Source organism: Pleuronectes platessa, chromosome 14 (assembly GCF_947347685.1).
Source record: "Pleuronectes platessa chromosome 14, fPlePla1.1, whole genome shotgun sequence".
Classification (NCBI taxonomy): Eukaryota; Metazoa; Chordata; class Actinopteri; order Pleuronectiformes; family Pleuronectidae; genus Pleuronectes; species Pleuronectes platessa.
This window is the reverse complement of record NC_070639.1, coordinates 15,830,173-16,345,061: the sequence shown is the minus strand read 5'-3', so window position 1 is coordinate 16,345,061 and position 514,889 is coordinate 15,830,173. Positions and strand designations below refer to the sequence as shown.

At 42.3% G+C, this 514,889-nt stretch overlaps 24 protein-coding genes and 3 long non-coding RNA genes across 53 annotated transcripts; 12 read left to right on the top strand and 15 right to left on the bottom strand.

Moving 5' to 3' along the window:
• The first annotated feature begins 21,613 nt into the window (after positions 1–21,613).
• nme9 (NME/NM23 family member 9) lies at positions 21,614–28,251 on the top strand. The gene is made up of 17 exons (XM_053439150.1): positions 21,614–21,646; positions 21,739–21,796; positions 22,099–22,202; positions 22,320–22,391; positions 23,006–23,122; positions 23,255–23,339; positions 23,502–23,584; positions 23,691–23,783; positions 24,551–24,705; positions 25,019–25,218; positions 25,359–25,503; positions 25,771–25,878; positions 26,299–26,450; positions 26,562–26,706; positions 27,504–27,769; positions 27,968–28,060; positions 28,241–28,251. The coding sequence occupies exons 1-17, from the start codon at positions 21,614–21,616 to the stop codon at positions 28,249–28,251; spliced, it is 1,920 nt and encodes a 639-aa protein (XP_053295125.1).
• A 707-nt stretch (positions 28,252–28,958) lies between these two features.
• smarcal1 (SWI/SNF related, matrix associated, actin dependent regulator of chromatin, subfamily a-like 1) lies at positions 28,959–39,491 on the bottom strand. The gene is made up of 17 exons (XM_053439823.1): positions 38,623–39,491; positions 38,175–38,541; positions 37,903–37,953; positions 37,513–37,767; positions 37,356–37,406; positions 37,074–37,257; positions 36,681–36,831; positions 34,607–34,768; positions 34,410–34,475; positions 33,301–33,441; positions 32,667–32,885; positions 31,619–31,689; positions 31,303–31,405; positions 30,963–31,145; positions 29,849–29,949; positions 29,547–29,643; positions 28,959–29,400 (listed from the first exon to the last, which is right to left on the bottom strand). The coding sequence occupies exons 1-17, from the start codon at positions 38,971–38,973 to the stop codon at positions 29,272–29,274; spliced, it is 2,682 nt and encodes an 893-aa protein (XP_053295798.1). The 5' UTR covers positions 38,974–39,491; the 3' UTR covers positions 28,959–29,271.
• A 3,619-nt stretch (positions 39,492–43,110) lies between these two features.
• Positions 43,111–52,891, top strand: marchf4b (membrane associated ring-CH-type finger 4b). Its single transcript, XM_053440388.1, has 4 exons — positions 43,111–43,542; positions 49,759–49,914; positions 50,575–50,767; positions 52,470–52,891. Exons 1-4 carry the CDS (start codon positions 43,111–43,113, stop codon positions 52,889–52,891), a joined length of 1,203 nt encoding a protein of 400 aa, XP_053296363.1.
• A 6,773-nt stretch (positions 52,892–59,664) lies between these two features.
• On the top strand, positions 59,665–71,476 carry LOC128455669 (collagen alpha-2(VI) chain). 5 transcript variants are annotated; one of them, XM_053439414.1, is made up of 29 exons: positions 59,665–59,953; positions 61,563–61,624; positions 61,841–61,993; positions 63,301–63,908; positions 64,016–64,036; positions 64,131–64,196; positions 64,293–64,346; positions 64,455–64,499; positions 64,599–64,625; positions 64,720–64,746; positions 64,859–64,903; positions 64,993–65,046; positions 65,345–65,407; positions 66,409–66,471; positions 66,571–66,624; positions 66,717–66,752; positions 66,848–66,910; positions 67,361–67,423; positions 67,726–67,788; positions 67,898–67,960; positions 68,051–68,101; positions 68,179–68,277; positions 68,633–68,695; positions 68,814–68,849; positions 68,936–68,981; positions 69,105–69,257; positions 69,906–70,361; positions 70,452–70,490; positions 70,569–71,476. In XM_053439414.1, exons 3-29 carry the CDS (start codon positions 61,855–61,857, stop codon positions 71,168–71,170), a joined length of 3,099 nt encoding a protein of 1,032 aa, XP_053295389.1. In that variant the 5' UTR covers positions 59,665–59,953; positions 61,563–61,624; positions 61,841–61,854; the 3' UTR covers positions 71,171–71,476. The 5 variants fall into 5 exon arrangements, with proteins under 5 accessions (XP_053295389.1, XP_053295388.1, XP_053295387.1 ...); XM_053439413.1 differs by having other exon boundaries at positions 63,298–63,908; XM_053439412.1 differs by having other exon boundaries at positions 61,841–62,002.
• On the bottom strand, positions 71,345–80,914 carry xrcc5 (X-ray repair complementing defective repair in Chinese hamster cells 5). The gene is made up of 21 exons (XM_053439415.1): positions 80,682–80,914; positions 79,648–79,761; positions 79,374–79,557; positions 78,949–78,997; positions 78,743–78,865; positions 78,156–78,341; positions 77,916–78,030; positions 75,796–75,934; positions 75,450–75,562; positions 75,253–75,315; positions 75,029–75,166; positions 74,851–74,941; positions 73,879–74,009; positions 73,520–73,716; positions 73,297–73,390; positions 73,090–73,159; positions 72,831–72,940; positions 72,503–72,599; positions 72,219–72,286; positions 72,010–72,087; positions 71,345–71,801 (listed from the first exon to the last, which is right to left on the bottom strand). The coding sequence occupies exons 1-21, from the start codon at positions 80,694–80,696 to the stop codon at positions 71,787–71,789; spliced, it is 2,190 nt and encodes a 729-aa protein (XP_053295390.1). The 5' UTR covers positions 80,697–80,914; the 3' UTR covers positions 71,345–71,786.
• A 550-nt stretch (positions 80,915–81,464) lies between these two features.
• On the top strand, positions 81,465–86,168 carry LOC128456292 (F-box/WD repeat-containing protein 9). 4 transcript variants are annotated; one of them, XM_053440384.1, is made up of 8 exons: positions 81,465–81,585; positions 81,905–82,018; positions 82,102–82,249; positions 82,898–83,915; positions 84,061–84,209; positions 84,297–84,506; positions 84,589–84,654; positions 84,771–86,168. In XM_053440384.1, the coding sequence occupies exons 2-8, from the start codon at positions 81,927–81,929 to the stop codon at positions 84,843–84,845; spliced, it is 1,758 nt and encodes a 585-aa protein (XP_053296359.1). In that variant the 5' UTR covers positions 81,465–81,585; positions 81,905–81,926; the 3' UTR covers positions 84,846–86,168. The 4 variants fall into 4 exon arrangements, with proteins under 4 accessions (XP_053296359.1, XP_053296361.1, XP_053296362.1 ...); XM_053440387.1 differs by having other exon boundaries at positions 81,471–81,585; positions 81,941–82,018; XM_053440385.1 differs by having other exon boundaries at positions 81,493–81,585; positions 81,884–82,018.
• A 956-nt stretch (positions 86,169–87,124) lies between these two features.
• Positions 87,125–90,916, bottom strand: tmem169b (transmembrane protein 169b). Its single transcript, XM_053440013.1, has 3 exons — positions 90,790–90,916; positions 89,810–90,202; positions 87,125–89,498 (listed from the first exon to the last, which is right to left on the bottom strand). The coding sequence occupies exons 2-3, from the start codon at positions 90,081–90,083 to the stop codon at positions 88,864–88,866; spliced, it is 909 nt and encodes a 302-aa protein (XP_053295988.1). The 5' UTR covers positions 90,084–90,202; positions 90,790–90,916; the 3' UTR covers positions 87,125–88,863.
• Positions 90,917–91,625: 709 nt separating this feature from the next.
• LOC128455434 (uncharacterized) lies at positions 91,626–92,218 on the top strand. The gene is made up of 3 exons (XR_008341732.1): positions 91,626–91,698; positions 91,905–91,961; positions 92,128–92,218. It is a non-coding gene; the product is annotated as an uncharacterized LOC128455434 (long non-coding RNA).
• Positions 92,219–94,946: 2,728 nt separating this feature from the next.
• pfkla (phosphofructokinase, liver a) lies at positions 94,947–104,834 on the bottom strand. The gene is made up of 22 exons (XM_053439467.1): positions 104,524–104,834; positions 103,468–103,541; positions 103,286–103,363; positions 102,344–102,533; positions 102,086–102,251; positions 100,994–101,038; positions 100,802–100,910; positions 100,589–100,684; positions 100,382–100,474; positions 99,367–99,492; positions 99,202–99,266; positions 99,006–99,069; positions 98,746–98,892; positions 98,582–98,652; positions 98,107–98,194; positions 97,867–98,019; positions 96,794–96,958; positions 96,650–96,711; positions 96,344–96,455; positions 95,961–96,060; positions 95,756–95,861; positions 94,947–95,674 (listed from the first exon to the last, which is right to left on the bottom strand). The coding sequence occupies exons 1-22, from the start codon at positions 104,606–104,608 to the stop codon at positions 95,527–95,529; spliced, it is 2,343 nt and encodes a 780-aa protein (XP_053295442.1). The 5' UTR covers positions 104,609–104,834; the 3' UTR covers positions 94,947–95,526.
• Positions 104,835–105,793: 959 nt separating this feature from the next.
• Positions 105,794–135,628, bottom strand: si:ch211-45c16.2 (mitogen-activated protein kinase kinase kinase 13). 4 transcript variants are annotated; one of them, XM_053439462.1, is made up of 16 exons: positions 135,535–135,602; positions 117,834–117,901; positions 117,246–117,455; positions 115,392–116,098; positions 114,342–114,525; positions 114,040–114,231; positions 113,225–113,383; positions 112,817–112,975; positions 112,596–112,704; positions 112,288–112,397; positions 111,705–111,821; positions 111,253–111,396; positions 110,362–111,118; positions 110,209–110,276; positions 109,447–109,738; positions 105,794–109,166 (listed from the first exon to the last, which is right to left on the bottom strand). In XM_053439462.1, the coding sequence occupies exons 4-16, from the start codon at positions 116,029–116,031 to the stop codon at positions 109,065–109,067; spliced, it is 3,033 nt and encodes a 1,010-aa protein (XP_053295437.1). In that variant the 5' UTR covers positions 116,032–116,098; positions 117,246–117,455; positions 117,834–117,901; positions 135,535–135,602; the 3' UTR covers positions 105,794–109,064. The 4 variants fall into 4 exon arrangements, with proteins under 4 accessions (XP_053295437.1, XP_053295440.1, XP_053295439.1 ...); XM_053439465.1 differs by having other exon boundaries at positions 117,267–117,455; XM_053439464.1 differs by lacking the exon at positions 117,834–117,901 and having other exon boundaries at positions 135,535–135,625.
• A 1,280-nt stretch (positions 135,629–136,908) lies between these two features.
• Positions 136,909–153,984, bottom strand: trpm2 (transient receptor potential cation channel, subfamily M, member 2). The gene is made up of 34 exons (XM_053440410.1): positions 153,928–153,984; positions 152,761–152,864; positions 151,227–151,300; positions 150,829–151,000; positions 150,552–150,732; positions 149,405–149,571; positions 149,102–149,282; positions 148,920–148,981; positions 148,665–148,853; positions 148,106–148,208; positions 146,706–146,818; positions 145,572–145,949; positions 145,246–145,383; positions 145,020–145,149; positions 144,775–144,920; positions 144,534–144,646; positions 144,112–144,210; positions 143,769–143,991; positions 143,429–143,547; positions 143,217–143,349; positions 142,566–142,737; positions 141,932–142,112; positions 141,632–141,813; positions 141,402–141,534; positions 140,872–140,959; positions 140,631–140,715; positions 140,369–140,514; positions 140,197–140,261; positions 139,879–139,908; positions 139,697–139,783; positions 139,527–139,605; positions 139,338–139,439; positions 138,520–138,618; positions 136,909–138,277 (listed from the first exon to the last, which is right to left on the bottom strand). The coding sequence occupies exons 1-34, from the start codon at positions 153,980–153,982 to the stop codon at positions 138,161–138,163; spliced, it is 4,446 nt and encodes a 1,481-aa protein (XP_053296385.1). The 5' UTR covers positions 153,983–153,984; the 3' UTR covers positions 136,909–138,160.
• Positions 153,985–155,425: 1,441 nt separating this feature from the next.
• LOC128456311 (hyccin 2) lies at positions 155,426–196,295 on the bottom strand. 2 transcript variants are annotated; one of them, XM_053440411.1, is made up of 13 exons: positions 196,103–196,295; positions 182,657–182,741; positions 176,335–176,411; positions 174,278–174,379; positions 172,648–172,827; positions 170,031–170,111; positions 167,748–167,863; positions 165,900–165,995; positions 165,135–165,251; positions 163,850–163,937; positions 163,493–163,649; positions 162,669–162,839; positions 155,426–159,991 (listed from the first exon to the last, which is right to left on the bottom strand). In XM_053440411.1, the coding sequence occupies exons 3-13, from the start codon at positions 176,383–176,385 to the stop codon at positions 159,342–159,344; spliced, it is 1,809 nt and encodes a 602-aa protein (XP_053296386.1). In that variant the 5' UTR covers positions 176,386–176,411; positions 182,657–182,741; positions 196,103–196,295; the 3' UTR covers positions 155,426–159,341. The 2 variants fall into 2 exon arrangements, with proteins under 2 accessions (XP_053296386.1, XP_053296387.1); XM_053440412.1 differs by lacking the exon at positions 162,669–162,839 and having other exon boundaries at positions 196,103–196,290.
• On the top strand, positions 174,258–176,969 carry LOC128456312 (uncharacterized). Its single transcript, XR_008341822.1, has 3 exons — positions 174,258–174,372; positions 176,283–176,501; positions 176,590–176,969. It is a non-coding gene; the product is annotated as an uncharacterized LOC128456312 (long non-coding RNA).
• A 1,173-nt stretch (positions 196,296–197,468) lies between the features above and the next one.
• On the top strand, positions 197,469–208,365 carry LOC128456309 (CASP8 and FADD-like apoptosis regulator). Of its 4 annotated transcripts, none has more exons than XM_053440407.1 (10): positions 197,469–197,776; positions 197,911–198,235; positions 198,628–198,733; positions 199,000–199,135; positions 205,460–205,512; positions 205,610–205,679; positions 205,851–205,891; positions 205,985–206,063; positions 206,801–207,305; positions 207,403–208,365. In XM_053440407.1, exons 2-10 carry the CDS (start codon positions 197,940–197,942, stop codon positions 207,524–207,526), a joined length of 1,410 nt encoding a protein of 469 aa, XP_053296382.1. In that variant the 5' UTR covers positions 197,469–197,776; positions 197,911–197,939; the 3' UTR covers positions 207,527–208,365. The 4 variants fall into 4 exon arrangements, with proteins under 4 accessions (XP_053296382.1, XP_053296381.1, XP_053296383.1 ...); XM_053440406.1 differs by having other exon boundaries at positions 197,906–198,235; XM_053440408.1 differs by having other exon boundaries at positions 197,884–198,235; positions 205,463–205,512.
• A 2,880-nt stretch (positions 208,366–211,245) lies between these two features.
• dip2a (disco-interacting protein 2 homolog A) lies at positions 211,246–288,462 on the top strand. 5 transcript variants are annotated; one of them, XM_053439671.1, is made up of 39 exons: positions 211,246–211,694; positions 253,791–253,862; positions 258,038–258,157; positions 258,243–258,362; positions 262,195–262,464; positions 264,309–264,446; positions 265,800–265,841; positions 268,690–268,809; positions 270,480–270,677; positions 270,809–270,900; positions 271,198–271,308; positions 272,344–272,467; positions 272,561–272,670; positions 272,806–272,908; positions 273,379–273,443; positions 273,742–273,835; positions 274,631–274,750; positions 274,870–274,984; positions 275,587–275,726; positions 276,519–276,655; positions 277,178–277,258; positions 277,705–277,832; positions 277,994–278,108; positions 278,768–278,969; positions 279,126–279,232; positions 279,555–279,635; positions 280,311–280,428; positions 280,641–280,762; positions 280,861–280,972; positions 281,507–281,616; positions 281,898–282,028; positions 282,149–282,317; positions 282,483–282,653; positions 284,026–284,087; positions 284,374–284,431; positions 284,944–285,018; positions 285,802–285,976; positions 286,132–286,255; positions 286,389–288,462. In XM_053439671.1, the coding sequence occupies exons 1-39, from the start codon at positions 211,571–211,573 to the stop codon at positions 286,639–286,641; spliced, it is 4,809 nt and encodes a 1,602-aa protein (XP_053295646.1). In that variant the 5' UTR covers positions 211,246–211,570; the 3' UTR covers positions 286,642–288,462. The 5 variants fall into 5 exon arrangements, with proteins under 5 accessions (XP_053295646.1, XP_053295647.1, XP_053295645.1 ...); XM_053439672.1 differs by having other exon boundaries at positions 279,123–279,223; XM_053439670.1 differs by having other exon boundaries at positions 279,123–279,232.
• On the bottom strand, positions 227,353–229,735 carry LOC128455801 (E3 SUMO-protein ligase ZBED1). The gene is made up of 2 exons (XM_053439675.1): positions 228,138–229,735; positions 227,353–227,974 (listed from the first exon to the last, which is right to left on the bottom strand). The coding sequence occupies exons 1-2, from the start codon at positions 229,608–229,610 to the stop codon at positions 227,585–227,587; spliced, it is 1,863 nt and encodes a 620-aa protein (XP_053295650.1). The 5' UTR covers positions 229,611–229,735; the 3' UTR covers positions 227,353–227,584.
• LOC128455802 (uncharacterized) lies at positions 279,804–287,642 on the bottom strand. The gene is made up of 4 exons (XR_008341764.1): positions 287,575–287,642; positions 281,792–281,820; positions 281,572–281,676; positions 279,804–281,072 (listed from the first exon to the last, which is right to left on the bottom strand). It is a non-coding gene; the product is annotated as an uncharacterized LOC128455802 (long non-coding RNA).
• A 1,599-nt stretch (positions 288,463–290,061) lies between the features above and the next one.
• si:dkeyp-118h9.7 (sacsin) lies at positions 290,062–311,146 on the bottom strand. Its single transcript, XM_053439069.1, has 8 exons — positions 310,830–311,146; positions 306,961–307,006; positions 305,357–305,444; positions 304,610–304,721; positions 304,077–304,223; positions 302,541–303,969; positions 301,757–301,845; positions 290,062–301,635 (listed from the first exon to the last, which is right to left on the bottom strand). Exons 2-8 carry the CDS (start codon positions 306,987–306,989, stop codon positions 290,747–290,749), a joined length of 12,783 nt encoding a protein of 4,260 aa, XP_053295044.1. The 5' UTR covers positions 306,990–307,006; positions 310,830–311,146; the 3' UTR covers positions 290,062–290,746.
• Positions 311,147–311,793: 647 nt separating this feature from the next.
• Positions 311,794–313,972, top strand: LOC128455886 (zinc finger protein 436). 2 transcript variants are annotated; one of them, XM_053439839.1, is made up of 3 exons: positions 311,800–311,935; positions 312,252–312,341; positions 312,422–313,972. In XM_053439839.1, exon 3 carries the CDS (start codon positions 312,470–312,472, stop codon positions 313,496–313,498), a length of 1,029 nt encoding a protein of 342 aa, XP_053295814.1. In that variant the 5' UTR covers positions 311,800–311,935; positions 312,252–312,341; positions 312,422–312,469; the 3' UTR covers positions 313,499–313,972. The 2 variants fall into 2 exon arrangements, with proteins under 2 accessions (XP_053295813.1, XP_053295814.1); XM_053439838.1 differs by lacking the exon at positions 312,252–312,341 and having other exon boundaries at positions 311,794–311,935.
• Positions 313,973–317,091: 3,119 nt separating this feature from the next.
• ercc1 (excision repair cross-complementation group 1) lies at positions 317,092–320,577 on the bottom strand. Its single transcript, XM_053439482.1, has 9 exons — positions 320,433–320,577; positions 319,796–320,212; positions 319,159–319,262; positions 318,903–319,002; positions 318,437–318,513; positions 318,001–318,100; positions 317,718–317,789; positions 317,463–317,531; positions 317,092–317,382 (listed from the first exon to the last, which is right to left on the bottom strand). Exons 1-9 carry the CDS (start codon positions 320,490–320,492, stop codon positions 317,320–317,322), a joined length of 1,062 nt encoding a protein of 353 aa, XP_053295457.1. The 5' UTR covers positions 320,493–320,577; the 3' UTR covers positions 317,092–317,319.
• Positions 320,578–321,517: 940 nt separating this feature from the next.
• On the top strand, positions 321,518–331,938 carry sona (SON DNA and RNA binding protein a). The gene is made up of 10 exons (XM_053439481.1): positions 321,518–321,667; positions 323,740–323,829; positions 324,068–324,275; positions 324,623–324,699; positions 324,849–326,621; positions 326,949–327,345; positions 327,564–328,081; positions 328,310–328,797; positions 328,942–329,034; positions 329,808–331,938. The coding sequence occupies exons 2-9, from the start codon at positions 323,802–323,804 to the stop codon at positions 329,014–329,016; spliced, it is 3,564 nt and encodes a 1,187-aa protein (XP_053295456.1). The 5' UTR covers positions 321,518–321,667; positions 323,740–323,801; the 3' UTR covers positions 329,017–329,034; positions 329,808–331,938.
• A 23,751-nt stretch (positions 331,939–355,689) lies between these two features.
• nlgn4xb (neuroligin 4 X-linked b) lies at positions 355,690–372,317 on the top strand. Its single transcript, XM_053439894.1, has 8 exons — positions 355,690–356,167; positions 357,601–357,753; positions 361,279–361,464; positions 361,988–362,438; positions 363,457–363,670; positions 364,683–364,807; positions 369,794–370,403; positions 371,789–372,317. Exons 1-8 carry the CDS (start codon positions 355,690–355,692, stop codon positions 372,194–372,196), a joined length of 2,625 nt encoding a protein of 874 aa, XP_053295869.1. The 3' UTR covers positions 372,197–372,317.
• Positions 372,318–409,665: 37,348 nt separating this feature from the next.
• On the top strand, positions 409,666–426,621 carry LOC128456444 (matrix-remodeling-associated protein 5). The gene is made up of 12 exons (XM_053440628.1): positions 409,666–410,091; positions 410,751–410,977; positions 411,199–411,328; positions 413,090–413,331; positions 414,299–414,450; positions 415,211–418,680; positions 419,711–419,852; positions 420,510–420,645; positions 421,042–422,241; positions 422,366–422,573; positions 422,671–422,892; positions 423,089–426,621. Exons 2-12 carry the CDS (start codon positions 410,790–410,792, stop codon positions 425,249–425,251), a joined length of 8,253 nt encoding a protein of 2,750 aa, XP_053296603.1. The 5' UTR covers positions 409,666–410,091; positions 410,751–410,789; the 3' UTR covers positions 425,252–426,621.
• Positions 426,622–450,942: 24,321 nt separating this feature from the next.
• Positions 450,943–462,685, bottom strand: arsh (arylsulfatase H). 3 transcript variants are annotated; one of them, XM_053439360.1, is made up of 12 exons: positions 462,600–462,616; positions 462,075–462,141; positions 460,349–460,504; positions 460,040–460,161; positions 459,084–459,206; positions 456,324–456,526; positions 455,016–455,236; positions 454,655–454,791; positions 453,874–454,011; positions 453,615–453,774; positions 452,460–452,581; positions 450,943–451,895 (listed from the first exon to the last, which is right to left on the bottom strand). In XM_053439360.1, coding segments are annotated over exons 2-12 (1,773 nt in total). In that variant the 5' UTR covers positions 462,077–462,141; positions 462,600–462,616; the 3' UTR covers positions 450,943–451,506. The 3 variants fall into 3 exon arrangements, with proteins under 3 accessions (XP_053295335.1, XP_053295334.1, XP_053295336.1); XM_053439359.1 differs by lacking the exon at positions 462,075–462,141 and having other exon boundaries at positions 462,600–462,685; XM_053439361.1 differs by lacking the exon at positions 462,600–462,616 and having other exon boundaries at positions 462,031–462,106.
• Positions 462,686–464,723: 2,038 nt separating this feature from the next.
• On the bottom strand, positions 464,724–484,369 carry si:ch211-39i22.1 (brain acid soluble protein 1). 4 transcript variants are annotated; one of them, XM_053439364.1, is made up of 11 exons: positions 484,084–484,369; positions 478,165–478,250; positions 477,254–477,569; positions 476,804–476,925; positions 475,999–476,161; positions 474,895–474,924; positions 471,386–471,409; positions 470,925–470,942; positions 468,909–469,025; positions 467,739–467,798; positions 464,724–467,638 (listed from the first exon to the last, which is right to left on the bottom strand). In XM_053439364.1, exons 1-11 carry the CDS (start codon positions 484,145–484,147, stop codon positions 467,610–467,612), a joined length of 1,029 nt encoding a protein of 342 aa, XP_053295339.1. In that variant the 5' UTR covers positions 484,148–484,369; the 3' UTR covers positions 464,724–467,609. The 4 variants fall into 4 exon arrangements, with proteins under 4 accessions (XP_053295339.1, XP_053295340.1, XP_053295337.1 ...); XM_053439365.1 differs by having other exon boundaries at positions 474,895–474,921; XM_053439362.1 differs by having other exon boundaries at positions 470,925–470,945; positions 484,084–484,367.
• A 2,341-nt stretch (positions 484,370–486,710) lies between these two features.
• LOC128455784 (sorting nexin-4) lies at positions 486,711–499,310 on the bottom strand. 3 transcript variants are annotated; one of them, XM_053439644.1, is made up of 15 exons: positions 499,150–499,310; positions 497,925–498,049; positions 497,560–497,701; positions 497,231–497,380; positions 494,952–494,999; positions 494,671–494,726; positions 494,513–494,585; positions 494,155–494,216; positions 493,783–493,848; positions 493,544–493,633; positions 493,055–493,154; positions 492,704–492,849; positions 492,363–492,477; positions 488,382–488,425; positions 486,711–488,197 (listed from the first exon to the last, which is right to left on the bottom strand). In XM_053439644.1, exons 1-15 carry the CDS (start codon positions 499,264–499,266, stop codon positions 488,170–488,172), a joined length of 1,362 nt encoding a protein of 453 aa, XP_053295619.1. In that variant the 5' UTR covers positions 499,267–499,310; the 3' UTR covers positions 486,711–488,169. The 3 variants fall into 3 exon arrangements, with proteins under 3 accessions (XP_053295619.1, XP_053295622.1, XP_053295621.1); XM_053439647.1 differs by having other exon boundaries at positions 499,082–499,223; XM_053439646.1 differs by having other exon boundaries at positions 486,711–488,425.
• Positions 488,433–492,330, bottom strand: LOC128455785 (golgin subfamily A member 6-like protein 24). The gene is made up of 2 exons (XM_053439648.1): positions 489,787–492,330; positions 488,433–489,670 (listed from the first exon to the last, which is right to left on the bottom strand). The coding sequence occupies exons 1-2, from the start codon at positions 490,606–490,608 to the stop codon at positions 489,470–489,472; spliced, it is 1,023 nt and encodes a 340-aa protein (XP_053295623.1). The 5' UTR covers positions 490,609–492,330; the 3' UTR covers positions 488,433–489,469.
• Positions 499,311–514,889: the final 15,579 nt, after the last annotated feature.

Below are 514,889 nucleotides of genomic sequence, written 5' to 3'. Positions count from 1 at the left end.
GACCGCGATTCCGCTGATTGCCACCGTGCAGACTCTGGCTCCAAATGCACAATCCATGATATTTTTCTTCATTCGAGTGGGAGGAAGTGGAGTCACGTCATTCATCTGTATATACAGTCTATGGGATAAATGCATTTAGGCTTAAGAGCATCATCATGAGGTGAAACAGGTTGTCAGCTCTGTTTTCTTTATTGGCTGGTTATATCTTTGCCAAAGTAAATCAACCCACTGCGACATCACTGCATTCTTTTTTTCATATCAAAGTCGCTTTTCCATTAGCTGCTCTTCACCTGAAATAACTGGATTCAAAATTATTTAAAAAAAGAACAAATGACTGGTGCTGACAGCTCCAGGGACGCGGTGTAAAATCACATGACGTGTGCCAGCAGAAGCTTGGGCAACAACACATCATCAGGGTAACACGCCTGACTTCCTGAAAGACAGTCGGCAACAACCTAAGTGCCAGGACCAAAATAGCAGGATGTGTGAATTAGCAACACCTTTCCCTGCTGCTGGCCTTAAAACAAAAGCAGAGAAGAAGGGAAATAAAGTATAAATAAAACATCTTTAGATGTCATGGAAACACCTGCCTACCAATTCAGCTGGCTGGCCGGATCCCTCGTGGAGCTTTATCACCTCTTCACTACATGGTTCTCCTCTCACCACAAAGGCTGTTTGGCCTCTCCCATTGTCTGCCTGGAAACATTATGTCAGCATCACTGTAACTCATGTGTTATAGCCCCTAGAGCCGCTGTGAGCCCAGGGTATTTGGTGCTGATGCAGGCCGGCGATGACAGATGGCCGTTCAGGAGCCGGCTATCTATCCTCTCACATGGCTTCAGTGTACGAGGGGGCAGAGAATTGAAAGATGATCAGGGTTGTTGATCAGCAGATGTTCCAGGTCCACTGTTGCTAATCCTAGCTGCTACAAATCTACCAGAGGGATGACGTTGGCATGACAGCGAGTGATAGACTGCGTCAGTCGAGGGTGACGAGGGAGTGACCTCATCCGCAGCAGCGAGAGGGGGCGTGTCCAGTGAGGAGCCGAGCATTCTGACGACTCTAATTCATTTGATTAACCTCTTTTTCACTGTCTGTTTGGAAGAGGACTGTCAGTCTGTCATTCTTCAACAGTGTTATCCTGCAAATTGATTTTAATCCGTGCAACATCTGCTCAACTGGATATATCCTCTGTTCACAGTTGACATATTATCATCTGTTTATTATAGTTTCTTATGTTTATATGTTGTATTTTTTTAGTTATTCATTACTTTGACTGTGTGCGTACTTTCAATACTTTCACTCAGCGGAAAAATAATTGTCTTCAACAATCGATGTTCTAGAAAACCGCACTTTTTGGTTTTCTTATATCATGTCCTAAGTAGCTATCTAGTCAACGTTAAATTGTGCCTGACACCAATGGTTTGGAACATGCATGACAACTGGGCAAACATAATTTGCAGGTGAACATCATGAAGCAATAAATCCTCCACTCAATGGAGCTCTCATGGGGACATTGCTTTTGAGCGTCGGTTCCCAAGGCGAGGAATGACCTTAGAGTCGTTAATGGACCATAAATCCTCAAAATGCTCAGGTGGAAACTTTAAGATGTGCATTTCCATGAGATCCAGGAAAACTCCCATCTGCTGATGTGATGTGATCGATAGCTCCAGAAGAGCTAATCAATTTACCCGAGGCCGTTTTTCTCTTACTTAGAAGTAGCACATGATAAATATTCAGATTAGAAGCACAATTCCAATACCAATTATATTATGTTATATAATTATATATAATTTAACGTAAGTTTAATTTGTGATGATCTCACATGATGGAGACAAATACTTTTTTTTTCCACATTTCACCCGGGAAAAATGTATTCACTCATCTTTTATATGTATTTGATTTTTTCTCCCCCATTTGAAAAAAAAATCCTGATGAAACCAATCAAGCAGAATTAGAGAGTACTGATTTCTGAGTAGACTGCACACAATTATAAGACATTGATTAATCATTTGGTTTGTGAAATTTCAATCTCTCTTTTCTTCTGCTAAGCTGAAGAGCAGCAGCGGCATCCCTCGTGGGAGCATCTCCTCATGCTGACTTTGCTGGAAGCAGAAATGAATTCGGAGACCCACCAGTCAGAGAGGTAGTTGTGATCTCTCTTCCTCCACAGTTTCACACTGAGACTATAAACTGATCTCTGCCACCGGAGGTACAAAGCCGGTTTACCAGATGCACATGCAGCTGCACACACAGGAGCAGAAATCACTGCCACGGCGGAGCTTAGGTTATTATACTGCCTGCACATGAGGATGAAACACCAGATGTGATGGTATGATTTCCCGTTGGGTGTCCGATTCATACGATGCTCCATGGGGGTGAGCAAGAGCCGAAATGGGTTTGGCCATATTCATGTAATAGGAGCTAGGATTTCAAAAATGTGAGAGGAAGATCAGCATTAGCACAAGGGGGTAGATACTGTATCTCTTGCCTGGAAAACACATTGAGGGCTGTATTTTTCTGTCACAATCTCAGATCGACATGGCACATTGATTCGAAGAAAAAAAATCAAAGTCACCCTCAAACAGCAGCAGCTCTTCCTCTTTTCTTGCAGATACGTTGTGACGGACGGAGCCCAGAGGTGTGTGAGCTGCCATCCGGGGCTCATCTGGCCCGGGAAGGCCCCGAGGCGGTGGCTGTCACCAGCAGAGCGCACTTCCTGCTCTCGGCTGTGGATTTTTCCATTGGGCCGGGGCCAGCTAATGAGGATGTTATCAGATCAGCGTCTTCAGCCTGACACCGGCCCATCGCCGCCAGCGCATCGGATCCGACCCTATTTTCTTCTTCACCTGCTGTCAAGATTAACGACCCCGGAGCTTCACACAATATACAGTCACGGAGGAGGTCGAGGATATTGTATATTATTTTCTAGGCAAAGGTGAATGAGGGGAGGGAATGTGATTTATGTGACACAATTCAATTTTAAAAGTATGTGGGAGGGTTTTGTTGACTTATTGACCTTATGTGGTTGACATACGACTGACCATTTAAAAGCTGCTTTGGTTATTACATCATTATTTAACCTGATAATGGCGGTATAGAGGAAAGGATCAGAAGGTCATCCTGAGGAGAACATGAATGTGTTTACCAGTTTCCTTCCGATAGATATAGAGAAGAAAACAGTAGATGTTACATCAGCTGAGAACTGAGGAACAGCAAAAAAACTGTTTTTCCTTTGGTCCTGAGACGACAGCAAACATCTCAGTGCCACTCACAGTAAATCCCATTAAGAGCAACGTCATGTATAATAGCAGCTTTTCTCCAGCTATCTCAGATCAAACCTCTTTGCGGTAAAAAATACAAACATCCTCCGCCATCTCCCCGGCGACAAACACATTACTTCCTCACAGCAGAGAGACCCGAGTGCTTTGTTTACAGTTTTGCGCTGATACATAAACGTAATTATCACCACCGGAGGAGATGTGTCCAGAGGCCGAAACCAATTTGATCACTCAATCGTCGTCTCCGAAACGGAGCAATTCTATCATTTCGAAAGCCTTATTTGGTCCATTAGTATTCACAAAGAGGTGCACTTCATCTCAAGCACCGCCATTGTAGTGGCTGTTGTGCAATGGTGGACTCGGGGGGGGGGGGGATGTTTTTTTTCTGCAGTTGGTTGCACACTCAGCTAGAGACAGTAGGGCTGCAAAAATCACATGAAGGGTTATTTATATATTTACCCCTCCATGCTCTCCCTTTATACAGACAGTTCTAAAAACATGCCACCCTCTTTCTAGGCATCCACTGTACGTGCTATGTTGGAGGGGGACCCTCAGAAGATGACAGCTTAATGTCCTCGGTGACAGCTAATTTGGCTGCGTGGGAGTGAGATAGAGCTGCCAGGGAGTTTATCCCCCCTCCTCCCCCCCGTCCCACAATCAAATCTACATATCTGATCTTGGGTGGCGGGGGGGGGGAGTCGTTTTCTGGAGTGAATTTTCTTCCTCACAGAGAGTAACAGCTGTTGGAGGCTCGCCTGCCTTCTTTTTTCGGAGGGCTGCACTGTATTTCCAAATTGAGATTAGTCACGGGGGGGGTTCCCGTTGCCTGATGCTCGCATCCAACAGCTTTTTACAGAAACCTTAATGAACCTTGCAGATTTGGATGAATATGTATGCCAGAAACAAGTACTGTTACCAAGTACAATTACCAGACTGTGGTTGTACGTCTCCGCCAGTGCAGTTTCATTCACCATACATTTTCTCATATGAGGTCAGCGTGACCTTTGACCTTTGACCACTGAAATCTAATCAGCTCATCTTTATGTCCAAATAAAAGCTGGGCAAAATATGAAGAAATTCCCCAAAGTCAGACTTGAGATATCATGTTCAAGGGGCCGAAACATTTATACTTAAAACCATGTGTTCATTAAGAAAGAGGTTTTGGTCTTACCTTGACCTTTGACCACCAAGTCTTAATCATTTCCTCTGGGTGTTCCTGATATATCAAAAGAACCTGAGATCGCTGTGACCTTGACCTTTATTCTTTGAGCACAGTCAGTTGAAGAAATTCCCTCAAGACGTTGAGGAGATTTCCAGTTCACAACAACGAGACAGATCCGATCATTGGCTGTTGCTGCTGCTGAGGAGTAAAAACACAGAAATCTTCATGAACATTAAGAGCAGGTCCATCAACATTAAAGCTGGTAGCCCTGACAATGTTGTCTATCAATATGTATCAGATCTACTTCTCTTAGATGCAGCGTACCCCAGTTTTTCTTAATATCTAGTATTTAAACCAGACTACAGTTTAAAAGGGCTCAATTATTGTTACATTTCTTAAATTAGCCTCAATAGCTTTAGTTGACAGCATCAACATCAAATAACAAAACATATCATCACATTTATTTCTTATAATTACCAAGCTTTTGTAAAAGACTGATCTATTATTTAGTTACTCTGAATAAACTGTGTTAAGATTGATGTCCTTGTTTTAAATCAAATGAGAAACTTTGTTTCATCAGTACAACATCCATTAGTTCATCTTTTTTCTGTTGGCTAATGTTGTTGATATTTAATGGCACTTCCTTAGAGTCTGTGATAGATTTTGAAATTACTTAACTAATTAAAGCCTTGTGATGTGGTTTTGAATAAGTGACGCTACTCTCATTGTGCTCCATTGTTAAGTGCAGGTTTGCTAGAGAGTGGAATAGAAAACCTGCTGTGAGTGTCGTCAAAACATAGAGTACAATACCTTCTGAGCCTGATTCAAACAAATTAAGACACAGCGTCACATCAGGTTACCACTAATATTTCTATATGTGATGAAAATCTCTTCTGTCTGCGTCGAGCTGAGGTTTTGAATCAATTATAATCCAATATCATCAATGTAATATTATCGCAGCAGCCTTCAACTTGAGCCCCTGCGCCCAGAGGTAATAAAGAGGTGAGGTGCAACGTTATCGTACTTGTTTGAATCTCTCTAGGTGCCCTCTGACAGTCTGAGTGGCCGTCACACATTTATCAACACCTCACACAAAGCCCGGTGTCGCTGCTGCCTCGGGTGGGAGAAACCGGCAATATGAAAAACAGTGAAATCCCTGGAGACACTCCGAACGAGGGAACAACCTTGAGGTGGCGAGCAGAGCCGAGTAAATCTATGACCATGGAAACAGGTTTGATGACCCAGTGTTGTTTACGTAAAGAGTGTTCTTCGAAATATGTGTTGCATCAGAAAAGGGACACAACCAAGAAGATGATTAAACAATTGTTGTGTATGTGTAAATAGGCATGCAGTTGGTATAGAGTCAATTTAAATATTCAATACGTAACTTTGCCTGCTAGGGTTTCTCAGGCTGTGGTCGGAAAGTCAGAGAAGAAATCAGGAGCAGAGACGACCATGTAAGGATCACAATCAGTTCTGGATTGTGTCAAAAGAATGGAACAGCTGTTGTTAAATGTACGTGCGTCTGGCAAGGCTATGATGATTGTTGCTGCAATGAATTGTGGGGCGGTACCTTTTCCTATACATTTCCTTTCATAGAGGATAGTCCTGTGTTTCCAATGCTACAGAAGATAAGATTGAAGCTCTTCTCCCTATTATTTAGAGAGTTCAAACAGCTCGGCTGCTGAAATACTTCCAGATCATTTCCCCTCTGTTAGGAACAATGGACTAGTCCTAGTTTGATGACGTTGTGAAGCAGAGTAGGATCATGGCAGATGTTCTTCTTGGGTTGCTTGGTTCCCCGGTGCATCCGCATATCACTGGGAGAACTTTGGCAACAGGAGGCGCAGCAAGCGGTAATGAAAGAATCATCAATTGACCAAAACAAACAGCTGAGTGGCTAAAAGGCTAGCAGTATGCTTTACCTTTGTCATACATCGTTTCCCCAAGAAGTTATTGAGACGATCAAAGCCACGGGTAGAAAGGATATGATGAAACTAAAAGGTGACCAGCAGGGGCGTTTCTAGGATTGAAAGAAAGGGGGGGCTTAGCCCCTAAGGCTGTTGAATGTTTGGCAATTTTTTGGGGACTCATTTGGGGCTGCGGATATCCATGTTTCATACAGTTCATAGCTTAAGCCCCCCTAAAACAGGCCTAACGACGCCCCTGGTGACCAGTAGGAAATGTCCTGTTACCTTGAATGAAATTGTGGATTTAACATTGTTTAAAAGATTTTGGATAATAATAACATTCACAAGTCAACAAAGCATCAAACATAGGTTTTCCTCATTTTAATGATGAATTATTAGATATTAAGGCTGCGCTAATCAAAAAGTGTGGTCATTCGTTGTGATTGACAGTTCTCCTTAGTTGTACTTTGGAGTCTTTCAGCTCCTTGTTTGGGTTTTTCAACCACAGCTTAGTAATTAGCTGCTGAACATATTGACGCATTTACCTGTGAAAGAGATTTCCTCAAGGAATCGATATGGGCCTCTAAATAAAAGCTATTGCAGCAGTGTTGCGTTTGCATCTTGTTGCGTCATTCGGAGGAAGCTAAAAATCTATTAAAATAGGTTCAAAGAAATAGTAATAGGTTCAGAGGGTGTTTTCCAGCCGTGAAAAGCAACTGCTCAGCTCGACCTGCATCTCATAGGACCTTCAGATTAACAATCATTGACCAAAACTGATGAAAGCCCAAGGTAATCACCTCCACAGCAGCTCTGGCTGTCACAGTTGTCACGCCACTGATTTCAAACGTCTTCCCCTCCACTCCGGAGCAGCCTGAGGTCTGTGCGAAGGTGATGAGAGGAGAGCGTCTGCGGTAATTCACCGTGCAGCCTTTCCCTCCGTCTCCGGGAGCAGGTGAGAGGTAGATCAGGGGCTTTAGATTGGCTGTTATCTCCTCATCTGTGGCCTGTCTCTGCCAATCAACGGCTGCCTCTCACACGGTAACCGTATTGATCACGGATGTCGCTGGGCGCTAAACGGGTGAGCGCGAGGTAAAGTGTTCCCGAAGCAGAATAGGACGCGTAATGTCCAAACTGATCACACATGTGAAGTGATTATTTAACAGCGAGTGAGGAGGTTAATGTCAGTGCAACCTTCCATTTCTACGTTTTTTCCTTTAGTGGTAGTGAAGGTGTGAAGATGATGTCGGTGCAGCAAGGCCCCCTAAACACAGAGTACTAATTGGCCTCGAAACATGGTAACAGGTTTAATTAATGTCAGCTAGCATCACAGTCACACACACACACACACACACACACACACACACAAACGCACAATTCTTACCAGCGTACTTCCTGATAGATAATTATAGTCGGGAGCCCCCTCAATTGGAGTGATTGAATCCACAGGTGTTCGGTTTCCGGTTGTCCTGTGCCGTGCAGGAGACGTTTTGCCTGAACCCTCATTAAAACCTCGGGGGGCCTCATTAGTTCACCTCTCCAAGTACCTGCCAGCGTTACATTATCTTTCATATTCTGATGAATAATTAACAGTCTCGCGGCTCACAGGGCCACTTGGATGTAGAAAGTGCATGAGGCTGTCAAAATGATATATAAAATATACATTCATCATTTGCGCGACATATACTGCATCAAAGATAGAAATTAGTGCACTGTTAATGTCTCGGATGCTTGTGTTATTTATTTCTCAATTCATATAAAGGCGATGGGGAACAACGAGGGAGGCCGTGCTCTGACTTTCACAACTGATTCCTGAACTCGGGATACTGGATTATAATGTTGTGCCACCAAGCATTTAGTCTTTGAGCTCGGTGAGTGAGTGAATGTGACTTTTAGCAGTAATAGTGGATTCCAAATTATGTAGCTCTCCAAAAAAAATTACAAACAATTATTAGATAAGAGACTAAGACGTTCTTCAACATTACAGGACTGGCCTGTTTAACCCCAGAATCCAGTTAGCTTATATTAGCATAAAGGCTAGAAATTGCAACGAACTCTTGCTACCAGCACATCAAGTTGTGATTTAAAGTAAAGTTGTCTTTTTAATCAAGAAGATGTTAATATACATTTCAGAACTATTTAAAAGTTTCTTTATAAAAGTGAAATTTTTTTAAATAAGTTGCTAACTTAGGAAAGTTTCTGACACTAAAATAAAAGACTAACTAAAAGAAAGAAAGAAAGAAGATTAAATTAATTAAATTAAAGAAATCTAAATTATCAAGGTGATATACATTCAAATTGAAGAAGTCCAATTGAAATGTTTAAAAAACTAAGGATGAATTCTTCATTCTCCGTGGTTTAAATACAGAAAGATGGAAGAGGTTGAATGGTGTTCATGACCAAAAAGAGTCAATCAGCAAGCGGTTGTGTGTGTGTACATCCTGTTTCCAAACATCTCAGTTTCTGCCGGTCTAGACTAAACAGAGCTTTCAAAGTAAACAGGCCCAGCAGCAGCGTTTCGAAACTTCTCCATTTTAGTGATTTTAAAACTCTGGACTGGTGTGAAAGCCAAACGTATACGTAGCAGAGTTGTCGCACCAACGTAGCATGGTAGGATCTGTATTCGGATCATTCTCCGGAACAACTCCTACACTGCATGTTGAGAAATGTGGTCTCGGAGTGTTTTCATATTCTGCTGCTGTATTATGATGATAAGATGTAAGCCAGGATCAGAGTCCATAGTGCAGCCTGGTCCCTGGACAGCATCAGCAGCATGTTTTGTTTAGATATATTATGTCACTTTCCTGAGAGGCTCACTGAGTGCAAGTCGGCATGATAAACATGCTGCACCCTGGAGCTAAAGAGAAGAAAGTCTCTGTAGAAAAGCCAGAAAATGAGGCTACTCCTCTAATAAGAATAACTTTTAGCTTTCCATAGCGTGTCAAGTGGCGGAAAGTTACCCAGATCTCTCCCTCTAAAACAGGCTCTCTCGCCCATGGCCCGTGGAGGAGAGCTTAGGAACATCTGAAGGTATTTATCCAAGGCTGCAATTATAAGGTTCGGGCCTGGAGGAGCACTTTTTAATTACTCAGACATGGCCGGAGTCCTGCGAGAAGCGATTTACCTTGCTCTTAAAACTTCCCAGCAGAGGCAGCAAGGTCAAACACTTACAGAACTTAACAGAATTAAAAACACAAATTTCAAAGGGCTCCCCACAGGTACGTCCCTTCATTAGCAAACTCCCACCTAACCAGCTCCAGCCGTCAGGGAGGATGCAGAGCGAGCGTTTAAGCATCTAAATAAGAATGGCACTGTGACATCATCCACGGCACCTAAAACTCCTCCAAAGGGCACGATGGAGCATCCTCATGAGCCTATTGTGGCTAAATGTCATGGAAACAACCTTGCCGAGCAGAGTGCAGTGTCCCCGTGACACAGCCTCCTTCCTGACTTTCATCATTAAACTGCACTACCGGGCACAAGCCTTTGAAAAGCAGTCCATTATTGAGCGCTCTTGAAAGGAAGGCTCTTTTCATTTAGCCATCCACTGAAGATGATTAGCATTGGGGGGGATTTTTAGCTCGATGCTGTGTGATGTTCAACAGGCTGAGCTGCTCCAGGGAACCGTGCTCCTCTCATCTGCATCAGTGATTGATGGCGGCTGATTGTCCCTTGAACTTCCAGGGCTGCAGAGTTCAGAGCGATGTGATGTTAAGTGTGTGTGGGGGGGCGCAGGAGAGGAGGGAGCGCAGGAGGACAAGCACTTTAGCGGATAATCAGACAATCAGGCAGGGCTGCCCTCTGCAAAGGCGTGATTGTTGCTCTCTGTGATACAGCAGTCTTTCCAAATAGGACTTCTTGCTGTCGCTGCACAAATACAAAGACCAAAAACGACAGCTGAATCACAGTGAAACAGGAGTTTGAGAGGATCCTGTATAATTTGACACAGTTGAAGCAAAAGGTGGCAGTAACAGTCAGGGAGAGATTGCTGTTACATGTGGGGAACTTGTTCAGGAGAGAATGGGAAGCAACCCCCTGAAAATGATCAAATATACATTCTAAGTATAAGTATGTCACCTGGATTAACTTTACAACAAAATTACATCAACCATGTGATGCTTTGACCACTAGTAGTGCTATGGAGCCATATTTTTGCGTGCATAGGCACATAAGGACAAAGCAGCCAATGTTTTCATGTGTACAGTTGACTGACACTTGATTGTATACTAATAATGCTATTATTTTCCTTTTAATAGATGATATTTTATTTCAATACATCTATTCTCTCTTTGGATTTTATTATTTTATCATATTTTTACTGTATATATCTTTTTATGTAAACTCTGTTCACTGTTATTTTAATATTGCTATTTTGTTCTTTTATTTTTTTTATTCTGCCTCCAGTGTTTCCTAATTGTGAGTTGGGGGATAGTATGTCCTCAGTTGATTGATACTGTTATGCATAAAGAAAAATACTAATGTCCTGGAAATTGCAAGAAAGAAGAGTTCTTGAAATTAAAAATGAATGCAGGAGTTTTAATATTTAAAATAAACAGTTTTGCAAATAATTAAAATACAACTGTACACTGCTTTGCAAATATTTAACCATGTAGAAAGTGCATTCACCATATCAAGAAGCTCTCCAGGATACGTGGAATGAAAATATATGCTTGTGATCACAAGCTGTAGACAGACGGGTGACATATGTAGGGTTTGGAATTGTACTGCTTTTCTTAAACTTATTTAAAACTTGAATTTACTATTTTCACGAAAACTACAACAGATTATGGTTAGTTGTTAATTCACGGTTGTTTACAGGCATGAAATGGAATCTAGTAAAATGGGAACAGGGTCCACAGAGGATGAATACTCGTGGAGCTGAGCCTGATAATAAGAGCAAACATACTGCAAGTGGCCTCTTTAATGCATTCAGACATATTTGATCCTCTAAGCCAGTTTCTCCACTTTAACATGTCACCATTTAAACGCTCAGGCATTTTGAATGCAGCCCCACGGAGCGGAGTATATACCTTTCAGGGCTGAAGTATAAAAAGATGAGCTCAGCCTAAAGGCTCGGTGTGCTCCTCACTCCATTTGATGACGAATGCACACCCGGCAGAATTTTACTGATTCACTTTACAGATATAGTTAATTCAATTAAACTTCATTTTTAATGCATGCACTTTAAATGGTAGCTGACATATTGCTGAGAAAGTGAATAAATGCTCCTGGTGCTAGAGCTACATTGTGATTCCAGAACCTATAGCATTGCTGGGGGTCAGGTCCCTCCGGGAGGGGGGAGATTCGTTAGATAGAGTCACTGAAGGAGAGTTTAACTGAATTGACTGAATATGATTTAATTGGTTTAGGGAAATTTCATTTCATTGCTGATGCCATTATGTTGACCTTAATTTCAATAAAACTCAACTTATATTCTTTGTTAGTAGCAGCTTCTTCTATCATTATTAAATCGTGGTGTGTGAAGTTGTTTCGCCTTCTGTAGAGGTGACGGAACAGTTTGGAGAACCATAGACCATATTCACGCGTCAGCCATTTTTCTCTGACGTCTGAAGCTCCGTGTAGGAAGCTCAAATGCTTCTCTGAATATAATATATTTATATTGTTTCTGCCTAAGTGTTTGCTATTTTGCTGCATGCAAGTTTGTTTTAAAATATATCTTTTCAGTAAATTTGTTGGGATTTAGTTGGACCATTATCACTTCAATGAAAGCTTCCTTTTGCTGATCAGGGAGGAAACATCTGACTACAGGAGCTTGTAGTGGAAGTCCATCCTCCAGTGTGAGTCAGGCCCCTCATATTTACTGCATTCAGTCTTTGAATTATGCATGCCAGCTATCCACATGCATCAGCAGCGGATGCAAAAGCCTCCATGGCATTTCTTCGCCTCACAGCCAGACTGCGAGGCACCCCATCTGCACCCGTCGACTCAAAATAAAAAAACTCAAGCCACGGGAAGCAGTGTTGCTACAGCATCATACCCCCAAAATAAATTGGAGAAAGTGAACACTGCCTTCTGAACGTTTCTGTTTTTTTTAGAGGAGTTGGTCAGCCGTGGTTTTCATGATAGAGAAGCCACAGTACACTATACTTCCTCTCTGCTACGGCACGAGCAGCCCACAGAGATGAAGCATAGAGCTGGTCGCCGAGCACTTCAGCTCCTTCTGCATTTGGATGTCAAAGATCACAGCTCCGTGCCCCATTTTCACAGCTCATTCTGTGAAATCTGCAGCACTCAGGCTCATGTGAAACACGTCACCAGGAGGTTACACAACCTCAGAGAAATCCCAGCGCGCTTCTACAAACTGCAGGCCGTCATTATCAAGAGGATCAGGGATCTGCAAAGCAAGACGGAGGACACATGTTCTGTTTGGTTCACAACTTACAGTTGTTGGAGCTTTTGTCTGAGATGTGGGGATTATGAGCTTTTGGTTTTAGACAGGAGCATTTTTCATCTTTCATTCTTTTGCACAGGGCTCGGCCAAAGAAGTCTGGCGGGTTTGTAAATCCACTGCTGCCCTGCACACATCACCTGTGAGCCAGAGCATGTAGGGAGAACCTGGCAGCCACATGAGAGTCGGCAGTCTGTGTGAGAGTGTTTCACAGGACGTTATCACAGCTGCTTCAAGACACATTTCCAACTGAAAGACATAAAAGTTACATTTCTGTGACAGGCCCTTATCATCAACCTCACACAGCGTTTGCATGTTTTGCTTCATGACTCACAGTGGCTTCCGACAGACTGCTTCTGTCAAGTACATCGGAGCTGTGAAGCCTGCAGAGCTAAAGAAATGCTGAAGTGTGCGAAACTACAAATAAAATCATAACATCAGAAACATAATATTACCGCCACATTGAGTTCTATTCTCGCAAGACCTGCAGGCACAGTCAAATGAAAGCAGCACAAGGCTGTTGGGGGAATTATATCTGGGGGAAGAGAAAGCTTCAGTCGGAGCAGTCTATTATCTGTTATCATTTGGGAGGCTATCCGAAACAAGACCTTTAAACCACAGCCCAACCCTCTGAAGACCGTCTACCCACTAATAAACTGGCTTTTCAATTAGCACCTATCTGACATCACAACGATAACACAAAACCAATTACACGCTGCGTTGCCGATAACTCGTAATCCACTTAATAGGTCTGATTTGACTTCTTCTTTTTTTCTGCTCGCCTTCCACCGTTGCTGCCCTGGGGCTTTTTTTGTTCTCCAGCCAGAACAAGGTATCACTTTGAATTATCAGTGTTGAAGGCACATCTGTGATAGTGGGCCAGCCAATCACCTGGAGGTCCTGATAGTGTGCTTCAGTGTCGGTGTACGGGGAGTGCTGATGACACATGGACTCACAGAGGACATCACTTCGCTCTTTGTATGTTCTTCAGATAACTGTAACCTTAACCTTAACCATAACTTAACCTTAACCATTTATTTTGTCTGTATATTTTTTTACATTAAGACTGACACTTACAGTTGTTTTCATTATTGATTAGTTATTTTGTCTAGAATACAGAGACACAGGCCAATCGCCATTTTTTTCTCTAGCAATGTTAAAGAAAGTGACAAATTATATAATTTCCTGATCTTGTCAAATGCCGATGAAAACACAACATCCATTGCTGAATTAATAGTGTTGGGTATATGGACAGAATAAAACAACCCATTTCTAGATAGAAGTGCAGGAAGTGAGTCCAGTCCAACCGAACCCAGTTTGCTGTATGAGAGCTGCAGATCTGCTAAATGGGGCTTCGTGGGAGCAGCAGATCTGAATTAGTCGACTAAATGACAGCAGCTATTCATCTGGAGTTGTTTCAGCTTTGGCAGATAACCTTCCTCTAATGATGTCACAGCGAAAAATGTGCTGCCTGCCTTGTTTAAACAAGACCGATGTTCAAGCTCCAACCTGGAATCCATGCAAAATAAATCACAGATTTCGAAATTCTCAATTAATACAGTTCTATATTGCTCGGAGGGATTTTCTTTCATCGACACCTGATCAATCATCGTATGATGCGTCTCATGCGTCATACGATGCACAAATCAATCACCATTTGCATCTAAATGATATTTCACTTGAATCTTTTCTCATGGCCCACTGCTTGTTCTCCCTGTTTAGGAAAAGCAAACAAAAGCCAAGCCATTTTTTTGCTTCGGGGTGATTTGTACGAATGGGTGGAAAAAAGGAGAGAGAGAGAGAGACAGAGAGAGACGGGAGATGCATTTATCAAATATGGCAATTTGCTTAATGGACTCTGACAAAGCCATTGGCGGTCTTTATTTAGATGCAGATGACTTCCTCCGTACTGGCTTCCTCTGTCACTCTCACAGCCGCCTGTCAGGGAAAAAGAGACGAGAGCTCCCTCCTCTTTCTAAAGGCTGACAATCACTACTGCTGTCTGCCTGAATATGAGACTGACTGACTGACGGCCGGTATAAATTCTCCATTAATTCAGCAAAGAGGAGAACGGACCCGTCTCTCAGCTGAACTGCTCCATGTGTGTGAAGGCACAGGGTCACAGTTATCATGAGGTCTAAGGCAAATGGAGAAATATTGTAATGTCTCCGGTCTGGCACCACATCAGACTAAAAGCACAGCTGCCAATCCTAAACGTAGCCTGGTGAAATGGTCCCGATGAAAATAGTGTCTGTACTTATGACATTATATATACACCATGACGTTTAACAAATACACCAGCAAAAATAAAGCTATTCTGCAGTCAATTGCTGTATTGCTTACAAGTTTTAGGCCTGGAGGAGCTGATAAGCATGCAGCTAGCATACTGAGAGCACAGGGCTTTCCTGCACGAAAAAAACTCACAGAGCGGTGTGTGTGTGTGTGTGCGTGTGTGTGTGTGTGTGTGTGTGTGTGTGTGTCCTGGAAACAGAGAGGTGGGGAGGAGGGGGGTGGTTTAATGTTGAGGCAACAGTGCCCTCTTGTTAAAAAGAAAAAAACTCTCTGCTGCTGGATGTTATCTGTCTACTTCAAACATTTTTTTGTTTGATATCTTATAGAGAATTTTTTAATAGAAAATAATGTTTTTTCAATAAAACGTTCTATTTTCACTGTAGTGTCATAGGTGAAATTGAAGATATGTTTTTTTACAATTCATCAACATATACTATATCAAGCCCATCCACAGCAGACTGGCTGAAAAAGTCCACCACCCACAACATCTGTCTGTCTGTCTGTCTGTCTGTCTGTCTGTCTGTCTGTCTGTCTGTCTGTCTGTCTATCTATCTATGTATCTATCTTTCTATCTATCTATCTATCTATCTATCTATCTATCTATCTGTGTATCTATCTATTTATCTTTCTATCTCTTTATCTATCTATCTAACTATCTATCTATCTATCAATCTATCTATCTATTTATCTATCTATCTATCTATCTGTGTATCTATCTATCTATCCTTCTATATATCTATCTATCTATCCATCTATCTATCTATCTATCTATCTATCTATCTATCTATCTATCTGAAAAAAATGTAATTAGCATGGGACAGATGTGTATTTATGCTCGTTCAATGAACTGAGAGTCTAATCGGGTGGATTTGTGCACTTGTGAGCTTCATTGATCACTTCCTTAAGATCTCACACATTTACACATCTGCATTTTGGATTAGGTCATTTTGTCCCTTTAGATTAACAGAAAGCAATCTGCTGATATTTTGAAGCTTCTTTGGCTTTTAGTGGAATATAATAAAACATATTTTATTGGCTAAATAATTGATCTAATGAGAGTTTGGGAAAATAATGAATCTATAATGAGAGTCATCATTAGCTGCAGCTCTTAATTTAGTTGATTGAAACAAAAGGAAATAATTCAAAGAAAACAAACTGAGATATTTTCTCGTTGTTTTGAAGAATTCCTCAAAGAAACAAAACCACAGACCAACTGGGATTTTTTTCCACCATTTGCTTCTCAATAATTAGAGTGAAATCCTTCGGGTCTTCGCTTTGAGCATCGCAGGATAAAACCTTCTTGAAAAAATGAACACAACAAATGGAGTTCTTCTTCAATGAGGGGTTTAAATATGACTTTTGTGCTTAAGATGCATTAATGAAGATTAATCCTGAGCACTGTCACAGCATCAAATCCTCTGTGTCTCTTGCTGAAGAGGAGAGATTAGCAGAAATCCACCAGGGGAGATGATAAGTGGTTCTTCAAGTTGACATGGGAACTGAAGGCCTGCAGGGAGTCTGAGGAATTACCACTGTACCAAGGAGACCTGAACCAATGCTGAGCCGGAACGTTGAAACTCTGTCAAACAAATGAGCCGAGAGTTTTTAACATCCTGGGTTTCTCTGAATTCAGTCCAGGGTCAGTGGTTTTTACTTTGAGTGCAGAGTGTTAAAGAAGTCTTGACTTTGAGACGTCATTATAAGCAAACATATACACAGAGGTTTGTCAGTTTTTTCATGAGGAACGTTAATAGGTCAAACATTATTTTAAAAGATGTTTAGCTGCTCTTTGCTCAATGAATTATTAAAAAACGCTCTATCTCCTACAAACATTATGCAAAAATAAAATCTTGATCCGCCCCCTGATCCACATCTGCTCCAAAATGTAATGGGTTATTCCTTGTGTCATGCACCAACCCTCCAAATAATATCATGGAAATTGGTTAGGTAGTTTTTGTGTCATCCTGCTAACAAACAAACAAACACAGGCAACAATTTAATCCTCCTTGGCTAAGGAAACAAGCTCTGAGGATATGATATCTCAACCTTTCTCAATATGAAATGAACATGTTAATAATAATATCTAATAATATTCATTCCTCATATGAACAGAGGGACCTAATGACCCAATGTGTCTTCACAGGTTTGAATGAGAAGGTACGACCTTGTGTAGAGACACCCACCCACCCCCAACCGTCTTCTGTCGGTGCGTGCCCCTGGGACAGAACCGTCAGATTCCAGTTTGCGGGAGTGGGCCTGCATATCTGTTCAGCATGCATGAGTCAGCTACAGGCAGCCGCAGAAGTCATTACTGATGACATGACGATTTCAAGGCCTAATATTTGAATCAGGCACATGGGACGAAAGCATCGAATCAATGTTTGTCATTGACTTGATAGAAAAAAAAGCAATTACTTCCATGTGTCACGGTGATGAGAGGCAGCACAGAATCACAGGGCGACACATTACACACTGTTTCTGCTGGAGAAGGGTCGTGTTGGGTCCTCGTCACCGCAGCCGCGACAGAGTGGCGGTGATTGTGGTTCCCATCTGGACGCAGAATGGGTTTGGAGTGAGACACGGGGGTTGCTAATGGAGAAACATCATATGATACATGCTGTACGGTGAGAGCAAAACAAGCTGTGCAGTTGTAGTCGACAGAAATAAAGGACTCGGCTCATTTTGAGGGTTTCAGTTTATAATTCCCTCTTTCACTCGCTGTCACAGTTCTCTGTGATTTGTCTCTCTCGAAAATTGCTCTAATTGCGCGACTTGCCTTACTGGGCGCACTTGAGCGAGCGACGGGGGCTGCGGAGCCGAACCACTCAAGTTCATTGATATTCCAGAACCTGCAAAAGTGGTCTGATCTCCTCTGAGGGCCAATTTGAACTATCAAATGAAATGTTAGAGAAGGAGGAGGCCACAACCTACGGTGAACAACTGATTCTATTAAAGATGCATATATTAACCACACAGCATGCTTTCATTAGTAGATAAATAAGTGCAACATTATGATGGTAATGTTTTTTAGTATGCACCAACTCATTAAAACAAGCATTTAAGAGATGGGGGCGGAGAGCAAACTGTAAAAAGATAGCGACTGCTTTGTACGAGCTCCTCACAGGGAGGTTGTGTCGCATATTAGGAGTAAGAATAAAAAAATGTTTAAAGCTAATTTGTCAATTGTATTACAACAGTATAAGATGCAACCTCTTAAAGTGTTAGGTGTTTATTAGAGAGTCAATAAGAAAGAAATGTCCAAATCTATACAGGATGAGATATCAAATCTTTTGGCCCTGAGGTTCTCCAGAATACTGGTCACCACACTTCCCATAATGCCACTTTCCAGCATCTTTTGTCTGCACCCTCCATCCTTGTGTGTGCAAAAACCATTACAGTTTCCCAGCCAGTGTTGCAACTAATCATTATTTTAATTGTTAATTAATATATCTCGGTTAATCGGTGGATAATTTGATCAGCCAAACAGCCCAGGATTAGTTTGGTCTGATAAATACTTCAAACCTAAAGACGTTTAGTTTTTTATAAGAAAAGACAAAGAAAAGCAGAAAATCCTCATGATGAAGAACCTGAAACCATCAAATTATTCCATTCATTGTGTTGCTGCAGCTGAAATCCTCTCTTTAATGTTTGGATTGCCCATCAAATTAAATCACCAGTCAATCCTTGCTGCACATTCTGCATCTTAGCATAGCAGTGGGTTGGTTTCTAGGTACAGTTTGATGCCCTTGATGGTTACTTCGAGGTGACAAGCTCAAAACACCTCGCACAGAGGGGGATGAAGGGTGGGGGGGTCACATATCGCTCTGGGGCATAGACCATCTCTACATCACAGGAGGAGCTTCCGGATACGATTTCCTCTATAAGCTGCATTTGAAGAGTCAAGGTCATCTTAACACACCACACACAATAATTCAACCCCTTGGATTTGATAAATGGTCAAAAGTCATTTGGCAGCAACAAGCTCACACAGACAAGAGACCTGGTTGTGAAGTAGCTGCTTGAATGTGATTGTGATCGGCTGAGTGCTAAAAGTTCAGAGGAAGTTCTGCAAAGGTAAAGATAAGTTATGATTGAATATTGACTTTGTCAAGAGGAGGTTTGTGTCGGATTACAAACCGTAGTGTACGCAGTAATAAATCAGATAATTATTTGGTAATATTATCAGAATGGCCTGTTTATCTGGCTATAACAATATATTCTGTTGTATAAACTGAATACATTTTTTTATGTGAAAAGTCAGCAGTGTTGTGCAAGTTCACACCTCTCATGAACTAGTTCAAAGTTCAGTTCATACAAGTAACCATGAATAGTTCACGTTCATAGTTCACCATTTAAATTCTGAACTAGTTCATAGTTCAGTTCATTTCATAGTTTTAAGGTGGAAAGTGAGAATGAAAGACTTAACTTGTTAAAGAAAACCTTATCCATCACTACCCCTTGCCTTTACTGTCGGAATCTTTATCAGACAGTGTGTAAAAATCCCTCTCTGCTTTCTCTTGCCATCTGTATATGAGACCCAGAGCTGTTGTGTTGCAGGTATGGCCTGCCCCTTTAAGGAAAGTTTGTAGTGTGTGACGTAGTGCACCTGGGCATTGTGGGAAAATACGCTAAAAGTGTGTTTATAACGAGAAGTGACGGACCACCTAGAGGTGATGGGAGTGTTGCTCCTGCTGTATATCCGAGAAATAAAGTGGCTGCATTCCAAGTAAAGAAACATCTCCTCCTCCTTCTTCACGGAGCGGTCCGGACGGCTGGTTACCGGCCAGACAGCGAGCCAAGATAACCAGTGACAGGAGCGGCTCCAGGCGACATAGGAGACTGATTCATCATGACGTGACACATGCAATGTAAAACAATACATTAAGTCACACCATCATCCTCTAACCCCGGGGACGCACCGGAGGTAGAAGCTCTGTGAAAAGCGCTCCGCCTCCTTTCCTCGCCCATGTTAAATGCTTTAAATAGTCTGCTGTGATGTCCTGAGGCTGCCCCCTGTTGGCTGCTGGGTTCCTCTGCTTCTCTAGCTTGGTTTGTGCAGCTTGTGATTAACTAAAGCTGTCCATAAAAGAAAATCTTAAATATCCTTCAAGGGCAATTGGATATACAACCAGCATCAGTGCTAAAATAAACCAATATGTAAATAAAACACAAGATAAAAACCCTATACACTAAGTAGCAGGGGAAAATTTGCTTTTAATAAATTAATTGATAAGTCGACCAACAGAAAATTACTCGTCAACTATTTAGATATTCTGAAACATTTCATTCTACTTTTAATTTCCGGTTGTGTTTCTAATAATTATTAATGTTGGTGACATTTCCTTGATAAATGGGTGGAGGTTTTATTACCTCTGCTAAGGAGGTTATGTTTTCATCTCTGATTTGTCAGTCAACAGGTTCATGTAATAAACTACTGGAGCAATAACCACACAACTTGGTAGAAGGAAGCTGCATGAATCAGAGATGAACCTATACGGCTCTGTTGAGCTCTACTGAGTGCCAGTCTAGTGAATGATTCTGGAATCTTCGCTCAAAACATCCCCCCCGACATGACATGATATGCTATCAGTACAGGACTCTTTTGGTATTTTTTATTGTATATTTGTATTGTTTTTTATAGCTTACAAATTTGTCTGCCTGTGTGTGCATCTGTTTACAGTCCAAAAGTTATTGGGTGAGTTTCGGAGTTACGAACAAGAAGTGTGTCGTGTTCGCTGGACTTTAATAAAGTTACACATAAAGAGAGAAGTTTCCTGTCGTCTATACGCGAGGACGCTACAATACGAACGTGTTCACCGTTCAAATTCATTATTTGTCATTGAGTTGCGTTCAGTTCATCGTTCTCATAAAAGTAAACGTGTTCAATGAACGCGTTCTTTTGCGTTCGTTCATGCACAACACTGAAAGTCAGTAGGAAATATTACTTTTGATTACCTTGAGTTTTGAGAGAGGTCTTTGTGTTTCGTGTATAAGACATAATTCGATTGTGCAAATAAATAATCAATAAATCAAAATAACAGTGCACCTCTTTTGATCTATACCAGAATAGCTCATGTTGGTAAAATGGATAGATAGATAGATAGATAGATAGATAGATAGATAGATAGATAGATAGATAGATAGATAGAAAGATAGATGTAAATCAAGTTGTAGTTCCTGTGAAGAAGTTGCAGTACCGATAGTGACCCATGGGAGGCGGCTGTGGGGGAGAGAGTACCAGTCATTGGTAGAAAACGAGTCTTGTTCCCTCTTTGCTCATAGTGATCAGTGATAATAATTAATAATTTATAATAGTAGTGTAGAAAACAGAAAACAACGCAACTTCATTTTCAGCTTCGTGATTGAAGGTCACGTGGCTCATCAAGGCGTGAGGCGCCGTCGCTTAGCAACCCACGGGGTCCAAACAAGCGCGAGCAGCGGCCCCAGAGGAGACGTGACACATTCGCACATGTGTTTATTAGCTCATTATTGTTGTTTACACTACAACGCACAACTCGAACAGTCTGTGTCGATACATCTGTCGAATTGACGAGTCAACCAAATGGCAGCCAAGAAGAAAGAAGCGAGTCTGCAGGTTAAACAGCCCACGACGATGAGCACAGTTTCCTTCTTCCTGTGAAGCTTTAAGATGCTTTCAGTAACTTTTATTTGTGTTATCTTGTCCAGGCGTGTGTCACAACCCAGGAGCAGTGGGAGGAGATGCTCGCCACCAAAGGTTTAACAGGTAGGATCCTCAGAAGTAATGAAGAGATGTTCTTATGTCCTATTTGACCTGAACGCATCCCTGCAAACAGCTGTTAATAAACTGTGTGTAATTTACTGTGTGCTGCTGCCACCCTGTGTTCACTGAGATAACTGCAGACTGAATTCAGTGAATTGCAGTCACTTTGATATGCTGTAAAGACTGTTTGGACTTGTTGTGCAACATGTGATGATGACTGGATAGAAAAATCAACCAATCAATCAATTAACCAATCAATCGATCAATCAATGATTATTCTCTCATCTCTTCTGTTCTTCTATTAGTTGTGGATGTGAACCAGCAGTGGTGTGGTCCCTGTCGAGCTGTGGTCAGTCTGCTGCGAAAGATAAAGAACGAACTGGCTGATGATCTACTGCATTTTGCCACAGTAAGAAGAAATACGTGTTCTTTTTTAAATTTAAGAATTAAAAAAATTATTTTGTGAGGAAGAATCCCTAAACTTGAGTGTGTGTTCGTGTGTGTGTGTGTGTGTTGTGTGGTACAGGCCGAGGCAGACAGCATCGATGCTTTGGAGAGGTATCGGGGGAAATGTGAGCCCACCTTCCTCTTCTATGGGGTGAGTGTGTGTTTGTGTGTGTGTGCACATGCTGTATATAGATGTTTTTACACTAAATGTGTCTTTAGGTTGAGCCATCAGGTGTGTGTGTTTTACATTTTCGTCCTTTACATACATATTCTTCCATAAAATGTGCTTCTCTAGTTATTTAACTAAGATGTTGCATTACAGCTCATGATGAACATTGTATTTTGTTTTCTGAATCAGGCACCAATACAAAACTTAGTTGCGCCCTCTTGTGGGCACTGACAAGGAAAATGAGACCCCGAGGAACAAGGGAGTTGTGAGGAAATTAGATTGTGTAGTAAGAGTATGTTACTGGTATCTGATTTATACAGAAAAATTACACCGGAAACTGTGATGCTGCGTTATGAATAGATATCCAGATCTCTGTCTATACGTATGTGGTTATTTTATTTATTTTATTCTGACTCTCCAATACTCAGGCTCTGACGATGTAGAGCAGGAAACAGAGCCACCTAGAGTTGTAACCTCTCTGGTGGGGATGCAATATTCTGGACACTATTTCCTGTTTATTGATAAATCTCTGTTATCAGTGTTATCCTCATTCCTGACTCATCGTTTTTTGGATCCTTCCTCTGTCTAATGCAAAGGGAGGGGAGCTGGTGGCTGTGCTGCGAGGAGCCAACGCTCCTCTGCTCCAGAAGATGATTGTAGAGGAACTGGCCAAGGAGAAGTTGGTCCTGGAGCAAGGTGGTGAACGCAAAGTGGTGAGCACACACACACACACACACACACAAACACACACACACACACACACACACACACATGTTACCCACTCACACATATGTGTTTATAGACAGTCATGTCCAGCGAGGGTTTTTATGTGATGTGTCTCTCAGGTTAAGGACGACGGTCTTTTGTCTTATGAGAATCCAGAAGAGGAGGAGGCGCCTCAGCAGTCAGAAAATGAAGAAAGCATAACTGGTATTGTGGAAACAGTATAATCATGTTGTTGGTCATTTTGTAAATTGTCATTAGTGTTGTTATTGTTGGTTATGTTATGACTCTCATTTACTGGCATCCCTGTGAACTATTTTCAATTATATCTGCCTGGCTGACCATCTTTCAAACTGCCCTCTCAAACAGTTCCTGCCAGTAAATCCTACACAGTCGCCATCATCAAACCAGATGCTGTGGCTCACGGCAAGGCAAACGAGATCATTATGAAGGTACACAGAGACCAACACTGCTCACATTCTGGGAAGACAAGCTTGTTGTCTCCAGCCGTCCTGCTGATATGATTTCATCAGGCTCTGACGTGATTCCCCTGGTTAGATTCAAGACGCTGGGTTTGAGATCCTGGCCCACGAGGAGCGCACGCTGACTGAGGAGGAGGCTCGAGACTTCTACCAACACAAAGCAGCAGAGGTAATCAAACAGGGAACTTAAAGAAACGGAGAATATTATGCAATAATTGCAAAAGGGTACATATTATATTCATATAGAGGAGGTGAGACATCTAATAGTAATAATAATAAATTTGATTTCATGACACCTTTCTAGACACCCATAAATAAGCACATAAATAATTAAAGTAAAACCAAGTGTTAAAATTGCATCAGGAGACACAAACACCTTAAAGTTCATCACAGGTGAGTAAAAGTAACACGTAAAAACTAAATTAAATATAAAATGTACAATTTATTGCAGAGACTGATGACCTGGTCGGACCAATGAATTCATTGTGTGTGTGTGAAGTTCATCTGGGTCAATATCCCAATGGGAGAGTTACGCACAACGGAAAAACCATTTCAATTAGTTTGCAATACGTCACACTTCTATGGTTATTATCTCTGCACAGCACAACTGCTGATTAGGCGGGGGTTTTTTTTGTGCTTATCACACTGTTTGTGGTGGAGCAACATGATCCACAAAAATGTCATGTTCAGGAAATGATAGAATGTGTATGTGGCTTGTACTGTCCAATATTTGTTGTGTCTTTTACAAAATCCTTTCTACTCTATTTTCTCTCTTCATAAAAAAAAAACGCCTCAAAGAATGTTGACTGAGTCACCTGCATCTCTTCACTCTGAAACATGGATGACTGGAGTTGTGTTCGTGACATTAACGTGTTGTTTCCGTTTGTCCTCGTCTCTGCGTCTGCCTGTGTGTGTGTTTCTGATGCTGGCTCTCAGGATTGCTTTCAGGACTTGGTGCAGTTTATGTCCAGCGGTCCCTCCCACGTTCTGGTGCTGTCTCAGGTCGAGGGCTCTGCCGGTGTTGTGCCGGCGTGGCGTGAGTTCATCGGCCCAGCAGACATCGAGGAAGCCAGGAGGGAAAAGCCAGAAAGGTTAGTTGCCGGAAATTACACATACGTTCCTTTTAGAAGAAAAGTTGAACATCAACATCATTACACCGTGTAATGCAGCGTGAAGAAAATTGTCATTGCTACAACAAATATTTGTTTGTAAAGACACTTATTCATGCACCATTGACTGCAGCAGTGTGAAACAATCTCCATCTAAAGTGTGGGAAAGAGAATGAGCAGCACATTCTCTCAGCCGCTCCGTCAGACACACCCACACAGAATGCTTCTCTCTGGTCGAGCACCAGCAGAGCAACCATCTGCTCTGCTCTCCTCTCTCCCCCCTGGCGTCCTGCAGCTTGCGGGCACAATACTGCACACAGCCACCGTTCAATGCAGTGCACGGCAGCGAGGACAGCGACCAGGCCAGCAGGGAGCTCGCCTTCTTCTTCCCCAACTTCAGGACGGCCTCGGTAGCGGAGCAGCAGGATGGGGAGGAAGAGCGTGTGGAGAGGACGCTGGCCCTTATCCGGCCTGACGCTGCCAGGGAGAACAGAGGTGGGGCCCGAGCCAAACGCATAAGCACAAAAACACACCCTGCAGATACACACAAAAGGTGGATCATGTCAGCGTAGTGGGGCCGCACCCTGATTCGTTCATTACTGTAAATGACATGGTTGGTATGTGTGGTTCTGCAGGAGACGTCCTGGCCCAAATCCACAAGTCAGGTTTCTCTGTGGCCCTTCAGAGAGAGGTGATGTTGACAGAGGAGCAGGTCAGACAGTTTTACCTCCAACATGTCGAGGAGGACTACTTTCCGGCCCTGCTGAGAAGCATGACCAGGTACTTAACACATCCATCCTTCCATTGAGGGTTGTGGGAAGAGCTGGAGCCAATCCAAGTTGGCGAGAGGCCATCACATATAGAGACCAACAACCATTCATGCTCAAATTCACACCTACAGTCAATTTAGTGTCTCCAACTTATCCAACCCCAATCTACGTGTTTTTGGACTGTGGAAGGAAGACCCACATAAAGCTCCACACAGAAAGATGAATTCGCAGTTTGCTTCTGCAAAGGTTTATTTAACATGTGTGGTTGTATTTGCAGTGGGCCGGTGCTAGCTCTGGCTCTAGCCAGAACAGGGGCTGTCAAACACTGGAGGAGCATCCTTGGTCCGGCTGACGTTAATAAAGCCAAAGAGGAGAGTCCTGACTGGTGAGTGGTGGAACCCTGTCAGATTAGTTTACACAGATTCGTGTTTAAAGAGTAACTAAACCCTTAATCATCCCCTTTCAGTCGAAAACCAATGGATACAGGTATTTTTACACTGTTGCTGATTGATTCAGGTCCAAATCGTGACATTCAAGTGCATCTATCCATCATAATGACTGCCCTCTAGTGTTTAAAAAGAGAAAAGGCGGCACCCCATTTGCACATTCCACAATCACACAGTAGGAAACCATCTAGACAGCACTGTATTTTCCAAACAGTAGTTCAGGCCCCCATGCTGGTTTTATTTTTTCTCGCTCGCCCTCCGAAGCCCCAAGTTCCCTCTAGTCTCCTGGAGTTTAACTTGAAAATATTAAAAGCTCAATAATACCTGTAATTCTGGCTTCGGTGTCTCTCATCACTAAGTCTAAGAGCCCAGTTCGCTGTGGAGAATGAAACCATCAACCAGCTGCATGGCAGTAGAAGCCAAGAAGAGGCAGAGCGGGAGATCGACTTCTTCTTCCCCAAGCAGAGGACGCTGGCAGTTATCAAACCGGACGCCATGGAGGAGCACAAAGGTTCTGTCCAGTCATTTTTAACTATACAGAAATGTTCAAATATACTTTGGTTTTCACAGATGCACCGATGATGATATCATTCAGTAACATTTCTTCTGTTCCCTCTACCAGAGAAGATCCTGGAGGAGATCCATGCCAGTGGCTTCCATGTGACGCAGCTGAAGGAGACGGTGCTGTCCAGGGAAGTGGCCGAGGAGTTTTACAAAGAGCACAGGGAGAAGCCGTTCTTCGGCCAGCTGGTGGAGTTCATGTGTCGGTCAGTTTCACCTGTCGTTTTGTTTGACCCCTAATCTCAGGAGCAGGCCGAAGGGACCGAAGGAGGCCGAGCCTCATCGTTTGGTCGGCTGCAAGTTTTCCACTATTTTCTAGCAGTCATCCTAGCAGCTCCGAATCAAGGCGGCCTCGGGCAACTGGCATGAGAGTCCATCTCAATTTCATTCTTAGTTCTACAGCACATCTAGATTTTAGAGTTATCTTCTGCTCCGGTGGCCCCTTTACTTGGTGGTTACACAACTGCTCGGACACGATGGGCAGAGAGAAGGACACAGCTGGGTACTTCAGCTTGGAAAACTACCTTTACCATTACCATTTATCATTCTAAGCTCAGGTTTAGCCTTAATGGATGGAGAATGACAAGCAACAAATGTCTCCAGACAGACGCGCACCAGGGACACTCCAGGCTGCAGTTAGTGGTTATACATTGAGCTCTGTGGCCTTGACCACTTGTGGTAACACTTACAATGCAGTTGAAGCATCTCCCAGAAAGCACTGATGTCTTCATCATGGATCAGTTCTCATCTACAGGTTTAGAGGTTGAAACTCTGGAAGGTTCAAATAAAAAAGGCAGTTTAGGGTATCATCTGGTGTAGTGTGGATCAGATAAGCTATGATATTGTTTCAACAGCATTTAAACTAATACATTTAGTATGAAGCAGACCATTGAAGTTGAGCTAGAATGGCCTCCACCAAGGACCAAAAGAAACCTCTTGAAATTAGATTTAAGCATTCTGTCTATTCCGGGTATCTGAGCATTGCTGTCCTTGTTTGTTTCAGGGGGCCCTGCATGATGCTTCTCCTGACTAAGGAAAATGCAGTTGAGGAGTGGAGGGCCATGATGGGCCCCACAGACCCTGACCAGGCTAAGGAGACTTCCCCGAATTCTCTGAGGGCCCGCTTCGCCTGTGACATCCTCCACAACTCAGTCCACGGCGCCTCGAACGAGCAGCACGCAGCGGAGAAGATCCGTTTCATCTTCGGTGAAATCTGCACAGAGGCAGAGGCCAACAGTGGTGATGGACAGAGTGATGCGATAATTTCAGGTAATGATCTGATGCATGAGACACGAGTCATTTCCATCAGATTTCAGATAAAAAAACTATTTTGTTCAGATATTATTTACATCTTGGTTGTTGCTTCTGCTAGAAATAACAGCCAAATGTAGCCATATTGTTTCTGGTTGAAATGACTAAATCCATTTTTCAAAGATTCTGCTTGAAATAACGAGTTGTTTCTTTTAGCCGAACAGGAAGACGGTTCTGCAGATGAAAACACAGGAAAGTTACAATCTCAGAGTGAAGAAACGTCTGATAACCAAACACAAGAAGAAGAAGGTATGAGATGGGTTTCACTGACACATTAGCTGCACGATGGAGAATATCACCAGTAGGGTGGTCTTCAGTTTTCAGGTGGTGTTTCATAAAGTAATATTCACAAAGCTCCCTTTAACAAGAAGGGGTGTTTTCTCCTGACTGAGAGAAAAACACCACTTATCCTCATAATGTCCCAAACAGCTGAGATGTAACCTGCTTTTAAAATGTCTTATTGGTCTATGGTGCAGTAAATCTGGACGTGTTGCACTTAACACATCAGTACAATTCCTTTCTGTGATCGCAGTATAAATGGTTCAGGAGATAAAATGCTGCACCTGAGCAAAGTCTTTAGCCGATCAGCCATTCAATGTAACAAATGTTTTTAGTTGCAGGATCGACAGAATCTCTCATTTGAGCTCATCATCCTCTTTTATTTTTTACAGCCGACACACAAAATTCAAATCCTTGCAGTCCACAGACGGGAGAGAATGCCGATGCAGAGCTCCCAGCTTGAACTTAATGTTTTCCTTCTTACTGTTGGCCGCTTCCGCAACATTACGATTACACCACAGTATGTTTTCTATGAATCATGAAAAAATAAATAGATCTATCTTGCATTTCCATCTTTTATTTGTCGCATTACGGGGCTGTATAATCCTCAGGCAATCATAAGCATCACCTGACAGAGGCTTAACTTCCCAGAATGCTGCTGGAGCTTTTTATTTAGAACGGATACGGGTCTTGGCTCAGCACAAAATCTGTAACCAGAGATCAACACATCACTGTGTTCAGTCCATCTTGAATTAACTAAAAATATATAGTTTTAACTATTGTGGAAATGAGTAAGATTGATCAGGCTCTTCTATATTGTTTTAGTATGGAGAACCACAAGTGTCACAATATTAATAAGGCACGACAATAAAATAGGCACAGATTTATTATTAATTAATGTATTGATCTATAAACAAATAGACTGAATTACAAAGTAAATTATTTGACATTTTAATTGGTAAAATAAAAATAGTTCAAATGAAAAATAGGATCACAAAAACAACATAAAACAGCCAATAAGTAAAAACATTTGAGGCCTGTTTGCAGAAGTACATAAGTTCAGTCATGATCAACAGAAAAAGACACAAATAAACAAAATAAATTGTCAGTAAAAGTCATCCGCTGAAATATTCCTTAATGCCTCCTTTGCTGGGGCTTTGTCTGATCGGGCTGTGATGTTGTCAAGAGGTGTCCTCGGGGGGGGCGTTGTCCCAGTCGTCTGCGGCCTCCAGTAACATGGCCTCGTCCATGTCGTCCTCGGCTGTGAACGATCTCTGGAACATCTCCATGATGCTCCTCTGTTTCGGGTCCTGGACAAATCAAAACAATCATGTTCAAGATACTACAGACATTTAGCTATGTGAGTTCTGTTGTCCTGGGTGGTCTCATGTAAAAGTATTTGATGCATAAACATGTGTGAACATCTCATTTATTTATATACATATGCAGGATTTACCTTAGAGTGGAAGCTGGCACTCACTGCGTTGTCTGAGAAGTTAGACTCAGAAAGACCCACTTGTTGTAAGACATTCATTTTCCCCTGGATCATTGGCCTGAATCAAAACATAAATAAATGATTATAATAGAGCAGACACCATTTAATTCACTGTTTCTCCCAGTGCGCATATAAAGCTGGCCCCCTGCTGGTTCAGTTTTGGCTCAGTGTCTTGCAGCAGTGGACGACTGGTGAATATGAGAGAAAACAGTCTGAACACAGGATCATCCTCAGAGATGGAACACGTCAGAACAGACACATACCACAGGTGATCATCAGCAGTTCCCTTGGCAACCAGGTAGTGAATGTTCACACTCTTGGTTTGGCCAATGCGGTGCACCCGATCCTCTGCCTGGATGAGAACCTGCAGAGAAGAGGCAAAACTAAAAACTAGCAACTGAAGTTTTACATTACTGAATCTTTACTGGCCTCATCGAGGTCCAAGAACTGCGATGAACATGGTAAACAAAATTCAGGTGAAAGTAAAACACAAAAGATTTGTCCCCTTTCAAACACTTATTTTAGAATTGGAGGTTTGCTTCCATGTCACATCTTCACATCACTTCCCACTCCACTGTTAGCCTGGAGAGTGCGGGGGTGTGAACAAGCTCCTCTGAGTGACAGAGCTGGAATGATTTTCCAATGTGAAATTGTTATTTCTAGGAGATGTCAACCCTTAAATTGAAAAAAGAAAATTGGCTGCCAAAAAGAGAGAAGTTCTGCTGCATTTTACGTACTGAGTGTCTCATCCTTTGTTTCTCTATACTCTATTCATTCTGTTCTGATGTTCTAGCGATTAAACAGTTTTTATGGAGAGAAGAATCTCTTGACTGCGTAGTCCCACTCACTGAACTGAAACACAACCCAAGTGTTACCCATGATTCTCTGCTTCCTGAACCAGAGGATGACTGCTGTAACAAATACTCTAAACTGTGTAGAATACTTCATGTTTTAAAGAGTTTCCTCACTGAATATCAGAGACGAATGCTGCTTCTTAATGACTTTGGTCTTTTTAACAGATCTACAGTTCAGTATTACCCTTGAACTTGCTCTCTGTCGGTTCCACACTTCTCAATATTGTCAAGTCTGTGTCATCAAACTTACTTTGAAGGGATTATCTTAAAAAAATTAAAAAATAAATTGCATAGCGTTGCTTTAATTTCACTGTAGTTTCAAATAAGTTGAGTTTTACATTTCCTTCGACTCCAGAAAGAAATATGTTTTCAGCTGCTTAAAGTCTTTCTTGCCGCTCCATATCCACTCTGTAATATTGTCTGCAATTTGATGTAGGCGTCATTCTCAACCTAAATTGTATTCCCAATAAAATAGATTCAAAGAATGTGCAGTATTTTTCTGTAACATCATGAAGTGGCTCACTCCGGGGTTCCAGAACAGCTCCGCAAAGATCACCAGGTCCGCGGAGTGCAGGGTGATTCCCATGTTCGCTGCAGTGATGGACAGCACAGCTACACACGTCTTGGCCGAGTTCTGAAACTTGTCGCACAGCTGCTGTCGCTCAAGTGAAGGCGTGGCCCCGTCAATACGAATGAAAGGGACATTCTGCATTGGGAGGTGAAAGACAATTATAGTTTCTTCGAATATTCTCAGTACAATTACACAACAATTATACTCCTAAAACATACATAGATTTAAATGGTTTAAAGCCAGAAAATCTATTTAGCATATGTAGCCTTTTTGAGACTAATATCTTACTCACCTTTTTCCCCAGTTCACAGGAGATATGATCCAGAACTAACTTATGATGGGCGAAAACTAGAAACTTCTCCCTCCCACACTCCAGCATGTCCGTGATGTACTCCCTGCCAGTGACAGACACAAACACAGCTCTCCACTATTTTTAAAGAGGCACATTGGAATATTCTGTCTTCCTCTCTTCACATCGTCTCAAATCCAGAGCTATCGCAATGATCCGACAAAAGATTCTGATCAGATTCACATTATCCTCTCGTTGCTCACCGAATCTAAGATGATTCAGCTGAACTGATCCCCATCATGAAGGGGTCTGCACTTACATAATCGCTTGTAGCTTGGCTTCAGAGGTGCGGTTATAAAAGATGAGGAGGGCTTCCTTCTCTTCCGTTTTCTGAAACAGATAAGAAACGGCACAAGATAAGAACTGACAGGATTGGGTTTGATGATTTGATAGGAGTCCTATTACTCCGAGGAGCGGTGGGATTATGCACAATCAAGCTCAGCAACTCGTTCCCGTCTGAGTGTACGAACACTTAAAACACGGCTCTCTGGCGGATTCTGGGTCAGTTTAAAAGCACTTGTACGTGTCTGAGGCCTGGAAGGACTGATTCGGCTCAACAAGGGTCTTTAAGCCTTTTCTTGACTCTGATGACATTTTAATCACAAAGAGTAAAAGTAGAAATTTCCTTAGAAACAGAAAAGAACTTGTGTTCTGTTGAGGGAAGTATAACATGATATACCTACAACCCCATTTATTATATTTAAAAGTATCTCTGTATCATGGTAGTTATTTAGAGAGATATGAAATGTCAAGCAACGTCAGTCTTCGAAATCGTACATGTCCTGACATGGCCATCCACCTGGTTGACAGCTGATATTTTAGAAACATTTTATCCTGAGGTTTGGGTAGAGAGGGTTTATAAAGGAACTGTTATGACATCTCTCAGAGCAAAAAACTGATGCAAGCTTTTTTTTTTAGGTATTTTTCTTTTTCTTCTTTCTCCATTATGTTATTTATTCGAACTTTCTACCAAGTAAAGTTACGACTGATTTGTTTGACATCAATTCCTGCCTGCCAAAAATACCTGCACTCTATTTAGGTTTGGAAATATTAGGAAGTTAGTTTCACACCCACATTCACACTCTCAAACCATGTCCTATGAAACAAACAACAGAGCAACATCTAGCAAACAGTACACATCATTAAACAATGAAAACAGCGACAAAAACAAACAAGGACATATCATTAATATGAAATCTTGGGTTATGCGAGTAAGTTTTGTGGGGCTTGTCACAGAGAGCCTTTTAAAGAAATGAGTTGAGAAATAAATAAAAAGGGCTGGATAATACTTCATATTTGTGACCTACGTTGCGATGTTCCTTGGACAACTCCTTGGCAGCAGCCGACAGCGCCGCTTTCATGCGGGCGCAGATCCCATCTATGGTCACCGTGACGACCTTGCGCTGTTTAGCAGGAAGCTGGGACAGGACTTCGGATTTGAGACGGCGCAACATCAGAGACTCCTCCAACAGCAGCTTCAGCTCCCCAAGATTAGAAGAGCCGGAGTAGTCCCAGCCCCAATTCGTCTGGAGGCGATTGGAAGGAGGAAGATGAAGAAGAGACGAAATGAATGAAGAAAATAACGGACAGTGGACAAGGGGACATGTGGCAGTTGGCCAGTGGACTTAAATGGTAGAGTGGGGAAAGAGCTATAAATACATTCAGCTTCTTATCATTATAGGCCTTGCCTTCACCACTGCATATATTTTTTTAAAGGATATTTGCCAGTTTTGAAGAAAAAAAATCACTGGTCTGAAGACCTTCGATTTACAACTAACGCTAAAACAATGCCAGGTCAGTAGCTGGCGATAAAGTCTACTTCAACAATCTTATAACTCCCTCTGAGCTTATTGAGTGAGCTTGTCTCGTTCATTAAACGTATATTCGAGGCCTGCCCTACATCGCAATGGAACAAATAAGGACCCGTCAGGATTAAACTACCTGCTTGGCGTCGCAGTAGCGCATCCCGAAATCATGGTAGCGAGGGAAGAGATTAGGTCTGACGGCCAGAATCTGGGTGTAGAGCTCACAGGGTCGGGACATGGCCGGGGTCCCAGACAGAAGAATCACTCTCTTTGCAGCCTGAGGATGAAAAGAACAACTCGTCACATCACTGCTGACAGTTTCAGAGTCAGAGCAAGAAAATAAACTCAATCAAGATAATGATGTAGGTATTTTAGAATATATTTTAATATTTTTAATACATTCTTAATTTAATATATATTTTACTTATTTTTATAAATATAATATATCCAAATCTATGGGGGAACCTCTGAATACAGTGACAGCCATAAATTTGCATTTGTATATTGCTAGATATAAAACGGTATTTAGACTTTTTTGGAAACTGTCCTAAAGGATATGAATGTTTGGATTCAAATCTGAAACTCTTCACAGAGTGCATCCCTCTGTCAACATCCATCCATCCATTATCTATACCACTTATCCTTTCAGGGTCGGTGGGGGAGCTGGAGCCAATCCCAGCTGGCACTGGTCGAGGGACAGCATACACCCTGAACAATTTAGAGTCTCCACTTATCCTAACCCCAATCTGCTCGTCTTTTGACTGAGGGAGGAAACCAGAGTACCTGGAGAAAACTGATGCAGACACAGAGAGAATATGCAAACTCCACTGCCAAACCTGGACTGGAACCAGCAACCTTCCTGCTGTCAGGCGACTGTGCTAACCTTGCAGTTCTACCACACTGGTAAGGTGCAAAAAATATTTAAATCAAAAGGTAATTGTCTGATGGCAGAAATCCCAGATCTGGTTAGAAGTGGAAATCTAATCAGCTGATCCCTTGACAACATAGCCAACGGACGCCGAGATTTTTTGTGAACAAACATTAAGGAAACTTTTATCCTGCAAATTTATACCCCAATATCCAAGTTAATCTGTTTCTGTGAACAGAGTCACTCACGTATTCTGTGATCTACTTCTTTGGATATTTCTCAGATATGCTGCAGAGTCAGGTAAACAAGTACAAATATTACTTCTTTGATTTAGATCGTAAAACACAATTTAGATAAGAGAAGAGAAAGTAAATAACCTTCAGTAGAGGCAAAGCAGCTTTACACCGAGCCGTCTTGATGTTCTTCAGGAAATGGGACTCATCCTGCACAGAATGACAAACGTTTTCACAACATTATCGTTATAAAAGAGGAAATTTGTTTCTAAAATCAATAAGTCAAACTGACAGAGGTGGAAAAAGGATTCAGAGCTATGTCCAAATAATATACAGCTGACCATGATAAGAACATTGAAGGGGTCTCCAGGCTGCTGCTTGTCCATCCTGCTCAGCAGGTCGTAGCTGACGATGTTGACCAAACCGGAGCGCAGGTTGTCTTTGGCCTTCACCACTACATTGATGCAGTCAGGACTGAGGGAGGGGAGCCAGCGCCTGAAGGCCTACACACACAGAGAGGCAAGATTCATGTCAGAGACGCAGAGTGAACCAGAACTCACCAGACTAACACTATTGATTTTCACGCAGTGCAAATGTCAATCTGTGCAATTTGTAATAAACATCATGGAGAATGATCTTATGGCTGACAGCTGGTTTGAAGTGCATAGTTCATCCTAGCTACTATCACAGGGTCTGCATTAATAAACAATCAATCGTGTAGTTTGGAAAAGAATAAAAAAGTTTCTGACAACTCATTCGCCTTGTCAATCTGGTTTAAGTCATAGCTCCCATTCTGTGCAGTAGATTTGGCCAAATGCTTAAGACTAACAGTGCAGATAAGAGACGAGCCAGACAGAGTAAGTGTGTTTTAATGGGTCTACATCCAGTGACTCAACTGCTCTGTGATTCCAGCTCCTGATTGGGGGGACTGTATTTGATCCAAGATATCTATTTGGAGAACAGACTGTCTCGTCTTGTCAAGAGACAGAAGGCCAAGTAGAGCGCTTCTGAAAATGTTCTGTTACCGCAGCCTGTTATTGCTGCTGCAGAAAATAGATGCCGCAGCACATGGGACGTGTTCAGGACAACGACACTTAGTGACACAGACACTAAGACCTCAAACAACCAAAGTGTGGAGGTGCCACAGTGTTTTTTTTGGTAAAAGATGTGAAGTAGATTGGTTATTTTATGCAAAAAAAAGGTTCACACATCATGATTGACAGCTGAGACTGACAATTGCGATTGGTTGAGTTTGTGTATCAGAGGGCGCTTGATCCCGTTGCCACATTCCTCACACTACTTAGCAGACTCTCCAAATGACATCAACAGCACAAGATGGCAGCGTTTGTAGTAAAGATATTTTAGCTACATTTTTGTACAACAGAAGGAAGGGGAGACATGTTTATCTTTATATACAGTCTCTGGTTTCAAGTACACATGTCAAACATTAGCCGATATCCCTTTTTCAAATGTTAGGAATTTCCCGCTTTTACTCATACATGAGTTAATGAACATCCTGCTCTTAAAATGCCAATTTGTTTGTGTTGTGACATTTAACAGACAATTAATATATTAGCTAAACACTAACAACAACAGTAAACGAGAATGGCCTGGAGTGGAGCCCATACCTCCACCAAAGCCCAATAGTATCCTTAAATTCAATCAAGCTGAACCAAATTAAACACACTTATTCATGTTAGTGCCCTGGTTTTTTTCATCTAGAACCATGAATGATTCCCTGGGAAAACTTTGACAACATTGAAAGATGCCCTCTCTTCAGGATCCGCCCCCTGATCTGGATTCACACAAATTCTAATTGGCACTTTGCTGACCAATACCACAGCCTTTCACCAATTTCACAAAAATCTGTGAAGCAGTTTTTGTGTCATGTTACTTATAAAGAAACACACAAACCAACAAACAAACAGGGTTGAAAACATCCCTGACAATATAACACAAGCTTTGATATCAGGAAAAGCAGATGATCAGTGAGGGAGAATAAAAAAAAAAAGTAGCTTAATAAATCAGCTGTGTTGGCATCTCCATCAAAAAGCAATGCTTCACACTTCTGGCAACACACCTGGCCCCATGAGAAAGACAAATTGAATTTTGAAAATCAATACTAAAATCTTTCCTACTGAGGATGAAGCACCTAACAGAGTGCAAGCAGTCCTCGGGGACCAGTATTAACATTCCTCAAATGCAGTGAGCTTTAAGCAGAAAGCCACATTATAATGTGGTGAAGCATAGCTTTGGTGTGAGGAGATTAGAAGGATATCCTTAAGACGGTGCCTGCTGACTTAATGACACCATGAAATGGAAACAAAGTGATTAACTGTTAAAACCCAGTAGGTAATGAGCTACTTTTCATTCGAGGCACAACTTAGGAGTAACAGAAGCAGCGGATGTTCTTACCTCAGCCCAGGTGAATCGTACGGAGGAGGGAGCCACCACCAGTAAGGGCCACTCATTCCTGTAATAGGCTGCTATGCAAATGGCCTGCACGGTCTTTCCCAGACCCATGTCGTCAGCCAGGAGGAGGCGGCCTTGTTTAAACACTGCAAAACTACAGGGACATGAGCAAATAACAAGATTAAAAGCTACAGCAGGAACTCACAAAGATCAAACCATTATAACCGACTCATTTGATATCACAAAGGAATGGCACAAAAATATTGACCCATTATGATAAGCATCTCTTGATTTACACAAGACCAAGCAAATTATAGATAAGACGCCGTCTCCTGGTATTGAGTTATTGGCTACAGCGTGCAGATCAAGCATTAATGGTGTTTCAGAGACACCTACTTGACCCCCTCCCTCTGGAAGGGCATAAGGCTGTTGGTGAGCGAGGGTTCGATGGCGGACAGGTCTGCCTTTGGGACGTCCAAAGACCTGGCTTCAGTCCCATCAAAACTGGCAGAGAAAGCCTGGATTACTGCCCTGGGCAGAGGCTCCACCTCCACTGCTGCTATCCCACCAAGGAGATCCACTGGGTATGGAAAATAGCTCGGTCAGACAAGATGGCAAAGGCAACAGAGACAAAACACAGAGATACACCTGCTTTATAAAGCAGATGTTGTTACTCACTGAGCTTCTTAAAATCCTCAAGCGAGAAGCTCCACTTTCTTGTTTTCATGTCTGACACACACAAACAAACAAATCAACAAAGAACAGTCAGCATCAAAGACCATAAAGTGTCAATACAACAGAAAAATCCTATTTGATCACATGAAGTCACTGTTACCATAGCTGCTTGTTGGCATTTGCTTGAATGCTGCAATGACATCAACATTGTAGCCGACGTCAACCTCAAACTTGTTGGGAGACACCAAGATGCACTGGCCCTGAAGAGTGGCTCCAGGTTTCTGCCAGCCGCTACACAGCTTCAGCAGCGCCCCCAGCACTGCACTGTTACTGGGTCGACAGGAAGCGACATCCACCACTTCCATTCCCTCCAGTGGCCTCAGAGACACAGAGGCAATAGAGGCTGCCTCCTCCACTGCAACAGAGTCAAGATAGGGGAGATGCGGCAGCAAGTCAGACTAGATAAATACTCTGTAATGCCTTAATAGTTACTACACATCTGAGAAAATCAGTGAATGTCTCTCCATGAATATTTTCCTAGTGTACACACTTAGCTGCTGATAGTCCTCCAGGCTGAAGTTCCACATCTTTGTAGCAGGGTCTGAAATAGAGAAGAATACTTTAACATTCCAGAAGGAATCTGGAATCTGCTTTTCTGTGATACTGCTAAGGGATGAAACAATTTTAAACTGGACGTGTTTAACAAAGGAAATTACTGAAGTACATAATAGTTTATATTGCCTTTTAGTTTATGTTGCTTTAAAAGAAAATGTGGCTTTTTTTAAATGCATCTATACATACAAATGAGGGGCAGATACAAACCATAGTTCTTGGAGGCAATGGATTTGAAAACAGCAATGAGCTCTGCGTGGTAGCCCACTTCTACTCTGAAGCGACTGTCCTCTGTGTGGGGGACACATCTTCCCCTCACCGAGATGGAAGGCTTTTTAGCAGCTACAGCATTGGAGGTGGAGGTGGAGGCGCGTGAGGGAAGCTGTGCCATAGAACTCTGGGCAGGTTTAGTTGCCGATTGCTTGTAGAAAGAACTGGCTGCACCGCCACCACCAGGGCTGCCGGAGGAGAGGTTAGATTTGGATTGAGCTGGTCTGCCAACGCCTCCTCCATTTAACAAGACAGGGCTGCTCACATGTGGACGTTTTGACTGAGGAAGTGGGTCGATAACTTGGATCTGTGGGGAAAGACGGCAAAAAGCTGTGAATGATAAGTTGTGTTTCATCAAAATAATAACTGACTCAACATTACATCTCACCTGTCTCAAAGGAGAAGAGGTACTGGGCCTACTCTGGTTGATCTGGTTGCCATTAGCAGACGACTGGTTATGCGTCGGCCAAGCTTGCTTTTGGTTGTTGAAGCCCAGTGCAGGCTGAGGTTTGGAGAGTGGAACATACAGTTTTGGTGCAGAGACGGCGCTGCTGGATGAGTCTCTGTGATTGTCAGGAGCTGCAGGAGCCCGTCTCTGTACTGAAGCACGGCTGGGCCCCGCCGAGGGCTGGTTGTTGATGCTGGGAGCCTGACCCATCCTCTCGGCTCGCCTCTCTAACGCCCTCAGCCTGTTCTCCTCGATCTTACGCTGCTGCTCTGCAGTCAGCTGATGAGACATGTTGAGCTAAACGCTAACTAGCATAAACAAATGCACCAAGTTACCTGCTAGCAAGTGATCCGTGGAAACCCATGTGTGCCTTTATAGGTAAGACGTTAGAACTGACTGCCTCTACTGCTGGTGCTAACGCTAGCTGCTAAGGAGGCTAGCCTAGACGTCAACAGTTATAAAACAGTTAAATACCCTAAATGTACCGGCAGCGTCACATCGGTGGTGGGTCAACATGAGCAGCCAATCATCAAAGAGCAGACAGTGATCAATGTGGTTTACAGACGACAAAGAAAGGTCGTAAAGCTGATCGGGGAAGTTAGCATCCAGCTAGCCGGTTGACAACCTGCTGGAATATTCCTAATCTACCGCGCAGGAAGTGACGTAGGAAAACAAGCAAGCACGTGGAGATGGCGGTTGCTGGGTGACGTGAGATGAGGCCGCCATTAGCCTGATTTAACTTATTTTCAAAACTTTCTAATGAGAAAAGTTAAGCTGAGCCTAGCCTATCCTAACTAGCTAAGAGAAAACCAAATGCTCTTGTGTTTTAAGATCCACAAGATGCTGCTGTTACCAGATGTGTTAAATATGAGCCCAGCCCTCCTCAGGCTGGTCATTTGCTAAATTGAAATTGTAGGAAACTAAGTTGCACTTTCCATCATGTGTAACTGGCTCACATCTCTACAAACCACATTCCATCGTCAATATTGTATTTTTATTTACTCCACTACATTGAACCCGACAGTCACACAGTTGAATCCAAACGTGTAGGCCCACATTTTGTTGACATGTGATGTGACAAGTAGTTAATTCATCTCCTGACAGCTGCAACACAAAGATCAAAAAAATTTTTTACCTGTCACCAAATGTTAATACAATGTGACTTTTTATTTCATGAAATTAAAAAAAGGACAAAAACAGTTATTACTGCCGGGGCAGTGTTTTCTCTCTTTTTAGTTAATAAAATAAAAAAACATGTCGTTTTTGCACATCTTTACATACAAAAACCAGTTAACAGTTACCTTGCAAATTACGTACTAATTTAACATTTTGATCATTAAGTAGAATATGGTGTATGGTTACTTCTTTAAATAATAAATTAGCTCTATTTCAGCCAATAAATTGCGGCGATAGAGCATCAGTATTATCGGACAAGCATTAAGATATATACGCATAATGTTAATGCAAAGAAAGAAAGTACTTCATACTGTGAGTACATTTAGGTTTTAGATTCAAGGACTTTTACTTGCAATGGCGTATTGTTACCTTATGGTATTGATATTTAACTTAGGTAATGGTTATGAATACTTTTTCAACTCTTAAGTGTTCTAGTTCGTATTTGATGTGTTTATGTAGCCAAAAATCAGGAGCTTTCTTGCTTTGATTATTAGGCTTCAAACCCTGAAAGGATACACTCTATTTAGTCTGTGCCAGGCTTATTATAATTTGTCTCCTTCTCTGATATTCGGTGCTGCCTGTTTAGAATGTGCCTGCCTGTAGGGGCTGATTACTTGGCCTGTGTTAATCCAGCTTTCTCGAGAGCCTCATCCAACAGCGTCACACTCAGCATTGTATCATTTTTTACTGACGTAGTTCTATGTGTGTATGTGCCTGGTCTCACTACTTCTTTAAAATGAGTTTGCTAAAAATGACTGTACTCATTTGCTGCTCGTGGCCACAATAGCAGGCACCTATAGCTGCTTCTCTCCTGTTAAACAAACATGTTTCACCCTGCACATTGCAGCTATATTTTTTTTTCAATAGCTATTTAATCAGGCACTACTTTACAACTGGGACCGTGTAGGCAATCACTTGCAATTATCTGGCAGAATAGAAAACCAGCAGGAGTGAGAGCTACAAGTTTAATCTGTCAGTTCGCTGCTAGCAATCCATTAAATGCACAGCCCATATGGGCACTGTAGCCTGACCACCGTCTTATATACAATCTGACCAAAAAAAGAACATGTTTCTGCTCAGTGATACAGTCCAGCCACTAGTGCGTTCATTGCAATATTTTCCATAGAGCTGCTCAAAGTGGCCTGAACTAACCAGTAAACTGTTTTTGAAAAGTTTGTTCTTTTCTGTCCAGCTTTAACAAATTGTTCATATTTTCACCCTTTTCTATCTATGAAGTGTCCCCACAACCTGTAAATTTCGTCACTGGTGAAAAACCAAGCACATTTATTCAATTACTTCATATTCTGAACTACCTGCACTTGATTTCATGTGCTACTTACTACTTCACTGCACGTCAGAGGAAAATATGATGTTACTTTGATGCATTTATCTGACAGCTACGTTTACTATTCTTCCACATTTCAAACAAACATATGCTTTCCTGTTAATGCATTAGCACTTGGAAATGGTTCATATTGCATTATAAGTAAATTGTCAATTTTGTCATTGTATCATTGTAGTGATGCTCATTATTTGGCTAAAATGGGACGAAAAACAGAGAACCATTTAATCCTTAGTTGTGTTTTATAAAAAACTACAAGAAACTCTCTGCATCTCAAGTGAGACTATTTGCTGGCTTTCATGGTCTTTCCTTTTGGTGAACTGAGCTTCAAAACAAACAATTTGAATAAGCCTACCTGGGTTTTGGGAAGTTGTAAAAGCCAGGCTCTGGAATTTATAGACAAAATCCATCACACTGGAAACTGATAACAGATTAATCAAAAGTGGAAGTAAAACTGTTTCTAGAAGCCCTGCTATACGTTTGCTGCAGACAAAGAGGCCTGTACTTATTCCATCACTGGGTTTGAACACTGTTTATATTTCCTTTTTACACTGACAAAGATGTGGTGCTTTTAGCGAGTGTGTGGAATTTTTTAGGTTTCAGCCACTTTCAAGCTGTAAGTGATGTTTGGCCAATTAATGGCACAATTTGACTGAGCTGTTATGAATAATTTATGTTATCTTGAGTTCCCTGATAATTTAATTGTTTAAGTATTAATAATTGATGGCAACTGCTTAGTTAATCTGCAGCCTGCATGATGGAAAATAGCAAACATCTCCTTTGGATTAAAAAAAAAAACATGAATTCTTTAACACAACTATAATCAACTTACAACAAGTAATTAAACCCCGTGCGCGTGTGTTTGTGTCAGTGCACAGTTTTAGTAATGAGCTGGCTGCTTGCATCACCGTGCGCTGGTGACGTATGGCGTCTGGGAGCTGTCCCAGGAATCATGGTGCTGAAGATGCAGCAGCGAGCCAGCAGCCAATGATCGCAGGAGGATGCGGGGCTACGGAGGCTTTCACCCGGAGCAGGACAGTCCGACAATCGCGTTGGGGGATTTTAACCGAGAGATATAAAAAAAAACATCGGCTTGTCCCTGGCACATGGGCGATTCCACAATTGAGGGGATGTAAGCTTCACACAGACTTGCCAGCGACCTGCAGTCTGGCTGGATACCCGTGAATAGAAAAGGAGGGGGAGAAAACAGTGAGTCGTGTAGAAAACGGTGGAGCTCGCCAGGTAAGACAGATCTCGCCTCCTAACATGGCCATTGATTGATTTGATTTACTGTAAAATCCTCACAAGACGCCGAATGTAATCGGAGCTCTGTTGATTTTTGAAAATGCGCTGTTGTTGGATTTGAATTTTAGGAGCGGTTCGCTGACATTTTGTTTTGTATTCTATTTGAAATCGACTGTACCGCTCTCGGCAAATGTGATTCTTGGTTGTCTGAGTGAATGTGGAGGGAGCAGCTTGTCTGGATAGTTTATGTTGCACAGAGCAGCCTCCCCATCAAGGCCATGACATGTCAGTGGACACTGAGTGGACGGGCCGTAGCCTTATTACTTGAATGCATATTCCTATCAATCTAACATTTCCACTTTCCTTTTGTAGCGTCTATTCAACTTAATGGCTTCAGACACTTGTTTGCATCCATGGGATTTATTTGCCCTTTGGATTTGCATCCTCGTGGGAAGACAATAAAAGTCAGAAGATAAGAAAACTTACAAGGGTGATTATTTAAAACCCCAACTGACGCTGGAAAAGACTTCCCCTCCTGCCCCCACCATCCCATCTCACAACATATGAAGAAGTGTTTGCTCATGACGGGGACACATACGGTGCTCGGTGTTGTCTTCCAGCACCTTTGCACGGTGCCGTGAGATTGTTTCCAGGGAGCCAGCCTGATGCTGCGCAGCCAGGGCATGCTGAAGAGCCGCTGCTGCGTCCTGCTCGGGGACCTGAGGGTGCTCCTGCTCGGGCCACCGGCGCCGCCGACACCGCTCCCTCCCCTGACCCCGATGAGCGGCCAAACCGCGGAAAGCCACGAGACAGGCGTCGCCGTCCCCGACAACAACAACACGCTTACAGGGAGCCACCAGCAAGCAGGGGACCGGACTGATTTGCCAAGTGCTGAGCCGGGGGCCGCGGGGCCACCGGGCGGGGATCGAGCTGGCTGGGTGGATGCCGCGGAGCTGTCGGCGGCTCTGCGCGGCTGCAGCAGCTCTTCCGACGACTGCTCGAAAGGCAAGCTGGAGGAGAGGTTCTCCCTCACCAGCTACACGGAGAGTGGCTTCAGGACGCCTTTGTGCAGGATCTGCTTCCAGGGACCAGAGCAAGTAAGTCAAAGAAAAATGTTCCTTCTATCAAAAAAAACCTGTTTTCATGTTTTTATCGATCGTCCTCCTATGGAGTTCCTCTTAAAGTAAACAAATATTGATATAGCCTTATCTAAATATACTAATACAACTATTTGCAACGACAAACTCATAGGTTATAAGACCCAGGTGAAGGAAATGTTGCGCATTGAGATCAAGAATCATCCTTCCTGTGAGGATTCTTAGTTAAATTGGTCATGAGTTGCACAAGGCTCAGCAGGCAACTGGACTTTCCAGTATTCCAGAACAGAAGAAGCCGTTTGGATGAGAGGTGAAACGGGTTCCAGAAACACAAGTCTACTGAAGATCCTTCCTGGTTTAGCATCTGTTCTTTGCAGACTTCCTGTTATGAGGATTTACCTCGTTTCCGGTGAGAGCATCCACTCCCTGTGTCTTGTTAATGCAGCCACACAGCTGGAGAACCCTCCTAGCAGGGATCCCTCTGCATCCTGCTCTCCTCCCCCTTCATGCCATGAACAGACAGCCATAGCTATAGTGGTAGGAGGATCATGGATTACCTCGTCTCCATGTGACAAGTGGATACACAGCGAAGAAGTAACAACTCATTATAGCCAAACACTGGGAATCCTTATGAATCATTGCAAGCAAAAAAAAACAATGTTTCACGTTGCCGCTCACATTCACCACCTGGAAACAGCTAAAAAGAAATGATGTGCACGGAACAGAAGGGAAGAGCCATGTAGTTAATCTCCCTGTGTACCTTCACCCTTTGGGCCGTATTGATGATAATGTCACACTGCATCAATCAGCCGAGGGAAACTGTGAGAGAAGATGACACAATAAGTAATATTAAATTATAACAGAGAAGCAGGCGCTTAACAATTTGCTGACATTAGTTCCACTGCTTGACAGAGCCTTTGAGACCACATTGACAAATATGTCACACCTCACCAAATGTAATGGAGGACGGGAGGTTATTAAAGAATGTGAAGCAAGTTAACTGAGGTGTAGAACAGGACTTTGTATCCAGCAGTCTGTTCTCACTCTGGACTTTCTTTTACCTGAGCAGCAGGTTTAGTGTATGATTTCATGGTCATTGCATTAATCTCCCTGTGTTTCATCAACTAATTACTCCAACAGTGATTCTGTGCATCATCCACCTCTGAGCTCTGTCTTTGTAATTATTTCTGACATGGGTCTACCCATGAGATTAGAAGACAAGGCCTCATCCTTGCTTTTCTTTTCTTTTATTGAAAAACTCAACAGATAGTCAGCACATTCAGCAGTGCATACAAAACTACTGATTTTAGATTTGTTACGTATTTCCCATGGTCTCCTCCAGCTCATGTTGTCAATGCTTGCTCAAGACACTGCAGCCGGTCAATAACCTTTTTATTTTATGCCATCCTATCATTATGCGACTTCTTATCTATCACCGGGCCTTCCTTTTTCCCAGTCGCCTCTTCTGTTGGTTTGGGCGAAGTCCAAATATGGATCTGCATTTGAAAAGAGGAATGAGTGGACTGTCGGTGTGTCACAGTGTGATACAGGCAGTGGGTGACATTAGCTGTCCTCTATTCCCCTGTAGCCGTTAGGATGTCACATGGACTAAGGTAGCCAATATCTGATCTGACAATCCACCTTCAAAACACTTCCAGCCTCAAGGCTCAGATACTCGAGTCGAGAGACAGCTTTTCTTTAAGTATGTCACAAAAAAAACGGGCCTGACAGAGTCAACAATTGGAAAAATGGATTTTACTGTGATTTAGTATGACATGGTTCTTTTTCAAGTTCTCATTTTTATCTATCCTCGATAAGATATTTTTTATCTTTAAATGTATATCTAATGACTTATTGGTCTCTATATCTCTTTCTATTCCATTCCTCTTCTCATTATTTGACATGAAGTCATCCCCTTCATCCACCTGTAAATCAAATCAACTGGATACCTTCTAAAGTAACAGTCTTTTTGAGGGAACATTTTATTATCCTTTCTTCGCAATTCCATAATTAGATGGTAATTTTGAATAAAACTTTTGATTGCACAAATCAAGAGCTGATTCTTCTCTCAATCTCTTACAGTAGAATCACGAATGGAAAGAATAAGAATTAAGTAAGTCTCTCAATATACAGTATGAAAATGTTCTATTCTATTCTATTCAATTGAAATAGATGGATAGAGAAATTGCCTTTACCAACCCTTACATCCAGACCACTTCCCCAGACATATATACATAAGGTGAAGTAAAAAGAAAAAAATGAGCTGCTGAGCCAATATCAGACAAAAGATCATAAATGTATGTCTGTAACATAAATACCGTTTTTATTTTCTGAATTTACAGCTATATTGAAACATGTTTCGATTGAATTCTCAGTTCAGTTTAGCTAAAGGTCAGCGACAGGCTTTGCAGAGGACTGTGGCTCGCTCGCTGGGACCATTGGCTTTATTTGAGCCTGTGCTTTCAGACCAATCTCGACCTTGGTACCTGATGAATAAGCATCTTCTCTGCATTGTTGTATTTACATATTATAGAAATTTTTCAAAAAATAGTCACGTTGTGCACAGACGTATAAAAGAGACATTTAAAAAGAATTATATGAAGAAAAATGTTTGAATAGGTCTGCGTGTGAGGGATCTCTCTCTGAAGTGTCATGCGCTATTACATTGAAGTGGCCTTTGGGGCTAATGCTGCAACTGCACTGTCTTCACTTCAGCTGCATGACGAGAATATGGGAGTCCCTGCTACTGTGAAAATAAAGTCAGCTTCCCATTCTACATCATAACACGTATAATGCACTGGCACAGCTTGTTTGTCTGCAGCACAATGAGAAGCCTCCAGGGGTCAAGCTAGCATGTTTTTTTTTTCTATATGTCCCCACTGTGGCGAGGCACTATGCATCATATGTAGGATGGCTCCTCTGCCATTTGTTAGGAATGAGATATAAACAGACAAAATTGTTTTGGTTATGCTGAAGTCTATAGACAGGAGCTTCGGGTTCCCTGAATTCAAATTAGAAGACCTGGTTTATTCAGTTTCTTTATAAGGTCCATTAACTGTCGCTGTTTCCCTAATGGCTCCCGTAAAATAAGCAATAAGGAAGGTGCCCCAGCATATGTTTTATGTGCAGTCATTATAGGTAAACACATTTGAAATTATATGACCCTCAGTTTCATTTCCCAGTGATGAGACTTCTTTCCCTCTAACTTGTTGAATATAGTTAAAATGCACACGTGAAGCTGTTTCTCAGATGGCTGCAGTGTTGCAGCGTCTTATTAAAGAAACGCTCGTGGCCTGAATGTCATTGGCTGTCATTAAAATCGCTTTCATTCAGTTTCTGTGGGAGCGAGATTATTATAACACGATTTCCCTTCGCCTGGAGTTAATGGAGTTCACTTGCATCGATTCCAGACCCGTAAGAATTGTGAATGTCCATTTCTAATTTAGCCTCGTGTCATTATATGCATTGAAAGTGGATCCGATTTTACACGGAGAAAATTGGGTGCACTGGGGTGTTTTTAGGATAATTGCACAACCAAAGCGATCAGATTTGTCTTCTTTTCAATACATGTGTTTTTGTTTTCCAATAATCATAACTGATGGATCAACAAAAAGGACATTTGTTTGCCACTTGCTGCAATGCCACGTTTGTAATCGGCTTTTCTTGCTCCCTCTCCAGTCTCAGTTGTACTGGAGTGATCTGGGTGTCAGCTCTTGGCTGTGAACGGGCCGGTCACAGTGAGCAGTCTGAGTCCCACTGGACACGGCAGAAGTGTTCTGGTGCTCCTGCCAATACACTCCCACCCCGGCCATCTGTAGAGGGGCCTTTTCTCCTCCCTCTATCTCCCCTCGTTTCCCTCCCTTCTCCTCGGCCCGGGTACTGCTCCGTCTGTCGGCACAATGATGCCACGTAAAAAAATAATTTGGAATCTCACGGAATGTTTTTCCCACAATCTCTGTGCCATGTTCTTGGTATCGAGCAATAGCGAATGCTGAATACTAAATTAACAATACTCTGGGTTGAACGCCACAGCTTGAGGCGGCGGGATTTCTTGCAGCAGATGGCTAATTTATTTTTCCATTCACAACATGTTTTTTGTTCAGGCCCATTAAGATTAAACCATCTGAACAAGTTTTGTCCTGTTTTGAATTTGATATTTTATTGATCCAAGGTTCTTAAACTGAAGGTCAGGACCTAAATATGGTGGCAACTAAGCCTGTATATTATGAGCCATTTTTTATATTCATTATGACAAAACCACTGATGTATTTTAATAAGCTTGGAGTCCATGGTGAGAGATTATAGTCCCCCCATGGGCTCCTCAGACTAAATGCAGCTTGACAATAATGATGGGTAAAGAATATGCCTGAATACAAATTGATCTTATGATGAGTCATTTTCTGAATTTCAGGTTGTCTCTGTAGCTGATGTGTTTTTTCTTTGGACCTCTGTTAGTTTCAGATCAACACAGTTGTCATCTTCTGGTCCAGCGCCCATGTCGTGTAAACTGGTGTCCATTTTAGCGGTTTTGCTTAAAATGCAGTGTGATCAGGCATAGTTCTATCTCAAGGGAAAGTGATATTTCTTTTGACCAATAAGTACCTGGTCTGAAGTCAGTGCTGCAGAATTCCACTGTTATTTTTAAGGCAGCATTATGGGCAGGTGCCGACAGCTGCTGGTTACACACACAGATGGTTTGGTTGTGGGTGAAGTGAAAGCGCTCCCTCTGCAGAGAAGCGTTCTCTCACTACCTGGCACATCGGCCCTTCTAACAGCAATCTGCCCAAGGCAAGTGCACGGGACTTTTAAAGGGAATGGGAGATTGGCAGTGTTGTGCAAGTTCACACCTCTCATGAACTAGTTCAAAGTTCAGTTCATACAAGTAAACATGAATAGTTCACGTTCATAGTTCACCATTTAAATTCTGAACTAGTTCATAGTTCAGTTCATTTTATAGTTTTAAGGTCGAAAGTGAGAATGAAAGACTTAACTTGTTAAAGAAAACCTTATCCATCACTACCCCTTGCCTTTACTGTCGGAATCTTTATCAGACAGTGTGTAAAAATCCCTCTCTGCTTTCTCTTGCCATCTGTATATGAGACCTCATTGAGTTGCGTTCAGTTCATCGTTCTCATAAAAGTAAACGTGTTCAATGAGCGCGTTAATTTGCGTTCGTTCATGCACAACACTGGAGATTGGTTTATTGCATGTTACACCCAGTACACAACCATGCTTATAAAGGAACTGTAAGTACAATCCTTTTAAATAATTTAACTGTAGCAAACTTTTTTTCTGCAGTTAAACTGACAAAGGTGGATTTGGCCCCTAAATGCACTTTACACCATGCACTTAGATCCTTAAAATGGAGGCCCAGAATCCTTTAGGCTGTAAGTATAAGTATACGGCCGCTACACCTCAGCACTGTTACCTGACAGCATTGCTAAATATAAAAATGATAAATATTCACATGAGTTCACAAGTCTAACACTGTTGCTGACCTATCAGAATCCATTCAACAGCAAGTTGATGATATTGCTTTGCTCAAATTCTTTTCAAAAACCGACCTTTACTCTAACAGCTTTGAGGTGTGGAGGTGAAGGTTTTGTTTTTCTGTGAAATCAAGCATTCCCAGCTTTTCAGCAGTGAGGACAGAGGGCACTTGAAATGCTCTCAGTCATCCTAACACCACGACTCACTGACAGTTAGCAGCATTATAAAATAAACAGACGAGAAATATAGGACATCTAGGCAGAGGCAGAGTTTTATATTTTCTCTTTAGAGCAGGGGGAGACGGAGAGGAAAGGAAAGACAGGGAGAAAAGCTTAATCCAGCACAAACAACTGCAAGAACTGCAATGTGTATAGAGTAACCTGCAGTATTGCACATATTTTTGTGGGTTAATGAAATCAGAAAACTAATGATTATCAGTCTGAGATATTTCTTCCTGCTCTTATAGGCTCCAGGGTTATGACGTTGATCGATACAGCATTTTCTCTCTGTCTCTTTCATTTAAATATCTGTACTGCTGCTTAAAATGTAACCCAGGCTGAATTTTTCTTTACATCACAGCTCAGCTTGTTAGGTACATTCCTGATTCACCACCGGCAGCACAGATTGTTGTTCAAGATATGTCCTGACAGTGAAAAAAAATTAAATGGTTTTATAACGCTTCTCTAGGACTCACTAGGACTCACTGGCTCTTGGTCTCTCCTGCAGGGGGAGCTCCTGAGCCCATGTCGGTGCTGTGGGTCAGTACGCTGCACCCACCAGCCCTGCCTCATCAAGTGGATCAGTGAGAGAGGGTCCTGGGCCTGTGAGCTCTGCTACTACAAATATCAGGTCATCGCCATCAGCACCAAGAATCCACTGCAGGTGAGACAATGGAAAAGAGTGAAATTAAAAACGTTCAAGGTTGCATCACAGTGTGTGAAAATATTTACAAGTTGAATTATAACTGAAATCATAGACTGTAAATAATGATGGGTTACAGGTCAGCTCCCAAAAAAGGAGCCAAAGCCTCTTGAACGCCACCTGCTGGCAGACTGCAGTATAGATTAAAAAAGACCTCCTCCATGTAAGTTGATGGAACATGGACCAAACAAGTCAAGTCAAATTTTCTTATGTAGTTCTTATCACACTGATGTGTGTTAAAATGCTCATGAAACGTCATGATTGACAGTTGAGACTAACTTTGGATTGGACAATTGAAACTTGCTACTGCTGCACCATCACCCAAACTCTGGCTCCACAAGATGGTTGCGTTCGTATTCAAGATATGTTGGCTTCATTTCTGCATAGTGGGAGGAAGTGGAGACACATCATCCATGTTTACAGTCTGTGCTTGAAACCAGAAGACTGAGGCCTGAGGAATTCAAATATTGTTTTTACCTCCGATCTCTAATACAGAATTATAATTTCTTAATTGTTTTGGCACGCATCTCTATCTTCATGCATCTTTCCAACAATGATTTCCCAAGTTAAAAGTGATATAAGAGTCAGCTAAGCATCACTGTGGTCTTTGTCTTGTTGCAGTGGCAGGCCATCTCCCTGACGGTGATTGAGAAAGTGCAGATAGCAGCAGCCATCTTGGGCTCCCTGTTCCTGATGGCCAGTATCTCCTGGCTGGTGTGGTCGTCTTTCAGCCCGTCCGCCCGCTGGCAGCGACAGGACCTGCTCTTTCAGATCTGCTACGGCATGTACGGCTTCATGGATGTCGTGTGCATCGGTGAGGTGCTGCATTCAACACTGGTTTACTACAGGAATGTTAAGTGTGTCCAGTTCGCTCACATTATTCAAGCGATTTCAAAAAGCAAACCTAAGTAGAGTCAATAATTCAACCCGCCGGCTGTGCACAAATTACTGAGGACGCCATGAACCGTTTTCGCTCTATTGGCATTTAATAATTCATCTATAACACATAGCCAACAACCTAAAATCAATATTGAGCGTTTTCGTTTATTATTAATATTGCCTGGATGATTGTTTGATTAGTCTTAATATTATTACAAAACAGTTACTATATTCAAGTTAATGAAGAAAGTTTCTTGTATAATTAAACTAATTAAAAAGTGTTTGTTACTGTCCGCGTTAAAATACATTTCACTTTATAATAAAAGTTATTTGTGTCAAACTCTGATGCAAACACTGACGACCAACGTGTCCAAAAATAATAAAAGATGCATTTAAACATTTTCAATTATCCTCTGAATTTGCTTGTGTATCCAAATTGAAACTTGTAGAATCCACTCATCGTCCTCTGGAGCCCGAGGGCCTCCTCGTGATTTGGACGACTGTGTGTGATGCATGTCGCATCAAAACGTTTAACTGCCTCTGCAGCAGAGAGCGGGATGAGAGGAAGAGGAGATTGATCCTCTCCGGTTTGATGACGAAGGGTTGACTGTGGAGACATTGACTCTGCACTGTACAGAGATTAACTTGTCACCGGGCAGATTTTAAGCCCTGACGTTCACTTATCCACAAAGTTGAGAGTGGAAGAAAAACGGAGGAGAAGAAGTGGGATTTTATCAATAAACTCTGCAGGATATGATGTAATCCATGTCCATATGTGGCAGACTGATGTCACTGTAGTTGTTGCAATATGTAAACTCTTATGTCAGGGGAGAAATTAAGCTATAACTCAAATTAAGTACATTATTATTTATCATTTGTTGGCTGTAAAATGAATACTACCTCTTTACACAGTGGGACAAATATATTGAAACCACTCCTAGTTTTTGGAATTTTACATTATATTTATTTATGTAAACATATAATAAATTAATTATAAAGTAGATGTAAGCAGATAAAATAAACATTTGTCCATGTACAGTGATTTTAAAAAGCATAACTTCTCTTATGCAGATATTATTTATATAATTTTAACTATATTATTAAGAATTTGACAGATACATTGTTAAATGTTTATATGCTTAAGAATGTGAAATAACTGAATATATATTAAAAAATACAAACTCTAAATTCTGTATTTCCCTCTACATAACTGTAACATGAAAAAAAGCAGTGACATCGCCGGTTCCAAGCATTTACTGTTACAGATTGATTTCAATTTTCCATATGCTCAGTTCAATGAACAAATCAATAAGCAATTTTGAACCGTGATAAGATGTTATCGAACAGCCCCCAGAGAACAGATGCATCACTCTTGCTAACCTAAATCCAGAAGTGGAGAGTATCAGTGTCATAATTTGTGCCGTGTCTACAGGTTTTGTAAGAAGTGAAGATCTTATCTCGGGGTTATCGTGCAACCCTTTCAAAGCTGAGTTGTTTTGTTCTGCCTCTACCTCGGCTAATACTTTCTGCAGGCTTTAGTGCAGTGAATCTTCCAGGCGCAGGTATAGTTTGCTTTGTGGTGTCATTAAGACGGCTGCCAGACAGTGACATTGTCCATTTGATGCTCTGCTCCACAGCACTAATAGTCCACGAGGGACCCTCTGTGTTTCGTATCTTCCACCGCTGGCAGGCTGTGAACCAGCAGTGGAAAGTCCTGAACTACGATAAGTCTATGGACTGCGGTGACCTGAAGGACACGACCCTAAACAGGACTGTGTCCCAGCCCAGTCAGGGCTTTCAGACTGGGCTCGGGGCGTCCACCTCCAACTCCTCGCTCATGGTGGTCGCCTCCACGGCCGCCGGGTCCACCTCTTCAACCGTGGTGACGGCGGCGGGAGGATTGGGAGCACACATGGACCCCACCAGTGGCAGCACTGTGCCAGACCAACACTGTCCCTACAACATCCTCCACCTCCTCAGCCACCTGAGGCAGCCGGAGGCCCGCGGCGAACCCATCAATAGCACACGAGAGCTGGTCATGCGAGTCACCACTGTCTGAGGAGTAAGTTCAGGCCTTATCTCACGTGGAGGAGAAAGATTTATGAACCAGCTGACAGTTGAAAGAACACAAACATCTAATCTTAACTGCACTGGAATAATACCATGTTCTTGTTTGTTTCCAAATGCATCTCTGATGTCCGTACGTGGATTGAATAAAAGTCAAAGTTGTTTGATTTTCAGGATTGGTTGGAAAATGGTTATTTTAAGTCCAATTTCTATGACATGTGTATGAATATGATACCAATAGACTGATCTTGATCTTTCTAAACGACCTGGTGAACAGATTATACATTGAAAGGCCTATTTTCTGATGATCAAAACCTTCTAATTGCATCATTACCTCTGCCAAAAGAACTTATGTTTTCACCCCAATCCATTTTTGGGATTGGTTTGGACTTTACCAAAAACGTTGGTTGAAGGATTCTCTTTATTCTTCTTCATAAAAAAAGTTTTTAAAGTTTTACATGGACATCCTTCTGTCAAGAAAAAAAACGAAACATACCGAACTGACACAATCCTCCAACTTTTATTTCACAAGATACATTTTTTCAAGAGTTTTAAAACAGCAAATACAGCGATGAAGGGATCAACACCTAAAATCCATTCACCTTGATGTATATTTTAACGACTTTCTGGGTCCTTGAACTGCTCGTTCTCCAATTCTCCAAGAATTCACTGTTAACTAATCAAGAGAAAAACGTTTCTGTGTGAAAATGTAGAAATGCGCAAAGCTTTTAACCATATCATCGGCTTAATGTTGCATGTAAAGGGACACACCAGGGATAGTGGTGGTCTGAGGTTCCACTCGCCGATCAGCTGTTTAGTTGAAGCTCTAATCCCAGGCAAGAAATACGATTTTAACGGGATTAGTGCGAGTTTGTTTTTCTGTGTCTTTAATGAGCAGCTTTTCCGAAGCCGTTATATGATTATGTTGCTTCTATTTGGAGTTTTGACCAATTAATTGAGCACATTTGGTCTTTTCCGAACAACTCGTCTCCACATGACGCCTCCGCCAGTATTTCTGCATCTGAACAACGGAGAAATGATAACAAGGGAACTAATCAGCCACTTTGCTTTAATTGCTTCTGCCCCTGTCACTCGCGGGTCCATTATGTTCATATTCATGTTCACTTTTTGGCTCACACAAAGCCGGCGGTTTTTCACATCTCCATGGCTTTCACATTCAGATATGCTCTTTGATATTTTCTCTCCCATGTCCATGAAAGATCAGTTCTTCATCCCAGGGGGAACCAGATCTCCAAAGCATGTTGTGGGAGGGAAGAAAGTCTGGTTAAAACCATGCTCATAGCTCGGTGGAGACGGGGAGGAGGGGTGATGGTGGTTTTGATGTTAAGGGAACGTGTTACAGTTTCTCATCTGGATGCGGTCTGCTAAAGAACAGCGTTTGATGCTCAACGTTATCTTACGATCATCTGACTGAGAACGAGCCAAAGCTGATAATGGAGGGAAACACATTTCAGACGCTCTGCCTCCTCTGAGCCTTTTCTAATATGCAACACATTAAAACCCGACATTATCATAAATATACACTAGATAGGAATCATATGTATCGATACAAGTGATGCTGCTGGGTAATTTGCTTTTAGATTTACAGCTTCTCTTTTCAATACAGCCCCGACAAAGTGCTTCAATGAAGTAATAAATAAAGGCAATAAAGGTTTACACAAGTAGCAGTTCAGCTGCCAAAAAGCATCACGAGAGTTTGTTTATCCTTTATTATTAATCACCGCAGTAAATGTTGGATGTGCTGCTTTGCAACCCCCGCTGGTCCTCATCATTATCATCAAATGCCAGTGTACAGTAGGGTATCCTCAGAGATACAGGTAGCAGCGTGAGTTTTTACTGATGAATTATTTAAAGAAAGAAGTGCTGATATCAATGGGTGGGAGCTGCCGTACAGAAGCGGCTTGCAAAGAGCTGGGAGGTTGCAGAGAGTTCACCGTGAATCTGCCTGCCTCAGTTCTCTTCACACATTCGTCTCTTTGAGTGTGAAAGCACGTACACGTATCTCTGATCCAACTTAACTGTAAACGAAAAAAACAAGCAAACAGGAGTTTATCGCCTATTTTAGGATTTGTATGGGTCACGTGTCTGCAGCAGTTTAAATATTGAGCCGTTTCAAGCTACAGAAACTGTATGCCTGTTGTTAACAATCCAAAGCAGCAACCGATCTGTCAGATTTCGGCTTGAGGGAATCATGTCACAACTAAACCTTTAATTCAGCAATTTGTTGTCTGGTTTCAAACCTTTTGATTATGCAAATTGTTAAGCCAAAGCTAATAATTATGGCTCTTTGCAAAGCATGAATGAGTGAAATTCATACCAACCGTTGATTTCAGAGGAGTTGTCTTTTGTCCTCGGTGGTGCTCACTGTCATAAAAACCATTGTGCACGTTGCTTTCATCTGCAGAAAACTGACCCATAAAAGCATTTTGTGCAGACAGCAGAGAATGCTGAACCTCTGAAACCGAGTGACTAGCGCACAGTTTAATATGCTTTTCAAGCAGGGTCATGTGACGTCGTAGAACACGAAGCATTCACTCCCTGCAACCTCTGCTAAACCCCTGAAAATGAAAAGGAGTTTTTTTTCAAAGGAATTATTTTGTGCTGAGGGAAGATGAAATTAAATGACAGGTAGGATAAAACGGGGCTAGACGCATTGATAGTGGATGACAATGGTTGGAGGAGCGGAAGGAGATGGCAGCCTTAATGCTCACTATCAGATTCTGCTTCTTGGAGAATGAAGAGACATTCATCCATCAGGGTCAGAGGCGGCTGCTGCAGCCCGATGCTGCAATCATCGGGCAAATCAACACAGAGAGACAGACGTATACAGAATGAGCAATTTCGAGGTTCCAGCAACAGGACATCTAGAAATGAGGTCTGTGCTGTGAGATGACAGGGCAAAAACACCGAGCTGCCATCATGCATGTATTTCAGCTTAGAAAATCAAAGAACGTCTCATCAGGACCAGAGAACAGATATTAAACAGTTTGATTTCTTTTCCAGTAATCTTTCCAAAGGTTTCCTACACAAGTGGTTAATTGTTCTAAATGATTTAAATGGCTTAAAGACAAGTGAAAGCAAGAATAAAAAAAGAATAGATAAAGAAATAAAAAACATCAACAACTTAACAAATATCAGTAATTTACTCAAGTAATACATCTGATGCACAGTCAACATTAACGTTCACATGCTGCAGCAAACATAGGAAGAGGCTGAGTGCAGGCCCCGGATCCAGGCTTCTAATTGGTTGAGAAGCCAGGTCCCGCCTCCCTGGTACTGCAGGGCAGGAAGTGAAGTTTTCAACACTCTGCTCAGATCATTTATTTATCTGGGATCTTTTATTACGCTTTAATAGACTTTAGCATGAGTGGAACCAATTGAAAAGCTGAAAGGCATTATGAATCTCACTGGAATGTTTTTGCAGCTTGTGCTCTCCCCCTGGTGGCTGACTCGCGCACTGCTCTTGAAGACAGTGGCAAATCTAGTTTGAAAGTGTGAAACCAGGCGACTCTGCACGTCCAACAGTTACTTTAATGAAGTTACAGCTACAAGCAGCTGTTTTCATTTCTTCCTTTAGATTATTCCCACGTGTCGTGCTGTATGACAGCTGCAAGGATGAAGTCTTTCACCGGCAGGCAGCACCATGATTGAGTCTCCGTCCAGTTAAGATGACGGCCAGCTGTAATAGCTATTTCCTGTCTGTGTGAAACCATCTAACACAATTTGTTGTTCCACTTCCACCAGCGATATAATATTATATAACACAGCATTATGGCTCTGCGTATTATCTGGAAACTTCTGTCCATCTTGTGCTAATATGTTTTTCTACTTGGAGCCACTATTCTCTATGAATATCAAATTATCAACTGAGACTAATTCAATCTGAATCAATTGAAAAAGAAAACTATACACTATAAATGCAGTATTGCGGTATGTTTACATTTATTGACATTAGTAATTTATTATATAAATAATGAGGACCGGGCAATAAACATATAGCAGAAATGTTTACAATATAATTTTCATGAATATCAATGTGACAAAAGTGCATTAAACTGTATATAAATATAGTGAGGAAATATGACACATTGTTGACCTACATCAGAATTGTGAAACATTTTTTGGTTGTTCATTCTCTGCTGAGGAGCAAAGATCAGTCTTTTAACTTAAAATAATTAATAATGTACATATACACCGGGGTGAGTATTGATATAGACTGATATGATTCTTCTTGAAGTTATTTTTGGCCATGTTTCCCAGCCCTTTAAAAACAAATGCAGAGGCCTTTTCAAGCGGGAACAATTAAATCCTGGGTCTATTTATATTGTTGTCTGTTGCTGGTTTTCATTGGACTTTTACCCAATTAAAAAATTTGTCAAATACTTTCATCCGCATACTCAAACAAGTTTGAGAGCATATTGGTGATAATATCTGTTATCAGCATGAATCTCACAACACTTCAGTTTCTTAGAAGTATTCATCTTCATTGTAACCCTGTGAGTTTGTTCCCCACCAGCATGATGCAGCTTCTCCACCTGTGAATGTTTATCTGGATGGAGCAAACATAAAAAAAAGAAAAAGAGTGTTGCTCAGGAAAAACACTCCCAGATTGCCTGCTTCGCTCTTAATCGCCCACTTGCCCACTCAGCATCTCTTCAGGAATGCACCCCCACCCCTCACACACGCAGACACACACACACACTGTGTGTTCTATAAATAGCAGTGCCCTTTGAGGAAGTCAATACATGTAAGGCTGCATTTCTTTAATTGAGCCCCTATTGAGCAGCTTGCACTAATGCATTACTGCTGATAGTTACACAGTGTCATGCAACTCTGTGTGTGTGGGTGTGTTTGTGCATGTGGCCTGATTTAAACATACCTGTAAAGATCCAGTCCCTAAAGACTCCCACACTTACCCCCTGCTGAACTTGTTTTGTTCGCAGAGTTAAAGCCTGGGACCATGTCCAAAACAACAGCTTTATTGGCCTTTTTAATTGGCTCGGTGTAAACCATTATATCATATCCAGATTGAAGGCTTATAGGCAGTAATCCTGTCTCTTTTCCCAGCCTTTAATGCACTTGAGGACGGAAGGATTAGATTTTTGTGGAGTTCAGGTATTTTGAAGTGTGAACAGCTGCAGCGCCAAATGAATTTGCAGGATAGAAGAACTAGATAAAGAACAAATGGTTTATGTGAGGTCAGGTCTCCTCATATCCTCTAACATCCTTGTATTGAAGATTGCAGCTTCCTCTCTCCTGGTCTCCACTGAACACATCTCCAGTTTTAGCCTTAATGCTGCAAATTGATGAGCATAAATATGTATTTTTCCTTACCAGCATTGACAACATGAACATACACCAGTAGGTGCTGGTTACACAAAAAGGAATGGATAATTGCGGTTTAAAAAAGCTGCACTAGAGCACTAATTGCATCCCAGTGTGAAACATTACAGATTTATTGTAATGGAGGGAGTCCTTGAAGGAAAGATTACATTACAGTGCAGTTACACACTTCAGAGTTTGTAAGTGCCTCTCACCATGTTTTCATCAAATCATGTTTGTATATACATGCTTTATAAATGCTAAAGTGAAATGAAGCATAGAGTTGTAGTCAGAATGACGACCTCGCCGCAGCCTCTGCAGAGAGGTGTCTCTGCCCTTGACTCATTAAAAAATGAATAAAATCACAGAGGCATGAAAAGACAGACAGGTCATCTGTAATAATCTACAGTGTCTGAAAGGACAAACGTCCTTCATTGGACAATGAAAAAGTGATTGGCTGCGGGAACTAAGCTTGTGCTGCAGCATCAATATTACGCCTTCAAAAGCAGTGGGCCTATATAAATACATACACTATCAAATCTTTGTAATATTCAGTTATTGAAAAAGAACAAAAATTTATAAATTGAATCTGGGTTATGAACTCATTGATATAAATCAGGTATTGAGTGATTCCTTCTCTTACCTAGCCTACCTTAATCCTTAACTTAATCCTTACCTTAACCTTAACCTAATCTTAAAGGTTCAGTGCGTAGAATTTGGTGACATCTAGTGGTGAAGTGTCATGTTGCAGCTCAGTACCCCTCTGTGTGTTAGCCTTCAGTTGGCATAAAATCTCAACGTTTGGACGACTGTAAAAAACATGGCAGCCTCCGTACAGAGGAGCCGCTCCTGATGTAAATAAAGTATTTCAATATAAAGAGCCCATTCTCTGGTAAAGAAAACAAAATTTTTGCAATTTAGATGATTAAACACTAGTGAGAGCATCACTACGATTATTTTATATTCACTTTCTGCCAATAGATTCCTTTCATCCCTAAATCTTACAGACTGGATCTTATCAAGTAAACAGATCATAATGCAGGTAAATGGCCCCATGTGTGTTTCATCATCTTAATTTTATAATGCAAAAAATCATTTGATCTTGGATTCAAGGTCAAGTCTTTTGGTTCATACAAATTAATAAAATTATAACAATTAAAACAGATAAATAATATTTTCCTGCACAGATTATTGAATAAATCTCCTCCTAGTAAAGTTCTGGCTTGTGTCAGCTGTGGAATTCCACCCGGACATCTCTGATGCTGTACGGTGAGCAGACATAAACACTGAGCGGGGGTGTGCAGCTCTCTCCATGTAAGGATGCGGAGCTGCACACTGATTCAGTGTGACACTCACAGTTCTTCTGTCAAATCAGACAGATGAATAGACTGCTGTATTTACACAAGCTCCACCTCGTCTTCCACATAGTCTTTCTAGCTTTCTGGAGACGGAGCTGTCTTCCCTCAGTCCAGCAGACCATCATCCAATCCTCAGCTGTCTCTCTGCAGAGCACAGACCTACGGGCGCGCTGTGCGTCATTTGGGAATAAAACAGACGGCCCCCTCGACCCGGAGCTGACCCTCACTCCCAGAGCTCTGATACTTTGAGAATGAGATGATTATCTGGACTTTACATTCTCTGGAAATTGCCTGAATTTCCTGTGAGTCTGCAGTCTCAGCTTGGATTTTACTTTCTATCGGTGTTACCAGGGGTAAGTACACTTTATTCTGACTGTTACACGGCTTTAGTGCAGAGGATAATGTGTGTGACAAAAGAGAGCATTTGCTGCCACATTTTGCATGTTCCACAATGATCCATGTACAGTTTTAATATTGCACCACACTTGTTTCTGTGTTGTTAATGACTAAAACTATTTTAAAGTTATGGCTGGTCAGTTTTTGAATATTCTAATATATTCTGTACATTTGCGTCATATTTGAAAGCTCATATTGAGGCACAACCACTCGAACACAACTACTGTCATGTATGTGAACTGGTTCAGTGGACATCAAACAATGTTTTCCTTTTTGTTACATATTTTTATAACTTATAATTTATTATAAATTCATTATTTACTTCGCAACTTACCAAAGACCTCTTAAGGTCCCAACAAACCAAAAAGAGCTGTTTAATCTGTCTTTTGCTTTCATGCACTAAAAGACGCATCTAAACTTGGAATCTTTACTTCCTCTTGGCACGTTTAAAATTTGTTTCAAATGTGTTTTCCCCCCAAAAAAATTGCCATTGATTCCTAGGTCTATTCTGAGCTTTAGTCCGATCGCTGTGTTTTAGTATCGTCTTTTTGTGTGGGTATGTGTGTGCTATCTGTCCAAGGACTGCCTGACTGATGAGATATTGTATCTCAATTGGAATTTCCTGGTTAGGTAAGGGATACATGATCTTGTGGATGTAAACTGAAAAGAAACTAGTAACTTTCTGAATAAATAAATGCAGTGGAGTAAAAAATACATAACTTCACTCTGGGATACAGGAGAGGAAAGTAAAAAGTGACACGTGAAATAGAAGACAAGGATATTTTAAATGTTTTACTTTTTGTTGTGTCTATATTGTACGGTGTACTTATTTATTACTATAACTTTTTATTTGAACTATCCCCTGTGCTGCTGTAACATGGCAAATTTCCTATTGTGGGACTTAACGGATCTTAAAGTACCATATATTCTTGTATCGTTTCCGAACGTATCTTAACCTAAAGTATTGTATCTAAATGTATCATATTGTATCTTATCATATTTTAAGGTATTGTATTGTATCTTGAATTATTGAATTACAGATATATAAATGTATCATATATTAGCGAATCCTTACATATCATATCTTGAACATATCGTACTTTAACATAGCGTGTCTATCTTCACATTACATAACTTAACTTAATGTATTGTAACATAACTAATCTTATCTTATCCTAACTTATTATTCTTCATACTGAATTGAACCGAACTTGACTTGACTTGACTTATCTTATTTAAAAAAACTGAACTTCAGTAAATGTCTTTTCATTGTCCACCAGCTAGGCTCTTCTTGGATTTACGTTCCCGACCTATCCCTTGTCTTCTTTATGTTCCGATGTTCTTGACAGGAGATCATATGGGAACCCTCTGCTGTGGACGGAGTTTTTCACTAACTTGTCAATTTAAGATGATTTTAATTAGTTTTCTTTGTTAGTTTCGGGTTACGGGAATGTTTAGCATTTCTGGTACTCCTCAACTGACTCTCATCAGTTCACACCAAACAGCTCAACTCATTTAATCCCAACCATTTCACTGAGGTCGTCTGTTGTCCCCTTTGTGCTACAGGGCTCTTGACATAAAATAGCTTGGGGAACCCCCCGCCCTCGATTTTCAGCTTCACTTAACAGGTGGGATGCAACATTTTTAATATCGTGCTCTTTTTCCACAGTGTGGTTGCTCACTGACATTGTTTAAAACAGCGATAAACATTCCTCAGCTCTGTGGAGACGCCTTCTGTGAGGACTCACTTGTTTGACAGCTTTTTCCTGCATTCAAAGTGAGCTCAAGAGATAAATGTGAAGCCTACAACAACTGTCCACTCCTCTCTGCCTTGTGTTTTCTAGGGGTTGCTGCAAAAATGGGGATGATTTCAGGGTTGGTTTTTCTGTGCATGCTCCAAGCTGCGGTCCCTCAAGGTCTGACCCCTCGTGGGCCCAGGCCGTTCCCTGGGATAGGGGACGAACCGAATCCGACTCTACCTCCACCAAGACCTAAAGGTTGTGAGAGTGAGTTCCCTCAACTCTTTTCCAACTCGGATCAAGTGTGGTGATGGTGTGACTTTTCAGATTCAGACAACTTTGTTAATGTTATAGGAGGACAATCTGTTTCCACAGCCTGGCCAATTCACTAGCCGCAGCATTCAGACATCAACATAAGCATGCGTGACAAGTGCAACAGATCAGCAGGTTACAGGAACAGAGGGGGTATAGAGTCGTGCTCTCTCAGGAGCCAGGTGATAACAAAGATGATTACAGAGGATTACCCTTCAAAGTACATGGTCAGATTGACTAATGATTACTTTTGGTCTCTGGACCACTCGCTTCTTCCAGAGAGAGCACAAGTGTACATGCCAGACTCTGATCATCTTGAGGCAGCACTCAATGGTGGTAGAAGTATTCAGATCACTTACTAAAGTAAAAGTAAAATCAACACACTGTAAAAAATACACCATTGCAAGTAAAAGTCCAGTATTTAAAACTCTAAGTACAAAGTGAAAGCGACAGTGAAAAGTAGTAATTATGCAGAATGGTCCCGGTAAGAGCTACATTGTCGTATTATTGAGTTATTATCATCATTAATATATTAACATGAGCAGTATTTCAAAAGTTGGTCGAGGTTAAGTTTTATATGTTTAATCTATATCATCATAATGTTTAAACAGATCATATGTTTTTATATGAAGAATATTAATCTGAAAAGTAAAGAGTAAAACATCTCCTTATGTGACTTTGTGGAGTTTAAATAAACCGACTCATTTAAAGTAAAAGTACCTCAGAGTCACATTCGAATCAGTGGTGGAAGAAGTATCTAAATCAAACATATATATTACAGGTAAGTCGTGGAATGAAATGTAAAAGTATACGAGTATAATCAGGGAACTAAATGAACTTGCGGTGGACTGTCCTCTGTAAATGTTACAATATCAGAAATAATAAACAGTTCATTTTACTGTTGCAATGGATAAACATTTTTCACAGTTTGTGTCCAATTGATAGTCCAAACCTCAAATGCATCAAAAGTAAATTACAAATTATAATGTTTACTAGAAATATTGACAAAATTCCCTTGTTGAGCAGTGATTCTTCATGTAAAAATGAAAAGTTCCAATGAAACGTTAGAACTTTGAAATAGCATTTGTGCCTACAAATGACAAATATTAGAATAGTGGCTAATTGATAGATTCTACCTTATTTGTCTAATATATAGGACAGTTTCATTATATAAAGTTCTTCATATGTTTCGTCTGAGTAAACTTACAGTTTGTGTCAAAGGCATCAGAACGAGCTCTTCTCTCCTGCAGCAGGAATAATCGACTGTCCCATCAAGCTGTTCTTCACCATCGACACCTCGGAAACCATCGCCCTGCAGGAGTCGCCGCCTGGTATCCTGGTGGAGAACATTAAAGAGTTCACCAAGATCTTTGCCCAGAGGCTCCACGACGAGGAGTACAAGGGCCAGATCCAGATCAGCTGGTCCATCGGAGGCCTGCATTTCTCCCAGACGCAGGACGTCTTCAGCCAGTTCACCACCAGGGAGAACTTCATCAGGAGCCTAGGCGGGATCAGATACCTGGGAAAGGGCACCTACACCGACTGCGCCCTGAAAAACATGACCCACGAGTTGACGCAGCACTACTCGGGGTCGAATGCCGTGCTCTTCTCCGTGGTCATCACCGATGGCCACGTGACAGGCAGTCCATGCGGGGGCATCAAGGAGATGGCCGAGAGGGCCCGAGAGAAGAAGATCCAGATTTTCTCGGTGGCAGCATCCAGGAACATTGATGAAGTGGGGATGAGCGAGATCTCCAGCTCTCCCCATGAACTTTACCGTGATGACTACATCGCTGTGGACATTGTCGACGGGCGACCGAAGATAAAGACTGAATCCATCGATCGTATCATACAAGTCATGGTGATGTTTTTCTTTTTTCTTGTCCTGAATGCTTTTATTTCCGATTCTGATTCCATGACAGTAGCACTTTCAGGTACTTTTCACTTACTGCTCTCTTTTCTTTGTAGAAATATCAAGCGTATTTACAGGTAAGAAAGAAAATCATTTAAAAATCGTTCACATCTCCCTCGTTTTCATGCATTACCACATTTGATAATTATATTTTCCTCATTGATCTTGTAGTGTTATGAACCTCAATGCATGGAGACTCCTGGGATCACTGGACCAAACGGGCTTCCAGGTCCAAAAGTGAGTATTGAAAAATAGAACAATAAATAAATAAAACAAATAAAATGTTATATGAATTTATAATAAATATAATAAATATTGCTTTCTTATTTATAGGGTATAAAAGGAGACAGAGGTTACGGTGGGCCAAAAGGGGAAAAAGGTCGACAGGTAAGTCAAAGTTTGTTCAACTTCATAAACAAAGAATCTTTATACAGTGAATGTTTTATTTTACAGTGTTGGGATTTTAATGCTGAATATACGTTTTCCATATTTCAGGGTGATGCTGGCATCGAGGGTCCAATCGGACGACCTGGTCCAAAGGTTTTCTCAGGCTGATGTTTTTTTTCAGCACTACATCGGTTTCTAAGATGTTGATTATGTATTTGTAACAGTAACACTTGTGTCTGTGCTTCTGTTCAGGGGGAGATTGGGTCGAAAGGTGATAAGGTGAGAGTTAAATATTTATATTCATGTTGTTCGGCTCATCTTTCAAACTGAAAGACGTTTCATTTTGATTAATTGGTCTGTTTTGCCTCGTCAGGGAGAAATCGGAGCAAGTGGAGCAAAGGTAAATGATGATTTTTATGACCTTATGCTTCTATATTTTCTGTGTTATCTACTACATTGATTACTGGGAAGTGAAGGTAATTTTGTGTCATCGCTGATGTCCCAACACTCAGGGCGTGGCAGGACTAGGGGGCAGGAATGGAACCGACGGCCAAAAGGTGAGTTTTCAAACGACAATGTGAGATGTGCAGAGCATCCATGACGCAGTTTGCTGATACTGATGTGATCGTCTCTGGGAAATCTTCAGGGTAAGATCGGCCGAATTGGAGCTCCCGGCTGCAAAGGAGATTCAGGCGAAAAAGTGAGTCACCATCTTTTACAAAACAATTTGTCACTAGTTACTCTCAGAGTGCAAATATTCACAGCCATGCAGAACAGCTGCTACACAGAGTAAATGAGACGAGGATGTTTTTTTTTATTTTTGCATTTCAAGAGTAGAGTAGAAATATCATATAACTAAAACAGAGGGAAATATTTTTGGGGGAGGGGCGGAATTTGAGTTTAAAGTTGAAATATGAGCAACCGCCACAGAGCTGGGAAGATTGTTTCACTGGTTTACTGTTGATATGATATGATAAGTGTTTTCTTGTCTCTTCCAGGGACCAGATGGCTACGCTGGAGAAGTTGGTGACGCGGGGCCTCCTGGTAACAAGGGAGAAAAGGTCTGTGTTAATTAAAGATAGAATCTTTTCTCTCCCTGAAGCAATCAAAATAAAACATTCAGCAAAGCTTCGAATGGGCCATGTTAGGGCTCTGGAGGTGGCCACTGGCAGATGGTGTTTTGGTGGGTTTGTCAGTCCGACACTTTGGTCCAGAGTAAAAAAAAAAAACAGTAATATAATGTAATACATATAAAAAAAACAGGGTGTTAAAGTCTTTATTGTTACTGTGTATTGTTTATTGTATCTCTCTTTAGTTTTTTTTTTATATTTCACACTGTTTTCTAGTTTAAGCTTTTACCATTAGTTCCATACATCTCCTTGTAATTTAAATTTTTGTCTGTTGTTTATGAGGCGTTTATAGACTTCATACACATCCAATTTATTTTTATTTTTACAATGACAGAAAAAAATTATAATAACACTAACCAACAGGTAAAATGTAATACAACTTAAATGGATTAATTTCTGTTTTAATGGTTGGAAAAGAAACTACCACTCAGACATTTTAAGCAAAATCACCTATAGCCAGAGAAATGACAGTAACGAAAGTCGACAATGATATTCAAAATAATATTATAAATTACCTTTTGGTTCTTTACAACAGGTTGGAGATATCAGCTGTCGGACATTCACATATCTCTGACTTCATATTAAAAACAGGAGGCCACATGAAGGATGTGACATGAATGTGGCCGAAGCAGCGGAGGCTCACAACAAAGCATTTATATACGTTGAGTCAAGTCAGACAAGCTGAGGCTGATATATTGGAAATGGCCTCTGCACAGGGATGAACTCATCTCGGATTTTTCAGGCTTTCAACAAATTCTTGACCGACAACCACATGTGCAGTGATGCGTGTCTGACTGCCCACACAGAACAACAGCTGTTTTTGTTATGACCCTTAACTTGTTGGCTTTTTAAGTTCAGTTTATAAAGAGATTCTTTTGAGTCTTCACATTCAATAGGTCTTAAGTTATGTTTTTTGCATTTGATGTCCACAGGGAGACCTGGGCCGTTTTGGGAAGTCAGGCCCCCTTGGTCCTGATGGTGATTCAGGACCAAAGGTAACTTTAAAATGAAAACCTGAAAGAAAGCATCATTGAAAAATGAAGGTTGTCTTCACTTTAAAAACAGAATCACTGGTCTGAGTCTTTGCTCTGCAGGGTGAAAGAGGGAATCCTGGACATCCAGGGCCACCAGGAGCAAATGGAACTCCGGTACCAAATACTTTTCTTATTCTTCGTTTCAAATACTGTTGCTGCTATAAGGTATTTCAACAAAGCTCTGAAATAAAATGTATCTCCCACAGGGGCTTGAAGGCTTACCCGGACCTAAAGGCGAGGAGGTATCTGAAACACTTTTTATTTTATGGAGAGCAAATACATATATAAATATATTTGTCATAGTTATTTCAATTATTTAAAAAATAAATGTTAACAGGGAAGAAGAGGAAACCCTGGAGCAAAGGGATTATTAGGAACTGATGGTCTTAATGGAGAGAAGGTAAGTTCAGTGCTCTTGTATGTGTATTTTGCTAAATGTCATGTGTAATTGTTACATTTTGGATTGTCAGGAGTTTTAAAACCCACAGGGGAATTAGCAGGAAACTGTACAGAATTTCCTCTCAACTATGACTCCACTCACTCTTGTGAAAGTGACGTAAACTCAGATAAATCACGATGGATTTTGACTTAACCAGAGATTTCAACCGCACAAGACAAATCCCACAAGTTTCAAATATCCCGACAGACTGCAGATCTTCCAGAGAAAGATCAGTAACACAATCGCAAGCCCAGAATTATTTTGCTTCTGTCCTGATGTAGGAATTTTACTAACCAGATTGTGAGGAGTGTCCTGAAATGCCTCCCAGTTCCTGTTTGTGTTTTGTATACATTGGCTGATGTATAATAAGTGTTGTGGTGCAAATCCTGACACGTTCATTTATTTTTTGAGGGAGAACGAGGTCCGCAGGGAGGCAGAGGTCGGTCGGGGGAAGACGGACTGAAGGGCACAAAGGTGAGGGGATCGAGCCGTGGGTGGATTTTGCTGGAAGCATGACTCAGCAGCGTCCTAAGAAATCTGCAAAGACATTTCACGCCTCCAGTACTGAAGTTATGTGTTGTTGTACTGGGTATCCAGCCATTATATTCTGTTATCAATAAAACACATGTTCCAGGGAAATTGTTCTTGTAATAAAAATGTGTCCAGCACTGTGAATAGACCAAATCACATCAGCATTCAATTAGTCTGTTGGGCTGGAGAGACGGTGATGCCCCCGTAGTGACGTTTTTTTTTCTGTTTCTCTCTCTCTCTTCAAGGGAGACCAAGGACTACCAGGGCCGAGAGGTCATTCGGGAGAACCAGGGACCCCCGGAGCAAATGTGTGTGGTTAATCATCTACTTATAATTGTTGCTCTTGTTCTGATTGTATTATTAACTAAATCTGCGTAAGAAACATCCTGTAGACAAAACATCTGATCATCTGTGCAGGGCACAAGGGGACATCCAGGAGACCCTGGACCAAGGGGGGACTCAGGATCCTCTGGACCAAAGGTGGGAAAAGAGTTCAACATTTGTCATCATCAAATTCTCCCAAAGAAATTGCAATGTGGTCAATAAATACTTTTTTCTTTCTCTACGAAGGGAGACATGGGAAGACAAGGATTCAGCTATCCTGGAGCTCGAGGACCCACTGTATGGTTTTCTGTTTACTTCTTGACATTCCTTCATGTGGCTTTCAAGTCTTTATTTGAGTCTAAACTCTTCTCCAGGGAGACAGAGGGGATCCAGGGAACAAAGGACCCAGGGGAGGAAGAGGAGATTGTGGTGCCAAAGGACATCCTGGGACCAAAGGAGTACACGGAGAGGGTGTAAGTCTGAAAAATCTCATTTATGTACAAGTAAATCAACAAACTTATGCAGTGAGAAAACAAAGACTTGTTTGAATTTACATTAAGAATAAATTGTTATGTTACTGGATGTTACCAGCTGCGGTTTCTGATTTGAACACAAACAAAAGTCCCAAGAGAAGAGATCATGTGACACCAGCAGTTCTGATGGAGTGCGATGTATCTTGATGTCTTTGTGTAACACATAAGCAACATTAATATAGTATTGAGTTCAACAACAGGCCGAAGTCCATTTAAAAACATAACTTCCATAGAAAATGTAGTTTCATGAAGAATAATAGTCGGTTAGTTTCAGTGAAAACTGTTTCTTGTCCAGGGGGAATCGGGTCAGACTGGTGAGCTAGGAGAGCGAGGACCCAGAGGAGAGCCAGGAACTGATGTAAGCAACCGCATATTCCCTCAACTAATTACTTGACCATCAATGCACATTTTGAGATTCAATTGCATTCGTCTCTTTGTGTGTGTGTGTGTGTGCGTGTGTGTGCATGTGTGTGTAGGGGAACCCAGGACCAATGGGTGACCCTGGACTTACTGTGAGTAAACATTATCGCTTGTTAATACTACATTATCTAAACTTTCCTGGTTGTATGGCGCCTAACTTGCATACCTGTCACTGCAGGACTGTGACGTCATGACTTACATCAGGGAGACGTGCGGTTGTTGTGGTAAGCAAATACCATCACCACTGTGCACACATGCAGTGGGAGTGCGAAGTCAATGAATCAACCACAGCTATGTTGTCAGTATCTTTCAATGTTGTAAATCCTGTTTGTTGGGTTTTGTCTCAGACTGTGAGAAGCACTGCGGAGCTCTGGACATTGTGTTTGTAATCGATAGCTCCGAGAGTGTTGGGATGACAAACTTCACCATGGAAAAGAACTTTGTTATCAACACCATCAACAGACTGGGCTCCATGGCCAACGACCCTGCGTCACCGACCGGTAGGGCTGAGCTAAGACGTCCCCTGCAAATCTGCAGACAGAGTTTCAAATGATACAAAGTAGAGTTTGCCATAAAAGATGAACAATTTCCAAAGATTGAATCACTTAATCCATCAGTGAAATTACAGTTGAAGCCAACAATATTAGGAAAGCCACCTGCGTTGTCCCAGTACTCTTCATTAACACTAACTGTAGAGCAACGACAAAGTACAGATTGTCACAGACTTATTATCAGCCATCGTGTTTAAACAAGCTTTGTGGAAATAGGTTCAGATGTTTTTGCATAATCCTGCTGATAAGACAAAAAAAACAATAACCACAGATAGATGCAAACAGATGATCTCCTTGTTGGAGGTAATAACAGTACACTATAAACTCAGACTGACTGGAGCACAAAGCCAGTACTTCTGGAAATGTTCTCTGTAAAAACCTCTCATCCAAAACCCGCATGTTAAACATAACGACTCGCAACATAGCTGAAAACCCACAGAGATGAAATACCTGAACCGTCCCAGTAGTCAGTTAGAACTGATTGTACAACTCCTGAAGTTTTTCATGGAATTAGTTACGCATTGTTAAAATTTAAGAGTAGCCAGCCCTTTTCTTTTAACTCTGAAATAATTGACTTGACATGTCGGCCTCCTCTAGGTACAAGAGTGGGAGTTGTGCAGTTCAGTCACAACGGGACCTTTGAGGCCATTCGTCTCGATGACCCAAACATAAACTCCATGTCTGCCTTCAAAACTGCGGTGAAGAAACTAGAGTGGATTGCTGGGGGAACCTTCACACCCTCCGCTCTCAAGTTTGCTTATGACACCCTCATCAAGGACAGCAAGAGAGCCAGAGCCAGAGTATCCGTGGTGGTGATCACAGATGGCCGCTTTGACCCGCGTGACGATGAGGATCTGCTGAAGAGCCTTTGTGATGACGTAAACGTGGTGGTGAATGCCATTGGAGTTGGTGACATGTTTAGAAAAGGGCAGGATGATGAGATCCTGGGGTCGATAGCATGCGGAAAGAAGGAACGGGTAACTGAGATGAGTAATTATGTCGACCTGGTGGCTGACTCCTTCATCCAAACAATGGAAACTGTGCTCTGTCCAGGTAAGCCTGTTCCACTACCCTCAGCAGGATGATGAAACTGGTCCCTCTCATTCATTTGGCTAACTCATGTCCATGTGATTTCCGTTCCAGAGCCAGTCATCGTGTGCCCTGATCTCCCCTGCAAAAGTAGTAAGTGTTGTTCATGGTTTAAGTCTATGTTCAGTGTCTTCATGGAACGTACCTTTTTTCTTCTTATTTTCTTCATAGAACCTGAAGTAGCCCAGTGTGTCGGACGGCCAGTGGATTTGGTGTTTCTACTCGATGGCTCAGAGCGCCTTGGGATGGAGAACTTCCGGCAAGTTCGTGAATTTGTGCAGAAAGTGTCAGAAAGAGTAGGACTCGCCGGGGGCAAGAATGATCGTATGCGAGCACGCTTGGCACTAATGGAGTTCGGCAGGGAGAATGAGAACCACATGGCCTTCCCTCTCACGCACGACCCTGCCGTCATCGCAGACGGCATCGCACGCTTGCCTTATCTGGATTCTTCCTCAACCGTGGGGCCGGCCATCCTCCACGCCATCGACAACGTCTTGGGTAAAGGAAATGCTCGCAAGACACGGCGAAATGCAGAGGTCTCATTTGTTTTCATCACGGACGGCGTCACTGAAACCAGCAACCTGGAGGAGGCGGTTAGTGCGATGCGTGGGGCACAGGTCGTCTCCACAGTGATAGCTACTGGAAGTGACGTCGACCAAAAAGTCCTAATGAAGCTGGCTATGGGTGACCAGGACGCCATCTTTAAAGGAAAGGACTTGTCTGAAGTGTCCAAATCTGGGTTATTTGACCGTTTCATGCAGTGGGTATGTTAAAGAAAGACCATACTCATGAGGACATGAATATCATGCCGGTGCTACTGCTGATAATCTGGCATCTTAAAGATGAGATACGTTAGCTAGGATTCTACTATGCACTGTACAATTTACAAATGATTCAACTGTATTTATCCCCAGTATATTGTTATACAAATACACAGTACCAGTTGAGAATTTTTCAAAGGTTAAACTTTACTGATCAAAGAAATACTAAATAATAAAAAAAAAGTTTGTTGGATGCTGTAAGGAGTTCTGTAATCTCATCAAGTTTCCTTATGCACATAAATCTTGACATTTAAAGTACTCTCTGTATCCAATATTATTGCGTATTGCAAAGGAATTACAAGACATTCATTAACTTGACAGACTTGACAGCTTTGTAAATTGTAAAGACAAGAGTAGCCTTTTATTATAGTGCTAGAGTAAACTTTAGTTTTGTCAAATCCTGGTCTTTGCAGCATCGCATGCAGATACTCAAAATCACCAGTTGCAAAGTATCACCAAGTAGGAGACAGAACGATGGACGGCTAAACTGGTTTGGTCTGGTCGGGATCAAAGATCGCATTCTTCTCATTTCTTCCTGCATGTCCGCTGCTGTCGCTCCCATTGCGTCTTACATCATGTCCAGCTGCACAGGAAGAGGGGAGAAACCAGAGAGTTTATATCAGAGGTCTCAATAGGATAAGAAAACTGTATCTGCCTCAACGTGCAGATACACGCTGAGGCATAGTCTGCACATATACAGGAAATAGCCTTAACATAAATTTGGGGTCCATAAGTTGAATATTTACAACCTGAAAAGGGTTGTCACAGAGAATAGCCCCACTGATACTCACCAAGTCATCGACATCTCCTGGGTCTTCAGCTGCTGGCGGTGCAGCCGTCTCCTCTTTCTTTTCCTCTGCAACCAGAAACTTAGAACAAAGCACGAATCAGTCAGAAAGAATCATGTCTCAGCATCATCTATCTTGAAAATGGTTCAATCGCTTGCTCCTGAACAGCTCACAGAGGTTAAAAGTTTTTTTTTTTTTTTTTTTCAAGTCACCTGATTCGCCTCGCTTTTGGACACAGTGCTTCCCTCAACCTCGTCCTTGCTGATCAGAGTTAAGGCATCTGTCAAACAGGAATAATCAATTCCTGTAAACTGCTTCGGGACACTTGTGTTTCAGGGCATTTTTAAGCATCAGTCAGCATCCGTTTTCGCTTTATTCACTTATTTTGCAAGGAACTCAAGAAACTTTGCAAAACAATCCATCGCACCTCAAGGGAGAATGATTTGTGAGAGAATGAGAGGATTCCTGCAGCCGCGTGTAAAGAGGCTTATCATACCTTGAACAAGCAGGTCCCAGAAGACCTGGAGCCCTCTGTTTGGGATGCTCCTCTTCAAGGATTGGAGGTAGCTATTGTACAGATCAGCTTTACCAAGCTGAATTATGAAAGAGACAAAACATTTATAAGTCTCCTTAAAGCCTCACGTCTATGCAGGCAGATAAGCACACTCGTATAAGAATTGGCTTCAGTTCAAATCGTGAGAAATAACTCAGACATGTCGTCATCTCCTCTTTGCAAGTTTAATCTAAAGGTTATTTCAAAACACAGAGTAACTCCCACATCCCGATGAATTTCCCAAATGGAAGATAGTGAAATGTTTATTTACCTTAACAGACTGCTCTCTAAAAGCCTGGATACAGGTGATGCTTTTCATGTAGTATTGTGTGTTCTTGTTGCCAAGGAACTGCTCTATCCTGTGAGTCAGTTGTTGACAGACTGGGAAGGACACGGGGGTCAGCACAACCAAACAGAGAGAAACACAAAAACAGGGGATTAACGTGAGTCATGATGGTTTATAACAGAAGTAGGGGGAAAAACCCTGTATCAGCCCAGTTCATGAGAAAACAAGAGTGACTGGAGCTCACCCTCTCCGAATGGAAGACTCTTCTTCTTGATCAGAGTGCAGAAGTCTCGGGCTGGATCAACACTTCCCACCTGGTGAAATGATTCATGTAATTCAAGGCCGAGGGGAAATTGAACATTTAAAGTGGGCCTGTTTAAACAAGTTGTGAAACACTTCATTTTCGAAAAGCGTTTTTTATAGGAAGCGTTCATCTCTCCCCGAAACTTACAGAAGTAACAGAGCCTTCAGCGATGTCCGCCAGATTATACTCCTCCTCCTCTTCTTCGTCTCCTTTCACCTTCTTGGCATCAGGCTCGTCTGCACTATAAATCACAGGGAGGTCAGTTAGATAACAGGACACATTTTCAGAATCTAGTAATAATCAGTGTTATGATCAAAGTGACAAACAGCCTTGTCCGTGACATTTAGAGACCACACTGATTCAAACTTACTCTTTGCCAAAAATCTGAGCACTCGTCTTCAGCTTCTTTTTCTTCTCCACTTCTGTGAGAGGAAAGTTCTTCTTCATCTCCTCCAGTGGAACTTGGCAGCGTTCTCTGATGACCTCAGGGAGCTCGAGAGCCGCCTTCAACCACGGCTCTATTGGAGGAAGAGGCGTACCGGGGTTTACTCCTCGGTGATGCAGACACTGAAAGAAGGTTTGGTCAAGGAAGTGAGAAAGGAGATAACAGCTGCTAGATCGTGAATTTCTAGTCAGGCTGTTGAAGGCCATTTTTTCTACCCCCTGACTTTCAACAGATTTAACAGACAACAGTGTGGGCTGTATGAATAACAAACTGTGATGCTGTACCTGAAAGTGCCTCTGGAACGCAGGGTTGGGAATGTGGTGGGGCTTGAACAGGTCCCTTTTCTCTCCATTCTCGTCCTCCTCAGCCAACATCATGGAGTCAATGAGAGAGTCCACAGCCGACAGCTGAGTGTCTGTAGAAATCACAAGTCAGACAACAGTCCAGTCTATTAACACATCTCTCACTGCAGTCTTCAGATGTATGTACCTTTTAACACAGATAGACAGTGATGCATACCACCGAAAGACCCAGCAAATATCACAGTCAGCAGGAGAGATGCAGTACATGACAACATTCTGATCACATTTACTTAATATCTGAATGTAATATTCAGTTATAGTAATACAACATATCTAAGGGAAATGTAGTTTTCACTCCACAACGTTTATATGAAAGCTGACTCCAAGTTACTTTTCAGTTCCTGATTTTATTTAAACAACATGTATATCATCAGTTGATAAAATGTTATTATAAATATAATTATGCATTAAAGTGAATGGGAAAGTGTCCTCAGACCTTTTAACAAATGTATTGACATATCTAGTTATTTTACTTCTAATACTTAAAAGTTAAAGTTTTCCTGCCAAGACTTGTGTACTTTTAAATAAGTCCAACTTTGAATACTGGAGATCTCCTTACAATGGTGTTTTATTCTTTTTACTGTTTTGCTGTACTGGTGCTGGTTTTGCAGCCGAGCAAAGTAACAGCAGTTGCGTGTCAACATGCTGTTGTGTGCCATCTGCAGGCAACAAAAGTAGTGTGATTATACTAGAGCAGCCACTTCCTATGCCTGTCGGGGGGAACATAAATGTGCTTACACAAGCAGGTCTGAACAGCTGTTGTGGAGGACTAGTATGAAAAATGATCTACATCGGCTGTGAGGATGAACCATTAATAACCATGAAGTCCCCCATGATGTGTTACACTGACGGTCAATTGGAAGCAACAGGTACAACGACGTGAGGAAACGTTACCTGACGGTGTGAACTTCTTGTTGTTTTCAAGAGAAGGGAATGTGAACTGTCTGAGGTCTTCTGTGAAGGGCATCTGGAAGTACATCAGACACTATGGAGGGTGGGAGATGGAACGTTATTTAACACAGACTCAGTGAATTAACTTGAAGGCAGCATGTGTAGGAGTCTGCCATCTCACCTGATAGTCCTCCTTAATACAAGGGAACGCTGCCCCTATTTGAGGGTTGCAGCGACGGTCATAGGCATAACGCACGATGGCCACCATGTTGAGTTCATCCAGTGCCCGGATAAGGGCCGACAGCGCCACTCCTGCATGCTGTAAAAGAAAGCGTACAAATGGACACAATCACGACATCAACATTGTGAGTCACAAGCAGCACATCCAGTTGTCTGTGTTCTCACCTCATCATCCCTGCCAGCAAAGATCTTGAGGACCTGGTTTCCCATGAACTGATGATGACGTACCTGCGGCATGCAGACAGGAAAAAAGAAACCAAATGTAAGGACAAATAACCAGCTCAAGTTTAGACCACATTTGTTTTACTTGACTACTTTTTAAGATGTCATGTTCAATCACACGGATGAAAACAAGAAAATACCGTGCTCTGCTTGGCGAAGCCTAGAACAGCAAAGCATTTCCCATCATGCTTGTACTTCATCTGCTCTTGATCCACTTTGGAGAAGGGAACAATGTCACTTCCATAACGAAAACCTAAGAACAGAAAAGAAGTGAATTCCAATAATGAATTCAGTGTGTGATGTCACTGTGGTGAGGCAACTACACGGTCGTGTGGCAAAGTCATCCACCATAAATTCCATAAATCAAAACCAAATCCGCCCTGCTTCTCTCATGCACATTGACGATTGCCGGTGGCAGCTCTCTGTCTGTCTCTCTGTGGCAGAGGTGGTCGGCTGAGCGACTCGGATGTCAAACAACTTCCTCACCTTGAATGATGTCATCCTTTTGCACCTCAGTCTCGTTGTCATCATCCAGACAGTAGACAGTCTCCCGCTTCACGTCATCTTTCTGGTTGGTTTGAGCATCAACTGTAAACCATATCTTCTTCAGCTTCTCTTCTGTCACCTGATGTGCATGATAGGCAGTATTTGAAGTTGAAGAAAAAACCTTGGCTTCACTGGCAAGGCTGTGTGACTCATATTCATGAGCTATCATCTGTTTTTATAATGAACCATATGGTGAATTTGTCCAGCACTGTTTTTTGCTGTGAAGGTTTCTCAAACTGTTTTGTTTTTAAAACAAAACAACTAGAATTGCACCCAGAAGAGCACACACCTCTGCCAAAGCCAACAGTCCCCTTAAAAATCCAATAAGCCTTATACCTAAGGCCACATTACGTTTCTCAGAGGCAGAAAAAAGCCTTCACCCTTTATGAAACCACATTTCAATCCCCAGTTGTGCCAGACTTTTTTCCCATCAAGATCCATGAATTATTCTCTGCGAAAAAGAATAAAGATTTCCTGGATCCGCCTTTTTCTATGAATAATTGATCCAGTTCTCAGGTTCTTTCTTGGCCCATGTCTCATCCTGCCACCAAGTTTCATGGAAATACGTTCAGAAGGGTTTAATCCTGCTGACATACAAATGGAGAGGGGAGAAAAACATAACCTCCTTGGAAGAGGTAACTAACCAGAACCAGAACTCCAGTTTCCTTTCAGTGTTAATTTCGTTGACGAAAACTATGACGAAAAATATTCGTTAACGATCTTTTCTCCATGGCGAAGACGAGACGAAGACGTAACGAAAACGGATCTTTGAAAATAAAAACTATGACTAAATCTATTTTAACTTTCGTTGAAGAGACGAGACGAGATGAAAATGTTGGTGGTTGACTAAGTCACAAAAAACATCATCGTATCAGGCCGTCATGAAGTATCAGGAGCGGGCGAGTGAGTGTGTGTGTCTGTGTGTGTGTCTGTGTGTGTGCCCCATATAGCGCACCGATCCCGAGGCTCCGCCCCCTGCCCCGCTCTCTCGCTCACAGACACAGTAGGATCAGAGCTTGTTCACTTGAAGAAGCCGCTCACTGACTCACCGGCTGCTTCTTAACTATGGAAACAGTGAAAACACAGAGTTTCTCTGGTCTCAGCTGATCAGAGATCAGCGCAGCAGCTTCTTGATCAGAGCAGAAGCTGCAGTTGTTTTGTACCGAGCTTCAGTATCTGTGTCCGCCTCCAGCCTGACCTGCTCTCACTTTTTGTTTTCACATTTAAAACTAAATATACATTTTAAGCTATTAAGCTGAAGCTATATGTTTTTATTGATTTCAAAATAGGGTTCTTCTTATTTCATACATTTCCCACAAATATTGGGAGGACTCAAATAAGTCTGTGTTTAATTTATTTCAAAGTAGGCCTACACTTGCCTGTGTATTTTCTTCTCTTCATAAGTGTTCGGTGTTTTCCTTTGTTGTAACAGGTACAAATAGAAATAAAATGTCAAGAGGTTTTTATTGTCGTTCTATAATTTCGTAAATGCAACAAACTATAGTTTAGTATAGTATTACTTTATATTAAACTTTATTCGCTTTGTTATCAAACATGTTTTGCGGCTCCAGACAAATTTTATTTGGGGAAAGAGGGGGCAAAAGTACTCTTTTGAAAGTAAAGGTTGCCGACCCCTATAGACTTATGCTGGTAGGGATATCTAATGGACAACTTAAGTACTGCAAGCTACACTATTATGCAGTTTTAGACACAACACAGGGTCCCTTGGCCTGAGATTGGAAGAAAAGGAGTTTAATGTGGCTATTAAATGTGACTTAAACTAGACTAAAATATAATTTGTTTTCGACGACTAAAACTAGACTAAAACTAAGAAGGATAAAAATGACTGAATGGGACTAAAACTAATATGCATTTTCGTCAAAAGACTAAGACTAAGACTAAATCAAAAATAGCTGCCAAAATTAACACTGTTTCCTTTGTATATGAAGCATATTATTCAGGACTTGCTCAGAAGCCAATGAAAACTGATCTTTTAGTCCAGCAATAAAGTTATATTAAGAAAGCTGTGGTATATATTAATCCTGTACACTTAAACTTACTGCTTTGTATCCAACAATACGGATCGACAGGGAGCTGCCGATTGTCAGCTGACAGGGCCAGGCCATCGGTCTCCTCTCGATGCGCTTGAACATAGACAGCTGCTCGATTGCATTCCTACAAGAGAAAGACCCCAATGAAACCAAACTCACAAGACTTACAACAATACTTCATATATATGTGTCTATAGTAGCCATGTGATTCAGAAGTTATAATGCAGTGTTGAATTAAAGTTTTCTCACCTGAATGTATAAATTTCCTCCAGGCCCTCATCTTCATCCAGATTCAACATGATGTGTTTCATTATGTCACGGCTATTCTTCTGTTCCTTGGAAAGACCTTTGCCAGTACCCGGGTGACCAGGATACTGCTGCTCCCCCCTTCCTCCGCCTCCCTCATTGTCATGGTCTTCCACAGGGAAAGGCAGACTGGCAAAGCAAATGATCACAATCAAAGCCGGATTAAAGAACATAAATGGCATACGGTTTCATAAGAGTGGCCAAATGACAGGAAGTCAGCCTGAATGAACTTCCCAAGATATTCATTTAACGTCGAAAGCTTTGATAAGAAAACACATTTTATCCAGAGTGACTTCTGATAGGTGTACATGAAGTGTTAGGCCAATCAAGACAAAGATGTCAATGTTTGAAGATATAAAATAAACTAAAATATCAAACGAAATACAATTTGTGCCGTGTGCCATTTTAAAACAGAGCAAATATATCAGCAGGATGGACTATTTGCCTCAAATAGCCTGATTGTATCACACACAGTAATTCAGATTAATTTGGGAATTACACGTTGTTAATACAGTAAGTTTGAACCTTACAAGAACTGTAAAGTGATGCCATCTTTTTTCAGATTTTCTATCATTGCATCCAGGTTGTCTGCACTGGCTGGGGAGTTGAGGTCAGTCAGGAAAACGATGTTGAGACGATCAAACTTCTTCCCACTGCAAAAAAACAAAAAAAACACGACCTCAGTCACACTGATGAACAACCAGAAGTGAGTTATGTGAGACAGGCGGCTTCTTACTCAGTTTCTGTCTTAAGGAGATCCATGCAGACAACAAGAGCATCAAGCCCTGGTGAACAGTAGTTAAGGATTCATTTTACTGTAGCAACTCTGAAATTGTAAACCTTTTTAGGGTTTATCTGCAAAAACACAGGAATTAGATCAATGTGTTTAGGCTAAAACAGGCTCGCAAATGTACTCTCAACTATATTGACTAGTCAAATGTTTATATATTTTTGTTGTGGTATATATTATCAATAGAAAGTCCTCTCCTTTAAGCCTTCAACTTACATGACTGAAGTCCTTCACTAAGGTCACATATATAGCATTGACTTACAAATCTTCATTGTTGAGTATGGTTAGTGCACCTTGAAGTGACTGCTATAAAAGTAATCTCAAAGTCCCTTCCAAAATTGTCATTTGTTTTCTTATCTTGAAAAGGATACAATCCGCTTGCTGACTCTCTGGACGGAGCTGAGTCTCAATTTCCTCCAGTAGTTCAAAACCGGCTACCATGAGGTGGCGGTAGATGGTGATGTGCTGGTACTGGTCGTCCTGGTGCAGAGGGTTTTGGGTGGAATCTGTGCCGAACAGGACTAAAGCCACTTCATCCTTAGTCTCAGCAAAAACCTGTCAGAAGAATAAAGTTGTATTGTATTGTATAAAAAATGATGGGGTACTTTTGGTTTAATAAGTGTTTCCTTAGAGGTGTAGATGTACCTGACGCTGGACAAACTTCTGGACAATTTTTTTGGCCAGTTCAAAGGGAGGCTCTTCACCCGGGGCAGAGTTGGACATGGAGAAGCCCACGTCCATGCACAGCACCAGCGCCGACTGCAAATCAACACTTTGTTAATACAGAGCAGGTTTTAACTCAAGGCGACTTTGCCTCAGCACCTTAGAGGTGACACAAACATGTGAATGTTTATGTTAACGGTCATTTATTCTAGAACAGACTGAGAGCAGGTTTGTCCAAAAATGCAATGGAAGATAAAAAAAACTTTAACATATCTTTTAAGTGTAAACATGCTCCTGAGTGAAGGTTGTGGTTTAGAACTCATCTTTATGTACAAAAAATAAACCAACACTTGAAGAACATACAAATATTTTGCAAATCTGAGGCAGATCAACAAAGTGTTGTACCTCCTCACTGTGCCTGAGTTGAGATGAGATAAACTTTATTGATCCCACAATAAAGTGGTATATTCAGGTAAAGCACAGAGAGTTAGAATGAGGTAGAGTGGAGAACACATGAAAGTATAAAACTGAATATATTAGGCAGTAGAATAGTAACATAACAAATAAATTCAATAAAAACAGACTTTCACTGCGAACGTAAAAATTAATTGTAGAAAATGTACTGTAGTAAAAAAAAACTGTAGTGAAGTGCAGTGGCACGAGGATTGTAAGAGTTTGTATCGTTATAACTGAACAAAATGTATGAAATATTGAAATAGACTTATACACATATAAACTGTTATACGTATATAGGCAGGTATGGTATCAAATATAAAAATACCTGCCTTTACACATATAACACAATGTATTTGATATATGCCCGACATGCAGTTCATAATGATAGAGCTTCAATCTCAACATGTCTCAACATGTCGCTCACTCCTTCAATGGAACTACAAACCTCGTATTTAACACATTACCCTCCCCTCGCTGTGTTTTTGAAGGGGCGTAAACATATTGAGGGAATAGACTAAATGGTTCATGAATTGAAGAAACCTCAGAAAACAGTAACTTACTTTCGATCCTGCCATTTCTTCCCTCCTCTGAGTGTGGTGTGTCACCGTGTTATGGCTCCGGAGGGAAACTGTGCGCGGCCCAAACGAGGTTCTTGGTTTGCGGTGAGAATCGTTCCGTAGTATTCTGAAGCCGTCGATACGGTCGATTCCTCAACGTAAACCGGCAAATACCTGTTCGTACAACATGTGGATGTTTCTGTGGACATGTGGTGCTTCGAGCTGCACAAATACCGGATTGAGAAGATGTACACACAGTCTGTGGATGTGGGTCAAACGCCCTCCAGCGTTTCACATGGCACTTTGCACAGACACATCGACTGACTGACTGTGGCCACACATAGTGAGGTCAAACTACAGTACTGATACACACATAAATACACGAAAAGGCACATTTTAATAATAAGTTTAAACAAAATTATAATCATAGTAAAGAATAATTGTCAATGTGGATCATGATAAGTAATGAAACAAAATTGAATTATATAATAATGATTCAAGGTTCAAGATTCAAGATTTTTATTATCAAATGCACAACAATAACATTAAGCAGTCGCTGGCAGTGAAATGCTTGAGTCACAGGCTCTCTTCTAGCAATGCTCAAGTAATTACAACCTAAAAAATAAAATAGAAATAGTATAAAGATAAAAAAGATAAGAAATATCTAATTAACTATTTTGAAGGTACAAACACGTGACATCCGCAACATAAACGTTTTCAATTGTCTGAAAACAAACTTGAAAAAAGCCAGTTGTCATGGTTACGAATGTTCTCGCGCAGCTCGATGACGTCGTCTACCTAAGCCGGAAAGGAACTTTTTTAAATGTTATTGTATTTCGCAGGGACAACAAATAGCAGGCAAAGGCCGATGCTTCCGTCTTATATGACGTCCCCGTCTTGATAAACAGTGAGTGTGCTCTGCGTTTGTTTCCCCCCTGACCCGGGTGACGTGTTTTAACCAGCGGCTAGCTCAGTCATAGCCCTGATGTGACAGCAGGCTAATGTTCTGTGTAGCTGAAGCTGAAGTTAGCATTTAAGGTTGCTGTCTTTCGTCTGGATTTTTTTTAAATATACATATTTATCAAATGGGTGACTTCTTAGAGAAAACGATTTCATCTTGTTCTCGCGAATATCTACGCTAACAACGGGTCAAGCCTTTCATGGTGATTTAAGATTAGGTTTTTATTTACCAACAGCATTAGTAGAATTTGTTGCAGGAGTTACAGCTCTTGTGTTTGGGGAACGGGGATGTCTGACGTCAGGGGGAACCTGTGTGAACCGTGTCCTCCTGACCCTGTGGGACCCCCGAGTGATGAGGCCCCCGGGCCTGACCTCCAGAGGTGAGACTCTCATTCACCCCCAGTTACCTGACAGGTCCTGACACTGGTAACCGAGTCATGTTGGTCCCTCTCATCCCTTCCAGTCCTCAGCCTGCCGGTCAGCCATCCTCAGCAGATGCCAGCCCCTCACCCTGCGCTGAGAAAAATGGCTTGTTGTCTTTACCGTGGGAGATGGTCACCCACATCGCCTCGTACCTTCCTGCGCAGTGTGTCACCACTGTGCTGCCAAAGGTACGTTTTCAAGATCTATTGGCCCGATGCTCTGAAGCTATCCTGTCGTCTTATGTGCTTGCTTACTTGTGTTAAGATTTTATAATTTGATGTATTTCCCTCTTTCACTGTATGTTCCTAACACTGTTATCGATCCTCAATCAAGTTTCTTGTCTGTGTTCCTGACTTGTTGTATTTCTCCTGACAATTAAAAAAGCAAGTATATAGTTTCAGAATTCTGCAGGTACTCCGATGACTTATTCTTGTGTTTTATTGGGTGAGAAGAAATAGGTTTCCATATGTTTTCTTTCTCAAAACATTTACAATAATTATTTCACATTCATTATTTACATTCATGTTTACCTGCAAGCAGTCTTCTTCCCTCCCCATTGATGGCTAAAGCTGTATTTCTTTGATCGTTGAAATTGTTAAAACTCCATTGAAAGAATTGCTTGTCATCCAAGCCTCTGTCACATGCACGTGAAAGTGTGTTCTGAAGTTGATTATGTCACAATTCTGAGCGTGCATTGGATAAAAGAATATGTGGACCCATTCATACAAAACGGCTCCACGGCGATACTAGAGGTCAGACAGTGGATAGGGAGTATTTAAGACTTTCTAGTTCTGAAATCCTTGTTATTCTTGATACTCTGTTTCTCCTCTTTTCAGGTCTGCCAGACATTGGGTAATTTGGAAAAGGACAGCAGCGCATGGCAACTCCGAGCACGTAGATTAATAGGATCCCAAGCTGGCTTTCCAGTGGGGCCAAGGGAGGACTTTGACTGGCCTACTGCTTGCCTGGAGATGGAGCAGCTGATAATCTGCTGGAAAGGCAGAGCGCAGCTTTTGCCCGGACAGGCCCAACCAGAGGAGGAGGAAAGTAATGAAGTGAGGCAGCAGCAGCAGGCGGGGCAGGACAGGCAACCAGGCGAAGAGGGACAGGATGGTGGCAGAGAGGCTGAGGTAGAAGGGGCAGGGGGGGCTCTGCAGGAGGCTGCATATGGTGCTGGTGAAGAAATGGAGGTGGTAATAAAAGATGGTGATGGTGAAATGCAGCCCATTGAAGGTGCGGACCAACTAGCAAGATTAAGAGAAGATTTAAATGAGAGGGTGGAGAATATAGTAGCACTGAACGAAGAAGAAATGGACCCCAGGATGATGTTCGATGCTAATGGGGAAGATGGTGCTCTTAATCACCAAGAGAACTTGGCTGACCCTGGGAATCTGGGAGGTGGAAGACAGGGAGAGATGGAACAAAGTCAACCCTGCAGAAGTCCTAGCCCACCCCCAGCACTGGAACGCATCACCATCCCTACAAACCACATTGCCTCAGTCAACTCTGTTCTCCTTGTCGGGGGAGAGGGGAAAGTTTGCGCCACAGCTTCCAGAGACTGGAATGTTAAACTGTGGGATCTACAAGCAGGCTCTACTGGGACACTGCTGCACACATTGGGAGGACAGGATGCGTTACACACCCATCGGGGCTGGGTCTGGTGCCTGGCATCTCAAGGGTCTCTGCTGGCTTCAGGGTGCTTTGACAGCTCAGTGAGGCTGTGGGACCTGCAGGCAGGTGGTGCAGTTCGAGGCCTAATCAGAACTGATTCTGCTGTCCTCTGCCTGTCCTATCAGACAGATGTGTTGCTGGCTGGTACAATGAACAAGACGATCATCATGTGGGACACCAGAGGTGAGGGGGTTTAACATTTAACAAGCTTGAGAGTATATTGGCTGAGTGTGCCTCAAGTGCAAATAACCATAACTAGTATCATTGATAAGATGATAAACAAAACACTTGAAGCGACCAGAAGTTGACAGAACAATTTGATCCGCAGCTGCCAGCCCCGTGGTGAAAAGCCTCTGTCTCCACGGTAATGGTGTGATGTGCCTGGCTGCAGATGACCAGTACATCATCTCTGGGGGTAAAGACCACAATGTATACGTCTATGATCGCAGGGCAGGCAAAGTCTTGAAGAAACTTCGGGTAGCTACAAACACACGGACACACTTGTAATTTACTGTTGCTTTAGTGCTTCTCCTCAGTGTAACGACCCAACCTGTTCTTTTCTAGCTGACCTCTTACCTGCGGTCCTTGAGCTACAGTGGCAGTGAGGTATGGGCAGGAGACAGCAAGGGCATGCTCCGCTCCTTTTCCACACAAGCAGGGACTTTCCAAGACAAGGATTTGTTCAAGTTTGATGTGGGACACACTGCTATGATCACTGGTGTCCACAGATCTCATGGGAGCCTCTACACTTGTTCATCTGATCGTACTGTCAAGGTAGGAACAGGCAAATTCAGTGTTATGTCTCCTATTTAGCTAACTGCCACAGAATTAATGCTATTGTAATTATGGATTGCAGGTACACATCCCTTGTGCGCCTCCGAGGACATTATGCACACTGCATCATCAAGTTGGAGTCAGTGGGGTAAGAGCTTTGTTCCACATCTTTTAGATTATTATCCTTTTTTTTATTATGTTTTTTTCTCCCTGTGCCTTCACCCTCTCACCCATACCTCTCTTGTCTCTGTCTCCAACCACCAGCTGAGTGTGGACGCTGGAGTCTTCGCTGTAGCCACAGGAGATGTGTGTGTAGATGTCTGGAGGCCCAGAAAATGAAAGAGCAGCGCCTGCAAACTATAGTATGTGACAAGAATGGAAAACAGAAGACAAAACACTACCTGCACCCAATCAACACCATACCTGTCTTTCAGCATTTTGAAATTTGGAATACTTGAACAAGTGCTTTATATAAATCAAACTGCTATGAATCTCTTATCAATCAAGATGTTGGTAGTAATTTAAAGGAGACATAAGCTGTTTTCATTTCCCCCCCCCTTTTTTTTTAAACGATTAGTTTATTGAGTTTTCATTTTTATAAAAACCATACAACAAAACAAAAGATCAATAACAAAAAATAAACAATAGGTAAGTATGTTTGTATATTTACAAATTCCGATCTTTTGCCACCTATAAATACATACCCAGCATCATTCAGCACACCACACCGAAGAACAAATACACAATATTTATATACACATACGGTTATATAGATATAAAGGGTGGGTACATTAGAAGAAGATCATTATCTGTTCCTCATCCGATGGGAGCAGGTGTATTACATGACCTTACATACAGAGGTTCATGCTATGCTTTAAAAAATTTAATTTAAAATGTGTTTTTGAATGTTGGAGCATTCATGCCTTATAAAGTGATAACCCATATTAAAATGAAAACCTGAATATGATTATAATATGTCTCGTTTCACAAATCAATGTTCAAAGGTAAGGGTGTGAATGAAGATAGTTGTGGGACATGTGGCCAAATACCACTTTTAATTTGTTGCACTTCCGAACAAAGATCTTTTAAAAAAGTGTAAAACTAATGTTTTGGGAAAAAGTGCTTCCTGTTGTTTAGGTTAGCTGCACTGCTAAACTTTATGCTGATTTTGATATATGGCAGAGGTATGTTTGGAAAACTTCAAGTCTCTTCACCTTCATTTCTTCCTTGTTGGACTCAAAACACACATACAGGAATCATATCTGCTACTAATGTCTGTCGCTGGCATTCAGCGCTTTCAAAGATGTTGGTTCCTTGTTCCATTGTTCATCTTCTTTAAATTATTTGTTTGTTTAACTAGCCTGGAAAATTTAACATTTATAATATTCACATGTTCACAAACATTCCAGGAACTGACATTGCATTAGTTGGAAAACACAATTAGAATTAATGATCCTTCATGTGCATTGGAATATTTGTAATCCTGATACACTGATTGTTATTGTTTTTGAGGATATGTCTACAAATGCTGCGTGTGTGTGTGTGTCTGCTTAATTGTTTGGATAAATGTAACTATGCATAATTTGCACTATACTTGTCGGATGCAATGTTTAACCACTGAAAGACGGTTAACTCTGTCATTAAAATCTAGTGTCTGACTCATTGGTTGTATTTCTTTGGATTTTATTTATTTGACTTGATCTGAGCCAGTTACTGAGGTAATCCCCAACAGTTATACATTCACACCGAAGCTGTTCATATGACAGATTATTTAATTATGCTGTTATAAAGAGCAGTAAAATTACTTAAAGTTGTTAAGTGAAAAAAATGAACTACTTACCAACTTTTAGTCATGATCTGTACGTGTTTTATATCCAGTGATGTCTTTGTATTAGACAGTGTCGCATGTTTTCTGCTCCCTCATTAGTGGCAGGGAGACGAATCCAGTGTGAATTGCCTTTGTGAGTTAATACATTTGACAGTAGGAAATCAGGAGGATGCGCAGTCCACTTCTGCGAAGGAAATACATAAAAACATTAAAGCCCTCAATAAAGCCAATTAATTTGCCTGAATTTTTTTTATTTATAATAACCCTTACAATTTCAATAGGGCCTCCCACTGTCTCTAACTGTTCGGTGCTCGGGCCCTTAAAGGAAAGACTTGACACATATCAGTGACCTACTCAAATAATACATAATCATCAAAAGAGGTTTCCCTCACTGCAGCAATGAAAGAGGAGGTTGAGTAAAGGCTCCAATCCAGCCTGCTAACAGGCTGAGAAATGGAGTCCTACTTTCCCGGGACTGAACAGGAAGTAAGGCTCTCAGCATTATTAGTGGTGCTTCTCTCTAACTGACTGTATTTTGTACACTGCTGACCTTGCTTTAGAGCATATGGATTTGTTTTCCCAGGATGCTAATAATCAGATCTCAAAGTGCACATAACTAAGCCTCTGTGTGCATCATGCAGGCCCATTTGCTGACTTGTCTCTGTAAGAGTGAATCTATGGAACGGAGGGAAATAATGAGCTGCTGTGTGTGTTGCTCTGCAAAATAAATGAAGAAATGAGCACACAGCTGCCATGTAAATAGACACAACACTTTATTTCATTTGCGTGATTTTTTTTTTATTTAGCATCATGAGAACTCACAACATGTAACGTGAAATACAGATTTAATCAACAACCACTGACTCGTGTTTTTTAACCTGTAAGAAAGTAAAATGAAACAATACCAGATGTAATTATAAGCATTTGATTATTTAAACCACCTCATCCATTTAATTGGCTTGTATCTCATCGAGTCAGTAGTAGCTGTTGGCAATTCATGTACTGTCCTTCAAAGTGCGTAAGAGAAAAATATAAAAGGAGCTTGCTACGAGAATTCCACAGATGTATAGACTTAAATATCTCAAATAAATTAAAGCAACATTTAAAATGTTTCTGAATTGAAATGGAACAGGAAGGTAGAAAATTACAGAAAACGTCATTTTACTTGTGTGTGTGTGTGTGGACCACAGTTGTGAAGACAACACGAGTAGTATCGGCCCAAATCCAGGCCGATTACAAACATCTTTTTTTGAAAGTGGCTTAAACACATGAAAACATAACATTGGAAAAAACTAAATTACACCAAAGAAATGCTTTGTCAGCTTGTTCTGACTATGGCTTCCTCCATTTATCCCAATCTCTGATTTTTTGTTTGTGTGCCACAAGTAGCCATCAAGCACAGAGCACACAGCACGATGCACATCGCAGCTTCATTACCCTATAACCAGAGAAACCAACCAGTTCTCACATGTTAGAAGACCAAGTTTGATGTGTTTCAGTTTGTTAGGTGACATCAATTAAGCATAATATCATAAGGAATAACATAAAGTTTTACATCTTCAGTCTTTTGTTGACAACAAGAAAAGTAGAAGAAATCCAGCGTTGCCCTTTAAAAACAAGATTGTGAGAGAATCCCTTAAAAAACCCTGCCTTTCTTCAGTCATTTACTGTTTTAGTCTAGTAATCCTAGTAATTTACAGTGTTGACTATAACTCGGTTATATGCATATTTCCAATCAAAATAGCAATTAAAAAAATTTCAGTAGTAACTGACACACATTCAACTTGGATCTGTGACCCTGAGGTGGTTGCCCAATTATCCCAGTTGGTGTTCCAGCCTTTTCCAACTATCACTTCATGGATTAAACTGAGCATATAAAATGTGGCCTTTAAAGTCGCTGCACAGCACAGCACAGTGATCACATGCATATAATTACACATATTCACATATGAAGTGAAATTATCTAACTTCCAAGTTTGCAGCAACTCCTGTATCAGTCCCAACTTCTTTTGAGGTGCATTGCTGCTCTGTGATGATTCGAGGTTTCTTAGTGATCTGAGGGAGCTGTGACCATTACATGTACGTAAAACCCCCCAATGATAACCACTCCCACTCTCAGAGCTTAATGATTTAACAATAGTTTTGTAACAATAATTCGGCCCCTTAGGACAGTTCAGGCAGTGTTCAATAAATAATAATTTCCACTTTGAAGCACAATGGAGTCGCTAAAAATACTTTCCTGTTCTTTTGACATGAAGTTCAATGGAATTTGTTTCTTCAGGAGCTTCCAGCAAAATCTCAATAAGTCAAGAAGGTTGACCTTGAGAGGATGCTTTCATCAAACTGCTTCAAATTATCAGAAATGAGCCTTTAAGCTCTTATTTCTTTGATTAACTTGAAATTTCGGGCACTTGTTTGTCCTTCGTTACTGAACCAAACTCACATGTTGAATTTCAGTCAATTAGTTAGAGCACCCGCAACTTTGACGCCGTCCTCCCTGTGAGCCCTGGCCCTCGGCGTCGCCCTGTTTCACACCGATGATGTCTGAGCGCGTTCACTGGGGGCCTTGCTCTGCAGGGTGCCAGAAACGGTGTCGGAGTCGAGCAGCTCCACTATGCTGTAAGGGGAACAGTCCTCCAGTCCCAGCTTCCCACAGGCCCAGCCGCAGAAGCCCTTCTCAAAGTCTCGCACCACCTGCCACCATTCACCGAAGGCCCAGGACACCTGTACCACGGCGGAGTAGAGAGCCAGAGACAACGCCACAGGCATGATGAGCATGGGGTAGAAGATGATGAGGAAGGGGCATATCGTAATCTTGTGCCAGAATGTCCGCTCTTCGTTGTACACCAGGAAGACGTTGTACCAGGTGAGCGTGCCGTAGTAGAAGGAGGTGATGAAGGAGAGGAGGAAGACCACAGGGGCGCAGGAGAGGCTCCACAGCACCACGTGGGGTCCCTGACACACACTTATGCCGCAGTTGCATTTGGAGCCTTCCCCGGCCTCACACTCTGCATCGAGGCGTTCCTTCGACTTGTTCAGATCCCTGAGTTCCTTCTCTGTCAAAGTGACATGTATGTCCACCACCTGACCCTTCTTCTTGCCCCGGGTGATGGTGCCGGTCAGGGTCACGTAACGGCTGTCTGGAGGAAGGCTCCAGCCTCCACCTGTTTAGATATAATTCACATTAGGACCATGGACACTTTGACTGCAGCACTCAAAAAGGCTTATGGAGTTTAGATACATGGTTAACAGAGATTATTCATAATTTCCTTTGAGGTAATATAATCGATAGTATTGATAGTATGGTCACACTTTAAGTGCATCATTTTAGGATTATCCCTCCTTTCTCTTGTTCAGATGCTTGGTATATATCGAGTACATGACCAAAAATGTACAATGAAATGTCTTTTTACTCCAGTGATAGAACATATACATTTAGCTTCATGATACTAACACAATAAAGCACCTGTCTCACCATCGCTCGTGGGCGTGCAGAGGAATTTAGCTCCCTCCTCTGCGCTCCTCTCTGCTCCCTCCTCGCTGCCTGGGTCCTCTCCCGGCACCGTCTCCATGTCAGAGCGGTACACAATGATGGAGTCTGGACGCATGTCTCTCTTCTTCCTCCTCTTCCTCCTGATAGGGGGTCCCACTTCTCCATCGTCCACATGGTTCCCCGATGCGTCTGACCTCAAGGAGATCAACTGGGGGCTGCCCTCTCCTTCGGTCTGACACTCCTCTACCTGTGCCATCCCCTCGCCTGACCCAGTAAACACTCGAAAGATATACCTTCTGCTGGGTTGGATGTGGAGACTAGTGAAGTCTGGAGCAGCACAAACGACATCCACCCATTTTGTCAAAAGTTTTTAATCTGAGAAAATAGAGGGAGGGAGAGAGGATGTCATTAAAAGCTGGTGACAGTCAGAATAATCCTGCATGTACATTGAGTTTGCATGGCCTAGATCCTGGTCAGTCGCTGCTGATGACTAATACCCACCAACAGGACACATCATTATTGTTAGTTTATCATTATTGTTATTATGGATCGCATGGCTTTGAAACACGTGAACACAGAGATCAAAAAGCACCAGATGGACGACAAACAAAGCGTGATGGGTTTCCCTTGAACTGGGGGGGTTGCCTCTCTTCTGCATGACAGCGCACTGATACTCTGGTGGAAATGCACCGACTCCTCCCGTCCTCCTCTTTGCAGACATCATGACATGAGAGCTGCACACTCCGCACACGGATCGAGCCCTTTTTTTTCTATATTTCTTAAATCAATGCTTTATATAATAAGATACGCGAGGGACAGAGCCCCTGACAATGCAACCCATTCTCCCCACAGCTGATCCCCTCCCATTTAAATCCCACCCATGTCCGCTCTTTGTCTGCAGACGGGCAGCCGGTGGAACAACTCGCACAGGAACCAGAGCTGCGGCTAAAATGTGATCTCACCTGAAGCAGAGAGGACGAGCGGCGGGGAGATGGAGCGAGAGCAGCGAGGATAAATCACCGAGTTCCCGTGACACATCGCAGGAGCAGATGCAGCGCAGCGCCGAGGTCTCGCCGATACAGATGCGCTACGCAAAATGATTTGAAGAATCGCACTAAGCCCGCCCCTCTCACCGCTGTCGAGCCAATCCTGCCTGAGCCATCCCACCGTCATGTGAACGGGAACCCGCCATGTCTGCTCCGCATGATGATTCAAGCAGCCCCCTTTCTAATAGAACATATTTTTAAATAAAACAATAACTCCTTTTAAAAATAGAACCATACACAAATTGCATATGGAATCATTTGATCAAAGATTTCTTTACTTTATCATCATATATGGCCAAATTCAGAATCAGAATAGGGCTTTATTGCCACGCAGGTCTACACATACATGTTTGCGCAATTATAAATAAAGAAAATTTTAAAATTTTAAAATAAGAATCATGTGGAATCAAACAATCATAGCAAGTTTGTTAATTTTTACGACAGTATTAGAATAAAAAAAGAGGGTACAAATCTGAATGTGACAATAACATTTTAATATCAAAAGACAAAAAGTCATAATTTACTAAACAAATATGTGCAAATTTTACAAAATTAAAATGTTAATTTTTCATGAATTAAGTCATAAAAAACGATGAGAAAACATTATTATCTTATGGCCGGGATTAATACTTTTTCCCCCAAACGTCCCCAGGGGGGGTTCTGTACCTTCATGCCCCTCGATACTTCTAAAGTTATAACCTTGAAGAACCATTTTCTTTTGACAGTGTCAGTTGAGACCAGAAGCAACTAATGTTGCTAAAGTTGCTGTGAAGATGAGCGGCCAACATTCACTCGACAGCCTCGACAGCCTCCTCTGTCAATCTGGTGAGTTGGCTTGTTGAGTTTTTTTGAGTTTAACAGTTTTACCTTTGTTGTAATTGTACGTGTGTAAAGGTTTAATGTTCGGTAAAGTGGTTGAGATGTCGGTAGCAAGCTAGCTTGTTAGCTAATTGAAGTGAGCAGCTTCACAAGATGGTAGCACCTCTTCAGTCATAAGCCAATCGTTTTATTTTATTTTTCTTATTTCATAGCTCTTCAGGCTCGGGAGCTTTCCCAAAAGAAGAATGAATTCATACAACGAATTAAAGGTAAGCCAGTAAAATAAACCACAGACAAACAGTGAAATATAGAACTAGCTTAAATTAGCTCCCATGTAAGTTAGCAACAAGATGGAGACCTCACTGTTTTTAATGTAAAATCATTTTGGTGTTGTGTTGCACGGTGTCACTCTTGTGTTTCTGTGCGTGTGCACAGTTTGCAGGGCTGACATTGCTGAGAGGAGGTCTTACATCGACACACTTCACAGAAACATCCAGAAACTGGAGGAGGAAACCCGGGGGAAGCAGAGCTCTGCCATGCTTAATAAAGCTAATGCAAGAAGGTAAAGGATGACAGAGCCAAGCCATGGTGGACGAATGAAGATGACACATAATCAAAATTGTGCATGTTAATAACGGTGTCATGTGATAGAGATATACATGTATTTCACTGCTTGTCGTCCATGTAACTGCAGCATGAAGGCGACCAACATCCTGCTCCTCCAGTACGAGCAGACGCTCAAAGATGAAATTGAGAGCAGAAAAGAGAGCTTCAACCACGACACGTGGGTTCAACTGGCTGCTGGGTCCATTCATCTTTTAACACATCCTTCTTGTGCTCTGATAACAAAACTGAATTGTTCTGTATTTGTTACATAACCAGGGAAGTCTATGAAGAGAGGATTGCAAGCTACAGAAAGAAATTTCAGTCCCATCAGGAATATTATTTGAAAAATCCTACGGCTCAAAAGCTCCTCAGGCAGCAGGCCGAAAAAGAGGAGATTGAGTGTAGGATCAAGGCCTGCGATGATCAAATTACAATGAAGCAGGCAGAGCTAGACCATCTCACAGGTAATACACTTTATATCCCATGGCAACTTGCTCTGCTTGAGAATATTGCAGTTGATTTCTCTGGTTTTGTCTGACCAGGTCCAGTGGTCACTGTCTCCTCCACTGAGAAGCTACCGGACAGGTGTCTCTCTCTGAATCTTATAAATAACAAATAATTATAACACATGTGTATTTTATTGTATTATTCTCCAATCGAATCTGTTTTTCTTTCTAGTGCTACCGGGCAACAGCCTGAAGAAGAAGCAGAGAAACAATTAGATCCTCAGACCGAGGACTGTGATTCTGCCATCGACAGCTTCTGTCTGCATCTCAACCAGTCAAAGGTACTCAGAAGCCATAAGTCAAAACTAATAGCACATCATAGTTGTCTAAGTATGTAAGTAGCATCATATAAGTAACCAAACGGTTTAACATGAACAGATGTTGCAGAATGGAGATAAAGTATCTGTAGAGGCCGGTGCTGCAGATATTCCTAAGGAACACAAGGTCAAGGATACGACCGACTGCAGCACTTACCCAGAGGAAGCAGGCAGAGAGCTGTGGTCTCACCAACAGCTGGATGGTAAGTAGAGAAACTCTTTAACTTCAGTGAATGTCTGCCTCTTTACACACAGTGTTCTTCATGTTTCGGTGTTGATGTTGCGTAAAAGCTCATCAGCTAAATATTTGTATCTGTTTAGAACAAAGCTGGACAGAGGAGATGCAGACTAATGTGCAGGAAAAGGAAACTGAACTACAGGAACAGGTCATGGTAATGTTCCTGCCATGAGGTGTACAAGACCCATACTGAGCTGTCTCCACAAGTGTCCTAACATGATGGCATTGAAATAGTCAAACTCACAACACTGATGTGCTTCATCTGGAAAAGACGGAGATACCTTTCAGACCAATCTCAAGGAATTTACCACAAGGGTCGATGTTGACAGTTTTGAGACCTTTATTGTCCGACAATGAAAACAGCAAACATTGTTTACTTAAATGTTTTATCATTTAGTATCAAATCTCAAAAGTGATATTATTGTCTATGTTGCAGATGCTGTTTTTAAAGGTTCCACTCCTGTTGGAAGAGCTTTAACACTCAATGTGTTTTGTGTGTAGGAACAGCAATCTAATGTGTCAGAGGAAGAGGAGGCAGCGGAGGAAGGAGTGGGAACAGATGAAGAGCAGACATCAAGTGAAAAGGACAATGAGGAACTTGTTGCTTTCCCTCGGGCTTCATGCGAAGAGACTAATTCTCAGGCCTCTCTGGCAAAGACGACAGCTGCACCTTCGACCACAGCATTTCCATTTAAGTAAGGTTTTTGTATCCAAGTTGTCCTACTCATATATCACTGTCAAGATAACCACTGAGAACAATCTTTCATGTGCTCACTTCAGCTTCAGCCTGGCCAGCGGTACCTCCGATACCAAATCTCCAGCTTTCCTGTTCTCTCTGAACTCTGATCCGAGCACCCCCGGCTTCTCTGGATTTGGATTTGACTCATCGCAGGCTGAGGTGAGGAACGAGCAGAAGGAACAAACAATCTTAAAGAAATCCGTGTTTTGGAATGCCTTTTGAATGTTTGTTTTTACAGGACACAAATTTTGCTTTCCCTGGCTCTTTTTTCAATGAGAAGGTAGTCGATTTATTGAAACACTTATTTTTCTCATGTTGTACTCTTTAAAAAAAATAACACAAAAATCTGTTCATACTTTTTCAGAAAACCACAGACACCAAGTCTTCAAGTGGTAAACACCTAATCAAATCTCTAAATTTGTGTGATGCGTGTTACCTCCCTTAGACTAAAGGTGTGTAAATGATTTCGTTTTTCAGGCGGTGAGTTCTTGTTTGACCAATCAGAGCAAGGTGAGGACTTTCAGTTTGCCTTCAACTTCAAGAGCCCTCAAGCAACTACCAAAGAGAAGAGCAGGGAGGACTTTCCATTTCCATTCAACTTTTGAGAGTTGTAACAAAAAAGTGGTATATTTGGTTGAAAGAGCCGTTGCTGGTTTAACTTCAGTTATTGTCTGATATAGTGGGCAATGGATTTAATGTTTTTTTTTTTTTTTAGATTTGCCAGCTTTGGCTTTTCTCACAGCATCTTTCATCTTTTACTCTGTTAAATGGTTTCTATGCATTTGTCTGTATTATTTAATTATTTATTTATTTCTACTGACATTTCAGTGAACATGTTTCTAATAGCATTACAGTTGAATAACATTTTATTGAAGATACAGTTATAGTATTAGTAACACCATAACACTTTACAGAGTTCCATGTAGTAAGTGCAGTAGTTGTTATTCTCTATTACATAGTGTAATAAACTGCCTGTTGGTAATTTGTGGTTGGCTGTTCAGTTTACTTAGACAGAAGCAGTGTTTCAGTCAGATACAATGCAAAAATAAAATCAACATCTCACAGGTCCCACGAGTCACAGTCATATTTTAACGGATCAGTATCTGTGAAGTTGGAATTTCTCAAAATGTGATTTCAAAGCAAACAACACACAATGTGCTCTATATTATATTGCGCAGTACATTTTAACTTAATGACAGACTTGTCTCATCTATTTTTGGCAGTGGTTTCCAATTTTGCAATTGCTTTGTTTGGAATTGCGAGAAAGCCTCATTCATCAAATGAGTATTTGAAGAACACTTATACTATTTACAGTTCAGTAGTTACAGTATCTGCTGCCTTGTGTTCAGTCAAGTTAACGTGCACAGCAGCAATTTAAATCTGTGTGGGAACAAAAGAGGGACAGAATACACTGCGGTCTCAGAGAGCTTAGAACCCAGAATCGATGCTGAGGGAGCGTCGGGTCACATGTTCGATCTCTCCTGGGACATATTCACAGAAGCTGGTCTGATACTTGGCCAACATTTTTAGCATTGGCCGAAGGTTGTACCACCACTGGACCGTGGGCATCCGGTGCCTGAAAACCAGTGACATACAGTCAAATATTAAGACTGATCAAAAACATATATCACCTGATAAGCACCATGAATTTACTTACTCAAAATCAGTCACAGCCTTCAGCTCAGCGACAGGGGTGAACTTGATGACCTTCCTGTGTAGGCCGAGCACACACGCTGTATCTGGCGAGTTGGTGAACACGCGGCCTGGTGGGGAAAATGGCATTATCGTGACACCACTGTTGTTTGACGTAGGTTTCTGAGCAATTTATTCATATAAAATATGACTCCATGCAGAAAGTCTACCTTGTCGAAAGTTTTCCGTCAATCTCTCTGAAATCCACTGGATCACCCTCACACCCAACTTGGTGCCAAAATTTCTGTCAAATGGAGAAGGTGCACCACCCTAGAGCACAAATGCACAAACTGAGTGTAAATATGTTTCCTTGAGGTCAGTTTACAGCAACACCAGAAAAATTGCGAGATGTGCACAAAGTTATTTTTTCCCCAATCAATAATGGGATAATGGGGGTCCCAGATCTCTGACGCTTTGGGAGCCAGGGCCTGGAAACTGGGACCTCTGCTTTACAGTATATGAGTGTCAATTATATACTATCATATCATATATCCTTTATAATTTGTTAAGCTGTGCTTTTCCAGAGTGGATCGATCACACGGTGGCTCCTCACCTGCTGAAGGTGTCCCAACACATTGACTCTGCAGTCAAAGATGCCCTTCCCCTCTGAGGAATACAGCTTATGGATGAAATCTGTCGTGTAGTTTTCATGGCATTTCTCATTCCTGTTGCAACAGAGGAAAAGATCAACATGGGAAAAACTGTCAATCAGATATACACAATAATCAGTGTGAAGTCTTTTATTTTTAAGGATGACATTGTCCCTCGGTCATTCTGCAACTTTGGTCCGGGGTTAAATTGATCAACATTTTGATATATATATATATTTATTGGATCAGCATGAAAATCTGTTACATACCTCAGTACCAGACCCCGCTGGACGTCCTTCTTCATTTTTTCAGCTAAATGCTCCACGTTGGTCTGTCAAAGGCCAGATAAATAAATAAGCTGAAATCTTGTAACAATACCAATAAAGAATAGACACAGCACAGTCCGGTCTTACCTTCAGGTCATTGATGTTGATGGGGTCCTCAAAGATGTAGGCTGCGTCAGCACCCACAGCTATTCCAGTGGACGTGGCCAGATAGCCACAGAATCCACCCATAGTCTCCACCACGAACACTCTTCTCTTGGTCCCACTGGCAGACTGCTTTATCTTGTCACAGCCCTGATGAGGAAATTAAAATGAGTATTGAAAGTCGGGTCAAAGTGTGGTTTTTAAGTCAAGGAGGGACTTAGCTTCCAAGCAACAGAAAAAAATAAATCCTTCAAATTGCTGCGTTACAATTAATTTGATGGTTTGCTAATTTTGAAAAGTGAGAATGGTTCAACTCTCATTTCCACTTCTCACCCTGAACGTCTGCTCTTGCACTTTGTTACTCTGGTGAGTGTCCACAATCTCCTGTGAGAAGTGTGTAACTGACTGAGACCCACAATCATGCTCAGCAAGTTTAACAGTAATGCTGAACTGTAAATCAATTAAAAACTCTGGTTTATCTACAATATTCAGCAGGTAAACATAAGAAATATTAACAATTCTGAACAAGAGTTCGTTGTATTTGCTACAGCAGCAGCTCCCCTGGTTCAAAAAGCCGGGGATCATGGGTAACAGCCACAGCTCAGTTGTGTTACAGTTCAGTGAGTGGGACTATACAGCCAGAGCTCTGGTCAACAGATTGATGTCCCATAGTTACATAGCGTTGCTTTAATCTACTTCTAATTAACCATCACCTATATTTATTGTGATTATGCAGCCACTAGAACGTGTAATAAAGATATACACAGGAAAGGTTTTGGAGAAAGCTGCTGTTGTCTTATTTATGTTCTTTTACCAGTTTACCGGTACAGTATTTAAAGTCACAGAGAATAACCAGAGGGCCGTCTGCCTCCATCTCCACCCTCTCAAAACTAAATCTCTATCCTCTGCTTTAAATAGGTAAGAGGAGTTCAAAGTCTGGCTCTGTAGCACAGCTCATATCTGATGTGATGCTTTCTGATGTGACGGTTCAGTCCCCATCCATCTTAATCCTGACACATCAAAGTCCACGAGTTAATGTGCCATCTGCTCGGTGTTACCTCCATGGCAGCGTTGACGGCAGTGTCTGCTCCCAGGCTGAAGTCAGTTCCAGGCACGTTGTTGCTGATGGTGGCCGGGATCACACACATGGGTATACAGAGCTCGTTGTAGCGACTCCGGGCTTCAAACAGCTGCAGCACTCCTTCGTACGCCTTTGAACATCAAGTGGTAAAGTGAAAACCACTCTGATGCAACGCTGATTTTACAGATGATTACCTATAACCAATCAATACTCTTACCTCGAACCCTCCAATGACGAGAAGAGCTGAAATATTGAACTTGGCAATGGTTTCCACAATCTTCTCCATGTGTTTTTTTGGAAGCGTCCTGAGGGAGGACATGAAACAGACATTCAAAATCACTTAAAGGGAAACTAATTTACATTAGCTAGACATCCACCGTGCAATTTGGGGTGAGCAGCAACTAGATGCTGCTGGAGGGTCAGATACATTTCAGACATTTATGAAAACCCAGAATTATATGGACAAAAAATGGCCAGGCTGTAACGCAGAGGTGCTAAATGATGTGCCACATTGCCCACACTAACCAATTCACCAAGAGATATGACAAGCAGAAAACATTAAAAAAAACATAAACTCCATAATGTATAAGCTATTAACATTCATGAAAGTGGAGTACTAGAAATGTGAGTACAGTTTGAGAACTCTTACAAATATATAAATCCATCCATTTAAAAAAACGCTTGTAGCCCACCGTTTTGTTCCCAGCAGCGAGCCCCCTTGTCCCGTCCATCCGGCCACACTGTGCCATTCCATTTCAGAAACCTGCCAACAGTACAGAGCAGGCTCCTCTCAGTCTCATGCATTACTAAAAAACATACTGCAGCGTTGTACAGATGCAGAGATAGTTGGACTAACCGCTCCATTGGCAAGTCCTTGATATCCATCGTTCACCGCAAAGACCTTGTGTCCGTGAGCAAGTGCTAATCTCACCGCCGACCTCGCGGCTGCATTCATCCCTGCAGCCGGAGCTCCAACGTTCAGAATAGCCACGGAGAAGTTGCTCTGTGGGAACATGAGTCTCACATTATAACTTATGTGATTTTGACATGTGTGAAATCTAATACCACACAGTATGTGTGTGTGTGTGCGTGTGTTCATGTTGATGAGAGACTTACCTGAACCTGGGCCGGTTTCTGGAAGGCGAGAAGCTTGTAGATGTTCAAGTTGTTCTCAAAACTCCTACAAGAACATCATCTTGGTTTTTATTGACAAAGCAACAACAACAAAATGAAATGGTCTCGTGATAAAATGAGATTAAAGGAGATGAATGATAGAATTATTCAATATACATGAAGAAATCTCCTCTCTCACCCTCCTCGCAGTTTGACCGCCTCATCAAACTTCTTCTCGTTCATGGCATTCTGAACCAACTTAGTCTGCAAACAATGTGAAAAAAAGTTGAAATACAGCCATTTACCATTGTTTGCATTCATGTCCTTAAAAAAACTAAATATAGAAGCGAGGAAAGAGACTCACCATCTCCACACACTCCATTAGAGGAAGACGAACAGCCTGGTTACCTGACAGGCCGATGACACAGGCTGGAGTGTCAGGAGAGCCCTCCATCAGAGCCACTACAGCCTCCACACCCAGCTTACTGCTCTGCAGAAAAAAGAGCACACATGCGTACGTGACCATTTAAATATACAAGTATATATAATGTGTCCAAATGAGGGCTGGTAAACAACCAGAATAAATGATATAAACAGTAGACTAGCATGTCCTTCTGGCTGTATCTTCAGGGGTTGTGCCTGACATAGTCCAAGACCCCACAGTGAGGTTACACTGAAGGAGAGACATCCTGTGGGTGCTGAAACATTACTTCTGCATAAATGAGATCTGTGGAGAGCCTATGTCTGTTGGGAAAGGAGATTCTGTTGGGCTTGAGGCAATGGAGACCTGGGCGCTATATACTTTAAAAAAAAGCTGATAAAGGAGTGATAAATAATTGCCACCACCAAGGGCAAAAAATTTACTAAACCAAATAAATAGTCCTAAACCGTTAACATTTCAATAACTGCCTGGTCACAGTTTAACATGGTGCATGTGTGAATGCAAATGTCCGAGTCAGAGGCTTTGCAGTTTCCACTTTCCACAGAGTTTCTGCAGAAAACCTCCAGCTGTGTTGTGCATGTGTAAAAGGCAAACTGTTGTAAACTCTGTAGCCGATTCTCAGGATTCTACCTGCAGGTCATGTCTGAAACAGCTTTAGTCAGACCAAAGAGGAATCAGACCAAAGAGGTTCAGATCAAACTGAACCATGGTACTCGGACCATTTGCAGTAAAATAACAACATGTACAAAAACTGTGAATTCTTTGTAATAAAGCATTACGTCCAATTCAGTATTGTTGCAATGATTTCCAGCAGTTAACTTCGCACACCACTTTGGTGTTAAACCTATTGCTGAAATAAAACATTTACTATCACCTCACAACAATGTGTTCAGGTTTTATACATAACAAACAATAAAAAATATGTTGATCAACTCACCAGAATTCTGTCGAAGGCCGAGGGAGTTCCTCCTCGCTGAACGTGGCCGAGTACTGTCACTCTGGTGTCATAACCCAGCCGATCCACCACCAGCTTCAAACACACATGGAAGCATTTCAGTGTACTATGTCTTTCACCAAACACAACAGACAGGCTGTCGAAAAAAATCTTTCTTGGGCAATAAAGTCCTTAAACCATTGTACTTACATCTTTTACATAAGTTGAGGAGATGGATTTGCCATTAATGTCAATGGCTCCTTCTGCGATGATTATAATGTTCAGTCTTGATCCCTTTATACGGCTCTGGAGGTAAACAGAAACACATGCAATAACCAGTAAGTCAAGAACATAATTCTGTTTCCAAGAACCCTAAGAACTTGTAGACCTAACTTTCATTGTAGTTTATTTTTTGTGTCTTACCGATTCTAGACGAGAACACATACGGTCCTCCCAGCCCTCCTTAGGGGGAGACTCTGGAATAAAGAGCCAGTCGGCCCCAGACGCCAGCGCTGACACCAAGGCCAGATACCTGGAGTAACAGCACAAGCACTTGTGTTTTATTTAGTGGCTTCTTATTTATTACATCAAAGTGCATCTAAGTGTGTTACTCACCCACAGTGTCGACCCATTACTTCCAGAACAAAAGTGCGCTGGTGGCTGGGGGAAGTAAACAACAACTACGGTCAGACCAACTAACACACTTTTGTAGCAACTGTGTGAACATAGCACAAGAGAGTTTACAAACTGCAGAAGCTCAGCAGCTGAGATGCAAAAGTACAAGTCTGAACAAGCTCATAGGATTCATGCCAAACAGGCTTGAATGGAGGGACTCTGTTAAAACGACACTTGGCTTCGATCATAGCATTCCAACGCATAAACTTCATATTGCAGGTTTTGTGCAAACCACAGACTGGTTATATAGATAGAAGCTGTTACTGCTCCAATAGAGAAGCCAAAGCTTATTGATCAACACCTGGTGGCTGGCTGCAGTATATATTTTAAATCCTGTCTTCTCCATGTTAGTGGATGGGACATGGAACTAACTAAAAATATCTATCTCTCTCATTTTAGGTACTTATTATCAAATATATCAAAGTGTGCATTCATTTTTACATAAAACAGAGTGTAAAGTCATGATTGACAGCTGACACTGACTCCTGATTGGTTGAGCGTATAGATCCACAGGATATTACTACTGCAGCTCCATCCCCTGATCTATACTGCGCACACTTTGGCTCCAAAAGCACAATAAGGCAGCGTTTGTATTTGGGTGATTTTGGTTTCATTTCTAGATGGGCGGAAGAACTAGAGATGCGTTATTCATCTTTATAAACAGTCTAAGGTTCACACCGAAGTCCCAAACACTAAGATACAACTTACTGTATATGTGTGTAACCTGTATGAATCATATACAACAAAATAAATCAGCAATTAGTCACATTTCAGAATTGTTTCGTATTCTAGAGTTAATTTCTTGCTAATTGATTTCTCAAATTAATTGTTTCGTTTTTTTTAGGTCTGATAGCAATATATCTTTTACTGCTATACATGAATCTATTTACAGTTTCTCAATTAAAGTATCATTGTGTACTTGTTATATCTTCATATTCTGAACAAATTAATAATACTTTCATCAGTGAACAAAGGATTAATCACTTTGAGGAAACAGCAGCCGTCACTGTTCCACATCACACAGCGTCTAACCTCTGGGCCGTGGTCATGATGGCGTCAATGATCTCCATGATGCGGTGCAGCGCCGAGTCGGCTCCGATGGTCATGTCAGTGCCACAGAAGTCGTTATCGATGGAGCCAACGAGCCCCACGATGTTCAGGTGATCGTGCTGCTGGGCCAGAGTGTCTGTGATCCGTCCTAAAGTCACACACACACATGGAAATGATATAATATTGGTTTACTGTTATATGTAGAGAGCTAGTGATGACATGAATGATTCCACACTTTACCTTTCTGTACGAGCTCCTCCAGCAAACTGCTCCACTCACTGCGGAAGATGTTGGCCCCGGTGAGGCTGCCGTCTCCACCACACACACACAGGTTGGTGATGCCTTTCTTCACGAGGTTGTAGGCGGCGGCGACTCTGCCCTCCCGCGTTGTGAAGACCTTGCATCTGGCACTACCAATCACAGTCCCACCCTGCAGCAGAGACCTCATTTACTAACAAGTCCAAGACCAGTTCAGCTAAGACAGAAAGGACTTTGTCATCGGTCAATAACAAATGTCCTGATAAATGACATACAACTTTCTTTTCACTACAGGATTTTTAGTGACCTATAGAGAAACGTTTGTGATACAAAGCAAAGTCAGCTAGATACAGGGTACTAGGTATGAACACGGCCTTAGTGGCAGTAAGAGGATGTAAGTTAAACACAATGCAAACATAACCGTTCGAGCAATTTTAGAGAGGGTAGAACATCAAGACATTAGCTAAACAAGTCCAAGAAAACTCACAAAATTGGTCAGTGCAGTGTGAGACTGTTTATAACTGTCTCATGAGTAGAAAGCAGCTTGCACATGCAGCAAGACTCCTTACCAGGCTTTTACCAGTACAAGACAGGCAGAGGGAAAACAGATCAGAGGAGATGGATGAGATAATAAAATTCCTTTGAAAACCATAAAAAGAGAAATAAAGAAATAAATTTAAGACAGAAGAGACACACAAATTCTATGTCACTATTTTTTTATAGAAGAGATCTGACATGGGACAGTAGGAAAAGACAGAATACACATTCAGTATGGCCCTGCTGATGTGCTAATAGCATAACATAGCTTATTACCTCATAACATAATGTTATTAACACTTTTAATGTTTTCTTCCTACTCTGGTAAGTCAAAACTATGAAAAAAGGCAGACTACTGCAGTGACTGAAGCTAATGTTTCAACCCACCTGTTGGATGATGTTGGTCACACTGTGCCAGTGAGCCAGTTTGATGTTGTCTCCTCCATCCACCAGGCCCTGGTATCCCTGAAAAGTACAGATATGTAAAGTCAAGTAAGAAAACAGGACTTATTCAATGTGTATATTTAATATGGTCATGAACATGATTTAATGAAAAGCTTCTTTATCACCTCATGAATAAGATAGACCTTGGCCCCCACATAAATGCCCATCCGGGTCACAGCTCGGAGAGCGGCGTTCATCCCTGGGTCGACGACAATTGCATAAAAACATCAAGATTCAATCTGACTTTGAAGTGATTACACACATGTGGTTACACCATATAGTCCTGAATGAGGAAATCAGATACTGCGGAGGACATGACTCCGTTTCACAAGAGTGGTGAAAGAAGAACTGTAATCTTAAACTACGAAAGTAGCAATTACTAATCCAAAAAATAAAATCACACATTAAAAACATTACATCAAGTTATATTTGAAGTTACAAAAGTATTGATGATATATCGTATTATATCACTGGATTATAATTACTGGTGCGATAACAAGCACATAAAAACAGTGTGGGTAATATAAATTTACGTAATACATGGCGGGGTAGTGGATCCAGAGAGTGTTAGAGACCTCAGGGTGTATTTGTTCTTTTTATATCAGATTATTTACCTGAATATTGTAGTATAAGTATATAAGCATAAGTATATTACCTAAATGTTATATTATTTTACTTGTTGTCTTGAATGTATTCTTTTCTGGTTTTTATTTAGTCATCTTTTTAAAGCACTTTGTGTTTGTTGCTGAGTTATTAGTATTATTATGTTTATTAATCTAAACATTCAATAGAATTAGTGCAGTAAAAAGTGCAGTTATCGCCTTCAATTGATAAGTAGAAAGTAGCCAAAATGTGATATACTCTCAAAAGTACAAGCAATACCTCATACAGCCCTCAAATACGTTACTCGTGTACTCAGTTACTTGCTCCATTGCGAGTTACCTGCTGTACAGCAGAGGTCACTTGTGTTGCTGCACATACATGACCTTTGACCCCTGATCCCAGATCTGAAGGTTAAAACCAGGAAACACTGGGATCATATGTTCAGTTCTTGTTCCTGTCAGTGTCCCCTCGGTCCGGTTGTCTCCTTCCTGCCTCAGCACTGACCTCCCGCCCTACACATGTACCTGAAGGCAACACGCTGCGTTTGTATGTCAGTTTATCTGACTTATTTACGTCACCTTGCGCATCTCCGCCGCTGGTAAGCACAGCCATGGCCCGGCCGGCCCCCGTCATCTTCAGCCGCTCCAGGTCCATGGAGGACATGTTTAAACAACAAGTACGAGTCGGTGCAGGGTCTTTGTGAAGTGCTGTCGCTCGGTTTGTTAGTTAGTCCAGATGTTTACTCCTCGATGGCGGAAGGTTATTCCACCCCCTCGGCGAACAGACTCACTTCACCCTCTGTGACACTTCTCCGGTGTCTGACTCCGCCCAGTCCAGAGGAGTGCGCCGTGCGTTTCTTTTATAACCCCGCTCTGTCCGGTGACAAGCTCCCCTCCTCGAGAAGCTATAAGCCCCGCCCACTCAGTTCACGCTGAGGAGGAAACGTCCGCAGCACGTTCCGCACGAACTCCAGGGAACAGGTAGGATTAAACCCCGCCCACTGATTTTAAATGTTTATTAAAATGGATCTAATGTATGTAAAACATAACTCTTTTTTTTCTTTAAAATGTTCTAATTCCAAAATTGAATAACTCTTGTATTTTAAATACTCAAATTAACCTTGTGTTTAACATATAATTTATCGCTATAATACCTAAGTACACAAGTATGAATGCATGATGTTAAAGTGTAATACTTAATTTCTACATTTTGGTATTGCCAATTTTTTTAGTAGCTCTATTTGTATGTGTGTACCTATTTTATCCATAGTTTTACCACTGTAAACAAAATGCATTTATTAGTTCTATGTTTAATATTTCTATTTAAATACTCACATGGTATTTCCTGAACTTGCATGAGAGCTGGTAATTAGCTGAATATGTGGGTGTGATGAATATTACTGTACCAAAGATGCTCAGTATACACAACAGTAAAATAAAAATACAAAAACTAGTAATATTGGTGAGGAAAATGTTTTAATCTATTTCATATCAGGGCTATAGCGACCTGTAATATCTGTATCTATTCTTGGAATTTACTATCCTATTCTAATATTTACTATCCTATCCTAATATTAGTAATATTTAATTACAATGATATACAGTATTATATAGGATACATTATATGATATTCTATCATATGATAGCAACTAGTAATTAGTAGTCTGATATTGTTTGGGGAGAATATCTCCAAATGTGACTGTAGCTGAAATAAAAATCTAATTTATTGAAAATGTAACTGGACACAAAAATAATTACCTGATTACTATATCAATGAAAAAATAAATTTTCAATGTTGATAAAAACCAACAATAATGTTGCAGTTGACAGAAGAGAGGGACCACAGTGATTTGGGTACAGTACATCAGCATTTATTCCATGCAGTTGTTTGCTCTGATTTTATTCTCCCAGATACCCGTTGCACTGTACACTGGATAATACAGGAAACGGACAGGATTGGTTGATCGTAATGCCATTCAACAAGATGAGGGAGTCGGAAATGATAACCACAAAGAAACAGATGCTTGGTGCATGGGATGAGGCGACATGATGTCCACAGTTGGAGACAGATGCACTGATATTCAGATGTAAGTAACGGGTACTTTTGACTATAAATGAGAGGAAGGGAATCACTGCAGAAGTTCGGGAATCGGCAGAACTTAAGTCTTCAGGTTTGAAGTCTCACTTCTGCTGCTGTGACAGTCACTTGACCTTTGGTTTGAAACAGAGGTGATTTCATAGAAGCTATATCGATATATTAAAAAAAGATTTAGGAACACTTGGTGTTACTAATTACTGATGTAAAGTCTGTATAATCAATACTTTGTCCGCAGCGATGATGCAAATGATGAATGGTCCCCTGCAGAGTCAATGATATGACAATGCTTTTGTTCTCGCATACAAATACTGTCCTCTTCCCACACCAATTCATTGTGCTTCCTTTAAATAATACTTTTCAGGAGAAATCATAGGTCACAACATTTCTAAAGCTGCCTGAAAATAAAAAGAACAATGCGCCTCACCAGTCATTCTTAATAAATTAATTCAATAATCACGTAGGCCAGCTACAAAAAAAAAAGAATCAAAATTAAATTATCTTTACAACAATCATACTTCACAGGATATATGCCAGAAAGACAACGTTAATAACAGCTTGATCAGATTTACCCAGTCATTACTTCACACTAGGTTATTTCACACAAACGTAAACAGGATGAAGAAGGTTAAAGGAGGCTTGAGGAACGGCAGCAGCTGTTCTCCGCACCAGGGCTGAGCCTTTACAAAGCTCCCACTCACAAAAAACTAATTTATCCATCTGTACAGGTTTAGATTCACCTTGTGCTACTCGGTTTGTAACCCACCCCCCCACCCCCCCCCCTCGAAATGCTCAATACTGATGTGATACAGATTAAAGAACTTCCTGCTCATATTCAACCAGTCTGCTGGTCGTCGGCGACAGGCTCGGTCCGAGCTGTGCGATACATACGTTGAAGAGAGAGAGAGGACAGAAAACAGGTCACATAACATTTACATATAGGTGTTTATATACAATAATACTGAGATGAGGTCGTTGAAAACCAAGAGCTTTCATTGCTCTCTGGCCTTGTCTCTGGCTTGTATTCCTTATGTAGAATCTCAGCTGTCTGCATACACTTGAGCATTCTTGACATCGTTTTCGTTAAAATTCAACCCTGGCTGGCTATTTTTCTACGAGCAAAATCATTAGGGTGAATGAAAAACTCTCAGACGGGGCTAAAAAATAAAGCTCTCACAGATGCAGTATCCCCTTTCAATAGCAACCGCACGAAAAACCTAATATTAATGGGATTTAGATGGGGAAATTACCTTGGGTAGGAAAAAGGAACGAAAAGCCATAACACAAGGCAAACTAGGTCATTGCAGATGTCGCCATCTAGTGGCTGCTGATGGAATCGCTCCTGCTCTCTACTACCAACATTGAACCCTGAGCATTGAGCGCTGGAGAGGTGAGTTCACAAAAAAATGGGTCAATCTAAAAATATACCATCTATAATAAACAGTTTGACACACGCTGCTCTCCTCTAGCCAACAGCCACTGTGTTGTGTCTAGCCAGCTAGACGACCCAAAGTCCTGAGTGAGCACAACTTTTTCTCACACCTGAGCACCAACTCGTGTTATTGCTGTTTTAGTCAACACAGCACATCATAGTTTTTTTGCCTCTTTCAGACACTACGCATACGATGCTGTGAACAATCCTGCTGGGAAATGGTACATGGGAGACGCTACACCGCTTGATTTTCAAGAAATGGGGATACCGCATCTGGATTGCGACTAAAACACTACATTTCTATTATATCATTAATGTCCAGCAATATAGAGTTGAACATCGAGGCTATCTGTAAGACCGTTATTTTGAATATTCCTGCATGGTCCATTATACGAGCCGCTCGGAGAACATTCCTACGTACAATAATTGGTCCAGTCTGGTTTCTCAAATCCTCCAACGATCCTGAGATGAGACTTGAAACTGTGATGAGTAATGGCAAGGGGAGGGCTGCGTGAACCCAATCACACACGCACGCTGATAACGCCCTCGATATCTCCGGTCATGACATCTGATTGATGATGATGACGATGGCGTGTCTTGGAGAGAGGGATGAGCAAGGGCAGAGAGGGAGAGTCTCTTCTTTTATTTTTTTGATCTGCTGTCATGCGAGTCTTCATCCCCCCCCGTTGGTCTGCTAGCTCGTCCACGTCATGCAGTCTTCTGGCAGCGTTTTGCGTATAGCGAGCTGCATGGACATGCTTGGACTGTTCAGCGGGTGGTGGGGTCTGCACAAATGTTGGTTTTAGGGAGGAGGAGGAGGAGGAGGAGGAGGAGGAGGAGGAGGAGGAGGAGGAGGAGGAGGAGAAGTCCTGTTTGCGAGGCAGGTTGTTTCATGCTGGTGTTCAAGCTTTTTATCATGAGCCCCCTGTGCCCTGGTTGGGTACAGGATGGAAGTGGGAATGAGGCAGGGCACTGGGCCTCTGTACTGTAAAGTCACGATGAAGCAGGTAAGTTGGACAGTCGTATGAGAGAGGGCCTGGTTGTTTGGGGTCTAAAGCAGTAAGATGCTGACTGCGGCCACATCAGAGGACGTGTAAAGACGTGCAGAGACTGACTATCGCGATGATGTAACGTCCCACAGCTGTCAGCCTCGGATAGATCAGAACATAATCCTTCTCATCATCCTCACCTGCATCTTCATCCAGTCTCTCCCTCACACACACTCAAAATGTCAGTTTTATTTCTCTGTTGGGATCAGAGAACGTACCGAGATCCTGAATTTTCCTTCAAAACTAAGACAAAAATAAATTATGAATGTTACACTATCTACTGTACAGTATCATTCAAAAGGGAATCCCTGCCATGGGTTTGCCTGGATGCTGTGCTAGAGATGAGGAGGGGGAGTGGGGCTCATGAAGGGAAGGGCTTGGGGGAGCCTCTGGGAGAGGTTGCATGGGGCTTTGCTATAGGGAGCTATGTTTACAAGGTCGTCCTTTTATTGCTATTTTCTTCGGTGCAGAGTGGGACGCTGCGGCCTCCAGGCAAAAAACAGAACGGAGCCCCCGGGGGGAGGGGGGGGGGGGGGGCGTGTGTTCACCACGAGGAAGGAGCCCCGGCTTTGTTGTTCCTGATGGTGGCGTCGGAGCACTCTGCTTCTGACGTATCGCAGTCTGAGTCTCCAAACTGCAGGGGATTCTGAGACAGGAAACACAGAGAAACATCATCACACTTTGCTCATATTCACCCCTAAGACTTAGCTGAAGAGGCCCCCCCTCCCGAAATTCAAAAAATGCCTTGAGGATGCAGTGCACTAGGTGGTATTATGAGTCATGCACAACCCATAGATGTAGATTTTATAACCATCATTAATGTAAGAACAGTCATGACATTTAGTTTACAAGGTAAAAAAACAAAACTCTTTAATCATAGATGTTTGGGATGTAAAAAGAATCCCCCTCACATCCCCAGCACTGACCTCGTAGCTGTGTTCATCTGAGCACAGTTTTCCCAAGCTGATCTGTGTCTTGACCCTGCGGACAGCGCACTCCTTGTCAGAGAGGCCGTCCGACTGGGTGGAGATGTCGATGGGGATGTCCGGTGTGTGGGACAGCAGCTCGTCCAGGTGCTCCTCCTGACTGGCGCTCATCCTCTCCAGGGGCCCGCTGTGGGAGCGGTCGCTGGTGTTTCCCTCGTCTCCGTCGGACACCGACAGGTTCTCTGAGCTGAAGGTGGAGTAGGACTGGAAGCTGCTCATACAGCGATGAGGCCTGTGAGGGAGCAGGGGAGGAGATTAGCTCCACTTAGCTGGGTGCAGGGGCAGATCTTTTTTTAACGTGCATGTGCTTCAATGAAACAAGCTCCAGGTGAAGCTCCCATTTATTACAAACTTCCTAACAAAGCTACTTTACATGGCAGACAGAGCATGTGGCTATATGATAGCTGGTCTGGATGTTTTGAGTGAGAATACAAAGCGGGGTGCAAGCAATAAGAATTGTGACATCTCCCTGATATCCACACCTGATCAACTGGTCTGTTAAACATTTGGCGATATAGATTCACCTCATGTAGCAGTGGACCCTAAGTCCAACCCGCATCAACCCCCAGTGACAAACCTATTGTAGGCTACTAATATTTGTATTGATAATAATAATGGTTCTTTTATTGTTCCACATGATGTAACAGTGTTACAGTATAATGAAGGTTAAGTATGCACACTAAAGAAACAACTGTACTTTACCTTGGTCTCCTTGGAAACTCCACTTCACTATCCACCTCTCCCTCCTCCTCTTCAGATGACTCATCACCCTGTCAGAGAAACAATCATCTTTCAGTTTCCTCACACAATCACATTACCCAGATTCCCTGATGTTAGGCTTCGAGCTGTGCTTACCTTCCTGAGCGGTCTGAGGTTGTGTGGCAGGGCACTGGGCAGAGTGTGTGTGTGTTGGGACGCCTCCTGTTCCTGTAGCTCGGTCTTCTTTGAGGCCCCCCCGTCCGAGGCTGGATCCTTGCTGGGAGCCCCTAAAGAAGACTGGGTCCTTTCTTGGGTGCCGAGCAGCGAGTAGTTAGGTAGCTCTGGGTTGCTGGAGGCAGGCGGGGTCTCCTGACAGTGCAGGCAGCCAGGGAAGGGGTGTGCCTGGCAGCAGGGGCACAAGGAACTGGCGGCAGCACCCGAGACAGGATCGGAGCCAGTGGATGAAGTCCGTTGTCGCGTGTCTGCATCCACAGCAGTGGAAATGAGGTCGGGGCCGGATCCAGACACAAGACGCTGCAGGTGGTCCGTCTGAGGGCTGCGCAGGGGAGCGGCGGGGCCAAAGTAGCGCAGGTTGTTGGCACAGTTGACAACAGCCTGCTCGCGGCCCTTCAAGGGAAGTAAGGGCCCCTTATTTGGTAGGAGGTGGTGGTGGTGGAGATGGTGGAACGGCTGCGCCTGGAGAGACCGGGTGTCTTCCAGGGCCCCGGCCACAGGCCTCAGCACGCCGGGGAACTCGCTGTGGCTTCCTTTGCTGTTGGCGCGGCGGTGACGAGGCTTGCTCCGGTAACGGGCTTTACCGGGGGGTGTGGAGACCTTTGGGCTGGCAGACAGCGGCGAGGGGGAGGGGAGAGGGTCAACACTGGGGATGCCATCAGAACGAAGCAAGTCTGGCCTGTAAACGAGTATCCAGCAACGTATTGTATTAAAGTTACTTTGATTCTCATAGGTACTTCATTTACCAAGAAATAAAACCAGTCATGGTACTTATTTAGCGCATAAATATTTCAAACTGCAAATGTGTCAGACCTTTTGGTGGGGGGAGCCCCGGGTTTGTGGGAAATGCTTCCTTTCTTCTTGATGAGCTTCTCCACAGCGTTGGACCTGACGATGGGTCGGACCAGATGCCTCTTGTAGGTCCCGGGATATTTCTTCTCCACTGCCTGCTCTCTCCTGCAGGGGCAGCAGAACTGATTTAGAGATGTGTGACTGGGAGCATCATTAACGTTCTCTTCTACACAGAGATGTACTTTCATTGGTCTAAACTGTCTAAAAAAAACATAATCTTAATACAATGATCACACTTATATATATTGGGAAACAGGAGGATATAAAAGATTGTGATGTGACTCAAAGATTGCCATTAACTTTTAGTTAATTTTGCCTGGACACATTTCAAATCGTGTTATCTTTGAGTGGAAGGGAATAGGATACTGACAGTTCTGATAATGAAGCAAGGAGCTAACAGTCTCTTTACATACTTCATTAGTTCCTTCTCCCGGACCTCCAGCTGCAGCATGATGGCACTGAGCTCCATGTACAGGTTGTTGGCTCTCTCCAGTTTCCTCTCATAATGCTCCCGGATGTCCAGTGCGTGTCTGAGGGTCGACAGGATACACAGCAAAATATGTATTTCCATGGACTTTAATTTCAAGTAATAAATCATTGAAAAAGCACTTAAATTTCCATTAAAATAGAGGATTGTCTGTGGACGATCTATGATGCCATGTAATTCACGTTTGTAAGGGAATGATACTTCCGTACGGTTTAACCAAGTAAGGGTAAAACACTTTTTGTTTGCTTAATACAATAAAAGAAAAAATATTTTTTTTTTACTGTTAGTTTACTGTCTACTTTGTTATGTATTTTTATGTCACATTCACATTCTGACTGACGGAATAGGCCATGGACGGACAGACACTTTGGTATGTGGACTGGAGAAACTGTGGATCGAACCACCGACACACAAGTGACAAGCAAGTTAGTTACGACTCGGTCGACCTCCTGAACCACAGCCGCCCTGAACGTTTACATCCCTCCCACGACCTCTGACCTCATGCTCACCTGAGTTCCTCTCTGCGGCGCCGGATCAGCTCCTCGTCCAGCCTGTGGATGCAGGTTCCTTCACTTTTGATCTTCTCAAAATGTTTCTTCACCTCCTCCCTCCATTCAGACTGTAACGGGAATGGATACAATGGAAATGCGGTCAACACACACACACTGCTATCAATGCTGCGGCAGAGAAAATATTGCCGTCTGGAGTGCGGTGCTCCTCTTTTGAGTGCAAACCAAATGTATGATAGGAAATAAGTGTAGAAAAACCCTATGAGGTAATACAGAATGAAGGTAATTTGTGATTTTCAGCTGCAGACCTGAGACTTGAAGTAGGTCTCCTGAGGAGTTCCGAGGATGTCAGCGGAGGCGATGTCGAGGTGCAGGAGAATCTGACGGAACGAAGGCCGATTCCTGGGCTTACCTTGCCTGGAATAATCCCCAACAAAGAAGAAAAAAAAGGGATGTGATCAACTATTCTTAAAATTTGAGAGGGGATCAGAAGTTGTGAAAAAAAAAACATGTTACTGTCCGAACTCACCATGTTTGTTTCATGAGGATTTTGAAGCCATCGGGGCAGGTGGAGGGGACAGGAAGGTGAAGACTGTTGCTGCCAACTCCCCAAATGATGGCAGAGGAGTCGACATCTTTGTAGGGAACCTCACCAGTCAGCAGCTCCCACAATACAACTCCAAATGACCTGCAACACACAAGTAAAGATGAAAAGATCTCACTACAGAAACAGATTACTCTTTAAAATATAAGAAAATAACGATGACAAATATCAATAGAATGATGACTTCATTTTCTAAAAATGTAATGAAGCATACAGATAATATGACTCAAAATCTAAACTATAACAAGCTTCAGCTACATATCTTGAATATATAATTTACTATATCTCTTAAAATAATTTATTATATTAAACTTGTGGCATTTCAGTACTCACCAAATGTCGACCTTCTCAGACACAGGCTCATTTCTGATCACCTCTGGGGCCATCCAGGCCACCGTACCCGCAAATGACATCTTGGTACTTTTGTCACTGAGCTCTTTGGACGTTCCGAAGTCAGATATTTTCACAGTGTCGTCGCTGGTGACCAAAACACTGACAGAGAGAGAGAGAGAGAAAGCACAGCGGTTTAGATAAAAATTACAAAAAAGACCACTTTATAACAACTAAATAATAATGGGTCAACAATATGGTAATTGTAAAGCTATTTTATAAAAACATGTTCACCATTTCAGGCAGTTTCAGACCACCACCTTCTCCTGTGACAATCCACTGTTTGTGTTAAAGAAGAACTAGTTTCTCTTCATGGCATTTAAAAATCAATCTTCGATTCTCAAAGACCTCACACTCACAGGAGCACATTTCTGACTTTGGATCACCTTATTTAATCAAATGAGAATGACCTTTTCTGGCAGATTCATCTGCTGACTCACACAGTGTTTGTTGCTGCTGCAGCGTGATGATATTGATTAGAGTAACAAGGCTACAGTGTGCAGAGGATGAGGCAGGAGGAGCAGGACGGGACACTGTCTTACTCTTATATTAAAGCTTTATTAATTCATGGGAAATGTCAGAATAAAAGCTGATGTCAGAACATTCAGAGCGGAAAGGTTGAGTTTCTGTTGCTTTTTGCTGCTTTGGGACAGTCTTTGCACTCCTCAGACTACAGGGCTGTAGTCTGAGGAATGAGAATTAAAAACAAAGTCTATTATTTTCTGGTCTTATAATAAAAAGCAAACCAAGAAGCTCACTTGGGAGACTTGAGATCTCTGTGGATGATCTTGTGCAGGTGTAGGTAGTTCATGCCACTGGCGATGCCTGAGGCCCAGTCCACCAGCATCCTGGGGGTCACCTTCCTTCCCGCCCTCAGCACCTCGTACAGCTGGCCCTGGGCGCAGTACTCCATGATGATGCAGTAGCACGGTGCCTGAGTGCAGACGCCCCTGGGTCGGGTAAAACACAGAAACACATTTACCCACCACAGAGCAAACCAGCTCTGAAAACAACAGGACGGCATCAGGTGACTAACAAGTTCAAGTTTTCATAGACTCACTTAAAGCTGATGATGTTGGGATGCTTGAGCTTCCGCAGGTGTTTAATGTCGGTCTCCTTCTGCTCGCGCACCTTCTTGATGGCCACCTCCTCGGAGCGTAATTTGCCCAGGAAGACCGCTCCCTGTGCGCCGCTGCCGAGCCACTGCAGCTCCGAAATCTCCTCGAACGGAACCTCCCACATTTCTGGATCACATGTAATCAGAATGAAAGCAAGATAATGATTATTTCTGAAGTGCATATGATTGTCTAATTTTAAGACTCAGCATTGTTTCTGTCTGTCTTTACTCTATGTTCTGTCACATTTGTACTTTAAAGCAGAGGTTGTCATTAGAGTCTCAGTCATTGACGTCCAACAGGATAGAACAGGTTCTGGGCAGCCCATCGTATTTGCGCCTTGGTATGTTTTTGACCCTATTTTTATATGTTCTCTATAAATATAATAACTACATCAAAGAACAACATGAAAAAATGTCTGAGAAAGATATACATGTGCTAAAGCTTAGCTTAGCACAAAGAGTGGTAAATAAAGAGCAACTGCCAGGTTAACTGGTTAAAATAAACAGCATATTGTTGTTTACTTAATCCAAAAATTGAAGCATTAAACCACAAGTTCTGTTTCTCCCTGAGCCTCATGAGTCATACTGAGCAAAAATAAACCTAAAGCCCTGAAGGCGAAATGTTCCAAACATCTGAGATCTTCAGGAGGTGGGTCACGTTCTGTTCCGTCCTTATGTGAAGGTGGAAACAGTGTAGATGATAAAATCTTTAGGCCTGTTCTGTCTGAACTCTAATCGTACTCTGTGGCCCGTGTGTCCAACCTGATCAGGCAGGCCTGCAGCAAGGTGACACCACCTTTACCGTGACCTCAGTTGAAGCTGACAGCTGTGCAGACTCACCACCTCAGCAGCACAGTGCAGCTAGGGCTGGCTATTGAGTTAAGGTTTCAGGCTACATTAGGAGAAACAGGAATCTAAAGGTTGTCCCTCAAAGGTCTAAAAGATACAGGGACATTTGGAATAGACACAGAAAGACTAAATCCATGAACCAACCTTGCTGTTGTAGCTTGTATTCTGTTGAGTACGTCTTCCCTATAATGTTCCAGACCGGCCGCAGACAGCCAAACAGCCCTTCTAAGAAGCCCCCTGACCCAGGCCCTGCTCTCTGGAAATGCAGCTTGATGTCATCCGGGTGATGTTGGTGGCTCTGTCTCCCCTCTCCACTCTGGTGCATGGGACATTCCCCTTCTACCATCTGTTCCTCCATCCCACTGCCACACCCATGCTCACAGGATGCCGGTGACCCAGCTTCTTCCTGTTCCTGCTCCTGTATCTGCAGCACGCTGTTGTCGAAGTGCCCGCCGTCGCTCCGCATGGAGTCCACACTGAGCGCCGTGTTTGGGGGGCTTGCCCCCCCCAGCATAGAGTCCTCGTCCTGGCCGGGCGTCTGCAGTGTCTGCACGGGGACGGGCAGGTGTGTTGGCGGCGCCAGGTCCGTGATGATCTGAGGAGGTAGGTTAGAGGGAGGGGCCTGAGGAGGCTGGGGTTGGGAGTTGGGCGGGTTGGATTTCTTCATGGCGTCCCCGACCACAGTGAGCTTGAGCTCCTCCTTCAGCTTGCCCACCAACAAACTGGGGCAGGAAGTCCAGGACAGCACCTCTGGGGAGCTACCCATGGTGTCGTGCGTGTGCATGGGCTGCCCAATGATGATGAGAGGGGCGCGTCCTAACACACTGGTTTGTCTGGATGCTGAAAATCACCTGCGAGAGAAAAAGAAAGACAGGTTAACTAAATTATAGAGACATAGAAAATGGAATTAATATAAAAAAGCTACGTTGATTCAATCTGGGTGATCGTAGACATCTCTGAGACAACACAAACACAATTATTTCTAATGCCATAGTGGGACCCTATTACTTCCACAAATAGAAATGCAATCCTCTCACTTCCTCTCATTGATCCAGGGCTGAGAGAGGACTCACGTTAATTATTATTACTGCAAACAACGCAGAGTGGGAAAGGTCAGACGTTTCAGACGAGCTTTAAATCCATGCACAAGAGACGAAGAGTTTCTACATGAAACATGTTGCGGTATAGTTCAAATGCATCTCTGGTAAACATCTGGGAAACACTTGGACTCAACACACAAACACAACTGCTGCTCTACCATGATCTCTATGGAGCAGTAACATATAGCAGTGGGATTAAAGGTCTTGTGTGTATTAGGACGACTGAGAGCAAAACATCTGGCACACACAGCCCATCCTCCCTGCTTAACCAGCAGAGCCGGACATAGCTGCCACATACAGTATAACTGCCCATAAGAGCCACAGATTCTTCAGCCACCAGGAGAGAATCTATACAGTCTGAAGCTGTTACACAAGACAATGATTCACGCTGGAGGTCACGTAGAACCGCCTTGTCAGGTGATATGAGTCAAAGTAACACTATGGTATCTATATTGTGATTGTAATATAGTGTTACAGAACATTTTCTGGAAGATTGACAGAGAAAGAGTTTATGGATTAAATAACTAGACACACGTGTCTGTGTTTAGACCTGAAAACCTGATAATAAAAAGAACACTAATAGATATATTTCAGAAAACAATCATCTGAAACTATTATCATAGAAGTAACCATTATGTCTATTAAAGAATTCTGCCACAAGATGGAGGATTTGTCATAGATGATGTACTTCAGTGGTACAATTATCAGATAACTTTATAATTAATCACATTAGCTAGACCCAATTAATATGGAGTCTATCTGTCTGAGCAGTCCTGGGTGATCTTGCCTGTGTTACTGATTACCGGTGTGTGTGTGTGTGTGTGTGTGTGTGTGTGTGTGTGTGTGTGTCTGTGTGTCTGTGTGTCTGTGTGTGCGTGTGTGTGCGCAGGGGACCTACCACAGAGGCAGTTTTACGTACTTCAGCAGGTGATTACATGTCTGTGTGAGCGAGTAGCTCTCCTGAAACTGTACAGGTGTGCAGCTGAGAACAAACTAAAGGTCGAGTTCAAAGAAGGGTGTGTTCCAACTCGTGACTTCCAACTCTGTCATCCCTCTCGTAAATTGTCTTCTTTTTGTTTGCCTTTGAATTTCTCCACAGCTGCTGTTCCTGACATGAGAGGAAACATCAGGCGTCATTGAGAGTGATGCTGAAAACAGTGTGTGTTGAAAAGATGACGCTGCACGGTTAAAGCACAGATTCTCCACATCAGAGGGAGCTGCTGCTACAAGACCCACAAATGATCACCAGAACTGGTTTGCACGGGCATCCCATTTAAAATACAGCGACAGCAAGACTATATCGTTCTGCTAAATTTGTATCCACACCCAAGTATGATATGTCAGGATTATTAACAGGAATAGGTAATCTATGGACTGCTACTTTCATGGCAATGCTTCTGGTAAAAACACAGTCATGGAGGGAATCGTCCTGGATTTGATTTGCGTTTACAGTAGCCAATAGCGCTGAAGGTGCATCTTGCCTTACCGCAATGCTGACAGTAACGATAGCAGCTCAACATGGAGAGTCATGACGACAGCAGGATATGGATTTAACTGTAAAAAAGACTATAATTTAGTTTTTTGACATATATTTAGCAATTAACAAGAGAGAGATGAGCAATTATCACAGTGATACATAAATCTAACTGGGTTCTTCATTTAACAGGGCCTTTAACAGCCATGTGTGACACAGACAATGTCCTTAACATACAGACTGGTGTTGCAGTATTTAAAAACGTTGAATATTTTATTTATTGCACTTGTACAGTCATAATAAAGGTTTCTTGAATCTCGGAGTAATGACGCAATCGCAGTGTATATGACACTAGATCTATTTTCCCCGTTCATCCCATGTGGGCGCAGCCTCAGAAACCCCATCAAGTTTGAAGGGGCGGTGGAAACTACAGAGTGCAGGACACAGTGAGCAGGAGATACAGAGAGAGGTTGTACAGTGTGTACAGTGGAGAACAGGAGAACAAAGTCCAGGAGGGAGGAGACACAGAGGCAGAGCAGTGAGCTGGCACTGTGTTACGTGGAAGTCTCCTGACAGGCAGGGGATGGTCATGAAGACCAATGAAACACACAGTGCTTATGTTGCCCTCTGCGGGCAGCGCCGACATAAAAGCGCAGCTCTTCCACTTGGCCCAGGTCAAAGTACAATCAAGCCCTGATCCCTCTGATCCAACTCTGCTGCTGAAATTCTGTGGCCTGGATTTCATATCACAACATGATATTTCTAAATCATGAATTTGTATTCGCCATTTTGCCTTTTGGGAACAGTGACGATAGAGTGAAGGTCAGAAAAATGTCAGGAAAAAAGAGAAAGGAGGATGGTTGTGCATTAAAGGTTTTCAAACTGGAGAAGGTCACAACTATGTGTGCTCTGGTCTGCTGGCCTGCACGAATGCTGCCTCCGTGTTGGTATGAATACAGTTACAGTATTTGTGTATATCTACTGGTGGGAAACCTGAGCGCTGTGGGAGTGTGGTGGCTGCCAGGGCCTCATCTATAATGCAGGTCTGTCTCTAAGCAGGTTGCTGAGAGTGCAGGGGAAGGAGAGAATGCTCTCTCAGGTATCCAATAAATCCGTCCATTCCACAGCAGAGACAATTGAGCCGTGCGAGTAGAGACCCGCGCTGTAATTCCACCCCACGGATGACTCTCAGAGCTGGGGCGCCTGACGTGGGCCGCAGTGGGTGGATGTGGTCGGCTGGACAGAAACACACATGTGAGGACCCAACCCTGCACGCACAATAACTTCTATAAACCAAACAAAACAACCTTAGATTGTTTACTGAATAGTGATCACAGGGCCTGCCAGAAAATCTGATGCTTTTCAACCTCTTATGATTTTCACATATTTGTTCTGTTCCTCTGTCCTTCCATGCGGAATCAGGACTGAGTCTCTGCATCTACATGTGACACCGAGAACAGGAAACAAACCTCTCGCTCTCTCACCCATTAATCTCTAATGTACGATCTCTAGGAGCATAGAGTCCCATGAATAATGTCCGTGCCTGATCGAGACGGGAGCGAGGTTTCGTTTACATTTATTTATTTACTGGACTTTCCGAAAGTCGGCGTGACAGTGCAAACGCACACCGTCCATCTGATGCTCAGAACGACTGTGTTACATGTTTGTATAAAGAAGATATCTCTGCCGAACGAGACACAATACAGATATTTAGCAGAATGGATTAAATGAAGAAGGAGGGTTATAGAGAGAGAGAGAGAAAGAGAGAGAGAGAGAGATGGATGGATGGATGGAGAGAGAGAGAGAGAGAAATGATCAGGGGCTGATCCTTTAATCCCTCTACAGGGCTCTAGAGACAAGCTCGACAAACACAGACCCTATTCAGCCCTCCCCCTCTATCCTCTACACACTTCCTCTCATTTCTTGCCTCCTCTTAAGGCGATCAATAGCACAATGCATTATGGTAGTTTCTTAGTATGTGAACACACATTTATGATATTGTAAATGTGTGTGTGAGTGTACATGGCAGCTGGTGCTGCAGGGGGATCAGGTTGAGAGAACACCCCCCCTCCACACACACACACAGGCCTTGTCTGGCAGGATCCAATAATCCCACTACTCCCAACAATCCACTGGGGATTGGTACTCAGCAGACATTAATGTGGTTGTTTAGATTGCGTTTCAATATCTTGTTCCTTCCACAACATTCTGTAGCAAAAGGCCTTTAACATAAACAGACACACACTGAATTAATGCTCAGGACCACAAGCACCGCACCACGAGCAGCATCCGTGTCTCCATCACTCTGCTCCTCATTAGGGGAAGCCCTGCTGTGCCCCACAGGGGGAACCTCCCTTCGGGTGGCAGCTGCGTCACCAACAATGAACCAATTTAGACCCTGTCCCACCTCATCATTCACACGTTACCATGTCAACACAGCATCCATCCTGACCTTCTGCTCCCAGTCCCACTCGCTCTCATCCAGCTCTCAGGTCTGGAAGGGACAAAAGCCTGAGAAGTCCGTGGTGTATCCACCAAGCGTCTCACACACACCACAGATATGGAGACCGAGACGTCTCACACAAGCACATTAAAGGAAAACGCACTTGCAATAGCCACAACACAATGGATGTCACTTGCTTAAGTTGTGGTTGTGTTTCTGTTGTGGGGATTTCGTGGTTGTGTTGTCACTTTTGCAGTTATGTGTTTTTTCAGCTGTGTTGGGGCTTTTGTAGTTGTGTTGGGGCTTTTGCAGTTGTGTTAAGGCTGTTGTAGTTGTGTTGTCTCTTTTGAAGTTGCGTTGTGGCGTCCGCAGTTGCGGTGTGGGTTTGTAGTTGTGTTGTGACATTTACAGTTATCTTATCGACACCTGTCCTGTACTTGAAAATAAAAATGCTGACATTCATATCCTCAGAGAACTCAAGCAAGCAGAGACACATGACTGAAGTATTATCGAGGAACAAGCTCTTTATTCTCCTCCATTGCTTCACCCTGCAGAGCTTGTTGCCGGGTGGGAAGATAAAAGCCTTTTCCAGAGCTTTTAATTCGCTCTTCACCTCCTTTACTTCAACAAAAAAGAGAACAACTGAGCAACTCAAGGAAGCAATAGAAGTTTACAGTGTCAGATCCAAAAAGCTTGGACGAACACAGGAGTCTCTCTTCACGAGGGGTTCCTATGTTTCGAAACTACACTCGTGACTTTCTGTTATTATATGAGCTGAACAGTTGGACCCTGGTTGTTTCTGGAATCAGTGCAGACTATGGACCTATGGACTTTCCCTCTGTGTGAGTAAACACTGTTATGAAACAGAAATGTGGAAACATGAATTTCTTTCTTGAAGCGGACACCCTTGTGACATATTTTGCAACATCACAGTGCAGAGACCTCGGGGGGGGGGTATGACCCTCTGCCCCATCCTGATTTGTTATCGGGATGCGGGTCGATGCCTACTTCAGCTTTTTCCTCGCTAGGGGGATTGGACGTCCTGCTGTAGGTGGGTGAAAGTATTAATCTGCTGGTGCGGGCTCAGCGGTGGAAGGGAAAGATAAACTAATTCTGGCTCAAGCATTCGGACATCTGCCATCACGCGGCTGCCATTTTGTTACAATCTCCTCTTTTCTTCACATTCTGACTCCCTCCGGTGACTCGCCTGGGCTGATTTTTTAACAACTAGTGGTGGCCGGAGGGGTGAGCAGGTCACATGCACCTGCCTGCCCAGAGTTTGACTGGTGTTGTTGGGCTAATGGCTACAAGGTCAGGGCTACATGCTGAAGCCACAGGGAAAGTGCCAGCTGGGATCATGTGGAATATGAAGAGTTTGTTGTGAAGGCTGAGTTTCACAGGAGGAGGAGGATGAGGAGGAGGAGGAGGAGGAGGAGGAGGGCGGTCAGGTGGATGACTGAAACTCCCAGAGAGAGAGAGAGAGAGAGAGATGACTGACAGGAGGCCGAAAGAGAGCGTACAAACAAGCCAAGCTCTAGTTTCCTCTTTTTCTAAAGTCAGTGTCTGTCTGTATGGTTTCAGGGTCTGTCAGTGAGCTCTTCAAATCAAATTCAATTAAGGACTGACGCATTCAAATTCAAACACGTGGGGGAAACTCGGCTAACAATCATTAGCACTCCAACCACACACACACACACACACACACAAACACAAGTTGTTCCTCAAATAGCCTCAGCCGGTACCAGCCAGAACTGCAGAAAATAAATAACTGAAGAAAAGAGTGTGCGCCATCGAACACGTCACACACTCTCTCCTCCAGCTTCAGTCTCCCAGCCTCTCAGTGGGGCTGCAGCCCCGCACTGCAACCAGGACACGCAGCCTCCTAAAGAAAATCTGCAAATATCACAAAAGGTTTCCACAGAAAAGCTCAAACAGTCTGAACGTTGGCCTTTGCAGTTAGAGCTGACTTTTTGTTCCCAGTGATGCTTTAATGTAGACGCTTAACAGAGCTCCGTTTATGAGCCAGATCCATCCAGTTATGATGAATGCACACAGACAGAGAGGGACGGTGAGGAGAGCTCAGAGAAAAGTAGAGGAAATAAAGCAGATTAGGGAGGAGAGAAAGGAGGCATGGAGGGATGTGAATAGGGACGATGTGAAGGAAAGGGAAAGCTGCGGTTGTGGCTGCTTGCGGCGTGATACTGTACCACGACCACGCTCCGAAGGGAAAGACTCCCGGAGCGACAACAAAGGACACAAGAGGAGCCGGCTCCGTGTGAACTGGGCCCGTCTGCCCCGCACAACCAGGAGACAGCAGCACAAACACACTCACATATACACACATGGACAAACACGCACGCTCCAACACTGCACACCAGAAGCAGCTGCTGCCACAACAATCCCCCTTGTGCTCTTTTAACAGGGGACGGCCTGGGCCTGCTCGGTCCGCCAACAACAAGGGGCCGAGGACTACAGACCCACACACGAGGACAGCACGACAGACAAACACATATTGCAGGAGGCTGGCTGCGACTGACACTGCTTTAATGGCTGCCTTATGAAAGTGTACAAATCTACAGAGCAAAATAAAAAGAATAAGCACAAGCATGTGGGAGGAAGTGGGTGTTGTACGACATGTTATTTTCTTCTGCCTGAAGACAGATGGGATGCTGGGAAATCAATACGCATTAGTTCTTCTATTAGCTCCCGGGTTCATACTATCCCTGCCTGCTCTTAAAATAACCGCAACATGTGCATTTAAATAGGAAATGATGTTCTCTGCAAGCTGCTGGAGTCAGATGCTTGAGAGGAAACCCGAACGGCAAACTCTTCTTGGATCTGCAGCCGGTACTTCAAACACTGGGTGGAAAGAGGATGGAGGGATGGATGGAGCTCTCCCCTCCTCCCCCCTCCGCTCCTCTAAAGTCCCGGCTGCCGGCTACTCATCCTGTGCCGTTATATAAACACGCTTAGTAGCAGAGGACAGAGGTGGGCACACACGGAGCGCTCCTGCTGCCAAGCCGAGTAAAAAAAAAGAGATGAGGATGCAGAGAAAAGTCGAAGATGACGAGGCAGGCAGGGAGAGAGAATAAGCAGAACGAGTGAAGGAAGAGACTATGAGAGACAGTGAAGGGAAAGTGAGTGCGATTTGTGTGCGTGCAGAAGTGCCCGTGGCTGTGCACAATAAACACGTGCGCCCCCAGAAAGTCCGTCATCTCTGGCCATCGGGGCGTTGTGAAGCCTCAGAGGTCACGCTGGTTTGATTCTGTTTGCTAAATGTAAACGTGGAGGAGGGTGACGTCCGCTCTTACACCTCTTCCTACATCTCAACCTGTCCTTCAGAGGGCACAGAGAGGCACTGCATCAAAAAGCAGCAGCAGCAGCAGCAGCATCATCACAGCGGAGCCTAAAATAGCTCCTGCACGCACCGACGCACGAACGCTCGACACACTCCTGCAGCATCGCTCCTGAACAAGCACTGACAGCTGATCCACATGCAAATAGCACACAAACAGACAGACGTGGGGATGTCTCGCTGCAGACGCATACACGTGTATGATAAAATAGGAAAGAGAGCACTCGTACACACAAGACAGCAGCATCTGCAGATTACTCACAGCGTACAGAGCCCAGATTCATGGTCCTCTCTCGGCTCCGAGCTCTGAGGCAGGGATGATGAAAAGGACAAAGGCGAGGAAGAAAGAGCGAAGAGGTGGTCAGGATCCAAAAAAGAAGAAACAGCAAGAAACCCGGGATAGAGGGAGACAAGAGGCCCCGGAGACGCACAGACACTCAACTCCTGCAGCACCTGTAATGTGAGTGGGTGGGCGGCAGCGTCACCGGCTCTCGCTAAAAGACCTGCTCACGTCACACTTTTCATGAATGGAGCCGTCTGACGCAGAGAGGACACGGCTCAAAGAGCAGGGGAGGGAGGGGGGGGAGGTGGAGCTTTCTGCACAGACCCTGAGAGGAGGAGGAGGAGGAGGAGGAGGAGGAGGATAGTGCAGCGAGAGATGAAGAGGAGAGAGGAGAATAAAGAGGGTGGGTGGGTTGGGGGGGCGTATATTTCAAAGCAAAAGCAGCTGGGAGCAGCAGGTTACAGGCTGCGGTGGCGTCTCTGTAAGTAGGACACGAGTAGGACTCTTTCTGCACCTTGTTCCCGATCAGTCATCAGTTCTCAACACGCCGAGCGTAGATCAGCATCCCCACGTACGACTGCCGCTTCGTCCTGTATCCTTCACCTGACGAATTCAACTTCAAACATACACTCTGACTTTAACACCCAGCCTCTGCTTTCTTTTAAACGTTTCATCAAGCATTCATTTATCATCGTGTGTTGATGGATCCTTTGACAAACACATGATGCTGAAGCAGTCCGTGTGGCGGCCCCTGTCCTCGTAGGTCTCTGGCTTATCTTTTGACTGCTCAATCAATTTCCCAGTATCACCCGGGAAATGTCAGCAGATTTAATAACAACACTGTCATCTTTATTTATCTCAATCTGTAGAATGTTTAACATGTCACTCATACGAACTCCCCCCCCCCCCCTGTTTTCTCCCTGTGTGTGTGTCTGTGCAGGTGAGAAGCAAACCTCGCACTCACACACAGATCAGACCTACTCTGATTAAATAGTTAAATACACAAAGGACACATGAGTGTAATTATACAAAATAACACATTTTCTTCTGCAGACTGACAGACTTCAAACTCCTGTGTTTCTACAAAGCATAAAAACAAATATGACCTTACGTGTTCTCCCTGTTTACATGGGACTTATGGTGTCGACCAGTACCGGCTGAATTTGGCCAGTTTGGCCATTATCTCATTGTGCTGAATTCACATAAGAAAGTTTGAGCTTCAGGCCTGGAGAACTCTGACAGTGAAAAATCAAAAGGGTCAGAGCCAGAATGTGAGAAGAACCGTTCCTTTCTCTCCCCAAAACGTAATTAAACGTCTCTCACAACATCTCACACTTGTGCTTTGTATTAAAAGAATCCCCTCTTTACCCCTCAGCACGAGTGTGTGTTTGTTTGTGTTTGTGTGTGTGTGTGTGTGTGTGTGTGTGTGTGTGTGTGTGTGTGTGTGTGTGTGTGTGTGTGTGTGTGCATGTGTGGTCAGGTGGTTTGTGAGCATCTCAAGGGCCTGCAGAGTGAGAGGTGTGCTCAGGTTCAGCTTCGTTTTGCTTTTAACCTGCACGCACACACAACCACACAGACACACAGACACACAGACACACAGACACACAGACACACACACACACAGACACAGACACACAGACACACACACCCGCACAGACACACACACACACAGAGAGTTCATATGAGTGACATGTTGAATGTTATACAGATTTAGATGAATAAAGATGACATTGCTGATATTAAATCTTTCGACATTTCAGGGGTGATATTGAGAAATTGATTGAGTGGTCAAAAGACAATCTAGAGACATATGAGGACAGGAGGCGCTACACAGAATGAGGGAGGTGGTGGTGTGTGTGTGTGTGTGTGTGTGTGTGTGTGTGTGTGTGTTTTAATGGCAGATATATGGAAACTGACTGTGACCAGAGGGGATATCAAAAGAGGCTGAGGAGGGCCTGTGGGTGAGAGGAAAGCCACGGGGAACAGATGCTCAACCCCCTCTTCTCGTTTCAGGCCCAAACCTCTGGGGAAGGTGATGGGTTGGGGGGGTGGGTGCAGTAAGAATATAACGATGCTTGGAAAGACGGGGGTGGGTGGGTATTGGGAGTCCAATTTCCCCCCCCAGGCTGCACACATGCGAGGGGACATTGGCAGAGAAGGAGGTTTGGTATCTTGGGGCGCGGCGGCGGAGGTGTCCAAACACTGCCTATAAATGGCGTGAAATGACAGTCAAATGAGTCACGGCGCAGATGGCCGTGATGCTGGCTCTAATGGGACTGACAGGAGGGAATGGTGAGTGTGCTGGCTGATTGTTGGATCTGTGAAAACTACACCTTTGTCATGCAAAGTCCCCGATTAACACGGTGTCAAGGATTCCTGTAGCCCCGGAGAGCAGAGGAGTGGGCGTAAGGCAAAGTCCTTTTCTGAAGACACATTCCCGTAAATAAGTTCACTGTGTACAGAACATAAAAAAAAAACACACAGCAAGGGGATTCCCAAAAATAGAGCTCTGGTTAAATATTGACAAAGGGAGAGAGAGAGAGAGAGAGAGAGAGAGAGAGAGAGAGAGAGAGAGAGAGAGAGAGAGAGAGAGAGAGAGAGAGACACTTCAGATATCCAGAGGAGCAGGGGAATTCAAATTCCTGACCTGTTTGCCTAGTGGGAACACAGAGCTCTGCTCTATGGCCCAAATTTCAAAATTTCAAAGGTCAGCGAATCATAAGCCTGTGTGCACATGTGAAAACAAGTAAAGCCAAACTGTATCAAGAAAACAAACCCCTCCAGCCAAGAACTCCTCAATGGAAAAGAAAACCATGTATAGCCACTACAGCAAACTGGGATGTCAGTTTTAATAAGAAATGGATGTAGAACCACTTTCAAGAAAAACATCACACAGGTTTTTTTGGGGGAAAGCACAAGTCACATCCCCGTTTCTTTTTTTAACCCTTTCGAAAGTTATTGTAACTTATAAATTGTAACAAACCTTGTCTTTAAAGGCGGTATATAAATTAAGGTATTATTTTTATTATTGTATTAACATGTTCAGTCTTCACCTTAAAAAGTAACAGGAACGAGAGAAAAGCCTTGTGAGCCTGATGAAACCCACCCGTTTTTATAAGTTGTGTGTTTTTCTCATTGTATTTCCTCCGTCCTGCAATTTTGATGAGGATGATTTATTTCATTTAACTTTAATTAAAAGTATCGGGTGACAAGCAGAGCAGCTGAAATCTGAGCTTGTGTGTTTCTGATCACAGCCTCATCAGGTAGAAACTGTCTTACGGTACAAAACTTTCCTTCTTCGTTTGAGACTGACAAAGGGGAACAAATGACCATTTTCTTCAGGCAACAGCATTAAAGACAAATCCAAAACAAAAGCTCATGATGGCAAAGAGTTATCTTTTCACTCAGAGCTGCTCATGCCCCCCCAACACACGTCTGCTGAACCAAACATCTTCTTGATGGACAAGAAAGACTTCTGCTCTGTATCTCAGGTTCCTTCAAAGTGTGTCAAGATGTTGAAAGTCAATCACCACTCGTAATTTGATTAAGCATCATAAAATAAATGGTATCACAACTCTGTATCTATCATAAAATAAGGTGTCATCATTCTATTGAGAATGAAATGATCATTAAGCCACACTGTCTTTAAGATCAGAGTCAAGTCCACGATCACCCTTATGATATGTCCAGTTTGTCCACATGAGTTCTAAGATGATCTTGAAAAATCTACAACTTCTCCGTGAAAGAGAGCTTAAAAGTGTTTTATCTCATAAAATTACTATCAAAGCCCCTCAACAGATACAAAGGAAATGATAAATTCCTTCACTTTGTGTCTTTGCAGAGATAAATACCTTTAAATATCTCCAGACCAGTACCTCAGCTGGTTCTATTCCAGCTGTGACCAAAGCCTCTAGCTCCGTCTCCATCACATGGACCAGATGCACGGACAGCTAGTGCTCCTTGTGGCCCGGCCTCACCTCCCAGTGCAGCCGAGCCGTAAACCACACTGGTTCAGCTCTGTTATACAAACTCATTACTATTTCACCAGAAGCGGAACAGCAGTGCTGACAGCTCCTGTGTCCGCTGCATTAATAAGACAAAAGCACCATCGCACACATAAGCTGACAGTGGTTTACCTTTCCAATCTGCCATCACATGCAGCAGCCGTGCACAGACAGCCGGCCAACAGGCTCAGCTACTGACTGACTAATACATACCACCACATAATGGAGAAGGACTGCTCCGTCCTCCAGTGTGTTGACATGTTTAGTTGTGTGGTGGTTATACAACATCATACAACGTCATACAACATCAGACAACATATTTCTGTACTTCTTTCCTGATTTGGTGGCAGATCTTATCCAGGTTATAGTGATTTAATCTGTCACATAGATAAATTATTCCCATAGAATCAGTATCAAAGCTGAAAAATATATTTGCCGTTAATGAAATTATAGTTCACATTCACTGTCAGATTAAAATTATGAGCGTCTAATTTGGGTATTTTCATGTCATTATATTCTCTTCACTTACATACTATCCTTTCTATAACTCCAATTTCAGTAGTTTTATGATTCAACTTGAAATTAAGGTGCCGGCAAACTCTACAACAATCAATGAGATAAACTTGGAAATCATACGCAACACAATCAGTCAATAAAAGTCTTTCTCAGCTACTGTGTTTTAAGGTCATCTGAAGGAAAATGCTTCAAGAGCAGAGTTTGTTAACTTTCATGTAGTCGATTGTGTATCTTCTTCAGAGTAAGTTCCTGTACTTGCAAAACTTGAAATTGCTTCGAATTTTATAACGTGACACTGTCCCAACACTTCTTTTTTTTATCCTAAAAACACACAGTGCCCAGCATCAGCCGGCCAGCACTGAGACAAACTGCAGTAATTGGAGTGAAAGAGGCAGAAGAGTCGAGGAAACACCTGAACTCCTGAGAAAAGACTGATGCTGATGAGATGTGTGTGTCGACTTCATGCACAGGGACAAACCTGTTTGGCTCAGAAAGACGACAGATAGAGGCTGGCCCGGCCGATTGGTTGGTTTTACAAAAATCAGGCACAGATGAGTGAGTCGCGCACACACAACCATCGCTGATTCCGAGAGGCAGATAATGCTTGTGAGATTAATATGCTGAGCCCACCAACAACCCACAGCCAGACCAATCCGGACAGAGAGGAAATTACATAACGATGACTGCTGAGCGCTCCTGGAGGACTCTGCCCCGCACCACCACAACAATACATCCATCCTCATTCCCTCCTCATCATCAGTGCAGAGTCCACCGCAGGAGCACGGAGATGATGAGCAGCCGACAGAGCGCCGAGGTCTCCGCCGTCCTCCCTCCTCACTGAATGCACCTGGTAATCCAGAGCGGGATTTATGGGATTGTGTGCAGAGCTATAATGCCGAACACAGTATCCACTCTTAGATAACACAAAATGTTATGAGGGCTCTCCGGCTCCCTTGCTGCTAATTATTTTAATAAAGAGATTTACAAACGCGGGGGGAATTGAGCACATACTGGGATGTCATGTTCAGAGAGACTTCCCCTCCTCCGTCTACATCCCCGGGAGAGGGATATGAGGAAGTGCTGCAGTGGGTGGCAGGCAGTGGTGGTCGCCCTGAGATTACAGGGGTGCACGCTGCTGCCTGCACTTGTTAGGGTGAGAGGTTAAACCAGTTTGTGAGGTCAGAGCTCCGCAAAGTTAATGGGAGACCGTAGAGCTAACACTGCACATGTGCACTGTGCATACAGCTCAGATAAATCATATCTGAATCTATTTCTCAGAAAACAGCAAGATAATCCTTATTTATCTCATACTTATTTATTTAATTTATACTTACAGTTGATTCTCACTCTGTTTGGAAAACTGAAATCCATAATTTAGTTATTATGCTGGTTGCTTATTCTATTAGTAAATAACCACCGTAAACTAAAAATGTATGTTTTTGTGACCTCATAATAAGGGGAGTGGGTCCTCATCCATGATGCACCGCATTGTTTCTACAGTAGCCCACAATGGACATACCGAAAAGAGAGAGGACATTTTGTGTTTCTATATGTTACCTCAAGGCCACCGTAGTTTCCCCTATACATACTTGTCAAGGGAGGTGGGAGGGGAGGGGTACTCGACTGGTTTCCATTCACATCCTCAACACTAAATGCAGCTCAATCTTCCAGACTGGTCCTTTACCAAAAATGTGCTGTTTAATTATTTAGTTTGTCGGAAAGTACATGAAGAAAAATCCACCTCCAGTTCTTACAGCCATCATGAAATATTCAAATGTCTTGTTATATTCGACCACTTGAATTAGAAACAATCTGTATCAGTCGAGCTACAGTGTATTTATGTTCTTTGTCTCTGCTCCAGTTTAACATTTGCTTTGATCACGTGCGGTGAACAGTGCACACTCATTCCTTGTGATCGATTTAGAGAAATCATCCCTATTGCATTGGACAAGCATTACTCATGGCTACAAACCCATTATACCATGACCTATGATTAACTGTGCATCACTGTTATTCACGTAATATCACAGATGCACTGATCAGAGGTTGGAGATAACACACTCACACACAAACACACACAGACACACAAACAGTCAGTATATGAGTTGGGCATGTGCTCTGGCTCTTGCTCCTCCACTCGTGTGTGTTAATATGCTCCCCATGAGGCGCTGCAGGCTGTGGTAATTATAGAAACTCGGCTATAGCAGAAACATCACACGAGAGAAGTACATAAAAAGACATGTGCAACTGTGTAAATACACTACGTGTGTACATGCTCTAACCAAACAACACTCAGCACCAAAACATTGAAGCTACTTCATTTGAAAATAAAACTGCATTGTGATCTGTAAATGAGTCTCCAAAAAATTGTTTTTCATGAAGTGTGGCTGCATTTAAAACTAAAATAGTGCAGATAAATTTGTCATTTTACCAAATATGACTGTGGACTTGAAATAACCAGCAAGGACAGACTTCTCCGCCCGTTTACCTCGCAAGCAAGTCCTGCATAACACCGGAGGCAGAGTCCAGCCGGCGCACTTAGGGTTCAACAACGCCGGCTTAATCTAACCCCCACACAGTCAAAACTGTAATACCCCTTCCCAAATATAAAGAGATGAGGAGCTTAACCCACTTCTCAACAGAATCCCAGTCCCCAAACGGGCGGCTGACCATCAGAGCATCTGTCAAATAAAACCACACGACAACTCTAACTCCAGGCGTTGCCAAAAGAACGTGAGGGAGACGCTTACTCTCCTAATGGAGCTGCTGAGTGGTGATCATTGGCCTTCAGTGGTGTGATACAGATGTGAGGCTCTACTGTTGGATACAGTAAGACGAGCATGAGATGGAGGCAGGCGCTTGTGGAGCGCAGACAGTGCAGTCAGAAGAAGGGAGAGGAGGAGAGAGCATCAAGGAGGAGAGGACTAGGAGGAGGAAGCAGGGAGGGCGAGCGAGAAAGAGGATGGAGACAAAGAGGGAGAGAGAGGAAAGGGGACAACACTTTCATGTTCACATTCTTTCTTTAGCCCAACGTTTATTGTTTGGCTTTTTCCACTCAACTGACCTTCAATGGCTGCTGCCTACGCAACATGAACACTCAGCAGTGTGTGTAAACCTTCTGTGTCACGTCGATTTCCAGATGCTCACTATTAGGAATTCATTTATGTCAACTATAAGCAACTACAAACCAAAATCTGTTTCCATTTATATATACAATATAATATTGAATAAATTTATTTCTTCACACTTTTCAGATTCAGTTCTTTTTTCGAAATGATCTTTGTGTGTTTGTTATGCCTTTGTTAAATAGTGCCAGTGGCAAGGTGACAGGATATAAAGTGGGACACTGTGGTGCACGGTCAGTGATTTAACCCAAAGACGACCAAAGCAACACAAGAGATGATTTTGTTCTATACCAGGCACTTAAATAATAAGCTTTCAGAAAAGCAAAAATAGATTTGAGTTATCGTCCGTGAAAAATCTGAATATCTAAAAAACTATAGTGATGTAAAAATACAGTTTTTGTCCCGTCTAAACATCAAAGTGTTCAATATCCTCACATTAAAGAATAAATATTTTCCATTCTGCTTAATAACTAACTTCAACAATCACTGATTATCAAAATAGCTAAAGTCTTCTGTATAAAGAATTTGATTGGGGCAAAACTCAAAATTATTTAACTTTTAATTATCATCAATTAATCCCCTGATTATTTTCTCAGTTTGATCAATTTTCGGAATTGTTCTTAACTTTCTTTCCATTGACAGTTCTGTGTCTCATCCATTACCCTGGGCCTCATTGTTCATGGAGAAGTTAGTATAGTTTTAGTTAATCAATAGCTAATCAATTAATTGACCAACTAACGTACACAATATAAACTACTCACTTAAACATGGAACTTTCAAAATCAGATACAAGTGTTTTATACTACAGCTGACAGATTTAATGGGTCTTCATCAGTAAACCAATTCAATATTACACACTACATCTTATGAAACCTGACGACAACCGTCTTCATTGAGGACTCGACTCGGACCGAAGCCCAATGTGAATGTGACACTAAACATGGGAGCGTCCGAATCTGCAGGGCTGAGATTAGAGAGATCAGAACAGCTGCAAGGCTCCACTGCTGCTGCTGCTGCTGCTGCTGCTGCTGCCTCACATGTCAATTACATAAAACCTGCTTCCTGTCGCTGTACGGCAGCATCAGGACGATTCCGCCTCCACTGACGCTCTGCTCCACTGACGCTCTGCTCCACTGACGCTCTGCTCCACTGACGCTCTACTCCACTGACGCTCCACTCACAGCTCTACGACTCGGAGTCCTGACACCTGGATAAACACCGTGTTGCTATGCAACAGCATCGCTGCACTGACCCACTTTTTCAAGATGAAATTTGGGAGTTTATCCACTTAGTAGATGAATCAGTTTTTCTATAGATGCTTCTTATGGTCGACAATTTCCAAAGGCCATGAAGGATAAAATCAACAGTTTGTGAGTCCGCTTTGTTGTTGCGTACTATTTTCAACTGTGGAAGGATACACATTTGGTGCTTGAGCGTTAACTGCAGTAGGATTATGTGTGTGGGACTGAGCCAATATAAGCATTGGCCATGTTTGTGATAATGAAGGGAAATATCAGCAGTGAAACAGTGTAGCTCTCTGTTGTGGATTTAATCATTTCTGGACAACAATAAAGCTCAATGGCACAGAGTGATGTGTTATATTATACACTGTTGGGTAAAAGTGGGATTATGTGTTTTCATGGGATTTGTTGACAATAAGAAAAATATTAAATGAATGCTGCAACTAAACAAAAAATAGTTTTAGTAACAAATAACAAATCATTTATGTTTTCAGATAACATCTTAATTGTTTAATAAAAAAAAATCGTGGAAGAATTCCATTGTGATGTATTCAGACGACATGTTTATTTATCAGCTAACAGCCAATAACTCATAGATAATGTAAAAGCGATGGAGGCAGCTTCTAACGGATGTTGTTGTTTCTGGATCAAGGAAGAGTTGTGTCTTCGCTAAAATATGTTTAATACTTTGTTAGTGGCAGAGTTTGGATTCAACGCTCACCTTGGCACACATGTGTAGTTGCTCACACTTTGCTGTAGCCCTGGTGTTAGGTATCTTTGTGCCATAGTAAAAAACACAAAGACAACCTGAGAGGTGTAGCCTTCAACAGAGTTAGTGGGGGGGGGGGGGGGGGGGGGGGGGGCGACTACATTTGGCTGATTGGAGGTGCAGTGTGACCTGTAGCTGCACCACAGTGTCAGGCAGCAGATACAAGAGAGGCGAATGTGTGACACACGTGGACACCTAGCATTCAGCCCAGTGAGGGCGGAACACAGGGCTGCAGCCGTGACAGCGCACAGCCTCAGCCAATCACACATAACGCTCTCCACTGCCGGCGCACTGTCAAAAGTGTGCAGAGCAGGGATGGAAAGCGGCCCGGCCATAAAGCTGTTGTGACACTGAGTCCTCACAAAAGACGGATGAATGATTGCCTGTGATTGGTGTCAGATGGACCCTGCTGCACAGCCATCACGCAGGCTCAAGTGTTTCCAGCGCCACATCTGACAGAGAGAACCTGTGGTGGCTTTCAGTTGTCATAATAACTCAAAGTGTGTTTAGTTTGTCCAGTTTGGACGACTGTAACAACATAAAGTATTTAAATATAAAGGGCCAATTTAAAGAAAACAGCAATTCGATGAAACACACTAGTGAAAACAGCACTAGGGTTATTTTGTATTCAATTTCGGCCGATAGATACGTTTCCTTTGATTCACCTACAGATTATTTCCACCATATTGATCTAAGATTTCTTTAGTCAATACATTGTGAGATAACAGTGAAAAAAGGGAAGAATCCCCACAGTCCAAGGTAACGTCTCAACGGACATTTTACTACCATGCAGAAGTAAGTAAAGCATCACATGTCTCAGCTTTAATGTCGAACTGTTTCTTAACTATTACTTATACTGTTTTTCTTCAGCTCAGGTCACATATCCCTTTGACTCACCCACTTCTATACTAATGCTATTATCAGATATACATAAGATGAATCAATACCATGCACGTTACTTGTATATATACATATATATTATAATGTACATGTACACTATAACTACTTATATTAGTATATATATATATACAGTATATATCTGTTAAATCTGTGCAATAACTTGGAATCATTCTTTGCCATTGCCCTTTGTTCTATTACTTTCTCTACTCATAATGTTCTCTTGGTAGTGAAAATGTTACATTATTTACATATATTTTTTTGTACATATTTTATTTTAAATTTATTGTATTGTCTGTTTTTATTCTATTTAGCAGTCTCAATTTCCCTTTTGTCTACCTCTCTACTGGAGAATTCCCCTGGTGTGGGATCAATAAAGTTTATCTTATCTTATCCATACAAATTAAGTTATAACTGATATTATCTTATACTATTTATTGTGCCCTTACTGAGATAAATGGGGTGAAGATAACTCTAAACCGTAATGACCATAATGTGAAGCAACACTCATCCAACTGAACATTATAACCCTCGTGTACTTCTTCCAGGACTGTTTCCCAGCCAAGATCTGCTTGAGCTTCTTTGTGAAGCCACGTAGTCGAGAGTCACAGAGTGCATCGTGAGCGTCTATTTGCAAAAGCAAACAATTCTCCAGCACTCTGTGTAATTTCGCCTCCCTCGCTGCAGCAGCCTGTAATTTACTCCTCCTGCTTTGAAAACAGACCAGGAATGAGTCTGTTTCTCTGGAGCCTCTCTTCAACACCACTGTCCTCAGTTACATGATGATAGTAACAATAACACACAACCTGATCATAATAACAATAATGATAATGATAATAATAAGAAGAAGAACAGGTCCACTTTAAGTCAAACTAGTGTTGCAGGCTGGTTGTGTTGTGTTGTGTTGCAGAGTATTCATTCATAACCGGACCCTGACAGCTGCAGCACGTTCCGCTTCATCCCGGGGAAACAAACCGAGCCGAGCCGAGCCGAACCGAGCCGCAGAGACTCCGGTCACGTACTGTCGCTCAATGGGAGCGTTTGAATGTCACACCACACGAGAAATAAAGCTGTCCTTACCGGCTGGAGCCTCTCGGACGTCCGGACGCTGTCCCCTCCCTCTGTTTACTGTCCACCACAGTGGTTCAGTCCGCTATGGTTCAGTCCTGTGAGCGTCACACGTCACTTCCGGACACTCTGGCCCGACCACCTGTGAACGCCGAGCGTCCTCAAAGATCGTCTGAGGGAGAGATGACTCACGCTGATGCTGCAAGAGCAGTAAAGGTGAAAGTACATAAACTACTTGGTAAGTAAAATGCTCTAGGTAATTGGGGCTAAATTTAACAGCTCAACTTTAACTTTATTACAAACATTATAATGTTTTCAATAGAGTTAAAAACATTGTAATGATAATATAATCTCATTTAATTATATTAAAGGATATATTTTTATTATACATAAAGAAGTACATATACAACCAATTATATAGAACTTAAGTTTAAGAAAATAAGCATATTTTTTCAGTAAAATATTAACATAACTGTGAACATTTTCTCATTTGTTTATTCTGTAAATATACAAGTTTTCATATAAGCCAACCAATAATAATTTAACATATTTATGGTCTTTTACGTGGTTGCAGTTTGTGACACAGGTCTGAATTTACATTATGACCTGAGTGATGATCCCTGTGATTTTTGACACAACCTAAGGAAACAGACTGTGAAAGGCTCGCAGAGGTTAAAAATTGACCTCATAAGAAATGACTAACTTAAAACATTAATCAATGTGGAAATCCATTAATAATCAATTTCATCTCCAAACTGTATGTACCGTCCAAAGTGTTAGGGTTCTTGGAGGATCTTTTGCTTTAGTGGCGCTAATAAAGAGAAGAGTGGGTGCTCTTCTATTTTCTACACTCTGACGTTTCAGCTAAAAATAGCCTCGGTATATTTTCGATGGAGTGGCGCCACCGGGGGTTCACGGGGATAATAACCATAATAATAACAATCATAATCATAATCATAATCATAATGAAGATGGTTTACTGTTGAGATGGTTGTATACAAAGATTCATCTAAAAACATTGGAATTCATGAATTTGTTCAAGTAACCATTGAATACTCCTGAGCGGTTTTGACGGACTGTGCAGACGATCTTTGAATTTTCTGGCGCAGGAATAATCGGAACGAGGAGCAAACAGGGGAATGTGGAGGGCGTGGAACCGATACTGCGCCATGTGGCCACCTCCGCCTGAGCCAATCAGAGGTGGCAGAGGCTGCTCCGAAACCACGTCAGGGCTGCGTGTGTGTCAGGTGCTACACAGTCTATGGTCAGGTGCAGAAAACCCCTGCTGGGGAAAAAAATCCCATAAGTGTAACATGTGTGATGAATGAGTTCAAAACAATGAGGTGTCCCCAACAAGCAGAGAGAAGGGGCAGTGGAGACCGATGATAAAGTTGTAGGTTGGTTTTTATTCATCACAGAGGTCAACAGTGGTTGATTAGATAAAGGTCACATGTGACATAAAGTGCAACATATACCAGCGCCTGACACAAGAGGAATATTGGGAGCAGTTTGTCAGAAGTGGAGAATAAAGTCCTCAGAGGAACTTGTACTTGAATACACGTGAAAGCCCTGCATTCAAAGTGGAGAAGTAGCAGCTAAATATCTCAAAAATCAAATAACTTCTTCTCAGATGTATATATGTATAGGTCATATTATTGTAGTATTGTAACAGAATTGTTTTGTATTTTATTTAAAATACATTATGATCTGCATTTCTGTAACTCACCATCCTGTCAGATAAACACAGTAAAGTAATAAATCAAATATTCCCTCTGGAAGTGAGATGTAAAAGTATGAAGCACTGTAGTACAATTTATAATAGGACGAATTTACATTCTTTTCCCCTTTATTTTTTCACCCTGCACTCTTCCCTGCTTTTTGGATCATCTCTGCCCTAGAGAGCTAACTGATAACGTGTTAGCTGACTGAAGATCAGTTTAAACAGACAGGGACAGACTGTATCTACCATTAACTCCTGTTTGACAACTGAAGTTCATCTGCTACTTCTCTTTAGTTGATCTTTTTTTACTTCAGTCTTTGAGTGCATATTTCCTCCATTTAGAGAACCTCAATGACCGTCCCAGATTTTTGGGGAAAAAAATAAAACCAGAGTCAAAGCATATTTTGTTGCTTGAATACATCTCAAACATGATCTCATAACAATCAGGAACATTGTCTAATTCATGACGGATTTATATCCTTAACTTTTAATCTCCCGATTGACACTTAACAAGCAACTTTACCCCACCATCATGAAGTCATGTGATTTCAGTAATATGATATCCATGCTAACCTACAGTAAAAGTATTTTTGACTAGATTTTGTTGGAAGAGGAAATAAACAGACTAAAGCTTAGGTGTCCCTCAATGTCCCAGTTTACCTGAATTCACCCTATACATTCTCATATGTCAACTCATCGCACTGCATTAAGTGAACAACACAGTGTGCAAACTAAACATTCAGTCTAATGTCATATGACATCTGTAAAAAATCATCCACGGCAGCATACATTCATACATTATGGCTTAACAGCATCTTAGCCTCTGTCCTTTCTTTCCTCGGCTGCTCTCCCTGCAGCAGAGTGAACCTGTAAACCTGTGGATGAGGAGGCACATTGACAGATACAGCCGAGTGGAAATCAGAACTTGATCTTGTGCAGCCCGGCGACCTGCCGCAGAGAGTCTCTTTGGTGTGAGCCCAGTCTGGTTTTGCTGCTCACCTCCTGCCACTGAGGAAAGCCGTGGCCGCTCACCAACTACGAGGAAGAAGATGATCAAACATAGTAGTAATTGATTATGTATCATTATAGTTCATAGTTATCCCCTAAAGGCAGAGAAACCAAATACTGCAAGTGTATGTTTGCAGTACATTAAATCTGAGATATTGTGTTCACAACATATTGCAGGCAGCGGTTGTTGCCAGTGCAGAGGCATGATAATAGCTGCTCTACCTATTGTACTGTAGCAATGTTCTGTAAACCGTGTTATTGATATTTACCATCACATGGCTGTTTCTGTCCAGGTGAATGTTTAGGACGGTGGTTTCCACCCAGGCGTCATCTGTGTTCCTGCAGTCATCTACATAACCCTCAGACACCTGGAACACAGTAACACAACAGCCGCCACAGGTTCATCGCTGTCAGTGTCAAGATGTGTGAGGCAGGAGTTGCTCGGTCACATCCCTACTAGGCTTTAGAAAAACAGAGTAAAGCATAATGCACCTGCCACTGAGGGCTCTTTGGAGGTGGAGGTCTTTACCCCTTCAGTAAACCCCTGAGGCTGACACTAGTGTGAGGGAGGACAATGATGGTCTCGAACCTGTGATGCCTGAAGCCAAAGCTCTCAGAGCCGAGGGTTCGAAAGTGCAAGACAGAATGGGGCAATCACTGATAATATAATGTTAGTTAGAAGCATAATGTTAGCAATGTTCATTTTAGCTGTGAAGCTAGTAACCTATATATGAACTGAGGAGGCAGGGTTTATGACCTAAACTTCAGCCAGCCACCAGGGGGCATCAGGAGGAGTTGGTTTCCCTATTGGGGAGCCGTCATATCATAAATCTTTATATACTTTTATTTAATCCACAACTGTCTTTTTTTTTTCATGAAAATGTAACTTTTCCTGTCACCAGCTGCAAATCACACAAGCCTGCCCCCTGGTGTCTGGTTTGGTCTTGCTGCTTTGTGTACCCCTCCACCTCTTCGAACTTTTATTTATTCACTGCTCCACTTGTTTTTTTCATACGCTTTACTGCTGACTGTGAACTTGTCTATCTGGTGTTAAATTATCAGAAGACAATGTGTTGAAAAGACCCACCTTTGTTCCCTCTGACACTTTTGCATTTAGTTTCTCAAACAGTGTCTTTCCCATGGTTTTCTTGAGCGTCACAGGCAGCAGACCATCAGGTTGGACGGGTCCCTGAGGGTTTAAATGTCTTTAGATTTATTTGAACATCTACAAAAGTAAAGATAAAAAACCCTGAAGTTAACAAACAGTCGGACTCACCCCAGGAAAAGCCAAGTTTCTTTGGCTCTCGTCCCAGACTGCCAGATACTCCAAAGCAGATCTCTCACTGTCTCGCCAGCTGGAAAAAAAAAACTTTAAGAACCATAGATCGTGCCATACAATGCAGTGGCAGGTAAACAGACATTGCAGGAGCACACAAATCGTTATACCGTGTGACAATAAGGTCTAGGTTCAGATTTGGACCCAGTTGGCTGAGTGCACCTCGTCCCCTGAGGCCAGTCCTCCCTCCTGGGTTTCTGATGACAGAGGACATACATTTTTCAGACATCGAGACATGTATGATTGCTATAAGTGTCATTTGATGCTTTATGTCTCTTATGTTATATCATACCTGTAATTATCTTTTGCCTCGGATTTCAATCTGTGTTGAGAAGGAAGAGATTAAATATAAGGGATGAGAAGAGAGGAGATATTAATTAGAAAGTGGAGTTAAGGTCAGAAAGTCAAACTTCAATCTGAAGCAGACGTTCATTCATTAAATGCCAGACTAGCAGAATAAAAAATAAAAAAAACTATATAACACAGTAGAGAAAGCATAGGTCTCCTTCAATAGGAAAATATTTGGTTATTTTGATAAGACACTAATTGAAAAGGTATCTTCACAACGAGTCATAAAGGGACATAACATCATGAATGAAATAAATCCTACCCATCCACATGGTCCCCACTGTCTTCGGAGGCATAATGAGTTGGGTTGTAGGAGCTGAAACTGACCTTAAAAGAGGAGGACACAAAATCAAACCAGATTCAACAAACCCAGACCATCTTTTCGTGCAGAGCTCTGATGAATCTGTGGTAGAGATGCGCTGTGTGAGAATTACCTCCCAGGGCACTTTCTCCTCCGGCACAGGGAAGCGCCGGATCTTGCTGTTTGGATAGTGAAACCGACGGGCGTTCACGTGGAACCCGTCCTCTTTCTCGGACACATTTATCAAAGTGTCAGGGGTTTCATCTGTTGTAGGTGATGCTGCAGGGCAGAATCCAATAAGAGTGCAAACAAAAGGAGATTTAACACAAAATAAAACTGCAAAATAACAATAGTTAAATCAACAACGATGGTGAATGAGGAATTTGGCTCCTGACTCAGTGATTGTGCTTCTTTTGTGGCAGGATTCAGAGATTTCAGATTGTCCATAATCCACTGCAGGGCTCGGGTTGACAGGGCAACCTGATGAGACATAACAGAAGTGGGTCAAATACTGAGTGATGGCTGCTTATATAAAGCTAAAGACGACCGATTTTGCCCTCGCTCGCTCCCACAGAATATGTGAAATCTCACAGACACAGGTGCAACAGTAGTGATAAGAAAAATCCAGGTCACAACCTGCTCCTCTAATCGGGCCAGTCTCTTCACCATGGCAGCAGAGCTCGGCTCCTCTTCCCTCTCCAACCGATCTGCTATTGTCGTAACCCTCAGGAAACAAACAGGAACGGTAAGTCATTTGTTTGAATATCATTCCTGGTCTATTAGGATGGACAAACGTGAAAGTGACGTTTATGTTCTCACCCAAATCGACAAACTATGCCTTTAGAACTGTTTTAACGGATTTTGTGACCATTAGAGGGCAGTGTAACAAACTGTAAACAGGATATTGACATTTTTGTATCTTTAAGTGGATGTGGCAAATTCTTTACATAATCATTGGATATTTGCATATCCAACTGTTACAGAGCAACGTCATGTTTTCTTTTAGCTCTGTTTTGGTCTCTACCCACAATTTGGGGAGGTAACCTTTAGGTTTACAAACCTTGTTTGATCTGCTCACAACATGTATTAAAGGAGTGATGAGAGTCTCACGAAGACAACAGTATCCTAGAGGATTATTTTGCAGCTACATTCCTGTGGGACTTTACTTTTGGGCTGTGTCCAGGATGCGTCGCTCCATGCTCTGACTCTGCTCCTGCTTTGTGGATATCAGGTATCTGTCTTTCATCAGCGCCTCCCAGGACAACAGGTCCTCGTCCTCTATCTCAGAAAGCTTATTATCTGAAACACGGTGTCACATGCTCAGCGTCACTACCTTAGAAGTCTGCAGCATAGCATCATAGAGTCAATAGCCTGAAGTTATTAACTCAATACTCACTGAACTCCTTGGACCTGACGGGCGGCTTGCACAGCACAACATGTCTGATGAAGAGGTAGAGGTGGCCGAGGATGATGAAGGGAGGCGGGGCGGCTGGGCGGCTGTGGTACTCCTTAATGAGCTCATATCTTTGAAACTTCCATATTCGGTCGGTGTTGTCCTGCACTTGCTGGAACGTGAAACTGCGGGAGAATGCATCGGGACCCGACACGCAGGAATGTAACAAGACACAAACGCACAAGAGACGAGGGAAAATGTCTCACTCATTAAATGATGATAGCCGTGTTGAGGGGAACTCACTTGAAGATGGCTATGAGCAGGTTGAGCAGCAGTATGTTGGCAAAGAGCAAGTAAATACAAAGCATGATGATGGTGAGCCACTCAGGGAAGGCTGGCGTTTGGTTTTCATTCAGCACTGGACACTTGGGCTTCAGGGGATCGGTGCCGTTCATGGTGCAGGAGTCGATGTCAAACGCAGTATCTGCAGAGGGCAAAGAGATTGTTTTCTTTGTGGTAAATTCTTAAAAAAAAAAAAAACTTCAATGTCAAAAGGCGGAAAGAGTGTTTTCCTTGGTGTATCGAATCTACATTTAATCTGTAAAACTGACATTTCTGCCCTGTGGTTGTATTCCTATGCCAACCAGTTCAGTTTCAGTCTTTACATTTTTTCCCCCCAGAATCATATGAAGACAATGTGACCTTTGACCTTCAACCATCAAATTCTAATCAGGTCATCCGTGAGTCCAAGTGAACGTTCACTCGAGTTGTCATGTGTTCAAAAGAATGAGGCAGAAGAAACACCCAAAAAACATAATGACTCCGAACATTGGCTGTCTCTGTCATGGAGGCATAACTGTATTTACATACAAAGAATAATTAAAACTACAAAATGTTTCAACTACTAAAAAAAACACTGTTCTCCATCTTTACTCACTATCAATATTGGAGGGGAAATCTCCAAATATGATGAGGTATGGCTCGTACACTGCCCCACGGACAATCCAGTCCAGCCGATTGTCGTTGTGGATGAGTATGCCTTGTTTGGCCACGCCGTACGCCACCACCCAGATACTCAGCAGGAACATGAAGAAGAACAAGTCCGTCATCTGGAGGACAAACGGACACAACAGTCACAAGACAGAAGAAGAAATGGACACATCTGGATACTTTGACGAGCAACATGTGAAGTATGCACAGCGGTGACTTTCATCTGGTGGCCGACTTTTACTGAGGTGCGGTACTTTAGAAAACTATGTGTTTGCTGCTAAAAGTTCCAATAGGCTGCACTGCAGCTCAAATATTGTCATGTAAATCATGAAAGGAATAACTGAAACAAGCTGAATGAATATTCCATCTTTGAGGATGGTCAGACTGAAAACCGCAACACAGAAACACCTTATATTCAACCCAAACACCTTATATTCAACTCAGAAACACCTTATATTCAACACAAACACATTATATTCAACACAAACAGCACAACTCATCTGCAGACACCAGACAGAGGCCCAGTGGAGACTCTTTTTGTGTCGGATAAAGTTTTTTTTGCAGCATATTCCCTCAGGTCAGCATGTAACCCCCTCACCATCCTCCTGACTATGATGATTTTGGGTCCCAGAGTTCGGCTGATAGTGAAGATGGCCATGAGGCGGAGGCAGAAGACCACAAAGTCGATGCAGAGGAGGATTTTACCCGCGTAGAACAGCTCGGACGTCAGCCTGAAATAGAAAATACACAGATGACCCATGCAGCGCAGCGGGAGCACTCAAGTGTTTGTCTGACAGGAAGGAAACTAACCTAAAAGCGAGGCCAATAATAAACAGGAGGGCGGAGAGGACGTCTAAAATATTCCACAGGTCGTGGATGTACATCTTGGCTTTCTTACGAAACCCAAAACCATCAGGATCATGAAAGAGCTGAGATGAGAGAGGGGACAATTTATTTTGTAGAAGATGTAGTGATCAATAAATCATATATTTTTTCAAATAAGAAAAACTCTGTTGACACAGTAATTAGTTCCAATAAAAAGGGTCAACTCCTATGTGTGTGTGTGTGTGTGTGTGTGTGTGTGTGTGTGTGTGTGTGTGTGTGTGTGTGTGTGTGTGTGTGTGTGTGTTTGCTAACTGCAGCCTCTCACCTGTCTGATCTCCTCAAACACTAGAGACATCAGCCAGATGTAGAGCAGCAGCTCCCCTACAGAGGGCGTAGCCTGGAAGTCGATCATGAGCACCACAGCAAACAGGAAGAGGAAGGCGAAGTAAGACACGATATTCCAGTAGAACTTGACCTGTGGGGAGCTGAAGAGACAAACCAGTCTGGACCAGCTGCTCAGAGGCTTCAGGTGCTGCTGGCTGGGGTCACTGTGGACAGAATGGTATTATACAGATTATATTTCATGTTATATATTTTGTTATCATACCCAAGTGGCATTTTTATCTTTAATCATTGTATTGATAAATTGTCAACAAATAAGTACTTACAAGGCACGAGAGTTAGTTCTTATTGTACTTCCTGTCACAGTCTCGATTGTCTTGATCTCCTCTTTCTTCTCGTTTTCTCTGTGGATGACTTCATCTGGTCTAGAGTGAAAATCATAACATCAATAATAACCGTCACAGATGTGTTCATAAAATCACATATTAATGACATGGCTGTAAACTGAGATAACATTCACATCGAAGCATGTTCATCTTTGATAAATGTGTTATAAATTAAAATAACGAACCATGTTTGGTTGGACAAAAAGAACAGCAAGATTAAATATATATAAATGGATCTTCTCTAATGAATTCTAATGTCCTATTAGTAGGGTGCTGGCAAGAAAAGTTCCGGAAAACGTCCAAAGTTCTGTTCATGTCTGACACCAACCATAGAGTCATCTTGTCTAAACTTTTACACTGACCTGAAAACCAGAAAGCCAGTGTAGATCAGGGGGAAGAAGACCATGCAGACCATCACCCTCCACACAGGGTTGTCCACTGAAAGCTCACCACACCAGATCTGAGTGAGAAGAGCCTGAAGGAGGACAGACAGGAAGGTGAGCAGATGGCATCATGCATAAGGTCCCATTCATCGAGATATGAATTCACAAATCAAAGGCAAAAATTATCAGATTCGAACAAATCTAAAGAAGTTTACTGTACCTGGACTCCTGATTGAGCTACAAAGCTTTTATCATTAGCCTCCAGTGCCAGCCTCAGACACGTCGTCTTTCCCCAAAACGGTGATGAACGGACCAACAGCTTCTGAGCCCGCTCCTCATCGCTGTTGTGGCAAATGCTAAACACACCTGAGACACACACCCATACACACAATGAAGATAAATGCTAACCTGGTAAAATAACTGTCCGTACAGTAAAGCCACTCATTATGTGTGGGGTATTATTACCGATGGCGTGTTTCTCATAGTGATCGGCGAGCTCTTCCATGGCCTCTGCCTCGTCCGCATCACAAATTTCCTCGGCCATGCTCTTCAGGATCTTGCTGGCGGCCAGAGCAGCACAAATGCCGTCTCTGCACTATACAAACAAACACAACCACGGATACAGATACAGACACAGAGAAAAAAACATGACAACTTTAAACCTTTGTCCACACAAATTTGTTTTCATCACCTGCTCCCAGGAAATTTCCGCCAGCTCCTTATTGCTCTGGACGACAGCCCAGAGGAAAAGGTGTGTGCCTGGGTCCCTCTGTGCTTCCACCTTGTCCTCGCTGAGTGGACCTCCGGAATCCCACTGATGTTTAGACAGCTCGAGGGAACGTTAGGAAAAGTATTGCATTAATTGATGAACGGTTCTAGAAATGATTTCAGAACTATTCTGGTATAATTGTCATAAATGTCTAACCTTGAGTGGTTTATTCAATTTATTCAATCGCAGTTTTTTTTCTTCTCGCTCATTTTGAGAAGAGACTATGTACGATGGATAAACCTACTCACAGATGTGGACGTTTCCTCAATAGCCATGTTGAAGTGGTATGCCCTGTTGGTGGGAGGAGGGTAGAGGGGCTTGGTGAAACTGCCCAGCAGGCGACGCACCTCACTGCACACGTGAGTCATGGAGATGGTTTCAGGTTGCCTGCGGCGAGTTCGACGCCTGATGTTGAACTTTTGTCCCCTGGTCCTGCTCGAGCTTTGAACTCGCTTGGCCAGCCGGCGGAGAAAGAAGCAGCCGGGAAGCTGCTTGTAGAGCTCGCACAGCGTCTCCTCGTCCTGCAGGAAGTCCCTCAGACTCACGCCGTTCTCCAGCAGCAGACTCACAAACTCAGGCTTGTTGCCAATGAGGGCGGAGAGCATGGCCCAGTGGAGGTCACTGGACTAAAGTGAGATCACAAGGCACAATCAGCATCCCAGTGCTCTGTGTGATACACTATTTTTGAGATATTTGATTGCTTGTGTTTCATTGAAGGGACTGGTAACTCTTTAATGTCAGGTTCATGTGTGAAGGGAGAAAGAATCATACCTTTTATGATATCGTTCATACTAATTTATGATATTTTCTGCCCCTTGTATTCTAAAATCTTTAGAATATGAGGCTATCAACCTTATATTTGGATGAAGCTTGACATTTGTTTTTTACAAATAAAACATTCAATTTTTTTCGAGTATTACAGAGAACAAAATTTAGATTTAAAAATTGATAAATACAAAATCGATTTATTGTTTTTACTTGTATTCTTAAATCTCCATTTGATATTATGATATGTTCTCCTTTCAACTTAGTCCTCTCTGTTTTACAGCCACAAGTTGAAATCATAGACTTTAAGAAAAATTTGCACTTGAATAAACATCGACGTGATAAAAACGTCCTAAATATAAAACATCTACGAGAAAATGTGTATTTTGACCTTTTCATATTTGGTCTATACAATCTGCTAACATGGAGGAGGCCGTAATTATGACCTATGCTGCAGCCAGCCACCAGGTGGTGATTGAGACACTTTGGCTTCACTTTTCGGGAGCTGTCATGTCGTCCATCTTTATATATAGTTAGTTTGTGATGGGATGAGAAGGCTGTTTGTGGGCCAGATCAAAGATGGTGTCGTTGTTATGTTGTGTAATGGACAGACCCACCTTCCACTGGCTCTCTTCAGTGAAAATCTCAGTCTCAGCTATGTCCACTCGGTTCCAGGCAATAGCCAGCTCCAGCTGCCTCCTCCAGCAGTGTGACTCACTGGTCCTTGAAGCTGAGCAGAGAATTAGATTGACACCATTTAAGAGGGAGAGTGATAAATCATATTAAGATGTAGAGAACTTGGATTAAGTTGGATTGACTGATGCAGAGCTCAGTTTTTCATTATATGACGATTAAACCAGCAGCTAGTTCCACTGTTCATGATGATCATTATCCTTTTTTATTATTTGATTTATTGTAAACTCATAACCTCTCAGAATATTGTGAGCAGCTTGGTGGTGCAGAGCTTAGCGCTGTCGTCTCACAGTTCTTGGTTCAGACAGGATCTTTTTGTGACTCTCTCACCCATTGGACAAACCCAATGACCGTCAAAGGATAAGTGGCATAGACAATGTAGAGGTCGTTCTCAATTCAAGGTGATGTCTTCAAATCGCTTTGTCCAACATGTGAGGATTGTGTTTTGGTGTTGTGTTGTTTGTTGTGTCTGTTTGTTCGTGCCTGCTTTGGGGTCCAAACCTTAACTAAAACCTTAACACAACCAACAGTTCAATTAAATGCAACGTAAAGTAGAGAAAAGCATCAAACCCTCACATCTGAGAAGCTGGAACCAGTAAATGTTGCACTTTTTGTTTGATTAGTGACAAAAATATTTATTAAAAATAGAAATTTGATGATCAATTTTCACTCAGTTGACAAATCGATTATTTTGCTATCTACACAGTTAAGTGTTACGTGTGCAGCTATATTGTCCGGGTTGCAAATTGTGTTTACACTACAACAAAGATACCCTGAGAATTTTGAGACTACAAAACTATGGATCTACAGCAGCTGAGTGAGCAGGACCACTGCCTGGAAATGCATTATAATTACTGCAGTGGAGCTCGCTCATGGAAACAATGTGCACCAGAGTTCAGCTAGAGTGGTGATTCATCATGGTCAGAGCATTAAGTGAGAGTCCCGGGTGGAGGGCTCACTTCCTTTTAGTGCATTTTGGCTCAGTTTTCCTTAATGCATTCAGCTTGTTCTACAGGGGTTGAATAAATAAAAAAATCAAGACACTCACAAAGCAGAATGTGTTTTACACATACTCATTTCTATAATTGATCATTTGTAGCAACTGCAACTAAAATAAATTATCAAGTAAAAAATATCAGAACAAATATCTCTGCTGGTTTTCAAACTTGCAGCATTTGATACCTCAGTCCATTAATCTACTTCTCAGAGAAGCAACATAATTGTTACGTTACATTATTGTTATATTGATGCTCTTAATACTGTGTTGTGCAACTTCAGTTTGTCCAGCCAGCTACTAAATATTTTGTTGAAACCCTACTCCTACCTTTGAGTAGTGCTTGAAGAATAGCAACATCCATATCTCCGTGGCTGTCCTCGCTTACTCTGAACACGGTCAGCAGGTGAGGCAACCGGATGATGTCCTGAATCTGCAACAGACAACGAACCGGGTGGGGACAGCCAGGCAATCAAACGTTCTGAAAGGTAGTCATTATGTTTGCATGGCTCTTTTCAATGTCGCTAATTTAGTTAATGGGAGTGACAAGATGGCTTTTATCCTCATGTGTTGTAGGTAACGTAAAGCAGAATGTCGTCAGCCTAAAAATGAAGATTATTATATTTTCCCGATGATGAGTCCAAGAGGAAGAGGTGAAACAGACTTCAGGTGCACCACAAGTTAGATGAACAGTAGAGGATGAAGGGATCCACCATCCTCCACACTATGATCCACTGCATCAAATCAAGTACAGCACTGAGGTCCAGTAAAACCCTCTGGAGCATAGTTTCTGGGCTATGATGAGATCTAATCCAGTTTTAAATAAAACTACAGAAATAAACCGCAGTAATTCATCTGTAATTGTTGAGGTGTTGATCGGATCACGTACCATTTTGGTCCATGTTATGACCAGTGTTTCATCCTCTTGGCCAAAGAACTTCTTCATCAACTGGCAGACAAGGGCAATAGTAACCCGCTTCATCGGCAGTCCTGCGACTTGGGCGATCAAATCTGCTATTCTCCCCGAGCCCTCCAGGACCACACAAGGTGTTCCATTTATCATGGCATTATAGATGGTCTGAAAGGAGACGCAAATTCAGACATAGACAGACAACAACAAGGAGGCTGGGAACTGATGACTCACATTCAGAGTGCCTGGTCCTCCATCCAAAACCAGACACACCACAGGGATGGTCACACCGCTCACTGTGGTTTGGACAATACAAAAATCTATATTAAAAGCCGGGTAGATGAAACAGAACAGATTTGAGATGCTATCTGTATTGGCTTTCTGCATTTGTAGACAATGCATCAGTTGCTTTTAACCTTTATTTCCGAGATGCTTCCCGGAGATGCACCTCTCCAGACGACTGCGCAGCTCGATCTCCACACCGTAGCGTCCGTTGGTCCCGTCATCCACCAGCAGGAAGTGGGTGTGGTTGTTATCGAGGCAGGACAGCCGGCCCTGGCCATTGATGTCCATCAAATAATGGGCTGGGTAACAACCCTGCAGCGAAGTTGGTGGCATAAGAGGATTGAAATGATATCGAAAGATGAATCTATTCTATAAAGACGACTTAACAACGCATCACGAGAAAGAGAAGCCGTGTGTAAGTGTGTTTTTCAAACCTCTGAATTCACCAAGGCGTCTCTGTTGTGAATCACTCCCCAGGTCGCGACTCCGATAGCCACGATCTGACCGTGTGTGGAGGAGCTGCTCAGGGCGTGGTCCCTCACAGCCTGCCCCACGTGCTTCATCACACCTGCATGGGTGCCACCGGTGATGATCCAGGCACCTGTGAGCAACACAACATCTTCAAATTCAATCTCAGAGAAACATCATGATGAAGAGTAGGTTCATGTTCACACACGGGACAGTGGAGTGGGGCTGCGGGGACTTCCTGAGTTTCCAGTCTTTGTGCTATTCAACATTCAAGAGATCAAAGATAAACTCAACTGTCCCGGGAAGGGGGGAAGTGTGTATTGGGCTCTTCACTGGTTCATGGTTCTTCCATATCAAACTGGTAAAGCTATAACTTCAGGTACAACTTGTATGCATTAGGGTACTGTCATGTTGAAACCAAACTGGAAGCTCACTGTCTCCCTCTATTGTCTGAAATATCATTCAACCCTGCAGCTTTAAAATTTAATTTAATTGGAGGGGACGTTGCTCAAACCAGATAAAACAACATAAAACTTCACCAACAATAATCACACCAGGTTCTGTTCGACTCGACGAAATAAATGAATAAAAGAAATGAAAATAAATCCCTCAAGACGTTCCTGAGATATCATGCTTGCAATAATGGGAAGGAAAGACAAACAACTCGAACTGCGTATGTTTTTTTTTCTCAGACAAACAACAGACAAACAACTGAAAACAAAGTTCCTCCGGCCACATAGATTTAAAAACCTCAAACCTCAAATGTGTGGTCTATATACTTTATAATGTTTTCTGCACAGCTGATCTTCACACTGTTTTCACATCTAGTATAAAAATACGTTACTTTACTACAGGGTGGTTCGAGGATTTTTCTAAATCAGGGGACAATCAAATGTTTTGCCTGGGCCCCCCCGGCCCTGCCCCAGATCCGCCCCTGCTTTCCTGCACAATAAACCAACAGGAAATGACCCGATTTACAAATGTCAATCAAACAGTGACTTATTAAAAGTGCTGGATATTTCCCCAATGATTTGATACTTAATATGTTTCTGCATAACATCATTATGACACTTGGACAGCTCCCTCACACGTCTCTCTCTCCGGCTGACTGACCTGTCGTCTGGGCCACTTTGATCAGACCTCGGTGGAACATGTTCTTGAGACGAGCCTTCAGGTAGAAGTTCTTGGCTCCTCCGGTCACTGAGATCAGCAGGTTGGGAGGAGAAAGCTTCCACTGCTCTGTCAGTAAGTGGTACAGGTCTTCAGGGCTGGTGTCTGCGGACACTCGCACATACTGTGATGGACACAGGTGGAAAGGAAGGGAGGGATGAAGACACATTTGCTTTCACTTCACTCATGTTGACATACTGGAGAGAAAGGATCGGGTCACCTTTCCTGTCTTTCGGCCCGAACCACCGAAGCTGATGTCTCCGTAGGCATCGGTGGGGACTTCATGAACGTGTCTGTGTTTGTCCCACGACTCCCCAGTGAAGTCCTCCGGCTTGATGGCTTCTTCCACATGATCGTTTTTTGAGTAACCACACTTACATACGTCCTCTCTGCTGGGTCACAGAGGACAAAGGGGCATAACATGAGCACATACCTGGCAGTGTTGATATTTAGTCCCTCAGCAGACAGTGTGATGAGAGTAGCAGCTGCTGGGGAGAACTAATACATTCATTCATGTAGCTTTTCTTTAGTATCTCCGTGTCATTGTGCACTGGCAACATCAACAAGGTCACTTCCACCTTTCAGCAAACCGACACAGCACAAAGCAGCTCGGCCTACCTGACACCTTTTTCAAAGAGGCGACATTCCGTCTTGCAGATGTTCTCCCTGATCCAGGAGCCGAACGCACAGCGCTGGAAGGAAGGGGAGAGAGAGAGATGCTTAGAGGGTCTGGCTACGCTGACAGCCAGAGCGTGAACCAGCTCCGATTCCACCTCAGCCTCTCCCATCACAACATGGGAGGGCCACACTGCTCAGATCTGCCCCACCAGACAGCCGACAGCCCGGCAGCATGAGAGGAGAGAGGAGCCTCTGCAGCCGGGGCTGTGGGTGCTGGCTCAGCACACTGCATCAGTGATGTCAGTGATGTCAGTGCTGAGACACAGCAGAGGAAAATCTGAGCGAGCCTCCTCCTCATCGGACAGAACGTTGCCCGACACCGGTTCTGGATCAATAAAATACTGCATTACTGAGAGTGGATTAATATCATGACACAGCAAAAATAATGCAGTTTATTTTTGTTACAAGAGGATACATTTTGCAGTTTTTGATATTGATCAGAGTTATTTGTCGTACTTAAGGGATATAATTCATGTTTTTCACAAAAATACAGTACACTCACTCAAGTACTGTATCTAAGCCCAGTTTTGGGGTGCTCTTGATTTTATGATTTATACCGATAGTGTTTCCCCATCTTTTTTAACATCTTATATATTAATATTATCCACACAAAACATACTGGACAAAAAATGTTGTCCCGAGCTGCACTTCAGCCTGAATGTTATTAACTGGAATTCAATTATTATTTTAATGGCTCAACTTTCTCTCACATTATTAGTCTTGTTTTTTCTGTTTTTATATTCACAGACATCTATGTTGTTGCTACATCCATCTTTTAAGTGTCATTCTGCTTTTGACAAGAAACCTTTCTCGAATCGTAGGCAGACAGCATTGAGTCTATCACTGTATGTATCTTCTGATATCAATAAAGTTCATGTCTTTCCTTGACCTAATGAAAGTTTCATGAGAAAAATAAATATTGTTTTAACTTTTGACCTCTGCCACCTGATTAGCTTCCTGTCCCTGCCTTCCCCACCTGGTAAACCCCTTTATACAGCCCCCCCCCTCTCTACAGTTTAGTGCCAGATTGTCTTGTTACCCTCATGTCCATCCATTCAAGTGTTTCTCCCAGCAATGCTAACCCATTTACAACATGTATTTATGTTTTTGGACTGTGGATTTTCGTCTGTTTCTTGTTGCCTCATCTGAACTGAACCTTTTGTCTGGTCGTCTGATTCTTCTCTGCGTTTTGATTACACTGGTTTCAATACGAGTAAACGTATCAGACTCCTCTGCTGCTTTCTTAATGGAAAATTACATACGGATCATTTATTTCCCACAAAATGCTTTTATTTTACTCCCTTACAGGCACTTAGAATGAAAACCTTACCCTTTGAACTGGATTTATTTAATCTTTGGTTCATCCATTGCCGTACAGTCACTTTTACTAGTGAGTAAACGTCCCTTCTCACCATGGTAATTGTTGAGTAATGATCCCTGATCATGAGGAGAAATACAACAGGCGCACACTCACCCTTTTAAATCCAGAAACCTCCTGATTTACTCCATGTTTGCTCTGCTGCAGCTGCTTGATCAATCCCTCTGGTTGGACCTTGTTCTCAGATTTCTGCAGCATTGCTGAGGAAGTCACAAACAAAAGGTCTAAGGTTTGACTATAAGAAGATAAGTTGCAAGCTTCTGCTCTGAACGCACACTGGAGGTGGAGGCAGACAGTCAATCCTCATCTATAAAACCTTTAGAGTGATGGTGCTTCAGTATTCTGACGAGGGCTTTTATCTCCCCGACATGTGATCTGTTGTTCATTATCGCTTCTTCCTGCACCGAGGCCCCTTGAGCAGCGAGCAAGGAGCTCTCATCTCCAGCACATGGATTTGAAAGTCTACATTGATCCACTTATTCATCCATCATGTTCTACAGTGGCAATAAATGCTTCGGATGACCCAGCTGGACAGTACGATGAAGACATTAACAAAAAAAGATTTTGAGAATTTAGTCGTAATTGAGATTACAATAGTGTTAGGGCCACATTTGGTGAAATTCGAAAATAATGTTGTAATATTCTCAGACCAATGTGATTAAACGGAAACAAGGCCAAATAGACAGTTTCTTGCACAATCTTTTCAAAGTCCTGATACTTCTGAAAATATGGTGCTGATATGCCAAATGATTAAGTATTTTTTATTATTTGTGATACCTAAACTAAAGCATAACTAAAGAAGTAAACCACATTCCTCAATCAAACGCAGGCGATAGAATGATCAGATTTTCCTCCTCTAATATGACACGGCGTAAACTTGACTTTTCTTGTAAAACTACAACCTCTCTATCGTAATTATAACGCCTTTATTATTTTTGGTGTAATTACTTGTTTTGTACTTAAAGTTAATTATAATAACATATCAACCTTATAATTGCAATAATGACTTTATACTCATAATAAAATGAAAATCTCATCAAATTACCCCCCCTTCTCTTTAAGTGTCTCTAATATGCTCAGAGAGAAGAGAAGCTATCATCCAGTCAGTTTCACCTGACCACCCAAAAAATGTAATATGTATATATATATAAATATAAATATTTGAGCTCAACACACCCAAGAAGGTGAGTCAGCAAAACACACTTTATATAATTTCTGAAGACAAAGAAGTGACAAGTTATGGTGAGTTTTAGATAACTTTACCCTTCGTACTGTCTTCAGACGCTCCTCTCACGCGGACGAACGACAGCAGGAGCATGAAGGGGTTTCCGGCGTCTGCCTGGAGCAACACACACTTTCAGTCGTGTGGTTTGTGTTTCATGTCATTTTCCAGGCGTTACAACAGTTTGTCAAACAACACATGTTGCCAGGTGACACCTTCAGAGTATTGTCCCAAGGGGATCTGGTTACTGAATGGAGCGCTGGTTGGTTTTCAGGTGTTAAAACAGTGTCTGTGCTGAAAACTCATTAAGAAAGAATGACCAGTAGATCCTGAATAAAGTTAGGGCAATTACAGCTTATTTATTTGTTATTATTCACCACTAGTGGCAGCAGAGGGCGCTGTTTCTCAGTACAAGTTACATAGTGTTGCTTTGACCTGTTGATAGAGTCTATCGGATCCTTCAGTTTGTGAGCAGGCTACTAGAACTCTTCCCTCTCATGTGGTATCAACCACCACAGTTGCCAATGAAGACATTGAATGACACATCAGACCTTCATGAATTGTTCTTGTGTAATCTGATTTCCCGGTTGTTCTGAAATTCCACCACCAGATGTCAGCACCTCACCAATAATCACAGCTGGTCACGTGCTTGAACTCAGCCGTCAGTTTTTCTGCAGGAGAGATGTGAGACCTTTTTGTAATGAAACGTGATTCAGAGGATTTTCATTGTGACAGAAAGAGCTTATCAAACAAACTTGCATATAACTGATCAAAGCTTTATCAAACACAAAGGTGACACCTGTTAATCACCAGCTGGAGTCCAAATCCCCAACATTGTTTTTTTTTGTACTAAACAATAGAAACAAATCAATAATTGAGAAATGTGTCAATCAAATGCAAACTCTTTATTTCTATTTATTAAATCTAATAGCTTTATTTCTTACTGTCTAATTATAACCTAAATATCATATATTACCATATTATTAGCAACTATGATCTTTTTAAGACTAAACTAAGATTAAATCCAGAACTTCCTGTGTGGTTGTGTTGTGCCACTGACCACTGCAGTTTCAGTTTATATCAGTTAATTTCCAGACTCCTATGAAGTCTCTGTGACCCTTCATCACCCGAATCTTATCAGTTCATTTCTGAGTCTAAGTGAACATTTGTGCCAAAATTTAAAAGCTTTTCTCGAGGCATTCTTAAAATAAAGCGCTCACAATGCAAAAGTTTTTTTTGTGAAGTGAGTGACTTAAACTTTAACGTCAGAGTTCTTCATCTTTGATTCCAAGTGAGCATTTGTACAAAATGTGTTCACAAGAATAAAAGTGACAGACGTACCAACATATGAACATATGGACGGACCACCTGAAAACATGGCTCCGGCCACTGGTTGTCACTGGTGCAGAAGGATAAGAATGGAAAGCTTGTACTGTGGATATTGGTTTAAATGATAGAAATAGACTGAGAGCTTCATCATGGTGATGAGTGAGAATGAGCAGCATCGTATTGAATCACACACAAAGCAGAGACACTTGGATCCCTTACGGCACAATATTTATTCAACAATATACAGATTAATTTCTCCCTACATATCAGACTGATCCTCGGTTGTTTTTTTAAATTTACCTTGCTCTCACCTTTGTACATTCGATATTTACAAGATTTAAAATAAGTCTTTCTCTCCATTTATACAACAGCAGTGGTACAGTGTTATCACATCTTACAGCAGCTTCCCTCGAAGCATCAATATTCGATTCATCACTGATCGTCTGTTTACATTTCATACACTGGCCGACGTCTTTGAGCCACAGAGGAGCAAACGGACATGAGGGCTCAACATGCATCAGAAGTCCACACGTGGCTTTCTCTCGTATTTGACCCACATGAGAGGTGCTTGCTCTGTGGCACCACAGCAGGGTGTACAAACGGATCTGTTGAATGAGGATGCTGTTGAGGACTCGCACCTTAAATATCAGCTTAAACGCATCAGCCCCATCCCACCCGACAAGGATTAATGAGAGCCCATATACCAAAACCGAAAACAAAAACAAAAGGGGTAAAAAGGGGAAAACATGTTGCATAGAATCAATTCTGACTTCAAGAACAGAAATTTTGGTGCTGCCGTTTTGAAATGTGGCATTTTGATAATCTCCTGAGACCTTCTAGACCACGGAACATTTTTTTTTGGTTTTGAAATGAAAAAATAAAAATAGATAGCTGTACCCTTAGACTAACAAAAATAGCATTGTGTTGGATGTGACATCACATAATAGTACTACTTTAAAGAGAATTAAACCCTGCATTTAGTGTATACACATTTGCACATCTATATATATATATATCATTTATAACTATCTTGAGGAGAGAGGTGGATGGAATAAAGTGCATTATACTGTATGAAAACAAAGCCCACGGTTATCACATGCAGGACAGGAAATGAACGTTGTCCACCAGCAGCAACAGCTGACCTGGTACGAGGTTTACGGAGTATTTCCACAACCATGAAGAGGTTTTTTGAAATGTCAGTGGACCATGTGAGGATTTCTGAGCTGATAAAACTTTATGGAAAATAAAATATTCAGCCACAGCCAATCAGACGTGTGCTAGCCGGCGTTCATTTCCCACCCTGATCACATGCAAATAACACCAGACACTGAGGGATTACTCCAAGTCAACATACAGTACCAACATGGCTGCTGGTAAATCTCGGTCAGGGGCACTCGTATATTAATGACATGAACACTTCACCAGTTTTAAAAACAGCAAAAAGGTGCCACTCAACTCACAGCAAAATACAGCAAATGGTAACACGGCCCGCTGGGAGCCACACAGCACAGAGGATGATGGCAGACAGACCAGGTGAGAGCGCGAACTGCACTCTTCTTCTTCTTCCGCAGTCCAGTCCAGCAGGAGGAGGAAGAGGAGGAGGAGGAGCGTCGTGAGGCCCAAGAGCCAGCAATCATACACTGATTGGACTGAAACGTTTGAGGTGGAAGAGCACAAAGGAGCAGTGGCCGTGTGACGGCTTTTCAGCACAGCAGGGGTGCGAGTGTGTGACATTTTCACTGCAGACTGAACTGACTTTTATATACACATTAATCATTCACCCTCGTTTTCAACGAGCACGTAAGCAAGACTCGGGGAAATGCAATACAACAGCTGACGGCTACAGTACACAGACGCTTACTATACTGCTTTTTAACGTGAACAGCAAAGCTTAGTAATGATTGTGAAAGTACAGTGTGTCGCACACACACAAGTGACGAGTGAAGAGATGGTTCATGGCAAAAAAGGTGAAGCCGCATCTAAGGGCACGTTGAGCCACACGTCCAAACATCCCTTTTTTTGTGCCTTAAATTTAAAATAAGACAAGTAAACAGAAAAAAGGCATTTTTAACTTAAGACACCCAAGCGAAAAAAGATTAAGAGGATGTGTGTTGGCACATCTGGCAGAAGACGAGACTTGGGTTTGACTTGTTGGCCGTAAATCACGCATCTAAAAAAAACAGCAGTGCTTTGCAGGGAACGCAACATGCAGACAAGCAGACAAGTTTTAAACCACTCAGTCTGGGCAGGGAGCACTACAGAAGGCTAGCTAGTGCTTTGCGCAGATGCAGGCATTTATCAGCAGAGAAGATCCAACTCCATGCACGTGAGGAGAACAAAATTGCACTTTGAAAATCATTACATAAATAAAAAGATAAGCAGGACATTTCTCTTGGTAAATTATCAGGTTAAGCCCCCGTGTGGTTGTTTGATATATGACAAGAGAAAATGAAAACCTGAAGACAGAGGTTGTGTTCTCGTTTTGCAGCGCGAGCTTGTGCACAATGTGATTGAACTGAAATGCGTGGACCAGAAATTCAGTCAGAACCGATTCTTCAGTGTCGTTACAGCTGCAGTGTGAAACCACACTGGTCCCTCGCTATACTGGTCGAGTGCTCCGGTTTCAAACCTAATGGGGTCTTTAATCCTGCATCTGATTGGGAGACAGGTGTCTGAGTGGCAGGTGAACACACAATGAGGTAGAACAAAATGTTTCATGAGCATCCAATCAGAGCACAAGACCACCGTCATGGTTACTGCTGATGCACCGTGACTAGTACGAGCCTCCAGCGGCAAATTCAACGGATCAGAGACAACGCCACTCACAAGCCTCAACAAGTGCTTTCAGACTGCAACGGTTTAAACCAGACAAAACAATCCCAATATAAAATACAGTCATTGCCTTTAGCTTCAGACACAAACCTGCACCTTCTCAATGGTTTTATCCAGTTCCTACTCAAGTTTCGGGTTTTATATCAAATCACAAGAGGAATTCTTTCCTCCTGTAGCTGCACAGTCATGATTTGCCTGGTTGAAAGTCTGCGGCAAGACAAACCCTCATCACATTCCAGTTTGGTTGAACAACAATCTTAAAAGTGTTATGGATCAAATCCGATCATAATTATTATAATTTTCACAATAAAATTTAAGTCATGGGCTGAGAATCATTTGGATCCGACAAAATCTGACATCAGCAAAGTGAACGAAAACAAAAACAAAATCTATCTTCTTTGGATTGTTATTTTCTAAAGATTTAAAGATTTATTTCACCCCGTAAAACCATTTTCATCAAACAGCAATTAAGAAGGAAGATAATCAGCAAGAACGATTGCACGTGAGCCCGGGAATGACAGGGAAGGAATGAAGAGAACTCTTCTCCACATGAGCGACGATAAGTGTTATTGCTGATTCATGAACTGAAGAAAATTCTGAAAGGTCATACTTCCCCTTCAGCTAGCGTGGCTTCCTTATGACTTTCTCTCCACAAAGAGAGCAGTGACTCTTTTAAACGCTCCACTGTGGTTACAGAAGTGGGCTGTTATGATTTTACTACTTTACTTGTTGCGTTCTCAGTAACTGCAGGACAATTTTTATTTAATGGATGATGAAAGAGTTTGTTCCCAAACACACACACACACACGTTAATGCACAGGTAGTCAGGAGTTGTAGTAGTCAGGCTGTAATGGTGTGTTCACACCGAATGCGGTTCATTTGTGTTTATTCGGGTTAATCGCGTGCACACTTTGGAAACACCGGGGCAGCCAGCGCTGTTGTGTGTGGGTCCACAAGCCCACCCAGAACAGCACACAGCTCGGGGACTGTCACCGGCTCCTACAGGAGCTTGGTCTGGATGACTGTGGTTTCAAAAGCCACCTGAGGCTGAGTAATGAACGGTCTGATCACTCTCTAGTTCGGGTCGGTCCCAGGGCCACGGCGGAGTGTCATTCTCAGCGCTGATTGGATGAGGAAACATCGCATTACGCTAATTTGACGCCCGAGGTTCAAATATCTCAACTCGATTCACTTTGTATGAAATCACACCATGTTCGGTGGGAACTCGCCTTTATGGTTAGGTTTTGTCTGTGTGTGTGTGTGTGTGTGTGTGTATTATGCCCTGCACTGCATGTTAGACCTGTGATATGATCTGCATGTTGAAGCTGGGGGACCGGGACTGCTTGGTGAGGGGAGCTCCAGGAGACAGGAGGTCCTGTGCATCCTCTGGCCTGACCAGGTGCTCCTCCTGCAGGCTAATGGTGGAGTGGCGGTGGGAGCCGCCTGCCGGACGCTCCCCTTCCTTGTCTGAGCCTCCCAGTGCCTCCTCTGGCTCGTCCTTGCCTCCGTTCATGTTGAAATTCATGCAGTCAAAAGACTTACTGGAGGAGGTGCTTCCAGTCCGCACCAGTGTGGGCCCGACAGGGAAGCTCAGGTTCTTCTTTATGGGGCTCAGCTGAATGGAATCCAAGGTGATGCTGGCTGGAGGCGACTGCTGCCTCTGGTGATGCCTCCTCACAGCTGCCTGGTGGTCAGTAGACGATTCAGCCTGTTTTTCCGCTGCTCTCTCTCGATCCCTCTCCCTCTCCTTGTCCCGTGACAGCCGGGCTGTGATGGCTTTCTTGATGCTGCTGCTGCTGCTGTTCAGGCTGCCGCCCCGCGGCCCCACACTGCCGCTTGCCTTGATGCCGCTGGGCTGGCTGCTGTTGGAAGCCCCGGAGGAGAAACCCTCGTCTGGGTCGTTGACGTTGAAGGAATCCTCCCCACCGCTCATGCCATCAGCATCTGAACAAGAACATACAGAGGAAGAAAGGATGATAGATCAACGGAGAAGTGGGTGAAGAAGACAACACCTGACATGACAAATCTGACTAATATCTGACTGTGATGCAAACGTAAACCTTTTGCTTTCAGTCCTGTAGAACAAAGTTAAATTTTACTTTTAGAAATTAACTTCTAAAATATTTAAATAGCTACTTATAATAAAGTACACCAAATTTCACAGTAATCTCGTGAAAGGACGAAAATGTTGTAGCTGATTCTCATTAATTGTGATGTCAACTGGCCAAATATAAACTAATGAACTACTACTGTGCAGTGACAGTAACATTCAGTGTTTAAAACAATGCAGAGGAGTCTAATTTATCAGCCTTCATGCAGGCCAGCAGTAACACTGCCTCTTGTCAGAGCGTACTGGTTCATTAGCTCACTCTTGTACCAGACTGAAGAACAATTCAATACAGTGCACAATGACCTTGAGCTCTGATGATATGACGTAATCCAGATTGACTAAAAGAATGACTGGCTGTAGGTTTAGGAAAAGTGTGAGTTCAATAACCAGTTTGATCAGTGAGGAGAGCCTCATTTAAAATATTAAGCATTAACATTTCCTATCTGGTGATAATTTCATTGAATTCATAAAGGCACAGGACAGAGCTCAAGAAATCTAAACATAAAACAGTCTTAGTCCATTTAAGACCTCATTGTTTGAACGCTGGAAGAGAAAAAGATGATAAACTATGTTAGGTAAAAAAAAAAAAAATCAAGGTTATTGACATACAATATGGAGGAAAACGTCTGTTAAAAGAAGAGGCACAGAATCAGCCGTCTGTCTCCGTCATGCATTGTTGGGACAAGCAGAAATTGGATCACAGGGAACCGCAGGCAGCACCAGGACTGACATGCACATAACATGGAGAGAAGACACATGCTCTCCCCTCCAGCCCCATCCCTCCTTTCTCCCACAACGCTGGCCTGGTGGTCACATGGTTTGGCCGGCTGAGACGAGCCTGTGGAGCCCGCTGAGGCGAAGCCGTACACTGCATCAGATCAATAGCACACCAGTTAGGGCTGACAGGCCACAAGGCTGAAAAGCGGGCCTGTCTGCAAGCCATCACAAGCCAACCCAATCCCAGACGTCACACACACAAGGGCACAATGCAAAAGGACTGAACCAGCGTTTTTGAATGAATTAACCTTGACTCCAGTTTGGTTACATAACGCTTGCTACTGGTGTCTAGTCATTTCCTTGTGCTGCAATTTTTTATAATATAAAGTCTAGATACTTAACACAATAAAGTGGCTGATTTAATTTCATGAGGATTTCTTTACGGTTACATTTAACTGCAGAGTGAAATTTGATTAGGTTTCCCCTCACGCCATTATTTTTTTTGACCTACAATAGCACTTATGTTGTAGACATCATGGGGGAAATCTATCAAAAACATTATGATATCCCTTTGCAAATGGTTATTACGCAAAGAAAATACAATCTTAGTTAACAGGATTAAACCTGCAATACCAGCCCCAAAAATGGTGTGCTATTATAAATTTCTTTCTGTAAAAGAATTTCCAGTTAGTGCACAGATGCTGGGTGATAAATCTGTAAGATAATCACTTTTTTGCTGACTGGTGAATCAATAAAACACGTGAGGATTCTTTGAAAGATCATGGGAAGAAGACGGGATGGTGCTGCAGACAAACACTGACCATAAAGTTTGGGAATGGGACTCGACTTACGACATTCCACACATGGAAACGGACAAACCCATTCAACAAGACAAAACGGGCCATTTGAGAGGTCCTGGCAGGTAGTCAAGTCAATAGCTTTAGTTGTACCAAGAATTTTGTTTGTTTGTCCGGTCCTGTCATTTCAAGTTTTAGTGTTCCAGGGTTTTATGTTCCAGTGGAAAAGATTGAAGCTTGCTGTGGCATGTGCATGCATGATGAAGGGCTCGATCCCATTCACTGAGCGGAGGAAAAACACAAAATGAGCAAACAATAAAGCTGTTGGACAGAAAAAAACAAAGGAAGGCCTCATTCTGCAGGATGGTGGCAGCAGATGGACGCCGTTGGCCTGAGTGACCCAAAACATATGGCGCTCAAACATCATGAGGGACAGTGCGTGAAAAAGGTTTTGGGTACTTTGTGCCGGGTTTGTAAAACGAACATATTTTTAGGGTAACACTATGGAAAAAATCGAATCCATAAAGCCAATTATTAGACATGGAGGGTTGAGAAAACCCAAGAGTAAAAGGTTATGCTGCAGGTTGGGCACTGGACATGCTCAGTGAGTGACAAGGGTAGCAGTCTAGCAGTCAGACGCTGGAGGATGCATGATGAGGATAGAGGCAGGATATGACATGATTACAGGCCCATGCAAAATGGCCACTAGCAACACTTCCTTCAAACCCAGAATAGGCAACTCTTCCACTCTTCTGTGAGATGACAAACAGTAGCTGTCTGGTAGTAGAGGGGTTGTTGGCTGAGGGTCTTATAAACTGGATGAGTTAGTATACTCTGGGGGAAGTGAAGAAAAAGCCAAAATGGGAAGAGCAGAGTTAAGCCCCTCGACTTGGAGAGGGGGTAAGAGGAGGAAGAGGAGGCTGGGGAGGATACAGATGGAAGCGGGCGCCTCCTCCTGAGACCCTCTCCTCTCTGAGCGTCCGCCCCTGTCCCCTACCCTCAAGTGTGATCGGGGGAATGATGCTGCTGCCGCTGCGGTGGCTGTGAGCTCGCCCTCGTCTTTCTTCTTTGGCTGCTGCGACCCAGGGAGTGTGGCGGTGGTGGTGGACTGGGCTAGGAGGATTGACGATGAAGCTCAACTCTGCATCGGCTGAGTAGTCAAAACAATCTGGGAGTCAACAACACAGACGGGGAAACGCGTTTCTTTAGTGGCAGCAAGCGTCAAACGAGTCGGGTCTCATCATTGGCACAGCAGGTGTGTAAATTACAAAATATGGAACTCATATCTTAAAAATGAACTGCTCCATTAATTGCCCATCTACTGGGTAAAATGGAGTCAGAAGACTCTACAGGCACCATTTTGTTTTGAAGTTTCTCCTAAACCACAAACATTCATTGTAAAATTGAAATACGAAGCACAGAGAACACTTAAGACAAAATGGGCGGCACAGGCACTGCAACACAGAGACTACATGACCACAGCTACATAATATAAATGACACAAAACACCATTTGGACGATGTTCATGGTGTGACTGGGTTACAAGAGAAGGTTGTCTTCTCACTGCTGAGGACAAACACCAGAAAAATCATTTTCTCACCAAATAGATCCGTCTTGTGGCCTTTTACTAATAAAAAAAAAACAGGAACAGCTCGTGAGGTTAACGGATCACCGGTCCTTCTGCTTGATTCCCTTCCAAACTACTAATGAAATACTGTGCTGCCTCTTCTGCTGCGATGTCTCTTGCATTGAGGCCTGGTTCACTTCGCTGCATGTGTGTGTCCAGGATTTCCCCGCGTCTCCCGGTGCTTTTCGTCTTACCCTCTCTTTTCCAGCGGTGACGCCGTATGGAGGCAGTTGTGATGGCTGAGATGGAGATGCGGCTAACGGTGGGCGTCACCTCCACTTGGAGCACTTTGCGCCCCTGTGACTCGTTGGGAGCACATTCTGGCAGCGAGTTCTTCATGGCGTTCCCCAGCTGGAGGCAACACAAACACAGATGCAGATCAAAGATAATATCACAATATCTAAAGGCTGATGAATGTTTTTATGGACATTCTGTGCTGATTTGAGAAAAAACATGGACTTCTTCTTTAGTGTTTTTAATTTTGGACTCAGGCTCCACACATACTGTGCTGTGTGTAATTGACTCCATGCAAACAATCGTATTGGTCTTACCAGGAGAGGTTGGGAGTAAAGCTCCAGCTGAGCTCTGTACAGAATGTCCTCCAGAGCTTCCCGCCCCATCTCCCATTCTCCATTGTATCTGGAAATCACAACACAGAACAGGACACAATTACACACACATTGGTATTCAAAGACGTCATGTTGTAATTATTTTTGGGGAGAAAACAGGAGTGTCTGGCAACATGCCTTGATGTCTGAGTCACATCCCCCTGAACTATTATAAGTTACCTAATAATGTCTCCAGCTACAGTGAGGGAGGGAAAGAGGTTGGACACGTATCCATTATACTCCACTAATTTGTATTAAGCCGGTTCAAGAAATATGCAAAAGCGCATGGTATGTTTATCACTCATCTCTTTGCTGGATAGACAGTATTTGTTTGGATAAATCCTGTACTTCACCCTCTCTCTCTTCATGTGGCATTAGCAAAACATATTAACCTAAATCTCAGAGAATCCTCCAAGCTGCCAAGGTCCCTGAGCATGTGTGAAGCCGGGGATTCATGTTTGTCTGCCCTTCACGTGCACCTGCACAGGCCAAGGGTGAATATGAGAGCTTCAGCTGGCAATGAGGTGACCTATGGTAAGGATTACTAAAAAGTATAATATTCTGTGTCACACACTGAGGGGGGGGCACCCTCATTCTCTCCCACTATCCTTGCTACACAATCCTTAACAGCAGTGATTCCAGTCACTATGGTATCAGGGGATCCATCACTGAGGATGAGCTGTCATCGAGGAGCCGTAATCAGCTTTGCAACGACTGTCCCCATCGCAGGATGAAATCACCTGCTCCCACAATGCACTGCTGATGAAATCAGTCATTACAGTGGGGAGCTGCTGGTAGAGTGCTAGCATATGCTGTTAGGAGGTTTTCTGCAGTAGACCACAGCAAACTACAATGGAGACTTCACCCATTAGAAATGTTCAACAAAGGCAAAAAGTGAAAAAAAATTGTGATATCGAGCAATGACAGTTGAAAGACATTTGAAAATGTGTCTACACCTTGATTGGTCTACCTAAAATAAATTCACTTGAATGGAAATGATCTTAAAAAGCAAATACTTGTCTATAGAAAGTCTCACTGTTGACAATTCCCTGTAAATACCAATCCACGAGGTCATATGAAGTGGCTGCAGAGACAGGACTTTGTGACACACTTCTAGGGAAGTTTCCCTAATCTTTAAAAAAAAGTTTTTGCCTGTGTAGTGTATTTTTTAATGGACTGTATATCAGTGTTGTGTTGACAATTATTATTATTTACAAAAGATACATACATGGCATGATACACGGCAGTCAGCATCTGCACCATGAACTCCGGGTCCAGCAGCACTCGGTTGCATGGTTCCCGCCAAAGCTTCTGTTGCTGCCGAGGGAAGCCACATACACACAACCTGAGGAGGGAATACACACATACACACACACACAATGAGAAAGGTGAGTAAAGTCAAACAAAGGCAGTTGAGACAAAAGTTCAGAGATCCTCTGAACGCTGCAGGAAGTCACAGAGCCTGGATGAGAAGAAGAACAGCTAACGATGAAACACATCAAACAGCAAGCTAGGGGAGCCATTTTTTAGGTCGGGTGAGATTAGATTGCGGGGTGTTCTGCATCGGAAACTGAAAGAGGGAGTGTTGTTCTCATGCTCTGAAACCTTCACAGTTTGCAGTCTGTCTAGACAGATATCGCTTCAGGCCTTCGTCTGCTCGCGAGCAGAGGGGAAGTCTTAATATCCTGAATCGTCTTCACGCTGAAGATCCAGTACAGGGCCTCATATTGTGAATTCCATATTGATCCTTTCTTCTAACAACAGGGCATTTCACAGACAGACAGGATGCTTTCATTCTGCCAATTGCAAAACTGAGCTCTGACGAAATCGTACTTATCAAATCCAAGTCAGTGTCGAGGTTAGTGTATGGCTACAGGGTAGTAGCGGGAATTTAATTTCCGGAGAGCGAGTGATGAGGGTAGATGAGGGGAGAGGGAGGTCACTAATAACAGAAGGGATGAAAAACAACTTGTTCTACATTTGTTTATCTTACCTGGAGCTCATTCTGCAGACCGACTTATAGGAAGAGAGGGGCATGTACACCACAGCAGAGTTGTAGCAGAGCATCAGGAAACACAGCACTTCAAACCTGCAACCACAAAACATTCAGAAAAAAAGACAAATTATAAAGTGAAAGTAAAGTATATCATTTAACCTTTCATGGTATCAATATCGACTACTACATTTTTGCAGTCGTGACATCCCTAATATATATATATATATAAAATCTGTATGGTACCCTAGTGGTTTATTTTGGTAAACTCTGCAAATCTCTGAGAACTAAGATTACACAATATACAATTCTCTGCATAGGTTCGCAAAGATATTCACTTGTACATTTTGTCCAGTCCGGGGCCTCTGTTCATTAAAAAGTCTAATGTGTTTACCACATTTAATCAATGAATTGAAATGAATAGTCAAAAGATGATTTGACATATTACAACTTTGATTTTTTTTTTTTTTTTTTTTAAATCCTTTCTTGTTTAAATGTCACAACTGACTGACTTTTTATTTCCACTTGAGGCAGCAGTGCATTTCTTTTAGAGATAAGTGAAGAAAGGGTAGATTTTTTTTAATGGTCCCATTTGCAGCATTACATTAGAGTATTATAGACACCACTGATAAAAGATGAATGTGGTAATGAAATAAAATGAGCGCAAAATTAAACTACCCACTTTAATTGATTGGTTTCCAGACGTCGGACCAAATCTCAATATTGTACATCTCTTGGTGCATTTGTGCTTTCCAGTGTATGAATATGTGCATGAGCTTGTGTATACGCTGAAACATGACAACCAGGAGGGGGACCACGAGTGTAAGGGCCATAATTGACTGTGTGGAGGAGGAAAATGTCCTTAGAGTGTGAGAGCTGCCACCTCTCAGGAGATTCAGGCTTTCTTCACATAAATATCAGCAGCAACCACAAAAATAGATTTCCAGATAAACTATGAGGCCTGGCCCCGATAAAATCCATTCAATTTACTTATGGCGCTTTATGTTCATTGTATCCAGACCATGTTGCTCTGGACAACAGGATGACCTGCGTCATCTGCTCCCCCCTTACATTTTCAGCTCTGGTAGCTCAGACCGTTTCTGCATATGCATCGTTGCAAACAAACAAATGTAAAAAGAGTGAGTCTACTCCTTTTAGTGCGACAGAAAGGGATATTTTTGTCAGGACTCCAGTGTGCTTCATTGTTATGGCAAGATTATCATTCATCCACAGCAGCAGAGAAAGTGTCGGAGCCAAAAAAGCTTTCAGGCTGGCTGGGTCTGGGCGAAGGCGGCTGAGCGACAGTCGAGGGTTATGTTTTGATTATCTTAAAAGGACCTTTTTCATACTACATTGATGGATGGATGGGATGAAAGGTATAGAAAAGCGTTTTCTCATCGAATAAATGAAAACAGGAGATGAGATAAATTATGACACAGGATGGACGACGTGTCTCGACATCCTCCCACTAACCAGATATTAACCTAAAATATCCTGGATATGAATTTGTAGGCAGAGGCTGCGCAGTAGCGATTGTGCGATGGAGCTGCGGGAGCCAAGTCCCGTCGATACATTCGCTCGACCAATTACAATTCAGTCTTAGTGTGAAAAAGAAGTGACAAATATGACGGAAACAATCTTTAACAAAAACATATTTTACATGTACTCCGACTTTTTGTTTTGGTCGATATCCCATCCATGAACACGGAGGAGGCCGGATTTTATAACCAACTTGACCAGCTGGCAATTGCGACGCTTTAAGTTAGCAGTTACGTCGTCCATCTTTATACACAGTCTGGTCTCAAATCACTCACTCCCTGTTAACAGCTGGCTGAGTCGGAGCTGTACCTGTTCTGAGCCGTGAAGGTCTCTCTCTGTGGGTGGAGGCCGCTGTACACCACTCTGAGCAGGTCATGTTGACACAGAGCCCCCTCTGTCAGCGCTATGGACCCCAGACTAGAAGGCTAAACACACACAAAGAAACCACAGTTAATCAAATACTTGTTAACCATGTCGGCTTTTGCACCACGACAGTAAAATGACAGCGAGGCTGGTGCGATGATGTGCTCTTCAGATAGTTAACTGAAAAACTGGGACCTTCATTTTGCTCAGATAGGAAACTGCTATGATAAGTGTTCATGTTTTATTGCAGCTGAATTAGATCGCCACTGGACCTCTGCCAGAGTCTCACCTTTGGTCACCGTAACTGGCAGCACTTGACTTCTTTCTGTTGAGCTCAATTATCTGTTTCCAAACTCAGGAACAGACAGATTTTAGTCGATTAACTGCTGACTGTACAATTCGTCCACTGAAATCTATATGTTGCAATTTTCCTTGTAACTTCTACAAATTCCTTCATGCAACATAAAGCTTAGGGTTTTTACTCTACTACTTTTCAAATTCTTGATCCAGCTTTCTATTTCTGTCCCTCCTCTTTATTAAAAAGGCATCTGCACACCTAAAATTTGCACACCAGTTTCCTGCAGCGTTTTATAGTGGAAGTGGCCACCTTGCCTCGTAACTCAAACATTCTTTCTTCAGAAGAAAGGTCACAGTGTTTATTTGACATATCAAAATGACCTTGTTAAGGTCGTCATCTAGCACCTAAATTTACCAGAACAGGAGATGCAGAATGATTCAGAGTTTTCAGCACTCATATTTTGTTGCTTGGACAGATTTCCTGTGCTCCTGCTTTAGCTCTACCTCTCATGCTGCTTCCGTGTGAAACAGCTTGTCTCGGATTGTTTTGTGGAATTTCATTCATCAACAACACACCTAGCATTTTATTGGTTGGGGATCTTTGACAGATTTGTTACACAAAAGATCCAAGAGCAGAAGAAAGAAATCCAAGAGGGAAGGAGAAATCAGAGAGCAGACGAGCTGAAGCTGGCAAATCTAAGCACAAGCAGCATATATTTGAGTGCAAGCCCAGGGATTTAAGTGAAAGCATTGCAATTCTGAAGAAAAAAACAATAAGACCTGCTCTCAAATTAAACACACAATGAGCAAATTTTTTATTTTCCTACGTAAGATAGAGGAAGAGAAACGGGTAATGACTTAAATTAATCTAAATTTATATTCACATGAGAATGTCATTAGGCAACGTCATTCTGATGATGTGCAGAACAAAAGTTGATACTCCATTCTAAGTATCTTGAGCGACTCTGAGCAGTGGAGACGGGCAGTACGGATTAATTCAAAGAGAGACTTGAGTGTATGCTAATGCTGGAGGCTTGGGGATAAGGACATGTGATGTGCCGAGCCATAGTACAGCCTAGGAAGATTGTTGGGATTCATGCGCACAAGCTCTCACTGTCAAACTCTCTCTCTCACACACACACACACACACACACACTCTCTCACATTCTCTCTCACACATACCCCTCTCATGCCTCCATGCTTTCTGCATTCTCTCAGCATGGAGGGAAGACTCTCTCAAGCTTGTAATTACAGCGATAAATCACCCCCAGCACACGCCACACACTGTAGCCTCATCAACACACACTCATAGGGCGCCACTAAGCATTGTCAAACTGTCTAGAAATATACTGCACAGCACAGTCTTTGCTGAGCTTAGGTTGCAGGATAGAAAAGGCTTGAAAAAATGAAAATGAAAAAATACACATTGCTTCTTTGTGCCCGTGGTAAATGGTCCTAGGTCAGCATGTCCTATGAAACACCTCGCTAATGAATTCCAGCTCAACAAAATAGTCAATACTCATTTGGTCAGAAGGGAGGGTTTACCAAAAACCTGGCGTGCCTGAGAGTGAACGAAAGTTAATAAAGTGAAGTCAACTCCATTTAAAACAACAAAAGAACATTCATAGTGAAGCTTTTGCTTGTACACACACAAAAAAGTGTGAAAACCCTCTCCTGTTGCAGTGTTGGAATCACAGTGACTTCTTAACAAACATAGATGGATAAGCCCCGGAGGTGGGGTTAATGAAAATGGACATCCTGAAGCGTTAGACACTGAGGAGGTGTCAAAGTCAAAAGAGGAGAGGAAGGAGGAAGAAGGAAAGAGATGAGACAAACATAGCAATAAAAAGGGGCAGAGGAGTAACTAGTAGATTACCCTGAGGAGAGAGGCATGCTGAAAACACTGATTGATTGGACAGGCAGGCCTCCTACCTCATGATATATTGATGGTTTGGACAGAGATGGGATTGTGAAGGCCAGGAGCTTGCTGTTGCCGTCTTTGTCCACGATCTCCTGCGAAACCAGAGAGTGAGGAAGAGACAGAGAAGGTGTGTCATTCAGGGAACAGAAACCAGGCCTGGAGAGCCCCATGTTTGTTTTTATTAATCTTAAACCAGTTAAGCTCTTTCCTGTGGAGATAGGTGAAAACATTTAGCAGAATACGTTGAACAACGGCTCTACATTCCGCTCTCCTTCTCACGGCTGGTACACGTTATTGACTTTGACAGATTGAAAGTCACTGCCAGGCCAGCACACTAACCAATTTCACACTGCGATACGCAACAGAGATGAACGCATCTCTGAGAATGATGGCATTTTAATAAAATGTAATGCCTGATTATCTCCTCGCATAACAACTGCAGTTGAAATAATGGTTATAATAATAATAATCAAGTGCATTCACAGAGATATACAGCCGAGCACTTTACAATTGGAAGAAAGTACTTGTTATTCCTACTTTGCTCTGTAAACCAATTATTTGCAGCCAAGGGGGATTGGTGGGGTGTGCAAGAGTCGAACCACTTGTTTCTACTACGTGTGAGGATGGCGGACATTGCTGACTGATTCAAATACAAAGAAATAATTGTCTCTTTTCTCCTGAGTGTGTAACGTTCCTTCATTTCTAATTCTCTAATTTAAGGCAGAGTTGGAAGGTGGAGGGTTTATTACATATATCATTTACTATTAACGCTTGAGCTGCAACAGTTTTTCTTTTGTGTAAACATGAGCTGCTCCAATTGTTACGGGGGGGGGGGGGGGGGGGGGGTTCTGGGCTGTGTGTGGCTACTGCGAGTAAATGAATTAGACCAAAAAAAAAAAAATCTGTTAATCCATTCCCACGTCCACGCATCACATAATCTAGGTTTTGAAACGTGGTCCCAAAAAGGCTTTTATCTGCCATTCTCCCTCAGCATACTCCTGGTTCAGCCCTTCGGTGTATCTCTGAATATCTGACTGCTGAGAGCAAAGCTGTTTATCAGGGCCCGGTTGGCAATGACCATAGGCAAGAAAAGAGGCCTTTGAGCATGTATAGTGTGTGTGTGTGTGTGTGTGTGTGTGTGTGTGTGTGTGTGTGTGTGTGTGTGTGTGTGTGTGTGTGTGTGTGTGTGTGTGTGTGTGTGTGTGTGTGTGTGTGTGTGTGTGTGTGTGTGTGTGTGTGTGTGTGTGTGTGTGTGTGTGTGTGTGTGTGTGTGTGTGTGTGTGTGGTGGTAAATAGATATACAGGAATAAATTATGCATGGATATACCTTTAGCCGCACCAGCTGACATGGAGCTCTTTCTATTGATATCTCCAGCTCTTAGCCCATTTCCCAAAGGGTGTTTTCCCACAATACAATCTATCCCGGGTCTTTCCATTACCTGGGCTTTTTCCTGCAGATAGTGTTTCTTGTCCACAGACAAGTCACCTCACTCAAGCTCCACCTGTGTCTAAATATATAATCAACATTCTGTTTTTTCCCCACATGAAATAGTTTTAAACTCCGGGAGCCCCAGAGCCCAATTCATGTTGATATGGTTCTGAGACATGTATTCCTTCTATCTTAAAACATAATATCAACCTACTGTATATTCCTCCATACAGTAAAATACAGCTCTTTAACTATGACACCAATAAACCTAATAGGCCTTCTTTGCCAACTGACAGCAATAAAACAGCCGAACCATCCCAGAAAGCAAACAGGCATGTGTTTGAAGAGTTAACCTCAGATACAAGAACTGTGTGACCATCCCAGCTGCTCTTACATCACCATTATGATAGTACTAACAACAGCAGTGTTTCAAGCTGTAGATGTACAGGTTTCTCTGAAGGATGATGCTAATCACTGGCTGCATTTATACCTGATATCAACATGCATCTTGGTGATCTGATCACTTGTGATTGGATCGCACATCTCTCCTCTGCTAAGTGTTTACATTGTTTGCAAAGCTCAAATTTGATGTTTTCAAACGAGTGGGAGGCGGCATTGATGCCCCTCCTGTGTCTAGTCTACAAGAAATTTAAAGAAAAGCAGGAACTAATCTGAACAATTCAGACTGGGGCTATTCTTTGCATAAATCCAAGGAAACCAAATCACCCAAGATGAGTGAAACCCTAATAATACATTTCTACTGGCTTCTCAAAAAAGGACAATGCTTCTTATGTGCTTTGAAAAACACAATGAATATGTAATTCCTCTAACAACAGTGTGACCCGGGACACATTCACACTTCTAGAAGAAAGTGGCCCTATGCAGCCTACACTGTTAATGTGGTCTGAGCATTTGGATCCCAGTGTCAATTGGGTGTATTCACACCTGCATTTAGAATCTATTTGAAAAAACGTTAATACCAGTTATGAACAGGGCCTCAGTTTCCCTGGAGGACATTTGTCCATTCAAATAAGGACTATATTACCCTAATCCTTATTCTTTTCTGTTTTATTTTCTGCAACTCTGTGGCTGCTCTCCCTCCTAAAATAGATACAAACTGGCACGAAATACATGTCATAGCTACCATATTTAATAATTACAGAGCAAAACCTAAGTCTTCTAAAAGGTCATGCCCTTACCAGGTTATAGATGCCCAAGAGGAGCGCCTCAATGCAGCCATTGCTCTGACGATCCCTGCTGGCCGTGATCCGTAGATATACCCACACCAGCTCAGGCAGGAACTGCAGGGTGAAGCGTCGCAGGCCGTCTTCAGAGCTCCGGTACAGCTCAAACAGCTGGTGGCACACCGGCTCCAGCAGCTGGTTAGGAGGAGGAAACGCACAAATGCAAATTAGCACAGGACTGACACTTTACTAAAATATACACTATGGTGGGGCTGGATCCAAGGCCAGCTGACATTGGGCAAGAGACAGAGAGACAACCATTCAGGCTCACATTTACATCTACAGACAATGTAAAGTCTTTCACCAATCGAGAGGAAGTGCCTCGAGAAATTTAGAAATTAACAAGTCCCTATGATCATCAAGTCATCGTTATTTCAAATTGATCAAATTAGCATTAATATATGCCTGTGGTATTAAAAAAATATATAATACTTAGAAAATAATCTTGTTTTCACTCATATGCAAAACTTTAAGTCCCAGCGGGAACCTGTCGTAGCGACGAGCCTCAGACAGTATCTATGCTTCGCAGCTCTCCTTTGAAAGCATGAATGGATGTCATCCTGATTATAACGGGACGGGTGGACTGCAGGGAAGAAAGCTTTGCTGCTGTTCAGTAGTGGGAGGTGCGCAGGAGCAGAGGGGATAAATCACGACAATGAGAGTCTGCTCAAATGTAGTCTCAGTGGAGCCGGCTGAGCCATTGTGTTTAGACTGTCCAGGGGTCAGTGGAGTGAGTGCCCGCACAGCACTACTCTGGATTGTGTGTTGTACTGTGGCTGACCCTGAAATAAGCGGCAACTCATTTAATGAACTTGGCAAGACATTTGACCCTCCATGTGATCAGCAACACAACAGTCTAACACAGCAGTCAAATATGCTCAGCTATCCCAGCCCCCCCCCCCCTCTCGCTGACTCTCTCTCACATGCACACACACTGGATCACTTGTCCAATCATTAATGGGCTTGTGCAGCCAGATTGACACACTAATGGAATTTATATCCCCGAATGCCCGACACCCAAATTCGACCATGAGGGAGCGAGTAACATAGGGGAGAAGAGAATTGGAGGCACCGACTGTATCATTAGAGTGAAATGAATGTCCTGTCTCGTTGTGGGCCTCAAGCCTTTGCTTGAAAAGTGTGTCATTACTTCCTTTAAATAGGCGTTGTGGTGCTTGAGTGTTGCAGTATGACTTATAACCTGAGATTATACACAATATCTGTGGATGTATCTTTGAGTGTGCACGTTGCTTTACCAGTGTGGGCAGCAGATGTTCTAAGCTGTCAGTGTGCTCTGTGTGCTCTGTCAGTGTGTGTGTGTACGTGAGATTATAAGGAACACTGCGTGCCATCTCACAGGTGACGTGCTGGCGCTGTGACTGTGCCTGTCCATCAGACTCTTTCCAGAGGGTTGCAAGCTTGCATTTTTCATGTGCACGTGTACCTTGTGGACACAGCTGTGTGCCGGTTTCTTGCTCACTGCCAACTGAGGCTACGTCATGTGAGTCACGAGCAACGCATTTCCTCGAGCTAAAAACAGCCATACTTGGGAGTCTGTGTATGTCTGTGTGTGTGTGTGTGTCACCTCATTGTTGGGGTCCTGGATGACTCTGTAGAGACCTTGCACCAGGGACTTCTTCAGATGAAGGCTGCCGGCGTAGCTGGGGATCTGGGTTTCTGGTAAGGACTGGCGGAAGGAGAAAAAAAGGTTTGCTGAGCATGATGATACTGAACATAAGGGTCAATACAGAATTCCCCCTGGTTTTATACAACTGAAATGCCCACTTCCACTTCACACCCAGAGAAGTTTAAATGAAGGGGAATTTTAAACATCACCAGGTTTCACTTCAACTCTTTTTCAGGTGTGTGTAGGTTTGTACAAACTGTACTAAGATCTGCGATGATTGTTTCTGAATTTCAAACCAAACTTCACCCAACTTCCCCCTGACAACAGTGAAGAGTCAAGCTGAAAACATCTGTGACAGTGTGCAGGGCATTTAAGCTAAACATCAGTGATCAACACCATCCATTTGTCTATAGGCCACGCCACCATCTGCTTTACTTTAACTCTGTGACTACTGTTTTAAAAGGCTTCTTCAGAGTGAACGCATTCTAGGGAAGGAGGGGAAAAGTCAATAGGGTAGATTACGTGAAAGTGGATATGCTCATAAGAAAAGCATCAGAAAATAACTTTTAGTAGCCACAGAGTATCACAGGGTGTATCAAATATCCTGAATGGAAATCCTTCAAATGGCCATGGCTGGTTTGTCTGTGTTCAGACGACACAAGTCCGATACACTCGCAGCACAGCTTCAGCTTGGACATTCAGAGGACAGAACACGATGTACCATGAGTCATACCAATTTCCCTCACTATTCATAATACTCACTTCTTTCTCTCTTTCATGGTTTCATTTTTTGCCACAACGACTAACGCACTAGGCACTTCCTGCATTTCCTCTCCGTGGCTTTTCATTTGCACTCCCTTCATCTCACACAGATGATTTTTAAATACTTGATGTAGCCTGGCAATTTCAGGACGTCTCAGAGTCTTGGCTCAAGGCCGCTTTCATTAGTGTAACTGTGTTTAACTCGGATGTCCAGTGGATGAAGCCATATTGGGTTCTGGTGTCCAGTCTCCACGTTTCAGAAGAGAAGCGTCCACATGTTAAATATTCTTATGTTTAAAGTTGCATGCTGTGTACCTACATGAATTTTAATTGTAATAATAAAGTAAATGTTATGTGTCAGAGATGCAATCTAATGTCAAAAATAGACACTGTACATAAATATAATGGCGAAAAGAGCTGAATCATGCACTTTAGCCATACAGTATTTCTCTATTTAGGAAAGAGTATAATGAAGAGAACATTGTGTTTTTCGATTACACCTGCAAGTTTCCTTAAATGGAATGTTCCAGAATTCTGAGCAGACCAGCTGATGTTTTTCTACACTCCCTCAAAATGATTGTGCGTTCACATGTCTTTGTACAGAGCTCAGGTAACTCACTTATGGCTTTGAATTACTCAGATGGACTCTGTCAGTAGTATTAATATTACCAATAACAATTACCTGAGCTTGAATCAATATTTGAATTAATATATAAAAGCCTTGTGAAATCCAAACAGTTTTACTTTGCATTTAGCAAATGTAATTGAGTTAAAATAAACAGCAGGAAACCAGTTTGCCTTTCAGCATGTTTGACTTTCTGTTCTGAATAAGTGAAAATGACTCAACATTATTGCTCTCTGTCTGTTTCCTTCTCGATTAGCAGAAAGAAGATTACATTAGTACGGGTGCCTAATCATTGAGTGCAGGCAACAATAACTTTTCTTTATGCATGATAGACTATGATTCAGAAAATAAAAACAGACAGCAAAGTATATCACTTGTGAGACAACCAAAGAAAAATAAATGCTTTAACATTGACAAAGTATAAATAACTAATGAAAGCAGAGCTGACCCTGAGTCTTAACTGTCCCGAAATGGCCGCAGTCCACACTTCCATTAACAAATGTTTTAATCCTGATTTACAAATGGACTGAAATATTAAAAGTGGTTTATCTGAAATTTTTTTAAATAAAACTCCAGGCAAACAATTCAATGACATGAGGAATAACACGGAACAGAGGGGAGCCTTTACCTTGAATTCTGAGAGCCATTCTTCTACAACACCGCGCTCTGAACCCAGCATCTTCCTCAGAGACCCCCGCCGGCTGCCTGCAGCGGGAACACAGAGATGGGAGATTGAGATATAGTGGATGAAAAGGAGAGCAGGGAACATGGAAACCTTGAGCACAGCATGTACAGGTCCACTTTAAATACATTTTTGTCAAAGATGGTTTCTTTCATTTTATATTGTTCTTATAACTGATGTTTGTTCTCATTTTTCCTGTAGGTCTGGTTTTGATAAGTTATTTGATTCTATAAAAATGGGGTGAAACATCATGGTTGACAGCTGAGACTGACTCGTGACTGATCGAGTGCAAATATATCGAAAGGGCATCGCCACAGCAGCTCCATCTCAAATTAATACGATTAGAAATTATTGTATTTTTTACTTTACTATGACAGAAAGCTCAAGTATCAGAATTTTGTGTGCCAGTTTTCATATTCATAATGTATCAAAGGAGATGAGATATGAGATAAGGCAGTGTTTAGTTTCTTGAGACATATTATGATCTGGGGCTGCAGGCACACAGTCATCCTTGGCCCTGTTCTCTGTATCCAGCAGCTAAAATTATCTTCAACAAACTGCCCAAAATAACAAGTTCTCCTCATCCAATGGAAAATATACTCTCATTAATAATCCCATAGAAGATTTGCCATGAACGGAGACATGTGCCTCAGCGTGAGGTGAAGTGTGTTTGCACATTTGTGTGTGTTTGTGTTGGGGGGAGTGGGTGATTTTGTAAGACACTCAGCGAGGAAAGTTTCCAGAATGGAACAAGCAACTCTTATGTAAAGGTAGATGTACCTTAGAACTCACCACAGCAGCTCATCCTTCCTGTTTGACAATAAAATCCTTCACCAAACACTATCATGACTGAGCCTCCATTAATAACCTTTAGTAAGGATAGAAGCAGAGGATAAAAGCACCAGCCAGCTCTAAGCAGGCCACAGAGCTGGGGGAAATCGGTTCTCATCTACTCAGTGAAAAGCCTAAAAAGTCAACATGAACAAAAAATATTGAATGACAATGCAACCAACCCTGACCGAGAATTTACAACCTGTGAGCTGCTATTCAGAGCACGTACACACAGCTGGGCTATACATGGCTTCAGATTAATAGAAACCCTGACTCACACCTCAACTCACCATGGGGTGAGTCACAGTCTCAATAGAACATCTCGACAGTAAGAGCCAACAATTAACATGACATATAACCTCAACATGTTCCCTGCCTTATCTAAGGACACTGTGCCATTGTAAACAACTCTTTTAAAGTGACACGAGTTTGCTGTGCTACTTCAGTCACCTGTGTTCAAATACAACAGCACTTGGGCCTGAGGGCAAAAACTGTGTGTGTTGTTGTGGTGTTGACTTGATGAGATAATGGATTTGGACTAACTCAATATATTCAAAGTGGAATCCCACCTAACATTTCAAGCAACGGCCTCTGCAGACTTACTGTAAGGTATTCTCCTGCAGCCAGCACACAGGAAAAAAACAATTCTGTCATTTTTATAAAATCTGATGGATGTGACTGCAAAGGTTGCTCGTCACAAATGAAGGGACTATAATATATATACACACTCTACATACATTAGGATATAAAATAACACAGATTGTTCAAAATATATTTGTCAAAAGATGTGACATAAGGATATAGGGCCGGGTAATATAGAAATATTAATGATTGCAATATCATTTTCATAAATACCAATATAAGAAAAGTCCAATATATATAGATATAATAATAAATAACAATGATGCGGAAATTATCATGATTATTATTTTATATAGAATTGTTGGCTGTATTGCCCATCCCCATCAGGATAGTTGTTTTTATAGATGTTAAGTTTGTTTTTGTTTAGATGCGGCAGTAAAGACAAAGGAAATCCAGAATCCCCACTACAGTGGTTTGTGATTAGTTGTTTTATCACTGCAAGCCCTCACAATGAGGTGCAGTGATCGTGCGTTATGTCAGAATCTATGAACTGACCCTCGCTCTTAGTTGGTTTTCTCTCTTTGGCACCAGTATGTGCTCCCACGGCACGCACCATTTGACAGAAGAGTGTTGCAAATAAACTCACTGCAGCTGTATCTGGGTCAGGGTCCTTTCCTAACTTTTTGACATGTGCAAGTTTACAGAGCTGAACCCAGACCATGAAGATTATGCAGACAGCTATTTAAGGAATGAAGAAGTAAAGGCGTATTTAACTCTCAAGAGTAAAAAGCTGTCTCAAATGGGCAAAACTGGAAATATGCACACACTAGACTTAGTCAGATTAAGCAACATCTGCTTATGAAGCATTCGCACACTGTCCCATTGTGAAAGCACCAAACAATGTTTTAACTCTGTACATGGGTACAGTGCTCAAGCTCTCTCCCACAATACACCATAGTGTTGACACACCACTACTTAATCTTCCTAACACACCCAAAACATCAAGGGTGAGGAAATCAGCACAAGCACTAAGGCCTCAGAGGATCTACGTATTTTGATCAGTTGGCATAAAATGTGACACCGAAATTGTACCAGAATTACCTTTTGTGGTTTTATGTTTCAACAACTCAGTAAAGATGCAGTTTACATCGATTTCCATCCCGACTCATAATATAATACACGGCTGTCTAAATAATGATAATGAGTCTGAACATGTTTTAAAACTGATTTTGAGGAGCAAATTTTTGCTGTTGGGCATGAGGAGAGAGAGAGATCACATTCTCTGCTCCACCGAGATGAAGATTTGAACGAGTGAAATCTTTTTGTGCGAGCACACAATCTGTGTGAATTGAAAGGCTCCACTCAGTAAGCTTCTTCAGCTCTTCGCAAAAGGCTGACTCATTCTTTTCTCCTAGCTTGTCAAACTGTCAAAGACTCACCACTGGCAGGGCAGGCTTATCAGTTACCATGGGAACGGTAGTCAAGTGACTTTAAAGCAATGGCAGATATTCACCAACAAACGAACTACATTGCTTTAGGTGAGCGCTCCTTGTGGATCGTTTTGTTGCTTTTTTTGTTTAATTGCCTGAATTAAACATATAAACCTGACAAAATCAAGCAGACAGAAAAAAAAAAACTTGTGCTCCAAGACAGAAACCTGCCAAGTGCTAAACTAAACTAAAAACTGTCACTGCAACATCAACTAGAAAACAATCCATCAATCAAATCAGCAGGGGAAGGATTGTCGAAAACTGTCAAAAGCTCACATTTAGATATCATGTGCGGTTTCTGGAATCATAAGTCAGGTTGATAAATAGCACATTTCAAGAGCAACACTTTACGTAACTGGTAATGTCAGCCAATCGGATTATATAAACCAGGGTTCTTGCACCATTTTTAAAGTCAAATTAAATGCCTTTTAAGACCTTTTTAAGACTTGAATAAATGTAACTTAAGAGAAAAGAATATATTTAAACCCATTAATAAGCTTAGGAAGATACCAGAATAATAATAACATTGAGTCAGGGAAACATTTGAGCACTTCGAGATAGAGTGCTCAAAATACACTGCTCAAAACAATTAAGGGAAGACTTAAATCACCCATCAGATCTTGATGAACAAATTATTCAAGTTGAAAATCTTTACCGATGGAAATTGTATAATTTTTTTGAGAAAAGAATGACGTAATAACGGCCAATCATCAACCTATTGAGGGCTGGATTCAAAACCAAACCGAAAATCTAAGTAAAAAATGTTAATCCCTCACTCACCGCTGCATCTTATATGCTCGAGTTGAGTGGCCATCTCTGGCAGCACGCCGCCTTATACATTGGCATATTTTTATTTATAAAGCTATCTTGGGTCTGCTCCCCCACTACTTATGTAAGTACATCTTTAAATCCCAGAGCAATTACTGCTTACGTTCAAATGAGCTTTATTTATTAGTTATGCCCAAAGTAAACACTGAATTTGGTAAGCACTGTTTTAAGTTCGCTGCACCTGCTGCTTGGAATGCACTGCAAAAAACTCTTAAGTTAAAAGAGCTCATAAACCTTGAAACTTTGAAGACTCGTGTGAGAGAAATTGGAGCGGCTTCATACCGCACTTGTTCTTGTTTTGGTGGGAATCCGGAGCTTTAGTCCGGTTGCCTTATCTTAAGGGAACAGGGAACTTATCTTATTTGATCTGTGTTATGTGATTTTTGTGTGTCTTGTGACTGTTGACATTTTTTGTATGCTGCTGTCTTGGCCAGGCTTCCCTTGGAAAAGAGGTCATTGTATCTCAACGGGACCGACCTGGTTAAATAAAGGCAAATAAAATAAAATAAAATAATCATAGGCTGATCAAACTTCAAGCGGATCATCACGGCAACTCATAATGTGACTCGTGTGTATGGTCCTCCGCCTTCTTGTATGCACTCCCGACAACGGGACGTTACAGAGACGTCACGTTGTCCAGACAAAACATAAACAGGTGTATTTTTGTTTATATTACCTGGGGAACAGGGGGAAATAGAAATAAAGGCCTGTCTTTAAAATAAGACTCTCTGTCAGACTATGTGACATACAGTGCCTTGCATAAGTATTCACCCCCTTTGGACTTTTCTACATTTTGTCATGGTATAACCACAGATTAAAATTTATTTCATCGTGAGTTTATGTAATGGACCAACACAAAATAGTGCATCATTTGGAAGTGGGGGGAAATATTACATGGATTTCACAATTATTTACAAATAAAAATCTGAAAAGTGTTGAGTGCATATGTATTCACCCCCTTTACTGTGAAACCCCTAACAAAGATCTGGTGCGACCAATTGCATTCACAAGTCACATTTGCAAGTCACATAATTAGTAAATAGGGTCCACCTGTCTGCAATTTAATCTCAGTATAAATACACCTGTTCTGTGACGGACTCAGAGTTTGTTGGAGATCATTACTGAACAAACAGCATCATGAAGACCAAGGAGCTCACCAAACAGGTCAGGGATAAAGTTGTGGAGAAATATGAAGCAGGGTTAGGTTATAAAAAAATATTCAGAGCTTTGAACATCTCTCTGAGCACCATAAAATCCATCATAAGAAAATGGAAAGAATATGGCACAACCGCAAACCTACCAAGAGGAGGCCATCCACCCAAACTGAAGAGTCGGACAAGGAGAAAATTAATCAGAGAAGCAACCAGGAGGCCCATGGTTACTCTGGAGGAGTTGCAGAGATCCACAGCTGAGGTGGGAGAATCTGTCCACAGGACAACTATTAGTCGTCTACTCCACCAATCTGGCCTTTATGGAAGAGTGGCAAGAAGAAAGCCATTGTTGAAAGGGATCCATACAAAATCCCGTTTGGAGTTTGCCAGAAGCCATGTGGGAGACACAGCAAACATGTGGAAGAAGGTGCTCTGGTCAGATGAGACCAAAATTGAACTTTTTGGCCTCAATGCAAAACGCTATGTGTGGCGAAAACCCAACACTGCCCATCACCCTGAGCACACCATCCCAACAGTGAAACATGGTGGTGGTAGCATCATGCTGTGGGGATGCTTCTCTTCAGCAGGTACAGGGAAACTGGTCAGAATAGAGGGAAAGATGGATGGAGCCAAATACAGGGAAATCCTTGAAGAAAATCTGATGCAGTCTGCAAAAGACTTGAGACTGGGGCGGAGGTTCATCTTCCAGCAGGACAATGACCCTAAACATACAGCCAGAGCTACAAAGGAATGGTTTGGATTAAAGAATGTTAATGTCTTAAAATGGCCCAGTCAAAGCCCAGACCTCAATCCAATAGAGAATCTATGGCAAGACTTGAAGATTGTGGTTCACAGACGGTCTCCATCCAATCTGACTGAGCTTCATCTTTTTTGCCAAGAAGAATGGACAAACCTTTCCATCTCTAGATGTGCAAAGCTGGTAGAGACATACCCCAAAAGACTTGCAGCTGTAATTGCAGCGAAAGGGGGTTCTACCAAGTATTGACACAGGGGGGTGAATACTTATGCACCCAACAGATGTCAACTTTTTTGTTCTCATTATTGTTTGTGTCACAATAAAATTTATTTTGCACCTCCAAAGTACTATGCATGTTTTGTTGATCAAACGGGAAAAAGTTTATTTAAGTCTATTTGAATTCCAGTTAGTAACAGTACATAATGGGAAAAAGTCCAAGGGGGGTGAATACTTATGCAAGGCACTGTATGTGAGAATTTATGGTGGGAAGAACCAGGTGTTAAAAACCATGAGACACTGACAAACTAAGAAATATAAAATAGGAACTTATTTTGTTCAGCTGTAAATGGACCACTTAAATACTAAATATGATGCGGTTTGAAAGCACGTTGTTAAACCCCTGTACTTACCTCAGTGTCCCAGAACTCAGATTTCCACTGGGAGAGGAAAGGGGTTCTCTGCTTTCTCACACATTTGTCACTCACTGAGGGTCATCTGCAACAACAGGGAAACATGATCTATTAGTAAGAGGATCATTGTTACAACTGCCATAAGAAATCAAACAACAGTTACAATCATATAACATCATGTGCAGGACACGACGTTGCCAGGTTTGAGTGTAATTTCTGACCGGGTAAACGTATACGTGTCCAGTATGACAGTCAGACCCAAAAGTGTGACCACTGGAGTAAAAAATTACTAAACAATTGATTAATCGACTATTTGTTGCAGGTCTAAAGACATGTGACTTTGAGAAGGAATGACAGCATAAAAATTATGTTTTTGAATCTTATAAGGTTGAGAAGGAAAATGGCACGCAAACAACATACAGTACATGGTAAATAATCAGTCAACACGATGAACAAAGCAGCTGAAAACATTGAGACTTAAAAAAAAATAAACAGCAAGTCCCAAAGAAGCAGTTTGAACAGTAAAACGTGATGTAAAGGCTTAATAGCAATGATGTAATAACATAAACAATAACATGCAGTTTTTGTTTCACGGTGCACTTTCTTAAAAAAAAAAAATGATAGTTATTTTGAGTCATGGCAAAAGGAATATATTTTCAAGTTCCCCATTGTTGCATAGCAACAGTCAGCTGGCCAACTTGTTGTCGTCGCCTGCTAAAATGCATCCTGAGGATCCACACCCATCATATTTGCTGTATCTGGCAGAATGAATCCAGGCTTCAGTGACACACAAGAAGACGCTGTGGAGAGGTCGCTCTGCACTGCTGCATGTCCCTGAGAAGCAGACGGTGCCACATCACTGAACACGGCATTTGATGTCAAGTATTTTCATGAGGGCCTTGTGTTTATCTGAAGGACCCTCCCATTCGTGCCTTATCACAATGAGTCAAGTAAAATATATATATATTCTCCATTTAATAAAAGCTGTTTATTTTACTTTGCCTGATAAAGCCAACTCATTATGTGACTCATCAAATCCAGTAAACGTGAAATAAAAATAACTCCTGAAAGGGAAAATATTTCAAATTCTTCAGAACATGATAGGACATTGAATCTCTATTAGAGTGGATTGATCTCATGTTGGTATCAACTGCATCTCATTCAGTCTTCATGACAGATTTTTCCTTCAGTTTTACTCTAGTGGTGACATCATGATATATACAGTGAGTCAATAAAAAGGAGTTTTTATGTTGGCTCTCTGGGTATATTAGGCTGTTGTGGGCAACGTTGCAAGTCAACGAACAGAGCTGTCTATGGCAATATTGGATTTTGATATGGTTTTTGCATCAGTGTAATGAAATACAATTTTTTACCAGAAAACACTTTGCTATTTTTACATTAGTAAATCCTAAATTGTTCCTTAATTGATTTCTCAGAAAATCCAGATCTTTTGTCATAACTGTATAGACAATAATGTTAAATATGCAAAGGCATTTATTACTACTTGTTCATAACCCCCTCCCATATTTTGTCTGATAAATGTATTAGTAAATTAATAAATCAGTCAGTAAGAGGTATCTGGAGCCAGAGGCCTCTGCAGACTTTTCAGAGATTACCAGTCAAATATAATGCACCAACATTACTTGAACTGGAGTGGACTGGTCTTTTTATTGTGACAGTACATTGTTTTGCCTGAAATTATATGGTACAAGGTAAAATGATTGAACTGGAAGGGACAAAAGTGCATTTCCTTCAATTCAGCTGTTCCAGTGTCAGAGCTTTGAACGTAACACCTTATCCAAGGGGTAGAGTTTCCCCATTACACAGATCCAACCCACAAGCCACAGCATCACTATAAAACAGGAATAGAATATGAAATGAGGTGAGAATCCATCATGATAACGAAAATGCATAATTAGCTGGAGCGGTACTGCGGGACTAAAGTGTAATTCCTCAGCACTCTGCACCCATCTCCTCCCGGTGTTTGAGTGTAGTAACAACAGTGCTCTCCAGCCAGCCGCCACTGTCGGCTAAATATGTCATACACCTAATGAGACCTGGCGAATCACAGTAAGCAAACTTTCCTTCAAGAGTCGCTCTTCCTCAACGCTCATTGTCCCATGGCGGGCCTCACAAGGGCCTAGGAGAGTGCCAACCCATCCTGTTTACGGCACTTCAAACCCCAAATCACAATGTGATTGCTAGATATGTGCTAAACGGTGCACAAGATGGAAACGGAGACAACAATTGTATTTTGTATAGAGAGTTTCAAGATGTAGTCGTTAACACACAATGTGTTCCTTTGTGAATTTAAAGTCAGAGGCTTCAACACTCAACAAAAACAAACTACTTTTATGAATATTAAAAGGCAGTACTTAAAGTTTATCATCACAATTTTACCGCAGAACTACACAATGCTAAAAACACTTTCAACAAAATGTTCACACCATTATCTTTATTTACAAGGTTTACTGCAGGACTGTAGCTTTAATACGTTTCTGTATAAGAAATATTGTAGTTTTATCTTATTATTATCTAATCCAAACCATGGATTGAGCAAGGGATATTGAAACAGCCATACTAGAAGCCTATACTTTCATAAGGTATTTTTGCAAACATATTCATAATATTAATATGCGGATGTTAAGCAGATTTACTGTTTAGGTTCAGCATCCTAGTTTAGAATATTGGCATATTGACATTTGCTAATTAGCACTGGAGTTTAGGGATGACGTAACTGAGTCAGTCATTGAGTACAACCGAGTCCGGGGTAAAGTAAAGTGGCAAAAGCCATCGGGTTTCATCCTTTGGGCCCTGTGTATATCAAAATACAGGATCAATTTTTGGGGAAAACGTGACAGCCCTAGCTCTAACTGAGGGACAGTCTCAGCTGATCCTATGCTTTGCCAATAGCTGCCAGGACATACAGGGCCAACATCAGCTGCAGCACGCTAATCACCATGATGTGCAACCCCTCAGACGAACACTTCAAGCATGCAAATCCCACATTGCTGTTCGGTGTACCGTGTTTTTACCTTGCAGTCAACATATACAGTCTTGGCTGTCAATTATTTTAGGATGCAAGCCGCATTGCGACTGATTACGGCTCTAAAAGAACGTTTTTCCAACAGGTGACACATTATTAGCAACAACTGTCAACGTAAAACCAAGCAATGTACGCTAAACAATCTACCTCCTTAGTGGCTGGAGTTTTACATCTACTGGCTACTGAATGCAGGTATCCCCAAGCACCACACAATGCTCATCATTCAGTACAGACAGAGGACTCATACATCCAATCATCTGTGAATAAGTGACTCATTAAATCAGGATAGACAAGCTCAAGGTTACAGAGAACCAAGTAACCACTGCCGCACCCAGCGCAGGGAAGGGGTGATAGACCTAAATATTTTAATAGTTAATCCGTTCCTGTTAGAAACTACAGTAGAAATGAAACTATCCTGTGTTAGCCAAGATAAATTCACCACTCCAAACTGAGGTTGTATTAGCTTTTGTAGGGTGGCTCAATTTCAGATCTTTTAATGCCAGTTTTGGCCGTTTTGTTGTTTTGGCTACTGAATGAATTACTTTAGAGTTGCAGTGACTGACAACCCTAAACACTGCTGAGCATTGCTGGAGTTGCTGTGTGATCGAAAGGAAATAAACAATGAACTACAAGGGTATCTGAATCAAGAAAAATTTGAAATGTTGTAAGAAACATCTACAAGGAAAATTGTGGAAAAAAGTAGCATTATATAGAAGAGTGATGGCTGTAATACTTTTCACCATATCCTGCAAATAAATGTCCTGAATTCTCAAGTAAAAGACATTACCGAATGCTGAAGTCCTCTAAACAAGTGGTACGATCACCCAGTTTCTCATCTTCACAACCACTGGAAGGTCACTTAATCTGTATTTATTTAGTTTAAGTTCAAATGCTACTGGCAACTGTATTTGATTTGTGATCAAAACTGTTATCTAAACACAATTCTGTGTGAGTCAAATCATCAGCTTTGCAAACTCATGCCATGACAGTAGTGTGAGATTTTGGCAGTGGAGGAGTGAGAAGATTCTCACAAAGCAAGTCTGATTTCGATCCCTGCCGCTCTAGCAAAACATGGGGGCTGACTTGACTTGAAGACTACTTAGTTGTTATTTTAGGTTTGTTATCGCTTAAAATGTAATTCTGAAAACTCTATTTACAATGTAGGGCATCTAAGGATATCTAAGCTTGGCTAGTTTTAGGAAGGCCAGATTATGTGGTGTCTATGTCTCTGTCTATTATGTATGCCTCTTGCGCTGTAATTCGGTCCAGAAAACCTGGAGAGGATTTCTTCAAATGTGGCACAAACATTCACTTGGTCTTACTGATTAGAATTTGGTGGTCAAAGCTCAAGGTCAGTGTGACCTCAAATCCATTCTTCAAGGTATGAATGAAGCAGTCACATGGTATCAAGTTACTCTACATGGTTTTTCACAAAACGATTTATCTCAGCTATTAAAGCTGAAATTTGAATTGTTATTTTTTAATTTATAAATAAGACGTATGGGTTAATAGGCCTGTCAAGAGTACAGAGGAGGGGTTTTTTCTTCAGCCTGCATTCTACACCAAGCAAGACGGTCAGTGTCTGTATCAATGGGAGGCAGATGTAGATGTACATTACCTTAGCACCTTTTCATAGAGGTTTTCATTTCCTGGGGTCACTTTGTTGTGCCTGGATGAAGTAATTGGCTGTGCGAACCCAGACTTCCCTCTATCCTATAAGAGGAAGTGGTGCTGCTTCTTCCCTCTCCTATCTCATTTTCTACCCTTTCTGCTCGAGGCTGTTGTCTGCATGAATACACTGCTGTTGTTAAATCCACAGCTTCTTCCATGCTGCACGCATCAACAGCGTCTTCCCAGTTTTTACAAAGGCTTTTCATAAATCGGGCATCCAAAGCAGGAGGTGTGCGGCAACCTGCTCGGTGTATTTCACTTCTAGCAAGTCAGCACTCATGGCTTTCTTCATCTGTGTGGTGAGTTTGTTGTCTGCAGCTTGCTCAGTAAGAATTTCACTGCCTATAAACTCTACTACTATGAGCCAGGAAAGTGGGACCTGTTTTCTGAGGTGAGGGCATCAGTGAGGTCATAGTAGCTGAAGGAGCTGGTCGGCATTCAACAGAGTGGCAATGTCCCTGTCTTTTGGTCAAAGGTGCCATGAACACCTGATGCCAGCCAGTACTGCGAAGATAGTCTGTAGCTGCTGCAGAGAATCACAAAAGTTGGTCTTCGCTTGCATCATAGCTGAGGGCGTGCTCAAGAAGATCCAGGTATGCCTTTTTTTAAACCTATTCTCATCTCTCAACAATGAGAAAATAAAAGTACTTGAGTAGTTTGTGGGCTAGGTTTCGGTAGTTGCTTCACCTGTTGTTATAGATAGGTCTGTTTTAACATTTATAGATGTTTACCCACGGTAGAAGAAAATACTTCCTTCACATGTGAAGTCAAAGTAGGTAGAGCTTTTAAATATAATGGAAGTCAAAGGAAAAAAAAACTATCATGATGAAATTAGAAATGATGCTCTTTGTGATAGTGACAAATGCAAAAGTAAGGAGGAATGAAAAGAAAAACTTACCGAAAGACAGAGTTCACATGAACTGTCTGTGTATGTGTGTTTGTGTCTGTCCGTCTCATCTTCTCTCTGCCCTAAATGAGCAGTGCCTGGTTTCAATGGTCCAACACTGGAGGTTTTTTCAAGGTCAGCCTAACTTGGTTGGCCATGAATTATTGAACTTGAGCAAGGATTGTCCATGTTCTGTTTGCAGCATGACTTTTCCTTTAAGTTTGGCCCATGTGACCATGACAAGGTAAATATCCAAAGATGACATCTGGTGTTTCTTGTTTTCTTTGCTTTTGACTTTCCAAACAGAAAGTCAGAGCACCAGGTCAGAGGGATTCAATGCAAAATATTGTGTAGTTTGAATATGTTGTATGTATTGCATTGTTACAATAGATGCTGTTTATTACCAAAACTACACACAAAGAGAACCAAAACATGGTAATCAAAGTATTTAATAGATTTGCACACACACACACACACACACACACACACACACACACACACACACACACACACACACACACACACACACACACACACACACACACACACACACACACACACACACACACACACACACACACACACACACACACACACACACACACACACACACACACACACACACACACACTTTCCCTAGGCAAAGAGATTAGCTATAATACCTAACCACAGTGAACTAGACTGCTGTAATCTTCATCCCTGTGCCTCTCTGAATTGTGCCATGAACCAACCACTCAGCAGTGGAGTAGTTGACTGTCAGCACATGAATAGAATTGAGTTTATTTATAGCAGATACAACACTGGGAGTGGTTCTATTCAGAATGATATGCAGGTAAAGAGATAGAGCAGCAGACAGGCCCACGCACACCTCAGTGAGACACCAGCTGAGAAAAAGGACTTTGGTGAGTAAGGTCACAAACAGGCAGGCAGCGTTCACTGAAGTCAATGTGCTCCTGTGCAGATCAATAGTGTCCTTAGGGCACGTGGACAAAAACGCTAAAATACTCTATAGGCACACAAAGATACTACAGTTAATAGTAAGAGAGAAAGGGAAAAAGACAGAAGTATAGTTGCAGATAATGGATGAGAAAAAGACGATGAAAAATTGGCTACTCCATTTCCCTTATCCTCTCTTCATCTCCTATAGGCTAGGCTAGGGGAACTGAGGCGTGCACACATCCTGGGCTAAAATTAGCTCTGCTGCAGCTGCAGGACCTGACGTGTTGGGATGGGCACACGCTGTAACTAAGCAAGCACGCCGAACTGAGGGTTCCACCAATTAGCCCGGGTGAGTCATAATAAACAACAGCACAGGTGAATGCCAAGAGTCTCTGTGTTCCGTCCTCTCTGCTCCTCAAACTGAGGCATGCAAATGTTTTCAATGCAAATGATGTGTGTATATACAAATCTACAGACAGGACGAATACTCGCACCATGTTGAGCCCCCCCCAGCTGCCAAGTTAATAAGCATTAGCCACAGAGCCCTGGCCAGACTTTCCAACGCCAATCAATCTCTCAGTCCTGCAAGGTATTTTTAAACCAAGACACCGAAAACATTGAATTATGCAATGCAAACTGTTGCTTTGAGGCTTCTGGCCGGCTTTTAACTGTCTGTAATTGATTGTCTAAGTTGCAGACTTAAAGAGAAAAATCCTCCTTCCTCTCGTTCCCAAACCTTTAGTTAATACATTTGTTACCAGGCACATTTCTACAGTGAACTCTCACAGCTTGCTTCAGCAAAAGCCTCCACTTTCCTTCCCTGTCTTTACCACCATACCACGTAAACAAATTACTGGCAACAATTTAAAGTCTCCTTGAATCCGCCAGGCTTTGGCATCCGCTCAACTCCACACAAGTGCTGAGTCGTGACCAACAAACTGAGCAGGAGAGCTGTGAGCTGACTGGCGGTAAGGTGCAGCCCAGCAGAGAGCAGTGGCTGTGAATAGATGATGACTTTCAGTATTATCAAAGCTTACACGCGTAAACCATTCTGCCACATTAATGATGTCGAACTTGTGTTTCCCCCCCAAAGACACAGACACTCTAACACCCAGTATAACAGCGATTGAAGTTCAGGTGCATTCCAGTTTCATGCAAACTGTGTTGAGGTCAACAGCAGGATGTGGCGTTTACCTCTCAAGTACTGCAGTTGCAGGTTGTATGTCAATTGAGCCTTAGTCCTGTCTGGTTCAACTGCTTTTTTTGTAAATAACAATTTTAAATAAGAACAACACTGGTATGACACTTTAAAGGAATATTTTAGGTGGTATAAACAGAGACATGACTATTAATTCTGAGGAGAAATAAGGTCTTGAAAAAAGTTTACGCCTAAATCCATTTCTTCCACACATTCTTTTAGTTTAATCTCATTGTGCAAAACCTGTATGAAGTCTAACTACTTCAGCCATTTTGACCTCTGGGCCAACAGAGCAGTAGAGTTGGTTATTTATTAAGCAGTTAAGTGACAAACCTTGGCAGGCGCCAGCATGTCCACTAAAGATTTGCTGATTATCTTGCACTGTAAATCATTTTCATTCATATTTCTGTGCTTTGTATATTTGTTGGAAATCGGGCTGGACAATAGTGATGAATTGATTACCTGTTCAGCGTAAGAACTTAAACCAGTTTGATTTAATGCGAATCAGTAAAACCAACATTCACCAGAACGTCCCGTTTTGGCAAATTTAAAAGTACGGCAATGAATTCAACATGTATTGCATTAGTAATAATATGACAATATGATTAACAACCTGTTGTTTGTTTATAACGATTCATGCGAAGCCGGCAACATGGAGATCAAATTTAGGTAGAAAGGAGGAGGAAGATATGCATATTAATTTTTATTTTAGCAGCATGTATAAAATATCTGTATTGCTGGATTGAGTTATTTAAAGATGCTAAGATTTACTGTGACATAACGGCAATGGAACAAAAACCAGTTGGCTTTCTCATAACAAATTTAATAGTCACAGCTAGTAAAATCAACAGATGTGAGCTCTGGATTTTTGTTTGTTGACAAAGTGTTATCTGGTTTTGATAGTGGTAGCCACAGGAGTCGACTTAAAGTGTGCACGATGCATTTGGTTCAGTGTGTTCCTTCCCGATGGGCAATTAATGTTTCCTATTTTGTCTGCATAATGTCTTTTCAAGAGACCACAGATGAATTAATGGGTGATGTTTTATGTTTAGTATCTGATGACACTGATGTGGCTGTAGGAAAAAGACATAATATATCTTGAAATATGCATTATCATGAGACTGTGTATCATTGTAAATTCATTCTTGTACTTTGCCTTATAAACATCAATCTAATTAACTTCAACATTTAAAATTACAGCTTGAACTCTCTCTTCATCTATTATCATACAATGTGGATTAACGGTTAACTACTTGGTCTGCCAACACAGCATTGTTTTAATAATAGAGGGTGGAAAACCGAGCACTCTCCGAAATGAACTGAAGGAGGTGAATTCTGTGGCAAACTGAAATCAACCAGTCAGTACAGCAAAACAATGACAGACCCGGTCACCACTCCCATGGGAACAATCCATATCCCCCCAGGGGTAATACAGTTAATCTAACCTAATCAAAACATTCACACGTACAGCGACACCAACACTCGGATGACGGTCACCTGAGTTCAGCAGCAAAGGCCAAATTCTTAAATAATATTGTTTTAAACCCTTACAATGTAATCCCAAGTAATCCTCATTTAACTTGTCTGATTAAAAGTTTAACTAATGAATATGATAAATAACTGGTTAGGTAAATAACAAGATTAGTTCCTCTTTTTAGACATTGATTCACTGGCATTTCTTACCCTGTCTGTTAATGTTATTGGTTGGTCCGGTTTTCAACAGGATTACGCAAAAACTGGGATTTTGACAATTTTGTGGAAGGATGGAACATGCACCAAGAAACCCATTCCATTTTGGCACAGATCTAGACAAATATATTCAGATCTTTTTTGAACATTGCGAGATGGGGCTTCTTCTTTGACATCTATAGCGTCTTTTCAAGGGGATAAAGTATGAATCATGATGAAAAATACTCTGGAAAATGTATTTAAGCGAGTCCCGTCTCTTACTCATCTCATGAGTTTACACTCACACACAGGCCCCGCCCCCAGTCATAAACTGACGCACGGGCAGTGAGGCAGAGAGGGGAGTTGGTGAATAAGGCGGTAAACAGTGGCAACAAAAAGTGTGAATACAAGGTTTACACTATGGACTGCTGATGCAAAAACATAAGAACCGCTGATTCAGGATCAGAGCAGAATAAGTGGTTGGTTTATACCATGCCAGAGTCTCCTGTCTGGTTGTCCTCCCTCCACACTCCCCCACTGACCTGTGCTCGCTTTACACTTTAAGAATAAACAGCAACTCTCTTCAGGAGTTATTAGGACATGGAGAGTACTGAAGTTTACTTTGTTTGATCTGCTCAGGAGTTCACAAGACACTGCTCTTGCAGTGTATTAGTCTTTGAAAGGGTAAACTTGCATGATTATGCTATAATATTACCATTACACAAGTGGTTTCAAATGGTTTCAAAATGACGACTTATGATTTATCGCTATAATTTCTGGGACAAAATATTTTCCAACAAAATGTATTATTGTGACAGGCCTACCTTAATACCTTCAATAATGCACCAAATTAGAAGTTTTCTTGTATAGTTTACAGCTTTAGTTCTCTCAGAATTTCTTTCATATCCAGGCAAAATTGGTATTGTACAATTAAATATCATTAACTGAATCGAAAATAAATCTCATTGGGAATCAAGTCGAGTTCTTGTGAATCAGCATTGAATCGATTTGGGAAAACAGTAGTGATACCCAGCCCTCAAGAAATTACCAATATATATTGGAACTGTAATAAACCCTGCAATTAGTTAATCTACAAGCAGGAGAGTACTGGGTCATGCTGCTCCGCCTCCCGGAGTCCCCAGAGGAACAGTATGAACTCATGTTTGGCCAACAGAGAGACAAGGCATGTGGAGCCGAGGGGAAAGGGGGTGTGTACCGTTCATCATGGAGACATCCAACACACAGACAGACCTCATACCTGGCAGAGCAGAGAGTCAGCAGCATCACAGCCAAACCACATATCCAGCTGAATCTCAAGACTGTCCGCATGCAACACAACTAGAATGACTGCACTAGTGACTTTTGGGTACGTTAATAATTTTGGTTTGATGCTGAATGACAACAAATGAAGCAAAATGTCATAATCACTTTCAGAGATGCTGAATGTCCCAACTGTCTGGGAAGAACTATGGAGTTTCTCATTTGGCTGGCCTTAAAAGGGAAAACTAGGGGCCTTTAAATCCAATTTCTTTTCTATTGGAAGAAGAGGAAGGGCTTGCTGCTTGTGTGATCCTCTGGCTCTGTGGGAGCGAGTACAGTGGAAAATATTCCCAAGTGTTAATCCATGGCAGGCTAATTACAGCTCTGATCCCCTAGGCGTGTGCATCACCATAGGTGGGAGGGAGGCAACAAACTCTCTGGCTCAACATGGTTAGTGTTTAGATTTGTTTTGGTTGGGAGATGTCTTAATCAGCTCACAGCTTCTGCAGATGTGTGACCAACACATATCAATGTTATACACCATTAGTCAGCTCAGATACTGGCGTAAGAGTTTACAGGAGTTGAACTCTGCCTCTCATAAAACCCCTTTGAAACTTTTACGCAAGGTAACTGTATTTTAAAGCACTTATCCCGTTAACTACAGTACACTGCTCCATTCACCCACTCACAAATGATCTGATACATTTTGAACCCTCGTGTCCTCCTTCTTGATAAGCTACCATTTGTTGCACTGAGCATTAAAGGAAACTCTACTCCTTGAGAAAGAGACACAGATTAAGTGGGTAAATGGAGTTTCTGTCTAAAATAGACCACAGCTCTGATGATAGCTTAGTCCCAAAACACACAGTGGAAAAGACAGCACAGGGGAGGAAGAGACAATTGAGGAATGACGTTTGAGAATGAGCAGCAGATGGCGTGGAATTATCTGGATCTTCAGCTGTAGCCCATGATGCCATTATTTGAGTTTACCCATCATGCTCAATACTAAAATAATAATAATAATAATATACAAGATATATATATCTAAAAGGAAAACTTAGGAAAATGCCCAGACCCAATGTATGACATATTTTCTGCAGTTCATGTCGCTGTTGTAAGGACTGTGGTTTGCTGGCCACTTTAAGCAATGAATAACTGGTTTGGAGCAGATTATTAATTGATTAATCAATTGGATCGATAAATTGATAATGAAATTGCAGCTCTAGTCTAGAGGAACTCACTGATCTGTACCAGCACAGTTCATTCAAAACTGCATGGGCAAGTCATATTTACTTATTTTTTACTAAAATGAATATCCTGGATATGAACACGGCAAGCTTGTGCTGATGGCGTAATCTGGATCCAGAGTCTGCGCATTAACGATCAGGGGCTGTTATGTTGCCCATCTTCAAATCAAGTCTATGGGGCAAAGAGTGAGACTTTGTATTTAGCCAAATACTGCAGGTATAAAAGGCACCGTTCTAGGAAATAGCTCCCCGGCTGATATTTCTTGTTTGGAAAGCTAAAGAAACACCTGGCTCCGAGCTTGATGCTGCTCAACTGATGGCACGTTAATTATGCGAATTAACAGAGTACTGCACAAGTTATTGGATATGCACATATTCGCATACATAACCATACTTATCTGGTGGTTATTTTAATCACTAAGTTACAGCTGCAAACTCACAGACATGGCGGGATGATGATTACTTACTAAAATAATCACAGAAGTCAATGACCTAGGTGTCAGAAAAGCTCATTTTGTTATACAAGACTAGATGAATGATCAACTAGCCCTGAAAAAGGTCCAGTGTCTAAGATTTGGGTGAAAGGGATCTTTTGGCAAAAATGAACATAAAATAATCCTGGAGATGGTTTCACTTGGGTGTATCATCTTAAATTGTATGAATTGTTTATTTTTTTTACACTAGAATGGACCCTTTATATTTACATCTGGAGCGGGTCCTCTCTACGGAGGCTGCCATGTTTTTTTTACAGTCATCCAAACTGGACAACCTAAACACCTTTTGTGTTTTTTATGACAACTGAAGGCTTCCACAGGTTCTCTCTCGTATTTGGAGGAGGGGGTGAGGGTCAGCTGCAACTTCACCACTAAATTCTACAAACTGAACCTTTAAATCTCTACTTGCATGAGATAAACATCAGTTTTTCTTGCGGTACGAAAAAAAGTTATAAAAGAAAACCGGACTGCAAGGTACATTTCCGCCCATCGTTTTGAAAGTAACGTGTCTTTTGCTGCAGCGTTTTTTGTTGAGTTCACTCACAACGTGTCACGGTGTAAATATGGTGTGTGTTTTCAGGGTAAATTGTGCGGGGGCTGAGTCAAAGTACGGCTAACGTGTTCCCTGGACGTGTGTGCGCAGCTCCGCTAGCCGGCTGGTTAACCGCTAGCTAACGTCTGAGAGGACACTGCCACGAAGCCTCAACCTGGACGTCAACGATAGCCACCTTTAGCTCGGCTCGCATGCCGCTAGCGTGTCCGCGGCGGGCGAGCATCCCCCCGGTTTCCCACCGGTCGAGACTAGGTCGTGACTAGGCCGGGGCGACTCACCCCACCGGAGCCGAGGCTTCTGCCCTGCGGCTTCGGTGACACTTAACCGCCCGTGTGGGCGCGCTGAGAAGCCCGCTGGAGCCTCTTCGCCGCGGGGTCTACGTTCACATCCACACAAACAGTTCTGATGATGTTCCAACTCAGCAGCAGCCATCGATCCCTGCGACTACATGAGTGCGTTGGCCGGTTACGAGTAAAACACTCACCCGGACCGAGGCTGGTGATGCTGGTCTGCCGGTGAGTGTGTCGGGGAGGTAGCGAGGGTGCTGTTTGTCCAGAGCGGTCACCCAGGTCGAGTCTCTCCCCTCCAGTCGCTCCCTCTCTCTCCGCGTCTGTTCCCCCACACTGCAACGCTGCTGCTGCTGAGCCACGGAGCCACGCGATTGGTCAGACCGGGCGGAAGTGAGGACGCTGCTGTGATACGCAGGAGGCAGGGGGAGCAGCCGTGATGCGTTCACGGCTATCTGAAAAAACAGTATCTCAGTATGAGCGCACCTGTACGTTAAATAACAAACTGTTGAGACGAGAGTAGATCCGACTGTATGTCAGTATCTCTCCTGAAATAGGGTTAGGGTTTTTAATTAATACATCTTTGTTTCATTTGTCGTGCCTTGATCTGCATTTAATGCTTTTACTTATCAATGGTGATGATTATTAATTCAATAATACTTTACTTCAAGTTTTTTCCAATATTGAAAAGTGTAATTTACACTGGCAGAGTCCAAAGTGATATCTGTCATTTGTACTTTTGTCTGACCAGCAATAAAAAAAGGTATTTAAAGTACGGTCACATATGACAAAGAGGAAAAGCAAATCCTCACATGTTTTAAATGGTGAATCAATTCTTGAGATAGTTACTGATCATTGAGTTTGTCCATCGACTAATCAATTAATCAATGCATTGCTAACTGTGATGCTTAAAGGCACCCTTTACAAAGGCTGCCTGTAAATAATGGTTTAATGATTGTTTGAAACTCCTTTACCAATTGCTGCATAGATCAGCTTGAGTTTGAAAAAAAAGTTACTGGCTGTTAAAAATGTCATTGGATTGGATTTCCCCCCTTTTTTAATAATTGATAATCAATAGGCTCTAAATGTTTTGAGCCAATTGAAATCATTCTGGATATCTCTAATAAACAATACCACATCTGCAGTTTAAGTTGTCATCATGGTTTTTGGATGCAGATAATACATACAATTATAAAAAAAATTGCCTTGCCTTTAATATAAAATAATCCTGGTGAGGTTTTCACAAGTGTGTTTCATCTAAATCATACAAATGGTTGTTTTATTTACCCTAGAATGGGCTCTTTATATTGAAAGACTTGATATTTACATGAGGGGGGGTCCACTCTATGGCATGTTTCTTAGTAGTGGCCCAGACTGGACAAACTAAACACCCTTTGAGTTTTTTATGAAAACTGAAGCTTACCACAGATTCTCTGTCATGTTTGGAAGGGGATGATGAGGTGAGAGGGGGGATTCCACTGAAACGTGCAAATTCCCCACTTTATGTCACTAAATTCTACACACTGCAACTTTAAATTCATTTCAGTTCCATTGCTAACTGAGTGACGCCCGATAAGTTTCACTTTCACCTTTGCGTCGACACAGGGAGTTGTGGCGTCTGACAGAACTGGAACGAATCAAGGTTTTTACCTGATAACTTTGCGCTAACAAAGATTCGTTTACGATATATGCACGTGCATTATCTTCCGTCACTCCGTGTGACCGAGTAAAAGGGAGTTTTTTGTTTTAGTCTCCGTCGAAAGAGGTACTTCCCTAAAGGGATTTTTTTGTCGTGCGTCATCATCTTCTTTCTACTTTGTACTCTCTCGCCCTTATCGCAGCTGCGTCCTTGTCGCTTTGCCCGCTGTAAGGTAAGTTCCATTCATTCCATTACAGATACATTGTGATGTTTATTTTCTGTATAGTTTGATCGACGGTTCCCAAATAGCTAATAACACCCGTGGTTGATATTTAATAGACAGTCCTCATCGTCGTTTCAGCGCAGGACCTACTCCTTCCTCCTCCACCGAGTCCATGGCTCTCACAGACCAACGCGAGCTCCAGGCCATTAATCAGATAGCTGAGGCCCTGAACAGCAGCGAGCGCAGGAAAGTCTTCTACCTGTGTGAAAGCGAGGACACGGATTACAGCCTGGCCTGTGTGAAGGAAATGCTGAAATCCAAAGTGATGTGCCAGGAAGGAGGGCACTTTTTCCTTGCGGAGCTCTTGTCGCAGCTGAGACGCTTTGACATCCTGAGGAGGGTGTGTAGTATCAGCAAGGACGAGGTGGACCGGATTCCGCAATGTCAACAGGTTCTGTCAACATTCAGGTGAGATCTGTTTGATGATAGGCTTTCTTATGGGGCTTACCTCCATTAAAACACACACTTTACCTATAGGCCCAATATGTTCTCAGGTTAAATCTTTTAATTTAGTTATTGGGTTTATTTTTGTGATATAAAACTGATTTCATCTAGAGAAACTCACATTTACCTGGGCATAATTTGATTATGCTTTTTTTCACTTAAATTGAGTACTTTCATATATTTGTTGACCATCTCCACAGCCTTTTACTTAAACTTCACCTCCGTCATTTTGAAATGTTTTCTTGTCCTTCATGTGTGTTTGAAGCTTATGGATGCCCCCAGTCCTGCCAGGATCAACAAAGTATCTATCTGTCTATCCATTTGTCTTCATCTAATCATCGTGTCCCTCTCTGCAGAGTATTGATGGCTCATATAAGTGAGGATTTGGCCAGTGAAGATCTGAACAATGTGAAGTTCTTGATGGGCAGCACGTTGCCTCGTGAGACCATGGAAAACGCAAAGGTGAAAAAAATGAATGAGTTCTGGTTTTGTTTTCACTCATTGGATTCTTCCGTGTGTGTGTGTGGGAGCTTTGGTGTCAAGTGATGACAATGTGACACCAAAGCAGCCCCTCCCACACACACAGAGGAATCCAATGAGTGAAAACAAAACCAGAACTCATTCATTTTTTCACACCAGACTTTAGAGTCTTCACTTGACACAATTTTTTTTTTTTTCAGACTCTCTTTCTGTTTTTTTGACGTCCCCCTCTTGCTTTCCCCTGACAGAATTTCCTGGATGTGATCAGTGAACTTGAGAGGCTGGATCTAGTTTCACCTGAAAGAGTCGACATTGTGGAGCAGTGTTTGAAAAACATCGGCAGGGTTGACCTCGCCAAAAAAGTGACTAAGTACAAGATGTCAGGTGAGACCGTTTTACCGATACCTTTTAATAGTGACTCAAATGTGTACAGAGCTTATGTAAAGAACAAAGCATACTTTGACTAAATGTAAAAATGGGAAGTTTTTAAGGGGAAGTTGTTACGGGTGGTTCTTTGGTTGGACCCCAAAGCAGACACAGAGAGCAGTCTAGTGTTGAGTGAGGTTTATTTTAACACCAGAAAACAGAGCAGGCAGGCTGTGGAGGCAGGGTGCTGGCTGGCCGAATAATCCAGGGGGGAAAACGCAGGAGGGAAAGCGAAAAAACCAAGGAGCAGCAACAAGGCACACCGAGGAGTCTGTGTAACAAAAGAAAACACTAATGGTTAAATACGAAACAAAATACGAAGGGCGAGAATCAGAGGTCGTCATGGGTACGCTACCGAACAAGACGGAATTATTTGGCAGAGTAGTGGAGTCGGGACCAGGCTTTTATGGAGTGGATGATGGGTGAGTGATTGCAGGTGTGCCTTGTTTGCTGAAGTGAGGAAGCCAGCCACACCCCCTGCCACAGACACCACCTGCAGGACAGGAACAGAACAGGAGAGGGAGACAAAGACAACACAACCAACAACAGAATCACCACAGTACCCCCCCCTCAAGGGACGCCTCCTGGTGGCCTACCCGGCTTGTCCGGGAACTCAGAATAAAAATCATGGAGGAGTGTGTGGTCGAGAATGAGGGAGCGGGAAATCCACTGCCGCTCCTCCGGCCCATAACCCTCCCAATCCACCAGATACTGAAACCCCCTGCCTCGCCGACGTACGTCCAATATCTTAGTAACCGTATAGGCAGGGTGGTCATCAATGCTCCGGGTGGGTGGCGGGGGCTCGGCCGGAGGGCTTAGCGGGCTGGTAGACACTGGCTTGAGGAGAGAGACATGGAAAACTGGGTGGATATTAAGAGAGGGGGGAAGCTTAAGCTTCATCGCACAGGGGTTAATAACCCGGTCAATTTCATACGGGCCAATAAATTTGGGTGTGAGTTTCCGGGATTCTGTTTGGAGTGATAAATCCCGGGAAGATAACCATACTCTCTGACCGGGTTGGTAATCCGGGGCCGGGGTACGATGACGGTCCGCTACTCTCTGATTGCGAGCAGCGGTACGGATGAGGGCTGCCCGGGCCTCACGCCAGACTCGACGAGCACGCCGGAGATGCCCCTGCACAGAGGGTACTGCCAAGTCCGTCTCCTGAGCTGGGAAGAGTGGAGGTTGGTATCCGTTGGCAGCCATGAACGGGGACATCCTTGTGGCGGAGCAGACCAGGGAGTTGTGGGCGTATTCTACCCAGGGGAGGTGGGTGGACCAGGAAGCCGGATGGCGGGATGAGACGCAACGCAGAGCCGCCCCAAGGTCCTGATTTGCCCGTTCTGTCTGGCCGTTCGTCTGTGGGTGGTAACCAGACGACAAGCTGACCGACGCCCCCAGCGCCTGGCAAAAGGCTCTCCAAACACGGGCGGAGAACTGCGGACCCCTGTCTGATACAATGTCTACCGGGATGCCATGGAGACGGAACACATGCTGCACCAGAAGAGTGGCCGTCTCGAGGGCGGATGGCAGCTTCGGCAGGGGGATGAAGTGTACCGCCTTGGAGAAGCGGTCAACGATGGTAAGTATAACCGTGTTTCCCTCCGAAGGCGGCAGGCCCGTGATGAAGTCGACGGCGATGTGGGACCACGGCCGGTGGGGAATGGGCAGGGGACGGAGCAGGCCGGCAGGAGCCTGATGGGAAGCCTTACTCCGGGCGCAGACAGAACAGGCGGAAACGAACAGCTTAGTGTCTGCAGCCATCGAGGGCCACCAAAAACGTTGTTGTATGAGAGTCAAAGTCCGGTGGGAACCAGGGTGGCATGAAATCCTGGAGGAATGCCCCCACTGGAGAACTGCGGATCTGGCAGCTGGAGGAACAAACAGACGGTTAGGTGGACACCCATGAGGAATTGGTTGGTCCTTCTGGGCTCCCTGGACCACTCCCTCGATCTCCCACCCAGCTGCTCCAACCACACAGGAGGAAGGTAAGATGGTACTCCCCGCAGCATCCTCCACCGGAGGGGCGAACTGACGGGACAAAGCATCTGGTTTGATGTTCCTGGTACCGGGTCTGAAGGTTAGACTGAAGTTAAAGTGTCCCAGGAACAAGGCCCACCGAGCCTGGCGTGAGTTCAGCCTACGGGCAGAGCGAAGGTAGGAGAGATTTTTATGGTCAGACCAGACTATGAATGGGTGAATAGAGCCCTCAAGCCAGTGCCTCCACTCCTGGAGGGCCAGGACGACCGCTAATAACTCCCTGTTTCCTACATCGTAGTTCTTCTCCGCCGAGGAGAGCTGGCGGGAGAAGAAGGCGCAGGGGTGGAGCTTCTGGTCAGAGGCGGTTCGCTGAGAAAGAACCGCCCCCACACCGGAGTCCGAAGCATCCACCTCCACCACGAACTGAACAGCAGAGTCAGGATGGACAAGCACTGGTGCAGAGGAAAACAAAAACTTTAGTTTAGCAAACGCCGCCTCTGCTGCCGGCGACCAATCAAAGGGGATCTTAACTGAAGTTAACTTGGTCAGAGGTGTGGCAACTTTGCTATAGTCACGAATAAACCTACGGTAGAAATTGGCGAATCCTAGAAACCTCTGTAGTTGCTTCCTTGATGTAGGAGTGGGCCATTCGGCCACTGCCTGAACCTTGGCAGGGTCGGTCTTAATTTGCCCTTTCTCCACAATAAACCCCAGAAAACTTACAGACGAAACATGAAACGTACATTTCTCAGCCTTAGCATACAGTTTGTTCTCGAGAAGTCTTTTAAGCACCAGTGAAACGTGTTGAACATGTTCTTTGAAATTACGTGAAAAAATCAAAATGTCATCTAGATAAACAAAAACAAACCTATTCAACATATCCCGAAGCACATCATTAATAAGTGTTTGAAAAACAGCAGGTGCATTGGTGAGACCGAAAGGCATTACAAGATATTCAAAATGTCCCAACGGAGTGTTGAAGCCGGTTTTCCACTCGTCCCCTTCCTTGACTCTGACCAGATGATAGGCATTACGAAGATCCAATTTGGTGAAGATGGTTGCTTCGTGTAGGGGCCCAAAGGCTGAGTCAATCAGGGGAAGGGGATATTTATTCTTAATAGTGATGTCATTTAATCCTCTATAGTCGATACAGGGGCGGAGCGACTTATCCTTCTTGGCTACAAAGAAAAAGCCAGCTCCCATAGGTGAAGAGGAGGGTCGAATGAGGCCGGTTTTGAGCGAGTCTGTGATATAAGCCTCCATGGCGTCTCTCTCGGGTTTGGACAGATTGTACAATTTACTGGACGGATAGGGGGCGCCCGAAAGCAAATTGATGCAGCAATCATAGGGTCTATGAGGGGGAAGGGACAAGGCACGATCTTTGCTAAACACATCTTGGAGATGGTGATAAACAGAGGGAACAGAGGTGAGATCGACCGGTTTGGGTGGAGATGGTGTGGTGGCTGGCCTGGAGGGAATGGCAGAATGCAGACAGTGGGAGTGACAGAAAAGACTCCAATTGGTTATGGAGGAAGTGGACCAGTCTATGTGTGGGTTATGGAGCTTTAGCCAAGGGAGACCTAACACTAGCGGAGACGTGGGAGATGGGATAATGTACAGGGATATGGATTCATGATGGTTACCGGAGAGTAGTAGCGAAATGGAAACAGTGCGGTGAGTGACACGAGCCAGGAGCCTACCATCAAGGGCAAACACATCCTTGGGCTGAGGAAGAGGCTCAGAGGGAATGTGGGATTGCATAATCAAGTCAGAGTCAATAAAATTGTCATCTGCACCGGAGTCAATAAGGATGGACAGGGGTAGGGAACCCTGCGACCATGACACGGTGCCCTTAATTAGCAGGCGAGGAGAGGACAACGAAATAGATGAGTGGCTCACCAGCGCCCCTCCGGTGACTGATGAGCCCCCCCTTTTGGCAGTGCAGGGCAATGAGCCATCTGATGATCCTCCTGCCCACAGTACATGCAGAGCCTCTGGAGGCGACGACGCTGACGTTCCGTGGGAGTGAGCCTCATCCGTCCTAGTTGCATGGGCTCCTCGGGGCAGAGAGGAGAAGAGGCTGTCCGCGGAGGAGTCCCGTGGGGAGGGGATGGCGGACGAGAAGATTCCGGAGAACCCCGATGGTGAGAGCTCATTGTCTGTCTCACGGGAGGGGCGTGTCTCTCTCTCTCTGATCTCTCCCTACGTCTCTCACGGAGCCGGCTATCTAAACGAATAGCTAAAGAAATTAACTCATCCAGAGAGGTGGTCTCGTCCCGTGCCGCTAACTCGTCTCTCAACTCCTCCCGCAAACCCCGGAGGAAAACTGCCTGTAGGGCCCGCTCATCCCACCCGCTCTCGATTGCGAGAATGCGGAAATCTATGGAGTGAGTTGCAACTGAATTTTGCCCTTGGCGTAGCGAAAGGAGCCGACTGCTGGCCTCCTTGCTACGTAGGGGATGGTCGAAAACCCTGAGAAATTCGGCGGAGAATGACTGAAAGGAATCGCAGATGGGGGAGTTAGTGTGTGATATGGCAACAGACCAAGCCGCGGCGCGCTCCGACAGGAGGCTCATAACAAAGGCGGTCCGCGACTGGTCTGAGGAATACGTGAGTGGCTGCTGATCAAAAACGAGACTGCACTGGTGAAGAAATTGTCTACATGTCCCTAATTCTCCTGAATACCTGACGGGCGTGGGGATGAAGGGTTCCCGGGGTTGTGCAGAATGAGCGATGGGAAGAGCTGGTGGTACAGGAGCAGGAGCTGGAACCGGAGCTGGAAGGTGGACGGGAACCGTCGTGGTGAGGTGAGTAGACAGCTGGTCCAAGCGGTCACCGACTTGTGCCACATTAGAGGAGAGATTCTGGAGCGTCTCCATAATCTCTTGTAGAGCCGTCTCGTGCTGACCCATGCGAACTCCGTGGTTCGAAAGAGCTTGTCTAAATTTATCTGCGTCTGCGGGGTCCATTTTGGCCAGAGGTTTATTTTAACACCAGAAAACAGAGCAGGCAGGCTGTGGAGGCAGGGTGCTGGCTGGCCGAATAATCCAGGGGGGAAAACGCAGGAGGGAAAGCGAAAAAACCGAGGAGCAGCAACAAGGCACACCGAGGAGTCTGTGTAACAAAAGAAAACACTAATGGTTAAATACGAAACAAAATACGAAGGGCGAGAATCAGAGGTCGTCATGGGTACGCTACCGAACAAGACGGAATTATCTGGCAGAGTAGTGGAGTCGGGACCAGGCTTTTATGGAGTGGATGATGGGTGAGTGATTGCAGGTGTGCCTTGTTTGCTGAAGTGAGGAAGCCAGCCACACCCCCTGCCACAGACACCACCTGCAGGACAGGAACAGAACAGGAGAGGAAGACAAAGACAACACAACCAACAACAGAATCACCACAGAAGTGCTGAAAATAGGAACAAAAAATGCATCCATGACGCATGATAATACCACATCTATAGATATAGACCATAGACTGTATGTTAAGATGGATGACGCGTCTCCACTTGCTCTCCAGAAACAAAGCCAAAATATCCCGGATGCGAAGATTTGGAGCCAGAGTCCGTGCAGTTGCGATCGTGGGAATGGAGCTGACGTATCAAAGTCTCGATGATACACACGCTCGACCAATCGCGAGTCAGTCGCAGCCGTCAATCATGATGTTTCACTCCATTTTTATGGCATCAAATAACAAATTGAAACCAAACTTACCAAAAAGGTTAGTACTTGGACATACATCAGTTACAATGTCCAAGGACCACAAATCTGCGTCCCACATGAGGGATAGTACCTGTTGGTTCCACAGTCCGTTCATACAAGCAGCCAATTGTTCTCCAAAAGGTTCCCAGCAAAGCTTTTTGCTCGGAGCAAACTGGTTTTAATCCTATAAAATATGCCTGTGGTAGTTTACCATGCCACGGTGCTCTCCCCCACACAGCCAGAAACCGAACTGTTGCTTTTAAGCACACACACGTGAACAAACACAAATAAACGGACCCAAAGGGACTAGCTTTGCAGCTCAGTGTCTCTGAGTCTCCGAGTTATCTCTGAAAGTCTTGAGAGTCTCCTCTTGTGGCAGCTAACAGCTCTCATCTGCGCTGATTGATCCTCCGGTGTAGGTGAAGGTGCTCTCCCAGCTACCGCCACAACGCCACGGTGTTATTTTGAACTCCTTTTATTCATACACCCCAGCAGTACATACTGACGAAGGCTAGCCAGAAATTAGAGCAGAAGGGTAATTACAAAGTACTTTGAATTATGTTTTATTACTTATGTTAACTGAGTCTCTGTCTATGTTCAGCAGTTGGAGCACCTGAAGGGCAGTCATCTCAACAGGAATGGTGCAGAGCTCCTGTGAGTATTAGGCTGTACACAAATTAACAGTTTTTAAAATTTTACAATTTTTCCTCTCTCATAAAATCTATTCTTCTGAAAATCATCTTCTCTTTAGTGTACACCCCTCGCTCCTCGGAGTTCCCATTCTCTGCAGCAAACAATAGGAGGACAGTCCCTCAATGCTGGTAAGATTGGCTGCATATTAAAAATTTACAGCAACTTCAAAGACACAGGTATTTCCCAGAGAGGGTCAAAATACAATGTTAAACCAATAGAAGAGGAAATGGAAACTTGGAAAACTCCAGGTCACTCATTGTATTTGACTTTTAATATCATCTTTCTGTCATTTGGCACAGAAAACATTCCAGCCCCCGTACACATGGAGCGGAGCACCCAGGTAAGGATTGCTCTCATTACAGGATTTTGTATTTTTCAGTGTATTTAATTAGATAAGTGCATGAGTGAAACTTATTGCTCCTTTGCATTTCAGAGTCTACTGGATCGCTACAAATTCAACACTACTCCCAGAGGAGTCTGTGTTATCATAGACTGCGTGGGTAATGACGGAGGTGAGATTAAAAAGCAACAGTTGGTGCCCACAGGGAAGGTGGGGAAAAAGGGTTCAGATCGTTTACCTAAGTAAACTCTGTTTAAAAAAAATACAAGAGTATGATCAGCAAAATAATAGGAATTAAATGGGCCGTGACTGGCATATTTATATATGATGTCACTAGATTTGTTAATACTACTGCATCAACATGTAAGCAAAGTTGGGGTGGAAACTAGACAGCTTTAAAGATTCAGTCCCTTCCAAAGGGTAACAATTTAAACTTCAAGGCTTTAAAGATAGTTATGGGGCAGGATCATTTGAAAAATAGGGGATTCAAATAATTTTGGCCCCACATTTCTATTTCTATTAAACCATATGAGAAGTTTAGAGGGAAAAGTCCTTTTTGGTCTTGCTTGTTAACTACTTAGAGACATCTGGAACACGGCAAGAGACCCCAGGCATATCACAAGTGTTCTTATTTAAACTTAACACAGTTTCAACAGTAATAGTAAATAAGAGACATACTTTCAGATGTCACAAGTACAAAATAGCAGAAAATGGAAAGATTCAAGTATGATGCATGTCAAATTTATATCTGAAGTAAAATAGTATTAAATTAAATTACACGTACCACTAACGAATAATGTCTTAATTGAATTAGAGCTTAAATAATTAGTCAATTAATCAGTGAGTCTGTCAACATTAAATTAATCTGCTACTACTTAACTTATCTTTCATCTTTCTTGGCTCCCTCAGACATGTTGGAACAAACATTTAAGGCTCTTCACTTCAAGGTGGTGCTCCACAAGTACCTGAGTGTGGATGACACTTACTCAACCCTCAGAGACATATCCCGAGACCGAGAGAACCTCAAAGGCGATGCCTTTGTGTGTTGCATCATCAGCCGTGGTAGGGGAACTCAACTCCTGGGTGTGGACACGCACAGTAACGGCCTACAACTGAACACTGTCAGACGTCTTTTCACTGCTGATGCGTGCCCCATGATAGCGGGAAAGCCCAAACTGTTCTTCACCCAGACGTACAACGGACCCGAGTTCCAGCCCCGCGATGCGATGCACCATCAGGATGAGGATCTTGAGACAGACGGCTGTCATGGGCTGCCCAGATATGATATTATCCCCACAGATGCCGACGTGTTCTGGAGCCACTCCTGGACGGACGAACGTCAACTGGAGCAAGGACATCATCGCTCCATGTACCTGAAGGCTCTGACAGATTCCTTGCTCAAAGGCCGAAAGAGGTAGAGGCAAATTCTCATCTTTTGACTATTATCAGAAAGTTTCACTATAAGCTTTACAACCATTGTGCTAGCTGTTGTCTTGTTTATGGTCTGACAGGAAGCTTGTTGATATTCACACCGAGGTGAATGGGGCAATCTTTGATCACAACAAAAGGAATCCTGCAGCAAACTACCACATCGATCTGAAACATACTCTACGGAAAGATCTTTACTTGCAATAGAGGATGTTGTACAATCATGTTCAACTCCCCATAATAAGATGTGGATAGATGGACTTAAAGAGTTTGTTAATGTTAATATATACATATTTTGTATTATTATGTGAGACAGTAATGGACAGGGTCACAATGAAGTGCTTAACGAGACGGTGGTGCATGGTGAGGACATTTCTGCTTTTTTTTACTGTGTATACAGAGACACCTACTGGTTGTATAAATTGTTAAATATTTGAAAATTTCACCTAGTGACCTGAAAAAGCAGTGGACAAACGTACTCATAGGAATAAACAATATTGAAAGAGTAACACCACCATAGCATCTCGCCACCCTCCCCCCCACACACACACCAACACAAACATCGACAACTTAACAATAACAGCATAATCAACAAAACAATCATTTTATTGCATATTATTATTTTTGCAAACAAAAGCTGAATAAAGTACACTGTGTTATGTTTAAATCTTACTCAACAAACTGACATTTAATCACAGCATCAATCATATCTAACTTTTTTCATTTATTGTTTTTTACCTGAGTGGGATAGTGCAGCTAAAAAGTGCATGAAGAGAAACTTTCTACATTCTGTGCACTAGTATATATCTTGTGTTTCATTATTTTGATTTGAGCTCCATTTTCAAGGTTTTCTAAAGGTTTTGGCTTTTTTATAAAAGTAATATATATATATATATAGCTTTGTAAAGAAGTCAAAACCTTTATATACAATATGTCAATATACCCATTGATATTTGAAGCTTTTAATGGGTTCATGTATTACCTTCAATGTGATTTTACAATATTATATATTTCTAACTTTTGTGAATAAAAAAATGTCAAATGTGTTTGGCACATGGCTTTTTCTCTTTTACTTTTCTACAATTCCATGCTAATGTTTATGTTTGCTACATGACAGTTAAGCTTAAGTGAAATGACCTATATGTTGGTGTGGATCACATGATGTCAGTGTCATCATTGGATTCAGGAGGCAGGACTATCCTGTTAGCCCTTTGGCATGATCTTTTCCAATTTTGGCTTTCAGCTTATTCAACCTTTCTTCAGCAGATTACCACAATCACTTCTGTTTTAACGTTTGATATATTAGTTTCAGTTGGGGTATCAACCCCAGCAAAAACTACTGCTGAACTGATGGACCGTTATCTGTCCTTATCTGGCTTTGATTTTAAACAGAGTTGTGCAAGTTCACACCTCTCATGAACTAGTCCATAGTTCAGTTCATTTCATAGTTTTAAGGTGGAAAGGGAGAATGAAAGACTTAACTTGTTAAACAAAACCTTATCCATCACTACCCCTTGCCTTTACTGTCGGAATCTTTATCAGACAGTGTGTAAAAATCCCTCTCTGCTTTCTCTTGCCATCTGTATATGAGACCGAGAGCTATTGTGTTGCAGGTATGGCCTGCCCCTTTAAGGAAAGTTTGTAGTGTGTGACGTAGTGCACCTGGGCATTGTGGGAAAAGAAGCTAAAAGTGTGTTTATAAGGAGAAGTGACGGAGCAGCTAGAGGTGATGCGAGTGTTGCTCCTGCTGTATATCCGAGAAATAAAGTGGCTGCATTCCAAGTAAAGAAACATCTCCTCCTCCTTCTTCACGGAGCGATCCGGACGGCTGGTTACCGACCAGACAGCGAGCCAAGATAACCAGTGACAGGGGCAGCTCCTGGTACAGGCGACATAGGAGACTGATTTATCATGACGTGACACATCCAATGTAAAACAATACATTAACGTCACACCATCATCCTCTAACCCCGGGGACGCACCGGAGGTAGAAGCGCTGTGAAAAGCGGTCCGCCTGCTTTCCTCGCCCATGTTAAATACTTTGGCTGTTCACTGCGGTCAAGCCAGCCGACACTCGAGTCTCTGTGGTCAAATCAGCCGACACAGAAATTCTACTGCACCCATAAACTGATATTTATGGTAAACGCATCCGAACCGCCCAGAACGGGAACAGGGATATTTCAAAGTACTATAAAAACAGTTTGCTCAATAATTCCAGAGAGACACTGATATGACTGTGTTCAGGACCTCTCAGGCTACCCACACACTCAATATCAGACATTTTTACTGTATAGATTAGGAGATTTTTCAAAGTAAAGTGCAACATTTCTACTGTGTTATATATCATTTCTGGATATTTCAAAGTACTATAAAAAATACTTTGCCCAATAATTCCAGAGTGAGACTGATATGGCTGTGTTCAGGACCTCTCAGGCTACCCACACACTCAATATCAGACATTTTTACTGTATAAATTAAGAGATATTTCAAAGTAAAGTCTAACATTTCCACTGTGGAATACATCATTTCTGGATATTTCAAAGTACTATAAAAATACTTTTCCCAATAATTCCAGAGAGACACTGATATGACTGTTTTTAGGACCTCTCAGGCTACCCACACACTCAATATCAGACATTTTTACTGTATAGATTAGGAGATTTTTCAAAGTAAAGTGCAACATTTCTACTGTGTAATAGATCATTTCTGGATATTTCAAAGTACTATAAAAATACTTTGCCCAATAATTCCAGAGTGAGACTGATATGGCTGTGTTCAGGACCTCTCTGACTACCCACACACTGAATATTAGACATTTTTACTGTATAAATTAGGAGATATTTCAAAGTAAAGTCCAACATTTCCACTGTGGAATACATCATTTCTGGATATTTCAAAGTACTATAAAAATACTTTTCCCAATAATTCCAGAGAGACACTGATATGACTGGTTTCAGGACCTCTCTGACTACCCACATACTGAATATTAGACATTTTTCCTAAAGTTGTCCATAAAAGAAAATCTTTAATATCCTTAAAGGGTAATTTGATGTACAACCAGCAATCAGTGCATGACAAAAATTAACCAATATATACGATGTAAATAAAACAATATAAAAACCCTATAGACTAGTAGAAGGGGAAAATTATCTTTTAATAAATGAATTGATAAGTCGATAGTTATCATCATCTCATCAGTATGTTATCCCCATTATTCTTTGCACACCAGTATCATGACTTCCTTTGCACGTTGTTCATATAATCTTTCATTAATTCGTACCTCACCTTGTGTATTTTCTTTTTGTGTATTTTCATCATGTTTTGTCTGCTATTACATTTAATTTCTCTCCGAGGATCATTCAATAATCTATCTATCTATCTATCTATTTATCTATATATCTATAAAACTGTTGGTATACTACGATAATTGTATCATCCAACCCTAGAGACACAGTGTGTCTTGATGTGTCATATCATGGTTTCACGTTCCTTGATATCTGTCACTAATATTATAACGTAACATGTATGGAGCTGAATGTGCAGGGCTTATGTGAATATGAAAACTGTATTGTCAGCATAGTTTTACCTCCACTTAGCCTCATTACAAAAAATCCCTCACTGATTCAACCTGTATTTGTTTAACGTGTCAACTGAAACACTAGTTTTTTGGGACCATCACACAATAAACAGCGGAGTGCGTCTCCCAGCAGCAGCAGCAGCAGCTCTGAGGCTCGGACAGCAGGAGGCGGACACGCTGCACGTGGAGAGGCAGGAGGCCCACGAGCACGCGCCGGGGGGAGGCAGGAGGGGTGTGTGTGTGTCTCTCGTGACCGCGCACGGCCTGAGCTGCGGTTGCTGTGATGCAACGCCGTGGGAAGCGCGGAGCGAGGAGTTGAATGAGTTCCGTGCACAGTTGAGGAGCAGCAGCCGCCGACTGTGCCCAGGGACACGCAGCGGGACGAGGGAAGACACACACACACACACACAGAGCCGGGGCCCGGTGCTCGACATGGAAACCCGCAGCCAGGTGTGTCCGCTAGCGGCGCGGCTAACCGTGTCATGACGGCCGGAGAGATTTCTCCCACATCTGCGCGACGTTGCAGCGAGACAGGAGCCGCACCAACACCCTGCTCGCCCTCTCCAGCCGCGACTGAGTGAAGAGGAGGCTTTATTTTATAACGTCTTCCATCCCTGGTGGTGTTGTCCTCCTCTTCCTCCTCTTCCTCACCCAGCGCTCCAGACTGGACCACCATGGCAGAGAGGACCTCGACCGGGTTGCTAACGATGATGTTGGAGCCCACGCCGGCTGTCGCGATGACCCTGCCGGCGGAGGTGCGGGAGAAGCTGGCGGAGCTGGAGCTGGAGCTGTCCGAGGGTGAGTTGACAACACGAACAGCGGCGCCGCGGGGTTCCAGGGACACACGCTGTATTCCTGCTTTAAACGGTGTCGTGTGTGTGTTTGTGTGAGACAGCCGCCACGACCACCGCCCTTTATCTCGGCATGTTTGAGAACATGTCAGCATCATCACTCCAGCTGAACTTCTACTGTAGTTTTCTCCTCATCCCTCTGAGCTGCTGCCGCTCCGGGGCTTCACCCACCAGACGGACCCACACCGGTTAATATGTGCGGTTCTGTCCCTAATGGAGACAAGCTGCTCCCATTGGCCTGAAGTTTTACACAGCACACGTCCAGACTCCTGCTGATCAGATGGCTCTCTGCCCGAACGCAGACACACCCTCATGCTAGTGCTGCCTCGGTTTCCACTCAAATGTTTCTGGTCTTTTTTAAAGTTCATTATAAAACTAAACCAAAAATTATTTTTTCCACATAAACAGATTTCTATCTTTGAGACCACAGCTGCTGTCTGTATAACCTTTTCACTGCTGTAACTGGTGATCCAGATGTCACTGGTTTACAGATTACTGACCATCGAATCAAAACATCAGTAGATAAGTTGAATTGTTGTGAAAAATGGCAACGTGGTCAGTTTTGTGTAAGTTAACGGATAACATTATAGGATCAATGTATGTGCAGTTTGGCTGATATTTCTGAACTGTACACGTGTGGTTGTGTGTAGGCACATGTGTCGTGCACAAGTTGCTTGTAGCCTCTGTGTGACCTTCCACTTCCATGAGCTTTGGTATAATAAGAGCCAAGAGTGGCCTTTTGAGCGTGAATATCTGGTATGTCCAGGTTTAGTGCTGGGTAATATGACCAAAAAGATGATTGGACTGTTATATGTGGTTTTAAACTTTTCCTTGATCGCAAACACAATCCCTCATATAATAATCCATGAAAGCTTTATCCATGTGTTATATATCTGACTGTACGTCTACAACGCATATGTAATATATATATATTTATAACTTTTCTTTAATTGCGATAATTATTGTTATTGTTTTATCGCCCAGACCTAGAGAGTCTGTTCTATTTAAAATAATCAAATCCTGTATCATTCTTACCTGCTGACAGACACAACAAGACATTATATTATGAAACTGTACAAGCATTCTGCATTGATATGACTTATTATATATTTTTCCATGACATTTGTTCAGAGGGACAAATGTGATTATATTTCTCTTATATTATAGTGTAGCATTTATAGAGCTGAATGTGCAGAGCAGATATGTAAATATCAAAGACGTGTCAACATAGCTTTGCCTCCATGGAACCTCATTTAAATAACCAGTCACTGATTTGCCTGTATTTGTATTACATGTCAACTGAAACCCTCACACCTTTTTTCATATTTGGTGTCAGAGGGACTTTATCAAACACATCGTCAGACAGCTGTACACTGAGTTTATTAAACAAATATATGTAGTTTTACGCTCCTTTTGTTTAAGCCATTATCAAGTTATGACCTACATTTGGTCTGATTAGATTTGAGACATGACCCCAGGGTTTGACCCCATTTCTTGCCAACTCTGGAGAAAATGTCAACCACATAATCTAATAAGTGTCGTCTTACAACTTGAAATACAACCCTCTGTAATCCTGAATAGTTACCCCTGACAATTAGGTTCTATTTTTACATGTGTCTGTCATATATAATTATATCTTCAACTTCGCAGAAAATGATGCATAGATCTTAATCAGACAGATCAATGGGTTTGAGATTGACGATTGTGTATATTTAGGTACTACTTCTTCTTCCCGTTTATGAGAGCCAGACATATGTAGAATCGGCTTGGGTGGATTTTTGCTCTACTGACTGCCATTCAAGTTAAGTTCTGCATTGAATCTATGTTTTCTCCATGTGGCCTTTGGTCGCACCATACCTCTGTTGGGAATAGACCAAAGGTGCAGGCTTTGATAAGCACATTAACTGCCATTGAGGCCCCTGAAGGGATGGACATGTTTTCAGGAGCTGCTACCAAACCAATCTATATCGGGCCGGTTTCCTCTTCCTGCTCTCCACATGTCACATCCTGCTATGTTGGAGCTCTGATAGCTGTATCTCCCGGACTCCGTTGCCTTCTGCTTCTCTTTCTGGTTTTTCTTCCTCTGACATGCTCTGTTGTCTGTTTTCCCACTGTCTCTCTCTGTGTCTGTCTCCAGGCCTCCCCACCTCCATATTTACTCTATTTTCCGACCAAACAACATCAACATATTTTTTTCACTCTCAAATCCTATTCCTGCATCTCGTGGTGAACTCTTCACCTCACGCTGATGCCCTTTGGTTGCTTCCCCCTTTGCATCCTGTCTCGGGATAGAATAGATGACTTGTTTTATTGAAAGGAGGTGAGAGCCTGATAATCCCGGAGGTTTTTTACCCTTCTCAATGAACTCTTCTTACAGGGATTTGACGTCAGACACGTCTGTGTTTCACAGAGACACAACTTAGCTTTTCACTGAGTGAGAGTTTGCTAATAGATGTGTGTGAGTGTGCAGGAACGCTGTATTATGCATGAGGTTGAGTAGCTGTGTCATGTATGTTATATTAAGCAGTTTAGCCAAAGCAGCCATTTAATTAATATGAGTTTGAGACCGTCCACAGCTCAGCCCGATAGTGTTCCAGCATCAGAAGCTTAGGCCTGCTGATGTGTGAAATAAACAATCTGGTCTCTCTTATTGTGGTTATAATAAATAGTGTTTCCTCAAGAGATGCTTTTATTTTCAATTTCTCTGGCTGTGTACTTCACTCTCCAGTCCTCGGATACATTTTTGTGGTAATGAGAACTTGCATATCAACCAACCAGCTATTTGACCCAGTCAAGTTATTCTTTCTATGTCACTTGTATGGTGCATTTATTTCTGTAAATAACTCAACTCTTTTTAGTTGGTCTATGGCAGGGCTGGGCAATTCACCAAAAATGTATAGAAAAAGACCTTTATCCCCTCTCACCAACATAATCTTGCTCATGTCGGTTACTTCTGTTAATACTCCCCACTGAGTGCATTCACGGACTGTCGGGTTTCTGAGAACTAACCATTTACAAATTTACAAACCTTGAAAGCAAACTGATGCACTGGGAGATCAGTGACTAAATTACACTCTGAAAATGTGTTGGAGAAAGTGAAACACTGTCAAAAGAGTGCTGAAGTTAGAAATTCATTTCCTCTCTGCCTACAAAGACAATTCAAGCTTTCAAACCCAAAGTTTCAACCTTTTTTCAGTTTTGGAACTTCAGGCATTGTTTACGCTTTTATAGATATAACTTAGTTAAATTTATGCAATTCATTAACAGCAGTCTTACGATTCAACTTATCAAGCTGTTTCCCTTTTAAGGTATTTATGCTATGCTAAGCTAACCAGCTGCTAGTTCCAGCAACACCTATACCAAGCAGACATCAGAATAGTATCATTCTAAAGGGAAAACAGGCATTTACCAAAATGTTAAACTAAGAAATTGTCCAGCTGCAGGATTGTGTGGGTGCAGTGTTGTCCAGTTTGATTCACAATGACCAAACACTCGTCATCATATTCAATCACCGATGATTGGTGCTGAGGAAATTGTGTGACATCACCCTTTTTCAGCTGAGCCCCGCCCACTTCAAAACGATGAGAAGAATTAAGAGGAAGAAAAACCCACACACACAGAAGTCTATCATGTGAAGTAACCACAGCTGTTCCCTCAGGTTTTTATGGCCTTTAATAAGTGCAAATGTCCAGCTGACATGCTGATTCTGCCTCGTGAGACATGATCCCATGGCTTTTCCCCAAACTATTCTTGTCAACTGAAATTATCCTCCTACCTAATTTTACGTGTTAGAGTTATTGGAAAGGACCTGTGTTATTTCTCAGCTGACCTGGATGCAGATGAGTGGTGAAAACGATGGGGCGTAAAAGGAGGCCAAGAAGATGGATGATCCCCATTATCTCCTGCATGGAGGACAGAGGGAGAAATGGTCTGCTGAGTAATTCATAGGCGGACTCTATCATTCCCTAATTGTCTTCCCTCTTCCTCTGCTGCTCTCCAAACACTCTGATTGCTAAGTCATTTTTAGTCCGGTGCTTGTGTTTGCTGGGGAACCTGGCGAACCCCTAGTTGGTCATATGTGCTTGTTTTCTCACGTTCAGCAAACATTTACAGAGCAGCAAGGCTGGTTTTTGATTATTTAATGGCTGTCAGGCTTCTTTCTGGTTATTTGGGTTAATTGTGAAAACAATTGGAGCAGTTTTTTGGGTGTTTTAAAGAAGACCTAGCATAAAAATATGGCTACTGCATTTTTGTTAATGCATTCTGACAAAGCAGTGATAATGTCCAGTCAGTTTAATGAGACACTGTTTTCATTTGTTCTGGTTCTTATCCTAGTAACTGCTCCTGCAGCGACCCAATTTCCCCATGGAGATCATTAAAGTTTCACCTTATCTCAGTGATTAGATAAGGTGGAACCTCCCTCACAGAAGACCTGGAGGTAAAGAGGCGGTCAGGCAGTGTGCCGGCAAGTGGTAACAGCAGTAATAAGATGGTGATGAATACACTTACACAAGCCTGTCAACCTCTGGCACTGACAGAGGCTTGATGGTGTAATGATCAGTGGCGTGGATCTTATTGCTGTTAATGGTTGTAACCCAACTGTAGCACCGTATGTTCTTTTTAACCAGGACTGCAAAGTTAATAGTTGTTGCATCAAGACAGTGTGAAGTCCACACACAGCAATTTGATAGTCTTACAGTATTTATATAGCACCTTGACCTGCTTTATAATAAAAGAAAAACCCACTCTCTGATATGGGACCTTTAATCCCTTTTTTCATGACACTGACTAACTAACTTTATTTCCTCAATTATCTTGGCAAACATACCTATCATACCTGAATCATAGTGGTGGTCCTGTTTACTTGGTGGGGGTAGTGGATATATTTGGTGGCCAAAACTTTCCTTAAACTTTCTTTTGGAAAGTATGAGTGTACAGGAAAGCCTGGCCCTGGTCCTGGTTGTGGTCCTGACTCACTCCTCTATGTGGTCACTTACTCCCACCACATAAATCATGAAGAAAGAACTTCCAGTGGGTTCACCCAGTGTGAGTTCAAGCCTATTGTTAAGCAAAACCAGGCATTTGACGAATGTACCGTAGAATAACATTGCATTAAGGGCTTTGAGAACATGTAGGAGTTGGGGCGATTGCTGAAAGAACTTTGTACGTGGCTGCTGGTTAGCTATGTAATAGGATCCAACAGAGAAGAATGTTGAGCCTTGGAGGGAGCTTGCAGGTCCCTGTAGCTGCTGCAAAGTCCAGTTCAGAGATAAAGAGACAGCTCTGTTGTGCCCCTGCCGTTGTGGAGCAGAGAAGGTGGAGGGTCATAAATATTTCAAGGTTGTGCCTCAGAGCGGAGGAGAGCCTCAGATTCTTGTGCTCCTCTCTTATGCTGCTGCATGTATATGTGCACATGTAAGTGTGTGCATGAGTGGTTTTCAGTGCATTTACTTGTTTTTTTGGTTGCGCTTCTTGCTGCTTTGTTGATGTGCTCCTCCCTATTTACACCACAGAACTGTGTTTCATTTTAATAACACTAATATCCAGAGAGTGCCTGCTATTGTCGTTTCTGCCGGTTTGTTTTCTTTACAGTTCTTCAGCATCCTGTCTCTGCTTTTATTGGAGCCACTATTTAATGGATTGCAGTGCGGGAATGTAATATCTCGAAATGTATCTTCTCTTCCATGTGTTTATTTAAGTATGAATACAGAGTAGCATTTCCAACAGCATGGTATTTTTTGTGTCTTTAGTTCTGAGGTAGAATTGCTAATACACATTGTTTAATTTATGGAAAAATCTAGTGCAGTATTTAAAATGTAACGTTGCATCTCATTTAGACCCTTGACAGTTTTGTTTTCGATCCAATATCTGTTGTTTCTTTTTTTAATCTATTTTTTGCTCTCACAGCATTTATACATTGTGGGGAAAAAAAAAAAAAAATCAAATTTCCATGGCTGTGCTTTACACAGTATTGTCAGAAAGCGCACAGGAGGATTTTCAAAATTTTCTCAAACTTGAGAAATGCTGAAAAATATTTTCCCTTTTCCTGTATTAATGCCACAAATATGTAGCAAAACCACCCAAGTGACACTGTCGCACTGGGGCAGTGTTTTATCACAGCGTTGTTTATGCTGTGGTGGTGGGTATTGCTGAGGTTACAACCCATGGTAGAAATCGTTGCTCATTACGATTACACTGCCACACACCTACAATCTATAACTTGTGAAAGACATCAGTGTTCTACAATATACTGTGTAAGAAAGAAAAAGTGCCTGTAAATAAATATATTTTTCCTTGGAACGATGTAGTCTGATTGACACCTATTGAGTTTTATTACTGGTGTCAGATGTTGACATGCTAGCTATAAATTAAATTTATCGTGAAGAAAAAAAACATTCCGTGAATCAATTTCACATGTATTGATCCATGTTTTTGCAATGCCAAACAGTTTCAAGGCCATCAACCACTGAAAACCTCCAACGCTCCAATAATGTGTTAGAAAAACTAATAACGAGAAATTATTACTACCCACGTTATTACTACCCACATTTATTTATCAATTAAATATTGTTTGCTACTATGAAAATATTTGTCAGCTTGTTGTGTTGTGTGTATTCAATTCATTTAAACCCCAGTCTGTGGCAGGAGCCAATGCTCAATCCTTTTAAAGTTTTAAGTAAAGCTTTGAGAAAACTCTCCTTTTTCCTTGTAGTATTCCCATAACTGTTTAAATCAAGACACAGCCAGCACATGCACCTCAGCACGGAAAGACCCCGACCGACGTTGGATTAGAACCGAGAACCTTTTTGCTGTGATGCGACAGTGCTAATTTCTGCACCACCATGCTGCTACACTTTAAAGTGTCTTTATTTCCATGGTTGCCAGGTTCTGTGCGAGTGCATGGCTACACTGTGAACGTCCTTGTAGCAAGCGAGATGTCATGTGCAGTGGAGAGCGGGGCACCGTAGCAGGCGCTGATGGAAGGGAGATCTGCTGACCAAACAAGCCACATGCCCCGTTTCAAGGACACATTACAGAGTCTGCGCTACTCTGTGCACCACATTCTTGTGCCCAGCAAGGCTATTGTTCTGCCTCCATCAACTTTCTGGTGTAAATTCTCCACTGCCCAGTGCCCACCCACCTGTGTCTGTGTCTTTGATTGCTCACCATGTTTGTAACCATCTGGTTGGAGTCGGGGGCTCACCAGCCAACACCATAGCTCAATCTGGGCTATCTGTGAAACACAGAGGCCTCTGTAGATCAGTCTAAATGCTGTGAATTGCAAATACAATATATATGACAGATAACGAGTTGAATAAAAGGGCATTTTTTCTATTATTTATGTATGCTGCATTAGTACAGTAAGCTCACAAGATTTGTACTGCAGCGTTTTCAAGGTACAGAGTGATGTGCTTACAGAGGGTGGGAGGGGGTTGCAGGGCTGAGGTCACTGAGCTGTGCAGGGATCTATTCCATGCATTTTATTCACAGCCCAAGGTGAAAATCCATCAATATTCCTTCATTGTATTTCTTTTTTTCTGCTCATTTCTCTGTTTTATTTAATCTTTCTTTAGTCTTCATGGTAAATATTTGATTTGATTGAACACTTGAATAAAATACAGTGTAAGTAGAAGACTTGTGTCTAAAAGGGAGCTGGACAATGAGCACAATAAAACGTGCGTAGATCACATGTCGCGTAAGAAGTGACTGCATCTGCCCTCATCTCTCTCAACAATCAGCTATTGTTCTAGCAACCTACCTAGTGCAGCTTTGGGGGGACTGTTTGGCAGAGGTGTTCTAAAGTGTGTGATGATAATTCATTCCAGAAAGATGGTGTAATGATGTACTGGTCAGTGGAATCAACACTTATTAGCTTCTCTTGACCCTCTTCAACCGGGAGCAAGCAGAGGTCAGCCTGTGCGATGTGACAGGGCAGAGTAGTTCATTGAAGTTAGCTGTAACAGCAGCTGTTCAACAAGCAGTCCTCAGTGAATGTATGGAGGAAGCAGAGGGCTAGTTTAAGAAGTCCTGATGGTTAACTGTCAAATTGATGGGTAAACCAGAAAATGTGTAGTTTTGATTTTGTTGCCAAGAATGATGCCAGTTACCATGCTGTGACTGCAGTCTGACATCACTAGAAAACCTACAGTAATGAGACCGAAGAGATGTGTGAGGAGACAATAAACAGGTTTTGAGTTTTTTGTTGGTTCAATCAGTGTCGAGGCCTGCTCAGGTGTAATGTGCACATCAGAGACCGACAGCGTGCCTTGTAGCAGCAGCGGGCTGCATTGTGAGCCGTCCTGGTGGAAAACAAACAGTCAGAAAATGTCTGGAATGTGCCGTGACCTATCAACTTAACCGTGAGGAGAGGGGTTTCCAAATCCCCAACACTGCTGGAGGGCACGACTACACACAACAAAACACGCAGATAGCATAGCAGGTTGTCCCGGGCTTTCAGGAGAACAAGGCCAAGTTTCCCTCCTCCCCCCTCCTCCACCTCATTCCCTTAGGTGTCCCAGTAGAATATGGGAGGGAAGGAACAGAGCAAAACTTCTTTTTTTTTATGGGGTTAAAGCCAGGCTTTTTTTAGATATAAAACTTAACTTGGCAGACTCGGCTCACATTCCAGAAAATATGTTTTCAGCCTGTGTGCTATGACAGCGAACAGACGGTTGAAGATGAGCTCTGCTGCTGTTGTTCTCCAGAGACTTTACCCCAGTGAGTTATTCAGGAGGTACCTGGATTGCTAGAAAGAAAGCAGTGACACAAAGAAGGGGCAAGTTAAGACTATGTGTTAAGCTCCCGAGGCATAATTGACAAATTGTGGAAACCCTTTCAGCATTTAACAACCAAGATGTCTGTTAGAGAGAAGTTGTAAAATAATGTCAATAATGCTTGGTGCTATACTTTTTAGACCTACTTCTCATTTCATCAGACTTTCCTTCCTTTGTGAAGTTTTGTTTACAGTGTTTGAATAGGTCTTTTGACCAAACTTAGTCACAGGTTTTCACCAAGCAAATCCCTCATGGCACCTGTGAAGCCTTATATTCTTATATTCTTTTTATTCCCCTGTAGCCACGAAAAGATAACTAACACCATGTCTTCAGTTTCTATTAACTTTCCATGCTTTCAATTACTTTTTAACGTTGGAGTCACTATCTAAGGAGATTGCATCCAATCTTCATACCTGAGTAATGATGTATGAATCTGGTTTCACATGAGTTCAAAGTCTAAAGTAATCACTCTGATGTTTTCTCTGGCATTAGCACGAACACAGATGTTTTTACTGGAGCCTGACGATATATCAGTTGACTGGTTTAATCTGCCATTTGGCCTATCACAGATATTTTGGTATTGGCATATATGATGTCTGATAAGTGCTGGTAAAGTTGCTTGGGTTAATTTACAAATGTGAACATACATTAATAAATTGAAGAGAAAATCTGTGAAAGTCTGATCCGTGAAGAGTTTGGGGCTACTGGAAGCTTTGTTTTAAATACACCCCGTTCTCAGGGCATTGAGCAGTTTTGCTGGATGTCAACACAGACGTGGTGAATAACCTTTTCTACACAGTGTTACTTCTGGAATCCCAGGCGCTTGGGGAAGAACAATGACGCATTTCTAACTTTAAGCAGACCTGTAATCTAATATAACACCTCACACACACACACACACACACACACACACACACACACACACACACCCACACACACACACACACACACACACACACACACACAGCCACACCACTTGTCACGTCTTTGTGCTCCAGCTCACAGCATTCTTGCCATAGAGGTCACAGGCCTCTGCAGCCTGTGGTTGATGTTTGGGGCTGTGGTGGACTCACCCCATGATGACGTCATAGCGCAGTTGTTGAATATCAGATGTCCATTCCTCATGTCGCCTCTCTGTCATCCCTTTGGTCTTTGCCCAAGAAGTTCATTAGACAACCAAGTTTGAGAGCCCAACTTTCACAACCTCTTAATTTTGACTTTACATGAAGCGTTCCAGGGAACTAAACACACATTTGTGTTTATGTTTGTGTGTGTATTTGAGTCTTAATATCCAGATTGGTGTGCGTTGATTGTGTGTTCTGTGGTGTTGGGTTTCTGGGTGATTATTTCATCCCCCAGTGTAAATCAAGTTGAACAGTGTCCATGTTGCTGCATTTGTACTACAAGGAGGAACCGTTCCCACATTTTACAGCAAAGTCTGGAGGGCTTATCTTGATGAACTGCTGCATCTCTGTTGCAGGGAAGTAAGATATACAGCCTGTGCTGAATACACCCTGTCCATCATGAGGAGAGAGAAACAGGGAAGTCTGAAATGCCAGTGAGTGGCAGATAGCTGGTGAGGCTCTCTTTGTGTGTCATGCGCCTGATGACACACACACTTTCCAAACTTCCTCCTGAAGCTCACCACTGCAGCCTCCAAAGTGTGTGAGTGAGCCATATGACCTGAAATCAGTAAGCTAACCCATGACAGAGTTGCTGCCTGTCCCCTCTTTGCTTTGCTAATTAGATGAGTCAAACTGAATTCAATTTAACTGTCGTCATGGTCGGGCGAGGCCTATATTTAGCCTTCGGGACCAGTGCTTTGATGACCAGGTGACTCCACTTGATGCAAACAGAGGGGAGTAGTAGAGGAAGATGAGTTCCGGCACCACCGCCACGTTCAATGAAGATCAATAAGGCTAAAAGGGAAAGGATTTACACAGCAAAGGCTTGCTGTCAATGCAGAGAACACAGCACCAAGTGAATCCTGCAATTCATCCTAGCTCCCAGTATGAGCACATCTTTTTGTGCAACTCTTTTGACCATTGAATATCGTGCATTCTGAAACATGTAATTTTTTATTTTTGCCTTTTTTTGATTATATGAATGAAATTCATGTTGTGACCAGATCAAATGTCAAGGAAAGTAGTCATTTTCTTGACATGCCTTTCACTTCAGATCCAGGCTTGCAGTTTGGTCTTATTTTTCAGAGGTTAAAGTCAGTCCTTCCAAGTCAGATCTATAAAGAGTTTTATTTACACGTCTGTGTCCAAGGGGTCAGCTGAAGTAGGAGAAGAGAGGAGGTGGAAGAAAGAAGGAGTGGGAGGCCGGGATTTAAATGGTCTCACACACAGAGACAGCTGGAGTTTGTCAGACCTTGGGGAATCAGCTTTTGCCAGTTGTTCATATTGTTTGCCTTTAACCTGCTTGTAGCAGATTTAAATGGTTTACTTTGCCACATAGACACAGATTATCTGCAACAATCACATTGAAATATTTCCAGAATTTCTGTTTTTCCTGATGCAGTAAGATTTTAGCTTTAACACTGTTCAAATGCTAAGAATTAAGACTATGTAATCACCAGCTTTGTATGCTTAAATAATGCATTTACTCTTGTGAAACACCTTCCTGCCTTAGTTTGACTGTTGGAAATCTTATGTTTTTATTAAAAGAACTACCTGGGTAATGGGCTTATGTGGCAGAGCGGACAACACTAATTGGTATCAATTTTGTTTATAAAAGCTTTTGGGGATTTAATCTCTCCTAAAGGATTTTGTAAAGAGCTAGATTACTAAAACCATTAATAATAATTGTAACATCTAAGTGTATTCAACTTATTTTCGCTTCTATCCTCTTTAAGAGTTGTGAAGATGAACTGTCAGCAGGGCTGTCCTCAAGGCTATGACCTCTGACCCACTGCTACTGATGCTGCATCAGGATGAGTGCGGTATCCCCTGCAAGTCACAGAAGACAAATGATTGGCCAGTGCAGAGCTCCACCGGGGCTACCATCAATCTGCACTTTCTCTTTAGGGCATAAGGAATGGCCGCCGGCCAGTGGCTTGAGACCAATGCTGCTCCCCCCCCTATTTGCCCATAGACGATCATCTGGGACTCCTGATCTGCTTTGTGTGTTTGACTTTCGGCAGGCTTTAGACACATACTGTACATGTGTATGCACATAAATACACACACACAGAAACTCCTTCCCCCTCTCCCTCGTGTCACAGCCGGTTTGTTGAGTTTGTGGGTTTGGCCTCTGGCTTACATGTGTGTGAGGATAAGTGCAAAAGCAGACCTTGTCTGTCTCTCTCTGGAACTGACCATTTGTTCTTGTTCCCTTTTTTTTCTATAAGCAGTGGTGGAGGGTCTAGAGCACTGAATGCCTTACTCAGTGAAAAATGCTGTTACAAGACTTAGCCAGGACAAGGGTTTGTTTTTGTCCTGGAATCGGCTCCGCTTGTTTTTGAAGTATCAACTCTCAAGTTAAACCCCACCCAGCAATCCAACACTGGTTCCATAAATAAGGGATATTTTGTCTAGTTTAATGGACTGGTATTTATTAATTGCATTTTTGTAGATGTTTATTTTAAAACAATGTTGTTAAAGAAGTTCATGCATTCCTGCAGTGAGTGCATGACAGACCTTTGGCTAGATCCTCAAGAATGACCACTGATTCCTGAGGTTTGAATTTAGACAATTTACTTCACCACACACTTTAGTTTTCTGCATGAGAAAAGTTCACACTGTGTCAGGATGTTACTTAGAATTCTTTCTGGCAGGCGTTATAAAGAATAAACTTTGTACCCCTCTTTCGCCAAGCAGGTTGAAAATAATGCTATGAATCATTTGCACAGAGTTGACCCAGGTGTTTTATATGAAACTTCAGAAAATGACATCCCAAAGGACTTGGAACTTAGAACTCTTTAATTTCCCTTGCATGGCAGCTTCTTTACCACATTAGCTAATAGAGGGCAGATAAGGCTGCACTGTTGTTGGCAGACAGTATCAGCTGGCTAATGTTGCTTAGCAAAAGCCACGTGAACAATATCACCACAGCTGACTCTCCATCTTATCTTCCACATGTCCTGGAAAGAACAGCGAGCAGCCCTACTGCTGCCTGGTCCGAGGGCTGGCCTCGACTTTGAGTTGTGGGCTTATGTGGAATGCAGGGCTGGAAAAAAGGGATGGGTTTTGTTGAGACATTTCTGAACAACCATGTTATTCAGTTGTTTTCCCCCATGTGTGGGGAAGCAGTGAGAGCTGGCAGACTAACCCCGGGAAACTGGTGAAATGGCCTGCAGGCTGTTTTGTTTGACAGACGTGAGGAGACAAGTTCCTGTGGTTGCCTCTATTCGGTCTGTTTGTTTGTTTGAATGATACAATGCAGAGCACCTATCATGTATGATTGTTTACCTGCGTAATGTAAATGAGGGATTTCTCTGAAGGCACAACCCAAATCTTTGAAATAGTTTGTTTGTCAGAATAAAGGTTTCTTACAGTTTAGCTTCAGGGGATGCTTCTCTGAGCCATTCACTTCTTTACTTTCTCTCCGTCTCTCAATCTCAAAAGAGCATGAGGCTATAACATTGCATTACCTCAGGCTGGACTCTACTGTATCTTTTCCGGGTTTGTTTTATTTTTTTGTCTGCGTGTCAGATTCTGCACTGAGAGGCTCATGCAGGGAGGTTTGACCGTTGAAAATAACTCTTGAGTTTTCAGTGAGGGAGGATATTGATTGAGGACCAAAGAGAAAGACCAAGTGAGGGAGACTCAAGAGTAATGGGAGGCAGGAGGATATTGGGAGCTGCTGAGTGATAGAGTGATAAAGTACATACAGAGGAAAGGATGAGAATCTGAAAGTTTGAATAATAAGAGTGTCTTCAGCTGGGAGAAAAAACATGCTGCAAGAGGTTTTTACGAGAGAGACAATATAAATGTGTCTCCTGTCAGATTTTGTAGCATTAATCTTGATGTACATTTCCCTTTTGTTGCCTCTGCTCCACAGATAGCCAGTGGCTGGAGGCATCATGTTTTTGGTTTTACGTCAATTGGTCCCATTCTTGTGAACATGATTTCTCAAAAACATCTAATTTGGTACAAAGTTTCACTTGGAATCAAGGATGAACTGATTCGATTTTGGTGGTCAAGGGTCAAAATCACAAAACACATCTTTGCATTGTGAACACAATATCTCAGGAACAACTCCATTGAATTCTTTCAAATTTGGTACTAACATTCACTCAGATTTACGGATGAAATTAATAGAACTCAAAGGTCAAAGTCACTGTGACCTTACAAATCACTTTTTTGGTCTTGAATCATTTGCTTTGTGTATACGTTCTCAGCAACTGAATGTGAATATGACTCATAGGTTCACATGTCCTACATCCAGCTAAAAAAAAAGGCCCATTTCAATCGTTATCTATCTGTCCCGAAGGTTTTATACCAAACCAGCTAGTCCTCTGCTGTCTCACAAGACTGGGTGATCCGTGAGAAAAAAGGGTTGACTTCTTTGTGAAAATATAATTGTAGTTCATCATTTACTGTACATTATGTATGAACACACAAAGAGGTGTATGTTTTACAGACCAGACCATCAGGTTATGTCAGTGTCTCATTTCACCTCAGGTACAGTATGTGCCGTTGAACGAAGATGGGAAAGATGATGGTCTCAAAGCAAAGCTGAGAAGCTAGAAATCTTCTCACTGTAAAATGATCTGGCTGAATAAAGACTCTCAGCTGGGTGGTTGAATTACCACAGCCAGCAGGCATTTGCAGTTTGGTTATAGATGCAAGTTTCATTTGAGATTCGAGGTAGGATTTTTTAACGCTGACATCATTAGAAGACTCAAATGTTAAACTGATACTCTGCCCTCAAAGCTTAAATGAAATGGATCATGTCTACACCAGGGGTTCAACTGTTCTGACACAGAGACTGAAACCTCGGTACCAAAATCTGAATATGACAATACAGGACAGCAAACCTGCGACACCCCAGTCCTTTGCCACAGCTGCAGGTGCACGAATGACGTATGAACCAAACTCTGATCAATATATCAAGGTCTGAACCAAACCGAGGATTCGTTGTTTTACATCAGACAGAAAAACGTGATCCAATACTTATAGCAGTAAAAATATGAAAAAGGTGAACAGCTGTCTGTTTCAGCTTAGCAGGAGATTGTTTCATCAATCATCATATTCTCGCTATGCTCAGTAATCAATCAGAGCAGCACATAGCTATTTGGGGGAAAAAATAAAGCCTTCAGTACTTTTGCAACTTTCGAGACCAAGAGCGATATCAGTAATAATTAAAGAAACGAACTTTACCGCACAATTCAAGCCATCTGTGAGCTTCCTGTCTCATGATAAGGCCTTTTTATAAATGTCTCATACCACCGTTTGGATGTGCTACTGATCAGTCAAGCATTTCGAAGCTGGAACAATCATTCTTACTTGTAAAATGCTGTTTTTCTTCCTCTGCTCAGCTCAACCAAGCGGCTTACAAGCTTTCTCGATGCAACGCAAGTGAGTGTGTATGACTTTGTATGTGTTTGCGTGAACTTATATATGTGCTTGCTCAGGCAATTTTATGTTTCTCTTTGATTTCAGATTGGAATGTGTGTTGCAATGTATTTCCCTTTGCAAGTAAACCACAGTCATGGGTAGGGGTGCAACGGATCAAAAAACTCACGGTTCGGATCGTTCCTCGGATCAGAGTCACGGATCGGATCATTTCTCGGATCAGCAAAAAAAAAAATAGACAAGACAAATAAACATAAGTTGTGTCTTTTTGTTTATTAACAATATAAAATCAACTTAAAGTGCACGATTAATATCTTCTTTTCAACATAATTAATGAAAAACAACTTACAGTGCAACATAAAAAGGCACATCTCCTTCCTTTAAACATGGACCAATGACCATCAATAAAAAACAACTTAAAGTGCAACATAAGAAGGCACATCATCTTCCTTGAAACAAGAGCTTTATGAGAGTGACATAACGCCTACGTCCACATCATCAAAGAAGAATTAAAGAAAGAAAACAAAGCATACATGAGCTTATAATTTCAAATTCTTTTTCAAAAAGACAAGGGTGTCTACATTGTCTGGGGAGAGTGTGGACCTCTTTGCAGTCACTATGTCCCCTGCTGTTGAGAACACTCTCTCGGAAGGAACTGAAGAGCCTGGCACAGCGAGATAGCATCTTGCCATCTTAGCAATATGAGGGTATTTACACTCATTGCTTTTCCACCATGTCAGTGGATCACCATCCACTGCAATGCCGCTTGCTGCCAGGTAGAATGCCACCTCCTCTTTGATGATGTCAGCAGGAGTCTTGCTGTCCATGTCTTTGCTGGCAAAGGTCTCTCCAAAAAGCTCTGCCATTGCCGACTTCTTTTGTGGAGGAGATGTGTCCAAGTTTGCTCCTGTTGGCTCTGCAGCTTGACCCTGCAGAAAAGAATAGTTGATTAATTAAACCTATTATTTATTTTCATGTTTCATAGACATGAAAAATGTGGCAATAACATTTAATGAATGCCATTATTACTGAAAATAAAAAATGTATGTAGATTTAAATTTATCATTTTTAAATAATATTTTTTTTCTTTACCTCATCACAGTCTTCAGTGGCTAGACTGCTCACAAGCTCAGTGGTGAGGTCACTGTATGTCCTCTGGCGTAGGTCAGGGTCTATGTGAGACAGGGACTTGAACCTCGGATCCAGGGCAGTAGATCTGTGAAGGTAGTCCTGTAGAGTAGGGGGTGAAGTGTATCTGGGCTTCAGGTCCTCTCTAATGGCAGTCTTGACATCTTGAGTGATGGTGCTGTCTTCCACACTTGGAGCCATGGATTGTAGAATCCTTGTTTTCAGCGGCAGGATCATTGACACCGATGGCAAAGTTTCAGTGCTCAGCAGAGATGTAACAGTTTTAAGGGGTTTAAGCACCTGGAGGACCTCCTCTGCCACTCTCACATCATCATCAGAGAGGTTTATGATGTCTTTGACATTTTTCTTTAGGGTCTTGTCGGTCAATGCAGAGTATATAGCTGCCTGCTGCTCCAGATAACGCTCCAACATATCATAAGTGGAATTCCACCTTGTTGGGACATCATGTATGAGCTTATGAGTAGGCAGCTTTAGCATCTCTTGCCTTGTCTTAAGCACATGAACAGCTGTTGTGCTTCTGTGGAAGTAGGAAACCACCTTCCTGATCCTCCCAAGGAGGCGGTCCATCCTATTGACTGAGATTCCCTTCTGTGATGCCAAATTCACTACATGTGCAAAGCACCCTATCTGTGGGCCCAGTCCTGCCTCATTCACTGCATTTATTTGATTTTTGGCATTATCAGTTGTGACTGGGATATTAGTAGTGGGCCTCTTTATCTTCCATTCCTCCACTGCTTGTGTCAGTACCTGCGCAAGATGACTGCCTGTGTGACTTTCGTAGAGGGGGCGTGTCTGCAGCACCGGACTTTTCATCTCCCAGTCTGCTGTGATGAAGTGAGCGGTTATTGTCACATAGCTCACCGTTCCCCTTGACGTCCACCCGTCTGTTGTGAGTGCAACAGAGGGTGCTACAGATAGTTCATCCACAACTTTTTTCTTCTCCTGCTCATAAAGATCTGGCACAATCTTTTCGCTGAAGTGGGTGCGCGACGGAATGTCGTAACGTGGCTCGAGCACGTTCAACATGTATTTAAAACCCTCGTTTTGCACAACCGAATATGGCCTCATGTCTGCACCTATAAACACACCAATAGCGTTTGTGATAGCTTTAGCCCGGTCGGTTTGTGCAGGAAGGGGCTGTTTAAATGCTGCGGTGATAAGCGGTTGTTGAGCCGCTTTCGGTTTCACTCCTGTCAGTGAAACACCGGGGTGATGTCGCTGCAAATGCGCGGCCATGCTAGATGTGTTTCCACTGTTGTATGGCTTTCTTATGCCACAGTGCCTACACACCGTCACGGTTTTATCCACTAACCTCTTTCCTTCATCATTAACTTTGACAGGGAAGCCAAAATGCTCCCAAACAGGGGATTTAAATGACGCGGGGTGTTCAAGCTCCTCCGTTCCTCCGCTCGCCATGACCACGCCGTGTGTGGACTGAACGTGCGCACAATTTTTTTTTCTCCATAAATCAATCCGCGGATCATGTGTGTGCCGAACCGAAATAATTGATCCGAACGGATCACGGATCAATGATGATCCGTTGCACCACTAGTCATGGGTCAGCAATCGCTTCAGTCAGTCACACACTTCCTATATCCCTCACCCTCTCTCTCTCTCTCCATCCCCCGACATCCTCCAAAGAATCATTGCCCTCCTGTCCTTGTGTTCTTCAGTAGGTAGCAAAGCCCATCTGATTAGCTGATGAGTCACTGTGAGGATGTATCTTTTAAGATTGCATTTTTTTTGTCTTTATAATTGAGCAAATCAAGCAAAAGTTCTTGCATTAACAATAATTATTAGTTGCTGTGTCTTTAAGATGCCCCTCCAGATAAAGCCCAATCTTTTCTTATTGGCCAGCAGGTCCACTCTGTTGTGATTGGTTAACAGTTTCCAGAGAGGAAATGTCAGCGTCGGCTCCCACCTGCTTTTATTAGGGGGCGTGTCTGACTAGTTGCTAGGTGTGCATTATGCAAATGTTTGGCATTGTGTTGTCACATGACCGAAATATAACCCGTGATGAGTCATTTCAGGACCAGTGCTCTCTGCTGTGGAAAGGTGCCTCCTTTGCCGCGGACTCTGGGCTTTTTAACTTTGCAGTTAAAAAAATCACACAGGAGAGAAGTAAAATCAAACCTAATGTGTCTCCTTTAACTCCTTTAAATGTGATTCATGGTGTTGCAAGCGTCTTACTGCTTTCACAGTTATGTGCTGTATGAGTACTCATCTGTTCCAGCACAAACACACTGGCTGTCATATAGTGTTTAGTCAACCAAAGGAACAGTCCTGAGGCCCAAATAAACACAAAAGTTTCACCTCCAAATGAAATCCCACCTCTTGAAATGCTCGTTGTCTGTGGGTTTGTGAGTAAAGCACATTATTAAATCATTTTATAACTCTTAGATTCAGTGCCTGCCACTCGCCTGTGAGGTACGGCAGTGAAATTAACTCAGGCTTTGCTGGAATAGAATCTTAAGCCATATATTTGGATGGTTGGATCTGCAGGAAAGTCTTTTTCGGATGAGGGGTTTGCTGTGAGGTAACCAGTGTAAACAGTGCTATCAGGCAGACCCTGCAGGAGGAAGTTTCTGTCATCAGCCGAGGGATCAAACCCCTACTCCCCGTCACGCTGGTATTTCCCATCGCTGGACCCTTTTCCCTTTTCTCTTTTGTGAAAGCCGGATATTAGAGAAGTCACGCACTGATGAGCTTGTGTATTTTTACACATGTATAAAAATATTGAAAAAAAGCATTTTACTGTTTTTAACTTTTTTCAGTTTTAAAGTGATCTTTAAAAAATCTATGTGTGGTTAAAAATAATGTACACTCACATTTTTCTATGAAATCACCATGCGACAGTAGAGCATCAAATCAAACTTGATTTTTTTTTTTTCACCCCCAGGAACTTCTTAGCACCTTCAGCCACTTGTTACTTAACCTCTGACCTTTTGAGTCAGCTATAATTCAGATGTTAACTCTGTAGCTGACCCACTGTCCACATGCTAAGGTCATATACGTGACGCATGCAGAGCTGCGGGGCCTTTTAGTCTCAATCAGGGGCCATCGGCTTCAAAAGAGTCTATGGTCTGAGCTTGACCTTTTTCATCCCGCATACACAATTATACCTTGGAGCTGCATTAATCTTAGTCTCGAGCTGGAAAGGTAAAGGCCATCATAGTCACAGATGAGCCGTGGCAGCTTTGCAGTCCCACCAAATCAAGCAGAGGTCAGTGAGGTCACACCTGGCCGGCAGCCTGGCTGTAATGTATCAGCTGAAACGGAGGGAAGCAGCTCGGCATTAGTGTGATTGAATTGTTGGAGAAAGACAAATGGTTTCATTAGCATCAAGACCATAAAACTGTTGCTGTATCCTCCACTTTAGAGAGCAAAAGACGACTAACAGTCTCTCCCTCTATTTCTCCTGAGTTTCTTTTTTCATGAGTCACGTACTGTGGCCTAGCTCAAACAAAAGACAGTTTCCAGTTTCTCACTTGCAGCTTGAGGAGGTTGAGATGGAGGTTGGCTTTCTTAAAGATTAGTCAAAGCTATAACTCCCTTCAGAACAGTCATGGACACAATCCCTAATTTTCTGTAGCTCATCTGAGAGAGAAGTGATGGATAGACGTGAAGACGGCTGGAAAGAAGATAAACTACATGAGGACAGGCAGAGAGAAAGAAAGGATAGAATAGGGAAATGGGGGAGAGGGAGAAAAAGAGCCCACTACTCCTCTATTGTTAAAAGTTACACATAGCGGATCTGCAGCCTTTTTTTACACTGATGTCATCTAAAATATCTGTGACCTCAACCAGCATCGTGCTAAGCAGCACAGCAGCAAACGTTATGGACTCCAGTGTTTTTTTTTGTGTGGAACCTTTCTCACCATACATGGTCACAGTAAATTATTTATAGACAACAGATAATGAATGAACGAAGGAAGAGAAAATCTTTGTGTGTGCAGTTAATACCAGACCTGCTGAGGTCAGAAAATATATTTAAGTTTTAGGGAACTTAAATGTGAAAGGATACGATATGACCATGAAAAACAAAGTTGACAGTGTACAGTGTAGAACCAAATACAGACATCTTTGATTAATCCATGAAGGGATTTAGTGTGAAACCATAGACTGTATATAAAGTTGGGCAACATGTCTCCACATCCTGCCACTATCCAGAAAGGAATTTGAGCTGAACTACCTATAATATGGTGGCAACAATGGTAAACAATAAACAACAACTCCCATGATCCCACGCTGATTCATGACATCATCAAACCAGGTCTTTCGTCATTGTTGTGATTGAGAGACTTTTACTGGCAGACGTTACATTATATGTTCAAATCATTTTCTACATTAAATTGCATGTGTTAAATAAAAAAAATGTCAGTGCGCTTCAAGCTAGTTGGCCACGTCGGCTAAAGATTATACTATTTGGTTTCCTTGGAAAAGCATTAAAGTGCTTTTAATCTGAAATTCTAACGCCTGCTGGCAAACACAAACAGCACTGTATGTGTTTTGTGTTGTAAACAAATGTCGTCAGCGGAAGTTAATTTGTTTTGGGTTTGCCAGTGTCTTGCCTGTGTGTGTGTGTGTGTGTGTGTTTTGGAAGGGGGAGGATATAGACTAGCCTAGGGAGGAGTGGCAATCTGGCCAGGACTTCTGTCGCATGTTTCCCGATGGAGGCCTGCACACAAACGCACGCATATTCCTGTACTTCTGACTTTGTGAGGACACTCATTGGGATAATAAATTCCCTAGCCCCCCCATCACAATTCAATGCCTCACCCTAATTCCAACCCTAACCCTGAAAGCAAGTCTAATCCCCCAAACCCCCCCGAACCCCTGACCAAGATGTCCTCATTTCCCCAAAATGTTCTCACTCCATTAGGTCTATGCTCAAAATGGTCCTTACCAGGATTTAAGTAGGTCTACACACAAAAACACACACACACACTGATGCAAGTAATCCTTTATTTGTGTCTCCTGTCAGTGTATTTGTATCTAGTTTATTGTACTGTTTATTGTTTAGCTCTTTCTCTTATTAATCTCAATTCTCTTCTCTTCCACCTTCCTGCAAATGCCTCTAACCCTCTATTTTCCTTTCGCACTTTTTGTGTCCACACTTCCCCTGTGTCTCTTCCTTCCGCCCTTTTAGACCCCCCTCCGTCTTCCTGCCTCTAGTCCAACCTGCTCTCTGTCCTATTCAAATCAAACTTCCCGTTGTGCTTTATTTAAATTTAAAAACAAAAGCACTGCAGTTTTTGTTGGACCTACAGCAGACTTGGCGGTTATCGCTGCATCACCAGCTCATTGGTCCTTATAAGGAGATGATTCAAAGAGCGCTGGCTACCTCAGAGAGATGTTTAGCTGATGATTTGTTGCGATGCCTCCTCCTTTGTCTCATCTCTGGGGTTTGATTTGGCCAGCACATGCAGCACCTTCATGACCTGAGTCAGCATCTGTGTTTATGTACTGCTGTCGGGTTGTGTTAAGATCACAGGCCGACTATTAAATGCTTGTCATGTTGGGGCTGTGTGGAGAAATGGGAAATGTAGTTCCATTTGAATACAACAATCGTGACAGTCAGATGAAATGATCAAGTCTGTCAATGAAGCTGCTCGACTATGTCCTGTGTCAGAGAGCACGTGTTAAAATGAATAATCCTTCCAGCACAATGGATCTGTGTTATCCGTGTCACTCATTAGAGCTGGACAGTGTAGTGGAGAGGAGATAATACCAGCTGAGTGGCAACAACTCAGGTTTTAATAGGGATCTTTGTGCAGTAAGCTGCTCACTATTTAGGTTATGTCTACATATCATGAAAATCTGGGTGGATTAGGAATTTGGGGGAAATTATTCCATGTCAATCTTACAGTGTGGGTGTGTGCACTCAGGTCTGTTTATAGAGCATATGTGGTGTGAGAGCAGGAGAATGAGTGCATGCTCGTGTGGGTCCCTATGGATATTTTGCTATATGCGTGTGGCATAGTGCTTGTTTGCATGTATGCACTTGTTTTTTTTGCCCTTCAACACAGAAAGCAACGGTGGCGTGACGCGTGTCGGAGGCATTGTATTGGAGCGAGCCGTGAGCATTGATTGGACAGTTAGGTGACTGTAAACTCACTCAGCTGGTTCCACTCTCTGCTTGCAGTGGAGATATGAGGACTAAGGCACAAACTCACAGCCGGGTTCACCGGTTCGCAAAAACAAACACAAGATGATATCAGGAGTCAACGGATGGCAGTTAGGTGGGGATTTAAAAAAAATATCACACCCCCCCAATACACAGACACAGATATAGTATTTTATGTAGATAAGCACAGTAATCTACAGTATATTACATTACATTAGGATCAGTTCAGTGTTTCTTGGAAGGAAATACAAGTGTGAAACAAAGGATTAGGTTCTATTACAGATGTGTGTGTGCTGTGTGGCACATTCTTGGTGCGTGCGTGCGTGTCTGAAGGGTCCTGCCCCCTCATATTCTGCCTCTACAATCTCTGTGTTAAATGAAGGTGTCGCCTGGTAAACAGTATATGCAAACGGGCAAGTGGATTTACCTGTGTGTACATGTGCATTAACTGGTCTGTTTGCATTTCCCGCTGTGTGCTTAGTCTGCACTAAGACATTTGTGAAGGTGCCGAGTCAGTGTGTGTGTGCGAGCGTGAGGTATCGTCATGTGGCTGGTAGCAGGTGGAGAAACAAGTGGCAGCTGGGAAATTTGAAGATTCCCTTTGTCTTTTAATTTTTTTGTAGCGGTTGATTTGCTCCACGCATTTGCTCCAACCAGGACTTTGTTGTGCCGTGATTTGTCTTTAGAGTAAATAATAATACAGCAATTGGATCTTGTCAATTTTAGAAAGCGTTCATTCAAAGGAGCTGCTTTAGCTGAAAATAGCATAAATGTTAATAATGATGCCAGATGCGCGAGATGGTAAATAAATAGCAGTGCTTCCCCTACTAGTTAATTTGGTTTTTCAGGCAAACTATCATTATTTATAATAAGTGATTGCTAATATCATTACAAGTTCCATTTGGCTGGAACCACAATTATTATAATAAAAAGTGAGTTATTGTTTATGTTACATGAGCAGTAACCAAAGTAGGGTTTGCTATAATGTAAAAGAAGAATATATATTCGGAAAATATATATTTAAACACAAATTGCGATGGAGAGAAACTGAACTCAACAGGCAAGTGTTGCCTATAACTACAGTCAAAACAACTAAAACATGCAGTTTACCCTTTCGAATTATATCCTTTCTGTTCCTCAGTATTAAGAGACCAAGGTCATGTGACTAGAAGAAGAAGACGAGAAAGAGATGCACAATACAGAGAGACTAGGAAAATAGGTAATAGAGGGTTAAAAATAGGCTTCCAGGGAGAAGGAGGGAGGGAGTGAAGGCAATAGAGTTGTTGGTTTTCCACGTCAGCCCGTCTGATGGGATCGTCCCCGTGGGAAAAGACTCCCATATCATCAAAGAGCAGACAGATACTGTACGACTGCCACTTTGTCGTGTTGGTTCTTCACCTCTCTTATCTCTCTGTTTTCTTTCTCACTTTTTCCTGATGTTATCTCTTCTGTCATCATCAGCAGTGATCTGTGAGTGATCTGATACAGATCAATGCCATCCCCTGGTGTGCTATTTATAGAAAGTATTTGCATTATTCTATTCTATTCTCCTTTCCTTTTCATGAGATGTTTTTCTTGCTCTCTCCCTTTTTTCTCCTCCTCCGTTGACCCTGAGCCCTCAGGGTCACTTGACCTCCCTTCACCCCTTCAGATTAGTTGCCATTATCATCACACGCTATTAAACTTCCATGAAAGGTTGAGATGGCCGAGAAGTCAGGGGCCCAGCTGTCTCATCTGTAGTCTAATCTACAGATCCTCATTATCCTGGTGCTCAGCCTCAGGTCACAAAACGAGTACGTTCCCTAACCTGAACACACACACACACACAGAGAAAGACAAACATTCTCTGGATCATATTGCTTCCACCTAAATGTTAGTTCTTTGAATAGACATAATCTACATGTGTGCAATACTACACATGAGCACACACATATCCCCTGAGGTGGACGTAATGGGTATACCAGCGCTTGAAGTGACTGCAGTATTGAGCCAGATTGCTGTCAGTGGATGCTTCATCTTGTTTGCTCTGCTTATTTTAACTGTTTGCACAGAGGGTGGACATTGCTTCTCTGGATGTGTGTCATGCCGCCAGGTTTCGGGTTGGACTGAGTCAGCTGTGATGCTCAGTTCAGTTGTAACAATGCTATTAGGAGATTTCATTGGCCTGAAGCACATGTGCCCAACAATAACCGTAAAGATATAATTTGTACAATTGTACATTAAAATGTCTAAAAACAAATAGACCTATGTGAACATTATCCAAAATTCTCCAACAAGGTTCAAACCCAATTTTATTCCCAGAAATGGGATATTTCATTTTGGTCGGCTTTTAATTGTGTCATAGCCACTTCACCCCTGACTTTGCACCTATCTGCTATAACTTCCGAGACAGGAAAAACACACTGCTTAAAACTTGAATACATTTATTAATTATATTAAATGATTATAGGATAACAGAAACACGGCTTTCAAATGCTGATTTTCATGATGCTTTTAATACTGAACTATTCAAAAGCTTAGTTTTGAGGGGGAAATAAAAAAAGAGAGATACAGGAGGTTCACAGAGAAGCACAGCTTTTATTTATTTTCTTCCCTTCCTGTGAGAATTTTACTATGCAGACAAACACATACGCCTGTCTCGCTCTGCCAGCCTCGTGAAACGAGGGTCTGACTGGGAGAAGCCGGGCTGTCGTGACTCTGCTCTCTTTAAATCAATCTCACAGACGGCTCTTCTTGCTTCCTTCCCTCTTCCATTCCTTTCTTCGCTCACCTGTTTGTCCAGTGAAACTAGTTTCTCTGTGTTTTTTTGGCCTGCAGCATTTTGACCTTTCTCTCTGTGCGTTGAGAAAAACTGACTGTAGACGTTATGTCATATGACTCGTCAACGCAAAACCAAAACCAAAACTGCAGCAGACGTCTAAGGTGCAGAGGGCAAAGCGTGTCCTCGAAACGTAGTTTTAAATATGATATTTCAAGGAAATGAGAAAAACTCGAGTGAAATGTGTAAACAGGACCTACTGGAAACTTTATTTAGCTACAGTTAAGAGAGCAGTGGGTTAAATAGTGAGTTGTAGTAACACAATGAAAGATTCAGGCACGTATACCACTCAGTTTTAATCTCTGATGGAGCGTTGTGATATATGCCCTTTCTAGACGGCTATCAGCCGTGGAGGGTAGATTAAGTGAAGGATGGATTGGATATTTTGAGCCCAAAAAAAAGAGGTCCACATTTCCAGGGGCTATTGTTTTGGCGTGAATCAATAAACAGCGGTAAATAGAGTCGGCTGACATGACATATGTTGTGGCCGAGAGCCTGCCATTGATGATTTACTCCGCTCCCTGATGAGTCGTGAAACTGCTCAATTCATCAGTAGGGATCAGGTGTTTGGTCTGATGAGATTTTGCATGTTGCTGTCCGAACATGTGCCTGCGTTAAATGCCTGTATCCAATATGGTCCCATCTGTGCAACAACCCCCTGTTTAGACGACACAACGTCTCACCATATGAAGTACAGCCCTTTACTCTACTTGTCTGTGTGTGTGCGTGTGTGTGTGCGTGTGTGCGTATGCGCGTGTGTGCGTGTGTGCGTGTGTGCGTGTGTGTGTGTGTGTGTGTGTGTGTGTGTGTGTGTCCAAAGGTCTCCACCGGGAGCTCCTTCCTGGTTACTTGCAAACACTCTGCGTGTGTTCTCCCTCCCTCCCAGTATCTGCGCACATTCCTCTCGTCACTGTGCTCGACACCAACAGGAAGGAGAGAGGAAACAAAGAGCCCACTTCCTGTACATGCAGCCAATATTCTACACAATGGAGCAGGAAGTGTCTGGAAACCATAAGAGAGGCCGTGGAGTGTGAAGGAAAGATAAAGCAGTCTCTCTTTTTCTTGCCGTCTTCCTCCACTGCTTGTCTGGTTTATTCCATCACCCTGTGTGTCAGGGCTCGACCTGCGTTTGTTCGAGTTCTCGGTAAACAACATCCTATTTCTCCTTGAGGTTATTTTCTGATCTTAAGAGAGAGGAGGACAGAGAGGCAAGTTTTCTTCCCTCATACGAATCGATGTGTTTTTGAGTTCAGTGATGCCGATGGGAAAAAGAGAAACTGTGATTGCTCGGTCTAGATTCTCTTAATTTGTTCGTACGCAAGTGAAAGTTGAACAATCAAGTCTTTTTCAGCCCATTCACTCTGTGTGTCGGATGACCCCGGTGGAGCCCTGCTGCTGTCACCATGGTGACCCTTGCTTGGGACGGACAATGTTGGACACCAGGGGACTCTGGACTAATGCTGCAGATGCTGGAAGCCTTGCTTTAAATCACCAGCGCTGGCCAGACTGAATCAGACTGAAGACGCTCACATGCTGCCAAAGTCTGCAACAGCAAAGAGAAAAATAGCCTTACTTCAGACAGCCAAACAACTGAATGGCTGTGAGGACATCAAAGAAAAAGTGTGTTTAGGTTTTTTCTTCCACTGTTTCCACGTCTTGTGACATTCAATAGATAAAACGTGTAGCCCAGAGACAAACAGAAGATGGAGACTGAGAGAAGTCCACTATCTCACATCATGATTCATCACCTTCCCTTTCCTCCACCCATCAAGCCTGCAGAAATTATGGCTCCAACCCTCCCCTGGCCGTACCTCAGGGAGGCAGGTCTTTGCTCGGCTCCCAACTTCAAAGCACATGCCCCCTGCTCTTTTTCCCCCATCTACCTACTCAATTCCCCTCCACCTTTATTTGTATTCTCACTCTCTCTTTTCTTTGAATTGTTCAATCAATATCTTTTCCCCCTCTCTGCTCCATTTCCCGCTCTTTCTTTGTCTTCCTCTATCTCTCAGCACCTCTTCCCTTTCCTGTTCACTCCCTCCCTTTTTTTCTCGCCCTCATCTCTCTTCAGTGAATCCTACTGGTCTGGAGACATCAAAGCCATGTCTCCGCCTCGTGTAGCAGTCGTTTACCCAGGCAGGCGCCTGCAGACAGCAAGCACGTTTCATGCCAAGGCCAGGTTCCCTCAGGGGAAGAGTAGCGTGGAAACACATGGCACCTTATCTGGCAACGAGAGTGTGGAAAAAAAAAGTAAAGGTCCATATAAGGAATTATGTCATACTTGGTGGAATGTATAGAAAAATGGCGGGGAAACACAAGGTATTGTTTGCCTACACGCTAAGAGGACAAAGAGAAGCTCTGCCTGAGAACTAACAACGAGGCTCTCATCTATTTTAACAAATCTTACTTTTTTCAGTTTGTAGCTTCTATCTTTACAACTCTTTCCTGGAAACAGCATGAAGGACAAAATATAGCCACTGAACTTTGTACCACATAATATCTCCCTTCAGTTGGGATTGTATTGCAGGCTTAACCATGGGTCTTTACAATGACATCCCTCTATTATCAAATTTCCTTTTCTGCAGCTCTCTCCTCTTTAGCATGAACCACACGGATGAACTCTTTTGAATTCCATTCCTTTGTGGTCGGGCACAAAATACAGACACGTCTCTATTTCGATCCAGGGATGAAGCCAAAATATCTCAGATACGAATGCTTACATCTTTCACTTATGACGTAATTTGGACAAAGAGTGCGCAGTAAAACTAGGTATTTTGTTATTGTTTCGATTAAGGGACCAAGTGGCTGAAGTTACTATTGTATGTTTAACAGAAATATGAACACTTGAACATACATGTGCAACAGCGTGATAAGAGCGAAAATGATACAACCATCTTTTAGTCAACAGTATTCAACGTTTTGACTCTTTAGTTTGGTCCTTGTCTAATCTGTTAACATTGAGGAGGCCATCATGTTGTCCATCTTTATACACAGTCTATGGCTTTCTGGATAGGCACACATCATTTGTCCTCAGATATTTGTGTCCATTTTTGTTTGTAGTGGGTTGTGCTGTTGGTGACTCACCAGTAACGGAGGCCAATGTTCCTGTCAGGTCAGGGCTGTAAAAACTGCACTCTGCTCTACTAAAACAAGTCAGTCTGCGGAGATAACGCTACACAACCAATACACACACACGCACAATTATAGCAAGCATCAAATTATGCAGAGCAATCCGCACACATGCTCATTAAACTGAGGTTGACCTACACTCACACACCCCTGCCCTTTTGTCGCTGATCAGTCATTGATGACCTTCAGTGCTGCACCGATCAGTTCATCCTGAAGGGAGCTGTGCACTTTCATTAGAATGGTAAATGCCTTTGACGAGAAGTCAGGGACGAGCACCGCTGTCACGTAGGTACAATAAAGATCAGACATCTGTCCCTCACACTTGACTCCATCCCTCCCTCCCTCTCCAAACCTCTACCACCCCCTCATGTCTCTGCATTTCCTCACATCTGCACTCTCAGCACTCTACTCGCGCATAAAAGGACATGGCTCATTTCGAGGGAAGTGCTTTACTGCCTTTGAGATCAGTAGCTGCTCCTTCAAAGAGGGACAGTATTAATGTCACAATCAGTGCTGGGCTCAGTCTGACAACATTTAGACCCTGATCCAAATGAAAAATGGACAGTCTGGACAGATTAACGATCCTAGAGTACTGTTATATTGTCATGTATTAGTCTGCAGAACATTAAAAAGAAACAAGGACATTTTGAGCAAATGCAATGAAACTTTTAGAAATGTCAGGTTATCAACAATATTTTTAAAGGAAGATTTAAAAAAAAAACAAAATTAATAAACTAATTCAGTAACAAACATTTAACAATTTTACGGTAACAAATGTAGAGGCGTGTGCAGCTTCAACAGAGGAACATGCTCTCTGCCTGCAGCAGATCACCCACAGATTAATAGATTATATCTCTTAAAATAATAGAGATTATCATTTCAGCACTCATTGTGCGGCCCCGCTGTAAACACACTGGTGTAAACATAATCCCCTGCTGACAGATGACGGCAGCTACTTGCCTGAGCGGGTCAAGAGTCTGTTGTTTTGTGTAAGTGTTGCTCTTTGCTTGTGTTGCTCAAGTGCCTTTTGTTATAGCTTTGCCTTTGCGGGAGAGAGCTGATCACACAGAGCTCGGCCTCATTAAGAGATCACAGATCACGCTCATTAGAAAAAACGCACAACTACTGTGATATATGTGCACAGGCTAAGTGCTGCCCCTTCTGCATAGACACACAAACATCATAAGGACAGGATTTATTTACATGATGCGAATACAGCTAAGTTTGTCAATTCACGTGTGACAGTGTCTGGTTCTGTCTGCAAGCTGCTGGTCCTCAGATACACCAAATCCCACATACTTCTTAAAGAGCTCAGGGCTGGAATTATGCTGTTAATAGTCTGAAATAGTGGTGTAATGGGAGGTTATTCATAGCAGAGCTGTCACAACTACACTGCAGTAATTGAAAAATGATTCCTCCCTCTAAATACAAGAGACCGGACTTACAATTTTGGAAAAACAACCAAATCATTAATATAAATAAAGGCTGAAGAGGAGATGGAGAGAAGAAGAGGAGGAGGATGAAGAGACCAGATTAGATGAGGTGAAGAATAAGAGGAGACTGTCAGACAAGTGATGGCATGAGAGTCTTCAGGCTCTCTAGCACCCTCTTTTGGACACATTATAGAAAAGCCCACCGCCATTGACTGTCACTGTGCTCTCTGGTGGGACGGGTGAGATGCTATCGTGTAACACGATAAGCCTGTTTGACAGGAGTGCTGTTCCCACCGTTATCCAGTTGTGTCGAGCATCATCAGAATATCACAGTGAAATTAATGTGTCATGTGTTGATGAGTATGTAGCTGAAGGGGCAGAGGACGCCTTATTTTGTTATTATATAAATATGTATATAATAACAATATGTGTATATGTGTGCTTTTGCATTTGTATATTACTGTGTGTGTGTGTGTGTGTGTGTGTGTGTGTGTGTGTGTGTGTGTGTGTGTGTGTGTGTGTGTGTGTGTGTGTGTGTGTGTGTGTGTGTGTGTGTGTGTGTGTGTGTGTGTGTGTGTGTGTGTGTGTGTGTGTGTGTGTGTGTGTGTGTGTGTGTGTGGTCGCAGTTGCTTTGCCCCTGACTAATAGACTCATTATAAGAGGAGCTCGGCACATGTGCTCCAGCTGGACGGCCTCGTGTTGCCTCTGCTCTCCTTAATGTACTGTTCACTGTACAATGTGTGCTTGCCTGCGCGCGCATGTGTGGGTTCAGCGGGTGACTGTCTGTATATTTAAGTCTAAATGTTTCCAATTGATGAATGTGTGTGGCACGTGTACTAGTTAATCGCAGTCTGGTAATGTCTGTGTGTGGTGGATCTCAGATGAGACAGACTTAAATGAGCTCTGTTTGTCGCAAAACCGACACACACACACATACTAACACTCACACGCACTCACACACTTTCCTAAGTTGGTCCAAGTGATAATCGAAAAAATAAGCAAGCCATAATGTAACATACCAACATGACTCAACTCTGCTGGCTGACGGTGTACACGCTATTTTCTCACCCTTTCTTCTTCGCTTTTCTAGTAAATATCTTGACTGAGGGCAAACAGATGTTCCAGTCAGACCCGGACTTGTTAACAGTGGCTGGGGCAGTGTTGAGCTGGGGTGTTAAATTTTAAATGGATTAAGTCGGGCCTTGAGAAACAAATCATGGATCCTCTGACTTGCTATATATCGATTATTAAGACATACACAGGCACGTATATACAGTGTTTTACACAATTGCTTGTGTAATGTGTAACAGATGTCATTGTAGAATAAAAACATTATATTAACCATATTTCCATGTAGGTCTCGGGACAATTGTTTACTTCATTTTGTTGTGACTAACCCAGTTATCTGTATTATAGAAGACCGGGACCATGTATTTAACTTTTGCTCTCTGTGTTATGTGATGGGCTCAGCAGCTGACGTTATAGAGCTAATACTCTTTCTGCCTGAATGTTATTGTTTTAGCATCCAAATTTGGAAACTTCTTGGAAAATTTGAGGGAAATATTCTGCAAGTCTGCAAACTGAGTGTGAAATATGAACAACAGATGATACACACAGAGCAGGAAGGAGGAGTGCTGGTACTTTTGTGTATTTTTTGTGTGTTTGAATGGTGGAGTCATGGTGAAGAGAGGACGGGATTTGAAAAGAGGAACAGATGGCGTTTGAGAGGAGGTGAGGCTTTTGGTCGTCCTGTCCAACGCCTGGGGAGATTGGCCTGTTCTGTTTTTGTGTATGTTGGAAAACAGAGATTGTGCTCACGGACCGATGACCGAATGCGTAGTTGAGTTTGAGCACATTTGCTCCATATTGTGTGTCCACCTGCTTGATCTGTCGACCTGCGCTGATGCCGTGTTGATCCTCTCACCTGAATGGCCCAGCGCTGCTCTCTGGGTATATTTGGAAAGAGACGCTTTCACACCGGCAGCGATGACAAGAATTCATGGGCGTATGGTGTGTTTTTTTGTGTGTTGAAAAGAGTAAACAGAGGCACACACAGGCTTTCATGTAATCACACACAGACTCTGGGCCTCCCTCCAAGACCCGGTCATGAATCACAGACGGAGAACAAAAGAGTGTGGCACACGGCTTGTTAGACTTGGAGCTGTGCTAGTTAGCCCTGGCCCCTGACATAGAGATATGGATGCACAAACAAACTCACTCACACTATCACACAGTTGGACGCATTAGCCTGCATCTCTAATGCAACTACTATACCACACTGTGTGTGTGCACCCTTTAATTGGATTGCCACGGTGGCCATGTGTGGACGTTTAGCTGTTTTGTGTGTCCATGCAAAAGGACCCAGCGTCTCCCTCCCACCCTGCTATCCCTCACCACAGCAAAGGTGTTTATGCGTGTGTATATGCAAGGAGCTTAATGGCTAAGCCTGTGTCAGGCCAGTGAAACCACGGTCATTCATATGGTAATAACCAGGCAAAAGAAGGAGACAATAAATCTCTCCACATCCTCTGAGAGCGTACAGAGAAGTGGGCAGACTCCATGCACAGAGTTGGGAGCTTCAGATGGGACACCGACCCACTCATATCTCAAACCCCACGGATGCAGGGCTTCTCTCCACAAAGGCTGGAGATGTTGGAGGACATGCTGCTTCTGCCAAGTAGGTGAGAGCTGTAGTAGGATTTGTTCGTCATTGGGCAGTAGGCTCAAGTTATGTTTGGAATTGTTGTCACGTTGTCGACATGGTTCACTTTGGAGGTCATGAAGACTCTATGGAGCAGGAAGATTTTGGCTCGTGTGTAATGATAAAAAAAACATATATATGAAACTGCTGTCACTTCCTGAATCTAGGCCGAAAACTAGCGGGGACATCAGGGCCCCAAGGCTCTGGGATGAATTGCCTGAGGAAATCAGGCTGTCCGAGACATATCTTTAAGTTTTGTCTAAAACTTAACTTTTTTTGCGAAGTGAATTACTTGTTACTGTTTGTTCTTTTATCTCTATTATTATCATTCCCATGTCATTACCAATAACCATTTGTTTTCTTATTGTGCAGCACATGCAGCATGTTTGGTTCGCCGGTTTGAATAGCATCTCGACAATGGCGGTCGTCTTCCCCATCGGGGTAGCTCCTTCTGGGTTTTAAATGAGACAGGTTAGATTGTTTGAGTGTGAGTATAGAGCTGTTCTGCCCTGTATAGAGGATTTTATAGACTCTGGCTTTGAATTCGATTGACTGGATTTCTAAGGAGAGGAATGTAACGTCCCACGTCATCCCATTTTGGTAACAGTGGGGTTTGATGTGTGTGCGAAGGGTGATGGTACCTCCGACTGAAAACCTTCTCTGAGGACGCATATGAGAAGCAGTTTGTTCATGAAGACACTTTGGATAAAGCCCCAGTTTTAACCTGAGACATTCATTAGCAGGTATTGAGGCACTGTTCATTCTGTTTTTAACTGATCTCTGCGGTGAAACTGCACCATCGGCTTGGACACTATGGCCTAATCGCAACAGGAGCACACATGGCTTCCTGCATCTCATGAGACGTTGAAGCTGTCACCAGCAGCAGAGCTGAATTACGGGCATGCCATCCAATAAGTGAACCAGCAGGGAATACAGTGAAGTTGGCACTCCTTAGCCGAACATATAAAGTACAGTGACTGGTTAGTCCTTCAACTGTGGCTGGAGGGAGGCAGAGTGGTGCTTGTTGGCCGTGAACAGATTCTTGTGTTTTCATGGCAATCTTCACTCTGAGGCTCCCACACTGGTCACGCCTGTCACACAGATGTCTCGCTCTACAAATCTCACACACACAGGCAACATGAAAGCACCTACACAATGACACAATCCAGTCTGAAATATAATAAATTCTTACTGCACAGCTCCACATTTCTCATTTCCCCCCCAAACATAGTGAAGCAAATTAGAAGAAAAACTGTTTGCAAGAGGCATCAGTAAATTACACTTAAAAAGAGGCTGTTAATCTGATGAGGTCAACAGGATTACACATTAGACTTATTCTCTCCTGGCCTTGGACCCTTTGTTGTCACTGCTCAGTGTTTTCATCGGGCCATATGTACAGCTGCACTGCGTGATGTGGGACAGGACAGTTTCTGCTGCTGTCCGTGTAGGTGAGATGCATGTTTACACATAATGAAACTCTGGCTCAGAGCCAGAATAGCAGCACATCGCTCAGTTACACAGAGCAGCTCAGACTAGCCTGCGAACCATGTGTCTGAATGAACTGAGATGAATATGTTTGGACTGGAGCCAGGCCAGTGTCTCTTACACACCCACCCACCCACCCACACCAACACGTGCACACACACACACACACACACACACACACACACACACACACACACACACACACACACACACACACACACACACACACATACATTTCCATTCATATACTTGTAAGGAGACTTGCTGACACAATCTTTGGCCTATTATCCTAACGTTAAATATATACTGTGATATGTCACAATTCTTCATTAAAAGTCTAAAAACAATTTATATATTTTGTTGACTTGTGTACTTACATTATCCAAATTGTTTCCAATATTATTAAACCTAGAGAAAGAACAATTTTTATTGAAGTTAACAGGACGAAATGAAAAATACACACTGCTTACCAGTTAGCCAGTTAGCCAGTTGGCTGTTTTTTCCTTCCACTGGTACTGCACGACATAAAGAAACTTTAATACATTACTTTATCTGTGAATCTTATTGTCATTCACATTGGAGGTGAAAACTTTAACTCCCATGATCCCACGCTGCTTCTCAAAGACTAGGTATTCTGTTATTGACTTGATTGAAAGAACCAGAGCAGCCGAAGTTACATATTGCACGTTTAATTTATCATAATTATTATGATTAATGATTAGAATGTTCCCACTCTTGAACAATCATTCTGAAAACTCAAACTGTTCCTGATAATGATTGACATACATGGCCATGCTCCTCAAAGGCGCTCCATACTTTCACATTTCACGCAACCAGTGATGACCGTGTGTGAGCTTTGTATATTTATGTGTTGCTCCGTTGTGTAATGGCCTGATCCCTGCTGTAAGTGCTCAGCATTGGTATTTGCGCTTCAGTTGATCTGCATCTGTTTCTTTGTGAAGTCTGGTGCAACCATCACATTGTGTGTGTGTGTCGCTGTGTGTGTGTGTGTGTGTGTCTACAGTATCAGTGTTTATTTGAGACTGTTAATTAAGCCCCCCTCCACCCCTCTTGTCTGCTTCCCAAATCAGTGCACAGCTGCAGGGCCCCCCTGTGTAAGGCAGCGCTGCATCTAATGTCTTATTATTCACCCTGTCTGTCTACTCACCAGCCATACAGAGCCTCTGGGATGGAGGGGGGGGTTTGTGTGTGTGGTGGTGTGTGTGTGTGCACATGTGATGAGGGGGGTTAGGTGTTAGCAAAGTGGTAATGGAGGGTTCGTTCAGTCTCCTAATTCGTTGGCACTACTTAATTAAAAGTGATGCGACAGTGTGATTGGAGCCATTGATAGATTGAGATGCCCAGGCCCTCTAGGATCGAGGCTATCAGTGTGTATTTGTGAGTGTGTGTGTGTGTGTGTGTGTGTGTGTGTGAGAGTATCAGCATGTGTCTGTCTGTCTAGTGAAAGGAAGAGGAAGTCATTACCTTTTAATCATATCCTTCTTTAGTCCTTCTCCCCTTTTCCTCCTCTCTCTTTTCTCTCCTCATCTCCCCGTCCTGTCTCTAAATTCTCCCTAAAGCCTCCTCCAGTCGGCCCGACCCCCTCCGTCTCACCAGCTGGCTCTCAGTGTCAAGCTCCTTGTCATCTTCAATCAACCCCTCTTTTCTGCAAGACTTAGCCTTTTTTTCCTCCCATCCCCAACTGTCTCTAACATACACTGTGTATTCATGTCATTCAGTATGACTCAAGCTCTATGAATCTTTGATGACGTATTTGTTAAAGCTGTGAAGTTACTCGACCTCTCCTGCCGTTATTGAAAAGCACTGTGCTGCTGTGTTCTGCTGGAAGCTACAGTCACTTAAAAATAACTTATGAAGGTTAGGAACTGCAACAGAAAGAGGCATGCAACCAATGACTGTTTCCATTTTTGGATTATACTTAACCAATCATTAAAAAAAATCTTTTTTATTGGATTATCTTATTTTATATAACAGAAATGTTTTCTTCTTTCATGTATCTGGTGTTTAACATGTGAAGAGCCTCCTATCTTGTGTTTAAACAAACAATTGGAACATGATTGACCCACAAGTCCAAGGTGACATGTAGTAAATGTCTGTCTTTAGAATCATAGGGGTTGATCTATCCTATGTGGGCGTTCTGCTGGAGTGTTTGTTCAGGCCCTTTAATGTGTAAGCAATGAACAATTGAGCCTAATTATGTGCAGCAATTCATTGAAACCTGGTGCCAGAGGCTGATTTGTTTTTTAATTTAGAAAATGAAATACAAATGCAAACACAAACGCACACCCACGCACACAGACACACACACATGTGTACACTGCCTGCTGGGACTTATGTATTACTCCATCTCCAACCAGTCTAAACACAGGTCAGTAGGTCAGTGATTTCTCTCCATCAGAGACCTCCTCATCACAATAAGCCCAGTCTTAACTCCCCCATAGCTTCTGCTTCACACAAAGCTATTTCCATGTGGAAGTTACAATAGAGCATCAAAGCTTATTGTACCTGGTTATCCAGGTGGTTTTGTGGTCATATTAACCTTCCATCAGTGTTATAGAAATGACTTTGTCTTTTTATTTCTCAGCTGTGGAGTAGATTGTTGTTAGGAAGTGCTGTGGTTGTCAACATCTGATTAAGAGAAGCTTCTATTTGACAGTGAGACAAAGTTTGCATTATCCGGTAACTTGACCTGCATAAACATGTTGTAACAGGCTAGTCTTTTCCATAGTTCTTGTACAGTGTGTGTGCATGTGTGTGAGATTGGTATGTAGGAAGGGTGGGGGGCAGGGGTCTGCTTTGACACCCTGATCCTGCAGCCTACAGCTCGGCTTTGTGCAGAGACCTCAGCAGAGAGGAAGGGAGGGATTGAAAGAGAGGGAACGAATGGGGGAAGGAGGGGGGGCGTCGGGGGCAGTCGACTGAAGGGGGGGGTGAGCCAGGAGTGCAGGATGTTAGTGAGGGTAGGAGGGAGGGGGAGTGATGGGAAGGCAGTATGAGGGGAGAGATGGTTTGTACGTTTTATTCTCTCACTTTGGAAGGAAACAAAGGATGCTGAAGAGACTGACTGGTGACAGCAGGACTGATTATATAGACTTTGCCTGTTAGCCTGTTAGCCTGTTAGCTGGTGTTAGCCTCCGCTGACCCGGCTGCCTGTATCTTGCCGCTGGCCTCCGCTTCCCTCCCTCCATCTGTCAGTGCAGAGCATCTCTCACTCTGCGCTGAAGTCGTTTCATCACCGCCGCGCTCACTCCTCCAGCTTCTGCATGTGAGTGATTCTGCCTCCGTCTCTGTGTAGGTAAAACATTTTAACAGGAGTCAGCTGTGGTAATTGCAAATTGTAATTTTACTACAATGATTTCTACAGCTTGGTGTTTTATTTGTCATATACACAGACTAATAAGCTAGACTTGTGGTTCAGTTTGTGGTGTGGATCTGCTCTTTCTCCATCTAGCCCTCTCTTTGCCCCTTATTCATATCTCTTTCTTTTTCTTTGCATCTGTCTGACACAAGTAAGGGAAAGCTGCAAGAAGCACGTTTATAGACTCTGAGAACAAGAGGGGTAGAGCTCAGAGCCTGCTGTGCACACCTGGAATAATTCACTTCAGCTCCTCGAATAAACCATCCACTGCAAATATGCACTGGAAAAAAGTCAAGATTTTTTTTAACGCCTGTCTGGTGTAAAGTTTAATCCAGATGTGTAAAACCAACGTTTGGAGAGCTGATGCTAGATGACACCTGGCCATATCCTTTTGTTGGAATAAATATACAAGCCCAGAGGGCAAGGGCTGCTCAGCCTAAATATTTAACTGTGGCGTTCTGCAGCTGAAGAGCAGGCGGCTTGGTCGCTGGTTTGGCAGAAGTGTTGGCACGTTGTGGGTCAACCTGGCACAGGAACTGACATGAAGAGAGGATGGGGCCACCTGTCCATCTGTCAATAAGGAGAGGGTGGCAGGGTGGCACGTTGTATTTCAGGACATGGAGGAAATTTAGACTATATGAATGAGTGTTGGACTATATGGACAAAATTTCTGATTACAATTTGAGATATATATATATTAATATAATTAATATAATATAAATTAATATATATACATATATATATATTAATTTTACTTGTCACATAATCTGTCGTCACTGTGTTGGTGGAGCCTTGTAGAGGAATGTGCTGTGTCTAAGTTTTTCCCTCCTCCCTGTAGAGCTCCGTCCAGGCAGATGCAAGGTAATTCTCTAATGGGGCCTCATTTGAGGAGCAGCCCCAGTCAATAGCCATCAGTCAATTACAGTCAATAAGACAAAGCAGAGGAGAGCGGGCTCTCTAGCTGTCACAGTTCAGGGTGTTACAAGATGGACCGTCTCTTTTTCGACAATTGGATTCAGGACCCTGTGAGAAGGGTTTTTATGGTAACAACATTGTGTGATGTTCCACGACAATAATATGCCCACGCTCCGTTGTAAATAAGCTTTTTATCAATTCAGACTGATAAGGAGTTTGACAAGACGACAATATATACCCCACAAAAATATGGACACTCTCAGCTGGAACTCCGGCAGGTAATTAAAAAGCGACAGTGTTTGGAGGTCAAGGGATGACAGGAATGCGCAGTGTGGAGAGGTCAGAGTAGTGGGATGGTGGGAACAAAGAAGCTGGGTTTTGATAAAGGTGGATACCGGCTGAGGAAGCTTAAAAAAACACATCTTTCAGCTGAGCCCCTGGTTGTCTAACCAGCATGACATGAGAAATGCATCCTCTCTCTCTATCCCACCACTAGTCTCTCCCTCTTGTTTAGAGATGCAGCCTTTTCTTTACAGCTCAATTACATGGCAAAGGCTTTAGTCAGCGTGCAGGGGTTAAATGAAGTGTTTCCCATTCCGCCGCGAATATACTCTAAGCTACATTCATCCCTCTGTCTCTCTGCATCCCACCACCCTCTGTTTATTCCCCATGTGACAGGTCACATATTGACCTTTGAATCCTCACATTTTTCTTTTTATGAGGTGTTCAAAGCTCAAGCGCAGAGGGACATGGAGTGTTTGTTCAGGAATACATTAAAATAGTCGCACACACCCACCCACACGCATGCTTTTGTTAGTTATTTAGATGCTTGTGAGGACATTTACTGACACACTTTTTGGCCCATTATTCTAACCTTATTGACATACTGTAATATGTACTAACAAAATTCGAACCCAGACAAATCCCATAGTGTATTCAAGTTTCACGTTTCATTTTTGTCGCCTTTTCACTGCATCACATTTACTTTAAGTCCATGACTCCAGGTGACATCACATTGACTTTTTTTGATTTCATGGATTCTTACTCTAACCTTAACCATAGTTATTACTTGCCTAACCTAAACCCAACCTTAACACATGTCCTCACCTTAGAACTTATTGATTTATATAATGGGACTCGATTTTTGCTCCCATAGGTCAACAATTCCCCATAATGTGATTGTCTACTGATTTACACACACACACACACAAACATATGTGCAAGCATATGAAAACACGCATGTGAATTTCATTCTTTTGCCTAAGACCTTTTTTGTTTGGCTTTTTAAGATTCGTTATAAGGGCCATAAGTAACCATTGAATGCTTGAGTCCATTCCTCCGTATTTAATAACCAAGCTGTTAGTTGTCAGATCAAAAGACCGCAGCTTCACAGAGACATTACTTGGTGTGTGTGTGTGTGTGTGTGTGTGTGTGTGTGTGTGTGTGTGTGTGTGTGTGTGTGTGTGTGTGTGTGTGTGTGTGTGTGTGTGTGTGTGTGTGTGTGTGTGTGTGTGTGTGTGTGTGTGTGTGTGTGTGTGTGTGTGTGTGTGTGTGTGTGTGTGTGTCTCTCTCTCTCTCTACGGGCCACTTGGCCATCAAGGCTGCTGGTCAGTATTTGCAGCAACCACAGAGAATAGCCCTCTATTGTGTTCTTGTCAGCCTGATTGGCTGCTGCAGTGCTCACACTCAGACACGCTGGCATGTACGCACACACACACACACACTTATCACCAGAAAGAGTCAGTGTCAGGTCAGCCGGTCTGTGGACAGCGCTGTATTGTTGCTGGCCTCCTGCTCTCCTGGACATTTAACAGTGCAGTCATTCAGCTGTTACTGGTGACTCGGGACCAGTAGGCAGTGACCACCAACACCTGCCTTCACACCAACATGCTATTGTGACAAGTATTGTGTTTTTTATACCTTAATACATTTATAGACGTTTAACACTTCATGTACATTAATAAGGAAAATGTAAAAATTAAGAATTCCCCAAGGTAGGATGAAGAGATGTGAACAGGTTTTCTGTCCAGATAGCCCAGTTGACCCCTTTTTACTTGACCTCCACCCAAATGACCCCCACTGAAAGCCTGTATAGATTATTAAAATGGTCACAGTGTGATTTCCATTCATGGAACTCTCATTGACAAATCACATCCAGTGGAAAACCTGACCACTCAGAAGTTGTGTTGAATTATGTGAATGGTTTGACTGGCATTTTCCATAACTGCCATATTTCCAATAATTTTGTTGTTGCTGCCACAAAAATGGGATGCTAGAGGAGGATATACTGTTGTGTGTTTGTGTATCAGAGGTACTGTGTGTGAATCTATAAAATGTATGTGAAAACAAAGTGAGCATCCACTGAGAAACGGTGACATCTTACAAACCCCACATCATCCACGAGCAGCCAAAACACTCCAAACTTACAGACCTCAATCTCTGTCTTCTGAGCTGGTCTCATGTGGACATGGATGCGTTTCAGTGTTACGGTGACAGTTTTATTTCGTGAAGACCATTTTCATTAGTTACGGTTTCTTTCTTCTAGGACTAAATGCTGTTAGTGAAGCATTTCACACTGTGACAGCTGATAATAAAGTGTAACACAATGTATTGTCGGATTCTTCAAAATGTTATACTGCTGCCAGATGAACACAAAAATGTTTCACCTCAGGCCACTAACAGCAGCTCCTACAGAAGCAGTGCTGGGGTTAATTTAGTTTAGCAAACTTGTTTTAATCGCCATTTTAACTAAGTCTATTCTTCACCCCGCCAAGTGTATTGATAATTAGCTGAGTTAATCCATTGCTGAATCTACAACGTCTTCACATTACTAAGCCTTATTACCTTCAAGGCAAGGAAAGGCTATTTAATTTAAAAAGCACCTTTCATAGCGGTAGATTCGAGGTGCAGCCTCTCTCTGTCCATTTGTCTGCATCCATATCTCTCCATCTCCCTCTGCCTTCATTTTCCTCTTCCTTCCATTATTCTGGTTAAATTCCAGGCTTGGAAACGCTTGGACATTGATATTCCTTTCAGGGCTTTTGAAATAACCTGTAGCCAGAGCCTATTTAACATACTGCCTTTTAATTATGTGTGTGTGCGGATTCACTTCATGCCGATGCTGACATCAGCAGTATTTTTACTTCTGGTAAAAAACCCAGAGAGGGAAACATGTTCCAGGCGCACCAGACAAACGATCTTTTAAATGCCCGCTGCCGAGCTGATGTTATCACTCAAGAATTCAGTGGAAACTCTCCACAATATCATATCTGTCAAGTGTGATTTTAGTTTTGTGTGGTTGTGTGGAGCAACAATTGCATTCACACTTCCTGTTTGTCTTTTTTAAGAGAGACATCGAGTTGGTCATCTACTGTGCTGGTCATCTGCTGCCACAGCCCTCCTCTGGTGCCCTATGGTGCCAGTGTAACCAGGCTGCCAGCACCCATACACACACACACACACACACACACACACACACACACACACACACTCACACACCCCGCCAGGACACAGCTGAGCTAATGACTCATCTCTCTCTGTTCCCCCCCTCTCTTCGCTCTCTCTCTCTCTCTCTGTCTGTTCCTCTGTACCTCTCTGTCTCTGTCTGTTCAGGGGACATCACTCAGAAGGGCTATGAGAAGAAAAGAGGCAAGCTGTTGGCACCGTACATCCCACAGATACAAGGTAAGGCACACAGGCCTGCAAGAGATTTACTCCCCAGAACCAGGCTTTACTGCATCTTTGCGTCGACCGCCTCTGTCGGTGTCGCATTGACAGAATTGTCCTTGCAAGAGAAAAGAGAACAAGATGATGAATCTGATCATGTTGGTAATGATAATTATTGTAACATCTTTCTTTGCTTCGAGCACATTCAGGTTATCTATTGAAGGGAGCCTTAATGCAGTTTGCAGATAAAAGTTATAAAAAAATGTTTATGCAAAATCAACATTAGAATTGTTAAGCAAAATAGAAAACCAAATTTAGAAGTTAAAAAAGGAGTTATTTTAAACCTGTATAAATTAACTTCCACATGAAGGTTTTGGTATTTTGTATACTATCCTGGTTAATGGTGATCTTCCTGGTGTGACCTTGGTTCTTCGGGTCAGGGTGGTTGCCCTGTCAACTTTGGATCTGTAATCAATGCCTTTGTTTTGCATCAGCCATTTATCACACTGTATGTAATAGAAATGAAAGTTATAAGTGTTTGAGAAGACAAGTATTAGCATTGAAGAACAGGAGGTTGTGATATTTCCCATCTGTTTGTTACTTATGTCTATGGCCATTGATTGAGTATATCAATTCATTGTATTTTTAGTCCCAGTCATGCAGTCAGTCATTCCTAGCCGCCATGAGCAGACTGTAAGGACGAGGTGGTTTGTGGTGAATCCCAGAGAGGAATTGCTGTCTGTATGCTTCATGCTTCTCGGTCCTTTATCCGGGGTCCATGTCGGCCTTTGGTTTGGCCTGCTCTCAGAACATCAAGCCTCAGTGGAAACCAGAGTCTGGTGTGGGCCGCTCGCTCAAGGATTTCCACTGGAGTTAGCATGCCTGTTATTTAGCTTGGGCGGACCAGCATCTCCATCTTCTATCTTTATCTTGCGCCCTCATTCATTGTTCGATTCCACACAGTCCGATAAAGCAGGGAAGTGACTGGTTTAGAGCAGAGATGGACACACTTTGGTTCATGTACAACACATACTTCTCTCAGGGTGAATGAATGTGTTGGTCTTTAATGACAAATCCATCCAGCACGACGAGACAGTGGGTTCGAGTTTAACTGCTGAATGGTTGAAATAGGAGTCCAATAGACGGTCGGCTTCTAGCTCCATACAAAATATCACTAGCTGTTTTACGGTCTTATATTTCACTGTTGTCATAGGACTGAACATGTGCCAACTGCAATAAAGTTGGTGTACAAAGCAAGATCTGTGAGAGCAGAATAATTTCCCTTGTTTACACTTATGGTTTTTTTGGTGCCACTGAAACAATAGATAATTGCATGAGGTGTTGACCATCTGGGAAGTTAAATATTAAGGTGAATGTATGTTTATCAGCATTAAATTCAGCTTTTCAGAGGAATGTATATAACGCCACGATGAAAATCATAAACTGTATATAAAGATGGAGAATGAGTCTCCACTTCCTCCCACTATCAGAAATGAGGCTAAAATACCCCGGATATGAGCGCTGCCATCTTGATTCAGGGTCTGTGCATTAGCGATCACGGGATGGAGCCGTTGTAGCTAGGTCCCATCGATACGTGTGCTCGAGCAGGAGTCAATCCTAACGTTTAACCCTGTTCATATAGCATCAAATAACTAATTAAAACCAAGGTAATGTAATCTTTGACTTATTAGTTTGGTCCATTTCTCATTGATTAACATGGAGGGGGCCTGCAATGACTTATAATGCAGCCAGCCACCTGGTGGCGTTCAAATTCTCTGGATTCACTTTTGGGGAACAGTCATGGTGACCGTCTTTATATACAGTCTATGGTAAAAATACAGTAATAGTATGGTTGTTTTTCTTGTTTCTGATAAGGAATGTATTTCCATCTCTTTCTGATTTAATTCCCCTTTATTAAGATACTATACACATATATAGTTTATATTAAGGAAGATAATTCATGTGTGATTCTTATATTCATCTGCGAACTTGATGCACGTTAATAGCCACGTGTTTCTCTACACGCGAGACACGGCACGTCTTGTCAGCCACCACACCGATAAGGGTTGGCATCAGGCAGGTGCTAAACATTCATCAGGGTTTCGCTGTGAACCAATAACAACATCTGCTGTGACGGGCATGCCCCTGATTGGCTCAGTGTGGTGTGTCTCCTAGGTGTGCTCTGCCCAGCAACCGGGTCTGGTGTCCTGTCTGGCTTGTTTTATAGGTCTGTTTCCTGTGGGCGCTGGGAAAAGGCCATTGTGTGACTGTGCTGTCAGAGCAATATAAGGCACCAGCATATATTGATCTCTATCTAAGCTCAAGGGATGGTGTGTGTGTGTGTCTGTACGGCGTGTGTGCACCTGTGCATGTGTGAGGCTCTATGCATTGTGTGTCCTTAAATGTCCTCAGGCCGTATTGGCTGTGTTGTGTAATATTTAAACTCATGTTATTAAATAGGATAAAGTTTAAGTGTGTGTGTGTATGATGCTCCGTATTGCAGTGTGTTTTGTGCTGCTGCTGTCTGAGAGTTGCTGACATCGTGGAGCTCGCTGATCCCCTGTAAGCTGCCGCTGAAAAGCCGGGTGGGCCGATGGCCGGCTGGCTGGCTGGCTGGCTGGCCCGGGTGTCTGATCAGCCATCCAGCGAAGTGTTGGATCTAACCGGCTGAATGTGCCCTTGGTGGAACTCTGTAGTCATTCTGTGTGTGTCGCTTGATAACAGGTCAATACCCAGTTAAACCTCATAACTCTCTACAGTCCGGTCAATTTGATCTGCCTGTATTTTGTGGACATTTAGACTTTCTCTCTATCCACACTGTGACTATTAGGCCATGTTCCGACCTGGAATTAACATCCGTCCTGACAAATCCGATCACAAGTGGTCATCGTTGGGTTCATCTGTTTACTCTGGCATTAAAGTGAGTCCTGAATGTGTCCTCTGTGGCCACTTGTGATCGGCTCTCAATTCCATGGTCGACTTGCTAATAATCCCAACTGTTAATAACGACCAAATGGTGTTGTTTTTATCCAGTCTTTATAATTGTGTCCGAAGTTACTGTACATGTGTGTGTTTGTTGGCAAGAGGAGTCAGGAGTTGAATGAATCTTGTGCAGCAAGGTATCAATCATTATGTTTGATTTCACAGGAAATTATTCACTGGAATCATGCATCACTTTCATTTCCCCAAAAAGTTTTGGGGAAAACCAACAGCAGGCAGTTAAAAAACACATTCATATTTATTAAGACACAGCTAAAGAACTACAGAAACATCCTTTTTAACGGGAGTGTTTTCTTTGTCCCGCTTCCAGGAAAGTGCCCTGTGTAAAACTGTCAGACATATTGCTAAGTTATAGTACAGCCTCCTGTTCCATTGTGTCTAATGTTGTCCAAGGTCCAAGGATGCCTAAAATAACCGCTAGGGCCTTTCATTGCCCAACAGAGAACTGTAGGCAGAGACATTTATTCATCTGAATTGTTCATGTTACATAATTTCTGTGTACATTCAGATCTTTAATGATGAACACCCCAGTCAGATTAATATGATCACGTTCTTTTTGTTTCATGGGAATCTTTCCTCCTCAGAATACATTTTTGAGTTTATCCTATGCATTTAACCTTCCCACCTAAATACATCCTCTCAAAAACAGGCATTACTCTCAGGTTCCTTCACTGATACTAACCATTAGTTCTTTAATAAAGCTCAAGTGAGAATTGCAGTAGCAAAAGGATGAATCACTGTCTGAGGTTGACGAGTCTGAGCGTTTGATAATTTTTAGAACGCTCCACTCAGAAGATGTTGTCTTTTTAACATTTATGGTGCTTAATCACCTTCTTTCTGTTATGTCGGACTGTAAAATTTGCATTTGCATCCCTTATTAGAAAGCTTGAAGGCAGCTGGAGAGCGGCTAGACAGGCTGGATTAATCATAGCGAACACTTTCTCAACTCCAAGCTACTGTATTAGAAGACTGGAGCCTAAGTAGGGATTACCTTTTAAGCTGGTGGATACTTGATCTGGTCAAAGAATATTCAGCAGCGTTGCTCTTTGTTCATAACACATTCTGCAAAGATGGTATGTTCTCCTATTTCCGATATTAATATTTCAGCTTGTGGACAGTAGGGGAAGATAAAAGTTTTGTTTCTTTCCTGGTATAAATTTTCCGTGGTATAAATGGTCTTTTTTTCTCTGCAGGTGTAGATCCATCTCTGCAAATTGACAACAGAATCCAGACCTCATCCCAAGCAGTTCTTCCAGGTTCCAAACACAACAAGTCCCGGGCTGCCAACACCCGGGATGAACGCTTCAGATCTGGTAACGATTTGTCCATAGAGTATTTTTAAATACCTGGTGCTCCTCTTATATGCTGTAGCTAAAACGTGTTTGTCTGTTCTGGTAGATTTGCACACAGAAGCCGTCCAAGCAGCTTTGGCGAAGTACAAAGAGAGGAAGATGCCCATGCCCTCTAAGAGACGATCTGTGCTAGTTCAGTCATCTGTGGAGGCATGCACCCCACCAGGTGAGACTTTTATTCCTGAAGTCCCACTGCCAAACCAGGGCAGAGAGTGTCCTAGCCGAGGTTTACGATCACTCATGATTGTTTACATGTGTATCAGAGTGCAGGATGCTGATTCCCTGTTGCCAAGCTTTTGCCACTGGAAAGAAATGTGCAGTCTTATGAATGTGTCCATTCTCTAGGACTATAAAGGGCTCAGTTTTCACTATCATGTTCCCAGGCAGACCTTCCCACATGAGTTGCATAATCAGATTTTTAACATAGTCTCAAAATGTCGACCTTTCGCCTGCTTTTATAACGGTTTGTATTGTGTGGGACAGATCACTTGAATTTTTGTCGTTTTGCTGTGTTTTTTGGCTTCTGTTTGCAAGATGTCCAAGGCCAAAAAAAGATATGTATGTTTTCTCAAATTCCTCAATCGTTGCTTGATCAATGAGTAAGATATCTGTGTGACATATTTTACAGTCGAAAACTTTCCAGTGTCTCAAACTCTGTGGTGGTTTTATTGTTGGTGTATAAGAGTTAATTGGTAGGAGTCCTCAGAGCCTCATGTCGTGGGTAAAGAGAGGACACAGGAGCAGTTAACCGGATTAAGAGCTCAGACACTTGGGTTTGAGCAGGAGGAGGGGCACTTTCACGGTTGTTTTGAGTCACACAGAGTTGATCTACTGTAATATATTGGGGTAATGTTCACAGGATTGGCTCCACAGACCCACAAAATTCGTTACTGTACACATAAGATGGTCTGGGATCTACTACTCTTTGGGGCTAATGGCAGCTACAGGCATTGCCCATAGTGATGATGGTTATGTTCATTACTTCAAAATAAGGTCTGATATTTGGCAGAATAACCTTAAAGTTGGTCTGAAGAGTTTTATTAACTACTGGTGCTGTGGTGTAATATTTTGTTGAGCAGGTCCCAGTGCTGGGGTTATCTGTATCTAACACATGCATCGCTCAATTTTTCTCTTTCTCTTTTTGCATCTCTCATATTCAGTCAAACTGTGTCTTATCACCCAACATCTAACAGGGAAGAATAAGTAGTAATACGAGCAAAAGTAGTTATATACAGTAGTAATAATAATAGTAATAAATGATTGTAACGAATCATATTTTTTATCATGCTAACAGCATAGCTCTAGGGATGGCAATTTTGTTCTGTCAGGGAGTTTGTCTGTTTGTCTGCCCATCAATTCACTCCAGACGGAAATATCTCAATAAGAATTGGATTCATATCCTTCAAATCCAGAACACATTCATTTCCCCCTTGAGAGGAACTGTAATAACTCCTGAATTTCCCTCTAGTGCCACAATTTCCCTCTAGTTTCCGAAAGAATATCTGCAGAACGAAAGCTGCCACAGCTATACATTGTTTTCCATGCCAATTAGCTATCAGTCTTAACTAAGATGATGGAAATGATAAATATAGCAGCCAGACAGGACTTTATATAAGGATGGATGATACGACAGCTCCCCAATAATGAAGCTAAATTATCTTGGTGATCCGGTGGCTGGCTGCAGTATAGATCATAAACTCACCTCCTCCATATCAGTGGATAGGACATGGACCAACCAAAAAAAGGCAAAGTACATGTTAAATCAATTTTTCTCAAAGACGGTTTCTGTCATTTTGGGCAGTTCTTATCCTACTGAGAAACGTTTGATGATTGATGATGAATGACAGCGGAGATTTACTTGCGATTAGTCGAGCATGTGTATCAATACCCAGTTCCACCCCAGGATCTCTACTGTATAGACTCTGGCTCCAAATTACATTAAAAGCACAAGATGGCGGCACCCATATCCGGTATATGGTAGCTTCATCTCTGCAAAACTAGAGGAAGTGGAGACACAAAGTTGTAATAAATTAGTTATTGCAAGTTGTTTACCATTTTAGTACACATAAAGAAAGATAGATTGCTCATGGATGCTCCAATACATAGGATGTCATTTGTATAGCAAACTTGTAACATTCAGGAACCAACTGTTATGATGTTATTTCACTTAAATGGATTCCAGTTAATGTTAGCCTGCTGGACTGTTGCTCTATATATACTCTTCTCTGCTTCGACTTAATATTTAATTGATGCAAAAAAATTATAGAAATCTCAGCTTATCTGCCTCTTTCTATTTGTTCTTTTATAACCCTCTCTCCCGACGAATCCTCCAGCACTTTCTCTGACTCACTCTTTACTTTCTATTCTTGGTCCTCTCTGTGACTAATAACCTCTTTCTTTCTTTCTCTCATAGTTTCTTTCTCCATTCTTTTCGCCTGTCTATTTCTACTTTGCAATTATTCTCGGACCCTCTCTTTCCCCTTGCCTCTGTGTAACTGTGTCGAGGTTACTGCGAGAGATTGTAAGGAGGCAGAGGAATAACAAACAGAATCATGAATACGTGATAACGCCCTTAAGTCCACTGGTTGTAGAGATATAACATTTTAGCTTGTTATAATCAAACCTCCTCAAGCCTCCCTCTGACAGCCCCTGCAAGGCCACGAGGAAACTGGAGGAGTCTGCAGATCCCTATTGGTGGACTTCACTTGTAATACATACTGTGAGTGATTAGTAGGCAGATTAATCAAAGAGAAGGCTTATTAGTTTAGAACATTCGTCAGGCATGTGCTGATCACACACAGGATTAATCTCTGTTTTCTAAACGTCTTTCTCTCATCCCCTCAGTGGACTGGGGATAGATTTCCCACATTACTAAAGCTTTGTTTTGGAAAACATGCTCAGAGACTTTGAGTGTTCACTTGTGAATGAGTTTGATATATTTCTCAGGTGCTGCAGAACAGCCCCCCTTTTTTACTTGGTAAATGATGGTTCATAGGGAATGTGATCTTTTTTGTTGAATTTGAAAAAAGTTTCATAAATTAAGTATTTCATTTTTTCTATGCTGTTTTAGCCCTTTCATCCCGTTCTCTGCAGAATGCAAATCTCAGACTGGCCTGATGTTGTTCAACTACAGTGATCTGTTTAAAAGAGCTGACATTTCTGTGAGCTGGGCAGATGCAGTGGAATGTGATAATTTTTAAAGATCCTTACCTTACTTTGAAGCTGTTCTCGTTTGGGCTACTTTTGCTGAGACCAACTGCTCCCAGTTCACACAGCGAAGTCATCAATACCTGGGGCTCTGACCAAGTCATAATAACTGAAGCAGAAAATCTCTACTTTACCAGATTATTATACAACAACAACTTTTCTTTTTGTATTCTATGTATTCTGTATGTATCAATTTTCTATTTTTAGAAGCAACATTCTCATACCAGCATCAGTGAGGTTAAATGCAAATCCACTGACACGTCTTTCTTGTCTAGAAAACTCAATTCTTGAGAGTATTCAAAATACCCAAGATTTAAAAAAATGTATACCTGCGTCCCTGTAGTTTTTTAGCAGAATTTTTTTTTTAAATCATGCTAAAGCTTTCTAGTTGTATTCAACACATTAAAATATGTCCATGTTGAGTGTATTAACCAAATTAGTTCTCACCCCTCCACCCCACCCCTGTTCTGTCTGTTGTAGAAATCTATTGCACTTTGTCATTTACGTGTTGTGAAAGTATAGTTGCAGTGCAACTGTGTGTTAGTGTGGCAGTTTTACATAAAGTCAAATATCAAAGACATGCGCTGCAAGACATTAAAAAACAAGCATCGCTCAGCCTTCAACTTGCATCTCTTTCCAAATCATCAGGCCATCTCACTTGCTTCTTCCTGTTTGCATAAATAGAATAGTGTATCATCAGCATATCATCTAAATCCTGCTGAAGAGTTCCATTGCCATGTTTCGCCATATTCTTGTTGTGACGCTGCCCTGTCTTGACCTGTCAAACACAGACACCTCCTCAGCGTCGGAAGATGAGGGTTCGCTGCGCCGGCAGGGACGTCTGGCCACTTCCACGCCCTACCAGGGCCACGGCCACCCAGCCGTTGAGCACTGGTTTAACCGTGTCATCCAGGGCTCGTCCACCTCATCCTCCGCATCATCCACCTCATCCCACCCGGGAGGGAGATCCGTCACCACCACCAACACCACTGCCCACGCAGCCCTCAACGCCAACGCCGCAGCTACCGCACTGGCCGACCTCATGGCACACACCCAGCTAGGTCAGTGACACACGCAGTCTCGCACTCCATCACATATCAGCCTGTCCATCTGTATGTTTCTTTACCCTTTACATTAATACAGCGCTCTCATTCAGTTAGCAGAGGTTAAAAAGTTGAACACAATGTTAATCTAACTCATCTCTACCACTCATGCTGTTTGGAAAAATGTGAAAATGTGTCTAGCGGGGTTTTGAGCTGAAGTAAGAAGGCAAACTCAAACTAGAATGAGACGATGTGAGCAAAAAAAAACTTGACTGTTCAAATTTATTTAGTGCATAACAAGTGTTCAAGATGCTTTCAGTGTCATTGGGTTCACCTTCACAGTAAAATAACATTCTTATACAATCATTAAGCAAGACTGCAGACTTCTGCATGCAGACAGGTTTTTATATATTGTCTCACATTTGCTGATTCCAGCACAAGAACCTGAACTATGTCGCTCAGGCTGTTTTTGTGTAACTGCAGCTTAATCACAGACAGACAGTGTCGTCCTACACATCTGGTACATCTGAGGTCTTATCTCCCTCCAGGCTAACAAAAGCACTTGATGAGACAAGACGAAGGGAACAAGAAACATAGTTTTTATTCACGTTTATCAAATTAGTCGTCTCCGTCTGCCATCTCACTGTCATTCAGTCATGTCAAAGGGTTCATAGCCAATTCCCTTTTGAAGCTACTCATACCACGTTGCGATGCAAGTGTCATAAGCTTGTAAATGAGATTCAGTATCTGTATCAATCTGTCTCACAGCAGCAGCAAGGTGAGACTGTGTAATGCTCGGGTATGTGTGTGTTCATGTGCGTCAGTATGTGTGGCTGGCATGAGTGTTCTTTTAGGGTATAAATAAATAAATAAATAAATATTAGAAATATTTAATTGTTGTCCAGCTAATAAGTTGATTGAGACAGTCGAGCTGTAAATAAATCTCACTTTTATCCTCGGTCCGTCAAACTCTTGATTCGCGTCAGCAACAGACAATGACTTGTAGTCCATCAAGCATGGGAAATATTGAAGGGTGATCTTGATGGTGTTGACCAATTATTGGTGGTATTGAGGTGGAAATTTGACTATATGTTCATTACTGAGTTGTCAGATGACATAATTCAAAAGTCCAGTACTACACCAACACTAACTTCAACTTCAATACCAGACATAACATTGAATTGAAATCACCTTTCAGTGCTCTGTAACAAAAACCGAACATTGGAATCTTTGTAAATGGAGAGTTTGTGGCTGATGTCTTACTGAGTGGCTTTCAGTTTTACCAGCACATGGATTAAGTCGCTAGGTAGTGTAGGCTGCACTAACACACTTGTGTTATAAAAATGTGTTTAATATAATAAACTTAGTTCTATCACCTCAAAATATATTTATTTGCCTCAGAAGCATTTCCAGGTGTTTTGCTGTCTCGCCCTGGGTTTATTAATCTGCATTACAGAAATCACTCTGCGCCATGTTATTAATTTAACTGTTTAAATTTAACAAAGGGAGAACAAATGGAAGCCATCACGATGTCCTCAGACTTGTCTGTTAATCATACTGCGCTGTCCTCTTACTCTTTGTGAATACTGTCCCCATTGACAGGGAACGTGTCTGCTGAATAGAAACATCCATTCTTTATTCTGGCAGGTAGTTAAAATGCAGGCAGAATTTTACCCTTTTAAAATACATTCTTCTGCAGTGAGAGAATTTTCACTTCCTGATGATAAAAGGTTTCTTGCCTCTTAATCAAATCCTCAGCTGTCAGATCATTTAATGTATAAAGTACATACTCGTATAGTTGCAACAGCCCATGCTCGACCTGGCGTTTGACCTTTTAACCCCCGACACCCCACTCATCACAGATAACCACTCAGCACCCCCCGACGTGACAGGGCTGTCGGAGCGTTCCTCACTTCATGCGGAGCGGCCCCAAGTGGCCTCTGTACGAGGCATTACCCGCAGCTACAACCATCAAACCAGCGTCATGGAGACTGCAGATGGTGAGTTTCCTACAGACGTGCACACTCAGAAACACAGTCACCTCCCTTTTCCCCTTTCTCCCCTGCCGTCTGTCCCTCTGTCGGACTCAGACTGGCGCAAGCTGCTGACTGACCCTCTTGTGTTGCCATGGTAACGTTGCAACCTTTCCTCAACCACCCCTGAAAAACTCACCATGTTCTCTACCCTAATCTTCTTTCTCCTTAACTAATACAAACAAATGGATAATAACAATTTAGACGAGAGCATTTTCTGTCAGAATTTCTTTGAGTAATGAACCTAGATATCGGAGCTGAATCTTGTGTTGAAAACAATATTTTGTCTCGTATCCACTCGTTCTTGTTCATTCCCTTGTAATGTAGAGATCAGTGACAAGTGAAAACAGACCAAGCGGAACAAGTCAATGCATACAATATCAATTTAGCAGCTTATATTGGGCGTATATTTCCATATATTGGGTCGATTAGTTGTTTTTACATGAAGGGTTGCTAAGTTATTCCTGAAACTTTTTTTTCATCGTTGATATTCTCTTCACATCCTGATAGCCATTAATAAAGTTGCCAAAAAAATTAATAAACACGACCAATAATTTCATTCGGACCAAATTAAATTATTCGCTGTAGTACCTGTATGTCACTAACTGTACACCGCTTACTGTGCATGACCGGAGTCTTCAGCCGGGAGACATACTCCAATGAAGCAGAGAAGATAGTCAGAAATTAGCAAGCGTGTCAATGAAAAGTTAATTTCTAGCAGTTATCAGGCTTTGGAGGTTCATGTGTTTTGGGGTTGTAGATTGGACGAGAGGGTTGATGGGACAGGATGGGACGTATCTGTTGGATTTTGCTAGTTTACAGAGAGTTGCCATAAATGACCATCAGGTCAACCAATCCATAGAAAAGCAGCAGCATTGTATTTGTCACTTGTCCAACTTGATTAATTCCAAATCAGAGCTGAAAGTCTCATTTCAGTTAATGTACATTGCTACAGTTATTATCTTCCTGCTATCCATCCTTGGTCATTAAGAATATGTGTGTGCATAGTCTGTCGTCTGGTTGACAAGCAAATGGACAGTTGTTAAAACTATTGATTTTCTTCCCCTAATTTTTCTGCGTGATGTTCAAATGTTTTCAAAGCCACACATCTAATTAAGACCTTAATAAAATTGTCCTTATGTGGTACAACAACAACCACAACAACAGTCTGAGCTCGTTATAAGACCACTCTACGTCTGGTTGCTGGTACAATTATCACATGTTTACACATGCACGTACACACACACGCACACGCACAAGCACACGAACACCAATTTCATAGTACTGTTTCGTTGACATCCTGATATGTCTCTCCTCCAGGCTGTGAGTGGGGAGGTGAAGGATCCCTCAGTTTAACGGATGGTATTTATAACTGTTCCTCCAACTTTATGGCAGTCTTCTATATGTGCTCTGCTGTGTGCGAGTGTTTGCATTTGTGTGTGTTTGTGCCTGTTTCCACCCTCGCCCGTACTGTCAGATGTAGTACTTGCCCAAACTGTGTGTTTTCCAGAAATATATATGCAGAGCTGGATTCAGTCCTTGGATTTCTGTGTGTGTGTGTGGTGTGTGTGTGTGTGTCTGTGTTGTTTGCATAACGGAGTGTGTTGCTTCAGCATTTATAGCATCTTCAAGCTACATCTAACCTAAATGCTTCTCATGTTGATCACATCGAAGCTAAAAAAGGTGACACGCGTGTTGTGAATGATTAGCATGTTAACATACTGGTTTCCTCTCTCACCCTGAGACTTGTCACATTATTTTTCTTGCTACACATGCCTGTTCGCCTGTAGCCAAACATTGGGGTCTTTGATGGCAGCTGTCTCACACCGCTGTCGCTTCAATATTGACACATGGTTGGTTGAAGATAACGCGACACACAGGGACCTCAGTTACATTTCAGATACTGTTCCTGATGGAGGGTGCACCCTGTGATATGATGCACTTTTTCCTACTACTTACATATACCAGAAAAATACCAATATCAACAATGCTTTTCTCCCTCTAACAAGTTCTGACTGTTTATCCACAGTCAGATTTTTCTTCTTCTTCTTTGCTATGGCTGGATTTCCTGTTTAAAAACAATTGCGGGTCTGTGCATAGCATTTGTTTATAATATAGACACTTCCTCCCAGTATAGAAATTAGGCCAAAAGATCTGTTTTAAGCCATCTGCCATCTTGCGCATATAGAGTGATAGTCTAAGCCGTATAGATGGGGTATGGAGCAGGTGGAGTCAATCTCAGCTGTCAATCATGACGTTTTACTCCCTTTGTAGTAACATCATACAGCTAGTTTTAAAACAGAAAGAGAAAAATCATGCAACATTTGCTTCGACATTTGAATTTGGTCTATGTCCCATCCACTAACATGGAGTAGGCAGGATTTACCTATACTGCAGCCAGCCACCAGGTAGCAATCAAGGTGCCATGTCATCCGTACTAAGATACATGCTTGTTTAAAAGTGATTCCACGATAACATCTTATATGGGGACATTTTCACTACTTAGACTGTTTACACTCCATGCTTCTTTAACTTCTTTTACATCATAATGTGATCCATCCAAAGCCAGCTCCTCTATCAGCTGCCACCTATTTTCCACCATAACTCTAAACACCTGTCAAACACAGAGTCTTGGTAATATTCACTGAACAGCTAAATAAACAAAAAAATTGAACACCACCCAGAGCTCTGAAATGATCTGTGGAGCTAACAACCTATTCACCACATGTCTATTCATCACTTTGTGAATCATGCTGTCTATAGGCACTGAAACAACTTTTCTTTTTAGTTTATGTCTATGCACTTTGCCTGTACGTATGATGTCATATCCCTTAGAAACTCTTCAGTCACACCATCATTGCCCAAACATCATACATGGAATCTTATTTTCTCAATCTTATGCTTTATGCAGCTCTCATTAACCTATATAATTATACTATTATTTCAAAGAGCTTGTGTTGCATTTCAAGCACAAATTTAACCAGACTCATTGTTGCTACAGCGATTCAGTGCTGTGGGCAGGAAAACTAATGAAATTATGAAGCATTAATTATAGTTATTATCACAGACAGGGCCTGGTATGCTGTGATATTAATGATCAAAGCCCTTGAGTGGGTGGGATTCAGGGCCCTCAGATGTCGTCCCGTGTGTCTGGGGCTTTCTAATTGGCCAATCAGGTGCTGCGCTGACCCTCATGCGTCTTAACTCCCAGTACATCTGTCCCGACACGTGGAGGCAGAGTCTGTCTGAGCCGGGTTTATTATAGTAAGATATATCACAGTGAGCTTCATGCAGCTGTGGCCTTCGTCTCCTGTGGCTGTCTGCAATGTCTGACACAGACCACCTACCCCTCCTCCTTCCCAAACTAAGTATAAAATCAGATGGAGCAAATTATGTCCGGCGATGATTATAGTCTGTAAGTGCCTGTGTCCAAAATGTGAGGGAAGTCTAATGGTCTCCTCCTCTGCTCTCTCATTTGAAGTCTTTTATTTATTTTCCTTTTTATTGCCTTTCCTTTCGTTATTATATCTTAGCAAATGTCCGGCTTTGCCTCATGAGTGTGTTCCGGTTTGGCTTTCTTGTTTACAGCAACGTAAAAAGCTTATTAATGATCAGATTTAACATGCATGTCAAGTCATATAGATATATTCTGACTTGACTTGGCTGTAGTTGATTTGAGCCTCCTACAGTTAAGACTTTGCAGAGCATATTAAAAAGCAGATTTCTTATGAGACATCTCCTGAATCACTTAATATAGGGAGGACATCTTTTGTTGCTAGGCAGCAGGCAATACTGCTCTTCGTTTCTGTATTTATTTATCCTTTGAGGAAAAGGCCCGAGTCACTCTCGAGCGTGTCTTGTGACCTTTGACCTCCAGGTAGCTGCAGACCTCATCCACTGTTTTGTTGTCTGACCACATCGTGCGTGACGGCTGTTTTGTCCTCGCAACAATAACACACTCAACTTTTCTCTGTTCTTTTCTTATCTGTCCTCCCCTCTGCCATTTCTCCTTCTTACATCTTCACTCATTCAATTTGTTCGTCATCATTTCTTTCTCTACTGTGCTCCTCCCCCCCCCCCCACCTGCTTCATGCATCATATCCATCGTGATCATTGTTTTTTCCATGACTGTATTTATCTCCATAACTTTGTCTTGCCATGTTTATTTCCCCAACCTTTTTTTTCACCCCCCTCCAATATCATTGTTTAGGGGTTCCAGTCAACAGTCGCGTCTCCTCTAAGATCCAGCAGCTGCTGAACACACTGAAGAGACCAAAGCGACCGCCATTGCGAGAGTTCTTTGTGGACGACTTTGAGGAGCTTATGGACGGTAAACTGGCTTGAAAATACTAACATTGGCTTTATCAAATCAATAAACCGTGAAAAAAAAGTATTCCTCTTCCTTTGGTGAGTTAAGCATATTGATCGGAGCCTTCAGTCAGTTAATATTGAATTTTAAGATAACACGGAGAGAAGACCAACAGCTGACAAGACAAGTTTTCCTGTTTCATTATTGGTTATTTACAATACTAGTGCAGTTCTAAACCTGTCTGTTCTGAATGGGCTGTTAGCTTGGCCTGTGGTGAGGCTGTTTTCTTTCTGAAACTGTAAAAGTGACCAATAATTTATTGGATTCTGTTTTTTGCATAAATTTTGAAGTCAATGTCTGTCGTACACAAACTTCAGAACCAAGTACAAAACTTTTGTTAACAATGTTAACAAACAATGTTAACATTGTGCTTTTAGTTTGTAGATAAATTGCTTAAGAGGAAGGGATTCTATGAATGTTGCTGCAGTGACAGAGATCAGCTCCATGAACATCAATGTCAGTCCGATATGGTGAAATAAAAAAGTATAAAATTATCAAAATCATCTGGTGGAGAAGACATTATTGCCATTGTCTCCAGTTGCCGTCCATTGCTGTAGTTTATATGAGGCAGAGAAGAAGACATGTTCAACTCGCTCCGCAGACTGAAGGCATTGACTGCAAGGTGCTGGTTGCCTGTTTATCCACAAATAATACATTTTGAACATATGTTGCATGAACAAAATCAACAGTCCACTTCCTCTGGCTTCCTGTGAGATGAACATTTAGCAAGATAGTGCTCCACATACAGACATTTGTGGTATTAGTAGGTAGATTCTCGTTGCAGCTGATATAAAAATGTCATGTTGACCTCCCCACGCCCACCAAATCAACAGGCGATGTACGCTTTTAGATCACTGGTTGTTATTTTGGCTCTTGTCGGAGCGAAGACCACCAGGTGTGCAAACGGAGTGGTCATACTGGGTGCACAAACACACACACACACACACACACACACACACACACACACACACACACACACACACACACACACAAGCATCAGACCAGCCCTGTTTAACCATTTCCTCCGTTCCAACCGGCCCCTCGTGGGTTTTGGGTGGTACTCTGCCAGGCTGAATAAACACAAAAAAAGTAAAAACAGCAAGAATAGAAGTACATCAGCAGGTAATTGTAAAGCCTCCCTGACTCCGGCACTGAAGCTGTGGCGAGCCTCAGTGGTCTGTGGGGTGGGGGCAGAAAAACACACAAAGCTGAAACAGAAGCAGGGCCGAACGCTATCTGTTCCTGATCGGGGTGTTTTACTTGGCGGGGATCTTTCTTGCCAGCTCAGTTTAACTGAATTCCATTTATCAGAGCGTTCAGGAGGGTTTGAGGAGACAATAGTGACAGAGATGGGAGTGGAATCAAAGAGCAAGTACGGTGCTTGAAGGGTTACCTGTAATGAGCCGTAGCTCCATGTTTCTCAGGAATTGGTATCTTAGGCAAATGAGACTGATAAGGACAGAAGACAGCTCACCTTTAGTCCCCCAACTTTAACTTTTCTATCGCTCACATCTCATTGTCTTTCAGTCCCACACTTCCTTAATTACCATTCCTTTCTTTAAGAGAGACGAACAGTTGTTCTCTGAAATCATCCATAGACTTATGTTCTATTTTCTTCTTTGTGTATTTAGTTCAGCAGCCAGACCCCAACCAGCCAAAGCCTGAAGGCCAGCAGATGAGTCCCCTTGAAGGAGAACCGCTCGGCGTGGTCACCAACTGGCCGCCTTCATTGCCAGCAGCCTTACAGCGGTGGGGTACGACTCAGCCCAAGAGTCCATGTCTGACAGCGCTTGACAATGCTGGGAAACCCGTCTACACTCTCACCTACGGTACGTGTCAAACTGTGGATGATTGATCCAGAATTAAAATATATCACCTCTCGTTACTTCTGTCAGACTGAGTTTGTGTTTGCATGTTGATCTGAGTGGTGGTAAATGACACTGTGTCTTCACCTCTGTAGGTAAACTGTGGACCCGCAGTCACAAACTGGCGTATACTCTCCTTAACAAGCTGAGCACCAGAAATGAGCCTTTGCTCATGCCTGGAGACAGAGTAAGTTGTGAGATTGTGTTATTTGTTGTTCAATATTAGTGTAAACAATACTCCGCAAGTACAGTAGTAGAATAACATCCATTTTCTCAATTACCAGTATCAGCAGTGAGAAAAGGTTGAAGTTTAAATATGTTTTCATGTATTCAATCTGTATTTACAAAAGAAATGTGCTACACATCATTCACTTTGCTTTACATGTTGTATCTTGACTTAAAACAGCTACTGGATAGCCAGATACCACTATACAGTATATCAATGTATACGAACATGACAAATTGCTTGTGTGGTACCCTGTAGGTTGCACTTGTGTTCCCAAACAACGACCCAGTGATGTTCATTGTGGCCTTCTACGGCTGTCTGCTGGCAGAGCTGGTACCTGTGCCTATCGAAGTGCCGCTGACCAGAAAGGTAAACAAAAACAAAATACTGTCTCCTGGGAATATTTGTTGAGAGCAGCTCCACCGGTGAAGAGCAGTAGTGACCCCTGCTGGACATTTAGACCCTACATGATTGAAGAAGAGTCCTCACACAGTCAGATAGTCATGTTGTTTATTCGTATGTGTCTGAACATCTGTTTGTCACAAAGTGTCAAGTTTTGTGTCATTTGTTGCATGACTTTCTAACGATGGCAGCGTTATCTTCTAAATGTTGTAATTACAGAGTGGTGTGATGCATTGCAGTTTACAGCACATCCATCAGCTCCAACCACACAGACTCATCCACATTAGTTACACAGGCTGAATATTAATGCCTGCTCTTGATTGCCCTTTGTAAGCATGCTGCTGGCAGACGCTGAGCGTTAATTAATGAGATTTGAGTGGAGGTGAAATGATGTGTAATTCCAGTCAAAATATTAGATCACAGGCCAACTGTTCTCTGGAGGAGTCAGACACTCATTTACCCACTCAGAAAACCCTTCTTTCTTTCTTGCTTTATTTCATCTATTTCTTTCTTGTTTTCTATCTTTCTTTCTTGTTTTCTTTATATATTTCATATTCTTACTTGCTTTCTTTCTTTTGTTCTTCCTTCAAAAAGGAATTCATTTCTTGTTTTTTCTTTCTTGCAGTCTTCTTTTCTTCTATTTCTTCCTTTCTTTGTTCCTTCCTTCCTCCCTCCCGCCTTCCCTTCCTTCCTTCCTTCCTTCCATCCATCAATCCATCACACTATGGTTTTTCCGCAGAATAACCCTTGCTATAGGCTATTTTGCCCACCCACTCAGAGAGCAGGATCCTGGATTCAGTTCCAACTACAATCGGTCTTTGATGCTCAGCAGTGTAGTTTTTAATGGAGATTGGCCATCACCTGCTTTCTCCACTGGTACCCATTCCCTCGCGGCAACCTTTTTCAAATCTTTTCTAAATTGTGCTGTTGTTGATCATTGTGCAACACGTGCCTCGGTTTGTCGGAGTGAACTTCTGTTCTTCATGCTCCTTGCTCCCCCAGGATGCAGGGAGTCAACAGATCGGTTTTCTGTTGGGCAGCTGCGGCGTCACGTTGGCACTGACCACCGACGCTTGTCAGAAAGGCTTACCCAAAGCACAAACTGGGGAGGTAGCAACTTTCAAAGGTACTGTCTGCGTACAACATGTTTGTTTTGATATTTATTTTAACAGTGTTTCTGCATAGTGTCTTGGTTTGAACTGGTTTCATGTCTCTGCAGGCTGGCCGCGGTTACTGTGGTTTGTGACAGATGGGAAGCACGTTGTGAAGCCTCCAAAAGATTGGCATCCTCCATTACGTGAAGCCAGTAATGACATAGCCTACATAGAGGTCAGTGTAATTTCACTGATGTTACCGATAAAACAAAGATATTGTCATTGTTTTTAAATTTACATGTGTTTTTTTTGTAATTTTGAGCAATCATTGCATTGTCTTTGCTTGTTTTTCTGTGTTTCTTGCATCCAGTACAAAACCAGCAAGGAAGGAAGCACCATGGGGATCACAGTGTCCCACTCAGCCATGTTGGCTCACTGTCACTCCCTCACACAGGCCTGTGGCTACACTGAAGGTGAGGAGGACACTGTGCTTCTCCATCCTTTATCTATTCCTCGGCCATGTTGAAACACACCCAGTTGGTAATGTTAGTACATGGCAAAGAGAGAGAGAGAAAAGAAGACCAGCTTCTGTAATAATTAAAATGAGGGTAATTTCAATCTAGTTTTGAATAACACAGCCGCTCTGTGTGTTGTGTGTCTGCGTTAGACCTGGGTCAGGTTAAAAATAAATAAACTATCTCCTTCACTCCAGCATCCCACTTTAGCTCCTTATAACTTCTTACTGCACCACAGCCAAGACAGACACCGCCAGCCCCCAGGTCTGATTCTGAAACTTAGCCGGGGAATTTCGCGTCACAGTGCAGTCACAGTCATGGTTTATATAAAAATTGTGTGTGTAATACAATGATGAGCTTAGATTAAATGTCTAAAACTTTTCTTTCTCCCAATAACCTTGGCAAAAATCCCTTCTTTTGATTTTCAGCTGAGACCATAACCAACGTCCTGGACTTCAAGAGGGAAGCAGGATTATGGCATGGAGTTCTCACTGTGAGTGATCTTTAACCCTGTGGTAAAACCAACAGGATGGTTGTGCAATTACAAAAATAGAAATACATTCTCATTTTGCTGATAGAAAGTCATTTGCTAGACCGACCTTTTGCCCCCATGGGGGCTGTATCTGTTTGTAAATGCATTCAACCTATTGATGGAAAGACACCTGTAAAGAGGTTGAAACCTGTAAAAAAAAAAAAAACATAATCAACTCAACTTTGCCATGGAATTTTCAAAGATACCTGCTGTTACACATTAAATTGACACATTTTCAATTGTCATATTTTCATGGCAGAGCGTCATGAATAGGATGCACGTGATCAGCATCCCTTACTCCCTGATGAAAGTCAACCCGCTCTCCTGGATTCTGAAGGTTCACACGTACAAAGGTAAGACTCGGTCCACTTTGGCTTTTGTTACTCTGCCAGTATGGAATTTTTTTTCCTGTCTTCATTGAAGAGTGTGGTTTTTCAGAGTGAGAGACGGATTGATTGATTTCACATTCGGGAGAAGGATTCAGTGCAGGATCAATCTTGTTGTTTTATTATCATGGTAAATCATTGAGAGTTTATTGTGAAAAAAGAAAAAAGTTGTAAAAGGTCTGGGAGATAATCTTGCCAAACACTTTTTAGATTACAAATGACAGTAAAAAATAACTTGATTAAGCAATTGATTAATCTATAATTCCCCATTACATTAATTTACAGATAACAACTTAAAAGTAAAGTAAAGTAGTAAAAGTAATTCAGCTTTTTTTATGGCTTTTACATTTAATTCAGAAAAAAGTAAAGTTTTTTTTTTTCAAATGTACCTTACCCAACATTGTGATATTGTTGTAAGTGTGAGTCTGTTGAACATCCAGAGAGAGTCTGTTTCTCATTGCAGTTTTGATTCTCACTGTACACTTGACTGGGGGGGGGGGGGGGGGGGATAGATTAAAGCAATCGTTTGTTGGACTCATTGATTTGTCGCTCATTTGTATGAGCCCCGTGGAGGTCGAGGACTTGAGGCCTGAAGCCCTGAACACAATTCAACAACATCTCTCTGTTGCCAACAGGTGACTCGGCAACTGCCTCAGACCTCGCTGCTATTTGCTGGCAGGATTTTGTGGTCTGTGATTGGCTGTCAAGCGTTACGGCCAAGTGTTGATTGGAAACTTTGGTTTGTTTTTGTCCCCTCTGCAGCGCGGGTAGCAGTGGTGAAATCGAGGGACATGCACTGGTCTCTGCTCGCTCAGAGGGACCAGAGAGACATCAGCCTGAGCTCACTGCGCATGTTGATCGTAGCAGACGGAGCCAACCCCTGTGAGTTCACCTACAGATTCTCCTTTGATTAAACAAACCTTATTAAACACCCCCGGCAGCTACAAGAATTCATTACTGACTCACTTTGTGTCTGTTTCTATATCTGTGTGTCACCACAGGGTCGATATCCTCCTGCGATGCCTTCCTCAATGTGTTCCAGGCACGTGGGCTGCGACCTGAGGTGATCTGTCCATGTGCCAGCTCCTCGGAAGCCATGACTGTCGCCATCCGCAGGTGAGGGGCCGTTACTGCGTCGTATTAGAACAAAGCAAACCTGCCACGGCTTCGCATTACCGGGCTGTTATATCACACTGCGTCTGCAACATCAGCTGGATCCTGCAGGGAGAGGAGAGAGAGATTTGTGTATCTTAATCACAGAGATGAACTTTTTGATTTGACTGCTTTCTGCTGATCACAGCGCTCGGTTATGGAGGAAGGCTTGATGACAACAGACAGACTAAAAAACGAAAGCTTCAAATAGAGACGATGGGGCTATTTTTAAAATGAGAAATGCCTTGTTTTCAGATACAAGTCTAGAAATGTTGTATTTATTTTATTAGAGTCTGAATCTCACAGATTCACATCATATCTGTCTCATCTTTCAGGTGTTTGTATTTATGTAATGACTGTGCACTGAGGCATTGAAAGGAAGGCTATCAAAAAACATTATTTGATGATCTAAGACAGAAACTGGTATCAAAACCATAGAAACTGTGAGTCTTAATGTAGCTACGTTTGTGTTTTGGCATGAAAGGCAGAGGAAATAAAGAGGCATAAGTGTTGTTTTCTGGCTGCGGACATTGGTGTGTGTGTAATAATGTGTGTGTGTCCTGTAGACCTCCAGAAATGGGTGTTCCTCCCCCGGGGAAGGCGGTGCTGTCTATGGGTGGGCTGAGTCACAGTGTGATCCGCGTGGACACAGAGGAGAAACTCTCTGTCCTTACAGTGCAGGATGTGGGACAGGTCATGCCTGGAGGTACAGTGCACTGTGCTGCTTATGAACAGTTTGCTGCCTATAAGAGTAAAACACACTGATGATGAAGAGAAATTGTGAAATTCAAGAATTTTTTATTAATACCACAGGAAAAAGTGCATAATCTTAAAAAACAAAGCAAAATTCCTTATGTACTGTTAAATCTAGAGTTCTTCTATGTGTTATGTGAAGACAGATGCTGTTGTGGTAAATTGAGATGTTTTCATAATTATGCTTCAGCTCTCTTCTCTTATTCTGTGTTTACATCATGGTTTTTATGACAACACATGAGGCTCTTGAGGACCATTAAAAACAAAACTACAAAGCAAACAAAAATCTAAATCAAACACAACTAGAGGCACTCAGTGGAGCGAATACCCCAGCCAAGGCCCAACCGTTAAATTCAATCAAGCCGCACCAAATTACAACACCCATCAGATATCAGTTCACTAAGTATCTTGGATTGTTTTTCTGTGAAATCTGTGAAATTCTCAAAATCTGGATCCTTCACTTTGTCCAAATCTGCACCAAAAATTACTGATTTCTTTCTTGATCATTCTTACGCCAACTTTCATGGAAATCTCTTTAGTAGTTTTTGTGGAAACCTGCTGCCAAACAAACAGATGGACAGGGGTGAAAACGTAACCATCTTGTCATAAGTAATTAATTGTAATTAGAACATGATCCAAACAGAATGGAGCTCTCCAAATGGAATGATTAAAACACCTGCAGTACTGTAAATGATATTTCATTGTTCTGAAGTGGACTTCTCCTGTCATTGTTGTGCGTCTCAAGCTCTCGTTTGTGTGGTGCGGGTGGAGGGGACACCTTATCTCTGTCACACCGATGAGGTTGGAGAGATCTGCCTGAGCTCAGGTACCACCGGTGTAGCTTACTATGGCCTCCCAGGGATGACCAAGAACATCTTTGAGGTGAGTCTTTTTTTCTGAAACGGACAGGAAACTGTCTTAAATTCAGACGGGATGGGTCCTAATATTTCCCATCCATGAGAGAATTTCTCTACTTGTGTCAGACTGATGAAAAGTTGTTAGTTCTGGTATTCGCTGCGTTGCTAGTCTGTTTCTGGTTAAGTTGAAATTAAATAAACTAGTGCCTTTCTAGCCAGCCTCCTGATTAGTTTATGAACATGGGGAAATGCAAGTTTAATGACAAATGGCTTGAGAATGAAGAGTACTTATGGTGGTTAAACCAGTGTCTGGAAGTGCTTATGAAGCAAACTGCAAGTCTTTCAAAGTTGAGAAAATGGCGATCAAGGCGCTGGAGTCTAACGGACATAAATGCATTTACATAGAACTAGTATATAGTCAGTTTTGGTGTGTTCAAGTATGATCTTATATTTAATTTCAAATCTTTAATTCAACTTGTTTATAGCTGACAGAGTATGATGTTGATCTCTAAATACTTCATCCATACACGTGTATTTCCTGTTGCAGACCATCCCGGTAACATCTTCTGGGGTTCCCGTCAGTGACAGACCCTTCACCAGGACGTCACTGCTGGGCTTTGTGGGACCAGTAAGTTCCACCTCATCACTTTGCAGCCTGTCAACCTTCCTTTACTTAAACATCTGTCTCATATACAGATATTAAATGACATGTCTGCTTTAAAGAACAACAAGATATTTGACACAAAACAATCTAACTTTCTCTGATAGTACATATTTAGTTGCAATGAAAACTGATCTGCTGGTCTGTTTATTCAGAAAAGACTAAAAAGAGAGAAATCTTGTTTTATATCACTGACCTGAGATGATCCCTCATAAGCTTATATCATAAAAGGGGGGGGGGGGGGGGGGCTGAAAACAGAGACATGGACGGACATGGACAGACATGACAGCTCGAGTATATAAAGAGGTTGATGATCATTTGCAAATCTTCAGTTAAGTTCTCAATTTCCAACAAACCATTATCTCTCATTTGGTACATAAACCTAATTGTTTTGACTTTGTTTCCATCACCAGGACAGCCTTGTGTTTGTCGTGGGCAAGATGGAAGGGCTGATGGTGGTCAGCGGGCGGAGACACAACGCTGACGACGTGGTCGCCACCGCTCTGGCAGTGGAGCCCATGAAGTTTGTGTACAGGGGCAGGTAAACAAAGAATGAACCTGAAAAAGCTGCCACTTGTCTACACATCTGTCTTATCTGCTGTGTTGTCTCTACTGATATAGTAAAGGATGTTAATAACTGAGAAGCTTGATGAATGAGTGCAGTCAGGCTCTAACTGCGTTGTGTTGCACTGTGTGTTTCAGGATAGCAGTGTTTTCTGTGTCTGTGCTGCATGACGAAAGGATTGTTGTTGTGGCTGAGCAAAGGCCGGATGCCTCCGAAGAGGACAGCTTCCAGTGGATGAGCCGTGTCCTTCAGGTACTGACTGAGCCCTGTCTTCTTCTCATGTTATCACTCTGTAGCATGTATTTAAACAACTATACGTGCGGTTTTGAATGCTTTCTTTTAGTAAGTGCAAACTAAATTTTATTACCTCTGCCAAGGAGGTCATGCTTTTGTCTGTGTTTGTGTTTTCATGATATTTTGCAGTGTTACACAATAACTACTGGTCTGCTTATCCTGAAAGTTTGATGATATGGGCCAGGAAAGAAACCATTACATTGCATTGCATATTGAAGGGGTAGATCCAAGATCTTCTTTTCACCTTCTTTAACATTGCTTGATGAATTTTTTTTTTTTTTACATTTTCAAAAGGTTCCTGGAGAATGATTCATGGATCTAGATGAAAAACATATTTAGGGAACTGATATCTATAAGTGTATAAAATTTGGTGTGGCATGATTCTATTTCAAGGGAAACTTGGGCCTTTTCCTTATATTCCTTTAATTGGTTATATGTATCTTATTATTTTATTGGTCTTATTACCTCATTTAATCATATTTTATTCGTACTTTAAATTTTTATGTCGAGCTCACACTTGGTTTTTTATATTGAAAATGTTTTAATATATTTTTTTAACAACTTTGCTGATCTCAAGTTCTCCTCTGTTTCCTTGTGTGTTACGTGTCTGTTTCCAGGCAATAGACAGCATCCACCAGGTCGGGGTGTACTGCCTGGCTCTGGTGCCGGCCAACACGCTCCCAAAGGCACCACTGGGTGGCATCCACATCTCTGAGACCAAACAGCGTTTCTTGGAGGGCGCCTTGCACCCCTGCAACGTCCTCATGTGCCCTCACACTTGTGTGACCAACCTGCCTAAGCCGAGACAAAAACAGCCAGGTAGCCCAGCAGACGTCCCAGCATGCATCGGGTTTAGGAAAAATTGCAGCGCAAATACTTTTTTAGTTATTTTGGGGTATTTTCTTGTGTTTATTTTTGTTGTAACCTCAGTGACATATATGGTGACACTGGTTGTTTGCTTATGCTTCCTAGAAGTTGGTCCTGCTTCTATGATAGTGGGCAACCTGGTAGCAGGCAAGAGGATCGCACAAGCCTGTGGAAGAGACGTGACACAACTGGAGGACAATGACCAGGCACGTAAGGTAGTCATCCCCATTTCACCCTCTCATCACCTCCACACATCCACTGCAGACACGGGTACGGTTACATAACAGAGGGTGTGGCATCAGAAACACAAAAAGAGGACGTGGGCTTGAATGAACGCAGTTTTGTGTAAATCAGATTCTTCCTCTATTATTGATACTGTTTTCAGCTTCACATAAACTATACCCCAGTTATATCCATCACGCATTAGCAATACACCACGTGCCACCATACACCAACATTTCAACACCGTTTCTTTAATGAGTTATTCTTATCTCACTTTGATTCCTCTGTAATTAAACCTGTGTCTCTCTCCTACAGTTCCTTTACATACAGGATGTGCTACAGTGGAGAGCTCAGGCCACTCCAGACCATCCCCTGTTCCTCGTTCTCAATGCTAAGGTACCTTTGTTTTATTCACCATCTCTTAACCACAAATTAAATTAAGAAGTGGATAAAGATATAATTTACTACCTCAATATATGATAGTTCATCTTGCATTGACGACATGCTTATGCTCTGATATAATTAACTTCAGTTTAGAATCAGTTTTGAGATGAAACTGTGACATTCAAGATTCAAAACTTTATTGTCCAATAGTCCAGGCATAAATGGAATTTCTGCTTTTGCTTAAGTATGATAGACAAAATAATACAACACAGTACATGAGAAGACACAAAACATTTCCAGGAACAACATTTCAGAAGAATGCAAAATACTGTTGAAGGAGGAGGAAAAATTGACCGATTAAGTACAAGTTGACCTGTGGCAATTAAAAACTAAATATTAGATTTTAAATATGAAGTGTTGTGTACCTGCTCAGCTTAATGAGTCCTTAAATTCCCTGTTTGTTGTTATTGATTTCTTTTGTAACACTTCATCATTTGTTTTTCTTAATTTTTAGGGGAAATGTTTTGGCAGAATGGCAGAAAGCATAGCTCTTAAATTTAAATCAACACAGATTGCAAGAATCATTAATTTGCAGAATCCCTGTTATATCTGTAGAAATTAAAGAAACATGTTAAAGTGTAAATTAGTACAACTAGTTCTAATGTTTGTTTGTTTTTCGCTTTTCAGGGCACGGTGGCGAGTACAGCTTCCTGTCTGCAACTGCACAAGCGGGCAGAGCGGGTGGCCGTAGCTTTGATGGGACGCCTAAACACTGGAGACCATGTGGCGCTCGTCTACCCGCCAGGTAAGAGGTGCTACTGCTACTGTGCAGCTTGTCCTTTAATGTCTGTCCTCCAGAGCACAGTATTATCTGTCTATCTGTCGCAGTTGCACACCAACAAAGATCCTTGTCTCTTGAGCAATTACCTATTATTACAGTAAAGTTAATTCTACTGCTAATCTGTTGTGAAATAATACAAGACGTAGAAATGCAAAACTATAAACATCTATTTGCAGGAATTGACCTGATTGCCACGTTTTACGGCTGCCTGTACGCCGGCTGCGTGCCAGTCACCGTCAGACCCCCGCACCCCCAGAACCTGGCCACCACCCTGCCCACTGTCAAGATGATTGTTGAGGTAACACAGAGTCCACCGACCTCCCACCGCAGTTACTGCAATTATTAAACAGTTAACGTGAAATAACGTGTGTGTGTGTGTGTGTGTGTTTTTTTAAGGTCAGTAAGTCGGTGTGCATCCTGACAACACAAGCAATAATGAAGTTGCTGAAATCCAAAGAGGCTGCTGCTGCCGTGGACGTCAAGAGCTGGCCCATGGTGCTGGACACAGGTGAGTTGTGTACATGCGCGCAAACACACCAAGGTCTTCAGCTCAGGCTCGGTTGAAGCAGTCACAAGTCGATTCCTCCAATTTAGCACATTGTCTTTCTCTGGAAGGTAAGTACAGTGATCAGAGTGTAGGTAGTGATCAATTTACAAATTTGGAGCCTCGAATATAGTGTTTCTTTCTTTCTGCAGAATAGCCAGACAAGAAATGCCAAATCTTCCAATTCACCTGCGTGTTTTGGCAAAGAAGTGGCACAAATGATCAAGGCAGTTAATTTTCCCTTGTTAGCAAACAACCTTCAACTTCTTCTTATTGAAAAAAAAAAAAAAAAAACTTGTCTGGAGGAGCCGATGGAATGTATAGTGTGAACATTCAGGTCGTGTCAGACGATCGGACTCTACAGTGTGAGCTGTGGCTTTCCACCTCAGATTATTCACTGGTCAAATTTAACAACATTTACAGAGTGGCACAGTGTAGAAAAGGTGTAGAAAAAATTACGTGTCTGTAATGAAAAACTCTCCTCTGTTCGTTTCCCAGATGACCTCCCCAGGAAGAAGAGTCCCCAGATGTACAAGCCCCCAACCCCAGAGATGTTAGCTTACCTGGACTTCAGTGTGTCCACAACAGGCATTCTGGCGGGGGTCAAGGTACGTAGAAGGAGATGTGCTGTTCAGTAGTCTCCAGATATTACCAGCTTCCACATACTCCTGTTAACACAACATGGTTTTAACCTTCTGCTCTCAGGAGTTAGAGATCATGAAAACAATTGTTAGTGTCAAGATAGGCACATTTAAGTCCACAGACTTCTAGACTTCTACTCACTGCTGACGTGTCCATGTGTGAAACAGATCCTGATGTTGTTTTAAAGAAGCATTTCAGTGTAGCGATTCATCATTTATGCGTCTGTGTGACATATCATCTCTCTTAGATGTCCCATGCAGCCACCAGTGCCTTGTGTCGCTCCATCAAGCTGCAGTGCGAGCTCTACCCTTCCCGGCAGATCGCCATCTGCCTGGACCCTTACTGTGGCCTCGGCTTTGCACTCTGGTGTCTCTGCAGGTAAAACCAGCACCTCTGATCAAATGAATTATGGCAAAGGCCGAATGAGTTTAAAGCTTTAGAGCCTGGGTTAATGGCTGTCCCAACCTTTTGTCCCCGTGTGTTGTGTCTGTGTTTTAGCGTGTACTCGGGCCACCAGTCGATCCTGGTCCCCCCTCTGGAGCTAGAGAGTAACGCATCTCTGTGGCTCGCTGCAGTCAGCCAGTACAAAGTGCGAGTCACCTTCTGCTCGTATTCGGTCATGGAGATGTGCACCAAAGGCCTGGGCTCACAGACAGAAGCACTACGGGTCAGTTTGTCTAATGAGCGTGTCACTGGGGAGGCAGCAAATTGCTGCATTTTCTTCTACGAAATTTAAGGGTTTACTTTAACGGGTTATTTTTCCTATAATGTCTGTTGTTTAATGAATCTGTCAAACGAAAAAGTGTAACGATATAAAATGTTTTGTCTCCAGTTGCGGAATGTGAACCTGTCGTGCGTGCGGACGTGCATGGTGGTAGCAGAGGAGCGGCCCCGCATCGCACTCACTCAGTCCTTCTCAAAGATCTTCAAAGACTTGGGGCTTTCGCCACGTGCCGTCAGCACCACGTTTGGCTGCAGGGTGAACGTGGCCATCTGTTTGCAGGTAAGGAGCTGTGGCTGGACGAGGACGAGGAGTAGGAGGACGAGTAGGAGTAGGAGGAGGAGTAGGAGTAGGAGTAGGAGTAGGAGTAGGAGTAGGAGGAGGAGTAGGAGGAGTAGGAGTAGGAGTAGGAGTAGGAGGAGGAGGAGGAGAGGAGAGAATTAGGAGCAGAGGGGAAGAAGAGGTCAAGAGTTCATGATTATGAATGTTTAAGTGCTAAAACCTATTTAACAATTCAGATGAACATCCAAGAAATTGGTGAAAGACACAGGATTGTGTGACAAAGTACAAAAAAATTGAAAGGAAGCAGTTTATCCAGCAAAAATAATAATGAAGAATAATTTAATGTGATTATTTATATTTTCGACCTTTGTCCATTTTTGAGGCTCCGCAGACGGAGGATTTATGAACGATGCTGCCCCACAGTACCGCTCCTTGTTTTCTCTCTCCTACTTTGGCTCCTTGGCTTCTTTGGATTTTTGTGTATTCGACTGTGTGTTGTGGTTTGTTGTCTTGTGTGTGCATGTGTGTCTTTGTATATAAATATATCTTTATTTATCTGTCCTGCCCTGTCCTGTCAGCCCAACAGGTTAGGAAAACTGGCTGAGCAGGTACTGTGGGATATAAGAGTGGCCGTTTGCTCATCGCACTACCACTGAGTCTGTCTGTGGGTGTGTGTGGGTGTGTGTGGGTGTGTGTGTGCGTGTGTGTTTGATGTTTATCTTGCATGACGTTTGAACATGCTTAACCTTTATTCAGTGATTTTTATAAGCTTAAGCTTCATGCTGTTACAGAACATTATACCATGAGCATCGCGAGCGGCGATTTATTTTGATCTCCGAATCCCAATATTCCAACTTCCAACGCAGCTGCTGAAACCTCTGCTTGGCTTGACATGCTCTGGCTATACTCTGGCCGAGGAGGGATGGAAAACAAAGTGTGTTGTGACGAAGCTCACAGCGTTAATGATGACAAATCCCACAACTTAAGGAGTCAATGCTCACAAAATACTAAGTTACAATTTAAAGTTTTGGACATCGAGTCCAAACAAATGATGATCAGTTCAATCGTTTTGGATATTTGGGACCTTTTTTTTTATTACAGAAGCTTTTCCCCCATTAGAGCAAGTGAATTTAAATCTGCAGGTCCTTGCCGTTTCTGTGTCTACATGGTTGAGTTGTGCCGAGGCCCTAACTCTTGTAGCCTGGCTGATTGGCTTCTGGCTGCCCCCCCCCCCCCCCCCCCCCCCCCCCCCCGCTTTGTCTACAGTTGTGTCATAACTTGACCTTCCACCTTCCCTCCACTCAGACAGCACACAGCATCCATTTAATGTCAACGGGGTATGTAATTGAATCAAGTCATGTTTTTTTTCCAGGGTACAGCTGGACCAGACCCCACCACTGTTTACGTGGACATGAGAGCTCTACGTCACGACAGGTGGGGACGACAATATCAATACAAGAGTCGTTTTTGGATGCTTTTAGATGTTTTCTTGACTAAATATACATAAATATTGAATTATTAGTTTTTTTTCTGTGTTTGTTTGTTGGGCTTTTTATCTCCTTTAATGGACAGGACAGAGTAAGCTTATGAAAGAGGGTTAAAGAGAGAGAGTGGGGGAGGCCGAGGGTCGGAATCGAAGTTGAGGCCTTGCCTCGTTGGGGCAGCAGCTCTACCAGGTGAGCTATACTTTGTCTCATTTTGACCTTTCAATCTTCTTCAGGGTTCGCCTTGTGGAGAGAGGGTCACCACACAGCCTGCCGCTGATGGAGTCTGGGAAGGTACGTGTCGTGTGAAGCACTAAATTACTATTGACAGCAGACATCCACCTAGTGGAGACTACTCTCTTCCACATAAATAATGTGGAAGAGAGTAGTTAAGTTAACAAAAAAAAAAAAAGTGAATTCTCAAAAAAATTCTCAATAGTTAATTCTCAAAAAAAGTCTACTGGAGAGTGTGAAACAACAGATATTTTGGAAATGCCACAAATTATCAATGTTCTGGAAAATGATCGGCCGCATCAGTTGGAGCCTTGGAAATAGGACAGTCCACGCAGCCCCTGAATTGCAACACAGCTATAAACTATGGAGAAGAGAAAACGGATGGCATGGAGGTGTAGCAACCAAAAACGTGTCTTGTTTGTTTGTTCTATAGTTTGTATAAATTGTTAAATATATAAATAAACACTGAAGTATAAAAAAAATACTATAAACAGCTGTGACTTTATGCTGCAAAAGGTTTCCTGTCTTATAACAAATCAGTCAGTTTGACACGTGTCTGTCTGCTGTTGTAGATCCTTCCAGGAGTGAAAGTGATCATTGCAAACACCGAGACTAAAGGACCCTTGGGAGACTCTCATCTCGGAGAGGTAAGTCATGACGTAATCTGAAGAGCAGCAGACTTAGTTCTACGTCACCTGTTCCAACTGCTGGTGATGCAAAGTCAGTGTGTTAACCTCAGAGTCCAAATGATTTTTTGGGGCCGATACTGATATTAGACAACAAAACATTTCTTATAAATTGTCCGATATTTATGTTTAAAAAAAGAAAGGCTTAATGTTTTGCAGTTTAGCCATAAAGTTTATTATAAATAATAAGAAAACATCCAAATATATTGAACTTGAATTAAGAATAATACTTTATTTTTAACTAATATGAAAGGTTCATAAACGGTAAATCAGTCGGGCTCTAGTTATAAACCTGGGTCATTTTCCTTATTTAAATCTGGAAAAAAACATATGAAGACTGATATTGCACTGGTTGGCGTTTTACACATTTTATTCCTAAAGAAAAAAGGTTTCATTTGTAGAAATCACACACATACACATACACACACAGACACACACCAACACACATAAATCAGTGTGCTACGACAGGGGGCTTATATCTGATCAAACGTCTTTTTCTTTAACCAGATCAGTTATATTTGTATTTCCAATGACGACCACTAAACATGTTTATTCTATATCACCTAAACAATCTAATGCAAACTGATCTGCCATTAAGTCTGTGGAACTGTAACATCCAGCTTTAGTTGTTATTTAAAACGTGACGATAGTTTGCGTAGTATTTCTGAAACCTTGAGCGGGAATTCGGTGGATGTGTGCGATCACCTCACAATCTCGTTTATTTCCTGTGTCTGTGTGTGATAGGTGTGGGTGAGCAGTCCTCACAACGCCACAGGCTACTACACAGTTTACGGGGAGGAGGCGCTGCACGCCGACCACTTCAACACCAAGCTCAGCTTCGGGGACACTCAGACGGTCTGGGCGAGGACGGGCTACCTGGGCTTCCTGCGCCGCACCGAGCTGACCGATGCCAGCGGAGGTGAGAGTCAGCAGTGCTTGCTCTAACGCACACTCGCCACATTTTTGTTATCACAGAAACATAAAGAAATCTTCCTTTTTTCTCTCTCTCTCTATCATTGCCTGAAAATGTATTTATTAGATATAAATTGACATCTGTGTGTGTGTCTGTGTCAGAGCGCCATGACGCCCTCTACGTGGTGGGCTCCCTTGATGAAACTCTTGAGCTGAGGGGAATGAGGTATCACCCCATCGACATTGAGACCTCCGTTATCCGTTCTCATAAGAGCATAGCTGAATGGTGAGGAATTTGCATCATTTATAAATCTTATTCAACATGATTCCTGACTTCTAACCTCTTCTATTTTTTCAATTTCCTGCCATATATTTGATTTGTAACCTTTTTGCATCCACCACCTCCTCCTCCCCACCAGCGCGGTGTTTACCTGGACCAACCTCCTCGTGGTGGTCGTGGAGCTGGAGGGATCCGAGCAGGAGGCCCTGGACCTGGTGGCTCTGGTCACTAACGTGGTCCTGGAGGAGCACTACCTCATTGTAGGGGTGGTGGTGGTGGTCGACCCCGGCGTCATCCCCATCAACTCCAGAGGGGAGAAGCAGCGCATGCACCTCAGAGACGGATTCCTGGCCGACCAGCTGGACCCCATATACGTGGCTTACAACATGTGAGGGGCTCTGCTGGCAGGGGGGGGGCACTCCTCACATTACTTGAGACCACAGGACAATGCAAAAACATGGAGCTTGGAAGGTCTTGGTTCCCGTTGAAAGAGGGCACACTGCCCTCTTCTGTCGCAGAGGGGAAATACAGTATGAAAGAAAGCAGCAGGACGGAGAAAAATACCCAAACTAATGTCGGTTTCTCCCTGTAATTTTTTATTTTATTTGCCTAAACAAATAATGTTTTCAAGGGCATTTTTGTTCTTTTAAAGTAAGTTTTATATGTTTGACAGAACGTCTAGCTCCTTAAACACAGGACACCAGATAGAGGAGGAACAGGAGGTTGAAGGTTTAATACTACACTGTGCCATTAACTTATTTTTTACTTTGTCAGTCCCAACAATAACAACTGTTAGTTTTGGTCTGTCAAACACTTGTGCCATAGAACAGGACTGACGTAGTCAACCGTACCAGTAACCCATTTCAAACGAGCTCTCACACCTTTAGCGTCCACTGGTCAGAATGGTTTTCGTAGAGAAACTCCGCCACCAGCAAGGAAGGGCAGCTTTCCAGGTTACGGCTGCACCCCCATGTGATCCCTGATTCCTGTGATCCAGCTCAGTTCAGTTCCATGTTGTTGCGTTGGCAAAGAAGCACACAGCAGTGGTGTCGGAGAGAGGGGGGGTGGGGGCAGTAGGGTTTTGTGTTGCTCATTCCAGCTGTAACGCTTTTGTTTTTGTAGAACAAGAAGTTTCTGAATATTCTCGTGGTTTGACGAAATCTTGTTCTTTTCTCAATCGGACATTACAATGTAATATAGTCCCTGTTTTATCTGAACGAAATGCAATATGAGAGATGAGGAAGGTTGTGGCTTTGAATGACTGCGGACAGTGAGTGCCAATCTTTCGACGTCCCGATACGGAGAGGAATAGAATCGCTGCTTACCGTTAGCAGCGCCAAATGATACGAATTAAGCCTTAAGTGTTTTTTCCGATGCCTCTTCCTGTCCCCGCGTCTGTGCGACTTAATTTAGTGAAGTTCATCAGCTGGTGGACAGGAAATGAATATGCAGAAGGAAGTGGGTGTGGTAAATCCTGCTCTTGTTGCACCTACCCTCATCTTGATGGCCAAGATGAATATACTTGATCCTAACATCGACCATTACAGACACACACGTACTCCATAAGTGTTTTTACTAACGTCTGTCCCTATGATTAGTCGATTTGAATGTGTTTTATAGCGAAAGACTGGAAGAAATTGTTGTGGGTTTGAAGCCGCCTGTCACAGCCTCATTTCAGGATGCATAAGGTTGAGTGGAGGATGAAAAGTGTTTTGAGCTGCATGTAAAGTATGAGGCGAGTGTTGTGACATCTCATTGCATAAAGATTTGCGTCAGTGTGTGTTTCTTTTTTCTACGTGCACATCCCTTCAGAAACGGGCCCCAGCCTACTGTAAGTATGTACAGGTTTTGTGTAAATTATTAATAGATGGAGGAGACGACAGGGACGCAAAAAGACTGAATCTGATATGGACGTGAACTTCTCCCTCACAAATAAAAATGATTTGAAATGGATCCTCGTGTGTGGACAATGGGAAAGAGACATTTTTTTTTTTAAGTGTGAAAGAACAGTGGGAACTTCCAGGACGGGACAGAGAACACATCGAGCACAAGGAGAAGAGAGTTCTGCTCTGTGGACCGTGAGATGTCACTCCCTCCCTCGCAAAGTTCTGTTGTTAACATATGGAAAGATACAGTTGTCTGATATACGGTTAGTTGTCATTATTTTCATAACATGATTTCCTAATGAATAAAAAAGTGCTTTTAACTTGAAATGTGTGTCATCACTGAGCCTCCAGGTATCCTGTCCAATAACTATATTTTAGCATATTTTGGTTCAGTCCTGTGGCAGATTGGAGCACCACCACCCTGGTTGAAGGTGGGCAGAGTGAAATTGGAATGACAGTGTTAGCGGACTTCATTTACATCTTCTCGTGCTTTTTTAACATTGGGTTCACAGACAATTCTTGTTTCAGATTGGCCTGCAGGTGACGGTAATTTAATATTAAGTTTTATTATCAGCAGGGCTTAAAGGTTTAATGTGCAGAAGTTAGTGTTATCTAGTGGTGATGTTGCAGCTTAATGCCCCCCTACAGTGAACATTTTTGATATTCAGTATGTAGGTATTCAGAGAGGTGCTGAACAAAGGCATATCTGTCTCTCTCTGGGATTATTGAGCAAAGGGATTTTACAGTACTTTGAAGTTTCCAGTAATGAACATATTTGATTGTACACATTTTGGACTTCACTTGGAAAAATCTCTTAATCTAAACAGTAAATATGTTTGATATTCAGAATGTAGGTAGTCAGAGAGGTACTGAACACAGGCATATCAGTCTCTCTCTGGAATTATTGAGCAAAGTGTTTTTACAGTACTTTGAAATATTCAGATATTAGCTACTTGAAGCTAAAAATGTGTGACTTATTTTGGAAAATCTCTAAATTGATAGTCAAAATGTTATTCATAAAAATGACCCGTGCGACGATATATACTTCTTGTGAATATAATTTTTCAATTATGCATTTTGTATATGCTCCATGTCAACAGTTTATTTTGAAAAAACGCTTTGGATGCGTTCACCATAAATGTCAGTATATTTAATTATGAGAGTAAATTTCAAAGTTCTGTTACAAAGCCTTTTTTGGGAGAGAAATACTGAATGAATGCATAATGTTTTCAAACTCAAAAGTAGTCGTTTGAATAATCATGTTTTAAATATTGTCCAAAATAATCGTGATTATGATTTTTCCATAATCGAGCAGCCCTAGTATAGATGACCCACTCTTGATATAAATATTGTTTATCAGTCCTAAAAACACTAGTGAAAGATTATTTAATATTCAATTAATTCCAATAGAAATCACTGAAACACACTGAACCCTGAATAATGCATCTCAGGCCCAACATACAGAGACAAACAACCATTCACACTCATATCCACACCTACAGACACGATAGAGTCTCCAGTGAACCTGACCCAAGCCTTCATTTGTTTAGACTGCAGGAGGAAGCCAGTGAAAACCGAAGGGAGAACCTGCAAAGTACACTCAGAAAGACCCCGGCCAGTCAGGGATTCAAACCGGGGACCCTCTTGCTGTGATCCAACAGTGCTAACAGTGGTTTCTTTTGTTGTTCTAAAAGAAAAAAAGCAATGACTTTTGTTTGTTCTATATATTAAGAATAATAATAATAGTCATAATTAAGAATGCTGGGCACACCCCATTCACACAGAGCACAAGCTTAACTGGAAGTGATGCTGTACATACACACATGCTGTGTAGGATTTAGCCATATTACAAACACAATAATCTGTCAAAACCTTCTTACAATACATAACCTGTGAGAAGACTCCAAAACAAACATGAAACAGGAGTAAACTTTTCATCCTTTATTGTACTTTAATTTTTTATAAATTTTTTTAACAGGAAAAAGGTTCAAAATTATAGCAGGAAAACTTTTGCACTTGCATTTTCAAAACAAAGTGGCACAGAGATTACTTGGGTTTTCCGCAAGTAGCTATTAAAGTTAACAAAACTGAAGAGGAACATGTATTTTTATGACATAAATCGATCACTGTATATTTATGCTCAGTGAGTACTTAAAAACAATAATAGAACATAAAGTACAGTTGATGAACAGGCCCACAGAAAGAAGCCATAAATGTTGGCCACAATTCATAACAGTCACACATTGATCACTGTATATTGGTCCTCAGTGAGTGGTTATAGACACTAATAGAACATAACAAAGTAGAAGAGTGATAATTCTGGTCCTTAGCCAGTATTCATACATGTTGACATCACAACAACAATTATTTGATATCTGCATTTTCATGATATAAGTTGTGTGGTGACAGTACTGAACCCTAATGAGAAGTTATAAATGATAATGAATGTACTGATCCTCAGTGAGATGTCAAACGTTTACAACCGGGCACAAAATCTGTTATTTTACATTTCAGTAACAAATCATATGGGGAAATTAGTCTAAAAAGAGAGACTTTAAAAAAAAACATAAAGACTTAGAATTTACCTTTCAGCATTACATGACTCGAATTGCTAATTCACATACGCCTCAACTGCACTGAGGAGCTCAGATGCTTTCTCCAGTGCTTGCATTTCGTTCTCAGATTTGAACTGTCCGTTTGGAATATGGGGATACCGATGGAAGTTGGGATACTGAGTCTTTTTGGCGTCCACTCCCAGTATCTGCAAATTTTGCACTATTTGAGGCAGATTTGTCAGTTGGAGGTTGTAGCCGGAAACTCGTGTAGCAAGGGCTGTGATGGAGCTGCCAGAGACAGGACGGCCGTGCTTTTTATACTCTGCGGCTGTAAGAGACTTTTCCACTGCTTGATGGACTTTGAACAAACACCATTCTGTGCTTCCCCCACCGGTGTCCTTGTTGGCTGCATTGAGATCACAGCGAGCCTGTCTGCACCAGCGCTGCGCCTCCTCTTTGTTCGGCTGTGGGACATTTCCATTATCGGTCCAAAAACCGCCACCAGAGAATCTCGCTCGATTACTTCGGTGATACCGTGCCTCTTGATCCCATTGCTTGTAGAAGTCTCTGAAATCCTGGTGACCCCTTGAAAAGGAGGAGCCTCCGCTTTTGCCTTTGCCTGTGCTGAGCTCTTCAACTCGACTCATCAAGTATTTGAATGCCTCAGTGGCAAGAAACTGGTGGTCAGGATTTTTGTCAGGATGCCACCTGAGGTACAGTCGCTTGATGGCTTTGTGCCTCTCCTCCGCAGGAAGAGTCCATATCTCTGCCAAGCACTGATCAATTTCCCTTTTAGCGTCATCAACAGAGGCTGGTAAGGTTCTTGTAGATGATGACTGGGAATGAGGCGGCACAGCTCCCACCAGCAGCTCCAGCTCCATGCAAGAACCGGATTTGCAACTCCTCCCAGGTTTTGCTTTCTTTTCTCGTTTAATCTGGTATATGTCGAGACAACTGACTTCAATTGGCTCCTCTTCTCCAATATTGACTTTGTATCTGCGTGAAAGCTGCCCAGAGTTTCCAGGCAGTTCTTCAACAATAACTGCATAAATATACTTGTCGTCAGTGCTGTAGCCAACATATTCCCCCTCCTCAAAGTTATTGAGGATGTTCATGTCTAAGGAATCATGCCATTCCTTTGGTACTTCTGTCCCAGGGGCTGGTGGTGTGAAAAGCAAACTTTTAGTTTCAGTGCTTTCTTGGATCTTATTCTTGGCCAGAGTTTTCTGAACTTCTTGTAAACTGTCACACAAAAGAAGTTGTCCAAGGACTGGAAGGTGAAATGGTTTAATTCTGGTGCCTAAAAGAGCAATAATCTCCTTTATCAGTGTCATAGTGACTTCAGTTATAACTTTCATAACTATGTCATCATTGTGTTTTAGGTAAAATATGCAGCCTTGTTGCCCTCGTGTGACAAAAACATCATTTTCAGTGGCAGTTTTTTCTAGCGGCTGTTCCTTCAGCCAAAGCTTTGTTTCCAGGTTTTTGCAGCAGACGATCTGAATACTGCCAAAAATCTTCTCGCACATGTCAGCGGCATCTTCGTGCTTTATTTCCCCTTGAGACCCTGCTCTGATGAGACAAATGAGTCCATGTCTGAATGCATATGAGGACAGATGTTGTTCAAACCATCCACTGAATTCACAGTCGGTCTCAAACTCACAAAGCTCAATGTGTAATTCCACTACTTTCTCCTCGATGACATGAGACAGCATTTTTGGCTGAAGGTTTGGAGGGAGCAACTTCACCAGCCGATGATGCTCATAGGTGTCTTTCCCCAAATGGCATTCGCTGAGTTTCCCAAGCAACAGGACCTCACCCTCCAAGGCTTCTTCTAACCGTTCGGCCTCAAATGTCGTGTCATTGTAGTACAGTGTGCATGAGAGGTATAATTTACCATCTACTGCAGGAAGATACAAAGACTTCACATCTTTAACAAGGGACTTGTCTCCTTGGCCTTTTATTAACCGAAACAACATCTCAACAGCACGTTTTACAGTCTCAAGTTGGTTTGGGTTTAGATGTGGTTTATCACAAGTCTCGGCACAAATTGCTGCCAGAACGTTACTATACTCCACAGCAGTAGGTTTTTCCCTAACACCTATTGTCTTGAAGAACTCTTCGTAAATTGTATCAACTCCAGGAATTTCGTACAAATATGGTCTGAATTCATTGTGAAAGGGGAAGAAAAGACACGTGTCTTCAGTCTTCACAAGTTCTTTGTCTTTTTCAACCAATACAATGGGAAGACCAGCCAGTGGTTGACTGTCAAACGTGTTTGTTTGCAGGAAGGCGTAGGAACTTCGAAACACAATAGCACGGGTTTTAATCAACTTTTCAGTTTGACAGGGAGAGTGACAGATGTTGCTCATGTTGCTGGTTACACACTGTGGAGGTGGTTGATCATGGGCACCTGAATTTTTCATCCTCTGCAGCAGCTCCGGCGACTGATAAACTGGTAAATGTATGATCGGCATTGAAGACCAAATCAATTCTTGATGCTTGGGATCTATTTCCATCAAAGAGCCTCTGATTGGAACAGCACTTCCCTCAGGGACGAATGGTCGGTGATAGTCACACAGTTCTTTTTTAATTCTCACGGGGAAAATGAATTTGATGTCAGCTATGCGCTCCAGCAACTTTTCATTGTTTTTTTCACTCACTTTAGTTAAGGCTTTTTTAAAGAGTAATGAGGATTTATCTTTCAGCTCTTGAAGCGGAAAGTTATTTTTTGCTTCTGATTCCAGCTGCTGTGCAAAAGTTATTATTTCATCATTTGACAGCACATGCTTCATTCCAAGTTCCATGAGCAGCACTTTGGCTTCTCTTTTTCTTTGTGGATTTTTTTCATCAACCTCAGACCAAAATCTCTCAGGCACAAATCTCTCCTGGGGCAACATTTTCCTGTATAGCTCGATGCTATCATCAAAGAAATATGATGCTGTCTCCAAACGGTCTTGGGAATTGCGAATCAATTTGACCGTCTTCATCGAGGAGATGATTTCGTTCTTGTATTGACCATACTTGGAATCATGTTGCAGTGACAGTAAGAGCTTGAAGCACTGAAGCGCCAGCTTCTCTGTGAGTGTGTGTACAACAGGGAGAATGAACTTTATTAAAAACTCCATATCAGTCAGGATTTTGATGTTTAGTGATTGTGACAGATGGTAGTTTTTGAGAAAAATGGTGTTGCTGTTGTGCAGGAGGAACAAATCCGGAAACTTCCCCAATTGTTCACTCTTGAGAATGAATACCTCCTTGTGTCCATCAATCCTCACTCTTTCACCAAATATTGTTTCAAATAATGGCAGGGACCTGAGCTTCCGCTGGAAGTCTTGAGTGTCTTTGGCCTTAGCTACTCCAGAGTGCAGGAAGCTCTGAAGCTCACTTTTCTCATCAGAGGAGAGCTGGGAAAACTCTGAGTGGTCAATGTTAAAAAGCTGGTCCAGCACACAGCTTGCATCATTCACATCCATAAGCTCAGAGCATAGAAACGAATGTATCTGTCGATCTACATGTGTCTTGGAGAAGAATGTATTGTTGAGCTTCATGAAACCAAGTTTGAAGAGGATGTCTGATCTTTCTGGGGCAAACTGAATCACACTCTGCATGTCTTTCATTGTTTTTAAGAAGCACTTGTTGTTTAATCTTGGACACACAACCGGTAGAATGTAGCAGTCACTGAAAAGCTGCCTCACATCGCTGAATGTCAGAGATTGTTCGTCACCACTGGCTGTTGCAGGTTTAATTTGACTTGCTAAGAATGTCCAAAGTGAATTCAACCACACCAACATTGTCTGGTTTGGGACATGGAGACCACTGTCTGGATCAACAGCACAGTTTTCAAGATGATGCTGAATTAATGGCTTCAGATATTTTGCTGCAAGGGGAAGTTTCAGACTTTTGACGAGGTTAAATCTTTGCAGAACAGTCATGTGATCTTGGTTGGTTGGATAATCTGCAAATTGGTCCATGTAGTCAAAGAACAAAATCTCGTATGGTGATATCAGTTTAGGAGAATTGGAGTTGAACACTCTCAAAACTTGATCTCTTGTGAGGAGAAGTGGAAGCCCATCGAGTAAACTAGCGTCGTCCTTGGTGACCTTAGGCAACAAGAGATCTTTTAAGCAGAATCCCAGAAGCTCTGAACATCTTTTATCATCACTGATCAGAGTGGAAGTTATGGGCAGTGGTAATGCTTCATCTGTTTGCTTTGGGTCATGGAGAGGTTTTTCCTTCAGGAAAGTCCGTACAGTTGAAGGATTCACGTCTTTCAGTTTAATACCGGCAGATTTGAAGCTTTTCCAGACTTCTTGCATTTTAGTAGTAGAGGGAACCAATTTCATTCCCAGATCTTCCAAAATGAGATTCATCTTCTCATCGTCTGAATGTGTCAGGTAAAGTGCCTTTGTTGCCTCAGTTTCTCTGATGTCACCCCAGTCAAAAGAGTATTCAATAAATGTGCGGCCTACAAGTACATGCGTTGATCTTCTCATCACAGGAATCACATTTAGGCCTTTTTCCTTGATTGATCTGTACACCTCGTGTATCATTTCATGCCAATTCTGATCAACATCTTTGGACACAGTTGGCCAAAAAAACAAATACGAATGATTGAAGAGAAAACACAAAGATCTAAATGACACCTTTGTCTTTGAAATGTTTTGGCTGATGTAATGAAGGAGATCTGCGTACAGTGGAGCAATGACACTCTGTTTCAATAATTCATTCCACTCACTTTTCTGACTTTGCCCATCTTCTTTCCAAAGGCTTCTCCTGGAAGAGTCTACCTCAAAGTTTGCGTTGATGTGCACTGGAAGTCCTGTGATGCCAGGCAAAGGAAGTGAACAAAATGCTTCGCCTTTAAAATCCAAACAGCCAGGAGCCTTACTTTCTTCCTTTAGGCTCACACGTGCTGCTATTGCTGCTTGGGGAAGTTTCTCTGATATTGTTTCCCTTCCATCACTGTTTTTGAATGAGCCAAACTGCTCTGCAACAATCCACTTACTTAGTCTTTTACTTGAGGTTGAAATTGTGGTTTCATAAATCGTGGTGTGTGGTGAAGCTACCTCGTCAGATTGAAGTGCTTCTTGTTGAAGTTTTACAAAAGCATCCTTTTCTTCTCTGCTTTTCTGTTGTAGACGTTTTTCAACCACATAGAGTGTTGTGAGTTTTCCTGAAGGATTGATTTCATGGACTTTGATTTTGCAGATGTTTTTCAGAAACAGAATTAATCCTTCAGGATCTTCGGAGAGAGCAGAGCACAGTTCTCTCATGTCATCGTCAGTGACTCCCTGCTTTGATATGTTGGAGCTGTTTGCCATGGTACCAATCCGTAGAGGTAATCTGAACATGGTGCCGTCTTTGAGAGTGAAGTTGTCTGGAAGAAAGGATTTGTAGACGTCCATGTACATGTTCTTGAATTCATCAGCTAGTTTATAGCCAATGCCAGGAAGTGGTTTGTCTGACGAACCTTCAATGTATTTTTGATTGGGATCAGAAATGAGCAGTAATTCATCTCCAGTGAGGATTGAGGGGCAGTCAGTCAAATGGTAAACAGAGTTGAATCCAACCCCATATTTTCCTGTCTTTCCTGGAGTGTTGTGCTTCCCTCCTTCTCCCAGGTGTTGAATTCCAGCCAGGTCAGCATCAGAAAATACTTTGTTGTTGAATACACACAGTGCTGGACCTTGCAGATGGTTCCATTTCTTCCCAAAAGTTTTTTCTTTGCCATGCTGTCGTTTGTCCCACACAAAGTGGATTTCTGTTGCTTCTGCATCATCAGCATTTTGGATTAGCTCTTTAAGGATATCCTTTTTTGACGGATAGGCTGAAATTATGTTTTTGATTCGAACTGTCAGATCCTCATGCTGTTCAAACTGAAATGCAAATGGTGAAATGTCAGCTTCGTAGCTCTTCAGAGTATGATGCCTAGTTGTTGTTATTCCAAAGTGCTGAGCCATAGCACGTGCGATATTCTTGTGGCTTAATGTGACACCAGTAGCCACTGGCATCCATGGGCTGTCATCGTAAAACAGCTCATTTGCAGGTTGCAAAACTCCATGTTCATTGGGTATCAGGCAGTCAACTGTTGCTTTCTCTTTTGCCTCAAATATCCCTTTGTTTAGAATTGTGAGGCACATTGACAGATCACTCTTTGGCAGGGGCTTGTTTCCATGTTGACAGTGCAAGTTCTGGAGCACAGTTTCAAACTGACTGATTGTGTATTTTTCCTCAACACCTACACATTTCCAAAGTTTTGTGAAACTTCTGAAGCCTTGTGGAAGTACATGCAGGTACGGTTTTGCTTCAAAATGCTCGTTTTCAGCTACACAGTTCACATTTATAAATGTACTGCCTACAAGTATGAAAGGGAATGAATTGGCCCTCTGAGAGATAACAGTGGAGTTCTCGGACTCACCGAGCCCCTGGTTTAGAAACTTATAGCACTCATGTGCTCTTTCATGAAGCATAGGTTGGTCAATGGATTGAGACTGCTTCGACATTTCTTCCAGCTGCTGAAGCACTGTCTCAGGACTTGGACTGTCATGAACTCCTAAGACTTGAAGGATCGGATCATTGTTGTGTATTTTCAGATTGATATGATCCAGCACAGGTTGTGTCATGTCCACAAGAAGTCTGTATTTGTCACTAAACACATCAGTGGGCCTTCTGAGTGTTGCATTTCCTTTCATTGTCACGTCACCAGGGGAAAATGCTGGAAGAAATTTCGTCTTCCTCAGTGTTACCCATTGGGGGGAGTCTTCCTCATAAATGTGATGTTTCATAAGTGTAAGAAGGCATCTCAACCTCTCATATGCTTTCTCTCTGTCAGTGCTCCAGGTTTGGGGGATTGTGCCTGCTTTTTCTGTGATTTCTTCCAATGGGAGATCGTCACTTGCCATTCCAAGTTCCAACAAGCGCTTGATCCTTTTAGGGGAGCAAAAGTCATTTTTTGTCCCACCAAGCAAGCGCCCCTCTTCTGGTTCAAAAAGACAGGCAGCTTTCCCTGATGGATCCACAAGTTTGTTGATATACTGCAGCTTTCCGTCTGTTGTGGGAATGCATGGTTCGCTGATGAGTCGATTGTCAATCCCTGTGACTTGAAGATCGATAGCATGCAGTAAAAGCCTATCTCTGCTCACAGGGTCGATGGTATCAAGGTTGGTAAACACTACCTCTTGGTAAAACCTTTCCCAGTTCCATGTTCTGTTCTGTACAACCTTTTCCAGGCCTGCCTGTTTGAAGCTATTTTTCAGCCATAGTGGAAGAGGAACAACAATGTTGGGTGGTTTTAGATATTTCTTGCACAGCTGTGTGACAAGTTCACTGACGTCCTCATCCTCTTCAATGCTCTCATGTAGAAATATGACAGTGTCCATTGAACACCAATGTTCTCCGTCACTAAAGAGCTCTGGACCCTTGTTGTTCTGGGCAATGGTGGAGTAAAACGCATCCACCAAAGGCTTGAAAGTTTCACTCACTTTCTCTCTATCAGGCCAGAAGGTGTGATAACAGTAATCGTCCAGTTGGTTGATTTCAGACATTTTCAGTGTCAAAAGTGTCATGACATATGCATTCAACACAGGATCCTGTAGAAGGGCTTTGTTCCAGTCATTTTTCACCCCACTCTCCCACAGACCTTTTCGGTTGCTTGTTACGGCAAATGTACCATTTACATTAACTGGAAGACCTGTGTGAATGGAAAGAGGAAGGAAGCAAAATGCCTGTCCAACAAGATCCGTTTGTGATGAGGCCAGTTTCCCGGATGTTGGATTATTTTGCAAAGGCACAGCAACCCCCCCTATGGGCAAAGAGAACTTGGCTCCTTTGTTTTTTTCAAGGGCCATTTTTAAAGACTTATCTGTTCCAAAGCAGTTGTACAGGAGCCAGGACTGGACTTCAGTCACTCCAGACTGCTGACTGGTGATTTGTACAACACTCACTGTGGTGGAGTCAATGACCTCTTTACATTTCTCATCAAGCTTCAACAGTGATTTCTCAGCCTGATCCTGCTTCGACACAAATGATTCATCAGGAATCCTCACTGCACTCACAACGGTTTTGGAGACAGTTACAACGGCTTCTATTTCATCATCTCTTGGTGGAGTGGATGCATTGCTGGAGATTGTTTGTAGAGTTAATGCATTGACTTTCTTGAGGAAAAGCAGGTGAGTTTGTGAATTCTTAGTTAAGTGCTGTTGAAAAGTGAGAATATTGTGTTTGTGATACACCGTTGTGCTTATTTCTGATTGGAGAGCTTCTATTTCAGTACGAAAGGGTAGTTTGATCAGAGTGCCTGAATAGGGTTCAGGAGGACTTTGTTTGCTGAAATTGCAGTCAAAAATGTGTTCATATGGTCCGAACTGACCAGGAAACCAACGGAAAAGTTGCTGATTAGAGAGATCAAGCTTGAGTCCAGGATTTGTTTTGTGCCTGATGTGCTTTTTAAGATGAGTTACATTTGGATCAAGAATGAGAAGACTGTTGCCACTCAGGATGGAGGGAACATCTGTCACATGATACACAGTATTGAATCCAAGTCCAAACTTTCCAATTTTTTCCACTTTGGTTTCTTTTGAAGCAGCGCCAACTCGGACAATATTTTTCCAGTCCTCAGCTGTGAACTGCTCATTATTAAATGCCCAAAGACAAGGTCCTTGACAAAGGGCCATGTCAGGGTCAATGAGACTTTCAGGGGGATCTTTGTGCACTCGGAAATCCACCAGGAATTTGCAGACCTCTGCTCCAGCATCTTCTGCATTCTGGATTAGCTCTTTGAATATATCACTTTCTTCATCGTATTCTTTAAGAATGTTTTTAATCCTTGTTGTTATTGGCTCAGATTGCCCACACTGCTCTATTCCCACTAACTCTGGATTGAGGATAAATGTACTGAGAAATGTAATGTTCAACCATTCAGCTGTTGCTTTTGGGATTTCCTCATGTAGAACCTGAATTTCCTCCTGGCTGCACTTAAGATCTTTCAACCCATTTTTGCTGACATCACAGAAGACTGCTGTTGACCCTGGTCGCAGCGTGTATTGTTCACCTTCTAACATGACTGGCACTGGGATGTCATCCTTAACAGCCTTCTTCTCTCTCCAAAGCCAGTTAAGAATTTCTATTGACACTTCTACCTCAGAGGAACTTGCACATGGTTGTTGCCTTCCTTCAATATTTTGCTGGATAGAATGCAGAATGCCAATGATTTCTTCATCTGAAATCAGCGTTCTCAGGCCTGATTCCTTGAGCAACTTCTTGTATGACAGGAATTCAGCGGGCACCTTTCCAATGTAAGAGCTCAGGTCTAGATTAGGTGGGTAGTCAAGAACCAGATCCTTAGGTGAAACAAACTGGTTGTGGCTCCACAGCCAGCGTGTGTCCCCGTTTATCATTGTCGCAAATTCAGAGATGTCCTCTTGCATGTGTCTGTAAATGCTATGCAGCTCCCTTTTGAAATCCACATCTCTGTCAGGATCAACCATTTTCTGGACCTTTGATGTCAGAACCGATAAATTGTCCATTACTTTTTCTGGTGGGGGTCGACATTTGAGACCAAGTTTGTTGCTTACTCTGTCAGTGACATTTCCCAGTAGAGGCATTACATATCCAACAATGTCCTTGAAATCAGAATGTCTTACTTCATTTGGGCAGAAGAAACCAATTTTCTGAGATTTTTCATAACCAGGTTGATTACATGGGATCCATTTGAGCTTTTTAAAGCTTTGAAGCTCCTTATCTGAAAATTTTGACAGCAGTTTATTGCCATCCAACAACTTTAGGAGCACCTGAGCTCTTTTCTCAGCCTCAGTTGGAGAGGAAACATGCATTTTGTCAATCAGTGTGGCGGCATTCAACAAGTGCTGAGATGACAAATCTTCTTTATTATTTAGCAATCCAAGATCTGTTAGGCTTTGAAGCATTTGTGGTGTGTCAGTGTATAGATGTGGGGGGAAGAGATTTGAGTCAAAAATGACTGAGAAAGATGTAATTCCTGGATCCAAAAAGTTTGAGGCCTTTTTCAGCTGTCCGTTAACCTCAATGAAGCTCAAGTCCTTGCATCTTTGTCTCAAGGTTTTATTCTGAGAGAAAAGGATATTACCATTCTGCAAAATCCAAGTCATGATTTTCTCTGTGTCGTCTTTGCTGCAAGATCTCTTCTCAATACAGGCAACGAGGAGAAGGACTGCTTCGGCTGTGTCCAAGAGACTAATGTTGAGCAGCTGTAACAATCTGCGATCAGCCTCAGTAGCACACTGCACAACTGAATCAGGCATTGGGAGCTCTGTTGGTACTGTTAGACCAGATGTCAGAAGAACAGCCTTCTTTGATTGAGCTGCGGAACACACTCCTCTCATGGTTTGAAAGAGAGGTAACTTTGAGAGTAAATCATTCTCACTCCTTGAGAGAGAATCCAGACGAGAGAGATAATCTTTCAGCTCTTCTCGTGTTGTGTGAGAGGCCGTCATGAGTTCTCCAATGAGATTCTGAGGGTCTAAATTCACCAATACTTTCATGACGCTCCTCGGAGATGGGCACAGCACGTAAGAGTCTAAGTCTATGTGCTGGAGCCATTCGTTTCCTTTCACCACTGTGCCACCGGCTTTGCTCAACAACTGAGCTATTTCATCTGGCAAGCTAATGTTTTTGCTTTTCTGAAAGATGAGGGTTGTGCTCTTTTGTAGTTGTGCTAGTGACACAACCTGACTGACAGACAGGGGGCTGATAGGTATTAATGGTATTTCAGTGAATTGACTTAACTCTTTAAAGTGAGTGTTGAGAAATTTCCAGAATTGTTGGAGCCATTTTAAAGGTGGGTGTTGACTGCAGCCGATGTTCCAGGTAACGAGCCCCGTCCTGGTCTGCTTCCAGTCTGATGGCAAAAACCTCCTTGTGTAGTCAGCCACTTGGTCTGCGTCAATGTTGATGACCTTGTAGAAATCTGAAACACACATTTTTGGATCAATATATGTATAAATATATGTTGATGTAGTGAAACAACATGCAAATTACAGACGCAATTCACTTTTAAATCACTGTTTTCTATAAAATCACATCCATACCTTTTCTGGCCAGTTCATTCAGGTGGGTAATGCAGGCTGGACTGAGATCATCAGGGATGAAGAGGTGTTCGCAGCATGGCAGCAAGGCTCTGCACAAAAGATAGCATATGTTTATATCAGTCTAGATTCAATCTATTGGAAGAGAAGATCGGAAACTGCTTAAGACCATATGCATTGTCAAATAAAATACTGAAGCAAGCAAGAGTAAGCCAATCAGTAGATTCACTTTCGGGAAACAACTGCCAATTTATATGATTAGGGACCAAACTATAAATACAGTACATTATAACTTGTATAAAGGGTTGAGATCTGGGGTTAGGGTTCAGGCTAAACTTAAAAAAAACAATGAGCCATATCAATGGTGTTTTCTATGTTACAGGAACAAATCACATCGTTAAAAATCAGAGCAATTGAGTTTGGCTGTGGGCCAAGGAACAACCACACTGGTGTGCAGTTATTTTCTACAAAAAAGCTCTGACAAGCCCAATGTATACGACCGGACGTACCCTACCTACAAATGTACAAGGGGTGTAAAGATTCTACAAATCCAGGGTTTGGCTAAGTTTTTTTTTTTATCCATCTTTATCAAACTACCATTACGTTAATCACTCATCATAAATAAACCAAAGTAGTTACATGACAGATGCAGTTTGACGACAATAGCATAATACATTGTGATTTTTAAGCCCAAACCCAAATTTTGCCTCTATCAAGATTGTGGGTGTTTGTCTCATGCTGTTCATTTTATTTATATGAATAATATTTTATTATAAATATATTTTACCTGGGAAATTCATCGCTGTCTATTAAAGCAGTGTCCTCCTCTCTGTCTGTGAAAGATCTGAAAGAGCCATCATTGAGTGGTAGCAGCTGAAGACCCTCAAGTTCTCTGTATTCTCCATCACTCAATATGAACTCCAAAAGACATAGTTTGTCATCTTTAGGGATGTTAAGCGCACCAGGGTTGCGGAGAATGTTCCTCAAGAAAGCTGGCGTCACGTATGTCAGGCTGCTGACAGGACAGGCCTCACGTATGGCTCTTGCAACAGGTCCCGGTAATGTGACAAGATTTTCTCCACAGGAAACCAAAGTGTTTTTAATGGCGGCCAGTATTTCAGAGCTTGTTGGACCATTACAGGGGAACACAGCTTCTGATAGAGTGATGAATTGCCGTTCATCTTTTGCTAGAGAGAGGAGAGCCACATCCTGTGAGAACAAGTGACTGAGAACATCCAGACCAACAGCACCCCATTTTTCTTTGTGCTCTATCTTGGCGATATCTGGCCACAAATCGTACACAGAACAGACAGGCAGAACAGCCTGCTTGGCAAGTTTGATAGCATCTTGAATGATGGTGAGGTATGCATGTGGGAGCACCTCCTTCATTAGCAGTTCATTCCACATGGCATGTTCATCATGTCTCTGGTCTTCCTCTTCCCACTTGATGTGTCTTCTGTTGTCTGTGAGACCAAAGCATGCGTTGACATTAAGTGGTAGTCCTGTTTTGTTGGACTCATTGTTTGGGAGGGGGAGAAAGCAGCTCAGTCGACCTTCGCTGCTGTCTGTTCGCTCTCCACAAGGGAAGGCCAAGTCAACTTGAGGCAAAAATTTTAACTTTTCTGCGAGTGCATCTAGATTTTCTACAATGCCTTCCTTCATGGTACATGTTGTCACAAGCCACGTTGTTTCTCTGTGGGCGTCTGCATGGAGGGTGATCAGTTTGAACCTTGTTAAACTCTCAATGACTGACTCGTCTTCTGACTTCAAAACGACATCCGTGGGCACTGAGGATATCACCTTAAGTCTGGTCTTCACAGTGCCATGTACGTCGATATGTATCAGTGACACAGAAGTTACATTTTTGAGGAACAGGAGGCTCTGGTCCGCATCTGCAATGAAGCTGTCGAAAAGCTCAACTACCTTGTCAGAGTCATACAGATTATCTGAAATTTCTGATGTCTCGTTGCGCAAAGGGAATCTGAAAATTGTGCCGTCAAAGCGCTGATCCTCCATGATGACTTTTGACCACTCTTGTTCGCTCACAAGTGAAACTATATCTCGAAAGGGTTGGAACTGATCATGCATGAACGTCAGAGCTTCTTGGTGTTCTGGATCATCCAAAGACCACAGATAACCTCCATTTCTGTCTCCAAATATCTTTTCTTGGGGGTCCAACAAGCCAAGGTGCGCTGAGCTGAATATACTCGGCACATCTGTAAATAAGATAAGATTGATATTTTGCCGTTATTTCGCAACATACTTTATCTAATACTAATACTTGGACTATTAGGCACATAAGTGGTAAGGTAAGTGTATTTACCTGTTATGTGGTAGACAGAGTTGAAGCCGATTCCAAACCTCCCGACTTTGTTTGGGTCATTGCGCTTGTCACTCCTCCCTGCCCTCTGAATAGCTTCCCAGTCATCATCAGTGAATGCAGCATTGTTGTATGCATAGAGAGCGGGACCTAAAAAGTTAGTTACAGAGAAAAGTCCTTATGGCATTTCATCAATTCATGCAAGGGTTCATTAAGGTTCTCCAGTTTCTCTCAAACTGTTGAATTTGAAGTCCAACGCCACAAAAACTGAGGTAGAAATACTGTAGACATTTCCTGGTCAGATCAAGTATTTAAAACTGTTGAGTAAACCTCTGTAACTAATATTATAGTAATCTTGGGATCTTTTGTGGTCTAACGTTACATACATTACATTGCAGAGGCTGCTTTATTTCTGCATAGAAGTTGATTATTAAGTATCATACTTCTTATCAGGTGATCATGAGAACTGGGTTTTGATTGTTGACTTATAAGCTGTATCATCAAGTAATCAATTATTTCTATTATCAATTTGGTACCTTGGTATTTTTCCAGTTCCTCAGTCCACAGGCTCTTAGTCCCATAGCTTCTCTCATCGTGGATGAAAACCACTTCTGTGGCTTGACCATCATCTGCATTTTGAATCAGCTCCTGTTGACAAATAAAGATCATGACCATGAACAGAGTTTAGCAGACCGGAGGCCTGTGGTATGAAGCAGGATTTGCGATTATCAGGGTAACTTTGAGTTCAATTCAGAGTTTTTAGCTCTCATTAATTTCTTATAATGTAATTAAGCTGGCAATTCAGCATAAATTACCATGGTGCCAGCTTACTCCAGAGCAGGTTAAGTAGAGGATCCCAAAGTGGATTATTACAGGGTCTCTGAGGAGGACAAGTGTCTGTAGAGACCGACAAAATCCTTTTGCCTACTCTGATGACGATCTTTATGAAAGATATACATCCTCATCATAGGGAATGATAAACCTTTGTCAGGTGCTGGAGCGTTATATAACCAACTTGCATGTTTTAATGAAGCTAGCAGCGTAATGTTAGCTGTCGTGGCATCTTTTCCCCTGACCTGAGAAATGTTCTGATTAAATCAGTAACGGTATGTCACAATCTGCTCACTGGAACATCTTCCTGTGTAACGCTCGTACAGTTTCGATCAAAACAAACGTATGTTCCAAGCCCTTTAAGCGTTGGATTAAGCCTTTAGCGTTTAGCATATCTTGATTCCCATGCCTTGTTTCAACATTTGACATGTGAGCACTGACTGTATACCAACCTTCAGAATCTGTCCACCGTCTGGGTATCGACGCAGAATATCTTTCAGGTAGTCAATGAAGGGTGGAGCTGTTGCCCCGAAGGACGTTCTAAACCAAGCAGCAGGATTAAAGAAAAAGAGTTAGAATCCAAATCAACACAAGGTGGGTCATCCAAGTACTTAAGAGATTGGAAGGGTGGGGTTAGACAAGTCAAGTCAGAGTACCTAAAATAAGGCACAAAAAAGAAATTACAAATACATTTAAAAAAAAGAAAGCTATTAACAGAATCATAACACAATATTAGGCTGAATTAATGATACAAGCACATTCTGTATATTTGGTTGTTATGTTTAGCCATGAGAGGTATTCCACTTGACTTCCCCAGGTGTTTCCTTGGATTCATACTGTATATGACTTTGTTCTTGTAGACATAAGGAAATGAAATGCCTGTTTCGGATGTGAATTCGAATAATTTATTATTAATATGATGAGCAATTAGCAGGAAACCGATGGATTGCTTACTCCGGGTAGGAAATGAGTCCTTAGCCCAAGTGAAGGAGTTCAAGTACCTCGGGGTCTTGTTCGCGAGTGAGGGTACTATGGAGCGTGAGATTGGCCGGAGAATCGGAGCAGCGGGGGCGGTATTGCGTTCGCTTTACCGCACCGTTGTAACGAAAAGAGAGCTGAGCCGCAAGGCAAAGATCTCGATCTACCGGTTGATCTTCGTTCCTATCCTCACCTATGGTCATGAGGGCTGGGTGATGACCGAAAGGACGAGATCGCGGGTACAAGCGGCCAAGATGAGTTTTCTCAGAAGGGTGGCTGGCGTCTCCCTTAGGGATAGGGTGAGAAGCTCAGCCATCCGTGAGGAACTCGGATTAGAGCCGCTGCTCCTTTACTTAGAAAGGAGTCAGCTGAGGTGGTTCGGGCATCTGGTAAGGATGCCCACTGGGCGCCTTCCTTGGGAGGTGTTTCAGGCATGTCCAGTGGGGAGGAGACCTCGGGGAAGACCCAGGACTAGGGGGAGAGATTATATCTCAACACTGGCCTGGGAACGCCTCGGGATCCCCCCGTCAGAGTTGGTCAATGTGGCCCGGGAAAGGGAAGTCTGGGGCCCCCTGCTTGAGCTGCTCCCCCCGCGACCCGACCCCGAATAAGCGGACGAAAATGAGATGAGATGAGATGATGAGCAATAAGAATAGATACATAAAGAAACTAGCAGTTTACAAAACTATGTATTCTAGTCCTGCAGCCAAGTAAATTAACTGTATTTATATAGTGCTTTTCTACTTTTATCGACCACTCTGTCACCCATTCACACACACATTTAGACATTGCTACTATATGCAGTGCTTTTTCTTTCACACACTTTGGGGTACAGTCATTTGCTCAATGACACATGGACACCTTCTGATTCATGGGCAACCTGCTCTCCCTCCTTGCACAGCCGACCACTGAGGATAACTTCAGTTCAAACGTTTCTGAGGATATTAGTACCTCAGACATTTCATCACAATTTTCCTTCACTGACTTCTAAATTACCAAAAGTGAAACATAAGGCGATGTGCCTCTCACTGTAATGGGTCAGTGCATCAATGTATAAACAGATACGGGTGAAACTCACCGAGCTTTTTTCTTTGTCTTCTGACTCATCCTGCCTGCGTTGGGTGCTGTAACAGAATCACATTATTGTGACAACTAATGACTCCAGCATAGTTACTGGTGTTAAAAATGAAATTGAAAAAGCATTAGTTAAGACCTGAGCACTTCACAAAGCAAACTGTTCATACACAAAACATATCATAAATACATCAGCGCTGCTGAGCTTTCGTTTTAATGCGTTGAAAAGTTACATCACATTTAATTGTCCCCACAGCATGGCAGCTGACACTGTCTTTGATTACATAGACACCAATATTCTGATAATAACCCCCTTATGAAAATAGTCTCACTGTCCTTTATTCAGATAATCAGAAAATACTGTTTACATGTCATACTCAGACTAAGCAATAATTGAAGGCCTGCATCCGATCTTAGTCGTGTTGCATAGATATGCATACATCTAATGCAGGGGTGTCCAAACTTTTTATCCTGAGGGCCACATACAGAAAAAAATTTGAAGGTCTGGGCCACTCACGCCGCCACGCTCCCCTGCCCTGGAGCGGACTGTTGACAGTGCGCCTCAATCGTGTAGCTTAGGGCGGGGGCGTGGCGCCACCTAGTGTCAAAACTGAGTAGTACAATACAGTGGGCCATAGTCCATTTCATTACAATTAATTTAGCTGACGCTTTTGTCCAAAGCGATTTGAAATCAGTGCATTCAAGGGAAGGGGAGAGTGGGGTAATGTGAGACACCCCCTGTATCTAGGCAACGGAACACATTTGTGGTCATGTGATCATTATGTTTTCAAGCCCCTTCCATTCCACCCTTGCCATGAAGGAGAAGTTGGTGCTGATGCTGTGGTTAGAATGTTTTTTCACAAAAATTTTCTTTTTGCATGTAAAAGTAAATTATCTTGCATCAACTGTTTTATCAAAACAAATTGATTCAGGTAGAAAAACCTATATCATACATGTTAGCCTGAATTGCTAAGAGATGTTGTTCTTTCTAAAATGTTGGCTGTGGGGTAAAGTGAGACATGAAGCACAAGTTAAGTTTAGTCTTAACCATATTTTAGTATAATATTACATTACATATGTTTTATTTTTAATGCCTTAAACATTGTAGAAAAGCCATCATGCAAAGAAACTACACCAGGAAGACAACCTGGGGCCAAACACCCCTCCCAGAGATGGAGAGTGCAGCCGCTGAGGTCATGCAAGGAAAGAAGTCCTTAAGAAAAGCTGGAAGGGTTAGAAATATTGATAAGACAACCCTCAAAAGATTCAGAAAGAAAAAAGAGAAAGGGGAAGTAAAATCAGTAGCCTGGGGTGCAGTAGCTGAGGCAAAGAGAATATTCACAGATGAGATGGAGGAGCTGGCCAAGCACTTGAAACAACTAGCTGACCAGTTCCATGGCCTTGCTCCAGTTAAGTGCCGTGAACTGGCATTTGAATACGCAGAATAAAAACAATATCCCTGTCCCTGCCAATTGGACAGAGAAACAATGTGCAGGCAAGCTAGGGTGTGCAAGAGATCACATGAATCATAATAATAATAAATGTGCTTAATTGACCTATTACAACATGTGTTGTTATGGTAGTTTTAAAGTGGAAAAGGTAAGTGGATCACTTTACCCCCTTGATTTCTCTGGTCTGTCTCACTTTACCCCTAAGCTGGGGTAAAGTGAGACACAAGACCACTTTTTTACAAACAATCATATTTTCACTGACCTTTGTCCTGAAGACATTCTGATAATTTCAATTGCTAGGAAACATCCTGAATTAATAGGAAATGTGTAAATTTTACTGATATATGATTCTAGCTCGCCTAGAGGGGAGCAAATGTAAAAAATGTCTCACATTACCCCGCTCTCCCCTACTCGAGGGTACAAGCCCAGAACAACAAGAATCAAAGTACAATTTCTTCAAAAATAGAGCAAAACTAAATAGTGCTATAAGTAACTGCCATTTCAGTGCCACTAAATTGTTAGTTTAAAAAAAATATATACTAATTTTAATTTTTTGTAATTTTTTTTTTTTTGTAATTTTAATTTTTTTGAGGCGGGCCAATTTAAAATGGATGGCGGGCCGCAGATGGCCCGCGGGCCGTAGTTTGGACACCCCTGGGTTAGACTATGCTCTGTAACATGTGAACGGGAATGTGAATGGAATATTCTGGTAGCAGCTCATGTAAACATTCTGATCAAAAAACAATGGTGTGACTTATCATCAGCTAATTGTCTCCCTGAGACATTCTTTAATAAGTAATTGTAGCTTAAATCACAGTCATTGTCTTGGACTTGTGTGTTTGCTGATTTTGTCAGATGACGCTGTGGTCATGAATAACAGCAGCTTGGAATATGTTAATCTGTGGTCCTAATGGACCAGGGTTTATTCCATGGTGGTGCTGCTGTCTGAAAAGAGAATCAGAGAAATATGTAACGGTTTAAGAATCTCAAGCCTGAATGTCTATTCTGTGAGACTGGGAGTGGGCGGAGAGATTCACCCTAATCTCCAGGCACATGGCAGGATTTGGGAATTAGTGTGTTACGTCATCTGGCAACATTAACCAACTTTGTGAGTGTGCTGAAATTCGCACAACATTGTACATTCACCCCCACAAACCACGTCACATGAAATAACAAGGCAACACCTAAGCAAATTTTACACACCATTTAACAGCAACAATATGAATGCATAACAATCTTCATTAGAAGTGATACACAGTAATGAGGCCTTCAGACAACAGCCGGGCTTCCATTTCATCTACACCCTCACTTTTGCACATTGACCATACACAGTCCTGTCATGTACTTGGCTTTGACTTATACTTCTTTATTACTATGGTGTGGAAAAATTGTATTTAATATGCAATGGACACAAGGAAGTGTTATTCAATATGATTTTTTTAAGTATCGGGGAGTGAAAGAATGTGACGACTCAGTTTCCTTGTTTAGTTTCTGAGAAACAGCAACCTGTGATGAAGGATGAGCATCTCCCAGCAGAAAACAATCACTGTGGTTTTTCAATGAGGCCCCTCCCTCCAACGCACACAGACAAAAATAATCCCACCTACAAAACAGGTTTCAACCTTTGTAGTTCTGCTTTATTTCCACAGTTTCAACTGGAATTAAAAAATGTCTGCAGCAACATCAGCAACTTGTTAATGTCAAAAACTCTAACCCTGTATTAACGCCACCATGTGCATGACGAAAGAAAATGCAAAGAAATCAGTTACAGCTACATTTAATAGTTTATCGCTATATGTATTTATTGAATTAGTTTGCCATATCAAGAGTAAGGGTGTGGTTCAGACATGTACACACAGACCCAGAATGCTTTTGTAAAAAATGTATAGTCTTTCATCACACAGACTGATTCTAGATCAGTTTTCTGATGAAATGAAAATCAAGATTCAAAAAGGTTAGTGGTGCCTTCAGGCAAACCAGGTGTTTGATCCAACAACCAATTTCCTGTTCCATGTCCAGATAAATTTAGCTGACTCACACTGCATACTGAAGATGCAAATACCAACGATGCTTGCATTCGCAGGTGGACTCAAGACTAACATAGCAAAGTTTCAGCTTTTCCAAATTATAAGGTTAAACTGACCCACTGTAGAGGATTTTCTGGTTTTACAGTTAGTTTCCATCTCGACAATACACGTGTGCTCACTACAATAATAAACAAATATTGACTTAATTTAGGCTCAACTCAGACGATCCACATCTGTGCCTTCACACGACTTGAAGTGTGATTTAGATTTTACTGGCTCAACAAAAGTATCAAAGTAGGAAGTGGACATAATTAATAAACCAAAAATACAAACATATATGAACATATACTAATAAAATGTATATGTTCATAGTGATAGCAGTAAAATCACTTTACCTCAGACATGTGGGTCGCCGGGTTGTCTCAGGTCTGCAGCTGCTGGGATGTCCACTGACTGACTGAATGGAGTCTCATCAAGAGAATATAAAGACTGACGATGTCCTGCCCCAATGTGACGAGACGTTTCCTGCTTCACGTCTGTTTCTTTCATTTCTCTCCGTCAGAACCAGTTCACCCAAAATGAAACTTTACCCAGAGACCGTTTCATCAGAAATGCTTCATACAGGGTTCATTTGTTTTGGCTGCGTCAGGGAAAACGAAACTTAACTCTGTTTGCGTGCGCGCGTGTGATGAACACGCACACGCGAGCGCACACACCCTCACATCACTGCACTTGCACACAAGTGTTTCTTATCACCAATGTCCGGATAATCGGAAAAATAACTTCCTGAATGAGAAAATGTACTTGAACGCCACTTGTACCTGCACAACTCGGAAAAGGCTGCGAAGTTTAGGTCATCACGTAAAAAACAATTCACACAAGTTTGCAATCAGCTCTAATTAGACGCTTCTAATGCAAGAAATTGTAAAGGGTTAAACTTGTGTCTCTCACCGTGTGTCCATCTCTCACAAGATCCAAACTCTATATTTTTAATCCAAAATATACGTTTTTAACTTGTTTGTTTGAGTTCAATTACTTTATCTTTAACTCGTTAGCCTTAAGCTCGTGGTGGTCTTTTTAATGTGCTATATTTTATTATTTTTCTATTTTACTCACTTCAATACATCTATCCTCTTTTAGGATTATATCATGTTATTCTCTTAACGTAAATACAACACTTGTTTTTCTTTGTTCTGTTTTTACAGTGTCCAAAGCACGTGAACGCACCGTGACTCTACAGTAAAATCTTTTCTATCAGAGTCCCAGAGTAAAACACGAGGTGGAGACATGTTCCTCCGCCGCTCGCTAGATGTCGCTGCAGTCTGTTGTGCTTTGTGTTGTGTTTTCGCCACAGATCCGGGGGCGGGTTCTCACAGCAGGAAAAAGCCAGGACGTAAGATGTGAGCGGACAACAAATTGTGTCACTATGACATTTGTCTGCATTTGAGAGACAACTGCTTTCAACAGACGCACGTTTCGTCTCTAGAGAAGGATGAACGCGGTATGTAAAATCATTTATTTATCCGCCGTTACTCACGTTCTCCAATAACCTCATTGTTCAGGGCGAACACCGAGGCCTGCGGAACAGCTGATTGGTTGTTCAGTACAGCGGTGCACATCAGGATTGTCGGATGTGGACATCAGTCGTCTGTCATGGCCATTGGCAACCACTCGAATCAGACCTGCTGCGCACTACACATGCACGAGCTCAACCGTGACTGATCACCGCTTGTTTGCCAACAAAGACCCACAATTGATTTGCAATATATTTTTTACACGAGAGCCACTTTAGCCTTACGTCCATTCCTGGGCCACAGGAAGACCAGAAGAGCTGCATCGTTGCCTGAAGTGGCCCACCACCGAATGCCACTTGGCTGGTTTTATAATAACACAGTTGTTAGGCAGAGGTGGGTGTACTCTGTAGAAGTGCATGTATATTCTTTACATTAGTATGTGTCATAACTAAATAGGTGTTTATGACTTTCAGATGTCCCTGTGAAACCCCTGCTCCTCCACTGTGGGTGTAGAAAGCACCATGCTGGATAAACCCAGTGATAAAGACCAACCGGCTGGCCACTGCTCAGACTGTGGATGCACTTTCAGCCGACCAGAGCCCGACTCAACCAGCACGTCATCCCCTCCCAACCTGCAGCAGACACTCCAGTCCAGGTGTCCGTCCTGCCAAGCGGGCGGCAGTCTCTCCAATGGCCGACGGCCGCACCGGCGCCTACGCCTGGACCCCCACATCTGCAGCCTGTGCAACAAAACTTTTATCTCCTCCGCCCACCTGAACCTTCACCTCACCTCCCACAACAAGGAGAGGAAGTTCAGATGCAACACCTGTGGCAAGTTATTCCACCAGTCCTCCCATCTGATAGCGCACAAGATAATCCACAGCGGAGACAGGCCGTTCAAATGCCCGGATTGTGGCAAGACCTTCGGCCGTGCCTCACATCTGAAGACGCACAGCCGGCTCCACACTGGCGAGAAGCCCTTCAAGTGCTCCTACTGTGACAAGTGTTTCACACAGAAGGCCGGGCTCCTAGCGCACGTTCGTATTCACACAGGGGAGCGGCGGTACAAGTGTGAGCGGTGCGGTGAGGGTTTTCGGTCTTTGTCCCTCCTGCTCTCTCACAAGGCCCAGGAGTCCTCTGGGAAGGCCAAGCCAGCATCTGCAGCAGCACCGGCCCAACCCGAGAAAACAGAGGGTAGCACAGAGGATCTGAAGTGTGGTGTCTGCTGCCGCACCTTTGTCCGATCGTCGTACATCCGGCTGCACATACGCCTTAAAAAAGGACTGCGGCCATATCACTGCAAAGTGTGCAACAAGACTTTTGTCAAGCTGGACACCTTTGTGAACCACTGTGATAAACACTTGAGGAAAAAAAAGGATAAAAGTAAGGAGGTTAAAGTCAAAGTTGTAAAACCCCCTCTGTTTGTTCCACTCTCCAGTCCTTCATCACCTCCTCTTCCTCCTGATGCTGAATCCTTACCCACTCAGCATTTATCCTCAGAAGTCAACACACGCTCCAGGTCAAAAGCAAAGAGTAAAACAGAGCAGTGACCAGGAAGCAGGCATCTTCTTAGACAAAAATCATCTTTGCAATTCGGTTATGGTCATATTAAGATATTGTCTTAAAAACACCTGAAACAAATGAAAGAAACTCGTCTCCAAATTCCCGAAAAGACATAGAACTAATTTGCCATTGAATAACTCAAGAAACAGAACATACTTATATTAATGTTAGTTTGCAAATTGCACAGTTATGTTATTTAGAATACTGAATTTTATTGCGAACAATTCAGTGTTTTTATTGCACATTTTAGCTCGTGTGAGCCATTAGTACAAATAATATATATGTGGCATGCATGTTCACTTTAATCTTTTCATATACACAAGGAAAAGAAATCTCCAATTGTTGTAATTCATGGTTAATCTGTTGTTTTCTCCACACAGGCCCATTGGCTTTTATAACACTTGTACAAATTACAAATGCAAAGTAAATGTATATTGTGGAAAAATAAAGACAGAAACATAGTGTGTTGAACTTGAATTCTCATTTATTGCAAACATTTGATAAAAACATGTTTCTGTTGTCAGCACAGCACTGTCTTCTCTGAAACCTTTCCCCCCACTGAGCCCAAACAAGCATTTAAATTGAAATTACACTGATCATCCCCTGCTCATTCAAACCCAACCCTGCTCCTATTGCATTCATCATGGTGTGTTGAGTCACCTGGGCCTGTGGTTATCACGTGTACCCCAGTGCGGCTACATGTCTGCCCAGATGAGCCTCCTGTGACCGGCACGTTCATAATAATATGAAGGTCGCTCTTCCATTACAGGTCATAAGCAGCTCGCAGCTGATGCCTTCGCTGACCCTCAGTCTAACAGAGGATGAGTCACCTGTCATTGACACGTTGAGTGTGTCACCTCCCACAAAGGGAAACTCTTTGTAACAACCTATGGAGACACAGTGTCAGGGCACCAAAGATATAGTGAAGACTCTTGGGAGCCTCACGGATGTAACAGAATCACACTGCATGTGAATAACGCAAAAGGTGCTATAAAATATGATAAAGCAATCTCCCACCACTTTATGGGTTATAGTCCATTAATTATATGAAGTGAAGATTTCTGCCTTGCAGCTGTCAGTGTCCTCTGTGCTGCTGTTGATGTTCCAGTGCAGGACAATGGCTCCACCTATCGAGTCTCCCTCGAACACATTGACCGGCCTGTCCAACACAAAGAGAGTCTGTTTCCAGCGCGTTGACCTGAAGAGAGAAGAGTCGATTTGATGTTGTCAGCTATTAGAGACTTTGACTTCTTACATCTGACGAGGAGGTTATGCCTTCATTACTGTATAAGTGACCTTCACAAGCATTAAACGAACACTACTGAATCGATCTTATTGAAACTTGGTAAAGAATATGAGTAAATAAGGCAGAAATCTTGTAAGAAATGAAAACAATTCTGGTGTGTTATTCTCTGAGTTCAGTCCAGTGTTTAGCTCCAATGTTGCACCTCCTGTCTGCAGACTCAAAATGAGCAGTGTACCAGGCCATGAAACCGTGGAAAACTCCAGGCGTCTCTACACAGAACTGAAACTAACCCTCAAATTCCTGAGAAATTAAAGCACATTCCTTTGGTTACGGAATCCAAGGTGAATGGGGTCGATCCTTTTTTAATGTAGAAAAACACACACACACACACACGTACACGCACACACACACACACAAAGTACCTCCAGGTAACTGACTTGCAGAGTGTCCAGGGTGGATGACGTCACAGGGCGCAGTGATTTTGAAGCGACAATAAAGAGTGATTCATGTTTAAAAATATAAAGAAAGTGGGTATGATATTAGAGTGATGTACATGCTGTGAACATTGTGTTGTGTATATTTTTTATTGGAACAGATCACCCTGTGTTATTACCTAAAACATCACGAAAAATGGGAATTAGAATCATTATAATATTTCATGTATTATTTAGACAAATTAAGAGTGTGTTTGAACCATAACATGCTGTTCAAACCATGTAGTAACACCCTTTATCCAGCAGATGGAGGAATGTATTCACTTATATTCAGTGCACGTTATATCTGACCTATGAGTAAACAGTAATTTAGTATATTACACAGAGATTTCTGTTCCTCCGCTTTACCAGATTTACTGTCTATTAGAACTCAAAAGTAGGTTGTCAGTTAGAAAACGTGCAAGCTTACAACACTATCTGTTGTTTATGGTAGCGATGATTGACCCACGCGCAATCTTGTGATATTTGGATGGTAATTTATACTTTTATACTTCTATGCATGAGCAGATTACTGAATGGGCCTACAGGGCACAGGCCGTGGGGCACAAATAGACAGGAGTCCCTGGGCCAATAAAGTGGGCTGTTAACATTTTTCATTGGGAAGTCAATGAAACGACTACAAATGGACTCAAAGTGACAACAAAAAGATCCACAATGACCCTAAAGATGCACAAAACTGCCATAAAGAGAGACAGCAAATCCACAATGAGACAAGTCAACAACCAATAAGTGAATCAAAATGAAGACGCTGTAGCTCTTGCTCCTATAGAGGTCGGGCCGAGCAACTTTCATCTTTTTGTATACAGGTACCCATTGTTTTATAATTCACCCACGTTTACACAGTCCATTGGAAAGATACATGAGGGGGTAAAATATACAAATTAAAGCAACTGTTTAACCAGATGGAAAAAATTTAACCTTAACAGAAATGTCCAAACTTGCAAAAAACTTCTAAGGGCATGCAGTCTGGTGTGTGTGTGCCTGTGTCTGTTTGTGTTGTCAAGTTATTACTTATGTTGTGGGGACCTAAATCTATTTACACAGTCACTTATCTTCCTCAGAGGGACAAGAAAAACCTGCCCATATTGTTCAGTACATCTCTTGTATGACATCTCCAAGTGAAGCTTCTGCATTATGAGAAAAAAATTGACCCCTAACCATAAAAACTAACATGATCCAAGTTAACAATCACCAATTTCCTCTTTGTAATACAGGTGGTCCTGTGTCTGTCCTGTGTCTTTCTGAGTGGTGCGTTCAAAGAAATGCAGAATTAAAAAACTCAGTTGCTGAATAGCAGCCTCTTGCATTGTGATTTATGTCTATTTTGGTTTCACTCCATTTTCTAGCAAACATAACTTTGAGAGAAGATGGTTATTGTGATTGATTTCCTGACTCTAGTCAGATTTATGTCTTGGTGACACTACCATAGTCAGTACTGTCTCTAGACCATAGAATATATATAAAGATGGATAACAGGACAGCTCCGTGGAGGGAAGCCAAATTGTCTTGGTCTTCACCCATCGTTTTTTTCAATTGTTTACTGGAGGATTACACTAAACTTACTGGACAGATTACCATGAAACCTGGTGGAAGAATGCAGTATGGGTCAGGGAAGACCTTTGTGTTATACACTCTACTTAGTGTCATTCGAGTTAGTGATTTGACTTTGGGGTGAACATGTTTGACAGCTGAGACTAACTCTGGATTGGTTGGGACCATTTATCAGCGGGACATTCATTCCTTCTATGTATATTCTGTATATATAATTTTTTTAATGCTTATTTTTGTTTTGTGTAAAGTATATTAAATTAATTAAATAACAAAGAATCAAGGCACAATATAAAGTATAAAAATATACAAAACATTTATTTTCATTATTTCCATAAAATTCATTCAACATTAAACCACCTACAGCAAACCAAGACTCAAAAAACACCTTTCACACAGTGAAACAGTGTTGTGGCGCCCTGTGAACCGTTCACATTTCAAATCCTTGAAACCATCCTTGATTCTCAGTTGGTAGTTATTCAGTGAAGTCCAAGGTGACGACCAACTCATGTCTCAAGTTTCAGGTGTCTTTTGTTTTGGACTTGAGGAAGGGCTTGTGCAGCACGTCGTGGAGTCGTCTCGCCTGTGAGCAGAAATATTAATTGAACAAATGTTCCATCTATCCTCCGCACAGTTATATCTTGCTTATGTGTTTTAATGTACCTTTTGTGGTCCAAGGCCTGGACAGAGAACCAGATCTTCCTTAGATGCACTGATGATTCCTTCTATGGACTGTTTAAAAAAAAAAAGAAATACAAGGAAATCAAATATCACTCAGCAAAACTGGAAACAATGTTCTTACAGACACATAATGTGTGTGGAGGGGTATAGTGATCAGAAATAATTATTACAATAATATTGGCTTTACAGAGCAGCTACTGGAGGTAAAAATACTGCTTTATGTTGAGTAATACTCACAGAGAACGTGGACAGTAAGGTAATGGCATCGGTCTTGTTTATAGACTTGACAGTGGTCAAGCAATCTGTAACCTTTAAAAAACATCAAATCCAAATCAGCATCACATTGTTCAGAGATGGAAAACTCTGCATGACTTTGGCAGTTTATTTTAATCAGAGTTTCAATGTGACGGCGTCATATTAAATCAGATCACATAAAAACTTCTAATTTTTTTCTGAAGTGGTAAAAGGATCACATTAGAAGTAGTTTCAGATGTTTAAATCTTTGGATGAAACTGCCTACCTTCGACAGATAGTCCTTTTCCACTTGCTCCTTCAGTAGGTCTGCTGGTTTCTTTTCATAAGCCTTATATGTTTCTAGGTAACGTCCTGCCTCCTCCGGACTGTTAAATCAACACAATGAAAACGTTAGGAATATTTGAATTCTGCTTTTGGCCGACCATAATTCTAGATTAGTAACAGGAAAAATAAAACATGTTAGAGTTAGGGTTTGCGAGTGTTTCTCCATGTGGTGATTGTGGTCAGAATGAGCATATTTAATTTAAGACTGCTGAAGTATGAAAGACAGAAATTACAAATACCAAACCTGTATTACATAATAAAAAAATAACTTTCAATATCATTCCCAATTCACAAAGTTAATATATTCAAAGCTGTTTCAAAGATGTTTCTGAAAAAAAAACGTATCTGTCTTCTCGGCAATCTGTTGCTGGTCTTACCTCCAAGCCAGGATGAGAGTGCAGTCGGCCATGATGCAGATGCGAGCCAGCTCCTTCAATGCATGATGAGGATCTTTCTGTGATCATAAACCAGTGAGAAAAACTACATTAATTCTTCGTTGTAAGTTTTTTGAACCAAATCTTTTTTAAGTATGTATACAGCATATCTGTCATCCAGTAATATTTACCTACATGCAGATGTGAAACTGCCTCCAGCTACATGTCACACTTTAAATAGTAGACCTGATACAATTTAGGCAAGGTATGAGATATACAAGAGTTCAGAATTGGAGGCTGACATTACAGCCTGTATTTATTGCTTTTGTGTTTTCTAGGGGCTTTTCAGCTGAACATCCCATTATTACATGTCAGAACTTACTGTAGTGGAAAACAACACTATCAAATAAACAGCTATATTAGCTTACAACATAGCCTGAATGTATTTACGAAACATGTTTTTACTTACTACATCGACTAGCACCAGTAAAACTCGCAGGGTGAACGTCTGTCCAAGCAGCTTCAAACGGTCGTGTATATAGTTTGGGTTGAGGTTGTGATACCTCAGGCTTCAAGTCAGCCCAGAAACCAACATCCAGACCAAACAGGCAACACAAAAGAGAGAAAACACCATTAAACATTAACAAAACAAACTGTTTACTCCTCTTGTGTACATTCATACACATCTTGATCTCACACACTATTCTTCCAGAACAAAACCTCACCTGAGGAAGAGAGCACACGCCGTCTGGCCCAACACATAGTCTGGTACGACATCTCCAAACTCCCACGGAACACTCCGCACAAACTTCAGAATTGGATTTCCTCTCTGTAAGAATGTAAAAAAAAGATGAGATGTGATACGTAAAATTTTGCACAACAACTAACAAGCCAGGAAACCCTCCTTTCCAGATTTAACACAAGAATCTGCCTCTCCATTGGAAGTGTCAGGTGTGGCGAATTACTATTTACTATTGATGATGGATAATTTAGGGTAATCATAGTAATCGTGATAGAATTATCCTTCAAGTTTGTGGTTAAATATTTATCAGTATAATGCTTATGCATTGTGCAAGCACAGTCAGGAGGTATAACAAATCATTGTTTAGAATGTTCTACCTCAGAGTTATGAGGTGTTTTGTTGTAATTTCCTTCCCACAAATAAGAGTTTAAAACCACAATCAATTGTCTTCAACTTTAACTCAGAAGCAAAGAGCAGCCAATAAAAAATAAGGATTGACATTTATCATCACAATATCCACACCAACTCATAAACAAGTTTTTATCATGGCTACATTCCCAGTGTTTTTATAAATCCTACATCTCTTGTTGCCTGATTGAAAAACCCTGAGGATTGTTTACCTGTCGAGAACTGACAATAATGCTGCTCCCTGTCCCCACTGGTTTGGGACCCAGGCTGAGGCTCGCATCTGACCTTGGACAGTTTCCCTCTTTTTGGTCCGTGCAAACCGCCTGTGTCTCCTCAGTCCTCCGAACCACCTCAGGTCCACCTTCAGTCCCTTTGGAACAGTCCTGATCCGGACCTGTTTCACACCCGCCTGTGGCAGAAGATACTGAACCAGGCCGGGTTTGTTTCACACTGGGGATTCCAGCACCATCAGTCCCGGGACCATTGAAGATGTTCTCCCTTTGAGGAGCCACGGTGCTTTTACTCTGGACGATGTATTCAGCATAAGACATGGGCTGGTCCACTGACCCTGGAGCAGAGGAGGCTGAGGAGACAGCTCCTTTCGATGAAGACACAAACTGCGGCTTTGGCTGAAAAACAATTAGACGAAGAGCTGGTCTGAGTATTATAAATAAAATCGGGTATGTTTATAGCGAGCTCTCCTGACCAAAGCGCTTTGTCGCTAAGCTGCTCATTTAGACATTTGAATTTGAAGGGGATGTTAGTCGGTCATAGACTGTATATAGTCGGTTAGCTTGCTAACTATTAGCCGCACGAAGTTAAGAGTTCAGATTGAGGCAGAATACAGACCGGTGTTCTTTCTTTGGTGAAAGCTGAATCTTCCAAGTTGATGTTGAACCGTTTACTCATGTCTGTCAACTGATAAAGACTTTTCAAATGACAAATTGCACAGACTACAAATACTACCGCTCATTATCGTCTGACAGGAATAGCAACAATGACACTTCCGGTCTACCTCCTTCAGAATAAAAGCGTCCCCTTAAACGTGTACAATAAACTGTATATAGTCGAAGTCTATCCATCTATTTATCTATCTATCTATCTATCTATCTATCTATCTATCTATCTATCTATCTATCTATCTATCTATCTATCTATCTATCTATCCATACAGTGTGTGTATGTACTTATCGGGTTACAGCCGCTAATGCTCCTACTATCAGGGATCACATCGCAGTTCACCTTTCACATCTGTTCTAGTTGTTCTTTCAGCCCTTGATACTTTTCAATAGTCTCATGCTACTTTTTCTGATGTTACTATCACAGTGATACAACTATCACTAATATTCATATACATGTGCATATGTACATGTGTCTATACTGTCTAAGATATTGATTGACTAAAAGACCACTCAGGCCAAAGCCCGACATAATTAATGCCACCTGAGTTAGAAATAGTCAGATTATGTGACAAAGTTGTAAACTCTGCACGTTGGCATGTTTAATTCTTTTTTGTTAGTTTTGTATCTGTCCTTGGTTTCATTCTTATATGAAACTTTATTTCATTGTTGCCCATCCAGATCTCCCTGGCGGAAAAAAAACTGTACAGTTGAAAATGAAAAATTCCAATCTCTGAATCATCTCTTTTACCAAATCAAACACATTTCAACCACGCAGACAGACTTTAATGTGTTGGCTCCAGTGAGCACAAGTGGCAACTTTCAACATGCGGTCAGATCGTTCAGCGACGAGTTTGTTTATTTGTCTGATATATATTATACGACAACAAGCTCCTATCCTGACGCTTATACACTGGAGGAAATAAACATGTGATAATGAACATCAAGACAAAAACAACAAAGTGCAGATCTGATGGATCCCGCGGTGTGGAGTTGCCTAGGAGACCGTGACGCCGCCATTGAAACCGCGCAGCATGTCGGGAAACCTTTCCCCCATCATGGCGGAACAGTAAGTTCGCGGACGTTGTCGGATAGAACATTCAGCGATTGTTTGGTCCCGCACATTTCCAGGACCGCGGTCATCTGGTATTTTCCACAAAGAAACCGCCGACCAACACAAACGAGGTGATTTTGCAGACATACGACGTGGACGAGCGATCGACGCGCTCTGATGAAAGAAGTAGCCTCTAAATATCTTAGCAAACTAGCTAGTTGAATGGCTAGCATCGTGCTAACTTAGCCAGCTGTAACATGTTAGCGGAACGAGGTGGCGGTGAGGCGCCGCTGAGGCCGCGGCGTGCAGGCTACATGTGTAGCTGCGATAGCGTCTGCGTTGTGTAACCGGTGCGCGCGTCGGAACCTTAAATGAATGGGTTCCCAAGATAAGCCGTAAAGTCTCTGTTATATTAACTTGAGCTAACGTTAGCTAGCTAGTGATTTGTGCTTTGCTATGTGATAATGGTGTTAAAGTTAGCTGCGGTAGTGCAGGCCCGGCAGTGATTGCTGTTATCTAACGTGGCGATGAATAAACTTTGATTCCGTTTTAGTTTATACTGTCTTTCCCACCTTAGCCTACTTGTTAAAAACGTGTCCTCGTGTAATATCATGGTAAATAATGTATCGGCTGCAGCGGACTTAACTGTATTAACCCAAATTAAATCTAAAATAACATGTTGGCAGCCATACCCTTTCGATGGTTAGCTTTAGCATGAACCCGAAACGGCAATGTCCGTTGGATATGTTGGTTAAAGCATCATAACTTGGAGTGTAGATAACTTACATTCGTAGTATCGGGGTTTTTCATTTTCTGGAGTAACTGTTGTTAGTAACTGTAGTAAGGGAATGGGTTAAGCAAATATAGCCTTTGGGTGTTTTCTGCAGTGTTTGAGACTGTGGCTTCATTGCCAGTGTTAGTGCTCCTCACGTGTTAATGGTGGCATGGCTAGTGTTGATCGTGTTCAAACTTTTACGATATCATGACGTCTTACTTTCTCTCTTTAGTCAAGAACAGGCCTCGTGGGCTTATAGCTAAATCTCATCAGATCGGTATGTTCGTGTACAAATGTCGAAAGGTTAAGTTGCGTGAAACGCACGTTTTTGGAGTAAGCCTTTATTGATGTCTTGAATGGAATCGTTAACAAGCTTTACAATTAGATCTTTATAAATTTGATTAATGCGTTTTTTTTTTTGCATAAAAAATCCAGTCTCATTGTGATAGAGAAACTTCAACGTTGTTTCTTGTAGAGAGGGTCTGTTTTAAGTGTTTGTATTGATGCTTGATGGCAAATACGACCACTGCTCCTGTATTTAAGTGGTGTTACTTTTGTGAGTTTATTACAACCCTGGAATATTCTCAATCAGTGTATTTTGTCTATGGAAGCGTTAGATACATGCGGCTGTTCTTTCCAGTCTGGTAATCGGATGCCACTGCTCACACTCTTATTTATTATTGTGTACAGGAATCTGTGTGTGTATATAGTGCTTACAGATTGTAAAAGTGAAAGGTAATCATTTACTCTTCTTATCCTCAGTATTCTCATCAGCTACGACATGTTGTAGAGTTATCTGTTGTTTTTTGGTTCCCAGAGTTTACAAACAATCTGGCCACAGGATGTTCTTTTGCTATCACTACAGTGCATGGCTTTGTTTTTAATTTAGAGTGGTAAAAATGAATCAGAGCTGGTTTGCTAGAGTACGCTGGTTTATTTTTACCTAAGTTTTTAATTTCTGTGCCTTGTTGGGGCAAATTTGAATGAGATGAGCTCCAATCCTGCAAGTTGCTTGTTTGGTTTTAATCACAGAGGGGTCATACACAGAATACAGCAGACAAGTCTACTGTTATAAAGGTTATTGATGAAACTGTTTTTAGAGAAGGGTTGATGCAGCTTCATTTCAATTTGGTAGTTAGTAGCTGTCCTGTTGGTTATACAGTGTAATATTTTATCTGCAACTTGGATAATAACTATGGATAATGAATTGAATGACATTCAGATACTGATGGAAGTATGACTGCACAGCTATTTTGCTCAAGGTGAATGGGGTAATTTCAGGAAAAGTTTTTAGTTGTCATTAATCAAAACGTGGCTATTTAACACTTTGTTGAAGCATGGTTTTGAAATATACAGTAGTTCCTTTGTTTGTGCATTTTTTTTTATTACTGATTTGAGTTCCAATACCTATGTTTCTCCCCCCCCCAGTGTTGAGTGAGGGAGCAGCAAACCAGTGACATTCAGAGGGGCTTGAACGAGACAGCAGCACAATGGAATGTGCAGTGGACATCCCATTAGGTGAGTGGTGGATAACACACAAAATCATCTTTCATTAAAATTCTAATCCAGTTTGACAAAGTTTATTTTGCTGCATTGCCACTGAACCATAAAAGTCCATTGGTGTCCAAAAACTATTTAAAACACATTAAGGATCATTTGAATGATTTTGACAGTAATGTTTTTCCCTCTCTTTCACAACTCGTGCTCTATTTTTGAAATAACCTACACTGTGCATCATTGCTCATGTCTTGTGCAGGTGAGGATGAGGCACCTGAGAAAGATGACTTAAATGCGAAGGAAGGGAATGAGACACCCCATAAGAAAAATAAGAAGCACAGAAAACACAAAAGCAAGAAGAAGAAGCGGAAGAGGAAGGGTGATAAGGAGAGCAGTTCAGAATCTGGTGCTGAGTCCGATGCAGAATCATCACCCCAATCGAAACCCGTTCGGACCACCAGAGCCAGGTCAGCCTAAAATCACCAGCCCATGAGTAAACCAAAATACTGTTTGAGATATGTATTGATTCCAAAAATAAGAATTTTCCTGTTATTTTACAAGATTCAGGTGATTTCACTAAAATTGTTAGTTATGAATGGTGATATATTCATAATCAAAATTTCACATCTCTCACACTTTATTTAATCAGTTTTTATCACAACATCCAATGTAGATGTCTTTGAATTGCAATAATGAGCTGTAGAGTGTATTTTTCAATTACTTGAGTAAGATTCTGTAACGTACCCAAATTTATTGTGGCCAATGTGTGCTTTGTTAGTATTTGGCAGTTCAATTTAATATCTTGTGTTTTTAGTGCCAGACTGGCCCAAGCTACAGGAGCTGGAGACACTGCTGGGCTGAAGGAAGAGAGTAAAAGGAATATGATTACAGGTAAGTTGTCGAAAAACACTTTCCCGATAAAGTGCAGGGTTAATTTGCTTTTGTATTTGATGTGTGTGTGTGTGTGTATATATATATATATATATATATATATATATATATATATATATATATATATTCTAAATAATTTATTCTCTCAGATCGTGTGGACACAGAGGGAGATACAAAATCCAAAAAACACAAAAGACATGCAGCCAAGAAGAAGAAAAAGAAGAGGAAGAAAGATGAAAAGCACTCCCCATCTGAAAGCAGCTCGGCTACAGGTTCAGAGTCTGAAGGTGAAGGAGGCAAAGGAGCTGGTGATGCCAAATACGCTCCAGCTGCAGCATCTGACCTGCAAGAACCATTTTCCAAACTGGGTTCAAAAAACAAACGCGGGGAGGAGACTGGAGTTCCCATGCTCATGCAGAAACCTGAAATACTTGGGGTGAAGAAAGAGGAGATTACAAATATGTCTCCACCTGGAGGGAAGGACAGCAACACCAATGGATCCGAAAAGGCTATGTCGCCATCTGCTGGCCAGGTTGAGATAACACAGACGGCGACAGTTCGGGTTAAGACTGAAGTTAGTCATGGAGGCAGTACATTCAGCCATGCCCAGGAACTGCCTGACATCATCCCAAAACAGGAAGGCACTACCCCAAGAGATGACCCGGCCCTGAAAGATCAGGCCAGTTTGGTTCAGAGGGTAAAGGAACACGATGGATCAAGGTCCAGGTCTCCTACCCCTTCCAGAGGAAGAAATAGAAAGAGATCTGGGTCAAGTCATAGTCACTCACCCACACCTAGTCCAAGTAGGCAGCAGTCTGGTGGTCAAACAGCAACAACAATTAAAGAAGAGTCAAGATCCAATTCCCGGTCAACCTCAAAAGGAAAACAGTCTACAACTCCTTTAATGAGTCGGCAGATGTCCCGCTCTCAGTCCCCTAAATCTCGAAAGAAGTCCCCCTCCCCATTGCCCAAATCTCCAAAGGGAGCAAGCTGTCATTCCCGGTCCACCTCTCGCTCCATCACCCCCAAGAAGAAGGTGTTAAAATCTCCAAGAAAGTCCAAGTCCCCGAAACGTCGTAGAAATTCCTCATCTACTTCCCCAAAGCGACGCCGGAGTTCCCCCTTTCCAAAAAGAAAGGTTTCGCGATCCCCTAAACGTGGTGGGCGCAGGTCCCCCTCTATATCTCGGTCTCCGAGAAAAAGCCGAAGGTCAGAGTCACGTTCTCGTGTAGGCACTAGGCGCTCCAGGACTCGCTCACCCAGAAGAGGAGGTGCAGTTGGCAGGCGTTCAGGGTCACGCTCCATCAATCGAACACGTCGCTCCCGCTCTAGATCCAAACGGCCTGCTCGTCGCTCCAGGTCACGGACACCAGCAAGACGTGCCGGAGGCAGGCGTTCAAGGAGTCGATCCCTCTCTCGACGTAGGAGGTCACCCCCCCCAAGATCCCGTCACTCCCGCTCCCGGTCAATCCGCAAGAGCAGGCGGTCTCGATCACGTTCCATTGTACCCTCTAAGCGTGGCCGACGCTCCAGAACCAGAAGTCCCCGCAAATGGACCAAATCTAGAACCCCTCCCGCCCGAAGAAGGTCAAAATCCAGGTCACCTGTCAGAAAGCGTTCTCCAAAGTCTGGAAAACGTTCCAAATCCCGCTCTTTGTCTCGAAGGCAACGGTCAAAGTCTCACTCGCCACTACCTGGCAAGAAGAAGTCAAAATCACCCGAGAAGATTGCGAGAAGATCAAAATCCCCAACTATCCCTGCCGACTTAAAAAGATCCAGGTCTAGGTCTGAATCAAGTGGTGGCCAGTCTGACAGCTCCTCGCCAGCGAGATCACCATCTCCCTCTCCTGTGAAAGTAAAGATTCCTTCTCCTAAGGCAGAGGAGACAACTGCAGAAAGTGAAGGATTTTCAGTAACAACAGGTAAAGAGTTTTTTCATTCTTATATTTTTATGCAAACTATATTTACTTAATCGATTTTGTTTATATAGTTGCGCTGTCTGCACATTTAATAAGAGTCTTCATATAATTTCAAATCAAAGGTGAATCCTACCTCATGCATCAACACTGTTAATCGTTAGATATACTCTCCTCCATATTTTCCTTCAAACTGATTACAATTGTTAGTCAATATTCTTTTTGGTGATGTTTGCTTAGTGGTTAATATTGGTGATATAGTTATATATTGGTGAATTGTTGTGGATACATTCAAGTTTGCTTTATTAAAAAGTCCTAACATGTACTATGCAGGTGGTTGGAAACCTGTGCCCTCGGTAGCTGCCTCCAGCCCCCAAGCGGGAAGTTCCTCAGATAAATTGCAGGAGCAGCTTGCTCCTAACCATGACATGGTGCAGAAGGAACACACCAGCTCAGCCAACGAAAAAGATGGTTCCAGGTCTGGTTCCCAAGAGCCTAACACAGGTGGGTCAGATTGTTCCGAAGGCTCAGATGAAGAACAGGATTCTACCTCTCCAGTTAAAATTACACCTCAATGCCAGAGAAGCTCCTCGGTTTCAGTCTCTCCGGAAGTACAGAAGAAACAGTTGTCAAAGTCACCGTCACCGGTGGGCCGTAGGAAACTTTCACGCTCAACCTCATCCCCTCGACGATCAACATCCAAGTCTAAATCCAAAAGGAAGCCATCCAGGTTAGTGTGTGCAGCTGTGTTTCCAATCAGGGATGCAATGGGTCCCTTTAAAGAGCATTAATTAAATAACTTAAACGTCTTAAAGGTAGTAGATCTCAAAGTCTTTTGCCGGACTTAATGTTCAGAAATCTGACATGTTCTGCCTGTTTCTAACTGCTGCATTAAGTTGCCTTGTTGTGTACAGGTATTCATCAGTATTATCATTCATCTTTCCTCAGGTCCAAGTCTCCATTGAAGAAAAGAGAATCTGTTTCTCCTTCAGACAGGAAGAAACGAAGGTCTAAATCTCCTGCCCGGCGGCGGCGGTCACGCTCCCGCTCCGGCGCACGCCGTAAGCAATCAGGCTCAAAGTTGCGAAACAAACCCCGTCGGTCCAAGTCTCGCAGTCCACCCCGCAAGAGGCGATCCCGATCACCCAATGCTCGAGGGAGGAGGAGGTCCAAGTCCCCAGACAGGAACAAGCGATCAAAGAGCCGCTCCACAGGCCGAAGGAAAAGGTCCAGGTCAATAGACAGAAGCAGGCGCTCACGGACTCGCTCCACTGATCGCAGACGCAGGTCTAGATCGAGGGGTCGAGGGAGGCGACCAGTGTTTCGTAGTCGCTCGTTTGATAGACGGGACAGATGGAAGAGGGAACCTAGCCACTCTCCAGTTCTTATTCTTCGGAAACAACGTCGCTCAGGGTCCCGGACACGTCGGAGCACCAGCAAGACTCCTCCAAGGCTGACTGACCTGGGTAAAACAATTAGATAATAACCAATGACAATCGCATTTAATACAATAAACTTTTACCATTTGTGATTCTATATCTTGATGGAATATTTATGTAACAGTTGTTCATGATTTTGTTTATTAGATTTCTATACTTCGTTTCCAACTACTCTAATGCTTAATCTTGCCTTATTTGTCTCCCTATTTACATTACCCCTCTTCCATGTATCTCTTCTACAATCTCTTTCCTCAGATAAGGACCAGCTGCTGGAGATAGCCAAGGCTAACGCGGCTGCCATGTGTGCTAAGGCGGGGGTTCCCATTCCTGAGAGTCTTCGGCCAAAAGCCATTCTCCAGCTCCCTCTACCCACTCCATCTCCTACCCCCCTCTCCTTACCTCTACCTTTACCGCTTCCAATGGGCATGGGGATGGCCAACATGCAGAATATGGCCAACATGAGTCATATGGGCTTAGGCAATATGCATGGAATGCCCAACATGTCAAACATCACCATGAGTGCTGCTATGGCGAGTATGACGGCAGCAACTATGACGGCTGCCTTGACCAACATGGGTGCACTGGCTTCCATGCCTCCCCTTGCCCCACTTCCTACCATTACTAACAAGCCTCCACCATGCCTCGCCCCTCCAACGCCAACTCTTAACATGGACCACATTGTTGAAGCAAAGAGGAAGGTCACGCAGCAGGCTAACATTCACACCATCAAGGAGCTTACTGAGGTAAAAGGGGGCTAAAGTGGTCATTTTTGTTTAACAGTTTTTTTATGTGAGAATGACTGAAGTGAGTGAGTAGTGTAAGGATTTATAAGTGCATATAGTGTCTGTGCATGTCCTAACTGATCTGTTTTCTCTGTGTTTTTGTAGAAATGCAAGATGATTGCAAATAGCAAGGAGGAGATGGCCATTGCTAAACCTCATGTCTCAGATGATGAAAGCTAGAATCGCCAGGTCTTCATGGTAGAAATTCCAATATATTTTTCTTCCATTTCATTGTACATTTTTCTATTTGTTTATCACTTGGCAACCCCATCGTTGTCCCCTTCCCCTACTTCCTTCATTATTTATATTTGAGATCAATGGAATCTCACTCCAGTTTCATTTATATTTTTTTGACTTGTTGGTCCACTAGTGATTTTATGGGCAAACTTAAAGTGAAGTAAAGCCGAAGCTTCTAGATCGCTACCTGGTGGCTGGCTGCAGTATAGGTCATGTACCCAACTTCAAACTACTAAGTCAAAGTACATGTGAAATAATATTTTCACAGAAGGTTTCTGTCATTTTAGGAACGTCTTATTACACTGTATATCCAGGACTGAATCTGTTTTGTAATTTTAATTGGTTATTTGATGTTGTAAAGACAGTATGAGTCGTGATGATTGACAGCCGAGACAGACTCACAATTGGTCGAGTATGTGTTATCGCCAGGACCTCACTACCGGGGCTTCCTCCCCTGATCGCAATTGTGCAGGCTGGCTCCAAATTTGCAAGATGGCAGCTTTCGTAACCAGGATATTTCTGGCTTTATTTCTGGATAGTGGGTGGAAGTGGAGATGTGTCATCTATCTTCATACACCCTAATCTCTGACTGCATTAAAGTGTTCCCCTCTATATCATTTAGTCCTGCTGTAGTTATGAAGCCTGTTTTTCTATACATATTTATTGTCTATTTTGTCTCTATTTACTATATAAACAGGCAAACTGTTTAAACTTTGACTATTCTCTGCACACAGCCTCCGAAGGACTGAAGGAAATTGTAAAAAAAATATTTTCAAGAGGACTTCCCTATCCACGGTTTCCTTTGTCAGCCGGACAACCTGATTCATCAACTACCAAGAAGAAGAAGAGCACCGTAGTTGTCACAGTTTTAATGTAGGAGTACCGGCACCAGCCACTGCCCCTGCCCCACTCTGCTCCCCTGTTTCTTTCTGTGTGTGAGAGAGAGAGAGAGAGAGAGAGAGAGAGGAAGAGAGTCAGGCAGACTGTAACCTGTGATACCACTGAGAAAACTGGATACACTGACGTGTGCACAGTTGTATGACTGTACAGTGTGTATGTGAAAGTGTGTGTATATATTGACTTTCACCACCAACCCCTCAGTGTTGCTGCTTGCTCAAAGCAGATGTCATCAAGACTGAAGAGGAAACAAACCAAACTAACTAGTGGCTCAAGTGTTTTTTGTAAAAGATTAGTTTCTCTAAATTAGTTTTACTTTCATGATTTTATGCTAAGGATTGTGTTGAGTGGAGGTTGCTTCCCTTGTTCTGCTGTATTCCCTTGGTTACCTCTACTCCCTGGTTTTATTAATAAATAATGTAGACAAAGTTTTGGTTGATCCTCCCACGTGAGTTGTTTTCATGATCTCCAGGGCAAGGAGTGTCGACATGTGTCCTGGATCAGATGCCAGAGCTTATTATTGTGATAGAAGGGAATAAATTGGTATATTGGCTGCAAAAATAAGGTTTTGGAATTAAGTTCAAAGATTACTGTATCAATTTACAAAGCTAATTCACTTCTGCCCTGGGTGTGAATTATTTCACCCTATTTTTAAATGAGCAAAGCTTTGGCTCTAACCTGGTCTTTCATCTTTGCTTTATTAGGATTTCCTCAGATGTGGAAACATGTTTCCTGTATATTTGAAAGGTTGTTTCATCTCTCATCTGCCACCCTGACACGCGTTCTCCTGTGTTTTGCAGAAGACATGTTATTTAAGATGAACAGGGCATGTCGTACATCAATGTGTCAGACCGTGATGCCAACTTAACACTTGAAGAAATATTTCTTAAGTATTTCAAACATTTGTTGTCTGGGTTTGACGTTCAGAGCAGGTGACATTTGAAAGAATTGCTGGTTGTTGTGCCAACCATTACACTTGACAATAGTATAAATCCAGATTAAGATCAAAATTAAGAATTAAATTGTATAAATCCACCAGGTTCTTGATATTCCACGAAAAAGATGAAAATGCAACTTGATTCTCAATGTAGGTTATTATTACTTGTTTAGTAAATTTTTTTTATGTTTTACTGCGTGAAATTAGAAACAGGTATTGAGTACACTTTAGACACCTTTGTTGGTTCCGCTGTTTACTTGATTAATACATACATTTCACTGGTGCCATTTTTAGAGGCACACACGAAACGTGTTACCACAATGGAGGGGGTGACAAATTACTGATTGTGGTTATAGGGGTGAATGATGAAACCTGAGTATTTCCTGAGTTGTAACGCTGTTAAATGTGTTTGTCAAGACAATCAGGTTCTTCGTCTGTTCTGTTTTTTTTTTTGCAAATCTGATCATCTTGCAGCTTTGTATTCAGGCCGCAAATTTGGGATTTGTCTTAGAGAAGAGAAAGTGTAGTATGAAAAACCCAACAAGCCTTTTTTGTTTAATCCAATGATACAGTTAAAATCTTCTTTACATGTAGATACTGTCAGGCCTGCACTAGGTAATTCGTTAGAGCTGAGTAAACAGGATCCATGTTTCACAGTAAACCTTCATCCCGTTGGTAAGCTGAAGGACAAAGACGAACTTGGTGCTTTTGGGGAAATTGTGTTTTTCTGTTTTTTCCCCCATAACTCCAACATTTAGCTTCATCAGAGGGGGAAATACTTCTGGATCCGTCCTCCCATGTCGTTTTTCTATAACCAGGGCTTTTTAACCATGGAGGATGATCTGTGACGGCTTTGTCAAACTGTACCTATACAGACTGCAACACAAATATTGTTGGACTGATTCCCTGCGGTATCTTAAAACTGTTATAATGACAACTGTTTTTTTGTTTTTTTTTAGGGAGTCAGTTCAATATTACATTGCTTGCTTTGTACATAAATGTGTTACAGTTATTAAAAATCTCGATCTGTATTTATTGTTGTCCTTGTGTGATATGTTCACCTGTCAGGATCAAGAAGCATCACTTCTCACAAGGGCAGTAAAGAGTTGAGGTTCATTAAAATGGTTGGATATGATGATGCAAGCAATTGAAGAGCTCAGTATAGCTCTTTCTAATATCTTATAACTCCTCATCCTATACATTTACATTTCACTGTCTGGGGATTGAGAAACTTTCAGGACACTCATCACTGCAGATCCCCAGTGTTTAGTTTGGCAGGGCACCCTGCTTTATAGTGAGAATCCTGATTGTTCTGAACTTTTTCAATTTAAGAAACTGTTCTCCTGGGAACTTTATATGAAGCAGAATCTTTTGTGAGCCTTGACAGTCCTGTCTCTAAACTGAACGCAGTTCCTTAAACCTTGTGGTTTGATATTAGCTCTTATATGCATTATCAACAGTGAGACATATCTGTTCAATTGAAGTTACCACAGGCGGCCTCAATTCAATGTGTAGAAACATCTCAAAGATGATCAAGAGAAATGGGGAGTGCTATGGCAAAGTGAATACTTATGTTAATGTTTTAGCTTTTCCTTTCAAATTCAATTGCCAAAATTCAGTTTTTGCTTTGTCACTATTGACAAATAGAGGGATGTAGAGGGATGAGTTAGTTAAAGATATGGATTGTTGACAGATCCAAGTTTTTCCGTCTCCTCTATTGATGTTTATTTTGTTAGTTTGTCCGTGGGACAAAGATAAAGATAAAAGTAGATATCTATTGATGTGAATGTTTTATGGGAAATGCAGTCCCTGATAAACCCATGCCATTTCCTTTGTGCTTTGATCATTTTAATGCAGTTTCATTAAAAAAAAATGTAAGTACCTGCAGTTATGAAATCCTCCAACAAGTGGTGCACTTTCTCTTTGCACTGTTTTTGTCCTGGAGATCAGTGAGTAAATTAATTTCCAAAGCCTTTAATCGGGAGACATTAACTCTGTGAAATTGCAAACAAGCCATTTTAAACCTCGATTAAGAAAATGAGCATTAAAACACATCAGTGTGCAGTTTGTGTAGGAACAGGAGAAACTTTGTAATTGGATTAGGTGAGAGGCTTTGACGTATTAGACACTTTGTTTTCTGCTTCATTTTTTGATTCTGACTCCAGTAAAGAGGAGCGACCCAGCACAGTTTTCATGAAGAAAGCTTTAAAAGGCTTTAATCTGTGGATTTACTCAGTGAATCGGATAAAAAGGTTAAAAAAAAACCACCACAGTGGGACTTTCTGCTTTGGTCTTCATCTGGTTTGATAATACAATTCACTGTGGCATACACTGAGATGAAAAATGCAATCATTACCATAGTCATGGATTAGGGGCTTTGGACTGATCAGTGCTGTGGCTCGTTTTCCTCTTCAAATGAAACAAACACCAAAGACTGTTCCTTCCAGTCATTTCATCACATCACAGTCCATCATGACTTCTTATTTTGTTTGCTTGTTGTGATGGTGAGAGACAAATTAAAGCTTTTTTGTCTTACTCTGAACAAATTTCCCCTTAAAATCAGTTCTGAGAAAAATGCAAATCTATACATGCAACATATTCATTAATTCAAATTATCATCCACCTGAGTGAACTGTGGTGTTGCGTTGATGTTCTCTCAAGACCGCGCTCGACCTCCTGCCACTTATATCCAATATAATGAGGGCTGCTGCCGACCGTTGGCTGTGCCCTGGGCTCTCCAGTGGCCAATCTCTGTGTGGAAGAACTAGAGAGCAGATTTCCGAGCTCTTCCGCAGGAACGGCTCCAAGCTTCTTGTTCAAATTCCTGGTTCATACCTGGATCAAAAGCAAAACACACGCGGTGGAAGTTCTCACCGAACACATCAATGCAGTGGACAGCAACATTAAATTCACTCAGGGGGATGTCGGGTGGATGTCAGGGGAAATCGTTTGGCCTTCTCGGACTGAGCAGTGCACACTGAAGATGACAACATGGAAGTATACAGACAACCACCACAGATCTATATTTACTCTTTGAATCTCATCCCCCACTGGAGCACAAGCTGGGCGTCATCAGAAGTCTACTCCATCGGACTCAGAACAGCACAAGACACATCGGGGAAGCCCTGGGAAAGTGAGAGAGCAGAGAGAGAACTAAACATCAATACACGGAACAACGTGGTTATTTCTTACAGAGCAGGAGTATCTGAAACCTGTTTTCAACAAACACTGTATCCATGTGCACATCAAGCCCAGAGGACAAAACACCCAGGCATAAGCAGATCTTTGTACGCAGTTCATGCAGCGAGGAACACACAGACCTTGGTGGAAATAAACAACCACCTCCTAACTGGAGACCCAACTCCTCAGGACTGAACCACTCACATCTGTCGGACAAGGGAACCCAATTAAAGGACAACAAAGTGCATATCCTGACATGAGAAAAAAACAAACAGCGGAGGTGATTTTACCCCACACCAATTATCAGCTGCTGACGTTGCAGTCTAGGGATCCCTCCCAGGTAGCTCAACGCCCATGTGGCTTGACTGTCATGTGACCCCAACAGCTAACTTGATGGTCAGGTGGGTCAACGACTCAGAGAGGTGAGTCTTCTTCCTCAACATCATCCATTTGACTTTGTGTAGGACTTAGAAGAATATGATAAAGAGACTTTGTGAAAACAATGAAATCTTGAATGAAAACCCCCCTCATGACAGAAGGTTGAAAGTACAGCCACTGTCTTAATGTGAATAAAGAGCATTTACAAACAATATTACAGCCACTAAACTAGAATGGCCCTCAGTAGAACATATTCCACCTCTAAGGCACTAAATGTTCCTGATTATTTTCATCAAGGATCATGAATTATTCCCACATATGTCAAGTTTCTTGCTTATACAAACAAACAAACTAACCAACGAACGGACGGGGGGGGGGGATCTTAACCTCCTTGGTGGAGATAATGAGGGAAATAGGAACAAGTTGCTAAAAATGAACTGTAATACATATGAATGAGACGACATTTATTAACGAGGGCGCACACAAGGTTGTCTCTTTGTTGTGTGTTTGATTTCTTTTTTACCCTTGATCTCACAAGGGTAAAATAAAGTTGGAACCCAAACAACATCTGACTTTCCCACTCTTTAGCCAAAACAAAAAGTAACTAAATCTCTCATGTTCTGATCCCCCCATCATCCCTACAGAAAAAAACTGCAACAAATCTTTTAATTAGAAATGCAGAGGCAGCGTTTTGATCCTACCCTAAGTTCCCAGCACTGTTTCCACTATGTGTGGGTCGGGGTTTGCTATCTGCATTAACTAAAATCCGAGGAAGAGTAATTGGGTTTAATGATCCTGGCCAATTATACTTGTTTAAAATGTGGACCGTAAATTACATTAATCCGTAATTACAGTCACAGTTTTCCTGTCAGCGTCTGCGTGCGCACTTGTTTGCACACAGCAGTTGTATTTGCATGTACATGCATGTGGGTTGCATACTGAGCAGCTGGTGAGTCATTGGGTCTTTGCAGATCAATGGCTGTCAGTCGATGGATGGCTGAGTGCTTTGCAACGACCACCCAGTCCAAGCACTCTACCCGTTCTGTCGAGCAGCCAGGAAAGGAGGTCACATACCCCCCCCCCCCCCCCCCCCGCTTTCCTTTTGCTAAGGATATTTCTCACAGTGTTGCTTCATGCTCACACACACATACACACACACACACTCATGCATGCACACACAGACCAGATAAGCTGATGAATTCAGCCCATGGTGGAGTTCTGGATCAGAGTGGAACTTGTGTCACTGCAATCTCAGAAAGCCTAACGAAGACAACGGAGACGGCGAAGAGGAGAAAAGAGGATTTGGGAGAACTGAGAGGAGCGGCGAGATAAAAGCTGACGAGATTGAAGAGAAAGGAAGAGGAAACAAAAGAGGAACCAAGAATGCCTAATTTTACAGAGGAGGTTTTGGAGCACTGCCGACAGAAATGGGCGAGCTGTGTGTGTATCTGTGAAGGTCCGTGCGCTGGCCAGAGGAGGACAATAAAGGTTGCGACTTTGACTGTACTTGTCGGTTCATTGTACAGTCAAAGCTGTGTGTGTATGTGTGTATGTGCGTGTACATTTCATATCAAGCGTGTGCGTTTGTGGCATTGTCCTCGATAGGTCACAAGCCAAAATAGTACAAAAGCGGGAGATTCTCCTGTAACATTAGTGTGTGACTATCTACGTCTTTATTAGTGAAAACACACATGTTGCATCAACGTACCTAAATATTTAAAGAAGGCACTGAGAAGGAGCAACTAGAGATCCTAATTTATGAATGACTGAAGTGAAACCAATTCAAATGTTCATGTTAACTGGAAAATAGTGTTGGCAAGAATATTCAAATGTGAGAGACATTTAATTTATGGTTGATGACAAGAAATGATAGATTGATAGATTGATAGATTGATAGATTAGTAGATAGATTGATTAATAGATAGATAATGATATTACATATGTTTATGTGGATCAGATTAACTGCACATCTCTGTCTTTCATATTATACTGGTCGTCTTAATTAGATTTTCATCTAAGAGCATGAGTCATTTCGGATGACTGATGTAAGAAACCAGGCAAGTGATTATCCTCAGGATATGTTCCTCCTCTGACCTTCATTTGAAGGCGTCTCAGACAAAATGACACATACTAAGCCTATAGCAGCAGACTGATATATGCATACGTTATTTAAGTTAGTTCTTTTCAATAAGAATTTGTAAGGTTAGTTATTTGAAGCTGTAAAAAGGGGGTGAAACATCCCGATTGTACAGACCCCCGACTGCAAATCCATCCCATGATCGCTACCGGCTCCAAATGTGCAAGATGGCGATGTCTGTATCTCACATATTTTGGCTTCATTTATGGACAGTGGGAGGATGTGAAGACACGGCGTTCATCTCTATATCAAGTCTGTGAGACACTACCAACAGTAAAGTGTTATGTTGCCCTGCTGTGTAGCAAAGACACCGAACTTCCTGAAACCACGTGGAAATCTATATGTGTGCTGTGCATGCACGTTCCTAACTGATGCTCAGATGATGCATTTGAAATGTGGCCTTTAGTCATCATGAGTGGACCTGGGTCATCAAGCTCTGTCTGCCAGGGCAGAGGAGCAGTCGGCCGCTGCCACAGAGTTGACCTATGAAGTCAACCCCAGAGACGGATGGTTCCTGACTGCAGCACGTGTGGCTGTGAATGATGAGAACATTGTGGTAGTGCAGTGAAAAGTGTGTGTGGGAATGTGTGTGTGTGTGTGTGATGGAGGCCTATACTCCAAGTGATACTTTTCTACAGAGGAAGTGTGTTTGTGTGAGTCAGAGATCATAAGAGTGTGTGTGTGATTGTGAAATTTAGTCTGAGCGTTCACAATAGCAAGGTTGTCTTCTTTGCCTTTCTCCCTCAGTGTGTGTGTGTGTGTGTGTGTGTGTGTGTGAGAGAGAGAGAGAAAGAGAGACAGCCTCAGGAATGTGTGTGTTAGTTCCAGTTCATTGCTTGAGAGCAGAGGTAGAAGCAATCTGTGTGTGTGTGTGCGTGCGTGTGTGTTTGTGTGTTTTGTCACAGGGACAGAGGGAGAACCCATGGTGACGTCCACAAAGATCAAGGTAGATCAAGGTTAATATGTGTGTGAGTCTGTGTGCGTGTGTGTCGGCTGTGGGGAACGAAAGTTTCTCTTGTGTCCACATTGATTAGTTTAGCATTTGTTCGTACATCAGAGGTGAGACTCGGGATTAAAGCCTCAGGGGAATCAGGTTAACAAAAATGTAACTGATGGTTGGCAGAGAAAATGTATTTTGAAATGTTTTAAATCCATCTGGACGTCACCTGATCAACCATCCTGCATCTGAAGCCACACAGAGCCCATGCAGTGGTGTGTAGGTCTGTGTGTGTGTTTGCATGCAGGTATATTATATGCATGGGAGGTTTCAGTCCAGTGCTCCCACTGATGTCGTGTGAGACGTTTGTATTACAGAGTTGTGGACGTTCCAGTCCATCGCCCATGCTCCCAGATTCACAGTGACAAAACCAGGGGCGCTGTGCAGTGACAAAACGATGTAGGGCCATGATACAACAAGGTAGAGGTGTGTGCGGCTGTGTGTATGTTTTTGTGAGAGAGAGTGTGTGTGTCTGTGTGTGTCTGTGCGTGTGTGTGCTTGTCACTGGCACTGAGGAAGATCTAGTTCCTCGCTTCTCCTGATGTGAAACATCCAGGTGGTTCAGCGATGCAGCATGTTTGTGTGTGAGTGTGCACACGCTTCAGTGGGAACAAAGTGCACAGCAGCAGACGCAGAGCAGATATGAGCAGCTGCCATGACATGTCGGTGCTTTGACAGTGACCTGCATGTGCTTCCCTCTCATGGCTGAGATAATCAGTGTGTCACATACATACACAACAGGCTGGTCATCTATTTCGATCAGCTGCTGACTCATGAAATGCTCACCCCGGCTAATAAATCACCTGTTGTGGAAAAAACGAACATATTTCATTGGTTTGTTTGAAATAAAAAGTGCATTATGAGCTTACAGGCTTTCGAGGAAAATATACGACGGTGCAAGCATAAACGAAACAAGGCCACTCTTCCTGTTTTGAAAAAAATATAAAGGTTTCACTCTTACCCTCCTGCAACAGGCTGTTTAAATATTGAAATCTCCAACTGGCTGATCAAATATTCATTCTTGCCACAGGGCTGTAAAGTACTCATATTATTTCGTTGAGTGGTCTCCCTGGCTTACCGAGAGATCACAAGTTCTGTTCCCCCGGAAAAAAAAACAAGTGTAATCTTTAATTATGAACTGAATCCTTTCAGCTGGCTCATTCATTGGACACACGTTACGACGATGGTTGAAACGCAGCGTCGCTCAATTCGGGACATTAATGAAATCATGAGACGTCATAAGAATGGGAGAGCTGACTGTGGTTTCTTTGTACCCGTGCGTCACTAGATGTTACACCTCAGGGAGGAATGAGAAAGGTGGGGAAGACAGAGGTAATGAGCCCCACTTGAATCCACCTAACGAGGGCATAGAGACAGGCTTCACATGCTGACTAATTGCAAGGTCCGGTTATTTAAATTTCATATCAGATAAAGTCATTTCTGTCCTATCGTATATATCGTATCTGCTCCATATCATGTCACGTCAAATCACCAACCCTGTCCTATCTCCTCCCGTACCATCACATTGTGTGGTATCGTATCGCATGGTATAACATTGTTTCCTATCCTTTCTTCTGCTTCTATCCTTTGTTATACTTCTTATTGAATCGTGTCCAATCATTTAGTATCATATCGTTTTGTATCGTATTATTTAGTATCTTATCCTAGTGTATTGTACCATATTGTACCATTTTGTATCATATCATTGTCTTGTTTTGTATCAGATTGTATCAAATCACATTGTATTGTTTTTTTTTATCGTACCACATTGTATCGTTTCATATATATTTTAATTTTTTTTATCTTATCATATCACATTGGATCGTTTTGTTTAATTTGAATATCATATTGTTTCGTGTCTTTTTCCCTTGTCTTGTATTCTTTCTTATCTAATCGTACTGTTGTAGGCTACATCATATTGTTTTGTTTTGTATGGTATTAACGATTTGGTTTTGTATCATATCGTTTTGTTTCTTTAATGTTGTTTTCAATCATATCGTATAGTATTGTATTGTTTTGTATCGTATTGTATTCTGTCGTATCGTAGAGTAACATTTTATATCATATCCTATCATATGTATAGTTTTTGTATGGTGTGGCATGATTTTGAACCATATTGTTGTGTATTTTTTATCGTACCACTTTGCATTGTATGTATAACATATTGTCTCATACTCTGTCTATTTCAGTTCCATCGCACTGTATGCTGTTGTAACAGTGGAGGATGACCAAACACATTGTTCACTCGAAAAAGCTGGAGAGAAAATACAGATGTTGATACCTATTCTGTTCATTCTAGTTATTATATAACATGGACTGGATGACTATTGGAAAAAATACTTCCTTTATTGTTGGGAAAGTAGCAGTTTTATTCAGACAACCAGCAAGACACACCCATCTTCTGGGTGTCACTTTTGTCGTTGTCGTTGATGTTAAGAATACAGCTGGTGCCAAAGGTATTAAAATGCTTTCTACATGGGGCAAAAAATAGCAAAAGTCTCTTCAATATGTAGTGCTGCTTTTCCTCGTGGACTGCATTTGCACATTTTATTTATGCGAGGGGTTAAACTCTGACTTCTTTCAGCGACAACAACAAACATTTTCTCTGTGCTCCTGTCCCGGGACTTTCCTCTGACTGTACTTTTACACATTTTTATACGCGACAGCTCTTTTAAAGCTAACTCGCTGTTCCCTGACGTAGCAAGACAGCCACGAAATATATGTTTTGCTTGCTGCCGCATGCATTAGTGATGGCTTCCATGCAAAATGGATTAGACCAGGAACTACATTGAGCGGCCGAGGCAATACGCGGCTCACATGTGTTTGCCTCCCACTCCTGTCCAGCTAAATGGAGCCCGTGCCAACATAAGAAAAAGAAGAAGAAATTCTGCTGAATGTGCACTATGTGTCACTTTTACTCTCGGTATGAACCATTACTTCTAGGAGCATGTTTTGAGTGTACGCACCGTATCGACTGTCAAATGGTAAATACAATTCTCCCGGGATATCACCTATACAGGATTATTTTACAGAGTATATATTATAGTTTAACTCAGAGAACATCTCCTGCATTTATTCCCACAGCGCTTGAAATCCCTTTTCACTCTTGTCCCTGTCCTCAACACTGTGTTGTATTACAGAGAGGACAGGAACTCTGATGTGTCTCTGTTTTGGTTATTCTCCTATTTTTCCGCAGGAATTGTTTGACTTTGAGAAAACAATGGGGCTGTCTGTTAACTCTGTCTCCTGATGTCTCCCAGGGGTTTAACGCTTGTATGGCAACGCTGACCCAAATTATTTTCTAGTTGGAAACTCACAGAAAGTCTCTGTGTCGCCTTTATAGCTATTTGCCGGAAAAGATGCATTATTATGTATCATCAATGAAATAATAAGAGACGTCACAACCTAACTGCAGCACGATCCAATGGATTCAACACTGTCAACATTTTGACAGATACAAAATCACCTTTTGTCCAATTACTGCCTTTTACTTCACCCAGGAGCGTTTCAAGGGACTTTAGGGGCCCGAGGGAGAGGGGATCCCGAGCCCCCCCAGAAGCATATGATACCAAAGGACATCATTCCAATCCTCACACTTTCGTTTCTTTTAGTATCAATAACATAAAAAAATACATGCATACTGTATAAACACATAAAGAATAGTAATGTTGTAAAGTTTAAATGCAAACTCCCATTACTATCCACCACTCATCATATACACACACATTTACAAGTTCTAGTCTTCCGCAACACCCGATCTCCCAGGGAATAATCTATGGATCTTTGGATTATACAGTTCATTCACCAAAGTATTTCCAAATCTAACTGGGGGCATGCATAAATAGAATTTTTTCCGATATGGTGACAACCTTTTTTGTCCCGAGTAAACATGTTTCATCCCAGACCTTTTATAATTTGAGAGCTCTCTGTATTGGTGGAGAGAGTGTTTTATTTCTGAGAATGTTATTGACCTTCTGTGCCTCTAAATATTGTGCTTTTCAGTTCCGTGGCGATGGGACTCTGACGGTTTCAGTGTGCTGGAGAACGTTCAGCCTCGGCAGCAGCACTTGTCTTTCATTTTGGATTTCCTTTATTTTCTCTCACATCCTCTACTGCTTCTCCTCGTCCTTCTCCCTCGAGTTAACCCACTCGTGTGCCTTCATACGCACATGCACACTCTCTCTCTCTCCGTCTGTCTCGCTCTCTCTCGCTCTCTCAGCTTTCTCGGCATAAATGTGGAACACACACTACTGCCAAAGCCCCTCAATAATTTTTATGAGAGGAGAAAGGATGAAGAGGAATAATATTTCAAACACTGGAACAGTCCCTTTTCTTATTGAATTGGTCACCCCCAACTGGGCTGCTTATTACAGTAACAAAAGGTTGCTAGGTTACCACAAGCACGTGACACATGCCATTTGTAATTTTAGGTTCTTTTTCAGATAATCTAGCACTGCTGTGTTAAGTCTGTGACGTTTTCAATACCTGCTTCATTTACTTCCCCCCCACATTTTCCTTTAGTTATTTTAGACTTTCCTTTAGTTATTTTCCCCATTGCTTCTATTTTCTAGCTTTCCTAAAATAAACCCAATCTGTCTGTGTGATATATCAGTCACACACTTCTTATACACCAAATAAGTTTTTCGTTTCACGTGGGTAAATATGCTAAAAAAGGCAATTGACTCCTTTTTCTATTCCTTTTTGTTTATTTCCCCTGCTGCCTCATGTTTGACTGGCAAACAAACTGGCGATCTCTCACATCACTCTCTTACCAAATCAGTGCATTTATCCAGGTGCCGCAATTCCATCACTGCCAGAGTTGATAAAAACCCCCTCGTCTACTGCAGAGTCATTTCACCGATTGTATCCGTTCCCAGTTCTTCATCCACGTAGCAAGGTAAACAAATATGATAAATTATAGATCAACCGGCTTTATGTTTTTCCTGCTCACATTGTGTCTGAGAAACTTTGCCCTGTCTGTGACCTGGTCTCAACGATTTGCTTAATGTTGATACTTTCATCCACTCGTCCCAGGTTTGGCAGAATATAGATCAAAAAGCTGTTTACGGTTGATTGAACTTTAAATTATAGTAATTGAGTTGTTTTCTTATTTCATGTACATTTGCTTATAAGAATCGAAGTGTGGCTAATATCCTTCTCGTGTAACCTAGAGGTCTGCAACGTTTCTGGAAAATTGCCTCGCAGCCTCCCAGGTTCACTTGGGCCTGTGACTCCATTTGTAAGGGAAATAAGGGAATGGCCAGAGTAATAGTCCAATTAGACAACTATGTTGGTGAAAATACATTTTGCTCCACTTGATTTATCAAATGCATAACTTGAGTAGATAATCTAAAGTCAGGAATTTACAGTAAATCCAGTGAACATTTTAAACACCAGTATGTTAAAACATATATTTTCCCATCATGTTTCATTTTGCTGCTGCTTCTGGTGATTATCTGCCTGTGGTGGAATATTTCTGAAATGTGTTTCTGAAATAGTTTTGTCACTTAATTTGGTGCATTGCATTATTGATTATATCACAAATTAACGCACAATTAACTAACACTTCAAAGAACCACTTAGTGCCTTTATTGGTAGAGTTGCAGCACAGCGTCCTGTGACTAAACATATCTGAACCTCTCTTTGTGTGTACAGCTCTGAGCTTTGTCATGTGTTTCTGCAGAAGAGCAGAACATGTAACATGCAAAGAGCCATTTAGCACATTACATGCACATGCACACTGCATATTTAAAATCTGTTTCCTGTGTACACGTATTTGTGTTGCTCTCTGAGTGTGTTGTGCGTTCGTGTTGGAGGAGAAGATAGGGCTCCGCCATGAGTGTGGGTTGCCGTAGAAACATAAGAGGCAGAGCTCAGGGCTGCGCCGGAGATGATCAACTTCTGGAAAAATAAAATAAAAGACTTGTCAGATCTGTCTACCTATGTGCCAGCTACGCTCAAAGGGTGCTCGCTGCTTCAAGGCTGGTCTACACACACACACACACACGGTGACACACACACAAACAAATAGATTAACCAAGGTCAACCGCTAGCAGGGTCAATCACGGGTTGTCTCCCTATCAGAAAGCGTTAGCATGCTTTAAACGTGTACCAGACAATAGGTCACAATCAGTTATCAATGGGATCGTAGGCAATGTGCGTCTGTATTTGTGTATTGTGTATTAATGTGATGCTCGCTGTATGAATGGTTAATTGCGTGTGACCTCTCAGACAAGGTCTCATCATCCCGGTGGAGGAACACTGAACTCCTGTGTACTGCCACACTACGAGACTCCAAATGATGACAGTAATTCTGCTGGAACAGTGCTTAAGTAAACACAGCAGGAGGTGTGTAGCTCCTGCATAAATTCATAGTGAACTGACAAATTGGAGTTGATGCCCTGCTTTCTTCTCGGGGTATTTGAACAGACGCTCGTGTGCAGTCACAACACAAAGCTGACAGAGGGAGGTGACGGAGTCGGGCGGCCGGGAGCGGAGGAATCCACGGGTTAAAAAAAAGAGGGTTTTGTTTCGTGCTGATCTGGGATGCTCCGTCACGTAGCCGCGCCTATAGGTCTCCTGATTGAACAGCTGCTGTATCAATTCAGAGGCCAGTGCCACGGCTATTTGTAACCCAGCGGTACCTTCAGGCAGTAAATCTCCTGGCGCAGATAAAGAGGGAGGCACACGAGCACAGCCCTGCATGCGTCGCCTCAAACCAGTGTTCTTTGCTGCATGAACTGGAGCTCAGCCTCATATATACATGCGATCAGCGTACATCTCCAAGCAGAGGAGGTGCAGCCCTTGATGAGACGCCTGCAGGAGGCCTCCCCCTTTTAGGCTGCCGAACATGGACATCGATTTCAGGCACTGTGGGTTCACATTAGCAGTACTTCCCGCAACACGCTCAGACATAAGCAGAATAATTATCACTGGGATATGAGGTACAAATACTGTATACTGAGCAGTACAATGGTGGGGGGGTTAGCACTGCTCCCATTCCTGATTTGGATCCAGGCTTGCCAGGGTTCTGTCCGTGTGGAAGTTTGCATGTTCTCCTCTTGTTTGCTTTGGTTTTCTGTGGCTGCTCCACCTTCCCTCCACAGGCCAAAGACATGCAGATTGGGGTTAGATAAACTGGAGATTTTAAAATGGATCGAAGGTGTGAATTGGAGAGTAAGTCTGTCTCTGCATTTCGGCCCTGTGATCGACCGGTGGTGCTCCCGCCCAATGTCAGCTGGAATTGTTTCCACCTCCCCCCCCCTGTGACCCTCAAAAGGATAAATGCCACAGATAATGGATGGATGGACACATACTCTATCATTCATAATGTTATAGGATGGCACTCAGACCAAGAACATGTGTGTTTAGGGCACAAGCACAAGCACTGACTCTGCGTTTCGGTAAAAATGTAGTGAATGTGGTGCAACGACCCCCCCCCCCCCCCCCCCCCCCCCACACCTGACAAAAGCGATTAATTTGTTTTTCTTTCCTCATTTCACACCACCGAGCAAAACGCCAACGAACCAGTCCAGGCAGCGAGTCAATTAACCAATCAATAACTGATCATAGAGTCACAGTTCTGGAGCCACAATTGGTGACAGCCTCGGTTTGGGGCGTCTGAATTACTGCTCGCATTCGTTCCGCGATTTGGCAAATGGAGCGAAGCCAAATGGAAAAGCCAATGTGAACGTGAGGGTACGGTTCCTGATTTATTTCTGAATGATTACATTTGGTTTCTGCTTAGCTCATGTTTAAATGATAACAGATTAGAAAGGAGGAGGGGGGGGGGGAAGGACTAATTGTCTCTGGTGGTACCGCGAACAATCAATTTGCACACACGAGGCTGTCTGGTGCTTTTTATTGACTCTCACCTCTTCCTGAACCAGTTCACAGAGAGCGGCCAATTACAGAGCTTTAATCTTCACACTACACAGGCATGTGGTCCAGACGTGTCAATTTCCCTTCGCAGCCTCTGGAAGTGCATGCGCCCTGGAGCTGGGAGTCAATACTCACCCTCACATGCGTAATATTCATATCCCTCGAACTGTAATCACAATAGATTCACATCGTTAATTCTAAACATTGTTATGGCTCCTTATCGCTCTCACCTCTCCTAATTGCGTCTCACATTTTATTCACATTCTCTCCCCCTCCCTCCCTCGTCCGTCACCTGCGACCATTTCCCTCTCTTCCCTCGTTCCCTAATACCCCTCTCCTCTTTCCTTCTCGTCCCCCTCTTCTCCTCTCATCCTCATTTACATCTCCCTCACCCCTTTATCCCCTTCTTCCCCCACCTCCCCTCCTCTGTCGCCATCTGACATCTGTCTCTTACCTCCCAATCTCTGTCCTCCCCTCCCCCTGTAACGTCGTGAGAAATACCAATAAGGGCTGCCTCTGCTCTGCCGTGCGGGAGTGTGCACGCTCCCAGAATGCCTTAAGTGTGTCATTCAGCCGGCGCTACACGCACAAACACTCCCGCAGCCTGCAAGAGTGCAGCCACACCGCTGAGCGTGACTGCACTGCACAGAAAATCAGTGGCCTTATGAATGACTCCGGTCTACACAAACAGCTCAAAATGGTGTGTGTGTGTGTGTCGCTGACATTTTGAAAATCAACTTAATCTTTATCCAAAAGAAGAGCCAGGAAAAAATAGGATTTTGTTGCTGGGAACAAAAGTGATTGATTGCTATATCTGAAGAGTGAAGTGCCCACAGACACAGCTCTGTATAACCCCGTGTTGTCCGGTGACCGTCCAGCACCGCTGAGAGATCCCAGCTGATGAGGCAGGATCTCCAGGCCATTTTAATAAATCATCAGCGTCACATAACTCAAACAGCCATGAGTGGAATTTTGCGACCCCATTGTTTTGACTTTCATTGCAGGATTTTTAACAATTACTGCTGATTTATTTAATGTAACGTAGGACCGATCCTCTATGAATGCATAATCAATCACATCGCAGCATTCCTATTGTTGAAATACCTGCGCCGAGGAGGTTATGTTGTCACCCAGCTGTTTGTTGGTGTGTTTGTTGGTGTGTTTGTTTGTAAGCAAGATAGATCATCACAAAACCTGGTGGAAGGATGCAATATGGGTCAGGAGAGAACACATTAAATGTTGGTGTGGCTCCAGCAATTCCTTTTTTTTGTAACACTTTCTTTAACATTTCCAAAAAGTGTTTTTTGACATTTTTCGCCAGTTTATATAATATTTCATGGATCTAGATGAAAGAAATCAGGCACATGCAGAGAACTGATATGAGTGGGTGCAAAGTGGTGCAGCTGAAGTGAAGGCTCCATTGGACTTAGTGGAGATACGTCCTCTCCTGAGTGCCATCCGAGTTTGAGTTTGTCTTTGATATCAAGGACTTAAGCAACGCTTAAACAAGTTAAATGTATATGTCTCTTTATGAGGGCTTCTAATAGTCTGTATGGTTTAGTCTGCAACATCTGTCTGTAATGGGCGGTTAATTATAATGTTATTCACCTTCCTTGTTCTATTCCTTATCTATTGCTGTAGCTCTGCAGATGTCCATGTCAGCCCACATGCCCAATACGTTATTAAAGCTTCCTACAGGTGGCACAGTGGTACAGTGGTACAGTGGTTAGCAGGTTCCTGGTTTGAATCTCAACCTCCAATGTTCTCCCTGTGTTGTGTATTTTTTTCTGGCCCCCCACCCCCCGTGAGCCTCAGAGGATATGTGGTATAGATACTGTCTGGATGGATGGAAGCTTCCTTGACCAGCCAACCAGCCACGCTAACCTTCTACACCCCCACACTTTGGAGTCTCTGTGTCCACTTGGTTCTGTCTTTTACTGGTCCTTGCTTTCTGTCTTTTACTGGTCTGTTAGTGCGTCCTTTGTTTTCTTTGAAGCACTTTGTGATAAAGTACTTTGTGACAAGCGCTCTATAAATAAATCAGATTTGATGCGACTGCCCGGCCATGTAATATGATGATGGGGGGGGATAAAAATACATCTGAAGGCACGGCTACACCATTGAACCGTGGTCTGGGAGACCGGCAGGACCAGAGAGGCTCTCAGACAGCGTTACGCAGGTTGACTGAAATTTAATTGGACCCCTCGTGACTCAAATGAGACTCATATCGAGAGGGTGAGCGAGAAAATGCAGAGACCACCAGTGGAGCCCTTCTTTTTATATTAACTGTGTTGTCTGAATAAAAGAAAATGACTCGAATGAAGATGATGTCTCAATGCTGCTCGTGTGTCTCTATTTATTACTCTGCACACCAGACAGAAATAAGAGAATGTGTTCTACGACTGTTAGCTTTGATAACATTACTAAGCCAGACACATTAAAAAAACATGACTGAAATGTGATATAAAAGACACGGTTTTATGAGATGAGCAACAAGTTGTAGTAATCAGATGATGAGAGAAAATGACTGTGAATTTTCCAGCTCAGCCAGTAATTTATTTTTCATTACTCTGCACGCGCAGTACAACACCATTTCCAGTGTTTTTCTGCTTTCCCCTGCTGTGTAAATTTGATTAGCATCTATTGAAAGTACATCACCACAAACAACCACTCGTGTTTTATGATTTTTCTTCACAGATTTTGAAATCACCACACTGTTGCCAAAGCCACAGAAAACCAGGACTCCAGTTAGAGCTGTTATGAAAAAAGTGTTTGCCACATACCAAATATTTTATGGTTGTAAAACATCAAACCACTAAATCCTAAATAATAGATTTCAATTAAATCAGGAATTGTGTGTGAATGTGAATTTTAAAAGAAACAAATCCTTGTTCTTGTGTCTGTGTGTGTGGTTTTCTCTACGGGAGCCGCACAGAGCAACTGAAGAGTTAAAGACAGGTAGTGTGTGTCAAAGAGACAGAAAAAGTGTTTAAGACATCAATGAATATTTTAAGAGAGAAGGGGAGCTGTGGGAGGGATGGGTGAATTCAAAGACTTGGGCTGCTGAGAGACGGAGAGATAATTTAATACACGGGCCGAGCAAATGTGTTGGAGGAGAGACAGAAAAGCTGGAGGGATGGGAAATGAATGAATGGTGGACTAATCTGGACTAAGCGACGGAGAGCAGAACAGACGTTAATGTAATAAGATGGATGAATGGACAAATAGATGCATTGTGCAATATTAAAAAAATGTCAGAAACCTGGACTGCCTTGCGATGAATGAAAAGTGTGTTTGGGTGTGTCTAGCTGGACGGATGAAATTCAATGTTTTTGTAAAATCACAGTTGTTGAGTTGAACAGAAGTTTTTGTTTTAACGAACACTCAAACTGACCAGAGGTGGAAGTTGGGGGCATTTCAATGCTGTTGCATTCGAGCACACTGTGAAAATGATGGAAGTGTTTTGGTTTAGAGATTTCAACTTCTCAATTTAAGTGTGGCCTCCCTGAGGCTAAGAAGAAGTTCCGTCCATCAGCTGCTCTGCTTTAAATCCATTTCAAGCTTGACTTCTCTTCAGAAAGCATGAAGATATGAAGCATGGGAGTTGATGATGTGGTTAAATAAAATTGTGTCTCCATTTACTACTTAAGATAAATGTTATATATGTCAGGATTCAGTTTTATGCTCATTATTCCTTCATGCCGCCTCACGCGCCAGACAATACTAAGCTCAGCTGCTATGCTGACGATTGTCCACTCTATCCGTCACTTCATGCTCTGTGTCGGTGTCATTTAAGACTGGCAGGTTCTGGCAGCGGTTTTAAACCACCGATTAAATTGACCTAAAGCACGTTAGCGATGAGCTCAGCCTCCACTTAACTACGTACAAGTAATTTCCTGCTGCAGCTTATCTCCAGCAATGGCACAATGACTCAACCAGGAAACGTCTCAGAGAAAGATTAAAATTGGTTCTCTGTGCAGTGTGGCCATGGAGTATACACACAGTGTGTGTACACATGGTGTTTTAATCATTTCCTGAATTGTTTTCTTTTTATGTGTTTGTTTGTGGTATTTTTATCCACTTCTTAAGAAAAAAAAATAGAAACTGTGTGACTCAATTAATCATCCAGAACATCCGGCTATTTTGAGAATCCACAAGTAGTTTTGACTAAAAATACAGATAGTATTGTATTGTGATGCCATGTAAGACGTAACGTAAAATGACTAAATTACAGATTTGAATTCAGACTATTTAAAGACCCTATGCAAGATTATTACCGAGGCAGATTTCACCTGCAACACTGCTGCCAGTCCCACATAACGTGTAAAATAACCCTTGTAAAATGAGTCTGCAATATCGGTAAAGGAGAAATCAAATACAAATTACAGTCCAATGCTATTTCATCTTTTTTTTGTCCCCTTTGCAACCAATCTACTCAGAGCCACAGAGCTAATTTGGTTTTATTTATCTGGTTTTATTTGATGAATTAATGAGTGAAGAATGAATAATGAATGCAGATAATGCTTCCATAAAGGTGTAGTTCTAGATACAACCAAGCAATTAACCTGCTCTCAAACTATGACATGTATATAAATATCAAACAGGCCCAGTTGACAAATGGGATATCTCAGAAAAGACTCTGAATAGGTTTCAGCTTGGCTTTCAATTGACTGACCCTGATATATGTGCATTACTGTGGCATTAGAGGAAAATAGAAGACTACTATAGTAGTACTGCAGAGCATGAACGCCACATTACACAACAAGCCTGTTAGTTGAAATGAAAACATACGCTGTTGGTGCATGTTATCACATAAAAGCTACGTCTGATCTGATGCACCTATTGGCAAAATCATTAGTTTGTGATGTAAAAAATAACACAGCAATGTTTTGTTATTGTCTGATAGCCTGAAATACTTTGTAATAGTTTAAGAAAGTGAGAAAACATTTCCTGGATCCGCTCCTTAATCCAAAATGTAATGTGTTATGTAAATAAACACACAAACAAACAACAACATGGGTTAATAACCTCCTTGGTTGAGGTTAAAATAAATCTCTTCAAATTTTGTTTGTATTATTAAGGTTTCATGATCATGGTTATAGTAAAAAAACAAAAAAAAACTTCAGGTTAATGGAGTTTAGTTGTCATTGTGACAATACATGTTTTCACTTTAATAAAAGAAGGTCCCGTTTTAATTTTTGTGGACGTGACCCTGCACCCTGACTTCCTCCCTATCGCTGCTCTATTATATTGCACATGAGACCCTTTTTATAATTCAACACAACAAGGTGTCACCACGTGCATGTAAACAGCTTGGGGCCCTTTGTAGCGCATTTCAAGATCAAATGTACATTTGTGTGTTCTGTAGTGTAAAACAAGCACAGACCCAGAGATAATAGGAACAGGAATGGTCACAATAAATTAACTCAAAGGCATAAACCAACTGAACCACCATGGAAAAAGTTGGGGCCGATGTGCTGGATACTACTCTCCGTCAATTTTTTTTTTTTTTACGTATTAAAGTCTGACTCCAGTATCTTATTACACCCTTGAATTCTCTTCTCTGTTCCTAGAATTACATATTCAAAAGGTTTGACAGGAAGAAATAAATCTCCTTAAGGCCTTAAAATGGCTTGAACGTAACTCTAAACCTTCCTCTTCATTTTGTGACGAGGATCTCTGAATATGCTAAGATGACCCCGCCCCTGCTCCCTGTCACGTCACTACTTGCAGCCGAGGAGCCTTTTCCAGCGGCTGAGCCCCACCCACAAGTCGACAGGATTGGTTTCTTAGATTTAGAAGAACATGGCCTTAATGAAGTGGATGGATGATCTTGACTAGATCACGTATGTGTGCCTACCTTCTCGTTTTAATTTGCATATGTAGATTCTAAATTTAAAGTTGTCCTGTCAGATTCTGTCATTGATAAGATGAGTCAACTGCCTTTTGCTTAGAATTTGTTAGTTTTTTCTCTCCCAGGGTGTTTGTGTGTGCTGGGAAGAAAATGACAGTGAAAAGAGTGATGACAAACACAGTGGACACTATGTCCCCTAAAGTCCCGACGTCCAAGCACAAGGGCTTTCCGTCCTAACAGATCCAGATGTAATCTCTGTTCAAATCTGACAGCTTGCGAGTAAACAGCTTTGGGTCCAGGTTCACATCCTGTCGGCTGCTCACATGAGCAGACACTGCAACAGGAAATACACTGTCCGTACTCTGACAAGACTGAAGTGATGTCGCTCGCACGTTGTCATTGCCACTGAGTCCAATTTCAAATCAGACTCTGAGGTTTGTTTTCATCCTGCATCCAGATAATATAGTCTGTGAATCATGTGTCATCCAAGCCTGACGCCTGAACAACTCTCCAAAATCATCGGGTTTGATTCAGTGGTGATATTTCCGGGGTAATCTACGACACAGAATCAAACGTGCCTCGTTGGACGGTTTGTCTCAAATCCTGTTGCAACTTATTTATCTTCCTCAGCTGAGACGTCGTGATTTGTCTCGAGGTAGTGAAAATTGCTGTCGCTTACTTTTACACTTACACTTCTTGTCAGTTTCTGAGTCTTTCCTTGGCTTTTACAGAGAAATTCCTTGCGTCGTTTGGACCAAACCTCAAAGACCAAAGAATCCTCACGCAGAGCTAGAGCCAGTCTCGGTTAGAAATAATGAGTGACAAGGCTTTGGTTGTTAGGGGCCCTGTAGGTTTGGAAGCACGCAAACTATAAGTCAGTATCATCGTTCTAAATCACTTGTCGAAAACCCATCCGCACAAATGGACTAACGCTGACTTGTTTTCTTTTGCCTTATTAAAAAAATATATATACTTAGACAACCCGTTTATAAAGGAGTGGGAGGACTCGGGAGACACGGACTAGAGGGCAACACGGGGGAATAAGCAAACAAGTGCACACGGGCAGATGGAGAGGCAGACAGGCAGACAAAGAGATGGATGGGTGGATGGAGGATTGTTGAGGGGAGGAATAGAAAGTCCTGAATGCTGCTGCGGCAGGCTGTGCTGACGTGAGGAGTGTTCCCAAACACAGTTGGTAGCGACTGCAGACCCACTGCATTACCATAGTCACACACACACACACACACACACACACACACACACACACACACACGCTTTTCTATCGTTGCAAGGACATCTATGAATACAACATTCACCCTAACCCTTAATCATCACAGCTTAATCCCAATCCCAACCTCACATTAGCAAGAAATTGATTCTGACCTGAGCCCTAAAACCTTAGGCTATATTCCCCCCCTCACTCCATAAGGTCTATAGCCACAAATGGTCCTCACAAAGATAAAAATGCGTGCACGCACACACACACACACAGTGCCTCAGGGAGAAGGCTGCTCGCAGGCAGAGCTGAATAGAATGGGGACAGAATCTCCTGTTTTGGTCCTGAAGAGGTCACTGTGTACTCCAGCACCATTTGTAAAAGCTGTGCGTGCCTGTGCGTGCCCATTTGGTAGAGAGAGAGAGAGAGAGAGAGAGAGAGAGAGAGAGAGAGAGAGAGTGTGCAGGTGTGTTTGTGTGTTTGCCACAGGTCTGTGTGAACGAGACTGATTGTCCTCTTCACGCCTGCATGTGCATGTGTGATGGGACCTCCTACAAGTTGTGTGAGGAGCCATGTGTGCATGTTAATGCATGTGTAATAGTCTCTGTGTACGTTTTACCCTGCACAGGTCAGTCCCTCTCTCACTCTCTCTCACTCTCTCTATTTTCTCTCTCTCTCTCTGTGTTTTCCCTGCACAGGTCACCCTCCCCCCTCAATCCTCTTCCCCCATTCCTCTTCTCTCCATCTCTGTGCCTCTTATAGGTGCGTGGGCCTATCATTGGATCAGTGGCTGCTGCCTGCCACACTGTCCAATCGCATATAGGGAGAGGGAGAGAGACACAGGAAGAGAGAGAGAGAGAGAGAGAGAGAGAGAGAGAGAGAGAGAGAGAGAGAGAGAGAGAGAGAGAGAGAGAGAGAGAGAGAGAGAGATATGGGGGAGGGAGGAGAAAGAAAGGAAAAGAGGGAGAGAGGGAGATTGATCATTTGAACGTCCTGGGCCTTGGATTCCTTGAAGAAACATTTCAATTTTCTACTTCAATCCAAAACGTCCTTTCTTCTTTTCTTATATGTTTTATCTTCCTCCTCCTCCTCTTCCACCTTCCTCGGACTGAAGGATTTGAGGATTGTGAGTGTGTGTTTTTCTTGTTTCTTTTTTTTTATTCCCACCAAGGAGACACCACCACCTCCACCACCTCCTCCACCACATCCACCACCAGCAGAAGCAGCAGCAGCAGCAGCAGCAGCAGCGGTGATAGAAGAGTATCTCCCCCCCCCCCACACACACATATCCCATCCCGGGCACGTCGGATAAGCCGCAGCAGCGAAAACACGAGGCGAATATTGCGGTGGACGAGGAACATGGTGCGCGGGATTTCTCACGGGGTGCAGTATGCAACACATATTTTTATCGTTTAACACTCTTGTTCTGCAGCGGGGATGCAGGTTGTGGCTTTTGCATTTGTGTGTGCGTGTGTGTGTTTTTTTTTTTTTTTTTGCCGTAGTCAGCTCCATCTCCTCCATCTACCTCGCAGCCAAGCGTTTTTTTTTTCTCTCTTTCTTTTTCTTTTTCCCCTCCTACTTGCTGTTATCTGCTTGTTTTTGCTCGGTGATTGAGAAGAAAGAATGCGGCTCTGTTGTTTCTGTGTGGAAAACATAGAAGGAGGAGGGTGGCAGGCGGGTTTTGCCCTGATAAATGGAGCAGTATTCATCAGCGTGTGTGTGATCACCACTGGAATGTTAACTAGCACCTTGGACAGCACCAATACAATACCACGGCCAACATGGGGAGGAGGAATGAGTAGCCTCTGTTGGTCATCTTTACAATCTAATGTCTTTACTGTGTGTGCGTTTGTGTGTGTGTGTGTCAGTGTGTGTCTCCGTGTGTGTGTGTGTGTGTGTCATTACAGGGAAATTAATGTTGCTCTCTCCATGTGTTAATATTCTGCCCTAAGGCCCTCAGAGAGAGATAGCAGTGTCGGCTGGGGAGCAGCTGTGCGTGTGTGTGATCAAGAAAGTGTGTGTGTGTGCATCTTTGGAAGAGAAAGAGAAAGAAGGAGAGAGAGATTCAGTGTCTGTGTCTATTATTAAGAGACAGAATAAAGGTGTGTGTGCATGCATCTGTGGGAGTGAAATAAAGAACAAAGTGTGTGAGTGTGTGTGTGTGTGTCACAGGCGTCCTACCTTATGCTACATGCAGGTCAGGAGCCCCGCAGTGTATTCAGGGTTTAATTAAGCATGAGACGTGACTCTCCACCCCTCTCCAACCTCACCCGCTGCAACCCCCTCCCAACCTCGACCAGGGTCCTGTGATCTCATAAACAGTGTGTAGTGAGGATGTGACATATGTCTGCAGTTCAAAACAGACACACACACACACTAAAACACACACATACGCATTTAATGTGTGACACAGCAGCCCTGACAGTCCGACACCAAGTTAAGCTGAGCGGACAACATCTCGTTTGCCCTATCTATCGCTCTCATATCTATTTTTAACGTGAACAGCAGCGAGGTAGCACAGCCTATCGCTCTGATGTCATGTGCATCCCTCCTGTGTGTGTTTGTGTGTGTGTGTGTGTGTGTGTCTGTCATTTGTATTCATTTTACACTGTGATTATTCCAATGGCGACTAATTAAATCTGCCTCTTTTCTTTCCATCTCTCTGCCTCTTCTTTCCCTCTTTTCCAGGAGGCACTTTGGACTTGTTATGGGGGTGACCGGAAGGAGAGAGTGACAGAGGAACAGTGATGCTACTGTTTACATAACGAGACACACACACACACTCACACACACATACACACACACACACACACACACACACATACACACACACACGCTCGAGTTGCCAGTCCAGGACATACACATTCGCTTAAAGACTTCCACACATACAGACTGACTGAGTCACCACACACTCAAAGGCACAGAATCAGTGACTCACACACAAAATCACACACACATTCATCAACAGACAAACACACAAGAGGAAAAGGTTGCTTGCAAGAGCCTGGACTCTGTGTCGTACGTGCTATGGGCCAAGCTGAGCAGCAGCTGTGTGTGAGTGTTGGATACATCTGAAAGTTACCCTCGCCGTCCTGCTCTCGACATCCTCCATCTCCAAGCTACTCCTAAATACACCATCATGTCTGCGTCAAGGACCAGGAGAACTCCGCCTCCCTTATCGTCTCTCCCACCCTTATCCTCCCCATTTGGGTTCCTATCCCTCATCCTCGCCTTCGGCCTCTCCCTTTCTTTCGACCCGCTGTCGGCGCAGCAGACCGTGCCCGTCATCTCCACGGCGCAGGGACGCATCCGTGGCATGCTGACCCCGCTGCCCTCAGATCTCCTGGGGCCCGTCCTCCAGTACCTGGGAGTACCATATGCAAGGCCTCCAACGGGAGACAGGCGATTCCAGCCACCGGAGCCTCCGCTGCCCTGGCCTGGAATACGAAACGTGACACAGTTTGCTCCCGTGTGCCCGCAGTCGCTGGATGAGAGGAGCATGCTGGGAGATATGATGCCGTCCTGGCTCACAGCTAACCTGGATATAGCAGCAACGTATCTCACTCACCAGAGCGAGGATTGTCTCTACCTCAATATCTACGTGCCCACCGAGGAAGGTAAGTAAACCCAGTGATGGTCATATCTACTCAGTAAAATAGTTTTGGCCCAGATTTGGCCCACACTGTCATCCAACCCACAGAAGGCGTGGATGTTGACACTTGGGCGTTTCACTGTCGTAGGTCAGATCTGGGCCACAAGTAAGCCATAACAAAATGGCAAGTTAACCACAGGTGTCCCAAATTAGTTTTGTACTATTTGGGCCATATTCATAATATACCACATGGGCCTCTTTAGGTGTTTTTGTTTACCATTTTTGGGGGGATATTTGTGCCCAATGCAATGTTACAAGTTGGCCACTTTGGGCTCACATCCATTTTAAGCAGGCTAAGTGCGGCAACATTGCCTGAAGTGGCCCACATACATCGATTTCTCTGTTGGGGGCATGTGTAAATATATAGTCATAGATGTTTAGATTTAGGTTCATTTTAGTCCCAAGTCAATACAAAGTGACACTGGCCACTAACCAGAGAGGAACATCAGCAGCATTTGGGCCGTGATAAAGGAATACAATATGCAAGTGTCCTGTGAGGGCGCAGACTTAGCCTTCTTTTTTTTTTAAAGATTATTTTTTGGCATTTTTATGCTTTTATTGATAGTTTTAGAGACAGAGTTGAAATGGGGCAGAGAGGGGAGTGACATGCAGAGAACGACCGCGGGCTGGAATCGAACCCAGGTCCGCTGCTGGCCGAGGCCCATGGGGGGGACGCCCTACCAACCGAGCTAAGGGCACCCCCCAGACTTAGCCTTCTTAAATAAATAAATAAAGTTAATAATTTAAGTCATTGAGTTTTTTTCTTAATCTTTAATCTGGAACACGCCACTCACCTATCCCCTCCAACCCGTTCTCACCACTGGATGAACCAACACTTAATATGCAGACACCTGTGCCAGCCGCCAAGGGGTTAACGCCTCTACTTGTGGAGCAAAGTGGGAAGGACACAGACTCACTCATGCATACATATTGGTTCACACATATGCATGCGACACCACACACGCTTGTACGTCTCCTTTTTGTAAGGACACACATTGCCACAATACAACCCCCAGCCCCTTACCCTAACTGTAGCCGTCGTAACTAAATGTGACGTCTAGGCATTGAAGGTGTTTCAGGCAGTGAGGACCAATCAAAATGTCCTCACTTTCCCAAATTGTTCCCACTCCGGTCTAAAAACCAGTCCTTGCCATGTGCGGCCATACAAGTAAAGACACCAACCCACATTGGAAGCGGGTGAGGCAGTGATTAATTCTGCCTCTGCTTGTATAAGCCCACATCATGGGCAGGAAAGGTCGAGATACATATAAATGGACATGTGGGCGCACACATGAAGTCGACATTTTATTTTTATTCAAACAGCAGGTGCAATGGAGGGATAAGGAGGTGGTCAGTCATCCTCCATCTTCTCTCTCTCTCTCTCTCTCTCTTTCCCAGACATCCACGAGGAGGGAGGTCAGCGTCCTGTAATGGTCTATGTCCACGGTGGCTCGTACACAGAGGGCACTGGTAACATGATGGATGGCAGCGTGCTGGCAAGCTACGGCAACGTCATTGTTATAACACTCAACTACCGCCTGGGAGTACTGGGTAAAATTATATATCTTTCTTATCTCATTTATCGTGTGCACAGTCTGCTCATACGAATTTGATGTTGCTGTGAGTGTATATAGTTCAAATCTGTCACTGGTAAAAACATCTGTATTGTAGAATTTATGCATCTTTCTCATTCATTTCAAATTACTTTTATTGTGGCTGTGATATTGACACGGAACAATCAAATAATATAGTCATAAACACAGGTTATTGTAGCGTCAGTTGGACTTCAGGGGACGGCTCCACACACAGAAAGCTATAGGCAGCAGTCTATCAATCCAGGGTTTAAACGGCTGTAGTGGTGCTTCAGCAGCGCGCTCCACCTTTGAGCAAGAACAACAGAAGTGCAATTACTGACATGGTTCTCTGGGTAACCTGATAACATCTCTGTTATATCAAATGCCTGCTGTAGAGTAATTTTCTTAAGGGAGGTAAAGGGGCTAGAAGGAATGCATTGCATGCATTTCACATGCACATGAATGGATAATAAAACCATGGCAGCAATTATTGTAATATAATGTATTGTAATATAATTGCATCAATAACAATAAAATGGTTCAATATATATTGATATAATGCTTATGCATTGTATAAGCAGCGTGAGGAGGTAATTCAGTACTTATCGACCACAGATGTGTAAAATGTTTTGCTGTTAATCAAGTGTAATTCATTCTCTGATCATAAAAAAGAGTTTAAAACCTCAACCTTTACTCAGGAAAACTATAATAATGTGACATTTATCATAATAATCTACTATATCGAGTGATATGAACCTTTTCATATTATTTATTATTTTAGGACATATTGTCCAGCCCTAGAGGATATGCACGTAAAAATCCAAAGACAGTGGTCAATTACCACATCTGGTAAAAAAACTCCACTATTGATGAACAGCTCTTAGACAAACTTGAATTTAAGTAATGTTCACATTCACAGGCAACAGCTTAAATCACATAATCACAAAACGAAAAATGTTTAAAGTCACTTTCAAAGTTGTTTTAATTCAGTGCCACTTCCCTGTCTCGTTTTTCTTGGATGACATGCTTTTATCAGTAAAGAGCATTTATGCGAACACTTTAAAAACAATTTCTTTTAAAATGTTACATCCCATTGTTCCTCACCTCCAATTTTATAGTTAATTATGGCATAGGTATTATTTCCCTCATTGCCTTATTTCTTTGGGGTATGACCATTTTCTATACATAAAATGAGATATTGTTTATTTTTTTTGTATTACCATCTGGATTGTTTAATCCTTCAACGAGCTATAAAATGGAAAAATCATTAGAGAGTTGTTTTTTTACCCAGAGTGCCCTCAATTTATCTTTTTTTTTATTTGTTTGAGTGGAAATATGTTTGAAATGGGTGTCCCTAGAGGAAATAAACCCCCTGAAGCCAGTTATATCCACTACTAGCTTCAGCTCTAATCTGTTTCCCTGTGGTTTTCTAATTTTAGACAGCTACGTGAAGCACGCAGGCTAAATGAATAAAATATCTTAGAATACGAGCATTTTAGGCTTTTTCTGGCTGAAATATATATTTTTTTTAACTGAGCCTGGGCGGGGGCACAGGGGGGCTAATGAAGGCATCTGTGATTGTTCTACATTGCGGGCATGTGCACTGAGTAGTGTCACAGCCTTTATATTGATTATATTGATATATTGACAGTAAGTCAGAGGTATAAGCTGAGTATCATTCCACAGGTTAGGTTAAATCATGTCCTCAGTGTAATTGATTGGTGCCCACTATTCAACAATATTAAATCATTCATATGCCATGATCATTTGTTCTACTCGATAATATGCATTGATGTTGTAGTGGGTGAGTGTTATTTTGGGGCTTCAAAATTAGTTTTTGTACTGAATAATTTGACTTATTTTAATAGATGCAAAAGTAAAGGCAGAATTCTCAGGGCGTTTGGCTGCTCATCCTCCTTAAATAATTCAGTGCTCCTATTTCCCCGCCCTATCTTTTTATGCAGTTTTAGCACATTTTATAGTTCATGTGTACATGCAAAGCATGATAATACAGTATGTGCCATATTTCTCTTCCAGGAACAAAGCTACCTGTGGTTCTCCTTAGAGATTTGGTTTGAAAACAAACTGGAGCTGGAGTTGAAAACATGTTAAAAGGTTTAAAGATTCAACAAACAAAAAATATTGATTTCAGTTTAAGAGATCCATGCTGTCTTTTCCATTTTGTAGAGGCTTTCAATGCTTTCATTAGATATTGATTTTAAAAGATGACATAAATCTGCAACTGCTTTGAGGCTGAAACTAAATTCTGTCTAGTTTTGACAAAAAAAAAGTACTCACCACAGTGAACCAAACAAATCCTACATGCTCCATTTTGTCTCCATCTCCTTCATCGTTTTTTTTCTTCATCTTCAATATGATCTTCATCGTCATCATCACCATGATCCACCATCCATCCTTACAAATCGCTGTCTTCCTCTCCTCCCTTGTCATCATAAGCGTGAATGAGGTGAGCCCATACTTGCAACACATTGTATAATCATGCACACTCTTATTTTTTTCTAATCTCTTTGTTATCAGCTCAAATTGGAGCATGTTCTTGCAGAAATGTAAAGAACGACTGACCTAAATCCCGCTACAGTATGCAGGCACACATCTCGCAGTATATTTGAAGGCGGGCTAAAACTGTTATTACAATCCAATTAACATAATATCCATATAATGTTATTTTTGCATGACAGGGGTTTCTGACAAAATGCACATAAGTGATGAAATGTATTATTTGAACAGGGCTGCTTTTCCTGCTCATTATACTCTTGTGTGTTTAGGGCCAGCTTGAGGTTCAAAGAAAACGAGTTTTCTGCAGTAATGAGATATACTGCAGTGGAGTGAGCCATTAGGATCCTTTTTGTTTACTTAATAAAGTCAGCAGTAAAGGGAATAAGGGATGGCTGCCTTTGCAACCGCGTATTTGTCTATGTTGGGTCTCTGTGTGTGTGTGGGCTGATATTGCTCTACATGCATATGTATGTCCCCTGTTGGTTTGATTCAAGTTCCAAGGGACTGTAGGGGAGGTACATATTTCTTTATTCATTTGCTCTTTAAATATATGATGAACGAGACTCATGCATAGTTGATCTTAACAGTGGGGATGCCATGATACCATGTCCAACCATCAATATATCATACCGTGTACTAGGTTGATACTCAATCCTTAAACATGTGTAGGTTGACTCATTATTTAACAAAGATTTAAAAATGTATCATTTATTATTATAATTATTATAATTATTTTTTAAACAGGTTTGCAAAGTGCAGAAACTGAAAGCCAGTGCAGCACAGTAACAAACCTAAACAAGCTGATGCAAGAGCAGAATTGAATAATTAAAGCAGTAAGAAAAACAAATTCAACAGTTCAAAGCAGTGAAAATCAGTGAAAACACAAAATAAAACAATAAAACAAATGTCTAGTTAAGAATTAAGTGGTATGAGTTCAAGATGAGGTGGTATATGTTCTAACATCCCTCCTTCTTTCTGCCTGTAGGGTTTCTCAGTACAGGTGACCAGGCAGCGAAAGGGAACTACGGCCTGTTGGATCAGATCCAGGCTCTGCGCTGGGTGAAGGAGAACATCGCAGCCTTCGGAGGAGACCCAGGCAGGGTGACTGTGTTCGGGTCTGGGGCCGGAGCCTCCTGTGTCAGCCTCCTCACCTTGTCTCATTACTCTGAAGGTAAGGGGAGACAGAGACGCTGCTCACCGTCCTCCGACTGCATGTGGCGCAGATGTGGAAGAGTTTGGGCGAACGGACAGGCAGGGCCCTGTGATCGCTGGTGCTGTGAAAGCTTTGACATTTTGGGTTAGGAAACTTGTCAAGGTGGCCAGTGGACCAATACATCATTTACTGGTATAAATTCCTGAATAAGCCTTTGAATCCTCTGAATTATACAGTAGAGCTTTCCAATGACTCACATAGCTCAGAGCTGTATTATTTTAATCTTTTAACCCTCAACTACCTGAACCTGCTGCTCTTACCAAGACCTGTCGTTCTCCTGAATAATGCATGTCCATTCAATGCTCTTGTTATGTGATTGTTTGTCCTGCATCTGTTTAGAAATGTAGTGTGTAACCCCTTCAAGTGTGCAAATATGCATTGTGCGCTCATGCATACGCCTACATGAATGTATAGATGTGTGTGCCTCTGTGCTTTATTCACCCGTTTGTATTCATTCTTGTGTGCTCATGTGTTATCTTAGACCTGTTCCATAGAGCCATCATCCAGAGTGGCAGCGCTCTGGCCAGTTGGGCTGTCAACTACCAGCCAAGCAAGTACGCCCGGCAGCTTGGCGAGCGAGTAGGCTGCGGCATCGACGACAGCACCCAACTGGTCGCCTGCCTTCAGGGCCGGAGCTACAGGGAACTGGTGGAGCAGAGCATAACGCCGGCCAAATATCACACGGCTTTTGCCCCGGTGATTGACGGTGATGTCATACCGGATGACCCCCAGATTCTGATGGAGCAGGGAGAATTTCTCAACTACGACGTGATGTTGGGGGTTAATCAGGGCGAGGGCGTGAAGTTCGTGGAGGGCATCGTGGACTCAGAGGACGGCGTCACTGCTGAGGACTTTGACTTTGCTGTATCAGACTTTGTGGATAGTTTATATGGATACCCAGAAGGCCGAGACACACTGAGAGAGAGCATAAGGTGAGTGAGTGCATGTCTGAATACATATGTACAAATTGCAAGTGACTCTTTCTTGCCTGGGCACTTTGTTTTCCTGGAATCCATGCATCTGGCAGAGAACTGGTAAATGATTACTTAAAAAAGAAATTCCAGGTTGTTGGTTTTAGATTTCGTTTAGGACATTTTCACACCTCAAAGCCTGGAACAGGGTCTACGAGGTCTGAACCAAGGTCCATGTCTTTGTTACATTGTTTACATTTGATCCGGCTAGTTTTGGTTTCACATTTTGCGTCAACCTATATACTTGACATCGATGGGTTGGTAGTGTGTCTGTTCCCAATAGGGCTATTGTGTAGACTAACTTCTTTGAATAAAGTGCATGGTAAAAGGAAAAAGACTGCAAGCAATCCTGTGAGCTGTGTCCACCTCTTTTTACTTCCACTATCGTTTAAAGCGATAGAAGAAATTGCAGGAATCTCAAATTCCTGCAATTGGTCTGAAAGTCTGAACCCCCAAAAAAGATTTTACACGGCAAAGGAACTGAACCATGTCTGATATGGAGCGACACCACCTCTGTTGGTTGGAAAAACTTTTGTTCTGTTGATCCGGAACGCTTTTCACACCTGCTGTTTTTGTTCACACTAAACTGAAAAGTCAGAAGGTCTGGGTCAGACAAGATAGGTGTGAAAGTGTCCTTAGAGGAGCTGGTAGGCAGATATGTTGAACCAGGCTACCTGTCCCCTCACTGCAGCTTTATACCTATGGTTCAGACAGAGTGGCATCGATCCCCCACTCTAACCATTGACACAGATGTCTATGCATACATTTGCCTTTGGTAAATACAATGTGCTCCAAAAGTCTTAGACTGTCACCTGAAGGGGAATATAGCTCTGTATAATATACAGAGCTATACAGTTTTACATACTGTCAGAGCAACAATAGTTTTTTTGAAATATTGATTAATAGAAAGACGTACTTGACATTAATTATTCGGGTGACGAATTATCTTATTGTCTGATTTTAAATGTTTTCATTGAAGGTTCATGTACACGGACTGGGCAGACCGCGACAACGCAGAGACCAGACGGAAGACTCTGGTGGCGCTCTTTACGGACCACCAGTGGGTGGCGCCAGCGATCGCCACAGCCGACCTTCACGCTCAGTACGGCTCTCCGACCTATTTCTACTCCTTCTACCACCACTGCCAAAGTGACGCCACTCCACCCTGGGCCGACTCCGCCCACGGTGACGAGGTAAGGATGTCACAGTGCGGTATGACTTCAAAGAATTAACATTATTGATTGCTACAGTCGAAGTAAAACAAGTGTGATTGTGACGGTAGATATTGAGGAAAGGAGTGAAGTTGTCAAACATCACAAAATCACCGGGTGGTAACAAGTCTAAATTGAATCAAGATGCAAATGATAGTGACTAATGTCTCAAGGACTTTTGAATTATTTATACAATGAATAGGAAGCTCTTGGTTTGGATACCCTTGAAGTGTTTCGCCATATTGATCTGTTCACAGTGATTAATAAGTCGGATCAAGCAACTCACTACAGCATGAAATATCTGAGATATACTTTGCTGCCGGTCTGATTCGGAAGCCGTCTTATTTACTTGTGTATTTACTGCTCAGATGAATAAGATGCTACTATGGTAATATTCTCTTTTGTATTTATTAAGCCGTGAACTGTTTATTTCCATGTTTTTTTTTTAGTTGCACACTTGATTATCTGATGTTCAACACATTGAAATGTATCGCCGTGTGTGTATGTGTGTGTGTGTGTGTGTGTGTGTGTGTGTGTGTGTGTGTGTGTGTGTGCGTGTGTTGTGTGTGAGTGGGGTTGTATTAATGATGACTTGACAAGCTGAAGATGAGTCCAGTGACCTGAGTTTAAGTTCACTGCAGTTACATATAAGTCTGTCTTCCCTGCGATGGGGCTAGATGTTGGACATGATTCAGTTGCTGGATGAAACGTGATTCCGACAGTAAGCTATTCTAACATGCATGTGTGTGTGTGTGTGTGTGTGTGTGTGTGTGTGTGTGTGTGCGTGTGTTGTGTGTGAGTGGGGTTGTATTAATGATGACTTGACAAGCTGAAGATGAGTCCAGTGACCTGAGTTTAAGTTCACTGCAGTTACATATGAAGTCTGTCTTCCCGGCGATGGGGCTTGATGTTGGACATGATTCAGTTGCTGGATGAAACGTGATTCCGACAGTAAGCTATTCTAACATGCATGTGTGTGTGTGCATGTTCGTAGGTGCCCTATGTGTTCGGCGTGCCCATGGTGGGACCCACTGATCTGTTCAACTGTAACTTCTCCAAGAACGACGTGATGCTGAGCGCCGTGGTCATGACTTACTGGACCAACTTTGCCAAGACTGGGTGAGCTATAAAATGTTTCCTACTGTGGAATATTGATTATCTTTTGCCCGGCGATAGAAATTAGATCAAAATCCAGAAAACGACATAAAGCTACACAGTAGAGAGGACACCTCCGCCAACAGGCCACTATGAAACCACATATAAATCTGCTAGAATCCAGGTTGTTATTTGAATATGCCTGCTAGTTTTTCATCAACATGAATGAATAATTTTCAGGGACATTGTCGGACATTTTTTAAATGATGCACTGCTATAGAAAGTGTTCCTTGACCCGATCCTTCGTGGGGATCTAATGCAAAATGTAATGTCCTCTTTCTTGGCCCATGTCCCATTCTTTCATTAAGTTTCGTGTAAAGAATGTTCTGTAGTTTTTGCGTAAACCTGCTGATAAACAAACTAATCAATAAATCAGAATGACACTCAGCAGAGAGCAGTCTATACGTCCGCCCAGGTCCAACAGTAAGTCCCCTTCATTTCAAATCCAGCTGCATCAAATTACACACCCTCTTAGATATCAGTTCCCTTAATATGCCTGACTTTTTTCCAAAAAGAACCATGAATCATTCCCTGGAAAAACTTTGAAATGTTGCACTGTTTACCAAGGAAAAAAGAAAATCCTGGTGACTTGTACACCGCCTCTTATCCAATGTCAGCTGGGATTGGCTCCACCCCTCCGTGACTCTCAAATGATAAGCCGTATATAGATAATTCATGAATGGATGGATGGATGGATGGATGGATGGATGGATGGATGGATGGATAATCACCACTCTCATATAGACAATGTCTCATAATTGTGAATGAGAGCCAGGAAATTTAATCACATTAAAATATGCAAACAAAATTGAAAAAGCATCGCTGTCGATGATAAATCTGTCCTTTTTCATGCCGTTCTCTTTTGCTCTGTGAGGAGACAGGGTTTTGGCAGCAGGGAGTGGCGTTGCTGTAAGCAAACAGCTCACCCCTGATTTTACAGGAACAGATCTCCTCCAAGCTGGAAATGAGACAGCCAAGATTCTCCATGGTGTCATCAAGAAAAACAGCACAACGCCTCTCCACTTTGCTTCAACTTTTCCTTGTGTTTAATTTGCTGTACCAGCAGATTGTAAACATGTGTATAGTGTAGTTATCTGACAGGGGTTTTAACACTGAGAGCCGACGATCAAAGATGCAGAGTAGAAGGGAGAAGATAACAGGGTTTGATTGCTGTAGCATTAAGCAAAATTATGTCCTGCAAATGATGTTTGTATGCAGCTAATTTGCATGAGTTAAATGTAATTTAGGGAAGAAAATGCAAATGTGTGCAGCAGAGCTAGATTAGATACAGCATCTCTGTCAAGTTGTCCTGTCACGATAAGCAGCATTTTAAGACCAAAAAAAACTTCTCCGGCAAAATAACAAGCGCACAGCTGAAGGATGTGTTGTTGTAATGTCTTTCCCTTCAAAAGGTGTCTGACAAGAAGACAGCGCTTCTTTAGATACAATCATGAAAGCAGCACTGCAGACTAATTTTGGCAGAGGGAGCCCATGGGTTCTCCGTCATGGGGAAATATTGACGAGGCCTCTCTTCTTTGGACCTTGGTTGAGAGAGTTAGAGAATCCCCCTTCTTGAAAGAGTCCTTGAGGAAAGCCAAGGTAGTGTCCTTAAAGAAGAACGAGAGGCTGTCATCAGTTTGATAAAATCTTCTCTTATCCTCTCTTTGTCTTCCTCACTCACTTGTTTATGGGCAAAAAGTGGTGCAACGAAGACAGAGCTTTTTTCCCCCTTGATTCTTGATATCTAATTCATTAAATTGAAAGTGAAACGATCTGCCAGTGGCTAAAAGAAATGCAGTTGTTAAAGAGAGAATTCCACATTAAAACTTTTAAAAACCTGACAATCCGCACTGATAAGAGCACCTTTTATCTCTCCGCTCTGACATGATATACACGAGTTAAAAGTAATTGTTGAGGATGGACCTTCTTTCTGCTGTGCTCCAAGTGAATAATTACCAGTAATTAATCCAATCGAGACTCGCTCCACCGAGAGATCTTTAGATTTACAGAGGCCTCTGCAGTCTAGACCTTGATCTAAATCACAGCAGAACCTTGCTATCTCACAACATGCATTACAGAATCAGGACAGTGCTCACACATATTTTGACTTTCATTAACACAAGCGCATTAAGGCAAGTAGTTCAAGTTAGCAGCCTGCAGCTTACAGCCCTTCATTGTGATTACCACTGCAGCAGGCTGCAAAGCAAATGGAGGGGTGTAAAGATTCCTCTGTGCCCTCCTAGTTAATGATGCTAACGAAATCATAGGATTTTCAGTCGATGTTTATATCACCCTCCCTCTCTCTCCAACATAAACACACTGACCATCTGTCACTGTCACAGTCAGACTGAGCATCAGCAGCAATCGGACATATCCTACCTGCTAGGGTCCGCAGGCGGTCGGTTGCCATCCATAAAAATTGAACTGTCTTCAGCAGGAAAGCAGGATTTAGCATAAACTTGCTGTGCACATTGAGGCAAAAAGCATTTTTCTACTGAGAGGTTGTCATCCCCCCAACACACCCCAACCGAAGACCGATCATTACTCAATGTCAATCATGTGGAGCTACTCTCCAAGTAATATTCACTTGAAGTTTGGTAGATTCCGTCCATGTGTTGTTGAGTAAAGGCTATGGCTAAGACTACGGGCGCCGTGGATGCAATGTTCCCTCATGTATATTTACTAAGCCCTCAGCATGGGCGTATGAATCCATGCAGATGTGTGCGGGTAGGTCTTCACGCTGGCTGCCTTTTTGTGCCCCGCTCATAAGGTGATTGACAAGTGAGCACATTGTCTGTAACTGGCAAGTCTGTGAAGACGTGCTGCTGTCTCATTTATGGCATCTGAGCTGCTGACACGAGTAAGTCGGCAAATCGACAAATAGATGTGTCAGGAGGGGATTTCTGAGGATATGTTCACTGTACCACACACACATGCACACACACACACACACACCACACACACACACACATAAACTTTTATGTTCGCTAGAGGGGAAAACATCGAGCTGTATATACTATACAAACAGCAGGTGTTTGAGCTATGCATTAACTGAAATGTAAGGCATATGGACTCAAATCGATGATCTAGAACCAGACCACCTTTGAGCTATGTGCACAGAAATATAAAACTTGTTTTTCGTTTTAGAAGTATTTTTTTGCCACTGGTTTGTCTGTGTGTTACTTGGATATTGATTATAGAGAAGTGAGCCAGGTTGGGCTGAACTGGCCAGTGAGAGAGAAACTCAGCCTCTTCAGGGGCAGGAAGCCAACAGGAAAAAGTCCTCCACAGCTCCCTGACAATTGAATAGCTGAAAATCGTGAAATCCTGGTTTTGGTGCTTTCAATGAATATGTGGAATCCACATGGTAGATACAACATGTGGGTGTATTCTCTGCTGCATTTCATTTCGGAGACTTATTTTAGGCCTCTGTTGAGGGAGGCTGTAGTCGTTAGCAGCTATTTCACCGTGATGACTTTGCTTTCATACAGTCAAAATGCTCAGAGCTGTCCCACTGTTGCTGCGCTAATCTATTCTCTGTTTTCCTTTTTATTTCTGAAGTGATTAGTTAATGTTTTCAGCCAGTAGGCGATTTGGATCCCACCGTCTTTAAACCAAAATGACCAAAAATCCATCTCACTTGACAACCTGGCAATTCCGCCATCCCCTCTCAGCCACCCCCCCATCCCCCATGAGAGAGGAGGTGCTGCGTGTGCAGAATTTGTATGTGCGGGTGTATATCTACCTCAACCAAGGAGAGAAGGTTTTCATCTGCTTTTTCTTGACTGTTAGTTATTTAGCAGGATTAGGCAAAAACTACTCAACCAAATCAACTTTAGCAGGGGGTGCCAGAGGGGCATATTTAAATTTTTTTTTTTTTAAAGAAAGGACCCATTCAATCCGGGATACCAGAAAAAGCAATCGATAGTCTCACATCGAACCAAACCCTATGCTGGTTTGATGCCACGGCCGGTCTTGTAGCGTAGCTGACAGCATGTCGCAAGCATCACCTGAGGTCACATGACCACTGACACATGGCCTCTGTAACTTAACTGAATTTTTGCATCTTAATCTTTGCATCTTAATTAACTGAATCTTAGCAGTAGAATACTGCACTTAGTGGCAAAAAATACAAATGCATAATTTTAATGTAAAAAAGGCTTTAAAATTTCTAGCTCTGGTGAGACTGATTTACTTCCATACCCGCCGGACGGCCACTAAAAAAGAAGAAGAAGAAGAAGTCACAGTATATGGCACTTGTACACCTTGACATTGGTTGCTACCCGCTAATAAACCGAACTAAAAAGAGGAATACATTCAGAGGACCAATATTTATGAGTACAATTTGGAGCAGAGCCTAATAAAAATGTTGATCTAGTTAATTTAAACATGGCCTCATAAGGGGACGGTTGGGCCTTGGTGGAGGTATGCACTCTGCTAAGTGCCATTCTAGCTAATGTTGCATATTCAACAGATCCAAAGTAAATTCCGAAAAAGATTGAATCCTAATGGGATCAAAAAGAATGCAACAGCAGCGGTCTTTGCCTTTCTCTCTTCCCATACAAACACATTGACCTTCTGTCACAGTCAGATTGACCATCAGCGGCACCAGGAGAAGTCCTACCCTTGTCGGTTTGCCGGTGGTCATCGTTAAAAGTTTTGTCATCTTTAGCAGGCAGGCAGGATAGAGCATAAACTTAGTAGATACAGTTTTTTCTAGGCATGTTCACACAACAAGCATATTTCTACTGAGAGGTTGTCATCCCCCAGACCCCCCCCACAACAGCTCGACCCGCACGCCCGAGGAATATTCCAGCAAGTTTAGTGAAAATCTTTCCATGTTTTGTTTACTTGTTGAGTTGAGGGAGGTTGTTGACCATTCCCCAATGAACACACCTATTGCTCTTTACATATGAATAAATCAGTCATTATATTTCACTTTTCTTTCAGTGATCCCAACCAGCCAGTTCCTCAAGATACCAAGTTTATCCACACGAAGCCGAACCGCTTTGAGGAAGTGGCGTGGTCTAAGTACACTCCGAAAGAGCAGCTGTATCTCCACATCGGCCTCAAGCCCCGGGTCAGAGATCACTACCGCGCCACCAAAATCTCCTTCTGGCTCCAGCTGGTGCCTCATTTGCATCATGTCAACGAGCTCCTCCAGTCGGTGTCCTCCTTCACGCATAGTCCCTCTCCGCAGGACGACACCCCTTACTCTTACACGAAGCGGCTGGCCAAAGGTTGGCCTCCAAGCAGCACCCGTCACCCAGGCTCGCAGGGAGGTACCCCGCCGCCTCCAGAGGCTGCTGTGGGCCAAGGCGCTGAAGAAAACGGGGTGCGCATCCCTAGTGAGGACTACTCCACTGAACTCTCTGTGACCATTGCTGTTGGAGCCTCCCTGTTGTTTCTTAACATCCTTGCGTTCGCGGCGCTGCTCTACAAGAAGGACAAGAGACGTCTGGAGCATCGTAGACCCCGCCCACTTCCTCCACCGAGACGAGACATCACACCTGCAGATGTCGCCGCCCACCTACAGGGGGAAGGACTGATGTCATTACAGGTGAGTCGATGAGTTATAGCATTCTTATTTGCACATGTCTCTCTTCGTGCTGCCCGTATTTGCAATGTATGAATGTGTGTGTAAATTGAGTGGTCATCAAGACTAGAAAAAAAATGCAATATAAACACAGACCATTTACCATTTGTTTGCGTAGCCTGTGTGTTTTCACAGCTACACAATGAATACATTATTTAGCTCGCATTGATTTAAGTTGTGCTCAGTGCTCAGAGTTGCACAAGTTATTTTAGGTTTAAGTAACATTAAGCCAGATGAGGTCGTGTGCGACTCTCTGAATGAAATCCTCTCTTGCAAGTGGAGCAGCTGGCGGTGGAGCTGCCAGTTGAGCACTGCTGTGAAACACAGTCTGCGATCAGCAGACACACTCAGTGTGAGAATGTGTGTGTGTGTATCAGTGAGTGTGTTGTGATGCTTTTGTGAGCTCTGTCCAGTTACCTGATTTTTATTAAAGAATTGTTGCCTCCCAGTTCATCCAGTCACTGCCTGGCACCTTTTGAGCTGTTAGTTCCTTTAGAATCTCAGATAACTGTTGATGAGGTAGTTAAATATAGCTCAGAGTTGCAGCTGTTTTTTTATTTTTTTTATCTTTTTGTTTTAGTTTGTTGACAGTCATTTCTTCTCAGACGTTTGTGTTATTTATCTCTTATAGATGAGTCTGACTAATAAAACACACACTAGCCCTGCAGAAGATCAGTCAGACTCACTCAGCATCGGTTCAGACAATGATGACAAATATCAGATGAGATTTGAATTGAATTTTATTTAAAATTTGCTCTTGCTGGTTTCCGGCTGGAACAAATGTGGGACTTTATCAATCTTAACTTGAACTGCTTTTTTGTGATTATAAAAAAAGGAAGTGAGCTATGCACGGAAGGTGTTGATTTACAAAAACATTTTTTATTGCAATGAACATCATTTGATTATTTTGTATTTATATGCAAACATTGACCACATCAAATCAAATCTGTGGCCTAAAAGAAACTCGTTCACATTATATCGTTATATTTCAACCACATCACCCAGCCAAAATAATATGGGATTTAATGGAATTGGTAATTGAGGCGAGGTGTTGTCGTGGGTTTGAATCCTGGTTTGGCTGGGTTGGAGTTTGGATGTTCTGTGGCTCGAGCTTCTCAGTGGTGAGAAAACATCACAGGAGATCTGAAAGCATCATTTTGAGCTTCAGGAAATTTCAATGGGAATTTTAAACTTCTTTCTAAATTTTCTAAATTGTTAGCGTCACACATCATTAATTAATGAAACACGAAAATAACTGGAGCATTAATCTATAACGAAATTAATCCATACTTATAGGCGGAGATTTCCTTACTGACATGTCGACAACTCTCCATCATTCTCATTTGTAGGTGAAGCAGCTTGAGTGTGATGCAGCGTCAGCAGACGAGAGGAACAACACTCACCACCATCACACTCTGGACACGCTGGACGCTCTGGACGGCATGGACACCCAGGACATCTACAGCACCCTGGACACCGTGCGCCTCACCTGCCCCCCTGATTACACCCTCACCCTGCGCCGTTCCCCTGATGACGTCCCCCTCATGACCTCTCTGACCCCAGGGTCGCTGCCGGTGACCCCTGGGTCACACCCTGTTACCCCGGGGACGCCGATGACCCCCATGACGCCTGCATCAGTGGTGGGGATGAGAATGGGGCATCCTCACCAGGGATACACACACCACAGCCCGTATAGTAATCAACACTTGCCACATACACACATCTCCGCGCACACACACTCCACTACACGTGTATAACCGCAGCAAAATACTTGCACACACTGGGACATCATTACAACACAAATAAATATACACACACGCACACACACACACACAAACACTCAACACACAAACACACAAACATACGTGAAACAAAAGACTTAAATACCTCTACTAATTACCCTGCAGGATTGTTACAGATGGAGAGACTGAAAGGCATTTTCAGTAACAGGATGAAGAGACAGACAGCTGTGTGTTGCATGTGGAACTGAGGGCAGACTGACTCCCAGGAGATGCAGTTCTATGCATCATTCGCTCATAACCTGGAATTTGACGAGCCAAGACATCCATCAACTGTCTCAAAACCCACTTTGGATATTAAATCTTCCGCTTTTTTTTCTCCAGCTGAGGAGGAAGAAGAGCGCTGTGGTGAAAAAAAAGGGGTCAGTAATTGATCGGTTTACATCCCCTACTGTACTCACGCTGCACAGCAAAGCAGCAGCAGCCGGCAATTGAGCAGAGCAGATGCAGACCTGAGCTGTTAGGGATACCACACACAGACTGCTGAAGCCAACTTGAACAACCTGTGAAATGTGAATGTAGCATTTTTTTTTTTTTTCAAGGAACGATCAAAGGCGCTATTTGCCAAGGATCAAACTAAGTTGAGGAGAAAATATAACAAGTGTCCGCGAGAGATGGATGTAAAAACAGACAGGGAGGAAGGAGGGGGTTAAGAAACAGAAGAAGAGCATATCTTGAAGGAAAAGTTAGGCAGTTTGTGGGAAAGAGATTAAGATTTAACTGAGAGGGATTTACCAGCTGTGAGAGCGAGGGAGACGAAGTGAGAAGGAGTGACCTGGAAAACACAGAAAATGAAAACGTGTACCAAGGAAAATTAGCTTCAGAAGAACAAAGGGCCTCTGAAGCGTCGCCAGACTCACTGAAGAATCACTCTAACCAGCTAAGTGTTCAACTCTTGTAAATAGAATGGAAAGATACAGATGATATATTATGATTTATAGCATTTACCTGCTCTTGCATTAAAAACATGACTTATTTAACCACATTATTGCTTTCATTTCAGATATTACTATATTATTGTATAGATGTCCTAAAGCAAGGCTGGTTGTCCTTCTATCTCACCCATTGTAGTATGTACACAGTACCTTTATTTAAAGGCTATATTTGCTATGCACAGTCATTTTAGTAATTATTAACTATCTGAGGATCTAGATACTTGTTTAGCAGTTGAAGTGTAGGACATTCTTCGCTCCATCCTGTCTCTTTGTTTGATCATCAGACGAGAAGCTTGTACTGTGTAGATAATGCAATATTGGTTTGATGATTGAGCAACAGCCAAAAACCATGACCTTTAACCCTTTGTACCCAAACCCTCCCTGTCCCTTCCTCATGTTCCTGGATTTTTAATTAAAGACCTTACCTTTAATACCCCGTCGACCCAAATATAATTAGCGTTTCTGTAGACAGACAGGTGGTGATGATTCAGGGGGTCCCGAGTCGCAGCGTGTCCCAAAACAGTTACCAGTGCTCTTTTTACATTTTTCAGACTTTAACAGCTTTACCAGAGTTGATGGTATTTCTAAACGAGCCCCTGTTTGAACCACGAGTTCTGGCTGAAACCTCGTCCCTCCTAAAGCTGCCATCTGAAGGAAACAGGCCACGTTGTTTTGTAATCTATAATGTCATGTCCTCAGCAGCTCCCATGGTCTATAGGATGAATGTGGATCTGTCACTCACAAGGTTTAGTTTACGCCCTGCCCCCATGTTGTCAGTCGTCTGGAGCCAAATTTGACGATTGAGGTGGAGCCTGGGTGGAGCTGAGGAGGGACGCTCTTTCTGAGATTGTGAGAGATTTGACATCGAAGGCCAACACGCCTGTAAACATGCAGCTTTTTGAGTCGTAATACATCTTTTAAATGTAGCATTGATCTTTTCAATTCTCAGCCAAAATCCCAAACCAATACCTTTTTGAAATGCTTAATCTCAGAAATATGTTAAAGTCGAAGGATGGCTCGAGGGCTACGGTGGTTACTGCTCTGTGTGAACATAAGGACAAATACAGCTGTCATTAAATAAGTTCCAAACGGCTAATAAGTCACATCGGAGGGATATGGTGCCATCTTACCAGCCACTAAAAATGACACATTACCAAGCTCTGTCTATCTGGTTGCTGCTGGGAAGCTAAAATAATTTTGTTTCAACCAAGCCAAACCCAAACTCCCAATGTCATCCTAACCAGTAAGGCCCTAACACTAATATTATAACTTTCCTGTATTATTCCCTTTTTATTCTTCCTTTCCTTGCCCTAAACTCTCCTTTGTCCCATCCCAACCCGTCCTTCCCCCTGTCCCAGCCTCACCTGTGCGACCACATGCCGCTTTGTCACAGTGAGGCCTATTTAACCTCCTCTCATCCTAAGTAACTTCCACATGAAAGATTTTTAGTTTACTGTCAACAAAATACGCGAAAAATTGAAAGCTGAACATTTTGTGGATGGCAAGCAAAGAAGTTTTAGAAAAATAATATAAAAGTAACATTTAATGGATGTTTGATTGTTTTAATATTTTTTTTTCATATGGGTTCATTGACTCAGCGGATGGCTGGATTGTGTCAAGCATAAAACATTTCTGCTGCATTTTTGAAAAATAAAAATATCAGTATTTTACAATTTATGAGCATTTTAAATGTCTGTTATGTCTTAATTCTGATAATAAGTCCAAATTCTTGTGGGGATTTGATTTTTTTGAATTATGAGGTACTTTATGAAAAATCATTGTAAATTTACGGCAGCGGTAGAATTCACATTTTTAACTCGATGGAATAGTTTGAAATGCTGGATATACACATATCTGCATTCCCCCAGAGATATAGATGAGCTTTTAACACTGCCACGTTTAAATATGAAGCTATAGCTAGCAGACAAGTGGGGTTAAGTCAGTTCAAGGATAACAAAATGTACCTATACCAACCAATACCAGCACCGCTAGAGCTCAGTTCAGAGTTCCTGTTCAGGTTGGTTCATGTTATAGGAAAGTTCTTGACTTTACAGCAGGTTGTCCTGGACTATTTTTCGGAGGGAACACGAGTTGAGGAGGTCAATGCACCCAGTTTTTGTGCAGCTAAAAAAAGGGGCTGATGTCTGCAGCCTCAAGTAAGACACTGAATCCTTTCGATTCTAATCCAAGAAGGCAAATAAACATAGAAAAATTCGAACTAATCCTATAGGTTTTCATGAAACCCATGTAAAAATTATTTCCTATAGATTATCTTTTAGCTTTTTCGCTATACTGCATATGTTGGACAATTACTGAAGTCACATCTGCAGCAAAATAGGGAGACATTACTGTAAATCACCATGGACCAGCCGCCCCTGCCAGCTGGCGAAGGAGACCCTGTGAGATGTGAAAGAACCGAATCCATGGCAGCCTTCCAGACCAGATTTATGTCTCCTACATTGTGTCCTCGCTCTAATCCCATTAACTAGATATAACTGCAGTTAATTCGATTTATGGACGGCAACACGTTAGAAAGCACGAGTTCAAGTCATGACCAGGTGTCTCTTTGTTTGACGTCAACATGTGCACAGAGACGCCCGGAGAAGAGAGCCACTGCGTTGTCGGCCCTTTTTTTTTTACTGAATCCACAGTCGCTTACATACAGAAACATTTTCCTCCCACAGGTTAATTTAGCTTCTTTTATAATTGGATCTTACCTGAAACGGGAGGAATTTGTTTCATCAGGATTTTCAAACATATAAATACGAAATGCTGGGTGTCATTGGTTATATAAGAACATTTTACAGACACCTGGTAGATTAGATTCTTAGTCTGGAACATCTGCAGACTGTTTCAAGGTGATATTAAATTATTGTTAGTGACATAATGAGCTTCATGACCTTTAGCGAGGTACCTACTAGATCATAAGTGATAACAGGGTGTTAGCTAATTTAAAACCTGTCAGAGATCCGAATTTTTCCACTGAAGTGTTTTATCCAAAATTTTACCTGAAACTTAATGGAAACTCTCAGTGTCCTACGTGTGACCTGTTATTATGGTCATTGAATACCTGATCATTTTTTAAGGTAATGACCATTTGACCAATGACCAAATTAGCTTAAAGCAGAGCTGGGAGTCACATATTCTGAATGAGACACAGAAATACTCACTTGATTCTAACCAATATGAACAGAGACATTTTTTTAAACAAAACATGAATGTGGTGAATCTCAAGGCAATCCATCAAATATTTATTTAGTTATTTCAATAAAATCAAACATTTAGAGGAAAAGACCAGAACTTCTACACGTTAATTATTCAACACTTTGTAATATCGAATAATGGCTTTACTAATGTTTCAATCAATCATGTCAAATGTCTGTCATTTCAAGCCTCCCACAAAAGGGGATTTAATGATTGTCTTTGACCGACATGAAGGTAAATGGAATATATTTAGGTTTTGAACTGTTGAGCAAACAATATTTGAAGGCATCAGCTAGTTTCAGCACTACAGTACAACAGGAATAAAAATCAATAATCTTTTATTGTCATTTCTAACTAAACAGTACAACTATGCGGTGTAGAATGAAATTGTTTCTGTCTGCTCCACTGCAGCTGGAGAACCAGATGGTGAAACAGAAGGTCAGCACACTTTCAATCACACCTCTGTAGAATGTTTTAAGGATCCTCGTGGGATGTGATGCTCGCTTAAGTTTCCTCCGAAAGTACAGACTCTGCTGGGCTCGTTTCTCCATCCGGGCGCTGTTCCCGGACCAGGTGAGATTGTCAAAGACCTGTGCTCCCAGAAACTTAATATCCTCCACTCTCTCTTCTGTGGAGCCACCGATTCCATTTACACAATTTACTGTGGCTCTGATTAATGGATTAACTGAAAAAAAACAATTACAGATGAATTGATAATGAAAACTGTTTTCAGTCGATGCTCCAAGAAAAAAATCATCAAAAATGATTAAACTTCCACTGGGGACCATGAATGTCAATACATTTTACATTCAATGTTAGCAAGATAATTTTGTAAACAAGGTGTCTTACCTTACTCTTTTCTTTCTGATAGAGGGTGAATCTGGGGGAAGGGAAGGATTAGGCTAAGAAAGAAAGTGGCCGTGCAAAGGAAACATTGAAAGAGATGTAGCAGTGGAGGATGAAAGATGAATGACAATGGGACATGGGAAGGACGAGTGAACGAGATAATGTAAAGGGGAGTAAATAAAGGATGCAAGGAAGGAGGAGCGGAGGCTAAGAGATAAGAGGAACTCATTAAGGAATGGAACACAGCCTCTCTGGTTGTTTATTGGCTGGCAGGCTAGTTGTACTTAATCACTACTGCCAAGACACACAAACACACACACGCACACACAAACAGTTGCACACATTGCACACATTGCACGTGCCAGTCTGAACGCACACTCACGCATTGTTGCACATCTACCGATACATAATAAACTGCGCACATTTTCATGCATGCTTGCCTCCTCATACCCCACCACACACAAACACACACACACACACACACACACACACACACACACACACACACACACACACACACACACTGCTGAATTCCTCATAGCAGCTTGAGTCACTGAATCATTTTCTCTGCAGCCTTCATCACCCTCCTTCTCTCTCACCACCACACTATCCTCCTCTTATCTCGTCACGGTTCGGTGATGACGTTACGTCCACGAAAGATACGATTCTTTTCAGCAGGGGCTGTTTGGTCTGAGCCGAGGGAACCGAGGCACGTTCGCTTTTAGTGCTCTGCCCGAATTCCACTGCCTGCCCCGGAATAAACCCTTTTTTACGTAGGGGCAAGCTAAAGGAAAGAATATCAGCCTCTGGCCTGTTGGAGTTGACCCTTGGCTGTGATTGGCCGTTCTTTTGGAAGGCTCTGGGAAATGAAGGGAAACATATGATCCGGCTCCCTCCCCATCACTATTCCTCTCTCGTCCTTCGCCTCCTGTTTTTATCTTTCATTTATCTTATTGTCTTTTCTCTCCCTTACACTCCTGTTGGTCTTTTTCGACATCCCAGTTTTATCCTCACCTCCTCCTTTACCCCGTCTACCCCCTTCTCCTCTCCTCTGCCTGGATGAGTTCCCCCTCATCTAACAACCTTGAGATGATCTTCAAAGCGTCATTGCAGTCGAGCGTGTTAGGTCACAGTATCTTCGGTCTCTCCTCCCTTCTCGTCCGCCTGCCTGCGCCTCTCTCCTCGCCACCACGCACCACTCTTATTCTTTTGGCTCTCCTCCACCACCTCCACCACCTCCTCCTCCTCCTCCTCCACTCTCTCTCCCTGCCTCCCTCGCTTTCATTTCATCTCACACTCCATTTCTCTCCTCCTCTGCAACCGCTACCATCTATCTCAACCTCATCTGGTCTCTTCTCCCCTCGTCTGATCTTCGCTCCATCTTTTCCTCCCTTTCTCCTTTGTCGCACCCCATCCCCCTTCACTCTCACATTTCTCTCTCCTCTCAACTCCCCCCTTTCTCTCTCTCTCGCCCCCTCCTCCCCTGGGTGGATCTCATTCACTTCCCTCCTTCTCTTGTTCCTCCACATTTACAAAGCTGAGAAAAGAGGTGATACAAGGTTCCTGGGTCTTGTTTTCGCACGTGTCTGTGTTTTCGGAGTGTGGGGGTGTGTTGTTGTGTGGGGGACGTTACATGCCTAACTGTTTCCCAAGCGTCCGAGAGCCCTGCAGTGTGTTCGCTTTCTAATTAATTAAGCGTGGGATGCTTTAATCAGTCTACTGCTCGTCGTTCTTCCTTGCTTTTTTTTGTTGACCATCTGTCCGTCTCTCACCTCTCTGTTGCCTCTATGGTTCAGCCGACCTACCTGTCTCCATCTGTCCGTCTCCCCTCACTGACGCTCTCCCCTTCTCTTGCCGTCCGTCTGCCTCTCTCTGACTGTGTGAGTTATGTGTGTGGGAGAAACGCTGCATAATTCAGTCCTCTCCTGCTGCTTTTCATAAAGAGCATAAACTACGGCAGTAACTCACTCGGTCCAGCTGAGGTCAGCATTGTTCCTGATAAATTAAAAGCGGGGCACAATGCCTTGAGCGAAGACTTCAGGGCAACGTTTCACTCAAAACAACAAACAAACGAGTAATGTTTATTTTAGAGCACAATAGTTATGGGATCACATGCTTTGCCGGTCCGTGGAGGAGTGTGTTACCTGCCTCCAGTGGTACGTGTAGGAACCATTTTTACAGAGTAGTGCAAGTTAATGTTTTGTGTAGCTGCCACATCTGCTGGTAAGAGTATCAGAGGGTGACAGAAATGCACATTACTATTAATAATAACTGATAATATACATACAGGTCTAGAACATCCATAATTCTTAAAGCGGCGAAAACAAACATATGCAGACACAGAACATCAGGATATATAAAACTAACCGGTAAAGGGAAAATGTACTTTCCTTTTGCTCATCATTATCTTTATATTCCTAATGAGGGAAACATGAACCATTCCAAGAATTATTCAAGCCCTTCTGCTAAACATGAGTTTGGGTTTGTGTGTGTGTATTTGTGTTTTGTGTGTGTGTGTGTGTGTCTGTTACCTTTTTCAGACCTTGTTAGGACCAGTAGACCTAATGGAGACTAAAGCCCGGTCCTAATGAGGCAAACCGTCATTTCTGATGTCCTGGTTAAGTTCAGGGGTAAGATGTGAATTGTGGTTTGGTAAAGTTCAAGGTAAGGCATGGATGGTCATGGTTAAGGTTAGGAATAATGTTTTGGTTTGGCTGTCCACAATGAATGCAAAGTCCTAATAAGGATAGGTGGACAAACTTGTGTGTGTGTGTGTGTTTTTGTTTGGGTGTGTACCTTTCACTCTGACCATTTCAGTTTGATCTAAGTGCAGAACCCTCAAGTTGTGAGAGAGACTGACGAAAATAGAGAGAAGGTGTGTGTGTGTGTGCGTGTGTGTGTGTGTGTGTGTGTGCGTGTTATTGTTGGCTTACGCTATCACTCAGACAGGAAGGAAGTTTGGCTTTTGAGAATTGACTCACTGCAAAAACTCTCTTATCAAACGCACGCACGCACACACACGCACACACACACAAACACACACACACACACACACACACACACACACACACACACACACACACACACACGATAGGCCCATTACCAGGATGTGAACTGTGTGTGATTCCGAGAGGATAATATCTGATCATCTCACACCCGTCTCTCTCCACTTGTTCCTTCGCAGAATTTACTTTCAAATTCCTTCTTATTCCAAGTTCTCGTTCTGCTGCTTTAACGTTGCCCTGAAATAGAAAAAGAAACCAGTCTAATTGGAGATGCTGTGGGACTTTGTGTGTCACGCTGAAGCCCACTGTGCTGTAAGTTTGTCAGGCTGCTCGAGTTTGTTTAAGGATGCAGGGCTTCTCTGGGCTCCCATCGGGCCTCATTTATTACATTTTCAGCGTGTTTTCCACATTAAAATGAGCTGAATTGCTGGTGATAGTAAATTAATGCAGAAAACAGCTTATTGTTATGGTCCTAATTATTGCACCTTCTTTTTTTATCCTGCAGTGTTTTGCACTGGGATGTGTGGTTCTATCCGAGATTATGCCCCTTTCCCTTAAAACCCATCGAGACTCATTTGCTCTTTTTAAAATCTCTTGAGAAATCCTTGTGCTGAGGAAAACATGAATAAGCTTTATTGAATTTCCAGGACAACATGCAGGGTGATTGCACGTTTTTACATACTACTGTATAACATGTCACCTTGGTATTCATCTGTTGCTCCTTATTTGAGCTGAGGCAGCAGTTTGTAAATTGTATGCAGATGGTTTGCAGATCCCTTCCTCAATTAAACACATTTCAGCAGAGAGTTAGTTGCCGGTTATATTCATTCCACAATTAGTTGCTGCCATACAACTCTTGCATGAACCTAATCTGTCAATTTCTGTTTAATTACCTCTGCCAAGGAGGAGGTATTGTTTTCACCCTATTTTATATCCCATGCCTTGCCTTAAGAATATGTCATATTTCATTTACCTCCAAAAATGTTTACCTTTTACTCACTGAAAATAGATTTTGTGAATGAACAAGCCATCTTCTTCTTTACAGGAACTAATTTGTCACCTAACAACATTCGCTCATTGTCATTCCAACATGTGAAACTGCTCGGGCCTCTGTGTTTGCGGTGACAGGACTCTTTTTAAACAAAGGGTTTTTGCTTATCAAGTCTGGTCATGTAGACACAGATGAGACAAACAGAATTGCTTAGCCAGAGAGCCATACTGTCTGTGTGCTGATTCACTTGGCAGATGTACAGCCGCTAACTATATCTAGTCTACTCCAGGCCTGCGCACAGGCATCTACATTGTTGTGTATGTAATGTGCATGTTTGTGTATGTGCGTGTGTGTGTGTGTGTGTGTGTGTGTGTGTGTGTGTGTGTGTGAGTGTGTGTGTGTCTGTTAAGTAAAATACACCCAGATGTCTCTGTGCTGTGATGTAACTCAGGTTAGTAGGCTGACAGCTGGAAGGGATAGATAACTACCTGGAAGTGTGTGAGTGTTTGTGTGTTTGTGTGTGTGTATGTGTGTGTATTCTCCATATTTTCTCTGCAGTCTGGATGTGCTCACAGATAAGTTGATTATAGATAATATGAAGCGTTCCCATTTGACCTTGTGATGGTGCAATGTTTTCTGAGGAAACCTAACCAAATAGCCCACAGCTACTAGTAGCTTTATCTGCTCACAGGTTTATCGACAAAATGCCCAAAAACAAAAGCATAGTGAAATAATTAAAACTATTACAATGCCGTAAACGTGTGTGGTGATCATAGACTGTATTTAAAGATGGACTAAACGACAGATCTCTAAAAGTGAAGCCGAAATCTAGTGAATGCTGCATTATAGGTCATAGCATGTCAGCAGATAAACCACATTAAAAAGATCATTATAAAAACCAATGCTGGTTTCTGTTATTCTATGGTGTTAATTTTCCTGTTCTAAAACAGTGTAAACATCTTGACTGACAGCTTAGACTTACTCGCAACTGGTTGAGCACATGTATCAATGGGGCCTTGTTATTGTGGTTCCACACCCGAGTTACAACCGCGCAGACTCTGGCTCTGAATGACGTCAAAAGCACAGGAGAGAGGCATCTATATCCAGGGTATTATGGCTTCATTCATGTACAACCCTTTTATATACAGTCTGTGTGTACAACAGTAGGAAGTGGAGATGCATTGCCCATACTTGTTTACGTGTGTTTACGAATGCTTCAAGTTGATTAAATTATGTTGCATGATAATAGACAAATTGTAATTACTGCTAATTGACTTATTTTGGCCCACTCCCGCAGTTATAGCAGTCAGCACAAGCAAACATCGTTAAGATGCAGAGAACCTTAAATCCCAAATGTCAATAAAATAATGCACAGCATACTGAAACCACAGTGCAGTCATAAAAAACATGCAGTGTTAGGCTTAAAAAGTTAGCATGATCAAATGTTACAATAGTTTGGATATAAAATAGTGATAAAATGATTTCTCAAACCTCAAAATTTAAGCTTATTATAAATACCTGGATGTTAAAGGGTGGAAAATGGAACAATTGCTTCTTTAAATAATATTCTGTAACTGAGTGATCTTTTTTCAACTCCTCACAAATCCTCCCTATCATCTCATTGACCTCATGATGATTTCAGTTAAGGTGAATCTGGTTAAAAAAATAAAAGGATATAATTTGTTTAGACACAATAAGACACAGATTGAATTTAACGACAAAGCCGTGTAGTTTTGGCAGATTCAGAAGATTTGCGAAAGTTCAGACATTCAGAAATTATGAAACACCACATCACATCAGTTAGTCTGGTGGAAATGAGAAAATGTTCTCTGTATTTGTTCCTGCCACAGCAGCCGCTGAATGCAGCTTTTATTGATGCTGTTCGGAGCAATTTTGTGTTCTGCTCTCCAGTTTTGATGGTTATTCTGATACGACTTCCTAACAGTGGACGGACACACCACCAGAATACTAAAAATCTCAACAGAGTGAAGCTGCGGTTTCTCAATTAGAGTGAAGGTGACACTTGTCTCGAGTGTGTTTCCACTTTGTGATTTCGGCAGCATGTGATTGTGTAGTTGGCTCATTTTAAACATCTGCAATATTTAAATCTTATTCTCAACACGCCAACGCACGCTGACGTGTTTTTCTTGCTGAATAAGATGCGGTCAGCCTGCTTTTATTTGGTAGTGGTCTTGAGGAGATAGAGTGAAAAGTGTTTGTTCGACTTTCTTTGCAACTGTGAGTGTGTGCGTGTTCATTAAAGATGTTTTGGAGTAACTGTATCTTTACAGATGTCAGGGGTTAAACCCTGTTGGCCTGTTCTGGAGAGGTCAAACTCATATTCACGCTTCTTCTTTGATGTTAAGGTGCCCCCGGAGTCCTCCTCTCTTTCTCCTTTCCTCCCCCCTACCTCATCTCCTCCTTATAGCTGCGCTGCTGCACACAAGGAGAATGGCAATTTTTCATCTCCCATCCTACAGCCTTCATGGTCCCTGTGACTGTTTCCTTCTCTCTACAATATGACAAATATTTTCAGCTTTGATTTCTACATCTGTCATTCCCCAGATTTCTGTCTGGCCATGAATATTGAATCGAACCACTAGCTTGATTTTACAGACCTTACGGAGAACTTAAGATCTTTGTTTTATAAACAGTCAGGAGCTAAATATTTGCTTTCAGCCCAAGGATGAAATAAGTTCTTAAGTTTCTCCCAGGAGAAGCAGATTGTTTCACCATTGCACAGCATAGGTAATTTCCCTTCGGCCAATTGTTTTACAAATTCACAAGCTCAAATTGACTTCAAACAACTTCTCTGTTATCTTGTTTCATAATTTTCTCTCGATATCTCTCTTTCTCACACACACACAAACACACTTGTGCGCACACACACAGGCACATATATCTTAGTGAGGACATTCATTGGCATAATGCATTCTCCAGCCCCTTAGCCTAACCTTAACCATCAAAACCCAGTACTAACCCTAACCCTTTATCCAAGTTACGACCCTGGAACAGCCCATTAAAAGTGTGTCAGAAAGTGAGGACCGGACAAAATGTATTCACTTCCAAGAATATCCTCACTTTCCCAAAATGTCAAGTACAGGCACACACATGCCCCAAATACATTCCGAATGGACTCCCACTTGCAGCCCCGTCTTCAGACATATACAGTGCACATGTGTCATGGCCAGCAGATCAATGGGTGTCGAAACAGGTGTGTGTTGCAAGGAAGTGTGAGTTAAGTCTGTGTACCTGTGGGTGCATGTGCGTGTCACGACCAGTCTGTGGGCGTGTTTGACTGGACGCTGTGTTTAAGTTTAGCTCTGACATTAATTAGTGACTCTCAAAGTACAAACTACTACCTCTGTTCCCAATAAATCCCTAAATATGCTTCTCTGTGTGTGTGTGTGTGTGTCTGTGTGTGTGTCCCTGAATGCATGTGGCTTTTGCCAAGCCGTCCATTTGTATGCATGCTTGTGTGTTTGCATTCAAGTTTGTTTTTGTGCATTTTTTCTTTTTAGGGGATGTTATCACACATGAAACTATCTATATTAATCGATTAAAAAGCAATCTTTACATAACTTGTTTTTCAGTTTTCTTTGTTTTTGTGTGTGTGTGCAAACACTGAAGCAATGGAATAGCCATGAGTCTGGGAATGCACTTCCTCTTTTAGCCAAAGAGCATCATGTAACTCTGGTATTTCACCTCTCAGACAGAAACAGTTGTCTCGTTCGGTATGAAGGTGTGCATTCAGACTCGTGGGAGGTTCAACATCTGCTGGCTGGAAAAACACTTAAAAATACAACACACTCTGCAGGGAAGGTTTGTCTTGTAGGGGAATCAATGGCCTGCTTAGAATAACCATCTCTCATCTGAGTTTCATCTTCAGCGTTGCAAATTTCAAGTTGCAATCTGCTCCGTCAGGGAAATGTTGCTGCGATATTTCAGCTAAAGGACACAAACTGAAAGAGATTGAAATTATAACCCTGTGTATCATAGTGTGCATTCCTGCAGACAGGTTCAGCTCCTCCATAAACCGCTCTCAGTGAAACAGGAATAAATTATTCATAAATCCATATTTTAAAGTACTCTCATAGATCACATATTATTGAAATGCAAGTGTAAAAATGAATGACATCAGTTGAAAGTAATTACAATATATTTAAATGACTCTTATTTAAATCAGGCCCCTGCGGCTCTTTAAACATAAATAACAACAACCTAGAGTTCCTTGTTTTACTGCGTCTGGGGTACGTCAGAAGCAGTCTTCATTAGTTTTGTTCATTACTAACTTGTTGACTTGTGACTTGTGGAATCACTGTGACTGTAGCCATGGCCTGCTGTATTGCCTTTCCTCCAGACGGTTCCCCCTCACCACCCGACCCTTCAGGAGCAGAGAAAATCTCCGACTGAGAACAAACAGCGATCAAATTGCAACTTGAGGATTACAATTTGCACAACAGCAGTGAAATCTAAGATGTTGTCTAGCAGACATGTTTGAGATGAAAGACGAAAAGTGATGAACGCTGCTTCGCTTACTGCTTCAGTCTACAGGGTGAAGGTGACGGGACATAAATGGAGGTCGCACAACCAGCAATACTGGGAACGGACCACTATTGACTGGACACAAACTTATCTGATAGACTTCCCAGACTGTGGGTTTGATTCTGTTATTTTTTATTACAAGTTTTTATTTGAAACAATGGCACAAATAATACTTTTAAGGCCCTTTGATTGGCTGGCGATAGAGCCTCTCATCCGCTGTCTGCTGTGATTGGTCTGTGCCCCCCCCCCCCCCCCCCCCCCCATGACCCTTAAAGAATAAACAGTTACAGATAATTGATGGATGGAATAAATTTCAGTGGGGATTGACAATTACAATGTATGTTTATTGAATAATAATTATAATGACATTGAGCTGCATCCTCTTCAGAACCTGATGTTTCTATGAATAATAATCTGAGAGAAATTTGAAAATATCGTCTCTGGTGGATTCCACTTGTTTTTCCGGTGTGGGTGAATTTGGCCGCGGCTCCGACGAGAATATCAGAGGACATTTAGGCTTAAGACACGGTGTAGATTACATTGTTTCAAAATTGAATGTCTGGGCTTGTGGACACTTGGATGACACCACAGGAGCAGTATGGATTTTACGTCTGAAGAAGGGATCCCATTTACTTCAGTTGTATTGGATTTGGCTGTAACACTGTTTACACCCATGAGACTCAAACACTTCAACCAACCCTCCACCGGCATAGTGATGGGTAGATAATGATTTTTTGGTGAACAATCTCGTTAAGTGCGGAGCCACTGGGAGTTCTTGAATGGTAAATACTGAACTCTCCAACGCACAACATGGCCTTTATGGTTACACGTGTATGGTTGAGCTGGATCTGTGTAGTTATGCAATTAAAATTAACTTTGGAAGTGGGAAACTGCACGCCTTTCTTATAACCGTGCAAAAAAGTGTGTGTTTGCAGGGGAGCATAATCACATGTGATTATTTTAATTGTCCCTCCATCTGTGTGGGGCCATTTGTTTTACTGGGTTTATTGTATTTTACTGATTTGATATTTTTCCGTTTTTTGTGTGGATGCTGTCGTGGTTTTACAACACCAAACAAACCAATTTTACTGCCTCTAATAAATTCATTTTGTTGGTTAGGTGCGCCAAATAGAAAAGAAATGGTTCAGTCACAATCATTATAAATATCAAAATGTACATCGAACTATGTCTAAAAAAGATTCACACAGCTTTTATCTTCTGTCCAATCGTGAAATACGAATCTTCCTTGACCTGGACAATTCCTAAGGTGGGATGAACGTCAGGTCAATGGCTTCAGGTCAAAGATTACAGGTTCATATAGTGAAAGGAGATGCCACAGGGAGGAAGAGAGTATGGAAGTTAACTCTGAAGTCTTAAATCTATCTGACTGATTCTCCATCATACCCGACTCACTGACCTTTTGTCATTCAATCTGCAATGTGTGTGTGTGTGTGTGTGTGTGTGTGTGTGTGTGTGTGTGTGTGTGTGTGTGAGACCTTGTTTATGTTGGTGTGTGTTGACCGTCTGTTTTCACATGCACCACAGGCCATGTCTCTTATCAGGGGGTCTCTTGAGAAACGGAAGGATCCACTAAACAATGTTTCCATCAGCAGGGAGGAATCATAATTCACCCACATTTTTTTGAGAGCATTTCTGCAACTGAAGGGAAAAAAAGATGAATGCAAAATAAAGATTATGAGAAAAAAAATTGATATTATAAGATTATAAATCTAAATTATGAGATAGTACATCATAATGAAGAGAGCAATAATTATGATATAGTGAGTCATAATAGTAAGATAAAAGTAGAAATGATGGACTAAATCCAAATCATGAAATAGGTAGCCATAATTATAGTCTTCCGATTAGTAAGTTATTTTTAAATACTTGGTAATTACTTTGAGATATTATGTGACTATTCTGAGTTCGTAAGACTTTATCTTGAATTACTAAATAATCCTTTTAATTAGGAAATTAAATTCCATATGCCAAAAAGATAAATAAATAAATTGGCTGGTCTGCTATGGCTTCCCGTGACAGGACAGTAAACATTGGATCAGTTAAAGGCTTTCAATGCTTTTTCCCAAACAACTGTTAAACAGCATGAAACTATTATTATTATTAAAAAAGCAACAGCCCAAGAAAACAGGACTAGAAATATGGATTAAACTCGGATTTGGCATCAACTGGCCTATGCACCAGTGCATTTATGTGTGTTGGAGCGAGCTCTGGTGTTAATGTGTCTCTCGCTGGAGCTCAGGCGTCACTGCAGAATAATTTAGAGTCCAACCTACACACACAAGCACACAAGGACACATGGCACAAGGTGTATCCTCTGATTGGAAATTGTATCAAAACTTTCTTTAATACTTTTTTCTGTAAAATTTACAAAAGAAAACTGTAATTTACAATATGTGCCCAGACAGCCCATGAAAAGTATTAATCAATAACTAACACCAACAGTTTAAATTGGGGTGGACAACTGCATTCAATTATTTCTAATGCTGCTTTTTGTCAAGAGGTCCGGTTGAGGAGTAAAATAATCCATTTCCTCTGAACTGAATGTGCTTGTTGTTTGGAGACATAAGATACAACCAAACCAAACCAGGCTGAGCTCGGCCGCGCCAGGGGAAAGCAAACACACTGGATTAAGTAGGAGGGTTGTGTTTGTGTGTGATGGTATGTGGATATTTTGTGTGCAGGAAATACAATGAGTCCGAAAGTGTTTCAGTGTGTCAGTAATTATTATTGTGAAGGGGTACGTAATACCTGTATGGCTGTATGTGTGTTTGTGTGTGGATGTGTCTGTGTTTGTGTGTGTGGTCAAGGTATTGATCGTCTTGTGGGGACTTAAACCTGTTTATACACTTACATTGTGAGGACTTTTCTTCTTCATGGGGACAAATGGCCAATTCCAATATGTAAGACATGTTTTAAGGTTAGAGCAAGGTTAGGTTTATGTAAATGTTGACTAAGGATTACAATTTAGTTAACTAGTGGCAAGTTATGGTTAGAATAATTATCTGGGTCTTTTGGTCAAGGTTGTGAATCAAATCAGATTTTATTTTTCATGCATGTCTTGATTAGATTTGTGTTTCATCTTGTTTTTTCTGTGTGTGTGTATCTGTGTATTTGTGTGTGAGCTTACATAACGTGTATGTGTGGGTGTGTGTATGTTTCTGGGCCAAGGAAGGAATGGCCTATTGGTACCTGGGGATCAGTGACTCGCTTTATTGCTACCAGCAGCTACCACCCGAACACTGGACTCATTCATACTAAACCAGAGGTGTATCCATAAGACAGGAGAGGCATCAGTTCACATGCTGACACCTCCTCTAACACTTCTAACGCTTCAGGCTAAATGTAAAATGAAGTCTTGTTAAAAGTGATGAAATTCACTCTCTCTTCCTCTCACAGGCACAGCAACAGGCCAAACACCTTTTGTGGCTCTGATCTGATCCTAATCTCTATTAACAGATTCTGGTTGGGAATATGCAGAATCTGTAGGTTTGAAGTCTTCTGGTTGGTAATTAAGGGCCAACTGGTAATATTCCTCATCAGCATCAGGCTCATATTCATCCTTATAATGACACACAGCCTAAATTACTTGACTTTATAGCAACTTTACTCGTGAAAACTTCTAGAATTCTTGAAAAAAAAACCCGATATATATCTTCAACTTGCTGTAATACTTGGTCATACTAATTTGACCAGTAACATTTAAGCAGGCTTTGGTTGGCCGCAGGTAAACGGTCGATGCGGAGAGCAAAAGACACAGAACACATTGACTTAAATGCATCTGCCATTATATATTTAATTTGTCTAGTAAGCTGTTAATAGAGATTAGCCAAAATGCTAACTGATCACTGTATGGTATACTAGTCATACTATAAATCGAATAAGTTAAACAGAAGATGGAGTCTTGGCCCGGGTGTGCGGTGTCTATATTCCGGTAAATACACCCAAATACACCAAATATTGCCCATTGCCACAGAGGCTAATTTATTGTCAGACGATAGCTGAAGTAGCCGATTCTTACTAGTTTCCCCCATTTAAAAAAGCCAGTAGATTATCTAATCATTGTCATATCTATGTTTTGTAGTGATCCAGACTGAACACTTGAGACCAGTTGAGCAGCTGATGTTATTTATATCAACACAACCAAAGTCCAGAGTTTTACACATCCTCTTCTTGGCGGTCGTCATAGCAACATGGATTTAGATAGAGAGAGGCCCTTGCTATTTTAACGATTTTACCATCCTGGGAGCTTGGTTCAAGTTTTTTATTTGTGTGTTTGCGTGTGTGTGTGTGTGTGTGTGTGTGTGTGTGCGTGTGTATGCAAATGTGTGTGTATATGTATGTGTGTGCATGTGTGTGTGCGAAAGAGGTGGATTGATGATCCTCTGGTTTTCTTTCAGACAGGTGGGAAGCTGCTTAAAACCTTCTGCTGGAAAATTTCCTCTGTTCTCTCTGTTCATGTCTTTTGTGTATTTAATGCCTATTTAATCAGTAAGAACTTGTTGATCTTTACTTACATTGCCTTATTCTCTTTCCTTTTCTACGTTTTTCTTTTTCAGGTGTCCTATTTCTCTTCTCCTGTTCTAAAAAAAAGCCACATTAATCACATAAACTATCAATGTCCACTCCTCCTTTTATGTATTTTTGTGGCTGAGAACAAACGTAACACAGAGTTTGACAAACACTTCAGAATTTCCTCTTTAGAACATAGAAGTTCATCAGAGTTTTGTTCGAACCGAGCCTGCTCCTCAAAGTAATCACAGGGCTTTTGATGGTCTGGTCCTGAATCTGCTGCTTGTTTGTCAGAGTAGACGTTCCTATCAGTGGCATTAGTGAGATCTAAACATGCTCTCGCCACAGGGAATTTTCCGCTGCTTTCTCAAAGGTCATTCTTTGAGAACAGTTTGGAGGGAAGTGTGCTCTTTATCAGAGGAACAGGAGACTGTGAGTCAGTGGATGCAGAGCTTTGATGAGCTCATCAAACCAAGAGCAAAATCCGCTGAGGATTACTCAGATGTATTAGATTGAATTAATCTATTTGGTTCACATCTTAGATTTGGAACAAACACACAGCAAAAGCTCGACTCGAAATCCCCCTAGCCACCAGTGATGCACGTGTGCACACGTACACCTATTTTTTTCATTATAGCTTTTCATTATAGCTATAGTTCATTAAAGAACTGCAGAAACGTGGTTTTGTTTGTTTTGTTTCATTTCAAACATTAGGCTTGAAAAAGTAGAGCCAACGAAGACAAGATATATTTTTCTAGAAGTTTACTATGTGGTCTTTCTCTGAACCCTCTCTTGGCTCTGGATATTAGAGTGATATCAACCTCCTCAGACAACAATAATTCCCAATTGTAAAACTTCACCTTTATCCCTTGCCTTGGTCTTTCTGCTGTAAATCCCCAGTTACATTATCTTCAGCTGTTGCTGATTTATCTGTCTTTCTGTATGTGTCACACATATCTTGAGAACTGTTCATCATATCAGCTTCACACTTGGTGTGCGCACTGTTAAGGTTCCTAAGAGAAAGTGAAGCATTAATAAACAGTCACGACAATGGGGACATCCTTACTAATGGCAATTGGGTTCTGCACACTGAGTGAAGCTTCAATGAAATCGGAATAAAAAGAGGCAGCTTTAGGATTCAGCAGCAGGTCATCACTTGCTGCGGCTGCCGCTCTCTTTTACTGTTTCAGACAGAAAACCACAACCAGCATCACCACAGGCCAAACAAAGAGCCCATTCCAAACAGACAGCTTTAGAACGGCCATTACACTAGTTAGAAGTTTGAACTGCTTCCGAGATGTGTTTCCATATTCGACATCCTCTTTGAAGGAACCAAAAAGGAGAAGTGGCAGTCTCCTGAAAAAAACATGTCTACCGTCGCAATGGATACCCAGATTGATGACAGTTACAGCTCTCCTGTGAAAAGGCGAAGAGGAAAAGGTAGAAATTCAGATCATTTCAGAAAAGAAAATGATGTGGAACCGCACCATTGACTCAAATCAGACAGCGTGAAGAGAATGGATGAAGACTTTTTTGGCATCTCAGATATTAAGGGACTGCGTTTGTATATTGAGGGATCAAACTAGACTTTGTTGACTTTGTTCTCATCAATAATCCTCTGCAGCTGGAATTTATGTGTTGCATATTGACACTAGCTACAAATATGAGTCGCCTGTAGAAGCCGTGCTAATTTTTAGTTGTTTAGTTTAAATGTTTTTGTAGATATGTGGCCCTAAAGTCGGGGATGGGATTTCTTACATCCTCGACTTCATGAACGCACAGTCTGACCCAGATCCTGTGCTCTTCCAACAAAACAACTTCTTTCTGTCTATTGACATGTTTGCGGCTCAGTCTGAGCTACCAGCAATCCACCACATGAAGAGAGAGGGGATCTGTGGGAAATCTTGGAGAATTTCCTGTTTATGGCTTTTCCTTTGGTCTACCAACACATCAGCAAACCGGCTGCCTGTCTCGTTAAGGCCTCTGTGGACGTCCAGTGGGTGCTTTATACAGTCTGTGTATGTCTCAGTCTTACACGTGCACATGCTCTTTATCCACTACACACGTATGTGTTGTGCGCTGGTGTGCATATGACTGCTTGTGTGTGTATGTTCATTTAATGGAGGTTTCTGGGTTTCCTCTGCCTTTCATTTAGTGTTTGCACGGCCGTTTCTTTCCCATTGTAAAATGTATGCAGTAACTGGATACACATGTTAGGGCGACTTTCTATAGGGCTGAGAGAGCGAGAGAGAGAGAGAGAGAGAGAGAGAGAGAGAGAGAGAAAGAGAGAGAGAGAGAGAGAGAGAGAGAGAGAGCCTCTGTGATGCAGTAAATTCTTTCCATAAAATTGAAAAAGGACTACTTAATATATTATTACAGTGACATACAAGCGCCGTCCTGGTATAAGTCCTGCCTACTATTATGTTTTTTTTAAAAATTTGTATCTTTTAAACCCTGGCACTTGATGCACATCATTATTATTGCATTTGTCTTTTAAAAGCACTGTTTTTATCCGTATTGTCTTTTAACTGTTTGTGTTGCGACCAGCAACCAAGAAAGTAATTTTAGTCTGATCACTGATATTGGTGGATACAGACAAACCTGGCAGCGCAGACTGAACAGGCGGTGTCAGTTCTGCCAGCAACAGGAGGTAGAGACTTGGCCTGACTTTGTGCTATATGCAGTCTGCATGAAGACACTAGACGTCCTTGTCAAAATACAACCCAAACAACAGACCTTCAATACCCTCCCAACTAAATAAAACATTTACTTAGGGAAAACTGACTTTGCCACAGAAGTGGCAACATTCTTCAGAGCTTGTCACCAAGGAAAACCAGCAGAACAACAAAACCATGATGTTTAACAGTTAAAATATAACTTTCTCTTCTTAACTCCAGGCCATCAGGCTTCATAATTCATAACTGAATTGATATTCCTCTGCACATCTTTTGCCTGCATGCTTGCTTGCATGGTTTCTTTAATTCTGAAAAATGAGCAATGACTTGTATACACTTGTCACTTAAACTTACATCCTCACACTCTTATTGTATAGTATTGTATTTGATTTGATTTATAACCATTTTTTATCTATCTATCTATCCATCCATCTATCTATCTATCTATCTATCTATCTATCTATCTATCTATCTATCTATCTATCTATCTATCTATCTATCTATCTATCTATCTATCTATCTATCTATCTATCTATCTATCTGTCTGTCTGTCTGTCTGTCTGTCTGTCTGTCTGTCTGTCTGTCTGTCTGTCTGTCTGTCTGTCTGTCTGTCTGTCTGTCTGTCTGTCTGTCTGTCTGTCTGTCTGTCTGTCTGTCTGTCTGTCTGTCTATCACAACTGACAAATAAACTTGAAATTTGAAACTATCTTATCACTGCACTGTCACTTTCACTATTTTATTTCGTACTTACTTTATTCATTTTATTATCTATCTATTATCTATTTAATTATTTAATGTATTATCTATTGTAGCTTGTACAATTTGTCATGTCGCCTTTTAGACTTTATGCAAAGCACTTTGAATTACCTTGTTGTTGAAATATACTATACAAATAAACTTGCCATGCATTATATCATTCAGTTTGTTTCCACCAGACACTCTTACATAAACTGACCATCTGTAGCTAATGTAAGGACATAGATTTAGTGGAAACATTTATGAGTGCAGAGTAATATTTGGAAATGTGAGGTCACATGGCCTTTAAATATGCAGGCATATGATTGGACGATACTCTGCACATCTGCTGTGAATGAGCCAGTGATTGTGAGGTGTGAATGAAACTGAAAAATCACCAACAATTAATCATTTAATTATTTTCTATTTTGTTGGAATGATCTGTATGTACGCATTTGTTTTCTTCCACTAAGATAATATACTAGTAATACAGTGGTTTAGTGGTTACTCATATGTTATAATTGTTATTATATGCTTCATTATATTCTATATCATATTGTAAACCTTTTACAAAGACCAATTGTACCAATGCCAAAGTGTATTTGATAGAGAGGTATAAGAGGGAGATCTATACTAAATGGATGAATACAAAAAGTAAGGCTTAAAAACAAAGAGATGAGATCTAACCTGGAAATGACATCTTTCCCAGCTAAATCTCCTCTGCCTTCGTTTTTAATCTTTTCATCTCTGTTACCATTTATCTATCCCCCATTTTCTACATCTTCTTCCTTCCCTCCCCTCAGTAAACTCGAGGAGCATTACATTGTCCTTTAATACTGTGAAAAAGAAAGAGGGGTGGAAGGATGAAAGAAAGAAGATGTTCCATTCCTTCAGGATTAGGCTGCTTTATCTCACAGCAGACACACATGCAGTGGCTCGTACACACACATACACACGCATGCACGCACACCCTTCAACACAGACAGACGTGTACCTATGAGCATGCACACACACATACAGGATTATCCTTATCCAGTAATAATCATTTCACATCTGATGCTCTTTTCATGACTATTAGCAATATGCATACTGGCTCTGAGCCAGTGTGTGTGTATGTGTGTATGTGTGTGAGTGTGTGTGTGTGTATGTGTGTGGGTGTATTTCTATCTTTGCCAGGGCCAGTTACTGAAATAGACCTTACGAAGTGACGTTGAAGAACTTTCTGAGGGGTAAGACTGTATTTTCTGGTTTAGGTTAGAATTGGGTTTATGTTAGGTTTATGTTAGGGATAGAGTAAGAATTCGGGTTAACTAAGTATTAGTAACAGTTAGACTGCAGGAACTGAGTATGAGTCAATGTAATGTCCTCTGAAGTCAAGGAAACACAACTGTGTGTGTGTGTGTTTGTATGTGCGTTGAACCATGCGTAAATGTCCCAAAACCCTGCAGAAGATAGCACTAAATCCCTCTAAATAATTATATCGTCTTTACTTCTCATCATTCTTTTCAAGTTCCTCATTCTTAGGTTTCCCTTATCATGCTCTCCGTCTCCATTAAGCCCCTTTCGCTGTCCTGCCACTTCTTGGTCATTCACTAGCAGGAAAGGTCCAAATCCACTTCCCTCTCAATAGCTTGCCAGCATCAGGCGAGCTCAGGATCGCTGTGGGCCCCGGCTGTAAAATCTCCCTGTCACATTTGATGATTTGAAACAGCGGATCACCCTGTACAGAAACCCGCAGAGCAACAGAAGCCCTTCAGAAAGGGTTTGAAGACACTCCATCTGAACTCATAGTATGGGTGTATATATGTATTATTAAATTATCTTAGTGTTATCTCTTTTTGTCTGTCCCTCTCCTTCTCTTTCTTTCTCTCTCGCGGGTTGGCTGTTTGAATGTTGTCTGAAGCACCCTGCCTAGATGTTGGTTATTATCTTCACCCCAAAGAATTATAATAATGTTTAACTCATCTCAAATTGAATTTAATAGATTATCTACAACAGCAATCCACTGCTTGCTTGCCAGTTGTTCAAACTCAGTTGTCCCTTCTGACTTTTTTTGCTAAAATGAATAACCAACATAAATTTTGCGCTTGGACAAGATGTAATCACAAGATTTTCAGTTGTTTCCCTTCCAATTTAAAAAAAGGATTCAGGCCAAGTTCAACAAATTTGCCAGCTCACATTCACAGGCCTGGAACAAACCTTATTGTTTTGGCAAAATGCACCGTGGCACCACATGGAGATCCACTGGTTTGCATGGTTCGGTTTTATTTGGCTTGTAGGAAAATGTCTTCACCTCATCAATATCCATATTTACTTTGTGGGTCTCTGTGGTTCACGTTGTGTCTGTTGGGTCACACAAAAGCTGTGCAGCGTGAGTGTGTGTGTGTGTGTGTGTCCATCACTTAACACCACAATACCGAAGCACTTTACACACACTGGGCCCACTGAAATTTGACACTCGCTAACTTCGCACTCTGCCGTCAAATTCAGTTCAATTCAGAACTCTTTTCTTATTTAGCTTGCAGGAAAGAGCTGCAGAGTCAAAGGTAGAGACAATCAGGGATGATCAAAGATCCTCAAACTGCAGACAGAATCTTTAACATTGCCGTTGAAATATGTATTTAGGGAAGGGTGACTGGCAGAGCACTGATTCTCCATTTTGACTTATTCAGATATGCTGTTTGTAAAAAGGACGTCTGACAAAACCATTTCAGTGATCGGGATAGAGCCACGGCAGCGAGGCCCCACCAGTGCACGAGTTAGTCTCAGCTGTCAATGATGATATTTCACCCCATTCTTTTTACCATCAAACAACTAACTAATACCTAACTTCAAACTATCTTTGAGAAGAATGCTTTGACTTGTACATTGACTCTTTATTTTGCCCCATGACCCATCAACTAATATGTAGGGGGCGGGGTTTATGTCCTATACCGCAGCCAGCCACCAGGGGGTGATCGAGGCGATTTGGCTTCACTTTTGGAAGAAATTCAACAAGGGTTTTAAGCTCTTTTTACGTCTCAGAACCACTGGACCACCTCCCTTTGATTATGTCACATAAGCGTTTATGAATGTATCTACTATGGAGGTTATATATAACAAATCATTTCCACCGTCCTCATCCACCGACATTTTGAGATTCCTTTATTTGTTGTTTCGTTCCTGTTGGAAGTTTACCTATTAAAAGGACCTGCAGCCCTCGGAAATGTAACTTCTTTATTTATGAGGTTTCATTCCGAAAGAAGGCTCTGAGAGATGTTATTTATATTTGCACAGTTGCTTTCGATGTCATCTTTGTGCCAATGTTTTGTTTTATTTTGTCTCTAGGTTTGGTCTCATTTGACAGAAGAGGTTACGGTCTTGTTACTGTGTTGTGACTATAGTCAAGCGTGTTAATGAGGGAACCTTCCCATGTTGTTGGCCTGTTGATAAGCTGAGCTGCAGGTTAACAGCTTTCAGCATGTGTTTTACAGTGGCGTTTAGGTGTGTGTGAGAGCGTAAGTGTGCATTTCTATGCATGTCTGGAGCCAAGGAAACGTTCCCCCCCCGGGGCGTCAGACTCCTCATTAACCTTCTATTCATCTTTCCATTGCTCACGTTCCTCTTTCTGCCCAATCTGGCGTTCCACAGTGCCACCTCCTCTCCAAACAGAAACACTCACATCAAAGAATATTCTTGATGGTAATTTACTAATTCATTACAGGGCTTTTTCTATTTTATAATCCGTCATCTGTGCTAAAAGAAAAACGTTGCTCATTTAAAATGATTCATATTGTGAAACCAGATATATAGCTAAATAGATAGATAGATAGGATGGAAAGATACCATGTAATTCACCAACCATCTGTCAAGTAATTGTATTTTGCCTCTAGATGATGACATTTCCCCCAAATTATGTCTCAACATGAAATTAGCTTCATGTGAAAATATTCCACGAATGTGTGCGTTGAATGAACTGACTTCAGGTTAAACATTTTTTAATTGAAGTTTGAATAGAAAATAAAGAGCAATGTAAGTTCTGTCCTCAAGGAAAAGCATCTTCACTCCATCAGCTTCTCTCGAGCTGAGTGGAGTTAAAGCTTAAGCTATATCGCCATTGCTGCGACAGGATAAGCCTCTTCACTGTCTTTCATTCTTTTATTCCTCTCCCTTCTTTTTTTTTGTTGCTCCTTGTCTCCTTCTGTTTCTCATACGCCCTGTTTATCTTTTCTTCTTTCCCTCTCTCTGCTTCTCCCTCAATCTCTCCCTTCCTGTCGTTGACAGAGGGGAATGACGACCATCTGCAGTCCTCCTGCCCCATGACATCTGGAGATGGGCTGAGACACAGCGACAAGAGGACACACACGCCCACACACACACATGCACACAAACTGTGATGAAAACTGTGCAGCAGAAGATTGAAGAGAGAAGGAATGAGGTGCAGGACAGGGTGGATTAGAAGGAAAGGGGCCACACAGACAGGAGCAAAGGGATATGGGCAAAGTGTAATGGCTGAAACACATCATGCTACTGTGGAGCTGTCATCGCTCACACTACATTTTATTCTGCCCAGGACTGATGATAATAATTAAGGTCCACAAAGAAATGAGGACTCTTTTATCTTTGGACCTCTCCTCAGATCCGAACGCTGCCATTTTATTTATTTATCTTTTTACGATTACATGTTGTATCTTCACTGCTCTCCTCTCATACAATCCTTGGTTTATTAAACAGGACACAGCTGAGAGCGGCGCAATTATCCTCGCTGCAAATGCACCAAATTACTATTTTTCATCCGTTCCCTTGACCGAAGTTATAGTCACCCTGAAGGACAATCCAGATTTAAAATGACAATTTTAATGATATGGTTTGATCTTTTTTGCTCCTGAGATTATCAAGTCTCATCTGCTTTCAATTTACAAATTGTAGTCTTCAGCTTTAAAGGTGAACATAATGATTTCCTGCACTGTATCCTTGAAAATAGTATCATGCCTCTAGTTTTCTCTCCTTTTATCTCAAAAGTGTGTTTGAGAGAGGATGAGGAAACATTTAAAACATTTAAAGCCACATATTCACATGCAGCCACTAGCCATTAGGCAAATTGTCTGCCTTCTAGTATGACTTCAAAGTGATTTTACTTTTGTTGCTGCAACCGAAGGTTTGCCTATAGAAGGTATTAATTGTGTTAATCTGAGTTAGTTATTGTGTTTTTTTATAGATATAGCCGTCTTTTACATATTACAGACTTAAAATGTCTATTTTATTTAATTGAAGTCAAACAGTGACAAGTTCAACTAGTAGCAGCTTTGCCTCTATCTTTCTGCATAGCTAAACTATATAACTAGCTTCTATTTTTTCATACAATAAACCACCACCAGATAGGTACAGTCCAATATTCACTTCCATTTTGGCTCTGTTTTTGGCCCCCACCAACATAACATCTGGCTCCTTGACTGCTAAATACTACACTGTTTTCACTAGCAGGTCGTTATCCATGTCTGTCTGATGTTAGTTGCTGGTAAATCATATCCCACAATCTAAACAGCTCCAAAACTGTCTCTCTACCCTTCACCAGGCTACAGCAGCTTTAATGTCCTAACTAGCAAGAATATGTCATCACTGTTGACAAAGATCTTTTTGTTGTGTGATGAGAAACAACACCAAACCTTAAAAAAGTAGTTTGATCGTGTGGGACGTGTGTCACAGGATTCAAGTTGATAACCTTCTCACAGGCTGAGTCACTTTCCTGCCTTGAACTTAGACCAAGTGCGACACCAGCCAGAAAGATAGATGACCAGTTTATCGTCTGAGCTAATTAGAAATACAAGCTCTTGAAGTGTATGAAGGATGGTATTTCCACCAGAGTGAGTTTAATCAGCTCTCTTCGTCTCACTTACAGCTAATTCAAAGGACAAGTTCTTGTATGAGATGAAGGATCATATTTCTACCAGAGCACAATTAAGTTGCCTTTCTCAGCTTGCTAATGACCACGCTAGTGCCGCGGCTCTGTAGTGGCAGTGTCTGATGGTTAGTTGGTTCACCACTTTGGTCTCAGCAGTTATTGGATTATTTTAATTTGACACTCATGGTGCCCATAAGGTTGAAAGTGTCTTTGCTCTTTTCAATCTGATGCAGTTTTTTTCCCATTAGGCACCATAGTCCATCATCCAAGTGGTGGAAATGGCAAATGCACTCACACCCATCTGAGCCTCATGGCTGTGTCGTTCATAAAATGAGGTGTGGGCGGTTGGCACATTACTATCTTGAGGCAGTGGAAACCTTGTCTAATGTGAATGGTGCAGTATTTTTGTTATTTCAATGTAGGCTTATACAAGTATGTAGGCTCATCAAGATGTTAATACGCACCTACAAAAGGCAGGTGACAATATGTACACACGTTTTTACACACAAAGATGACTGTAACGAAGAGGACTTCGTTCCCTGGAGCTGGAGATGGGGTTGGGGGAATATTGCACCATGCACTTTTACCAGGTACATGCACTTTAATAATTGCACAGGCGTTTGTAAGCAGTTGCACTTTATTGGATTTGCAGAGTTTGCACATGGCATATATGCACACTTAAAGACAGTTCATCTTTATTGATGGGTGATGCATGTATTGTCCTTTGTAAATCTGTGCTGGTAGGTTCTGTGATGGCCACATGGTTCCACCTGCAAAAGAGGGACATGAGAGTTAATGTGCATTTGTGGTAACTGAACGCTAAGATGAGATGTGACTAATATCATATGTTGTGCAATAGTGTGTGTTAGTATATTGGGAAGGGTAAAGTGTGTGTTTGTGTGTAATGGTACTCACCAGTCTCTTTTGTCTCCAGGGTGTTCGGGCAAAAGGCCTCCCCAGGAAACAAGCACCATATTTATAGTTCCGGGGGCATCCAAGTGGTGATTAGTGTGGGTGTGGGAAGATTAGTGTATGTGATTATTGTAATGTGCTGGAATTGGGGATGAGGGGGTGTTTGTAAATTAATGTGTGTGGGGTTGTGTATATAGGAGAATGGTGGGTATAATGATAAAATAAAAGTGTTGTCAAAAGGAGAGCATGTCAGCATGGGGAATGGTTTCTCCCTCCTTAACTAGGCACCCTATATAAGGGGCCATTTTGTTATCAGTGGGAGAGTTGTTTTCTGTGTGGGTGCTGCATGAGTTGGAGGACGTGTGCCATGTTGCCTGAGAGACCACAATAAACCCGTCTGTGACACGCAAACTATCCTGCCTTGGTCTTCTTTTGCTGTACGGTCCAGCCGTAAGTGTGGTCGTCCTAACAATGACCTACTTGTGCACCAGGGGAAATAATTTCCTCTGCAGACAAGTGTTCTATCTTACTACCTAGCAAATCAGCATTTCTAATGACAATCCATACAAGATGCAAGCCTACATGGCTTCTACAGGGAATACAAGATTGGTTTATTGCATGTTACACCAATAAAGACACATGATTAATTACAAGACTAAGTAGAACCTTTTTGAACCAGTGCAGCGGTCGCAGTTAAAATCTTTTCCACTGCGGATTTGGACACGTCCCGAATGCACTTACGCCATGCACTTTAAGACATTGTTAAAAAAGAGCCCTTACTCTTGTCTTCGTGCATTTTTCTGACAAGTTGTTCCTGGCTGGATGTTTTTTATCCTGGTTAAGTGCATAAAAGTGTGATACACATGACTGAAAACCACTTAAGTTATCCTGCCACTACAATGTAAATATTTGAATGTGCGGAGAAAAATATGAGCAGGCTAACAACATGAGGCAGACTGTCAGCTGGATCACTGTGTCGACCATTAGGCAGGATATAGACCAAGCAGAATGTATGGTGTTACTCAGCTTGGTATTTGCCTCTTTACAACGGCAGGATAAATACTGCAGTGCAGTGACTGCAATGTCATCCACGAAAGAGCCAATAAAACTATAGGAGACTAATAGGTAAGCCACATCTGTGTTATACTCTGAGATTAGTTTAATTAGCATTTTCAGCATGATTCAGAGCAAGCCCAGCCATTACATAAGGAGGTCTAGATTCTTGTGTGAAGGTCTAATGCAAAAGGCGGAGTGCTCCACTGAGATAATTACAGATTCTGTCAGTCTGACCTGCAGGGCAGCAAATGTGTCTGCTCCACTGCCTTTGTATATGTCCGCAAGTGCTGATGAGGACGTGAGTCCATTTCTAAATCCACTGTGCGTGGGAGAGAGAGAGAAGAGAGGAAGAACAAAAAGTGTGTCCCAACAGGAAAAGTCTTTTAGTAGTCAGAGCTTGAGGAGTGTTGCGTATTTTGTGTGTAAATTTGAAGTGATGGCAAGACCAGTTATTTTTATAAAATAATTTGTGACACTAAGAAACCACCATTGTCTGAGTCCCTGTCATTCTCCGGAGGATGTGTTTTCTTAGCCTTAATCTTATATTCCATAATGATGTTATTTATGATTTCTTTTTTTATCCCAGCTATCTGACACAAAGTACAATGGGACAGCTCTCAGACACTGTACTCATTTATAACCTCGCTGAGCCTATCCAAATCCTTTTTGGTTGGTCGGCTGGTTGCTACTTTTAACCACTTTTAAACCAGCTTAATTACTGTGGCAAGCTGTGAAAGCTGCCATTTCTTTTTCTATTTAAGGCAGGTGTAGGCCACTTAGCCTTAAATTATGCTTGTTGTTTAAGGTCCAATCTTTTTAATGGAAAAGCAGTGACCCATGAATTTTGAGATTTACTTTAAAATACATTCATTTCAAATTAACTTCAAATACTCTGATAACGTTGCCTTTGCGAGAGGGGATTCTGTGTCAGTTCACCATCTCCTACACGGATTCCAGAAGGTAATTCTACAGCTCAAAGTCTGTGTTGAACAGCCTTCTGTTCACTACAATTCATACACTGTAACAAATGACCTGGGTTTATAGCCCATGTCAGCAAACATCCACCCCTGGTGGCAGGATTCAGCGCTTAACGCTTCACTAGCTGGACTGGAGGGATTGTGGTACCAAAAATAAAATCTTTCTTGGAGCAGAAACAAAATGCCACCCTTCTCTGTTTTCAGTGATTCAAATAGAGAAAATGAACTAATATTTAGCAAAAAAACAACACAAATTTGGTACTGTCAAGGTTGAATTATGCAGTGTCTGTGCCAATTACAGTCAAAGGGACATTTCTGAGTGAAAATGTTTTTCTCTCAAGTGCCTTTTACTGGATTTTGAATGTCAAACTATAAGGGAAACTATTTCAAAGAACCGTTACTTTCAGCCTCAGGCCATGAGTGCTATGGGGGAAAAGCCCTGAGGGATTCAAGGGAGCCAAGAAAACCTTGTGTGTTTGACCTAGTTTGCAGGACAGCTTACTCACACCTCAATGTGAATGAACTTTATGGACCTGAACGCTAAACGGCACCAATTGGAGCAACTAACTGTCTAAACAGCAACAGCCAAGACAGAGTCACTGCACAAGATCGTTAAAAGGACACACTTTAGCCTTTGTTTGTATAGGCCGTGGTTTCCTTAACTGCTTCAGGTAAAACTGGGAACATTTGTTATCTCTCCATGACATACAGATTAATAATAAAATCTACTGATGTGCTTCTCGGTGAGGGTCCAGAAGCAGAATCAGGAGAAACAGGCCCAAAAGGAGCCACACGTCTTTAATGATGATTAATTCCCACATTGATTGATTTTACACCTGTCAATTGTATTGTGACCATTTGTACTGTGTCGTGATGACTAATGTCGTCTTATTGTATGGAAACATGAAAATATACTGAATTAAATCATCTTTCATCAAGTGGCCTTGAGTAATTTATGGATGTAATTAAAATAAGCGAACACAGTAGTAAGTTATGTATGTTTGTATCTGTTGCACAGTGTAATGAAATCATGTATAATTCTACTAATGAGCTGTAACTGCGAAATAAAACAGTTTCTCTCATGGATATCCCAGGGGAGGAAAGAGGAGGAATGTCCCACCTCTGTCTTTGTTAAGGACTTTACCGATGTGACAATTTCTGTGTTGGGGTTCCATGCTGATTTTAAAAGCCCCCTATTATGGGGCGCATATGTAAAGGGCCGCAGACCACCAGACATCATGCCTCCAGGGTTACCACAAAGCAGCCCCCCCTTCCCCTTCTTTAGACCACACTCCCTTCTTATTGACTTCCCCAACACTTGTTGACCCCCTCACCCGTTACTCCCCCCCCCCCATCTCCGCTCTGCATCAGCTCCCTCCTCCCTCTCCTCTTAACAAGGCCTGGGCCTGGAGGACATTTCTTTCTTTCTCCTCGGCCATATGTCGCCTCCCTGACCCCCTTGACATATCCATATTTCTACCCATATCTACGTTCGGTGCCTCTTCACCCCTTTTTGTCTCTAGTCATCCTCGTTTCCTCTCCATCAATGACCACTCTATTCTCACTCAGCTCCAAGGACATGACCACAACCACAACGATTTAGTGTCTAAGGTCTACTTTATGACATTGAAGGGCATTCCTTGCTTATCCACAGCACTTGGCTGTGCTGGAATATATTTATTTTGCAGTGTGGGTGGCCCCAGTGGGAATCAAACCCTCAACCCCATCTTTCTTTATGCCTGTGAAGCTCAGCTTGCTCCGATTCTGTGTGTTACAGCCAAACAGGAATTGCAACCAAAACCTGTAAACAACCAATTACCACATTTTTGCTCATTATGTTTTTTGTTGTTTAAAACTTTTTATATAAAAACTCAAATCTTTTTTTAATACATTTAAATGGTAACACAAGAGCAATTTAATTGTTGCCTTCAACAAATTATATAATCTTTATACAACAGAACTCACTGATGGAGCCCACTTTACCTCCTCTGATTCATTTCTCCTAGATCGCTCAATCTTTTGCATCATCTTCCTCTCTCACACAGCCTGAGGGTAAAATGCTTTGGGACTCTGAGTTATGATCACGTCTCTGCTGTCCGTGTGTGAGATTTACTCAAGCAAGCTCGGTATATCATTGAAGAAAACAAACTAATGGTAGTTGTCAGCCAACTCTGCCCATCTCTGTAGTGAAACTCCCTCTCCTTAAAGCTGCCAGGGGGACTTTCTTGATTTTCTCAAAGTGAATTGTACACCCTGTAATCTTCTGGTTCTCTCTAACCGCTGAGCTACCCTGCCACACTTACAGCAGAGGATGGTTCGCTCAGTCGGCCCCTAGGTTATGGTACAACAACACCAGTCGTCTTAATCCTGTTGTTGCATGTGTCCTTTTCTGATAAATAGTTTTTAAAATATGTAAAGGTGATTTAAGTTCCGCCTGAGCACACATCACCTGCTGTTGTTTGTGAATACTTATTTCAGGCAAAAATGTCCAAAACGAGCCATTTGGCACAGTACATTAAATTCTCTCCCCCCACATCAGTACACTGCAATATACACAGTGTTATGATATTCAAGCTTATTTAAAAAAGAAGCTTTGCATTGTTGTTTTTTGCATCTACTCTTCACAGGCTATACAGAACAAAGAGGATCAAACTAGACAGTGATCACTGATTTAGAAATTTGTCAAAATCACCCCCAACTGTTAACTGTTATATTAAATCAAGCTGCACCAAAGAAAGTGAAATAAAAATCTGCCCCCTGATCCAGATCTGCAGCAAATTAAATGGGTTCTTCGCAGACCCACACCACATCCTTCCAGACAGTTTCTTAAAAATCTCTGAAGTTGTTTTTGTGTAATCTGTTTTACAAAAAACAGACAGGAGTGAAAACATTTTGTCGTTGATGGATGCAACATTCATACTCAGTATAGTTCACACATCCTGGTGATACTGGGCTTGGAATGCATTTATCAAGCTTCAATTGCAATAATATACTGTATTTAATTATCTTATATATCTCAGAACTGTGCAGAACTAATACTTAAAGGGAGGTTGTGTTTGCCTAAATGATGAAAGGAGACTATGACCATATAGCCTTCTCCAGGCTAGCCATCTAAAATAACCAGGTTCCCAGAGGAGAATGAAGCGATCACACTGTAACAATAAGTCCCTGTGACCATCCAACCATCAGCCCGTGGATCCCTGCCATGGCCGCCCACTCAGCAGCTAAGCTCCAGGCTCTAACTTGGCCAGACAAGCCCTGACCCCATGGAGTGCTCGAGTCTCAAATCAATAATAGACCACAAGGTCCTGCCTCCGCTCGGCCTTGGGCTCCAAGACAGCAAAGTCAGACTTCAGGAAAGTTTTGCCGTCATCTGAATTGGGAATATTAAGAAGCTGAGTGACCCAGAGTTAAATTAGACAATAGGCCAATATAAAATTTCAAAACTGTTGACTGGATGTGTGATTACAGCCTGGTACAGCAGGTTTATATAGCAACAGTATTTTTTTATTGCGGTGGCACAAAGCGATGGAAAACATGAGGACCTAACACATGATGGCATGGTTTTATACAGCTCAGCAGCTCTGACTGGAAACAAGGTGGAGATTTAATAGAAACGGACTGTTGGCACTTACAGAGCTGGTGATATGAGCCAGCTGAATTCAAAACTTAAAAATGGTTGACCTAATCACATAATCTAAACGCAATCTACAGTTTCTCATGCCATACATCAAACTAAAGGTCAATAGCATTAATCACTTTTTTGGTAATATTTAGCGTTAGCAACAGCATCCAGCTGACCGCTCAAGAATGCTGATTAAACATGGAGTGCTCGGTCCAGCAGTGAGCGTCAGCACCAGATAACCTGTCCCTGCCTTTAACCAGAACTTTACGAGCCCACAGCCTGAACCTGCTCGAGGCCCAGAGGTCATGAAGAACGTAATTGAAGGTCTCGGTTCTGCTAAGGATAGCTCTCGGCTTCCTGCCCTTTCTGATGTCTCCTTTCCCCTTTCACTTTTTGAACTGACCTTGACAGAGATGAGGCCTCTTGTGGGGACATACACAATCATTTTGTTTGTCTCAAATTATTAATTGGTTTTGAATGTCAATAAATGGAGCCAAAAATACATTTAGACTATAGGACAAGATGTTGAATATCCCTTGTACATTGGAAGGTCTTCAGCACAATTTAGGTTACCAACTACCAGTAGATTTTTTCAGGGGTTAGTGGCTACCAGTGGATGTTAGGGACATAACTTCAGCTGTGCACCTTAGCATCATTAATTGTTTTGCCCTTGTTATCAATGATACAGGCCCAACTTGAGGGTACACTGAGGCTAAAGGTAAATCTGACTGGCTACCGGTTTGTATGGCAGCACTGTGAAAACCATGTGGCCCGCTCAGTAGATCAGACATCATTAGCTCTTACCTTTTCAAACTAAACCCATGGAGATGGAGAATACATAATGTACGTTATACCGCACTAATTAATGCCTACTGCCAGATGATGGTGTTGGATGTTAGTGACCACCAGCAGATGTCAAGGGCATATTTTCAGTTGTGTACCATCAAGACACCCTCTTTTTAGACAGGCCCACCACAGGTTGAACAGACCTAGGGGCGTGTCTCTAGCATCTTTGGGCCAAGTTGGGAGACAACAAACTCTTCCTTTCCATCGATGACAAAATTAACCTGATTTCATGGCATTAAATTAAACTGTTAACGTATCTGGGCAAATATACATGTACTTTGTATCCTCCCAGCTCTTCAGCCCCTATTTTGTGTCACTCGCATAAAAGATACAAAACGTATTTTACTTTGAAAGGTAAAAAAGAATTGAATCGCTGCCAAGTTCGATCGTGCAGAGTTTGGAGATGAAGGGAAATTAATGGAATGCAGTGATTTTTTATATTCAAGACTTTCAAAGTGTTTATTCACACATCAAAGCCAGATCAAAAAGAATACATAATGCACAACATTTTTAAATTATATCTCAGCAAGCTGGTTTCTTCTCAGAGCTGTTTACATCCTGGATCCATGATTCAGCACTCGTAGTAGTTGTTGACCTAGATAGCAGCGAACCCCAGAGACCTAGAGATAGAGAGCAATGATGACCAATGTACTTTTTAAAATCTCAGTGGAAGAGCGTGGTTGGCAGGCAAGACGGGAACTTGTTGTAGGCCGTAGGTTACAGTAAAGCTGTTTTCAGGGATGAACTTCAGAAAAGGTGTAGAAATTGGGTCCAGATTGCCTTTCACATATATTGAATGTACCAGGAAATTGTCTGGGAAAACGCAGGATGCTCAGAGTTTTTTCAAATTGACATCTTCATCCATGCCTTCTTTAAATGACTCCTCTTTTTCATCCTGAGATATCTGCATTATTCGGTTTTTCTTCCCTTTTGCCTCAATCACATTCCAGAAGGAGCATCAACATGTCCGCTCGCTGTTAATTCTAATTTTCTTACAGCATTCTCAAAAGGGCTCACTCTGACAATAATCCAAACATTTTACTTCTGGCGACCAACAGGAAAAGTTCCAGATATTATCCAGAGCAACTGACTTGGACAGTGGCGTTCTCACAAGCAGTCCCTCTGGAAGATTACAGTAAAAAATCTGGAGGTCTGTGCAGGTTTAAACGCAGAAACCATCGGCTGACCACTCATCGGTTCATCGGTTTATTGATTGACTCATTCATTGATTAGCTGCTGTCCGTCCTAAAGACAAGTCAAAATACCTTTACACTCAACATCATTCATGTCTCCTCTCATCATTTAATCATTCATTCATTGACCGGCCCCGAAGAGCCATCGATATAACATCAAGTCGCTTTTCCTTTCTTACTTCCACCCAGTCAGACAGTGATTCATCCAGCCCAGTGAAGACATTTGTAATGACGTAAATTGGGATTCAGCCTAATGTTTTTTGCAGCTACAGTGAATCAGTGCAGCTTGAGAACAGCTCAGCCCTCGCCGACCAACATCGCCTGCAGAGGCATGCAGACATTCGTATAAGGTGACAAAGGTTGGGCAGTTTGTTAGAAGATCATCCGTGAGAAAATTTGTCAGAGAATGCTAAGTGTTATCACCTCTTTAATGCTGTTTATGGATGTTGATTTATTGAAGGCAGAGCTCGGGAGATAATTCACGATTCATTTTACGATCTGTTATTTAGGGTTATGTGTTATGTCTGATGTGACAGTTCAAAACTTTGACTCTGATCTTATTCTCACATCTGGTTAAACCCCCACCCCCATACCCCCAACCTCCCCCCACCCATGGTGCATAGATAAACAACTGAAAAGCGTTTTTGCTATTTTACTGTGACAGTTAGTTCATGTATGAACAAAAAAAGCAATTTTAAATGGTGAATAATCCAACCTCAAGAATGTTCTAGAGTGAGGAGACTGAATTGCTCTCTTGCATAACTCACTCACAAACACACACACACACACACACGCACACATGCATACAAAGGCCCTTTAAGACGAGTGAGTGGGGGGTTACTGTGCTTACAGGAGACAACAGCTGAGAAACTTCGGTCTATTTTTGTTCCTCCCCTCATTTAAGTCTCTGAGAAGGAGGTGTGATCATTATGGGGTGCCTGAGAATCACAGAAAAGAAGACAATCCCTTATTTAGTGGCCCTCAACCACAATTCAAGAGAACTGTCTGGAAGAGGCCACTGATACACAAACCCAAAGTCTGATATTTGTGCTTTACTGAGTCCCACTCATATGATTCAGTGGTTTGGACTTTCAGCTGTGATTGTCTATTATTCATAGGAATTGGTGGCTGGGGTTTTGGAATTCTTGGATTCAGTTCATGTTGAGAATATTCAAAATATTCAAATATTCAGGCGCTGCTGCAAAGTTAAAGTTGAACAAATATCACAATGGTATTTATTGATGAGGTGAATCACAAAATAGATTAGTAACATTTTCCAACAGTTGAGACAGATGGTCTAAACTCAGCAGGACGCTCCTGTCTGTGGCCTGTGTACATGCAGTATGTGAAGATATGTCAAGCTCACCCCCGAACCGCAGCAACTTGCAGCCTCTCCTCAAAGCTCCTCCTTGCACAGACCTCTCTGCCTGTAGCGTCACTCTGAGTTCACTTCAGTCCAGTCCCCTTCCCTAATCTCAAATACACACTAACGCACATCCACTGTCATCCATACAAACTCACACGCGCGCGCATACACGTTCACACAGCGCCGGACGCATTCGCAAGAACTCCGCGTCCTTCTCCTGCGCGCACAGGAGGACCTGTTGGATTGTACAGAGCGCACACGCTTTTCTTTAAGTTTTGCTGTGGTGCGAAGTTGTCAAACTACTTTTCACAAATTTCCCAGAATCTCTCTGAGGTGAAAACTTTTTTGTTTGTTGTTGGTTTCGGTGGGTCTTCCTCAATTCAGCAGCCTCGGATCTTTTGAGAGCACAAACTGGTTAATTGGAAAATCAAGTCCTCGAACCGCGCACTCGGAATCAAATCAGCATTTGACGCCTGCAAAAATGAATAATTCCGTGAAATAACTCGCTCCTGCGGACAAAAGGATTTCAAGGTATGTTCTTATCAGCCGTGACTATAGTCTGCGTGCATTACAATAATCCATTCATCTCGGAGGCGTCTTGCTGCCACAGTGCGTAATTTACTTTGATTTCAGCTGCAAGTTGAAACAGCCTCTCGCAGCCTCTTCGCTCCACAGTTGGTTTTACGCATTTGAATAGCTCTCAATGCATTCGCGCACTCGTGAGATAAGATAAACACACACACACACACAGGAAGAGAGGGGGGAGAGAGAGAGAGAGAGAGCAGTAGAATTTCTTTGAGGTCTCATTCTACATCTCTCCTTTACTCTCCCCTCATCATTGAATCCTTCCACATAGATTCCTGCTGTTTACTGTATCTGTCCTTCAGTCAAACCACCAGTCACGTGTGGATTCCCAAGGGTGTGTTCCTTGTGTGTTGTTTGGGACAGGTGCAGTTTGTGAGAATGGCTCCAGTGGGGGTCTAATAGAGTTGAGATAGAGGAAGTTCATATGCTGGCAAGTCCTCCTGAACAAAATTTTTTGATTTTGGAGTTTGCAAATAAAACTGACATGATATATTTGAGAGTAGAGGAGAATTTTTTTTTTTCTATCTGGATTTTGGGACATGCCCCTGTGGTGCACTTTGCCTCCCTCCATTATTCTTGACGTTCCTTTTCTCTCTCTTTGGCAGTGATAATCTCAGTGCAGCATCTCTTCTCGTGGAGTGAAGATGTATCTGCGTGTGTGTGCGCCGGCAGCACTGTTGGCTCTGCTGGTGCTGACTCTTGTGCTTCCCGGCGGCCTGGGCTGTCCCAGAAGCTGTAACTGCTACCAGGCCAACGAGGTCCACTGTACCTTCCGCTCCCTGCTCACTATACCACCTGGACTACCTTCACACACGCGACGCATAAACTTAGGGTGGGAAACACACACACACACACATGAAAGTGTACATGCATGCCTGTAAACACACACAAAGATTCCAAGCTAAAGCACTTTTATTCACCTTACAAACACTCACACAGTTTTGAATTAAGGTGACAAACTACAGTTTAGTAAGAAGCTCACATTGAAGTAATGATATATTTGTCGATTTATTAATGTCTGAGGTTAATTATTCTTAATCTGTGCTCCTGTAGGTTTAACAGCATCAGCAGGATCCCTGACAGCTCACTGGCCGGACTTGATAGAGCGGAACTACTCATGCTGCACAGCAACGATCTGCACCATCTGCCAGATGCAGCATTCAAAGATATGAAATCGCTGCAGGTAAACAAGGATCATATACATCTGCTCCTCTACAGTGAAAGTACAGAATCTGAGACTCGGTTCAGTTCTGGTATTAACATCCATCTGATCTGAACGCACCCAAATGCGTCCTGAGAACTGATCACTCAAACCACCTATGAACCACAGTTAAAACATATTTCTATGCATCTCTTTGTCCATACACCGATTAGTTTGCTGGCACTGCCACAATATCAACACGGATCAACACTCTCTATCTCTCTCTCCTGTTTGTGCCGACACGCAGACACACACTGATGCACACAGCTTAGTCATAGGACACATATATAAACTCAAACTGGGTATAAACAACTAAATGTGGTCGTTGCAAACACTAATGATGGACGTGACTTTTTGTATATAGCGCGGAAAGGTCAGATCTAATCACAGGTGGTCACAGGAAACACATTCAGGAGACATTTTAATACCAAATGTGAGCAGACAAACTTGTCGACTTGTTATCATATGTTAATATGAGGGCTGAACAGGGCCTGAATGGACATATTTAAAACCAGTGAAGAGAGCATGCAACATTGAAACTATCCAGTGAGGACCATGCAGGTACTTGTAGTATTTCAACTGTGCTTTTCTGCATAGCTCAGCTCTAAATCGTTCTACATATGTAGTACTTGTGGTTTCCTGTGTACATATCTCCCTAATGATGAGAGATGATATATGTAAATGGCACAAAACAGATTTCAGATTTTAAAGAGTCCCGCAGGGATTATCAAGATACACAGCATTTCTCGAAGGAAGGACAGGATGCCTCGTTGATAAATGTGTCTAAATCTTTCAGTCACTCATGAAAATTGATTGATCAAAGGATATATATCTTTCCATTTGATCTGTGAGCAGCCAACTAGTATGGAAATTGATACAGTTTACAAGATTCTGTCAACATTCTCAGCCCATTCTTCTAATCTCTGTACAATTTATACATCATTGACGCTCCATCATTCTTTTCACTGCTCAGTGACAAGGAAACACACTGGACGTTTTAGCACCATCCTAAGGGCAGAGTTAGCAGTCAGTGGGGAAATTATATTACTCAACAAGCAATTGTTCCCTTCATCTCCCAGGCAGATACTGATAAATATCCATTGTGTGATATTAGGATCCATATTTCCATGTGCTGACATAGTGATGTGCTAGATCTGTCCGCAGCTGGAGCTCTTCCAGCCAAGTAGCCTCCCCGGAGAGCAGATTTATCCTAAGCCTTGAAGAAACACAATTTCACAACTTGCCTTTTGTGGTGTACTGTGTCTTCTGAAAATTTCGGTGGGTTCATTGCACATGGCCAGATTAGCAATAGATCCCCGAGACTCTTCTGCAGAGGATAAAGGGCTAACATTTATATTTGAAAGTCCAAGATCTCCAGTGCTCGAATATCCTTTTTTTCCTTTGCTTTGACCTCGTAAACTCACAGCATGAATATATTGCCTGGTTTTATGCCGTGGGCTTTTTTCTCAATTCGTATACGTGAGATGGTGAGCAGCAGGAAATGTGTCCCCATGTTTTTTGAATTTACACAAGATGCATTCAGTCATTTCTGCTTACAAACAGTTTTTTCTGCCAACTCTTCCCCCTTATTCCAAGTCCCCTCACATGGTTTGTCATAAATTCAATTTACAAGCATGTGGTGTCCAGGGACAGTCGCTTCTTCATCAGCCTTGATGTTTATTATTTGATTGCTCTTCTAATCCTTCATTTCTTCCGCTCGCTTCATTTCCTGCGTCTCCACAGATACTCAAGCTGAGCTATAACAAGCTGAGTGAGATCTCTTCACCGCTGACCTTCTCTGGTCTGACCTCACTGCTGCGTCTCTACTTGGATCATAACCTCCTCCAACACGTCCATCCACGAGCCCTTCTCCAGCTGCCCAGCCTCAAACTGCTACGGCTGCAAGGGAACAGGCTGCATCAGCTGCACCCTCACACTCTGTGCACGCTGTCCCTCCTGAACACATATTACTTCTCGACACTCAGGTGAGCTTTAACATTAACTTTGACTTGAAAATGGGGAGAGCCCCTCCTAACCCTGATTAACTAATTTGTGCGAGCGTGACAATCAAGATCATGAAAAACATAATTGAACTCATCAATGGCAAAGTGATCAATAAATATAGTTAATCTCTTAAAGTCTGGCTTTCTCCATGACCGCTGTTCAGAAATGACATGCCCAAAATGAAAAATCTTTGCTCCTAAAGGATCTATAAGAATAATATTGGTGTATGCATCTGCAGGCTTGTATTTGTACAGCGGGATATGTTGAATCTTTAGGTAACATTTTGATTGTGAGTTATGTGTAAGAATCAGTATAGATGTTAGTAGGTCAAAGTAAATGAAGATAGAAAAGAACATGAATGAAAAATGTCATGTCTCACTAAAAAACTAACAAAAGTCTTAGAGTGAATATTCCCAATGAAATGATGCACTTGTAGCCCTAAACTTCTAGAAATCCATAGCACAATATCTGAACATTATAAGTGCCAAATTGTATTCTAATAAAGGGAAGATACATTTTACGTATAGGCATAATCCCACTATAGGTGTCTGTAACACAATTTGTACCATTTGAGATTTTGTTCACTTTATAACCACTATTAGTATTTTTGCCATTTAACACAATTGTTTTAAGCAAAAATAAACTAATTAATAAACTCGGGAAAATACTTCCCAGGTCTGGAAAAAAATGTAATACTGGATTGACACAAAGGTCAGATTGACATCGAAAGCTACATGAGTATAAGTCTTTGATACATGTCTTCTGTCTAAAGATGAAGGTAACAATGGAAATGATAAAGATGATGGAGGATTTTGTTACATCTGACCTGTCACCTCTCAGCGCCCACTCCCACATCCTTCCCTCTATTCCTCTATGACTTTTATTCTACCTCTAACCCCCCCCTCCCCACCCATCATATTGTCATTGTTCTATCTCTCTCTCCTTTAGACACTTAGACCTGTCCAACAACAGTCTGACCACGCTGCCCACAGACACCCTGGCGACAGCACCACTGCTTGAGACTCTCGGGCTGCAGGCTAACCCATGGAGTTGCGACTGTAGGATGAACTGGTTTCCCTCTTGGAGTCTGGCTCACCCAGGTGACTGTCACGCCTGATATATAATTAGTTTTTTACTTGCTATTCCTTGTCTCTCTCATGCAATTTTATTAATGTGCCATTGAAGTAGCTCAAGGGATAAGAAAGAGATATCCAGTTATCCAGCTCAAGGGATAAGAAAGAGATAAGTAGCAAAGGTGAAGAGAAACACAGTGAATGGATTTGGAAACAGCTGTTAATAATTTCACTCTATAAAAAGCCTTAAAACTGAAACATAATATTTCCAATCCAGACAGATAATTGTAAGATGGGCTAACATCCCTTTCAGATATATGTTATTGTGATACTTTCGTCATCTCTCCACCTGCTTCTCCTTAGACACTTCTCTCTTTCATCTCAGTTTTGTATCTCCTCCACATCTGTCTTGTGTCTGCTATTGAGATGTGAAAGAAGGCAGAGCTGTGAAATGTCTCATTGATATGCCAGACTTAACCTGCCATGACTAATTCACAATGACACCATGGATGTGTGCAGGCAGCTGAAACATGGGCTAATGATTGCAATGTTTTATGAAGTGATGCATATTTACGAGTGGATGAAGTCCCCATATCTAATTAGTCAGAGATATGAAGGGTAATGAAAGCTTAAAAAGAGATTAGACGAGAATAAGACAGCACTAATATGTGGAGATAGCTTTAATTAGCATTAGTATGTTTGTATAGTTTTCATGATGTTATGCACTGTTGATATGATAAGGCAGGCCTTTATGACATAATGTTCTCTGTCTCTTTCTTTCAATTAGGCTTAATGAAATGTCCCGGTGGCCCTCAGTGCCCAACCTGTGTGTCACCCAAATCCCTTCAAGGACGGGGCCTACTTGATCAGACTGATCTACCGTGCACGTCTCCTGTCATCACTTTCCCAGGGAGAAACACACCTTTGGAGACAGAACTCAGTGAAATCCAATCAAGTGAATCCTTCAGAGACCCTTTAGGCAGTGCCTCGGTGGGTCTGTCCGACGAACAAGGCAACAGTGTTGATCTGAGCTGCAACGTCACCCACTCCTCCAGCTCTCAGGATATTGCTCCTCCCCCAGATCTCTCCCTTTCCTCCTCCTCGCCAATCCCTCTCGCTCTGTCACTCTCCCTGGAATGCCCTGTGGAGAGAGAGAGCTATGAACAACTTTGGAGGATCCTGGCATACTACAGCGAGACTGCGGTTCGCCTCGAGAGGGAAATCATGCTGAGCAAAACCCCGATGTTGGCCTACCGCTACAGGCAGACGGCAGAGACGGATGGATATTATCACACTGGAGTAAAAGCTTCTGTTAAGGTCAGACCACAGTGGTTACTGCAACCAGCTATTAGCATCCAGCTAAACAGAGCACAGTCTAATGCCCACAAAATTCACCTTATATACTCAACAAGAGTTTCTGCTCATCCTGGCCCTACCTCTTTTCCCCCAGCATCCTTTCCTGCTCCTCATCCATGGGTTATGATTTCAAGGAATCAAACCATCACAGCAATGGCAGCCAAATCGGGCAGTAAGGTGGATCTCTCCTGCCCTCTTCTAAGTTCTGGTAACCCCAAAGTACGGTGGATTCTACCAGATGGATCCACACTCATAACCCCTTCCAGCAGTCTGGATGGTAGGCTGCAGGCCTCAGCCTTGGGTTTACATCTACAAAAAGTGCAGCTCTCAGATGCTGGAGTTTATTACTGTGTAGTTCAAGCTGGCATGGATGGAGATGTTCTCCCTGTGCGCCTGGCAGTGGAGGAGTCCTCTGTCCCACCTTCTGGAGAGCAAGTGGGACCGCCTGTGACTGGACCAGTTGGGGAGGCTGTCAGTCTGTCCTGCAATGCGTCGGGTTCACCAGCACCTTATTTGAGTTGGGTGTTGCCAGATGGAAATATACTACGATCTGGATTAGCTGTATCGGGTGGACTCACTGTACAACCAAATGGGAGTCTGTCTTTGTCCAAGCTTTCTCTGAGGGATGCTGGTCATTACCGTTGCATTGCAGTCAACCATTATGGTAGTGACTCTTTGTCCATGCAGTTGGAAGTAAAACCACAACACCCTCCTCTGTTCAGAACTTCATTTCCCAGAGGGCCACAGTCAGCTGCTGGCCGGTCAACCAAGATACGAGCCCCTTTATTACGTCAGATGGAGGAAGGATCAGGGGATGAAGAGGAAGAAGAAGAGAAAACTCTAAGGAAGCGTCCAAGACCTAACCAGGCGCTCCCGAACAGACGGTATCCATTTGGAAAACCAAGAAGACCTGGGCCCGTTAGAGAAGGTACCCTGAGAAGAGGAGAAGGGCCTGTATCCTCCACTGACCAGAGAAGAAACCGCTTTGACAATAGACACAGAGTCACCACAAACAAACAAAGAATAGATCCTAAGAAATGGGCAGACATTCTGGCTAAAATACGTCAAAAGACGACTAGCACTATTAACAGCCAAACTGTTACAGTAGAGCCCTCAGCTGAACCGATGGGAACAAGCAAAGACAGAGATACAGCAAGAGATGATGGAGTGTTTGATACAGAGAGAGTTAGAGTTAATGGAGCAGGGTCGGAAGCAGAAACTGAGGGGTCATCTGTTGATGACACTGTTTTACAAGAGGAAGGCCTGCAAGCATTTCATCCTGTTCCCACGGAAATGCAGACACACACAGAGACACCAATAGATACAGCGATAGACAGAGGAAGAGGGAGCTCAACAGAAACAGAGACGGACATAGAGACCAAGACACAAATGCAGCCTCCAAACCCAGGACCACAGACAGAGACAGTGACAAACTCGGAGGAGCAGAAAGAACCAGTTACATCTAAGCCAATCTCTGGAAGTAATGAAATTGTGCCAGCACCAGATAATGGAGATAACAGAGAGGCAAACCCCAACCCAGCTAGAACCAGAGCGCAGAACCCCCGGCAGAGACTCTTACCAAACTTGGTTCCAAATTCTCGACCTCAAAGCCCTTGGAATTCTCGCAGGAGGCTCGGACAGCAAAGACGAATCATCAACAGGCCCAGGGTGCAACCTTTGACCCCACCCCGACCTCTCCCTGACCTTACACACCAGAGGTCACAAACAGGAACACCTAACACTACCACTGATCAAAGTAATATATCCCTGCTGGCCTCAACAACCACACATCCATCTACTTTATTGACAAGGAATGACCATATTAAGACCACTTCAAATGGTGTGGCACTTAATCCTCTTTCTCCCCCTGTTTCTTACACTCTGGGTATCTCAACCTCTGCCCCCCCCTTAACCTCATTATCCCCCTCTCACACAATCCCACATATAGACACGATGAGTCATTCAGCGGACATCCCAGACACTGCAGAGTCCACACTTTTCAACACAGGGACACCAGCACCCACTCACTCTGATGTTGTGATCTCAGAGACACATGTGCCAGACACACAGGCCGGGACACTTACACATGGTGTACAGACACACACAAAAACACACACAGCCTTAGGTAAACATGTCGATAGACCCTCGAGCAAACACAGTGAAGAGCAGGAGAGGAATTTGTCGGGTATGCCATATGTATCTCATTCCACCACTGTCTCCTACATTCACTCATCCGCTGTTTCCTCCACAGTCTCTAGTGCAGCTACAGCTACTCCTGCAAAAACTATGACTCTTCCAACCCCTCTCGAGAGTGAAGAAAGACTTCCTAATCCTCCGACAACTACTTTACCAATCCTGTCCAGTACAACTACCATTATTATTCCAACATTAAGCACTACCAGAAGTACCACAACCAGTCTTACCTCTACAGCTACCACAACTGCTCCTACATCAACTACTCCCACTACCACAGCTATTTCTTCAACTAGGCCTTCTACCACTACAACAACAACAACTACTGCAACAAGCACTAAAACATCATTCAAAGCTGTTCCCACAACACCAAACCATAGTACGACAACTACTGTTAAAACTTCTACTCCTACTACGAGGAGTACTACAATGACCACCTCAGTCAAAACTTCTCCAACCACTACTCGGGCACCTTCTACTGTTACATCGACTACTACTACCACCACAACAATGACATCAACAAGTACCATAGCATCATTCAGAGAGAGGTCAAGCATTGGCCGAGTTGACACCCCAGGGAGGCCTGTTCCTGGGGCTTCAAACCAGAGTCGATCACCTCCTGACTGGAAGAACCCTGGGGCTAATTCTATCCCTGACTCACACAGCAGCAGGCCACGCTGGTCCCCCCCGCTCCCTGTTGTCCCTGGGGTGAGTTCAGATCAATTCAATTACATAATATTGATATTCTGCAGGGTCTCAGGAGGTTAAACCAGTAAATGGTTCTTAATGCAAGGAAACACATTACAACACAAATAAGAGCTAAGGTAGGACCAACAACCAGTTCTTTATTTATTAATTAATACACATTTATTTGTTCACTGCTTCTAGTCATTTATCCAATTAGCTATTTATTTCACTACACTTTTAAATGTAATTTGCAGTTTGTGTATATAGAGCTATTCTTCTTCGTTTGTCAGCTAAGTGGAACTTCAATTCACATTTCCTTTTTTTCTAAGTGAGTGCTGGCCCAGAAAATAACAATACACACAGACACACAACTCTACACTGTGCGGGGCCTCGGGCAGAAGCTTAGCAGAAAAAACAATAGATCTGAAAATAGCCTAATCTGTCTACATGACCTGCTGTTAAACCTGAGGGATATGTATGACAATTCTTCAATATCATGGATTTTCGAGAGCTCTGCCAGGGTCTCTGTCAGATCTACAGAAGTGATGAAAAACACATGTTCCAAAATCGACAACATTTTGTGCTCTTAGAGCTTAATCCCAGTGGATTAATTGTTAATTAATTTCCAGAGCCGTGTTGGCAACTCGCTTCAAACCAAACCACTGGGTCCACCACCAAAGGGTCATTCAAAATCTGGGATGACAGTAATTTGTAAAGTGTGTAAATTATCCACAAATTCAGCATTAAGAATTTCGCTAATTAACAACATCTCGGTTATGAGTGAAAAACTTTTCTGAATAAACGTATTAATAATGTTCTTTTTCCTTTACTCCTTGTGTTTTAATTGTAATATATATCTTTATCTATAGGTATAGATATATATCAATTTTGAGAGCTTGGCCAGTCATTAGTTAATTACGGTGTAATAATAATTCACATTCATTCTTCTTTTAAGTTATGCTGAACTCCAATCACATACTGCTTAGCTACCATATGATTTATTTATGGTTTTACTTGTGCTAATAATCTGTTTTGTAAATCTTTCTCACAGGCCCCAGTCGTGAGATCTAGACCAAGAATTGCAGACCCACACATCAGGACAGTGTCATTCCCAGCAGAGAGCATTGCCAGGCTGGCTTGTGAAGCTCAAGGGGAGCCAAAACCTTCCATCACATGGACCAAGGTTGCCACAGGTACACACTTAGCAGATACAGACACATTTATTTGAGCATAGTCACATAAACGAAACACCAGTAACTGTCAAGTATCGGTTTTAGCTTCAGGTTTTGTTTATGCAAAGTATCCACCTGGAGACCAATCAAACCTGGTTCACTGACGGAGCTTTTTGATTATGTCAGGAAACACATAACTGTTTGTTTTTCATCTAGAACGCCATTATGCATGTGTCGTATATATGGTGAAAAAACTGCAGGTTTCACATTTAAAATGAAACAAATAAAGCTTTTTATTTATATCCTGATCTAATGGATTTGAAGGAAGTCAGTCTCCACTTCAATATGTACAATAACTGAATGAATAAAAACACATTTTGCACTGTAGAAATAACCCATCAACACCCATCATTACACTCTGGCATGCGTGCAATAGGCTTTTCTCTAGGTTGCCATGTGGGAAAGATATATTGCATGAAAATAATGGAACATTTTGTGAACTGCATCACTGGCTTTGCTTCACGCTGTGCCACTCGGCGTGTCCCAGTTTCTCCTTTCCTCCCTGTCTCTTACTCATTCTCCAACTTTCTGTCCCAATTTGTTTCTGTTTTTCCCCACTGCTCTCTCTTGCTGTCTGTCTGTTTGTCTTACTGTCTCCCTTTTTGTTCTGTCTCTCAGGGGCGGTGATGTCAATCCACTCCAAGGCTGAGCATTTTGAGGTCCTGCCAAATGGCACCCTTGTTATCCTTAATGTGCAGCTGCAGGACAGAGGCACATACATCTGCAGTGCCAACAGCTTCCTGGGTCGAGACAGGTAAGGTTATTGATTCCAGCTATGAAGATTAATGCTCTATGAGCCATTTATTCAAAATGAACACAGGACACAACATTTTTTGAATTAATTATGGAAGCCCATTGCAGTTTAATTATTAAGTGTAATATATTTTTCAAACAAATTAAAATTGGAACTTTTCCAATAGCTCTTGGTTCACCTTTTTTTAAGCAGCTTTAAGATACATGCAGAAGTTTGTGACCCTATATGCAAGTGTAAATTCGTTGTTTATTGTGTCCATGTTCCTGTCAGGACTTCTGTTGGAGTTATGTATGTAGGGCTGAGTGTTTTCTTTATGTACCATATCTGGTTTGTTTTTATTTAAAAATATAAAAGATGAATATTTATTTTTCTGTTTGCTTTGCTCTTCCATGACAGGTTGCTAACCACCCTGGAAGTATGGACCCGCCCCCCTCGTATGCAGCTGGCGAGTTACAGAGAAGCCACCATTCATCAGGGTGGATATGTGCTCTTGGAGTGCCAGGCAGATGGTGTTCCCGCCCCTCTGCTGTCTTGGGTTCTGCCTGATCGTTCTGTCCTGACGTCGGCGGGCCCCTCCGCCAGTCGCATATTCATGGACACAAATGGAACCCTCCACATTCCTGCAACTTTACCAAGTGACAGGGGAGTGTATCGCTGTGTGGCCTCAAACACAGCAGGTGCTGCCACTTCCTCTGTGCGTGTACACGTGTCCTCTCTGCCCCCGGTGATACAGCAACCCAGAGAGGAACACCTGCACTTGTCTCCAGGGAGGCCTGTTTATGCCCACTGCTCTGCCCGAGGTGCCCCACCACCAGTTCTGCGCTGGCGAATACCAGATGGGACTCTGGTTCGCCCATCTCAGTTTCTCCATGGCAACCTCTTCGTCTTGCCCAATGGGACCCTGCATATCAGAGGTGTTGGACCAAAGGACTCGGGGAGTTACGAGTGCACAGCAAGTAACGCTGTTGGAGCCGATAAGAGAACAGTGAGAGTTAAAGTCGATGGGGAAGCAGAAGGCAGAAAAAGTGAAGCAGGTTCAGGAAAAGAAAACACACAAGCAGTTGCTGTTGAAAAACCGTCTCCTACATATCCACTCAACAAAGACAGAACTTTATTTTTCCCTCGAAACCCCACAAATACATTCAACTCCCCTAAACTTCCCCCTCCATTGCCCGCTGATAGATCCAGGACCAGGTCTTCTCACCCTCACCAACCCGAATCCACTATCTCATCTCCGAAACTCAATAAAACAGGCACCACCCTCCAAACACACTTTACTGACATCAGCAAAACTACACTTCCCTCTCCCTCCCAACCATCCACAGTGCCTGCACAAAACACAAAAATCGTGCAGAGTATTGTAAACAAGACAGGAGTTAGTTTTTCTTCCTCCTCTGACAAAAGCAGAGCTTCAGCTGTTCTGCAACCCTTGCCTGTCTCCCCCTTCAGCAACGCCCGTATTGTCTCCACATCCCCCTCCATTACTACTGTCTTCTACGGGGGGATTTTGCAGCTCCACTGTTCTGTAACTGGCAACCCACCCCCCATTATCCTTTGGAGGACCCCAAACAGGAAACTGGTGGACATGCACTTCAGGTACAAGGGGTGCGGGTTTATGTGAGATAAGAGATCACTAATTATTTTAAATGATTTATTAACCCTGTTGGCACCATGTCTTATACCATATTATTCTATATTTGTGTCTACATTGGAATTAAAGCTACGACCGTCGTCTGAAGGTGCATCCTAATGGCACCCTGTCAGCCCAGGCTGTAACTGAGAAGGACGCTGGAGACTACCTCTGTATCGCTCGCAACAAGGTCGCAGATGATTATCGGCTCCTGCGCGTTGCTGTGGCTACCAAGCCCGCCAAGATCGAGTCAAAACATCCACTCAATCAGATGGTGTCTTTGGGCAAGCCGCTGAAGGTGATTTTAATCACTCCCTTTCTGCTATTAATGATGATGTTATTTATTTTCCGTAAACAAATAACATCAATAACAAGATTGATCTCGTTCCCATCAGGTGGATTGTCAGGCGTCCGGGCTGCCTGACCCAGCTGTTCATTGGAGTCTACCAGATGGCACCATGGTGAACAGTGTGTTGCAGGGGGAGGACAGGGGAGGACGAGCACGGAGGCTCACTGTTTTTGACAATGGGACTCTACTGGTTCCGGCAGTGGGCATGGGGGAGGAAGGGGAGTACACGTGCTATGCTGAAAATCAAGGAGGTCAAGACATGATGAAGGTAAAAGAACATTTCATCCCGGAGAGGACTTTATAATTATAATTATTATTTTATTTTGTTTTGAAGAATAAACACAAATTGACATCTTCTGTTTTATGTACAGACTTATATCCAAATTTGCTGCAATTTCAGTTTGCATTCTAAATCCAAGCATTGAAAAACAAATTGCTAATATTAATTTATTCATTCCTTTAAGGTCAATGTGAAGGTCATGATGACACCTCCACCAACCCTCACAGACGAGAGAAGCTATCACGTCATCAAAGTACGTCTGTGGGCAACTGCCACAATTCGCTGCCAGGCCTCAGGGGGTCCTGCCTCAACGGTGACATGGTTCTCCCCGGCGGGCCGTGTGATTCCACGAAGTATGGGCTCTGGCCACTACTCCGAGAGGGTTGTGGTGGTCTCAGAAGGAACTCTGGAGGTGCGTCTGGCCCAAAAGATTGACACGGGAAACTATACATGCCGAGCAAGCAGCTTGGCTGGGGAGAGGAGCACAACCGTGGGCCTGGAGGTGGAGGTTTTGAACCCTGTGACGAGTGGCCAGGTGGGAGGAAGAATTGCTAACAATGTACCCAGTAGTGGTAAATCAGGCGTTAATATAGATAACGCAAGAATAATCCAGTATGGAAATAACAATAGAGCCTGGAGCAGGCTGGGTAGTAATAATGGCTACAGTGATAAAAATGGGAATAAAAGCAACACAGAACCAAACACTGGCAATAACACAGTAGCCACTAACTTTAATCCTGCCCCCAGGAGTGATAGTCAGAATGAATTCAACAGACCTGTCAGTGGGATAACAACACAACTTGGTAGCAGTGCATCCAATTTCGGGGTGAGCAGGGCAAGGAATTTAGGAGTTACAGCGGATAACACTGAAATGAGCCGATATAGACCTGGCATTGTTAGCAGTGTTAGTAATAGTGAGAGTAGCAGTCACGGCACAGTTAGAGGAGAAAGTGTACAAAGGAATCCAGGGAGTATTTATAATGAAGTCGTTGCAGGAAGGGCTGGTGCTGATGATAACACAAGCAGAGATAATGGCAGGATAAGTGGCATTTCTAGAAATGTTGCTGTAAGCAGCAGAGGAACTAATAGTGGAGCTGGTACTGGCACACTCAGAGGAAATTGGTTCGGTCGGAGCAGCAATATAGACGTTACCAATGATGACAGCAGGAATAGTGGTGCTATAGCTTCTAGTAATACAGGCGCTAAATACTCTACTAACAAAGTTGTGGGTGTGGTAACGACAGTGAAGCAGCGAGCTGTGAAAGGCCAGAATGTTCTTTTGCCATGCCCCTCCCAAGGCTCCCCTCCCCCTCGCCTGGCCTGGCTTCTGCCTGGTAACGGCGTCTTGCCGGCTCCTTACTATGGCAGTCGTCTCACTGTGCACAGGAACGGCTCATTGGAGCTGCGGGGTGTGCGGGCGACCGATGCTGGGACCTTGGTTTGTGTTGTGAGAGGTGAGAGAGGAGAAACAAGAATACAGGTGGAGCTGGAGGTCTCTGAGCCACAGGAGGAGGCCAGGTCTCCACATAGAGGACCAGCTGTGGAAAGACCCGTGCAGAAAACTGACGGTTTAATCGAGGCACCTAAATTAGGAGCATCGTTGGCTTCAGCCCAGTCTTTCAGCTCAGTTTTGCCTGAGAAGCTTCATCCAAGAAACCCGGTCACTCAAATGCCACTGCGGAGGGGCCTGAGTTCACCTGCTGCACCTCGTCCCCTGGGCCCTCCACCCCGCTCCCCCGGCCCTGTCCCAGAGCAGGCAGTGAGCAGCAGAACTGCCTCCTTGGTGACCATCATTAACGGAGAGAACCTTCGCCTGCCATGCCCTCAAACCCCAGGCTATACCCAGGGAGCCCTCTCATGGACCACGCCCAGTGGCAAGGTGCTGTCTCGGGGTGAGAGTGGTGACTCGGGCCATTACCTAGTCCAAGAGGACGGGACACTCGCGGTGCAACAGGCCTCCGTGTTCGACCGAGGCACCTACACCTGCAGGTCCGCCAGCAACGACTCCTCCACCGTTTCACTCCTCACGGTTCCTGTCATCGTCATTGCCTACCCCCCACGAATCACAGCAGGCCCCTCACCTGTGACCTACACACGGCCGGGGGTTGCTGTGGAGCTGCCGTGCCAGACCATAGCAACGCCCCGCGCAACCGTGACCTGGGAAACGCCGGACCTGACACAGCTGAGGGTGATGGGCCAGGCTCGCATCTATGGCAACCGCTACCTTAGTCCTCAGGGCTCGTTGGTGATACAGAACCCGACAAGTCGCGATACAGGGTTTTACCGATGCACCGCGAAAAACGTAATAGGAGTGGACAGCAAGGCGACCTACCTACACGTTATATAAGGGAGTGATGCAAACACACGACACATGAGCAATAGAAAGACAGAGACCCGCCAGTCTTCTCTAATGGTGAATGGACTCCACTGCTGTCAACACCATGTGTCCCTCATGCCCAAAAGGAACTGCAAGGCTCTGTGCAGGAGATACTGTTCAATCTCAGAGAAGACACTACTAATATAAAGTACATGTCTCATGTCATTGTATTTCTTAAGGTATAATTTTCCATTACTGTATTGTTTTTATGTCAGAAGTTGTCAGAGCCACATGTTTTGCCTCTACAGGAACAAAGTATGTTGCATAAGGATTGTTTTATTTAGCTTGTGGTACATAACCTCTTGTTCTCTTCTTGTCTGTCCATCATCTAACTGAGCTGTTTCCCTGACTTTTGTTAAAAGAATATGGACAAAATCAGTATCTGAAAAATCCAAGAACAATGCATTTACATCTTGTGTACAAACTACTAACGTTTTCATCATGTCAAAACCCCCTGAAGCTTTAAGTGTTTGTCAGGGATTATGGGATCATTCTTCCATTCTGCAGAGTCTCATACAAAAATAATATACAATACCACATAAATGCAATACAAATCCCCCAAAGCAACCTTTTTTTCTTGGCTTTATTGCTTTACTATGTGTTATAACATTAAACTAAAGTGTACAGCATTGAGTCACTGTATGATATTGACGCCACTCGTCATCCGTTTATCTTTTTTTTTATACATAATGTAACATAATATAATCTTTCATTTTGTCTCATATTTATAAACTTGTTTGTAAAATGTTGCACATTGGAATTTGAATATAAATAATATTACACTTTAAAACTATTTAAATATGTTTTTGCCTACTCTATGTAGCAAAGAATAATTTAAACAGGCCCCATTATTTGCCTTCACATTAGATCTTTGACAGACTTGATGACAGAGGACGTCAGCGTTACGATCCAGCCAAACACCAGCTACTTATTTGTGGGTTTCAAACCGTGGCATCAACTAAATCTCACATTCTGACAATATTACTGGGGCAGAACAAGATGTGGTACAAAGCACTCATGTTAACACATAAGTCAACCATTGGAAGAGTGATTGTCATGATTAGATTTGACAACGATTGTATAAATATGCGTGTGGTCCAAGAGTTCTGCCCTGAGGATGTTCACAATTCAAGAAGCTTATAGATTGCAAGTCTGTTTTCATTTAGTCCTTAAATTATTTGTTTTGTAAAGACTCTTTTGTGAAACACCAGTGTTTTTTCGTGAAAAAGAGGAAACTTTTAAATGTTACTATGTATGTCAGACGTCTCATTAGCCGTGAAGGAATGATTGCTATATTTTCAACTGCTTCATTTTATAAATAAAAATGGAAATAATTGAAAGTGTTACTCCATGAAACGTCAACAGCAGACACGCACTTCTGTTCAGATATGGTTCACACACAGTGTGTGTGCGTGCGTTAGTTTGTGTAGGAAGTAAGAGGGAGAAAAGACAACACCTAGTGGGAGTGCGACAGTGAGGAAAGGAACTTCTCCGTGGGTGTATTATGAGAACAGAAACTCTTTATCCGCAGCTCAGCTGTCAAACCAGGAAATGGGGTCTTAACTGTGGATGAGACACATGTTGATGACATCATATTCCTCTCTCTGGAAAACGCAATAAAAGTCACAGTAGCCTGCAGGGCGACTGCGCACACCACCAACCCGTGCTCACACCTGCCAAGTGTTGTTTATACTGGGATTCAATGAATAGCTAAACTGCATTCAGAAAAAAACCATGAGTGCTTGCTTTTTCTCATCTTGCAGCTTTATGCTAAAAATCATATAAATAGTGTTTTTTTCTCTCACTAATCTGAACTCAATTCCCCATAATGACAAATCTGAGTTTTAGACACTTTGTAGATTCTCTAAAAATGAACCTGAAGTATTACAGTGACATAAATATTCAGAGCCTTTATTCTGTCCTTAGTTCAGCCAAAGGTGCATCAACCTTTGGCAACCTTTTGCAGCCTTAAGTCTTGGCTTTGATGCAACAAGCTTTGCACATCTGGATTTGGATACTTTGCGTCTCAAGCGCTGTCAGACTGGATGAGGACTGTCGGTGGGAAGCCATATTCATATCTCTCCAGAGAAGTTTGTTTGGGTACAACAGGCTGGCTCACCTCGGGGACAAATACAGAGTTGTCCCTAAGCCACACCTGTGTTGTTTGGCTGTGTACGTCCAGTCATGGTCCCGGTTGTTCCAAACCTCTTCCCTTTCAGGATAATGAAGTCCATGAGCTCCTGGAAAACTAAATCCTTTGATGCAGCAGTTTTTGTAGCCCTTCATATTTCTCTGCCATGACACAATCCTATATCTAAGCTCTGCATGATCCCTTTGACCTCTTTGCTTAGTTTCTGCTCTGATCTGCATTGTCAGCAGTCAGACCCTGTATACGGACACGTGTTCGCCTTTCAAGATCAGATCCAATCAGTTGAATTTGCCACAGGGGGATTGTAATCAACGCGTAGCAACATCTCAACGATGATCAAGTGGAATGGAAAACACTCAAGCGCCATCTCAAGTGTCATAGAAAAACCATTTAAATATTTAAGCTAATGTGAGATTAGAGTTTTTCCTTATTGAGGGTTAGGCCTAACCATAACCCTCAACAATTAGTGTGAAATTAAATAACATCATCCACAGCAAATGATAAGGATATGACCAAATATGGTTGTGGGAGTGGCAGCGCCCAGGCATCAGTAATATTTTTAAAGAAAAGCTGCACAGGGGAGTTTTCACTGAACGCTTTTTGTTTCCTGAGCCGTCAGCAGAGCCGTCACACTGTGCATTCGGTACAGCACAGCTTTCAGAGAGTTTCTGCTCTTCCCTGCCGTGAAACGCCTCTGCATCTGCATTTTGCACAGTACTGGAAGGCAGCGGTGTCAATAAACACGTTTGTCTATGTGTTGGCATTTTATCTACTTTGTTTAGTTAGTTTGTGGTGTAAACATATGGCACTGCACACCCACAACACAGTCAGAATACGAGGACAAACATCCAACAAGAACACAGACTATATCTTCAGTCCTTGAGGCTAAGAGCGTAGCTAATTTAGCCCTCTTCCACACTCCACCAGTTGGCCCAGAGCTTAGTTTAATTATTTTATTGTTCAATGCAAAAATGTGTTAAGTTCTGGTTAGTTCTGGCCTAAACCAGGCCCCGTCATACCTGGAAAGAGTTAGTGTGTACAACCTTTAAACAGCTTGAAATGTGTCTAGCCTGGGATAAATGAATGATCTGTTGAGCATTAGTAAAAGAGAGTTGTTGCACTAAGATGCTAAAAAACAAACAAACACAAATTAAATCCTTTCACAGCCGAAGCTCATTGGCATAAAGCTGCTCACAGAACAAAAGCAGGGCTTACACTAATCATTGTCATGCACCACCCAGTGATTTGGTCAGTTTGGGTTGAGTATCCAGAGGGAACTATAGTGCAGGGAAGCAACAAGGATCTCTGCCTTGTGCTCGACTTCTGAAGAGGCCAGTTGTTTTACTTGAAGGATTTCGATGTTTTGAATTATTCTCCTTTATAGAGTTGGAGCATTGCCAGCCATTGTGGAACGGAAATTTTACGGTTTCATGTTTGTGATCCCAATAAATTATTGCTAATCCATCTTTTTTTTGTGTTGCTGCAACCTTTCAAACATCAATGTTATGAATAAGAAACATCCCACAGGCATTTTGATCTGAATCTATCTCACAATCACTTCAACCTTTGACACAGAGAGTTTCCTGTATGGTGCGGCCGCCTGGATTGGATTTACTGCAAATATGTTGCAATAGCCTTTAAGTCATATATTGACGTGTATAAAGTTACGTTTGCATTCCTTTAAAATCAAACAATGAAAATACCAGAACTTGAACTTGACAAAAACAGTCGTAGCCTACAAAATGTTGAGTGAGTTCCACACAACTATTCTTATTGCTATCAAAACGTCTGAACTAATTTTAAGACCAAAAAAACAAAAGAGCAACTTGTCAAGTGAGCGTCTATCATTTGCTAATCCCTTGCTAACATTAGCAACCATATACGGTGGTGAATGAAACTGAGCTAAAGAGCACTGTGGGAACAGAATTCAAGCTACAACAATACATGTTGTAGCTCCTAAAACAATTGGGTTAGGGGAACATTTTTCTGTTGCAAATTTCTGACTCAAAGTGAGGATATTGCCCGGAAATTAATTCATGAAAAAATTCATTGATAAAGTGACAGTAGCATCGCAAGATTAAAGAGCTGTGAAACTGCAAGGAAATACAAAAAGTTTCATGATTTAAATAATGTAATCAGTTAAGCAATCATTAACAATGTGATTATAATCTTATGACATTTTTTAAAAGTAATCCAGGATGATAATAATTGTTCTTATTTGTAATCGGATTCATATAACCTCAGTTAAATATAAAATCTGTTACCTCCCAATCCTGACTTTGCATCACTTCCTGCAGTAGCAACCACAATACAAGCACGACTCAAACATACAAATCTAATAAAGCAAATCAACTACAATCACATTTGATGACTGCAAGACATCCAAACGTTTTATTTACACAAATGAGCCACAGTCCGCTAACAATGTGTCAGCCTAATCAATGTCAGTATTAATAGTAATAACATCTTTATTATAAAAATAGTTTGGAGCATTGAAAAGTATTATATGAAATGAAAACTGAATACCTCAACGTTCCTCTACCTGGAGAAAGTGCACAGCACATTTTGTAATAGATAACACACATCACAGCTACCTCTGCACATATTTTGCATATCAAATCATTGGTGTCATCACAGATTAGTCATGCCGGCTAAATCTGGCACATCAAGAAGACACATGTCGCGGTCCACCCTGCTTTCATGTTTGCATCACAGTAAAAAAGACAGACACCGGCTAGTCATCTGTTTCTGTGTGCTCTGATTTCTCTGTGTGTGTGTCTGTGTGTGTGTGTGTTTGTGTGTGTGTATGTGTGTCTAAATAGAAAACAGGCCGCAAATCTTCTTTCGTCTGCAGAAACGTAATCACACCGCGCAGTGAAACCACATGCACTCAGGTGGACGCTTTCTTCCAAAATGTCCTCTGCTGCTGATTAGCTGCAATAACTGTAACGCGGTTGTTGTGTTACTCAAGTTCCGTGATGTAACTTATACTGTAAAAGAGGTCCACCTCCCACTGAGAGGCTGCATTACCTTAATGTTGCTTGACAACGATACACTTTGTGTGGGGAAAAAAATACATTTTGTCCTGACGCTTCAATAGCTTCTCCCATCAGGAATGAATGGTGTTTTTCTATTGTAATTTTGCAACAATAAAGAAAATATGAATGATATTAACATAGGAAAAAAAAGTATTTTGCATTAGTAATGATTACACAGCTGGTAATAATTGGAAAATGTTATTCATGCAACGGACATCGTTATTATATTACATCACTCAACACAACTTTGTCTTTCGTGAATAAGTGTGCAAACCTACAATTTCACATTCAAATGTTCGGCATGTTCGGCCTCATGGGAGTGACCCTGTCCACGCTAATCGAGACAGCGGGATGTTTTTCTTACTTGCATATTACTAAAGACCGGCCTGTGCCGTGATCAGCTAATGGAAAAATTAGGCCGAAGTGTGTGGGAGGAGACATCCTGCAGCAATTATTCTGAAACTCAACTTCTATCTCATAACAGAGACTTCTGTCAGCTGCTGTCAGCTCGATTTCATAGACGTGACTTAATGGGAACACAGATGCTGACTTCAAAATATGGAGGCTTAAGACAAGATCCAACGTGAACCTGTACCACGAACCAGATGTACATGCACATATAAAGTGCACAATCGAAAAAAAACGTGCACCTACCTGCTACTTGCAATATACGTTTGTACTGTACACCTCTGAATGGCTGTGCAGACTTTACAGTCAAACCAATTCACCAGCAGCTCGACAAGTTCTGTAAAGCAACAAAAACCCAAACAAAGCATCTCTGTCAGCAGCGTGAACTCTAAACACTTCTCATTGCACATACTTCATCGAGTGATATCACCGCTCGCAGCAGCCTGTGTTTTCATAAGGGCTCGAACCAATTAGTGGGTCATAAAAATACTTAATCGAAGTCCACATTTTCAGCGAATATTTTTGTTGAGTCCAAATAAAACCATGAGAAACACCAGCTTTTGCACTGAGGAAAATTATGGGCTCAATTCCATATTTGACCTTAACTGTTTTGGCTTCAAGAGCAGAGCAAAAAAATATGAATTTTCTGATAGCAACTCTCTGATTGTTTTGAGCGGACGACATTATTTACATGATCAAGAAAAGTGCAGTGTCTTAATTACACTGCTATGTGCCATTATTTAAAAAAAAGAAACTGCGGTGCTGTGACACTTTGGGGATTTATCTGAATCCAGCTCAGGAATAATTCATCCTCTTCAGCCCGTAAGCGGAGCACAACGACAGTTTAGCGAGAGCCGAGGTCAGTTATTCTCAGTGTTTCTCTGCTCAATTACATTTAATCCACAAACAGTGCTTGAACACATTTCCACCAGCCAGAAGTGTGTGAGGCTAAATGTTTGATGAGCTCGCCTCTGTCTCTAACCTGTGCTCTATTCACTCGACCGTTATGAAACATTGCATCTGTATTGATCCAGCGGTATTAAAATGTTAAATTTCAACTTATCTTTAAGAGGTATGTGAGTTTATTTTCGTTTCTGTGAAATGTAAAAGTAAAATCAAACAAATGAAAACCAGAACAAAAAAAAGAGACTTTCAGTCATAACGCGTTCAGTTTCAGTATCGCTGAGATCAACACGGTTCATGTCAGCATTAATGTGAATTCAGCAGACTCAGTGACCTCGGCTTCAAGTCTTTACACCAGGGGAGACAAACAGTTACAGTATCCATCACGAAATACTGCTGAGGCCGGACTCAGGGTGTTTTACAGCAGATGCAGCAGGTCAGCTGTGGTTTTATACAGTACATCTTTGCGCGTCTATCTATGTGTGATAATGCACGCATGCACACAAAAATGTGTGTGTGTGTGTATGTGTCCGTCTGGTAGGGTGTGTTGGTCAGCTGTTACCGATGCTGTCATGTCAGGGAGTCTCCTTTCTCAGGAGGAAAGGCTGACTCATGGGCTCAATGGCTGGCCTACTTTCAGTGGGACTGGAAAGTGGATCACTGCAGGACGACGCACGCAAGGGGCCCAGCGAAGAACTCAGCACTGAAACATGCAAGCATTGGTCAGGTACAGAGAACAAAAGTCCCAGTTAAACCAGAGATGACAGATGAAAAATCTCTTTGGAGACGTCGCCAGCTGGTTTGAACAAAGCCTGCATGTGCTGTAACGATGAACTTTACTGAAACGCAAAGAGACAAAAGAGCCTTTTCAACTCAATCCATGTTTTGACCGACACATCCCAAGGTGGCTGCAGCTTAGACTCACCCGACCAACCAAGTTGAAACGCATTGCTTTATTTATTCTCTTCATTAATTATTGCTTTGTTGCTTTGTTTATGCATTTCAGTGCAGACTCCCCAAAGGCAGATGGATAAATGGAAACCTGATGATAAGTTCACAGAGCCAGTAGACAGATAATGGTGCATTCGCTCCTCAAAGGAGTAAGGACTGTTTTCAGCCCTCAGAACTCACTCGCTACAGAAGCATCAGCGTGAAGTTTGGGTTCCAGAGGGAAACTCGGGGCTTACGTACATTATTGAATTAACTCCAAATCTGAAAGTCCCTTTTTAATGCTGAAAGTGATGTACTGTTGGAAATAAAAAGAAAAGGATCTGGAAATCTTTTTTTTTTTTTAACTTTGCACTATCACACCCTTCCACTTGAAATGTCTTTTGTTGCATCATTGCAGGATACATGTACAAACTTTTGGGAAATTAGTGAATTGAGGTTATAAGGTATGCAATGTGTGAACTATGTATTACACTGTTATATACAGTTACAGTCGAATCTCTATGTTCCCTGAATTTAAAACTATAAAATGCTTCTTTTACATTGGGAGATAGGCTGATTTGCAAAAGTTTGCAGATTACTCAGAAAATAATTCACGGATCTTAATGAAAGAGGTCAGGCATGTTTCGGACTGGTATTTTTGAGTGTTTGCAATTTGAATCTAGTGAGTTTAAAAGGTGGTTCATGTACTCTACTGAGTTGCCATTCTACTATTATTACTGATGGACTCCCAAGATTAGGCCAAATATTTAAAGCATTTTTAGAGTTTAGCTCAAGATGCATCTCTTTGGTTATTTATCATGAAGTGATGACGATGAAGACAATCATGGTAACCAGGTGTGAACAGTTTAGATTTTTTCTTCATTGAGTTATGTCGAGGTGGATTTGGGAAATCGCAACCCCATGAAACAGCTCACCAAAGTTCCTCTGCAATAAACTTCATTGAATGAGGCAGATAGGAAGCTCTGGATTTATGGAGGGAAGGGTGCCTGGGAATATTGCAGAGGGGCGTTTTTCTATTGTCACTGTAACCCCGTGATTTAGAGGAGGAACCGCTTAAACTTTCAGCAGATTGAATAAATTCCATGTCACACTGGGATCTGGGCCCATTAAAACAAACAAATGCTCTTGTGTTGTGGTGGAGCCCTCAGAAACCAGCTGTCAGCACACTGTTGGCTTGATTCATGGCTGAAGAGCGGCTGATATATAATTGAAAGTGTCATATTGTGAAAATGTGTCCTACGGCCCGGTATGCAGAAACATTCACATGTATCGTATATTCTATGTAGCCGAGAGGTCGATGATGTTGTGGAAGTTGTTGATGATGAAGAAAGGACTCAGAGGACCTAGTACCTTCAGCATAACAAAACTTATTACACAGAAGTTTCACAGGTCAGGACGGGCACCATGGTATACCCGGAGACAATCACAAGCCAGATAGTGAAAGTCTGACGTGCGGGGGTCTTACACACAGTTATATAGGGACATTGGTTCCGCCCTTGACTTCAGGTAAATGACGTCCCCTTATGGGATGTTTGACTAAATAAGGGCACGTTTTTGTGTCCGAACATGAAAACACATTAGTCAAATACATTCCATCTGCATCCATCCACCAGATGGTCGGAGATAACACCCGAAGTAAAAGGTCATCCTCAAGAGTTAGAGAGCAAACAAAGTAAACATATGGAGGGCTCTCTGAGAATGTTTGAGAGTCCAGAAGATAGGCATCATATACATAAGCCTGTCATTATGTGTTTTAAGCATATACCAACATGTTTTACTCTAACGAATACACAACACATGCACTGACACAAACTCACATGGATAACATCCCAGATTTAGAGCCTTTACATGGACCCTGTTATTATGGACATGAATTGCGGAGCAGCTGTGCGATGACCACATTCTTTGAAAGCACACACACACACAAACACACACATGCTAATGCGCACTCATCAGGTGGCAGAGATAATGAGACTTTCTAGCAAGTTGGCTGGCCTCAGGTGATCGGGGGATGGAAGAGATTAGCAGAGGATAACAGCATCAGAACAAGGGAATAAATAAATATTGTGAATAAGCAGATGTATGAGGCGGATTAAGAAAGCAATAAATACACAGGTGAAGGTTTACGACCTGCGAAACAAACACAGATGGTCACGAGACCCGTAGGAGGGTGGTCGGGGGATGCTTCAGACAATAATGTTATTGGAAAGGAATGGATGGAGGGATGATGGATCTGAGCAGATGGTTGTATGGACATAGATGATATTGTAATGAGGCGATGTACAGTGGGATGCTAATATCTCTCACCAAACTCTCTGATTAACTCAGCGGGCTTCAACAAACTTGGACCAGACCCTCGGACCCAAGTTTAGTCAGAACCAAAATAACGATAAGAGGTTTTATTTCGGAGCCTCAGATCACAGTCCGGACTCATGGACCACAATCTAGACCGACTAAAAGACAAGGTCCAGATCAAGCTGGCGAATGGTTTGTTTCTTTAGACCAATTGCAGGTAGTTGAGACAACATTCAACAATAGATGGAAAAAAAGAAGCAGAAGTGGGCTGACAGGATTGCTTTTTATTGCAAGTCTTCGCCTCCGATGATATAAGGTCATACAGACGTTTAGAGCACTCCTTAAATTTCTATGAGAAAACAAAAGCAACCATATAAAATGTTGCAATATTACAATCACATTGAACCTTGACTCGGTCTTCCCGGTGTGAAAACGTCCTCAGTTTGAACTTGAATGAGTGAAAAGTTCACGGAGTGAAACAGGAAAGTGAGCAGACTAAAGATGAACAGAGAAGAGAGAACCCCAGTTACAACTAAGACCTTAAACGGCCAACCTTTATTTATGAGTGTGTTTTCTTGTTTGTTCATGAAAGATAATGCTGACAGAGTCAAACAGTGCTTATGCGAGTACTTGGTTCCCTGGAATCCATAACACTACAAATGCTAACACATCAAACTGCGAGAGTGTGAAACGAGCACAGAAAATGTGTGGAGGGTTAAAAGGGCAAAGGCAGAAAATATAATGCTGAGAACCGAAGGTGGCTGAAGACGAAGTGAAGTATAGAGAGGGCGGAGGAGCAGGAAGAGATAGAAGGGGGAGAGGGAGGGGATGGAGAGACACATCTGTTTTGTGTCAGAGACAGGTTATAGGCTGATAGCAGAAGGCTTTGAGAGAGGGAATGAATCAGACTGAAAAGAGAGAGGGAGGCAATCATGGGGGGGGGGGGGGTAGAGAGAGACTAAAGAGGAAAGAGGGAGCGAGGAGTGTGGAAAACATTACAGAGATAGAAGTGTCTAATTGGAAGAGACAGATGATACCATACACTTCAGAACTCTAAGGGCATGTCTCACACAGTGTGTGTGTGTGTGCGTGTGAGTGGATGTGTGTAGGTGTCGATATGAGTGTGAGCCAGTTCTGGATATTGTTGCATCTCATTAGGAGGGATATTTGGCACCAAATGTGTTTTATGTGCATGCATCTTTGTGTGTGTGTGTGTGTGTGTGTGTGTGTGCGTGAGAAAGAGAGAGAGAGTGATCGAGAGGGACAGAGATGGAAAGAGTCAAAGATGAAAACAGACAGATAAGAGAAAGACAAAGAAAAGAATATCTTTGAGGAGAAGGAACCATAATAAAAGATGAAAGCCAAAGCACAACGAGGGAGCAATAAAAGACACCATGACACAGAGAGAGCTGGTTAGTATCAGGGAGCCATAATAACACGGGGAGGCAGCAGGCATGTATCAGAGACTGCGTTTGCGGTTTTTACTGTCCCATTTCCCTGCTGCCTCGCAGAAACCACCCGTCCCCAGCTCTGTCCTTTGCACTTTCCCTGCATGAAGACAAACACCCGACTGCTGTGTCGAGGAATCAAAGAGAAATCCTAAAAGTATTCACAGCTTTTCCTAAAAAGGGGTTGAGAAAAAAGAAATGTCTCTTAGAACACGAGATACAATTTTTTTTCTAAAGTCCTGGTTCAGTTTGGACATCTCTTCAGGGAGCTGTGGATAAAGACAGCCAGGTATCAAACGTTTCCTTATTGCACCATCTTTAAATATACTTTACATGTTTTTGTGGAGGCACAGCTGTGAAAATGAAGTTTCTTAAGACACAACAAGGGCTGTGGGACTCCGGTAAAGGCTCAGACACAGTAATTATGCTCCTCTCCTCTGAGAGACAAGAAAGGAGGTCTTGCTAATGTAGTCTCAATTTTTTTTTAGGGGGGGGGGGAAGTGGAAGGCCGAGCGGGTGATTGGATAAAAAAGAGAAAGAGCATTGACAAGAGGAAATGGAAAGATGGGGACGTTTCAGACTCACAGTAAAAGAAGGATATCATTAATCCCCCAGCTATTGTTAAGTCTTCTTATTCCCTCGTTTCTGTCACAGCCTGCATTCATATTTAAGTGACTAAAGCAATTCTCTCCCCACTGTGACTTATAGAAAGAACATCAGATACACTAAATATACCCTTAGCCCCTTGTGTCTGTTCTTAGTTCTGCTTAAGTGATACAATACTTTCACTACATTACTGTCACTAAGCTGACAACCTCCTCTGTTGTGACTTTACAAAGTGCTACTTACAGAATGTGCTATTTTTGATTTCAGAATGAACAGAGAGTCAATGCTACGGATGTCTCATGGGAGGGACGTCCAGAGGCGGGGAGTAGAGCGGCTGAAGGCTCAAGATCCCATGGTGGTCAAGCGGGCAGGTGGTACAGTGAGGTGGATGAAGAAGACCTGACAGTACAGGAGGGTGTGTCGATGTGCAGGAGGAGGAGAAAAGGTATAGAGGAGCGAGATTATGAATGGCCTTAAAGGTGAGGAGCAGAATCTTAAAAACAATGTGTGTGAATGCAAATGAAGTTACCGAAGGACAGGAGTGATGTGGTTAATGGAGGGCGGTCTGGAAATTATGCGAGGGGCAGAGTTCTGGACTCGTCAACGTTTATAAAGGAATTTGTGAGGGAGACCAAAAAGAAGGGAGTTACAGCAATCGATTCAGGACGTAGCAAGAGTGTGAACGAATGGTGGAGCTGTTGAGTGCGAGGGACGGGTGCAGGCACATGAAGTTTGCTTGGTGAAAGTTGTGAGTGACCAACTGCCAAGCTCTCCACAACTTTCTATGTTCATCTTTCCTTAGCTTTCGTCTTATGTCATCTCCTACTGACATAATGTTTAATTGCATAGCAGGGTCCCATCTCACAGTGCTGACAGTGCATTTATAGTTGACCTGCAGGTGTAGAATCACCAGAACGATGATTCTAGCGAGTAAAAAGAAAGTATTAGAAAGATTATTTTGTCTCCTCTTCTTTCATCAAAAACAGTTTTGGAACCTTTTCCTGAACAATGCAACCTAAGTGCTAAAAAAGCTGACTACTGCTCAAAAGACTTTATTCAAGCCCTAAACAGCTTTCTCTATGATTTGCCTATGAATGGTTCCTGTGTGGATCCAGATGCAGAATCTAAGCCATGCTGACAACAATCTGCTTTCACTGTGCAGGCTGTGTAGACATTGTGATTTGCAAAAGGGATTTGTGCTAAATGTTAACCACAGCATTCAATCAGGCTCACGATGATGACACACATATGTGAATGTTTAGCAGGTATAATGTTTACCATGTGAGTTGAATGTGTTCGCGTGCTAATGTTTGTAAATAAGCACTAAGGATACACTTCAACTCTGGCAGGTGGTAACAACAACATGAACCCAAGTATTGAACAAAGTGAGATTTTGATCTGCAGGTGCTGCTGGGGGACATTTATGGGTAACATAAAATGTATGTAGTTATCGATCCAATAATTTGACAGCTTTTAAAAACAACAATGTCAATCTTCAGAGAATCACCAAAGTAAGACGGAATGATTCACTGGGTCAAATGACAAACAAACTGGTTTAGTGAATATCTTGCAATGTGCTCTTGTGTGTGCCTATGGCAACGTGTGCTTATCACATTTAGGACCGCTGTACTCTGAACACTGTGATTGAGCCTGAGTTCAGCGTTAGCTTTGAGAGTAAAAACTAAGCATAATGACGTTAGCAGGTTAACCTAGCTATGTTATGTTGAGTCATCAAATCTTACAAGTTTACACGTAACCTTAATTACATTACCACCTTTAAAAAATGTTAAAATTCTCATAACAAACACAATTTTGTTGACAAAATTGCTAGGTTTAATGTTAAAATAAGTATTAGAATTAGTGTCCAAAGCAACCACCTTAGATATGACAGAAATGTGAAAAATCTTTATATTAACAAACCAAACATTGTATAGATTCACTGAGCAAAACTATTGAAACTAAAACACACATTTCTCACCTTAAATATCGTAAAAATGCATTTTAATGCAGAAACATTCTTGAAATATTAAATTTTCAACAAGAACAAAGGGATCATCTTGCTTGAGAATATCGATGCAGATGTTAGCACGGGCGAATTGATCGTTCGTATCGCTGTAAATTTTCGTACGAATTTACACGGAAATGTGTGCATAACTCATAAGATATCTTCATGAGACTATGTTGTCACATTAGAGTGAGTGCGTATTCAAGCATACTTTGTTGTGTGTGCATGTCACTCTGGGATTGCAGACATAGAGAGATTATTCTGGGCAGAGCGCATATGCCATCGACCCCGTGTCTGTGTTTGTGTGTCTGTTTTTGTGTTTCTGAATCAGTAAACCTGAGGGGCTCTGACTCAACTCAACTCAGGACTGGTGGGTGGTGTGTGCGTGCGGGTGTATGGGTGTGTGTTTGTGTGATGTTTATGCGTGTGTTTAGAATCGGGGTGATGTCATGTGTGAAGGAGCCACATGTTTGTGTCCAACATGTGAGTACGTGAAAGAGCAAAGGATGATGTTGACGACCGGGGCGTGCAAGCCGACGTGTTAAATGACTTTCAGAATCTCTCCTCTCTCTCCTTCTCGGCACACCATTTACTCTGAGTCCTGACCATACGAATACAACTTTAATTCAATTTCTGCAAACCTGATATAAACCACATGTACGATCAGTAAGGTTCGGCTCGTGATTATGATTTCCTGCCAAACTGTAATCATGGGCTAAATTTCCCTAATCCGTAATATGTGTTATATTACAAATAACATTGTCCTGTGAAGATGCTTTTGCTGCTCATCATATAAAAAGCTGCTTTTTAGAATAGAATAGCCCCTGTTAGTTCATCGCAGCACATGGACGTATGAGAAAGATTATGGACGGATAAGAAAGGTTGGAGGATATGAGAATATCCCAGGACAGATGGCTAAAACTATGACCAGTGTGCATGATGAGATTTTATCAGGAACATTAAACATTTATAGTAAATGTGGCCTGTATAAGAAACCCCATAATGCTTTTTTATCACCACTGATGTCATTATTACCCCTGTTACAGACCATAGCAACCATCTCATGTCTTCTCCATTTGAGGAATTTGCAGATTAGGTTAAAGACAAGATGGCTGACATGAGGTCAGTAGTTTTTGTCAACCCCACAAAGAAGTAAAGTAAAGTGGAGCCCTGCAAAAGAGTTTTTACCTATTAAAGGCGGAAATTTAAGTATTTCACCTCCATTTTGAATTGTTCTATGAAATGATGCAGGCTTATTAAGGCCTCGTTCTAAAACCTCTTCAAAAATATTACTTCAATCCCACTTTGAACCTGAACCTGTATTTAAATTTCTATCCAATCAAAGTTGTATTTATTGATTCATATAGAAGCTTCGGAAATATAGGAAAAAATTTGAAAAACTGGACAAAACAAATGAATGAACCGAAGAAAGAAGGAAGAAAGTCAAAAAGAGGGAGACGGATAAGAGAGGGGATGAAGACAGCAAGACCCAAAAAGACAAAGGAAGTGGAGGAGAGAGGAGAAGGAATTATCCCTTGAAGCCCTCACATTCAGTCAGAAAGTGAAGCAGAGGAGTCATCCCGCCCACTCAGCTCACCAAACTGATTCAGAGTCACTGCTGCTGCCAACTTCAATATGCTGCGCAAGTCAACATTTCAAGTTGGGAAAAATCAAAATGTGTTCTGTTGCTTGAGGGTCTGCTGTGACACAGCCGTCTTATCATCTGAATGATGACTAAAATCCAACACAAACACCAAGACTGACTTTTTTTTTAAACCTTAAAGCATAATTCTTGCTATTGAGGTGACGGTCAGTATGAATTTATCTGGGCCAGTTATTTTGCAGCAACATCAGATACTATTACACCCACAGTGAGAAACAGGAATGGTATGATGGTTGTTTCTGATTTATATTACGTCTCTTTTTGGCAAAGCAACTGAAATAGCTCGAGTGTTCTTTTGCAGTCTGATGTGGGAACTGAAAAATGTCATTTCTTTATCACCCATCACATCGACCATCAGCGCCTTTCAGGCCAAAATCGAAATGTAAAATAAAGAGAGAAATCATGTCGTGCTTTTTCCTTATGCTCATTCACACAACAGTTTGACATATCCTGGTGCCGTGACATTGTTCCAACATTATATCTTGGGAGGTAGAGACGGCAAGCAATCCTGCAGGCCACTTTCTTCTATTGTTTAAGGCTGTCTCAACTTCCTGCAGTTGGTCCAAAAGTCCAAACTGTCCAAAAAAAAATGTTACCACGCAAACAAACCAAACCATGATTCCCATGAAACTCTTTTCTTCTAACAAAAGTTTGGTCCATTTGTCTGGACCATGGTCCGAGGCCCCTTTCACATCTGTTATTTTGTTTCGTACTAAGCTGAAAAGTCCAGAACAAACAAGGCAGGTGGGAAAGTGCCCTGGAGTTAGCAGTACTGTGTGCAGAGAGGAAAACAATCTATTTAAAATTCAACACCAATGTGTAACTTCGGAGGTGACTTTTTACAAGGTGACAAATAAAAAGTTCTGACAGCTGATACCATTTCATGATAAATCATACAGAATTAGCAATGCAGCTCTATCATCCCTCTTTTTTCGAGGCCACTTGAAAAACACAGAGATAGGTGGAATTTTACTGTCCAAAACTGTGTGGTGTGTAAATGCCAGATTTCTGAACATCCCATACCTGTACGATTAACCATGAAGCCATTAAAAGTTAAATATGTGTTGGTATGTTAAGAACTGATTGTTGCTTTCTGATTGCAAGAAGCTTTTGTATTCCTCTGTGTGAGTTCACTGCCTTCCAGGTCGTCCCTTCCAGCTAAACGAATGAGCACCATCGCCATACTCCACCCTCATGACGTTTAGCTGGCTTGAACGAAGTTGACAGATCACAGCGACACCACCCTTCATGCTGCCGTTATTTTCGAAGAGGCATCGCCAAGGGTATCCCAGTTTCAAGAGTGTGTTGCGATTCAACATGGATGAGGTCACTTAAGCCTATTGCTCTGTGAAGTTAATGCAGTTAGCACAGCGCCCAGTTGAACTGGCTCGGACAGAAGTCTGGTGTACGCAGGGCTATGCAGGTCCAAGAGGGTGACACACCGAAGTGAAGCTAATGCTTGAATGACTTCTGGAATACAAGCCCAGGAAAACTACTTAGTACCAATGAAGTTTTTCTGGGCGCAGGACAGTTAAACAAAGCAGCGACCCAATATGTCTTTGTCTGAGTCGCTCTGTGAAGCTCACTGCTGCTAAAATTGTTTGCAGGGAACTCTACAGTGAGGCCATTGTTGATTTTATTGTCTTCATTCAGTCCCACACCATCTCCTTAGTAGCTTTATGAAACATACACACATTCACACACACACACACACATTGACACAGCTCTCATTGTTTGGACTTTGCATTGACTTCCATTCATTGTGGACAGCTTAACCAAATCCTTATCCATAACCGAGACCTATCATGCCTAACCCTAACCTAACCACAATTCACATCTTAGCATTAATCTTAAGCAGGACCTCAGGAATTATATCTTGCCTCATTAGGACCAGGCTTTGGTCCCCATGAGGTCTATTGGTCCAGACAAGGTCTGTGTTTATGCTGGGGAAGGTCCTAAAGAGGTAACAAAAACGAATACACACACACACACACACACACACACACACACACACACACACACACACAGACACAGACACACACACACACACACACACACACACACACACACACATTCCAATGTGTTGTCATTATCAGTAAGAAACAGGTGTGCTCGAAGCCTAAATCATCTGCGGAGAGCGAGATGACCTACATCTGTTTAATGACAGCTAAAGTATGACCTCACTGCCGCCCCTCCCTTCCTCCCTCTATTCTGCTCCTCTCTTTCTCTCATTTCTCGACTCCGTGTATCTCTCCATTCCCCGTTTCTTTCTCCTCCTCACCCTTGCTCATTACCACCGATTCCTCCCAGCGGGGTGAGTCAGCATTATCTCCATCGTGAGACACGTTGCTCCACCCACCCATATATAAATTTCTCCCCTTAAAATCAGAATCAGCTTTATTATCATGGGGAAAAAAATGAAATACAGTTCGACCAAAGTATGTTGAGCAGGGTTTACAATTTTCGTAGAATAATTCACAAAGTATGATGAATCATTAACATATTACTCCCCCACACAGTATAACATGAAACCTTTAAATAAGTATTTTGTTATTGTTTTGATTGTGAGGTCCCTAGTGGCCCAAGTGACATATTGTATGTTTAAAGAATATATAGTATAAGATAAGATATCATCTATCGAGTGTAATCGGTAGAAACCATCGACCGAGAGGTACATGCAGGTTTTATCTTCAAGTGCAGAATTTTGTTTTGGTCTCAGATTGTGTTAAATTCTTGGTATTTTATTTATACTTGGTGCTTGTGTCCCCATATAGACCGCACGGCTGCAGGAAATGTCCCATTCATCTCCATGTCTTGTTGTTGCCAGAACTGACACACCGTGTTCTCTGAGTTCCCCGGTATCCCAGACAGCTTCTGGATTTTTTGGCCATGCACGTTTCACACTGTCTGTTCGATGCCACATAACGTCACAGTGCACTCTGAGTATTTTTATGGTGTCTGATATATTTTTCCTCTCATGTGATCAGAGTCGTCTTGGTCCAGTCTGTGTGAGGATTCCGCCGAGGCCATGCTCTGTTGGAGAGGAGCCTCGTGACTGGCTCTTCTCTCCTGGCAACACACCTGCGAGATGCTCACCGGCCTTAAGCCTTTTATATAATTTCATTGTTCTTTTTAGGTCAAAATTAATGGTGGACATTGACCAAAGTCAGCTTGACCGCTATTGTTTATTGTGTCTTGAGCTCCAAGGATGCTCTTGTAAATTTTAGTGAGCAGCCTCTCAGTTAGACACATTTTTCTCATAAACTTGGTTTGTCAGGCGGCCGCACACTTCAGTCCTGCATCATGAAATGTGTATGGGTTTGAATATTTTTAGCCAAGTGTTATTGATTTGTTCAATCTACACACCTCAGCCAAACCTTAAAATCAGTTTTTTCACAGCTCCCTGAATGTAGAGTTATATGATCTTGTTAGCAGATGGGACATGTGGCCCAAAAAAAGTCAAAGTACATGTCAAATAGATGGTTTTGAGTTGTTGTTTTTTCATTTTAATGAATGTTCAAGTTTTCACTTTCCTGCTGTTATTAGTTATTTGATGCTATGATAATGCAGTAAACGTTGACATCTGAGATCGACCCGTGAACGGTCAAGCACATGTTGGCGGGACCTTGGTATTGCTGTCCTCCACAAGCAGAGTGCAAGATGGTGGCACCCGTTATTTTGGCCTGATTTCTGTACAACAGAGGGCAGTGGAGTGGCGTTGTCCATCTTTATAGATAGTCCATAGGACAGAGTCTCCTCTGACTCCCTCTGTCTGTACCTCTCTCTTCTAACACACAGATAAATCACTCATGTCCCTCGATCTAACTCCCCACTGACTCCCTCAGTAAAAACAAAAAAAAAGAAGAAGAATATTTAGCCTCACACTGAATCCCTCATCCCTTTTTGTCCCAAACATCAAAGATCTGCCGCTGTGCAGTGGATTCTATATCCTCACAGGATTTCAGCTTTTCTCTCTCTTTCCTGTCCTCCCTCCATCTCTCCCCTCCATGACTGCCCTGCTCTCCCTCTCCACATTTCTGTCCCTCCTTTCCTCCATCCTCCCTCTCTCCTCCCAGCACCAGAGGCCCTCTCTCCGTCCTGAGCTGTCCGTCTTTATCTCCCTCCCCCCTCCGCACATCAATACACCTCAGTCTGTCCGTAAACAGAGCGACCCTTCAGTCTGCTGTCGCCTGCGTCGCCTGCCGAGTCCTCCCCATCTCTCTCCCTCTCCCTATCCTGTGGGTAAACATGACCCATGCTTCGATCATCCTCTTGTCATTTTGTCATTATTATGCCCCGTGAACCCCCCTCCATCTCGCTCCATGTGCCTTCTCCACTCTGCTTCTCTCTGACTCTCTCAATCTCATTCCTCAGTTCATTTTAATCCCCTCTTCATATCTCTCCAGTGATGACAAACACTTCTCCCCGTCCTCAGCCATCTCTCAAAACCTGCTGCCTCTCCTTCTATCTTTTGTGTCATCTCTCATTCTCCTTGACATGTCCCACTCCAAACATCCAACCCCCTCTCTGTCCTTTTTGTTTTCCCTTGACGTTTGATAATTGACACCCAAATAATACATAGTGTTTTTCTGAAATTATTATTCCAAAACCATTTGCATGAATATACTGAAGCCTCCAGGGAGGACCTTCTGGTTTTGGAGCATGGATGCAGGAATTTGCTCCCATTCTGCCACACAAGCATTTTAAGGGCTTTAGCTCTGAGCTATTGCTTCGACTAACAAACACCTTCAACAAGGTCAAGGTCAATGTCAAGTTCTTCCTTTCACACGTCTTTCTGAAATGAGATTGTAGGCTTAATGTCAAGATCTCATTTTACTCGCCAGACATTTTATATATATGGCTTTTTGTATAATGTATTTTATATTGTTTTAATATGAGGCGCACTTCTCTCCTCACCCTTATTTCGTTGTTTTTTTTCTGCTCTCTCTGCCTTGTTTTTGATTTTTGTGGGACAGGACCACTTTTCTCTTCGTTTGAAAACACCTCTCTCAGTCCTTCTCACCAAAAACACCTCCTTCTCCCTGCCGGCACCGCACTTTCAATCTAGACTTTTTCCATCCTCCTTCCCTAGAGTGAGATCCTTAAGTTTCTGATCGATGTCTCATCATTATTTTCTTTCTCTCATCCCTCCTTCAGCCTGTTTCCCTGGATTTATTCTCCCAATCATTACACTATGAGTGTTTTTCTCTGTTCCTTTCTTACTTGTTCATCTTTTGTCAATCTCTCATGGCAAACAGTGATTGCTGGTCTTGTTCTTTGAGAATAAATGTTCTATTTTTCGTCTAAAAACGGCTTTTGTTCAATATATCATCTTCCAATCTGTATCTTGTTGGTCACACCTCAAACACTTCTCCCGTTGCCATGACCCTCGCCTATTTGCACCCTTTCTTACCAACACACCATTTTTCCAATATTTATTTTTCCTCGGCATCCTTTTTCCTCTGCTCTGCTTATATCATATCATGATGAATTATAGAAGGAATATGTGGGTCATAGGTTATACTATAAATGTTTAAAACTCGTTTCAGTTGTGTTTAGATAGTACAGGCACCAAATTTAACATTAAGCATATAAAGAATAGTGTTGTGTTTCTTAAAATATACTAAATAAAGCATTTTGCAATAAAAGCATTATGCATTAGATGTCTTTGAAATGCTAAGGCTTTCTTTTTCCTTCTGCCGCAGTGATGTTGACCTGTTTATTAAATGTCATAAATAAAGATTGTTAATTGCTTACTTCAGTGAATCTAACTTAAAATAATCTTATTCACAATGAGTTAATGACTTTATGGAGTTATCCTACATATTTTCAGCTGGGAAATGTGGTGAGAGTAGAAAAATGCATTTTAAGCATGAATTTATTTTACATCAGACTTATACAGCAAAGGGGTTGATCAATGCTAGGTCGTGAGTTTTTTTGTGCTTTTATGTTATGCCTAAAAATAAAGATATAATGATGGTACTCAGTGATCATGGGAGATCAACCAATCATCTCAACTTGACTCATTTCAAACTAAACTGAATAATTTGCCTCAGCCAAAAGGAACTCCAAGACAATTAAATGCAAAGACTAAAAATCTGGATGAGTAGGACGCGTTAACATATGCATACCATACATGTAGTTTTCAGGAAACCGTTTCACTCAGTTGACCGACATCACAGTGCCGCGATAAGGTCAAGAGCTGAAACAGAGTGATTCCATATGTGTAAGTGCGTATGTGTATGTTTGTGTGTGCATGTGTGTAGACGTTGGTTCCAGGTGTCAGATCAGGGAGTGCGTTGCCACATTAAAAACCTGTAAATCTCCTAAATTACACACGCCCCCTTCGAGGCGTTCTACTTACTGGGAGTAATCAAGCATTTTGCTGAAGTTGCTCTTTTCTTTTTTTTTTGCCCCTGAGTCCAAGCGGCCTCTGCAACAACATAAACAGGCAAAAAAATCTGAGAGCTGTTGCTGTGGAACGCTAAACAGAAAAACAGATGAGAGCGCCCGAGCCAAACTCTGTCAGTTAAGAGGCATAAGGACAGGAAGAGAGGTGAAGCACAGTGTGTGTGTGTTTGCATGTGTGTGTGTGTATAGGACTACAATTGTCCCATTAGCCTATTTAGCTATCTGTTCCTCATCAAACCCCACCTCCCTAAACACTTCCTTTCACCAAACTGGGGTTGTATGTTAAAGCTTGCAGGGGGTAGTGTGTCAGTTGTGTGTGTTCGTTTGTGTGTGTGTGTGTGTGTGTGTGTGTATGTGTGTGTGAGAGTGTTAGCATTGGCATATTAATGACTCAAAGCGTTTTTTTGTGGTGTGCATTAGTGACTAAATGTGTGTGGAGGGCAAGTGTGTGTGTGCTTTTGCAACTTGTAGTGTGTACAGAAGTTTGTCTGTGTGTGTGTGTGTGTGTGTTTTGACACACCCAGTCCAAATGCCTTGTTCCCTGCTTGGAGCCTTGTCCCCTGTGAGGGGTAATTTTGACCATATGGCACGCAACACAACACATACTCAAACCACAGACAGACACTGTACCGCAATACACAAAAACATACACAAAACCCCAACATGATCTGGTACAGTACCATTACCCTGCAGGTCTCTGGGATTAGAAAAAGATCTACATTTAGATACAAGGACAGAGTAATGACATGCAGAGATTGGGAAAGGCTTAGAGTCAGTGTGTGAGTGTGTGTGTGTGTTTGTGCGCATGTGCATGTGCATGTTTGCGTGCTTGTGCAGTAAAAAGTTCCCCAGCAGAGACAGCATCTCATCCCCTGGAGCCTATCTCACACGGTAACAATTCTGCCCAGTGCTGCTGAAAAGTCACACGCACATGCACACACACACACACACACACACACGCTCACACACACACTCGTGAGCATGAAAATCCGCCTCTGCTGCACTGACGTTTATGATATAAAATAGCACACTGCTACATATGCAAATGCCTCCTACTCTTCTTTGCACTGCCTCCTTACACATAAAGACACAAACTGAAAATGCAGATTGAATGTGCTCTAATAGCAGCTCTGAAAGCCTCATTCATTGACAAACCTGACACGGACTCTCGCTTGCCTGCTCCCTCTCTCTCTCCCTCTCTCTCTCTCGTTCTCTCTCTCCATCACACACATTTTCCATGCTTCCTAATGTAACACGCTTGTAATGGTGTGTAATCACTTCTTTGCCACAGCGGTCTATTGCGGTAGGTGAGACCACGGCTGAGCAGAACGGAACAGATCAGCCGGAGGCGGACAAACCACAGAGATTTTCTGCTATTTCTGTTCTCCTTATGTAGCCTCCATACATCAAGACAGTGAGCAGGATACTGCACTAGCAGATGGTCAGCGTTGACAGATTGAGTAACATCGGTTCTTTGGACTATTTACTGAAGAAAGTTGGAGAATTTAGTAGCGGTGAGATGTGGAATGTATTGGTTCCACCTCATTTTTTCTCACTAATGCGTCAACTTTTGAAGGCACTGCTGGGCATGTTTTATTTAGCACCGTGGTCCTGTGGCCCCCGGGCCTTTCAAACCACTGCAGCTAATGTAAGCTTTAATTTTGAGGAAGTAATAAAAGACATAAACTGATATCGGAGGGAAAAGAGAGTGCACGCTGCGTTGGGCATGGGCTGTAGATTCTAATGGTACGTGACAGCTTTACCACGGAGGTCAATTGTGGTTTAAACTAAACCTCGGCTGAACAGAACAATAATATGGCTACCAACTGGCCAGGGACTCGGTTTTCAAATATATAGATTTACCTCTTCTTTCCTTCCCACAGTTACCCAACCCCAAAACAGCTAACTTACTGTCAGCTATGATCTGATGCTAACAGTGGACAAGTTTAAAACCATCTTGTCATTGTTTTCAACCAACTGGAGAACATTTTCGTCCGTATATTTGTCTCCTTTGGTTCAGTCAAGGCGGTCAATGCTGCCATTGGAGGATGCAGCAAACACTGGCTGGATAGACTGGGTCCTTCGGAGGATGTGGCCCCTGAAGTGAGACAAATCTTAAAATGACAGATAGCGTCTTTCAGGAAAAACATTTGGACATGTATTCTGATTTTCTAATTCGGTCCACACAACAAACAATTGTCAGCTAATTTGAAAGGGAGTAAAAAGCTCATTAGAAATACTTTCCCCAACAAATACATTTTGCCACAGGTGGTTGACGGTGTTCATTTTCAACATGTTCTCTGGACTGTAATGAGCTCTATTCTTAGCATCATCCAACGAGGCACAAGAAACAACAGCCCCTCGGATATTACTGTTTGTGTGTGTGATAGGCTCCATGCAGGGGAGCTATTCTGAGTATGTTTAAGCCACCCTGCCAGTTTCCCATTTCTTCAAGTTGGGTGTGTTAATGTGTCTCAAAGAGAAGGTTATAAAAATGCTTTATGGCGTCTCCTGGAACAGTGACCTTTACAGAAAACCACTGATCTGTTCAGAACAACATGATATACAATGTGCACACGTGTACAGAATCCTGTGTGCGTGCACACATGCGCATTTCTACGTGGTCCTCTGCGCACATGGTTACGTGTGCGTGTGACATGATGTACAGCCAGCCACGTTCTACCCCACCAGCCATCATTAACTCTGATGTACAGCCAAATGTCGTTATGTATGGTCGACTGCATGATTTACTGGTGGAGATATAATGGAGTGGCTGGTGTAATGAACTTGCTGAGGGCTTGATGTACGGGCCTCTGCTGGAGGGAGAGGAGTAAACACTACGACCGGGATGGCAACGATTACAGAGACGATGATGATGTTGAAATTTGCCTCCTCACTTGCAGATGCGAGTGGAGTTTTTTCCCGACGGGGGGGTGGGGAGGACAAAAAGGAAGAGGAGATGAAGAGCGCAGTTTGAGGAGATGGAGGAAGAGGCAGCATAGAGAGGAGGGAAGGATGGAGAGCAATTACAGCCCGCCACTGTCGCACACTTTGATGCTTTTGACAAGCAGACACTGCTGAGGGGGGGGACAGTGTTAGTGCTGCTGCTGATGACACATATGAAGGAGACGTGAACACGGTTTATGAAGTCTATTATTTTTTAAGATCCGTCCTTGCAGCGAGGGGAGGGCACGGCTGCTGGCCAACATCCAGCCGACGTAAGAGGAGAATTCATTTTGTGAGACGAAATTATTATGTCACCAAAATGACGTAGATGATAAGGAGGAGGAGGAGAAAGAAAGACGGATGGCCAGGACAGGACTGATGGAGAACTAAGGACAAAAGGAAAAAAACACCAAAGATTGATAACAGTGACTTAGTCTTCTGATCACTAGTAATACTAGTTTATCACTATTGATGTAATTTTATAAAATGCTACAGCAATACCAAAATGTTGCATACTGATAATTTTGATTATATTTGCACTGAAAATATGCATCGCACTGATATTAAGGCAAAATGACACCGCACAACACCTGACAGGGACAGGACAGGACTCCCCCACAGTGCAGTCTGACTCTGCCCCCTACTGGCTCACACTCTAACTTCACCTTCTTGATGACTGGCTCGTCCTCATGCGACTTATTTCATTCATCCATCCGTTATCTACACCGTGTATCCTTCATCCTGATCCGGAGTGCACTGAGAGAACCCACACAAACACAGGGAGAACATTCAAACTCCATAAATATATAAACAATTAATAAAAGTACAGGAAATGAAAAACAAGGAAAACAAGCTCTTTATTATAATATTAATTTCACTGTTGACATTCTTCTCTGTAAAAAAACTAATGCAAACAACAGAATTCCCCTTCATGTATTTTTGGGTGTATTTTCGACTGTGCTGAGAATGCACAGTGTTATAAGGCACTGAATATAGTTATGTTCCACTGACAATATTGTTTTATCTTAATTTAAATGGTTATAAGTTTCAGTAGTATTTGTTTAATTTAAATTTAAATTAAGATTCAACCTTAAATCTGTGCTTAGATTTACTAAACAATATGACAGCTGCTTTAATTTGAATTAATGACATTGTACAATCATTCTAAATTTAAGATGAAATAAAGCGTCTTTGTGCAATGAGCGTCTGGTGGAAATCCCCAAAAAGGGATTGGTAGGACAACAACAAAAAAAAGTCACCTTCTTTGAACACCTGTGACAGTGATAGCACCTGAACGCACCCTGAAGCATCTCAGCCCCAGTTTTAAAAAAAAGTGAAAACTGCTGCAGATTGGAGGAGGAAGAGCTTCACCAAGCCCAAGCAGCTGGAGACTGGGGTTTTCTCATACATGCGGCGCCTCCTCTTTGCAGCCACAGAATGGAAACGTCCCGCAGCACGGCTGAAGCCAGGGTCGCCACAGAATCTTATCCCAGGTCATCTGGCTTTGAACAGAAGTCGAATGAGTGTCATTTACCTGCTTGCTTGTGAGGCTACTGTTATGTCTTTCCACAGCTCTGGCAGTCTGCTCGAGGACTTCTGTGTATCGCGGCTCAGAGTCAGGGGTCAGTGGGCGGGACTCTGAGGGGTCGTGGAAAATGTCGTACACCAGCGGTGGATCGTGGTGCGTAACGTAGTCTCCGTAACACTGACAGATCTTAGCTTCGTAGCACCCGCCGGCTCCCGGGGGAGAAAAGTTAGGAGTGAAAAAGTGCAGCTTGTAGACCGAGTCACCTGCGACAGAGAACACATTAGTTCAGAGCACAGTGTGCAAAGACACAATAAAGCACATGGACATCCTTAGTATGACTGAGCTGAGAGAACTGGTTCCGACTTGTATGTTGCTCTAAATATGTTCCAAGAGAGGAAGGTCATCTTATAAGAGAAACATTTACTGAACTAAGGAATAGGAGGGGAGCAGTATTCCTGACAAACTAAACATTGCATGATATTGAACAGAGCAAAGAGTGTTTACCTAAACCAAGGGAAATTATGTTTTCATTTTAGTTTGTTCGTTTGGTTGTCTGTGTTTCAGCAAAAACTACTGAACCAATATGCATTAAAAAATATGTGGAGGGTTGAAGCCTGACAAAATGAAGAACCCATTTCAATTTTGGAAATGATCCGCATAAATTCGTGGGGGCATGGGGCTTGTCTTTATCTAAATGGATTGTCTTGAGAATGTTTAAAGCTACAGAACAATTTGTTTTCTGTTTCAAAGCTAAAGTCATGGCAGGTGGCCTGATATGCAGAATAAATACTATGATGTGGAACATGTCTGTGTGTGTGTGAACTCACTGCCGGGTGGATGCCAGCGAACCGCGTGGAGATAGATGCCGCAGTAGTGGAACATGAATTCATGCTCCGATCGCTTCACTCTCCCCTCCAACAGAGGCATGAGGTTATGGCCATCCAAATGTCTGGAGAGCAAGGTGTAATAAAAAGACATAGAGGGCAGAAGTGAAGGTTTGACGAGGCAAGGTGCTACATGCAGATGAGATACTAGACTTTTGACCTTGTGCTCTATAATGAAACATTAAATATCAAACTTTCCTCACCTTCACACAGAACTTTAGATAGAACAGAAGTAATATGAAAAGCATTTCTAGGTTTGAGATATTATAATAATTTTATATTGAGATTAGTCCTTTGTAAAGTTAAAAGCTATATACACACACGATAGCACAAGCACGTGGCAAAGAACTGAACAAAGCTTTACAATGCATTAACCGATCAAAACACCAAGTTAGAGATGTCTCATATTTATATGAGACACATTTAAAAAAAAAAGATTTTCATTATGAAAATATGGCAGCATAAATTAGAAAAAGGCAGGCCACCACAGTCTAGATATATTATAAGAAACGAGGAACATTACTATTTTCTATATAAAGAAATTTGGATCAGCTATAAAAGGGACTCTCACAAAGAAAAAGATCAGCCTAGTCACTTTGCTCTGGCGTTTCTACGTTGGAGAAGCATATAGGACGGGCTTTTCTTCTCCTTAAATGGAAAATATGCTAGGTAAATACTGCTCTAGTGGGACATTTAGTGGCGATAAATATTGTATATTTAACCTTTAATTACACAAGCAACAAGAGCATATGTTTATTTTCATATTTACAGTCATCTCCTTTCTTTACGCCACCTACTTGCTAAATTATTGTCCACACAGCCGCCTTAACCAAAACAAATAGACATGGTTGTTTACAGGTAATGAGGTAGTTCTGGTTACACACTGTAATCATCTGGCACCAAAACACTAGAATCATCATGTTCAAGTTTAGAGTAATTGTATATTCTGTTCTCCCCCGTGTTTGTAACCCTGTATCATGGCTTGTTCTACCATTGTATTTATCAATTACTTAACAGGAGCTTTACAGCCTCGATAAAACAAACAAAAAAAACCCAGGGGAATAAAACAGGACTTTGAAACATAGACTGTGGTTGTACCCGTCTGGTTGTGTGTCCTCTGCTAAATACTTCAGAGTCGGGTACAGGTCCATAAGGCTGGTGGGTTCATCTACTACTCTCCCAGCTGCCAGTCTGCCAGGCCAGCGGAAAATACCAGGGACTCTTATCCCCCCTTCCCAGCCCCCCATGGCCTTTCCACCTGAAGGTGAGAAATGAAACAACCCCCAAAAATGTTTGCAATTAATGCATAAAAAAAACATATGTTGTAGATTCAATATACCACAGAAACATCATCTACCTTTATAGATACTGTTCCATCCTCCTTTCTGGCCAACCCTCGAATCGGCGTCCTCAACGTGCCCTCCGTGGTCTGATGTAAAGTACATCAGAGTATCGTTGGCTAGACCGAGGGAGTCCACCGTCTCCGTCAACTGACCTAGCAAATATATTACAAATATAGACAATATGCAGCATTTAAAATATATTGTAATAGAGACATTTGGTTAAGTAAGACATGATGTGAGTTTAAACTCAATTATAATTCTGGTCTTGGTGTGGAAACGTCGCTACAGAGAAATCAGATGAGGCAGAGAACAGTTGAAACAGAACATCTGAGCCCTACTGATGAAGACATGTGAAATGTTTTCCACATAGTTTCCGGTGTAACAGTAAACTACTCTCACCTACCACTATAGGCCACTTTATAATATTTAGTAATTCATGCCAGTTCTAAAGGTCAGGTGTGTAGGATTTAGTTGGATCTATTGGTAGAAACACATATAATATTTATAATTGAGTTTTCTTGGTGTTAGTCAGAATCCTGTGGAACTAAGAATGAGATGTCCTTCCGAGGAGCCCACAATATTGACCCGCCATGTTTTACAGCAGCCCAGAATGGACAAATCACACATTGAACTTTTGTGCTCTTACTTTACATGATTGCCACTGCAGGTCCCCTTACTTCAAAAGGTAGATGTAAGGGGAAACATAACCGGCTGCAATCTGCAACTTCATCACTAGATGGCACTAATTCCCAAACACTGGACCTTTAAACCTTTTCCGTCACAGTCCTAACTCACCGATGAGCCAGTCCATTTCTTCTACATTGTCACCATAGCGACCATGGCGGCTCTTGCCAGCAAAGGCAGGGGTGTTGAAGAGTGGTGTGTGGACATGGACCAATGAGAAGAAGAGGAGGAATGGACCATCACTATTCCTGTAGGGGACGACATCAATGTGAGCAACTCATTAGGTATGAGGGTCGTTGCAAATCTTAAGTCAAAACTGCAGTTCATTTTAAGTCACATTCAAATGTAGTCAAACACTAATTAAACCACAGTTACAGTATGTACAAATCTGAAACGGCTGGTATAGCAAACTTAAACTATCCAGAGTACTTCATAATTGTGTTGCCATTTTTTAAGAAATACTCATTCCCACCTCCTTATAAAGTTTTGTGCTTCTCCCAGCAGCCTCTGGGGCAGCGTCTCCAGTGTCATTGGCTGATCCACGACATCTTGGTTCCTCATAACGATGCAGTTCCAGGTGGCCATGAGTTTAAATGGCACATACCACACAGCAGTTGCTAAGATACTTAATGAGAAAAGTGCAACCAGGAGCCACAGGCGGAGTTCCAGGAGGCCGCACACACGGACACACACCTGAAATGACACCCACAAGTATAAAATGAAAACCCTGTCGCACGATATACAACCACATATGAATCTGTAACTGCCTGCAATTTGTGAATCTTACACACTAATTGAATGGATGGTCATGCCATTTTCATTCAGTGAAGTTACTACTAGACTTTCAGCCTTTTTTTATAGCTTCAAATAACTAATTAAAACCAAATTTAACAGAATATAAATCACTGTGATAAGATCTGCCTAAACTGACTGAAACAGTCTGGAGGAAATTAAATTAAATATACTGTAATATCCCCTGAGATCATGAAGACCAGACTGAGTGTGTGCGTACAACAGCCTGAGACCAATATTGGATTCTAAATTTATAGATATTATATATAAATCATATATGCATTCTAACCATTTACTGCAGGGCTGTTTCACTGTATTGCACTGTTCATATAGCATGCCACTTACTGGAGCTGGATGCTGTTGCAACTCCACAATGTCACCACTAGATGGTATCATACACCATTCCCACAGTCGGTACTCATTCCCACCAAGTGAAACAAGTAGTACATTGTGTCCTTTGTTCATACAAACACTGCAGTAAATTTAGATCTGAAAAGAGTTTTATAGATTTCTGTCTCCTACTCTGAATTGTTGCGGTTCTTTATGTTCTATTCATTTAATGTTCCCCCGTAGAACAAATGCTGATGTTTGTTTCAGGCTCTCTCTCTCTCTCTTGCTCTACCTGCGGCACAGCTGGCTCCTATTTGTCTTACTCAGCATCGCCAGGTCCTCACCAAACTTCAGCTTCGACATCGCTTTGCTTTTTTTCCCTGAAAGAGGCTTCTGGCTAGTGTGAGCTGTGAGCTTCACAATCACAACTTCTGTTCCCAATCTTTTTTTTTTTTTCCAGCCCTGTGGCTCGTGTGTCTAAGTGTTTACACATTGGTTTCTTTGCTTTTTTGGGGGGGGAACAGCATAGCAACTCTTTGTCTTCTGATTTCTCCCTCTTCATCTGGCACATTTTGCTTTATGGCTGGTTCCTTTTTTTCTCATTTCACATCGCACTTTATGTGATTATTTTGAAGGAAAGGAAACAAAACATGCCTACCAGTGTGAAAAGTCCAACTCCCAGAATAGCGGCCATTTGTTGCAGTGCGTCCTGAAGGTCTCCCAGGATATTGGTCCCCTCTCCGGGCATGCAGTCATTGAACAGGGTGAACGGCAGGCCATAGAAGTAGCTGAAGCCGTGCTGGTTCGGGTGGTGACAGTGATCCCCTCTGTGCTCACAGTTCACACCCAAGTGCCACTTACCTGTAGGGACGCAAGCGCATTTTACACATTTGCTTAAGGCAATGACACTGGCACGTTTCAAACAGAGATCCCATTTATTTTTTCCATTAAAAAGACCCCATCGTTATGCTGCCTTTGCTTGTTTAATGTTGCCCCACTGTGGGATTTAACATAAATGAATAATTGATCCCCCTGGATCACCAAGGAGCTTATGTTTGCACTCCTGTCTGTTTGTTGTTGTTGTTTGATTTGTCTGTTTGTTTGTGAGCAAGATTACACAAAAACAACTGAGCGGTTTTCAACCAAACTTGGTGCAGGGATGTGGTTTGGGTCGCAGAAGAGCGACCCAATCCGACTTTAGAGGGATTCTTTTTTAATTTCTTTAATTTAACATTGTCACTGTTTTTGAGGGAATAATTCATTATTCATTTTAAATGAGAACATCAGGCACATTTGGGGAACTGATGTTTGTGAGAGTGTGAAATTGGGTGTAGCCTGATTGAATTTAAGGGGACTGTTGGGCCTAGGGCTAGGCGGAGGTATGCGCTCTACTGAGAGCCATTCAAGTTCTCAGCTGCATTTATCCAAATCAAACTGGATCATTTCCTTGGATACATTTTTTTCAAAGATAAAATACTATCCATTGCATGGCTTGGCTGAATATTTCGATGGTTATTATTTACTGAAAGATGTGCATCTATATTGGCCAGTATGACCAGTTAATCAACCTTTTAAGACCTGATGGATAGTTTTGCTCCATGTAATTTGCAATTTCCCTTTGCAGTACTTGCATCGTCAGTGACTCAGGCTCCTTCACTATCTGGCTTGTTGACTTATGTCCACAGCCGCTGCTTTTTTTCCCCAGTGATTGGACACCTACTAAAGGTTTTCGTGTAAAAAAACGTGTTGTTAGATGAGAAAAAAGTGAGTCTGCACACACCCTTAGCCTACATGAATATTTAGCTGTGGGTCTTCAACTGCCTGCTTACATTTCACATAGCTTTCATTTCACATAGCTTTCGTTATACATCTCGAGGTTTCCTGTAGCCCCCTGGGGCTCTTGGGGCTACACCCACTTCCCTCCCTTTTTTCCCCCTCGCATCAACACTGATGTCCTATGGACCTCTCTGGCAACTAACGGAAACTGTGCCATACAGGCATATACACACAAAAACCCAGTGACAGAAAAAGCCACAGTTTGTGTTGCCCCCAGCCTGGCAGGTTCACCAACGGTCAGTAGGATTCATTTTATATTAAAATGAAACAGCTACACTCAAGAAATCATCAAGGTGCATAGTCATGATCATTGGTCAGGAACTGAATTTTATATTGTTAGTAACAGCAGACAAAGCACATGACTCGTATCTTAATGTAGCTCAATATCCGTAAGACTGTTACTGCTGCAGCTACATATCCTATAATAAAAACGATATAATCATTAATATAACCTAACCTGAATGACGCGATTGTGTTATGGAAGCAGTTGTGAAAATCTATCTTACCCTACTCCTTCTTCACCCTCAAGTTTAAGACTTTTAAACACACATACTGGAAGAAGTTGGCATTATCTAAATCATACTGCATTTACAGTTCATTGAATTAAATCTGACGGCCGTAAGAAAGCAACGTAATTGTGATGATTCTGTGTTGTCTTTATTTTTGTTGTTTTGTTTTTGTGTGTTCTCTCTCTCTTTCCCCTTTGTGTTTTTTCTCCTGCAGGGCATGTGTGTGGCAGGGGGCGTGCAGTGTCTCCTGCAGCAGACAGGGCAAACCTGCTTCCACTCAGCTCATCAACCCGCCCATAAAAGCCTGGTCTTCACTCCACTGCTCTGCCAGATCATTTAGTTGCTCTGCGTGTGTTCAATGGGAATCTTCGGTGTTCCTGTTTTTTTCGAAGAACCTTACCAGTGTTTTTTCTGCGTTAAGAGGTCAACCTGTGTGCCTTGCTGTTCGCCTCCATTGTGCCTTCAGTGCAGAGTTATTTTTCTTTCTTCCACTAATCAGCACTCGTGTGATCCCTGGGATTCTACCAGCCAGCCGGCTCTCTGCCTCCACTGCGTTGCCTTTTTGTTGAGCAATAAACTCTTTAATTACCTATACTAACCTGTATCAGTCTCTGCTTTGGGGTGTGAACAAAATCAAAACACAACAGTTATAAAACAATACATTTTTCTGTGAAAAGAAAGTCAGGTTTGCTGTGGCGAAGGGTTACATATATCCGATTACATTTAAAGTGTTCCCGCAGAGAGCCAAGTGAAATGTGTTGTCTTGGTGCACAAATCAGTGTATGTAAAACCATATGTGTTCTGTGCACTGCCAATGCTTGTAAAGTGTGAAAATGATCAACTCTAATTGCTTCCTTATGTGCAATATTTTTTTTCTCAGCCTTTCTAAAACACACAGCAGCAGAGGACCAACAACAGTCAGGCACAGACAGACCCACACACTATGTTGTGTGTGTGTGTGTATATATATATACACTGAGCTAAAATCGCCTGTTCTTTCTTGCCTGGTGCAGCTTCAGAGGAAGTTCTACATTCAGGCTCTGTGAATAAATGCATAGATTACATTGTCTCACCCACAAGGCCAGTGTTGTATCCTTGTTGCTGCAGCCTCTTAGCAAAGGTGGTCTCACTCGGTGGAAGCCCCCCCGAACCTCCAAGGAACAGCAGCACCTCTGCACGGCCTATGCTGCCCAATCCTACTCAACACAAACACAAAATAAAATAATGAATAAACCAATATGGATCCTACCACACACATATCGCTGTACAAGCACGACCAGGGTGGATCTGGTCACACTGGCTAAACAGAGTTTTAGCAGCTGAGGTCCATTGGAGTGGGCCGGACACTATTAAGGACTTTTTAAGATGCTGTGGTGGCTTCTGCAGAGTTCTACGCCATGTCTGGAGAGGGACAGGAAAAGACTCAATAAACTGGTTAGGAGAGCCAGCTTGGTCTTAGACTGCCTTCTGGATCCCACAGAGGAAGTGGCTGAGAGGAGGATGTTGGCGAAGCTGAATTCCATCAAGGACAACACCTCTCATCCCCGACATGACCCAGTGGGGGCCCTGAGCAGCTCTTTCAACAGCAGACTGCTGCACCCACAGCTCAAGGTCCCTCATTCCCACTGCTGTCCGACTCTATAACCGCATCCGGAATAAAATACTGCTCTGGTTTCTCTTATGTCACTATTTCTAATGGAAAATGTAATTTTGCACATCAGTGTCCTCTGCACATCACAGGATCTCCTTATACTTATGAACAAACAGTTTTTTACTTGCTTGTGCAAATCATCCTGTGCTACTGCACTTTACTCAATTCAACTCAAACCACTTCTACAGTGAAAGGTGCATAATATGTACAAAGTCTGCTTTTTTTAATTAAATGTTTTATCTTTATCTATTGCCTTTTGTTATATTTGTATTCTTTTGTCTACCTCACTTTGATTCGTCTGTTGCTGTAACAACTGAATTTCTCAAGTATGGATCAATAAAGTTTTATCTTATCTTATCTTATCTGATCTTATCTTACCCGAGCGGAGAGGATAACGCCCTGTCATGAAAGCGGCCCGACTCGGCGTGCAGAGAGGAGCAGCTGAAATGTGCTGAGTCAGCCTCACCCCGTCAGACGCCAGCCTGTCGATGTTGGGGGTCCTACAGGGAGAGAGTCAGTGTGACAAACAGATCAACTAATAAGATAGAACAGAATATATGTGTATATATATATATATCAAGAAATAAAGGCAATTTTCTGATCAGCGTGATATTGAAATATATCTGATCTAATAAACAAATAGTGATGAGGACAAATAAAAAAATGAAGACATTTGTTAGTATTTACCTGATGGTATCGTTACCGTAGCACCCAACATCCCCGATACCCAGGTCATCCGCCATTATCAGGACAAAGTTGGGCTTCCTGTTCGCCTCCTCCCCTGTGACATCACTTCCTGCAGCCAGGAGCAGGGGGAGAAGAAGAGGCACCACCAGGCAGGACCTTGAGGCAAAGGATTGACACATTCTTAATCTAATTCGATTTAAAAGAAATGTAAATAAGCCACCTAGAACTGAAATAATGTAGTAAACTCCACCACTCCATCATCCACCTGTAGGCTCCACTAGCAAGTTAAAGAGATTTGCTCATCACTACCCATCGTAATCATATCTGGGGGATAGAGCTTGAACATTCAAACTATAATCTACTGCTGCAATAAACGTTTCAAACACGATGATTGACTGAACTCTGGTTCATAATATACAGACAGGCCATCTATTCTTGACCCTCCATTTTGCGTTTGGTCTGAAGGAGACATTTCCTTTCATGAAAACAAGTTATTTTGTCCTTCGCTTCACTAAATGAATTTCGGCCTGATTGCCATCTTCTTCTTTCAGATGACGCAATTTCCCCACTTCCCCAGTCGCCCTCCTGATTCTAAAACTGATATCCATTTAAATGTGAATCTCATATCTATGATTTAATATTCCGTCTAAATCCCAAGGTCCCTGGAAATCTCAAAAGAACATAACTTGGAAAAGGGACAGTGTGATGAAAAATGGAAACACATTTCAAAACCAGTCGAGTCCTCTTTTATTTATGGGACGCAATATCCTTCACAAAGCTCATTAGAAACCTCACTGGGCGAAATATTCTGAATTGCTTATTTTTTGCTATGCAAACCATCACCTGCCAATCGCATCCACATGCTATGTCCTGCCCGGGCTTAACCGAGTATAGTGCATGAATATTTGAAAAATATGAAAATGTATTTCACATCCGAGCTCCAAACCCCCTGACAGCTACATGAGGAATATGAGCAGAGGACAACCTCTCCATAGAAATACAGAGGGCTTCTGAATTCACCACACTCAGTGCAGCTCTAGCAGATACATCACAGACATGTTGTACTGCATTACAATATTAGATTTTTTACCTATAAACTTTTATTGAGACCTCAGTATTGTTGTGAGGTATATATAGTATAAGTATGTGCCGTGGCTTAGGGCGTCCACTAACCACAGGGTTGGTGGTTTGATCCCTGGCTCTACAGTCTGCGTGCTGAAGTGTCCTTGGCCAAGACACTAAACCTCTAAATTGCCCCTGACGACTGTGCTGGCAGTGTGTTATTGATTGGGACAGGAATGAATAGTATGAATTTGTGAATGTGACTTTTACTGTGAGCTCCTTGATTGGTCAAGAAGACTGGAAAAGTTGAGGTTTGGATCCAAACCTGGTCAAGACTCAAGACTCAGAGTACAACTACACACAATAACAATCTATATTCCATTGCATCACATATCAGAAGGTTCAACAACCTAAATAACAAACCAGATAAATAAGGGGGTGAAAAAAAATGAATAAGTAAATAGGAAGATAAATGAATAAATAAAGGTTTAGCTTGATCATACCTTAGTTTCAATATTGTACAGAAAATGTTGAAGGACCCACAGGATAATAAAGCTACACATAATAAAAGGGTGATAAATGATTACTGTAACCAGATTTTTTAAATCCCTGCACAGTACCTTAAAGTTTGCTTAGTGTATAAAACTGCGTGTTCTCTGCTCACATGTAGTCTGAACTGCTTCCTCTTTCAAAGCTTTGTTGTTTTACTTCTTCCTCTCAGCTGACAGCGCCTCGTGTCATGCAAACAGAAAGAAAACGGATCCTGTTCAACGTGGCACGAGCCTATGATTCGTGCACGAGTCTGATGTGCATGTGTCCAATTGAATCAGGACTTTAGGCTGAAGAGGAGTAAACACATTGCAAACATGGAGTCCAAGATCCAGTGTGGACTTTATCTGATCTCCTAAAAACCCTCTGGTGCATGTTGTCTCTGAGCGCTGGGACACACTGACTGTCCAAATCTATAGACAGTCTATGGTCCAAATATACACACGCACACGCACTGACAAACCTACACAATTCAAAAGCGCTGCACGCCAATGCTGCTTTTTCAGGAAAAACAAAACAGGCAGCATCACGTGGATCAGCCTCTTTTCCATTCAGGTCTCATTTTTTATTTCCTGCTCATTCGGGAGAATATACTCTCGTGAGTTCTTATAAAAATCGACAGGAAACCGTGTGCACTCACCTCATCCCTGCACAGAGCTTCCGATTCATAAAACTACACAAATGTCACTCGTCTGCTGCCCGGATGAGTCCACTGGCCCCGCCCCCTGAGAGTGTGACCAACACAGACACCGTAATGTATGGACTAAGTGCGCATTCAGCTTTTTTAGTCACATTTACATTATGGGTGATTACAAGTTCAGTGTGTAGGATTTATTTTTAAGATCTATTGGCAGAAACTGAACATTCTTATTTTAATTTTTGCGCAATAACTTTGCGCAACTCAAGATAAGGTCCTCTTCCGGGGGCTGCACCACCATGTTTCTATCAATACTGGATCATTTATGTCTTTGGGAACCTGTAGTTTCTTCTCCACACCTAGAAAGTTAGGGTGAGGGAAGCGAGTTGTCAGTTGGTGGCCATTTGCAACCTCACCACTAGCTGACACGAAATCCAGCACAATGGTGCTGTGAAGAGCTAAGGAAGAATATCCAGATTTGGGTGTTGATGATGATGACTTTACATACATACATTTTATAGAATATAAGGACCGTGCTGTAAGTATATGGCTGGGTGAGGAAACAATAATTATCACAATATGATGAAAAGAAAAGTTGATAATGTATCGATATATGTGAAATATAGTTTTACTCATTATATATTTTTAATTATTTAGCCTATTACCTTTATGGATTTTTTATGTCACTGCTTCTATCTGCTATAACACTGAAAAGTTCCTAATAGTGGGTCCAATACAGGCTAATCTTATCTTATTATATAAATTAATCCTAAATCCCATATCTATTTATATAATTCTTAGATTAACCTCAGATTTGTAAAATGTTTTGTTGTCAATCAAAGGAGTTTAGAATGACAACTTACAATCAGGAAATAATGTCACATTTGTTGTGATAGTTATGAAAATCTACTCATATGAAAACAATTATTTGACTAATCACCAATCCCTATTTCCTCATGTTAAATTACCTCCTCTCCAACAACACATTGAATGATTTACTTTCTCTGGTGTCACCAGTGACTTCAGGAAGTGATTTACATCAGATCTTCCATATATTGAATTGCTCATTAATGCCGTCCAAACCACTGATTCACATTGTGTTTGTTGTGGTACTCTTTGAAGCCATGCGATACATACAGAGCGCTTCATGAGAACCTTAACCACAGAGGAGCTGTCTTTCTCATATCGGACCATTTTGATCAGACATGAAAAAACTCATGGAGAAAAAAGGAAAGGACTGGCCCCGCCAGAAGAAAAAAAAAACAAGCAGGTTCACATATTTTTCTTCTGAGAGCCTCGGTTGGAGTGTCACCATAAATCATCCGCAAATCTCCAAGCTGTGCAGTTTGCTTCTATAAATACTTCACATATCAAGCATTTCAGTTCAAGTCTCATGATGCCTGTTTGTGGTTTGATTCTCCCCGAGCTTTATTAACATTCCAACGCCACACAGGTGTTGAGTTTGCTGAAAGGAAAGTCACGTGGAAAAGACAAAACGGTATTTTTCGGTCAACGAAACTAGAGCGCATACCGCCAAGGCCCAACAGTCCCCCTGTGATACCAAATTAAAATGTACTATTGATCCATATTTGTTTTTGGATAAATTGCAAATTGCACAAAAATAAATAATATCAGTCCACACCCAACACCCAATCTCAACATGTCATACCCCAACACTCTGTTTCTGTTGTAAGAGGAGTGACGCCTGCGAGCTAGTTCAGACAGCCAACCCCATCTGCGCTACTCCAATCATGTGACATACATCACTCTCCACCACCATCTATAATACACACCCGCCTTATTTGGCTGTCTATTTAAGCAGAGAAATGATAAGTAGGGGGTTATAAGTATTTGCTCATCATTCCCATCATATCTATGTAATTATATCGTGAGAAGGAACGATGTTGGAGCCTAGACGCCAACACTAGCCTGTTCTAATGTTGCATTAGCTTTTGAACGTGAGTTGTCTGACTGAACTCACAAACACACATGCAATCATAACTTCCTTGGTGGAGTTAACTACACAGATTATATGTTTATATTAGGTATCGTGACAGAGTTGAATCAGTGAAATAAATCACGTAAGTTCTGTTTGTGATATTATACAATAAAAGACACACACACCGGTTGTTGGCAAGGGAATAACACACCAACTCCCACGTTTAATTGACTCCTCAAACATTATTTACACAATTCCAGAAGACCAACACAAGTGCCAGATGACGAAAAAAAAAAGAAGAAAGTTCCTACACAGGATCAAAAACACAGAATATTTTAAATAAAAAGTCTAACACTAGTTTAAATCAAAAAAAAGAAAAGAATTGTCTAAATGTGTTGGATGAATCAAGATGTATACAGGATAGGAAAGTGCTTCTCCCGTAGAGATTGCTATTAAAATAACCTGCAAAACATCTCTGCTTGTCTCTCTCTGATGACGACGCCGCCGTTGTTCTTTGTTGGCCTCTCTGCGATATTCAAGAGGTTGGGGTTTGTAAGGCCGGACCGGTCAGGGCCGTGATTGATGCCCTAGCATTACTTGATGGAAGTGCACTTCAGGACCCAATAGCTTGAAGATTCCCTTGGTTTACATTCTGGTTTGGACATGTTTGTGTTTACAAGGAATCGGACTGCATTGGAATGTAGATTGGACCCAGCTCTTATTGTCTCCACATCGGGTTTCTGACGGTGCGTCACAGGCCGATCATGCTGACTCCTATTTGACCCAATGGAGGAGGCGAGAACTGCGTAAAAAAGGAGAATCCTCTGTTCTGAAGGCATCAGCGGCTATTGTCTGAAAGCTTGTACTATTATTCAGCGGGTGTTTTTGTGCGTTATCACTCCGCGCCAACGTGGCAGGTGTCGTAAGAGATTTCGTACACACGCGACTCGATCCCCTTGTTCAGTGTGTCGAGAGAAACTCCATCCATCACAGATTACGGGACGAGGAGGCGATTCAAAGCCGAACTTTGACCCGCCTCCCGGTCTGCAGCTCATACAGTAGAATGAATCGATATGTGACATCACAGACTTAATATTTCTCGGCTTGAGGCAAGGCTGTTAAGCAACAGTCTCTGTCCTGTATTGCAGCTAATATATGGTGCTTTACAAGTTACGCACTTTACATGAACTGCGGCGCTACGCGACCTCTATGACCCTGTGTTTAAAGGGAGCAGAGCAAGTACAAAAAACTGCAAGGCAACGAAAAGACATTCAGAAGTTGGTAGTTTTGTGCTACAGCTGGAAAAAGAAAAACTGTTCTGGCGTCTTTTTTTTTTTTTTTTTAACACAGCGCTTCTTCGGCATTTCACAATAATAATCACAAAATACCACAGTAAGCATGTTGACTAAAGATTATCTGTGTCAGCTCGGAGGCACCACTGCTAAATATTTAATTTCTATAAAAATCACAGGTGGATGGTGTACGTGATGTGGAGTTATGAATGATACAAAAACACCGGGACAGCATCTGGCTTGCACGAATAAAGAGACACACAGAGAGGAAAATTAATGGAGGCTTTTTAAACAGTGTGGGAGGCAGCGTCAGTCAAAAAAAGCACTGGGTATATAAAATAACTAACTGGCCCACTGCGATCAGATATGCATCTGGTATAATAATGTACAATAATGGAACAGTTTCACGTGCACGAGCCGTCCAAAGTGTCATTTTACATTCCTCAATTATATTTCTGATACATTCATTACTGTTTTAATTCCACGTCTCGTCTGTGTGTCTGTGAATTGCTCAAGTCAGGCTGTGTCAGTGAAAGGCACTATAGAGAAGAAACTACTGCATCACAACTAGATTAACACAGACTACATCAGGACAAATGTGTAAATACGTTACTACATGACCTGTTTCTGAACTAGTTCATGTCAGGTGAACATTCATCCGTTGTCCAGAAACAGGGTCAGACTTCACTTCGACTTTCCTTGGTGAATTTAGAAATCATAATTTTCTCTAAGGGTAAATAAGTTTAGATTTGTTTGTTTTTAGCGAGTCATTAGCAATTTATTAGAAATATCTGTTTTTAAATTATTCGAACAGACTTGGAGGAGAAGTGACAGTGACCCAACAGGATTTAAGACTAAGCCCCTTCACCGATTAAAAGACACACAAACAAACACACATACAGTGACATCAGCGGCCCTCTTCACACCGATCGGACCATTTCAGAGCATCCCCAGAATCCTAGGATCGATACAGGCCTTTTTTAACTGGAGACATTTGGACTTGTTACCCTGGGGCCTCTGCTACTCCTACAAGTCCGATTGTCTGCAGTGAAAAAGGCCTTCGCTATCGTTCCTCGCCAATATCCAGGGAATGCAGTGGCAGTTATAGAAGCCCCCCTGATTACGATTTACGCTGCAGATAATGGTATGGGTAGAAAATGAAAGATATGATATACGTATATCTGTGGATTCTCAAAATCATACAGGTGGCTCAAATAGGAACAGGAAATAAATATTTCCACTGGTAAGAATTCAGTATAAAGTTTAAACAACCACAACATCAAAATCTGTCACTGGTTTATATTCAGACAGAGTTACTAGAACTAGATGGTAGCCATACAAGTAACAATAAGAAAAGGTAGTTCTACGAGTTAGCCATCAAATGGTCATACTTTATCTGAGATTTAATCTCTTTCATGGTCTGGAAACAAAATAAGTTTTTGGATTTGGTTAAAAGTAGAAAATTTTACCGATCATTTCAATAAATTCCTAAGTTGTAACAATCATAAAACCCCTAAGGTTCACATAGAGGATCTTTACTTGCTTTTTGTTTTTCTTCTTCTAACGCCTTTAACCCCACATATATGCGCGCACACACACACACACCCACACATACACACACACATTATAAATCAGACAGAAACAGACACACACACACACACTCACAGCCCTACTCTGGGCCTCACAGTAACACAGCTCCACAGCGGATAGAGCCTAACAGTGAGATTGCCACTTTGTCGACTATAGTTGGTCCAGACAGTCAGCCGTGTGATGGTCGCCGGTCTAGGAGGAGTTCAGCAGGTTGCTAAGGACTGCACAGGGAGGGAAAATACAGCGGAAAGGTCAAAGCATTTCAAAGTAATGTCATGTATTTTATGTGTATTTGTGTTCGTGTGTGTGTTTGTGTCGTACCCTGCGGATCTGAGTTGGCCTCGGCTGTGTCGACTTTGCGGCCTGCCTCTGGATCAGCTTCTAAACGCAGAGATTAAAGAGTCGGTCAGACGCAAAACCCCAGACAGGCGATTTGTCGAAGCTGACAAGGCATCACACGTCACTATGAATTCCATAAGCATGTAGCTAATTAACTGCTTTTTCTACTCATTAACATAGATCACTTTATATTGTTGCCTCTGGCTAATGTGACAGAGGGACTTTTTCCTGTCATAAATTAAGCATGACAGGAGCCCCCAGAGGGAGTTTCTGAGGGTGTTAATATTTCTCAGCTCTAATTGCTTATTATCACAACCTCGAAAATTTGATGCATTTCTTTTTTTTTTCAGCGTAAACGTTCCAATCTGTTAATATGTGTGCCGTCAGGACCTCCCACTTATCGTCAGAGGAGCAGCTCTGGGCTGCACATGCTGATGACATTACAGTCCCTATACTCTCTGGACTTGAATGGGACGGAGAATAATTCCATCCCATTAAAAACTGTCTCAGAAATCCACAGAGGAATAAGATAAATGGAATTCTGAAAGTGATCTTAATTCGCATTTAGATAGCTGATTAATACCAGCTTTTAATGTACATTCCCTACTCACAGTGTGGAAGTCTGAAACTGACATTTGCCCTCTATCACTGAAAACCCGACTGGCCTGTTGCTGGTGTTGACTGTAAATGGAAACTTTGCTGAACTGACTGTATTACTATGCAGGTGAACACTAACTGACAACAGTCTGTAGCGCTGAGTCTGCCCGGTTTCTATGACACTCTTATTACCATGTTATTATTACTATAGACGATACTTCAGCTTTTTTAGACTTTTTCAAACACACACAACAAACAACGACATCGACCTCACCTTCGAGCTTGGCTGAAGAAATGAGTTAGAGTCGTGATTAAAGGCTGTGATCCTGCTATGGTCCAAGTCAAGCATATACTGCTGTCTCCTGCATGATTGAGTCTTTAAGCATCTGATACTGTGATGCAGTTTGACATGAGTTTTGTAAATGACGGTGTAGGCTTAAGTTGTGTCCATAGTTCACTGTACAAGTGAATCTCTTGTGTCTATCAAGCCTTGTGTTAGGCATTGATTTATTTAAGATTCACTCTGGTTCACTCAGTAATCAGCATGATAATTACCCTGTCTATTGCTGAAGCACAGCTTCTTCTTCTTATAGGTGATGAATCCGACGACTGATCCCACAGCAGCCGCAGCGAGTCCACACAGGATGCCTGCTAAGGAGCCGGAGCTGGCTTCTGTCGGAAACAAGAACACCAAAGAAAAACTGATATTTAGGAGCTGAAAATATCTCATCAACGTATAGAGTATCAGATGAGAATCCCAGAATGAATTCTGAACACATTAGTTTGAGGATGTTTCATGATACAGCTGTGGCTGCTCCGAGCTGAATGACTCTCAGTGTAACACCTGCGTATGGAGACAGTAATGTGCAGTGTCGCCACGGGATGCCATTTTGAAATAATGAAAGGCAATTTAGCACTGAAGCTCAATGACATGTGTGCATGCCTCTGTGACTGTGTGTGTGTATGTGTGCGAGAGAGAGACAGAGAGAGAGAGAGATGTAAAATCGTGTTCCAGCATCATTCAGATCCCTTTTCACTCGTCTAGCCCACAGTTTAGACGACCAAAAGAAAGCGTTCACAGTGACAGCATGGAACTCTCTGCACCTGTAGCCCAGTTACTATGACAGCAATGATCTGAATAGTTTCCCTGCCTTTCATAGTCTATCGAAGACAAAGGAAACAAACACAGCAACGCAGAAAGACCTATAGTGCCAAGACCATCATCAAATTAATGACCTGAGTGCATTCAAAATGAGGCAGGTAAAATTACAGGATAATAACCTACAAAATAGCTTAGTTTGTAGTTTGCATTTTTTGCATAAACAGATTAAATTAAGCCCAAAATAACCTCTATATAAGTCTCTCTTCTTACTGATAACAAGGATTAACTCATGAACTAGCAGATGTAAGGAAGCGTCTACATTAAGTGTTTAATTTGTCATGTATTACCAGGTAATCTTGGGTCAAATTAGTATTAAAATGAATATTGGCTACTACAAGAAAGTACAAGAACAAGTAATAGACTAAAGTATAAAGTATAGCGGGCATTGCTAGTTAAAGTAAAACCGCAACAGCCTTCATGCAATTTAGGATTTATAATTTGGTTTAAATATGTTTTGATGGACAATATGTTCTAAACATGCCTCACACTGGCTTCAGTCAACACAGGTTAAATTAATAATAGTAATAATGGCAGGATGTGCTGTAGTAACCGTTGGGGGAGAGATGGGATAATGGTGTGTAATTGGTGAGTCAGTGTCAGTGAGTCAGTCGTTGAAGTAGAACGAGTACATCAATATCGTGATAAAGGTACAGGTGAGAAAAACAAGGGAGCGGAAACCGGTGCTGAACACGCGTGACTCAGTGACTCATTTAAATTAGGTCAAATTTAAATGGAAGAATGTGATGAGTCAGTAAGCGGAGGTAGAGGTGGGGGTGCAGACACGGACGTGTGTGAACATGTATGTGCACATACGCCTAACACACCAAACCGTGACATCAGATTGTGTAGTATAAAAAAAGGCTGAAGGAACATTGACACAAATACAGAGACATATAGTATGTAATAGAGAATGCACAATGTTAAAATTGTACGGGAATCAGATAGATAGATGGATAGAGAGATAGATAGAGAGATATATAGATGGATAGATGGATAGATAGAAAGATAGAAAGATGGATAGATGGATAGAAAATATGTCTCTGTATGTGTTTGTGTGTGTAATAATGTTTTAAGAATTAACTATAGGTTTTAAAAAAGTGACCATTTCAAGTTTCAGCTCCGGTGACTTAAGCCTTTAAGCCACAGACTTAAACTCTGTCACTTAAAAGTCCCAGTCTGTCGTCTTTGCCTAAACTTGTCATTCATGAAATTATGCTAAGTGGAAAAGAAGAAGCTTTTGAAATGTCATGCAGCAACCCCGCACCTGCCCGGGGCTCAATGCACTTTGCATAACATGAGACAATAGGGGAATGCTTATAGTGCAAGTATGTGTTGGTTTTGGTCATGGGGTGGGGGGTGGGGGATGGACGTGTGTTCAAAACAGAAAAGGGAGAGGAGCGATAACTCACCTGCAGCATGTGGCTTGTCTGCTGTTTGGAAGAGAGAACATAAAGATACAATTAGCGACGTGAAAGTGAACCAGTTACAGACTGGTTAAAGTCATAAATGATGGTCAATGGCTGAACAACTCTAGTTACATATTAAATGGGACACAAGGGACAGTTTATTTAAACAGGAACAAACGTGTACCGGGTTTTCTATTGAATCTAATTTGCAGTTGGACAATCAGGAAGAAGTTACTTCCAGTGTGGAAGAGAGAACTCATCAAATGTGTCTGAATATTGTTTGAATTAAAAAGTTCACCCTTTGCCACGCAGCTTTAACAAAAAAAAAATCATACCAGTAATATCCTTATAGCAAAATAAGCTCTTCTGTATCAGATGTGGGTGTTTGGAAATGAAGATGCAATGAAGTCATTCTTTTGTTAATATTCATATCTGCACCAAGACCACAAAATAAAGGCTCTTACCATCTTCTTGGGCAGCAACAGGTGCTGAAGAGAGAAAGAAAGGGAGCAAAGTGATTAAAGCAGAACGCGGTGAAAATGAGGTTATCACATTAATCATCTAAAGCGCCGTGACACAGATTGCAGAGAAGAAGAGGAGGGGAGCGAAATTATTCTCTTCATTGTAGTCGATGCCTCAGAGGCATTAAGAGGTCTAGAGTTTCTGTCCTAACCAGTCTGGAAAGACAAACACACACACAAACACACAAACACACACATACACATTAACTAAGTCTTATCTGTACACACAGAGAAATCCTTTCACAATATCAGAGATAGGATATCTGATGAAGAGGCACACCCTCGGTGTCTCTGATCTTTGATTCGATCCATATGCAAACAACCCTGTTATCTCCCCCCTGTTCTGCCTGTCTGTATTTGCCTGTGACATCCCGGCAGCCCTCTACCTGCTTCAACTTGACAAAGCCACTAATAACAGAGGACTAAAGAAGAGCGCCTTTCACCAGATTATAATCATTACACCGGTCGGGTTGAATCAGCTTTGAGTTTGGGGATGAAGTGAAGTGAACGCTCATGTTCCCGCATTATCGTCAAATTGCCTCGCAGCTATAGTGACTCAACTTTCGTAGCCCCAGGAGATAAAACCAGTCTCTTGTCATGGAAACGGAGCGCTATTTATACACATCGGCATTCCTAAAGTGTAGAGATCCAGCTGAATGCATCACAACAGAAAGTCTCTGTGGTGTCAAGTGCTTCAAACTGCCTGATAAACGTCATTACTTTGTATCTCTGATGCCAGGCGGCAGCCAGAACGCCGGGTGTTTGATGTTTGATGGGCAGCCTCAGGATTTGATGATTCATGAGGGGGGCGGAAATGTTCTTTATAATAAAACCTGATGCTAGTTTCAAAATGAGCTGCTGTGAATAGAGCAGGAGACATGTCTAAACCTTTCTTGTATGAGGGTGTTAGGAAATAATGAGGATCCAGTGGGATTTTTGAACACTATCAATGGGACTGGAGTCGTGTGTTTTAATAACCCACTACAAGAAGGTTATGTTTTTTATTAGAGCTTGTTTGTTTGTGAGCGAGATTACGTCAAAACTAAAAGGACGGATTTCCATGGAACTTGGCAGGATGCAGTAGTTGTCAGGGAAGAAACCATTAAGTTTTGGTGCCAATCCAGGATGTATTTTCTTTAACGTTGCGAGTTAGGGTGTTATTTTTTTACATTTTCCCCAATTTTCCAAGGGTATTGTTCATGGATGTTGATGGAAAAGGCACATTTAGGGAACTGATATCTATGAAAGTGTACAATTTGATTGAAGTCAAGGGGACTGTTGGGTCTGTTGTTTATGTCTTGTATATGAAGCCATCAATACTGGGATTTTGTAAGTACTTGTGAAAATATCTGGGAAGTAAAGGATAGTAAGGGAAACAAATGCACAGTAGAACATCCTCTATGTTGCTGGTCAACCAAAACGGAACTATCCCTTCACAGGTTCCTGAATGTATTGATACATTCCTCCCCAAAGGTTCTTGTGTTAATCCTTATTTACTAGGGACATTTTATTTTACTGGTAACAATTAAAACCGTTCGTGGTTACTAACTGGATTTTCCTGGATGTAGCCTGAGCATCCTCTGACTTAAACCCTTGATCCGCGACCGAAATCCAATATTAACCCTAATACAGATATTATCTTTACAGATGTTATCTTTGAGCAGTCCCACCCAAGAGGGAATATCTTCCAGATGTTCACCAGCAAGACGTAGTTTCGCGAACACGCTGCGCTGAACCCTGTTAAACGACCCGACGATAACAATCAACCGTCCGAGGAGCTGTCGTCTGCAGGGACTCTGAAACCCCTCCAGCTCCAGGGGTGTGATGGGGATCCTGTGAACTAGTGTTGACATAGATTAAAGGATATTGTCTGTCAGGAACGATGCTTCAACCTGACTCTATAATAACCGAGGGGGGAAAACCCCAAGTGACTTATACAACGTGTGTCAGTCAGTGCACAGAGCAGTTGGAGGCTGGGCAGGGCGAATTTAATTTACTGCAATAATAACCTCATAGGCGTGACGATCCCGTGACTGATATGGATGGTGAAGTGCAAGAAGAAGTGTGTTCATATTGTGAGGAACAAGCTTTCACAGCTGAGGGCGTCGTCTGTCACATTCTCCAGTGTTGATTTCTCTCTAATGTCCACCCTGTCGTCTTTTATTCATCCCAGGCTTTTCCATTAACCTCCATTCACACACTCTCCTCTCCATCATTTCCCTCTGATTACCTTGTATCCCCCCCCCCCCCCCTCCCACTCTCTGTTATCTTCTCCTCAGAATAGAGAAGATGACCTCTCTTCATCCTCTTCCCTCTCCTTGTCCACACCATCAGAGATCGTTCCTCAGCCTATGAAGCCCTCCAGAGCCGGCACTTCCTGCACAGTCAATAGCACGCCCCTGCTCTCAGGTAGTAGCAACACTAAGAAGCTAGCTTCCAGCGTTTTAAATAACAATTTTAAAGGAAAACAAACAGAATGACTTTGGAGAGGAAACGCTGAAATAATATCAGCATAACTTTAGGATTGGAGAGAGCAAGAATTCAGCTTTAAGGGAAGGGATACGATGGAGGATAATAAAAGCACGGATGAGGTCAAACAGCTGAGTAGGAGGACCTTTGAAATGTGATAAAAATCAAACTGAGGTAATGTGGGAGGTTTCCCTACTCGACCCATACCATGCACAGTTGAGGAGGTACACATTTAATGGGTTAAAATCTAACCTCATAACCTTCCCACGTGATTTGTATTCTGCGTAAGTAAAGCACATCTTTTTGCCATCAGTTTGTCCAGAAAACAGGGAGGTGCAGTCTTATCGTTCAGAACAACTCATTAAAACACGCCATGTTTCTTTTCAATGAATGATGAGAACACTTTTTTGACACTAATAATTTCATGGATGTTCTGGAAGGCAAATGAAGCGTGGAGATGTGATATGGTTTGAAATGCCGGATTCAGAAATACACGGCGAGAGGAAGTCCTTTTTCAAATGGTTTGATTGTCAGATGGTTGCTCAGGGGCAGGGGCAGGCAGGTGTAGCAGATTCAGAGTTTGAGGAAAACAGGTAGGAGAAGTCAGTCTACCTCACACACACTCTCTCCAAACACTTCCCACACAGAGCTTCCTCTCTTACCACTTCTATAACATGTTTAAAATGCTGCTATGAAGACATTAACGTTTATAAGCGTGACTTCCACAGGCCGGCTTCTTCTTCGGCTTGGATTCGCTGTTACTGTAGTAACTGAAATCAACCGGTTTTCATTATGCCGCCCTGAAGTGCTCTTGCAAGATGAAAAGAACATCTGACTCATACTTTTTAGGCAATAATGGTTGTTTGTTTGGCTGAAGCAAGACTTGGCTTCAGAAAGGTTGAAGGTTTTATAATGTGGTCGAGAGAGAGAGAGAGAGAAAGACAGAAATACAAAATAAAAGATCATAGCTGATGATAACGTACCTGCTTCCGCTTTAGTTGCCTCATTATCTGCTGGTAAACACAAAGAACAGGATCATGTTTGGATGTGAAAATCCACTTAGAGATACGAATAATCAACAGCAGCTCATCCATGGAACACTAATCTGATGTTTTCTTCTGTCTATAATAAAATTAAATCAGAAAACTGAATTTTCTGAATTAATTATTTTACGTACGAGTGGCTAGATCTCGAGCAACGGCAGAGGAATATGCATTAACATTCCCAGTTTTATAAAAATGTCTTCAGTAATGAAGAATGTCTGAATGTTTATCAATGTCTCTTAATTTACTGTACTTTATATAATATATGTATAAAGGCTGATTGACCAGTCAGTCAGTCATCATGGGCACAAACATCTAACATCTTCACCTGTTCATAGACATTAGCATCTAAAACATACTTGACTTTTACCATAAAGATCTCTGCAATATTTCCCGAGAAATTCAAGAATGTGGATAAATGCCCTTTCGCAATGTTAAGAAAGTAAAAAAGAAAAATCCTTGGACCCGCCCCCTCAATCGTATCTGCTGCAAAGGTTAATGGTTTCCTCATCGGGCCGATACCCCCCCCTCCCACCAATTTGTGGTACAAATGCCTCATCAGTTTTTGTGTAATCCTACCGACAGACACACGAAAAACAAAGCCTCCTATAGTTTGAGGTAATTTGGAGATTTATCGCAACTGTTGCTATTGTGACACAACTACACAGATATTAACATGAACATGCAGAACATGTTTCAGAAACAAGTCTGTACAGTTCCCCCCATGTAAAGGACACACATGCTAAAGAGGTGAGCTCATCTACAGAAAACGTGTGTTCATGCCCTAGTACAAATGGTATACCGCTACTGTATATAGTCAGCTGATAGAGCTGCATTGGCTTATACATAGAGAGGTATCTGTTACCACATCCTCCACGGTTGAATCTACACCTCATTTCAATAGCTCTACCTATTACATGGCACTGGTAAACACACTGAGAAGTAGCCCACTCTGCCCTTCCCACATTGCAAGGGCCTTATTCTGTCCCACTTTAATTCAGAAGATGTGACATTGAGAGAAGCATGGGAATTTCTTATTCTCACCTGAAGGGAGAACGGCCCTGACTGCTGGTATGACAGCCGGCAAAATCTTTTCCTCAACAATGGGAACATCTGGTTTTGAATCGGCGGCCGGATCAGTTGGTAGTTCCTGATTATCTTCTGCAGCTACGTCTGTTGCTGGTGTGGCTTCATCAACGTGTCCACTCTAATGGAAATATATGATATAGTATACACTGTAAAAATAATGTAAAAAGTCTGGCAGCAAAGGTTGGAAAACACTTACTGCCAAATTAGTGTAAAAAAACTTTTGTTATTTTATATAACAAACAAATACATACATTAAGCAATATTATGTGTATCTTTTGTATTGTTTACATAGTATTCAATGTGATTAACATTTAAGACTATAAGGCAGAGGAATTATAAATCTCGAATTTCCCAATATATTAATTCATGGATTACAACTTTTATCGGTAATTTTTTGAAATTGACATGATTTTTGCACTCTATTTAGATTATTTTTTTTAAACAGTTAAATAATACAACAAAGTCCTGTGAATTTGTTTTTCAACATGTATTATTATAAGGAAATTATAGGAAGGCTTCTCAATAGCATAGCAGCTCCTGTCTAATATCAATGTTCAGTTATCATGTATCATGTGTCCCTAACATCACCTTCTAACATCTACTGGTAGTTGGTGACCTAAACTGTGCGGAAGACCTTCAAACGTACAAGGGATATTCAACATCTTGTCCTATATTCTAAACATATTTGAAATGTTAAAGTTAGTTCAAGTTCAATATATTTGTCAGTAGGTTTGAATAAGATGTTTAATAAGCTACTGACCTCCACCGGAGCAGCTGTCGTATCAGAGCCTGCAGTGGATTCCTCCTCTACGTCTGTTGTTGGTGCCTCAGCCTCTGGAGCCTGAACCTCTGGAACCTTGACCTCTGGATCAGCTTCTGGCTCTGGACAGGAGATGGAACCAGGTATTAGATCCCTGATTTGTGTTTCTATCATCCGTTTACACAGAGTGTAGTAGCATGGTTGGTTTTACTGCAAGAACTTCTGCTCACAACATCACATGTTAACAAGTCAAATGGAAGGAAAAGGTGTCACCTGATTTTCAAGGGACCAATGCATAAAAAAATATTATATCTTAGTTCTCAGTGAAAGATTTGTTTATTCACTGTGGCTGTGCTAAGACTGTGGAAGTGAGGCAATTTCAAAGTTTAGTATTTTTGCCAACAACCATGTTTTTCTCAGTTTCATTTTTGTTAAACTCCTGTTGATTACCTTGTGTTGTTGCAGCTGCCTCAGCCTCTGCGTCTGCTGCTGCAGTTGCCTCTTCTTCCTCATCTCCAGCTGCAGGAGCTGCTGGTTCAGCGTCCTCGGCTGCAGGAGCTACAGGAGCTGCCGCTTCTGTGTCTTCCGCTGCAGGAGCTGCTGGTTCAGCGTCCTCAGCTGCATCAGCTGCAGGAGTTGCTTCTTCTGTCTCCTCCGCTGCAGGAGCTGCTGGTTCAGCGTCCTCAGTGGCAGGAGCTTCAGGTTCCTCAGCTCCAGCTTCAGGCTCAGCATCAGACTCAGGGGCACTCACCGATGGTTGTATTTCCTGTATTCAGCACAAGATACGCATCTCTTGATTACATTAAATTTTGCAATATGATATAAGCCGGTAAAACCACATTTCCAAAGATGATGCAGCTGTCAGGGGCTTGGAGGTGTTTGGAAAAAGACACAGAGCTGCCGTTACATTTCAAGCCTGAAAACTGACACCACATAAAACCTTCTTTAACGAGCCAAGAACTAACATGAGTCACAGGGTTTTCAGCCAGCTAATATGTGTCATGTTATCAAAAGGCTATCTCGGGCATATAGGATTAGATTGCTCTCCAGATCTCAGTGAGTTTAACCAGATGATAAGCACCTGTAGGGACACACTAAATTATTCAGGTGGCCCAAAGCTGTACAGCAGTTCAGGGGGAGCTGCCGCTAACTTTTCTCAACTGGCCCAAACCCGCTAGCAGCGCTCTTGGCTATGCAATAATTGACGAGAGGACTAGGGCTTAACACAACCAAGTTAACCATCCATGTTAAACTCTGAAAATAACCTATAATGTAAACATTTACATTATTATTTTTCTAGAGAATTTGTTGCAAAATGTATTTTCAAACAGTTAAGTTGTGCAGATATTCCTCGTCCTCACCTCTGCTGCTGTTTCCTCGGGTTCCGCGTTGACTTCAGGCCCTGCTGCAGCATCGGGGGCCGGGATCTCAGGAGCTGCCTCCTCCTCTGTTGGGGGCAGAGAAACGGAACAATGAAAAATACAAAATAAACAAATGCACACATCCAGCGAAGCACTGACAACTGAGAAATATCCATTTCCAAAAAGCGGAGAGCAAAAATAAAGAGCTGTCCTGAAACCCCGGTGCCTCAGCAAACATCACACAGTTGACGGAAACCTGTGAAACTATCGCTTTCTTTTAGGAAAGAAGAAAAGGTGGCAGCCATGGCAACACAAAACCCGTCTCACGGTCTCAAGGGGAGTTCCTCACATGCTCCTCAAACGTGGCAACATTCTTGAAATTGATTATATTGACCAGTTTGTGTCGTCTACTCTTTCTACACTACTCTACTCTTTCATACTGTGAATCGCACCTAAAAGAGACACAATAAAACCTAAAGACCGGTTGTGATTAGTTTTTACCGGGGGTTATTTAAAACCCCGTGTCTTAATCCATCTGCTGCCATTTAAAATCATTTGTCTAAATGGTCGTCAAGCTGTGGTGCATTTAATACATTTTATTACACACACACACACACACACACAGTGAGCCACACCCTGGCCTGATTGGTGCCTGATGTTAACGCTCCAGCTGCAATTTGGACGACTTCGATTACGTCTGACCGGCCTCCACATCATATGAGCTCTCGACCTCAGCGCTGGAGTCGCAACTAGGTACTAATGAGAAAATACAACGAGCACATCTTTGTCATTCTGTGTGCGAGGTGGGAACGGCGCGTGTGTGTGTTTGAGCCGGTGCTGTGACATTCCCCGGCCGAACGCGAGAAGCTGAGGCAGCAAACTGGGCTTTGACTCGGTCGCACTTTGCCCTGCTGATTTCAGCAGCGCCCTGATGCTGGTTCACCGGGGCAGAGCCTTTTTTCCCAAAATGTAAATACCAACTCTTAACTTCAGAGATTCAGTCTTCTGGCTCGCTCGACGCTGAGGTAGATCGACAAAAGTGGGAGAGAAACGCATGAGAAGGCCGGCAAGATAAAAGAAAGAAGACATCAGAAAATAATGAGAGTGATCAGGACTTCTTCAATGTGCTCACATAAAGTCCAAAAGACATCATCTTTGTTGTTTTGGTTGCTGTTCACTGCCAAATCTCCTCCCGACTTTGCCAAGTGAGATTGTATCAGAATCAGTGAAGCCAAGACAGAAACGGTTTGAACACATCTCAAGCACCTCTATTATCGGGCTGGGGCGGGCGGTGCAGGTGACACAAACAAACACACACATTCATGTACCAGGGGAAAAATCCATAGGAAGCACACATGTAAGTACAGCTTAACACACCCTACATGCAGACACTCCTCTACGGACCTATAGAACAAAAATAAGGGCTCGTTTTTTCACCCTCTTGCTCCGTGTTTTTACAGCGAGTGTCACTGCAGCACCTTAGCGTCCAAGATAAACCTAATGAATCTGTGCCCTCTGTGATTTACCTCGAGTTCAAAGAGACTAATGAGCAGGACTTCATGTGTGACTTGGTGTGCAGGGTGTTTCCACTGTCTTTACGACCTCCTTGGAAATCTCTGTCTGGATCAAAGATGTACTGTGGCACGCCAGTCAGGGCAATGAGGTGGAAATAAGTGCAGACGCCAGCTGATGCGTCTCGTCAGTGGACTGCAAAAAGTTAAACAACAAACTGCACAAACTGTGAAAAAGTGCCCGTTAACCTTTGTGGCTTTGTCAGACTCTTGTGTGTGCATTGCGTGTCTGGGTCACGCCTCTATGTCTTTACTGGCAGTCAATGTGGAAATGAGTGGGCATGTTCCTTGCATGTCATTGTGCTTCCATGCACATGTTTGTGCGAGGTATGCAGCTCTCATGTAACCTCTGTGTGTGTGTGTGTGGGGGGGGGGGGGGGGGGGGGGGTGAGAGATACTGCCCCCATAGAAACTCTTGCTTTGAGTTGCCACTCCATAGGACATTCTGTTCCCATCTATCAGTTTGCCACTTCCTCCTCTAACAACCTCCGCTACAGAACATACAACCCCCCCCCCCCCCAACACACACACACACACACACACACACACACACACACACACACACACACACACACACACACACACACACACACACACACACACACACACACACACACACACACACACACACACAAATAAAAATATCCGAAAACAACTTCTCCTTTCAGCCCTAACTTCTTTATGTTGAAACACACACACACACACAAGTTAACTTGACGTGCGCACAACTTCAGTTTCGCTCTCACACTCTGACTAAGTGGTGTCCTGTTTTGCGTTACCGCGGCAGTGAAACAACTGGTTACACATCCAAACGTCTCCCTCCTCTGCCCTCCTCCCCCTTTCCTCTCCTTCTTGTCTTAAAAATCTCCCTCCTATCTTTCCTCTCTCACTCTCTCTCTCTCTCTCTCTCTCTCTCTCTCTCTCTCTCTCTCTCTCTCTCTCTCTCTCTCTCTCTCTCTCTCTCTACCCAAACTCAATCTGTTTCTCTGCCACTGCTTTCCCTTGAGGCTAATGAGTCATCCGTGCGCCTTTGACATGGCTGCACGCAATGGCATGGGACCGTACAGCATGTGCAGTGTTAAACTGGAAGAAAAAAATGAAAAAGAAAGGCTCCCAGAGGAAAGACTCTTGACTCAATCCAGTTTTTACATGTGGGAAGCTAAATACTGTTAGTCACACTGTGTTCTTTTAAAGAGGGGCCCACGTGGTTTGAAAGATAGATAATCAGACATCTTTATGTTGTTAATATGTCATCTGACACAGAGACGTGTTGTGACTGTACCCAGGACATGAAAGTTACTATTCAACTAAAGGAACGGTTTGAGGTTTTTGGGAAGTCCGCTAATTTGTATTCTCAGCGTCTGGATGTAGCTTTGTATTTAGCACACAGACATGACAGTGGTATAAATCTGAGACTGAATGAGCACTTTTCCTGCCAAGCTTTTCCTTTTCCAAGTTCTAAGACCTGAACATGGACTCATGGAGCTTAATGTTACATCTAACACCACGTGATGAGCGCCTTTTAACAAAATGGAAACATCTTTGTTGTGTAATTGGATCTATATATGAAAAAGCAGAGGGGAAAAGTTGCACTTTATGTTTGCTTCTTATTGGATGTAATGCAGACATCAAGAGAGTCGCTTCATTCTGTAAGAGGAAATGTTTCTGTCATTGGAAACAATTTGATTTTCTTTTCCTGAAACATTGAAAAACTCCTGACACAGACATCAACAAAATCCTTTCACTTTTCTTCGTCTTCCACCAAACGAGATTGGGACATCACTTGGAAAAGTTGACGAACTCCGGCACCAGCTTTTCCAACGGCTGCATGTATGAGCAGGATTAATGAAAGGGCCAAAATCAGGAAAAACTGCTTTGGAAAAAAAGCGTCTCTGAGTTTGCAATTCAAATGAAAGACACATCCGTCTGAGAATTTACGACAAACTGTGCTTTATATGAATAATTCATATTTTTTCTGTTAAACGAGCAGCATCAAGTTAAATTGTGTTGGTGAGCTTCAGCAGCCGGTACAGCACAAGGAAAGCACTTAACGTGTTAAGTGCAGTATATCATGTTCCGTGCTTTTTAAGGAAGTGCTGGGGCATTGTCTGATGCTGGTGCCACTGAGTCACATCACAGTCATGTGACGGCTCTGTTTCTCATGGCACCTGATATCACCTCGACATTAGCCTGATAATTCAAAACTGAAATGTATTCCATCGTTCTAATAATATTTTAGGAAAATGGAAAATAAGGGAACTCTATGCCCCTATGGTTGTGTAATACACAGTACACGTTACATAAATTGGAGTCTGGGGGCAAGGACCTTCATTTTCTGGCTCTTTCTGGCTCCTGTAGGATTGTGTGAGATGGCTTAGTGTGTGTTTGTGTGTGTGTGTGTGCTCGAATGACTAGTAATGCGTGTACATGCATGTATGTGTGTAACCAATAACCAAGCCATGCCCCGTAATAGTACACCAGAAACTGCCCGCGCATGTGTGTCAGGTGGGAATCACCACCTCCACAAGTCATTGTTCTGTCAGGTATGGGCCTTTTGTGTTTGTGTGACAGAAAGTGCTGTGTTTACACCAACCATGCACACCTTCAAACTGCCCCCATGGGAGCAGAGGGAGAAGGTGAGTGTGTGTGTGTGTGTGTATGTGTGTGTGTGTGTGTGTGTGCGTTTCACTTATGCCTCAAAAGTGGTAGTTTAATGTGTAAACACAGACATGTCTGCACACATATATTGTACACATACACCTGGCACACACACACACACATGAACTTCCTATAACTGACGTATGTACAGACTCACATTGAAGCACCCTTACACTCCCACATGTTCTGTACATTAAAGTTATAGCCCACACCCACCCACTCTCTCTCCCTCTCTCTCCCTCTCTCTCTCTCACACACACAAACAGATGCTGAGAGCCCTGGGGGAGAGGAAGGCGCTGATACTAGTTGAGTTGCTGGGTGTTGTCTGCAGCTAGAGCTGGATCTAGTTACTGGGATACTCCCTATGTTTTACTTCTATAACTTACACACACTGTACATGATGTGTGTGCAACTGACCTAACAACCCTATCTTTTTCAATGTGACTAACATGTATGTGTGTTTCTCACAAACACACACGCACACACACACACACACTTGCAAGTGAGCAAACACACCCACTGAGATGTTTCTTGCCTCAGTACTGGGTTAACAGTGAGTGTAGAGTTAGGCAATTAGAGAAAAGTGAGGGAAAGAGAGGGTGTGAAAGAAAAAGAAAGGGAACCTGTATGTGTGTCTGTGTGTCAGTGTGTTAGTGTGTGCGTGCTTGTGCACGTGTGTTTCCTGCCTTTGTCTTGCAATAAAAAGTGAACCGGTAGAGCGAGATTGCCCCATCTGTAGTCAGGCGCACCAACGTTCAACAGATTATTTGTTTGCATAATATGTTTGATGAGGAGGGCCTGCTGTTACTCTACCTCTTTCACTCCTTTCTTCTTTCGATTTCTGCCTCTCTCTCTCTCTCTCTCTCTCTCTCTCTCTCCTGTCAATCTCAATTCAATATTTCTCTTTTTACCTTCTTCAGGCATCTCCGCTATAGTTTCCTCTGATTTTCTTTCCCCCCAGCGTGCGTGTTTGTCTCAGAGTTTAGATTTTATTGGAAGGGGGCTTTGGAGAATATGAAATCATTGCATTAGCCCCGGGGAAGGGCAGGGGCCCAAGGACCAGCTGAAGACGAAGAGGAAGAGGAGGGAGTGTAAAATGCACAATGAGAGATCGAGAGATGCAAAATGAAGATGGGAGATTTTAAAAGGATCAAATTGAAATGAGGACAAAAGAGGGATGAGGGGAGAAAAACGAGGAAGAGAATCATTTATCCAAGCACAATGGGTCCACCACACCCATGTGGGCCAACACTCGTGTCCAGAAAGATGTGACCGAATTACATGGCACATCTATTTCACTGAGAAATGTCTGAGGTGCAGAGTCAGAGACTCACAACGGGGAGCAGATCTTTATTATTCATTCATTCAGAGCCTATTAACACAAGCAGGATACAAGTAAAGGTGAATTGGACTGACATGCCAACAGGGAGCCAGACAGAAGGAAAAAAAGAAGACTGGCATTTCCCCACACGCGCACACGGGCATTAATGGCTGAGTAATGAGCGGAGATAATGAGAGGATGAGGAGAGAAAGGTTGAGACACGAAGGAATACTGAAGTAGAAACGAGGACGAAGATGACCAACACAGAGAGAGACACACAGACAGACAGACGGACACAAAGACAGGCAGGCAGAACAATTTGCATTCAGCTCAAAGGCTGGGTGGAGATAATTGGAGACATATCTGTACCTTGTGCCTTGGCGCTTGTGGCCAGCAGGCTTCCTAACAGCAGAATCCACAGGTATGACATCATGGGAACACGGTGTTCTGGCTGCAAATGAACCGGGGTTCGCTCTGGCTTTCCACGGCCGTCGAGGAGGACAAGTCGCCGGCTCCGGGTGGTTTCAGGTGGGATGTGGAGGGCGTGTGCGGGTCGGTGTGCTGCTGTCGGTGCCGGTGCGTCGCCGCGCGTCTCAGGAATCAGACCGTGGCGTTTCCAAGGTGCTCAGATGCTGTGCTCGGTGCGCGCGGCCGCGGATCTGTTGCTCGCTCCTTTTGTCTGAATTGGAGGAGCGAAGGTCCAGTCTTTATTAAGGGGGGCGGGTCCTCTCCAAAATAAAGGCAGGCGTGCAGACACCGGGGCTGGGTACGGTGCTGCTGGGGCACCGATTAGCCCACTAATGGTGATTTTTGCTTTTCCATGACTAACATTGTGGACTAATTGCAGACTTGTCGTTACCAACCCGGCTCTGCGCGTAAAACCATAATTATCCCAAACTCATTTTAAACACCAAGCAGAGGTGAGTTGAGCAAGAGAGACGTGTATGTGTATGTAGCCTATTGGTTTAACTTAATCAGCAGTCTCGTTTATTATAATATCTGATCCAGCACTAATAAAAACGTTCTTTTACAGACTTTTATTTGTTTCACTCCTTTTACTTATGTTTAATTTTCATTTGCCAATACTTTATTACTAAAATTATGTTATTTGTTGTTTTTATTTTATACAACAAGACGTGTTGTCCCCCGATCTTAGACTGTCTACAACATAATAAGGTATTTAAGTCCAGATTTAGCATTATATCATATACCATTTATTGTTTATGGATTTTAGATCATTTGATATCTTCGTTTTTCAATGATATTGTAATGATTTGCTTCTTGTCTTTGGAGTTTAGTTTTCTTTCTTTCTAGTCGTCTTTGTAACAACTGTTTTTAAAGGTGCTATATAGATAAAGATATAATAATAACAATTATTAATAAGATTGTAAATGCCAAGGCTGGATTTCCCTGCATTTAACCTACCTACCATCCCCCTTTATAGACTTTTCAACATCCTCATACTATAAGCATCCATTTGTTTGTAACATTTCCTTCTAAAGTTATAAATTGCTGTGATTTATGGAGTCTATACAATGTCCTTGCAGTCTAATAAGCCTATCATTTACTTTATTAAAATATCAAGTTTCTTTAGAGCACACTGAATAGCTGGTTTCTGCTTGTAATAGTAAATTAATGTTAGGTTTCTATTTAAGAAAACCACCCATGACATCATGCAAACCAACCACAAGGTGGATCTGAAAAATACGTTTTTTTCTTTCCCATCCTTCGACTTCTGTCTTCACTTTAACCCACAGAGTCAAGCCGGTTCTGTGGAAAATGGAAATGGTTCTGCTGGTATGAGTCAGCAGATGGCGCCATTTGTTAATTTATAAACTCAGAATTTGTGTTTTAAACTATGTAAAGTGCACAGAGAGTTCAAATCCATGTATTTACCAAAGGTTAAAGGCTTTGTTTGACACTTCAGAGCTGCGATGGACAAATACTAAGAAGCAACTTTCATAATTACAGCTCTTCATTGCATTCAGACAACCATGGGACTATTTGCTCCCTTTGTTTCAAACATTATTATTTTCATGCTGTATCTTATTCTTTTCTTACATTATAATGATCATTAGCTTTACAATGACAATGGTGGAGGGATGTACGGGTAAATTCATTCAAATCCTTTACTTTAAACAGATCACACTCGTTACCTAATTACTTTTCCGATTACTTATTTTTAATAGCTTTTTATTTTTTCCTACCATGGCTGAAACCACACTACTGGGGCAAACATCATAGCCCACATTAAAAGATCCATTATTACTTCACTCTAACAGCAGAAAAATGTAATTTAGCACCACCTTTCTCAAACACCTAATACAGAACTACTTGGAACAGCCAAACGTAACAGTTTCCCTTTGTGATTTGCTAATCCAAGCATGAATGGATTTGACATGGCATCAATTCCACATTGACATGACTGTAAACAGAGACACACCCACTCCCCCCTCACAGGTGTCACAAAGTGCACAGAGTCTGTGTGTTATTGTGACACAAGTGAACTATAACTTTGCGACCTTGAGTTGGATTTAAGACCATAATGACATTTAGAAGATCTATGTCACGAACGACAGATATGAAATAATATTGGAGTCCCATCATTTCTTACACTTTGCCCCTTTTTGAAGACATGGTGAAGTAGTCTAGTAGAGCATAACTCACATTTTATCTTAAACATAAAACAGAGACAGTGTAACCCTCTTATATTCAACAGTAATTTCCCACAGCGTAGACACAACTACAACACACGCCAACATTCTAAACTACGCATGGCACAAAAATATTTATATGAAAGTGTGTTAAATACTTTCAAATCAACATCATTAAGATCTATATGAAGGTATCTAAGACCTGGTTTATAATATTTTAAGGTATTTATCAAATTCGGACTATTATATTTGAGACTTTTTAAGACCCCTTGGATCCCCTGTAAATGTGGAGCATCGGTTTTTAATTCTTTCTAAATTATTTGTCAAACAAATGCAACAGAATAGTTAAAAAGAAATATGTTTATTAGTGTTTATTAGCACAGTGAATACAGAGACAGGAAAACAACAATCTCTCGTTCAACATGTTTATTACAAAAACACACATAAAGCCTCAATTTAGGATAATTCGAGTACACTGAGAGACGGAAAATAATCTCAGTATGAGTTTCAGATGTTCGATCTTTCCATTTCTGACTCTAGATTGTAAATGAAGCAAAAGTATTATATGTATTGTAAATCTCTAGCATATGAATGAAGCCAGACTGTTAAAATAAGAATACCAAAGAGTTTCCACGTCATCAAAACGAAGGTCTATTTATTGCGAGTTAAATTCTGAAAAAACATGTGAGGCAGAGAAGGTCAACAACAAACGATTCCTCCCCTGCTGTACAAAACCGATGTTCGTATTAAACCTTTGACGGTAGAGAAAAAAGATTCAGCCATTGATCTGCGCGTGTGTTTTGCTTTTAATCTTTAGTCAAAAAACAGTCTGAGGTCTTTCTGGCTACACTTCATCATGGCTCTTTTCTTTTTGGCACAAATAAGATAACATGAAATTAAAAAAAATACACCCCCCCCCAAAAAACAACAACCCCACAGCTACAGTCTCCAGTGCTTCCCACCTGTGATCTGTACTATACAGGCACATCATTGGTCATAAGCACTTTGGTCGATCAATAACAACATTAAGTTTGACATCTGCATGAAAGTGTATAAAATATAATTCTGGATACAGGAAATAAGTACATGTGAATGTGTAGTGGTGTTTTTTTTTGTTTCCTTGCCTTACAATTTAATTGATTGCTGATTTTTATGACATATTAAATTCAAACAATAAAGTTACTATAGATCGAGAGAAAAAGAGGAAATCAATGGAAACATTATTCAGGATAATTCCTGGGGACCAGTTGCTACAAAATATCTCTGCCTAAAGATGCACATAGATTATTATGAATTACTGAGCTATCGCAAAGCCATAGCTTTAGTACGGAGACAATTAATTGCAATATTAGCTCCAATGTAAACAAGATGCTGGTCAATAGGGGCCATTTTTTCTCCATTCTTCATTTCGTTGCCAATATTGTCCCTCGACAGCGAACTGCAGTTTGACTGGTAAGAAAAAACACCAGTTTGTCTCAATATCTCTAAGGCACTTAATTGGAAACGAGTCACGTGAACCCCTGGCTGAAATGTCATGACTGAGTATCCCTTATTTTCATAGTAAAGAACAACTCAAAGAAGGGCTTACAACGGAGATTCAATGAGCAGTGATTCCCCCCAAACAACCATCAGGCCTCATCAACTCAGGACTCTGGTCATGCTGTCAGCTTGGTAAATCATTGCGAATATGGAAAACTTTGGTCATCTGCAGCAAGACAGTCAAATCAGCAGTGGTACCATTAAGGCACTTGGATTTGGAAAGGCATGGACTCACTAAACGAAGCAGACTTGCTATCTTTTTCTAAATTAATGTGGGCGTGCATGTGTGTCTGGGAGGAAGAAAGAGAAAAAGGGGACAATTATTCTCAGTAGCTTCAATTTAGCGCATTGTTTGGGCTCCATGGCCCATTTCCATAAGACGGCGGGAAATCAACTGGCTGGCACGTCCAGTCTGTACAATCTGATTGGCTATTGTTTTGGTGTCAATTGTGATTGGCTGGGAAAGTGGCTCACATTTTATTGAAACACTCCTTGGCGTTGGACCACACCTGGATTCCCTGGAAGGCAAACAGAAAAAAGAGAGATTCATAGGAACCCAACAACAATTGATGAGTGGAACTGATGAATTAAAACCTGTATGCGTGTGTGTGTGTGTGTGTGTGTGTCTGTGTGTGTGTGTGACACAGAAGACAACACGCTTCAGTGAAGAGATTTTTTTTTTTTTATTCAAGATATAAGATAAGATACATTTATTAATCCCAGACACAGACAGACTCATGCAAATAGGGAGACATTTTTCCTCTGCTTTTGACCCATTTGGTGAACACAGCAGGACACACAGAGCCACGCACGGCGCCCGGGGTGCAGATGTTGGGGGAGTAAGGTGCATTGCTCAGGGGCACTCAAGGGGTGGGTAGGGAGAGTCCTCTTGGACTTTTTTGGACAGATCCAGGTGTTGTCCATCCAGGTATTTTTTTTGGGTTGTCACTCCATTTAGTCGAACCAGAGACCATCCAGACAGATTTTCTGCCCATAGTCCAATTTTTCTGCCACTAGTCCACCGCCTCTCCAATAGACGGAAGAGGTGTGTTTTTAGTTTGCGGCGGAAGATGTGTAAACTCTCTGATGTCCGGATGTCGATAGGTAGCTGGTTCCACCATTAAGGAGCCAGGACAGACAACAGTCGTGATGTTGATGAGTGTTTAGCAGTGAAGGAGCAACGAGCCGATTGGTCGAAGCAGAGCGGAGTGAACGTGCTGGGGTGTAACGTTTGACCATGTCCTGGATGTAGTGAGAGGCGTGAGATGACCAGAGCCTGGACAAGAACCTGCCCCGCCTTCTGAGTGAGAAGGGGGCGTGTCCTCCTGATGTTGTACAGCATGAATCTACAGGACAGTGTCGTTGCAGTAATGTTGGCAGTTAAAAATCAAGCAATTTAACCTTAGCTGGTTCCTTTTTTAACTCTCAATCACTTGAGTGAAACTAGGAATAGTAAACAGAATCAATAAATAAACAAACTCCTGTCTCATACAATTCAAGGTGAGACCAAACAGTTCAAACTAGCAATCTAGTTTAAGAAATTTAGCAGGGAAGCTTAGCTTTTATCTTCTCATGCTCTTCCTCCCTCTCAGCTTCTCTATTAGTTCTTTCGCTATCCTCTGCTGCTTCTTCTTTTCCTGCTTTTCCCTCTCTTTCAGCTTCATCTCTCGTTGTACTTTCTCTGTCTTCTCCTGCTTCTTCTGAACTTTTCTTTCTTCCTCACTTTTTCTGGCTTTGTCGCTGTCTGACATGAGGGCCAGCTCCTGAAAAGACAGAGATGACACGTGTTTCATTATTTTCACTCCAAAAGTCTAAATCTGAAACAAACTCACAATCCAACAAGTTATTCTTCAAATAAAACTGAGCTGATGTCACTTACCTGAAGCTTAATAGACTTCACGATGAGGAGCTTAATATCCTCCTCCATCTTCTGGACTTTTTGTGGTGAGTCCTCCTGCATGTTGAGCCACTTTTTCTCTGTGGTTTCAACCAGGCTCTCCAGCTCCTTGGTTCTTTGAAGGCAGGTCTCTTTCTCCACCTGCTCACTCCTGAGCTGATCCTCCAGAGTGTTGACTTTAAGGTCCGAGTCAGACTCAAGCTGATGGATCCGAGTCTGCATGGCCCTCAGTTTTTCCGTGAGCTCAACGTTATTTTGAAAGTCCTCCTGCACGTTGAGCCACTTCTTCTCTGTGGCTTCAACCAGGCTCTCCAGCTCCTTGGTTCTTTTAGAGCAGACGGAATTCTCCGACTGCCCCCTCCATATCAGACCCTCGAGGTAGTCGACTCTGAGGTTACAGGCAGTCTTGCAATCTCGGATCTGACTCTGTGCGGTCCTCAGTTTGGCCATGAGCTCATCATTCTTATCGACCAGCGCGGTGTTTTCACTTTGGAAAGTATGGATTACTTTATCTCTTTCCCTGTCGACATCCTCCTTCAGGATCAACATCATGTCCATTGTCTTCAGCTTGGACTTTAGTTCTCTCTGTACCTCCTGAAGAGCTTGGTTCTCCAGCGACAGCTTCATATTACTTGACTTTAAGCCTTTCACTTGTTGTAGGAGGTCCTCCATTGTATTCACTGAGTTGGGCTCCATGTTGCTGTTGGAGCGGTTGTCTTCTAGACTCATGATTCTCTCAGCTGTTGACTGATCGAGTTGTGTTCCTGGTTTCCGACTTGTAGAGCAGTCTTGACTTGTTGTCATGTTGCACTGTTTGATTAAACTGACTGAGAAGTGTCTCTTCAGTGGTCAAGTAGCCTGCTGATTAAAGATGGTGCCAATGCCTCTGATCTCTCTGGTCACCAAAAGAACTCAAAGGCAGTAGCCTGCTGATTAAAGATGGCGCTAATGTCTTTGCTCTCTCTGGTCACCAAAGGAACTCAAAGGTAATAGCCTGCTGATTAAAGATGGCGCCAATGTTTGGGATCTCTCTGGTCACCAAAGGAACTCAAAGGAGTTGTTTCACTGTGTGGCTGTTTTTTCTCTTTTATATAAACGTATGAGTGTAAAGTTAGCCTATTTAGCATGGTTGGTTACCATGGTTACAAACGGGTCCTTTGGAGTCACCAAATGCCCTTGTGGAAAACATGCTCTTAGGAAAAGAGCTGTCAAATATACATTTTATGTGGTATTGTTATCAAATAATTTGAACTTGGGCTAGTCAAAGCTTCATGCTAGGGTCCCATTGTGTTTTGCAGCTCATAAGTCCCAGCAAGAGTCATCTGCAGGCATCTGTTTATTAAAAAATATTCAAGCGGAAATAAAAACCTTCTACTTCACTGTGTGCCAACTGCTTTTACTCAATGCCAGTAGCACTTCGGGTGATTGTGACTTTTTTTGGGGGGTTAGGGTTAGGGGGGGGGTTCAGAATGTTACCTTTCAAAAGAGACCAAGACCATGCATGTACTCCAAATGGTTCAAGAACAGCTTTCATTTTACTTTGAAATTCCTGCGACAGGCGTTTTAGGCGAATCTCACCCGCCTCTTAAGAGGTTAATAGACATTGTCCCTCAACCCATGTGACGTACTGCCTTCAAGTCTTTTTATATTAATATATTATTAAACTGTTTTATTATAAAATAATATAATAATAAACTATATAACAAAATAATGTTTTTATTCCAAACATTGACATGACTAAAAGTTATACAGGTTTTTACAGATTACAAGAATGCCTCACAATTATTTTCTCTTGTTTTCTCTAATCGCCTCTTTCCAGGCTTTTATTATGATAAGCAACCGACCTGCTTGTTTATATGCAAAGTTTGACTTTTATTCATTGTTCAGAGCTTTGAAGAAGCAATTGGGTCGAGCTGTAGTGATGGAGATCGGTAATCGAGATTGACGAGAAGATGTTGCTGCAGTTCAGTTGAATTTCACCAAATAGAAGTCGAACCAAGTAACATGCAACACATGTGTAATAAACATTCTGGTTTGAATTCTCCGCAGAAGATGGAGCTAAAACTGATTGTTTCAGACAGAGGCTGAGCAGAGGAGCTGCAGCGATGGACAGTCTGAGGACAGCGACGTGTTTTCTGAACATCAGAGCATTTCAATATTTACAAGTAATAACGATAATAACAATTATGAATCCCGATGCAAGTGTTTAGTATTCTCATGTTCTGTTTGTATGATTTTCTGGATGAATCACCTCACATGGTCTCGTGCACACGTATTAAAACATGCAGTAATCCATGGAACCACAACATTCTTTTTGTTATTCAAGATGTCATCACAGTGGAGGTTTATTCTCCCCGGGAACAGAAACACATCTTGATTAAACGCCGGCAGGCAGCAGATAAACGCGGTGCTGCTGGACTGGATTAAGATTAAATTACACGTTGTGATGTCAGGATTACAGGACAGAGCTTTGATCATTTTTTCTGCAGATAAAATATGTTGTGTTTCGCTGAAGCATATGTGACAGAATACCTGAGCAAACAAACTGAACTCCCTACCTTCTTGCACATGCTGATCTGCATAATGGCATAGCTGATTAGTGCCTCACGCAAATCTCTGTCCTTCTGCTCCTTGAACAGTTCGATGTCTGCCCAGGCTGTTTTGCAAAACTCTCTGAGGGAACAGACAAAGACACATGCCATCGTGGCTCAGTCTGTGTGAAGCAGGAAGAACTTCAATGTGTATTACAAACTGAGTGACCACAAAGCAGATTATATAAATTGATATAGAGAGAGTAAGAGGAACAGACGTGCAGTAGGAGACACACAGTGGGGGATGTTTAGATGACAGAAACAATTTTGAAAGGTGCAGAGTACTGACCAAATTCTTTTGCACTTACCGACATTCTTTATTCTTCTCCATGACGGCCTCCTCCCCCTCCTCTATACTCTGCGCCAGGGCTGCCAACTTGGTCTCCCTCTGCTCCTGGCTGTCCTGGCCAAAGAGTTTACTGGTCATCCCTTTCAAAGAAAAGATTCGTACCGTCTACACACACAGACAGTAAGACACACATATTAGAAATCAGCATAGTATATATTCATACATACAATTTGATGGTTTAAGCACAAAACTAATTCTGATTTTGATATGGTGGTAGTGCCGACATTGTGTGTGTTTGCCACCTGACTGTTTGCCGAGGATGTATATTAGGACGTGAGGTTTACTAAACCGGTGTGTGTTTGTGTGTTACCCCGTTGATCAGCTCGTCCCTCTGCTGTTTCTTATTGGCGAGGTCCTGAGCTGCCATCTCCAACTCGTACTGGATCAAGTCCTGTTTCTTACACACTGACCTAAAAGACAAAAACATTTTAACAACAGTAAATTAGAAATTATGTTTCCACTGCCCCAAAATATTTTTTGTGGGAAAAATAGCCAATTTCAATCAATACAAGGATATGGACATCTCTATAATAAAAATAAAAAGGAAACCTTTGCCTGACATAAATGATGACCAGTGACCCTTCACCACTAAGAAACACACCCTCCACTCTCAGGAGGATTGCAGGGTTGCCAGCAACTAGTTAGCACCGCTAGCATTGTTAGCATAGCTGTGTTGTGCTGTGGTTTGCCCATAGACATAGCCGAGGTGTAGCTGGTTTAACTAGACCGTGGTGAGCAGCGTGAGGAGGAGGAGGGCCTGACACTGCTTTGTGTTTCCCTCTTTAACACACTCACTTACCTGACAGCATCAGTGTAGAAGAGGTATTCTTTCAGTTGGTCTGCATAGTGCTCTTCCTCCTCCAGAATGTCATCTATTGATGTAGCATATCTGTGCACATACAAAGTCACATTCAACAGTGAACCAATGCAGAAAAAAGACATAAGTCTAAATTAGGAGTTGCTTAGTCTATTTTATTAAGTGTAAGCATGTGGGAGCGTACACTGGTTGATTTTTCCACTGCTAAGTCTACTACTTACGTGTCCATGTGGTGACCAGCACTCTGTAGTCCATCTCCCATCTCTTTCTCTATGGCACTCCACTCACTGAAGACACAACACATTTAGGGGAACTTTACTTTTGATTGATCTTTTTTCAACACAGCATAGGTTTTCTTTAAAGTGGTCAAAATAACTAAATGCTACTTTTTGTGCCATCATTTCCTCAATGTATACAGCAAATAAGGGCATCAAAAGTAGGTGGATGCAGAATACGCACAAGGTGTCGTTCAATTTTAAGTTGTGGCTTCATTAAAGCTTTATTTTGTTCAAATGTTGCACCATCTCTGAGGCCAAAACTGTGATTGTATTCATGTAGAAAGATACAGTAACAACAGAACAGGGGTTTCTCACCTGAAGACTCTGCCATAGTTACCGTGGACCTTGTAGACTCCGTACAGCCTGTCCGCTACTTTCTGGAATGAAGACAACAGATCGAGTTATGTGCGTTGTTTTATACTTCAAAATACCCTTCATTTAAAAACACCTTAGCGGTTATATTTGATTTAACAGTGACTCAATATATTCTCAATTAATATGAAAGGCGTCACACTGTACATCTTGAATTCTGACACAGCTTTGAACTAACTGAACACCTCACGTTACATGATAAGCCAATATGCAAAAACAATGCAAACCACTAGCCAAATCTAAGAAAACAGTTAAACAGGTTTGTGTCTGTGTGTGTGTGTCTGTCCATGTCCAAACTCACCGCCCGCACCCTGAGTAACTGAGAGATGACTGTGTTCAGCTCATCACTGGAGTGTTTCAGTGCTGTGAATTGCCTGGAGAAGACAACAAATGGGTCGTAGGTCAAACAGTGTTTAAGTGACACGAAGCAGTTTCACTTTCGTACGGTTTTCAACCTACTGGTCTGGGTTCTTGACTCTGAACATGGCACTCAGAGACTTGAGTCTGGAATCAGCCTGAAGGAGAACAGAAAATCACATTCGAGTTATGTTAGTGAAAGATATTTTACATTCAGCAGACAGGAGAATCTATGAGGGTTTGCTTCTGGTCTGAAAAATAGTCTGTTGATAATATAAATCCCAGTGAAATTATTAGGGAGGAAGAACTAAGTGGATGATTGTATAACATGATACAAAATCTCTTAAAGATATGAGAGCGACAAAACACTACGACCCCTTTACCTTGTCTTGGAAACCCGTCTCCAAAACCGCATCCTTCCATTTCTTCTCCTGAGGACAAAAGATTGACAGATGATCAACAACTAACAGGCAGGACTATCAGCAATACATTGTACACAGGAGGGCCGCCACCCGACAACTGCACGGCTACAAAGAGAGGACGCACTGGTATGAGCATGCTGCTACTGGCTAAAGGGAGACCTGAGATCCAGATCCAGTTTGAGGGTGCTCTGCGTGATGGCTCTGCGTGAAACCATGGGTGTTATCAAATTTCCCCAGTTTGCAGATGAATAACAAATAAGAATGATGCATGTGATAGATCTATGGCAAATACTACAGGGTTGTTTTCCATGCGATCACAGTGTGGGTGCAAAAGATTTTATTGGAAAGGACAAAAAACCACCTTCAGACTTGATGCATTTTTAGCTGGTTTCATATTTGTCTGTATCAAGGATTTCCCCTACCATTATAAGACTTAGTGCACCCCCTAATCATGTCTGCTCAGCACCTAAGCCAAATGAAGGAATGGAAAAAGAAAAAAAATTCTACCACTCTGGAGACTGGATGCCACGTTGGCCCTCGTTTACGTCATTTTTTCTGTAGGTTTAAAGAAACTGGAGGTTGTCTTATATTTCAATAGTAGACAATCATGTATTCACCAGTGCACCAGTGTTTAGTAATGTTTAAAGATTGTTGCGTTATTGGTTATTAGTAGCCATATGTTGCTAGGGATGCTATCAGACAGGCACTGAACCTCGGGTATTCTGCTTTCAGGAGGGGCTGTAGGTGAGAATTCAACTGTCCAAATCATGTAGTCCAGATATTTTCTGGAACTTTTCCTGCCAGCCTCCTAGCAAACCCTCCGGAGAATGCCAAACAATGCCCTTGAGAGAGTACAGAAGGAATATGTCCTGGAGAATCACTGCGAGCGATTGGGTAATGATGACCTTTAACAGGCGAAAGGACGTTCCTTCATGCTCGACCCTAAAGTAAATCAGACAGTTTTGTTCATCACTTTTATCCTGCAGGAATCTCAGAAGACTGATGTAACTTGTTCTGAGGAAAGGAAAACAAATCCATGACAGGTGAAAACTATCTCTTTATATCTTCAAATGGTTTTTTGCTGCAGTGATAAACCAGGTCGAAAAATCTGTCTGGCAACAGCCAATTCTTGTGACAGCCCAGAATTGCGTCGGTCACAGATGATCAGCTCAAATACACTCAAGTCTAAAGATCGTCAGAGAAATTGATAAAGCCAGAGCAAAGAGAGCAAGAGAGGAATGGACTCGTTACAGTAACCCCTGTCAATTGACTCGTGGCCTCTGGGAAAGTGAGATGTCTCCAGTTCACGACTGAACGAACAAACACTCTTGGCAGCCAAACACGATGTCAGATAGTTATGGGTGGATAAGAAAGCTGGAGTGTTATATTGTATAACAACAGTTTGATTACTGACAACGGTTTAGGACATGGTAAGGACATAGTAATAACTAAAGCTGTTTTCACACATGAACTTCAGAAAACTGGGTCCGGACATTTTCCAGAGTTTTCCTTTCACACATGAAGTACGCAGCAGGAGAGTCTGGGTCAGACGCCTTTACAAAAGAAGGGGAAATGTCTTGAACATTCAGGTGCTTTCTGCAGAAAGGCAGAAAGCAGTGCTTTGGTTTACAAAACATTGAACTCTGTGTCGGCTCTTAAAGCCAAAAGCAACTGTATCTCATTGTCTCTCCATGTTGACATCTTCATAAGTGTCTTCTATGTTTATGCTTCTTCTTTCTTTCATTCTGATTTATTTGTGGTATTCCAGTTTTAAGCTTGTTTCATGTTAAAAAATGACATTTCACAAGAGGGTTGGCAGGAAAATTTCTGGAAAATATCCAGAACAACTGACGATGACATTTGTGTCCTCATATATAGCCCCTCTAAGAAATGTCAGGAAAATGTCCGGTCTTCAATGCATGTCTGAAACAGCTTCAGAGGTCTTTTCAGCAGTTTGGCTAATGTCATAAATTATAATTGTTTTGCTTTTCGGCTGTGTTGAGTTTTTTTTAATATTGCAATGAAAATGCAGAGTTTCTCAGGCCACCGGAAAACCCTGGTATCCTGTAGCAACATCTAAACATCATTTTAATTCAAGCCTCTTGAATGTCTTTGCCTTGTTGCTATATTGTTGCTAATTGGAAATCCCAGGTCTCCTATAAGCGCAGGTTTTGCATACGTACGACAGCAGACCTCAACGAGACATTAGCATATGTGTGTTTATGTGTTTGAACGCTAACCTCTGTGAGAAAGCAGATGAAGATTTCATCATCGGAAAGGACACGATGTGATGCAACACGCAACAGGAAGTTTTCCAGGCCGACCCTCCGTCGCTCGACAAAGTCCGGGTCGAGGTTATCTGCTGACAGCTTGTGCCAAACAAACTCTGCCTACACAAGAGACACAATCCAGGAAGAGAGGAGAAGATACAACATCAGCTCAAAAGTCCCGGTGAGTCACGCCTCTTACTTGGAAGAAACTAAAGCTAAAATAACTGAGAAAAACATCACGGCTGAAATTTTGTTTATGTTATTTAACACATTCCATTGTTCACATTTGTGTCACTCACCCTTTTCTCCGGCAGTGGAGGGATGACGACAAAGGGGTACGTGACCAGGAGATAATTTCTGAGCAGCTCAAACTCACTGTAGCGTCTCCACAAAGTATCGGGTGCAGACGGTTGTCCTCCCTCTGGGAAAGCTTCAGCTGGCCTGTGGACACATGAGTAAACAGTGTGTTTATTTGTTGTACATGTGTTAGGACATGAGCAACTTTCCTTGTTCAAAGCACCTTGAGACACAGAAATAGCAATGCATCTCAACTAACTTTAAAATGTCAAGCAGCATATTGTTCTGTTTGCATGTGGCCCTAAAACTTGTGTCAGTGGGGAAAAACTCAAAAGTAAAAAACAGGATGCTCCAGTTTGTGACCCACCGTGTTTCTATGAGGTAGACAGTGTAGGTTTCCTGCATGTTCACCGTGTTCTTCCCTGTTCTCTTCTCTGCCTCCGTCACGTTGATCTCCATTTTTCTCAACAGAGCTGTCCCTCGTTCCACCATCTGCGCAGACGAGAAAGATCGCGTAAGCATGCGGAAAAAGATTATGAACTACTCATTGAAAAGCAGACTATGAAGGTAAGGGAGGTTTATCAAGGGGACATCAGACAACAATAACACCAGGTGAGGAGACATGTGTGTGCAGGGTCACAGTCTGGTTCTCAGGTGGTAAGAGATTATTAAACGTTCCACTCAGAACCGTGTAGATTCTGTCATTGAGATAAGATAAGATAAAATAAGACTTCTTTTAATCCCAAAATAAATTCTTGTGCCAGCTTGCTCCAAGATCACAACGTGTAATAGAATAGAATACAGTGAATAAAACAAAAACAGTATGGAGAGTGAAAATATCATTGAAAGACAAACGTGTGTGTAAATGAAACAAACATGTATGAATAATGCAGAACCAGTGTAATAGATCTGAGAGAAAAATAAGGAAGTTGTATGAGACAGTGAAACAAATACTACACAAAAGTGGCTGAAAGTAATAGTGATAAAAGGATGCACTGATAATCGGATTTATCAGTGATCTGTACCAGAGTATCTGTTCTATACAGATGCATGACGAGCGTTTAACAGATTTAACACAGCGGTGCAGGTCTGTGTTTGTGTCTTCAGGGTTGTGACCACACACTGGAGGGTTGTGACAGACGTGTGCAGGTCACAAGACGAGACAAGATAATAAAACAACCAGCGTCAATGAACAGGGGGGGGGGGGGATATCGACCTCTCTCTATATCTCCTCTGAAACCATGAAGCTGAATCCATGTCAACTAAACTTTAGCCCTCTGACCTGCTAGCTAACGAGCTGAAGGCAGCGTCAAAGTGTACAAGGTAGCTTCGAGCCACTGTTAGCATTAGCAACTTGGGCTGACTCTGGCACTTTAGAGTCGCCTTTGCAGAGTTAGCAACTGAAGCTAGTTTGGGAGCTAACAGTCCATTTAAAGCTGTTTTAAAGTGAAGCCCCGTGTATCACTAACCCCCTCTCCCCGGAAGCTAACACACAAGTTCAGGCCTGTTTGGGAAGGTTTTCACCGGTGAGAAAGAGCAGCAGTTCCGGACTAATGGACATTGTTTAACGGAGAGAAAGAGCCGTGCACGACCGTGTTGATGAGGTTGTTCTCCGATTCAGATGAAGTCAGGTCGGTGTTTCCGATCACAGCCACTTCGTTGGTCCCGGAGTCAGCGGAGTCAGCAGAGTCAGCAGAGTCAGCCATCATCACCTCCTGTCTGCTCCACTGTCAGCTGAGACGAGGGGCAGCCGCTGCGCATGCGCGTGCGCGTGCTGTCACAACGACCACTGAGACCTATGGACTGAACAACGAAATAAAGTGAAATAAATGTTTTATGTTTTATTATCAAACAGTACTTATTAAATGATACATACAATAAAATAATAAAGTAAAATAAAATAGAAGTGTATCAGCTAAATGTGAGGTTTTGTATCTGCAATGGGTAAAAGATAATAAATAGATAACTATAAAATAAAATAAAGTGAAATAAACGTTTGATGTTTGATTATTAAGCAGCATATATTAATTGACATTTATAATACCATTATGAAGTAAAATAAAATCAACTAGAAGTGTATCAACTAAATGTGTGGTTTTGTATCAGTGATGGTAAATATATAATTAATAAATAACAACATTTATTTAATGAAATACAAAATAAATGTTTTTCACTGCAGTCGAAACTGGATAAACTAAACAACTTTTAAGTTTTTATGACAACTGAAAGGTACCACAGGTGAGGTGAGGGGAATTCAGCTGCAACATGCAACTTCACCACTAGATGTCACTACAGACTACACACTGAACGTTTAAACATTTGGTCATTTGAATATTATTTGAATTTTGATTATAGATTGGATTATGTAGATAATACTTTTTGAGTTGTGTGTTGTATTGTTTTACAGCCAGTATGTGTTAACAGTTTATTTTGTTTGTGATGTTGCTCTGTTTGGATGTGGGGTCAGATCAGCAGGTCGATCAGGGAGAGGGACAACAGGTTTGCACCATTAGTCCTCTGAGAAAGGAGGGGCTGGGCAGACTCAAGGTGACAGAGAATGGGTGAAGTGTGCTGCATTGGATCAGGTTTTAGTCAGGACTTTGCATTTATCTTCTTTATTTTTGCAGATAGGTTGAATTGTGAGCTCAGCAGTAGCCCAGAGTCCAAACTAGGTCTTGTCTTCAGTGTGGTTTCTATTTGTCTTTCTGTTAAGCTCACCTCCTACTTACCAGCGCAGGTGGTAGGTTCCAGGTAGGTGAGGCTATAAAGCAACAATTCCAGTCAGTAGAGAGAAGAGTATGCAGCTTGTTGTGATACAATGGATTTTTTGTAGTTTTGTGCTCTTTTTTCTTTCAGTATGATTTAGTTTTTTTTGTATTTCCAAAGGATCTTTTTGCCTTTGTGTTGTTGTACCTTTTTGTTATCCACAAACAATTGAAGTACAAGCAAGTGGATATTCTTGTATCAGCTATGCTTATTTGATGAAAAATGAATAACTGAAATAAACATTTTTGGTTTGAGATTTTTTTCTTTTCGTCTTGTTTCCTGAGGTTTGGTTGTTTGGTTTCTTATTTTTGGCAGCTTTGGAAAAAGAACAGATGACCCATAGATATTTGTGAAAAGCTCATAGCCATGTGTTCAGTTTGCAAATCTCATCTGTAAAACATGTTGTGAGATATACTTAGAAATATAACTATACAACTATACATACATAACGTCTTGACTTGATATGCGACAGCACACTTTAAATTTAAAGAATAAAAAGTGCAGGTGTTTACAATTTTGCTGTCATGTTGTTTGGAAACAAGAATCAGAAAAATGTGCGTTAACTGATGAATTTCCCCAACATGATGATGTCATTTGGTCCCTCTCTCATTGGTTGATGATGTTGTGGGCCCAGATGTGAATGAGAGGGATGCGGTGCACCTCAGCCCAGTTAACAGCACAGAAACAAGGCCTTTTAGTTCCTGTGGTCACGCTTTTGTGCAGCATTTAATGTTTAAAGAGAAGGGTGGAGCAGCATTTACTAAGGAAGCATTTTATATAGATACCACTGGGCATGGAGAGGGATGTTGGAGAGAGATGAATGAAAAGAGACAAACAAATGCATACGAAGGAAGAAATGATATGAAGGGTGAGACTAATTAATACGAAGATTGATTATGAAGTGATGACACGGATGCAGGAGGGAGGATGGATGGACGGATGAATGGAGTGAAGGTGAAATGCGGTTTCAGGCAGCAGCGTGTGTCAGGAAACCCAAACTCTGCACTGCGACCAGCCGTAGTCACAGCACGACATAGTTACCATTCTTTTCAGCCACTGACCTCAAACCAGCCATCACCACTTCCTGTCCGCACGCACAGGCACACAGACGCACAAATGCACACACACCCCTAGCACCTAAATGTAATTGGCCTTTTGACAACTTTTTAGAGCCCTGACCAACGGTCTTGAGCAGCAACCCACAATAAGCTATGTACAACATGTGTGTGCGGGTGTTTCTTCCTGTTTTCTCTATATCTGGAGGTCATGATGACTTAAAAATATTCAGTTACTATAATTGGCTTGTATTGTACTGATATTCAAAATGCAGGAGGACAAACAACAGTAATAAAAGTTACGAATGCTGCCAAAGGGCAATTCAGATATATTAGTATTATTAGTATTTTCATATAAAGGCAAGTTATTATAAATATGATTACATTTTTCAGACCTGTTGTCTACAACATATTTATTTTAACTATTGTGTTTTTTCTGATCGCTCATTTCCCTGTCATTACACATCTATTGAAGTTTGAGTGATGAACAGCAGAGGGCAGCATAAAACCAGCAATATTCATGTGCAAGAGCCTGTACAGTTTTATTATCAGAATCAGTCAGTATTCATAGCACTGCATGATGAGGTTATACTGCAGTATGAGTAAGAATAAGTGTAATTAGCATTTTTCTTTTTACCTCAGACTAACATGGGAATTAGTAATGACATTAGTGATGGCTTTGGTCCACTAAAGTATCCTGATGATAAGCCAGTATACACAGCACCCTGAAACTGAAGCAATCAGTCGTCTTTAGTAATATGTCATTAATAATATTTATATCTAATTTGATATTTACATCTGTATTTTTGGCCCAAAGCCATGGGAATACAGTAAAAGACATTATAATCTAATCTGCATATTCACATATACAATTTCTTTGTAAAGATGCAGTAACATGGGATCCAGGTCAAATAGAACCGTAAAGCATCTTGTCTTGTCATTCTGTATTTAAAAATTGCATTTTTATTGCAATTGTATCTGCAAAGCTACTACACAGGGAGAACCCACAGACAACTGACACATGCAAGCACTGCACAAAAAGACCCTGGTCAACTGTCAGGTTAAAACTTAGAAGCTTCCTGCTGTGAGGGAACAGTGCTAACCACCACTGTGCCCCCCAGCAGGGGGTATGAAGACGCAAAATACTGCAGGTGAGTAAACTGGTTGTTACATCAAATAGAGAATTGCATTTCATATTTATCTTTGTTTGGTTAGGGTTTGAACCTTGTTACTGTTGATACGCATCTTCATTCTTCACATCTACTGCTTTATGATCAATAACCCAACCATGCACATTTATTTACATTAAAAAAAAGCAGAAAGTTCAAATACATGACTTCGATGAAATATCTGGTTGGTTTTTTAAGAAAAACTAAAAAGTGTGTTTGTGTGTGTGTGTGTGTGTGTGTGTGTGTGTGTGTGTGTGTGTGTGTGTGTGTGTGTGTGTGTGTGTGTGTGTGTGTATGTGTGTGTGCTCTATACGAGGCTGGTCACGAAGGTCATAAAGAGGAAGTCCTTGCGGTCAGTCGAAGGGAACACATGTTTTGCTCCATGTCAAATCTGGGTCCTTCATTTTCCTCTCCTTCATCCATCTATTCTTGACTTTGACCGTGGTGGAAAACTCATGCACTGTGTCCATTGGGCCTGTATGTATTTGTGTGGGTGAGCCTGTATAGAATATGTAATGTATGTGTATGTTATAATGACGTGAAGTCTGTTTGGTTTATTTATACCTTGTTATGAAAGTATCCATCAGCCAATTTCCCATAACTGGTAAATATGGTGCACTCTGGTTTGAAGTCAGTTTTCTGCAACTGGAATTTTTCTCAATTACTCTAAGATCCTCTAATTTAAAAATGGTTTTTATCATCCAAATTACCTTAATTATTTTCATAACTCTAGTTAACCTTACAAAAACTGAGATTTATCAAAATAACGTGTTTGGAATAATAAAAAGGGGAAAGGTCGTTTAATTTCAAATTTTGTTCAAATTCTGTTTAAACAACATTGCTTTGAAAGTTGTTTTTTTTCCTTGAAATGTTCTGTTCCTTTCTCATTTCTCAAACACATTTTAACATTTCACTCCTGGTTTCTCCGTCCCATCCATCAGCCGGGTGTTGACAAATTGAGACGCACAAGTCTCATTGAACAGATCTCTGCATGACTGCTGTGCAAGAAGCTTACACATGCACACTTCACATTTGCCATGTATGGGCACTTGTCTCTCTATCTCTCTCTCTCACATGCACACACACACATGCAAACACACATGCAGAGTGTGAGCAATGCAGTATAATAAGCAGCGTGGCAGAGATGTGGTCAACGTTGCCCCATGTGCAATCGTTGAGAAGCCACATCAAGGCTTCTGGGTATTAAAGGACAAGCCTTGGTTGGCTGGGAGGGAATCTGTCATGCAACAAGAAAACCGTGTTTTTCACCCTAATTTCCCTCTTTCATTTCTTCTCGGCCCTTCTTTTTCTTTACCCCTCTTCCCAAGTTCTGTCTTTCACCGATTTCTCAATCTCTCTCTCTCTCTCACTCTGCCCATTTTTCCCCTCTTCTTCATTTCCTTCATTCTGTGGCATATTAGACTCAGTTGTAATACTCTCCAGCTTAAAATGCTCGAACCACTGGAATGTTCCGTCAAAGAGGGGGGCGGACCCGGGGGGGCGGGACAGACCAACATAACCAATTAAGGAGGAGATTGAGGTAAGACAGACAGCTTCTAAATGGTGTAATAACAACCTACTAAAATGTAATTACAATGCAATAGCAATAGACACTTCTAATGACAGGATGTATATGCCAATGTGATTTCCTAATTATGAGCTTGGCATAATGGGTAACTGTTAACATGGCGTGGAGATTATAGAGAGGTGTCTGAATGCAGAAATTCAACCACAGGGACTTGTAGCAGTGTTGAAGGACATAATGGCCACTCAGAAGTCCTGCCAGGTATTGATCAGCGCTGGTTGGTTTTCGTGTTTGAGAGCGAGGATGCGAGTGAGTTGAGCTGGCGAGAGCTTGAGTGAGTTATTAGATATTAGGTTTGTCTGTCATCACTTTTTGTATTTGTCTAATAAGAATCTATCTGGCTGCTGATTCAAGTTTTTGCTCTTCCTTGGACCTACTCCTCTGTTGGTTCAATGTCCAGCCACTGTCCATATGTAATGCTTACATGCATCCATTCATCCATCCATCCATCCATCCTTGTGTCCACTTGTCCAATCGTTTGTCAATCTGTTCATCCATCCATCCATCCGTTATTCTGTCCACATGTCCAATTACTTGTCCATCCATCCATCCACCCTTCTGTCCACTTGTCCATTTGCTCGTCCATCTGTCTGTCCGTCCATACATCCATCTATCCATCCATCCATCCATCCATCCATCCATCCATCCATCCATCCATTCATCCATCAACCAATCCTTCCGTCCACTTGTCAATTTTTTGGTCTATTCATCCATCCATCCATCAATCCATCCATCCATCCATCCATCCATCCATCCATCCATCCATTCATCCATCAACCAATCCTTCCGTCCACTTGTCAATTTTTTGGTCTATTCATCCGTCCATCCATCCATCCATCCATCCATCCATCCGTCCGTCCATCCATCCTTCTGTCCACTTGATAATTTGTTTGTCCATCTGTCCGTCCGTCCGTCCATCCACCCATCCATCTCTATATCCCTCCATCCATCCTTCCATCTCTAACAAGAGGAGTGGATGGTGGCGTCCATTATTACAGAGCATCCCAGAATAGAGTCTCGTTTTATTACAAGTCCCTCTGGTCGCCGTGGCTACCCAAATTACAGGCCAGCCTTCTCACACATAAAAAAGGTTGCGCTGCCGAAAACCAGCCACCTCAATAAAGGATGGATTAGAAAATGCTTTGCTTTTTTCCCTTCCTTTCCTTTTTGAGAGGTTTTCTGTACATTTTTTTCCCTCTGGTGTTTTGTTTTATGTTGGGGTGCAGCGGTCTTCTTCAGTGGTTTTGCTCCCCGACCCTGCGGCGGGAAAATACGCTCACTTGTGGGTTTCTGGGAAGGCAGTGGTGGACGAAACATCTGCTGGGAGCAAGATGTCTGTAAGTGTGTGTGTGTGTGTGTGCATGAGTGATGTAGGGACACTGCCCTGGCATCCTGTTCAAGTTACATATTTGTTTTAGTGATAGGAAAATAGTCGCAGAGAAAAAATATCAAATATCCACCCTTCTTTAGTTCTGAAAGATAATAAATAATACCTCAAATCTGTAAGTACTCTAGCCTATTGGACACTTTAAATAGAAAAGGGTGTAAGCGCGGGACAATGTCATTGATACATGACTTTGGCACTATCCCTAAAGCTGAAATGTTATTGTGCACATCCTCACAGAGCAGCCTTTGATTCAGATGAGGTAGGTTAGTTAACGTGCCGAACAGTGAACCCTCTATCAACCTATAGCTGGAAAACAGAGGAGGAAACATGTGATTATGAAATGACGACTGCCAGATGTTTATGAAATGGTTTTTAAAAAGCCCAGAAACTAACTTTTGTTGGTTTGTGTCAAAATAATATGAGCTATCTAACCTGTGTGGCTGAAAATAGGGACAGTACATCACCATGACTTGAATTAGCACTGAGCGTGTTATAGAAAAAGCTTTGGACTTCCTTTAACTCTGTTTGATGTTTCTTAATTATCCTGATCAGAGGTTATAATTTTGTACCCATGTTCTTAAGGTCAGGTTGTGGTCGATGTGACAGTAGCGTGTTGTCACGTGTTGTTTTGTGCATCAATGACCAAAGCAAGTGGCCTTAATTTGTGTCTACATTTTTGTTTTCAGTAAAAGTGGTGAGTCGTAGCTCGAGCACTACGAGTGAGTGTGTTCTTCCTGTTTATTTAGTTGTCTCTCATACACATGTGGTGGGCAGTTCAAGGGCTTGCTTTTACAGACCTGATGCAGCTTTATCTCTTTAGGGCACTTGGCTCATATTGGTAAGAATACTTACAATTTTAAGACAATAAGACAAATAAACTTATTTCAGTGTACAATACATATCAGTCATATGGGTGTTTATCTTGTGTTGACTAACTGATCTTTTGCCCGACCTGGACGATATTAAATCATGATAAAAAATGCGTTTTCAACTGATAAATTGTGGCGTTCCCTGTACAGTAATGATGCAGTCATCTCCGTGGTAACGGGTTGTGGTCATATCTCTGGAGGGAAAGATTACAGAGGTTTGAAGGAGGAAATTAAAGTTAGAGACGAGAACCTTTTGATGGATGGAGGAAAGATGGGGGTTGGAGAGATCTATCACCAATAAAATGGGATGTTAAAAGCCGTTCCTCTCACATCCTCTTCCTTTAAAACCAAAAGGAGAAATATAGCCTGGGACGCAGGCTCATTAAACAATATGAGGACTCTTAATCATGTGGCCTCCCACCGGAAGTAGGGCTGAGACACATCATAGGTTCCGACCCATCGCTTAAGAAGCCAGGGTTTTACGGGAAGTGTGAATGTGGTGTGTGATGAAAGGATGGGATGAGATGTGAGAGTGTGTGTGTGTGTGTGTGTGTGTGTGTGTGTGTTTGTGTGCCGACAGTGCATGCTATTATTATGTTGCTGTGGTTGTAATGATGTAAGACACTCGCAAGGGAGTAAACAAGAGCAGCACGCTATCAACAAACAACATATGAAAACATGATGTTTCTGTGGATCTCAAATGATTAAGAACTTTTCCTGAAAGTTGATGTAAAAGATTGTACTGTATTTAGATATTTAAAGTTTTTTGAGTAATATGCATCTAAGACAATCAATCATTGCATTAAAGCCCTACAATTATGAATCTTTAGTTGATAGAGAGTGGACAGGTCACTGAAGACAAAAGCCATTGTCCTGTTGGTGAGTCAAGATAGCTGGAGCGAGGCAGAGTGACATCTGGAGTCCTATCACAGGCTCAGACCTTAGTACAAAAACAATTACACACTCATCTAAAGCAAATCCTGAATTTCAGAAGAAAGGCATGCTTAGAATTATTTAGTTGACACCCTATTTTTCCAGCTAATCTCCTTGAAACTTAAATCCTAGTTTCTTACCAATATATATAATTAGTTTGTAATTATAATGGACATAGAGAGTGTTGCTCATTATCTTCGTGTCAAGATCTTGCATTAAACAAAAAAAGTATATATTTACTTTGTAGCCCAAGTGGAAAATAGTTTCATAGTTAATGTTGAAGGTCTGGTCCTAAAGGACAGAGTGCAGCTTCAATCTGAGCCTGCTGTTTGTTTGTATGTGTCATACAAACAAACAGCAATGTTTGCCTGCAATGGTGGGTGGCTGTGGCCCATTAGTGTCGATTGTTCGATTCCCTAGCACCTCAAGTCCTTGTGTCAACGTTTCCTTGGGCAAGACACTGAACCATTGATGGTTGTACTATAAGAAAACAGATTTTAAATTAGTTCAACTTAAGAGTTATCTCAAGAAAATGTTCTGTTTTTAATTGTTTTGTTACCATGAATAAAAATGCATTTGTTATTTACATTTTGGGATTTGCCATCCTCAAACTCTCATTTCCTCCAATTCATGGACTCCACTCTTTTTCAACACTTTGACTGCCACACATTTGTTTGCAGCCACTTTTACCCCCACATGATACCCTCCAGCATCTAACATTTGACACGTATGAGATTGCAGTGAAGAGGATGATCCTTACAAATCTTCTCTCTCATTTTTGATCTCATCAGAGGACATCAGGTGTCGTCTGGGTGCTCACCACTTAGGCCCCAGTGTGTGGGAGGGTTTTGTGGCCTGTAGCGGTGGCGTCTCCAGACTACAACCAACTGAATATAGAGCAGTCTTTGATTATGAGTCAGATGATACATGTGTATTTGCACAGTGACACATTTTCTGTAGTTTTAGTTCTACTCCAGCTCATCGGATTTGAAATTTAACAATAGGTATGAGGTTAGAGCGTTGACTCATAGTGTTACACATGTTCACATACGTGTGGTGCAATTATAACCTACAGTGTTTACGGTAATGCCGGCAGCGGGCGTATGAACCAAAATATACAAATCTAAGCCACCAATTACTCGTGGAAGGTTGTCACGTAGCCTCAATCCAACTGAATGTGTTTCACTTGCTAAAGTCTAAGCTACAGATGAAGACTTCCCAAAACAAACAGGAGTGCCCCAAGTGTCCCGATTTCTTTACGATGACTTCAAGTTACAAAATATCATCTGATAACAAATCATAAATCCATTTAAAAATCTGGTCATTGTTGTATTTTCATTTTTCTACTTTAAAAAAATTGATATTTGATTCCCACCAACATTAAACCCAGTGACTTTCTCTCCTCATGCTTTATCCCCCCCCCCCCCCCCCCCCCCCACATCAACCCTTCTGCCTTGTCAATCTGTAGACGGAGGAAAAAGTCATTAAATCTCTCTGTTGGCCATATATGTAATTACAGTCTGCCTGTATGTTGCTAAATACGCCCCGGCGCTAGTCTGGTCTCCCTGGTCATGTTTTTTCCTCCCACCGGCCGTGTTTGAAGGCCTTATAATTGCCAGAGGCAGTGTGTCGGGATTAGAGGCTGCTGGTTTGAAACCCCGACACCCCTTCCCCTCACAGACCCCAGCCCCATGCAGACAACCGCAACCATAAACCCCCTAAAGTCCCTCTACCCCTCTTCACTCCTCCATCTTCATATGTTTTACCGGCGGTTTTTATCATTGAAATAATCCCCTACTTTTTCCAGTAATTTAGCTGCGATTTGCTGCTTCTCATGAATCCCATTGTGAGCCGCGCTCTGGGTTTTTACACGTGTTAATTAGGGACGCTATATACTCGACTGGTGCCTGCAGGACGCCTGTGGTCAGTTGTCTCCCACTCTCACCTCACACTACAGTCTTCTCATTCAGAACGCCGCTCTCCAGCTCGTCACTGCAAAAATAATTATGTTTTCTAAATCTTTCGGAGATACCAAACTCCTCATTGACACTGTTTACATCCTGAAATAAGACTTTTACAGTGCAATGAAATAATACGACCTGAAACGTTTAAGGTGTTTTGGATGCAGCATAAACCTACAGAGCCACCCCTGTGTCAGTGGAAGTAGTAAAACCCTTGTGGGTTCAGACAAATGAAGGTTGTTTGGGGCATCAAAGCGTTTCACGTTGACATGATGGAGCTGATGGTCGGTGATGTCAGCCGAGATGTTGACTTTGTCTGAGTCAGAGCAGCTTCTGGTCAGCAGAGCCCCTAATTTCTCGGTCTGCTCGTCGCTGTCTCCCTGTTTCCGTCACTCTTTCAAACCTCTCTCACTCCGCTCTGCGCTCTCTCTCTCACACGTCTAAAAACTGCCGACCTCTCATCCAAGTCACCAGGAGCCAAGAGTTTGTGTATTTACAGATCTAAAATGTGCATTGTGTGAAACTTTGCACTCAATTATGTGCGTTATGTTTGTGTGTTATGAAACGGGTTGTGATCATTTTCAAGGAGGCCTCTGTTTCCCAATTTCTTTGAAAATGAACAAAAAAAATAAGACTGGAAAGTCATGGGTTAAACTTTTGGGTGATGAGTGTTACCTGAAGTTTCTGGAGGAGTAACGATGTCAACATTTTGCAAGCTTTATTTATTTTAAAACTTTATTTATTGAGTTTTGTAGGACCATACAATTGTGCCACAAAAGCAATTATAAACACTAAAAAGGCAATAAGCAATATGATTCCTTTTATAAAGGACATTAGAAAAACTGACAGGTTACAGAGACTGACAAACTCTAAATTATAATAATTATCATTATTTATCCAGTAGGGTGACAACAGCTAAGAATTTAATTTCTACAGCGAAATGCAATGTGGTGAAAAGCATTCATTGGTCGCACTCTTTAGATATTAAAACAAATAATTCGAGCTTTGAAATGTTAAAAGTTAATGTTATTACTGATCATGAACCAGTTCACTGAAGCAGCTGTGCTAATTTCTTTCTCCTGTCTCTGCCAAAGCCGTATTTGGATTTGTGTGTCCTCTGATCACCCAAAATTCCCAAGGTTTCTTAGAACTATATTTATGCTGCAATAAACCCAGTCTTCTTTCCTAAAACACTAGTGACTCCATCACCCACAGGTGTCAGTTTGATAAATATCTAATATGAGAACACAAGTGTAGTAGTACAGAGAGTGATATCTTGTTCATTGCGATCTTAGTGCAGAGATGCTTGATGGCAATGGGGTGCAGATGTTGTTGCCGGGGAATGGAGGCTGGCTGAGGTATAATTATGGTAAGGTAAAATGAGGCTGTTGATGGTGAATAAAGTCAAATGAAGACGTTGACTGGGGTGTTATTTTCAGTGAGGCCTCTGTGTGTGTGCACCACAGACATGTTTTTGAACAGAGGCGGGGAGCGGGGGGGAGTGGAACATGTTGAGAACTACCCCAACATGAAACACACATATTTCACTCATTCATTCATTCATTCATTCATTCTTTCATGAACACACGTCCGCAGTGAGACAGAACCTGACGGGTGACCCCGGTTAGGGTGTTTAATATTTAGGGCTGTGGTGAATTTCGGAAAGAGAAATCCCCTCTGCCCAGGGAAGGAAGGAAATCCGAGGATAACGCTTCCTTACATTTGCGCACACATGAATACACTACATGAGGGAATTCCATTCCTCTTCACACACACACACACATACACACACACACACACACACACACACACACACAGGTCATGTATGTTCCACTCCTGTACTGGCGGCTCACTGGGTAAACATGCATGTGCACAGTCAACAGAACCCCCATCAGGCAATTCATTCAGTCGGCTGCACGGTTTGGTTAAAGTGGCGGCCCTACCAGAGGCATCCTAAAAGGAAGTGCCCTCGGTTAAAATAATACCAGCTGAAGTCATGATGGAAAACTTTATGTCACAAACTTCATATGTTAGGGATACAAATTTCACACTTGAGTTGTGTGGAACGGGCAAAGTACTAGCTCCACATGTCTTCATTCACTTATTTCTCGGCTGCACGCTGGAAGGCCTCTGTCGCTTTGTCCTTTTCACCCTCGTCGCCGTGTTCCAGATGGCACGTAGTCTCTTGCCACCGCTTTCAATGGACTTCATAAAAACCATTGTAACCGTACGAACAATGGCAAAGTATCCAAAAGCGCCTCTGAATGGAAATGTCTTCATTCAGTAAACAACCGAACAATAAGACACCGTGTAATTTCCCCAGTTTCTGTTTTCCACAGAATAAATATTTCTGTCTTTGCCCGATGGGTGGGACTGGTGGTACCAATAAAAGAATATTTAATTATTATTTAGCCTTTATTTAGAAGTTTTCCCTGCACTGTTTTGTATCAGAAGTAGCAGCAAAAATGGATTGTTATCGGCTATTTTTCTAAATCTTGTTCAATTGAAATCTCTCACTAATTCTTTCTTTGCACCGCTCTCTGTTCTCGGCCATGTCTGTTTCCTCTGGATTTCCTCTTTTCTTCATCTGCTCTACATCTCTGTTAAACGCCTGTCCCTCAGTCTTTCCACTTGTTCCCTATGACACTGCGAGTAAGCCCCCCCCCCTCCCCACCACCACCACCCTGCCCAAAAGCCAACGCCTCCCCCGACTCCCACCCCCACCCCAGACAGCTGTCTCACCGCAGCAACAGAGCTACGATGTGACACCGTGCTATAAATATGAGCGCACATAGACACACACACAAACAGACATACACAAACACACACACACTATAAATACCATCCCTGTGCAAAACACACTGCTGCAGTATAAATATTTAAGTATAAATGTGTAATGAATTTATTGATATGTTGCCCGTGCCAGCAGGCACTGTTTCGAGCCGCAGAGTGGTGAACCAGTGTGGTGGGATTGAAGTGGTGCCGATGGATTGTGGGAACGCATGTTCTGAGTTAGGCAGCTGACCAATCGGTGGGCTGGAAGCTGGAAGCCGCATCACAGAAGGAGCTACTGATCAGTACCAGTCTTCGTAGCCATCCATCTCCGTCTTTTGCTCTTTCTCAACCTCCTTCTTTTTTCTCCCTCTTTCTTTCTTTATCTCCATTCTCCTTTCTTTGGTATCAACTCTGATTCTTTCCATGTTTCTTTTCCTCCTTCTTCGTCTCCTTTTGATTCCTCTCATAAACTCTGTTTACCCTTCCGTCCCTGTATTTAACCCTAAGTCAGTCTTTTGTTCTTGACCTTCCCCATGCCGAAAGGATAGTTTCAGTCGATAGTTGCACTATTCCTTACTCTCTAGTAACGTACCTGATCTATTAGTGAGGAAGGTTTTCTTTTCTGCAAACAACAATTCACTTGGGATAGTCCACAAGGTATTTTTCCATAAGTGACGGTTGACATCTCAGTCTGACTTTGCTTCATTGATACTGGTTGTTGGAAATGATTCTTAACAATTCCGTGGATATAAAAGAGTTGAAGTGTGACTGGTAAATTTTAGATGAATGATATGTTGAATGTATATAAGCGGGAGCCACATGGTTCCCCTGATGATCCTGGATGCAGGTGTTGTAAGCGTATATATTATTCTTTATATATGTGCTAATGACACTACTGCAGTCCATGAGCTGTAGAGTTGTAAGAGGCATCTATGTGTTCAGATAAGAGAAATGGTGTCATATAAAAGCTTTCCTTGCAGGGTCAGAGGTACTGCATGTCACCACAGCAAACTCACTCCCCTCTGTCCTTATACTCCCGTGTTTGGCATGCCACCATATTCTCCCCTACACCTTTAAATGGTTTAGAATCCAAGGCCCTGTGTTTCTTTTGCTTCATTACTTCCACCAGGTGACAAGACAGGGTCAGTATCTGAACCACACTGTGTCAGTGTTCTCTTCTATTCTCACTCACAAGAAGGATTTGAGGTGAAACGTTTGCAAGAGCCTCAAGGCTCTGTGTCCCCTCTTCCTCTCCATCAACAGATACACATTATGTCCTTTCACAATTCTTTTGAGCTTGGACAATACTGACCATATGTTTCTTCCAATACGCCTTGAGGTTAATTTTGATTGTGCCTACCGTTGGATATGACCTATAGGAGTAGCCAAAACAACTTTTGTCAACCCCTTCATCCAGTCAAACTTTGTCTGATTAACTTAACTTGTTCCTTTGCTCCCTTCATAGTGACCATGGCCCCTGGAGTTAACCTGATAATAAAATGTATCGGTCATAATTATCTACTTTCTGAGATGACCCATTGTGTTGTTTTTTACAGGAACATTTCATTTTCACGGATGCTCACATCAAGACCTGTCCATGACGAGTGGCAGTACTATGGTAACTGGTGCCCTGAACTGACCCTGGACAACCGTGCAAACATTGCAGCAGCAGTCCGTTGCTGTAGACCCCTTCTGTACAACATTAACCTCTGTAAATCTCATTTCATCCCCCCACATCCTCAGTCTCTCCTCAGAAAAACATACTTTCTGCAGCATGTGATCAGAGGTGAAAGCATGTCGGCTCTGCTCCAATCGCATATTAGACATACTAACAGAGACCCTAGATCTACACTTCTGCGATGGAACCCTACCCATTGTAGTACGTTTTAGGTCTCAATCGTTTGAATGATTTTGATGAAACAAATAGTTTCCTGTTTTTGTTGAGGTTACACGTTGTATAAAGCTATATTGAATGATTATAATGAATCTCAGACTTCTCCATATAAAATACTAATAATACTCTTTTCATATACCACCCCCAGTACTCTCTTGTATGCTCTTCACACCCTCCCACGGTGTTTACCTCCTCTCCCTCAACTTAACTGAATCTTCCTGCCATCCCACTCACCCTCGCCTGACCTCCGCTCTCCTCATCAGTGGACTCTCTCCCTTCCTCATCTCAAAGCCACGTCCCGCCGTCCTCTCTGCACCTCCAATCATTAGAGGTCACTGTTGTTCTTCTCGGATTCCAGTTAGACATGTGTGTAAATGGATGTGAATGTGTGTCCACTGTTTTCATTTCGCTCCGTCCATTTCTTCAGTCCATTTCTGTGTTTACCTTTGAGCACCCTGGGTAATCATATTGTCACAGACTATTTCAGGGTGCCCACTCAACCTCTCTATATCCACCTCTCTGCCTCTCTTGTGCTTTTCCATTCCTCTCTTGCTTACCAGCACATGGTACACTTTCTACCTCCTTTGCTGCCTTTACCTGTCTGTCTTTCTCTGCCCTCTTTTCTGTTTTTGCTTGTTGTTTGCTTCTCTCCTTTTTCCCCCATCTTCCATTCCCCCCCCCCCCCCCCTCTCTCTCTCTCTTCCTGACATGCCCTCCTCCCCTTTCGGTCTCTCTCCCTCAAAGTTCTGCAGCCCAGCTGGCATGGTTTTCTAGTGGTGTAGTAAAATATAAATATAATAAGGACGTTTTTGAGCTGGTGAATCCATTCTGAGCAGAGAAACATCACCACAGAGCCCGCAGATGTGGCACACACTCAGGCACAGAGAGGGGGATGGCGAGAGGGAGGAGGAAAAAAATCCCTCGTTTGACATGGAGAG

Bases quoted from the DNA above. Each gene is read 5' to 3' on its own strand.
- nme9 (XM_053439150.1), top strand. From the start codon at position 21,614: ATGGCAGCCAAGAAGAAAGAAGCGAGTCTGCAG. The intron at 22,203-22,319 runs GTAAGAAGAAAT...TGTGTGGTACAG, and splicing joins ATCTACTGCATTTTGCCACA to GCCGAGGCAGACAGCATCGA. The intron at 25,504-25,770 runs GTACTTAACACA...TTGTATTTGCAG, and splicing joins CTGCTGAGAAGCATGACCAG to TGGGCCGGTGCTAGCTCTGG.
- smarcal1 (XM_053439823.1), bottom strand. From the start codon at position 38,973: ATGTCTCATCAGCTGACTGCAGAGCAGCAGCGTAAGATCGAGGAGAAC. The intron at 37,407-37,512 runs GTAACAGTGACT...TGTGTGTGTCAG, and splicing joins AATGCCAACAAGCAGCTATG to ACATGAAAACAAGAAAGTGG. The intron at 31,406-31,618 runs GTAAGTGCAGAC...TGTCACTGGCAG, and splicing joins GCCAAGCTACAAGCGATTAT to GGAGTACATCACGGACATGC.
- marchf4b (XM_053440388.1), top strand. From the start codon at position 43,111: ATGCTGCGCAGCCAGGGCATGCTGAAGAGCCGCTGCTGCGTCCTGCTC. The intron at 43,543-49,758 runs GTAAGTCAAAGA...TCTCTCCTGCAG, and splicing joins GCTTCCAGGGACCAGAGCAA to GGGGAGCTCCTGAGCCCATG. The intron at 49,915-50,574 runs GTGAGACAATGG...GTCTTGTTGCAG, and splicing joins GCACCAAGAATCCACTGCAG to TGGCAGGCCATCTCCCTGAC.
- LOC128455669 (XM_053439411.1), top strand. From the start codon at position 61,855: ATGGGGATGATTTCAGGGTTGGTTTTTCTGTGCATGCTCCAAGCTGCG. The intron at 66,911-67,360 runs GTAAGTTCAGTG...TTATTTTTTGAG, and splicing joins ATGGTCTTAATGGAGAGAAG to GGAGAACGAGGTCCGCAGGG. The intron at 68,982-69,104 runs GTAAGCAAATAC...GTTTTGTCTCAG, and splicing joins GGAGACGTGCGGTTGTTGTG to ACTGTGAGAAGCACTGCGGA.
- xrcc5 (XM_053439415.1), bottom strand. The intron at 78,342-78,742 runs GTAAGGTTCAAA...TTGCTTTGCCAG, and splicing joins GGCATCACTTTACAGTTCTT to TCTGCCTTTCCCTGTGGAAG. The intron at 72,941-73,089 runs GTGAGCTCCAGT...TGTCCTTCCCAG, and splicing joins GAGTCTTCCATTCGGAGAGG to TCTGTCAACAACTGACTCAC.
- LOC128456292 (XM_053440384.1), top strand. From the start codon at position 81,927: ATGTCTGACGTCAGGGGGAACCTGTGTGAACCGTGTCCTCCTGACCCT. The intron at 83,916-84,060 runs GTGAGGGGGTTT...TTTGATCCGCAG, and splicing joins CATCATGTGGGACACCAGAG to CTGCCAGCCCCGTGGTGAAA. The intron at 84,210-84,296 runs GTAGCTACAAAC...GTTCTTTTCTAG, and splicing joins AAGTCTTGAAGAAACTTCGG to CTGACCTCTTACCTGCGGTC.
- tmem169b (XM_053440013.1), bottom strand. From the start codon at position 90,083: ATGGCACAGGTAGAGGAGTGTCAGACCGAAGGAGAGGGCAGCCCCCAG. The intron at 89,499-89,809 runs GTGAGACAGGTG...ATATCTAAACAG, and splicing joins CTGCACGCCCACGAGCGATG to GTGGAGGCTGGAGCCTTCCT.
- pfkla (XM_053439467.1), bottom strand. From the start codon at position 104,608: ATGTCCTCCATGGACCTGGAGCGGCTGAAGATGACGGGGGCCGGCCGG. The intron at 103,542-104,523 runs GTGACGTAAATA...TCGTCGACCCAG, and splicing joins CAGCGGCGGAGATGCGCAAG to GGATGAACGCCGCTCTCCGA. The intron at 95,862-95,960 runs GTAGACTTTCTG...TTTCCCCACCAG, and splicing joins GACGGAAAACTTTCGACAAG to GCCGCGTGTTCACCAACTCG.
- si:ch211-45c16.2 (XM_053439463.1), bottom strand. From the start codon at position 116,031: ATGCACACGCACGACACCATGGGTAGCTCCCCAGAGGTGCTGTCCTGG. The intron at 111,822-112,287 runs GTGAGCATGAGG...GTCGACCCTCAG, and splicing joins CGCCGCAGAGAGGAACTCAG to ACACGCACTGGACATCCGGG. The intron at 111,119-111,252 runs GTCTGACACATT...ACTCGTTTACAG, and splicing joins GGGGCTCCCCCCACCAAAAG to GCCAGACTTGCTTCGTTCTG.
- trpm2 (XM_053440410.1), bottom strand. From the start codon at position 153,982: ATGCTCCTGCTGTCGTTCGTCCGCGTGAGAGGAGCGTCTGAAGACAGT. The intron at 148,209-148,664 runs GTACGTGATCCG...TGTCTGTTGCAG, and splicing joins TCATAACATGGACCAAAATG to ATTCAGGACATCATCCGGTT. The intron at 145,950-146,705 runs GTGGGTCTGTCC...ATCTCACTTTAG, and splicing joins CTGAAGAGAGCCAGTGGAAG to TCCAGTGACCTCCACTGGGC.
- LOC128456311 (XM_053440411.1), bottom strand. From the start codon at position 176,385: ATGCTGGGTTCAGAGCGCGGTGTTGTAGAAGAATGGCTCTCAGAATTC. The intron at 170,112-172,647 runs GTAAGGGCATGA...CTGGTTTCGCAG, and splicing joins TCTTGGGCATCTATAACCTG to GAGATCGTGGACAAAGACGG. The intron at 165,996-167,747 runs GTACAGCTCCGA...TTGTGGTTGCAG, and splicing joins ACCTTCACGGCTCAGAACAG to GTTTGAAGTGCTGTGTTTCC.
- LOC128456309 (XM_053440407.1), top strand. From the start codon at position 197,940: ATGGCTCTCACAGACCAACGCGAGCTCCAGGCCATTAATCAGATAGCT. The intron at 205,513-205,609 runs GTGAGTATTAGG...TCTTCTCTTTAG, and splicing joins AGGAATGGTGCAGAGCTCCT to TGTACACCCCTCGCTCCTCG. The intron at 205,892-205,984 runs GTAAGGATTGCT...TTTGCATTTCAG, and splicing joins ACATGGAGCGGAGCACCCAG to AGTCTACTGGATCGCTACAA.
- dip2a (XM_053439670.1), top strand. From the start codon at position 211,571: ATGGCAGAGAGGACCTCGACCGGGTTGCTAACGATGATGTTGGAGCCC. The intron at 282,029-282,148 runs GTAAAACCAGCA...TCTGTGTTTTAG, and splicing joins GCACTCTGGTGTCTCTGCAG to CGTGTACTCGGGCCACCAGT. The intron at 286,256-286,388 runs GTGAGGAATTTG...CCTCCCCACCAG, and splicing joins CATAAGAGCATAGCTGAATG to CGCGGTGTTTACCTGGACCA.
- LOC128455801 (XM_053439675.1), bottom strand. From the start codon at position 229,610: ATGGCGAGCGGAGGAACGGAGGAGCTTGAACACCCCGCGTCATTTAAA. The intron at 227,975-228,137 runs GTAAAGAAAAAA...TCTTTTCTGCAG, and splicing joins CCACTGAAGACTGTGATGAG to GGTCAAGCTGCAGAGCCAAC.
- si:dkeyp-118h9.7 (XM_053439069.1), bottom strand. From the start codon at position 306,989: ATGAGTCAGAAGACAAAGAAAAAAGCTCG. The intron at 304,722-305,356 runs GTTGGTATACAG...ATTTGTCAACAG, and splicing joins ACGGTGGACAGATTCTGAAG to GAGCTGATTCAAAATGCAGA. The intron at 301,636-301,756 runs GTATGGATGTGA...TGTGTGTTTCAG, and splicing joins GAATGAACTGGCCAGAAAAG to ATTTCTACAAGGTCATCAAC.
- LOC128455886 (XM_053439838.1), top strand. From the start codon at position 312,470: ATGCTGGATAAACCCAGTGATAAAGACCAACCGGCTGGCCACTGCTCA.
- ercc1 (XM_053439482.1), bottom strand. From the start codon at position 320,492: ATGAGTAAACGGTTCAACATCAACTTGGAAGATTCAGCTTTCACCAAA. The intron at 319,263-319,795 runs GTAAACAATCCT...ACATTCTTACAG, and splicing joins TTATTGTCAGTTCTCGACAG to AGAGGAAATCCAATTCTGAA. The intron at 317,532-317,717 runs GTGAGTATTACT...TTTTTTAAACAG, and splicing joins CCTTACTGTCCACGTTCTCT to TCCATAGAAGGAATCATCAG.
- sona (XM_053439481.1), top strand. From the start codon at position 323,802: ATGGAATGTGCAGTGGACATCCCATTAG. The intron at 328,082-328,309 runs GTAAAACAATTA...CTCTTTCCTCAG, and splicing joins TCCAAGGCTGACTGACCTGG to ATAAGGACCAGCTGCTGGAG. The intron at 328,798-328,941 runs GTAAAAGGGGGC...GTGTTTTTGTAG, and splicing joins CCATCAAGGAGCTTACTGAG to AAATGCAAGATGATTGCAAA.
- nlgn4xb (XM_053439894.1), top strand. From the start codon at position 355,690: ATGTCTGCGTCAAGGACCAGGAGAACTCCGCCTCCCTTATCGTCTCTC. The intron at 362,439-363,456 runs GTGAGTGAGTGC...TTTTCATTGAAG, and splicing joins ACACTGAGAGAGAGCATAAG to GTTCATGTACACGGACTGGG. The intron at 370,404-371,788 runs GTGAGTCGATGA...TCTCATTTGTAG, and splicing joins AAGGACTGATGTCATTACAG to GTGAAGCAGCTTGAGTGTGA.
- LOC128456444 (XM_053440628.1), top strand. From the start codon at position 410,790: ATGTATCTGCGTGTGTGTGCGCCGGCAGCACTGTTGGCTCTGCTGGTG. The intron at 410,978-411,198 runs GTGGGAAACACA...GTGCTCCTGTAG, and splicing joins ACGCGACGCATAAACTTAGG to GTTTAACAGCATCAGCAGGA. The intron at 419,853-420,509 runs GTACACACTTAG...TCTGTCTCTCAG, and splicing joins ATGGACCAAGGTTGCCACAG to GGGCGGTGATGTCAATCCAC.
- arsh (XM_053439359.1), bottom strand. From the start codon at position 462,628: ATGAATCGGAAGCTCTGTGCAGGGATGAG. The intron at 455,237-456,323 runs GTAGGCATGTTT...GTGTCATTTCAG, and splicing joins GAGTTGGACTTTTCACACTG to GTGTGTGTCCGTGTGTGCGG. The intron at 454,012-454,654 runs GTGAGTTAGGAC...TATATTTGCTAG, and splicing joins AGAAATGGACTGGCTCATCG to GTCAGTTGACGGAGACGGTG.
- si:ch211-39i22.1 (XM_053439362.1), bottom strand. From the start codon at position 484,147: ATGATGTCATACCTGTGGATTCTGCTGTTAGGAAGCCTGCTGGCCACA. The intron at 478,251-484,083 runs GTACAGATATGT...TGCCCCCAACAG, and splicing joins CACAAGCGCCAAGGCACAAG to AGGAGGAGGCAGCTCCTGAG. The intron at 477,570-478,164 runs GTGAGGACGAGG...TGCTGAATACAG, and splicing joins CCGAGGAAACAGCAGCAGAG to GAAATACAACCATCGGTGAG.
- LOC128455785 (XM_053439648.1), bottom strand. From the start codon at position 490,608: ATGACAACAAGTCAAGACTGCTCTACAAGTCGGAAACCAGGAACACAA. The intron at 489,671-489,786 runs GTAAGTGACATC...CTGTCTTTTCAG, and splicing joins TGAAGTCTATTAAGCTTCAG to GAGCTGGCCCTCATGTCAGA.
- LOC128455784 (XM_053439644.1), bottom strand. From the start codon at position 499,266: ATGATGGCTGACTCTGCTGACTCTGCTGACTCCGCTGACTCCGGGACC. The intron at 497,381-497,559 runs GTGAGTGACACA...TCTCTTGTGTAG, and splicing joins CTCCACTGCCGGAGAAAAGG to GCAGAGTTTGTTTGGCACAA. The intron at 493,155-493,543 runs GTAAGTGAGTGT...TTTGTCTTTTAG, and splicing joins TTCTACACTGATGCTGTCAG to GTCAGTGTGTAAGAAACAGG.